General features: G+C 46.5%; 2 protein-coding genes across 4 annotated transcripts in view; both read left to right on the top strand.

The window, feature by feature from the left end:
- The window catches only part of JMJD6 (jumonji domain containing 6, arginine demethylase and lysine hydroxylase), a 293,711-nt gene extending 270,143 nt beyond the window's left edge, over positions 1 to 23,568 (top strand). Inside the window, exon 6 of the mRNA XM_068261994.1 lies at positions 22,585 to 23,568. Within this exon, the coding sequence (XP_068118095.1) occupies positions 22,585 to 22,716 (132 nt within the window). The 3' untranslated portion in view covers positions 22,717 to 23,568. The remainder of the gene's footprint in view (positions 1 to 22,584) is intronic.
- A 136,877-nt stretch (positions 23,569 to 160,445) lies between these two features.
- Positions 160,446 to 476,893, top strand: MXRA7 (matrix remodeling associated 7). 3 transcript variants are annotated; one of them, XM_068261996.1, is made up of 6 exons: positions 160,446 to 160,866; positions 301,670 to 301,720; positions 337,977 to 338,034; positions 395,814 to 395,910; positions 402,213 to 402,249; positions 476,838 to 476,856. In XM_068261996.1, exons 1-5 carry the CDS (start codon positions 160,525 to 160,527, stop codon positions 402,244 to 402,246), a joined length of 582 nt encoding a protein of 193 aa, XP_068118097.1. In that variant the 5' UTR covers positions 160,446 to 160,524; the 3' UTR covers positions 402,247 to 402,249; positions 476,838 to 476,856. The 3 variants fall into 3 exon arrangements, with proteins under 3 accessions (XP_068118097.1, XP_068118096.1, XP_068118098.1); XM_068261995.1 differs by lacking the exon at positions 402,213 to 402,249 and having other exon boundaries at positions 476,838 to 476,893; XM_068261997.1 differs by lacking the exons at positions 301,670 to 301,720; positions 402,213 to 402,249 and having other exon boundaries at positions 476,838 to 476,893.
- Positions 476,894 to 512,500: the final 35,607 nt, after the last annotated feature.

Raw genomic sequence — 512,500 nt, 5'->3', positions numbered from 1 at the left:
ACCCCATTCCTTTAGATTGTAAGCTCGCAAGGGCAGGGCTCTCACCCTTTTGTGTCATGGACTGTTATTAATTTAATTGCTTGCACACTTAGACATTTATACATTTTAATCATCATGTTAAATCAAATTGTAATCAGCAGTGCTGTATCTTGTATCAGTGTTCATATTTGATGTATATCATTGTCTGTATCATTATGTATCCCTTGTTTGTTTTCTTACATTGTACAGCGCCACGGAATATGTTGGCGCTTTATAAATAAATAATAATAATAATGTTTCTGTAATTGTTGATTTTAATAATTTTCTGTATATATTAATTATTTATATTGCATTTTAATAAAACGCCGCCAACGTCATTTTGTTTATACAATGAATATACAAAGTCGGCACTGCTGCTTGTTGTGCATTTATTGCTGGATGTTGCTGTCATCACATTTCGTGCAGGATATAAAAAAATTTCACATACCGTGCAAAAGAGGCTTGTAGCTGTGAGCTGGTGGTGGGCGCTGGGTGTAGGAATAGCCTGACGGCCGTTTCGCGCTATCTAAGCGCTTCTACGGAGGCTGTGTGTTGGGGGTGAACTGGCCGGGTAAAAATACCCTCTGTTACGGCGTTCGGCGGACTTCCGCCTTCTGGTGCCGCCCCTATTCTTCCCCTTCAGCCAATCATGCGATGGAGCGCATCTGCGCTTCAGGATCAGCTTCCGTGGGGAAGGGGGAAACTAAAGTTACTGGTGCCGCAGCGGACCATACTTATTAGATGGATGCTAGAGCTATTGCTCTATATGGCAACCTGTAACTGGTTTGGCGCCATCTAGTGGCCGATGACTAAACTGCAGGTGAAATAGCAAAACAAGGGAACTTTGTGTATTAAATTACCTGAACAGTAAGACTAGTTCAAATTGGACTAGATATTAGTGGAAAAGGGGCAATATATGGCAAATATTACTTGTGTATATTATATGTCATAATTAATATGTGTCTCTAAAAAGTAGCATAGGGATTACAAATATGGCATTATGGTGCCAAACCAAGTGAATTAAAATGCTCATCTAGTGAGTCAGATTAAAAAGAGATGGATAAGCGAAAGGAGGGAAACTGTATTTATATTAACTGAGGTGCCCTGATTTCATATCAGGATAATTGGAGGATGATACAGGGGATTGGTATACTCAACACGGGGAATAAGGTGGCTCAGAGCAGTTTTCCAATCAAGACCTATACATATCAAAATGTCCATACTTAAGGGTCGAGGAAACATGCAAAGTCAGCATAATCATTAAGACCCATTGGGCCCATGGCGTCAGTCCTGATGATCAGCATTATTTCCTCTCTTTTGAGCTTTTTCTCCCGGTCACCTCCTCTTCTCAGTGGAGGGACGTGAATTATGCCTGCAAAGGTCAATACTGAGGGGTTACCACTATGTGCTTCTCTTACATGCTTGATTAGTCTGGGTGAGCCATGGCCCGATTTTATGGAATTAAAATGTTCTCTGAAACTTCTATTGATTGATCTTGTGGTTTCTCCCACATAGAAACGACCGCAGGGACACCATATAGCGTATACGACATATTCTGTCTGACACGTAAAAAACGCATTAACTTTGCGTCGTGAAGGCCCTAGCTGAAAGCTATTCCCTGTGCTCATTTGATTACACGATATGCAATGGCCGCATTTATGGTTCCCATGAGGTTTAAATCGTTCCAACCAGTTGCCTCTATGTGGGGAGTTAAATTCACTTTTGCTGACCTTTGATCCTATCGTGGGGGCTCGCCTGAAAGAGAACAGAGGTCCTTCAGCCACTAGGGGTTTCAAAACAGGGTCTCTTAAGAGAATGTCCCAGTTCTTGATCACGGTTGTTTTGATTTGATATGTCATCCCTGTGAAGTCAAAAGACATTGGTACTCTCTTTGAGGTCACAGATAAATCTCTTCTCCTGTTTTCCAGTAGGCATTTCCTTTCACTGGAGTTGGCTTTTTTAAAAGCCTGTTGAATTAAATCGGCTTTGTAGCCTCTTGCCAGAAGTCTCTTGCCCAGGTCCTCCGACTGCCGACGAAAATCGTCGTCGAGTGCGTTATTACGACGTAGTCGGAGGAACTGGGCATAAGGAAGTGTGTGGGTCACGTGCTCTGGGTGAAAGCTGTTATTGTGGAGTAAGGCGTTAGATGCAGTTGCCTTGCGGAATCCCCTTGGTATTAGTTTTCCTTCCTTGACCACTAACTCTAGATCTAAAAAGGCTATCTTGTCTTGTGCTATAGTTGCTGTGAAGGCCATATTTGCTTCATTTGCATTAATGTAATGCACAAAATCATTAAAGGTAGCACGAGTCCCAGACCAAAATACTAACACGTCATCAACATACCTGGACCACGCCCCAAGTAGGCTTCTAAAGGGGTTATGAGGGGAGTGGATGTACTCCTCCTCCCACCAAGCGAGGAACAAATTCGCGTACGTGCAGGAGACCGCTGTCCCCATTGCAGTACCCGAGATCTGCCAATACCATTGCCCATCAAAAACAAATGAGTTGTGCGTTAGCACGAACTCAAGACATTCACAAATGAAGTCCTTAAAGTGATCATTCTTATCAGTGCGATCTAGGAATTTCCTGATTGCCATCAAACCAAGTTTGTGTGGAATTCTACTATAAAGACTTTCCACGTCTATTGTTGCCAGGAGGTCACCTTCATGCCACAGATATTCCTCCACTCCCCTTAGGACATCTACAGTGTCTGCTAAGTGGGAGGGGATATGGTCAAGCAATGGCCTCAGGACGTGGTCCAGGTATCTGGACAGCCGCTCCGTGACCGAGCCTATCCCCGATACAATGGGGCGGCCCGGGGGGTTGGTCTGGGACTTGTGCAACTTAGGTATGTGATACCAGATGGGCTTAATGGGGTGACTAGGCAAGTAGATCATTGGCTAATTTGGATGTAATGGTACCCTGCTCAGTTCCTTTACGTAATAAGGTTCTCAGTTGATTCTGGTAGCGAATTGTGGGATCTCCAGGAAGGCGTTGGTATGTTGTGGTGTCTTGTAGCTGCCTCATTGCTTCATTCCGATACTGCTCTATTGATAATATCACGATGGCTCCTCCTTTGTCTGCTCGACGTATTTGTAGGTCGGTGCGGTTTTGCAACCACTTGAGTGCCCGTGTTTCTTTTGTTGATAAATTATTATCTACCTTGGGGTAGATTTGCGCCTTTAATTCCCTCTCTACCACTTTTTGAAATATATCTAAACTAGAACCTGGCTGAACGTGGAAAGGAGCTGTAGATCTGCAGGGTTTGAAACTGGTTTCTGTCCTTTGTTCCTCTTCATTGGACTGTGATTCCAGTTCTCTTAAAATATCCAGGTTTTGCTGATCTTGAGTCGTCCATTCGATTCCAGGGCTAAAGCCTAAAGGGCCAACTTTAGCGTCACCCCAACACATAGCTTTTGGTCGACTAACTGGGTATTCCTTTTTCAGAAATTGCAACTTAATATTGAGGCGTCTGATGTTTTTGTACAGGTCGACTTTGAACTTGGCGTAATCAAAGTCGGTGGCAAGACTGTAGTTAAGGCCTTTTTGTAGGAGATCTTTTACTCCATCAGGAAGTGTCACGTTCGATAAATTCAGGACTTCCAAGGGCTCGCACTCGAATGATGTAGCAAGATCTAGTTCCTTTTCCGTTTTGGGTTCTTGGGGTATCTTCTGTCTTCCCACTGCAAGTGCCGTCCTTTCCTTTTTTGCCTTAGATTTCCCTCTCCCCCTCCTTGTGCTCCGCCTAAAGGGTGTAGTCGCTGATCTGATCCTGATTTGCCAGAAGGGTTATCGGGAGGGGTATTACTGTTTTTCTTTTCCTCCTCACTGGAATCTGTATCTGTTGTCCAGTGTCCTTTTCCCTTTCTTGGGGTTCTTGGCTTGCCGGCTTGTTGCCAGGAAAAGTATTTCTTCTGACGGTAATCGTCTCTGTCTCTCTGGAACTTGCGTAATTTGCGTTCCTTAATGGTGTCCTGAACCACGGTCAATTTACGATCGATTCTTTTTAGGGTCTTAGAGTATTGGGTGCGTTCCACCAATTCCTGGTATCGACGTTTAGTGTTCTCAATCTCTTTGAGTACTTTCGTATGCTCCTGTATGGTGCGTTCCAGGACGATGTCTTGTAGCTTTACTGCTAATTCAAGATAGGCTGTTTTCCATTTGTTGACAAACTCCTCATCGTCCTGGTATTCTGACGGCTCTACGTATCTTCTAAAGCCCCTTGCTGTGATTTTATCGTCTTTATATTGTTGCAAGGTTGTCAGTGTCCAGAACAGTTTCACCTCCTTATCACTTAGCCTCTCCAAAGTAGTTTCCGCTACCCTAGCGCCCACCGTTTTGCTCGAGGTGCTAGATACTGCCCGATTTTTAAAGAAGTCTTTAACATCACTTCTGCCACTGGCAACTGCTGCTCCTTCCAATTCAATTTCGCTGTCTGTGGTGTCTTCCTCAGATTCAGTGTGTACATCAATATTTGAAGCTGCAGATGTAGTCATATTGCGTGCTCTGACTGTAGATTCAGAATCATTCGTTGAGAGGGCAATGGAGGGGGGAGAAGAGAGGGGTCGGCACTGCATAGACTTTACATCTGCTCTTGTGAAGGACCTGCAGGGCTGTAGTGAGTTAGACTCTTATGGCACGTCCAGCGTGCTCTGACTGGGATAGACAAAATTCAGGTAGATACAATGAAGATACAAAGTCGGCACTGCTGCTTGTTGTGCATTTATTGCTGGATGTTGCTGTCATCACATTTCGTGCAGGATATAAAAAAATTTCACATACCGTGCAAAAGAGGCTTGTAGCTGTGAGCTGGTGGTGGGCGCTGGGTGTAGGAATAGCCTGACGGCCGTTTCGCGCTATCTAAGCGCTTCTACGGAGGCTGTGTGTTGGGGGTGAACTGGCCGGGTAAAAATACCCTCTGTTACGGCGTTCGGCGGACTTCCGCCTTCTGGTGCCGCCCCTATTCTTCCCCTTCAGCCAATCATGCGATGGAGCGCATCTGCGCTTCAGGATCAGCTTCCGTGGGGAAGGGGGAAACTAAAGTTACTGGTGCCGCAGCGGACCATACTTATTAGATGGATGCTAGAGCTATTGCTCTATATGGCAACCTGTAACTGGTTTGGCGCCATCTAGTGGCCGATGACTAAACTGCAGGTGAAGTAGTAAAACAAGGGAACTTTGTGTATTAAATTACCTGAACAGTAAGACTAGTTCAAATTGGACTAGATATTAGTGGAAAAGGGGCAATATATGCCAAATATTACTTGTGTATATTATATGTCATAATTAATGTGTCTCTAAAAAGTAGCATAGGGATTACAAATATGGCATTATGGTGCCAAACCAAGTGAATTAAAATGCTCATCTAGTGAGTCAGATTAAAAAGAGATGGATAAGCGAAAGGAGGGAAACTGTATTTATATTAACTGAGGTGCCCTGATTTCATATCAGGATAATTGAAGGATGATACAGGGGATTGGTATACTCAACACGGGGAATAAGGTGGCTCAGAGCAGTTTTCCAATCAAGACCTATACATATCAAAATGTCCATACTTAAGGGTCGAGGAAACATGCAAAGTCAGCATAATCATTAAGACCCATTGGGCCCATGGCGTCAGTCCTGATGATCAGCATTATTTCCTCTCTTTTGAGCTTTTTCTCCCGGTCACCTCCTCTTCTCAGTGGAGGGACGTGAATTATGCCTGCAAAGGTCAATACTGAGGGGTTACCACTATGTGCTTCTCTTACATGCTTGATTAGTCTGGGTGAGCCATGGCCCGATTTTATGGAATTAAAATGTTCTCTGAAACGTCTATTGATTGATCTTGTGGTTTCTCCCACATAGAAACGACCGCAGGGACACCATATAGCGTATACGACATATTCTGTCTGACACGTTAAAAACGCATTAACTTTGCGTCGTGAAGGCCCTAGCTGAAAGCTATTCCCTGTGCTCATTTGATTACACGATACGCAATGGCCGCATTTATGGTTCCCATGAGGTTTAAATCGTTCCAACCAGTTGCCTCTATGTGGGGAGTTAAATTCACTTTTGCTGACCTTTGATCCTATCGTGGGGGCTCGCCTGAAAGAGAACAGAGGTCCTTCAGCCACTAGGGGTTTCAAAACAGGGTCTCTTAAGAGAATGTCCCAGTTCTTGATCACGGTTGTTTTGATTTGATATGTCATCCCTGTGAAGTCAAAAGACATTGGTACTCTCTTTGAGGTCACAGATAAATCTCTTCTCCTGTTTTCCAGTAGGCATTTCCTTTCACTGGAGTTAGCTTTTTTAAAAGCCTGTTGAATTAAATCGGCTTTGTAGCCTCTTGCCAGAAGTCATTTTGTTTATTTAGCTGCCCTGCTATTCAGCCACACAGAAACTGAACCCAGGCTTCTGAAGAGACGCTACTATTGTCTCTAGCTAGACAGAATAGAGTGTGTTTAACCATTTTTATTTGCAGGTCTAGGCTTAGCCAGTCAGTGGGCTCCTCTATCCCATGGTAACAGAGGTGGTGGCAGTTATACCCTGAAATCTGCTGCCAAAATTCCAGCCGTTTCACAGAGTGCGACCACAGCTTGCATGGTCTGTGTGCTGAAACCGATTGGAAGGCATTTTGCGGTCCGCCACTAGGAGCCCTGTGACACCAGACAAACGTCTGTGGTTTATTTAACCTCCTTGGCGGTCTGATTCTTTCCAGATTTTAGAGTCTAAAAGCGGTGCAATTTTTTTCACTCTTTCAGACCCTAAAACCTGAAAAAAATCATTCTGGCAGGGAGATCTGCAGCAAAATAAAAAAAAAATTTACCTTCCTGGGCTGCAGTTTTCTCTTTGCCCACAAGATGGCGCTAATATACATATAAACGAACTTCTCTATATTTCTCTAATATAGAGAAGTTCGTTTTCAATGTTAGCCCCGCCCCCGATGACGTCACGCTGCCACCACCGCTCTGCTGCCACCACCACGGCTGCGCTGCTCCAACTGGCTGCCGGGTCCCCGGAAGAATAGCGGGGACATGGGGGATCCCGGCGGCCAGGGAAAGACCCCACACTGCCGGGGAGAGAGGCTGGAGTCCCGCTGCGCAGCGAGATCGCGCGCGGGACTCCACAACTACAGGTAAAGCTCTGCAATGCCTACCCCGACCTGAGCTCGGGATCACCGATGGCAGCTGCTTTTTTCTACCCCGAGCTCAGGTCGGGAAAACCGGCAAGGAGGTTAAACAAACAAGGGGGGACTTGCAGTCCACCCCTGCTCGCTCTCTCTGCCTAGCTCTAGATATTCTGCTGGACAGAAAACGAGGCTCTCTCCTTGAGATGGGTTTACCCCAGAGGAAATCTTCTAGCAGTTTAGTTAAATGACATATAATTTTAGCGTAATTGGTGTCTGAACAGATTTGTTTGACAGTTTGCAGTTACCTGTATTGCTGTTCGGGATAATGTTGTTTTTCTTTCCAGACGCTCACAATAAACTGTGGGCGCATTTCTGCTGGACTGGGGCCTGCAGAGAGCATATACCTTTTCTCCAATTAATTTATTAGAAAAGGTACTTCAAAATGTGGTGAAGGATCAGGCCACTATAATTCTTTTTATGCCAGACTGGCTAAAATAGGTTTCTGCTGTTATCCTACCATGGTAGAAAAGCCTTTGATCCTGCAGATCTTGAATGATCTTTTGAAGCAGGGGCAGATGGGCCATACTCAGTCTGTACCTGAAGGTGTGATTTTTCAGCCTGAACAAAGGCTATTATTTGTCTAAAACAGCTCCCTCTTTCCCAGAACGTCCCTGGGACAGCACCCCTCCTCTGAGACTTGTCTCCCTCCCAATTCTGGACAGGAAGCTATTAATAAATTTTGCATAATAGACAGCAGCATACATAAATACAAGCTACTCACAGAGATTCCTCAGTTGTTTTTCCTGTCATAGACAGGAGGAGTGGGGAGGTCTCTGTGCTCCCATGTCAGGTGGCAGGTGCAGCGTTTGGGGGCAGGCAAGGTCGGGCTGAGCAGGGGACTCAGTGTGCCACGCGTCCAGCGTGTAGAAGGCTTCTCCACGGAAGGCGGAAGATTTATGGACGGCAGCGCGCTATCCGGAAGTTCTGGGCGGAAGCGCGATGACGTCATGTGCGGGTATCCCACATGACTAACCCTGATTGCAGGGCCGCGGCGGTGATTGGAAGAACGGCTAGCTGCGGGAGAGGAAAAGCAGCTGCAAGCAATTAAAGGGGAGGAGTTGGAGGTGAGGGTAAGGTTTTAAACCCATATGTTTATTCATGGCCTCAATGCTGCTGGGGGACCATGGAGGATGCCGCAGGCCTTTCTAATCTGCAGAGACTGGCCATGAACCCTCTCTGGTGAGCAAATGTGTGGTCTTTTGCGGAATCTGTAGTTAGTATACACTGAGGGGACTGATGGCTTCATTCTGTTTTATATTTTTCAGCCTAAAATTCCTAAAGCTGACAATAAAGATAAGGATAAAGACAAGTCATCTTCTCAGTCCTCTCAGAGTAGACCTTCATCAACCTCAAAAGAAAGACGATGTGCTATCTGCAATAACCGTATATCATCATCTGTATCCTCTTCCAAGAAATTATGTCAATATTGTACAGACAAGATTGTTAAAGATGAATCGCCAGTTGTCTTTAAAGACTTAATGGGCTGGATGCGTTTAGAGATGTCTTCTGCTGTAAAAGATATTAGGGACTCAGCCATAGCTTCCTCTTCTGCTGCCTCTACTTCGGCTACTGCTTCTACTTCTGCTGCTGCTGCCTCTATCCCTCAGGATGACATTACTCAAGCGCAGGGGTCCTCCTCTGTTGATCTCTCTGTACGGATGGTTTCACCTCCTTCCCTCAGTACTAAGTGAAAGAGAGGTGAGGAGTCTGAAGGATCAGATCTTTCTGAGGAAGAAGGAGAAATTTCCTCCTTTGAAGAAATTTCTGCTGAGGATACGGTTGATAAATCTGATGATCATCAAAAGTTCTCCTTTTCACCAGACCTTATGAAAGATTTGCTGTCTGATATGCATAATGCCATGGGAATCACTATAGAAAAGAAAGCATTGACACTCTTGGATCAAATGTACGAGAGCTTGTCAGAACCCCAGACTTGTTTCATTCCAGTCCATTCTTCTTTAAAAAATATGATTAAGAAGGAATGGGAGGAACCTGAAAAAAGGGCCTTTTGGCCTCGTTCTTTATCCCGTAGATACCTGTTTAGTGCGGATGATCAGAATTTCTGGGGCATTTCTCCCAAGCTCGATCCATATTTTTCTAGGGTGTCAAAAAAGACGGATTTACAGTTTGAAAACTTTGGGAATCTAAAGGATCCTATTGATAAAAAGACGGACAATCTTCTTAGGAGAGCATGGGAAATCTTCTTCATCGCCATGTAGTTTACATGTGACCATCAGAGGAGGAGGCAGGCAGTATAACACACTTTGTTACAATAACAAAGTGTATTATACGCTTCTGATTGGCCGGATCGCCACATTTAAAACTCGCCGGCGCTGCTAATTAGCCGGCGGGTTATGTGCAGAGTGGGCGGAGCCTAATGCCGGCGGCAGATCGCGTCATGGATGACGGGACCGCCGCACAGCCACCCCTGATGCCGCCGATGGGCGTATTGCGGTCGTTTGGGCCCAGCCCTTGCCGCCGCCCATCGGCTGGGGGTGGTCCCCAAGTGGTTAATTCTGTGGCTGCAGGAGATGCAGGCTCATTTGAAAGATGGTGTTTCACTTAAAAACATTTCCCTATCAGTTCCTACCCTAAAGCTAGCTGTTAAGTTCCTTGCGGATGCTTCTAGTGAGGCTGGCAGAATTTCTGCTCGGAGTCTAGCTTTTATTATTATTATTTATATAGCACCAACATCTTCCGCAGCGCTGTACAGAGTATATATAGTCTTGTCATTAACTGTCCCTCGGAGGAGCGCACACTCTAGTCCCTACCATAGTCATATGTGTATATCGTGTAGCGTATGTATTGTAGTCTAGGGCCAATTTTAGGGGGAAGCCAATTAACTTATCTGTATGTTTTTGGGATGTGGGAGGAAACCGGAGTACCCGGAGGAAACCCACGCAGACACTGGGGAACATACAAACTCCTTACAGATGTTAACCTGGCTGGGATTCGAACCGGGGACCCAGCGCTGCAAGGCGAGAGCACTAACCACTACGCCACCGTGCTTTGATCAATTCTGTTCAGACTTTTATGGCTAAAAAATTGGGAAGGTGGTATGGCAACTAAAGTCAAACTTCGTGGCCTCCCATTTGAAGGAGACCTGTTCGGTTCAGCCCTTGAAGCTCTAGAAAGGGCAGCTGAAAAGAAAGACTTTTCCTCCTTTAAAGAAAAAACAGGCTCCCAGAAAGTGATGTCGGGGCCCTAGGAAAAATTATAGAAATAAAGAACCGAATAAAAACTGGCAGGTGAAAAAAGGCCTGAAAGGCTTCCTCTTCAATCTACAATCCTCAAACAACCCAATACTGAACAATGACTATGTTCAGTTGGGGAGCAGGTTGAAAGCATTTTTCCCGGCTTGGAAAAAAATTTCAAAAAGCAAATATATTTGCCAGACAATCAGGGAATGGTACAGAATTCAATTTTCCAGGAAACCTCCAAAAATTTGAGTGACAAGTTTTTTGCAGTCCCCAGTGAAGCAGTCTGCTGTGGAGAATCTTTCCCAGAAGGGAGTTGTGGAGGTTCCAGTTCAGGTGAGAGATCTTCGGTTTTTGAACAGTTTTGTAAAATACAAAAAGTTTCGCATGGAATCCATTACTTCCACGATTCAGCTTCTGGGGAAGGATTACCTCATGGCGTCCATAGATCTTATGGATGCATATTATCCTGTACCCATTCTGCCGGCTCACTGGAAATATCTTCAACCAAAGAAAAAAGGAGCAAGCATAATTACAGCAATTAATATTGCTTGTAAAACCACCTATTGGTAAGGAGAGGGGGAAATATGTTGCAGACCTAAAACATACACTAGAAACACAGAAGAAGGGCACCCCTTATTGTCCTCATATAATTCACAGGGCCGGATTTCTGGAAAGGCCACAAAGGCCATGGCCTAGGGCGATAAAATCAGATAAGATAAGAAGGGCAGCATGACTTGGAGAGAGAAGAGGTCATATGTCAAAATTAATCACCTCTTCTGGTCCCGCAGCGCAGCCAGCCAGCGCCCTGCTCTGCACTAATAGCTGAATTCCAGAGTTCCCCAATTCTAGCAAGTCTCTCTCTCAATCAACATCTGCTGTCACCTCATCTGATGATCAATTCCTCTTATCATGATCATACAAGTTGATGTGAGAAATACCAGGGATTTACATTACAAAGCAGATAGAACTAAGTTCCGCTGAGTTTTAATGCAGGCATTCAAAGACATCAGTGAACCCTGCTAATTTCTTCACTTTCTCCTTTAGAGTTGTGACACTGACCCCAGCAGCTGTAAATTACACTTTCTTATCTCTAGTCTACTTAAATTTATGGCTTTAGGGTTTTTTTTCTTCCTAGCCAGCAGTGGTCTCAGTTAACTCTTTCCTGACTCATTTTCTGTTCCTACCATCTATGAGAGGAATAAAAATGCTGTTTGCTTTACTTTCATTGCTAAACTGTCACTGTCACCTGAGCTGTTACTACCTCTATGCTAGTCTGTATAGTTTGGCATCCTTCTCCTTTCCTGTAGCAGTAAAGCATTGTACCATTTTAGCCACAGCGAAAGCAGAGAGTTTTGAATGAGGACGATACCATTTATTGGCTTAAAAGAAAAAAAAGTAATCTTTCTGTGAATAAGCCTTCTCAAGACTTTGTTCTTGTATACTGTCAATATGTTAGAGCACACCACCATATGTACTTTCAACATTCAAAAGAGATACATAGATTTTTCAAATATAAATAAATATCATTCAGATGCTTTAAAGTGGAGCTGAACTCTTGCACAGGACAGAAGGAAAACATAGAAAAATCTACCTTGTATTTTTTTAGAGAGCCTGTGTAATTCCCCCTCATCTGTGTCTAATCTGACGTTGTAATTTGATCTCTCCTGTGTCCCCTGACTGCCACAACATCTAAGCTAATTTGAAAGCACATGATGTTAACAATATGTCTGCTTCCATGAAAGCAGGAAGTAGACACTGCCGATTTATTGCAGGATTTGTATCAGCTGTAACAAAGAAATGTTTTTTAAAGGTTATTATGTTATTGTGTATCTTTTGAAGCAGAGAGGAAGTTCTGAGTTCAGGTCCGCTCTAATTACAACCAAACATCCAAAGTGGGTATTGACAGGATGTTTGCTACTTACCTGTTCTCTGTTTCTCTCCATTGAGCTGTCCTGTCACCTGTTTGTGGCTATGACTGCAGCCAGTCGCACAGAGGACAAAGAAGCAGCGCATGCTCTGGCCACTCACGCTCCCTGTCACCTGTTTGTGGCTCTGACTGCAGCCAGTCTCACAGAGGACAAAGAAGCAGCGCATGCTCTGGCCACTCACGCTCCCTGTCACCTGTTTGTGGCTATGACTGCAGCCAGTCGCACAGAGGACAAAGAAGCAGCGCATGCTCTGGCCACTCACGCTCCCTGTCACCTGTTTGTGGCTCTGACTGCAGCCAGTCTCACAGAGGACAAAGAAGCATTGCATGCTCTGGCCACGCACGCTCCCTGTCACCTGTTTGTGGCTCTGACTGCAGCCAGTCTCACAGAGGACAAAGAAGCAGCGCATGCTCTGGCCACTCACGTTCCCTGTCACCTGTTTGTGGCTATGACTGCAGCCAGTCGCACAGAGGACAAAGAAGCAGCGCATGCTCTGGCCACTCACGCTCCCTGTCACCTGTTTGTGGCTCTGACTGCAGCCAGTCTCACAGAGGACAAAGAAGCAGTGCATGCTCTGGCCACTCGCGCTCCCTGTCACCTGTATGTGGCTATGACTGCAGCCAGTCGCACAGAGGACAAAGAAGCAGCGCATGCTCTGGCCACTTGCGACTTGCGCAAGTTTTGTGCTCCTGCCCAGATGTGCACAGCAACCAACGCGAGTATAGTGTTATGCATTTTTGACAAGTACATATATCAGCGTCATTTCTCAAGTATGCATGCCCAGAACACTATTGGCTGCTGTGCACATTCGGGCAGGAGCACAAATTGCAGGAATTATTGAGCAGACAGAGCATCCTCTGATTCTTGGCTGAATGGGAGGCAGAGCAGCACAACTGAAATGAGCCCATTCAAACCAATGATCGATAGTCAGTGTTGGTCAGAATGTTTTTTGGTAGTGGTAGTGGTGGTGGTGGTGGTGGTGGTGGGGGGGGGTGGGGGGGGGGGGTAGATGACAGCAGGCCTAGGGCACTGGAAAGTACAAATCCGGCCCTGATAATTCATCAAGCACTTTCTAAGAAAACATTGATCAAGAGGCCAAAATAGTACATGCAAAAGTTTTTGACACCAGCTACAAAAAATAAAAACAATTAAAAACAATAGAGTCGGACCCGGGTCATAGGCCCCTAATGTAATTAATAACCGAGCCCAGCATACAAAATGTGTACAAAATTATGCTTTAAAAAGATGCAAAAACTCTCCCTTAAGAGACTGCGGTCAAAAGTATATAACAGCGTCAGAAAAATGTAAAAAATCTTAAATAAATAAACTGACACTGCCACAATCAGCTCAACGAAGAGGTGCATCAAATAATCCTGTCTGGATACAAAAAGTACTACTCTCACTTCCAATATAAATGTGCAGGTATTAATTAAGCTATCATACTGTGAAAATGGCAAAAACTTGTGTATGCACCACAAAAATTGGAGAAACCAAAGTGGACGCCGAAAGGACCGCAATACACCCATGGGCGTTCTTTCGGCATGCCTGGGGAGCGAACTCGTCACTAGTGACGCGCGCTTCCCACAGCACCTGGCTCCGCCCACCCGCGACGACTTTCCGACGGCCGATCGGAAGCGCCGACGGGTTGTTAACCCCACGATCGCCGCATGCAAAGCGTATAATATGCTTTGTAATGTATACAAAGCGTATTATACAGGCTGCCTCCTGCCCTGGTGGTCCCAGTGTCTGAGGGACCACCAGGGCAGGCTGCAGCCACCCCAGTCTGCACCCAAACACACTGATCTGCCCCTTGATCGCCCACAGCACCCCTCAGACCCCCCCCCCCTGCCCACCCCCCAGACCACTGTTTGCACCCAATCACCCCCCTAATCACCCATCAATCACTATCTGTCAACGCTATTTTTTTTATGCCCTAAACTGCCCCCTGGGGACTCCTGATCACCCCCCCCCACCCCTCAGATTCTCCCCAGACCCCCCCCCCTCGTATACTGTATGCATCTATCCCCCCTGTAATAACCCACTGATCACCTGTCAATCACCCCCTGTCACTGCCACCCCTCAATCAGCCCCTAACCTGCCCCTTGCGGGCAATCTGATCACCCACACCATCAGATCGCCCGCAGTCCTGCCGTCAGATCACCTCCCAAGTGCATTGTTTACATCTGTTCTCTCCTCTAAACACCCACTAATTACCCATCAATCACCTATCCATCACCCACTGTCACTGCTACCCATCAGATTAGACCCCTATCTGCCCCTAGGGCACCCAATCACCCGCCCACACCCTCAGAACGCCCTCAGACCCCAGCCCTGATCACCTCGCCAGTGCGTTGCTTGCATCTATTCCCCCCTCTAATCGCACCTTGAGACACCCATCAATCACCTCCTGTCACCACCTGTCACCCCCTAGCACACCTACACATCAGATCAGGCCCTAATTTGCCCCGTGTGGGCTCCTGATAACGTGGCCAAACCCTCAGATCCCCCTCAGACCCCCTTCCGATCACCTCCCCAGTGCATTGATTGCATCTATTCCCCCCTCTAATCACACCTTGAGACACCCATCAATCACCTCCTGTCACCCCCCTAGCACTAGAAATTGATGAAGAAGTCACATGAAGCATCCTCCTTCACCTCCGCCAAACTACCTGTGACCTGGATCCTGGCCCAACACAGTTCATGTTGAACTGCCCTGACCTGTTTGTACCGGTATTCCTCAAAATTGTGAACTGTTCCTTACAATCAGGGGTATTTCCTGCTTTGCTGAAGGAAGCAATCATCAGGCCTCTCCTCAAAAAACCCTCCCTGGACCCAGATGCAATGACCAGCTACAGACCTGTCTCTAACCATCCCTTTCTGGGTAAGCTAATTGAAAAAGCTGTATACATTCAGCTAGAAGCCAAAATCCTACAAAACAGTTATGACCCATTCCAGTCTGGCTTAAGGAAACATCACAGCACTGAAACTGCCCTCATCCAAATATGCAACCACCTGCTCATGGCAAGAGACAGAGAAGAGTGCTCCATCCTCATACTGCTAGACCTCTCTGCAGCCTTTGATACAGTTGACCATGACATCTTGATAAACCGGCTACAGGAATACTGCAGCATTGATGGCATAGTTCTTCAGTGGTTCCAATCCTTCTTGAGTGGCAGAACCCAAGAAGTGTCTATGGGGCCCTTCCTGTCCACCTCTGTACCACTTAAGTATGGGGTGCCCCAGGGCTCAATCCTTTCTCCCCTGCTTTTCACGATTTACATGTTACCGCTTGGAAAACGAATCCAAAAACATAAAAACAAGGAACACCAAGAGCCCCAATAGTGTAATACTGTACTGGTAAATGGTTACTAGATGGAGTAAATATTAATACTCACAACCCAGGGTTACCATTAGGCAACCACTGTAAAGGCAGGTGGGGATATTTTCCTGACCCCAAGTTGCTCTCTGTAGATGAGAAAAAGGGGGTTCAACCCTCCACCCAGGGTGGACTCAATATTATGCAGGAGAACAGAGGCGCCAAAAGGATAAAAGGAAGCTAAATTAGCTTAAAAACCAAATTCTTGGTAAATAGAGGAGGCAGTGGTGGACTTACCTCCTCCAAGTAGACACACAACGACTGTAGTAAAGACAGTCAATATATTTTATTTATGAACTCCAAATATGCAACGCGTTTCGCAGGTTTGATCCTGCTTCATCAGGCAATAACAACGGAGCAATAGCATATGTGGTCAGTAGAAGAGCCAGAGGTGCCTTGATAAACTGTGTGTCTACTTGTAGGAGTTAAGTCCACCACTGCCTCCTCTATTTACCAAGAATTTGGTTTTTAAGCTAATTTAGCTTCCTTTTATCCTTTTGGTGCCTCTGTTCTCCTGCATAATCCAAAAACATGGCCTAACATACCACTGCTATGCTGATGACACCCAACTATAGCTTTCCTTCAAGCCTGGTGTGACAGACCCAACTCCAACTATAAACTCCTGCTTACGTGAACTACAGCAACGGATGAGTGACAACTGGCTGAAACTAAATGCAAACAAAACTGAAGTCCTTCTGATTGGAGAGCAGCACATGACAACAAAACAACTTAACTTGCAGTCTTCACCACTGGGGATAGGAGGCACGGATCTACACAGCTCTGATCATGTGCGTAGCCTGGGAGTTCTAATTGATGGGGATTTAAACTTCAGAACTCACATCTCTGCTGTGGTGAAATTATCCTATTTTCACCTTAAGAACATTGCAAAAATCAAGTACCTCATCCCCCCCCGAAGATCTACCAACTTTAGTTCATGCCTTCATTACCTCCCGACTGGACTACTGCAATGCTCTCTATACTGACCTTCCAAAAAAGGACTTGTACCTCCTGCAGCTGATACAGAATACTGCTGCCAGACTTCTAACCAACCAACCAACCCCGTCACTGCCACATAACGCAAGTCCTGCACTCCCTTCACTGGCTACCTATAGAATGGAGGGTCCTATTCAGGATCGGCCTACTGACATTTAAATCACTGAATAATCTAAGCCCTGAACACATGAAAGAAATGTTGCAGCTGCGTAGCAATCCCCGCATTCTCAGATCCACAGGTTCTAATAATCTAGTCATACACAGAGTCCACTTGGAAACTTTTGGTCCCAGAGCCTTTATAGTTACGTAGTTATTTTGGTTGAAAAAAAGACATACGTCCATCGAGTTCAACCAGTACAAAGTCATGCTGCCCCTACGTTTTGGAACTCCTTACCTCAACAGATCAGGCCAGCTCCATCCCTGGACGTGTTTAAATCCAGACTGAAAACCCCCCTTTTCAGTTTGGCATTTGCAGAAATATAACTTTTTGTTGTGTGAATAATTCATCCTACTACCAATTACTGAATCTGAGAGAGCCTAAGTGCTTTGAGTTCTATGGGAGAAAAGCGTTATAGAAATGTTATTGTATTGTATTATTATTGTATATGGGTCTAAAATTGAACGCCCTTAAGGTGCAGTTAGCAGCTCTGGGTGCATACTTTGATTTTCCTTTTACCTCATTCTTTGATTAAAAGGTACCAGTATATTAAGGCGGTTAAAAGGAAAACAGTGGTGAAGAAACCAACTATTCCGCCTTGGGACTTGAATTTAGTCCTAAATTCTGTTATAGCATTCCTCTTTGAGCCCATGGATCAAATTTCCATTACGAACTTAACGCTAAAGACGTGTTTGTTAGTAGCAGTGATTACAGCCCGGCGTATTGGGGAAATACAAGCCTTTAACATAAAGCCACCATTTATGACTATCCAGCCGGATAGAATCACTTTTAAGTTACCTCCAAGTTTTTCTCCAAAAGTTGTCACAGATTTCCATAGAGAACATGAAATATTTATGCTTTCATTTTGTCCGAATCTTTCAAACCGCAAAGAAGAGAAATTTAGTTCCCTGGATGTCAGGAAAATTATTTTGTTTTATTTAGATAAAACTGCTGAATAGAGAAAGGATAATTTATTTTGTTCAGTTTAAAGGGAACCAGAGAGGAAAAAATAAAGCCGTTATACATACCTGGGGCTTCCTCCAGCCCCATACAGGCTGATCGATCCCACGCCGCCATCCTCCTCTGCCCGCAGCTACAAGGACCGGCTCCGCGCTGATCCGTCAGTCGGAGCCAGTCTAAGCGTAGCAGAGGTGCGCTCTTTGTGTACGTAGAGGGTGCACTTCTCCTGCGTAGCCCGGCTCCGATGACGTCAGCGACGGGAGCCGGTTCTCGTAGATGCGGGCAGCGGTGGACGGCGACGTGGGATCGATCAGCGCGTATGGGGCTGGAGGAAGCCCCAGGTATGTATAACTGCTTTTTCATTTTTTTAGCTAAGGTTCCTCTCTGGTTCCCTTTAAGGATGCTCGTAAAGAGCACCCAAGAGTACTCTCAGTAACTGGTTAAGGTTATGTATAAGCAAAGCTTATGAAATAGCAGGTAAGCCAGCTCCTGTGAATGTCAAAGCACACTCCACTAGGCCTGTCTCCTCTTCCTGGGCAGAAAGGAATTCTGCCTCTGTACTCCTCCAAATTTGCAAGGCTGCCACATGGTCCTCTTATGACACCTTCATAAAGCAGTACCGTTTGGATTTACTGAGTCACCAAGACTTGGGGTTTGGTCGCAAAGCATTGTCTGCGGTGGTCCCACCCTAAGAGAGGTAATATTCTAACTCTCATGGTTCACAAGCAGAAGCCAATAATTACACTTACCGGTAATTGCATTTCTGCATAGCCTCCACGAAGGGTGGACATACCCACCCAAATCTAAGGGTAAGTCTCCTACTGAGTCAAGGTAATAGTCTAAGCATTGTGGATAGGTAGGAGGATGTGGCTATTTAATTGCATCTTGTGCTTCCTGTCCCCTTGGCAGGCGGGGCAATCTCATGTTTCACTTGTCGTGGAGGCTACGCAGAAATCCAATTACCGGTAAGTGTAATTATTGGCTTTTCCTCATCAAATTGGCCTTGGCTAACTAGGACTGGACCCCTAGTTGAGTGAGCAGCTGCTGTTGGTAGAACCCCTATAGGTTAGGCTATTATGCTGCTACAATAAGACTTTATATATTAAGCTTAGCTAGTTTATATAGTCATTTTTTTTATTTCTGGAGACATGCAAATAGAGCTTTACACAGCAGCCCTTGACTTTATATGGTTTAGGTTCTAGTTAGTAAATGGTGTTTTTGATAGGGACAGAGGAGTTGGATAAGATTTTTTTTATGAAGTGAGCAGGGGCTTCTGGCCACAAAAGGGTAATCTCTCAGCATAAGAAGGATGATGTCAGATCTACCCATATATACTAGAGTATAAGCCGACCCCCAACGTTTACCATAAAAAAAGGGGGGAAATAATTGACCCGAGTATAAGGTATCTCCATTATAGGTTAGCCAGCCATAAGTTCCCCAGTAGAGGTTAGCCAGCCATTGGTGCCCCAGTACAGGTGCCATAGGTGCCCTAGTAAAGCTAAGCCAGCCATAGGTACTTCAGTATAGGTAGCCAGGTGTAGATGTCTCCAGCATTGGTAGCCAGCCATAGGTGCTTCAATATAGGTAGCCAGGTGTAGATGTCCTCGGTATAGGTAGCTAGGCATAGGTGTGCCCCCTTCCCCGCTGGCAATTTTCTCCCTGCTCCCCCCACACCCTGCAAGCAGTGTGCCGTCCTCCCCCCGCATGCTGGAAAATTTAGGAGAGGAGAGCAGCGGCACAGTGAGACTTGCCTGTTGGGGGGGGGAGACCCGACTCCTCCCTCCCTCTCCTTGAGTTCCCCCTCTGAGCTCCCCTCTTCCTGGCTGATATCGCGGCGGCGGGGTGACTCACCTTCCTGGCGGCACCAGGCGATGATCATGTGCCATCGGGCTCCTCTATGTACATCGCCGCTCACAGGAAGTAGTGTAATTACTACTTCCTGTTAGCGGAGATGTACACAGAGGAGTCCAGCGGCACGTAATCCTCGCCTTGAGCCACCCGGAAGGCGAGTCACCCTGCTGCCGCTACTGCCGTGATTTCAGCGAGGGAAATGTTTATGGGGAGGAGGGTGGGAGCGGGGAGCAAACTGCCTGTGGGGGGAGGGGTCACACTTCCTGAAGGTGGATGGGGGCGCGCTTATACTTCTTGACTCGAGTATAAGCTGAGACCCCCACTTTGCGACCACTTTTTCATTCCCAAAACCTCGGCTTATACTCAAGTATATACGGTACACACAAAGAGAGAGAGAGTTTCTGCCAGCCATCTCAGCTACTTCCAATCTATCTGAGGATGGAATAGCGCAGGGTGTTTTGAGCAGGTGTTTTGTCCAGTAAAATTGCAATGTCATCTCAACATGAAATGGTTAAAGGTATTTTATATATTTATCCAATAGTACAGATATGAGATAAACAAAACTTTCTGCATACTTAATGCAAATTTACTCTCTCATGCAGTAAAAAAAAATGGGAGTCTGTATTATGGCCTCCATATGGATGTTCTCCCATTTGCATCCAAACTACTTGAACGCCATATACATGCAGAATTAAGCCATTATTTATCTGTGAGCTCCCTACTTGATCAGTTCCAGTCTGGCTTTCGCTCTAACCACTCCACGGAAACAGCCCTTACCAAAGTGGCCAATGACCTTCTTACAGCCAAATCCAAAGGTCAATTTTCCATACTCATCCTTCTTGACCTGTCATCAGCATTTGATACTGTCGACCACACCTACAAATACTTTCAAATGTCGGAATAAAGGGCCTTGCTCTCACATGGTTATCTTCCTACCTCTCTGGAAGGTCCTTCACAGTCTCCTACTCAGATCTCTTCTCATGCTTTGTCTGTCGGGGTTCCCCAAGGCTCTGTCCTTGGTCCCCTCCTCTTTTCCATGTACATGCATGGTCTTGGTGATTTAATCAACTCATTCGGGTTTCAATACCACCTCTATGCAGACGATACACAACTGTACCTCTCTGCCCCAGACCTTAACTCCCTCCTTAAACGTGTTCCTGACTGCTTGTCTGCTATATCCTCCTTCATGTCCTCTCGCTTCCTAAAACTTAATATGAGTAAAACAGAACTAATAATTTTTCCACCGTCTGTCCACCTCCCTACCTGAAGTAACAATAAATGTTAATAACGCTCCCATAACTTCAGTTCCCAAAGCTCAGTGCTTGGGGGTGATATTCGACTCATCTCTCTCTTTTATTCCTCATGTTCACTCCATAACCAGCTCCTGCCATCTCCAACTCAAAAACATATCTCGCATCCGTCCCTTTCTCACTCAAGACACAACTAAAATGTTAATACATGCTCTCATAATTTCTCGTCTAGACTACTGCAACGTACTACTTTGTGGACTACCGTCTAACAAACTGGCCCCGCTGCAGTCGGTACTGAACTCAGCTGCTCGTCTCATTCATCTTTCTTCTCGATCTTTCTCTGCCAGCCCTCTTTGTCAAGCTCTTCACTGGCTGCAAATTAACCAGAGGATTCAGTTCAAACTCCTAACCCTAACCTACAAAGCTCTCCACAATCTCTCTCCTCGGTACATATCCTCACTAATCTCCAGATACAAACCCAATCGCAATCTCAGATCGGCACAATATCTTCTGTTGTCCTCCTCTAGAATCAACTCCTCACATTCACGTTTACAAGACTTTGCACGCGCTTCACCCCTCCTCTGGAATGCCCTCCCACAACACATCCGTCACTCTCCAACCTTTTGTTACCTTTAAACGCTCTCTAAAAACACACTTGTTCCGACAAGCATATGCTCCACCTTAGGCCACTTCCCTTTGTACTAAGACCAAATTGTACTCCTACTAGGTATCCTAAAACACAAAGCCTCTATATATTTGCTGCATACTACCCCTCCTCCTGTTCCCCCCCCCCATTTCCCTTTAGATTGTAAGCTCGCAAGGGCAGGGCTCTCTCCCCCTTTTGTGTCTTGGTAACCATTATACATTTTATTCATCATGTTAATTTTATCACTGTCATTACCAATTCTATAATTTGTATTTTGTTTCATTCTTTGTATTTTGTCACTAATTATGTATCTTGTATATTGGTGTACACCATTGTCTGTATTATTATGTACCCCATGTTTGTTTCTTACTTTGTACAGCGCCACGGAATATGTTGGCGCTTTATAAATCAATAATAATAATGTTAGATGTAGGCTTGTCCATTAAGTAACTCAGAATGCATGATTACCTGGAGATCAACATTCTAGCCTGGAAACCATTCTTTCCTCTGGCAGCAATTAACAGCATTTTTATCCATAAGTTTGTCATTTTTTTTCATTTGAAAGTTTATAAACATTTATATTTTTCCTTTTTTAACTGTATCATATTTAATGTGCAGCACGGTGGCGTAGTGGCTCTCTCGCCTTGCAACCCTGGGTCCCTGGTTCGAATCCCAGCCAGGGCACTATTTGCAAAGAGTTTGTATGTTCTCTCCGTGTCTGCGTGGGTTTCCTCCGGGCACTCAGGTTTCCTCTCATATTCCAAAAACATACAGATAAGTTAATTGGCTCCCCCTAAAAATTGGCCCTAGACTACAGTACTTACACTACATAATATAGACATATGGCAATGGTAGGGATTAGATTGTGAGCTCCTTTGAGGGACAGTTAGTGACAAGACAAAATATATATATATATATATATACACTGTACAGCGCTGCGTAATATGTCGGCGCTATATAAATACTAAATAATAATAATAATGTTATAATTACACAGCAATACATTTATTTTTTTTACTGTTTTGTGCACCCAGGGTGACTCCAGTTCTGGAGCAGAGACCTTGTCCCACAGAAAGAAGAAGAGGAGAACCTGTAGCGGTATGGGAAATGGACATAGCACCACACAGGATGATTGTGTCAGCAAAGAACGCAGCTCTTCCAGGTGATATCAGTCGTAGACCACTTCTTATCTCCAGGGGAGGAGTAATACAACACGGACGTTCCCATTTTGCAGATCAAGACCTAGACACCTCCTGTGGCACTGTTTCAAATGAACCATTGCACACACAGAGACTTCAAATGTACATGTATTTATTTTAACTCTTTTCAGGCAGTAACTATAGAAAACAGGCAGATCTGCCCTGTAATTGGTAAACCCCTATTAGACCCTGTCACCTAGATCGCAGAAAAGATTCCTTTCTCTTTGTCTATTAACAGTAAAAAAAAAAAAAAAGTATCTTACTTTCTAATTGGTAGCTACCGTAATCCTTTTATTTTTGTGTTGGAGTTGGGTGTAAGTCTCTTAGCCATTGAGCAGTCTGCTGCAATGACAGTAGCTTCTGCCCAGCTTGATTGCAGCCTTGAATTCCATAAACTTGTAGTATGAGGTGTTCCGAGTTGTTTAACCACTTCAGCCCTACAGTGTTGTTTCACCTTTTGCATCCGAGCTACTTTCACCTCCCATTAATTCGCCAATGACTTTATCACTACTTATCACACTGAAATGATCTATATCTTGTTTTTTTTCCGCCACCATTTAGGCTTTCTTTGGGTGGTACACATTGCTAAGAATTATTTTATTCTAAATCTATTTAACAGGAAGATTAAAAAAGAAATAGAAAAAATTAATTATTTCTCAGTTCTTGGCCACTATAGTTTGAAATTAATACATGTTACCATAATTAAAACCCATGTATTTTATTTGCCTGTTTGTCACGGTTATTACACCATTTAAATTATGTTCCTCTCACAATGTATGGCGCCAATATTTTATTTGGAAATAAAGGTGCATTTTTTCAGTTTTGCTTCCATCACTTATTAAAAGCCCATTATTTAAAAAATGACAGTAATACACCTTACTACATACATACATTTTTTTTTGTGTAGCTATTGGGGCGTGTGGGAGACAAGGGACTACTTTTAACAGTAAAAAAAAAATGAATGTAATTATCTGGAAATAAAAATTACCAGATGTAATTTTACTATTTGGCCACAAGATGCCCTCGGAGCTTACTTCTGCACGCCTAGTATTACTACACAAGCGGAAGTAAAGCGTGGAGGGGGCAGAAGGGAATTTATGAAAGACTGAGCCGTCTCGCTGACGCTGTCGGTCTTTAATACGTGGACTTAGATCAATGAATGGGAACTGCTCAGCGGCAGCAGGGCATGCTATCTGGACGGATATATCCATCCAGATAGACTTAAAGCGGAATATAACCCAGAATTTCTTCTTTGTTCTAAAAGATTATTTATAGCATATAATATACTAACACAATGTGGTTTTTTTTAGTAAAAAAGCATTTAAAGGGTTACATTACAGGGCTGACTCTTTCTTCTGCAGGGAGAACCCGCATCCAACTGCAGTTAAAGAGACTCTGTAACAAATTGTTTATCTTTATTTCTTCTATGCTATAAGTTCCTATGCCTTTTCTAATGTGGTCTGGCTTACTGCAGCTTTTCCTAATTGCACAGTAGCTGTGTTATCTCTGTTATATGATCTAATCTTCTCTCTATAGTCGGCACAGTCAGGCTGAGGCAGTCAGACTGGAATGTGCAGGGCTGCTTGTGATTAGCTAGAAGCTGTACACACCCCCTGCAGGCTCTGTGTGACTAACACACTCTGCTTAGCTGAGCCTATTAGAAGCTGGTTAGTTTGTTTGTAAACACTGCCTAAAACTGGCAATTACAAGCCAGGTTTGCAGCAGAGAATGGCAGAAACAGCACAGAGGGGACCAGGAGCACATAATGAATAGAATGGTATGCTTTTTATTGTAAGAATTTCAGAGTACAGATTCTCTTTAAGCTTATCTTGTGTACACATTCTTTACTTGATACATTTATGTAAACATTCTCTGGCTCTGCAGGACTTCAGCTGATGAGTCCTGGGGTGAAACACAGGTCAGAAATCACTGGTGGCTGCATTCACAACAGAATTACAACAGTTATGAATAAAATGCACCAGCAGCTTTAAAAATAAATTAACTGAACTTTGGGAAGTTATGTCTAAATGAATAATAACACTTGTGCACACAAGCAAATATGATAATTGTATGGGTTATAAAAAGTAGGAAAGATTTTGTCAGAGTTTTAAACCGCTTTAAAGAGATACTGTAGGGGGGTCAGGGGAAAATGAGTTGAACTCACCCGGGGCTTCTAATGGTCCCCCGCAGACATCCTGTGTTGGCGCAGCCACTCACAGATGCTCCGGCCCGGTTCACTTCTGGAATTTCAGACTTTAAAGTCTGAAAACCACTGCGCCTGCGTTGCCGTGTCCTCGATCCCGCTGATGTCACCAAGAGCGCACAGCGCAGGCCCAGTATGGTCTGTGTCTGTGCAGTGCACTCCTGGTGACATCAGCGGGAGTGAGGACATGGCAACGCAGGCGCAGTGGTTTTCTGACTTTAAAGTCAGAAACTCCAGAAGTGAACTGGAGGCGGGGCCGGAGCATCGGTGAGTGGCTGCGCCAACACAGGATGTCTGCGGGGGACCATTAGAAGCCCCAGGTAAGTTCAACTCATTTTCCCCCGACCCCCCCTACAGTATCCCTTTAAGTGGTTAAAGCTGTGCATGCAACCTAATGCAAGTTGATGCAAAAGAGAATTATTATTGAGCTATGTGGGAACTGTAAGGTCTGGAACCTACTAGAAGTACATTAATAAGCCATTACTAAGTGCTTGTGATTTGAGAAGCTCTTGCAAATGTAATACTATGGGTGTGATCCCACTTGAGCGATATGATTTTATAAAAATCCCCATAGCATTGCATTAGCAAGAGTTTTACAAATCATTAACGCTTAGAAAAGGCTGCTAGTGAGTTTGAGCCCATATGGTTGCTCTCTAACCACCTCCAATGAAGATAGAAGTTCTTTCGAAAAAAAAGAATCTGGTGAAACCTGATTAACTATTATGACCCACAACTCATTGGAGTGTGTAAGGGACTACAATGGTCCTAAAAGCCCCCTTACTAAGATGTTAAGCAAAACAAAAGTCTGCTTTCTTAAAACAGCAAGAATTTGCAATAATTCAGGTTGGAGTGAGCTTGAGATGTCTCCCAGGGCATCACTGCTGAATATATGCAAATTATCCATTGTACCCTTAGAAGCTAAACACACCTCCAGAACCGCTGGAATGCAATGATGTGTCAACTTGTTAATTTGTACAGAGCCATAATAATCCAACATGCATACAGACTGTTTCGGATTGTTTGATCCTCATCAGTGCATGGCATGGATTAATTTGGCTCTATGCAGTAGGGCTTGTAACACCGAGAGGTACAGACTAACCAGCAAGCTCATGATGACCCAGAACTCATTGGAGTGTGTAAGGGTACAATGGTTAATTTGCATATATTCAGCAGTGATGCCCTGGGAGACATCTCACTCCAACCTGATTTATTGCAAATTCTTTCTGTTTTAAGAAAGCAAACTTTTGTGTTTCTATTATTAGACAATGTGGAGAAAACCCTGGCAGTGAACTTGCTACCAAGATTAAGCCACCCCTTACATAATTATTTCTTATCACAGGGAAAATGCGCCAGGCTTTTTTTTTGACTATGACACAAACCAGATCTGCCTAAAATAGAACTTAAGGGGCATGTTTATAATAATTGATAGGAGTGTTCACCATCCAAAATAAAAACAAAATTAAACTGTCTGGTTTCACTGAGTGCAAGCCCTTTCTACAAAGGAGCTAGGTAATTTTTTTCTTTTTTTTTTTCCTCAGGAGTATGGTGGCGAAGTGGTTAGTGCTCTCGCCTTGCAGCGATGGGTCCCCAGTTTGAATCCCAGGCAGGTCAACATCTCCAAGGAGTTTGCATGTTCTACCCTGCGTGTGTTTCCTCCCACATCCCCAAAAACATATAAGTTAATTGGCTTCCCCCTGAAGTGGCACTAGACTATGATACATGCACTACACAATACATACATACATATGACTATGGTTGGAATTTAATTGTAAGCCCCTCTGAGGGACAGTTAGTGACAAGACTCTACAACGCTGCGTAATATGTCGATGCTATTTAAATACTTAAATAATAAATGAGCAGGGGAAAATGTTCTGCACTCATTGGTCAGCTAGGAACCAATGGGTTAGATACTCTTCTGTTGCTGAGATACTCTCCTGGTGCACTTCACCTGGCCTTATATAAATGTGTTAAGGATAGTATGTGACCTTCAAAGAATTAAAATGTAATCCTCTTGCTTTCAAATGGAAGCACTGTGATTAGATAAAAGACTAAAGGGGCATACACACATCTAGTTTTGATTGGCCAGTGATTTTCCAACTTTACCTCTTCTATGCAGTACGAGGGCCAACAGATTCTGAATACTATGAACATAATGTGTAGCTATACTCTCATAATACATGGAGATGGTAAAATTGGTCAATCAAAGTGGCCAATCAAAATTGTGTGGATGCATCCGAAAGCCACCATCCCTGTTCCGTTAACCACTACCCACCCCTTTAAAACATCCTGTCTGTCCCTCTTAACGCACAGGACGTTTTAAAACATCCTCCCTCCCCCTTTGATGCTACCGTCCCTGAATGATCGCCCCCCCCATTCTTTTTCTTATTATTCCTGCTAAGAAAATTCTTAGCATAATGTACCACCCAAATAAAGCCTATAAAAATAATCATTTTGTTGTGACATGTAGTAATAAAGTTATTGGTGAATGAAAGGGAGGAGCGTTGAGAGGTAAAAATTGCTCTACTCTGTTAGGCTAAAAACCCCTTGGGGGTGAAGTGGTTAAAGCTCTGTCTGTATATCCTCCTCCCCTGTCCCCAGCCTGTGCTGCTCTAAGCTCTAAATTCTAAGTAGCTTTGATTCAGTATCAAATCACAAATTGTCATTTGGTTCAACAGATTAATGTCAGCATGTATATTTTAGCCAACTGATTTGTAATTCTGATCTGTGAATAAAATAATGCAGATAGACCAAGTCTGGATCCCTAACCTCTGACAAAGTGGTGTGCAAGTGAGTAGGGAGGCTGGCTGGTATCTTACTATTTTGGCAGTTAAACTGCTGTTAAGGAAATGCTGTTGAAAACAAAGAAAACTGAGAGAATTCCCCATGAGGAGATGGACTGGCCCAAAACCTGTCCTTTCTGTCCGATTTTAACTGCCTACTTTTTTTTCGCAATAGTGGTCCATTAATAATTTAGCTACTGGCTTGGGTTGGATCAAACATTTTCACTTCCTGGGCCAGTGGAAATTTGCTACTTAGAATAGTTTGCCCATCACCATTAAAGGGAACCTAAACTCAGAAGGATATGGACTTTTCCTTTTAAAATAATACCAGTTGCCTGACTCTCCTTCTGATCCTGTATATCTAATACTTTTAGCCACAGCCCCTCAACATGCATGCAGATCAGGTGCTCTGAATGAAGTCAGACTGGATTAGCTGCATGCTAGTTGCAGGTGTGTGATTCAGCCACTACTGCATCCAAAGAGATTTGTTTAAAAGGAAAAATCCACATCCCTCTCAGTTTAGGTTCCCTTTAAACAGCTTGTTAAGTGGAGCAGAGCATGATGTTCTTTATATGACTATACATTTGCTGGATCCAAGTGATTGGCATGTCAGGGTCTGTAGAGCTTCTACAGAATCAATCCGTTTTAGACAGCTTAAAGAACAACTCCTGTGAATGTAATGTAATGAAAAAAAGTGCATCGTTTCGTGTAAACAAAATTGGTAAATGTGTTGGTAAAAATATAAAGTGCATGGTAACCAATGCTCGGAGCCTTGCAAATAAAATAGACGATCTAGAGTTCATTCTGAATGACAAAGGCTATGACATTGTGGGAATAACCGAGACATGGATGGATGAAAGCCATGACTGGATAGCTAATTTAAAAGGATACAATGTGTTTAGGAGGGATAGAACAGGGAAAAAAGGTGGAGGGGTTTGTCTCTTTGTTAAGAATTCTTTTACAGCTGTCCTCAACGATGAGATGGAGGAAGATTGCGAAGATGTGGAGTCCGTTTGGGTAAATATTCATGGTGGAAATAAAAGTTGCCAATTGCTTATTGGGGTATGCTACAGACCACCTCTTATTAATGAAGCTGCAGAACTGCGATTACTACAGCAGATTGAAAAAGCTGCAAGTAAAAACGAGGTCATAATTATGGGCGACTTCAACTTTCCAGACATTGACTGGGGTATTGAGGCTACCCATTCTGGTAAAAGCAGCAGATTTCTGGCAGCACTACAGGACAATTACTTGACTCAAATGGTAACGGAACCAACTAGGGGGAATGCGTTACTGGATCTGATCATTTCTAATAGACCAGATAATGTATCAAATGTGCAGGTTCAAGAACATTTGGGAAATAGTGATCACAACATGATAACGTTTGATCTGGTGACTGATAGGCCACGGGGCAGCGGGACCACTAAAACTATGAATTTTAGAAAAGCAAAGTTCAATCAAATTAGGCAGGCACTAAGTTTGGTGAACTGGGATAATGTACTACAAGGGGACGACACTGAAGGGAAATGGCAAGCTTTTAAACGTATTCTCAATCAATATTGTAGTATGTATATCCCATATGGAAACAAAATGTCTAGGAATAAAAAAAGGCCTCTATGGATGAATAGAAAGGTTAGGGATAAAATGAAGAGGAAAAAGAATGCCTATAAGGTCCTAAAACAGGAGAGGACTGAGGCTGCACTAAGCAATTATAAGGAGTGCAATAAAAATTGTAAAAAAGAAATTAGGCTGGCAAAGATCGAAGCTGAAAATCAAATCGCTAGGGATATCAAATCTAACCCAAAAAAGTTTTACAAGTACATCAACTCTAAAAAAAGAAAGGTTGACTGTATAGGAATCCTAAAGGATGAGGGTGGGAACTCAATGGTGGACGACCAAGGTAAGGCAGAGTTATTAAATGCTTTCTTTGCTTCTGTCTTCACAAAGGAAACAGCACTGTTGCAAATTACAGAGGCAGAAGAGTCTCAATCTTCTAACTGTAATATTAAATACTTAACGCAGGAAGAAGTAAAGGCAAGACTAAATAAATTAAAAATAGACAAGGTACCTGGCCCGGATGGCATGCATCCTCGGGTCCTAAGAGAATTAAGTTCAGTTATAGCTAAGCCCCTTTATCTTATCTTTTGTGACTCTCTTGCAACTAGCAGAGTCCCAGTGGATTGGCGTACAGCCCACGTTTTCCCATTATTTAAGAAGGGCAAAAAATCAGATCCAGGAAATTATAGACCTGTAAGCTTAACATCAGTTGTATGCAAACTATTTGAGGGGTTACTAAGAGATACTATACATGACTTCATAGTAGAAAATAATCTTATTTCTCAGCATCAACATGGGTTTACTAAAGACAGGTCCTGTTTGACTAACATGCTCAGCTTTTATGAGGTAGTGAATGCTAATATGGATATTGGGAATGCTGTAGATGTGATATACTTGGACTTTGCAAAGGCCTTCGACACTGTTCCCCACAGAAGTCTGGTGCAAAAGTTGAGGATGCAAGGACTGGGGAAGAGTTTGTGTGCATGGATAGGGAACTGGCTAATGGACAGAAAACAAAGAGTTGTGGTCAATGGATCGTACTCAAAATGGGAGACTGTTAGCAGTGGGGTCCCACAGGGGTCTGTACTGGGTCCAGTGCTCTTCAATTTATTTATTAATGACCTAGTAGATGCAGTAGTGAGCAATGTTGCTATTTTTGCAGATGATACAAAATTGTGCAGAATCATCAACTCTCAGGAAGATAGTGTCATATTGCAACAGGATCTGGATAGGATGGCTATATGGGCACATACATGGCAGATGAAATTCAATGTTGACAAATGTAAAGTCATGCATTTTGGTCCTACCAATGGTCTAGCACCATACAAAATAAATGGGATACAGTTGGGAACATCAAACTTGGAGAAGGACTTAGGAGTACTCATCGACAACAAGTTAAATAATCGTACTCAATGCCAAGCCGCTGCAGCTAAAGCGAACAAAATTTTGGGATGCATTAAAAGGGAAATAAAAACTCGAGATGCTAGCATAATATTGCCCCTGTTTAACTCTCTAGTAAGGCCACATCTGGAATATGGAATTCAGTTCTGGGCACCACATTACAAAAAAGATATTGCAGTTTTAGAGCAGGTGCAGAGACGAGCTACAAAATTGATACGTGGGATGGAAGGTCTCGCTTACCAAGAAAGGTTAGATAAACTGGGTTTATTTAGTCTAGAGAAAAGACGCCTTAGAGGAGATCTAATTAACATGTATAAATACATTAGAGGGCAATATAATAGCTTGGCGGATGAGCTTTTTGTCCCTAGGCCTTCTCAAAGGACTAGAGGACATGAGCTGCGCATGGAGGAAAAACGTTTTAGCCATTTATTTAGGAAAGGGTTCTTTACAGTAAGAGTGGTTAAGATGTGGAATGCATTGCCACAGGAAGTCGTTATGGCAAACTCTATACCTGCATTTAAAGGGGGCTTAGATGCTTTCCTTGCGTTGAAAGACATCCATGGCTACAATTACTAGGTTATGCCTAATGATGTTGATCCAGGGATTTTATCTGATTGCCATCTGGAGTCAGGAAGGAATTTTTCCCATTTGGGGCTAATTGGACCATGCCTGGTGGGGTTTTTTTCGCCTTCCTCTGGATCAACAGGGGTATGTGGGGGACGGGCTGGAGTTGTACTTTGTACTGGTTGAACTCGATGGACGTATGTCTTTTTTCAGCCAAAATAACTATGTAACTATGTAACTATGTTTTTACAATAATTTATAAATGATTTAGTAACATTTTTCCTCTCTCTGATTTACATTCGGACATTTATCACATGGCGACATCTTTACTGCTGGCAGGTGATATCTGTGGAAAGAGATGATGCATTTTTGGCAGCTAGAAACAGCTGTAATTTCCAACAATGCAACAAGGCTCCCACAGTGTGAGATCAGCACCCTGGTGCTGACATCACACGGTGGGAGGGGTTTCACCACAGTATCAGTCATACAGACCCTCCTGATGATCCCCCTGAGAAAAGGTAAAGATTTCTCATGGGAAAGGGGGCATCAGCTTCTGATTGGGATGAAGTTTAATCCTTGGTTACGGTTCCTCTTCAACAATCAAAAGTATAATTGGGTATGGCAGTTGGGTGGAAAACAGCTGGGAATTGATGGCCACATAGCTTTCAATGGCATCTAGTGAGTGCATCGGTTTGAGCAATCCATCAGATTTCTGCTGAAATCTAATCAAGATCTAGTGATGTGAAATGGTTACTTGGACCTTTCTATTGGAGTTAACACATTTTTTACATTTTTTTGTATATGGTGTTGGCCTTTCCTCTGCCATAACTAAGCTAATTTTTGTGAGGTTTGTACAAAAGAAAAAGGCCATGCTTCTCTCGGGAGGTGGAGGGATCCTCCAGAGTCTTCCCTGTCCTCCTTCACCAAGCTGCAGTATTCACGAGCAGAGACCCCCAAATCATGACTGCACCTGTGCAGTAGCATGGACCCGCTCGGGTTTTGCTGGAAATAGCCGAGCCCGATCAGGCCTGTGCTTGCACATGCCCAGTAACACGGACCAGATGGAAAATCGCTGGTAAAGTACCCATTTGGGACCCTTCCTCAACCCCCCCCCCCAAAAAAAAAGTGCACTTTAAATGTATTTTCAATAAAGCTGGCATAAGATAAGAAACCTGGTTTCTTTTGAAATGTTACCCTCCAGTTCGAGAAAATTTTAATACTTTCACAGGTTGCCTTGAGTGTTTTTTACAACACTGGCAGTTTAGCACAACTGTGTGTTCAGGTGGGATTCTCTCCCCATCAGAATCCCTAACTTAAATACTGCAAAATATGGTCAGTTAATTTGTATTACTTGTCAGGAAGATACATGGTAGGGAGGCTGATTCACTAAATGCACACAGTAAAGTCTTCCTTACACAGTCAGCCAGTAGTTAACTAAACATTAGAACCACAACAGTCCTTGGCCCATATGCAAATCACTTTCTCTCCTGAGATTTTTCTCCTAAGTGATATTTTTACAACTTGTCATAAAATGCATTTTAATTCACCAGCAAGCAAGAAAATACTCAAAATAAAATTGCTAGTACTTTTTCAACAACTTTTGTGTACTTTTTTTAATTGTAAAATGCTGAAAAAATTCTAAAATGCCCTTTATTCCCATGAAGCCCTAACCTTTCTGCCACTCTTCCTCCTTTTCTTGTTGCTAAGGCAAAATTATGTACTTTTCCATTACTCATGGATTAATTGTATTTGCTATCATTGCAGCTGATAAGGAGAACTCCTTGTTTATATACGACCCAGGTCATATTGGGGGTAGTATAAAGGGTCATTATTTATTACAATATGATTTGTTCACATTTATTAGATTTTTTAAGTTATCCCTGTTCATTTTTACATAAGGTCAGTCTGCGTTATATTATATCCATAGTTAAAAGAAACATGAGATGAAATTTACTAATGCATTTGTACTTACATGGGGCTTCCTTCAGCCCCCTTTAGGCCGTTTGCTCCCTTGATGTCCTACCTGGCCTCTCCGATTGTCTGCTGGCCGGCCCGGCCTCTCCCTCCAGTCCGCTCAGTCCTGCTGTACTGCACAAGCGTATAAATGCTTTAGTAAATTTCATCTCGGGTACACTTTAAAACTACGCCATACTCGTGGCTGCCTAAGTTTTATGCGGCATAGTTTTTAACACCGCCCGATCCTGCACAGGATAAAATAGTGTGTCCCTGCCGCCACAGATGTCAGCTGTCTAAAAATGACTTTTTTTTTTAGATATCCCACGCTTTTATTTTATATTTAAATCTAGTTTTAATTTTTTACTGTTTCATATATCAGAGCCCAAATCTATGAATTATTGACCCTGTGTATCTCTTTCCTGCTTTCAGAAGCCATTTACTGACAGGAAAGTGTTTTATGGCTGTAGTTACTTATCAGTGAGGGTTATGCTATAGTCTGACCCTGTCCTGACCCGGACAGAAACTGTCACTTGCATACTTGATGTTTAACTCTCAGGCAGAGAAAGAAAAAAAGGAACATAGCCTAGTTATTTGTGTGCTTGGCACTGTACATAAACATGTCTATCTCATCATGTCACATGTCACCTCGGTTGTCCTTTAAAGGGACCAAAATAGTTTGTCCGAAAGGAGTTAAACAAAACTCACAGTGGAGCGTAAGGTTTACTATGAGGCTATATGGTCAGTACTGAACTCTGGCACACATGATGGGCATTGCAGTGCTGTCCTTGTATAATTGCTTTCATGCAATATATGCATAGAAGCATAATTTTAAACTTGATCTTAGTAAATTAAGTGGTACATTTCTATCACAGGTTTCAGCATTTAATTGGTTCTGTTAACAGCTTATACTTCACATACTTCACATGCTTGAATTTCTTGGGTATCTTAAATTATGTTTTCACTTCTGGTGGTTAATTCATTTATAACTCTAGCTGAATAATACTGAGGTTTCTCTGAGCCGCCAGAAGATCCCAATTTAACTAAATCCCACCTGCAGGCAACTTCAAGAAATCGATCTTCTCAAATGTGTGTTTTAAAATTGCAGCGTGTAATCACTGTTCATTTAACTATTGCCTGTTAATTTTGTATATTTTTAATGTTTTATAACAAAAAATAAAGTGAATTGACCCATTTCAGGATTGTTTGCTGTTTTCACAATGGTTTGCCGTTTTTGTCTCTCAGATAATTAAATTAACTTATCAGGTTTTTTAAGTATGCAACTCTCCACTTTAATATTAATGAGGGCAGCTAATTCTGCTAGTTTTGCCAAGTGGGTGGGGCACTGAGATTCAGTAGGCAAAAGTTGATGCCAATGTACCTGTTGTCTACAACGAAAAAAAATACAGGTTTCCTTTGACAAAACAACTAAAACACAAGAGTGTCCACTGTTACTGAAAAATATAACTTTTAATGAAATAAAGGAAATACCCAGACACTTGTACAGGTAGTCTACTTTGTCCAGCCAATAAACAGTCTGTATAATTTATACCTTGGACCTCAACTGGTCCACCGGGGAAAAAAAATGAGCAGATACATTCCAACTAACACATACAAAATCCCAAATTTAGTAGTGTCTATGTATTAAAAAACCTCAATGTGGTCCTTAATACAGTGCTTAGGCCTGGTTGCTAAACTGACTGCAAGGAAACTGCTATATAAAACCATTGATTGTTAAACCGTTATAGTTAGGAGAACTTAAAAAGATGTACTAGTTTTCAAAGTAATGCTGGATTTGATTAAAAAAAAAACAGCTACATACAAAATAAATATGTTGCTCTGTGATTTTTTTTTTTGTTGTTGTTTTGATTTGTTTTCTGTTCACCTTTTACCTCCTCCCAGTTTCTATAAGTGACCCACTTCCTAGGGACTCTCTTCACGGCTTCAACTAGAGTGAGACTGTCCCAACTCCTTCCCCACCCTTTTTTTTGGGGGGGGGGGGGGGAGCAGCAACCCCTGCACCTCTACCGCAAGGCCAAATGGGGGAGGTACTTCCTCACATGTTATGAGTGGTTGCTGTTAAAGACCACAAGGGCCTATCCTTGATTGGGTTAATTGCTCAGTCAGAAACTCGGTCGCACTGTCACTGCGCACAGATGCCCATATGTGCTCGCAATCTATGAACCGACTAGCCGAGAGGCGCATTCTGACTCCAAAGGATTCACCACACACATACAATTCAAATGCTTGCAACCACGTGCGAGTCAGCGCACGACTGTAACTATATTAACACACTGAGAACGCTTAATTAATCCTTAGCAGTATGCAGAGATCGGTGCCAGATCTGTCTATCTGTGCCCGATTCCAGCATACGGGTTGTAGATACAAAATACTATAGAACACAAGGTACCGCTTTCGGAGGAGCAAGTACGATTGTGTATGTGCAGGAATAGGTCATAACCATTAAAACGATATTTAAACGTTTTAATAAAAAAAAATCATTACACACTTATATACAGGTCCTAAAAAAATTAGCATATTGTGATAAAGTTCATTATTTTCTGTAATGTACTGATAAACATTAGACTTTCATATATTTTAGATTCATTACACACAACTGAAGTAGTTCAAGCCTTTTATTGTTTTAAAGAGACTCTGAAGCGAGAATAAATCTCGCTTCAGAGCTCATAGTTAGCAGGGGCATGTGTGCCCTTGCTAAACCGCCGCTATCGCGCCGCTAAACGGGGGTCCCTTCACCCCATAAACCCCCACTGCAACACTTGGTCGCTCCTGGAGGCAGGGCTAACGGCTGCAGCCCTGCCTCCAGTCGCGTCTATCAGCGGCGCATCGCTGCCTCTCCCCAGCCCCTCTCAGTGAAGGAAGACAGAGGGGCGGGGGAGAGGCGGAGATACGCGCTGACAGACGCGCGTGGGGCAGGGCTGCGGCGGTTAGCCCTGCCCCAACCAGGAAGCGCTCCCCCGCTGCACGGAGGGGGATTTGGAGGTGAAGGGACCCTCGTTAAGCCGCGGGATAGCGGCGGTTTAGCAGGGGCACACATGCCCCTGCTATCTATGAGGTCTGAAGCGAGATTTATTCTCACTTCAGACTCTCTTTAATATTGATGATTTTGGCATACAGCTCATGAAAACCCAAAATTCCTATCTCAAAAAATTAGCATATCATGAAAAGGTTCTTGTAACAACTGCTGGCATGGCGGCTGCGGACACGCAGGGTGTTTCCGCAGCCGCCTTTCTTCCCTGTACTCAGGCCTCATCCGTTCCGTCGGCGTCTAGCACGCCGGGAACGGTGCTGTCTCCTGCTCATTGGGTCTCTGTCTTGCGCGGGTGCACGCTGAGACAGGACCTTTATGCGGGCAGAAAGCGCGTCAGCTGACCTGCTGGTCGGCTGACGTCAGAGGTGACTCTCGCCGCTCGGATTGGCTGATTCCGAGGTGGGAGTGCCTGAGAGCCTTCCTCTGCTTCATAAGCCTTTGTTTCTCATTCGTAAGTTGTCTCCTGTCGTGAATACTTTGTGTTAGCACTCAGACCTTAGACTAGTATCCGCTGTGCTTTGATCTGGGAGGAAATCAGGGATTTCACACAAGACTAAGACTATTGTCATATTGTTATTATTGATTACCTGTGTATGATTCTGGCTATACTCTGACCTTGCATTTGCTTATCATTTCTGTACCTCTGCCTATCTGACTAGTTGCTGAACCTCTGCCTGATTACGCACTACTCTTCTGCCTTACGATTCTGTACTGATATACCTCTCTGTTGCCGAACCTTGCCTGCCTGACCTTTCTACTCACCAGTGGGCCCTTGCCACTGGTGAGGTGTTATTTATATACCCACCAGCTCCTCTGGTGAGGTTAATAAAACAGAGAAACCGAGAGCCCAATATAGTGTAGTATGTATTGGATCAGGGAGAATTAGTGTGGAGTAAGTATTATACTTACAAACATGGGTTACCGTTTAGGCAACCACTTTATAGGCAGGTGGGGAGATTAGACCTGTCCCCACTCAGGATTAAGATGTCGCTCTCTAAAGAAGGAAAGGAGGGTTTGTCACCCTTCCAACCACCAAGGGTGGATATCTTGACAAGTAGATGTACAGAGGCGCCAAAAGGATAAAATATGCTGCAGAGGCGCTATTCGTGACCTTGAGACTGTACTGTGTACTCCTGTCTGTTTATTGCCTGAGGAAGCGGGTATATACCCGTGAAACGCGTTGCGGTTCTGTTCATGGAGTATGTGAATAAATTGTCTTTATCTTAAGTGACAGCATCGAGTCTATTTCTGAGTGGCCGGTCCACCGCCGCCACCCGAATATTTTAAACATTTTAGCATATTTTATCCTTTTGGCGCCTCTGTACATCTACTTGTCCTCTGGTGAGGTGTCACTAATCTTTCCTTACAGTGACTGATACCTTACCAGCTCCTCTGGAAAGGTCTGTCTAAACTATATAGTCACTTACACTGTTAGTACCTTTCCAGCCCATCTGGATAGGTCTGGTTAAACTAGAAAGTCACTTATACTGCTAATACCTTGCTAGCTCCTCTGGTAAGGACTAGTTATACTCTTTCTGTAGTCTCACTGTTAGTACCTTTCCAGCTCCTCTGGAAAGGTCTGGTCAAATTATACAGTCTCTTGTACGGATAGTACCTTACCAGCTCCTCTGGTAAGGTCTAGCAAAACTATTGAGTTACGGTTGCACCAAGCATTATTCACACAGCATCCTTGCTAACTATATCAGTATTATTGGTGATTCTGCAGATCACCACATAATCAGGTATAGTGTCTGCATTATTGGTGATACTGCAGATAACCTAATAATCAGACATCTGAGTTGCTACACACAACCGTTAGAGTTCTCTAAACGAGCTATTAACCTAATCATCTGAATCAACCTATTAACTGTAAACCACCAACAGTAGATGCCTGGAGAACTAGTGTGTTGGGTCCCCTGGACCTGTAACTGGCCGGTGCCCTGTCTCAGCCGGATTGCTCCTACGGCTTCGGAAAATTACCAATAAATGCAAGAGACGGCACACAAATGGCTGCAATGATTTTGCTGTATTCGGAACAAGTGCACACTACATGTTACGGATATTACATCCTTCCTCAGGTGTATAACAACAAATGAAGATACAAACAGCATTATATATGTTCAAGGCGAGCCACCACACCCAAACTGTTTGGCTCCGCCCATTCCCTTTAACCCATTGTTCAGTGTCCATACATAAACAACATCTTCACGGTCATAGGGCACTCCAGATCGGCTACCCATAAAAAATAAAACAAAACTGACCGTAATCCAGGCACTTCCTGCAATGGACTGCCACTGACCACCTAAAAAAAGACATGCAATCAATAACATGTGTAAATACCAGCAACAATAAAAGAAGTACACGTCATATTAGAGGCAACACACATCATATTAGAACCAGTAGATTTAACTGTGTATACAGCTTTGAACCAACATTATACAAAGCATTTGAGAGGCAACCTCTCGTTCATGCCTCTCGGGGCTACCACATCAAGCTTATGGATCCATCTGGACTCCTTCTGTTTTAAACTTTTTTTCCATATCACCTCCTCTGCTGGATGGATTCATGGATTCCAGAACGCATCATCTCAGTGTGCTCCTGTATCCTGGTCCTAACGGGTCTAGTGGTCTCGCCCACATACATAATTTTGCGTCCTGTATCTGCTATCAGGAGGGGCAGAACAATCCAAGACAGTGTAAGACACACCGATACTGCCCCTATACATAATGAGGTGAGCATGGGCAAAGAGGGGACACATCCGTGCCTCAATTGTAATGTATGTAATGGCATTATTAAAGGAGAAGCAGTTTGTCACCCACATACAGGACGCAAAATTTAGATTAAGGGGAGACACTACTGTTCCACACCCTGGGTGGTTTATGGGCTCAAATGCCCATGCGGGCTTATGTATGTGGGCGAGACCACTAGACCCGTTAGGACCAGGATACAGGAGCACAAAAGAGCCATTAGCAAATACGCTGAGGGCGAACGCAAAGGCTATGACACCTCAGTTGCGAGGCACTTTGCCGCTATTGGGCACGGTGCAGCGCAACTGAGATGGTGCGTTCTGGAATCCATGAATCCATCCAGCAGAGGAGGTGATATGGAAAAAAGTTTAAAACAGAAGGAGTCCAGATGGATCCATAACCTTGATGTTGTAGCCCCGAGAGGCATGAACGAGAGGTTGCCTCTCAAATGCTTTGTATAATGTTGGTTCAAAGCTGTATACACAGTTAAATCTACTGGTTCTAATATGATGTGTGTTGCCTCTAATATGACGTGTACTTCTTTTATTGTTGCTGGTATTTACACATGTTATTGATTGCATGTCTTTTTTTAGGTGGTCAGTGGCAGTCCATTGCAGGAAGTGCCTGGATTACGGTCAGTTTTGTTTTATTTTTTATGGGTAGCCGATCTGGAGTGCCCTATGACCGTGAAGATGTTGTTTATGTATGGACACTGAACAATGGGTTAAAGGGAATGGGCGGAGCCAAACAGTTTGGGTGTGTTGGCTCGCCTTGAACATATATAATGCTGTTTGTATCTTCATTTGTTGTTATACACCTGAGGAAGGATGTAATATCCGTAACATGTAGTGTGCACTTGTTCCGAATACAGCAAAATCATTGCAGCCATTTGTGTGCCGTCTCTATTAACTGTAAACACCTGCAAAAGATTCCTGAGGCTTTTAAAAACTCCCAGCCTAGTTCGTTACTCAAAACCGCAATCATGGGTAATACTGACAACCTGACTGCTGTCCAGAAGGCCATCATTGACACCCTCAAGCAAGAGGGTAAGACACGGAAAGAAATTTCTGAACAAATAGGCTGTTCCCAGAGTGCTGTATCAAGGCATCTCTGTGGGAAGGAAAAAGTGTGGCAGAAAATGCTGCACAACGAGAAGAAGTGACCGGACCCTGAGGAAGATTGTGGAGAAGGACCGATTCCAGACCTTGGGGGACCTGCGGAAGCAGTGGACTGAGTGGAGTAGAAACATCCAGAGCCACTGTGTACAGGCATGTGCAGGAAATGGGCAACAGGGGCCGCATTCCCCAGGTCAAGCCACTTTTGAACCAGAAACAGTGGCAGAAGCGCCTGACCTGGGCTACAGAGAAGCAGCACTGGACTGTTGCTCAGTGGTCCAAAGTACTTTTTTCGGATGAAAGCAACTTTTGCATGTCATTCAGAAATCAAGGTGCCAGAGTCTGGAGGAAGACTGGGGAGAGGGAAATGCCAAAATGCCTGAAGTCCAGTGTCAAGTACCCACAGTCAGTGATGGTCTGGGGTGCCATGTCAGCTGCTGGGGGTTGGTCCACTGTGTTTTATCAAGGGCAGGGTCAATGCAGCTAGCTATCAGGAGATTTTGGAGCACTTCATGCTTCCATCTGCTGAAAAGCTTTATGGAGATGAAGATTTCATTTTTCAAGACGACCTGGCACCTGCTCACAGTGCCAAAACCACAGGTAAATGGTTTACTGACCATGGTATTGCTGTGCTCAATTTGCCTGCCAACTCTCCTGACCTGAACCCCATAGAGAATCTGTGGGATATTGTGAAGAGACAGTTGAGAGACGCAAGACCCAACACTCTGAGTGAGCTTAAGGCCGCTATCGAAGCATCCTGGGCCGCCATAACACCTGAGCAGTGCCACAGGCTGATTGCCTCCATGCCACGCCGCATTGAAGCAGTCATTTCTGCAAAAGGATTCCCGACCAAGTATTGAGTGCATAACTGAACATAATTATTTGAAGGTTGACTTTTTTGTTTTAAAAACACTTTTCTTTTATTGGTCGGATGAAATATGCTAATTTTTTTAGATAGGAATTCTGGGTTTTCATGAGCTGTATGCCAAAATCATCAATATTAAAACAATAAAAGGCTTGAACTACTTCAGTTGTGTGTAATGAATCTAAAATATATGAAAGTCTAATGTTTATCAGTACATTACAGAAAATAATGAACTTTATCACAATATGCTAATTTTTTTAGAAGGACCTGTACACTAATTAACATATAAACACAAAGCTTAAAATAAAAGGTAATAACTGAAAGGTTTACTTAGCTGAATGCAGTCTGTGTGGGATACAGTGTGTGTGGGATATTTATTCAAATAAAGTCCAGTTCAAATGCAGGCATTGATATCAAAGTCCTTGAAACAAAGCATATTATGGAAGTCCATGTGCTCTGATCTCCTGGAGAGCACGTGTGTGAAGATCTTTGTTGATGGAATTTTGGAGACAACATGATCGCTGAGGGACCAGATTTTTATAAAATCTGACTTGGTGAGCTGTCTTTTAGTAAAAGAAGGGTGTATTTACCCCTTGGAGGGTGAGAGAGGCAGAGCTTTATACAAGCACAGAATGACACCATTTACCAATAACCTGCGCCATTTTTGTCTGGATTGGCCCACAGCGAATCCGAGGGCAGATTTTTAACCTGCAGCTGATGTTCCATCAGATGACACCAAATATAAGTAGGGTAACGTGCGCTCAGTGAACGCTGAATAATTAGAATTTTTAGAAACCCGGAAAATGTATTTGTTTTCTCTCTGTGATAACCCCATCTCGAGTTATTAATAAATGGGATGTTCCTACTGTCTAAATTCAAGTTTGTGGAGGGAACTTTTTAGAGGGAAGTCTTTTTAAACTGCCTTTGAGGACAATCTCTGGTTACTGATGAAAAGACCATTTATCTCACTTAGGTGTGAATAAGACTCTGCTCTCATTCAGGGTGGGTGGTGGGGAGGAAGCAAAAGAAAAAGAGAAAAAAACAACTTCTAGGTTCATTTAAAAGTGAAGCTGACAGACAGTAGCTTTGCTGGACCATACGGAAATCATTGGCGATTACGCACGACTTTCTGTATCGTTCATGACAGTTGCATCTACAGCAACCCAGTTTTGTGAGTGTAATCTTACACGGTTCTTTCTAATTCTCCAAATACGTATGTTATTACTCAAGATTGGGCTCCTGGTGTCCTTGTGTTTTTTTTCTTGTTTTTTTTTCTTTACAGATCTGAATACAGTGATCACAGGGTCAGGAGCCAATGATATCGGGTCCTGACCGGCTCACGGAGCTCTGCTGTCATACCGACAGCAAAGCGAGTGGGCAGGATCATGCAACGCGGTAATTGAAATATACAGCTTGGCGGGATAAGGGGTAAAAAATGGTGTAGATTTCAATTAGCAAGGCCAGATATTCTTTTGTGTATTTTCACATGCCACTCAGGGGCTCCTCTAGTAGGTATGGTGCTAACCCTGTAACAGTTGAACACTGCTAGCAAGAATTCTATGCAGCAGCCTGTTTTGGAACTTGGAGAACATTTGTGAAACTCAACACAGAGTAAAAGTAGTGCATCTTTACCAGTCTATAAGGTTACAAACATGCTCCACTCAAAACATTGACAAATATAAAGTTATATTGATGCTTACCAATGTGACAGTGTTTTCTGTTCTATAGATGTAGGAAAGGGACGGATCGAAAATCTCTCCATAATAATAGCATCAGGCAAGAACCTTACATCTTGACCAATCACATAAGAAGAAAACTGAAACGTTGGTGGACACTTTTACACGCATTCTAGACTTTCACGAACTATAAAACAAATCACAAACTATTATTTTGTGCAACAAAAATCTAAGGTGTGTTTTACTGGGCTCTGGTGAGTTTAGCGTTTGGCTACACTTCCTGGAAGCCCAGCCGTGCCATTTGCCACATATTTCCTGTGCTATTCCAGCCTTCTGATGATATCACCTGGCCTCTACGCCAATACCTAGCTCATATAAGTTACATAGTGGCAAAGTAAAATGCATAAGGCCACAAAGGCCACGCAACCTACAAACTCAGCTCTAGCACACATGTGTAAATCAAGGCAACCCTGTAAGTTAGCTTTAAGGCATTCATTATCTATAAGGGCCCGTTTCCACTTGTGCAGTGGGAATCTGCGCGGTAAAAATTTGCATGCGGATGCGAATTTCGCTGTGGTTGTATGTATGCGAATTTAACCATGGCAGTGCCTGTGTGCTTTTTCTATTGATTCCATGCAAATTTGCATACCAAAACCGCATGTGAATTCCCTATTAAATACCGTATTTTTCGGACTATAAGACGCACCTGACCATAAGACGCACCTAGATTAAGAGGCCAAAAACCAGGGGAAAAAATATATACTCAACCTGGTGCCTCCATGATGCAGGGGTGTCTTGTGAATCTTCTCCCCCTATTCCCCCTCAATTATTATGCCTCCCCATGTACTACTTGTGGTGTTCTTGTGCCTTATATGTCCCCCTTATGCCTCCCTTGTAACTCTTGTGTCCTCCTCTGTCTACTTGTGTCCCTCTCTGTCCGTCTTGTGTCATCCTTGTGTCCCCAATGTCGTCCTCCTCCCCCTTGTGTCTTCCTCTGTCATCCATTTGTTCTCCTCTTAGTGTCCCCCTTATGTCATCTTGTGTCCCTCTTGAGCCATCCTCTGTCCCTCTTGTGTTATCCTCTGTCCCTCTTGTGTCTCCACTGTGTCATCTCTGTCATCCTTGTGTCCTCCTGTCCCTGTCTGTTCTCCTTTATCTCCATGTCCTCCTTTGCCCTACCTTGTGACCTCCTTTGTCACCATTTGTCCCCATTGTTTCCTCTTAGGAGACTGGCAATATCGTCCTTTGGGATCCCCTAATGATTAATGTGCTGAGCTCAGCTCAGCTCCTTCCTCCCCAAAACCTGCCAGAGAGCGCCTGAACACTGTGGCTGGCTGTCTCCGCTTCCCCCGTCTACCAGCCACCATCCCCCTGCCTAATTCTGCCGCTAACCTGCACACCAATCCGGACCGATACTGCGGCTGTTAACTGGACCCTCTGGCACGACCCTCAAATACCGCAGCCTGTAGGCTCCAAGAACTGGCTTCTGGCGCTGGATACCAGGCATGACATCGGAAAGACGGCAAAGCAAGTGTGAGTGTTTCATCCTCCTCCTCCAGCCCATGTTCTCCAGTGTCCATATGCATAAGCAGCCGCATCGCCCGTCATTAGGATGTCACCACCGAGATATGCACCAATCAGGCAGGGGGCGCTGGCCCCAACCGCCAATCACAACGCTCAATGCTCCTTGCTCCTATGCTAATAGGAAGCGCTGGTCTCGCGGGCGGGATGAAGACTTCATCATTGTGACCAATCACTGCACTCCGGGAGCAAGGAGCAGTGAGCATTGTGATTGGCGGTTGGGGCCAGCGTCCCCTGCCTGATTGGTGCATATCTCGGCGGCGACTTCCTAATAACGGGCGATGCGGCTGCTTATGCATATGGACACTGAAGAACACGGGGCAAAGAAGGAGGATGAAAGGAGTGCGTACACGCACTCTTGCTTTGCCGTCTTTCTCGATGTCATGCCTGGTATCCACCGGTCAGAAGCCAGTCCTTGGAGCATCCATCCCACCCCAGAGTGCAGTGATTGGTCACAAAGAATAAGTCTTCATCCCGCCCGCGAGACCAGCGCTTCCTATTAGCATAGGAGCATTGAGCGTTGTGATTGGCTGTTGGGGCCAGCGCCCCCTGCTTGATTGGTGCATGTCTCGGAAGTGACATCCTAATGACAGGCGCTTCGGCTTCTTATGCGTAAGGACACTGGACAACATGGGCTGGAGGAGGAAAACATGGACGCTTTCTCACTCTTGCTTTGCTGACGTGCATGTGCACTCTTGCTCTGCCACCTAATTAGTGCTTGTCACAGCGTCAGGAACAGTATGTATGGACACGGGGGACACAGAATAAACAACAGGGGGAAGAGGCACAGGTTACATTCGGACTATAAGACGCATTGACTCCCCCCCCCCCCCCCCACCACACACACACACTTTTCGGGAAGAAAAAGTGCGTCTTATAGTCCGAAAAATACGGTACATTGTATGCGAATCGCATAGCGATATGCAAATTCTAATGGCTCCGCCATGCAGATTTTTTCTGCACAGAAAAACGCTCAGAAATCCTGACAAGTGGAAACAGTCCCATCCACCTGTATTGTCTATGCGAATCTGCATGCAGGAAACACATGCAGATTCGCTCTAGTGGAAACGGGCCCTTAGACTAATTTTTTGTACATAAACTCCTCTTCTTAGCATGATATATGAATGCTAATTAGGAACATTTTAATTTATAATCTTCATCACTACCTTTGTGTTGGGATATATAATGCATCGTGTTTTGGGCTCAATTCACTTAGGTTGATATTATTTCTTCAATGATGATATTTTACAAACAGTAAAATAGCACACTTTTGATGTGAAATCACAAAGGTTTTCACCTCCATGCTTTATTTTAAAGATGGATTTTACATTTTAAGAATACATATGTGGTATTTCATGTGTTTAATATCTCTGGTGGTATTTTATGTATTGTTTAAAGAGGAACTCCAATGAAAATAACAAATTAATTTATAAACAATTATTTAAAAATTACTATTTATAAAACGTTTTTATTTATTAAACTTCAAGTAGCCCATTTCATGTGACCAAAATTGGAAAAAGTGGTAAAAAAATATAAAGTGCATGGTAACCAATGCTAGGAGCCTTACAAATAAAATTAACAAACTAGAGTTCATTCTGATTGTGGGAATTACAGAGACATGGATGGATGAAAGCCATGACTGGATAGCAAATTTAGAGGGATACAATGGCCCATATGCTATTCACTTTTTCACTTGTTTTCTTCTAGGAGATAATTTTTCATCTTGTATTTAAAATAATTTTCCTGAATACTTTAACAACCCAGGTACAGGGGTAGCTGGTGAGGCTGCTATTTAGGCTGCTCACAAAGTCGTAATAAAGGGGACCTTTCACAAAAAACAAAGAGAGCATCAATTTAACAATTTAGTTAACCAGATTAAACTCTTGGAAGCTCAAAATAAAGCTACACAAACTCCACAAAATAAAAAATAAGAAACACCGAGAGCCCAATATAGTATAGTATGTATTGGAAACCGTGGATAAATGTAAGTGTGAGATGAATATACTCACAAACATGGGTTACCTCTTAGGCAACCACTGTAGATGCAGGTGAGGAGATTAGACCTGTCCTCACTCAGGATTAAGATGTCGCTCTCTGTAGATCAGAACAGTAGGGGTAGGTCACCCCTCCACCAGGGGTGGACACAGTATTATCGTAAGAGAACAGAGGCGCCAGCAGGATAAAAGGTATTAAAAATTTGTTAGGAGGCAGTAGCTCGTCAGTAGCACGAATAGCGCCTCTGTCAATTCGTGCTACTGACGAGCTACTTTTTGTCCCCTATCTTATTGCCTGATGAAGCGGGCTGTGCCTGCGAAACGCGTTGCATCTTTTGGGGTAATAATAAATGTATTTGTTTAATTCAGACATTATTTTGAATCTCCTTTGCGGAGGTAAGTCCACCACTGCCTCCCAGCAAATTTTTTAATTTGTATTACCTTTTATCCTGCTGGCGCCTCTGTTCTCTTACGACAGAATAAAAAAGATCTCTTTGATCTTCGCCACCAACTTAAAACCCTTTTATGTACAGAATATGAATACAAACTCAAGAAGCTCAAATTAATTTATTATTTGCAAAGCAACAAAACTAGCACGCTTCTAGCCAGGACTTTTTAAGCATAGACAAGCGAAGCAAAGAATAGTTTCACTCATACATCCTATCACCAAAAAAAGCTATCCCATCCAAAAGACATAGCTAATTCATTTAGCTCATACTACAGCTCACTATACAATTTGAACCAAGATCCATTCACGGACCAACCCTCTAGTCCCCTTATTGATCGCTTCCTAGATGATCTTAATCCACCCAAACCCTCCTCTGAGGACTCCACTCGCCTCAATAAATCTATAAAAATGGAGGAAGTTATATCAGCAATTAAACAATCCAAAGCTAATAAATCCCCTAGGCCCCGGCGGCTTTACCTGTGAATACTTTAAAGCATTCTGCCATATACTAGCACCCAAGCTCACTTCCCTCTTCAATCAGTTTATGAGTACTGGTATCATGCCTGCTGAATACACCCAAGCAGTAAATTATGTTATAGCAAAACCTGGAAAAGATCTGAGCAGCTCCTCCAGCTACCGCCCCATTTCGTTACTCAATAACAATACAAAACGATTTGCTAAAGTACTGGCAAACAGTCTTATGCCTGTTCTCCTTTCCTTTATTGCTCCAGAACAAGTAGGATTTGTTAAGGGGAGACAGCCATCTGACGGTACCAGGAGGATGTTGAATGTTTTAAGGTTTGCAGAGCTCGGTCTGAGGCTGTCAGGAACCGGCCCCGCGGCACGCCTGCGTATACGGTTCCCGACTGCAGGTTTGACCAGATCAAGCGGGGAGCAGCCTTATTCAAGCTACAAACAAGGCAGTGACCCCTCAAAAGCTTCTTACTGCCACCACTAGCGGTTTGCTAGACACGTCCACTCGGCTGTCGAGTGCTCAGCACGCAATCCGCGTTTTCGTATTTGGGTCAGCTTTGCGCTTTAAGCCGAATACGGGAACGCCACGCACACACACGCACAGTTGCAATCTTACACTGTAGTGAAGCAAAACCACTAACAGTCGTTCCGAACGATACTGTTAGCCACTCTGCTGTCGAGCTACTCGCACTGGCGTTTTCGTACGTTGGGTCAGCTGCGCGCTTTAGCCCAACGTATGACAAACGCCCCCACACACAATGTAATTACAATCTCATACGGTAGGGTTGCTCAAACGTACAATCAGGCACGGACTTATACACAGTTACACTTCAGTCTCTTCTAGGCTATGAGTGTTACTTTAGTACAGCAGAAGTCAAACTTATTAAATAACGATTTAATATTCCAGGAAAAAAAGTGGAACAATGCAGAAAATAATATATACAAAAGATTTACAAAAAACATGTAAAAGTTACAAAATAAAAAGTTACAACGATACACACAAAGCGATTTGCTTACCCAATAAAACAGGGATCAAGATAGAAGAACCTTGGACTTGGGTTTTGTGGACGGACACAGTTCTGGTTGGACCAGGAGCTAACTTAGCTTGGGCCAGGAGTCCAGCTTCAGCTACCGTCAGGAGGGGACTGATTTTAGGTATCTGCCCCCTGCTTTTTATGCTGGAATATTTGCCTTGAGGCTGCAAGCCTGTTTGGATGGGGGTAATTAGTTTTTAATTACATCCTCAGACATAATTTGATTCCCAGAGATCTACTTCCACATGTAAAGAGTGTATTATAGCACACACACAACAAAAGACTTCCTTACTCCCGGTTAAAGGTGATAATTGATTAAGGCTTTTACATTGCAGCAGGAGGTCATATGTAAAGTCCTGGCTCAGGCTGGTGTGAGCTGCTTCAAAGCATACTGCAGCAAGTCCAGGTGACAATTGCTCCCAAGCACAATACACCTCTGAGACAGTATTCAGACAACAGGGTCTGACCACCTGTATAGGCTTCACAGCAACTGTCTGATTAAGGGTTTCCTAATTAGAAGCAGACAATGATAGAATTAATTTACATTATATAAGGAATTCTAGGAAGCCAGCTGCCAGCCTTCAAAGCCAGACTGGCTAACAGACAATCCCATATGATACAGTCAGAAAAGTGAAAGAAATATGTTCCTGTATTATCCTTACATCATAAGCACCCCAGTATATCACCACACCTCCGCCGTTAACTTGGTGCAAGGCAGATTATCTTCCCAGATCATCCTGCCAGCGCCTACACTGTTGGTTCTGCTTGACGGGACAGCCCATCCGCATACCCATGATTGCTCCCCTTCCTATGTTGAATAGTGAAGCTATATTGTTGGAGAACTAAGCTCCATCTCAGCAATTTGCCATTGTCACCAGAAACCTGATGTAACCAACTAAGAGGGTTGTGGTCGGTGACGACCGTGAATATGCGACCGTAGAGATAGTGCTGCAGCTTTTGTAGGGCCCGTACAATTGGCAAGCACTCCTTCTCTATGGTGGTGTAAGCTACCTCCCGGGGTAGCAGCTTCCGACTTAAATACAGAATCGAAGAGAAAAGGGAGACCGAGAGCCCAATATAGTGTAGTATGTTGTATAAATAGAGAAAAATGTTAAAAGTAAGTATTATACTTACAAACCTGGGTTGCTCTAAGGCAACCACTGTATACGCAGGTGGGGAGATTAAGCCTGACCCCACTCAGGACTAAGATGTCGCTCTCTGTAGATAGGAAAAGAGGGTATATCACCCTTCCACCAAGGGTGGACAACTTAATATGCAAGGATACAGAGGCGCCAGTAGGATAAAACAAGATAAAAGGTTTAAAACGGTTTAGGTGGCGGTGGTGGACCGTCCACACACAAACAGACAAAAAATCGCTGTTGATTGTAGAAAAAAAATTCACAATTTATTCACATACTCCTACATAAAAGTGCAACGCGTTTCACGGGCAAACATCCCGCTTCATCAGGCAATAAACGAACGGAGTATCTCACAGCTCTGAGTATATTGATAGCTTGGCACCTCTGTTGACAGAGGTAGGAGTATGTGAATAAATTGTGAATTTTTTTTCTACAATCAACAGCGATTTTTTGTCTGTTTGTGTGTGGACGGTCCACCACCGCCACCTAAACCGTTTTAAACCTTTTATCTTGTTTTATCCTACTGGCGCCTCTGTATCCTTGCATATAAATACAGAATCGGATGTTCTTCCCCAGTTTGTTTTACCTGGCTTAACACAGCACCTAGGCCAAAGGCTGAGGCGTCCGTCTGGACTACAAACTGTTGGCTGAAGTCTGGCGCTTGCAACACGGGAGGGCTGGCTAGGGCCCTCTTCAGAGCTGTGAATGACTGTTCACATTCTGGCGTCCAGAGAATCTGCTTGGCAGCTTCTTTTTTTGTGAAATCTTGTCAATGGCTTGGCGAGGGCACTGTAGTTGGGGACAAACTTTCTATAGTACCCAGCAGTTCCTAGGAAGGACTGAATCTGTTTCTTCGTTTGGGGGGTGGGCCAGGACACAATAGCATCTACCTTCCCAGTATCTGGACGAAGCTCTCCCCCCCCCCCCCACCACCACATGTCCCCAGGTACTGTACCCGTTTCATACCTATCTGACACTTGCTAGGCTTGACTTTTTCTGCTGCAGTGATGCGTCCCAGAACCTGTGACAGCTGCGCTAAGTGGTCTTTCCAGTTGGCGCTAAACACGGCGATGTCATCTAGGTAGGCGACAGCGCAGTGTTCCAAACCTTCCAGGAGACCATTTACAACCCTTTGGAAGGTGACCGGGGTGTTTTTCATTCCAAAAGGCATTACATTAAATTCAAACAGACCTGAGGGGGTGATAAAGGCAGACCTCTCCCGTGCCTCAGATGTTAGAGGGACCTGCCAGTATCCCCAACTCAAATCCACGATTGTTAGATATTGCGCGCCAGCTAGCTTATCTAACAATTCGTCGACCCTCGGCATTGGGTAAGCATCTGACGCAGTTATCAAATTTAGTTTTCGATAATCTACACAGAACCGAGTGGTCTGGTCCCGTTTGATGCCCATGCGCTGTGCGAACGTTGGATCACCCCTAGTGACAGCATTTCCTCAATCTCTTTGCTGATGTGGGCCTGAACCTCAGGGGAGACTCTATATGCTGACTGTCTAACCAGCTTGTTATTTCCGGTGTCAACATGGTGTACAGCCAGGCTGGTCAGACTAGGGCGGGCTGTAAAGGTACCACGGTAAAGGGTCAGCACATCAGATAGCCCAGCCTGCTGCTCTGCTGTCAACTCCGGATTGATCTGCACCTCGGTAACAGAGTCGGTTTCCTGGGTGGAGGCCAGGATGTCAACCAGGGCCTCTGCTTCGCCGTCCAGTAGCAAACTGCAGACAGGGAGAGCGCAAGCGGTTCTTTCATGATGTTCCTTTAACATATTGACATGGTACGTTTTCAGCTGCTTACCTCGGTCATCCAGCGCGACCACGTAGGTCACATCACTAATCTTTCTATGTATGGTATAGGGCCCATCCCATGCGGCCTGCAGCTTATTCTGTAGCATCGGGTTTAGGACCCATACCTTGCGACCTACCTCATGAACTCTCTCCCTAGCCCCGTGGTCATACCACTGCTGGGTGGCCTGGGCTTGAGTAAGATTCTCTCGCACTAACCCCACCAGGGTGTCCATCTTTTCCCGGAACTTTAGAACGTATTCCACTATGGAGACCCCGGGACCCATATCCTGCCCCTCCCAGGCCTCTCGAATGAGATCAAGGGGTCCGCGTACCCTTCTCCCATATAAGAGCTCAAAGGACGAGAACCCGGTGGATGCCTGGGGCACCTCCCGATAAGCAAACAGTAAGGGGCAGGTAGCGCTCCCAGTCTCTCCCTTGAAATACAACAAACACCCTTAGCATCTGTTTCAGAGTACCATTGAACCGCTCACATAACCCATTTGTCTGGGGGTGGTAAGGGCTGGCCATGATGTGTTCTACCTGCATTTGCTTACAGAGGCATTCCATTAGGCGCGACATGAATTGCGGGCCGTGATCGGTGAGCATTTCGCGGGGAAAACCAACCCATGAGAAAATGCGCACCAATGCGTCCACAACCTTGTCTGCTCGTATGGAGCTCAGGGCTACAACTTCAGGGTAGCGAGTGGCGTAATCTACCACCGTGAGAATGAAATGTTTCCCTGTGCTGCTGGGTATTGCTAGAGGCCCAATGATGTCAACAGCAACCCTTTGGAAGGGCTCCTCTATGATGGGCAAGGGCCTCAGTGGGGCTTTGTCTGTGTCACCTGCTTTGCCGACCCGCTGACTTGCGACACAAGACCGGCAAAAATCGGCAATATCTGTCTCCAATAAAAATTGTGGGCAAGACGGGCTTTGGTCTTGCGGACCCCCAAGTGACCAGCCAGGGGCACCTCATGCGCTATTTTTAATAGCTGCTCCCTATACCTGTGGGGAACAATCAACTGCCAGTCTGCCTCCTCCACTTCAGACGGCTCAAAGGGAATAACGTCTCTGTACAGTCTGCCTTGCTCCCAGTACACCCTCACTTTGTCGCCCTCAGCCGGGGCCCTGTCCGCCAGACCCCTGAGCTCTTCCAGGCTGCTATCAAGTCGTACAGCCTCAGAGAACTCAGCGCTGTCGGCCACAGGCACCAGGGAGGTGGCAAACTGAGAGGCCTCTGGGTCCTCAGAGCCAGGCTCTGAAGTGGAAGAGCATGACCCAGTGACATCAGCCCCTTCAGTGGACAATTTGTCTGCTGCAGCCCGGTGAGTACTGCGGGTAACCACTGCAGCTGACGGAGCGTTCACTGTACATATGTCATTATGCAACACATCACATATTACATCAACATTATCTGCATTCATGGTAACAACATGTCCCCCCCCAGGCCTGGGCACTGGAGACTCACTAGGGCTGGCTCCTAGTACACAGTCTGTAGCCCCTGGGGCCTCACCAGCACTCCCCACTTGCACAGCATTATCAAACAGTGCCTTGCAAGAGTCCTGAACTTCTGCTGCAGATGCAAGCTCCACGGGGTTTGGAGTAGGCTCATACCGGGCCACTAACCAGGTCAGTACCCAACAAAACGTTCGTGGGGATGGCGTCCGTTACCCCCACTTCTTTCATTCCGCTGCCGGCCCCCCAATCCAGGTGGACCAAGGCGGTGGGTATGGCGGGGGTGACACCCCCAACTCCTTTGACAGCCATAGTCTTGCCAGGAATGTACTCCTCTGGGTTCACAAGCTGGGGGTGCACTAGAGTCACCTCTCCTCCAGTGTCTCTCAGACCGGTGGTAACTGTATCCCCAACCGTGACAGGTTGCAGATTCTCTGCATAGCTACCTGCATTCCTGGTGGCACACAACGCATTTCGGGCCCTGCCAGAGTTTGGGGCTTCCTTCTTCTTTTCTGGGCACGTAGCACTGATATGACCCGGTTTGTTACAGGCAAAACATCTCCGAGTGTCAACGGTGGCTGTTTTACCTCCAGGAGGCTGCAGTGCTTGGCTTCGCTGGGTGCTCAGAGGAGAAGGTCTCGTAGTCTTTTCTCCCTTCCAGCTGGGTGCCGTAGTCCTCCGAAAATCAGATGCTTGATTGGACGTGTAGGCATCTTCAACTTTCGCGGCCTCATCCACGGTCTTCGGCTCTCGGTCCCGTACAAACTGCCGGACCTCAACAGGACAAGTGTGGAGGAACTGGTCTTTTATTATCAGTTCCTGCAGGGCATCAAAGGTTTCAACAGCCAGTCCTTTTACCCACTGCTGGAAGGCAGTGCGCAGGTTGCAAGCATGATCTAGTTAACTGTCATTAAGACCTCGCTGCACTGTCCTGAAACGTTTGTAATACACCTCTGGCGTGAGGTGGTATCGCGCAATGATGGCTTTCTTAATTGCCTCAAAGTCTGTTTCTTCCTCCTGGGGGAGACTCCCAAACGCCTCCAAGGCCTTGTATCTCAGCCCTGGTGTGAGGTATCTTGCCCACTGCTCACGGAGCACCCCATACTGACGACAAGACCTTTCAAACCCCTGTAGGAAAGTGTCTATGTCAGAGTCTTTGTCCATAGCGGGGAACTTATCCAGGGGGATTCTGTGGACTCGCTCACCTTCGCGTTCTGCGGGTCCAGCAGACCGGTTCTGCTGCTGAAGTTTAGCCAGCTCCAGCTGGTGTTGCTGTGTAGCTTGTTCCCTCTCGGTCTGGTGTCGCCATTCCGCACTTTCCCTCTCGGCCTGGTGTCGCTGTGCAGCTTGTTCCTTCTGGGCTTGTCGTATTTCCCTCTCTGCTTGCCGATGTTCCAAGATCAGCTTTAGGCGCAGTTCGGGCTCAGCCGAACCTAGTAGCTGTAGGTCGACTTCCAGAGATGTCATCTCCGAGTTCGGTGCATCTTCCAGGACATCGTCTCCACTCGCATCCTGCGGCGGGAGTGATTCCTCCTCTGGCGTGTCATGAGCTGCATCCGCTGGCGTTGGTGCACGGGCTTGCTCTGCCTCATACTCCTCGAGGGCACGAACTAACTGTTCCTTAGTCTGGCCGCTCACCGTCTCGATGCCTTTGTGCTCACACAGGTTGAGTAGTATTTCTTTGCTTTGCCTTGCATAGCTGCATGCTTTCTGAGCCATCGTGTTGCAAAATAAAAAGAAAAAAGGGGGGAGGGAAAAAATGCCAAGTGTGTATCCTTGAACAAAAAAAAAAGTATATAGATTCTGCACTGAGTAGACTTCTGTAGGCTAGTTGCTTCTAGCAAGCTTCCAGCAAGCTTCCAGCCTTTAGTACTCAGAATAGCGAGCTAAACTGCGTACTAATGTACTAAACGTTCCCACCACTGCCAGCCAATGATGTCAGGAACCCGCCCCGCGGCACGCATGGGTATACGGTTCCCGACTGCAGGTTTGACCAGATCAAGCGGGGTGCAGCCTTATTCAAGCTACAAACAAGGCTGTGACCCCTCAAAAGCTTCTTACTGCCACCACTAGCGGTTTGCTAGACACGTCCACTCGGCTGTAGAGTGCTCAGCACGCAATCCGCGTTTTCGCATTCGGGTCAGCTTTGCGCTTTAGGCCGAATACGGGATTGCCACGCACAGTTGCAATCTTACACTGTAGTGAAGCAAAACCACTAACAGTCGTTCCGAACGATACTGTTAGCCACTCTGCTGTCGAGCTACTCGCACTGGCGTTTTCGTACGTTGGGTCATCTGCGCGCTTTAGGCCAACGTATGACAAACGCCCCCACACACAATGCAATTACAATCTCATACGGTAGGGTTGCTCAAACGTACAATCAGGCACGGACTTATACACAGTTACACTTCAATCTCTTCTAGGCTATGAGTGTTAGTTTAGTACAGCAGAAGTCAAACTTATTAAATAACGATTTAATATTCCAGGAAAAAAAGTGGAACAATGCAGAAAATAATATATACAAAAAACAAGTAAAAGTTACAAAATAAAAAGTTACATTGATACACACAAAGCGATTTGCTTAACCAATAAAACAGGGATCAAGATAGAAGAACCTTGGACTTGGGTTTTGTGGACGGACATAGCTCTGGTTGGAACAGGAGCCAACTTAGCTTGAGCGGGAGTCCAGCTTCAGCTACCGTCAGGAGGGGACTGATTTTAGGTATCTGCCCCCTGCTTTTTATGCTGGAATATTTGACTTGAGGCTGCAAGCCTGTTTGGACGGGGGGAACTAGTTTTAATTACATCCTGAGACATACCGTATATACTTGCAAGCAAGCCGACCCGCATGTAAGCCGACCCCCCAACTTTCACCTGAAAAAACAGGGAAAAATGATTGACCCCCATATAAGCCGGGGGTAGGAAATGCTGGCCGCCTTATTCCCCTAGTGTGTCCCAGTATCGCTAGTATTGTGCCCAGTATAGCTAGTATAGTGCTCAGTATAGCTAGTAAAGTGCCCCAGTTTAGCTAGTATAGTGCTCAGTATAGCTAGTATAGTGCTCAGTATAGCTAGTATAGTGCTCAGTATAGCTAGTATAGTGCTCAGTTTACCTAGTATAGTGCTCAGTATAGCTAGTATAGTGCTCAGTATAGCTAGTATAGTGCTCAGTATAGCTAGTATAGTGCTCAGTATAGTGCTCAGTATAGTGCTCAGTATAGCTAGTGAAGTGCCCCAGTTTAGCTAGTATAGTGCTCAGTTTAGCTAGTATAGTGCTCAGTATAGCTAGCATAATGCCCCAGTATAGCTAGCATAGTGCCCCAGTATAGTGCTCAGTATAGCTATTAAAGTGCCCCAGTTTAGCTAGTATAGTGCTCAGTTTAGCTAGTATAGTGCTCAGTAGAGCTAGTATAGTGCTCAGTAGAGCTAGTGAAGTGCCCCAATTAAGCTAGAATAGTGCTCAGTATAGCTAGTATAGTGCCCCAGTATAGCTAGCATAGTGCCCCAGTATAGCTAGCATAGTGCCAGTATGGGTAGGTGGGTGGGTAGGTAGTTAGTGCCCCTCCCCGCTCCCCCCCCGCGGCCGCCGCTGCTATTACCTTAGGCGGCGCCGCTTCCTCTATCCCCGTCCTGCTCCGGTAACTAACTAATTCACAGCAGCGCGCCCCTAGCTGCTGTGATGACGGAGGAAACCATAGAGAGCGGCTTCCTGTAGCGGCGATGCCGTTACTATGGGAACCGCTCTCTATGGTTTCCTCCGTCATCACAGCAGCGGGGGGCGCGCTGCTGTGAAGTAGTTAGTTATCGGAGCAGGACGGGGATAGAGGAAGCGGCGCCGCCTAAGGTAATAGCAGCGGCGGCCGCGGGGGGAGCGGAGAGAGGAACCACCTACCCACCCACCTACCCATGACTCGCAAGCAAGCCGACCCCCAACTTTTGGGGGGTGAAAAATTCGGCTTGCTTGCGAGTATATACAGTAATTTGATTCCCAGAGATCTATTTCCACATGTAAAGAGTGTATTATAGCACACACACAACAAAAGACTTCCTTACTCCTGGTTAAAGGTGACAATTGATTAAGGCTTTCACATTGCAGCAGGATGTCATATGTAAAGTCCTGGCTCAAGCTGGTGTGAGCTGCTTCAAAGCATACTGCAGCCAGTCCAGGTGACAATTGCTCCCAAGCACAATACACCTCTGAGACAGTATTCAGACAACAGGGTCTGACCACCTGTATAGGCTTCACAGCAACTGTCTGATTAAGTGTTTCCTAATTAGAAACAGACAATGATAGAGTTAATTTACATTATATAAGGAATTCCAGGAAGCCAGCTGCCAGCCTTCAAAGCCAGACTGGCTAACAGACAATCCCATATGATACAGTCAGAAAAATGAAAGAAATATGTTCCTGTATTATCCTTACATCATAAGCGCCCCAGTATATCACCACAGAGGCCATCTCTGTTTCTATCTTTGCTTGAAGATAAGGCCTTTGACAGAGTACATTGGGTGTTCATGTCATCTGTTTTGACCAAATTTGGTATAACGGGGCCTTTTCAAAAAGCTCTGTTGGCACTTTACTCCACTCCTTCAGCAACTGTAAATGTAGCAGGATTTTACTCCACCAAATTTAACATCAGCAATGGAACAAGCCAAGGCTGCCCATTGTCCCCTTTTGGTTTTTACTCACTATAGAAACCCAAGCTGAAGCCATCAGATCAAGCTCAAACATAACAGGAATTAATACCAGTAAAGAAGCAATCAGATTGGCACTTGCAGCTCCTTGCATAAAATCACAGCTTTATTTGAACCGACTGCATAACAAAAGTTAAAAAGTCCAGTTTAAGCAGAAAGTCCTACCCGATCCTGCAGTCAGTGGAGTGAAGTGGGAGCGATGGATTGCCTGACGCACGTTTCACTGAAATTAGCGTCTTCTGAGGCCCTGCGCACGCTGTTCAGTCCGCGCTGTTTGTCTATATAAAGGATAATTCCCATGGGCCACGGCGTACAGCTGCCCGTTGCCCGCCCTCCTACTTCCGCTAGATGGCGTCAAAAAGTACGCCTCCCGGACGTTTGGGCGTTCCACAGTGGTTGCCGTCCATGCGTACACAAAAATATGTACACGTAGTATAGAAAACAGCAACAAGAAGGGAGCAGGATAGTAAATGGCAACGGCTGAATGTATACATATGAGTGGAAACTCCATTTGATGCAGCCAACCAAATACTAAATTTTGCTCTGGAAAAAGAGAAAGTTTTGTTTTAATTAAAAAAGCAACTGAGCATTGCAAAAATTACTTGCCTTAGGTCCTAGAAGGGGAAAAAGGGAGGTAATTATACATTGCTTCAGGGGAAGAAAATCATTGCATAAAAGAAAGTGGTTGTAAATAACCTGTTATCACTCATGCAAAAATGACTATTCTACTCCCTTTTCAAAAAAGCTGCTACCTCATGTCACACCACCTTCTGCTTAAAAACATGAATTTGTTAAAAACACAGGTAAGATAGATATGGACAGAAATTACCCGACAATGTACAAACATAGATGAAAAATTGAAGATAAAGAGCATATAGCCCTTGTAAAATATTTTGGCAAAAAGTGGCTTATTACAATGGCTAAAGGCACCTATCAATATGAAGGTCAGTTCATTAGGGGTCTAGGAAACAGACCATGTCCACACAGTGATTAAGACCTAAAGCGCCCATGGCATCCAATTTCACTATCCACTTGGTCTCTTTTCTCAGGAGTAGTCTCTCGCTATCTCCTCCCCTAGATGGTAAAGGGACTTGTTCCAGCCCTGCAAACTTAAGGCAGTTTGGGTTGCTTTGATGTTCCGCTCTCACGTGCTCAATCAGGCGTGGGCTACCTCTTCCTGATGATATGGCTCTCATGTGATCCTGTATCCTTTCTTTGAGGTTCCTAGTGGTCCTACCTATATAAAATCGGAGACACGGACACCAAATGATATATACAACAAACTTCGTCTGGCAGGTAATCAATGTTTTAGATCTGTTCTCCACAGGGAGGCGTACTTTTTTACACCATCTACCGGAAGTAGGAGGGTGGGCGACGGGCAGCCGCACGCCGTGACCCATGGGAATTATCCTTTATATAGACAAACAGCACGGACTGAACGGCATGCGCAGGGCCTCAGAAGATGCTCATTTGAGCGAAACGTGCTTCAGGCAATCCATCGCTCCCACTTCACCCCACTGACTGCAGGATCGGATAGGACTTTCTGCTTAAACTAGACTTTTTAACTTTTGTTATACAGCCGGTTCAAATAAAGCTGTAATTTTATGCAAGGAGCTACAAGTGCCAATCTGATTGCTTCTTTACTGGTATTAGATCAAAATGTTTGTTCTGTGGATTTGAGCACGCTAATCCTGCATTTTCTTCACCCGATCACTGCCCCAGCTACCAGTATTAAGTTGTTTAACCAAGGACTAATGACTGTAGTGCCTGTTGTTCTTCTTGTTTACCTCATAACAGGAATTAACATCAATGGGCTACCGCAAAAAATTGGACTTTTCGCGGATGGCATAATAATAACTTTAATCCCATTCCCTCCCTTCATGCTGTCTGAATTCTAGCGGTTTTATTTATGCAGGAAAAGCTGTCATATGTATGTTTTAAGTTTTAATGTTCTATGCAAAATTTCATTGTAAACTGTAAAGTTAGAGTACTTTATATTGCTCTATGGAAATCTCAGCATTTTCCAGGCTGTGAGGCCTATAAGATTATTCTAGCTACAAGAAGCCAGAACATTCTTGTTTGTTAGTGCGTGGCCTTGACATTTAAAGAGGCTTCTGTGTAAAGACTGGGAACAAGTTAAACTCACATTACTGCAGTAATGATATAGGCACATTTTGTTAATTATTAAACATAAATATTATTAATCTAAATCGTAATAATCAATACAGTCCTTCTAAAGAAAGAAATAGTTATTGTTAAACCCTATATAATAGAATCTAATACTTTGAAATATATTTTGAAATGCTGGATTCTGTCAGTGATAGAGAAAGTAAAACTTTTATAAGATTGTTTTAACTTGTAAGCTAGAAAATTGTTGACGCACTTGTTACAAGTCCGTTACAGACAGCAAGAAAATAATGCCATGTTTTGACTATGATTGTCCTTTGGAATGTCAATAAGTTCCAAGGTTTTTGTATTGTCCCGTATTTAGGAAAAATTATTCCACCTGGCGGTTTTATAGTCTTATAATTAATGTTATTAATATTGCTTGTTATTTGTTATGAAATGCTGACCTCTGCCGGTTGAAATTAGATATTTATTCATCAGCAAGACAAATATATAGAAAATGATTTTAATTTATTAAGATTTAATATGCAATTATTTCTTATATGATTAATTGTTTTAAGAAGAATTATATAATAAGCTTTATATTTAACCCTCCTGGCGGTATAAAAAAATACGCCAGGAGGCAGCGCGGCAGTTTTTTTTTTATTTTTTTTTCCTATATCATGTAGCGAGCCCAGGGCTCGCTACATGATAGCCGCTGCTCAGCGGCATCCCCCCGCCCTCTTCGATCGCCTTCGGCGATCTCCGATCAGGAAATCCCGTTCAAAGAACGGGATTTCCTGGAGGGCTTCCCCCGTCGCCATGGCGACGGGCGGGATGACGTCACCGACGTCACTGACGCCGGGACGTCAATGGGAGTCCCGGGCCACCCCTCGGCGCTGCCTGGCACTGATTGGCCAGGCAGCGCACGGGGTCTTGGGGGGGGGGCGCGCCGCACCGTATAGTGGCGATCGGGCGCGCGGCGGCGGCAATCGGGGTGCTGGCGCAGCTAGCAAAGTGCTAGCTGCGTCCAGCAAAAAAAAAATTAAACAAATCGGCCCAGCAGGGCCTGAGCGGCACCCTCCGGCGGCTTACCCCGAACTACGTTCGGGGTTACCGCCAAGAAGGTTAAATGAGTATATTAGAAGCCCTAAATAAACAACAAGTGTCAGCGCCAAGGCAGAAGGCGACCGCAGCCGAGAAGGACAATGTCCAAAAGTCCACACAAGCAATGAATATATAAAGTCAGTGCAGGTCTATAGTAATACAGATTTCGTCATTTTCTGGTATACAGGATCTTCGAACAAAAAGGTAAAGAAGCAAGGCTTACCAGATTCCAACAACCCACATTATAAGGTTGTAAACGAGTTTGATAGATGGTCCGCAGAACTTTCAAATGGTGTCGTTTCACCAGCAATGTTGCACACCACAAATTCCTCTGGAATATATTAGATATCCTGAGGTCGCAGAGACTCGCCAAAGGGGAGTCCAGTAGGATAGTGACATGAAAGAGATGTACTGCACATCTAAGTGTAAACCGTCTTTATTACATAACAAGTAAAACAATTTAAACAATGTTTTATTTTGTGTTTGATGCTTTCTGCCTTTGACTAGTGTAGTCTGAATAAGGTGGAGCCTAACCACTCCCACTTTTTAATTAAAAAATGTTATAAAGTTGGTGCTGGCCGCCTGGTCGCCTTTCTCCCCTGATGACGCTAGATTGCGAAACCGGTCGGGAAGGCGACAGGCGGCACCATTTTATTTGAGGTCTTCTATTGTCCATTTTATGCGCGCTACTTTTTCGGGGTTCCCAGTGCACGGGCCCCGTATGTGAGTTTCTTTTATCCTTGTTTTTAAATTGTTTTACTTGTTATGTAATAATGGCGGTTTACACTTAGATGTGCCGTACATCTCTTTCATGTCACTATCCTACTGGACTCCCCTTTGGCGAGTCTCTGCGACCTCAGGATATCTAATATATTCTGGAGGAATTTGTGGTGTGCAACATCGCTGGTGAAACGACACCATTTGAAATTTCTACGGACCATCTATCAAACTCGTTTACAACCTTATAATGAGGGTTGTTGGAATCTGGTAAGCCTTGCTTCTTTACCTTTTTGTTCGAAAATCCTGTATACCAGAAAATGACGAAATCTGTATTACTATAGACCTGCGCTGACTTTATATATATATATATTAGAAGCCCTGTATGTTTCAATAAGCCTTAAATTGCAGGTCTGTGTACAGTGATAGTGTCAGCCTGACCTGGGAAAGTATAGACACATTCCAAAAACTAATTGGCAGAAGGGGATATTATCAGAAATGCGTCATGAATGACATTGTTTAGTCTCAATGTCTGGGGCAGCCAGCAGACAAGATGGCTGGTGACATCCATTTTTAATTAACTGCGTCAAATATGACCTTTTAATCAAATGTCAAAATGTCAGATGACATTAATTCCCACAAGATAAGTTCATCTCTCCATGAATGAACTGGACTTCTCTCAAGCCGTCAACCTCCCTACCCACAAAAAAGAACACACTTTGGACCTCATTTTCCATTCAGAACTCCTAATATCCAATGTGGAAATTGATCCAGTAGTTTGGTCAGACCACCACACTGTCCACTTCTCCTTTACAGCACCGGCTACAAAACACCAAGTGAAAGAACTAATAAAATATCGTTCCTTGAAAGGTTTGACACCCCAACACCTTCAGAACAGCCTCAATCTAGGCGGACTGACAGATCACAACTTAGGCCTTGAATCCATGGTCCTTAATTATAACCACGATGTCTCAGCCACTTTTGACGCCATAGCTCCCTTAAAGATTAAACGTTCCGCACCATTACATCACGCTCGCTGGTTTGACAACTCTATAAAGGAACTAAAGAAACAGAGACGCAGACTGGAACAAAGGTGGCGCAAACACCAGTCCCCTGATGACAAACTTTCCCTAATTGCTCACCAGAAAAAATATCAAACGGCGATTAACAAAAATAAGTCCTTATTCCTGTCTCACGAAATTGCAAATGCAGCCAACAGACCTGCCCAACTCTTCCGCACGGTTGACAGTCTCTGCAATCCATCTTGCAGGAAATCCAGCATCAGACCTTCACAGGAACTGTACGAGAAATTTGCCCACTTCTTCTCAGACAAAGTCTCCTCCATACGATCTGCCATTCAATTCACAGCCCAAGAAACCCATGCAGAGCCATATAACAGGTGCAAAAATAGCCTACCACCATGGTCTGATTTTAAGGTAATCACTGAAAAAGACATCTTGGATATCCTCTCAAACCTTCGCCAGACTACCTGCGATCTGGACCCTGGCCCCACTAAGTTCATGTTGAAATGCCCTGAACTATTTACACCGGCATTCCACAAAATAGTCAACAGTTCCTTACAAGAAGGGTGGTTTCCCTCTACTCTGAAAGAAGCAATTGTCAGGCCACTACTCAAGAAACCATCCTTAGACCCAGATGCTTTAAACAGCTACAGACCTGTCTCCAACCTCCCCTTTCTGGGAAAAGTTATTGAAAAGGCTGTCTACCTCCAACTTGAAGCCAGGCTCTCCAGAAACAGCATCCTTGACCCTCTTCAATCTGGCTTCAGGAAATATCACAGCTGTGAAACAGCCCTTACCCAGATTTGCAATGATCTGCTCATTGCAAGAGACGAGGGTCAATGTTCCATCCTGATTTTGCTCGACCTCTCAGCGGCTTTTGACACAGTCGATCATGAAATCTTGCTCAACAGGCTACAAGAGTACTGTGGCATAGATGGCATTGTTATCCAGTGGTTCAACTCCTTCCTGGCTGGTAGAACACAAAGGGTAGCCTTAGGGCCCTTCCTCTCCAACCCTGTACCACTAAAATATGGTGTACCTCAGGGCGAAATATTATATCCTTTACTTTTCACCATCTACATGCTGCTACTTGGAGAAATCATACAAAAACATGGCCTGACATATCATTGCTATGCTGATGACACCCAGCTATATTTGTCATTCAAACCTGGCATCACAGACCCTACTCCACAAATAAACTCATGCTTAGCTGAGCTTCAGAAGTGGATGAATATTAATTGGCTAAAACTTAATGCTGACAAAACTGAGGTTCTTGTTATCGAGGGCCAGGGCTTAACAGCAAAGCAGCCCCAGTCTCAACCAACACCGCTAAGGATAGGGAGCTCAGACCTGAAAAACTCAGACTGTGTGCGTAGCCTGGGAGTACTGATTGATGGGAAATTAAGCTTCAGGAATCAAATCTCAGCTGTTGTGAAACATTCCTTCTTTCATCTAAGGAATATTGCAAAGATTAAACACCTAATTCCTTCAGAGAATCTTCCAATCCTAGTCCATGCCTTCGTCACATCAAGGTTAGACTACTGCAACGCCCTCTACACAGGCCTCTACAAAAATTATAAATTTGGTATAGATTACTTACCAGGCACATGCTCACGTAGCACTTCTCGGACGAAGCTCCACTCCCTCCTCTTCATGTCGGACCACCTCTGTTGGATCTGGGTGATGGTATGCTGGCCCCTAAAGTGCTGCCTGAGTTCCCCCCGCAGCTCCTCCATAATTCGCCGCTTGGCGAATAAATCACCCACATTATCATAGTTTGTGCGGAGCAGGGTCTGTAAGAAGAAACAGACATTAACAAGAAATTAACATTTCACTTTAAAAAATACCCGAAGTGATATGATGAGATAGACATGTGTATGTACAGTGGCTACCACACAAATAACTATGGTGTGTTCCATTTTTTGTTATTCTGTGTTTGAAAGAGTTAAATATGTGGTATTGTAATTGGTTGACTCAGTACTGATAGTGTGAGCACACTGTTAATACATTTGCATTTTTCTCTGTGTTGCTTTTAGAAACCTTTTTCTGCTTGGAAAGTGTTTTATAGTAGTCAGTTCTTAACAGTGAGGCTCACACTCTACTCCCTGTCTGAGTCAGGACTGAGTCACCCATCCACTTAAACAAGTAATATGAAACTCTTTCAGGCAGAGAAAGACAAAACACAGCACAGTTCTTTGTATGGTAGCCACTGTACATTACACATTTCTATCGCATCATGTCACTTTGGAAATACTTTACCTTGGCAACAGCAAAGAATGGTAATCTGTGAAGTTGAAACATCATTTTCTATCAATGTAACCCTGTCATTTTGAGAAAACTGATAAAGTTGTGATAACTTACACACAACCGCTATGACATATTAACCACAAACAACCAATTACTCATATTTCATTGAGGAGCCTTTGTCACTTTAAGCTTGCCAGTGGTACAGTGAGCTAGATAAGGAGTTATGTGGCCTTGTGCAGGCATGCCATTAACAACACTTCACTTATACAACCAAAGTCATCAGTACAAGGAGGGTATGGTGATCTGTAGGCACAGTATTATTATGATCAAGCTACTAGTCAAACATCATTACAAGCACAGGACACCAAGGGAGATTAGCTTTGTGGTGGTGGGGCCCTCGGTGAATTAATTGCCTAAGTGGCCTCAAGACCTTCTCACATACACATACATTCCTATAAGGGATCAACAGGGGGATGAGTATTAATCAAATTGTTTATAACCCCTTCCCTCCATCAACTCTGCAGACCATGGTGTGGAAATTGTGTTGTCTGTGCCATTTTGTCCAATGTGTGACCGAGTTGACACATCCTTAACAGTGTTTTCAAACAACTACCCAGCTACATTCCTGCAACAATGTCAACAGGTAATTAACCACTTTTTTTTGTAACTCTGTTTTTATTAAGGATTAACCAGCAAATTAAAACATAGAATACGTTTCATTTCTTCAGGTTACAACAATTGCAAATATCAAACATATATATAACAACCTCTTCAGTCTGGGTATGTCAGACTCGAACATGTTTTCTAGTATAGACATTCCGATAAGATAAAAGTCAAGAGTCCAAGTGGTTAATCGGGAAAAAAAGCTGTGTGGACGTCCTTTGAGAGAGATAGTCATATCCTAGAAGTTTCGATAGCCTAAGGTTGGGGAATACTTTTTTATTGTCGAAACTGCATTCATGTATCGGACAGGGGAAGAGGTGGACTCAGATATATCTTGGGGGGGTTCTTCAATGGTGAGGAGGGACTAAAGAGGTTGATGGCTGGGAAGGGGTAAGATAGGGGGAGAGAGGGGGGTAAGGATATGGGGTCGGGGGGGGGGGGTAATTAACCACTTTACCCCCAGGCGTATGGATTTCTCTGTCCCTTTTTCCATCCTTTCACCACCAGGGACGGATAAATCCGTAGTTCCTGCGCTCGCGCCCGCTCATGCGTGCCCTTCCGCTCGCATGCACGCCGCCGCCCGCTTATCCGAAGATGAATGAAGGGGAAAACCATTCCCGTTCGTTGATCTAAGCCCCGCAATGATCCGCTGCTTCTAGGAGAAACCGCACGATCATTGTGTAATTATAAACTTTCCCTTCCGGACGCTTGCAGGTCGCATAAACAAAAAGTTACTGTGGCTATCTTGAGGCAAAATAGTAAAACTACACCCTAAAGCATTTATCACATACAAATACATTAGTTTTGCACAAACAATTAACTCCTTACCTCCCACACTCCCCGATTTTTTTGGTATTTAAAAAAAAAAAAAATAATAATAAAAAAAAAAAATCTTAGGGACTGAACTTTTTAAATATTTATGTCAAGACGGTATAACACTGTTACTTTATAAACTATGGCCTTGTAATTAGGGATGGATGCAAAACATAAACAAATGCACCTTTAATTGCAAAAAAAAATTACACCAAACCTTGTAATAGGGACATAATGTAAATGGTTTTATAACCGCCACAAATGGCCAAATAAATTTCATGACTTTTAATTACAGTAGCATGCATTATTTAAAAACTATAATGGGTGAAAACTGAGAAATAATGAATTTTACACCACATTTTTACTTCTTTTCCCATTAAAAGATATTTAGAAATCAACAATTCTTGGCATAATGTCCCACCTAAAGAAAGCCTAATTAGTGGCGAACAAAACCATATATAGTTATTTTCATTGTGATAAGTAATGATAAAGTTATAGACGAATGAATGGAAGGAGCGCTAATTGCTCTGGTGATGAAGTGGTTAATGTCCCAATGCAAATCATAGCTACAAACAATTTCACAAAGGACAAACCATTAATAATACACTTAGACATAATTAGCCTTCAGATAAACCACAGTACCTCAAACATTATGTACCCTGCAGTGCCCCTTTAAGGACTAAAAAAACAATTATTAAAAGAAGCTTCTGCTTCGACAATGCCACATGACTGCACAACACTTTTTTTTAATATCATTAGCACATGACAACTTAATCAACCAAAACATCAATAATGTTGGCAAATGTAACATGCTGCTGAAATTCACACTGTGAGCAAAATGTTACATGCAGACAGTCAGTATCATAGATCAGATCTATACAGATGTCAACATTTACCAACACAACAGTCTGTGATAGAGGCAGGTTGGAACCACACCCTGATACACAGTAAGAAACCAAAAACACCTACATACAGACATATATAAATACAGCCAGGACAACATAGACATGTTATACACAGCCACCAACTATATATTTACAGTGGCTCAATAGACTCTCTCACGCTTGGTGAAGTGTTGCACCATGATGTCTGCTCTGTGGTCACTCAAGGTTCCCTCTCAGCAGATGTGTCACTTCCTGTTTCCAAAGTGCGCCAACACGCGCGTAGCGCGATGCGAGATACACGCACATGGCGCCCTGCGCTATGCACGCAATGTGCCCCTGCCATGCGCGCATATAACCGTGCACTATGTACGCATGGTGCACTGTGCTATGCGCGCATACTACTCTGCGCTATGCGCGCATATCGCAGACAGCACAGGAGAGGCTGAATTACAAATACAATTTAAACATACACAGATCATAATTACCAACTTACTGGGATACGCATGTATAATACCACATTGTGCAATCTTTCACTGCACAGTTGGACACGTGCAATGGCATGGACAGTAAAAATGACATAAATTATGCAGTAATTCACAAAAAATGCATGTGTAGTCCACAATATACATGGACAACAGCATTGCAAGGCTATGTCCCCCTAATATTGATAGACCAAATATTTACACTGCATCAGGGATTAACAACCAAAAAAAGGGAGCAAAAAAACAAAACAAAAAAAAAACAAAATCATTCAAAAAAACTCATCAATGACCCTTGCACGCACTACATTGCCGGCCTCATCTGGCTCCTGGACATCATCAATGTCATCCGATTGCACAGATAAGGGTGTGTGTGAAAGCCTGTAGCCAGGGAGGTTTTGTTTAATGCAAATGTTATGTAACACACAGCAGGCCACTATAATGTCAATGATCTTCGGTGGTTTGTATAACAATGCACCTCCACTGTTGACAAGGCAGCGGAACCGAGTTTTTAAGTGCCCAAAACAACGCTCTATAACAGAACGGGTACGAACATGCGCTCTGTTATAGGCCTCTTCCGCATTATTGCTTGGATGGCCAAGAGGTGTCAGAAGACATGGCAGGCAAGGATATCCTGCATCACCTTGAATGAACCAAAAAGCAATACAAATTATTAGGATAACATTACATATATATATATATATATATATATATATATATATATATATATATATATATATATATATTTTACAATGACAAATGGAAAACAACACACAGGATCAAAATAAAACAACCTAAAACTTACCAAGCAACCAGCCACCATAACGATAAAATGCATGAAAAAAATTAAAAAGGCCAGATTGATGCAAAATATGGGCATCATGACACGAACCAGGGAATTTAGCAACAGGGCCACACACTACTTGGACATTCAATGAATGGCCAAACTTCCGGTTCCGATACATGTATTCATCTGCACTTGGAGGAACAAGTGCAACATGGGTGCAGTCAATGGCCCCGATGACATTGGGCATCTGGGCAAGATGGTAAAATGCCACTTTGACTGCATCCCATTGGGCACGGGACCTAGGAAAGTGGTTAAACTGTCTGCTTATCCTCCACATGCCCATCAGGAACTGGGATAGAACCCTGCTCATGGTGGACTGGGACACCCCACAGGCAAAGCCACCCAGCCTTTGAAAGCTCCCATTGGCCAGGAACTGCAGGCAGGCAAACAACTTAGTTTGCCCACTCACAGCATGACTTCGAGATGTTAATGGCCTGAGATAGGTCTCCAAACGAGCATATAGCTCATCAAAGGCTGCCCTGTTCAGCCTTGTCAGCCTCAGCAGTTCTCTGTCTGAAAGCAACGCCACATCAGTGCGTTCCGTTATGAGACGTGGAATGTGTCTCCTGAGCTGATTATAGCGGCATATGCGGTCAACTGTCCGAGCCTCATTCAACCAAACAGCAAAAGGCTCCATCTGTAAATGAATTTGGAAAGGAAATAATAACAAACTTTTAGTAAATAATATTACACATACAGGAAAGCACTAACTTAAAGGTATATGCTGGGGGCGTGACCGGCTATGAGTGAGTGAGGACGCACATCTCAGCGGCTCCTCCATCCCCAGAAAGAATCCTGCAGAATCCTGCTCCGTTAGGTTACCCAGCCGAGATCAACCAACTCCTTTCACCTCTCGAGACCCTGAGCTGTCATCCGACAACAAATATGCCCACACAGACATCGGAGAAAGCGGAGGATGCTGCTAGCAAACTTGCAAGGTTTGCACGAGGAGGAAACAAAGATGGCGCTGTATCAGCCTCAGGCATGCCCGCTGTGCTGAAAGAGCCTCCACACCCTCCCACACAAGCTGCTGACAGTATGGAAGAAGAAGCACCAAAAGATCACGATGCTGGGAGCAAAGCAGATACATCATCCTCTAAACAACCGAAGCCCAAGCGTAGAAGGGAGAAACGAACACAGTCATCCAGTGAGGACGCATCTGACAATGATGAAGGTGAGCCCACTCCTACAGAAATTCTTGAGGCCATAAAAACACTGCATCTCAGCCTTAATACGAGACTTGACTCCTTACAAACTGACCTCTCACTTGTTAAGGATGACATGCGGAAAATTCGCGAGCGAGCCTTAGAGTCTAATCAAAGGATCAGCGACCTAGAAGTACAGTGGGGCCCATCAAGATGTCACAAGCAGCCATTAATAAAACATCAGCTACGCACACTTTAAAACTAGACGATCTAGAAAATAGATCTAGACGATCCAATATTCGTTTTATAGGATTCCCTGAAAAATCTGAAGCCAATACACCTGAAACCTTTCTTGAAAACTGGCTGAAAACAACCATTCCGAATTTAAATTTGTCCCATACGTTCTCTATAGAGAGGGCTCATAGAGTTCCTGGAGGGCCTCCAAAACCTGGCAGCACACCGAGGCCCATTATAGCTAAGCTCCTGAATTATAGGGACTAAGTTGAAATACTGCGAAAGGCAAGAACAACAACCAACCTGGAGTATAATGGTGCAAGAATATCCCTGTTTCAGGATTTCTCAGCGGAGATCCAAAAGGCACGCACCTCCTTTAATGCAATAAAAGCAGGTTTGAGATCCAAGCAGATACCATACAGTATGCTTTTCCCTGCTAAGCTGCGCATACAATTCAATGGCAAAACTCATTTCTTTCTAAACCCTTCAGAAGCAACATCTTGGATGGAAGCACAGGATATACCTATCCCCATCCTTACTGAAAGATCAAGAAAGAATAGACTTGATGCAGTAAAGTATTGATGACAGTTACCTCTAAGAACTTAGATATGGGAATCTTTTCATTATTATGACACCAGAAAGCGATAACCCCTTTTCTAATGGGGAAAAGGCAAGTACTTGTATTGCCCTCCCATACAGCAAGATTTATATGTAAAGATGTCTCATCTCTTCTTTACAAGAACTGGTACGCACTGCATTTGTTCTAGAACTTTTTTTTTTTGCCTTTCTCCATATGAGCTTCTAACATCAAACTTTTATTCCGGATCCCATTGGGTGAAGCTTGAATTGCCCCCCTTTCTTAAGAAGAGGGACAGACTATGGGTTTTTTGGATTTTTGGGGATTTTTTTCCTCTCCTCTTTTTTGTTGTTGTTGTTCTTTCTCCTTCAAAAGGACATGGAAGAGGAAAACAGAAGAATTACTTCTACTTCTAGCACATAAAACTTCACTTATGATCCTATGCTGACCTCTAGTGGCGACCATTTAAAATAGATCTTGGGTGAATGTAAGAGGCATACTGTGAAAATATCTGGAATGCCACTTCTTTATCTAAGTAACCTATTATAAGTTCACAGTTAAATGGCTAGAAATATGGCTCTTTTGAATGCTCTTATGCACTCCAGAATGGATAATATGTGAATACTATGATATTAAGATTCGTATTATGAGTGCTATTATTAATAATAATAATAACTGAATTACTCTTTGACCACTTATAGAGTATACTACATATCATGGCTCAATGGAAATGAGAATAATGTGAGCTAGGTTGACTTTCACATGCCAAGGATATCTCTTTTTTCTGACTCGATAATCTATAACATGTAAGATATTAATATACAGAATATCCTATTATAGGCTGGTATAGGCTGGTGTCGCTAAAGCGGAACCAGGGTTTTTTCTCCTCTCCTTCTCTATCCTATCCTTGATGATGGGGATGGACATAGCGGCAATTTATATATATCCCTACTTATACGATCAGAGTTTAGGGCACTACACTCTCTGTAGTTGTAAACAGGGGGTAGGGTGGGTTAGGGATAAGGGTTAGAATTAGGTAGATGGTTATACGACTGTTTCTTTTTCTTTCATTACTTCAATTCAGCAATTTCTATATTTTGATTACTCAGCAGGACGTGACTCAGAGTAGGACAATAATGAGAATTCTTTCAAACCATTATATTATTATAACACCATGCCTATAATATCACTAATGTCATGGAATGTTCGAGGAATGAACAATTCCATCAAAAGGAAATTAGTGTTTGATTATATACGCAAACAATCTCCACAGATCATATGTTTGCAAGAAACGCATTTACTCGGAACCAAAGCCTTCTTATTAAAGAAACCCTGGATTGCAACATACTATATATCTCATTATTCGTCCTTTTCCAGAGGTACGGCCATACTAGTAGCAAAATCTTTTCAGGGAAGTATAACAAAAGTAAGAATCGACTCTAAAGGTAATTATGTACTTATTAACTGTAAAATCGATGGAAACCCCTTACTAGTAGCATCAATATATGTCCCACCTCCCTTCAATTTGACTCCTTTAATGGAAATAATGGGGAAAATACATCCTATTTTAGATGGCCCCTTATTAATACTAGGGGATTTCAACGCAGTATTCAAGCCTGAATTGGATAGACTCAGTAAGAGTGGTAGAGTGTACCCCTCACTTCTTAACTGGCTAGACACCTACAGTCTGCAAGAAATCTGGAGATGGAAAAATCCAAAAAATAGGGTATTCTCATGTTTCTCAGACTCATACAAGACAATGTCAAGAATTGACCTGTGCTTTGGATCCCCAGACACACTTAAACTGATTGACAGTGTAAAATACCTTTCTCATGGTATTTCCGACCATTCCCCTTTAATGTGTACTTTACGATTTCCGGGTCATATGATGCCAGCGATCTGGCGTATGAACCCAGCTTGGCTGGAAGACGAAACTGTATTAAATGAATGCAAAGAGAGTATGCATGAATATTGGAGGATTAATGAAGACACTGCAGGGGTAAATATATGCTGGGATGCAGGGAAAGCTGTTTTAAGGGGCTCATTTCGTGCTTCGCTCTCTAGAATCAGACAGAATGAAAAAGCCTCACAAGAATATCATGAGAGGAAAACACAAACAGCTCAACTGATCCTGATATCAGACCCCACATCCACTAATTATACTAATTGGCAAGTAGCAAGAAGGGAATTAGAACTAACGCATTTAGACTCTACTAAACGTAAAAATCTTATACAATTACAAAAATCTTTTGAATACGGAAACAAGTGTAGTAAATTACTAACATATCTCCTTACCAGGGATGCTCGGATGTGCCTCATCCACGAATTCGGAAATCCGCGTGGTTGCAAAAAAAAATCCGCATTCGGCCCCGCCGCATGCGGATTTTCGTCCGCGTCCACGCAACCACGCGGATTTTTTCCCGTGAATGGCGTAATCACGCGCGGATTCACGCCCGGAGGCGGATTTTCTTTTAACGTTAATAACAAAGCCCCCATACATGCTACAGTCCCCCAAATAGCATGGATTATCGAGGTGATAAGGGGCAACATAACTTCAACATAAAAAATTCCCCCCAAAAAATTTTTTCTAGAGAAAATGGATTTTAAAGTGAAATCAACACTTTAAATGGGGCTATTAATTGGTAATAAGTGGTTTTAAAAAGGGATATACGCGTTAAGCAGTCAAAGAGGTGAAGTTCCAATGGCACTTGGCGGCGAAGGTACCGCTGGAGGAGGATGAGTGGCTGACGGCAAAAAGGCTCCAGAGAGGTTTTTGTAATTTTTTTTTTTTTTTTTTGCAGCAATTAGCAATGACATCGCAGCAGAGTTGTCAGTGGACACGGGCAGTGTGAACGCAGAGTGCAGTGGTGGTAGCGACTGAGTCAGGAGAAGGACTATGCGGGCGGTCAGTTCAGCAGCACAGAAGGACCACGGCAACATACTGGTGGTAGTAGTAGCAGCACAGCGTCATAGTGCTGGCCAAAAAATTAAATGCACCCGGTGACCCGGGCAGTGTGAACGCAGAGTGTAGTAGCGACTGAGTCAGGAGGACAAAGCGGGCGGTCAGTTCAGCAGCAGCAGCACAGTAGTAGTAGCACAGCGTAATAGTGCTGGCCAAAAAATTAAATGCACCCGGCGACCCGGGCAGTGTGAACGCTGAGTGTAGTAGCGAATGAGTCAGGAGGACAAAGCGGGCGGTCAGTTCAGCAGCAGCAGCACAGTAGTAGTAGCACAGCGTCATAGTGCTGGCCAAAAAATTAAATGCACCCGGTGACCCGGGCAGTGTGAACGCAGAGTGTAGTAGCGACTGAGTCAGGAGGACAAAGCGGGCGGTCAGTTCAGCAGCAGCAGCAGCACAGTAGTAGTAGCACAGCGTCATAGTGCTGGCCAAAAAATTAAATGCACCCGGTGACCCGGGCAGTGTGAACGCAGAGTGTAGTAGCGACTGAGTCAGGAGGACAAAGCGGGCGGTCAGTTCAGCAGCAGCAGCAGCACAGTAGTAGTAGCACAGCGTCATAGTGCTGGCCAAAAAATTAAATGCACCCGGCGACCCGGGCAGTGTGAACGCAGAGTGTAGTAGCGACTGAGTCAGGAGGACAAAGCGGGCGGTCAGTTCAGCAGCAGCAGCAGCACAGTAGTAGTAGCACAGCGTCATAGTGCTGGCCAAAAAATTAAATGCACCCGGCGACCCGGGCAGTGTGAACGCAGAGTGTAGTAGCGACTGAGTCAGGAGGACAAAGCGGGCGGTCAGTTCAGCAGCAGCAGCAGCACAGTAGTAGTAGCACAGCGTCATAGTGCTGGCCAAAAAATTAAATGCACCCGGCGACCCGGGCAGTGTGAACGCAGAGTGTAGTAGCGACTGAGTCAGGAGGACAAAGCGGGCGGTCAGTTCAGCAGCAGCAGCACAGTAGTAGTAGCACAGCGTCATAGTGCTGGCCAAAAAATTAAATGCACCCGGCGACCCGGGCAGTGTGAACGCAGAGTGTAGTAGCGACTGAGTCAGGAGGACAAAGCGGGCGGTCAGTTCAGCAGCAGCAGCACAGTAGTAGTAGCACAGCATCATAGTGCTGGCCAAAAAATTAAATGCACCCGGTGACCCGGGCAGTGTGAACGCAGAGTGTAGTAGCGACTGAGTCAGGAGGACAAAGCGGGCGGTCAGTTCAGCAGCAGCAGCAGCACAGTAGTAGTAGCACAGCGTCATAGTGCTGGCAGGGGCGTAGCTAGGGGGGGTCGGGGTAGGACAAGTGCCCCCGGGCGCCGGGTCCCCAAGGGCGCCCAGCTGAGCTGCGTTTTTATTTTCTTTTTTGATTCTTTTGGGAAGGGGAGCAACGCAGAGAAGAGGGAGAGCTGTGCGGACGGTGGAGAAGGGGGCCATCTCCCCCCCTTCCCTCACCTTAGGGTGGTCTCCCTCCCTCGCTGTCCCCTCCATTATTGTCCGGGTGGCTGGCAGCGGTGGGCGGAACTCACCTCCGTCTCGCTCCGGCGCTGAAAGTTCGGGTGCCGCAGCCGCTGCTCTGGTCTGGACCAGACCGAGTAGCGGCAAATCCATCCGGCGCTGCGACAAGACGGAGGTAAGTTCCGCCCGCCACTGCCAGCCACCCGGACATTAATGGAGGGGACAGCGAGGGAGGGAGAGCACCCTAAGGTGAGGAAAGGGGGGGGAGATGGCCCCCTTCTCCACCGTCCGCACAGCTCTCCCTCTTCTCTGCGCTGCTCCCCTCCTGCTGGGGGGGGGGACCTGGCTACCTACTCTGGGGACATATAACCCTGACTACATATACTAGGCACATATACCCCTGGCTACATATACTGGGCACATATACACCTGGCTACATATACTGGGCACATATACCCCTGACTGTATATACTGGGCACATATTATACCCCTGGCTACATATACTGGGTACATATACCCCTGGCTACATATACTGGGCACATATACACCTGGCTACATATACTGGGCACATATACCCCTGACTATATATACTGGGCAGTGTGGGCACATATTATACCCCTGGCTACATATACTGGGCACATATACCCCTGGCTACATATACTGGGCATATATACCCCTGGCTACATATACTGGGCACATATACCCCTGGCTACATATACTGGACGCATATCATACCCCTGGCTACATATTCTGGGCGCATATTATACCCCTGGCTACATATACTGGGCATATATACCCCTGGCTACATATACCCCTGGCTACATATACTGGGCACATATAACCCTGACTACATATACTGGACACATATACACCTGGCTACATATACTGGGCACATATAACCCTGACTACATATACTGGGCACATATACCGCTGGCTACATATACTGGGCACATATACACCTGGCTACATATACTGAGCACATATACCCCTGACTATATATACTGGGGACATATACCCCTGACTACATATACTGGGGACATATACCCCTGACTACATATACTGGGGACATATACCCCTGACTCCATGTACTGAGAGAACATATACACCTTCCTACATATACTAGACATATATACCTCTGCCTACATATACTGGGCACATATACCCCTGGCTACATATACTGGGCACATATACCTCTGGCTACATATACTGGGGACATATACCCCTGCCTACATATACTGGGCACATATACCCCTGGCTACCTGTTCTGTGGACATCTCTACCACTGGCTACCTATTCTGGGGACATCTATACCGCTGGCCACCTATTCTGGGGACATCTACACTGCTGGCCACCTATTCTGGGGACACCTATAGACCTGGGGCTACCTATTTTTGAGGAACCACTGCTGTCAGATTGAGTGTATTTTGGGGAACTGCTGCCAGGTGAGAGGTGTCTACCATATTAAGGGGGCATTCTGCCTATTTATGTGAAATGCTGTCTATTTATGTGCATCATGACTGCTGAATTTGTCTTGTTGGGGGCCTCATGGTTACTGAATTTGTCTTGTTGGGGGCCTCATGATTTGTTGGGGGCCTCAAGATCGCTGAATTTGCCTTGTTGGGGGCCTCATGATTGCTGAATTTGTCTTGTTGGGGGCCTCATGATTGCTGAATTTGTCTTGTTGGGGGCCTCATGATTGCTAAATTTGTCTTGTTGGGGGCCTCATGATTGCTGAGTTGGTCATGTTGGGGGCCTCATATTTGCTCATGATTGCTGAATTTGTCTTGATGGGGGGGCTCATGATTGCTGAATTTGTCTTGGAACATGCTGGGAGGTACATACTGAGGGAGGGTGGGTGAGCGTGAGCCTGCTAACCTCCACGTACATTTGGCTCCACCCATAACCACACCCACATTTATTATGTGGCCACGCCCCTTTTTGGGCGTGGCACAGCCTTCACCTTAGGGGGCGCATTGATAATCTTTGTCCCCGGGCGCTGAAAGCCCTAGCTACGCCTCTGAGTGCTGGCCAAAAAAAAAATTAAATGCACCCGGCGACCCGGGCAGTGTGAACGCAGAGTGTAGTAGCGACTGAGTCAGGAGGACAAAGCGGGCGGTCAGTTCAGCAGCAGCAGCACAGTAGTAGTAGCACAGCGTCATAGTGCTGGCCAAAAAATTAAATGCACCCGGTGACCCGGGCAGTGTGAACGCAGAGTGTAGTAGCGACTGAGTCAGGAGGACAAAGCGGGCGGTCAGTTCAGCAGCAGCAGCAGCACAGTAGTAGTAGCACAGCGTCATAGTGCTGGCCAAAAAATTAAATGCACCCGGTGACCCGGGCAGTGTGAACGCAGAGTGTAGTAGCGACTGAGTCAGGAGGACAAAGCGGGCGGTCAGTTCAGCAGCAGCACAGTAGTAGTAGCACAGCGTCATAGTGCTGGCCAAAAAATTAAATGCACCCGGCGACCCGGGCAGTGTGAACGCAGAGTGTAGTAGCGACTGAGTCAGGAGGACAAAGCGGGCGGTCAGTTCAGCAGCAGCAGCACAGTAGTAGTAGCACAGCGTCATAGTGCTGGCCAAAAAATTAAATGCACCCGGCGACCCGGGCAGTGTGAACGCAGAGTGTAGTAGCGACTGAGTCAGGAGGACAAAGCGGGCGGTCAGTTCAGCAGCAGCAGCACAGTAGTAGTAGCACAGCGTCATAGTGCTGGCCAAAAAATTAAATGCACCCGGTGACCCGGGCAGTGTGAACGCAGAGTGTAGTAGCGACTGAGTCAGGAGGACAAAGCGGGCGGTCAGTTCAGCAGCAGCAGCAGCACAGTAGTAGTACCACAGCGTCATAGTGCTGGCCAAAAAATTAAATGCACCCGGCGACCCGGGCAGTGTGAACGCAGAGTGTAGTAGCGACTGAGTCAGGAGGACAAAGCGGGCGGTCAGTTCAGCAGCTCAGAAGGAGGACCATGGCAACTTACTGGTAGTAGTACCATAACACCAAAAAATTAACCAAGGTAGGCACTAGGCAGGTAGTAAATGTCTTTATAAAGGCAGGCATAGTTAACAACAGCACATGCAGCAGCCACTTCATGTCCCCCTGTGTCCGACAATAGGGGCCAGGAACTCACCTTCCACCCAAGCCTGGTTGATTTTCAGGAAGGTGAGTTTGTCCACAGAGGCGTGGGAGAGCCGAGAGCGCTTCTCTGTGACCACGCCACCGGCCGCACTAAAGCATCTCTCTGAGAGGACACTGGAAGGAGGGCAGGATAGGAGTTCCAGGGCGTACTGGGAAAGCTCGCTCCAGATGTCCAGTCTCTTGACCCAGTACTCCAAGGGGTCCACGGGGCTGTCGGTGTCATTGAGCCCGCTGGATGACCCCATATAGTCAGACACCATGGTGGCCAGTCGTTGCTTGTGCTGGTTGGTGGTGGATGCTGTGGCGGGCACCTCTGTTCTGGGCTGCTGCACTGCATACAGGCTCTTGCTTAGGCTCTTCAGGTCTCCGGGGCGCCAGTTGCTGCTGCTGCTGCTGGTGGTTGTTGTTGTGCTGCTAGTGGCAATGGCAGGCACCTCTTGCTGGCTTGGCAGAGCAGTTACAGTGGGGGTGGAAGGCTGGGGGAATGCTTCCAGTAGTCTGCGCACAAGGGCCTCCTTCAACTCCCTTGTGCGTTGCTCGGTGGTGGATGGCGTCATTAAGTCTCCCAGCTTCCCCTTCAGACGGGGATCAAGCATCAAGGTAATCCAGATGTCCTCCCTTGAACGCATCTGGATCACCCGGGGGTCCCTGCGAAGGCAGCGCAACATGTGCACAGCCATGGGAAACAAGTGGGCCCTGCCAGCAAGATCTCCCTCGTCCTCGCCATTGTCCCATAACGCATGCCTGTCCTCTTCCTGTGCCATGTCGTTGTCCTCCTCAAACCGCCATCCACGTACAACGCCTGCTGCACTCTGCTCCTCCTCCTCCTCCTCATTCAGGTTAGGGACCTCCAACTCTTCCACTACCTGCTGTGAGCCCTCCTCTGAGCTGGACTGTGCTGCCATCTGCTCCTGTTCTTCCAACTGCCTCAGGGCTTCATCCCCACGCTCAATTAAATTGTCCATTGCCTGCTCCAGTAGACAAACCAAGGGCACCCACTGGCACACAGAGGCCCGCTCCTCACTGACCATCTTGGTTGCCTCCAGGAAGGGACTCAGCACCAGGCATACTTGCTGCATCAGTGTCCACTGAGTGGCAGTAATCATGGGGACTTGCTGGTTGCTGGGGACACTTGGGTCTAGCATGTAGGCCCTAAGAGCCAGCCTGTGCTGACACAGCCGCTCCAACATGGCCAGAGTCGAATTCCAGCGAACTGGCATGTCGATGATCATCCGGTGTTGTGGCCTTCCATACTGCTGCTGTAAGGTGGACAAGAGTGCAGAGGCAGTGGCTGACAGGCGGAAAAAGCGTACCACCGCCCGGGCATCCTGCAGCAGCTCGCTCATCCCCTGGTAGGTGCGCAAGAAGCGCTGCACGACAAGATTGAGCACGTGGGCCAAGCAGGGGATGTGCTGGAGGTTTCCCTGCTGCCACCGGGTTGGCCCCGTTATCGGCTGCCACATACCCCACTTCCAGGCCTCTGGGGGTCAGCCACCTCCGCTCCTGCTTCCTGAGGGCGGCCAGGACGTTGGTGGCCGTAAGCCTCTCCTTCCCCAGGGTCACCAATTTTAAAAGGGCTTGGCAGTGCCGAGGCTTGGCGCTGCTGCTGCCGAGGCGGGCTTGCTTTCCGGGTGCTGAGGGAGTGTCGTGACAGGACCCTTCTGCATCCCCACTGATCCCGCGTGGTGGCACCACTAGCTGGGCTGATGCGCTCTTGTCCTCCCTCCCTTCCATCAGTGTCACCCAGTGGGCCGTAAAGGACAGGTAGCGACCTGTCCCAAATCTGCTACTCCACGAGTCCATGGTCACGTAGACCCGCTTGCCCACAGAGTAGTCCAGGGAACGGGCCACGTTTTCCACCGCAAACTTGTGGAGTGCTGGGATCGCGCTCCTGCTGAAATAGTGGCGACTGGGGACTTGCCACTCGGGGATGCCAAATTGGAGCAGCATCCGCATGGCGCTCCCCTCCTGCACCAGGGAGTAGGGAAGCAGCTGTGATGCCATGGCCCGGGCCAGCAAGCCATTTAGTTTGCGGATCCGCCTGTGGCTTGGAGGCAGAGGCTTGGTCAGACCCTGAAAGGTGTCGCTCAGCAGGGTCTGACGACGCTGGGATGCAGGGGAGACAGAGGAGAGAGACGAACACTGGCTGCCAGCCTCAATGTCTGTGTCCTGAGCAGCCGAGGTGGAAGAGCGCTTGCGTGCTACTACTGCTGCTGCTGCTGTGGGGGATTCACGACCCTGAGGGAGGGATGATGCTGCTGCGCTGGTGGGCCTTCTGCTCTCAGGAACCCCTGCCAGCAGTGCCTGCTTCCTCTTAAAGTCCGCATACTCGCGGCAGTGGCGGCTTCTCAGGTGGCCCTGGAGGGATGAGGTACCCATCTTGCTCAGACTTTTCCCACGGCTCAATCTTTTGCTGCATAACCTGCACACCGCATACCTTTTGTCATCAGTACATTCCTCAAAGCAATCCCACACTGGTGACTTTAATTTACTGCGGCCCCCACTAGCAGAGGGTGCAGCGGAGCAATGTGTGGTAGTAGTTGCCGGGGGTTGCATGGTGGTGGTGCCGGCTGAAGCAGTGTCCTGTCTACTTCCTCCACGCCCACTGCTGCCGATGCCCCTGCCCCTGCCTGACATATGGCGATATCCTTGCCTAGGCCGAGGTGACTCGTCATCCTGCTCTGACCATTCTTCCACGGACTCAGCAGGCTGCACATAGTTAGGGTCCACAACGTCATCATCAGCAGCATCATCATAATCCAGCTCTTCCTCTGACTCCCCCGCCTCCTCTTCTGTCCCTACATCCCCAGACACAGACCCCTCTTCTTCATCACCAGAACTCAACAACGCTTGTGATTGTGGCCCGATCTCAATCTCTGCCACATCAGTCCCCAGTAAGTCCTGTGCTTCTTGCATCAGCAGGTTCCCAGATGCCGGACTGAGGGACAGAACGCTGTCATCCTGGGAGGGCTGCTGACCAGTGGGTGCTGGGGTGGATGTCACAACAAGCGTGGGATGTTGGCTGCTGCTGCTACTGCTTAGAGTGGTGCTCACAGTAGAGGTCTGGGAGGAAGTCATGAGGTCCATGAGTACGTCAGGTTCCATTTGCTCAACCACCACACGGGGACCAGAAACTTTAAAATATTTGGACAATGGCGTCCGCTGACTCGGCCCAGGCTTTGCTGCCCCCTTTTCTGCTGCATCACGACCACGTACAGCTGGGCGTCCTCTCCCTGGACGTGGAGCAGTCCCAGAAGTGGCTGAGGCAATTGAACTCCCTTTCCTCTCGCCCCGCGAAACCCTGCCAGACATGTTGCTAGTAATGAATCACTGGATGCAGTGGGCACAGTACAAGGTCACTGAAGGATGCAGTGGCCACAGTACAAGGTCACTGAAGGATGCAGTGGGCACAGCAGTGGGCACTGGATATACAACTAGGTCACTGAAGGATGCAGTGGGCACAGTACAAGGTCACTGAAGGATGCAGTGGGCACAGTACAAGGTCACTGAAGGATGCAGTGGCCACAGTACAAGGTCACTGAAGGATGCAGTGGGCACAGCAGTGGGCACTGGATATACAACTAGGTCACTGAAGGATGCAGTGGCCACAGTACAAGGTCACTGAAGGATGCAGTGGGCACAGCAGTGGGCACTGGATATACAACTAGGTCACTGAAGGATGCAGTGGGCACAGTACAAGGTCACTGAAGGATGCAGTGGGCACAGTACAAGGTCACTGAAGGATGCAGTGGCCACAGTACAAGGTCACTGAAGGATGCAGTGGGCACAGCAGTGGGCACTGGATATACAACTAGGTCACTGAAGGATGCAGTGGCCACAGTACAAGGTCACTGAAGGATGCAGTGGGCACAGCAGTGGGCACTGGATATACAACTAGGTCACTGAAGGATGCAGTGGGCACACAAGGATGTCACACTGTGTAACGAGATGCTCATATGCCAGCAAGCGAGCGAGCAGTGGGCACTGGGCACGGCACAAGGTCACTGACAGAATGAATGAACAGCGCTGGCAGAGAGTGGCGGCGCCGGTGGTGTGACTGGCTGCCTGCAAATAGTACAAGTGTATAACTGTCACTGGAATATACAAGTGAACACTGCAGCTGCACTAACCTGCCTGCCTGCACTCTACACACAGATAATCCCCACTCCCACTACACTGCAGCACTGAACCTGCCTGCACAGCACTACACACAGTTAAATAATCACTAGACTCCCACACTCCCACTACACTACACTGACTACAACTAACTACAGCAATCACTCACTGACTAGCTAATTGTGTACAGTATAAGAACAGTGTTAGCAAAAAAAAAAACGCTTTGTTTTTAACACAATAAATGCACTTGCTCAAACAACAATGGCCTGGAGATAATCCTCTCAGCACCACAGTCTAACAAGGACAGAGCTTTTCCATCATGGCCGCCGCTTTATATTCAGGAGGGGAGGGCATAGCTCCCCTCCTGTGATTGGTTGCTAGGGCCTGGCTGGGGCACTCTGATTGGCCTGCAATGTGTCACTTCCGCATAGTTTGACGCATTTCCGCAAACCACGACTTCAGCGCCGGGTTTCACGAGCGTGAATGCGGATTTCTGTCCGCATTCACGCGTAGCCGAAGCAGATTTTCGTGGTTGAAAATCTATTCACGGCTTAGCGTGTCCGAGGCGGAATGCGTCAAAATGGTCGTGAATCCACGCGTAAGCGTGATCACGACCTGGCGGTGAGCACCACTGCTCCTTACATCTATAGTAGAAACTAAAGCTATACCTAATATAATCACTCCCGCTGGTATAGAATGCCATACTTCTCAAGAAATACTAAATGCATTCTCTGATTTTTATACAGAACTATATACTGCAAAATTAGGCCCAGTCGAATTAGATACTGAACAATTTCTTAAAAACCTTGACCTACCAGTCCTAACCCCTGACATGATTAAAATACTGGATACACCCATCACAGCCCAAGAAGTTTCTATATCAATAACATCCTTTAAACATAATAAAACTCCAGGCCCTGATGGAATTCCAATCGAATGGTACGATAAAAATAAGTCCTTAATGGTTCCCCATCTAGTATCATTATTTAAACATATATATAACACGGGAATCCTACCTGAATCTATGTATGAAGCATTAATTACAGTCATTCTTAAACCCAACAAAAATCCTGTTAAATGTGACTCATACCGCCCAATCTCCCTCATTAATAATGACATAAAAATTCTCACAAAAATTCTAGCTATTAGACTTAACTCCTGCATCACCTCTATAATTCACCCAGACCAAACGGGCTTCATACCAGGTCGTTCCACCAGACTGAACATCAGACGTCTTTTTTCAAATCTCAACTATCCCCATAAGAACTCCAAGTCAAGAGTCATACTATCTTTAGATGCCAACAAGGCATTTGACTCAATAGAATGGCCATATGTGAATGCAGTCTTACAACAATTTGGATTTGATGAGGGGTTCCAAAGATGGTTCCGGATACTATACCATAGACCCACAGCTAAAATCAAAATTAATGCAGCCCTCTCTAATTCCTTTCATATTACTAGAGGGACGAGACAAGGTTGTCCCCTCTCCCCACTTCTCTTTGCTATAGCAATAGAACCCCTTGCCCAAGCCATCCGTATCTCTCCTAACATTCGAGGATTAAAAATTAATCAGATAGAGGAGCGCATATCTCTTTACGCGGATGACATGTTAATCTATCTCGCCGACCTGGGGCCATCTTTGGAGGCCACCTTAGAGATATATGACAAATTTAAACATATATCGGGATTATCTATAAATTGGTCCAAATCCTATTTATTCCCTATAGACACCCTTGATTCGCAAATGATCACAAAGAACTCACAGCTCCAGATAGTAACAAACTTTAAATATTTGGGCGTATCGGTGCACCCCCCTCCAGTGTCCTTTATTCAATCCAATGTTCTACCACTAATAGATTCAATTGAAATAAAACTTAAAAAATGGGCTTCACTCCCCTTAAACACAATTGGAAGAATCTGCGTGATCAAAACGGTTATGGCTCCAAAAATCCTCTATGTGCTGCAGATGTCGCCAACCTGGATTCTGCAATCTATATTTAAACGAATCGATTCCATTATGACAACCTTTATATGGTCAGGCTCTGTACCCCGAATCTCTCTATCTAAATTACAACTTCCTACATGCCTGGGAGGCCTTGCAATACCAAATTTCCATATATACTTCTTAGCGTCACAATTACTAGATCGGACTCCAGTATGGCGACAGAAGCGGACATAGCAGGATCATATGAGGCCTTATGCGCTGCAATATACAGATATAACATTCCAAATAAGAATATAGGCACAACCTTAATTTTTTACACCATCAGGATATATAAGAGAACTAGAAAACTGCTTGGTGAACCAGTGAAGTATGTATCTCTTAGTTCCCCTCTCTGGGGCAATGAAAACCTACCTGAATTATCCACCATCCCAGATATTGCCTTTTGGTACAAATACGACATTAAATACCTCTCACAATTATACGCAGAGGGTGTATTCAAAAGCTTTTTAACTCTTAGATCCGAATTTGGTCTCCCGAAACAGGCTCCATTTCGATATTTCCAACTACGACATGCCCTGAAAACGCAACTTGGTCTAGTAAATGTAACACTATCCCCATCAGAATTAGAGAAACTACTTTTAAACAAAGACAGATCCAAGCAGATCTCTACCTTCCTGATAACAAATAATACCGCCTGTAAACCATATGCTACTAGAGAAAAATGGCTAATAGCTGATCCTACGATAACAACAGAACATTGGGAGGAACATATGGATTTTTATACTAAAACAGTTATTGCTTCCCAGGACAAACTAATAAATACCAAATGGTTCCACCAGGCATAACTCTCCCCATTGAGACTTTCTAAAATGCAACCTATGTCAAGTAGTGGATGCTTTAAATGTAAACTGAGTAATGCAGATTCCATACATTGTGTATGGTCCTGTCCAATGGTCAATCAATACTGGAAGTCAGTACTGCACTTCATGAGGGACTCCTTAAATCTACCAATTACTTTGGACCTAAAATTATGCCTACTGGGGATCATAGGAGATATTCCATGTAATAAACATCAATTGTCCTTAATTCGCATACTCCTATACTACGCTAGGAAATTAATAATACTTAACTGGAAACTCTCTGTGCCACCTTCCCTATCCAACTGGAAAAAGTTAATTAATGATGCTTTACCACTATACAAACTCACATATCAATCACGTAACTAGTTTCAAAAATTTGACAAAGTATGGAATAGATGGGTAAAAGCAACAGACTCCATTATCCCGAATCTTAACATCACGGCCACTGTACAGGACCTTATACAAGCTTAATTATGGTGATACTTATGCTGGAAACGCATCAAATACTAATTCTATAATCAATATACCTCTGATTTATGTAAATCTTTCCTCAGACATATCTCTTCAATAACTATTGAATGTATCTAGATAGTTTTGTCACTGCTCTGATTGATGTCACGGTAATTATAATGCATTTATGTAACCCAGCTGAATTACTAAACCTTCTGAAATGAAATGACATGATTTGTTACTTGTTTAAAAAATTTAATAAAAATTCTCTTTTAAAAAAAAACTTAAAAGAATACTGTAGGGGGGTCGGGGGAAAAGGAGTTAGACTTACCCGGGGCTTCTAGACATCCTGTGCCTGCGCAGCCACTCCCCGATGCTCTGGCCCCGCCTCCGGTTCACTTCTGGAATCTCAGACTTTAAAGTCTAAAATTCCAGAAGTGAACCAGAGGCGGGGCCAGAGCATGCGTGGGCACAGGAGTGGCTGCGTGGGCACAGGATGTCTGCGGACGACCATTAGAAGCCCCGGGTAAGTTCAACTCCTTTTCCCCCGACCCCAGGGCCGGTTCAAGTAACAATTGGGCCCTAGGGCAAGATTAGCCTGGGGGCCCCCCAACAGACACCCCTGACCAAAAAGCATCATTAGAGGCCCTTTGTTGCAGCCAAATCTCCCTCCTGGGCCCCTGAGCTGGCTGCTGACCCTTCCCCAATCACCTCCCAACTTAACAGACTCTGCAGAATCCCTGGGGAACAACAGTTAAGATGGGGGAGGGGGGGCCCTACAGGCTCTGGAGCCCTGGGGCAATTGCCTATTTTTTACTATGTAGCTCCGGCCCTGCCGGACCCCCTACAGTATTCCTTTAAATAACACTTTATATTAATTCCACATATTAATAGAAACATCTACATAACTATTGTCAACACCTTTATCAACTATTGTATTGTGGATTAAAAAGCATTCTTTATATACCAATGTTCAAGGCATTCACACTATCAGGACCCCATGAGCAGAGGGGCCCCTCAGGACATCATAGTAAACTCACTTCAACTCGTAATAAAAAGACACATTCATTCACATACATTGACAAAAATAAATATGTTACAAAACTACCATTTAACCTTGAAAGAAATGTAAGGCACAACATCAAACAGCACTTACTTGCTCAATCGCAAACCATTCTGAATCAGCTCCTCTTTCACATTAGACAACGCATGCAGGAGCCTTTCTCCTGCACGCGTTGTCTGCCTGCGGCGTGCCGTCGGGTATCTGCGGTGCGACGCAATCAGCGGTGGTAGCTGGTAATTAAACCCGACGGAAACCGCCGGCTCGTGGGTGCGTTGGATGAAAAACTGCGCCCGGGTGCGTCGGAACCGCAACGCATCGAAACGCAGCGTCGGGTGTGAAAGGTGTGAAAGGTAAAATGAAAGTCTATGGACTTTAATCTTACCTTGGTTAACGCAAACGGCTGCCGTTTGCGTTAACGCACAAAATCTGCCCTAATGTGAAAGAGCCCTAAGCAAAGCTTATAAAGGCCAAAAGCACCTGTTAATTGTCAACTACTTTATTTCATTAACATCATTATCACAAACACATGGTTAATTGATTGCGCACGCGCAGCACGTAGTGGTCTACGCGCGCAAAAAACTTTGCACGCGTAAAGCCACCGCGCAGGTCTATGCATTTGACAAGTTCATATCGCGTGATTTGTATTGAGTACGCGCGATCGGACGCCTGCTCACGCGGAAACAGTGTCATCACGCGATGCGGCTCATTTACGCACAAAGCGTTTTTTTATTACGCGCGTAAACATTTACGCGCAAAGCTTATTTTATCATGCCTAAACTGATTTTAGGCGTGATAAGGGGCAATTCACCAGCGTGCAAACACTTTGCACTGCTTTGTGAATCAGGCCCAATATATTAGCAAGGCGGACAGTGGGGCAGAGGTGACGTGGCCGCCGGACGGTGTGCGCATGAGCGGGCCGTCCGAGAAGGCGGGGGATTGAGCGGAGTGAGTCAGAGCCTACCCTCACTGCCGCATCCGCAGCGGACATGTTGGTTAAGGGAAGAGGGGAGGTTGGTTTAGACGGGGGATACTCTGGTAGTGAGAATAAGGTTAAAGTAAAAAGGGTTAAATTAAAAAGGTACTTATAACATTTTCTAAATATTATTAAATAATTAGTAAGTGTAGTAACAGTTAAAAAGCGGAATATAACCCTGCATTTCAACTTTGCTCTAAAACATTATTTACAGCATATTATATGCATAAAGCATTTTTTTTTACTAGACCAGCATTGGAAGGGTTAAACACAGAGGTTTTAAGTTCCGTGCAGACGTTCAGATAGTTACATTCTATTTAGTTATATGTATATATTTAGAAATGTTACACACTCTTTGGCTGTCCTCCAACTCCTTCTCAGTGAGAGAGATGAGTCACAATAAACACTTAGATACATTTGTGTAAACAAAAAGTATCTAACTCAAGTTCGGATGCGTCTGCAAAATTCTCCAGGGACTTTAAAGCCCTGTGTAACCCTTCCAATGCTGGTCTAGTAAAAAAAAATGCTGGTTGCATATAATATACTGTAAATAATGTTTTAGAGCAAAGTTGAAATGCAGGGTTATATTCCGCTTTAAATATGGAATACAGTTCTGCTGCTGGGGAAACTCTGATAAGAGCGCTGCTGACACCTGCTGGTAAATATAGGGAAATGCACGCAGTGTGCATTTAACATGTAATTGATACCAATGTTGTTACAAGAAGCTGTAAATCAACCAACAGGTGTGTTAATTAATTTGTTCAAACAAGGCCAGTGGATTAAAAAAAACATGTAACATAAAAACAGAATCTAAACAGTAAAAGATGTATGTGTCTAAATCATGCAGTAAAAACATAAAAATGATAGTATATACATAATTGAAACTTCATAAAACGAATAAAACATTATTGTTACACGTGACACTCGTCTATGAGGTGTCTCGTGTATATGAATGCTTTCGATAGACTTGTTCTAAGATAAAAGGACGATTTAAGAGGATAAAACGAAGACTGATGAGATAATTGGTTAATACATTTTCTCCAACTGTTCGTTTAGACCACCCGGAGTTAGGGATTTCAAGATCTGTATCCAATACATCCCACGTGATTTTAAGAGCTCAAAAGAGTTGGACCGGTTGTGTGGAATGGTTTCGATCAGTGTAATACGAAAAAATTCCGGATTGCTATAGTGGTGGGTGTTGAAGTGACTTGACACGCTGTGGAGGGGGTATTTATTAAGTATGCTTCTTTTATGCTGTCCTATTCTACATCTTGCGGGTTGGGTGGTTCTGCCCACATACTGGAGCTGGCACAGGCATGAGATAACATAAATTATGTATTTTGATTCGCAGGTGATACGAGATCTAATCTGGTATTCTAGGTTAGTGACCTGCGATCGGAATGAGGTAGTTTGGTGGATGAATTTACAGGCTAGACACCTCTTGTGGTTGCAAGCACTGGAACCCTGTGGTGAACCAGTGGGAATGGGGTCTGTATGAGGTGTGCGTAATTTACTGGGGGCTAATATGCCACGAAGGTTGGGGGCACGTCCATAGGTGACTGCTGGTTTGGGGGTTAAGATGGATCGGAGGTGGGGATCTTGTAAGAGGATTTCCCGCCTCTTGTTTAAGATATTGCGAATAGATGTGTGTTGAGCGCTGTACTTAATTATGAATCGGGGTGTGTCATTTATTTGGGAGTTGAGAGTCGGTTGTGGTGGGTTCAGACTTTTGGCTTTTTGATGTGCGTCTTGTAATAGTTTTTTCAGGTACTTGCGGTCTGTAAATTTCTTAGTTAAGACTTTGGATTGGGTGTTGTATACCTGTATGTCTGTGCAGTTACGATGAATTCTCTTGTATTGACTGTAAGGAGTATTTTTGGTCCAGGGGCGATGGTGAAAACTGTGGTAGTGTATGTAGTTGTTGGCATCTACGGGTTTGAAGAAGGTTTTGGTTTTGATTCGAGATGAGTCAGTGTAAAGAACAAGGTCCAGAAATTCAATGGAACTGGGGTCTACCTCATAGATGAGTGTCACGTGTAACAACAATGTTTTATTCGTTTTATGAAGTTTCAATTATGTATCTACTATTATTTTTATGTTTTTACTGCATGATTTAGACACGTACATCTTTAATACACTGTCCTTCATTGAACAAATTAATTAACACACCTGTTGGTTGATTTACAGCTTCTTGTAACAACATTGGTATCAATTACATGTTAAATGCACACTGCGTGCATTTCCCTATATTTACCAGCAGGTGTCAGCAGCGCTCTTATCAGAGTTTCCCTGGACTCCTCAAAGTTCTACAACTACACTATAATGTCCATTTCCAGGTAAGATTGTATATTTTTTTTGGTATGTGCATGGGCGTCCGCAAAAAAATTTCCGGGGGGGGGCAAAAAGTGGGGAGCAAAAAGTGCCGCGCCGCAAATCTGGGTTGGTGTTGGAGCTACGTCATGCGGCGCGCGTAGCGTGGGTGTGGTCATGAACCAGAATGTGGGTGTGGTCGTGGGTGGAGACAAGTTTACATGAACTAAGCAATGGTGGGACATTAGATTAGGACAGTGGTGGCGAACCTTTTGGAGGTCGAGTGTCCAAACTGCAAAGTCACTTTACTATCACAAAGTGCCAACAGCAATTTAAACTAAATTCAAACGTTTTAACTCATACATGAACATTATGGAAAATTAAGTTGAAAATAAACTGTGAAGATAAACAATTTCATCCATAGTACTCCTGAAAAAATTATTCATTTTTTTTAGAACCTCCCAGTTTCATTTTCTGTTTTAAAAAGCGGAAAAAGTAGGTTTAATGCTATTGTCTCATATGATGATGATTCAGCTCTTTCCATAGTCTCGCAGTTAGCAATCATGTGACCCCCAACAAGACAAATTCAGCAATCATGAGCCCCCCCCCCCCCCCCCATCAAGACAAATTCAGCAATCATGAGGCCCCCAACATGACCAACTTAGCAATCATGAGGCCCCCAACAAGACAAATTCAGCAATCTTGAGGCCCCCAACAAACCATGAGGCCCGCAACAAGACAAATTCAGCAGTCATGAGGCACATAAATAGACAGCTTTTCACATAAATAGGCAGAATGCCCCCTTAATATGTAGACACCTCTCACCTGGCAGCAGTTCCCCAAAATACACTCAATCTGACAGCAGTGGTTCCCCAAAAATAGGTAGCCCCAGGTCTATAGGTGTGGCCAGCGGTATAGATGTCCCCAGAACTGGTAGCCAGGGGTAGAGATGTCCCCAGAACAGGTAGCCAGGGGTATATGTGCCCAGTATATGTAGTCAGGGGTATATGTGCCCAGTATATGTAGGCAGGGGTATATGTGCCCAGTATATGTAGGCAGGGGTATATGTGCCCAGTATATGTAGGCAGGGGTATATGTGCCCAGTATATGTAGGCAGAGGTATATGTGCCCAGTATATGTAGGCAGGGGTATATGTGCCCAGTATATGTAGGCAGGGGTATATGTCCCCAGTATATGTAGGCAGGGGTATATGTCCCAGTATATGTAGGCAGGGGTATATGTCCCAGTATATGTAGCCAGGGGAATATGTCCCAGTATATGTAGGCAGGGGTATATGTCCCAGTATATGTAGGCAGGGGTATATGTCCCAGTATATGTAGCCAGGGGGATATGTCCCAGTATATGTAGCCAGGGGGATATGTCCCAGTATATGTAGCCAGGGGGATATGTCTCAGTATATGTAGGCAGGGGTATATGTCCCAGTATATGTAGGCAGGGGGTATATGTCCCAGTATATGTAGGCAGGGGTATATGTCCCAGTATATGTAGGCAGGGGTATATGTCCCAGTATATGTAGCCAGGGGGATATGTCCCAGTATATGTAGCCAGGGGGATATGTCCCAGTATATGTAGCCAGGGGGATATGTCTCAGTATATGTAGGCAGGGGTATATGTCCCAGTATATGTAGGCAGGGGGTATATGTCCCAGTATATGTAGGCAGGGGTATATGTCCCAGTATATGTAGCCAGGGGGATATGTCCCGGTATATGTAGGCAGGGGTATATGTCCCTAGAAAAAGTTGCCATGTGTGCCCCAGCAGGAGGGGAGCAGCGCAGTGAAGAGGGAGAGCTATGGGCACTCACCTTAGGGGGCTCTCCCTCCCTCTCTCGCTCTCCCCTCCGGAGTCCGTAATGAAGTGTGCAGCGGCTGGGCAGCGGGCGGAACTTACCTCCTCTCGTCGCACGCGCCGGATGGATTAGCCGCTACTCTGGTCTGATCCAGACCAGAGTGCGGCACCAGAACTTCCGGCACAGGAGCGAGATGAGGTAAGTTCCGCCCGCTGCCCAGCCGCTGCACACTTCATTCCGGAGGGGACAGCGAGGGAGAGAGAGCCCCTTAAGGTGAGGGAAGGGGGGGGAAGACGTCCGCCCTTCCCCACTGTGCCCATAGCTCTCTCTCTTGTTTTGCCGTATGTGCGGACGCCCATAGGTATGTGTTTAAAAGTGGATCCAACATAAACTTTAACTAATGGTATAATTGTGTTCCTACCACATAGTTTATAGTGCATTCCTCAAGGCAAATACTAAGTTTGATTGTTTATCAGCCTGTGACAATGTGACAAATAGAACATGGGTGACCTCATTGTATCACAGGAAAAAAATTATCATAAATTGTTAAAGCTTTTAGCACATAGATATGCTGTGTAAAATCTATAAAGTGTTTATGAAATATCTATAGACAATATATTTGTTATCAATGTTTTTTTTTTCTTGGGTCTGTTTTTTTTAAATTTTTGGTTCTTCTTGTTTGTATTGTAGCTTTTATGTTCTGCTGGATTTGGTGAGAGCTTATCTCACCAAGGTTCACACTAATTTTCGGCAGACCATATCTGCGGAGGAAAAGCTGTTGTTGACCTTGAGGTATGTTGATTGTAGTTATTGTATATTGGTCATGTGTGTATGTTTTATTTACATGTATTGTATTTTACAATGATTTTTATTTTGTGTTTGTTTTGTTTTTCAGATACCATGCAACAGGCCAGTCCTTTTCCTCTCTGCATTTTTGTTTTTGGCTGTGGGTGTCGACGATCAGCTAAATAGTGCGCGACACATGCCGAGCCATCTGGTTGCGGGTGGCACCTAGGCATCTTCGCCCACTGGAGGAAGGACATTGGCAAGAAATTGCCAAATTGTTTTGGGAGAACACCAAATTCCCCAACTGCCTAAGTGCCATTGATGGCAAACACATACAAGACAAGACAAGACAAATAACATTTATATTGCGCTTTTCTCCTTGCGGACTCAAAGCGCCAGAGCAGAGCAGCAGCCACTAGGGCGCGCTCTATTGGCAGTAGCAGTGTTAGGGAGACTTGCCAAAGGTCTCCTACTGAATTAGTGCTGGCTTACTGAACAGGCAGAGCCGAGATTCGAACCCTGGTCTCCTGTGTCAGAGGCAGAGCCCTTAACCATTACACCATCAGCCAACATACGGCTAGTCATGCCTCCGTTCAGTGGCAGCCGTTATTATAATTACAAGAAATATTTTTCTCTTGTTTTGATGGCTATAGCTGAATGCCAAGTCAAGGTTCATTTACATTGATGTGGGGTCATTTGGGAGTTCAAGTGACTCTTGTCTTTCATCATTCCAATTTTTACCGCAACATGATGAATGATAACTTGAATTTCCCAGCCCCCACGCCTTGGCCTGGCACAACTGGTTCTTCTCCGCCGTTCACTCTCATTGGCGATGAGGCCTTCGGACTGAGCCAACAACTTATGCACCCTTTTTCTGGGCGGTATTTGTCTGCAGATCGCAGCAATCGTACCATATTTAATTTTCGGTTGTCCCGGGCAAGGCAGGTTGTAGAGTGTGCTTTTGGTATTTTGGCAAATAAATGGCGAGTTTTGCACACCTCCATTAACCTGAATGTATCCAACGCCATCTGAACAATTTTGTTTTGGATATAGAAGGCCTGATGTCAGCAATGTCTGCCATCTGCGCGATGTCCGGGCAAACCCACCACGGGGTACAGTGGATTGTTTGTCACTCCGTGATGATATGGTGAATTGTTTTTTGCATGAGGGGAGAGTTGATTGGCAGGACAATTAGCCTTTTTTTTTTTTTTTTACATGCACATGTACACAAGTTTTTGATTGCCAGTTATTGTAGTAGGTATTTAAAATTAAATAGTGTAGGGTCCCCTCTATGAGATAAGGTTTATCATTGGCAGAGGGGCTTAACCACATTCATGTTAAATTGTGGGACCAACAATCTCGCAGTAATTAAACTCCTGTATTTGGTAAGTATATAATAATGAAATATGGAAAAATAGTACTTGAATGTGCATTATACTTTATGTGATCTTTGATGAATGCGCCTTTATCATAGCATTCGATATAGATTACTAGATTTTTTGGACGTTCCATTATGCGAAGAAAACTGTGCATTACTGATACACAAAACGTCATCACCGTCAGGTCAGACAAATGTAAATGAATATCTTTTTTTTTTTTATAACAAACTTTATTTGAATTTTTCTTTGACCAACAATGTTAAGATCTTGTTTACAGAAGTGCAATAGTAACAGGCTTCAAGAGAAAAATACAATAATCTCACTTCCTTATTGTAAAGACACAGTACACATATTGCAGAATAGAATATAGTAACTTGTCATTTTATATTGCGTCTCTTTTGTTTCGGTCATTCCGGCCAAAACTCTTTCAACCCCCAGTCCCTCCCTACCCTCCCCCCTCCCCTGTCATCTCCGATTTCCCTTTAACTGGTAGGATAATTCCTATGTCACCTCTAATCTCTCCAAAGTGCCTATTAGTTGCTCTGTTAAGTACCACTTAGTATCTTTGAAAGGGGACACAATCTCGTTTAGTTCTTTCTTGGTGAAGGACTTCAATATAAACTGTCTCCACGTTTTAAAGAAGGATTTTTTATTTTTTTTTATCTTTATGCGTTAGAGCATCCAACCAATTTATTCTAAATAAATGAATGAGTTCCTCCTTAACATCCCACACTGTAGGAGCACTAGAGTAAATCCATTTGTTGAGAATCACCTTTCGGGCAGCCATTAATATTAAGTGTGCTAGTTTGGACATGGAAACGTGAGATGTCGAGGGACTTCCCGAGGAAGAAGGTTGTGGTGGTGTAACGATTGTGGAATTCTTTCCGTGGTCAGCACACAGGATGCACGCTGACACTGCGGAAATCCTCCACAAGTGTATAATCTGAGAGAACCCAGCAAAAGGTGCAATGCACCTGTAGAGGGGAATTCCTGCTGGCAGTTGGAGCCGTGGAGTGCAGAGGAACAGATCCTCTGCACAGCCACAGATGCCAGGTAGGAATTGTACGAATTCTCACCAAGTGAGAACGCAATCGCAAGAGATGTGATTGCCAATGAGAATGAGCACAGGGACAGAATGTATGTGTGTGCACCAATCTAAGTCCAGAATTCAAATATACCAGCACTCCAGTTTTCTCAAAGAATCACGCTCTTTTAATGAGCTAGCATATCCACAGAAATGACCGACAATTGTTTCGGGGCCTCGCAGGGTCCCCCTTTCTCAAGGCGTGTGTGGTTTCTCACACGCCTTGAGAAAGGGGGACCCTGCGAGGCCCCGAAACAATTGTCGGTCATTTCTGTGGATATGCTAGCTCATTAAAAGAGCGTGATTCTTTGAGAAAACTGGAGTGCTGGTATATTTGAATTCTGGACTTAGACTTTGGTGGTTTGCCTATACCACAATACCAAGCACCCTATTTTAGATGGTGTGCCCAGTCACAACTTCTCTTGTTTCTGTGCACCAATCTAGTCGCGAACCCGCGACGGTAAACACACAACAGCAGAAACAAAGTAGGAATGCAATCGTGAGAGAGGCAATTGCCAGAAGTGACACAAGACTGAGCAAGACAGAGCACGAGAGTAGCAAAGGCACAGCAAACTACAATGAGAAGATAAGGAAAATAACAAACGCTAGCTAAACGCGAACACCGCACTCATTCGCAACAGCGAACGCGTTTACTGCATGGTCTCCGCACGATAAGCGCAACAGAGACAAGCACGCCACCCTAACTAACCAACGCCACACAAACGCGAAACAGAGAACGCGAACGCTTGCTTAACGGTTACCCCACCGAGCCTACAGCAAGCGTTCGTATCAGACAAGACAGAGAGAAGGAACAGCCAGCAGCAACCGCAGCTCTGGCCTACACTCCCAGACAGAGTTTAAAAGGAACCACCGCTGCTACCACTAGAGCGAGTGCGATCCAGACAGACAAATTAACAGAAACAGGAATAGGTAAAATAGGATCCACCGCTCTTCCGCCAGAGCGAGTGCGATCTAGGTTCAGAGACAGGACAGGAAGGGTCCACTGCTCTTTCCGCCAGAGCGAGTGTGAACCAAGTAGGGAAACAGAGTTAGCAGGATCCACTGCTCTTTCCGTTAGAGCAAGTGTGATCCAAGTACAGAAACAGGCTAGCAGGATCCACTGCTCTTTCCGCCAGAGCAAGTGTGATCCAAGTTCTGGAACAAACGATTCACCATCGCTCACCGCTGGCGGCAGTGCAATCGCAAGGACAAACAGAAGACAGAACAAGCAATACAAATAATACAACCTGACTGTACTAGAGGGATGCCTAATGCAGTCCTCAGGAATACTCTAAGATAATCTTTAGCAAACAATAGCAAGGCTGACACTCCAGGAGTGTTTCAACAGTAACAAACCATGATGACCAGCAAAGGATTGTGGGATCACATGGTATTTATGCTGCAAGCCTTCAAGGGAGGCAATTTGCATAATCAGTATATGCAAATTCCTCAGCAGCAGAGCAGGTCTGAAGCTTGCAAAGCAAAGACAGGTTTATTATCCAGAGACCTGCATCCCACAGACTCAAGGAATGGTCAAACAGCTGTCTGCCTGTTCAGCCAGCTGAGCGGATCATTACAGGTGGGTTATAATGAAATAGCATCAAAAGAGGATCAATTTCTGGTTTAATTTTACAAATTGTATCTAAAGTTTACTATTTTAACCCAGAAAGCTGAAATTACTGGGCATGTCCATAAGCAATGGAACAGGTGCGCCTCTGGAAAAGTACATTTGGGATATATAGGGGAGTAATGAGAGGGGGGACTTTATATATTATATTGAACGCATATATGGCTTTATGAATACGTTTTAATTGTGATTCTCTCCAATTTTCCCCTAAAATCAAATTATGAGCCATACGGTACCCCTCCAAAAAAATGTTTTCTATATCCTCCCCCGGAATATCCCTCGACCACCTCACCAAATTATTGGTAGCTTTAATTGTGATGCGAATCTTCTGTAAATTTGATTGTATTACTGATAGGGATAGCCTAGAAGTTTGTGGGGAAAGGAATTTATCAAATTCATTTAAGGAATAAATCAGTGGTGATTTGCCTCCCTCATCTCGGACATATGACTGAAGCTGACCAAAGTATAGGAAATGGTGTTTGGGAATGCCGTATTTTGAGCGGATCTCAAGAAAAGGAATATCTGTTTTTTTGGCATGCTTGTTTATGGGTATATATTTATGTTTTTTTTGTAGGCATTGGCATCGCATAATAGGCTATTAATGTTTTTTATTAACAATAACAAATAATAACATCATACATATCACTGTCACTACAGTGTCACTTTTACACATGTGATTGTATGTGTTGCTTTTAGAATGTGTGCACTTATTGTTTCTTTGTCTCTTTTTAGATCATGATTTCGTCACAGTACGATCTGGTGTGGAGACGGTAGGGCAAGAGGCGAATCCTGCTGCGAGTCCAGAGATGCCTTCTTGATCGCGTCCACAATTACCATCCAGTGAAAGCGATCAAGAAGAGGTGGTCCAATTTGAAGGGGCGTGATCCAGAGTTTGTGGGCCACATTCGGCGCAACTTGGCACGAGGTAATTTTGAACCACTTGGCATCCACACCTTGTTTTTGCCTTATGGCCCATAGCAATTTGTTACGTTTTCAGTGTTGTATAGAACATTTTTTTTTAAAATGACTATGGTTATGTTGTTAAACACCATATCATGATTTTTTAATCCCCCCAGTATAGATAGAGAGATGCTTCTCCATTATTAACGGTCCTCTTTATAGACATTTGTGTCCCCGATATCAGGTAATTCCTCCTGCAGGTGCCCAGATGATCTCCAGTATACAATTACCACGAAACCCCAGCTAAACAAACGCCCCACAGTGTGATCAACAACCACCATTTAAATATTATAAACACCTCACCCAGAATCCAAAGCCAGATTTCAGCACTCCCCCACCCCCCAAAAAAAGGCAGCCCCCTCCCTGCTCAAATTGTTACAACAAAACATCAGCAAGCAGCCTCTCTCACCTTACCTTGTTCATGCAACCATCCTGCAGGCCCAGCCTCCGTTCCCCCCTCTGCACTCAGAAGCATAATGGCTGATAACCGCTTTACGACTTGATTACATCATCAAGGCAAGATCTCTTTAATACTCATCACAGTGATGAGAAAAGAGCATGTTACAGAAACTTGGCCTACAACATGTTTGGATGAAGAAGGTAAGGTGAGAGAGGCTGTCTGCTGATGTGTATTTTGGTAATTTTTCAATGGTTGGTAAAATATGAAGGATGTCAGCTGTTGCCTATAGGTGTCATACTTCATGCGCAGGGGTGTGTAATTCTCTTAAAGAAAACATGTTTTGTTTTGACAATTAGTAGCTAACAGTGCAGCTAACAGTGCCTGGGTTGGGCTCAGCAGTCTGGCTGATTGTGCACAGCAGGCCTGCATTGTTACATTATACTTGTACGTCCTTGTGATTTTGATGAACTCACTGCTGTCGCACATATAGTCTATATCTGTTAGGAGTGGTAATAATAGATTGTGGACATGATATTGACATAGCAGTGTCAATGTGTATGTTAAATACTTTATTACAACATGTGTGTTTGTTTGATGTACACAGCGTCACGACACAGGAGGGCATGGATGGCTGGTCAGCCACAACACCTGTGGGCCCGGCCCAACAACAACCAGCAGGCCAAGGAGGTAGGCAGGGCCATTTCACCATCTGCTAGTGAGGAGGAAGAGGAGGAGGAGGAAGACTTGTAATTTTTAATATTTTTGTATTTATGTTACATTTCTTATGTTTGTAAAAATCACAATTGAAAAAAACAAACACGTTTTATAAAAGTTTTTAAAACTTCAAACCTTGTTTACTTCCTTTATAATAAGTTCACATGTACCTGTACACAAAGATAATGTGCATACACACCACATACAAACTACAGCGAGAAACAAATGAAGTACAGTGTGTTTCATTGTATTTGTAATCCACGTCCAGGCCATTCTTTGATCCTCCATGTGCGTGTATTACCAAAAAAATAAAAATCTCTCTGCCTGTTCACTTCCAATGTAATACATATGGCAGTTTGAGAGCAGAAAAGGAGGCACAATGTAATGGTGGGGGATGTTTGCACAATGAACATGCTGTTTGTTGTAATGCCATTTTTTAAAATAAAATTACATTGCAAACATTGCTAACTATATGTGTGTTACCAACATAGGGGCAAGCACCGGTCATAAATCATCAAAGCTTCAAAAATAATTCTATCTAAACTATGTGTGCAGAAGGGGATTTTACAGAACTGCAACAACCAAAATAAAGACTTATCCCCACAGAGACAGCACCACACAAGTTTAAGCAAAGTAACAAAAGCTTTATTGTATAACAATTAGGTTCCAACAATAAAATCTATTAAAATGAATAATCCAGGATAGCACACCATTATAATAAATAAACATGATATATGAATAAAATATTACATACAATCATGAATCGGCTTCCAAATAGTGATAAATGATGAATATCACCCCATAAATAGAGCATTGCACAAAAAGACACCAGCTATGGCCTCAATGAACCGCACCACATCAGACATGAATCATATAGAAAAAAATACATCCTTTATTTATCAATCCACAAACAATTAAAACATACTTAAAAACAGGTGGGGAATGGCATGTAAACCCAGATTGTCGGAGAACCGGCAGGGATTTGAAGTGCTAATATTGTGTGTGACACACCACTAAGGGTGTGAACCATAATTGGTGACACACTGATGTGATGAGTGAACGTTGGGGCTGCAAAGTACACAGCATAAATAGCAAAAACAAGGGACCAAAGTGCAAAGTGCATACAACAATATATAATTGAACAACAATCATGGAAAAACCACACATAAAACCACTGAGGTGATCACTGTATAACTGGATGTAATACAGTGAAATAACAAACAACAACTGATCAATATCAAACCAATGTTCAGATAAAGTGAAGGAGAAATCCCCTGAAATTGTAAGGCAAGTAAAGAGTAGTGATAGACATGTTAGTGAAACATGTACCCAATCAAGTGAAGAAACCTACCAGTAATGAAGTAGCTCCACGGGTCCCCCACCGCTGCTATCGCGATTCGCCACGTTATGTGGCTTTCTCAAAGCTACTGTGTTACCTCCTGCAGCCATTTTATCCTAATCCAAGAGGAGGGGAGGAGGGAATGGACGCCCGAACGTAGCGTGGCCACGCTACTGCCTCCATCACTCCACGCTGCTGAGCAGCGTGAGAGCTCTGTCGGCTCCCGTACCTATGGTGGCCGCATTGTGGCCAAAAAAGTATAACACGTACATAAAATAATAACTGTCGGAACCACATTATCATGTTTAAACAATAGCAAACTATGTAGATAATGTACAATTAAATAAGCACATGCAATCCTGAATTTAGAACGTCCAAGTGGACCAGTCCATATAAGAAACACTGCATAGACAATCCAACATCCTCTTCAGGGGTCCAGAATCTGTAGAGAAGTCCTGTCAGAGATTCTTCCTTACTTCAGACAGAGATAAGGGATGTATACTGTCCAAAATGATCATGTGTATAATCTGCAACTAGAAATAACACATTAAATATGATGCAGTGAAATGAAAACATCCACAATTGTCTATGCAGTGTTTCTTATATGGACTGGTCCACTTGGACGTTCTAAATTCAGGATTGCATGTGCTTATTTAATTGTACATTATCTACATAGTTTGCTATTGTTTAAACATGATAATGTGGTTCCGACAGTTATTATTTTATCTTGGGAGTAGCCTTGATTTATCTGACCAGTTTGAGGTCATCTGTAATGTACCCATGTACCAATTGGTTGTTGCGCTCTTTTCTAGTACTGTGGTAATGTATAGATAAGGAAATAATAATACAAATGTTCCTTATAATTTCTTCTTTATACTACATTTCCTTTATCCTTTGTCTTTCCCTTTCATTCTTTTTACATAGAGTATGTGTAGTTCTTTTTTGCAGCCAGTAGATGGGGTGGGTGTGCACATAGTTAATATTGTCTTGCAGGTTTGTATTATTTCATGCTTTAAAACCTGCAGTCTATTTTTAGACTCTAGATGGCGCCTATGCGTATGTTTACTCTAGAGTCACGTACGAACGTACGTGTTATACTTTTTTGGCCACAATGCGGCCACCATAGGTACGGGAGCCGACAGAGCTCTCACGCTGCTCAGCAGCGTGGAGTGATGGAGGCAGTAGCGTGGCCACGCTACGTTCGGGCGTCCATTCCCTCCTTCCCTCCTCTTGGATTAGGATAAAATGGCTGCAGGAGGTAACACAGTAGCTTTGAGAAAGCCACATAACGTGGCGAATCGCGATAGCAGCGGTGGGGGACCCGTGGAGCTACTTCATTACTGGTAGGTTTCTTCACTTGATTGGGTACATGTTTCACTAACATGTCTATCACTACTCTTTACTTGCCTTACAATTTCAGGGGATTTCTCCTTCACTCTATCTGAACATTGGTTTGATATTGATCAGTTGTTGTTTGTTATTTCACTGTATTACATCCAGTTATACAGTGATCACCTCAGTGGTTTTATGTGTGGTTTTTCCATTATTGTTGTTCAATTATATATAGTTGTATGCACTTTGCACTTTGGTCCCTTGTTTTTGCTATTTATGCTGTGTACTTTGCAGCCCCAACGTTCACTCATCACATCAGTGTGTCACCAATTATGGTTCACACCCTTAGTGGTGTGTCACACACAATATTAGCACTTCAAATCCCTGCCGGTTCTCCGACAATCTGGGTTTACATGCCATTCCTCACCTGTTTTTAAGTATGTTTTAATTGTTTGTGGATTGATAAATAAAGGATGTATTTTTTTCTATATGATTCATGTCTGATGTGGTGCGGTTCATTGAGGCCATAGCTGGTGTCTTTTTGTGCAATATTGTATCTTATTGGCCATTCTGCACATGTCAGGGTTCCTCCAAAATTATAGATAGGACTGTACCAATGTTATGGATGGTGCTCCCCAAATTGTTGTATTTAGTTCCCATAAATAGAGCAAGCTAAAGTGCTAGTGCTATAACAAAAAAAAGAATCCCCCATAAATGATCACTGTAGGACCTGAAAGAGTTAAACATGGAAGACGAGGGACCCTGTGCACTGAGAAATAGTGAAAAGTGAAAGAGGAGAGCAAAGAGACCAGCGTGAAAAGGTAGTGAGAGGGCTGGACCACGCCAGCTAGGAAACAATGGATGTGACCGACCGTGTCAAAAGGTAGGAAGCTTACCCGAGTGCTGAGGGATAACCGGAAGCAGTGTGATGCCCCTGGAATAGAGCCTTCGCGATTCGCCGCCGATTGCGGCTTCAACTGGGCACCACATGCCCAGTTGAAGCCGCAATCGGCGGCGAAGCACGAAGGCTCTATTCCAGGGGCATCACACTGCTTCCAGTTATCCCTCAGCACTCGGGTAAGCTTCCTACCTTTTAGACACGGTCGTTCACATCCATTGTTTCCTAGGTGGCGCGGTCCAGCCCTCTCACTACCTTTTCACGCTGGTCTCTTTGCTCTCCTCTTTCACTTTTCACTATTTCTCAGTGCACAGGGTCCCTCGTCTTCCTTGTTTAACCCTTTCAGGTCCTACAGTGATCATTTATGGGGGATTCTTCTTTTTGTTATAGCACTAGCACTTTAGCTTGCTCTATTTATGGGGTGATATTCATCATTTATCACTATTTGGAAGCCGATTCATGATTGTATGTAATATTTTATTCATATATCATGTTTATTTATTATAATGGTGTGCTATCCTGGATTATTCATTTTAATTGATTTTATTGTTGGAACTTAATTGTTATACAATAAAGCTTTTGTTACTTTGCTTAAACTTGTGTGGTGCGGTCTCTGTGGGGATAAGTCTTTATTTTGGTTGTTGCAGAACTATATGTGTGTTATCAAAATTAAACATACACTAGATTGTTGGTAATGCAATGGGTTACACATGTCAGTTGTCCTATGCTTTGTGTAGAGGTCTACTAAGTTTTGAGCAACGGACATCCATTACATGTGGTAACACATTTTGACTCCTGTTGCTGTTCCACTTACATGGTCAATGTATGTTGCACACATTCAATAACAATAATAAATAATTTTGACTGTTTATTTCACAGGTAACACAAACAAATAGTATATATATATTTTTTTTTTAGAAAAAACAGTATTATATATACCTTCAATGGCATAGTTGATAGAGAATAAGTTATGATAACCAAAATACATTTTTAGTTTAGATTCTGCATAAATATATATATATATATATATATATATATATATATATATATATATATCTATCATCACTACTATGGTCTTAGTAGAAAACATATACACAAAAAAATTCATATCACAGATAATGTATTTCTCCTTCATCATTAGCAAAATATGTGGGTGTAACATTCCTTGAGTTGTTTTCTGTATCTTCATGGGGATTTTGAGTACAGGGATATTGTTCCAATTGAGGATCTTCATATTGTTGATTGTATGTATATGTATTATACATAGGAAGATGCTGACTTTCTCACTGTAAATATGTGGAGGTAATTTTCTAGGTTCACTAGACATAGGAACATGTGATTGTGATATTTGTGGCCAGAAACTTGATATGTGTAACAGTTGGGTGTCGCAACTCAGATGTCTGATTATTTGGTGATCTGCAGAATCACCAATATTACCAGTATAGCAACACAAAGAGCTGAGTGTATAGTGTTTGGTGCAACCGTAACTTTAATAGTTTTATGAGAGCTCACCAGAGGGCTGGTGAGGTACTATCGGTACACTGACCGTGTAATAGAGTTCAAACTCCAGCAAGCTGGAGATACGATACTGCGGAGACCGGATCCCCCGAGGAGCGGGTGATTCGGAGTGTACTGCAGCCGAGTGGTCACCCGAGGAGCGGGTGACTCAGACCGTACTGCAGCCTAGGAGCAGGAGACACAAACAGTACTGCACTAAAGAATAACTTCACCAGAGGAGCTGGTGAAGCTAGCACCTCACCAGTGGCGAGGGCCCACTGGTGAGTAGAATGGTCTGACAGGCAAGGTTCGGCAACAGAGAGGTAAGTATCGGTACAGAATCGTGAGGCAGGAGAGTAATCGGTAATCAGGCAGAGGTTCAGCAACAGAGAGGTAAGTATCGGTACAGAATCATGAGGCAAGAGAGTAATCGGTAATCAGGCAGAGGTTCAGCAACTAATAAGGCAGATAGGCAGAAGTACAGAATCAGAAAGCAGGATCAGAGTCAGAGTTTTAGCTAAGAGGCATACACAGGAAATCAATACAATACAAGCAATCTCCTAGTCTAGGTGTGAAATCCTTGGCATCAACACCTGGGATCTAGTCTAAGGTCTGAGCGCTAACACGCTATGTATTCACGACAACAGACCACTACCGAATGAAGCCCGGAGGCTTAAGAAGCAGAGGAGACCCCACTGGCACGCCCCTCCGAATCAGCCAATCCTGGGCGCCGTGGGACTCCTCTGATGTCAGCCGACCAGCAGGTCAGCTGACGGGCTTCCTCCTCGCATAAAGGTCCCGTCTGTGCGCGCGCACTCCCGCGCGAGACGGCGACCTCTTAAACAAACGAACGTTCCATCCTCGGCGTCCTAGACGCCGGGAGGATGGATGGCGGCATGGAGGCAGCTGTGGCAGCGGTACTGTTCGCTGCAGCTGCCTCGTGTGTTACAGTACTCCCCCTCTAGGCGTGGACTCCTGACACGCACCACCCGGCCTATCTGGATGCAACCTATGAAACTCCACCCTGAGTTCTTCTGCATGCATGCGAGAGAGTGGTACCCAGGATCTCTCTTCAGGACCATACCCTCTCCAGTGGACCAGATACTGCAAAGAGTTACGCACTCGCCGAGAATCCAGGATCTTTTCTATCTCGTACTCAGGCTCTCCATTAACCACCACAGGGGGGGGGGGGGGAGGGGTGGAATCCATACACACGGCGGGTTTCAAAAGTGATACGTGAAACGTCCTACCACCCCTGAAACTAGGTGGGAGTGACACCATGTAGGTAACTTTATTCACCTTTTTGAGAACAGGATAGGGCCCTATGAATTTAGGACCCAATTTGGCACAGGGCTGTTTCAAGGACAGATGCCGAGTAGAAACCCACACCAAATCTCCCGGTGCAAAATTCCACTCGACAGAACGTCTCTTATCAGCTTGCTTTTTCTGAATGGAAAAGGCTTTTCTCAAATTCTCTTTCACCTTTTTCCAGGTATTCTTCATGGACCCAGACCAATATTCCAGAGCTGGAAATGGTGACGTCACCACTGGCAGTGGTAAAAATGTGGGTGATCTCCCTGTAACAATCTGGAACGGGGAGAACCCTGACGATGCAGACCTCAAGTTATTGTGGGCAAACTCAGCGTAGGGTAAAAACTTAACCCACTCGGTCTGGTTATCAGCCACATAACACCGGAGAAACTGCTCGAGAGCCTGATTTACCCTCTCGGTCTGACCGTTGGTCTGTGGGTGGTAGCCGGAGGAAAATGACAACTTCATCCCCAGAAGGCTTTCCAAAAGTGGGAAGTGAACGGGACTCCCCTATCTGACACCACATCCTGGAGAATCCCATGCAGTCTAAAGATGTGGAGTACGAACAGCTCCGCCTATTTCTGTGCAGAGGGGAATCCGTTCAAGGGGATGAAGTGTGCCATCTTACTAATCCTGTCGACCACCATATGACCGTTTTACCCTCAGAGAGAGGTAGTTCGCCCACGAAATCCATGAACACATGGGTCCAAGGCTCCTCGGGCACTGGAAGAGCCTGTAAGGTGCCTGCAGGAGCTCGCCTAGAAGTCTTGCTTCTGGCACAAACGGCACAGCTTCCATTAAACTCTTTACAATCGGAACTGATTGAGGGCCACCAGACACTCCGACTCAATAATTCCTGGGTACGAGCCACCCCAGGGTGACCAGCACTTTTGTGGGCATGAAATGTCTGCAAGACCTTGAATCTGTACTGGAGGGGAACAAAAAGAACCCCCTCTGGTTTGCCCTCAGGGATTTCTTGTTGAAAAGGGGCCAACTCAGATGCCCAATCCAACACAAACTCTTCCCCAGAGGGTTCCAAATCCTGCTCAACGGTCTCCACTACTTAAGCTTCAGTAGCTGCGAGGGGAACCTGCTCAAGACAATGGACATGGCAGTAAGGTGACCAGCTTATTAACTATTGATATGGAAATAACAGTGGGAGAGTTCATAGGTATTTGCAAAAATAGAAAAATAGCTTTATTGTGACACCAACTCCATCAATGGGTAAACAAATTAAAATCAGTTAAAATTGGCCTGTAATGAGCGCATCTCCTTCCGCACCTAAATCACGCACCCCTCACTCACACACCCCTAAAGGTACCGGTACCAATTTGTCCGCGTCTTCAGAGAGGGGTAGAGAGCAATATGTGCATATACATGAAGGGCAAAGGGAGTCCTCTTCAGCTCGCAAGCTAGATATATATAGGTCCAGAATAATCTCACCACTGGTAGTAGTCCACTCGTTTGGTTACCGCAACTGCGATGTCTCCAGAACAGTTAACCACCTGGGTCACGACCATAGGACGATGTTGGCCCTCAGGCAACGGCTCTACCCGCTCTGCGTGGCTGCATTGCAGCGGGGAATACGCACTGATGCCATATCTGTCTAGCGTAGTTTTGCAGCCAAGAGGAGCGCTCCAAGTCACGTGATTCAGACCCGCCTACCGACGCGTTGCGCCCGCCCACTTGCGAGCTTCGTCAGGGTGTACGTGGCTTGCCATTGGTTACCCAACCCGTTCTTTTGAATCCAGCAACTGCGGGGCGGGGAGTCCTTTAGTGCGTCATAGCCCCGCGTAGCATGCGGAAGTCTATGCGCACCACCTTACATCTTCTCACGTTGCGGATAATCTCCATGGCAACTCTGTTATACTGATGTAGCGTCATGTCCGCGTTCAGGCGGCATTTTTTCCGCGTTCCAGCTTACACAACACTTGCCTTTCGAGTGTTCTCCCGTGCATCCAAACAAAAAGGGTATGTACAGAACTAGTTTATCAAAAGATATATGTCTCTTGTTTATCATAGAGGGATCTCAGACAGTTCTTTGATTTTGGTATATTGCACTACTTAGTAGAGAGTCTCCGGGTAGTATGTCTCATCCCCCTCTCCCTTTCCAGTCAGCAGTGATTCCCCTGAGCACCCCAAGGAGGCCACCATTTATGTGGGTAGAAATGGGGCATAGCTTAGTTCACTATTGAGCCCTGCTGGGCCCATGGCCCCCAGCAGGTAGATCCACCGGCTTTCCTGCTGTTTTAATAGTCTTAGTCTGTCTCCCCCTCTCCTATTCACTGGGATTAGGGCAATTCCCATTGCTTGCAGGCCACTCGGATCGCCAGCATGTTCCTGGCAAAAATGTTCCGCAACAGAACTCTTATATTGTCCATTTTCCTGAAGGCCACTGTTTATATTAGACATATGTTCCATGACTCGTGTTTTTAGCTTGCGAGTAGTTAGTCCCACATATATCTTATGACATGGGCACTCCAGGCGATAAATAACCCATTCACTGTCGCAATTAATAAAGCTCCTGATCTTCCATTGCTTTCTACCTGATGCATCATGAAAGAATTTGGCTTGCACCATTACCTCGCATGCGACACACCTACCACATCTATACATTCCTGCAATTTTACTACGACCTAACCAATTGGTTGTTGCAGTTGGAACATATTGTGAAGTTACCAATGCATCCCTCAAATTCGGAGCACGTTTCGCAAGTAGTGGGCGTTCGCCAACTATTCCCTTCAACTCTGGATCGGTCTGCAATACTGGCCAGTGTTTTGACAGAACATCCTGGATCTGCCTCCAGTTGGCATTATATGGGGTTATGAATCTGGGGGATTCAATCTTTTTATCAGGCTTACTTCTCGGGCGGCCTGTATTTCCAGCCAAGAACTCGTCCCTTGCTCGCATCCTAGCCCTGTGAAAGCCCGTGCAGAGCACATCGTGCCGGTATCCCCGCTCCCGGAAACGGTCATACATGTCCATGGCTTCCTTACCAAAGTCACTCTCGAGTGTACAGTTCCTGCGCAAGCGCAGGAACTGACCATACGGAATTCCGTTTTTTAAGTGACCAGGATGGTGGCTGGCGGCGTGGAGGAGGGTATTGCCTGCAGTAGGTTTACGGAAAGTAGTTTTATGCAAACAATCGCCCCCACGTCTTATATGCAAGTCCAGAAATGAAATCTCCGTTTAATTCGCAATATAAGTCTCCCGCATGTCCCCCCTCCACAATCAAGCTCCCGCATGTCCCCCCTCCACACCACCAGCACATCATCTTATTAACTGTCTGGTATTAACTGTCTGGTACTCCAATCAATGTCCGGCGAGTGCTTTTTTAACCACGGCATCCCCAGGATGACCGTGGATGTGGACATCTCCAACACTAAAAACTGCATTTGCTCCCTGTGCAGGGCCCCAATCTGGCATGACAACAAAGGAGTCTGAGTGATGGTGAGGGGCAGTAGAGAATCGTCCACAGCTGTAATCTTAATCTGTTCCTCCACAGGAATCAAAGGAAACCCAAATTGATCTGCAAAGTCATGGAACAAATTAGACCAGAAAGATCTACTTAAGTGCACATAGGAGATCTCCTTATTCTCTGAACTGACACCACATTTTTCTCATTACAGGTACGCATATGATCTGCATCTGATTTTATATCTGTCTTCATGCAATTTCTCTCTGCAATCAAACAAATCTTGCTTATGTTCAACTTTACCTGCATTGCTTTTAACTTTATGGTACGCAAAAGATCTGCATCTGCATCTGATTTTATATCTGTCTTCATGCAATTTCTCTCTGCAATCAAACAAATCTTGCTTATGTTCAACTTTACCTGCATTGCTTTTAACTTTATGGTACGCATATGATCTGCATCTGCATCTGATTTTATATCTGTCTTCATGCAATTTCTCTCTGCAATCAAACAAATCTTGCTTATGTTCAACTTTACCTGCATTGCTTTTAACTTTATGGTACGCATACATAATTGTGACCATTTCCTGGTGCCAGGCCTTATGCTGCAATGTGTACCTAATTAATTAGTCATAATTTGCATGTCTGTAGACTGACCCAGCCTCCCACAGCCCAGGCCTGGCCATTCACACCTGATCCTCATTCCAGCACTCATCTCCATCCCCTCTGCTGTCTACTTAATCTAGTCTCTAAGTCAGATATGACTTTAGTCAGATGTGCATTAATTTTAAGTGCATGATTTGAAGTGCACAGCTTAAGACCCAAATTAGACCAGAATTGAACCAGAAGGGAACAGAAGGAACTGCCAGGAGACTGGGCACTTGGATCACATGGTCTGCTATTTAACTGTTTTTTAACTGTTTCACCATATGCTTGCTTGTTTCTGCAATTCCTGTTCCTAAACATACCCCACCCTCCTGCTGTCAGCTATCAATCGCCCTGTAGATCCCTTCAGAATGTTTAAAATGTCTTTCTCAACCGCTTCTTTTTGCCTTCTGTTCCTGAAAATCCACATGTCACTTCATCCTCCCACTGTCAGCAACACCATACAGATTGCTCCCTCTCTGCTATCGTCTCCCCTTTTCTCTAGCCACGAACTATTCCTATTTCTGTGCTCACACTACCCCTCCTCTGCTCTCACTAAACCTAACTTGCATACACACAAGTCCCACCCCCACATCTCTCTGCTCTGCCTACTACTCCTTCTGGCTTCTGGGGACATATCACCGAACCCAGGGCCCACTCCTAGACCTCACACTGCTCAGACTACAACTCATTCCACCAATAACAAACCTCACCACCTCCCCTCCCAGAACACCTACAATCTTATTGACATCCCCCTTCTTCCCAGCTCTCCCCTCCCCATATCTGGGGCTCTATGGAACTCCCGCTCCGTTTGTAATAAACTGTCCTTTACTCATGACATGTTTATCTCCAACACTTTCACCTTCCTGGGGCTCACTGAAACATGGATAACTCCATCAGACACGGTGTCTCCAGCTGCTCTATCATATGGTGGTCTAAAATTTAGTCATGCCCCTAGACCTGGTCACAAACATGGAGGGGGGGTGGGGATCCTCTTCTCTGAACACTGTTCCTTTAAGCCACTCACACCACTGCCCGCACTCTCATCCTTTGAAGTTCATGCTGTCCGTCTCTACTCTCCATACCACATTCAGATTGCTATTATCTACCGCCCGCCCGGTCCAGCCTCTACTTTCATTGATCACTTTTCAGCATGGCTTCTCCAGTTCCTCTCCACTGATATACCCTCTATCATCATTGGAGATTTTAATATACCCATCGATACTAATTGCCCTACTGCCACCAAACTGCTCTCTCTCACCTCCTCGTTTGACCTCGCCCAATGGTCCTCCACTTCCACCCACAAAGACAGCCACACTCTTGACCTTGTCTTTACTCGCCTCTGTTCTATTTCAAGCTTTCATAACACTCCGCTTCCCCTCTCAGACCACAACCTTCTTACCTTCTCAATCAATTCTTCTCTACCGTCAACTCCTCCAACACTACACCATACAGTCACGCGCAGGAATTACCGCAACCTGGATGTGAATTCCCTGACTGAGGCCTTGCAACCTCTAAGTACCCTGTCTTCCTACACTGACCCTGAGGCAGCATCCAGTTACTTATTTAATGTAGTCTCCTCTGCCATGAATTCAGCCGTTCCACTCACCACCACCCGCCCCCGCCAAACTAACCGGCAGCCCTGGCTCACTGAACAAATCAAACAGCTGAAAAGGCACTCCAGGGTGGCAGAAAGATGCTGGAGAAAAAGCGCTGCTGTAGAAGACTTCAATCACTATAAACAAACTATGCAGGAGCTCAGGGATGCCCTCACTTCTGCTAAGCAGTCTTATTTCTCCTCGCTCATTTCCTCACAGTCCCACAACCCAAAACAATTGTTCAACACCTTTAACTCCCTACTTCGTCCCCCACCTCCTCCCCCTACCACATGTCTGTCAGCCAACAACTTTGCATCATACTTTACAAGCAAGATTGATGCAATACGTAATAGCTTCAACGCGCAACCATTTTTACCAGCACAGCCGTCACCTATAAATTCCTTCTGTCCGCCTGCACCCTCACCCACCACTAACTGCCTTCCCCCCGCTCCACAAGACCAGTCTCCCACTCTAACATCTTTCACCACACTAACTGAACAGTGTCTTTCCTCACTAATCTCCAAAGCGCATCTCACTACCTGTGCCCTGGACCCCATTCCCTCTCATCTAATCCCCCAGCTTTCCTCCTCCTTTAATCCCGCTCTAATAACTCTATTCAACCTTTCTATCTCCACTGGCACTTTTCCTTCCTTATTCAAACAAGCTATCATCACACCACTAATCAAAAAACCCTCTCTTGATCCAACTTCTCTATCCAACTACCGTCCTGTCTCGCTCCTCCCCTTTGCTTCTAAACTGCTGGAACGTCACATCCATTCAGAATTGTCTGCCTTTCTCTCTACCAACTCCTTACTTGACCCCTTTCAATCTGGATTCCGCACACACCATTCCACTGAAACTGCCCTCACGAAAGTTGCTAATGACCTACTGGTAGCTAAATCCAAAGGCCAGTTCTCCATTCTAATACTCCTTGACCTTTCCTCTGCCTTTGACACGGTTGATCATGCTCTGCTTCTGCAGACACTGTCATCTTTAGGAATCAAGGGACAAGCACATTCCTGGATCTCCTCTTATCTCTCTGGACGCTCTTACACTGTCTCCTTCTCTAACACCAAGTCCTCTCCACACCCACTGTCTGTTGGTGTACCTCAAGGCTCTGTTCTTGGGCCACTTCTTTTCTCAATCTACACCCGTGGCCTGGGACAACTAATTAACTCTTTTGGCTTCCAGTATCACCTCTATGCGGATGACACCCAAATCTATCTCTCAGCTCCTGACCTGTCCTCACTACTATCCAGAGTCCCCGACTGTCTACGTGCCATTTCTGCATTCATGTCCTCCCGCTTCCTCAAACTCAACATGACTAAAACGGAAATTGTGATTTTTCCACCATTGCTATCTACACCCCCACCAATTGCAACCATAACGGTAGACAACACCCCAATAACCTCAACCACTAAGGCCCGCTGCTTGGGGGTTATACTTGACTCAGAGCTCTCCTTTAAACCTCACATTGCCTCATTAACCACCACCTGCTATTTCCAGCTCAAAAATATATTCCGTATCCGTCCCTTCCTCACACAAGAGGCCACCAAAATGCTTGTTCATGCCTTAATCATCTCCCGCCTAGACTACTGCAACACCCTGCTCTGTGGCCTACCAAAAAACAGGCTAGCTCCTCTCCAATCCCTTCTAAATGCAGCGGCCCGCCTCATTCACCTTTCCACACGCTCTTCCGATGCAGCCCCACTGTGCCGTTCTCTCCACTGGTTACCCATTACCCAGAGGATCCAGTTCAAACTCCTGACTCTAACATACAAAGCCCTCCACGAGTTGTCTCCTCCATACATCTCCTCACTAATCTCAAGATATTGTCCCTCCCGCAACCTTCGCTCCTCCCAAGAAATTCTCCTGGCCTCTAAGCTGATCACCTCCTCTCATGCTCGCATCCAGGACTTTACACGAGCATCAGCCCTTATCTGGAACTCTCTTCCACAGCCTGTACGTCATGCTCCAAACCTGGACATCTTCAAACGCACTCTTAAAACACACCTTTTCAGACAAGCTTATAACATTCTATAGCCCTTTATTTACTTATTTGTCACAATGTAATCAGAGGCAAAGAATCACTGCCTCATCCATCCTCCACCCCCTTACCTAGTGTGTCCCCCACTACCCATTAGATTGTAAGCTCGCAAGGGCAGGGTCATCCTCCTAATGTTTACTGTCTTTGTAACAATATTTGTGCTGCTTGGAACTCTGCTGTATATCTGTTAGTTGTATCTATGTTCCCCTTGTCGTCTTATTGTGCTTTGTAAAGCGCTGCGGAATATGTTGGCGCTATATAAATAAAAAATAATAATAATAATAATAATAATACAATTTTCTGGACATGACATTTACAGCGGAACCTGAATCTATAAAAGTCTGGGTAGTGTGAACCTGGCCCTCCTAGGTGATAGTACACGGAAGCAACACACGTTTATTATTTAGAGGTAAATCTGGATCGCCTAGGGTAGTACCTCCAGCTACTCCTAGGCGATAGAGTTTTCAGCCTTCTTAGGGCAAGCAGAAACCATATGCCCTTTATCGGCGCAATACAAACATAACTTCTCTGCTCGCCTTCTGTTTTTCTCCACTTCTGAGAGCTTGGCCTGTCCAATTTGCATTGGCTCGTCAGCGGGTGGAGAGGAAGGCGTAGGAGCTGAGAAAGTACAAGAAGAGAAGTTTCTTGAGGGCTTAGCCTGAGTTTGCTTTTGATAGCGAACTCGCCTATCAATCTTGATGGCCAAGGATATGGCCTCATCCAAAGTCTTGGGTTCTGGATGACCCAACATAAGATCAGACACGGCGTCAGACAATCCTGAAAAAAATAGTCCAAGAGCGCGTACTGCCCCCACCTGGCTGACACTGCCCATCTCCTGAACTCGGCACCATAACCCTCAACGGGACTGTGACCCTGCCTGAGGGTCTTTAATTTCCTTTCAGAAGCTACTGCTAAATCAGGATCGTCGTATATTACGGCCATGGCCTTAAAGAACTCCTCCACTGAGGTCAAGGCCTCATGCCCCATAGGGAGACTATATGCCCAGGACTGGGAATCCCCAGACAATAAGGTCTTAATGAAAGTGACCCTCTGACCTTTTGTACCTGAAGAAACAGGTCGTAACTCAAAATATGATAAGCATCTATGCTTAAAATTACGAAAATCTGAGCGATGCCCCGAGAATTTCTCAGGTGGGGGCACCCTCGGCTCGATCACAGAAGGGGGTGACACTCGTGCATTAGGGTCTAGTAAACGGTTAACTGAGTCAGTCAGTTGCTCAATCTGAGTCTGTTGTGCGTTAACCATTTTAATGAGTTCATTAACTGTGGTGGTTAACACATCGACCCGGTGGCAGAGTGCCTCCATATTGTACTGGTCTGTTGTTCTGTAACGGTTGGGTGTCGCAATTCAGATGTCTGATTATTTGGTGATCTGCAGAATTACCAATAATACAGACGCTATACCTGATTATGTGTGATCTGCAGAATCACCAATAAAACCAGTATAGCAACACAAAGAGCTGAGTGTATAGTGTTTGGTGCAACCGTAACTTTAATAGTTTTATGAGAACTCACCAGAGGGCTGGTAAGGTACTATCGGTACACTGACCGTTTAATAGAGTTCAAACTCCAGCAAGCTGGAGATACGATACTGCGGAGACCGGATCCCCCGAGGAGCGGGTGATTCGGAGTGTACTGCAGCCGAGTGGTCACCCGAGGAGCGGGTGACTCAGACCGTACTGCAGCCTAGGAGCAGGAGACACAAACAGTACTGCACTAAAGAATAACTTCACCAGAGGAGCTGGTGAAGCTAGCACCTCACCAGTGGCGAGGGCCCACTGGTGAGTAGAATGGTCTGACAGGCAAGGTTTGGCAACAGAGAGGTAAGTATCGGTACAGAATTGTGAGGCAGGAGAGTAATCGGTAATCAGGCAGAGGTTCAGCAACAAAGAGGGAAGTATCGGTACAGAATCATGAGGCAAGAGAGTAATCGGTAATCAGGCAGAGGTTCAGCAACAGAGAGGTAAGTATCGGTAATCAGGCAGAGGTTCTGCAACTAATAAGGCAGATAGGCAGAAGTACAGAATCAGAAAGCAGGATCAGAGTCAGAGTTTTAGCTACTAAGAGTCATACACAGGAAATCAATACAATACAAGCAATCTCCTAGTCTAGGTGTGAAGTCCTTGGCATCAACACCTGGGATCTAGTCTAAGGTCTGAGCGTTAACACGCTATGGGCTAGATTCACAAAGCGGTGCTAACCTACTTAGCGCGTCTAAAGTCTTTAGATGTGCTAACCAGGGTGCTAAGTAGGTTAGCACCGAATTATCTGATTCAGAAATTCGGTGCTAACCTACTTAGCACCCTGGTTAGCACGTCGAAAGACTTTAGACGTGCTAAGTAGGTTAGCACCGCTTTGTGAATCAAGCCCTATGTATTCACGACAACAGACCACCACCGCATGAAGCCTGGAGGCTTAAGAAGCAGAGGAGACCCCACTGGCACGCCCCTCCGAATCAGCCAATCCTGGGCGCCGTAGGACTCCTCCGACATCAGCCGACCAGCAGGTCAGCTGACGGGCTTCCTCCTCGCATAAAGGTCCGGTCTGTGCGCGCGCGACGGTAACCTCTTGAACAAACGAACGTTCCGTCCTCAGCGTCCTGGACGCCGGGAGGACGGATGGCGGCATGCAGACAGCTGCGGCGGCGGTACTGTTCGCTGCAGCTGCCTCGTGTGTTACAATATGGTTGGTTGATAGTTCAACATGGGTAGGCGGTAGTTCAGCATGTGTGGTCGTTTGCACGGCATTGATGGTCGGTAACTTGGCATGTGTGGACCATTGATCATCATTGGTGGTCGGACACTACACATTGGTCTTTTTTCACCAAACAATTGTTGCTGAAAAGACAACATGCTTGCATGTATGTTGGCCATTGTGTCCTGTGAGCTGCTCATGCTGTCCTGTGAGCTGCTTATAGTTGTGTGTGACTTGGCCATTGTGTCCTGTGAGCTGCTCATAGTTGTGTGTAACTTGGCCATTGTGTCCTGTGAGCTGCTCATGATGTCCTGTGAGCTGCTCATAGTTGTGTGTGACTTGGCCATTGTGTCCTGTGAGCTACTCATGGTTGTTTGTGTGTTAGACATTGTTGTTTGTGTTTTGGGCTGAACGGTGTTGGTAGGTTGAGCTGTCTGGTATTTGATGATAACATCCATTATATCTTTAAACATATGTGGACGAAGTTGTTGTGGGACTAGATTCATTAGTGGAACTAGTCCATTAGCCATTTTTGCGTGTCTGTCAACTGTGATCGACTGTGCTGCCATCTGTCCATAAGTTGGAGAAAGGCAGAAGGCATACTCAGATCTATTTGCTGATTGGTAGCTGTGGATTCTCGATTATAGCTCCGCCTTACATTTTGATCGACATTTGGTTGTGAGGTAGATGCTTGTGGAACAGGATGGTCCTGACTCATGTCACAAATGTTAGAATTACTATCCATCTCGTGCATGTTAGCCAAAGCTGTTGGTTGAGAATGTGGACATGAACTATCCTCTGTCCTGTTGATAAAGTATGCATATAGATAGTTATTTTGTATTCTTAACTTTTTACTTTAGAAAGCATAATGCACAAACTACTTACTCTCGTCCCTCAAAACACGGTCTTAAGAAACCAAGCACTTCAAAATGGTAATATTTGCCCATGGTTGATGATCCTGCACCTCTTCGCTCCATGTCATTCGCCTTCTCCAAATCTCTCTTATAATTTTCTCAAAGAGATCTCCACCGTTCATGAACATCCAGAACTAACAATAAAGAAAATTGAAATACACATTACAACCATTACAAAAATAAAAATGATTAAAAAAAAAAAATTAATAAAAAAAAAATGCGACCTTAACGTCGCATCACAATGCTACTTACTTTTTTCTGTTTTTTTATCTTCATTCTGCCAATCATCATAAAAAGATGAAGTTATTTCCTGCCATAGTATGGCATTAGCAGCATTGTCCTTGTACTTGGGATGCTGTTTGTCATAGAGCTGTGGTTTTGATTGCACTCTAGCAATCAAATCATCTACATCAAAGACAAAACGCTTTCTCTTTCCTCGGCCACGGCCACCACCACGTCCACGACCATGTACACCTGCAGATACAGCCTTTCCATGGCCAACCATCTTTAACTTGTTTGTTAAACAAATACAATTTAAAACAAATTTTTTATACCTCTACCAATCAATTACGTCTGAGTGGTGTGACCTTATTGACGCTCTGTATGTGACTTTAATGTTCTATATTACAAACTATTAAAAATTATACCTTTGCATACATTTTACAAGACGTTTTGAATCAGGATGATACCATTTATTGGCTAACTTAGAGATGGATAAACAGTGAGCTTTCGACTTATAAAAAGCCTTCGTCGGACTGGTTCCTGACCAGAACTGAAAAACACAGCTTATATACACTGACATACAGAGGCGAAACATTCTTTAGCAAACATAAATGTAATTAGATGCCTTAACTGTTACTGAGGAGGCTTTCCCAGGCATCCTATCTAAATTGATAAGATCAATAGAATCCTCAACATGACATAAAGCAGACTCTGGTGATGAAGAGACATTGTAAATTCCGAATTCAAATGGTAACTGGCCTGGTGGTTACATGCACCATTAATTCTAAGCTTAAGAGAATTGTGGCATTTAAAGCCAGCACCTGAAAGCAAATAAAATGAATAGTGACAGTGAATTCCATCTTACACAGCATATGGCACAAAAATGAATGAAAAGATAGAAAAATTAAAATTAAAAGAACTGTGGCATTTAAAACCCATCGTACCAGCACAAGAAGTTGGAGTCCTTGTTTAAACCATCTTGTACAGTTTTGAACCAATGTATAAACTTAGTTTCTTGTGTTAGTCTCATGTTTCCCGATTTGAAGCCACCCATTAATACAGTGACGCGAAAATCGCTTAAACTGTGTCCAGGTAAACAAAAGTGTGTTGGTATTGGGAGATCAGTATAATTTGTAATATCCTTTTTCCTGCTGTTAATAGTGGATCTGTGGTGTGTCATGCGATCCCGCAGTGGTTGACTTGTTTCTCCCACATAAATTCCTTTGGGGCATTTTGCACACATGATCAGGTATACCACATTAGATGAGTCGCAGGAAAAGGTGCCTTGTACTTTGTATTCCTGTTGTGTACACGGTATTAGTATCCTGTCAGTGGAATGGATGTATTCACAGGTCCCACACGTTTTCCCTCGGCAGGGGAATGTTCCATTCTGTTCTTGCCTATTTAAGGCACTCCTCACTATCATCTGCTTAAGATTGGGTGGCTGTCGGAACGCAAGGAGGGGAGGTTCAGGGAATATCTTTTTCAGTCTCTGATCCTTGTGTAGAACAGGATGAAGTTCTTTTGCAATCTTTCTTAAGATTTCCAAGCGTGGGTTGTAGGTTACTACCAGGGGGACACGGCTCTCTTCCTGGCTCTGCTTGTACTCCAGGAGCTGAGTCCTAGGGATGTTGTTAGCTTTCCTGATTTGGGTCTCAGCCATTAGAGTATTGTATCCCTGTTTTATGAAATTCTTCTTCAGGTAACCCAGGTGTTTGTCTTTGTCATCCTTGTCAGAACAGATCCGATTGCATCTTATTGCCTGGCTGTAAATTATGGAATTCTTTATATGTTTGGGGTGGAAACTGTCATACCTGAGGTATGTGGGACGATCCGTCGGTTTGCGGTACATGGACGTTTGTAAGCTGTTCTCTCTGATGTATATGGTGGTGTCAAGAAAGTTAATCTCCTTGTGAGAGTAGCTCAATTTCAGTTTAATTGTGGGATGGAAAGCATTGAAGTTCCTGTGAGATTGGACAAGATCCTCCTCACTTGCAGACCAGATGATCAAGATGTCGTCGATAAAACGGAAGTAGGCCATGGGTTTTATATGACAAGTATTCAGGTATTCTTCTTCAATCTTTGCCATGAAGAGATTTGCGTACTGCGGTGCAAACCGTGAGCCCATTGCCACTCCCATTTGCTGCAAATAGAGGTCCTCCCCAAAAGTGAAATAATTGTGTGTGAGAACGAATCTCATTAGTCCAGCAATTGAGTTTATAGGTGTGCCCAAACCTTGAAGATATTTGCGACAGGCCGCAATTCCATCATTGTGGGGAATGTTGGTGTACAGAGACTCTACATCCATAGTGGCAAGAATGGTGCCTTCAGGCACTGGGCCAATGGCTGCCAGTTGGTTCAGGAGGTGTGTAGTATCCTGTATGTAGCTGGGTCTTTTACAGACTAGAGGCTTCAAAATGTTTTCCAACCACCCTGAGATATTCTCTGTGAGAGTTCCATTCCCTGAGATTATGGGCCTGCCTGGGTTCCCCTCTTTGTGGACTTTGGGAAGCATGTAAAAGCAGGCGGTTCTCGGCTTTTCCGGGATAAGAGTCTGTACATGAAGCCTGGTGTTTACAGGCAATTTCTTTATCATCCTATTGAGTGCTATCCTGTACCTTTTTGTTGGGTCCTCCTGTAATTTGGCATAGTACATGGTGTTAGACAACTGTCTTTGTGCCTCCTGGATATAGTCACCGGTGTTCATGATGACTATGGCACCCCCTTTATCCGCTGGCTTAATAATAATGTCATCTAAGGTACACTGCTGCCAGTTTTATGGATTGTGCTGCATTGCTGAATGGGCTGTTGTTTTGTTTTGCACATGTATCTAGTGTGTATTCCTTGCACCCGGGGCACTCTGCGGTTGGGCTGCTGTTGCACATGCCTCCTACATCTGGGCCACGCCGCTGCTAAATTGACTGTTATGTTATTGCACTCGCCTCCACATCTGCGTCGCACGGCGGTTGGACTTGTTAGTGCACTCGCCTCTTACATATGTGTAACACTGCGGATGGTCTGTTATTGCACTCGCCCCTTACATCTGTGTCACACCGCCTCTGATGGACTGTTATTTGCGTATGCCTCTTACATCTGTGTCACACTGCTGATGGTCTGTTATTGCGCATGCCCTTACATCTGTGTCACACCGCTTCTGATGGACTGTTATTTGCACATGCCTCTTACATCTCCGTCACACTGCTGATGGACTGTTATTGCACATGCCTCTTACATCTGTGTCGCACTGCGGATGGACTGTTATTGCACATGCCACTTACATCTGTGTCACACTGCTGATGGACTGTTATTGCACATGCCCCTTACATCTGTGTCGCACTGCGGATGGACTGTTATTGCACATGCCTCTTACATCTGTGTCACACTGCTGATGGACTGTTATTGCACATGCCTCTTACATCTGTGTCACACCGCTTCTGATGGACTGTTATTTGCACATGCCTCTTACATCTGTGTTACACTGCTGATGGACTGTTATTGCACATGCCCCTTACATCTGTGTCGCACTGCGGATGGACTGTTATTGCACATGCCTCTTACATCTGTGTCACACTGCTGATAGACTGTTATTGCAACACGGCTGATAGACTGTTATTGCACTCGCCTGCACAAGTTTGCTTACCATCCATGCCCCAAATGCCACCCCTCCCCCCTCGTACCACCCGCTCCAGAGCACAGCTCCTCAAATGGGAACATATCACAGCCGCACACCCGGAGGATGGGCTCCTGTACAACTCTGTTTGGAGCCACGTCCAGGAAATCACTGCTTCTGCGCCCTGGCCTCCGTGTAGCCAGCGCCGCAGGGGATGTCGGTCAGGCGTCCGGGCAAGGCTGAAGAGGAGAGGCCTGCGGTCAGCCATCCCTGCGGTCCTCCTAGCGAACGTCCGCTCCCTCCCCAACAAGCTAGATGAGCTGAGACTCCTCAGCGACAAAAGGGAACTCGGTAACAACACCCCAGTCTTTTGCTTTACTGAAACGTGGCTCCATGACGACATCCCTGAGAGCGCCCTCCAGCTCCCAGGCTTCAGCCTCATCCGTGCAGACCGGGACAGCACCCTCTCTGGGAAAAAGAAAGGTGGCGGCATCTGCTTCTACATTAGCTCCGCCTGGTGCTCAACCACCTCTGTACTGGCCAAGAAATGCACACCAGAACTTGAACTCTTCCTCATCAATTGCAGGCCAACCTACTCGCCCAGGGAGTTCTCCTCCTACGTCCTCGCGGGCGTGTATATCCCTCCTGATGCAGAGGTAAACGCTGCCCTGCGGGATCTCAGTGATACCATCATGCAGTGGGAGACGGCCCTCCCGGACTCGCTGTTCATTATCTTGGGGGATTTTAACAAGGCAAACCTCCGCAAAGAGCTGCCCCGCCTCCATCAGCACATCACCTGCCCCACCAGGAGTGCCAACACCCTCGACCATTGCTACACGGCCCTGAAGGATGCATACAAAGCGACACCGTGGGCAGCCCTAGGCTCATCTGACCACTGCATCATCCACCTGGTACCTACTTATAAAAGGCGCCTGGAAACCTCAAAACCTGTCATTAAGTCATCCAAAGTGTGGTCAAGTGAGGCTAAACTTCAACTTCAGGCCTGCCTTGACTGCACAGACTGGAAGGCTCTGGAATCGCCTAACCTGGACGAGTGGGCAGACAATGTATCCTCGTACATCAGCTTCTGTGAGGACTCCTGTATCCCAACAAAAACCTTCAAACTGTATCCAAATGATAAACCGTGGTTCTCAAAAAGACTACGACAACTACGTCACAGCAAAGAAGCCGCACATAAGTCCGGCAACCAGGTGGAATACAAGAAGGCAAGAAACAACCTAAACAGAGAACTGAGGTCCGCTAAGAGGGGCTACGCGGAAAAGCTGGAACAAAACCTCTCCTCAAACGACTCACGAGCCGTGTGGAAAGGGTTGAAGGCTGCCACCAACTACAAGCCCCCCCCTCAGCATGCCACACCGAGCTCTGAGCTTGCCGAGAGTCTCAGTGAATTCTACTGCAGATTCGAGAGTCAGCCAGCACCTGCAGGTCTCCCACAGCCACCTGCACAATCTGCCACTGTAGCCCTAGGCCCTTACTCACACCCACCATCAGTGAGGGAGGCGGATGTACTGAAACACTTGCTAAGGCTAAATGCTAGGAAAGCCTCAGGTCCGGACGGTGTGTCGCCAGCCTGCCTGAAAACCTGTGCTCGTCAGCTCGCTCCCACCCTCTCTTCCATCTTCACGAGGTCCCTCCAGGAAGGCAAAGTTCCCGCGTGCTTCAAGAGGTCTGCCATTATCCCTGTCCCCAAAAAGCAGGGCATCCTCGACCTCAACAATTTCAGGCCCGTGGCGCTTACATCCGTGATCATGAAAGCTTTTGAAAGCATGGTGCTACCTCTCCTTAAGCACTCTACTGAGGGACTCCTGGACCCACACCAGTTCGCGTACCGGGCGAACAGGTCCACAGACGACGCCATCAACATCTGCTTGGAGCACGTATATGATCACCTGGATAGACCGGACTCCTACGCCAGGATCCTCCTACTGGACTTCAGCTCAGCATTCAATACTATCAGCCCTAAAATACTTCAGGACAATCTCGCTGCGCTAGGAGTCCACCCCACCCTACGCCTGTGGATCACGGACTTCCTCACCAACAGGTCCCAGGTCGTTAGGCTAGGCACCATCTCCTCACAACCTAGGATCACCAACACAGGGGCCCCACAAGGCTGCGTCTTGTCGCCGTTCCTGTTCTCTCTGTATACGAACAATTGCAAATCCACTTCGGACTCGGTAAAAGTAATCAAATTTGCCGATGACACGACCATTGTGGGTCTCATCACCAAAAACGATGAGAAGGCGTACCGCCTCCAGGTCGAAAGCATATGCAGCTGGTGCAGAGAGAACGGTTTGGTCCTAAACACAGCAAAAACGGTGGAGATGATTGTTGATTTCAGGAGGCGCGCCTCTACCCCGCCTCCAATCCACATGGATGGTATGGAAGTGGAAAGAGTCCCCAGTGTCCGCCTTCTGGGCACAACTATCTCCAATGACCTGAGGTGGAACACCAACACCGCCTCAACACAGAGGAAAGCCCAACAGAGACTTTTCTTTCTCCGCCAACTGAGAAAGTTTGGTATGGCCCAAAAACTGCTGACAAATTTCTACTCAGCCACGATCGAATCCGTCCTACGCTCTTCCATCCTGGTCTGGTACTCCAGCTCCTCCGCCAGCGACAAGCTCAAACTGCAGAGGGTCATCAAATCTGCAGAGAGGATCATCGGGAGATCCCTTCCCACTCTGGACCTCCTCTACCACTCCAGGCTGAACACCAGAGCATTAAAGATCGCCAACGACCCCTCACATCCAGGCTACCGTTTCTTTAACCAGCTCCCCTCGAGCCGGAAACTCCGGTTCCGATCCATCTACACCAGGACCTCAAGACATAAGAACAGTTTCTTCCCCTCTGCTGTCAACCTTCTGAACTCTCACCATGGAAATGCCTATCCCCACCCCACAATACCTAGACGCACTGGGGCACTTTGCACATAGCTCAAGCGTACTTCTTGGTTGTTTCTTTTATTGTACTGTAACTTATGCCATTGTCTCCCTCTGCATACATGTTCTATAATGTTCTGTTTTTTTTCTGTAAATGTTCTGTTACTACTGCATGCCCTCTATCTGTAACTACTGTATACCGTGTATCAGTACCCTGTACGTGCCAAGCCCAATTCCGGGCACGACCCAGTCGTGCTTGGCGAAATAAAGTTTCTGATTCTGATTCTGATTCTTATTCTCCTTAAGGGATGTGATAGCTTGTTGCTCTTGCAATGTTATGTTATGAGCCAGTGTTTTTCTTTTATTCAGAACCCTGTCAGAGATTTGGCGTCTAAATTTGTTGATGTATTTGTCCAGGGTAGGATTTTTTCCAGCTGCAGGGGTCCATCCGCGTTTTTTTGTGGATCTGGTGTGTGTTGGCTCATTATCAGTAGTGTTGCAAGATTCCTTGTCATAGTAGTGTTCCTTGAGACGTAGCTTCCTGAAGAATTGTTCCATATCACCACAGAGTGCAATCTTGTCTATGGGCTTTGCAGGGCAAAATGACAGGCCTTTGGACAGTACTGCCATTTCAGCTTCAGTGGCCTGATAAGAGGAAAGGTTAATGACACCTGTGGGTTGCTCTTTCTCTGCTGCTGCGGTATCCAAGTGTCCACTCTTTATTTTGAGTCTCTGAAGTTTTTTCTTCTTGTTTTTAATTAAGATCCTCTGCAATTTCCTATAAAAGGTCTGTAGCTGTTCCCATGCTCCTGTGGGGTCATCAGTTAAAGATGATTTCAGACTTTGTATATGGTCCTTCACAATCCTCTTCAGGTTATAGCAGATTTTTATTAGGTTGTTTCGTACTCTCTCCGAGCTCCTCCTGCAGATTTGTTCTGCAAACCTGCTATTGTATGTATGCAGGGTGGGATTCTGTATCCTCAGTCCTTGTGGTATAAGGTTCTCCTTTTTGCATGTAGTCAAGAAAAAGATGTCGCTGTCCAGCTGTGCAAGTTTCTTTAGGTCTTTTTTCAGTTCCAGGAATGTGCGGTACATTGCGGTATCTTTCAGCATAGTAGAAGCAGTAAAGTGTTGTACCGTGTTAGCCATGAGTAAAAGCAAGAAGTTTTGAATCAGGATGATACCATTTATTGGCTAACTTAGAGATGTATAAACAGTGAGCTTTCGACTTATAAAAAGCCTTCGTCGGACTGGTTCCTGACCAGAACTGAAAAACACAGCTTATATACATTGACATACAGAGGAGAAACATTCTTTAGCAAACATAAATGTAATTAGATGCCTTAACTGTTACTGAGGAGGCTTTCCCAGGCATCCTATCTAAATTGATAAGATCAATAGAATCCTCAACATGACATAAAGCAGACTCTGGTGATGAAGAGACATCGTAAATTCCGAATTCAAATGGTAACTGGCCTGGTGGTTACATGCACCATTAATTCTAAGCTTAAGAGAATTGTGGCATTTAAAGCCAGCACCTGAAAGCAAATAAAATGAATAGTGACAGTGAATTCCATCTTACACAGCATATGGCACAAAAATGAATGAAAAGATAGAAAAATTAAAATTAAAACAACATACATTACTTCTGGGACAGTAAAAAAACATAACTCAGTCGAAAAATAAAAGAAAAACAACTGGAGCATGCGCAATAACTGCATAAACACAAAACACGTGCAGGTGCGGCAGAATGAAAATGGTGCATGCGTCAGATAGCACGAAAACGGCACATGCGTCAGATAGAACTTAAACGGCGCATATGTTAGATTTTTTTTCATTGCTGAACGCACAACATGTAGCACTTTCAAAGAACACCTCACGTTACACACTAACGCAACGTGTGCACTGTGAATGTCCCACACACTTTACATTGCTGTGCGTTATAAAAAATTTTAACATGCGACTTTAACGTCGCACTGTGAAAGAGGCCTAAATGTCACTTTTTAAATGGAACTTTTCCTGCGCTGCCCGCATCCGAGCACCAGTTGTGAAGTTTAGGGGATCGCAGCCAGCACGCAGTACACAGTTGTATAAAACACAAAGTTCGTTTATTTTGCAGCAGTAATATAAACTGCTTTTCTCCAGCATAAATGGGAAAATAAATGGCAAGCTTACTTCAGCTTTTGTAGTCCATATAGCAGTAGTGATAGTCCAGCTTATTCAAATGCAGATCATTTAAGCCAAAGCCATACAAACAGCAGTCCAAAGTATGGTTTGGCTCTCTCAGCAATGTCTCCCAAACAGACTTGTCAGTAGCTCAGCAGCACACATGCTCCTCCACATCAACTCCACCCTGACTGCATGTGAGCTGCTTTCTGATATGCAAATTGTTGCTAGAGCTTCCTCAGCTCCACAGAAAACCAGGTGTGTACCAGGGCGGAATGGGAAGGCCAGCCCTTCCTTCCCTCCCATTCCAGGAGTCCGTCCCTGAAAAAAAAAACACAACAGAGGCAGCAACTGGCTTGCTGCCAAACAATATCCGGACTCCATTCCACACACACATATGGTTCTTAAAGGGACCATATTCCAAATAGTACAGAGGCGCCAGCAGGATAAAAATTCATAAAAATTTTAAAAAATTGTCTGGAGGAAGTGGTGGGCTTGCCTCCAAAAACAAACAGACGTCCTGTTATTATACAAATAAACACATTTATTATACGATACCCCAAGAGGAAATGCAACCCGTTTCGCAGGTCAAGCCTGCTTCATCAGGCAAACAAGGGGTCAACAGAGGGTCTGTAGTGTCAGGAATAGCGCCTCAGTCACTGGGTCAGGGGTCAGCCATCTTGCAGAAGGGTTTTTAAAAGTAATTCTCCTTTATTCCATGCTTGTTAACCGCCGAGGGGTCAGCCAGTTAGGATTGTTCTAAAATGAGAACGTGAGAACGATGGCTTGTCTTGTCTTTAAGTACAATACAGCACTAATGAGAAGACCTTTCAAATAAGTTTTAAAAGTATCCCATATTAATGCATAGTTAGATTCTTCTCTATGATTAAAGAAAAATGATTCTAATTTATCTACAAGCCAGTCCTCGGAGGTAAACAGAGACAGCCAAAAGAGATTACATTTCCAAACAAAATTAGAAAGGGAATCGTACCACCGCAAGAGTGGTCTGATACAATATCCCCTAAAATGCCAGGGCAGGATAGGAACCCCACAAATGACCCCATTTTAGAAAGAAGACACCCCAAGGTATTCCGTTAGGAGTATGGTGAGTTCATAGAAGATTTTATTTTTTGTCACAAGTTAGCGGAAATTGATTTGTATTTTTTTTTCACAAAGTGTCATTTTTAGCTAACTTGTGACAAAAAAAAAATCTTCTATGAACTCACCATACTCCTAACAGAATACCTTGGGGTGTCTTCTTTTTAAAATGGGGTCACTTGTAGGGTTCCTATACTGCCCTGGAATTTTAGGGGCCCTAAACCGTGAGGAGTAGTCTAGAATCCAAATGCCTCAAAATGACCTGTGAATAGGACGTTAGGCCCCTTAGCGCACCTAGGTTGCAAAAAACTGTCACACGTGGTATCGCTGTACTCAGAAGAAATAGTATAATGTGTTTTGGGGTGTATTTTTATACATACCCATGCTGGGTGGGAGAAATCTCTCTGTAAATGGACAATTGTGTGTAAAAAAAAATCAAACAATTGTCATTTACAGAGATATTTCTCCCACTCAGCATGGGTATGTGTAAAAATACACCACAAAATACATTATACTAATTCTCCTGAGTACGGCGGTACCACATGTGTGGCATTTTTTTGCACCCTAAGTGCGCTAAGGGGCCCAAAGTCCAATGAGTACCTTTAGGATTTCACAGGTCATTTTGCGACATTTGGTTTCAAGACTACTCCTCATGGTTTAGGGCCCCTAAAATGCCAGGGCAGTATAGGAACCCCACAAATGACCCCATTTTAGAAAGAAGACACCACAAGGTATTCCGTTAGGAGTATGGTGAGTTCATAGAAGATTTTATTTTTTGTCACAAGTTAGCGGAAAATGACACTTTGTGAAAAAACACAATTAAAATCAATTTCCGCTAACTTGTGACAAAAAAAAATATCTTCTATGAACTCACCATACTCCTAACGGAATACCTTGGGGTGTCTTCTTTCTAAAATGGGGTCATTTGTGGGGTTCCTATACTGCCCTGGCATTTTATGGGCCCTAAACCGTGAGAAGTAGTCTTGAAACCAAATGTCGCAAAATGACCTGTGAAATCCTCAAGGTACTCATTGGACTTTGGGCCCCTTAGCGCAGGTAGGGTGCAAAAAAGTGCCACACATGTGGTATCGCCGTACTCAGGAGAAGTAGTATAATGTGTTTTGGGGTGTATTTTTACACATACCCATGCTGAGTGGGAGAAATATCTCTGTAAATAGACAATTGTGTGTAAAAAAAATCAAAAAAATTGTCATTTACAGAGATATTTCTCCCACCCAGCATGGGTATGTGTAAAAATACACCCCAAAACACATTATACTACTTCTCCTGAGTACGGCAATACCACATGTGTGGCACTTTTTTGCAGCCTAACTGCGCTAAGGGGCCCAAAGTCGAATGAGCATCTTTAGGCTTTACAGGGGTGCTTACAATTAGGCACCCCCCAAAATGCCAGGACAGTGAACACACCCCACAAATGACCCCATTTTGGAAAGTAGACACTTCAAGGTATTCAGAGAGGAGCATAGTGAGTCCGTGGCAGATTTCATTTTTTTTTTGTAGCAAGTTAGAAGAAATGGAAACTTTTTTTTTTTTTTGTCCCAAAGTGTCATTTTCTGCTAACTTATGACAAAAAATAAAATCTTCTATGAACTCACCATACCTCTCACTGAATACTTTGGGATGTCTTCTTTCCAAAATGGGGTCATTTGGGGGGTATTTATACTATCCTGGAATTTTAGCACCTCATGAAACATGACAGGGGGTCAGAATAGTCAGAGATGCTTGAAAATAGGAAAATTCACTTTTGGCACCATAGTTTGTAAACGCTAAAACTTTTACCCAATCCAATAAATATACACTGAATGTTTTTTTTTTTTTATCAAAGACATGTAGCAGAATAACTTTCGCGCTCAAATGTATAGGAAATTTTACTTTATTTGAAAAATGTCAGCACAGAAAGTTAAAAAAGTCATTTTTTTGACAAAATTCATGTCTTTTGATGAATATAATAAAAACTAAAACTCGCAGCAGCAATCAAATAGCACTAAAAGAAAGCTGTATTAGTGACAAGAAAAGGAGGTAAAATTCATTTAGGTGGTAGGTTGTATGACCGAGCAATAAACCGTGAAAGCTGCAGTGGTCTGAATGGAAGAAAAGGCTCTGGTCCTCAAGGGGCGAAAAGACTGTGGTCCTCAAGTGGTTAAGGTGTCTTTTCTCTAGACTAAATAAACCCAGTTTATCTAACCTTTATTGGTAAGTGAGACCTTCCATCCCTCGTATCAATTTTATTGCCCATCTCTGCACCTGCTCTAAAACTGCAATATCTTTCCTGTAATGTGGTGCCCAGAACTAAATTCCATATTCCAGATGTGGCCTTACTAGAGAGTTAAACAGGGGCAATATTATGCTAGCATCTCGAGTTTTTATTCCCCTTTTAATGCATCCCAAAATATTATTAGCTTTAACTGCAGTGGCTTGGCATTGAATATGATTATTTAACTTGTTGTCGATGAGTACTCTTAAAGAGGAGCTGTTAGGTATAGGGTCTCAGATAAAAATAAACACATATATCAGTAGCTAAAGATTGGCTGTACTTACATTACATATGCATTTCACTGTCCACGTTTGGATTTCACAGAATTTGTATATAGTATATGCAGAGATAGATGCTCCTGACAGCTCATGGCAGGCTCCATGTTTTTCTGTCAAATGTGTCGTCATGTCCTGCCTGCTTCCTGATCACAGAAAAGCTAGTACTTGAACAACACAGTGTGCAGTGAATATTAATGAGCCATGTGGCTAGGAACAATAGCTGACTCCTGCAGTGTACTCTGCCCGGAGATTTATCAGTGCTACGCGCTGGACTGATTACAAGCTGCTGTAACGTCTCATTAGCAGCCGAGGGGAGGGCCCCAGAATGCTTTGCAGTATAGTATGCGGCTTGCGTCCTTTTGGGTTTTAACAGCCTTGCTGATAAGCACACATCAAAGGTAACTGAGATTTTTATCTTCACTAATGGCTTTTGGGCTTCCTTCTAAACTGTTTAACACAGGAGAATAGAGGTTTAAATTAGCTTCTGCAGCCTGACAGTTACTCTTTAAGTCCTCCTCCAGGTTTGATGTCCCCATCTGTATCCCGTTTATTTTGTATGGTGCTATACCATTGGTACGACCAAAATGCATGACTTTACATTTTTCAACATTGAATTTCATCTGCCATTTATGTGCCCATATAGCCATCCTATCCAGATCCTGTTGCAATATGTCACTATCTTCCTGAGAGTTGATGCTTCTGCACAATATTGTATCAACTGCAAAATAGCAAGATTGCTTTCTACTGCATCTACTAGATGATTAATAAATAAATTGAAGAGCACTGTGTGGTGATATATTGGGGTGCTTATGATGTAAGGATAACAGGAACATATTCTTTCATTTTTCTGCCTGTGTTCCATGGAGGGAGCGGTGGCCGTTGATTGCTTGGGGCAAGGAAGTGGGTATTGTCTTGATCATATGAGGTGCTTTGAGTTTCTGCTAATGGGATTATCTGCCGGGCTTTTGAACTCAGGAGACTGCCCATTGTCTCAATACACAAAGCAAGCCTAGTCAGGAAAAGTCTAACACATGTCAACTTTTGGTGAAGAAAAACTATTTCACTGTGAGGAAATTAAATTATTGGTGGAGGTGAAAAGCCTCACTTCACAATCTTTGATGTATAGACTGTTACCTGGAAATGGAATGTCTGAGATTTAATTAAAACCTAGTTCCTCCCCTCCCCAAGGAAGTTGCAGCCTCCAGGCGTAGCTCAGAGTATAAAAAGCAGAGGCAGATACCTAATAAAGATCTGCTCTTGGAGTTAGCGCATAGCTAGAGTTGATCTCGACTTCTGGTCGAACAAGCGGCATGCTCCTGCCGACAACGTTGAGACCTTCAAGTTGGTAACGTTTTTTTAATCCCCATTTTTATTTTACGCAAATATCCGTGTGTGTTATCTTTGTAACTTTTATCTTGTAACTATTTTTACTTTGTTTTTTGTAATCTTTTGTATATATTAAGTTCTGCATTGTTCTATGTTTTTCTGGAATATTAAATTATTATTTAATAAGCTTGACTTCTGCCGTACTAAACTAACACTCATAGCCTAGAGGAGATTGCAGTGTAGCTGTGTATAAGTCCGTGCCTAATTGTATGCTTGAGCAACACTACCATATGAAATTGTAATTGCATTGTGTGTGGGGGCGTTTGTCATACGTTGGCCTAAAGCGCGCAGCTGACCCAACGTACGAAACGCCAGTGCGAGTAGCTAACAGTATCGTTCGGAACGACTGTTAGTGGTTTTGCTGCACGACAGTGTAACTTGCATTACAAGTCAGTGTCTGATTGTGCTGTGTTACTGTACAACTGTACTGTGTGTGTGGGTGCGTGGCGTTCTCGTATTCGGCCTAAGCGCAAAGCTGACCCAAATACGAAAACACAGTTTGCGTGTTGAGCCCTCGACAGCTGAGGGGACGTGCCTAGCAACGCTAGTGGTGGCAGTGGGAAGTGTTTGAGGGGTCCCAGCCTTGTTTGTAGCTTAAATAAGGCTGTTCCCCGCTTAATCTGGTCAAACCCGCAGTCGGGAACCGTATACGCAGGCGTGCCGCGGGCCGGTTCCTGACACACTGGACCCAGTACTGACCCCTGTGGGACCCCACTGCTAACAGTCACCCATTTTGAATATGTTACCCATTGACCACAACTCTTTGTTTTCTGTCCATTAGCCAGTTCCCTATCCATACACACAGACTCTTCCCCAGTCCTTGCATCCTCAACTTTTGCACCAGACTTTTGTGGGAGCCAGTGTCAAAGGCCTTTGCAAAGTCCAAATATATCACATCTACAGCATTCACAATATCCACATTAGCGTTCACTACCTTATAAAAACTGAGCATACAGGTCTATAATTTACCGGATCTTATTTTTTGCCCTTCTTAAATAATGGGATGTACACTAATCTGCTGGAACTCTGCCAGTTGAAATAGATTCACTAAATATAAGATAAATAGAGTTTACCGATAACTGAACTTCATTCCCTTAGGACCCGAGGATGTATGCCATCCGGGCCAGGTGCCTTGTCTATTTTTAATTTATTTAGTCTTGCCTTAATTTCTTCCTGCATTAAAGCGGGAGTGTCACCATAAAAATCTAATTTCAACAGCAACTGGTCTGAGTGTATTAACCACTTGCCGACCGCCCACTACAAATAGGCGGCGGCAAAGTGGCACCCCCAGGACCGCATAACGCCGATCAGCGGCGGCACCTGGGGGACTGATTAGCCGGGTATCTGTGCGCGCATGCGCCGGCATTAGGCTCCGCCCACCCACGACGTCAACCCGCCGGCCAACTAGGCGGGTTTTTAACCCCCGATCTGCCGCATACAAAGTGTATAATACACTTTGTAATGTATACAAAGTGTAGTATACAGGCTGCCTCCTCCCCTGGTGGTCCCAGTGATCGATCCTGTCCCCCCTGCCCCCTGATCGCCCACAGCACCCCTCAGACCCCCCCTGATCACCCCCTTAGACCACTGTTTACACCCAACCACCACCCTAATCACCCATCAATCACTCCCTGTCACTATCTGTCAACACTATATTTTAGATTAGGTCCTAAATTGCCCCCTGGGGGCTCCTGATCACCCCGTCACACCCTCAGATCCTCCCAGCCCCCACCCAGACCCCCCGTGCACTGTATACATCTATTCTCCCCTGTAATCACCCACTGATCACCCATCAATCACCCCCTGTCAGCACCTGCCACCCATCAGATCAGACCCTAAACTGCCCCTTGCGAGCACCTGATCAGATCGCCCGCAGACCCGCCCTCAGATCACCTCCCAAGTGCATTGTTTACATCTGTTCTCCCCTCTAATCACCCACTGATAACCCATCAATCACCCATCATTCAACCACAGGGGCGGCGCCAGGGGGGTGCAAGGGGGTGCTCGAGCACCCCCTAGAAGATTCCAAGCACCCCCAAAGCACCCCCTGGAGTGAACTGACTTCAGGCGTCTAAAAGACGCCAAGTCAGTTCACACAGCGGCAGCACGGAGCAGCAGGCAGGGCTACGGTAAGATGGCCGCCCGGAGCCCTGTTCTGCAGACTTCGAGTCTGCAGTGCATGGCTTCGGGCGGCCATTTTCCCGTAGCCCTGCTCTCTGCATGCAGGCAGGAAGTCTCGTCGTGACGTCGGGAAGGAAGAGGATCGTGGGCGCGCGGGCGCTGCGCGCCACAATGAGGTCGGGACTCGGGACAGGAGGTCGGGAAAGAAGGTCTTCTGGCTGTAGGTGAGTAAATGGGTTTTTCTTTTCTTTTTCAGGTGATGCTGATTGTGCATATTGGGGTCATATCTGCTACGGATTGTGCATATTGGGGTCATATCTGCTACGGATTGTGCATATTGGGGTCATATCTGCTACGGATTGTGCATATTGGGGTCATATCTGCTACGGATTGTGCATATTGGGGTCATATCTGCTACGGATTGTGCATATTGGGGTCATTTCTGCTACCGATTGTGCATATTGGGGTCATTTCTGCTACCGATTGTGCATATTGGGGTCATTTCTGCTACCGATTGTGCATATTGGGGTCATTTCTGCTACCGATTGTGCATATTGGGGTCATTTCTGCTACCGATTGTGCATATTGGGGTCATATCTGCTACGGATTGTGCATATTGGAGTCATATCTGCTACCGATTGTGCATATTGGGGTCATATCTGCTACCGATTGTGCATATTGGGGTCATATCTGCTACCGATTGTGCATATTGGGGTCATATCTGCTACCGATTGTGCATATTGGGGTCATATCTGCTACCGATTGTGCATATTGGGGTCATATCTGCTACCGATTGTGCATATTGGGGTCATATCTGCTACCGATTGTGCATATTGGGGTCATATCTGCCACCGATTGTGCATATTGGGGCCATATCTGATAACGATTGTGCATATTGGGACCATATCTGCCACCGATTGTGCATATTGGGACCATATCTGCCACCGATTGTGCATATTGGGACCATATCTGCCACCGATTGTGCATATTGGGACCATATCTGCCACCGATTGTGCATATTGGGACCATATCTGCCACCGATTGTGCATATTGGGACCATATCTGCCACCGATTGTGCATACTGGGACCATATCTGCCACCGATTGTGCATACTGGGACCATATCTGCCACCGATTGTGCATACTGGGACCATATCTGCCACCGATTGTGCATACTGGGACCATATCTGCTACCGATTGTGCATATTGGGACCATATCTGCTACCGATTGTGCATATTGGGACCATATCTGCTACCGATTGTGCATATTGGGACCATATCTGCTACCGATTGTGCATATTGGGACCATATCTGCTACCGATTGTGCATATTGGGACCATATCTGCTACCGATTGTGCATATTGAGACCATATCTGCTACCGATTGTGCATATTGGGGCCATATCTGCTACCGATTGTGCATATTGGGGCCATATCTGCTACCGATTGTGCATATTGGGGTCATATCTGCTACCGATTGTGCATATTGGGGTCATATCTGCTACCGATTGTGCATATTGGGGTCATATCTGCTACCGATTGTGCATATTGGGGTCATATCTGCTACCGATTGTGCATATTGGGGTCATATCTGCTACCGATTGTGCATATTGGGGTCATATCTGCTACCGATTGTGCATATTGGGGTCATATCTGCTACCGATTGTGCATATTGGGGTCATATCTGCTACCGATTGTGCATATTGGGGTCATATCTGCCACCGATTGTGCATATTGGGGCCATATCTGATAACGATTGTGCATATTGGGACCATATCTGCCACCGATTGTGCATATTGGGACCATATCTGCCACCGATTGTGCATACTGGGACCATATCTGCCACCGATTGTGCATACTGGGACCATATCTGCCACCGATTGTGCATACTGGGACCATATCTGCTACCGATTGTGCATATTGGGACCATATCTGCTACCGATTGTGCATATTGGGACCATATCTGCTACCGATTGTGCATATTGGGACCATATCTGCTACCGATTGTGCATATTGGGACCATATCTGCTACCGATTGTGCATATTGGGACCATATCTGCTACCGATTGTGCATATTGGGACCATATCTGCTACCGATTGTGCATATTGGGACCATATCTGCTACCGATTGTGCATATTGAGACCATATCTGCTACCGATTGTGCATATTGGGGCCATATCTGCTACCGATTGTGCATATTGGGGTCATATCTGCTACCGATTGTGCATATTGGGGTCATATCTGCTACCGATTGTGCATATTGGGGTCATATCTGCTACCGATTGTGCATATTGGGGTCATATCTGCTACCGATTGTGCATATTGGGGTCATATCTGCTACCGATTGTGCATATTGGGGTCATATCTGCTACCGATTGTGCATATTGGGGTCATATCTGCTACCGACTGTGCATATTGGGGTCATATCTGCTACCGATTGTGCATATTGGGGTCATATCTGCTACCGATTGTGCATATTGGGGTCATATCTGCCACCGATTGTGCATATTGGGGCCATATCTGATAACGATTGTGCATATTGGGACCATATCTGCCACCGATTGTGCATATTGGGACCATATCTGCCACCGATTGTGCATATTGGGACCATATCTGCCACCGATTGTGCATATTGGGACCATATCTGCCACGGATTGTGCATATTGGGACCATATCTGCCACCGATTGTGCATATTGGGACCATATCTGCCACCGATTGTGCATATTGGGACCATATCTGCCACCGATTGTGCATATTGGGACCATATCTGCCACCGATTGTGCATATTGGGGCCATATCTGATAACGATTGTGCATATTGGGACCATATCTGCCACCGATTGTGCATATTGGGACCATATCTGCCACCGATTGTGCATACTGGGACCATATCTGCCACCGATTGTGCATACTGGGACCATATCTGCCACCGATTGTGCATACTGGGACCATATCTGCTACCGATTGTGCATATTGGGACCATATCTGCTACCGATTGTGCATATTGGGACCATATCTGCTACCGATTGTGCATATTGGGACCATATCTGCTACCGATTGTGCATATTGGGACCATATCTGCTACCGATTGTGCATATTGGGACCATATCTGCTACCGATTGTGCATATTGGGACCATATCTGCTACCGATTGTGCATATTGGGACCATATCTGCTACCGATTGTGCATATTGAGACCATATCTGCTACCGATTGTGCATATTGGGGCCATATCTGCTACCGATTGTGCATATTGGGGTCATATCTGCTACCGATTGTGCATATTGGGGTCATATCTGCTACCGATTGTGCATATTGGGGTCATATCTGCTACCGATTGTGCATATTGGGGTCATATCTGCTACCGATTGTGCATATTGGGGTCATATCTGCTACCGATTGTGCATATTGGGGTCATATCTGCTACCGATTGTGCATATTGGGGTCATATCTGCTACCGATTGTGCATATTGGGGTCATATCTGCTACCGATTGTGCATATTGGGGTCATATCTGCTACCGATTGTGCATATTGGGGTCATATCTGCCACCGATTGTGCATATTGGGGCCATATCTGATAACGATTGTGCATATTGGGACCATATCTGCCACCGATTGTGCATATTGGGACCATATCTGCCACCGATTGTGCATATTGGGACCATATCTGCCACCGATTGTGCATATTGGGACCATATCTGCCACCGATTGTGCATATTGGGACCATATCTGCCACCGATTGTGCATATTGGGACCATATCTGCCACCGATTGTGCATACTGGGACCATATCTGCCACCGATTGTGCATACTGGGACCATATCTGCCACCGATTGTGCATACTGGGACCATATCTGCTACCGATTGTGCATATTGGGACCATATCTGCTACCGATTGTGCATATTGGGACCATATCTGCTACCGATTGTGCATATTGGGACCATATCTGCTACCGATTGTGCATATTGGGACCATATCTGCTACCGATTGTGCATATTGGGACCATATCTGCTACCGATTGTGCATATTGGGACCATATCTGCTACCGATTGTGCATATTGGGACCATATCTGCTACCGATTGTGCATATTGAGACCATATCTGCTACCGATTGTGCATATTGGGGCCATATCTGCTACCGATTGTGCATATTGGGGTCATATCTGCTACCGATTGTGCATATTGGGGTCATATCTGCTACCGATTGTGCATATTGGGGTCATATCTGCTACCGATTGTGCATATTGGGGTCATATCTGCTACCGATTGTGCATATTGGGGTCATATCTGCTACCGATTGTGCATATTGGGGTCATATCTGCTACCGATTGTGCATATTGGGGTCATATCTGCTACCGATTGTGCATATTGGGGTCATATCTGCTACCGATTGTGCATATTGGGGTCATATCTGCTACCGATTGTGCATATTGGGGTCATATCTGCCACCGATTGTGCATATTGGGGCCATATCTGATAACGATTGTGCATATTGGGACCATATCTGCCACCGATTGTGCATATTGGGACCATATCTGCCACCGATTGTGCATATTGGGACCATATCTGCCACGGATTGTGCATATTGGGACCATATCTGCCACCGATTGTGCATATTGGGACCATATCTGCCACCGATTGTGCATATTGGGACCATATCTGCCACCGATTGTGCATATTGGGACCATATCTGCCACCGATTGTGCATATTGGGACCATATCTGCCACCGATTGTGCATATTGGGACCATATCTGCCACCGATTGTGCATATTGGGACCATATCTGCCACCGATTGTGCATACTGGGACCATATCTGCCACCGATTGTGCATACTGGGACCATATCTGCCACCGATTGTGCATACTGGGACCATATCTGCCACCGATTGTGCATATTGGGACCATATCTGCTACCGATTGTGCATATTGGGACCATATCTGCTACCGATTGTGCATATTGGGACCATATCTGCTACCGATTGTGCATATTGGGACCATATCTGCTACCGATTGTGCATATTGGGACCATATCTGCTACCGATTGTGCATATTGAGACCATATCTGCTACCGATTGTGCATATTGGGGCCATATCTGCTACCGATTGTGCATATTGGGGTCATATCTGCTACCGATTGTGCATATTGGGGTCATATCTGCTACCGATTGTGCATATTGGGGTCATATCTGCTACCGATTGTGCATATTGGGGTCATATCTGCTACCGATTGTGCATATTGGGGTCATATCTGCTACCGATTGTGCATATTGGGGCCATATCTGCTACCGATTGTGCATATTGGGGTCATATCTGCTACCGATTGTGCATATTGGGGTCATATCTGCTACCGATTGTGCATATTGGGGTCATATCTGCTACCGATTGTGCATATTGGGGTCATATCTGCTACCGATTGTGCATATTGGGGTCATATCTGCTACCGATTGTGCATATTGGGGTCATATCTGCTACCGATTGTGCATATTGGGGTCATATCTGCTACCGATTGTGCATATTGGGGTCATATCTGCTACCGATTGTGCATATTGGGGTCATATCTGCTACCGATTGTGCATATTGGAGCCATATCTGCTACCGATTGTGCATATTGGAGCCATATCTGATAACGATTGTGCATATTGGGGTCATTGGACGTGTTTTTTGTTAAAATCTGCTCACATTACGTGTATTTTCTTGAGAAAACCTGCACAATTATGTGAATTTTCTGGGAAAAGGGTCACCAAAACTTGGGCCCTCTGTCTTTGCGTTGCACTTTTAAAGGGAACCCGAGGTGAGAATAATATTGAGGCTGCCATATTTATCTCCCTTTAAGCAATACCAGTTGCCTGGCTGCCGTGCTGGTCCTCTGCCTCTTATTCTTTCAACCATAGACCCTGAACAAGCATGCAGCAGGTCAGGGGTTTCTGACAATATTGTCAGAACTGACAAGATTAGCTGCATGGCTTGTTTCTGGTGTAATTCAGTTCACTACTACAGCCAAATAGATCAGCAGGGCTGCCAGGCAACTAGTATTGTTTAAAAGGAAATAAATATGGCAGCCACCATATCACTCTCACCCTGGGTTCACTTTAAATTACAGTTAGCCCCGCCCTCATCCGGTCATGACCACGCCCATTTTTTTGCCGCGGCGCAGGTTGTAGCCACACCCACTTTTTGCCGCGGCACGCTTCGCGCGCCGCACGTCGTCAGCTCCCCCGGAAATTGGTCCAGCACCTGCATAGCACCCCCTAAAAAAAATTCCTGGAGCCGCCACTGTTCAACCATCAATCACCCCCCTGTCACTGCTACCCATCAGATCATACCTTAATCTGCCCCTTGCGGGCACCCAATTACCCACCCACACCCTCAGATCGCCCTCAGCCCCCTCCCTGATCACCTCGCCGGTGCACTGCTTGCATCTATTCTCCCCTCTAATCCCACCCTGATCACCTATCAATCACCCCGTCACTCCCTGTCACCACCTGTCACTGCTACCCATCAGATCAGACCCTAATCTGCCCCTTGCGGGCACCCAAACACCCGCCCACACCCTCAGATCGCCCTCAAGCCCCCCTGATCACCACCCCAGTGCATTATTTACATCTGTTCTCCACTCTAATCACCCATCAATCACCCATCAATCACCCCCTGTCACTGCTACCCATTAGATCAGACCCTAATTTGCCCCTTGCGGGGACCCAATTACCCGCCCACACCCTCAGATCGCCATCAGACACCCCCCCCCCCCCGATCACCTCGCCAGTGCATTGCTTGCATCTATTCTCCCCTCTAATCACACCCTGATCACCTATCAATCACCCCCGTCACTCCCTGTCAACACCTGTCACTGCTACCCATCAGATCAGACCCTAATCTGCCTCTTGCGGGCACCCAATTTCCCGCCCACACCCTCAGATCGCCCTCAGATCCCCCTGATCACCTCCCCAGTGCATTGCTTGCATCTATTCCCCACTGTAATCACACCCTGAGACACCCATCAATCACCTCCTGTCACCACCTGTCACCCCCTAGCACACCTACCCATCAGATCAGGCCCTAATTTGCCCCATGTGGGCTCCTGATCACTCGGCCAAACCCTCAGATCCCCCTCAGACCCCATTCTGATCACCCCCCCAGTGCATTGATTGCATCTATTCCCCCCTCTAATCACCCCCTGAGACACCCATCAATCACCTCCTGTCACCACCTATCACCCCCTAGCACTCCTATCCATCAGATCAGGCGGCCCTAATCTGCCCCCTGCGGGCTTCTGATCACCCGGCCAAACCCTCACCCGCCCCACCGCAGTGACAGAATTTTTTTTCCTGATCACTGCTGGTCTCTACGACTTAATTGTGGCTGAGACCAACCGTTATGCCACACAATACGCAACCGCCAATGCAAGAAGCTACCATGCCCAGCCTTTTTGGTGGAAACCACTCCAAGTTTCCGAATGTAACATTTTATGGGGCCTTCTCCTTAACCTCCTTGCTGGTTATCCCGAGCTCAGCTCGGGGTAACCTGCGCAGGAGGATTTCTCAGGCCCCGCTGGGCCGATTTGCATAATTTTTTTTTATTGCACGCAGCTAGCACTTTGCTAGCTGCGTGCATATTACGATCGCCGCAGCTCGCCGCCGATTCGCCGCTACCCACCACTCCGCCCCCCCCTCCAGACCCCTTGCGCAGCCTGGCCAATCAGTGCCAGGCAGCGCTGAGGGGTGGATCGGGATTCCCTCTGACATCCCGACGTCCATGACGTTGGTGACGTCATCCCGCCCCATCGCCATGGCCACCGGGGAAGCCCAGCAGGAAATCCCGTTCTGAACGGGATTTCCTGCTTACTCTGATTGCCGGAGGCGATCGGAGTGGGTGGGGGGATGCCGCTGCTCAGCGGCTATCATGTAGTGAGCCCTGGGCTCGCTACATGATTTAAAAAAAAATAAATTAAAAAAATGTGCTGCGCTGCCCCCTTGCCGCAGGAATTGGACTGGCAAGGGGGTTAACATGGGTCTAGTCAAAAAGAATGTATTGCGGTCTTATTGGTCTACGCACCCAATACATCACATGCCCATGTTCTCTGCTGCCATGTCCAGGTCATGATTTGAGAACATCCTGCACTTCAGTGCCAATACAACCTGTCATCTAAGAGGCCACCCTGCTTATGACCGGTTCCACAAAATTCGGCCCCTCATAGACCACCTGTCATCAAAATTTGCAGATGCTTATATCCCTGAACAGTCATTTTGAGGCATTTGGTTTCCAGACTACTCCTCACGGTTTTGGGCCCGTAAAATGCCAGGGCAGTATAGGAACCCCACAAGTGGCCCCATTTTAGAAAGAAGACACCCCAAGGTATTCCGTTAGGTGTATGATGAGTTCATAAAAGATTTTATTTTTTGTCACAAGTGGAAAATGACACTTTGTGAAAAAAACAATAAAAATCAATATCTGTTAACTTGTGACAAAAAAATAAAATCTTCTATGAACTCACCATACTCCTAACGGAATACCTTGGGGTGTCTTCTTTCTAAAATGGGGTCACTTGTGGGGTTCCTATATTGCCCTGTCATTTTAGGGGCCCTAAACTGTGAGGAGTAGTCTGGAAATCAAATGCCTCAAAAGGACCTGTGAAATCCTAAAGGTACTCATAGGACTTTGGGCCCCTTAGCGCACCTAGGCTGCAAAAAAGTGTCATACATGTGGTATCGCCGTACTCAGGAGAAGTAGTATAATGTGTTTTGGGGTGTATTTTTACACATACCTATGCTGGGTGGGAGAAATCTCTCTGTAAATGGACAATTGTGTGTAAAAAAATCAAAAATTTGTCATTTACAGAGATATTTCTCCCACCCAGTATGGGTATGTGTAAAAATACACTCCAAAACACATTATACTATTTCTCCTGAGTATGGCGATACCACATGTGTGACACTTTTTTTGCAGCCTAGGTGTGCTAAGGGGCCCAAAGTCCTATTAGCACCTTTAGGCTTTACAAGGGTGCTTACAATTTAGCACCCCCCAAACTGCCAGTACAGTAAACACACCCCACAAATGACCCCATTTTGGAAAGTAGACACTAGTAAGGGTATTTATACTATCCTTGAATTCTAGCACCTCATGAAACATGACAGGTGCTCAGAAAAGTCAGAGATGCTTCAAACTGAGGAAATTCACTTTTTGCGCCATAGTTTGTAAACGCTATAACATTTACCCAAACAAAAATAAATCCAATAAGTGTCTATTTATTGATCAAATATGCGGGAGATAGCCCCGCCTCTTCCGGGTGTTACGTCCGCCTGTGTTTGGAGAGGTCAAAGGGAGGGATTGCGGGAAGGGCACAGGCGCGCATCATCTAGCCGGCCGGACTACATTACCCATAGTACGTTGCGGGAGGGGAGCGGCAAAGGTGCAGGGAATCCCCGCCTCCATCTTGCCTACCAATGGTTAGCGACAATTGTCGCCAGCTTCACTCCACACATAGCAACGTATTCACTCTGTGTACATTTTGACAGAGTGTCCAAGCAACGGGAGGAAGTAGTGTTTCTTGACCTCAAACTCAAAGTGGATGGTGACAGAGTAGTCAGTGAGGGCTATCGTAAGCCGACTGCGACAAATTCAGTTCTCCATGCAAGGAGCTTCCATCCCAGACATGTGGTGGAGGCGATCCCATATGGTCAATATTTACGCTTGAGGAGGAACAATCAGTTGCAGTCGACTTTCGATCAACAGTCAACAGAGCTGACGGCCAGATTCGTCAAAAGGGGCTATGACCCACAATTGTTGATTAAAGCGAGAGGCCAGGCTGCTGAGAAAGACAGAGCAACCCTGTTGGAGAGCAAAGAAGTGCAAGGCAAGAAAGAGAATAAGATGGTGTTTACATTTGATTATAGCCCGATGGCCAGCAAAATCAGGGGGGGCATCTTCAACCACTGGGGTATGATACAACAGGATCCCGAATTGATGGGGAAGGTTGAACAACCCCCAAGGGTGGTATTTAGAAGGGCTCCAACCCTAGGCAACTTCCTGACAAAAAGCGAATTCGTGTCACCCAGACAATCTACCTGGCTGGACCGATGTGCCACCAAGGGTAATTTTAGGTGTGGGTATTGCAAGTTTTGCCCTAAAATAGTCACACAGAGAATTATTAATGTAGGTGGAGTCGAGTTCCGAGCTAAGGGACTCTACACATGTCAAACAGATCATGTGGTCTACGTGTTGTTTTGCCCGTGTAAGAGATACTACATAGGGCAAACAACCCGACCAGTGAAGAAACGTTTTGGGGAACACGTTAGTGTGATCAAGGCCGGGAGGAGTTGCACCAGGCTGGTCTCCCACATGAAGGAGGCACATGGGGGGGAAAGTCATGGTTTAAGGTTTGCGGTTTTGGAAAAAGTGGAGGCCCCCAGAAGAGGGGGAGACAGGGAGAGATTACTTCTCAGAAGAGAGACTTGTATAATTCTACGTACTGAGGCCATGGGCCCAGCTGGTCTGAATGACAAAATTGAATTAGCATGCATGCTAGACCCTTAATCGGAGTTACCTTTATAAGTCCTGAGAATAAGATGAACGCAGGGGGTGGGGTTAAAAAACAAATGTTTTAATGAGGTATCGACTTGTTATTTTACATATGAACAGGTCCTGATAATGGTGGTGCGTTGGATCTTGCTTGGTGCCTCTACAAAGTCCCCTACTTCTGGCGATGATAAAATATATATGTGTATATTTTATATATGTATATTGTTTGTTTTGATGCCTTTGTCATCCCGTCATTAGAGGTTTTAAATTTATAAGTGTATCTAGGGTATGTACTGTAGCTTTAAAGTTATTGAGAACTGCAGCTAGGTCTTATTTCCCCAGGTCTTACGTGTTTTTAAATGAGGTTTCTTTTAACCCACTATTGTGTTCACTAAGTCACACAACACGGAATTCCAGGAGGGATGCGGAATCGGACGTGCGGCATCTGACTATACATTAAGAATCGTTCTTGCCGGCTGGGCATGTTTACCCGTTGCTTGGACACTCTGTCAAAATGTACACAAAGTGAATACGTTGCTATGTGTGGAGTGAAGCTGGCGACAATTGTCGCTAACCATTGGTAGGCAAGATGGAGGCGGGGATTCCCTGCACCTTTGCCGCTCCCCTCCCGCAACGTACTATGGGTAATGTAGTCCGGCCGGCTAGATGATGCGCGCCTGTGCCCTTCCCGCAATCCCTCCCTTTGACCTCTCCAAACACAGGCGGACGTAACACCCGGAAGAGGCGGGGCTATCTCCCGCATATACCGGATGCTTACAGCCCGCCTTGACAATAGGAGCGCAGCGTGACCAAGCGTCTAGTAGACGCGAAACGGCCGTCGCAAGCCCCGACTGATACCTGGCACCCCCACCTCCAACTCACCACCACCATCACATTGATGTTTAGCTGACAGCTCCAATGGTATGTGACCTGAAACAATTAATAAACGCTGACACGCATTTGAAGACGGATGGTGCCCGGATGTTTCTTTCTTTCTCTCCCTGATATGTACTGACAGTCTTTGTTCCTGCCACGATCCGAGGAGCACACGTCTGTGCAGGTGGATGCAAGGTCACCGGAGGAAGGGTGAGAGACATAATTGTTTGCTTTATGCCACACACACGTTTCTGCAGATCTGTAAGAAGGGAGTGCCACTCAACATATCTAGGTCTCACAAGGTACTATTTATTGATCAAAGACATGTAGCACAATAAATTTAGACAAAAATCTATATAAAAAGTTTACTTTATTTGAAAAATGTTAGCACAGAAAGTTAAAAAAAATCATTTTTTTAAACAAAATTCATGTCTTTTTTGATGAATATAATAAAAACTAAAAATCACAGCAGCAATCAAATAGCACCAAAAGAAAGCTGTATTAGTGACAAGAAAAGGAGGTAAAATTCATTTAGATAGTAGGTTGTATGACCGAGCAATAAAATGTTAAAGCTGCAGTGGTCTGAATGGAAAAAAAGTGTCTGGTCCTGAACCTCCCTGTTGTTTCAGATGCTGCATCCGTGGGAGGATTTTTTTAAAATAAAATTTGAATAAAATGCTTAAGCTAGCACTTTGTTAGCTAACTGTGGCCCCCAAGTCCCCCGACACTGCTCTGATCCACCCGATCGCCGCCGGCAATATTTACCCGTTCGCGATCCCGCGAGAGCCACATCTTCACCCTTTAGCTTCAGTCGTCGTCGTTTACAAGCAAGGCTGAGGTTACTCAGTGATTGGAGGAGAAAAGAAAAAAGTAAAGGGCAGAAATGACATCAGGATTTAGCCTTAGCTGTGGGCAAAGGACATGGCCCCCACCAGGAACAGAATTCTCTTCATTTACTATATAAAATTCACTGAAATCAAGACGTGGACAGTACAATAAATGTGTTATGTAAGTAGATCAAGTATTTATCTACTTATATATATGTTTTCTCTCCCTTCATGCGTGCCCAAGCCAAAGGTCTCACTACCAATGAGGCCCATACAGCATGCATATGAAAAGGGCTGGCACCACAGAATAAAAATGAGCTCTTTATTGAAATGCCATTAAAATGACATAATAACTATTATGTCATTTTAATGGCATTTCAATAAACAGCTTATTTTTATTCTGTGGTGCCAGCCCTTTTTGTATGGCTGCATAGTATGGCTTATCCTACTGCTTTAAGTATTTAATATTACAATTGGAAGATTGAGACTCTTCTGCATCTGTAATTTGCTACAATGATGTTTCCCCTTGTAGAGATGGACCAAACGGTTCGCTCGCGACCTTATTCGCGTGAACTTCAGAATCAGAATCAGATTTATTTCGCCAAGTGCGGCGGAAGCCACACTCAGAATTATTTATGGTACACACAGGCGTAGGGCTTAGTGCAAAAAAATTACAGGTTAACAACAGTGAACACAGTGAACATAACTAACATTGTGCAAAAGGTGCATAAAAACACAGACAGAATAAAAACAGACATATATAAGGGCCTAAAAGTGGCAGTTCTGCAGGATGACCAGGGGGCCATGCTGGGTGGATATGCAGCGTAAGGGGCACTAGTTTAGGAGGCGTACCGCTTGGGGGAAAAAAGAGTTCCTGTGCCTGGAGGTTCTGGTGGGAATAGTTCTGTAGCGGCGGCCTGAGCGCATGCGGGTGAAGAAGCGACTACCGGGGTGGAGGGGATCTTGCGCAATCCTGTTTGCCCTAGATCGTAGCCTGGATGCGTGGAGGAGGTCCAGGGGAGGCAGGGGTGTCCCAATGATTCTCTCCGCAGCCTTGATCACCCTTTGCAGCTTGTACTTGTCGCTTGCGGTAGCGCCTGCATACCATACGATGATAGAGGAGCAGAGGATAGATTCGACTGTGGCCGTGTAGAAGCTCGTCATCAGTTCCTGGGGCATACCGAACTTCTTCAGTTGCCTCAGAAAGAACAGCCTTTGCTGTGCTTTCTTTTGGCATTTGGTGATGTTTTCTCCCCATCTCAAGTCGTTGGTGATAGTTGTACCCAGGAACCGAACGCTAGATACCTTGGTTACTTCAGAGCCTTCGATGAGGACAGGATTGAGAGGTGGAGGGCGCTTCCTGAAGTCTACAATCATCTCAACGGTCTTTGCAGCATTTAGGACAAGCTTGTTGCTCTTGCACCAGTTGCAGATACGCTCAATCTCGCTCCTATAGGCGTGTTCGTCCCCACCGCTGATGAGGCCAAGGATAGTGGTGTCGTTCGCGAACTTAATAACCTTGACACAGTCTGTGGTTGAGATGCAGCTGTTTGTGTACAGTGAGAACAGAATCGGGGACAGAACACATCCTTGGGGAGCGCCCGTGTTTGTGGTTCTCTCCCGGGAGGAGCAGCTGCCGAGCCTTACTAGTTGCTTCCTGTTGGTGAGGAAGTCCTTGATCCACGCGCAGAGGGTGTGGTCAACTCCAAGTCGTACTAGGTTGTCATACAGAATGCTTGGACAGATAGTGTTGAAGGCAGAGCTGAAGTCTAGGAAGAGGATTCTGGCATAGGTGTCCGGCCTGTCTAGATGTTCCATGATGGAGGCCAGGCTAATGTTGATGGCATCCTCTGTAGATCTGTTGGCTCTGTATGCAAATTGGAGTGGGTCTAGGAGAGCGTCCGTGGCACCCTTCAGATGGGTGAGGACCAGTTTTTCAAAGATCTTCATGACAGTTGAAGTTAGGGCAACAGGTCTGTAGTTGTCTGTGATGCCCTTTTTTTGGGGATTGGTATGATGGTAGACCTCTTGAGGCAGGAGGGAACTTTAGTGGTGAACCGCAAACTATATGCGAGTTTGACCCGCCCCCTATACTACATCATTAGGGTCGACCTTGACCCTTTACATCACAGTCAGCAGACACAGGGTAGCCAATCAGGCTACACTCCCTCCTGGAGCCCCCCCCTTATAAACTGAAAGCAGCGTCTGCCTTTTCGGTCACTCGTGTGGCTGCAGTAATTAAAGAAGGGAGAGAACCTGCTGACATAGGGAAAGCTTAGTTAGGCTGTTGTGTTAGGCTTGTCAGCTTGCTCCTTTTTGCTGATATTATTGCTAAAAAGCACTCCTCATCCTCAACAGCTCTTTTGAGAGATAATGTTATTCTTGTGATCTATTTTTTTTTTTTTGTGTGTGTCCCACAGACACTTGTGTTGCATATACCAGGGGTGCTCGGATGTGCCTCATCCACGAATTCGGCAATCCGCGTGGTTGCAAAAAAAAATCCGCATTCGGCCCAGCCGCATGCGGATTTTCGTCCGCGTCCACGCAACCACGCGGATTTTCTGCCGTGAATGGCGTAATCACGCGTGGATTCCCGCCCGGAGGCGGAATTTCTTTTAACGTTAATAACAAAGCCCCCATACATGCTACAATCCCCCAAATTGCATGGATTATCGAGGTGATAAGGGGCAACATAACTTCAACAAAAAAAATTCCAAATTTTTTTTTTTTTTTAATGGCTTTTAAAGACAAATCACCACTGTAAATGGGGCTATTAATTGGTAATATGTGGTTTTAAAAAGGGATATACGCGTTAAGCAATCAAAGAGGTGAAGGCGAGTTCCAATGGCACTTGGCGGCGAAGGTATCGCTGGAGGAAGATGAGTGGCTGACGCCAAAAAGGCCCCAGAGAGGTTTTTGTAATTTATTTTTTTTTTGCAGCAATTAGCAATGACATCGCAGCAGAGTTGTCAGTGGACACGGGCAGTGTGAACGCAGAGTGCAGTGGTGGTAGCGACTGAGTCAGGAGAAGGACTATGCGGGCGGTCAGTTCAGCAGCACAGAAGGACCACGGCAACATACTGGTAGTAGTAGTAGCAGCACAGCGTCATAGTGCTGGCCAAAAAATTAAATGCACCCGGTGACCCGGGCAGTGTGAACGCAGACAGAGTACATTGGTGGAAGCGATTGAGTCAGGAGGAGGAGGACAATGCGGGCGGTCAGTTCAGCAGCACAGAACAGAAGGACCATGGCAACATACTGGTGGTAGTAGTAGTAGCACAGTGTCATAATGCTGGCCAAAAAATTAAATGCACCCAGTGACCCGGGCAGTGTGAACGCAGAGTGCAGCAGCGGGAAGCGACTGAGTCAGGAGGAGGAGGACAATGCGGGCGGTCAGTTCAGCAGCAGCAGCACAGAAGGACCATGCCAACATACTGGTGGTAGTAGTAGTAGCACAGTGTCATAGTGCTGGCCAAAAAATTAAATGCACCCAGTGACCCGGGCAGTGTGAACGCAGAGTGCAGCAGCGGGAAGCGACTGAGTCAGGAGGAGGAGGACAATGCGGGCAGTCAATTCAGCAGCACAGAAGGACCATGGCAACATACTGGTGGTAGTAGTAGCAGCACAGCGTCATAGTGCTGGCCAAAAAATTAAATGCACCCAGTGACCCGGGCAGTGTGAACGCAGACAGAGTACATTGGTGGAAGCGATTGAGTCAGGAGGAGGAGGACAATGCGGGCGGTCAGTTCAGCAGCACAGAACAGAAGGACCATGCCAACATACTGGTGGTAGTAGTAGTAGCACAGTGTCATAGTGCTGGCCAAAAAATTAAATGCACCTAGTGACCCGGGCAGTGTGAACGCAGAGTGCAGCAGCGGGAAGCGACTGAGTCAGGAGGAGGAGGACAATGCGGGCGGTCAGTTCAGCAGCACAGAAGGACCATGCCAACATACTGGTGGTAGTAGTAGTAGCACAGTGTCATAGTGCTGGCCAAAAAATTAAATGCACCCATTGACCCGGGCAGTGTGAACGCAGAGTGCAGCAGCGGGAAGCGACTGAGTCAGGAGGAGGAGGATAATGCGGGCAGTCAGTTCAGCAGCAGCAGCACAGAAGGACCATGCCAACATACTGGTGGTAGTAGTAGTAGCACAGTGTCATAGTGCTGGCCAAAAAATTAAATCAAGGACTTCCTCACCAACAGGAAGCAACTAGTAAGGCTCGGCAGCTGCTCCTCCCGGGAGAGAACCCAGGCAGTGATAACGCAGACAGAGTGCATTGGTGGTACCGTGGTAGCGACTGAGTCAGGAGGAGGAGGAGGACAAAGCGGGCGTTCATTTCAGCAGAAGGACCATGGCAACATACTGGTGGTAGTAGTAGCAGCACAGCGTCATAGTGCTGGCCAAAAAATTAAATGCACCCAGTGACCCGGGCAGTGTGAACGCAGAGTGCAGCAGCGGGAAGCGACTGAGTCAGGAGGAGGAGGACAATGCGGGCGGTCAGTTCAGCAGCAGCACAGAAGGACCATGCCAACATACTGGTGGTAGTAGTAGTAGCACAGTGTCATAGTGCTGGCCAAAAAATTAAATGCACCCGGTGACCCGGGCAGTGATAACGCAGACAGAGTGCATTGGTGGTACCGTGGTAGCGACTGAGTCAGGAGGAGGAGGAGGACAAAGCGGGCGTTCAGTTCAGCAGCAGCAGCAGCAGCACAGAAGGACCATGGCAACATACTGGTGGTAGTAGTAGCAGCACAGCGTCATAGTGCTGGCCAAAAAATAAAATGCACCCAGTGACCCGGGCAGTGTGAACGCAGAGTGCAGCAGCGGGAAGCGACTGAGTCAGGAGGAGGAGGACAATGCGGGCGGTCAGTTCAGCAGCAGCAGCACAGAAGGACCATGCCAACATACTGGTGGTAGTAGTAGTAGTAGCACAGTGTCATAGTGCTGGGCAAAAAATTAAATGCACCCGGTGACCCGGGCAGTGATAACGCAGACAGAGTGCATTGGTGGTACCGTGGTAGCGACTGAGTCAGGAGGAGGAGGAGGACAAAGCGGGCGTTCAGTTCAGCAGCAGCAGCAGCACAGAAGGACTATGCCAACATACTGGTGGTAGTAGTAGCAGCACAGCGTCATAGTGCTGGCCAAAAAATTAAATGCACCCGGTGACCCGGGCAGTGTGATCGCAGACAGAGTACATTGGTGGAAGCGACTGAGTCAGAAGGAGGAGGACAATGCGGGCGGTCAGTTCAGCAGCACAGAAGGACCATGGCAACATACTGGTGGTAGTAGTAGTAGCACAGCGTCATAGTGCTGGCCAAAAAATTAAATGCACCCAGTGACCCGGGCAGTGTGAACGCAGAGTGTAGTAGCGACTGAGTCAGGAGGACAAAGCGGGCGGTCAGTTCAGCAGCTCAGAAGGAGGACCATGGCAACTTACTGGTAATAGTACCATAACACCAAAAAATTAACCAAGGTAGGCACTAGGCAGGTAGTAACTGTCTTTATAAAGGCAGGCATAGTTAACAACAGCACTTGCAGCAGCCACTTCATGTCCCCCTGTGTCCGACAATAGGGGCCAGGAACTCACCTTCAACCCAAGCCTGGTTGATTTTCAGGAAGGTGAGTTTGTCCACAGAGGCGTGTGAGAGCCGAGAGCGCTTCTCTGTGACCACGCCACCGGCCGCACTAAAGCATCTCTCTGAGAGGACACTGGAAGGAGGGCAGGATAGGAGTTCCAGGGCGTACTGGGAAAGCTCGCTCCAGATGTCCAGTCTCTTGACCCAGTACTCCAAGGGGTCCACGGGGCTGTCGGTGTCATTGAGCCCGCTGGATGACCCCATATAGTCAGACACCATGGTGGTCAGTCATTGCTTGTGCTGGTTGGTGGTGGATGCTGTGGCGGGCACCTCTGTTCTGGGCTGCTGCACTGCATACAGGCTCTTGCTTAGGCTCTTCAGGTCTCCGGGGCGCCAGTTGCTGCTGCTGGTGCTGGTGGTTGTTGTTGTGCTGCTAGTGGCAATGGCAGGCACCTCTTGCTGGCTTGGCAGAGCAGTTACAGTGGGGGTGGAAGGCTGGGGGAATGCTTCCAGTAGTATGCGCACAAGGGCCTCCTTCAACTCCCTTGTGCGTTGCTCGGTGGTGGATGGCGTCATTAAGTCTCCCAGCTTCCCCTTCAGACGGGGATCAAGCATCAAGGTAATCCAGATGTCCTCCCTTGAACGCATCTGGATCACCCGGGGGTCCCTGCGAAGGCAGCGCAACATGTGCACAGCCATGGGAAACAAGTGGGCCCTGCCAGCAAGATCTTCCTCGTCGCCATTGTCCCATAACGCATGCCTGTCCTCTTCCTGTGCCATGTCGTTGTCCTCCTCAAACCGCCATCCACGTACAACGCCTGCTGCACTCTGCTCCTCCTCCTCCTCCTCATTCAGGTTAGGGACCTCCAACTCTTCCACAACCTGCTGTGAGCCCTCCTCTGAGCTGGACTGTGCTGCCATCTGCTCCTGTTCTTCCAACTGCCTCAGGGCTTCATCCCCACGCTCAATTAAATTGTCCATTGCCTGCTCCAGTAGACAAACCAAGGGCACCCACTGGCACACAGAGGCCCGCTCCTCACTGACCATCTTGGTTGCCTCCAGGAAGGGACTCAGCACCAGGCATACTTGCTGCATCAGTGTCCACTGAGTGGCAGTAATCATGGGGACTTGCTGGTTGCTGGGGACACTTGGGTCTAGCATGTAGGCCCTAAGAGCCAGCCTGTGCTGACACAGCCGCTCCAACATGGCCAAAGTCGAATTCCAGCGAACTGGCATGTCGATGATCAGCCGGTGTGGCCTTCCATACTGCTGCTGTAAGGTGGACAAGAGTGCAGAGGCAGTGGCTGACAGGCGGAAAAAGCGTACCACCGCCCGGGCATCCTGCAGCAGCTCGCTCATCCCCTGGTAGGTGCGCAAGAAGCGCTGCACCACAAGATTGAGCACGTGGGCCAAGCATGGGATGTGCTGGAGGTTTCCCTGCTGCACTGCTGCCACCAGGTTGGCCCCGTTATCGGCTGCCACATACCCCACTTCCAGGCCTCTGGGGGTCAGCCACCTCCGCTCCTGCTTCCTGAGGGCGGCCAGGACGTTGGTGGCCGTAAGCCTCTCCTTCCCCAGGGTCACCAATTTTAAAAGGGCTTGGCAGTGCCGAGGCTTGGCGCTGCTGCTGCCGAGGCGGGCTTGCTTTCCGGGTGCAGAGGGAGTGTCGTGACAGGACCCTTTTGCATCCCCCCTGATCCCGCGTGGTGGCACCACTAGCTGGGCTGATGCGCTCTTGTCCTCCCTCCCTTTCATCAGTGTCACCCAGTGGACCGTAAAGGACAGGTAGCGACCTGTCCCAAATCTGCTACTCCATGAGTCCATGGTCACGTGGACCCGCTTGCCCACAGAGTAGTCCAGGGAACGGGCCACGTTTTCCACCGCAAACTTGTGGAGTGCTGGGATCGCGCTCCTGCTGAAATAGTGGCGACTGGGGACTTGCCACTCGGGGATGCCAAATTGGAGCAGTGTCCGCATGGCGCTCCCCTCCTGCACCAGGGAGTAGGGAAGCAGCTGTGATGCCATGGCCCGGGCCAGCAAGCCATTTAGTTTGCGGATCCGCCTGTGGCTTGGAGGCAGAGGCTTGGTCAGACCCTGAAAGGTGTCGCTCAGCAGGGTCTGACGACGCTGGGATGCAGGGGAGACAGAGGAGAGAGATGACCACTGGCTGCCAGCCTCAATGTCTGTGTCCTGAGTAGCCGAGGTGGAAGAGCGCTTGCGTGCTACTACTGCTGCTGCTGTGGGGGATTCACGACCCTGAGGGAGGGATGATGCTGCTGCGCTGGTGGGCCTTCTGCTCTCAGGAACCCCTGCCAGCAGTGCCTGCTTCCTCTTAAACTCCGCATACTCGTGGCAGTGGCGGCTTCTCAGGTGGCCCTGTAGGGATGAGGTACCCATCTTGCTCAGACTTTTCCCACGGCTCAATCTTTTGCTGCATAACCTGCACACCGCATACCTTTTGTCATCAGTACATTCGTCAAAGCAATCCCACACTGGTGACTTTAATTTACTGCAGCCCCCACTAGCAGAGGGTGCAGCGGAACAATGTGTGGTAATAGTTACCGGGGGTTGCATGGTGGTGGTGCCGGCTGAAGCAGTGTCCTGTCTACTTCCTCCACGCCCACTGCTGCCGATGCCCCTGCCCCTGCCTGACATATGGCGATATCCTTGCCTAGGCCGAGGTGACTCGTCATCCTGCTCTGACCATTCTTCCCCGGACTCAGCAGGCTGCGCATAGTTAGGGTCCACAACGTCGTCATCATCAGCAGCATCATCATAATCCAGCTCTTCCTCTGACTCCCCCGCCTCCTCTTCTGTCCCTACATCCCCAGACACAGACCCCTCTTCTTCATCACCAGAACTCAACAACGCTTGTGATTGTGGCCCGATCTCAATCTCTGCCACATCAGTCCCCAGTAAGTACTGAGCTTCTTGCATCAGCAGGTTCCCAGATGCCGGACTGAGGGACAGAACGCTGTCATCCTGGGAGGGCTGCTGACCAGTGGGTGCTGGGGTGGATGTCACAACAAGCGTGGGACGTTGGCTGCTGCTGCTGCTGTTGCTTGGAGTGGTGCTCACAGTAGAGGTCTGGGAGGAAGTCATGATGTCCATGAGTACGTCAGGTTCCATTTGCTCAACCACCACACGGGGACCAGAAACTTTAAAATATTTGGACAATGGCGTCCGCTGACTCGGCCCAGGCTTTGCTGCCCCGCCTTTCTGCTGCATCACAACCACGTACAGCTGGGCGTCCTCTCCCTGGACGTGGAGCAGTCCCAGAAGTGGCAATTGAACTCCCTTTCCTCTCACCCCGCGAAACCCTGCCAGACATGTTGCTAGTAATGAATCACTGGATGCAGTGGGCACAGTACAAGGTCACTGAAGGATGCACCAGGCACAGTACAACGGCACTGAAGGCTGCAGTGGGCACAGTACAAGGTCACTGAAGGATGCAGTGGGCACAGCAGTGGGCACTGGATATACAACTAGGTCACTGAAGGATGCAGTGGGCACAGTACAAGGTCACTGAAGGATGCAGTGGGCACAGCAGTGGGCACTGGATATACAACTAGGTCACTGAAGGATGCAGTGGGCACAGTACAAGGTCACTGAAGGATGCAGTGGGCACAGCAGTGGGCACTGGATATACAACTAGGTCACTGAAGGATGCAGTGGGCACAGTACAAGGTCACTGAAGGATGCAGTGGGCACAGCAGTGGGCACTGGATATACAACTAGGTCACTGAAGGATGCAGTGGGCACAGTACAAGGTCACTGAAGGATGCAGTGGGCACAGCAGTGGGCACTGGATATACAACTAGGTCACTGAAGGATGCAGTGGGCACAGTACAAGGTCACTGAAGGATGCAGTGGGCACAGCAGTGGGCACTGGATATACAACTAGGTCACTGAAGGATGCAGTGGGCACAGTACAAGGTCACTGAAGGATGCAGTGGGCACAGCAGTGGGCACTGGATATACAACTAGGTCACTGAAGGATGCAGTGGGCACACAAGGATGTCACACTGTGTAATGAGATGCTTATATGCCAACGAGCGAGCAGTGGGCACTGGGCACGGCACAAGGTCACTGACAGAATGAATGAACAGCGCTGGCAGAGAGTGGCGGCGCCGGCGGTGTGACTGGCTGCCTGCAAATAGTACAAGTGTATAACTGTCACTGGAATATATAAGTGAACACTGCAGCTGCACTAACCTGCCTGCCTGCACTACACACAAATAATCCCCACTCCGACTACACTGACTACACTGCAGCACTAAACCTGCCTGCACTACACACAGTTAAATAATCACTAGACTCCCACACTCCCACTACACTACACTGACTACAACTAACTACAACAATCACTCACTGACTAGCTAACTGTGTACAATATAAAAGCAGTGTTAGCAAAAAAACCGCTTTGTTTTTAACACAATAAATGCACTTGCTCAAACAACAATGGCCTGGAGATAATCCTCTCAGCACCACAGTCTAGCAAGGACAGAGCTTTTCAATAATGGCTGCCACTTTATATTCAGGAGGGGAGGGCATAGCTCCCCTCCTGTGATTGGTTGCTAGGGCCTGGCTGGGGCCCTCTGATTGGCCTGCAATGTGTCACTTCCGCATAGTTTGACCCATTTCCTCTAACAACGACTTCAGCGCCGGGTTTCACGAGCGTGAATGCGGATTTCTGTCTGCATTCACGCGAAGCCGAAGCAGATTTTCGTGGTTGAAAATCTATTCACGGCTTAGCGTGTCCGAGGCGGAATGCGTCAAAATGGTCGTGAGTCCACGCGTAAGCGTGATCACGACCTGGCGGTGAGCACCACTGGCATATACAGCCCTGTCAGTCAGTTGCAGCTGCTGGACATTGGCCCCTTGGTAATTCCTACTGTGCCACTGCCAGGCCCAGCACATTCAGTGGCTACCTGTGTGTGACAGCTGCACATTTGTAATACCAATCACTGCATACCCACCTATTCAGTGCACCTACGTGAGCGCACGCAGTGTTATATACCACCAGTCACTGCACCTGTTCATGGTACCTGTGTGTGTGACAGCTGCACATTTGTAAATCCAATCACTGCATACCTACCTGTTCAGTGCACCTACCCACCTACGTGAGCGCATGCAGTGTTATATACCAGTCAGTCGTTGCACCTGTTCATGGTACCTGTGTGTGTGACAGCTGCACATTTGTAATACCAACCACTGCATACCCACCTGTTCATTGCACCTAACTACGTACGTGAGCGCGCGCAGTGTTATATACCAGTCAGTCGCTGCACCTGTTCATGGTACCTGTGTGTGTGAGACAGCTGCACATTTGTAATACTAGTTATTGTACAATTGTTCACAGTACCTGTGTGACCGCACGCTGTGTAATATACCAGTCCGTGCATACCTGTGTGTTTCACTTCAATCCCCCCCGATATGGACAAAACAACAGGCAGAGCCAGAAGCGGACCCAGAGGCAAGCCACCGGCAGGTCTGTTCGAGGTCGTGCTGACGTGATTTCGTGCGGCCCTGGCCCAAAGTATAGTACTCTAAAGAAGGCACGTTCCATCAACTCCCAAGACTGTCAGGACATGGTTGACTATTTAACACAGAACACTTCATCTTCCGCAGCCACCAGCGTTACTACAAGCACCACATCGGCTGCTATTGACACTTCGCAGGAGTTATTTGGTGGGGAATTTACTGATTCCCAGCCATTACTGTTACAACAAGATGAAGGCGCTAAGCAAGTTACACCACCTCATATGTCTGAGTTAGGCGACACTATGGACGTAAGGTGTGAGGAGGAGGATGATGAAGTACCTGCTGTTGGTGCAGTTTTGGAGGTGTCTGAGGCAAGCGAAGCTGGGGAGGTTGATTATGATGATACAGATGCCACGTGGGATCCTAATAGACAAGATGACCAAGGGGACAGTTCAGAGGGGGAGTCAGAGAGGAGTAGGAGGAGATGAGTTCCTGAAAAATGCAGGGGGAGCTCATCATCAGAAACAGCTGGTGGCAGTGTCCGGCGCCATGTATCACCACCTATAGACAGCCAGCCAACATGCCCTTCAACGTCAGCTGCTGATGCCACCATAGTTCCCACACCCCTGGGCTCAGCGGTGTGGACATTTTTTTGTGTGTCTGCCTCAGATTAGAGCAATGCCATCTGTTCTCTCAGCCACCAAAAATTGAGCCGTGGAAAGGCCAACAGCCGCGTAGGGACAACTGCCTTATGAAAGCACATGGAGAAAAGGTTCAAACTGCGATGGGAAGACCACTTGAGGAAAAGCAGCACACAAAAGAAAAACCACCCTCCTTCTCCTCTTCCTCCTTCAGGTGCATCATCTTCAGCCGCTTTCTCCCTTGCACCTTCACAATCACAGCCACCCTCCTCCACTCCGCCTCTCAACTTGAGCGGTTCCTGCTCCTCTGCACACAGCAGCAGATAGGTGTCCATGAAGAAAATCTTTGAGCAGAAGAAGCCAATGTCTGCCAGTCACCCCCTTGCCCAACGTCTGACAGCTTGCCTGGCGGAACTGGTTTTTCGCCAGCTATTACCATACCAGCTGGTGGACTCTGAGGCCTTCCGAAAATGTGTGGCCATTGGGACACCGCAGTGGAAGATACCAGGCCGCAATTATTTCTCCAAAAAGGCGATACCCAAACTGTACCGTGAAGTTGAAAGGCAAGTGGTGTCATCTCTGGCACACAGCATTGGGTCAAGGGTCCACCTGACCACGGATACCTGGTCTGCCAAGCACGGTCAGTGCAGGTACATTACTTACACAGTCCATTGGGTCAACCTGGTGACCGCTGGCAAGCAGGGAGTACGTGGCTGTGCAGTGGATCTAGTTGTGACACCTCTACAGCTTGCAGGCAGGCCTGCTTCCACCTCCTCTCCTCCTGCTACATCCTCTTCGCTGTCGTCCTCCTCCTCCTCCTTGGCTGAGTGGCAGTTCAACTCTACTGGTGCTGCGATCTCCTCTCCAGCTACACAGCCTCAGCTCCCCAGAGCCTATGCTACATGCCAGGTACGACGCTGTCACGCCATCTTAGACATGTCTTGCCTCAAAGCAGAGAGTCACACTGGAGCAGTTCTCCTGGCTGGTCTAAACAAACAGGTGAATCAGTGGCTGACCCCGCACCAACTGGAGAATGGCAATATGGTGTGTGACAGCGGCAGCAATCTCATTTCGGCTTTGAATTTGGGAAAGTTGACACATGTACCCTGCATGGCACATGTGCTGAATCAAATAATTCAGAGATTTGTGTCTAAGTACCCAGGCTTACAGTATGTCCTGAAGCAGTCCAGGAAAGTGTGTGGGCATTTCAGGCGGTCTTACACGGCCATGGCACGCTTTGCCGATATTCAGCGGAGAAACAAATTGCTGGTGAGATGCTTGATTTGCGATAGCCCGACTCGCTGGAATTCAACGCTCCTGATGTTCAACTGCCTGCTACAATAGGAGAAAGCCGTCAAACAATATCTCTACAACTACAGTCAAATGACATGCTCTGGGGAGATGGAGATGTTCTGGCCAAAGTACTGGACACTCATGTGAAATGCCTGCAGGCTCATGCGGCCATTTGAGGAGGTGACAAGTCTGGTGAGTTGCAGTGAAGGCGCCATCAACGACTTGATCTCATATGCTGTCTTCCTGGAGCGTGACGTGCGTAGAGTGGTGGATCAAGCTGTGGAGGAGCTTGAACAGGAACAGGAGGAAGAGTTGTGGAATCAATTCTCAGCAGAAACAGATGATTCCTCAACACCTGCGGCAGCACAGAGGGGGGAGGAGGAGGAGGAAGAGTTGTGTGGGGAAGAGGAGTCAGATGATGAGGAAGGTGCTTTTTTTTTTTGGAGGAGGAGGAAGAACAACTGCAGCAGGTGTCGCAGGGGGCTTGTGCTGCTCAACTTTCCCATGGTATTGTTCGTGGCTGGGGGGAGGAGGAGAACTTACCTGACATCACTGATGAAGAGCAAGAGGAGATGGATAGTACGTCTGCATCCAAATTTGTGCAGATGGTGTCTTTCATGCTGCCCAGCCAGGGGAATGAGCTGTACTGGGTGGCCACGCTACTAGACCCTCGGTATAGGCACAAAGTGGCGGAGATGTTTCCAAATCACCAGAAGGCAGAAAGGATGCAGCACTTGCAGAACAAGCTGGCAACTATGCTTTACAGTCCGTTTACGGGTGATGTCACAGCACAACGGAATAAAGGTGCCACTGCCAGTAATCCTCCTCCTCCCATGTCCACGCAGGCAAGGACAGGACACCCTAACGATCTCATGGTGATGTCTTCTTTAGTTCAACGTCTCGCTTAGCCCTTCCGGATCCACCCTCCACCAACGCCTCGACCGGCAAGTAGCCGACTACCTGGCCTTAATTGTGGCTGTAGACACTGTGAACAGCAATGAACCCCTGGATGACTAGTGGGTGTGCAGGCTTGACCTGTGGCCAGAGCTGTCACAATTTGCCATCCTACTTCTGTCTTGCCCTGCCTCAAGCGTCCTGTCAGAAAGGACCTCCAGCTCAGCTGGAGGCATTGTCACTGAGAAGAGAAGTCGCCTAAGTCACAAAAGTGTTCAGTACCTCACCTTTATCAAAATCAATGAGGCATGGATCTCGGAGGGCTACTGCCCGCCCAAAGACTAAGTCAGTCCCCACACACAGCATCTCTGCCTGCATGCCGTGTGACTACCTGCCCCATGACAGTTGGTCCCCACACAGCATCTCTGCCTGCAGGCCGCTTGACTGCCTTCTCCGCTACCACCAACAGGGTCCAGGACTCTAGGCGGATATCTGAATTTTTAAGGCCGCTGCTAGCAGCAGCCGCTATAATAATTTTTCTGGTGCGTGTACATGCCTGCCTAATTTTTCTGGCTGCACTGCAGCTGCAACAACAAAACAAAAGGCATGTACATGTGTCAATTTCCCTTCGTCATCGTTACCTTGCCGCGGTGAAGGGGCTTGCGTATCATAATGAAGCAATGACCGTCTAGGGGGTGGGGGGGAGGGGGCACACCCAAGATAATTAGGTCGTGGTTTATTGTGGACAGACCAAATTCAATCAGCTGGACAGACACTGTTCTGTCATTGAGCTACCTCAGCTGGCGACCATATGGGCTGGAAAGCCACCATCACCTGCACTCTCGTCATGGAGCGCACCAGTCCAGCACGGCCGTCACTACACAAACAGCTGTGTGCGGTGCGTTACAGAGTGAATTTGGTCTGTCAGTGTGAAGCAGTACACTAATTACACTACCTGATTGATGTATACACATGCAAGATGTTTTAAAGCACTTTAGGCCAACAATTTAGGATGCAGTGTGATTTCTGCCCTTAAAACGCTGCTGTGCGTCAAATCCAGATTTTTCCCCGGGACTTTTGGCATGTATCCCACTCCGTCATCCAAAAACTCAGATGTTAGACCCCTTGAAATATCTTTTCCATCACTTTTGTGGCCAGCATAAATGTTTCTAGTTCGCCTCCACATTGAAGTCTATTGCGGTTCGAAAAGTTCGTGCGAACCGAACTTTTTGCGCGTTTCGGTTCGCGAACGCGTTCAAGGTTCGCGAACCGAAAATGGGAGGTTCGAGCTATCTCTATTTAACAGACAGTCCCTTCACCCACTGCTGGAATGCAGTGCGCAGGCTACGGGCAATGTCCAAGTAGCTGTCATTAGGACCTCATTGCACTATTGCACTGTCCTGAAATGTTTACTATACACCTCTGGCGTGTGATGGTATCGTTTAGCTTTTTTTATTCGCCTCAAAGTCCTCTTCTTCCTCCTGTGTAAGACTCACAAATACCTCCAGGGCCTGTCCTCTCAGCCCTGGTGTGAGATACCTTGCCCACTGCTCTCTGGGTCACAGGTTTTCTCGCCTGGAGTGACAATATGACTAGAGGCCCCCCTGCCTGGTAAGGAGCCAATGAAACTGGCTCCTTACTGACAGGAAGGCTCAGGAGCTTGGAAAACCAGTGGTGTAGATTCTACACCGCATCAGAGATGCACAGCCACAAGTGTGGTGTAGACGGTCCACGGTCCTGAGCCAGTTAATAATGCAATATAAATGTGTCACTGATTTTACCTCTGTGGTAAAATACAAGCTTGTCAGCAGCCTGTTTATACATTTGCAGAGGGACAATAATGGGTATACAGAAGCAAAGAGCATTATTCAAACTGGGATTATCACACACAAGCTTGTTTACTGTACTATCCGTATTAGTTCAGTGTAAGGGCCTGTTTCCACTACATGCAGATTGGATGGACTCCAATGAATGCCTATGGGCCTGTTTCCACTAAACGCGATTTTTCGGATGCAGATATTCCCATAAGCATTCATTGGAGTCAGTTTTTCTGCATCCATTCTGCTTCCAATCTGCGTGTAGTGGAAACAGGCCCTTATAACAGCTGTGAAGGTTTAATGCTTACATATATAAAAGATACAAACCAAAAAAATAAGAATTGAGGTATCTTTTGTTATTGTTAAGAGCCCACTTTCTCATTTGAAAACCTTGTAATCACACTTAAATATAGCAATTATGTAGCACACTTACATAAAGTAATTCTAATTAGCATTTCTAAATTTGTGTGTGTACTTTTAAGTAAAAGTAATGATGTGAATTTGAATGTGATGCAGAGATGTGTGCAGGCCGGAGGGGTTAGTAGCATATTGCACTCTGTCTGGGTAGGCGGGGAACTGGAGAGAGATGGATTCTTGTGGAAGAGGCAGGGCCAAGCCAGTGACAGCTGTGTTGTGGAAGGTAGCTAGTAGGAGAGAGGATCAGTCTGCCTAGCTTCTGCCAGAGGAAAGAACAAAAGCTTTCTCATCCCAAACAGCATGGAGCTAGAAGGAGACTTCACATATGCAATCCCGCTCATCTTCACAGTCCTGGCTGTTATCCTAGCCACAATTTGGGTGAAGCTGCTTTCTGTAGGAGAAAAGCAACCAGCCAATACCTCACAACAAGAGCAAGAAGAAGTGACAAAGCCAGTGGAAGAAGAAGAAAAGACAAGCAAAGAGGATCATGTGAAAGATGAAGTGGCAGCAAGGACAGAGACTGGGACATTCCCCATAGAAGAAGTTGGGACAGCTGAAGAGTTGCCTGACACAAAAGAAAGTGGAAATAGAGAGGAGAGAACACCATCCAGCCAATCTAGTCGTGAAGAGGAGGAGGGTAAAGTAAGATCTAACAGATATAACATTATCCTGTTCTGTGTTTGTTTGTTGTTTGTTTGATCCTAAAGTAATAACTGTTCCATCAGTATTATTAGTCAAATCATTACAGTGCATGATACTTAGTGTAACAATCTATGTCCTGAGTCCAAGAGCTTACATTTCTCCTTGGCGTACAGCACCTGGATCTTAAGAGAAGTCCAAGTAAGACTTTTCAAGTAGCTTTTCAGTTTGGCAGAGTGATTGGTGTTAATTCCTTTTGGCCTTTTTTTTTTTTTTATAGATTTTAATACCGCTAAGTTAATTGCAACACACACACACACACACACACACACACACACACACACACACACACACACACACACACACACACACACACACACACACACACACACACACGCCCCCTGGTTTTGGTATTTTTGTCTCAAACCCAGGAGCTCATTTCCTTGAGCACATTCCTGCCCTGTAACCCATTCTTGTCTCCGAGGCTGAGAGGCATGCCTAGCTTCTCAGACTGTTTTTACTAATAAGTTCAAATCAGAGCCAAATGGAAATCCTGCAGCATCCAGTCACAAGTTATTTCAATTATCTTATAGCAGTTGACTGTCTGTAAATACTTGTGCAAGTGTAGGGGCATACATCTTAATATGTAAACTGCATCTTGGGGCTTGTAGAACCACTAGTTTTACATTACCGAGGTGTAACGATTGGTGTCAGCAACCAGAGATAATCTGATTATTGGTGATCTGCAGTATCACCAACAATGCAGATATATACCCGATTATTAATGATCTGCAGAATCACCAATAATGCAAGTATGACTAACCTCTGGACACCTGATAACGTGTAAGTGTTTGGTGCAACAGTGAGCTGTCTCCCGTGGGGCGGGAGACACCGATAACAAAAGAGCACGGACCACCTGAGGAGCAGGTGGCCCTAGGGAGAGCAGGGACTATCTCCTGGGAAAGGGGATAGAGATAACTTGCTATCCAGTGATTCTCTGAAATACTGGGAATTAGACTTTACTGCAGACAAAGGACTCCAAAGGGATGGAGCCCCTGGCTGGACTGCAGAGGCCTCTCTGAGCAACAGGAGGTCTCTGCAGCTACCTGACACTTAGCAGGGTCATGTCACAGGTAGTACAGACAGACTGACACTCAAGGGGATAGTGACAGCCAGAAGGGTCATTCAGGCCGGGTCGGCAACACACGAGCAGATAAGGTACAAAGACAGAAGGCTGATTCGGTAACCAGGTACAGGCAGGGTTTGGCAACAGGTAGGCAGATATGCAAAGGTACCGAATCAGAAGACAAGAGAGAGGTCTAGAGAGCAAAGGGTCATAACATATAAGCAAAGGCCTAGTCTAGAGTGTGAGGTCCGTGGTCTCAACACCAAGGAACTGGTCTAAAGTATAACACAGCAATGACACAGTATCCCTAGGCTTGGGTGTGAGGTCCTTGGTCACAACACCCTGGAACTGGTCTAAAGAATAACACAGCAATGACACAGTATCCCTAAGCTTGGGTGTGAGGTCCTTGGTCACAACACCCTGGAACTGGTCTAAAGTATAACACATCAATGACACAGTATCCCTAAGCTTGGGTGTGTGGTCCTTGGTCACAACACCCTGGAACTGGTCTAAAGTATAACACAGTAATGACACAAGAGTAATCTGGCTCAGTGTGAATTCCCAGGTCCACCTGGTTCTAACACACTGTGGGATCTGACTATGGTCTGAGTGCTAACACGTATGTATTCGCAACGGCAGACAACTTGAGACTGAGCGGCGAGATCTATATATAGTGCAGCGCTCCTCAGCGCCATCCAGCGCCACTCAGCCAATGACAGTCCGCTCTGGGATCAGCTGACCAACCTGATCAGCTGACCCCTCTCCTCCTGGTATAAAGGTCCTGCCTCCCAGCACGCGCGCGCGTAGCTCTCCATCTGTGTGCACTAGAAGGCTCAGATAAACCAGACGCATGCTGCCGTGCGGAAACTGCTGGTCTGAACGCGGAGACAGCCGGCCCGCTGCCAGACCGCGCGGCGGCATCTCCGCAATCCTTTACAGTAACCCCCCCCCCCGAGGAGTGGACTCTGGACACTTCCCATCAGGCTTCCCAGGATGTGAGTCATGAAACTCCTTCTTTAATTCTTCCGCATGCATGCGACAATCTGACACCCAAGTTCTTTCCTCCACACCATATCCCTTCCAATGAACCAGATACTGCACGGAATTCTGCACTAAGCGGGAGTCCAAAATCTTTTCAAACTCATATTCAGGTTGGTCATCAACCAACACGGGGGGGGGGGGGGAATCCACGTGCACTGCCGGCTTTAGCAGAGACACATGAAATTATATCACACCTCGCATGCTGGCTGGGAGATCAATTGCATAAGTGACTCTATTAATCTTTTTGGTCACTGGAAAAGGTCCTATGAATCTAGGACCCAGTTTGGGTGACAATTGTTTCAGAGCCAAATGCCGAGTGGACACCCACACCAAGTCCCCTGGTGAGAATTTCCACTCTCCGGACCGCCTTTTGTCTGCCTGCTTTTTCTGGGTCTGGAAGGCTTTCCCCAAGTTTCTTTTAACAATTCCCCAAATCTCCTTCAAAGCCCTCTGCCAATCCTCCAGGGCCGGGAATGGTGTAGATGCCACTGGCAATGGGGCAAACTTGGGTGACCTTCCCAACACTACCTGGAATGGAGAAAACCCTGAGGAAGAACTCTTCAGGTTGTTGTGCGCAAGTCCAATCCCAGTCGGATTGCGCATCTGCTACATAACGTCTAAGAAATTGTTTCAGGGCCTGGTTAACTCTCTCGGTCTGGCCATTGGTCTGTGGGTGGTAGCCTGATGAGAATGCAAGGTCCATGTCCAGCTGATGGCAAAAAGCTCTCCAAAACTTAGATACAAATTGGACTCCCCGATCTGACACTACATTCTCCGGAATGTCATGCAGCCGGAAAATGTGCTGGATGAAGAGATCAGCCAATTCCTGGGCCGAGGGGAGTCCTTTCAAGGGAACAAAATGAGCCATCTTACTGAATCTGTCTACTACCACCCAAATGACCATCTTGCCCTCAGACCTGGGGAGTTCTCCCACAAAATCCATGGACAGGTGAGTCCATGGTTCACTCGGGACTGGCTAAGGTTGTAAGGTACCAACAGGAGCCTGACGAGAAGGTTTACTCCTAGCACACACTGCACACTCTCTTACAAACTCCTTACAGTCTGTTGCTAATGTAGGCCACCAAGCACATCTGGCCAGCAAATCCTGTGTTCTGGTGGCCCCAGGATGACCAGCATTCTTGTGAGAATGGAACAGCTGTAACAGTTGTAGACGGAAAGGCAGTGGCACAAACATAACCCTGTCAGGCTTCCCTTCTGGAACATCCTGCTGGTAAGGGCTCAGCATGGCTGTCCAATCTTTCCAGGTTTCTGTGGCTGCCAAAACCACCTTCTGAGGTAGAATGGTTTCAGGGGCTGAGTGCTGTACCGTCTCGGGCTCGAAACACCTGGACAAGGCGTCGGCCTTGACGTTTTTACTACCAGGGGTGTACGTAATTACAAATCTGAATCTCGAGAAGAACAAAGACCACCGGGCCTGACGGGGGCTAAGTCTCTTGGCACCCTCTATATACTCCAAATTTTTGTGATCTGTATAAACTGTGATAGTGTGTTCTGCTCCTTCTAGCCATTGTCGTCATTCCTCAAATGCTAACTTGATGGCTAAAAGCTCCCAGTTGCCTATATCATAGTTTTTCTCTGTGGGTGAAAACCTACGAGAGAAGTAGGTGCATGGGTGAAGTTTACCTTGTAACCCTGAACGCTGAGACAATACAGCCCTCACCCCCACCTCTGAAGCATCCCCCTCCACGATGAAGGGGAAGGTGACATCCACATGTCTCAATATGGGTGCAGAACAGAACAGTTTTTTTCAGTGTGGAAAAAGCAGTATGTGCCTCTGCTGTCCAGTGGTAAGTATCAGCCCCCTTTTTGGTGAGACTTGTGAGGGGCGAGACCACAGTAGAGTACCCCTTTATAAACCTCCTGTAGTAGTTGGCAAAGCCCAAAAATCTTTGGAGCGCCTTCAATCCCACAGGCCGAGGCCACTCCAAGACAGCAGAAACCTTACCAGGATCCATTGAAAGGCCAGACGTAGAGATAATGTACCCCAGGAAGGCAACAGAGGTCACTTCGAAAAGACATTTCTCAAGCTTAGCGTAAAGCAGATTTTGTCTTAATTTTCTTAGGACAAATTTGACATGCTTTCGGTGTTCCGAGAGATTAGACGAAAAGATCAAAATATCGTCCAGATGCACTAGGACAAACTTCCCCAACACCTCCCTGAACACCTCATTAATCAACTCCTGGAAGACGTCCGGGGCGTTACACAACCCGAAGGGCATCACCAGATACTCGTAGTGCCCGTCGGGTGGGTTGAAGGCTGTCTTCCATTCGTCACCATCCCTGATATGAACCAGGTTGTACGCACCTCTTAAATCTAATTTTGAGAAAATCTTGGCATTAGTAACCTGCGTGAACAAATCGTCAATCAAGGGCAGAGGATAACGATTTTTCACTGTAATCTTGTTTAAACCTCGGTAATCAATGCAAGGACGAAAGCCTCCATCTTTTTTTTTTACAAAAAAGAATCCTGCCCCTGCTGGTGAACGAGAGGGACGGATGAAACCTTTAGCCAAATTTTTTTTTATATACTCCTGCATTGCCAATTTCTCAGGCCCAGATAATAATAATAATGGCAGTATTTGTATAGTGCCTTTCTCCTGTCAGACTCAAAGCACTTGCGAGGCAGCCACTAGAGCGCACTCAGTAGGCAGTAGCAGTGTTAGGGAGTCTTGCCCAATGAACTCCTTACTGAATTACTGGCTTACTGAACAGGCAGAGCCGAGATTCGAACCCAGGTCTCCCATGTCAGAGGCAGAGCCCTTAACCAATACACCATCCAGATAGATTATAGAGGTGACCTCTGGGAGGCATACAACCAGATCTTAAATCGATGGGACAGTCGAAAGTACGGTGGGGGGGAAGTTTATCAGCTGACTTGGGACAAAAGACGTCTGCAAATTCTGCGTATTGGCTTGGCACACCTTTAACCTGGATCTTGGTGTTACCCACGGTTACTTTCGCTAAACAGTGATGATAACAATGGGTAGACCAGCTCGTTAGCTGACCTGAAACCCAGTCTATCTGAGGTGAGTGATGTGTGTATATATATATATATATATATATGTGTATATATATGTTATATATATATATATATATATATATATATATATATATATATATATATATATATATATATATATATATATATATATATATGTGTGTGTGTGTGTGTGTGTATATATGTATATATATATATATATGTGTGTGTGTGTGTGTGTGTGTGTATATATGTATATATATATATATATATGTGTATATATGTATATATATATATATATATATATTTATATATGTATGTATATATATATATATATATATATATATATATATTTATATATGTATATATATATATATATATTTATATATATATATATATATATATATATATATATATATATATATATATATATATATATATATATATATATATATATATATATATATATATATGTATGTATGTATGTATGTATGTATGTATGTATGTATGTATGTATGTATGTATGTATGTATGTATGTATGTATGTATGTATGTATGTATGTATATATATATATATATATATATATATATATATATATATATATATATATATATATATGTATGTATATATATATATATATATATATATATATATATATATATATATATATATATATATATATATATATATATATATATGTGTGTGTGTGTGTGTATGTATATGTGTGTGTGTGTATATGTGGATCCCTCCACTGGCTTCCTATCCAGTGTGTGTGTGTATAGCGTGAGAGGGGGGCCCAAATCTGCCACTTTGCTTAGGGCCCCATTTGGCCTTAATCCGGCTCTGGTTGAAATAATATTCTAATATTCATATGGTCTGATCTTCAACACGTTTTCCAAACCCCATACAGTGTGTATACCATACACTGAATTTACATAACCCACTGAGGTTGTGAGTGCGTCCTTCCAAGGCGTACTAACGTGGGATATCTTTTTCTCAACACCTGTAAGACTGTGTAGGAAGTTGCATGTTCTTACTGTTTTCCCCTCACACCGGGAATCTCTCTCTCCTCTTCCTTTCTCTATTCCTCCTCTTTTCTTCCCTCCTTTGTTACTTTCTTTCTGTCCCAACTGTATTCCCCTCCTTGTGGGGAAAGAGTCTACATTTTGATAATATGGCCTCGGAATCAATAAGAAATACTAGTCGTGATGTGCCGTTTACTTTGAAGGAAACGGAACTAGATCCAGAGGGTGGTTTTCTCTTTGTTAAGGGGAAAATTACTGACAAAGAGGTTACTCTGGCTAATATTTATGTTCCCAACGGCAACAGCCTTCATTTTTAGTTGCTGTAGTGACTAAATTGGCAAATTTCACTAAAGGCATACTCATCCTGGGCGGGGATTTTAATGTCCCTTTGAATCCTCTTCAGGATTGCTCCAATGGCTCCTCGGTGCTTTCTTATAGAGCTCTTCATTACATTAGAATTACATTACAGAATCTGTCCCTTATGGACCCCTGGAGAATTTCCCACCCACTTGAAAAGGATTATACTCACTTCTCCTCTATCCACAACAAATACTCAAGGATTGATTATTTCTTTGTAACTCGGGGATTTGCCCTGTGTCAGAGAGTCCTCAATAGGTTCTAGAACTATCTCAGACCATGCTCCAGTATTCCTCTCCCTTACGACTCCTGTTAGATCACCTAACACTTGGTCATGGACAGTGTTCTCTCCAGAATTTTTTTCAGCTGGGTGGCATGAAAAAGTAGCCGGGTGGAGAAGTAAGGGACCTTTTCCACTAGGAAGCGTGATCGCAATCGCGCTGCAATCACGCTGCCTACAATTCCCACTACCTGTGATTGCAGAGTATAGCTGCTGGTAAAAGAGCACGATCGCATGACAGTTGTATTAGTGCACAGTAATACCAGGAGTACTCCTTAAATGATAGCCCTTGGTGGCTGGGGCTATCACTAGACAGAGCGTGGTCGTACAAGTGAGGTCAGTAACGGGTCGGTCAGCAGCAGTACAGAATAGTCAGGCAAAATCATAGTCTAAAAACAGGCCGAGGTCAGCAGCAGATCAGATGGGCAAATGTACAGAATCAGGAGGCTAAATCACAGTCAAAGTTCAGGCTAGAGTCAGCAGCAGATCAGATTGGCAAAGGTACAGAATCGGAAGGCAGAGAATAGTCAAGAGTTCAGGTAAAGTTCATACACAATAATAATATTACAGTAATGATAATAATAATAATCCTAAACTAAGTGTGAATCCCCGGGGTCCTGCCGGATCAAACACACACGGATCTGACTAAGGTCTGAGAGTGTTCACTGCCAGGGCTGTATTTAGGGTTTGGGCTCCCCTAGGCACCCCAAACCTATGGCGCCCCCCCCCCTCCCCTCCCAGGAGGATGAAAAAAAAATGGGCGTGGCCACAGAATGCAGTGGGCGTGTCCATAACATACAGTGGGTGTGACCAATTAAAATTTCAGTGCAGCCCAAAGTCGGTGGGGCCGTGTTTTCTCCCCGGGTATGAGTAAACTGACCCTAAAAAAGCAACTAGGAAATGTTTCCCCCCCCCCCCGCCCAAAAAAAAACCACACAGCCAGTGTTCTCTCGCACAAAATAGTGGTAGGTATTAGATTGTGAGCTCCCCTAGGAAAAGTCAGTAACATGACTGTTCTCTGCAAAGTGCTGCAGAAGATGCCAGTGCTATATAAATGCATAAGAATATGGTAGGGCATTAGACTATGGCAGGATTAGATTGTAAGCTCCTCAGAGGATAGTCAGTGACATGACTAAGTACTCTGTGAAGTACTGCTGAAGATGGCAGTACAATATAGTACAATACTGTGGCAGCATGGTGGCATAATGGTTAGCGCTCTCGCCTTGCAGCGCTGGGTTCCCGGTTCAAATCCCAGCCAGGTCAACATCTGCAAGGAGTTTATATGTTCTCCCTGTGTCTGCATGGGTTTCCTTAAGACACTCTGGTTTCCTCCCACATCCCAAAAACATACAGATAAGTTAATTGGTTTCCCCCTACAAATTGACCCTAGACTACGATACATACACTACACAATATAGACATATGACTATGGTAGGGATTAGATTGTGAGCCCCTCTGAGGGACAGCTAGTGACAAGGCAAAATACTCTGTACAGCGCTGCGGAAGATGTTGGCGCTATATAAATAATTAGTATAAGTACAGTATAAAGTAGCCAGGTCTATAGGTGTCCCCAGTTTAGGTAGTAGTCAGGGGCGTAACTAGAAATCACTGGGCCCCCTTGCGAAAATTTGGATGGGGCCCCCCCCATAGGTGCCAAATAATCATAATGGGGCAGTGTTTTACCATAAAATAATCGCAATGCGGGCAGAATTTCACCATAAAATAATCGCAATGTGGGCAGAATTTCACCATCAAATAATCGCAATGCGGGCAGAATTTCACCATCAAATAATCGCAATGCGGGCAGAATTTCACCATCAAATAATCGCAATGCGGGCAGAATTTCACCATCAAATAGAGATGGGCCGAACCTCCGATTTTAGGTTCGCGAACCCTGTTCGCGAACTTCCGCGAAAGGTTCGGTTCGCGAACAAGTTCGCGAACCGCAATAGACTTCAATGGGGAGGCGAAAAATGATAGAAAACATGTTTCAAAAGCTCTAATACCTGGAGCCACACCTAATTGAGTGAAATACACATCACTGCTGAAGGACCCACCCACCCACCTCCTCCTCCTCCTCCTCCTCCTCCTCCTCCAAGCAAGGTCCTTTATACCATTTGCCTACCTACACTAATTAGTTATGGGACAGCTGCTACACACTCTGCTAGGGAGATTTTAATTGGTCTCCCTCCTCCCACCACCCTGTCAACCTATTCCCTCCTCCCTCCTACCGGAGGGAGGAGGGTCTCTTCTGGCAGGGAATTATACTATTTTAAAAGCCAGTATACATCATACCATAGCTGGGAATCGAACCCAGATCTCACTGTGCAGTGGACACGTCACCCTAAGCACTGTACCACTACAGTAGTAAGTGAAGCTAGCCTAAAATGTACCATTAATGCTCAATGCAATAGAACCATTAGGTTGCTTAAAGGAGAACTGTAGTGAGAGGTATATGGAGGCTGCCATATTGATTTCCTTTTAAGCTATACCAGTTGCCTGGCAGCCCTGCTGATCTATTTGGCTGCAGTAATAATAATAATAATCCAAACATTTGTATAGCGCTTTTCTCCTGTCAGACTCAAAGCGCTCAAGAGCTGCAGCCACAGGGACACGCTCAAGAGGCCACCCTGCAGTGTTAGGGAGTCTTGCTTTGAACTCCTTACTGAATAGGTACTTGACCTAGCCAGGATTTGAACCCTGGTCTCCCATGTCAAAGGCAGAACCCTTAACCAGTACACTTTCCAGCCACTGTCGTGTGAATCCCACCACAAACAAGCATGCAGCTAATCTTGTCAGATCTTACAAAAATGTCAAACACCAGATCTGCTGCATGCTTGTTCAGGGTCTAGGGCTAAAAGTATTGGAGGCAGAGGATCTGCAGGATAGCCAGGTAACTGGTATTGCTTAAAAGGAAATCAATATGGAAGCCTCCATATACCTTTCACTACAGTTTCACATGCAGCTTGTTTTCAGGCCAGCAATTTCAGGCCAGCAATTTCAGGCCAGCAATTTCAGGCCAGCAATTTCAGGCCAGCTTCAGTTGGTATAGTGGATAGTGTGCTTGTCCACCATACAGTGAGACCCAGGTTCAAATCCCAGCCAATGTGAGTTGGCTTTTATGCTACAAATCCTTAGGGAACCTAAACGGAGAAGGATATGGATTTTTCCTTTTAAAATAATACCAGTTGCCTGAATCGCCTGCAGATCCTGTGTCTCTAATACTTTTAGCCACAGCCCCTGAACAAGCATGCAGATCAGGTGCTCTGACTGAAGTCAGACTGGATTAGCTGCATGCTTGTTTCAGGGTGTGATTCAGCCACTATTGCAGTCACAAAGATCAGCTGGACTGCCAGGCAACTGGTATTGTTTACAGGAAACAGCCATATCACTCTCAGTTAAGGTTCCCTTTAAAGGAGAACTGTAGTGAAAGGTATATGGAGGCTACCATATTGATTTCCTTTTAAGCAATACCAGTTACCTGGCTATCCTGCAGATCCTCTGCCTCCAATACTTTTAGCCCTAGACCCTGAACAAGCATGCAGCAGATCTGGTGTTTGACATTTTTGTAAGATCTGACAAGATTAGCTGCATGCTTGTTTGTGGTGGGATTCACACGACAGTGGCTGGATAGTGTACTGGTTAAGGGTTCTGCCTTTTGACATGGGAGACCAGGGTTCAAATCCTGGCTAGGTCAAGTACCTATTCAGTAAGGAGTTCAAAGCAAGACTCCCTAACACTGCAGGGTGGCCTCTTGAGCATGTCCCTGTGGCTGCAGCTCTTGAGCGCTTTGAGTCTGACAGGAGAAAAGCGCTATACAAATGTTTGGATTATTATTATTATTACTGCAGCCAAATAGATCAGCAGGGCTGCCAGGCAACTGGTATAGCTTAAAAGGAAATCAATATGGCAGCCTCCATATACCTCTCACTACAGTTCTCCTTTAAGCAACCTAATGGTTCTATTGCATTGAGCATTAATGGTACATTTTAGGCTAGCTTCACTTACTACTGTAGTGGTACAGTGCTTAGGGTGACGTGTCCACTGCACAGTGAGATCTGGGTTCGATTCCCAGCTATGGTATGATGTATACTGGCTTTTAAAATAGTATAATTCCCTGCCAGAAGAGACCCTCCTCCCTCCGGTAGGAGGGAGGAGGGAGGTGGGAGACCAATTAAAATCTCCCTAGCAGAGTGTGTAGCAGCTGTCCCATAACTAATTAGTGTAGGCAGACAACTGAGTCAAATGGTATAAAGGACCTAGCTTGAAGGGAGGGTGGGCGGGTTCTATAGCATTAAAAGCAGTGTGTTTGACAATAACATGTCTGCTGACAGTGAAATGGAGGGTAAAAATTTTGCTTTATAGAGCGAACCAGGCGAAGCGAACTTCCGCAAACGTTCGCCTGCGACACCCGCACGCGAACCACCGAAGTTCGCACGAACCCCGTTCGCCGGCGAACCGTTCGGCCCAACTCTACCATCAAATAATCGCAATGCGGGCAGAATTTCACCATCAAATAATCGCAATGTGGGCAGAATTTCACCATCAAATAATCGCAATGTGGGCAGAATTTCACCATCAAATAATTGCAATGTGGGCAGAATTTCACCATCAAATAATCGCAATGTGGGCATCATTTCACCATAAAATAATCGCAATGTGGGCATCATATCACCATAAAATAATCGCAATGTGGGCATCATATCACCATAAAATAATCGCAATGTGGGCATCATATCACCATAAAATAGTTGCAATGTGGGCATCATATCACCATAAAATAATTGCAATGTGGGCAGCATTTCAGCAGAAAATAATCGCAATGTGGGCATCATATCACCATAAAATAATCGCAATGTGGGCAGCATTTCAGCAGAAAATAATAGTTCCCATTTTTTTTTTACCTTAGTGAGGCTCAGCCAGCCTCAGGACAGTTCCCCGGGAGCAGCAGTCTTGCTCTCTCCATCCCACACTGCTTCCTCCTAGTACTGGGGTCAGAGAAACTCCAAGGGGATGCTGTGGGGTGGGTGGGTGGATGGGTGAGAAACCCCAAGGGGATGCTGTGGGGTGGGTGGGTATCTGCAATGGGCTGCTGTGGGGTGGGTGGGTATCTGCAATGGGCTACTGTGGGGTGGGTGGGTATCTGCAATGGGCTACTGTGGGGTGGGTGGGTATCTCCAAGGGGGGGCTGCTGCTGTGGGGTTGTGGGAGAATATCTCCAAGGGGGGGCTGCTGCTACTGTGGGGTGGGTGAGAGGGAAGGTATCCGCAAGGGGGTTGCAGCTGCTACTGTGGGGTGGGTGAGAGGGAAGTTATCCGCAAGGGGGTTGCAGCTGCTACTGTGGGGTGGGTGAGAGGGAAGGTATCTCCTGGGGGGGCTGCTGCTGTGGAGTGGTGGGAGAATATCTCCAAGGGGGGGCTGCTGCTGCTACTGTGGGGTGGGTGAGAGGGAAGGTATCCGCAAGGGGGTTGCAGCTGCTACTGTGGGGTAGGTGAGAGGGAAGGTATCTCCAGGGGGGGCTTCTGCTGTGGGGTGGTGGGAGAATATCTCCAAGGGGGGGGGGCTGCTGCTGCTACTGTGGGGTGGGTGTGTGTTAAGGTATCTCCGGGGGGGGCTGCTGCTGTGGGGTGGTGGGAGAATATCTCCAAGGGGGGGGGGCTGCTGCTGCTACTGTGGGGTGGGTGAGAGGGAAGGTATCTCCAGGGGGGGGCTGCTGCTGTGGGGTGGTGGGAGAATATCTCCAAGGGGGGGCTGCTGCTGCTGCTACTGTGGGGGTGGGAGGGAAGGTATCTCCAGGGGGGGGGGCTGTGGGATGGGTGGGAGGGAAGGTATCCCCAAGGGGGTTGCAGCTGCTACTGTGGGGTGGGTGAGAGGGAAGGTATCTCCAGGGGGGGGGGCTGCTGCTGTGGGGTGGTGGGAGAATATCTCCAAGGGGGGGCTGCTGCTGTGCTGCTACTGTGGGGGGTGGGGGGGGAGGTATCTCCAGGGGGGAGGCTGCTGCTACTGTGGGATGGGTGGGAGGGAAGGGGGGGGGCTGCTACTGTGGGGTGGGTTGGTGGGAGGGAAGGTATCTCCAGGGGGGGGCTGCTATGATGCACAAGGAGGGTCCCCCTCCTGTCACCCTGATCCTCCATGGCGCTGCTGCTGCATTACAAACAGCTTCATACTCACTTTCCCTGGCTCTGGGCTCCGTTAGATGTTAAGGCTGTGGTTTCTCATCCACAGCACAGCACAGCGCTATGGAGGGGCATGGTGACAGGAGGGGGGGCCCAAGGAGAACAAAAAATAAGTCGTCCCCCCTCTGGTCCTGCTCCCGTTCGTGGTGCCCTGCCCCCACCGCAAATTGAGCCTTCAGAGAGGAGAGCCGTTCCCCACTGCTATTCAGAGAGTCTCAGGCTGCTCGCTCTGGCTGCTCCCATGAGTCGACTCATGAATCAAAGATTGCTGCCCTAGATTCTAGGGCAGCAATCTTTGATTCATGAGTCGACTCATGAGTCACAGGAGTAGCCAGAGCGAGCAGCCTGCTAGACTCTCTGGCAGAGAATCGTCTCTAGCTGGATGGGAAGTCCGGCTCACTAAAGAGCCGCAACTAAGAGTCTAGAGCCACATGGGGCCAGGGGATGACGTGCTGGGCTATCCCAATACAGAAGCAGGCGGGGGGCGAGTTCCCCTCCTTGTGGTTGTGCTCTCTGCCCTCAAACCCCCCCCAACCCCCCCCCCCCCCCCCCCCCATCCTCCCTCAGCAGGCAACTTTTTTTTTCCTTAACACAAATTTGTAAAAGAAAAAATAAATATTAAAAAAAAAATACATAGCCAACAGGTGGGCGCCCCCCCCGAGGGGCCGGCCATGGCACCGGCCCACGGGTGCCTCTTATCCAGTGATTCTTCTGAAATACTGGGAATTAGACTTTACTGCAGCCAAAGGACTCCAAAGGGATGGAGCCCCTGGCTGGACTGCAGAGGCCTCTCTGAGCAACAGGAGGTCTCTTCAGCTACCTGACACTTAGCACGGTCATGTCACAGGTAGTACAGACAGACTGACACTCAAGGGGAGAGTGACAGCCAGAAGGGTCATTCAGGCTGGGTCAGCAACACACAAGCAGATAAGGTACAAAGACAGAAGGCTGATTCGGTAACCAGGTACAGGCAGGGTTTGGCAATAGGTAGGCAGATATGCAAAGGTACCGAATCAGAAGACAAGAGAGAGGTCTAGAGAGCAAAGGGTCATAACATATAAGCAAAGGCCTAGTCTATAGTGTGAGGTCCGTGGTCTAAACACCCAGGAACTGATCTAAAGTATAACACAGCAATGACAAAGTATGCCTAGGCTTGGGTGTCAGGTCCTTGGTCACAACACCCTGGAACTGGTCTAAAGTATAACACAGCAATGACACAGTATCCCTAAGCTTGGGTGTGAGGTCCTTGGTCACAACACCCTGGAACTGGTCTAAAGTATAACACAGCAATGACACAGTATCCCTAAGCTTGGGTGTGAGGTCCTTGGTCACAACACCCTGGAACTGGTCTAAAGTTTAACACAGTAATGACACAAGAGTAATCTGGCTCAGTGTGAATTCCCAGGTCCACCTGGTTCTAACACACTGTGGGATCTGACTATGGTCTGAGTGCTAACACATATGTATTCGCAACGGCAGACAACTTGAGACTGAGCGGCGAGATCTATATATAGTGCAGCGCTCCTCAGCGCCATCCAGCGCCACTCAGCCAATGACAGTCCGCTCTGGGATCAGCTGACCAACCTGATCAGCTGACCCCTTTCCTCCTGGTATAAAGGTCCTGCCTCCCAGCACGCGCGCGCGTAGCTCCCCATCTGTGTGCACTAGAAGGCTCAGATAAACCAGACGCATGCTGCCGTGCGGAAACTGCTGGTCTGAACGCGGAGACAGCCGGCCCGCTGCCAGACCGCGCGGCGGCATCTCCGCAATCCTTTACAGTAACCCCCCCCCCCCGAGGAGTGTGTGAGTGCTAACAAGGCAAAGGCAGACAACTTGAGACTGAGCGGCGAGATCTATATATAGTGCAGCGCTCCTCAGCGCCACCCAGCGCCACCCAGCGCCACTCAGCCAATGACAGTCCGCTCTGGGATCAGCTGACCAACCTGATCAGCTGATCCCTCTCCTCTTGGCATAAAGGTCCTGCCTCCCAGCGCGCGCGCAGCTCTCCATCTGTGTCCACTAGAAGGCTCAGACAAACCAGATGCATGCTGCTGTGCGGGAACCGCTGGTCTGAACGCAGAGACAGCCGGCCCGCTGCCAGACCGCGTGGCGGCATCTCCGCAATCCTTTACACGAGGCAGTTCTTTTGAGAACACCTTGGTTATCTGTCAAATTCGTTGTGCCATAATGTCATTAGGTGGTCCACTGTGCAGGGCCGGTTCTAGGTGAAATGGGGCACTGGGGCAAAAAACAAACAAACCCAAAGGGCCCCCTAGATAATAAAATGATGGGGGGAGACAGAAACTTGAAGTGTAAACTGAAACAAAAAGGGTCTCGGGTACTATACTTATCTGGGGTTTCCTTAAGCCCCCTTGAGGCCGCTAGTCCCTTGTCGTCTCCACAGGTGGCTCCTGTCTCCTGCAATTCGGCCCGAAAGCCTGACCAAGTCGCGCTTCATCGTGTATACTTATATGCACGATGAAGCGTGACTCGGCCAAGTGCGGGGGACAGGAGCCACTGAGGAAGATGACAAGGGACGAGGGGCCTCAAGGGGGCTTAAGGAAGCCCAACTTACAAACACGCAATATAAATATTCTGTGTTTTGTCTAAGTAGGCACTGCTGTGTTGTTGCAACCAGGACGATATTATAACCTGTAAAGACCCACGCTGTACATAATCGGTATAATGTTTATAAAGCGGATACAACCCCCCTTAAAAAACATTATTGGAAGGGTTTGTTAAAGGAGTTTAGTGAGTTTGGGCCAGTGAGATGTATAGGGCCTGGTAATAATTTGTATATCCTTTTTTATGAAACAATATTGTTTCTATGTAAACTATCAATTTCTTATTGGTGCCCACAAAACTTATTGAAAGGGATGCTCAGATACCCCTTTTCAAAATCCGAATTGATCCGGATCCGGATACCCAGATATCCGGATCGGATACCCGGATCCGAACGTTCTGATATCTGCGTACATGCGGATATCCGAACGCATTATCCGGGCTATCTGGGCAGATTTGGATATTTGGATAGAAAAACCAGAAGTGGCCTATAAATAGCTTCCAAAACGTTTTTTGAGGTAAATGATGCATGTAGCATTATGTTTTTTTTAAAGGGAAACACTAATTTATTATGTGGGGAGTTAAAAATACAAAAAAAATGGCTGTAAATTAACATAAGGAGTAGGTTCCAGACAGCGGTCGTGCAGCCCACATGTGTCCAAAGTTCAACCGCACATCTGGGACATGACAGTTTTCAGCTCAGACACCTCCAAAAAAATTACACCGCAATTGTGTTGGTACCACGGCACAGTAAAACATTAGGAGGGGTTCCAGGAAGCGGTCGTACTGCCGCAGTTGGGGCCTCCCCACAACTCGGACAGCACAGACACCTCCAAAAAAATTACACAGTAATTGTGTTTACATAGTTCACCATGGCACCTAGTGTGTTGGTACCACGGCTGTAAAAATTTTTTGAACCAGGCTTATGACTCAAGACGGAGCCTGGAGGTTGTGGTGGTAAAGGGTGGTAAGGCAGGCATAGTGATTTCCAGCCACTTCATTTCCCCCTCTTGCCAACAACAGGGGCCAGGAATTCACCAACCACCCAAGCCTAGTTTATTTTGAGAAACGTCAGTCTGTCTACAGACTGGGTGGACAGACGAGAGCGATTCTCGGTGACCACGCCACCGGCCGCACTGAAGCACCTTTCGGACAGCACGCTGGAAGGGGGGCAAGCAAGGACTTCCAGGGCGTACTGCGTCAACTCACTCCAAATATCCAGGTGCTTGACACAGTAATCCAAGGGGTCCACAGGGGTGTCGCTGTCAAGCCCGCTGTAGGACCCCATGTAGTCTGCCACCATCCGGGTCAGGCACTGGTTCTGGTTTTGATAGCCACATGCTGCTGCAGGCACCTCCTCAGTCGACAGCTGTACCGGCGTGGTGTACAGCGCCTTTGTTAGAGACAGCAGGTTTGATGGGCGCCTGCTGCTGATGGACGCAGGCTCTGCTGTGCTGGCTGGACTGTGACATCAGGGGGAGGGGAAGTCTGGGGGACGGCTTCCTCCAATCGCCGAACCAGGGACCGCTGCAAGTCCATCATTCGGCGCACAGGGTCTCCTGCTGCAGGCAGGAACTGATGCAGCTTCCCCTTCAGCCGTGGGTCCAGCATCAGAGTGATCCTCCTCTCCCACTTCCAGCAGAGCATAGAGGGCCTTGTCCAACATGCACACCATGGTCACCCACTCACACAGCGACGCACGGTCCCGGCTGACCATGTTGGTGGCCTCCAGGAAGGATGCCAGCACCAAGCACACCAGCTGCATTTTTTTCCCACTCTGCATTCAGGATGATGTCCAGGAGGTGGGTGGTGCCGGTCCCGAACATGGTGGCGTCCGTGGTGGCTCTTGCCAGGTATCGGCTGACAGCCTGCCACTGTTCAACCAGACGCTCTAACATGGCCAGGGTGGAGTTCCATCGTATTGCAACATCATTAATGAGCGGTGCCGTGGGTGGTTCAGCTCCAGCTGCACGGCTTCCAGGGCCGCTGAGGCACTGCCCGAGCAGCGGAAATAACCCACCGTTTTCCGAGCCGCTTTCAAAAGTGGGTCCATCCCCTGGTAGGTGCTCAGAAATTTCTGCACCACCAGGTTCAGGACGTGGGCCAGACGGGATGTGGGTGAGGTCTCCCCAGTGGATGGCAGCAACCAGGTTGGCCCCATTGTTGGACACCACCTCTCCGACTCTGAGGCCTCTGGGGGTCAGCCAACTCCTCTCCTGCTCTTGGAGTTTGTCCAGGACGTGGTCTGCCGTCAGTCTGTGCTTCCCCAGGCTGACCATATCCAGCAGACAGGGGCAGAGAGCGAAAAGAGAAGGAGACCAGAGAAAGGAAGGGGAAGAGGAGTGAAGCACACACTCAAACTCCAATATGCTTCACCCAATTAATTCCTCAGTCAAAACGGGGGCAAAAATGCTCCATAGTGCACAGCATCATTAAGACCTCTGCCCTGTGTAGCATTCCATTCAAAAATCCATCACAGCTCCATCTGGAGCAACTGTCTGTCAATGTCCCCTCCTCTTACATGGGCATGGACTCTATCCAGGCCCACAAACCTTACATACTCCTCACTACCCTTATGAATCAGATTTACATGTCGAGATATGGGCGACTTGAAGTTGCACCCTCTGATGTCCGCAGTATGTTCTTTTATTCGTTCCTTGAATTCACGGTATGTTTTGCCTATGTAGAAACATCCACATCTACACATTAGCAAATATACTACAGCTTTGGTGTTACAGTTGGCAAAATGCCGTAACTTCCACACTCATCCATTAGGGAGTGCAACCTCGGGACCCACCATCAAAAATCTACAATAAGTGCAGCCGCCGCAGCTGTAGGTACCACCACAGTACAGTGAATGGACCTAGAGCAGCGGTCAAAATGGCTATTTGTCATCAAGTCCTTTAAAGGATACCCGAACTGAAATGTGACATGATGAGATAGACATGTGTATGTACAGTGCGTAGCACACAAATAACTATGCTGTTCCTTTTTTCTTTCTCTTCCTGAAAGAGTTAAATATCAGGTATGTAAGTGGCTGACTCAGTCCTGACTCAGACAGGAAGTGACTACAGTGTGACCCTCACTGATAAGAAATTCCCATGTTTTACCTCTTTCTTGCTCTCAGAAGCCATTTTCTGCTAGGAAAGTGTTTTATAGTTGGAATATCTTATCAGTGAGGGTCACACTGTAGTCACTTCCTGTCTGAGTCAGGACTGAGTCAGCCACTTGCATACCTTATATTTAACTCTTTCAGACAGAGAAATAAAAAAAGGAACACAGCATAGTTATTTGTGCTAGGCACTGTACATACACATGTCTATCTCATTATGTCTAATTTTAGTTCGGGTATCCTTTAATGTTCTAGCTCGTCTATATGTTATCTGTGGTATTAAACCTTTAACCGTTATATCACTACAAAGTACGTGCCAATGTCTCTGTAGGATATTGTAAATATTTGTTTCCTGGTCATTGTACCAAGTACCGAGGCGAACCTCCTCATTTGAGCCGGCAGTCTGTTGTTCCAAAACACCTCTCACACTTTTTTTGTTGTTTCTATTCATATTTAATAAATTAGAGCGTGGAGTATTTTTGGCTCTTTTGTACGCTTTTTTGAGCCACTTGTCCTTATAGCCCCTTTCCTGAAACCGGGCTTGTAATAATTTAGCCTCTCTTTCAAAGTCCTTCTCTTTAGTCCTTCCCTCAACATGGCCGCCTCTTTATATATAGGGGGGGCTGGCCAGAGTTCCCCTCTGTGATTGGTTGCTAGGGCTTCTGCTGGGAGCCCTCTGATTGGCTCAATGGCGTCATCTCCTTAGTTACAGTAGTCGGGTTCGGATATCCGCCGGATATCCGCAGATATCCGGGTATGCGACCAAATATCCGCGGATTGCTATCCAGATTTGCACAGAAATCCGGAATCCGAAAGCTGAAAAAAGTTCAGATATCCAGGTTATTATTATTATTATTTAGTATTTATATAGCGCCGACATATTACGCAGCGCTGTACAGTGTATATACATATATATCTTGTCACTAACTGTCCCTCAAAGGAGCTCACAATCTAATCCCTACCATTGCCATATGTCTATATTATGTAGTGTAAGTACTGTAGTCTAGGGCCAATTTTTAGGGGAGCCAATTAACTTATCTGTATGTTTTTGGAATGTGGGAGGAAACCGGAGTGCCCGGAGGAAACCCACGCAGACACGGAGAAAACATACAAACGCTTTGCAGATAGTGCCCTGGCTGGGATTCGAACCAGGGACCCAGCGCTGCAAGGCGAGAGAGCTAACCACTACGCCACCGTGCTGCCCAAGGTTACCTGGATATCTGGAATCCGGATGAGCATCCCTGCTTATTGATATAGTTTATGATCTTCCTGTTCATGAGATTGGGGTAAGGAGACAAAAAGTGCCTTGTCTGGGGCACCAGATGGCTAGAAACAGCCCTGCTTTTACCTATCACTCCTTTGGTATGTGCACCACTAGTTGAGAATCACTGTACTACAGTATATTATAGTACACCTGAATTGAGAGCGATATGGAGGCTCCCATATTTATTTCCTTTTAAACAATACCAGTTGCTTGGAAGTCCTGCTGATTACTTTGGCTGCAGTAGGGTCTGAATCACACACCTGGAACCAAGCATGTGGCTAATCCAGTCAAACTTCAGTCAGAAACACCTGATCTGCATGCTTGTTCAGAGTCTATGGCTAAAAGTGGTGGCCATACACTTATAGATTTTCAGCAGATTCGACCATCAGATAGATTTCTGTCAGATGCCTGTCAAGTCGAATCTGATAGGAATCTATCTGAACAGATTTCCAATAGATTTCAGAATAAAATCTATTGGAAATCTATTGGAATCTATTTATCGATCTAAATGCACCAATTGACCATTAGATCCAATGCAACTTTATAGGCCATTGATTTGCTGACAGCAGCAGATCGACCTAGATTTTCCATCCAGTCAGATAGATCAAATCAATCGAAATCGATCAAAAATGTCTGATCCATCGATTCGATAGAATTGATCAATCGATGAATGGCTGAAATTGACCTGTGTATGGGCCCCTTTAGAGACAGAGGTTTAGCAAGACAGTTAGGACATCTGCATTGTTTACAAAGACATAAATATGTCTGCTTCCATATCCCTCTCAGTTCAGGTGTACTTTAACCCCCCTGGCGGTTTGCAAAAAATCCGCCAGGGGGCAGCAAATCTTTTTTTTTTATTTATTTTTTTTTTTTTTCATGTAGCGAGACAAAGTCTCGCTACATGATAGCCGCTGCTCAGTGGCATCCCCCCAGCCCCTCTGATCGCCTCCGGCGATCGGAGATCAGGAGATCCCGTTCAAAGAACGGGATCTCCTGGAGGGCTTCCCCCGTCGCCATGGCGACGGGCGGGATGACGTCATCGACGTCGTGACGTCAGAGGGGACTCCGATCTGCCCCATAGCGCTGCCTGGCACTGATTGGCCAGGCAGCGCACAGGGTCTGGGGGGGGGGCGGCCGCGGCGAGAGGAATTGCGGCGGATCGGCGGGTAGCGGCGGCGATCAGATGCTACACGCAGCTAGCAAAGTGCTAGCTGCGTGTAGCAAAAAAAAAAAATTATGCAAATCGGCCCAGCGGGGCCTGAGCGGTGCCTCCCGGCGGCATAGCCCGTGCTCAGCACGGGCTTACCGCCAGGGAGGTTAAGCTATAAAGCAAGTATAAAGTGTTGAGTCAGCCACTAATCAACATTTAATAACCCACCCTCCTTGAAAAGTCTGAGAGATTAGAGGCAGACAAATCCACAAAGAGTGGGCGGAGGTGCCTATCTAATTAATAGGCTACAAAGCCACATGCCACTCTGGGTCATGGAGGTGACACATCTGCTCCCTGGGATCTGTTTGCATAGTGCAGATGTTTTGACAACATATAGGAACAGGAATCGTTTATTTCGCCAAGCATGACTGGGTCATGCCCGGGATTGGGTTTGGCACAGTACATTTGGCTCAGAAGGGAGGAACAGAAAAAAATTTACACTTACACCTGTCAGTAGCAGACGGTTACAGTTGCAATTACACATGTCAGTAGCAGACGTTTACATTTGCTTTCCATTTGTATTTACATTGTACATTACATTTGCGTTAACAGTTTGCATACTAGGGCAGTAGTTGGCTCTGTCCGTGACAGTTCTATATTGCATGGGGGTGCCCTGGTGGGGAGTATGTTGAGGGAGTTCAGGAGGCTGACGGCTGAGGGAAAGAAGGAATTACTATGCCTAGCCGTCTTTGTGGAGATGGCCCGAAGCCTTCGTCCCAGTGGCATCGGACTAAAGTAGCAGTGGCCCGGGTGAGAGGGGTCGTTAGCGATCTTCAGGGCCCTCGATCTCAGTCTTTTGTTGTGTAGGAGGGCAAGTGAGGGGAGAGGTCTCCCAATGATGACGCCCTGATGACCCTCTGAAGTGAGTGCCTGTCGCTGGCGGTTGCGCCAGCGTACCAGACCAGAATGGATGAGCAAAGGATCGACTCAATGGTAGCGGAGTAGAAGTTGGTCAGAATTTCTTGAGTCATGCCAAACTTCCTCAGCTGGCGGAGGAAGTACAGTCTCTGCTGGGCTTTTCTCTGTATCGCGGTGATGTTGGGCCTCCAGGTGAGGTCACTGGAGATTGTGGTTCCCAGGAGGCGAGCGCAGGGTAATCTTGCCACCTCCGTACCATCGATGTGAATTGGGGGTGGGGTGGAAGCGGACCTTCTGAAGTCGACAATTAGCTCGACGGTTTTTGCAGTGTTTAGCACCAGCCTGTTCTCCTTGCACCAGAGGGAGATTCTCTCCACCTGCTGACAGTATTCCTGGATATTGTTCTTGGTGACAAGTCCAATGATAGTAGTATCATCGGCGAACTTGATGACCTTAACTGAGTCTGCCCTGGATCTGCATTTGTTTGTGTAAAGGGAGAACAGCAGTGGAGACAGGACACATCCTTGGGGTGCACCTGTGTTTGTGGTCATACTTCGTGATTTGATGTCCCCCAGCCTGACGACTTGGGTCCTGTTGGTGAGAAAGTCTGTGATCCAGAGTCGTAGGCTTGGGTGCACTCCCAGTGCAGCTAGTTCTTCCTGCAGAATGCGTGGGCAGATGGTGTTGAACGCCGAGCTGAAGTCCAGGAGTAGGATTCTTGCGTACGTGTCTGGTCTATCCAGGTGGTCATAGATAGATTCAAGGCAGATGTTTACTGCGTCGTCAGTGGACCTGTTTGCCCTATACGCGAACTGATAGGGATCCAGAAGGGGCAAGGTGGAGAGTTTGAGGTTGGATAGAACTGCTCGCTCCAAGGTTTTCATTATGACGGACGTGAGGGCCACTGGTCTGAAGTTGTTAAGCTCGGAAACTCCCTGTTTCTTAGGGACCGGGATGATGGTCGACCTCTTGAAGCAGGCGGGGACCTTTCCTTCCCTTAGTGACTTGGTGAAAACGGAGGAGAGGATGGGAGCAAGCTGCCTGGCGCAAGTTTTCAGGCAGGCTGGAGTCACACCGTCAGGGCCAGGGGCTTTCCTGATGTTTAGTGTTGACAGGAGTTGCAGGACATCAGCCTCTCCCACCGCTGGGGAGGGGAGTGGGCTCGTGATGTACTCCTCGGTGCGTGGAGGGGGAGTGAGAGGTTCCAGGTGCTCCCCCAATTCTTCCTGTCTCTCAAACCTGCAGTAGAACTTTCCGAGTTCTTCTGCTAGTTCTGGGCTGGGTGGTGCGTGTTGGGGGGGGGGTTTGTAGTTGGTGGCAGTCCTGAGCCCCCTCCATACAGCCCGTGAGTCGTTTGAGCGCAGGTTTTGCTCCATCCTCTCAGCATATTCCCCTTTGGCGGCCCTCAGTTCCCGATTAAGGTCGTTCCTCGCCCTCCTGTAGTCAACCAGGTTGCCGGACCTGTGTGCGACTTCCTTCTGCCTCCGGAGTTGCCGTAGCTTGTTGGTGAACCACGGCTTGTTGTTCGGGTAGACCTTGAAGGATTTACTTGGTATGCAGGAGTCCTCATAGAAGCCAATGTATGAGGCAACGTTGTCAGCCCACACATCCAGGTTTGGCGCTTCCAGGGTCTCCCAGTCAGTGCAGTCGAAACATGCCTGGAGTTTAAGCTTGGCCTCATCCGTCCATACTTTGACGGTCTTGAGGGTCGGTTTTGCCGATTCTAGGCGTCTCCTGTAGGTGGGGATAAGATGGACTAGGCAGTGATCGGAGGAGCCCAGAGCCGCCTCTGGGACAGCCTTGTAGGCACCCTTCAGTGCTGTGTAGCATTGATCGAGGGTGTTCGTACCCCTGGTGGGGCAAGCCATGTGCTGGTGGTAGTGTGGCATTTCCCGGCGAAGATTGGCCTTGTTGAAGTCCCCCATGATCACGAATAGTGAGTCTGGCTGGGATGTCTCCCACCGCGAGATGGTCGCACTTAGCTCCAGCAGGGCAGATTTGGCATCAGCGTCAGGAGGAATGTACACTCCGACAAGGACGTAGGAGGAGAACTCGCGTGGAGAGTATGATGGCCTGCAGTTGAGTAGTATGAGTTCAAGGTCAGGGGAGCACTTCCTGGTAAGAACTGATGAGGAGGGGCACCATGATGAGCTGATATAAAAGCAGATACCCCCACCTCTTTTTTTCCCGGAGATATAATATATTAAGTAACCATGGAAGTGTTATGCAGTCCTTATTTGGGATGGATGTTAGACTATGTCATAACAAATTAATCTATCTTGTGCTGGTCTTGCACACTCTGGTGAGAAAGTACAGAATGCATTATGCCTGCAGTGCTGACTGTTCTCTCACTTTTTACACATGTACAGAAATCTCTTTTCATGCTTAGCATATAATATTTCTGTGGCTTTTACTCGCATCAAGAGCTATACTAAAGGAGATCTCTAACATGAAAAAAAACGTTTAATGCATTTAATTGAATTATAATCTGCAATATGTACAGTGTTCGGCATGCCATTCTCTCTGTAGTCCTTGTTCAGGCCAGGTTTTTTAAAATATATTTTAAGGTAAATTTTGTTCTTTAAAATGTTCTTTAACTCTTTAACTCTTATACAGCTACAGTATTAATTCATAAATGCCTAGTTTACACTTGGTGATATGCAAGCAGACTTCTCACGCCTAATGGTGCCTACACCCACTCCATTTTCAATTGATTTTTTTCACTCTAATGTGAAGGACGTTTTATTTTTGCATATTTGTGACATTAAAGAAAAAAAATTGGTGTAATGTTTTACAATTACCTTTACAGTGTAATTGTTTAAAAACTTTCCCATTACTTTGTATACTTGTGAAAGTCATGTTTTATTTATGTTTTTTCTACATATCATATCATATCAATTAAAAATAAATCTTATTTGACATTTTATTATTAGCAATGATAAGCATTACCAACTTACATAATCTAAATTTGAAAATATAGGCCTAAATTCACTAAAGGGCACAATTTGGGTAAAGAGGCGCCCCAGTGTGAATAAAATTAGATTAAAAACAGGATAAAATAAAAAAAAAAGTGAGGTGGCTTATCTCAATGACGAAATCTTTGTATAGACAAAGAGATATTTATTTAGCACAGGCAACGCATTTCCCGGGTCTAAGCATGCTTCCTCAGGCCAATAACAGTGGCAATTGCAAATAGCCAACCAATAAAGGGAGCTCTCTTCTCCAAAGAGGCTCCCTTTGATGATCAGCTATTTGTCTCCTGTGTTTTTCTTTAGGATGCTGAGACACCCCTACTACTCTACGTCACTAAAGGGCAGTTCTGTAAAATATTTTTGGTTTAGTTGAATACCGCACTCTGTATTTTACACTTTTTCACAAATCCAATAAAATTTCCCACATACCATAGAAGTTCGGACATATACCCCCCAAAATGCTACAATTCGCTTAACCCTGCTCTGTAACTCTCAACAGCGTTGTAGCAGGTCAGCCAGGAAACTGTTATGGTGGCAACATAAATTACAATTTAAAAAAAAATTCTGATAATTTTTTTCGCTTGAATGAAAAATATGACTCTTGTAACCAATGTACCTCACATCGATTTTGACACATTGATTTTGACACAATCATGACAAAAACAATAAAATAAAAAATATAAATTAGATGTAATAATATATACATTATCATTCATAAATGTTTATAGGGGTGTTGCACACAACACACACAAATGACCTTAGAAAATGTACCTTACATCAACCAATCAGTTCCTCATTTATTTTCATCAATCAACAACGCTACATTTATTACAGTGAAGAAATACATGCTGTCTAATGTGTCACTCTGTCAAATAAAGGTTCTTTATTCTTGAATGTAAGCTTAAAATTAGGTTGAATTACTTTCATACAACCTTCCCTACACCATTCAATTGCTGACAAAACTAATCTGATTTTTTTGACAGACAATAGTGTACACCAATATACAAGATACATAATTAGTGACAAAATAAAAAAAAATGTTACAACATACAGAATTGGTAATGACAGTGATAAAAGTAACATGACAAATAAAATGTATAATCATTTGCAAAACACAAAAAGGGGAGAGAGCCCTGCCCTTGCAAGTTTACAATCTAAAGGGAAGGGGGGGGGGGGAGGAATTGATTGATTTTTATTAAATTGGGGGTAAAATCAAACAGAAAAATTGTAACATGTGACCACCATTAGGCTCTTTTTGCATGGGAGGCTGGTTGCTTGGCAAACAGTGACGTTGCCCAGTGCCACAAAAAAAAGTTATGTCGTGTCTGAGCATGGCTGCAGCTGCAGTCAGGTGTAACTCCAAATGGGGGTTGCCTCCACATCGCCTGCAAAGAAGAAAGTATTGGAGAGATGGAATGTAGAGCACAGTGCAAGGAGGTGGCAACAAAGGGTGGTTAACCTCTTCTCGTGGTGGCTTTCTTATGAACAAATTTGAGTTTTGTTCTGAATACTGACCAGAGGGGGATTGGGCTCATAGCTAGAGTGGGAGTGATGCAGCAGGGGCATGGCATTATGGGCTTGGTAAGAGGTTTTCTGGGCTCTAGTGCTGGGGTTTGTGAGAGTGGTTATCAGTGGCGTAGCTATGGAGCTATGGGCTACGGTGCAAGTTTTACATGGGGCCCTGCCAAAACCTGCCAAGGACAACCACAGTGTCAGAGGTGCAAGAATGGCCGGGGGGAACAGCTTGTTATGATCACTACTATTTAAAGCATCTACAGAAGTGATTATTACCAACACAGGACCAATAAAGAGCTACTACTGTGCTTGAGGGAGGGCCCCTTGGGGCCCCTCTGGCCCCAATGCGGTCGCTACCCCTGCACTCCCTATTGCTACGCCACTGGTAGTTATGTCTAGCTGCCAGTCAATCTTGAGATAGTTGTGACATAGGGATGGTGGTGGATACAGGACAGCGCAAACCCAGGAGTATAGGGGTTGGGTGACCCCACAAGTGATTATGTATGGGACTTTGACAGTTCAGTACATTGATAGGTACCAGGGTGGGCAGGAGAAATTAATCTTCCTGCAATTGTACATTCATTTTTTCCCCACCACAAATAACAAATTATTGGTATCCCTACAAAATCAAAGGTATGAAAGGTATGTCAGGTTGAAAATTTATTTTAGATATGACCTAATAAACGATCAGATTCCTAAATAAAAACCCGCATCTTACTTTGCAAATTATCAAACTCCAGAGAAAACAATTTATCCTTGTGAAAATGTCCCTTATATGGCCAGCATGGTTTCCTCTTGAGCTGCCAAAGGAACCTCCAAATCCTCTCCTATTCACATACTGAATTCTGGAGACCCACACATGGACTCAGCCCCATCATTTGCTTAGCAAGTTGAACTTCCCTTTATACCGTAATCATAATCCAATAGGAAGATGGGTGAGGAAGAATAACATTCCTTAGGTACAGTAGAAGGTAAAGAGGCGCCCAACGTATGGCCAGCAGTGAGTACCTGCTCGCTCAGCGCTTGTATTCTCTGCTGAGGGGGCGCGGCTGGCTGGCAGTGTAGTCATGTGGGTGGTCATGTGGAGCCGCCCACATGACGTATAATAGAGCACACGGCGCGAGGGCGGACACGGCCACGGCTATGCGAACTGCGCAGGAGTTCGATTTTTAAAGCGGCGATTCTGCTAAGGCGACCCTGTGGAGGGTCGGGCGCTACAATGAAACCTGGACTAGGCTGGTAAAGCACCTGATAGTGAAAAGGAAGGTGCTGTTCGTCTGCCCTGAGGTCTGCTTTAGCAATGAGGTACATAACTTTTTTTAAGCAATTCGCCTCGTAAGTCCTTTAAAGAGGAACTGTAACGACAAAACGGCCCCTGGGGGGTACTCACCTCGGGTGGGGGAAGCCTCAGGATCCTAATGAGGCTTCCCACGCCGTCCTGCGTCCCTCGGGGGTCTCGCTGTAGCCCTCCGTACAGCTGTGACGCAATATTTACCTTCCTGGCTCCTGCGCAGGCGCTCTGATGCCTCTCGGCGCCGAAGTAGGCGGAAATACCCGATCACCGTCGGGTCTGCTCTACTGCGCAGGCGCAAGTTTCCGGCGCCTGCGCAGTAGAGCGGACCCGACGGAGATCGGGTATTTCCGTCTATTTCCGTGCAGAAAGTCGCCACAGCGCCCCCGCTGGAGCCAGCAAAGGTAAATATTGAACTGACAGTCGGCACAGTCGCCGGCTGTTCGGAGGGCTGCGGCGAGACCCCCGTGGGACAGAGGACGGCGTGGGAAGCCTCATTAGGATCCGGAGGCTTCCCCCACCCGAGGTGAGTACCCCCCAGGGGATCTTTTTAATGTTACAGAGTCTCTTTAATGCAGAGGAAAAAGTACAATATCCTGGAATGGCCATCTCAGTCCTCAGACCTGAAAATATTTGAAAATCTGTGGTGTTAAAGAGAGCTGTCCATGCTTAGAAGCCATCAAACCTGAATGAAGTAGAGATGTTTTGTAACGAAAATTGGTCCAAAATACCTTCAACCAGAAACCAGACTCTCATTGGAACCTACAGGGAGTGTTTCGAGGCAGTAATTTCTGCAAAAGGAGGATGTAAGGATTCCTCCTGTGGCGTGTTCTGTCCATTGCGGTGGAGCCGCAAATGGACAGTTCTGGCTTGTAAACCTGCATTCGCAATGAGGCACATTGTCATTTGCAATTGCTCTGCAGTTCTGGGCAGCTCAGAATGCTGTCATCATTCCACCAATGGCTTACTACAGCTGAGCTGCAGCCAGATAGCCCTGGATTTCCTGCATGCATGTTGTTACATAGTACTGCATGCATTTGTTATTTTAGTCTTTCAGCTAGCAAATGGTAATCAAGCCAGCTCAGGATTGAATGATTACCATTCAGTTGTGTGGAGATTTGCATGCTTGCATCCATTGGCTGATGCCAGCATAAAAGTCTTCCTTTCCTTTTAGACATCGCCCGTCATAGTTTCAGCTCTGTCTAAGCTGTTACTTGGTCCTTTGATACTGTAAAATATATTCCTAGTCTTGTTACTTTCTAGTTCAGTTAATTTATGGAGCTACGATTACATATTTCCCATGGGGACATATATACGTACTCCCTTCTAGTGCAGAGAATTTGTACTGTTTGTATTGCCTAGTTAGTTCACTGTATTACTCCAGTCCAGATTTAGCTAGTCTCCTTGCTTATGTCATATGTTGGTTCATCGCCAATATATACATATTCTAGTCAGCGTTTGTTATTTTCCTTGTATTCGTGCTGCGGTAATATATCAGTGCCGCTGATATATACGTACTCGAACTGTTAATATCCTGTGTTCAGCTAGTCAGTTTTTAGCAGGTTTCGGTAGGTTGCGCTTAGCGCGATCACCCGTGCTTAGCTAGCATAGTCCTTGCGAGGTAGCCATTGCTGCAGTTGCTATTGGCTACCTCACTCCTGTCTGTCTCGTATCTGTCTGAATGTTTGCTATCGCAAGAGCAGCGCAACATCGCACTGCGTTGCCATTGTGTCTTATCAGAAGCCCAGAGCTGCAGTTGCTCTGGGCAGCCTGTGTAGCCTCTTCCATTATCCAGCTCTTAGCCTTGTTGTGCTGGGTGGTCAGAAACTATGACCCCCCCCCTGCCCCCAGCATTACAGAGGATCTACTAAATATTGATTTCATTTATTTTTGTGGTGCCCAAATTTATGCACTTGACTAATTGAATTTAAACAATTCTGTAAATCCAGTAAACTTAAGTTCACTTCTCAAATATCGCTTTGTGTGTTTCCTATATGATATATTTAGCTGACATTTTTATCGTAACAACTAACGATTTATACAGGAAAATCATGACAATTAACAAGGTTGCCCAAACTTTTGCATCCCACTGTATGTGTATAGACAGAGATAACCTCCCCCAATAAGGGCTAATAAAAACCCTCAATAGGGGATATGAAGAGGTAATGTTACCTGCTGTGGTTACCCATACAAACCAATAGTCAGTCTGGTGGGGGAGAGCTTAGCATTTTACTTGTTCAGTCGTCAACAAGTAAAATGCATGCTTAATTGGGTTAAGATCAAGTGACTGACTTGGCCATTGAAGAATTTTCCACTTCTTAGCTTTAATAAACTCCTGGGTTGCTTTGGCTGTATGTTTTGGGTCATTGTCCTTCTGTATCATGAAACACCACCCAATCAATTTGACTGCATTTAGCTGGATCTGAGCAGACAATATGTATCTGAAAACCTCAGAATTCATTCAGCTGCTTCTGTCCTGTGTCACATCATAAATAAACGCTAGTGTCCCAGTGTCACTGACAGCCATGCATGCCCAAGCCATCACACTGCCTCTACCATGTTTTACAGATGATGTGGTATGCTTTGCATAATGAGCTGTTCCACATATTCGCCACAATTTTTTCTTGCCATGATTCTGGTAGAGGTTGATCTTGGTTTCATCTGTACAAAGAAGATCCAATCTCGTCTTTCTGTTCTTGAGGCTTATGAGTAGCTTGCATCTTGCAGTGCACCATCTGTATTTATTATTATTTATTATTATAATTTAGTAATTATATAGAGCTGTCATCTTCCGCAGTGCTGTATAGAGTATATTGTCCTCTCACTTATAGTCTAGGGTCAATTTAGGGGGAATCCAATTAACTTATCTGTATGTTCTTGGGCTGTGGGAGGAAATTGGACTGCCCGGAGGAAACCCACACAGACACAGGGAGAATATACAAACTCCTTGCAGATAGTAGACTTGGATATCGAGATGCCAACCTCCTGGAGAGTGTTGTTCACTTGGTTGGCTGTTGTAAATGGGTTTCTCTTCACATGAAAATGATTCTGTGACCATCTACCACTGTTGTCTTCCATGGACATCCAGGGTTTTTTTGCGTGGCTAAGTTCACCTGTGCTTGCTTTCTTTCTCAGGCTGTACCAAACTGTAGATTTTGACATTTGTAATATAGCAATATCTCGGATGGGTTTTTTCTGTTTTTGCAGCTTAAAGAGGAACTTTAGCAGAAAGGGGAAAAAATAATTGAATACATTGCAAAGGGAGAAATTAAAAAATACAAGAGATATCAAGAAATTATTAATATTCGCCATGTAATTTGTTTGTGTTGTTTGATCCACAATCAGCTTGCATGTAATCATCTTTACTACTGGCAGGCATGAAAAAATAGCAACTGCCATTGTCTATAATCACAGCCCCTAACAATGGGATAGACTAATGCTGGGCATACACTGTTAGATTTTTCTTATCAATCGAGCCACTGATGGCTTGATTGATAATTTCCGTCATGTCCGATTGCCTGCCGGATCAATTCCCTGCTCGATACCTGCGGGCGGACAATAGCGGAAAACGAGCGGAAGATAAGGAAGTGCCCCCGGGGACAAGCGGGAATCGATCCAGGCGCACGCGGGGACGAGCGGGGACGTGGTGGGAGTCGATCCGGCAGCTAATCGAGCCTCAGAAACGGTTCGTGTATGCATAGCATTATGCTGGGAATACACCATACAATTTTCTGTTAGATTCTTCTGTTAGATTTTTCTGTTAGAATGCATAATTAGACTATTTTCTGTAGAGAATGGTCATTATCTCTGGTGCATTGTCTTCTGTTTATCTCCTGCTGAGTAGAACAATGCCTAATTGCTCGGCAGATAGATGGTACGATAGATGAATTTCCAACATGTTGAACTATATCTATCTGGCAGGTAAATCTTTTGCTGGGCATAGATGTCGCGTTTTATATTATCAATCGAGCCGCCGATGGCTTGATTGATAATATTCAACCTGTCCGATCACTGCGGCGGGTCGATACCACGCTCATTCCCCGCGGGCAGACAATGCACAAAACGAAACTCTGATAAGTAAGGGCCCGCGGGGACGAGCGGGGATCGATCCACGCGCACGTGTGGACGAGCGGTGACGCGCCGGCATCGAGCCGCTGGCTTATGCGCAGCATAACAGAACATTGTATGGTGTATTCCCAGCATAAAAGGTTTTTTGTTATTTTTATAGCTATACATACAGTGGGTTGCAAAAGTATTCGGCCCCCTTGAAGTTTTCCACATTTTGTCACATTACTGCCACAAACATGCATCAATTTTATTGGAATTCCACGTGAAAGACCAATACAAAGTGGTGTACATGTGAGAAGTGGTACGACAATCATACATGATTCCAAACATTTTTTACAAATAAATAACTGCAAAGTGGGGTGTGCGTAATTATTTGGCCCCCTGAGTCAATACTTTGTAGAACCACCTTTTGCTGCAATTACAGCTGCCAGTCTTTTAGGGTATGTCTCTACCAGCTTTGCACATCTAGAGACTGAAATCCTTGCCCATTCTTCTTTGCAAAACAGCTCCAGCTCAGTCAGATTAGATGGACAGCAGTGCCTGCACTGGCAGAGCAGCTATAAGGGCAGGCCACCATGATAGGGCTGGCAGCGAGTAACAGTAAGGGGTTAAGTTCTGGGCCATCCCCCTTGTCTCCTCTTTTTTTTCCTGGGCTAGCAGGCTAGTAGGCAGGGCCAGGAAGTGTGATAGTGAGGGAGGACAGGGACAGAGTGGCTGTTGGGAAAAAGTTTGGAGAGTCAGGCAGCCATCTCTGACCCTCTCTTACCTGCTATAATGGCCAATCTGGAGGTGCTGCTGCAGCACATTAGGACGGAGGCGGCGGTTAGAGGTGATGCATGGGTCCAGGAGCAGCTGTCCGGCTTGTCAGTCCCAGCACCATCTACTTCATCTGCTTCAGGTACAGGGAGCGGGCGCAGGCGCATTTCCAGGCCGCCCGACAGGCTCAGCCCCGATCCTTCAGGCAGGGCTGCATGGCGGGCTGGGAGCCCGGCCAGGAATTCATCTTCCCCTGCGGCGAAGAAAAAACACCGCTCGGGGAATCAAGCAAGTCAGCAGAGCCCAGCAGAGAGGCAAGGACCTGAGTGTCTGGCGCCCCCCTTCCTAAGGAAGGAAAGAAGCAGACTCCCAAGGGACGCCAGCAGGGGCAGAAGACAGGAAGAGGACACACAGGTGGGCATGCTGGTAGCAAGAGCCATGCAGCCAGCGCCCAAAAACGACAGGATAGCTCCAGGGTGACGGGTGCAGTGCCGCTTGCAGCAGCATCCACTTCAGGGGCAAATGAGGACCGGCAGACCAGAAACACCTGTTCACAGCAGTGTGCAGCAGACTGGGGTGGCAACCGATAGGGCCACAGTGGTCGGAGGACCAGCCCCAGCATGACGGCCGCAAAAAAGAAGAGGCAGGACGGAAGAGGACAGCACAAGGAGGGCACTGCAACTACGAGAGGGAGTGAGTCCCCTGCACGGCGGGCACACAGCGACAGCCGGTTGCGGAGCTCGAGCCACGACAGGCAGTCTCTCATTGATCGGGAATCGTCAGAATCAGATGGTGGATCGCCGAACATCGCAGTGGAAGGATCCGGTATGACAGCGGATTGGGACCGACGTCCAGAGCAGCTAGGTGAGCCAGCTTTGCCATTTTCTGTAAATGCTACTGTAAATGTTAGGGGTAACAGTTCACAAGGCGTAGGGGGAGGGGGGTTAATCGGACCCACAAGGCTGATGGAGGGGCCGTTTATGTCCCTTGACCCAGCAGGGGCATTAGTCAACACATTACTGGCCAGTTTCAGTGAGGCTTTAAAAAAGTCTGTAGCTTCAATCAGTATTCCGCCAACAGTGGCTTGGGTAGGGACCCCTACAGTAGGGCAGACTGTAGCCCCCCCTCCTGCAGTTTTGGATGTCACAAGGACAACAGAGGGTAGCAGGATCGTTTCAGGCGCAGTGAGCTCAGCGAGAAAAGAATGGTCACAGGTTAACCAAGGTGCTCCAGACGGAGTCAGATTGTCAGATATGGCAAAATTGGAAATTTATGCATGTTTAGAAGGCCCACTGGGTACACATTTAAAACAGGAAGCTAAAGAAAAAATCTGGAAGGGCGAGTACGTAGAGATCTCTTCCCTATTACCGCTAGATAAATTTAATTTGGATAAAGGAAAATTAGATGAGAGCAAAAAAGAAGAGGAGGAAAAGAGAAGGTATCGCCTTATACCAAGGACCATACAGAATTGGACAAAGGCTTTTTTCATTATGGCTAGCGTCATAGGAGAAAAGCAGCCTGAATGTTGTTCTAGTTTATTTTGCTATGTGGACAGCATCACTGAAGCTCAAAGATCGTACGGAGGTAATGCTTGGCTCCGTTATGATGAGCAGTTCAGGCAGAGGAAGGCGGTTCGCACAGGGGTAAGATGGGACCATAAGGACATGGTTTTATGGATGAATCTAATGATTCCATCCCGTAGCAGCCAGTCCTTTCTCGGGGGGGCCAGTGGTTCAACCTCACAGGGACAACTGGCCAACAGAAAGCCTGGAGTGTGCTGGAGATTTAACGAGGGATCATGTAGATTTGGAAGCTCGTGTAGATTTAAACACGAATGCAGCCACTGCGGGGGATCACATCCCGGGTCCAAGTGTTCAAGGTAAGGAAAGTCCAGGGCCAGTGAGTTTTCACACAAAAGGGTGAAGGTGGAAAGGATGGTTCCCTTCTTAGATAGATATCCAGACAGAGAGGTGGCAGATTTCCTCAGGGAGGGTTTTGAAAAAGGGTTTGTGATCCCAAGCTTATGTAAAAGACCTTTACACCCACCGTTTAGGAATCTGAAATCGGTATTAATGAATCCTGATGTGGTAAAAAACAAATTGCGCAAAGAGGTATCTTTAGGGTGCATGGCAGGCCCTTTTATAGAAAACCCATTAAAAAACTTAATTGTGTCACCTTTAGGCCTCGTCCCAAAGAAGGAGCCAAACTCCTTCAGGATGATACATCATTTGTCTCACCCCAAAAGTATGTCTGTAAACGACGGGATCAGTGAAGCGGATGCGTCGGTCATATACACCTCGTTTGATATGGCGGTTAGCTGGGTAAAGGGCATCGGAAATGGTTGTTTGCTTGCAAAAACGGACGTGGAATCGGCCTTCAGACTGTTACCAGTTAACCCTTCTAGTTTTCATCTCTTGGGTTGTTTTTGGGACGAGGCATTCTATGTGGACAAATGTTTACCCATGGGGTGCTCTATCCATGGGGTGCTCTATCTCCTGTTCCTTTTTCGAACGGTTCAGCTCATTCATAGAATGGGTAGTAAAAGATGTAGCGGAACGTGAGTCCGTTATCCATTATTTGGATGACTTTTTGTTTATTGGCCCCCGGGAACAGGAGATTCTGCGTATTTATTAGCTACCATGAGATGGGTATGTGAACACCTGGGTATTCCTTTGGCGGAAGACAAAACGGACGGACCAGTCACCACGATAAAATTCCTCGGGATAGTAATAGATACTACAGCCATGGAATGTCGGCTGCCTGAAGATAAGTTGGCAGACTTAATTGAAACAGTCACGAGGGTTGTGGCATCCAAAAAAGTCAAGCTGCGGGAAATGCAACCCATGTTAGGTAAACTCAATATCGCCTGCAGAATTATGCCCATGGGGCGGATATTTTGCAGGCGCCTGGCAGCATCCACAGCAGGGATTTGTTTACCACATCATAGGATTCGTTTGACTAAAGACCTAAAAGATGATTTGTGGGTCTGGCTGAGATTCCTAAGGGAGTTTAATGGGTTCTCTGTGTTTATGGAAGAGAGCCAGAACAACTTTGATATCGAACTGTTAACAGATGGTTCCGGGGCGCACGGTTTCGGAGCCTACTTATCCGGCCGTTGGTGTGCTGCTCCTTGGCCTGAAGAGTGGATCAGGGAAGGATTCCAGAAGAATTAGCTTCTTTTGGAATTATTTCCAATAGTGGTAGCAGTTAAAATCTGGGGGGCGATCCTGGCCAACAAGCGCGTCAGATTTAATTGCGATAACTTGGGAGTGGTGTTCGCCATCAACAAAATGTCAGCGTCCTCTCCCCCGGTATTAGATTACTACGGCAATTAGTTTTGGATTGCCTTCATTTCAACATGTTTATATTTGCAGTGTATGTGCTAGGTGTTAAAAATGAAATTGCTGATTCGCTCTCCCAGTTTCAGTGGGACAGGTTTTGGGCGGCTGCACCGGGAGCAGAACAACATGGGGTTCCTTGTCCAGAAAAAATGTGGAGGCTTCCTTTCAGTCAGTGGGAAGATTAATTCAGAATTCACTAACGAAAGCTACGTGGTCAGTGTACACTACGGTCTGGCGACAGTGGGACGCTTTACTGGAACAGAGTGGGGGACGAGTATTAGTTGTTGACAGAATTTGTGTTGTTTTATATTTCATGAGCGAACAATATTCCAAGGGGGTGTCCCCATCTGCGATATCGCGAAAGAACAAGGCCCTGGCATTTTTGTTTAAGCTCCAGGGGCTACGCGATATTACAAAAGACTTCAGAGTTCGTCAAACACTGAAGGGTATGAAAGTAGGAACACAGGTTCCGGACACGAGAAGGCCGGTGACGTTTGAGTTGCTAAAGAAACTGATTGGCATTTTACCCACGCTTTGTTTTTCCATTTACCAGTGCCGTTTATTCACGGCAGCCTTCGTGCTAGCATTTTTTGGCGCTTTCAGAATCGGGGAACTAGTGAGTCCCAGCAAAAAGACACCGGGAGGGCTATTGGCGCAGGATGTACAACAAAAAGAGTCAGCCTTGACAATATATTTGCGGAAGTCAAAGACGGACAGGATGGGAAAGGGTAGAGTGATCACAATCTTCCCTATTCTGGGGTCAGAACTTTGTCACATAAATTTGACAGCCAGTTTCTTGGAATTGAGGAACAGGGAAGGGGTGTCCTTTTTATGTCATGCTGACGGGTCACCTTTATCAAAATTCCAATTCATATCAATTTTCAGACAGATTAGAAAAACTGGGGTTTTCCCCTGAATCATTTGCTTCCCATTCATTTCGGATAGGGGCCGCTACGGAGGCCGCTCGATGGGGTTTAGACAACGAGGCCATCAAAAAAATTGGAAGGTGGGAATCAGCCAGGTTTTTATTGTATGTTCGTCCACACTTGGTGTAGGACCTGATAACTCCCCCCCCCCCCCCCCCCATTCCAATCCCAAGTTAGGGAATTTGTATATTGAGGGGAGATGGTGTTGCACTGTTGTTTTTCTTTTTTTGTTTTTCTTTTTTTCATTTGTTGCAGATGGTCATCGATTAGTTTGGATTCTCGGCCATTCTTATGTGGCCAGGGGAGTGAGGTGAGCTGATGTGAGGCCAAACGGCCGTCAGCTGGGTTTCCCATGGAATGAAACCAGTATAAGATGGATCGGCATCCCTGGTATGTTATGGCCGAGAGTACTCCAGGAGATTCATAATTTCATAAAGTTGGATAAAGCTCCTAACGTATTGGTGATACATGCTGCTGGTAACGATCTGGCCTCTAGGTCCACGAGGCAGATCATCCGTGATATTAAATGTGATTATCTCCACTTAAAAGCGGAGTTTCCGAACATGGTGGTGGTGTGGTCCGAGGTTGTAGCAAGGGGCTTTTGGAGAGAAGCTAGATCAGTAGTGAAAATAAACAAGGCCAGGATTAAGCTAAATAAGACGGTTTCAAATTTTGTTGAAAGGAATGGAGGAATTGCAGTACGGCATAGGGAATTAGAAGGGGAGTCTGATTTATTTTTAAGGAGAGACAAAGTACTCCTCAACAAGAAAGAGCCTTGCGTTTGTGGGAGGCCTCCCGAGGGTGAGGTATCCCCCTCAGTCGTTGTGGCGGGGTAAGGCTCCTGAGGCAGGTTTTTTGTGTTTGAAGGAGGTCTTCGCCGCGGGGCGGACACCTAAAACAACTTAGTCATCTTCAAGTTGGATAATGAAGGGCAAACAGTTGTCCCCGAGTCGGAGTCCACGGCTGGGGGCCGGTTATGCCAAAGTATGGTTTTATTTAAACCTCCGGACCCTTTTACCTCATTTACCTCGTTCAATTCTTGCACTTTTGTTTTTTTACCAGTTATGTTTACAATAAAGTTTTGTTACATTTCAATTTAATAAAATGGCTGCTTTGGCCAAAATTTTCCAAAGAAGCAGCCTCTGTGTTTATTTTTAGTTAAGTTATACATTATGTTTTGGATTGGGGGAGGGAGCTTAAGACATGCCCAATATCAAGCGTTTGTGAACAGCAGTTTTCAGATCTTGCCGCAGATTCTCGATTGGAATTAGATCTGGACTTTGACTGGGCCATTCTAACACATAGATATGCTTTGTTTTAAACCATTCCATTGTTGCCCTGGCTTTATGTTTAGGGTCATTGTCCTGCTGGAAGGTGAACCTCCGCCCCAGTCTCAAGTCTTTTGCAGTCTCCAAGAGGTTTTCTTCCAAGTTTGCCCTGTATTTGGCTCCATCCATCTTCCCATCAACTCTGACCAGCTTCCCTGTCCCTGCTGAAGAGATGCACCCCCCGAGCATGATGCTGCCACCACCATATTTGACAGTCGGGATGGTGTGTTCAGAGCAGGGCCGGGCCGAGGCATAGGCTGGAGAGGCTCCAGCCTCAGGGCGCAGTGTAGGAGGGGGCGCACAATTCATTCAGCTGTCATTCCTAATTGTGTATGAAGCAGAAAGAAATAAGAAAAGGGGATACATAGCAGTGACTGCAAGCCAGATAACTAGCTATTAAGGTGTTGGGGAGGTTGTGGGCCCTGTGGCGCTTCTTAGTCTAATAGCAATCAGTGTGTGGCGGCTGGGGTGGGAGGGATGGAGGGGCGCACTTTGGTGTCTCAGCCTTGGGTGCTGAAGGACCTTGTCCCGCCTCTGGTTCAGAGTGATGTGCAGTGTTAGTTTTCCGCCACACATAGCATTTTGCATTTTGGCCAAAAAGTTCCATTTGGTCTCATCTGACCAGAGCACCTTCTTCCACACGGTTGCTGTGTCCCCCACATGGCTGGTGGCAAACTGCAAACGGGACTTCTTACGCTTTCTGTTAACAATGCCTTTCTTCTTGCCACTCTTCCATAAAGGCCAACTTTGTACAGTGCATGACTAATAGTTGTCCTATGGACAGAGTCTCCCACCTGAGCTGTAGATCTCTGTAGCTCGTCCAGAGTCACCATGGGCCTCTTGACTGCATTTCTGATCAGCGCTCTCCTTGTTCGGCCTGTGAGTTTAGGTGGATGGCCTTGTCTTGGTAGGTTTACAGTTGTGCCATACTCCTTCCATTTCTGAATGATCGCTTGAACAGTGCTCCTTGGGATGTTCAAGGCTTTGGAAATCTTTTTGTAGCCTAAGCCTGCTTTAAATGTCTCAATAACTTGATCCCTGACCTGTCTTGTGTGTTCTTTGGACTTCACGGTGTTGTTGCTCCCAATATTCTCTTAGACAACCTCTGAGGCCCTCACAGAGCAGCTGTATTTGTACTGACATTAGATTACACACAGGTGCACTCTATTTAGTCATTAGCACTCATCAGGCAATGTCTAAAGGCAACTGACTGCACTCAGATCAAAGGGGGCCGAATAATTATGCACACGCCACTTTGCAGTTATTTATTTGTAAAAAAATGTTCGGAATCATGTATGATTTTCATTCCACTTCTTATGTGTACACCACTTTGTGTTGGTCTTTCATGTGGAATTCCAATAAAATTGATTCATGTTTGTGGCAGTAATGTGACAAAATGTGGAAAATTTCAAGGGGGCTGAATACTTTTGCAACCCACTGTATGTGTAGAGGGAGATACTGGTTTCTTGGCAATTGGAAACAACTGCTATTTCCTATAATGCAACAAAGCTCACAGTCAGGAAACTGTCAGGACCTAGGTCCTAACATCAAACTGTGGGAAGGGTTTCACCGCAATATCAGCCATACAGAGCCCCTGATGATCTATTTGAGAAAAGGTAAATAATTCTCATGGAAAAAGGGATATCAGCTACTGATTGCGATGAAGTTCAATCCATGGTTACAGTTCCTTTATAAAGGACAACTATCAATTAAGCAACGTTTTAAAACCCTGTATGTTAGGGAACACATTACCACAAGTACATAGTTACATAGTTATTATGGTTGAAAAAAGACATACGTCCATCGAGCTCAACCAGTACAAAGTACAACTCCAGCCTGCTCCCTCACATATCCCTGTTGATCCAGAGGAAGGCGAAAAAACCCTTACAAGGCATGGTCCAATTAGCCCCAAAAGGGAAAAATTCCTTCCCAACTCCAGATGTCAATCAGATAAAAATCCCTGGATCAACATCATTAGGCATTACCTAGTAATTGTAGCCATGGATGTCTTTCAACGCAAGGAAAGCATCTAAGCCCCCTTTAAATGCAGGTATAGAGTTTGCCATAATGACTTCCTGGGGCAATGCATTCCACATCTTAATCACTCTTACTGTAAAGAACCCTTTCCTAAATAAATGGCTAAAACGTTTTTCCTCCATGTGCAGATCATGTCCTCTAGTCCTTTGAGAAGGCGTAGGGACAAAAAGCTCATCCACCAAGCTATTATATTGCCCTCTGATGTATTTATACATGTTAATTAGATCCCCTCTAAGGTGTCTTTTCTCTAGACTAAATAAACCCAGTTTATCTAACCTTTCTTGGTAAGCGAGACCTTCCATCCCACGTATCAATTTTGTTGCTCGTCTCTGCACCTGCTCTAAAACTGCAATATCTTTTTTGTAATGTGGTGCCCAGAACTGAATTCCATATTCCAGATGTGGCCTTGCTAGAGAGTTAAACAGGGGCAATATTGTGCTAGTATCTCGAGTTTTTATTTCCCTTTTAATGCATCCCAAAATTTTGTTAGCTTTAGCTGCAGCGGCTTGGCATTGAGTACGATTATTTAACTTGTTGTCGATGAGTACTCCTAAGTAGAGTTGGGCCGAACGGTTCGCCTGCGAACGGTTCCATGCGAACTTCCGTGGTTCGCGTTCGCGTCCCGCAGGCGAACCTTTGCGGAAGTTCGGTTCGCCCCATAATGCACATGGAGGGTCAACTTTGACCCTCTACATCACAGTCAGCAGGCCCAGTGTAGCCAATTAGGCTACACTAGCCCCTGGAGCCCCACCCCCCTTATATAAGGCAGGCAGCGGCGGCCATTACGGTCACTCGTGTGCCTGCATTAGTGAGAGTAGGGCGAGCTGCTGCAGACTGTCTCTCATAGGGAAAGATTAGTTAGGCTTAGCTTGTTCCTGGCTGCATACCTGTTCTGTGAACCCACCACTGCATACCTGTACTGTGAACCCACCACTGCATACCTGTTCAGTGAACCCACCACTGCATACCTGTTCAGTGAACCCACCACTGCATACCTGTTCAGTGAACCCACCACTGCATACCTGTTCAGTGAACCTGCCACTGCATACCTGTTCTGTGAACCCACCACTGCATACCTGTTCTGTGAACCCACCACTGCATACCTGTTCTGTGAACCCACCACTGCATATCTGTTGTGTTCAGTGAACCTGCCACTGCATACCTGTTCTGTTCAGTGGACCCGCCCCTGTATACCTGTTCAGTGAACCCGCCACTGCATACCTGTTGTGTTCAGTGAACCTGCCACTGCATACCTGTTCTGTGAACCCGCCACTGCATACCTGTTCTGTTCAGTGGACCCGCCACTGTATACCTGTTCTGTTCAGTGAACACGCCACTGTATACCTGTTCAGTGAACCCGCCACTGCATACCTGTTCTGTTCAGTGAACCTGCCACTGCATACCTGTTCTGTTCAGTGGACCCGCTACTGTATACCTGTTCTGTTCTGTGAACCCGCCACTGTATACCTGTTCTGTTCAGCGAACCTGCCACTGCATACCTGTTGTTTTCAGTGAACCCGCCACTGTATACCTGTTCTGTTCAGTGAACCCGCCACTGTATACCGGTTCTGTTCAGTGGAGCCGCTTCTGTATACCGGTTCTGTTCAGTGAACCCGCCACTGCATACCTGTTGTGTTCAGTGAACCCGCCACTGTATACCTGTACTGTTCAGTGAACCCGCCACTGCATACCTGTTCTGTTCAGTGGACCCGCCACTGTATACCTGTTCTGTTCAGTGAACACGCCACTGTATACCTGTTCAGTGAACCCGCCACTGCATACCTGTTCTGTTCAGTGAACCTGCCACTGCATACCTGTTCTGTGAACCCGCCACTGTATACCTGTACTGTTCAGTGAACCCGCCACTGCATACCTGTTCTGTTCAGTGAACAGTTTGGTGTGTCAGTGTGAAGCAGTACCTTAATTACACTACCTGATTGATGTATACACATGCAAGATGTTTTAAAGCACTTTAGGCCTGTCATTTAGCATTCAATGTGATTTCTGCCCTTAAAACGCTGCTTTGCGTCAAATCCAGATTTTTCCCGGGGACTTTTGGCGTGTATCCCACTCCGCCATGCCCCCCTCCAGGTGTTAGACCCCTTGAAACATCTTTTCCATCACTTTTGTGGCCAGCATAATTTTTTTTTTTTCAAAGTTTGCATCCCCATTGAAGTCTATTGCGGTTCGCGAACTTTAACGCGAACCGAACCTTCCGCGGAAGTTCGCGAACCCGGTTCGCGAACCTAAAATCGGAGGTCGGCCCAACTCTACTCCTAAGTCGTTCTCCAAGTTTGATGTCCCCAACTGTATCCCATTTATTTTGTATGGTGCTAGACCATTGGTATGACCAAAATGCATGACTGAATTTAATCAGAGAGGGATCGTATGGCTGCCTTTCCTGCAAACAGATTGTGAATCGATTTCAGCATGAAATCGATTCACCATCTGTGCAGCTGCCGCTGCTGCCGCCGCCCCCAGGCCCCGCATACATTACCTGATCCGGCCGGCGCGAGTCCCCCGGTCCCCGCTGTCTTCTTTTTCGCTCTGGGCTCCAGCTTCACTGTACTTCCTGTCCAGGGAAGTTTAAACAGTATAGGGAGCTCTACTGCTTAAACTTCCTGCCGGGACAGGAAGAAGTGAAGCCTGCCGAAGCAGCGGTGACAGCGGGGAGTCACGCCAGCCGGATCAGGTAATGTATTGCCGCTAGTGTCGGTCTTTGGGCATTCGAATGCCGCTATCGACGCACTACCGACCCGCCGCCGATTGAGCGAAATCTTCCGCACGGACAGGAATGACAGGAATCGATAGGAACGATGGATTTCAGACGGAAATAGATCGTTTGGTCAGCGTTTGCGCAACGATTTCACAGCCGATTCGATCACAGTGATCGAATCGCCTGTATATTGGCGGGAAAGTCGGTAAGTGTATTGGCCCCTTAACATCACAAGCAGCCAGTCAGGAGTGGTGTACTGTATACATATCTCCCTAAATGCTAGTTATAATATAGCAATATTACAGCAACAGGCTGCCTATTAACTCTTCTGATCGGCTCGTTTTCCTCCTCAGGCTCTCCTGCACGCTGTGAGAAGAACACAGTGTATGTATTTGTGAGCTGTGTTAGGAGTGAAGGATGATTTTAGATAGAGAACTGTGTGAATAAATAAAGTGCACCTAGTGGTCATGTCTACCCTAAAACAAATATTAAATAAGTTGTTTTTATCGATAGTTGTCCTTTAAGTATTGCTTCTTTCACCTGCATGGAGAGCTCTTTGACTGCATGGTGTCTGTACACACCAAAATCTTTCACATGCAAGCAACACACCTCAAAATCAACTCCAGGGGATTGATTCACTAAACAGTGCTATTGAATAGCGCTATAGCACTACATGACATACATGCGTCATTGTGCGCATAAAACTTTATGCACAGTAAAACTGATAGCGCGCATTCATTTGAGCGTGTAGAAGTTTACGCGCATAATGTTAACATTTGTCAGCTTTTTGCCTATATAAGCTTTGCTCAACAGCACTTGCTTTTGAATAGTTTGAGACTGGGCAAGTAAGTGTTATTTGTTTGTATGTGTCCTTTACAATTTTCTGCTGTTTTTTGCCTCTGTGTAGTTTTTCATTTTTTAAGTAGTAATTAAATTGTGTTGGTCATATGTACAATGCCAAGCAACCATAACTTGTATATCAGTGAATGCATTGTAACATGTGAATACTGTGTAGGGTGACTTGTATTGTGTGCTGTGTAATGTGTGTGTACTGTGAAGCTGCAGCACACTGCTGGGGACACTGTGAAGCTGGGACACAGTGTGTGCTGGAGCTGACATAGAGGTAAAGGGGACAATTGGCCCAGGGCCCCATAGCTCTGCAGGGACACCTGCACTGCTGGACCCCAAGTTGCCTCTCCCTCCTCCTGCACCCCAGGTTCCCCCCATAGGGAACATGTATTTACATGGTGTTGTTGACCCCTTACAGATGCTCAAATGTGCTTGATTGCATAAATGAGTATTTATGACATTTAAAAAGTATGAATAGTCCTGGACAAATGTTAATATTTTAATATTTTTGTTTACATTTTCCTTCAGTGATGGAACCGTTTGAGGTTTGGCTGGATGAGTGCATGTTAGGTAATGAATGCTAACTTTGCTATGTTTTTAAAGCATACACTATTAAACTACACACTATTTAAATTAGAACACATAATTTTGTATGCACGTAATTCTTTAACGGCACAAAGTATTACGTGCATTGAAAACATCACCGCTCTTAATTATTTCCCTACCACCCCCTATCTAATGAACATGTTCTACCGTACTTGCTGATAGCGCTTGTGGTGTTATGCCGATAGTGCACACAGTGTTACACCGTACGTGCGTTATGAAATAGCGATGCTTGTTATGAAATAGCACTGTTTAGTGAATCAACCCCCAGGCCTTTTATCTGCTTAATTGATAATGACATATCGATAGATTGTCTAATTACTTTTGAGCCTCTGAAATGAAGGGATTGGATTGTGTTAGAAAAATGCTATAGTTACCTCACATTTTTATGCAATTGTTTTGTTCACCCCACTGAATTAAAAAGGCTGCATCTGAGCTGTTTCATTTAAAATTCATTGTGGCAATGTACTGTACAGAACCAAAATTTAAAAAAAGTTATCTCTATCCAAATATTTATGGACAGAACTATATATGTACTGTTTCTCAACTGAAAACTGCGATCCAAACCTTATTATGTTGCTCAGCATAAGGCCTCTTTCAGACTGACATCTGAACTTAGTGCTTGTTGGGTACCGTATCTTTCGGCATATTAGACGCACCTAGATTTAGAGGGCAAAAATCGGGAAAAAATAATTAAACTAAACTTAGGTGTGTGTGTATGGTGCAGGGGTGTCTTATGGACCTTTCCTCTCTAAACTGTCTCTAAACTACACTGACCAGCAACACTAACCCCTGATACACTATATTTCACTTAGCCCTGCTGCCCCACCAACTGCCACTACACTACACTTCACTAACTAACCCCCTGCTGCCACCACCAACTACATTACACTTCACTAACAAACCCCTGCTGCCACCACCTACTTCACTACACTTCACTAACCCCTTCAGCCACCACCAACTACACTACACTTCACTGACTAATGCCGGGAATACACGATGCGTTTTTGCGTTCGTTTTTGCCGTCGTTTTCGCTTTCGATAGATTCTACTCTCGATTCACTGCTCGATTCCCCTCTCGATTCCTTATCTTTTCTTATCAATTACATTCACTTGAATGAGGAGAATCAAAACGAAAGTAGAATCGACCAGATCTGACAGGTTGGAATTTATCTATCGAACCCATCTATCTAAAGTAAAAACTTAACGTGTATTCCCAGCATAACCCCTGCTACATCTCACCTGATCCTACTGCTGCGCTCCTCTCCTACTCAGTCTCACTTCGGTAATCCGAGGGCAGGATCCGGTAACTATATTCTGGGGGCCAAAATACTGTACCTTTAGAATGTAAGACTTTTTCTCCCCAGTTTTGGAAAAGACAAGGAAGCTGAGCCCTGCTTCAAATCACCGTAAATGTTATTCAAAAATAGAAAACACTGAATAATCACATATGTGTCAATTAAAATCATAAAATCTCTGTAAAATCTGTAGCGCTGCCGGCTGGGCACAAACCTGCACACATTCTCCCATTCAGGCCATACACACAGGGATCCCAACAAGATACAATGTTCAAAGGAAAGCAACTGTTATGTACTGAAAAATTCCAGCCTCTTATATTCCTTTGATTTAAAGGCAAGTGCAAGTGGGCCTGGAGTAACAATTTAATGAGAGAAGCAAGTAAGGCCTTCTAGCAAAAAGTCACAATATCATGTTAGGGCAGCACGGTGGCGTAGTGGTTAGCGCTCTCGCCTTGCAGCACTTGGTCCCCGGTTCAAATCACAGCCAGGGCACTATCTGCAAGGAGTTTGTATGTTCTCCCCGTCTCTGCGTGAGTTTCCTCCGGGCACTCCGGTTTCCTCCCACATCCCAAAAACATACAGATAAGTTAATTGGCTCCCCCCTAAATTTGCCCTAGACTACAGTACTTACACTACATAATACATACATAGACATATGACAATAGTAGGAATTAGGTTGTGAGCTCCTTTGAGGGACAGTTAATGACAAGACAATATATATACTGTACAGCGATGCGTAAGATGTCGGCGCTATATAAACACTAAATAATTATAATAATGTCAGCAACTCATCCAGAATACTTTCCCAAAGCACTTATTGCATCCAGCAGAAAAGCAAAAGAGTTATCCAGATCCGCAGTAAGTTGCATAACAATGGATAGCTGCCTCACTGAGGCTCTCACCACTCAGCAGTCAGTTCCAGAGGCCAGGTGTCAGGCTTGGTGATATATTTCAGCGTGTATGCCCAGACTATAGGTCTCGCTCTTCACCTAGCTATCCCTGCCTGGCACACCTCTAACTGACACCACTAACTGACACCTGACAACTGAGGTCATTACCTGGATTCAGAGGAACTGAAGCAATCAGCGTCAAGAGTCAGTGGTAACAAGGATGACAGGCAAGTCCCCAGGTAACAGACAATACAGATAACATATAAGAGGTATCCAGTAACAGGCAATGGTCGGTCCAGGCAGCAGGCAAGAAAGTATCTGGTAAACAAGCAAGGGTCAATCCAGGCAGCAGACAAGTGATATCCAGGAAGAAAGCAAGGGCTAATCACAGCAGAATAGTCAAATACAATCCGAGGTCAAAGTCCAGAATATCAAACAACGATCACACACAACAACTAGCCAAAGCTATGCTTATCACGGACGATGACTGGGAGCCCTCTGCACATTTAAATATTATTCACAATCCAATCATTGGCCAGCCTCCTTCCGCACAACCAATCACGCAGCACAGCCCTATCAAGCACTGGGTAAGCTGACACCACTCTAGTCAGCTGAGCAGGTCAGCTCACTATTGTTTACTTTTGAAGAGGGCGTATTGAGAACACGCCCTCCACCTATCAGCATGTGCGGCCTATGAGTCACCGGCAGGGCCAGCAGCGGGGAACAAGCACGAGACGCGTAAGTGACAGATTCCGCCCGGGTCTCGACGGCGCTCACAGGTGGATTCCTTATACCAGGACCATGTTCACTCCATCAGATCCATACAAGGGTGCCTTATCCAAGGTTTGCAAGGCCAGGGAGAACATGTGCGCACATGCACTAGTAACAAACAGTTATCCAATCTGCCCCTAGCGAAACGCCATCTAACAATAAGCTGGTACCATACTATATTGCTGGGCTGTCAGGGCTTGTGGACCATTGTTGCAGGAGAGAGAGACACCTCACCACGTGGATCGGCCATTTCCGGCCTTAAAGTGAACCTAAAGCCGATAAAAAAAAAATGAGATTAACTCACCTGGGGCCTCCCTCAGCCCCCTGCAGCCGATCGGTGCCCTCTCAGCTCCGCTCCGATGTCCCAGGACCCGCCGGCGAGCACTTCCGGTTTCGCCGTCACTCGCCGTCACCGGCCGACAGGCATGGGAACGCGAGTGATTGTTCGCGTTCCCAGCCTGTATATCGTCCCCTATGCTGCTATTGCGTCCTCCAGGCCGCAATAGCAGCATAGGGGGCGATATACAGGCTGGGAACGCGAACAATCACTCGCGTTCCCATGCCTGTCGGCCGGTGACGGCGAAACCGGAAGTGCTCACCGGCGGGTCCTGGGACATCGGAGCGGAGCTGCGAGGGCACCGATCGGCTGCAGGGGGCTGAGCGAGGCCCCAGGTGAGTTAATCTCATTTTTTTTTATCGGCTTTAGGTTCACTTTAATCATGTGATCAATCAGCAGAAGTTGCATCAGAGTCTTTATAGTGGCTCATGAGAATGCGTAATTTCTCTAATCGTTATCCGGGACAACAGGAGATCCGATCCCACATCCGAATCTGGGGAAACAATCAATCAAGATTGATTAAAAGGCCCCTGCCCTCCCTCACTCCTCAGTTCATCTGTTTCCCTCCAGGAAACACCTTCAAGAAAGCGGCTCCCGCTTTTTATTTTTTACCTTGCTAGAGGGTGAGGTCTTTTGTCCGGAGTGGGGTCTCCCGCGTGATTGGCATATCCATGCAGAGGAGAGATAGTGCTATGGACCCCTGTCTAATCTGGGTACAAGTGCCGAACAAATTGCAGATGGGACGCTTTGCCCGCTCCCCTTCAGTACGCTGTCTGCCAGCACTTGTGCACAGCTTCCTAGCCGTTTGTTCCGGTGGTGACGTCAGGCGCTAGAGGTTGGTACATGGCGCGCTGATATCACTCGCACATAGCGGCGGAAGGGGAGGACTATTGTGGAGGACCAGGAAAGGGAAGCAGCGTGCTCCTGGCGTCCTCCAAGTTTACAGCCTACAGTTTCTGCCGGCAGCCGAAGGAAAGGCAATGGAGACTCAGGCGGCAGCTGCAAAGTCTTTCAGCCTCTCGCAGAAATATTCAAAGGACTCAGATTTGTCTTTTGAAGACACAGGTGTCATGATATAGCAGCTAGTTATGATGTTGGGGTAATACAGGAACATATTCTATCATTTTTCTATCTGCTGTATATTATGTCAGAGGTGTAGATATGCCAGGCTGGCTTCATGGAATTCCTGTATGTACATGTAAATTAACTCTACCATTGTCTGCTTCTAATTAGGAAACCCTTAATCAGACAGTTGCTTTGAAGCCTATACAGGTCGTCGGACCCTGTTGTCTGAATACTGTCTCAGAGGTGTATTGTGCTTGGGAGCAATTGTCACCTGGACTGGCTGCAGTATGCGTTGACGCAGCTCACACCAGCCTGAGCCAGGAATTTACATATGACATCCTAATAGAATGTTGAAAACCTTGCTCAAGTTGTCACCTGGGGATGGGAAATCTCTGTAAAGATCAAAAGTGTACGGGAAAAACCTGGGAAGTTCACATATCACAGAAGGGGGATGACAAACTGAACAATCAGGGGGCTCGGCAGACGGTGATGTCACACTTTGGGGAAATTGCATTAGATTGTGGGACGGAACATCCATTGCCCGAGGCCCCAAATCGGGCTATAAAGCAGCAGCTAGGAGAGTCACAACTTGTAGTTCTTGGAGATAGCACAACGCTAGGACTAACCTGGTTCCTGACCAGAAAGTGCGTTCTCCCGCAAACAATGCCCAGATCGATACGCTGGTACGTTTATTTCCCTGTTACTTTTGCAATTTGTGGTGTGTGTATCTTTGTAACTTTTATCTTTGTAACGTTTACTGTTTTTGTAAATCTTTTGTATGTATTATTTTCTGCAATGTTTCACTTTTTCCTGGAATATTAAATCGTTATTTAATAAGTTTGACTTCTGCTGTACTAAACTAACACTCAGAGCCTAGAAGAGACTGAAGTGTAACTATGTATAAGTCCATGCCTAATTGTACGTTTGAGCAACCCTACCGTATAAGATCGTAATTGCATTGTGTGTGGGGCGTTTGTCATACGTTGGCCTAAAGCGCGCAGCTGACCCAACGTACGAAAACGCCAGTGCGAGTAGCTCGACAGCAGAGTGGCTAACAGTATCGTTCGGAACGACTGTTAGTGGTTTTGCTTCACTACAGTGTAAGATTGCAATTGTGCGTGTGTGCGTGGCGTTCCCGTATTTGGCCTAAAGCGCAAAGCTGACCCGAATACGAAAACGCGTATTGCGTGCTGAGCACTCGACAACCGAGTGGACGTGTCTAGCAACAGCTAGTGGTGGCAGTGAGAAGTGTTCTGAGGGGTCACAGCCTTGTTTTAGCTTGACTAAGGCTGCTTCCCCTCTCGATCTGGTCAAACTTGCAGTCGGGAACCGTATACGCAGGCGTGCCGCGGGCCGGTTCCTGACAGCAGGGTCTGTTAAAGATCCTATGGATAAAAGGATAGAGTGGCTTCTGAAAAAAAATTGGGAGTTGGCAGCCTTTGGGTTTATTCCTGGGATTTCAGCCACCTGTATTTCACGCAATTTGAGAATTTGGATGGATAATCTTATCTCTCAGATTGCAAAAGTAGCTCCTACTAAAGATTATGCTGCCTCCTAACGGTAGTTCTTAGAGCGGTCGCTTTTTTGGCAGACTCTATTACTTAAATGGTTAGAATCAGGGCCAGATCATCCACCAGGCACTACAAGCATCAGCTTAGGGCCCGTTGAGGGTCTAAAGGGCCCTGTGAGCCTCCATCCGTAATATTTTTGCTGTGCTGCCCGCCTTCCCCGCTGCCTCCCCATTGCAGCCTCAGACCAGGCTACCCGCTGTCCCCGTTGCCTTCCTGTCAGAAGCATCATGAGAAGCATCACTGGCCGTATGCAGTGTGTGCGGGGGACAAACTACCTTTACCAGTAGGGAGGGGGGTTTGCAACAAGCTGCTAGCTGTAAAATTAAATAGACTCTTAGATCAGGCTGGAGCCTGATCTACATTTTCCATTCCTTCCAGCTCAGCATTTACAGCTCCAGCTCTGCGGACTAATAAGCTGAGAGAGTCCTGGAATGTCAGCACGTCCAGCTCCCCCCTCCCCCGGGAAAGTGAAGACACCAGGAAGAGGAGAGATACACAGACACACTCGTGCAGGAGGGGAGACAGCGTGTCAGAGTGCTGTGAGCTGGAGGTGCTGCTGTATGTATGTGTGCATGTGTATGGACCTGTGTATGAATGGTGGCTGCTTGTGTGTATGCATTGTGTGCTGTTAGTTGGAGGTGCTGCTATATGTATGCAATGGGTGCATATGTATGGACCTGTGTATGAATGGTGGCTGCTTGTGTGTATGCATTGTGTGCTGTGAGTTGGAGGTGCTGCTATATGTATGCAATGGGTGTATATGTATGGACCTGTGTATGAATGGTGGCTGCTTGTGTGTATGCATTGTGTGCTGTGAGTTGGAGGTGCTGCTATATGTATGCAATGGGTGTATATGTATGGACCTGTGTATGAATGATGGCTGCTTGTGTGTATGCTATGTGTGCTGTATGTGTGCATATGTCTGGATCTGTGTATAAATCGCTGCTTGTATGTATGCATTGTGTGCTGTATGTGTGGAGTATCTGTGCACAGTATAAATGTATGGTGTGTGTGTCTGTATGTAAATGTATGTGCATATAGTATGTACTTATATAGAGAATGTTTCCCTTCCCTCCTCCATTGTGTCCAATGTTGCACCCCTCTTTCACCCCTCCCCCTTCAATATTAAAGTGTGGTTGATATAATCACAGAAGTGCCCCCCTTAATCCACTCCTCCCTCCCCATCCCATAGTCGCACATGGTTTTGTTCAGTCTGGTGTGTTTGGAGGTACGTGGGGAAGAGAGGGGTGACACCAATAAACAGTTGATCTCGGCACCTCAAGTGTAGATAATGAGTTCGGCACTGTCCGCGACATGTGCACAGGGTGATTCGGGTACTGACCCTCGGCGGACCCTAAATTACTTCTCCCTCCAAGTTGCTATGACTTGGAGGGGGAATCATATTTAGCGGCAGCAGGGTAAGCCATCTTTCGGCTCACCCTGCGCCCAACTCACCGCTGTAGATGGTGAACTAGCTGTAATGTATGCTGATCTTTGTTACCTCAATTATATACAGTATAAGCTGTTACTCTTTGCCTGTACTGATAGTAATCTAGCTGCAATGTGTGCCGATCGCTAATACCTCTAATGTGTACAGTATCAGCTGTGACTATGTGCCTGCAGTGATGGTAAACTAGCTGCAATGTGTGATGATCTCTGCTACCTCCAGAATGTACAGTATAAGCTGATACTCTGGGCCTGTACTAATAGTAATCTAGCTGCAGCATGTGCTGATCTTTGCTACCTCCAGTATGTACAGTATACGCTGTTACTCTGTGCCTGTACTAATAGTAAACTAGCTGCAGTGTGTGATGATTCCTGCTACCCCCAGTATGTACAGTATAAGACAAGACGCAGAACATTTATATCATGCTTTTCTCCTGGCAGACTCAGGGTTTTTTATATTACCAATATTACCAATTCCCATTGACATGCTCATTGAGAGAGCACAGGCGTCATTGACAGTAGTGAGTACAGGAGGCAGGCAACTGTTGACTAAAGAGTTAATTGCCAAGGAGTATGAGCTAGATATGTGTGTGTGTCTATCTATCTATCTATCTATCTATCTATCGGCTCACGCGTATATTTACAGGCCAGGGACAATGGGTGGTAGAAGTAATGGGTGCAAGAAGCCAAAGGTACCCTCAGTTCTATTATGACATTATAATGGAAGGGGAGGGGGGTGCAGAGGGGGTTGAGAGAGGGGGGCCCAAATCTGCTACTTTTCTTAGGGCCCCATTTGGCCTTAATCCGGCTCTGGTTAGAATTACTGTACGCACTACGGCGCTCATTAATTCAGCTAGACGCGCGGTATGGCTGAAAACCTGGGAAGGGGACCTGACTTCCAAAAACAGATTATCCTCTATCCCTTTAGAGGGTAATCTCCTTTTTGGAACAGAGTTGGATAATGTTTTGTCTCGTTCTGCAGAAAAGGGAAAACAATTTCCTAATAATAAGAACAATTTTAAGGGGAAAAGACCTTTTGTGGCCAAGAAACCGGTTTCGGAGCCAAATAAGAATAGAAATGTGCAGAGGAAGTGGTCCTTTCCAAAAGGTAAAGGTAAATGACCGTTACCAGTGGGGGGGGGGGGGGGGGGGGTAACCTTTTTTCAGTTAGAATGTGAGAAGTTAAATCCCGATTCTTTTGTTTTTCAAATTATAAGACAGTGTTATTGTCTTCAGTTTTCCGTTCCTCCCCCCATACAAAATTTGTAAATCAGATTCCAAGAGACTCGGAGAAAGCCAGAGGCCTGGAATCAGAAATTACATTTTTTTGGGAGAAACAGGTAATAATTCAGGTTCCTCGAGAGGAGTTCCAGGGTTATTACTCCATGTTTTTTGGTGAAAAAAAGCTAACGGGGAGTTTCGATTCATTCTGAATCTAAAGTCTCTGAATCCTTTCTTAATTTACAAGAAATTCAGAATGGAAAGTATTTACTCTTTGAGAACTCTATTACAGGTCAAATAGTTTTTCATTTTGATAGACCTTCAGGATGCGTACCTGCACATTCCAATTTTTCCAAATTTTTAAGATTTGCAATCAGGGATCAATTTCTAACACGTCATTTCCAGTTTCAGGCTCTGCCTTTTGGCATAGCATCGGCTCCTACTATCTTCACTAAAGTTTTGGCGGAAAGGCTGAGACTTCAAGGGATTTCAATAGTCCCATATTTAGACGACCTGGTGTTCGCAGATACGGAGGATTTAGTGTTGGCACACATGGATATTGTGGTCAGGACCTTAACTCGGGTTGGGTGGATCATAAATTATGCCAAATTGGCTTCATCCCCAGTGCAGGAAATTACTTTTCTGGGATACTAAATAAACTCCCTAGAGGGGAAGATTTTTTTACCCCAACGAGAAGATTAAAAAAATTCAGTCAGATGTAGGGAAACTGCTGGCTCCCGAGGACTGTTCCCTTTGTCAGATCATGAGGGTCCTAGGTCTGTTTACAGCCACGATTCTGGCTGTCATTTGGGCTCAGTCTCACGGCAGGCTCCTGCAGAATCTGCTGTTGTCAAATTGGGGCAAGTCCCAGGACTCTTTGGATGTTCGAATTCCTCTCTCAAATTCTCTGGTGGTTGAATCCAGAGAATTTATAGAAGGGAAGATGGTGGAGACAGCTGGATCCCATAAAAATCTTCATCGATGCAAGCTCGTGAAACGTATCCAATTTCAGGGAACTAAAGGTGGTGCAGGAGGCTCCTCTATCATTCCAGGTAATGATAGAGGGCAGGCATGTTTTGATTTTTTCTGACAATGTAACGACGGTTGCTTACCTGGCCAAGCAGGGGGGGGGGGGGGGGCAAGATCAAGGGATCTCATGTCCCTTTCCTCAAAAATCTTGACTTTGGTAGAACCCAGGATTCTGTCTTTTTCTGCCATCCATATAAAGGGCACTTTGAATTGGGAGGCAGATTTTCTGAGCCAACAGGGGATAAACCAGTGGGAACTTCATCCAGAAGTCTTTCAGATCGGGTCGAAGGTTTTCGGAAGTCCAGACACAGATCTGTTTGCCTCTCCAGACAATACAAAGGTAGATCGGTTTTTCAGCCTGCCCATAAGCCCAGGGTCTCTGGGATTGGAGGCACTCAGTCTGCCATTGGAATACAGTCTGTGTTATGCCTTTCCCCCGTTAAAGCTCATTCCTCAGGTTCTGGTCAAATTACAAAAAGAAAAAGTGAGGATGATCTTGATAGCTTCCATGCGACTCTGCTGAGGTTATCAGAGAAACCTCCATTTCCTCTGCCAATGTGTCAGGATCTATTAATACAGGGGCCCCTGAGCCATCCCAGCCCTCAGTTGTTCAAACTGGCAGCTTGGATCCTGAAAGAGTGATTTTAAGAAATAAAGGTATTTCAGAGAAAGTTATTGAGACCCTTTTAAAATGTAGGAAACCAGTAACTCAGAAGATTTATCAGAAAGTCTGGAAAGTTTACATATCCTGGTACAGTATGAGGAACAAAGTCTGTACTCTTACTAGCTCAGTTCTGGATTTTTTTCAGGATGGGTTTGGGATGAAGCTAGCCCCCAGCACTCTTAAAGTACAATATTCAGCTCTGTCTATTCAATCTGTACAAAATGATGCATACTCATGAGCTGCTATAAATACTCTGATGCAACTTCCACAGACTGATCACATGATTAAGGCCGAAACGGCCGATACGCGTGGGGAGGCGTCTCTCTCTCTTGCAGCAATGGTCCACAAGCCCTGAGAGTCCGGCAATATAGTATGGTCCCGGTTATTGCTAAATGGCGTTTTGCTAGGGGCAGAGTGGATAACTGTTTATGTTACTGGTGCATGTGCGCACATGTTCTCCCTGGCCTTGCAAATCTTGGATAAGGGACTCTTATATGAATCTGATGGAGTAAACACAGTCCTGGCCTCTGGAACTGACTTCTGAGTGGTGAGAGCCTCAGTGAGGCAGCTATCCATTGTTATGCAACTCACTGCTTTACTGGTGTATGCAATAAGTGCTTTGGGAAAATATTCTGGATATGTCGCTGACTAGAGATGGCCCAAACGATTCGCCCGGCAGGTAGTTCGTGCGAACTTCAGCTGTTCACATCCGAGGCGGAACGCAAACACATAGCGTGTTCAACCCGCCCCCTATACCTCATCATTGTGCTAAACTTGGACCCTCTACATCACAGTCAGCAGACACATGGCAGCCAATCAGGCTGCACTCCCCCGCAGACCCCCGCCCCACTATAAAAATGCAGCAGTGTCGGCCATATTCTCAGTCTGTCTGCTGCTTGTAACAATCAGTGATGTAACGGAAGACCAGAATGAGCTCTATCAGAACAAATAGTCAGTAATTTATTCAAATGTGTGATCACATGTGCTTAGGTGCACAGTAATAATAGGAGTACTCCTAAGTGATAGCCCTTGGTGGCTGGGGCTATCACTAAACAGAGAGTGGTCGTACAGGCAAGGTCGGTAACAGATCGGTCAATCGGAGGTACAGAATCGTCAAACAGTAATCGGAGTCGGTATACAGGCAAAAGATCGGCAACAGATCAGATTGGCTGAGGTACAGAATCGTGAGGCAGAAATCAGGGTCGGTATTCAGGCAGAGGGTCGGCAACAGATCAGATTGGCAAGGTACAGAATCAGAAGGCAGAGAGTAATCATAGGTTCAAGCAAAAGGTCATACACAGGAATAATCAATACAATAATAATAGTAATAATCCTAAGCTATGTGTGAATCCCCGGGGTCCTGCCGGATCAAACACACCAGGATCTGACTAAGGTCTGAGAGCTATCACTGTGAAGTATTCGCAACAACAGACAAAGAGCAACTGAGAAGCAGATCCTGATATACTGTGCACAACTCAAACAGCGCCGCCCCAGAAGCCCAACCAATGAGAGTGCAGGATTGGGCAGGCAGCTGTCAGCTGACCAACAGGTCAGCTGACACGTCTCCTAAGACGATAAGTGCGCCAGCGATCTGCACGCGCGAGCGAGCCTGACGCTCGCCCACATCCTCAAACAGACCGGACCTCCCTGATACCGGTGGGAGGCCCGGAGACGCCGCGGCGGGAGCTGCCGCGACGCCGGATGCGGAAGCGCCGCTATCCGCATCGACAGCCGGCGTGACATTACCCCTCCCCTGAGGCATGGACTCCGGACATGCCTTGAACGGTTTCTCAGGGTGTAAAGTATGAAATTCACGTTTTAACTTCTCCGCATGCAGTCGGTGGTCTGGTACCCAAGATCTTTCCTCAGGACCATAACCTCTCCAATGAACCAAATACTGCACAGAGTTTCGTACTTTGCAAGAGTCCAAGATCTCCTCAATCTCATATTCGGGTTTCCCATCTATCACAACAGGAAGGGGGGGGGGGGGGGGGGAGTCCACATACACAGCAGGCTTCAACAATGACACATGAAAGGACTTCACACCTCTCTTGGTAGAGGGCAGAGCAACTCTATATTTCACCTCATTGATCTTTTCAGAAACCGAATATGGACCAATATATTTAGGCCCCAATTTTGCTGAGGGTTGTCTTAACGCTATATGACGCATGGAGACCCATACCATATCCCCTGGAGCAAAATTCCATTCATGAGAACACTTCCTATCAGCCTGCCTTTTTTGTGTCTCGAATGCTTTTGCCAAATTGACCTTAACTAAAGACCAGATTCTTTTCAAAGAGTCCTGCCACCCTTCTAATGCAGGGAAAGGAGAATTACAGGTAAAGGTGAAAACTTTGGCGACCTCCCTGTGACTACCTGAAATGGAGAAAACCCAGAGGAAGCGTTCTTAAGATTGTTGTGAGCAAATTCCGCAAAAGAGAGGAATTTGACCCACTCATGCTGTGAATCCGCTATGTAGCAATGCAGAAATTGCTCCAGGGACTGGTTCATCCTCTCAGTTTGTCCATTAGTTTGAGGGTGGTAACCTGAGGAAAAGGACAAGGTCAGGCCTAATTGTTGACAGAATGCTCGCCAAAATTTTGATATGAACTGTACTCCCCTGTCTGACACTATGTTTACTGGTATCCCATGCAAGCGAAAGATGTGAGTAACAAAGAGGTCCGCCAGCTCTTGGGCAGAAGGGAATTTTTTTAGAGGCACAAAGTGAACCAATTAACTGAAGCGGTCCACAACCACCCAGATCACGGTTTTCCCTTCTGAAGCGGGGAGTTCCCCCACAAAATCCATGGAAATGTGAGTCCATAGTTCTGTGGGTATTGGCAAAGACTGCAGTGTCCCCGCAGGAGCCTGTCTGGATGGCTTGCTGCGAGCACAGACTGTACAGGACATCACAAACTCTCTACAATCATTTTTCAGTGACGGCCACCACACACTATGAGACAGTAATTCTTCCGTTCTCGCTATACCAGGATGTCCTACATTCTTATGGCTATGAAACATCTGCAGAACTCGAAGGCGCAAATGTAATGGGACAAATAGGACACCATCTGGCTTTCCCTCTCAGGCATCAATCTGAAAAGGCTGCAGAGTAATTGTCAGATCCTCCATGGGTTCTGTAGTGGCCACCACTATGTGCTCAGGCAAGATATTTACGGGGAGTGAGGGCTGGACTGTCTCAAAGCAACGGGACAATACGTCAGCCTTAATGTTCTTATTACCAGGTTTGTACGCAATTATGAACCTGAATCGGGAGAAAAAGAGTGCCAAACGAGCTTGTCTCGGGTTGAGCCTCTTTGCCCCTTCGATATACTCCAGATTCATATGGTCTGTGTATACCGTAATAACATGCTCCGCCCCTTCCAGCCAGTGACGCCACTCCTCAAAGGCCATCTTGATGGCCAACAATTCCCGGTTAACAATATCATAATTCTTTTCCGTGGATGAAAATTTACGTGAAAAGAAGGCACACGGGTGTAGCCACCCCTGAATTCCTGAATGTTGAGACAGAACAGCCCCCACCCCTGTCTCCGAGGCATCCACCTCCACAATAAAAGGACGTGTCACATCCACATGTCGCCCACCCCTGTCTCCGAGGCATCCACCTCCACAATAAAAGGACGTGTCACATCCACATGTCGCAGGATAGGAGCTGAACAAAAAAGGGTCCTTAATTGAGAGAAGGCTGCGCAGGCCTCACGGGACCAATTATAGGTATCCGCCCCCTTTTTGGTTAAGTCAGTGAGGGGCGTAACCACAGTGGAGAACCCCTTAATGAATTTCCTATAATAGTTTGCAAACCCCAAAAATCTTTGGAGTGCCTTCAATCCAGCGGGTTGTGGCCATTCCAAGACCGCTGAAACCTTCTTGGGATCCATGGACAGACCATTAATGGATATAATGTAACCCAAGAATGATACCTCTGAGACTTCAAATAAGTATTTTTCTAGCTTGGCATATAGGCAGTTCTGTTTGAGTTTTTTTAGCAAAAATTTGACATGCTCCCTGTGTTCTCTGAGGGTTTTAGAAAAAATTAAAATGCCGTCCAGATATACCACAACAAAACGTCCCAGAACCTCCCTGAAAATCTCATTGATGAATTCTTGGAAAACTGCTGGGGCGTTGCACAACCCGAAGGGCATCACTAAGTATTCGTAATGCCCATCGAGTGTGTTGAAGGCTGTTTTCCACTCATCTCCCTGTCGGATACGTATCAAATTATAAACCCCTCTCAGGTCCAGCTTGGAGAACAACTGGGCCCCGGAAACTTGCGAAAACAAGTCCTCAATTAAAGGCAATGGATAGCGGTTTGGTATTGTAATTTGATTCAGTGCCCTATAATCTATGCAGGGTCGGAGTCCACCATCTTTTTTCTGAACAAAAAATAATTCGGCCCCTGCCAGTGATTTGGAGGGATGGATAAAACCTTTCTCTAGGTTCTCCCTGATATAATCTTTCATGGCCAGCTGTTCAGGCCCGGAAAGATTGTATAAATGACCCCTGGGAGGCATGGTACCAGGTCTTAAATCTATGGGACAATCAAAATCCCTGTGAGGAGGAAGCTTGTCAGCTGAACGCGGACAAAACACATCAGAATAAGTAGCATACTGAGGAGGAAGCCCCTCCACCTGGAAGTCAGCAGAGCAAATGGCGATTTTTCCCAAACACCGACCCTGGCAATCTGGTGACCATGCCAGCAACTGCCCAGTGTTCCAATCTATCTGAGGGGAGTGCTTACGTAACCAGGGTAAACCCAAGACAATGGTAGAGGAGGACATGTTGAGCACATAGAATTGCATTATTATTATTGTTTAATATTTATATAGCGCCGACAAATTACTGTCACGTACCTGGAGGTAAGGAGACCAAAGTGCTGAGGGCAGCAGCCCCTGCGGCTTATCAACCAAAGGCCCTGATGCATAAAACAGCCGTCTTTGCGCACGTGCGTGCACAGCAATCATGCCAACGCCTTGCGGCGCCAACGCTTTTGCCGCACAACGCAACGCGCGCTGGAGAGCACCGACAGACCACTCTGCAGGGCAGCCCGCCGAGACCCCCCAGAACGACTGCCAGCATCCGTGTGTGCCAGCCACCTCACCTGGACAGGTAACTGACCGTGACAATGCGCCCCCTTACGGGCAGCCTCCGGATGCCTCTTGGGCTTGGTTTATCAGGACACCTCTGATGGAACCGTCTCACCAAAATAGGTGCATGAACAAAAGAGGCTGGTTCCCAGGTGTTGTCCTCAGCTCCATAGTTCTTCCACTTAATAGGATACTGTAGCCGGCTACCCCTCCATCTGGAATGAAGAATATCCACCACTTCATATTCTTCCTCTCCATTCACTATATCGGGTGGAGGTGGTCCTGAATTCTGTCCAGGAAAAAGGTCCGGAAGTACTGGCTTTAATAAAAAAACATGACAGACAGGATGAATTCTGAGGTTGCTGGGTAGTTTAAGTTCATAGGCTGATCGTCCAATCCTTCTTTTGATTTCAAAGGGCCCAATAAATGTAGGACCTAGCTTCTTAGATGGACATGTAAGTCTCAAGTTCTTGGTCGATATGTACACTCGATCCCCCACTTCCAAGTTCAAATCTCCCCTCCTGCGACTATCAGCCTTTTTCTTAAAGTCCTCCTGAGCCTGAGTCATCGATTGCTGAAGAAGCCGATTATTCTGAACCAACCACTTAGCCAATTCTTCTGCTGCAGGAACTGGGGATTCTTTCACTATACCAGGTAGAAATGAGGGATTATACCCATAGTTGGCAAAGAATGGAGATTGCTTGGTGGACGCATGAACTGAATTATTATAGGCAAATTCCGCGGATGGTAATAATTGAGCCCAATTATCCTGTGAACCTGAAATGAATCATCTGAGATATTGTTCCAGTGTTTGATTAGTGCGTTCTGTTTGTCCGTTGGATTGTGGATGATATGCGGATGAAAAATGTAACTGGATATTGAGTATTTGACATAGGGCTTTCCAAAACTGTGAAGTAAACTGAGTTCCCCTGTCTGATATAATGTCATTAGGAACCCCATGCAACCTTACGATCACCTTGATGAGTGTCATAGCAGCAATTCTTGCAGAAGGTAAGCTCATCATGGGAATAAAGTGCGCCATCTTCGTCAATCGGTCCCCCACTACAAAGATCGTGTTAGCCCCATCTGCATCTGGTAATTCTACAATAAAGTCCATAGAGATTGAATGCCATGGTCTAGGAGGAACAGGTAGTGGATTCAACAATCCCCATGGTTTGAGATTCGAACCCTTGCTCCGGCTACATACTTGACACGACTTGACATACTATTCACAATCCTTTTGCAAAGCAGGCCACCAGAATGCACGTTGGACTAATTCCTGTGTCTTTGCAACCCCAAAGTGTCCGGTCAACTGATGGTCATGGCACAGTTTTAATACCTCCAACCGATGCTTTTCTGGCACAAAAACCTTGTCTTTGAAAAGCCACAACCCATCTTTGGCTATCAACTGTGTTTTCATCTTGTCCGGTGGATCTGAAGAATCTTGACGGAGCCGCTCTATTAACTCAGGTTGTATTTATAAGAAATTCTGCCTGGAAAGAACAGTATCCATTTCTTTTGGCATCTCCTCTTCAGGGAACATGCGAGACAACGCATCCAGCTTAGTGTTCTTTGAACCAGGACGGTATGTGATATGGAAAGAGAACCTTGAAAAAAGAAGTGCCCATCTGGCTTGTCTTGGGTTAAGTCTTTTTGCTGTCTTCAGATACTCTAGGTTCCTATGATCCGTGTAGATTAGAATATCCTGAGAAGCCCCTTCCAGTAAATATCTCCACTCCTCCAGAGCATATTTAATAGCTAACAATTCCGTCTCCCACATCATAATTCCTTTCCGCATCTGACAATTTCCTAGAGAAAAAGGCTATGGGGTAGAGAATTGCTTTTTCACCTGATCTCTGCGATAAAACTGCACCCACTGCTGAGTCTGAAGCGTCCACCTCAAGAATGTATGGCACGGCCGGGTCAGGATGCTTGAGAATGGATGCAGACGTGAATAATCTTTTTAGCTTCTCAAAGGCGCATTGAGCTTCTGCCGTCCATTTAAACGGAATATGTTGCCGGGTCAGACCTGTGATGGGTAAAATAATAGCGGAAAAGTTCTTAATAAATTTTCTGTAGAAATTTGCAAATCCTACAAATCTTTGTACTGCTTTTCTGTTGACCGGTGCTGACCATTCAAGGATAGCCTGAACTTTCTGTGGGTCCATGGTAAACCCCTCTGCAGAGATAATAAGTCCCAGGAACTGAATCGTATGTTGCTCAAATTCACATTTTTCAGCTTTTGCATAAAGGCTGTGACGTCTTAATTGTTCCAATACCTGACAAACTTGTTTCCTATGTTCCTCCAATGGTTCTGAAAAGATCAGGATATCATCCAAATACACTACTAGAAAATGATCAATAAACTCCCTGAGAACGTCATTAATGAAATGCTGAAATGTGGCTGGTGCATTGCAAAGTCCAAACGGCATGACCAGGTACTCGAAATGACCGTAGCGTGACCTAAAGGCTGTCTTCCACTCATCCCCTTCTCTTATCCTCACCAGGTTATAGGCGCCTCTCAGATCCAGTTTTGTAAAGATCTTGGCGTCTCTTAATTTCTGGAATAGTTCTGGCATGATTGGTAAAGAATACCTGTTCTTGATGGTAACCTTGTTCAATTCCCTGTAGTCGATACAATGCCTGAGGGTTCCATCCTTCTTTTGAACAAAGAAAATTCCTGCACCAGCAGAGGACTTTGAAGGTCGGATGAAGCCTTTCCTCACGTTCTCTTCAATATATTCTCGCAATACCTCTTGCTCAGGTTCCGATAGAGGAAACATTCGACTAAAAGGAATTGCTGATCCAGGTAGTAAGTCAATGGGACAAATCATAGGCAATATGATGAGGAGGCATTACATCGGCTTTCTTTTTGTCAAACACATCAAGGAATGTATGATAATTATAGAGGAGAGAGAGGAGATGAAGCCAGCACTGCTATTCAGGTAATTTATTCAGCGGATAAAAACGTGAACACTTACAGTCAGCAAGGTCGGATGCAAAGCGGAAGGGTGGGCGCCAGGTCTATATCCCCCTGCAGTGCTGGCTTCATCTCCTCTCTCTCCTCTATACTTGCTCATTTGCCACCTAACAGCCTGTGCACGCTTTTAAAGGAATTACTCCGCTGCAGTCCTATGCTGAGAGTCGAGTCCAGTCCCCTGCTGTTATTTTGAGCGTGCTGGAGCCTCATCTTTTCTACCATTCACTGAATGTATGATAATGTTCTGGTATTACTTCCTGTAAGGAGGATGTACAGAGAAGTGTACCCACTGATCTTGGTTGCTCCAGTATACAACTCTTGTCGCAGTAGGTGGACGGGAAGGACACAGTGCCAGAAGACCAATTAATAGCAGGATTATGGGCTTGAAGCCAGGGTAATCCTAGGATGACAGGATGGAGAGGTGAAGTAAGGAGGTCCAGCTTCAGTTGTTCCTTGTGTAATTCTTGGATTGTGGTAGCAAGAGGTAATGTCTCATAGACAACAGGGCCAGAACTAACTTCACTACCATCGGCTAGATGGATTAGGAGGGGATTTTGTTTTAACTGCACAGGTACCCGGTGAGTAGTGGCAAAAGTGATGTCCATAAAGCAGCTGCATGCACCTGAATCAATAATGGCTGACACTTCAAGGTTTCCTTCAGGTAACTGAAACGAAATAGGAACAGAGAAATGGTTAGTGGATGGCCGAATAATCTGGAGATTATATACAGGTGGACTCTGCATGATTTGTTTCTTCTCACCAGGGTCGCGGATTGGACAGGCATCTAGGAAGTGACCAGCTGATCCACAATAGAAACAGAGATTCTCTTTGTCTTTCTTCAGGGGAGAGACGAGAACGCATAACCGCAATCTGCATAGGCTCGGGCTGATCTTGGTCTGTCACAGGAGCGGGGGAACCAACAGAGGAAGCAGGTATCCAGTTAGGACGTGGGCTGCATTCGCTGAACCTCTCCAGCTGTCGTTCCCGGAACCGTCTGTCAATCTGAATTGCAGCAGTAATGAGCAACTCTAAAGTACCGGGGCATCAGCATGAGAAAGTTCATCTTTAATGTAAGCTGACAATCCCTTCCGATATTGGTATCTCAGGGCTGAATCGTTCCAGTCAGTGTCAGCCGCCCACCGACAGAACTCCGCATTGTACTCTTCCACCGTCCGGCGGCCTTGGCGAAGATATCCCAAGGCGGTCTCAGCAGTAGCACTACGCTGTGGATCGTCATACAGTACTGCCATGGCTGCAAACAGGGTCTCTGATGTTGCTAAGGATACATGTTCTTGATCCATAAGATTGTGGGCCCAGGCTTGAGGTTCACCCTGTAGTAGGGAGATGATTAATCCCACTTTTACCTCTTCACAATAATAAGTGCGAGGTTGCAGGTTGAAGTAGAGCTGACACGAGTGACGGAAGGCCCGGAACTTGGTTCGGTCTCCAGAGAATCGATCTGGCATGACTACACGTGGTTCAGGAGGAGGAGTTGCAGCAGGAGGTGCAAGAACAGGACTAGCAACTGGCGGAGGGACGGTTACTGGAGCTTGGTTCCCAGTTGCAGACAGTGCACCCACTCTTCCTTCTAGGCGTAAATGGCTAGCCTGTAATTCTTTTATGGCATCAGTCAGGGCCGACATCTGTTCGTACAAGGTAGTCAAAACCTTCGCTGCCTCAGCGGTCTCCATGTTAAGGCTGTGGTATTCTGTCACGTACCTGGAGGTAGGGAGACCGATGTGCTGAGGGCAGCAGCCCCTGCGGCTTATCAACCAAAGGCCCTGAGCTGGAAGCAGGTAACTCTGGTTAACACGGGGCAGGAGTGCTCGCAGATCCAGTCGTTGTAGCAAGTAGGAACTGGAGACTCCCGCAGGACGGGTCTGGTACTGCAATGACCCGTACCCCAGAGATGATGTTGCCACGCAGGTCCTGTAGCAGACTGACAAAGAAGCAGATCCTTGGACGGTCCGGGGTCGGTAACAGAGCGGGTAGTCAGACAGGCAGGGTTCGGCAACAGAGCGGGTAGTGGTACAGAGACAGGCCAAGGTCAGCATGGAGCAAGGTCAGAGATCAGGCAGACAAAATGTCACGTCACGGGAGAAAACTTGCTGCAATACCACAGCACAGAGGTCTGGGCTCTCCAGGCATAAATAGGCCGTTTGGCGCGCAACGCGCGCACAGCGTAGTGCGTCACGCGCGCATGCGCAAACACACGCACGCGCACATACGCGCAACAACAAGGAGATGCATAAAACAGCCGTCTTTGCGCACGCGCGTGCACAGCAATCATGCCAACGCCTTGCGGCACCAACGCTTTCGCCGCACAACGCAACGCGCGCTGGAGAGCACCGACAGACCACCCTGCAGGGCAGCCCGCCGAGACCCCCCAGAACAACTGCCAGCATCCGTGTGTGCCAACCACCTCACCTGAACAGGTAACTGACCGTGACAATGCCCCCCCCCCCCTCCTTACGGGCAGCCTCCGGATGCCTCTTGGGCTTGGTTTATCAGGACACCTCTGATGGAACCGTCTCACCAAAATAGGTGCATGAACAAAAGAGGCTGGTTCCCACGTGTTGTCCTCAGCTCCATAGTTCTTCCACTTAATAAGATACTGTAGCCGGCTACCCCTCCATCTGGAATCAAGAATATCCTCCACTTCATATTCTTCCTCTCCATTCACTATATCGGGTGGAGGTGGTCCTGAATTCTGTCCAGGAAAAAGGTTCCGGAAGTACTGGCTTTAATAAAGAAACATGAAAGACAGGATGAATTCTGAGGTTTGCTGGGTAGTTTAAGTTCATAGGCTGATCGTCCAATCCTTCTTTTGATTTCAAAGGGCCCAATAAAATTAGGACCTAGCTTCTTAGATGGACATGTAAGTCTCAAGTTCTTGGTCGATAGGTACACTCGATCCCCCACTTCCAAGTTCAAATCTCCCCTCCTGTGACTATCAGCCTTTTTCTTAAAGTCCTCCTGAGCCTGAGTCATTGATTGCTGAAGAAGCCGATTATTCTGAACCAACCACTTAGCCAATTCTTCTGCTGCAGGAACTGGGGATTCTTTCACTATACCAGGTAGAAATGAGGGATTATACCCATAGTTGGCAAAGAATGGAGATTGCTTGGTGGACGCATGAACTGAATTATTATAGGCAAATTCCGCGGATGGTAATAATTGAGCCCAATTATCCTGTGAACCTGAAATGAAGCATCTGAGATATTGTTCCAGTGTTTGATTAGTGCGTTCTGTTTGTCCGTTGGATTGTGGATGATATGCGGATGAAAAATGTAACTGGATATTGAGTATTTGACATAGGGCTTTCCAAAACTGTGAAGTAAACTGAGTTCCCCTGTCTGATATAATGTCATTAGGAACCCCATGCAACCTTACGATCACCTTGATGAATGTCATAGCAGCAATTCTTGCAGAAGGTAAGCTCATCATGGGAATAAAGTGCGCCTTCTTCGTCAATCGGTCCACCACTACAAAGATCGTGTTAGCCCCATCTGCATCTGGTAATTCTACAATAAACTCCATAGAGATTGAATGCCATGGTCTAGGAGGAACAGGTAGTGGATTCAACAATACCCATGGTTTGAGATTCGAACCCTTGCTCCGGCTACATACTTGACACAACTTGACATACTATTCACAATCCTTTTGCAAAGCAGGCCACCAGAATGCACGTTGGACTAATTCCTGTGTCTTTGCAACCCCAAAGTGTCCGGTCAACTGATGGTCATGGCACAGTTTTAATACCTCCAACCGATGCTTTTCTGGCACAAAAACCTTATCTTTGAAAAGCCACAACCCGTCTTTGGCTATCAACTGTGTTTTCATCTTGTCCGGTGGATCTGAAGAATCTTGACGGAGCCGCTCTATTAACTCAGGTTGTATTTATAAGAAATTCTGCCTGGAAAGAACAGTATCCATTTCTTTTGGCATCTCCTCTTCAGGGAACATGCGAGACAACGCATCCAGCTTAGTGTTCTTTGAACCAGGACGGTATGTGATATGGAAAGAGAACCTTGAAAAAAAAGTGCCCATCTGGCTTGTCTTGGGTTAAGTCTTTTTGCTGTCTTCAGATACTCTAGGTTCCTATGATCCGTGTAGATTAGAATATCCTGAGAAGCCCCTTCCAGTAAATATCTCCACTCCTCCAGAACATATTTAATAGCTAACAATTCCGTCTCCCACATCATAATTCCTTTCCGCATCTGACAATTTCCTAGAGAAAAAGGCTATGGGGTAGAGAATTGCTTTTTCACCTGATCTCTGCGATAAAACTGCACCCACTGCTGAGTCTGAAGCGTCCACCTCAAGAATGTATGGCACGGCCGGGTCAGGATGCTTGAGAATGGATGCAGACGTGAATAATCTTTTTAGCTTCTCAAAGGCGCATTGAGCTTCTGCCGTCCATTTAAACGGAATATGTTGCCGGGTCAGACTTGTGATGGGTAAAATAATAGCGGAAAAGTTCTTAATACATTTTCTGTAGAAATTTGCAAATCCTACAAATCTTTGTACCGCTTTTCTGTTGACAGGTGCTGGCCATTCAAGGATAGCCTGAACTTTCTGTGGGTCCATGGTAAACCCCTCTGCAGAGATAATAAGTCCCAGGAACTGAATCGTATGTTGCTCAAATTCACATTTTTCAGCTTTCGCATAAAGGCTGTGACGTCTTAATTGTTCCAATACCTGACAAACTTGTTTCCTATGTTCCTCCAATGGTGCTGAAAAGATCAGGATATCATCCAAATACACTACTAGAAAATGATCAATAAACTCCCTGAGAACGTCATTAATGAAATGCTGAAACGTGGCTGGTGCATTGCAAAGTCCAAACGGCATGACCAGGTACTCGAAATGACCGTAGCGTGACCTAAAGGCTGTCTTCCACTCATCCCCTTCTCTTATCCTCACCAGGTTATAGGCGCCTCTCAGATCCAGTTTTGTAAAGATCTTGGCGTCTCTTAATTTCTGGGATAGTTCTGGCATGATTGGTAAAGAATACCTGTTCTTGATGGTAACCTTGTTCAATTCCCTGTAGTCGATACAAGGCCTGAGGGTTCCATCCTTCTTTTGAAAAAAGAAAATTCCTGCACCAGCAGAGGACTTTGAAGGTCGGATGAAGCCTTTCCTCACGTTCTCTTCAATATATTCTCGCAATACCTCTTGCTCAGGTTCCGATAGAGGAAACATTCGACTAAAAGGAATTGCTGATCCAGGTAGTAAGTCAATGGGACAATCATATGGCCGATGAGGAGGCAATACATCGGCTTTCTTTTTGTCAAACACATCAAGGAAGGTATGATAATATTCTGGTATTACTTCCTGTAAGGAGGATGTACAGAGAAGTGTACCCACTGATGTTGCTCCAGTATACAACAGTTGTCACAGTAGGTGGACGGGAAGGACACAGTGCCAGAAGACCAATTAATAGCAGGATTATGGGCTTGAAGCCAGGGTAATCCTAGGATGACAGGATGGAGAGGTGAAGTAAGGAGGTCCAGCTTCAGTTGTTCCTTGTGTAATCCTTGGATTGTGGTAGCAAGAGGTAATGTCTCATAGACAACAGGGCCAGAACTAACTTCACTACCGTCGGCCAGATGGATTAGGAGGGGATTTTGTTTTAACTGCACAGGTACCCGGTGAGTAGTGGCAAAAGTGACGTCCATAAAGCAGCTGCATGCACCTGAATCAATAATGGCTGACACTTCAAGGTTTCCTTCAGGTAACTGAAACGAAATAGGAACAGAGAAATGGTTAGTGGATGGCCGAATAATCTGGAGATTATATACAGGTGGACTCTGCATGATTTGTTTCTTCTCACCAGGGTCGCGGATTGGACAGGCATCTAGGAAGTGACCAGCTGATCCACAATAGAAACAGAGATTCTCTTTGTCTTTCTTCAGGGGAGAGACGAGAACGCATAACCGCAATCTGCATAGGCTCGGGCTGATCTTGGTCTGTCACAGGAGTGGGGGAACCAACAGAGGAAGCAGGTATCCAGTTAGGACGTGGGCTGCGTTCGCTGAACCTCTCCAGCTGTCGTTCCCGGAACCGTCTGTCAATCTGAATTGCAGCAGTAATGAGCAATTTTAAAGTACCGGGGCATCAGCATGAGAAAGTTCATCTTTAATGTAAGCTGATAATCCCTTCCGATATTGGTATCTCAGGGCTGAATCGTTCCAGTCAGTGTCGGCCGCCCACCGACGGAACTCCGCATTGTACTCTTCCACCGTCCGGCGGCCTTGGCGAAGATATCCCAAGGCGGTCTCAGCAGTAGCACTACGCTGTGGATCATCATACAGTACTGCCATGGCTGCAAACAGGGTCTCTGATGTTGCTAAGGATACATGTTCTTGATCCATAATATTGTGGGCCCAGGCTTGAGGTTCACCCTGTAGTAGGGAGATGATTGATCCCACTTTTACCTCTTCACAATAATAAGTGCGAGGTTGCAGGTTGAAGTAGAGCTGACACGAGTGACGGAAGGCCCGGAACTTGGTTCTAGTCTCCAGAGAATCGATCTGGCATGACTACACGTGGTTCAGGAGGAGGAGTTGCAGCAGGAGGTGCAAGAACAGGACTAGCAACTGGCGGAGGGACGGTTACTGGAGCTTGGTTCCCAGTTGCAGACAGTGCACCCACTCTTCCTTCTAGGCCTAAATGGCTAGCCTGTAATTCTTTTATGGCATCAGTCAGGGCCGACATCTGTTCGTACAAGGTAGTCAAAACCTCAGCCTCAGAAGTCTCCATGTTAAGGCTGTGGTATTCTGTCACGTACCTGGAGGTAGGGAGACCGATGTGCTGAGGGCAGCAGCCCCTGCGGCTTATCAACCAAAGGCCCTGAGCTGGAAACAGGTAACTCTGGTTAACACGGGGCAGGAGTGCTCGCAGATCCAGTCGTTGTAGCAAGCAGGAACTGGAGACTCCCGCAGGACGGGTCTGGTACTGCAATGACCCGTACGCCAGAGATGATGTTGCCACGCAGGTCCTGTAGCAGACTGACAAAGAAGCAGATCCTTGGACGGTCCGGGGTCGGTAACAGAGCGGGCAGGGCCGGATTTGTACTTTTTACCGCCCAAGGCCCACTACCTTCAGCCGCCCCTTGACAATCAGCGGAATTAGGATCTGATAGATCAGGACATTAGGGTTAGGCATTTACAGAAAAAAAAAGTGGTTAGTGGAAATGAAAGGCTAGGCCTTTTGGCAATTTAAGGTGAGGCTAGGAATTTGACAATAGGATTATGGGAAAAAGGGTTAACATTTATGTGACCCTGAGATGGTACACTGGGCTTTATTTATACGTACCTGGGGCTTCCTCCAGCCCCATGAGCACTGTGTCCTCTTGCGGAATGCCTCCCGGTAATCCGGCTTGAAGTGCTCTTCTGCGCATGCGCAGCTCGTCCAGACGTGCACCCCTCATTGCGCTACTGCGTCCAGGAGCGTTTTGTGCCTGCGCTGCGGTACTGCACAGGACGCTCCTGGAGACAAGAGTGTGACAGAGGGTGCCCACATCGCAGGGGATTTGCGGGAGTCATAGCGCCAGAACAGAGGGGGCAAAGAGGCCAGGGAGGGAGGCCACAGAGCTCATGGGGCTGAAGGAAGTCCCAGGTGAGTATATATAAAGTCCAGTGTACCATCTCAGGTTAGAGAGTCTGATCACAAGATTAAGGTGATTAACTTGACTGAGGATAGCGACTATGCATTCTGTACAGTGCTGCAGAAGGTATAAGTGCTAGATAAATACATAATAGTATGGTAGGACATTAGACTATGACTATGGTAGAGATTAGATTGTGAGCCCCTCTGAGGACAGTCAGTGACATGACTATGTACTCTGTAACATGCTGCAGAAGATGTCAGTGCTATATAAATACATAATAATAATAATATGGTAGGACATTAGACTATGACTATGGTAGGATTAGATTGTGAGCTCCTCTGAGGACAGTCAGTGACATGACTATGTACTCTGTAAAGTGCTGCAGAAGATGTCAGTGCTATAGAAATGCATAATAATAATATGGTAGGACATTAGACTATGACTATGGTAGGATTAGATTGTGGGCTGCCCAGCGCACAGTCAGTGACATGACTATGTACTCTGTACAGTGCTGCTAAAGGTTTCAGCGCTAGATAAATACATAATGATAGGACATTAGACTATGGTTATGGTAGGATTAGAGTGTGAGCTCCTCTGACAGTCAGTGGCATGACTCTGTAAACTGCTGCAGAAGATATCAGTGCCATATAAATACATCATAATAATATGGTAGGACATTAGATTGTGACTATAGTAGGAATAACAAAAGGAACACTGCTTATATGAATAGCCTTGTTTGTGTGACAGGGAAATGACTGTGGGAGGGGAGGAGAAGAGCTGCCTGATTAACAACACAAAAAGAGAGAGGGGGCTGTATGAAGATAAGAGTGATAGAAGCCAGCTAACACAGGACAGTAGAGGAGCCTCAGGCAGTGACCCTCTTGCATAGTAAGAAAACAAACGCATTGCATACAGAAACCTGAAGGAAATACATGAAAAAAAGTGTGCTTCAGAAGTCACAAAATCACAGGCTCCGGGGGAGAGGAAGAAGAAGGGAGAGGGAGACAGCTGGTCACTCACAACTCCACAGCAGCTTAGGATGAAGTGTGTAAAATGCCTGCAGTTCTGCACACACACTTATCCCTCCTTACCCTTCACAGCGCTGACTCCATACTAAGGTGCCTACCCGTCTGCTGACTTCCTCCTCCTGGGCTCAAATCTCCCGGCTTGTCTCTTCTCAGCCCCCCCCCCCTTCCGTAGTGTCACAGAGCAGAGAAGGGAGGGGCGTTCTGCTCTGTGTTGTGCACGCAGGGGAGACTGGGGACAGCACGCAGCAACAAACAGCAGATTACGGAAAAACAGCTGTTCTGCTGCCGGTGTGTGACACCCGTCCCAGCTCTACTGTCGGCAGGTTTCCGCCCTGTTCCGCCCTAGGAACCGGCCTAGGTGACCTGTGCGGAAATCCGGCAATGAGAGCGGGTAGTCAGACAGGCAGGGTTCGGCAACAGAGTGGGTTATCAGACAGGCAAGGTTCGGCAGCAGAGCGGGTAGTCGCACAGAGCAGGGTTCGGCAACGGAGTGGGTTATCAGACAGGCCAAGGTCAGCATGGAGCAAGGTCAGAGATCAGGCAGACAAAATGTCACGTCATGGGAGAAAACTTGCTGCAATACCACAGCACAGAGGTCTGGGCTCTCCAGGCTTAAATAGGCCGTTTGCACGTGCGCACATCATAGTGCGTCACGCGCGCACGGCGTAGCGTGTCACGCGTGCATGCGCAAAGCGAACGCGCGCATGCGCAAACACATGCACACACGCACAACAAGAAGGAGGTGCATAAAACAGCCGTCTTTGCGCGCGCGCGTGCACAGCAATCCTGCCAATGCCTTGCGGCGCCAACGCTTTCGCCGCACAACGCAACGCGCGCTGGAGAGCACCGACAGACCACCCTGCAGGGCAGGCTGCCGAGACCCCCCAGAACGACTGCCAGCATCCGTGTGTGCCAGCCGCCTCACCTGGACAGGTAACTGACCGTGACAATTATGCAGCACTGTACAGTGTATATATATATATATATATATATATATATATATATATATATATATATATATATATATATATATATATATATATATATATATATATATATATATATATATATATATATATATTGTCACTAACTGTCCCTCAAAGGAGCTCACAGTCTCATCCCTACGATTGCCATATGTCTATATTATGTAGTGTAAGTACTGTAGTCTAGGGCCAATTTTTTTTAGGGAGAGCCAATTAACTTATCTGTATGTTTTTGGAATGTGGAAGGAAACCAGAGTGCCTGGAGGAAACCCACGCAGACACGGAGAGAACATACAAACTCTTTGCAGAACCCCCACCTGAAAAGTAAGGAGGGGAGTCTGAGAGAGAGGCTGTCTATTCTGTAGGGGAGAATCATCAATGGCGGTTAAATAGATCTGCCTCTTCATGGAAAGGATAGGAATATTTCATCTAGATGCCAGATCTAAATCGATAAAGTTCGCTGCAGAGCCTGAATCGATGAAGGCCTGAGTATAATGAACTGGATTCTCCCACGTAACAGAACAGGGCAATAACATTTTAGTATTTTTAGGAGGTAAAACAAGTTCGCCCAGGGTAGCACCTCCAACTACACCTAGGCGGAGAAGTTTTCCGACTTCTTGCTACAAATTTGGATGAGATGCCCCTTCTCCCCACAGTATAGGCACAGACCCTCTTTCCTTCTCCTAGATTTTTCAGTCTCAGACAATTTTGAATGACCTATCTGCATCGACTCATCGGAACTAACCGTGACCGAGGGAGTGGGTGAAGCAACCTTAGGAGAAAAATGTGATCTGCCCTGTTTATGGTATCGGATCCTGCGATCACTCTTTATGGCCAACGTGATGGCCTCATCTAAAGATTTCGGCTCGGGGTGACCGATCATGACATCAGATACTGAGCCTGACAACCCTGTGATAAAGCGGTCCAGTAAAGCAAAATGCTCCCACCTAGAAGAGACCGCCCATTTTCGAAACTCCGAAGCATAATCTTCCACTGTACCCTGACCCTGACGAAGACTTTTCAACTTTCTCTCTGCTGTAGAGGCAATGTCAGGGTTATCATAAATGACAGCCATGGCTGTAAAAAATGCCTGTACGGATGCCAAGGCCTCATGACCGTCAGGCAGACTATAAGCCCAAGTCTGAGAATCCCCATGCAACAAGGTCTTAAAGAGACTCCGTAACAAAAATTGCATCCTGTTTTTTATTATCCTACAAGTTCCAAAAGCTATTCTAATGTGTTCTGGCTAACTGCAGCACTTTATACTATCACTGTCTCTGTAATAAATCAACTTATCTCTCTCTTGTCATACTTGTCAGCCTGTGTCTGGAAGGCTGCCAAGTTATTCAGTGTTGTGGTTCTGTGATGAACTCCCCCTTCCAGGCCCCTCTATGCACACTGCCTGTGTGTTATTTAGATTAGAGCAGCTTCTCTCTTCTCTTTTATCTTTTACAAGCTGGATAAATCGTCCTCTGAGCTGGCTGGGCTTTCACATACTGAAGAATTACAGACAAGGGCAAAGCTGTTTGCAGGAAGAAAAGAGCAGCCTGAAACTTCAGTGCATGGGGGAAAGAAACACACAAATGATCTCTTGAGATTCAAAAGGAATGCTGTATACAGCCTGCTTGTGTATGGATGTATTTTCTATGTGTGGACATGCTGTACATCAACCTACTTCCTGTTTTGGTGGCCATTTTGTTTGTTTACAAACAAACTTTTTAAAACTGTTTTTAACCACTTTTAATGCGGCGAGGAGCGGTGAAATTGTGACAGAGGGTAATAGGAGATGTCCCCTAACGCACTGGTATGTTTACTTTTGAGCGATTTTAACAATACAGATTCTCTTTAATTAAAGTCACCCTCTGAACTTCAGTGCCTGATGATTGGGGTCTCATCTCAAAATACGACAGACATCTGTTTTTGAAATTTCTAAAATCTGATCTATGACCTGAGAACTTTTCTGGGAGTGCCATTTTAGCTTCAACTACACGAGGGGGAGGCAACTGTGCTACAGGTGCCTACAGATTGCGTACGGCATCAGACAGGAGATTCATCTGAGCCTGTTGTGATGTCACAGTATTATTTAACTGCTCGACAGCTGTAGTTAGAGCCTGAACCTGCGCACATAAAGCCTCCATAGCGGTCATGGTCTGTTGTTATGTAACGATCAGTGATGTAACGGATGACCAGAATAAGCTCTATCAGAACAAATAGTCAGTAATTTATTCAAATGTGTGATAACATGTGTTTAGGTGCACAATAATAATAGGAGTACTCCTAAGTGATAGCCCTTGGTGGCTGGGGCTATCACTAAACAGAGAGTGGTCGTACAGGCAAGGTCGGTAACAGATCGGTCAATCGGAGGTACAGAATCGTCAAACAGTAATCGGACTCGGTATACAGGCAAAAGGTCGGCAACAGATCAGATTGGCTAAGGTACAGAATCGTAAGGCAGAAATCTGGGTCGGTATTCAGGCAGAGGGTCGGCAACAGATCAGATTGGCAAGGTACAGAATCAGAAGGCAGAGAGTAATCATAGGTTCAAGCAAAAGGTCATACACAGGAATAATCAATATAATAATAGTAATAATCCTAAGCTATGTGTGAATCCCCGGGGTCCTGCCGGATCAAACACACCAGGATCTGACTAAGGTCTGAGAGCTATCACTGTGAAGTATTCGCAACAACAGACAAAGAACAACTGAGAAGCAGATCCTGATATACTGTGCACAACTCAAACGGCGCCGCCCCAGAAGATCAACCAATGAGAGTGCAGGATTGGGCAGGCAGCTGTCAGCTGACCAACAGGTCAGCTGACACGTCTCCTAAGACGATAAGTGTGCCGGCAATCCGCGCGCGCGAGCCTGGCGCTCACCCACATCCTCAAACAGACCGGACCGCCCTGACACCGGTGGGAGGCCCGGAGACGCTGCGGCGGGAGCTGTCGCGACGCCAGATGTGGAAGCGGCGGCTGCGCCGCTATCCGCATCGACAGCCGGCGTGACACTGCTATAGTGAGGGGAAAGGAGAGACATTGCTAGAAATAGGGAAAGCGTTAGTTAGACTCTTGTTAGCTTGCTCCTCGCTGAAATTTGTTGCTAAAGCACCCCAAAAAAGGTCTTTTGAGGGCGAATATTCTTCTGATTTATTTTTTTTGTGTGACACTGACAATGCATAGCTTCAGCCCTGTCTGTCGCAGCTGGCCCTTGCTGTACTGTGCCAGCACACTGTATTACCAGTGCATATCTTTCCACTGTATTTGTAATTGAACTTACTAAAGCATAGCTCTCTTTGCGGGTGACACTGCATAAGAGAGTTGAGCTCTCGGAAATGCGTCGCTGTTCATTAGAATAAATAGTTTTAATGACACCACACAGCAGCTGCCGTTTATCTTTTCTACCATGCACCTGCTTGTCCATTCACAAACCTCTCTCCCGCTGCCTGCTGCTTGCTTGTGTGAGACAGAGATTCTCCCAGCCATTACCCCTCCCACAAACTGAGCCAGCTCCTGGCTTGAAGAGCTCCTGCAGCCTGTGGCTTACAAGTGTAAAGCACACAGAGCAGCATGGAGTCCTCTAGGCACAAACTTGGTTCCTTCTGCACATCCAAGACACCTCTGTGCAGACACTCCTACACATGAATGCGGCCATCTATAGCGGTAGGTAGCATTTGTGAGGAGTGGAAATACATCTGATCCAGGACTGAAGTTTAGTGGACGGAGGAGCATATGTGCCAGTACATCTTGTGGAGGAAGATCGCTGGAAAGACCTGGTCCCCGGTTCTGAGTGGGATAAAAGCTCTTCAGCTTTTATCAGCAAGAATCTCAGGTTAGATTATTCCACGGTTGGCTAACCAGTTTTCTCAAATTGTCTATTGAGTGCACTCTTCCACTCCTTTTCCTTTTTTGCCCTTGTCCTTTACAGATATCTTCACCACCCAGAGTGGCTTTTAAAGAGAACCCGAGGCGGGGTTTTAAGTAGGAAACCTGCGCTCAGAGGCTGGGTCTGCTTATACAGCCCAGCCTCTGTTGCTATTTCAAACCCCCCAAAGTTCCCCCTGCGACCCGTTCTCCCCCATAAATTACAGCCGCGCTGTGCGGTCTGTTTACCTCGCTCCTGTCACTCCCGGCGATCCCCCACGCCTCCTGCAGAGCTCCGTCCCTTCCCACATCCCTTCCCTCCTCGTTGATTGGAGGGAAGGGACGTGGGAAGGGACCGGCGCTATGGAGGAGGCGGGGGGAGTGGCAAGAGTGACAGGAGCAAAGTAAACATAGCCCGCTGTGACACGGTCCGTGTCGGCAGCGCGGCTGTAAATTATGGGGGAGAGCGGGTCGCAGTGGCAACTTTAGGGGGATTGAAATAGCAGCAGAGGCTGGGCTGTATAAGCAGACTGTACTGTATTTGTGGTTTAACTTACTATACCATAGATCTCTTTGTTGGTGTCACTGCATAGATACAGCCCACAGTCCCAGCTGGAATTTGTAGTCCGCCACTGGCAGCACACTGTATTATGCTAATGCATATCTTTCCACTGTATTTGTGATTTTTTTAATATAATTTTTATTTATAAAGCATAGTAATTAAATGTACAAAGTATAAGCAAATGTAAAAATTGTATGTTACATCAATAAACATATACAACATATACAAAGATGTCCTCCAGTTGTTGTTACAGATATAAGTATTAAACAATAATATTTACAATTATTTGAAAAGAACTGTATTCAGAATTCAGATTTTTATATCTCATGATCAATTATACATATTTATATATAAATATAAATCAAAGAGAGTCATCCGATTGTAGAGCAATCAAACAAAACAGAAAGAAAGAGCAAAGCCCTTTCATTTACAACTACAAAATTTTGGACACCAAGGGGGGGGAGATTGAATAAAGAAGCAAAAATGATGGGAATAATATCATCTTATGAGCTTATCAGTAATTAGGCTGGCCTCTTTATCTTCATCTGTCTCCTGAAATTCAATCCATGGATACCAAACTGCTCTATATTTATCAATCCTATCTCTAACCAGGAGTATAGTTTCCTCAGCCTGATGCACTTTTTCTATTTTCATTATTCATTCTCTAATTGATGGTGAATCTTAGTGTTTCCAGTAGATGCCTATAAGACTTTTAGCTGAGTTCAGCATCTAAGGAATCATAGTATTCTTATTTTTCTCAGTAGAGAAAGGAATAAGATGGAACAACAACACCCAGGGATCCCATAACTCCACGTCAGTTATCTGTTTTTGGGCAGCTCCAGAAAATGTGAGATAATGAACCCAAGTTTCCACAACCCCTCCAGCACATGGGATCATAAATAGGGTAAATTCTAGATAACTGAAGCTGAGTCCTATACCACCTTATGAGCTTGTAACTATTCTCCTGGGTTCCTGTATTAATTGAAGCAGAATGTGCTAACCCAATAAGTTTTTGCGATTGTGTGTCCATGATAGAGGAATTTAGCTATTTTTCCCATTCCTTAATGAAGAAAGGTTTAGCTAAAGATTTAGAGTTTAAGAGCATCTGATAAATAACAGAAATCATATGAGGCGGTTTGGTATCTGTTATAATTTAAGTAGGCCTCAGTTACTTGGCCTGAGTTTTATGTAAAAGGCTTGTCCGCAGTGTATGCCTTTAAAATAAATAGAGGTTTTGTGATGCAGGCAGAGGCATCTCAGGGTCTGCGTGTAGCAGAGGATACACGCAGATACTGAGAACATGTTCCTAAAAGAAGGCCTTCGGACTACTCTGACCTCAACCACAGGAACAGAAAACATTGGCCATATTTACTAAACATTCACGGTCCTGCATATAGGCCAAATGCCTCATTGATTATTAATCAAGTAGGTGTGTATGATGACACCACGAGTGGGTCCACCAATAATCTGGTCTAGGGGGTGGTGAAGATGATGTCATATTTAACTCTTTCCTAGTCAGTATTAAAGGCTGAGGGAGCTACGAGAGCTCACTTCTGCTTCTTCCTTCTGCACTAGCTAGCAAGGCTGACTGGGACGACTTCTAAGCATGTTCTTCCTTTCTGTAATCTGATATAATGTATGCTGTACATAGGTAGTTTAGTGTAACGTAGTTAGGAAGAAGGTACCTGATAGACTCCAGCAGGGAGTCTAATCACGAGCTTGTAACGCAACATGAAGATTGGCATGGCTAGGATATGATGAATGTATCTATCTGTATTCCTGTTTCCTGAATAAATAACGTAAACATTGAAGAAGCCTGAGAAAGTCTATATCCTGTTTGCGGTGTGGAGAGTCAAGTGATCTCACAGGCTGTGAGACGATGGTGTCGAAGCAAGGTGATTAGAACAGTTTATAACAGTGGTGCTGAAATCCTTCCCTGCCTAGCAATACAGGCAGACGGGGCCGGGGCCGAAGAAAGTGGTTTCAAGATATTCCACAGCAAAACAAGCGGAATAGACGGACACGGACTGTAAAGCTTATCAAGCTGATACTGATAAGCTGGTGTGAGTGTGTGGGAGCCGAGCACACACGGGCTGCAATTCGAGGAAACCAGCGGCGACACTCGTGGATGTTAAACTTTGACTGAAAGTGCACATCAGTCATAGCCTAAACCGGATCGCAGGTGACTGGAACGCTCCGAGGCCGGCTGGCAGCTGCCGCTGGATATCGATCCGCTGAGCCAGTGTGGGTACACAGAGATGACGCTCACAGTGGCGTAGCTACAAACCTCTGGGCCCCGATGCGGAATCTGGATGTGGGCGCCCCCCCCCGGCAACAACAGCCCCCCCTCCCCCGACAACACCCGACGGATGCACACACATATCAAAATCCCTATAGCCAGCTATAGGTACCCCCAGTATAGGTAGTCAGGCATAGGTAAGCCAGTATAGTTGCCCCCGGTATAGGTGAGATAGGCAGGCGCCGCCGGTATAAGTTAGATAGATAGGTGCCCCCAGTACAGGTTAGCTAGGTGGGTGCCTCTAATATAGGTAGCCAGAATAGTTGCCCCCAGCGTAGGTTAGATAGGTAGGTGCCCCCAGTATAGGTTAGTTAGGTAGGTGCCTCCAATATAGGTAGCCAGTTTAGTTGCCACCTGTATAGGCTAGCTAGGTGCCCCCAATACAGGTTAGATAAGTAAGTGCCCCCAGTATAGGTTAGATAGGTAGGTGCCCTCAGTATAAATTAGATTAGGTCGGTTCCCCCTAGTATAGGTTAGATTAGGTAGCTGCCCCCCAGTATAGGTTAGATTAGGTAGCTGCCCCCCAGGATAGATTAGGTAGCTGCCCCCAGGATAGATTAGGTAGGTGCCCCCCAGTATAGGTTAGATGAGGTAGCTGCCCCCCAGGATAGATTAGGTAGCTTCCTCCCAGGATAGATTAGGTAGGTGCCCCCCAGTATAGGTTAGATTAGGTAGCTGCCCCCCAGGATTAGGTTAGATTAGGTAGGTGCCCCCCAGGATAGATTAGGTAGCTGCCCCCAGGATAGATTAGGTAGGTGCCCCCCAGTATAGGTTAGATTAGGTAGCTGCCCCCCAGGATTAGGTTAGATTAGGTAGGTGCCCCCCAGGATAGATTAGGTAGCTGCCCCCAGGATAGATTAGGTAGGTGCCCCCCAGTATAGGTTAGATTAGGTAGCTGCCCCCCAGGATTAGGTTAGATTAGGTAGGTGCCCCCCAGGATAGATTAGGTAGCTGCCCCCAGGATAGATTAGGTAGGTGCCCCCCAGTATAGGTTAGATTAGGTAGCTGCCCCCCAGGATTAGGTTAGATTAGGTAGGTGCCCCCCAGTATAGGTTAGATGAGGTAGCTGCCCCCAGGATAGATTAGGTAGCTGCCCCCCAGTATAGGTTAGATTAGGTAGGTGCCCCCCAGGATAGATTAGGTAGCTGCCCCCCAGGATAGATTAGGTAGCTGCCCGTCCCCATAATGGAGGGGGGGGCCCTACGCCCTTAGACGCTCAGGAGTTCCAGGGATCCACTCAGTGTCGTGAAAAAGTTGCCATAAGCTGGTCGAATTGGCAGGCATACGAAGTCCTCCGCTGCTCAGGCACGTAAGATTTACTTTGTTATGTTGCATTATCTTTATTGTATGAAGAGGGGATAATGTGTTCTGTGTTTTGTGTTAATTGCAGCGTGGAGGCTGCGGGTTTCTCATTTTGTAAATGCATAGTGCTGTTTTCAGAGTTTATGTGTTTTGATTTTTTCTTAGGATTCAAAGTTCCTGTGTTGCAGAGGTTCCTTTTTTTTTTTTCTTTCTCTTCTCTTCTCTCCCCGTCTCTACAGAGGCTGGGAAAAATGTCCAGATAGAGCAGGGGGGGTCCCCCGCAGCAGGAGATAAGCCAGCGGTGCTTCAGTCTGTTGGGGCTGGATGGGGGGGGAGAGAGGGGATAGAAGAGGAAAGCGAGTGTCTTTCTGTTTGTGAGGTGTTGTGCAAGTTTCTCGCATTTCCAGTCAGAGCTGCTAACATGCTTGTAAATATCTGTATCTGTTATGTTGTTTAGCCAGTTTGTCTGTTGTGCGTTTCAGCAGTATTAGCTGTTAATATGGTTTAGAGTTACGCTGCGCGCTTGAGTAAGTTTGAGTTATGGCAGAGATAAACTGCAGATGTTTTGTGAGGAGAGAGAGGGTTCTACGTTCCTGGGTGATGCTAAGAGGTAATATATTTAGCATTGCAGCTGTGACGCGGTTGGTCTCAAGTTTGGCAAGTATCCCAGAGAGTATAGGTAGCGGAAGGCTGACTCTCGGTAAAATGTATCGATGCTGTGTGTAACTATGCATAAAAATGTTTGTTCTGTGTGTATTTTGTTTTCTCTCCTAAGATATAGGAAACGAGAGGCTGCTATGGGAGCAGCCATTTTAGCTGGCAGTCCAGGACTCAAAATGGCGGCAGTGGAGAGAGCCCGCCCCCGAGAGTCATGGCCCCCACACGTCATGGCAGGGGGGGAGGAGGGGCTGGGGGATCCACGTCACGTCAGGCTGTGCTCGCGGCTCCGAGCAGAGCAGCTGAAAGGGAGGGGGGTAGAAATACAGAGACATGCTACTGTGTGTCTCGGGTCTCAAAGTATTTCCCCAGAGTTTTTCCCTGAGTCCATGGAAAGGAATGCCAGGATACGTGCAACAAGCTATTACTGTAAGATTAGCAGGAGCACGGATAGGAAAAGTGTCCAGCTAGGTGCAGGGACACACGTAGAAGTGCAGGTCAGGAAAGTGTCTTTACTGAGTTGCTTGCGGGATTATTCCTGTAAGTGGGGCACCTTAATGGGTGGGGCAGCATGAGTTCCCAATAGAGTATAGGGGGGACAGTGCATCAGGGGGGTGCCGGAGTTGGAAAAAAGGAGTTGACCAATTCTGGTTTCCGTCGCCGCTGCTGCAGAGTGGTAGCGATTTTTTCCGGTTTTTGTAGTGGACAGGGCCAGAGCTTGACTGAGAGGTCTATGCTGGGCTGGGGCTGTTTTTTTTTGTGCGTTTTTTTCATCCACTGATTGGTCAAATATGTTTTTTTCCAGCTCCTATCGATTGTAGCACAAAGAACAAAAACTGACCGCAGTTCATGGGGCAATTATACAGATGATAGAATTGCCATGTACAGAGTGACAGTGTATCAGTACGCTGTTTGCCATGTGACTACCTACCATGTGGGCATTCAGGGATCTGCATACAGGCATGCGACGCTGGTATGCTTAGCCCTGCACCCTGTGTAGTTTAAGTGCAAAGTGCTCCTTCCTACAGGGAGGCAGCCGTATTTTTGTGAAGTCTGGGGGTAGTGGCACGGCAAACATTGGTCAGAGGGTACAACACACAGAACTTCTAGCAGAGCTGGTATCGCGATGAAGTTCTAGATAAGTAAATGCGATAATGAGTAAGAGCATTGCAGGCTCACCTGCAAAGCAGCATCAGGTGTGGCATCCGTAATCTGTGCATGCGACGGCCGCGCATGGACAGATGAGGGGGGATGTGGAGTGAGCTGCAATGGGGTGAGAGCTTCCAAAGGTGAAGCGAGCTTCCAAAGGTGAAGTCCGCGGGAGCATATTGTAAACAGGTAAGTACTGAGGATAGTACTGAGGTAGGGGGGTGAAGTTTAACTCCAATCTACCAATAAGAGTAAACAGAGTTCATGAGAACCATAGAGCAACGAGATCAATTACGATAGATATTGATCAATTTCAAGTGTACAGAGTACAAGCCGCAGGGCGAATCCCAAATCATTAATAAGAATTGATTTGTTTGTATTTCGATTTCAGGAGTTGGGCAATATGGAATCGAGACAGCTGCAGTGCTGGCAGCAAAGCTGGAGATGTCAGTCGGATAAGCGAAAGGTTCCAGATGCCAATCTAAGTTTGGAAAAACACGAGATTCCTGAAATTGGAAAGAGACTAAAACACGAGATTCCTGAAATTGGAAAGAGACTAAAACACGAGATTCCTGAAATTGGAAATAGACTAAAAACCGAGGTTCCTGAGATCGGAAAACGTCTAAAAAAACTGACTGAGCAAAGCATAGTGCAAATTGCTAATGTTTTTCTTTCCCAAGGTGGTGCTTTGATAATGAAGAGTACCGTGCTGATGGTGATTCTAGGTTGCCATCCCGTCCTAGGAGAACGAAGAGAGGACATTCTCATGTATAATAAGGGGTTAATGAGAATGCAAGGCCCAAGCATGTTAATGTTGGGTGACAAAGGTACTAATCCTTTCACACCTCCCTCCGCTTGGCACAGATGGACCAAGCGGGGATGGAGAGAAAGAGCACTTGTGCCAGGAGAAGACAAATTTCATGGCACAATGTGGGTGAAAGGTCTGAAGGGTCAGGTGTGCGGGCAGTGGGGATTGAATGGCAGTGTAAATCTGCTATTTAATACCACACTCCCAGAATCGATGCACCAATCCAAAGGTTTGTTAAAAGGTACATTGTAGTACAATGGGTACATGCAAAAGGTGGAGTGTGTGATTCAGGGGTACCTTGTCTTGGTTATGCAGATTGAGATGGTTCCAGAGTGGAGAGGAACGAGCAGGAGGCGTCAATTCTCTTACCAGAGAGACGCAGGGGACAACATCACACTCTGGAGCTACCAACAGAGAGTGCCTCTGAAACAACTATACACACGTAAAGGCTGGAAAGCCGAGGGTTGGCGGTTCTCGAAACAAGAAGTAAAAATCGAGATCAAGCCACATTTCCAGGTGACAAAGAGGGTGGGGAGAGCGATCCCGGGGGAGGGAAAGCCAACACAGGGAACCCCATCCACACTACACGGGTCACAACAAGGGACGATATTACACAGTCCATATGCAGCAGCTTATCCTCATGATAGTTGGGTAAGTGAAGAGGTACTCTTAATTGAAAAATTGCAGAGAGTAGAGTCTTCCCGACCTCAGGTACATATTGTGCCTCGGGACATAAGGGGGGAAGAGGTCCAATCAGGACAGTTGGGGACATATGTTGTCAGGGAGAGGCTAAAAGATCCTGTACAACTGAGATTGGACAAGGGGAGGTATATTGATTTTTCTGGAGAAGGATCTTGTGCATGGAAGCTTCGACAGGTTTGGGTGAACAAAGGGAAACGGTGCAACATTCCTTTAGGCACCGCCACTTCCTTAGTTCCCACCTCAACCCAGGTCTTACACCAGGACCTGAGAGGTCCACCTTTTTTGGTGCTAGACGGGGAGGTGAAGCAAGGAGAGTTGTCCTCATGCGGGCAATTCTTGCAGAAGTACCTGCGTTGGCCGGGGCAAGTCAAATTTAGTGAAGAAGCCTGCAGGCTCAATAACGCAGAATGCGAGGCTACCATTCAAAAGATCCACCCTGAAGCCCAACCGATAGTTCCGGTGGCGGAAGGAAAGGTTTGGTTTTTTAACATAAGTTCTAATGATACATTCAAGGTATATTCTCATAATTGTTCCGATAAGGGGGAGCTTCCAAGGGGAACATATTGTGGGAGCGGAGATCCCATATGGATCCAGTCATCCAGATTGGATGACGTTGTTTTTCAAATTGGTAAGAAAAATCTAAAGTGCAAAGTTTCACGGGTAGTTCCCGTCCTGAAAGAGAACACGACATGGGACAAAGGGGAACAGGGTTTGATCCAAGACGACCACATTTTGTTACAAAGGTTAAACAAACAGTACACTAAGTTAGAGGTAAGATTTCACCATGATACAGGTGATCTTAATGAGGTAGAACACAAAAATGAGCAGGTGAGTGCCAGTCTGACCTGGTGGACAAGGGTTCCGGTGATGTTCCAGGGACACTCGGACTGGGCCTCTGCAGTTCCAAAGTTCTTTCTACACCCACTGGTCGTCTGGATGGGGATGACAACGTTAGGCATCATTATCCAGGTGAGGTTGCGTGTTAAAATTACGTAAAACAAATTAACCTGGTCCAGAGATTGGTGCCTCATAAACAATCTCCTGAACCAATAGTTTAAATTAAGGGATATACAGGGTTACGGGTATAGGTTTAGTAGTACCTGTGATGGAGCTGATTGTATAAAGGCGCTCTTTTAGAAGGCACCTGGCACTGCTCCGTTTTGTAACAACCAAACGAGTTTCACTTTTCTGTGGTCATGCAAGTTTGTGAGTGATACGTAAGTGACGCAAATGCTGAGCATGTGGTATAGAGGGACTTAGAAGTAGGGCCTCCCCAGAGAGCCTGGTTACAGGAAGACCAAGAGGTCTTGCTCTCTCTCTCTTCCAGGGGTAATCGCCTAGAGCAGAGAAGTTGTGTGAGCACGAACATCGAAAAGTGAAACATAAAAGAAAAGAAACCAGGTACTGGGAGGTTCAGACGCTGGGATCTGCGGGTCAAGCCGTTTTAGGGGGGATTGTTATAATTTAAGTAGGCCTCAGTTACTTGGCCTGAGTTTTATGTAAAAGGCTTGTCCGCAGTGTATGCCTTTAAAATAAATAGAGGTTTTGTGATGCAGGCAGAGGCATCTCAGGGTCTGCGTGTAGCAGAAGATACACGCAGATACTGAGAACATGTTCCTAAAAGAAGGCCTTCGGACTACTCTGACCTCAACCACAGGAACAGAAAACATTGGCCATATTTACTAAACATTCACGGTCCTGCATATAAGCCAAATGCCTCATTGATTATTAATCAAGTAGGTGTGTATGATGACACCACGAGTGGGTCCACCAATAATCTGGTCTAGGGGTTGGTGAAGATGATGTCATATTTAACTCTTTCCTAGTCAGTATTAAAGGCTGAGGGAGCTACGAGAGCTCACTTCTGCTTCTTCCTTCTGCACTAGCTAGCAAGGCTGACTGGGACGACTTCTAAGCATGTTCTTCCTTTCTGTAATCTGATATAATGTATGCTGTACATAGGTAGTTTAGTGTAACGTAGTTAGGAAGAAGGTACCTGATAGACTCCAGCAGGGAGTCTAATCACGAGCTTGTAACGCAACATGAAGATTGGCATGGCTAGGATATGATGAATGTATCTATCTGTATTCCTGTTTCCTGAATAAATAACGTAAACATTGAAGAAGCCTGAGAAAGTCTATATCCTGTTTGCGGTGTGGAGAGTCAAGTGATCTCACAGGCTGTGAGACGATGGTGTCGAAGCAAGGTGATTAGAACAGTTTATAACAGTATCCTGAAGAAAAATCTTTTCCCAGTCAGACATTTCAGAAATAGCACGAAGGGGGCCTAAGGTTTTAATCCATTAGTGTATTTGCCTTAATCTCCAGGAGTCAAGAGGGAAAGATCCCGACTCTGCTCTCAAGAGGCCTAATGACTTTATAGCAGTGCCTCTGAGAAAGTGCCCAAGAGTCAACACCTTGTCCTGTTTCCAGGAACCAAAACAACCCCTCTCCAGACCCTGAACAAACAATGGGAATCCTTTTACTGGTAAAATTTTGATGGGAAAAGAGCCCAACTACACTGATTTGAGGTCAGATCCCATTGCCTAAGAGAATGTCTAATCTATTCAATATGTGGTTATATCAATTGCGCTCCTCTCTCACCACCCCCCTCTCTATATAAACGGGCTTGCTGCAACTCAAAATTGATGCCACATGTACACCTTGATAGTTAAAACAATGTTTCTGGAGTGCGCTACCCCCTCCCACTGTCCACAAATACAAACAGTTCTGTTTAGTGCGTCCTTCACTGTCCACCGTCCACTTTCTGGTGCTCCAGGGGATTCTCCCGTTGTTGGCGCAATTCATATACAGAAAAAAAGGAACAAAAAACGAGACATCATAGTGCGATCCGTTTGAATTAGAAACGTATGGGGACCTTCACCCTATGGGGTCCGACTGTGTATCTTCTATATTAGGGGTCACCTCTATATGTGTGACTAACGGCCAACAGGTGGCACGCTCACCTTGCTGCAAGGCTGCCCAGCCCTACAGACAGCAACTGCGCTTAAGGGGTCAAACCAACTTCTTTTTCCACCGATCAATGGTAAGTCCAATCTCAAACAAAGCAGTGAGACAATATCATAGTGCAATCAAGCTTCCACAAAATCTCCATACATCAGATCAAAAGCACCTATAAATCTCCTGCTCACCCTTTCCTGCTGCTGTCCACACTCACAGACAGCTGTCCACGCTTTGGGTGTGCAGTGTTAGCCTCAATGCTCTGAATTACAATCCACTTCCACAGTGTGATAGCAGGATACCAGGCCTGACAGGCATATATCTATAAACTAAAAAGACTCCCAATAGTGTAAAATCCACGGTTTATTCCATAAAACTGAAGAGTAATACTCACAAACATCAATGTAAAAAGCGCTTTGTATGATTAAAACACCCAGAGGACGTCTCCTCCTGCTGCTGGTCACTTCCCTTCCAGGCTCCGCCCTACGCGTTACGTCATACGACTCATCAGGGGCTATTGGTTGGGAAGTGACCCAGCAGTCTCTTATATTCCCATATCTCATTTGCATACACATCTCATAAAACCTCATAACCCACCTATCCTTGCTCAATTCTTACTTGTATGGGATCCGCTTTCCATACCTTCCATTAAGCGTAATTCTTGTGTTCATATATACCTAGTTCTGCCCTGTTAGAAGTCTCTCCCTTGGACTACCATCCTCCGCACCAACCCAAAACTACATTACCCACAATACTCAAATCTCGCTGTCTCGCGAGACCTTGGCCCCAATGTGCTCTGCGGAGGGACTGCACTTACCACAATCTCTGCGTCCCGCACTCCCGCGAGACCTCGGCCACCATATTACACATCCAAAGGCCTGTTTATCCAAACTACATTACCCACACTCCCCCATCCTCGCGAGATTCTGACACTACTATCGGCCGGATTGCGATTATCCCAATGCGCACAATACGGCTATACCCAGTCTAAATCACGATCTCTCCGTTGGACCACCCCTCATATTCAAATCCTCACCGCCCATTACACATACTTCCACCCACCCTCATGTACTCTATACATGCCCATATCCCACTACTATTATTATCCCCCAAATTGTTACAGTAATCACATATCCATAAGTAATCACCATCCCCAAGTGTAAATACTATTTTCAACCTCTCTAAAGCAAACCATATAGCTCAAAACACCAATACCAGTGTGCATATATGCATATTCCAGTAAAAATGTCCCACCATTATATAAACTAACTGTTAAACATTTTTACTGGAATATGCATATATGCACACTGGTATTGGTGTTTTGAGCTATATGGTTTGCTTTAGAGAGGTTGAAAATAGTATTTACACTTGGGGATGGTGATTACTTATGGATATGTGATTACTGTAACAATTTGGGGGATAATAATAGTAGTGGGATATGGGCATGTATAGAGTATATGAGGGTGGGTGGAAGTATGTGTAATGGGCGGTGAGGATTTGAATATGAGGGGTGGTCCAACGGAGAGATCGTGATTTAGACTGGGTATAGCCGTATTGTGCGCATTGGGATAATCGCAATCCGGCCGATAGTAGTGTCAGAATCTCGCGAGGATGGGGGAGTGTGGGTAATGTAGTTTGGATAAACAGGCCTTTGGATGTGTAATATGGCGGCCGAGGTCTCGCGGGAGTGCGGGACGCAGAGATTGTGGTAAGTGCAGTCCCTCCGCAGAGCACATTGGGGCCAAGGTCTCGCGAGACAGCGAGATTTGGGTATTGTGGGTAATGTAGTTTTGGGTTGGTGCGGAGGATGGTAGTCCAAGGGAGAGACTTCTAACAGGGCAGAACTAGGTATATATGAACACAAGAATTACGCTTAATGGAAGGTATGGAGAGCGGATCCCATACAAGTAAGAATTGAGCAAGGATAGGTGGGTTATGAGGTTTTATGAGATGTGTATGCAAATGAGATATGGGAATATAAGAGACTGCTGGGTCACTTCCCAACCAATAGCCCCTGATGAGTCGTATGACGTAACACGTAGGGCGGAGCCTGGAAGGGAAGTGACCAGCAGCAGGAGGAGACGTCCTCTGGGTGTTTTAATCATACAAAGCGCTTTTTACATTGATGTTTGTGAGTATTACTCTTCAGTTTTATGGAATAAACCGTGGATTTTACACTATTAGGAGTCTTTTTAGTTTATAGATATATGCCTGTCAGGCCTGGTATCCTGCTATCACACTGTGGAAGTGGATTGTAATTCAGAGCATTGAGGCTAACACTGCACACCCAAAGCGTGGACAGCTGTCTGTGAGTGTGGACAGCAGCAGGAAAGGGTGAGCAGGAGATTTATAGGTGCTTTTGATCTGATGTATGGAGATTTTGTGGAAGCTTGATTGCACTATGATATTGTCTCACTGCTTTGTTTGAGATTGGACTTACCATTGATCGGTGGAAAAAGAAGTTGGTTTGACCCCTTAAGCGCAGTTGCTGTCTGTAGGGCTGGGCAGCCTTGCAGCAAGGTGAGCGTGCCACCTGTTGGCCGTTAGTCACACATATAGAGGTGACCCCTAATATAGAAGATACACAGTCGGACCCCATAGGGTGAAGGTCCCCATACGTTTCTAATTCAAACGGATCGCACTATGATGTCTCGTTTTTTGTTCCTTTTTTTCTGTATATGAATTGCGCCAACAACGGGAGAATCCCCTGGAGCACCAGAAAGTGGACGGTGGACAGTGAAGGACGCACTAAACAGAACTGTTTGTATTTGTGGACAGTGGGAGGGGGTAGCGCACTCCAGAAACATTGTTTTAATGTCTAATCTATATTGACGTTTTATTATTTAAGCCTTAATGCTGTGAAGGAACCCATAAAGCTCCTGCCAAATGTCTACCCACCAAGATCTTTTCTATTTTGACCCACCCCATTTGTTGAACACTCAATTGCCAATCTGTGATTCTATTCAGTGCTAAAGTCCGGTGATACAGCTTAATATCTGGAACCCCCAGGCCTACTTTTTCCTTGGGCAGTATCAGTACATTATAGGTAAGTCTAATTTTTTTATTTCTCCATATATACTTTATAAAAGCAGATAGAATTTTTGTAAAGAACACACGTGGGAGTGGGAAAGGCAACATAGACAGAAAAAAAGGAGTCTTGGAAGAACATTCATCTTAAAGGGAACCTTAACTGAGAGGCATATGGATGTTTCCTTTTAAACAATACCAGTTGCTTGTCAGTCCTGTTGATCTCTTTGCTTGCAGTAGTGGTTGAATCACACACCTGAAACAAGCATGCCGCTAATCCAATCTGATTTCAGTCAGAGCACCTGATCTGCATGCTTGTTGAGGGGCTGTGGTTAAAAGTATTAGAGACACATGATCAGCAGGAGAGTCGGGCAACTGGAATTATTTTAATAGGAAAAATCCATATCCTTATCAGTTTAGGTTCCCTTCATGTATGTTCACTCTACCCAGCCACGTGTGTCCCTACCCCAAGACTCAAGATATTTCCCAATCGACCCCAGGACTGGCACAAAGTTATATAACTTGGTTAAATCAGCAGGTGGGCCATATCCCCAAAAATTTCAACGACTCTTCTCGGTATGTAAAAAGAAATTTCTGCTGTAAATTAATTATCTCTGAGAGTGACAAACCAACTGCTATATATTTTGATTTGGACATGTTATCTTAAAATCAGCTATCTATATATATAATAGACTAAGTGCCTCAACCTTCCAGCAAGAAGAAGAAGTACTTTGCATGAGAAAATGTATGCGTGCTCAAACACCAAGTTTAAGGCCTCTTTTCCACGGACTGTTGAGCTGTGTGCTCAGCAAGCAGTTACCAGGCAGCAGTGAGCAGATACCAGGCAGCAACAAGCAGTTACCAGGCAGCAGCAAGCAGTTATCAGTCAGCAGTGAGCAGATACCAGGCAGCAACAAGCAGTTACCAGGCAGCAGCAAGCAGTTACCAGGCAGCAGTGAGCAGATACCAGGCAGCAGTGAGCAGATACCAGGCAGCAACAAGCAGTTACCAGGCAGCAGCAAGCAGTTACCAGGCAGCAGCAAGCAGTTACCAGGCAGCAGTGAGCAGTTACCAGGCAGCAACAAGCAGTTACCAGGCAGCAACAAGCAGTTACCAGGCAGCAACAAGCAGTTACCAGGCAGCAACAAGCAGTTACCAGGCAGCAGTGAGCAGATACCAGGCAGCAGCAAGCAGTTACCAGGCAGCAGCAAGCAGTTACCAGGCAGCAGCAAGCAGTTACCAGGCAGCAGCAAGCAGTTATCAGGCAGCAGCAAGCAGTTACCAGGCAGCAGTGAGCAGTTGTGAGAGTTTGAGAGCCATTTCACTGCCTATTCACAGTCCATGGAAAAGAGGCCTTACCCTAGCAAATCTGACATTGCAAATCTGGCCTAATTGGCTATTCATGAGGCAATGCTCATGCAAATGCATGCACAAACCAACACCACAAAGCAGTCACCCTGCTACATGCTACATTAGCACTATCCGGCTTAGTGCACACCAGAGCGGTTCGGCAGCGTTTTGCGATCCACTTGCGGCTGCGGATACGCTTGGGTAATGTATATCAATGGGCTGGTGCACACCAGAGCGGGAGGCGTTTTGCTGAAACGCATACTCCCGAGGTGAGGCATTTTTTGAATTGCGGAGGCGTTTCTGCCTCCAATGTAAAGTATAGGAAAAACGCAAACCGCTCTGAAAAACGGCAGTTCAGAGCGGTTTTGCAGGCGTTTTTGTTACAGAAGCTGTTCAGTAACAGCTTTACTGTAACAATATATGAAATCTACTACACCAAAAACGCTTTACAAAACCGCAAAATGCTAGGTGAAATGCTACAGAAAAATAAGAAAAAGCGTTTCAAAATCTGCTAGCATTTTGCAGATCTGCTAGCAGTTTTTGGTGTGCTCCAGGCCTCCAGGAGCGCCACGGGGAGGATTCCCAATGCCCCCTTTTTATACAACTTGGGGGACCGCAGGGTCCTTGGCTCTCTCATTGCCTGGAGACCACAGCGGCACCCCGGAGGGTGGAGGCTGGGTGGCGTGGATGACCCCCCCAAGTGTGGCCAGCGCCGGGGAGAGCCGTCTGCACCCACCTCCCAATATTAAAAACAGGCACTTACCTTAACGTCCATTGCGTTCTGCTACATGCGCATTAATTTGGGGGCACCACATGAGAAAGGAGAGAAGCATGGGTCACCCCGAGCTTTAGAGCTCAGGGCTGGCTCACATACAGCACTCCAGGGGGGGGGGGGGGGACAGGCGCACTCACTCCAGGGCTCACACCACCGGAGCAAGCCATCCACCACCTGCCTCCAAAGGATACAAACTGCACAAAATGCTTTCCATGAGAAAATTAATGCGCATGTAGCAGAACCCAATGGACGTTAAGGTAAGTGGCTGTTTTTAATATTAGGAGGTGGGTGCGGACGGCTCTCCCCAGCGCTGGCCACGCTTGGGGGGGCAGCTGCGCCACCCAGCCTCCCACTCCGGGGTGCCGCTGTGGTTCCCAGGCAGCGAGAGAGCACTTTGCAGTATTGGTTTTTTGACCCTGCATAGTTTGGCATGCGAAAGCAAATGCATATTTGCATGAGCATTGCCTCATGAATAGCCAATTAGGCCGGATTTGCAAAGCCAGACTTGCTAGGGTTAAACTTGGTGTTTGAGCACGCATACATTTTCTCATGGAAAGCCTACTTCTTCTTGCTTCAAGGTTGAGGCACGTACTCTATTAGGGCTGGTGCACACCGAGCGGCTTTTTGGGCGTTTTCAGATCCGCTTGCGGCTGCGGATCTGCTTGGTCAATGTATCTCAATGGGGTGGTGCACACCAGAGCGGGAGGCATTTTGCAGAAACGAAAAATGCCTGGGTGAGGCATTTTTTGGATTGTGGATGCGTTTCTGCCTCAATGTTAAGTATAGGTAAAACGCAAACCGCTCTGAAAAACGGCACTTCAGAGTGGTTTGCCAGGCGTTTTTGTTACAGTAGCTGTTCAGTAACAGCTTTACTGTAACAATACAGGAAATCTACTACACCAAAACCGCTAGACAAAACCGCAAAACGCTAGCTGAAACGCTACAGAAAAAGAAGAAAAAGCGTTTCAAAATCTGCTAGCATTTTGCGGATCTGCTAGCGGGTTTTGGTGTGCACCGGCCCTTAGATAGATAGATGCGGCGTATGCAACGACGCGGGTTGGCTAGTTAAATTATAATCCTGAAATTCCTTCATTAAGAGTGGGAGAATGGTGTGAGGATCAGTCGGATAAAACAAGACATCATCAGCGAAAGCTGAAATTTTGCAATGGGTATTGCCAATTTTTGCCCCTTTAAAGTTGACCCAAATTAAAAATACAAGATTTCAGAAATAAAATCTATTTTCTAAATTATAATAATAAATAGCAGCCTTTTTTCAGCTGCAAGCAAGATGACAAATATAAAATATTTTACATTTATTGGAGGAACCCCTCCCTTCCTTTCAAATTGCCGGCATTTTTCCGGCAAACTGGTGGAGTAGATGGTGTCCGGCAATGGAGGAATTGCTAATGGCTGCCCCCAGTATAACCCTAGCTATGAAAAGAGGAGGGTGAAAAGCATGCACTGAAATGATCATAGGTTTGAAGGAGTGTTTATTTATCTTTGTATTGTTCAGAGTGGTGCAACTAAATATTTTTAATTAAAAAAATATTTGGTTTGGGTCCGCTTTAATATTACTATTCATACGTATACTTCGCAAAAAAAGGTTCAAGGGTAAGGACAAATAATAAAGGGGATAACGGACAACCCTGCCTTGTGCCATTGCCTAAAGAAAAAGCGCCCGAGCTTGCCCCATTTCCCCTAATTCTTGCTGATGGAGAAGAGTATAAATTATTAATCCATGCTCGTATACCTGGTACAAGTCCTATGTGCTCCAGAACACCCCTTATCAGTCCCCAATTCAACCTGTCAAAAGCCTTTTCAGCATCAGTTGACAAGGCTATTACCGGAGTTGAAGATTGTTTTGCCCTGTCCAAAATATTTAGGGCCTTATAAGAATTATCCTGCGCTTCGTGACCAACTACAAAGCCTATCTGATCAGGGCGAACCAGGGACCAGAGTTCAAATTTTATTCTGGAAGCAAACACCTTAGCAAACAATTCGGCATCTAGATTTATGAGCGAGATTGGGCGGTAGATCTGGCACAAGGCAGGGTCTTTCCCCTCATTAGGAATCACCACAATGTGGGCCTCCAGTCCCTGTCTCATAAAATTTTCCTCCTTCTTTAGTGCATTAAGAAATTTACACAAATGGGGTAGTAGTAGATCCGAATAGGTGACAAAATATTTTTTGGAAAAGCCATCTGGGCCTGGTGTTTACCCTTTTGCCATATCTTTAAGAGCAGTTTTTAGTTCTGCTACTGTTATATCCTCTTCAAGTTCCTCACACAACTCCGCCCCCCATTTTGGCATTTTGACACGTTCCAAATATTGCTTGATTCCAATTTCACATGACAACGCTTCCCCCTCAGATTGGCTGTAACGCTTGGTGTAGCAACACAGACGTCTGATTATGTGTGATCTGCAGTATCACCAATAATGCAAATATAGCTAGCAGAATGACAAGTATATAGTGCTTGGTGCAACAGTAACTGAATCGTTTGACTAGACCTCACCAGAAGAGCTGGTGGGTACTATCAGTGAGCACCTCACCAGTGACAAGGGCTCACTGGTGAGTAGAGTGGTCAGACAGGCTAGGATCGGTAACAGATAGGCAGGAACAGTGCAAAGTCGGTAGGCAAGAGAGTAGTGATATTTCAGGCAGAGTTCAGCAACAGAGACAGATAGGCAGAGGTACAGAATCGATTAGCAAGAGCAAGGTCAGAGATAAGCCAGAGTCATACACAGAATGTCAAATATAACAATAATACAATAATCCTAGTCTTTTGTGAAATCCCTGGTTTCCTCCCAGATCAAAGCACACCGGATACTGTCTAAGGTCTGAGCGCTAACACAGAAGTATTCGCAACAGCAGACAGGTTGCGAGTGAACACCGAAGGCTTTTGAAGCAGAGGAGACCCCACGGCCGCGCCCACTCCAATCAGCCAATCCAGAGCGCCGTGAGTCTCCTCTGACGTCAGCCGACCAGCTGGTCAGCTGACGCGCCTCCTCCCCACATAAAGGTCCTGTCTACGCGACCCAGCAAGCCTATGGGCAAATGACAATCCCGTCCTCGGCGTACTAGACGCCAGAGGAGCGGGCGAACTCCCAGAGCAGGAAAGCGAGGCGGCTGCGGAGACACCCTGCGTGCCCGCAGCCGCAGTTTCAGCGGATGTTACAGTACCTCCCCCCCTTGAGGCGTGGACTCCGGACACGGTCCACCAGATCTGTCCTGAACCTTTTCCTTAGATTCCTCTGCATCAAACATCCCAGGGAGGGAGGGAGAGGAACCCCCCTGCACAACAGATCCAACCAGAGACACGGGAGAAGATTTAACCCTTCTCATTCTGGACGGCAGGGCCCACATTATGTCACTTGGTACAACCTGCCATACCTCAGACCATCTCCTATCCTTCTGCTGAAACGGGCCTAAAGCAAAAGCCCCATCCTCCCGAATTTCAGCAGTAGTCAGAACCACTTTCTCGGGAAGGATGCCTACCGGGGTGGCAGGCTGCACTGTCTCATACTCGAATCGATATGAGATTGCACACCACTTGTTGAGGTGCTAGGACCCATATAAGTCAAGTAGAAGAATCCAGGAGGTCCGCACACTCGAAGAATAAACATCCAAGTTTTATTCAAACATTGTGACAAAGTTCCATTCAAAAGACCAACGATTCGTTTCGGGGCCCCGTGGGGTCCCCTTTGTCAAGGCAACACAAACAGAATGGTGACAATGTGATAATAACCCATTCTCCTTATAAGCAGTTGATGAGATATAGACCCCTCCCCCCACAGGTTCAAATCTGTCACAATTTCCATATGTAAACACAACACATATTGCTATCTTGTAAACATCCCAATACACCTGGCGATACTCCAATCCTTCCTGTTGCATAATCAATGTGCATACTGTATTACCTGATGTAATACGAAAGTGATTCTCATATGATCTAGTGCTGGATTCTACCAACCGGACAGGGTCCACCACAGTAACGTTCATAGGGCGGAATCCCGCCTCTCCCGTGGTGCATTTGGAACTGGGCAGGTATCCGTGAGGTGCACCAATCAGTCTAACTGATCGAGCTCCATCCGTGTGGTCCCCGCCCATCGCCACGCTGTGCGTGCCGCAATAGGCTGAAAGGTGGAAACCCAGCCATTGGCTGGCCGGGCGGCGCCAGTGGTTCCGCCCATCAACCTCTCCGTAATAGCGTAGGGGATCCGTGTGGCGTAGAAGCAAGGGAAACCCCTCACCTCCCGCCACGCCTCACAACAACGCGTCAGATCAACCCATATGCCTCGGAATAAGGGCGCACCAGCTCCTGCACTCGTAATATGGGTTGTTCGCAACCCTGACAAGCCAGGAGGATCTGTAATACGTAAAGCCCAGCATCACCATGTCACAAGTACAAAGAACTCGCACACCGCGCATGCCTGCCTGTACATCACTGTGTGACCCCTGCCAGTATCAGATATCCAGCACCCCTGAGTACTGCACAACATACACATGAGATGCAGATCCTGTGACAGATACACATTGGTAAGAACCCCTCTGTGAGAAAGAAGACAGGAGAATATCCTACTACTTACATACCACCAAGAGAGAAAAGAAGATTTAAGTGTGACACCATGATGAACAGCCCGGAATACCCAGAAAAAAGCAGGAAAGATCCTATAAGAAAGAACATAAAAATAAATCACATGTAAAAATCACATGACCATTATCTTTGTACAATACAGCATACATTATTGCCAGAATTATCTCACAGGTAGAAAACAAGCTAAACCATTATAACTGTTTAAACCTGAGATGCAGGATCTGCATCTCATGTGTATGTTGTGCAGTACTCAGGGGTGCTGGATATCTGATACTGGCAGGGGTCACACAGTGATGTACAGGCAGGCATGCACGGTGTGCGAGTACTTTGTACTTGTGACATGGTGATGCTGGGCTTTACGTATTACAGATCCTCCTGGCTTGTCAGGGTTGCGAACAACCCATATTACGAGTGCAGGAGCTGGTGCGCCCTTATTCCGAGGCATATGGGTTGATCTGACGTGTTGTTGTGAGGCGTGGCGTGAGGTGAGGGGTTTCCCTTGCTTCTACGTCACACGGATACCCTACACTATTACGGAGAGGTTGATGGGCGGAACCACTGGCGCCGCCCGGCCAGCCAATGGCTGGGTTTCCACCTTTCAGCCTATTGCGGCACGCACAGCGCGGCGATGGGCGGGGACCACACAGATGGAGCTCGATCAGTCAGACTGATTGGTGCACCTCACGGATACTTGCCCAGTTCCAAATGCATCACTGGAGAGGCGGGATTCCGCCCTATGAACGTTACTGTGGTGGGCCCTGGCCAGTCGGTAGAATTCAGCACTAGATCATATGAGGATCACTTTCGTATTACATCAGGTAATACAGTATGCACATTGATTATGCAACAGGAAGGATTGGAGTATCGCCAGGTGTATTGGAATGTTTACAAGATAGCAATATGTGTTGTGTTTACATATGGAAATTGTGACAGATTTGAACCTGTGGGGGGAGGGGTCTATATCTCATCAACTGCTTATAAGGCGAATGGGTTATTATCACATTGTCACCATTCTGTTTGTGTTGCCTTGACAAAGGGGACCCCACAGGGCCCCGAAACGAATCGTTGGTCTTTTGAATGGAACTTTGTCACAATATTTGAATAAAACTTGGATGTTTATTCTTCGAGTGTGCGGACCTCCTGGATTCTTCTACCTGTCTCATACTCGGGTTCTCCATCAATCACCACAGGGGAGGGAAAAGAAGAATCCACATGCACCGTAGGCCTCAACAGGGACACATGGAACGATCCAACACCTCTCATACTAGACGGAAGCGAAACGACATATGTGACACTATTGATCTTTTTGGATACAGGGTACGGACCTATAAATTTAGGGCCTAGTTTAGCAGAGGGCTGTTTTAAAGCCAGATGTCGAGTTGACACCCACACCATGTCACCTGGTGCAAATTCCCATTCCGCAGACCGTCTCCTATCTGCCTGTTTTTTCTGGGTCACAAAGGCCTTCTTTAGATTCCTTTGGACCCAAGGTTGCTCAGGTACCGGGAATGACTGTAGTGTAACCACAGGAGACCCTCTGGATGACTTACTCCTGGCACAGACAGAACAGTTTCCAACAAAGTCCTTACAGTCAGAAACAATCGAGGGCCACCAGACACATCTGTCCAGTAACTCCTGCGTGCGGGCAACACCTGGGTGACCTGCATTTTTATGGGCATGAAAAACATGAAGAATTTTAAATCTGAATTGAAGTGGCACAAACAGAACCCCATCTGGCTTCCCTCCTGGAACCTCCTGCTGAAATGGGCTCAGAATAGATGCCCAATCCTTCCAGGTTTCAATATCAGAGGAGTCAGACAACCCCTCCACTTGAATCTCGGTAGCGCCTATTGTGACTTTTTACAAACAATGATGATGACAGTAGGAGGACCAGCTTAAAGAGAGTCTGAAGCGAGAATAGATCTCGCTTCAGACCTCATATATAGCAGGGGCACGTGTGCCCCTGCTAAAACGCCGCTATAGCACGGCTTACCGGGGGCTCCCTGTCCCCCCAAATTCCCTCCGTAATGCGGGGGAGCGCTTCCGCATTGGGGCAGGGCTAACCGCCGCAGACCTGCCCCACGCGCGTCTGTCAGCGCGTATCTCCGCCTCTCCCCCGCCCCTCTCAGTCTTCCTTCACTGAGAGGGGCGGGGGAGAGGCGGCGATGCGCGTCTGATAGACACGCTGTGAGGCAGGGCTGCAGCCATTAGCCCTGCCTCTAGGAAGGGCTAATCTGCGACCAGATTTCCGACCAAGGTTTGCGGGGGGTGGGTTGGGGGGTCAGGGACCCTCGTTTAGCCGCGGGATAGCGGCGTTTTAGCAGGGGCACACGTGCCCCTGCTATATATGAGAGCTGAAGCGAGATTTAGTCTCGCTTCAGTGTCTCTTTAACAACTGTCTGGAACTCCAGTCGATCTGAGGGGAGTGTTTCTTTAGCCATGGCATACCAAGAATTACAGTAGAGGTGGACATTTTGAGCACCAGGAACTGTATTTGTTCTTTATGCAACACTCCTAGCTGACATAACAATACAGGAGTCTGAGTAAGCGGTTGTTTCCCCTGCAATGGTGAATCATCCATTGCGGTAACCACCACCTGACGTCCCACAGAAAGGAGGGGAAAACCAAACTTAACAGCAAAATCATAAGCCATAACATTAACTGCGGACCCCGAGTCTATAAAGGCCTGGGTGGAATGAACTTGACCCTCCCAGGCAATAGAACACGGGAGGAGTAAGCGATTGCTTTTTAGAGGTAAGACTGGATCGCCTAGGGTAGTACCTCCAGCTACTCCTAGGCGATAGAGTTTTCCGCCTTCTTGGGACAATTTAGCACTATATGCCCCTTCTCTGCGCAGTAAAGGCAGAGTTTCTCATGACGTGTCCTGTTCTTTTCAACCTCAGTGCGCATGGACTGTCCAATTTGCATCGGCTCATCCAGAGGAGGAGGAGAAGGAACAGGAGGCGAGAAAATACCAGGAGCAAGTCTCCCTGGTACTTTACCCCAAGTCTGCTTTTGATAGCGAACTCGCCGATCAATTTTGATTGCTAAGGATATCGCCTCATCCAAAGACTTAGGTTCAGGGTGACCCAACATCAAATCGGCTACCGCATCAGACAATCCCGATAAAAAACAATCTAGAAGAGCATACTGCCCCCATCTGGCTGACACCGCCCACCTTTTAAACTCAGCAGCGTAAGTTTCGACAGAGCTATGCCCTTGTCTGAGGGTCTTAAGTTTCCTCTCTGATGCCGTAGCCAAATCGGGATCATCATTGTGGTGATATATTGGCGTGCTGATGCTGTTAAGGATAATACAGTAGTATATTTTTATTTTCCCATTTTTATGTCTGCTGTGTACTACTGTATCATATGGGATTGTCTGCTAGCCAGTCTGGCTTTGAAGGCTGGCAGCTTCCTGGAGTTCCTTATATAATGTAAATTAACTCTGCATTCAATGGCCATTGTCTGCTCCTAATTGGTAAAGAGGTAATTAAATAACGAGCCCCTCTTTTGTCTTTTGTTGCCGTGCTTTGAACTTTGTGCATATGTCAACAAGCCAAAATACAATCCAGACTGGACAGTGGAAGCTAACACAGGAATGTTTGAAGTCAGAGGACAGCCTACCTGGAAGTGGGTGAAGTGGTTTGAAGTCCTTTTGATACAATTTTACCTGGGGTCTGAATTGCTTTGAAGTCTGCCAGGTGTTACAGGAAAAGCCTTGCATTTCGCATGTCAAAGCTAGCCCAGATGTGACAAGTGGCTCGGCAGACCGTGATGGCACAAACGGGGAAATTGCGTTAGCCTCTGGCCAGGAAATGGCTTATTATGCCAAGAGCAGTCAAGTCCCCACCTTTAATCTGCTATGAAATACACGTTTAAAACTAGTTCCTCCCCTTCCCAATGAAGTTGCAGCCTCCAGGCGTATATCCCAGTATAAGAAGCAGGGCCAAATGCCTAAAAAATTGTAGCTCTCTGGAGATAGCAAGGACGCTAAGGGCTGCCCGACTACTGGTCGAAGCGGCGTGCTCCCGCCAATGACGTTCAAACAAATCGGTAACGTTTATTTTTCCCTTTGATTTCGGCAACCTGTCTTGTGTGTACCTTTGTAAACTCTAAATCTTGTAACTTTTACTTTGTAACTTTTTTTTACTTTGTTTTTTGTACATCTTTTGTATATATTATTTTCTGCATTGTTCCATTTTTTTTTCTGGAATATTAAATTGTTATTTAATAAGATTGACTTCTGCTGTACTAAACTAACACTCATAGCCTAGAAGAGACTGAAGTGTAACTAAGTTCATGCCTGATTGTATGATTGAGCGACACTACCGTATAAGATTGTGATTGCATTGTGTGTAGGGTGTTTGTCATACGTTGGCCTAAAGTGTGCAGCTGACCCAACGTACGAAAACGCCAGTGCGAGTAGCTCGACAGCAGAGGGGCTAACAGTATCGTTCGGAACGACTGTTAGTAGTTTTGCTTCACTACAGTGTAGATTGCAACTGTGTGTGTGTGCGTGGTGTTCTCGTATTTGGCCTAAAGCGCAAAGCTGACCCGAATACGAAAATGCAGATTGCGTGTTGAGCACTCGACAGCTGAGTGGACGTTTCTAACACCAGCTAGTGGTGGCAGTGAGAAGTGTTTAAGGGGTCCCAGCCTTGTTTGTAGCTTGAATAAGGCTGCTCCCCGCTTGATCTGGTCAAACCCGCAGTCGGGAACCGTATACGCAGGCGTGCCGCGGGCCGGTTCCTGACATAATTGGCTGGCAGTGGTGGGAACATTTAGTACATTAGTATGCAGTTTAGCTCTCTATTCTGTGTACTAAAGGCTGGAAGCTGTTAGAAGCGACTAGCCTACAGAAGTCTTCTCAGTGCAGAATCTATATACTTTTTTTCCCCCCAAGATACACACTTGGTATATTGCTTCCCCTCTCTCTTTTTATTTTTATTTTTTCAACACGATGGCTCAGAAAGCATCCAGCTATGCAAGGCAAAGCAATGAGATACTACTCAACCTGTGTGAGCACAAAGGCATCGAGACGGCGAGCGGCCAGACTAAGGAGCAGTTAGTTCGTGCCCTCGAGGAGTATGATGAGGCAGAGCAAGCCCGTGCTCCAACGCCAGCGGATGCAGCTCACAACACAGCAGAGGAGAAATCGCTCCCGCCACAGGATGCGAGTGGAGACGATGTCTTGGATGATCCACCGAACACAGAGATGACATCTCTGGAAGCTGACCTACAGCTACTAGGTTCAGCTGAGCCCGAACTGCGCCTAAAGCTGATTCTGGAACATCGGCAAGCAGAGAGGGAAATACGACAAGCCCAGAGGGAACAAGCTGAACGGCGACACCAGGCCGAGAGGGAAAGACGCCATGCCGAGAGTGAAAGACTCCGGGCAGAGGAGGGGAGAGCTGAACGGCAACACCAGCTGGAGCTGGCTAAACTTCAGCAGCAGAACCGGTCTGCTGGACCCGCAGAACGCGAAGGTGAGCGAGTCCACAGAATCCCCCTGGATAAGTTCCCCGCTATGGACAAGGACTCTGACATAGACACTTTCCTACAGGGGTTTGAAAGGACTTGTCGGCAGTATGGGGTGCCCCCCCCAGCAGTGGGCAAGATACCTCACACCAGGGCTGAGAGGCAAGGCCCAGGAGGAGTTTGTGAGTCTCCCCCAGGAGGAAGAAACAGGCAATTAAGAAAGCCATCATTGCGCGATACCACCTCACGCCAGAGGTGTATCGCAAGCGTTTCAGGACAGTGCACCAAGGTCCTAATGACAGTTACCTGGATCATGCGTGCAACCTGCGCACTGCCTTCCAGCAGTGGCTAAAAGGACTGTCAGTTGAAACCTTGGATGCCCTGCAGGAACTGATGATAAAGGACCAGTTCCTCCACACTTGTCCTGTTGATGTCCGGCTGTTTGTGCTGGATCGAGAACCAAAGACAGTGGATGAGGCTGCAGAAATGGCCGATTCCTACACGGCCCATAGAGCACCCGAGTCCCGGAGGACTACTACATCCAGCTGGAGGGGAGAACAGATTGCTAAACCTGTTTCACCCAGCACCCAGAGGAGGCAAGCACCGCTGTCTCCTGGATTCAAGCAACCAACCACTTACACTCGGAAATGCTTTGTATGTGACAGGGTGGGTCATATCAGCACGACTTGCCCAGAGAGGAAGAGGGAGGCCCCAAAATCCAGTGAGGCCTCAAACCCCAGTGAAGTCCGAACTGCTTTGTGTGCTACCAGGAATGCCACTGGCTATGCAGAGAATCTGCATCTTGTCACGGTTGGGGGTACAGTTGCCACTGGGCTGAGAGACACTGGATCAGAAGTGACTCTCATACACCCTTAGCTTGTGAACCGAGAACAGTACATACCTGGGAAAATGATTGCTGTCAGAGGAGTTGGGGGTGTCACCCCAGCCCTACCCACCGCCTTGGTTCACCTGGATTGGGGTGCCGGCAGTGGAATGAGAAAAGTGGGGGTAACTGATGCCATCCCCACTAACGTGTTGTTGGGTACTGACCTGGGACGGTTAGTAGCCCGGTATGAGCCTACTCCAAACCCTGTGGAGCCCGCCTCCCCAGCAGAAGTTCAGGACTCTTGCCAGGTACCGTTTGATAACTCTGTGCGAGTGGGGGGTGCTGGTGGGCCCCCAGGGGCTACGGACTGTATACTAGGAGCCAGCCCTAGTGATTCTCCAGTGCCTAGGCCTGGAGTGGGACATGTTGATACAGAGAATGCAGAAACTGATGATGTCATTTATGACGCACGGACTATCGAGGCGATCGATGCAGGAACTGCTGATGCTACTTGTGAATTGCTGAGTAGCACTGTGTATAATGCTGCAGATAATGTTGATGTGGAATGTGATGTTCTAAATGTCAATATGTGTAAGACGGATAATGCTGATGTCATATGTGTTGTGCTACATAATGCTGTGTGTCATGTGGACACTCCGTCGGCTGCAGGAGTAACCAGCAGTGTTTGCTGGGCTGCAGCAGATGGATTGCCCACTGAAGGGGCAGAGTGCACCAGGCCAGATCTTCCCCCTTCAGATGTTTTAAAGACTAAAGTTGATGTGGTTTATGATATGTGTAATGTGGGCGCTCCCTCAGCTGCCGTGGTAACCCGCAGCGCTAGCGGGTCTACAGCAGAGGGACTGTCCACCGAAGTGGCAAATGTTGCTGGGTCAGCCACATCCACTTTGGAACCTGGCCCTGAGGGCCCAGGAGCCTCTCCGTCTGCAGCCTTCCTGGCGTGTGTGACAGGCCGCACTGAGCTCTTCGAGGCTGTTCGATTTCACAGCCGCCTGGAAGAGCTCAGGGGTCTGGTCAGCGCGTCACCAGCTGGGAGGGGCGGGCTGAGAGGGTTCTGGGAAGTTATTCCCTCGGAGCTGTCCGAAGTGGAGGAGGCAGACCGGCAGATAATCGTTCCCCAAAGGGACCGAGAGATAGCTCCTGCCACTATAGAGAAAGTGCGTGTAGTGATGGTCGGAATCTGTCCCCAGCTGCAGCACTGTCTCTATGGTCGCTACTTCACGGTCGTCACTGACCCTCATTCCCCTGGTTGGTTACGTCCGGTTGCCAAGGGCAATGACACATTGCAGCAACCTGACCTAGCTTTCCAGTCGTGTAGCTTGGAGCTAACTGCCAGGTGGGGAGCCACCATGGGAATGCTGATGGGCTGTCCTGTCAAGCAGAACCCACGTTGTAGGCGCTGGCAGGATGATCTGGGAAGGTCATCTGCCTGGCGCCAATTTGATGGCGGAGGTGTGGTGATATATTGGGGTGCTGATGCTGTTAAGGATAATACAGTAGTATATTTTCATTTTCCCATTTTTATGTCTGCTGTGTACTACTGTATCATATGGGATTGTCTGCTAGCCAGTCTGGCTTTGAAGGCTGGCAGCTTCCTGGAGTTCCTTATATAAATGTAAATTATCTCTGCATTCAATGGCCATTGTCTGCTCCTAATTGGGAAAGAGGTGATTAAATAACGAGCCCCTCTTTTGTCTTTTGTTGCCGTGCTTTGAACTTTGTGCCAAAATACAATCCAGACTGGACAGTCAACAAGCCAAAATACAATCCAGACTGGACAGTGGAAGCTAACACAGGAATGTTTGAAGTCAGAGGACAGCCTACCTGGAAGTGGGTGAAGTGGTTTGAAGTCCTTTTGATACAATTTTACCTGGGGTCTGAATTGCTTTGAAGTCTGCCAGGTGTTACAGGAAAAGCCTTGAATTTCGCATGTCAAAGCTAGCCCAGATGTGACAAGTGGCTCGGCAGACCGTGATGTCGCAAACGGGGAAATTGCGTTAGCCTCTGGCCAGGAAATGGCTTATTATGCCAAGAGCAGTCAAGTCCCCACCTTTGATCTGCTATGAAATACACTTTTAAAACTAGTTCCTCCCCTTCCCAATGAAGTTGCAGCCTCCAGGCGTATATCCCAGTATAAGAAGCAGGGCCAGATGCCTAAAAAATTGTAGCTCTCTGGAGATAGCAAGGACGCTAAGGGCTGCCCGACTACTGGACGAAGCGGCGTGCTCCCGCCAATGACGGTCAAACAAATCGGTAACGTTTATTTTTCCCTTTTATTTCGGCAACCTGTCTTGTGTGTGGCTAGATGGTGTAATGGTTAAGGGCTCTGCCTCTGACACAGGAGACCAGGGTTCGAATCTCGGCTCTGCCTGTTCAGTAAGCCAGCACCTATTCAGTAGGAGACCTTAGCCAAGTCTCCCTAACACTGCTACTGCCTATAGAGCGCGCCCTAGTGGCTGCAGCTCTGGCGCTTTGAGTCCGCCAGGAGAAAAGCGCAATATAAATGTTATTTGTCTTGTCTTGTCTTGTGTGTACCTTTGTAAACTCTTAATCTTGTAACTTTTACTTTATAACTTTTTTTTACTTTGTTTTTTGTACATCTTTTGTATAAATTATTTTCTGCATTGTTCCATTTTTTTTCTGGAATATTAAATTGTTATTTAATAAGATTGACTTCTGCTGTACTAAACTAACACTCATAGCCTAGAAGAGACTGAAGTGTAACTAAGTTCATGCCTGATTGTATGATTGAGCGACACTACCGTATAAGATTGTGATTGCATTGTGTGTAGGGTGTTTGTCATATGTTGGCCTAAAGCGTGCAGCTGACCCAACGTACGAAAACGCCAGTGCGAGTAGCTCGACAGCAGAGGGGCTAACAGTATCGTTCGGAACGACTGTTAGTAGTTTTGCTTCACTACAGTGTAGATTGCAATTGTGTGTGTGTGCGTGGTGTTCTCGTATTTGGCCTAAAGCGCAAAGCTGACCCGGATACGAAAACGCAGATTGCGTGTTGAGCACTCGACAGCTGAGTGGACATTTCTAGCAACAGCTAGTGGTGGCAGTGAGAAGTGTTTAAGGGGTCCCAGCCTTGTTTGTAGCTTGAACAGAGGCCAAAGCCTCATGACCCTTGGGGAGACAGTAGGCCCAAGATTGCGAATCACCAGATAATAAAGTCTTTATTAATGTGAGCTGCAGCTGCAGCTAAAGCTAACAAAATTTTGGGATGCATTAAAAGGGAAATAAAAACTCGAGATGCTAGCATAATATTGCCCCTGTTTAACTCTCTAGTAAGGCCACATCTGGAATATGGAATTCAGTTCTGGGCACCACATTACAAAAAAGATATTGCAGTTTTAGAGCAGGTGCAGAGACGAGCAACAAAATTGATGCGTGGGATGGAAGGTCTCACTTATCGAGAAAGGTTAGATAAACTGGGTTTATTTAGTCTAGAGAAAAGACGCCTTAGAGGGGATCTAATTAACATGTATAAATACATCAGAGGGCAATATAATACCTTGGCGGATGAGCTTTTTGTCCCTAGGCCTTCTCAAAGGACTAGAGGACATGATCTGCGCATGGAGGAAAAACGTTTTAGCCATTTATTTAGGAAAGGGTTCTTTACAGTTAGAGTGATTAAGATGTGGAATGCATTGCCACAGGAAGTCGTTATGGCAAACTCTATACCTGCATTTAAAGGGGGCTTAGATGCTTTCCTTGCGTTGAAAGACATCCATGGCTACAATTACTAGGTAATGCCTAATGATGTTGATCCAGGGATTTTATCTGATTGCCATCTGGAGTCGGGAAGGAATTTTTCCCTTTAGGGGCTAATTGGACCATGCCTTGTAAGGGTTTTTTCGCCTTCCTCTGGATCAACAGGGATATGTGAGGGAGCAGGCTGGTGTTGTACTTTATACTGGTTTAACTCGATGGACGTATGTCTTTTTTCAACCAAAATAACTATGTAACTATGTAACTATGTGACTCTCTGACTCTCTGTACCTGAAGACACTGGCCGTAACTCAAAATATGATAAGCAACGGTGCTTAAAATTTCGGAAATCAGACCGATGCCCCCAAAATCTTTCGGGAGGGGGCATCCTGGGCTCATTAACTGGAGGGGAGGACACTTGTGCATTAGGACCTTTAAGACGGTTAACTATCTCAGCCAGCTGGTCAGTCTGAGTCTGCTGTATGTTAACCATCTTGATGAGATCGTTAACGGTCGTGGTCAAAAGTTCAACCCGATTGCACAGTGTTTCCATTGATATTTTGGTCTGCTGTTCTGTAACAATTGATGTAGCAACACAGACGTCTGATTATGTGTGATCTGCAGTATCACCGATAATACAGACGCTATACCTGATTATGTGGTGATCTGCAGAATCACCAATAATGCAAATATAGCTAGCAGAATGACAAGTATATAGTGCTTGGTGCAACAGTAACTGAATCGTTTGACTAGACCTCACCAGAGGAGCTGGTGGGTACTATCAGTGAGCACCTCACCAGTGACAAGGGCTCACTGGTGAGTAGAGTGGTCAGACAGTCTAGGATCGGTAACAGATAGGCAGGAACAGTACAAAGTCGGTAGGCAAGAGAGTAGTGATATTTCAGGCAGAGTTCAGCAACAGAGACAGATAGGCAGAGGTACAGAATCGATTAGCAAGAGCAAGGTCAGAGATAAGCCAGAGTCATACACAGAATATCAAATACAACAATAATACAATAATCCTAGTCTTGTGTGAAATCCCTGGTTTCCTCCCAGATCAAAGCACACCGGATACTGTCTAAGGTCTGAGCGCTAACACAGAAGTATTCGCAACAGCAGACAGGTTGCGAGTGAACACCGAAGGCTTTTGAAGCAGAGGAGACCCCACGGCCGCGCCCACTCCAACCAGCCAATCCGGAGGGCCGTGAATCTCCTCTGACGTAAGCCGACCAGCTGGTCAGCTTACGCGCCTCCTCCCCGCATAAAGGTACCGTCTGCGCGACCCAGCAAGCCTATGGGCAAATGACAATCCCGTCCTCGGCGTACTAGACGCCAGAGGAGCGGGCGAACTCCCAGAGCAGGAAAGCGAGGCGGCTGCGGAGACACCCTGCGTGCCCGCAGCCGCAGTTTCAGCGGATGTTACATTGGCTTTTTCTAATATTATAACGCTCCCACTGTATTTATGATTGAACTTACTATACCATAGCTTACTATACCATAGGGGAGCATGAGGCATAGTCACCGACAAGAGAGGTCGCCTAGGTAAAAAAAGCATTCAGTACCTCACCTTTATTAAAATGAATGAGGCATGGATCCCAGAGGGCTACTGCCTGCCCGAAGACTAAATCAGTCCCCACACAGCATCTCTGCCTGCACGCTGCTGCTGCCTGCCCGAAGACTATATCAATCCCCACATAGCATCTCTGCCTGCAGGCCGCTTGTCTGCCTTCTCCGCCACCACCAACAGGGTCCAGGACTCCAAGTGGATTCCTGAATTATTAAGGCACTGCTAGCAGCGGCCGCTACCAAACATAACAATAATTTTTCTAGTGTGTGTACATGCCTAATTTTTCTGGCTGCACTGTGGCTGCAACAATAAAACAAAAAGCATGTACATGTGTCAATTCCCCTTGCCGAGCATGTACATGTGTCAATTCCCCTTGCCGATCATTACCTTACACGGTTAAGGGGCTTGCGTATCACAATGAATCAATTACCTATATGTGTGTGTTGGGGGCACACCCAAGATAAAAAGGTTGTTGCTTCATTGTGGACAGACCAAATTTGATCAGATGGACAGTCACTTTTGTTCTGTCATTGAGCTACCTCAGCCCGACCATATGGGCTTGAAAACCGCCATCGCCTGCACTCTCGCCAACGTGTGCACCAGCATGGCTATCACTACACAAACAGCTGTTTGCGGTGCGTTAAACAGTGAGTTTGGTCTGTCAGTGTGAAGCTCTACACTACTTACACTACCTGATCCATGTATACACACGCAAGATTTATGCCTCCAGTTTAGGAATGCAATGTGATTTCTGCTGCCCTGAGACAAATGCTCCGGACACGGAGCAGTACAGATTGGTGCTGATCCTTTTCTGCACTACGATGACAATTATGCGAGGTGAATAATTTTCAAAAGTACAAAAGCAGGTCTGTAACTGCAGGATCTCACAATTCTGCACTGTGCTAAGCTGTCCATCCGACACTCCATCTTAGTACACCACAATGTTCTCTGGCAGCGCATGATTTACCTCGTAGTACTTCTGGAGAACAAGGCACAGCTTCAAGCCATCCCATAATATCCTGATGTGGTCGCTGATGAAAGACTACACACATGCCCGTCTCTATGGGCGTGCGGACAGTGCCACTGCACGGGGCGCAGTGCAGCACTGAGGAGAAGGTGGGCACAGGCAGAATGACGGGACTGAAAGAGAGAGGCAGTGGCGGCGCCACGCTGGGGCTTACCCAGGCTTCAGCCCCAGCTGGTGACTCATTAGCCCCCCTAAAAGTCCCCCCCGCCGCGTCCGACCTTGCTTACTGGCTTCCCTGCCTGCACAAGGACGAGCCTCAGTACTGACGTGCCTGGGAGTCTGAATGGGAGGAGGGCTTGGGCTGGTGCTGACTGTCACCACACCACCCACCACCAGCGATCAGTCGCCGCCGCCCCGGCCCGGGTGCTGCTGCAGTATAGTACGCGCTAGGCGTATGTCACGTAACGACATCCGGCGGCGGCATGCCGGTGTTCCGGCACCACGTGACGTGCAGCGTGCCCTCCTCCTCGCCCACCCAGATACTAGTAGTTGCACCGCGGCACCCAGCATAGCCAGCCCAGGCCAGCACTCAGTTGTCGCCGGTAAGTGGTCACACCGACCCAGTGGCAGACTGGCAGTGAGTGTGACCCCCCAGCCAGCCCAGGCAGACACGGTGGCACCCACAGTGGTCAGCGGCAGCCGACTAGAGGCTACTGCAGTCTGCAGCGCAAGGTGGGTGTCCTGCTGTACTGTTCACTACTCCGGCAGCCAGCCAACTGACAAATTGTTTTTTGCACCGGTAGGCACTGCAGGCAGCCACCCAGGCCTGAGCTGCCCTCCTGAGCCTAGCACCAGCACAGCCAGGCGGCACCACCACCAACCACCACCAACCACCAGGCCCAGCCCACCCACCACCAGCCAGGAGCCAGGCCTTAGCTGCCCTGGGGCCCCCATCCTACCACCGCACCAGCCAGGCCTTAGCTGCCCTCGGGCCCCCAGCCTACCACCACCAGCCAGGCCTTAGCTGCCCTGGGGCCCCCAGCCTACCACCGCACCAGCCAGGCCTTAGCTGCCCTGAGGCCCCCAGCCTACCACCGCACCAGCCAGGCCTTAGCTGCCCTGGGGCCCCCAGCCTACCAACACCAGCCAGGCCTGAGCTGCCTTGGGGCCCCCAGCCCACCACCTTCCAGGCCTGAGCTGCCCTGGGGGGCCCCCAGTCCACCAGCCAGGCCTGAGGCTTTTTTTTTTGCACCAGCCAACCAGGCCTGAGCTGCCCCCCTGAGCTGAGCCCGGCATGGCACCACTACCAAGCCTGACTCTGAGTGCCCCCTGGGGGGCCCCAGCCCACCTACACCAGGCAGGCCTGAGGCCTTCCCAACAGACCTGAGCTGCCCTGGGGCCCCCAGCCCACCACCACCAGCCAGACCTTAACTGCCCTGGGGCCCACAGCCCACCACCACCAGGCTGGCCAGGCCTGTGATCTTCAGCTCAGCCCACCACCAGTCAAGCCTGAGCTGTCCTGGGCCTCCCAGACCACCACCACCAGCCAGGCCTGAGGCCTCCAGCCCACCACCAGTAAGGTCTGAGCTGCCCTGGGGCCTCCAGCCCACCGCCACCAGCTAAGCCTGAGCTTCCCTGGGGCCCCCAGCCCACCACCACCAGCCAGGCCTGAGCTGCCCTGGGGCCCCCAGCCCACCACCACCAGCCAGGTCTGAGCCTGAGGCCTTCCGCCCAGCCCACAACCAGCCAGGCCTGAGCTGCCCTAGTGCCCCCAGCCAGGCCTGAGGCCTCCAGCCCACCACCAGCCAGGCTTGAGGTGCCCTGGGTCCCCCAGCCCACCACCACCAGCCTGACTACATATACTGGGGACAGCTATACACCTGGCTACATATCCTGGGGACATCTATACACCTGGCTACCTATACTGGGGACACTGGCTGTATGTCATTATGTGCATTTACTGGTGAAAGGCTGCCTGTCATTATGAGCATTTACTGGTGAAAAGCTGTCTCTCATTATATGCAATGGTATCATCCTGATTTAAAATTTCTTTCATTATATGCATTTACTGGTGAAACGCTGTCTCTTATGTGCATTTACTGGTGAAACGCTGTCTCTTATATGCATATACTGGTGAAACGCTGTCTCTTATGTGCATTTACTGGTGAAACGCTGTCTCTTATGTGCATTTACTGGTGAAAAGCTGTTTCTTATGTGCATTTACTGGTGAAAGGCTGTCTGTCATTACATGTATTTACTGTAGCCTCAGTGACCTTCTCCCACCTCTTCCCTCCCCCACTAGCTCCAGTGACCTCTCCTCCCCACTAGCTCAAGTGACCTTCTGTGTCCCCCACTATCCCAAGTGTCCTCCCTCGCCACACTAGCCCCAGTGACCTCCCTCCCCCCACTAGCCCCAGTGACCTCCCTCCCCCCCACTAGCCCCAGTGACCTCCCCTCCCCCCACTAGCCCCAGTGACCTCCCTCCTTCCCACTAGCCCCAGTGACCTCCCCTCCCCCCACTAGCCCCAGTGACCTCCCCTCCCCCCACTAGCTCTAGTGACCTTCTGCGTCCCCCACTATCCCAAGTGACCTTCTCCCTCTCTCCCCCCACTAGCTCCAGTGACTTTCTCCCTCCCCCCACTAGCTTCATTGACCTCTGTCGCTTTTCCTCCCATTGTGGGAAGAGGGGGGACGCACCTCTCTGCCCTGGTCTGAGTAGTACTCTAACGCCTGGTACATAGTTACATAGTTACATAGTTATTTTGGTTGAAAAAAGACATACGTCCATCAAGTTCAACCAGTATAAAGTACAACACAAGCCTGCTACCTCACATATCCCTGTTGATCCAGAGGAAGGTGAAAAAAACCCTTACAAGGCATGGTACAATTAGCCCCTAAAGGGAAAAATTTCTTCCCGACTCCAGATGGCAATCAGATAAAATCCCTGGATCAACATCATTAGGCATTACCTAGTAATTGTAGCCATGGATGTCTTTCAACGCAAGGAAAGCATCTAAGCCCCCTTTAAATGCAGGTATAGAGTTTGCCATAACGACTTCCTGTGGCAATGCATTCCACATCTTAATCACTCTTACTGTAAAGAATCCTTTCCTAAATAAATGGCTAAAAAGTTTTTCCTCCATGCGCAGATCATGTCCTCTATTCCTTTGAGAAGGCCTAGGGACAAAAAGCTCATCCTCCAAGCTATTATATTGCCCTCTGATGTATTTATACATGTTAATTAGATCCCCTCTAAGGCGTCTTTTCTCTAGACTAAATAAACCCAGTTTATCTAACCTTTCTTGGTAAGTGAGACCTTCCATCCCACGTATCAATTTTGTTGCTCGTCTCTGCACCTGCTCTAAAACTGCAATATCTTTTTTGTAATGTGGTGCCCAGAACTGAATTCCATATTCCAGATGTGGCCTTACTAGAGAGTTAAACAGGGGCAATATTATGCTAGCATCTCGAGTTTTTATTTCCCTTTATTTAGCTTTAGCTGCAGCTGCTTGGCATTGAGTATGATTATTTAACTTGTTGTCGATGAGTACTCCTAAGTCCTTCTCCAAGTCTGATGTCCCCAACTGTATCCCATTTATTTTGTATGGTGCTAGACCAGGCATGGGCAAACTTGGTCCTCCAGCTGTTAAGGAACTACAAATCCCACAATGCATTTGCCTTTATGAGTCATGACTGTGGCTGTTAGACTCCTGCAATGCATTGTGAGACTTGTAGTTCCTCAACAGCTGGAGGGCCAAGTTTGCCCATGCCTGTGCTAGACCATTAGTACGTCCAAAATGCATGACTTTACATTTTTCAACATTGAATTTCATCTGCCATGTATGTGCCCATATAGCCATCCTATCCAGATCCTGTTGCAATATGACACTATCTTCCTGAGAGTTGATGATTCTGCCAAATTTTGTATCATCTGCAAAAATAGCAACATTGCTCACTACTGCATCTACTAGGTCATTAATAAATAAATTGAAGAGCACGGGACCAAGAACAGACCCCTGTGGTACCCCACTGCTAACAGTCTCCCATTTTGAGTACGATCCATTGACCACAACTCTTTGTTTTCTGACCAGACGCCAGTTCTCTATCCATGCACACAGACTCTTCCCCAGTCCTTGCATCCTCAACTTTTGCACCAGACTTTTGTGGGGAACAGTGTCAAAGGCCTTTGCAAAGTCCAAGTATATCACATCTACAGCATTCCCAATATCCATATTAGCATTCACTACCTCATAAAAGCTGAGCATGTTAGTCAAACAGGACCTGTCTTTCTACTATGAAGTCATGTATAGTTTCTCTTAGTAACCCCTCAAATAGTTTGCATACAACTGATGTTAAGCTTACAGGTCTATAATTTCCTGGATCTGATTTTTTGCCCTTCTTAAATAATGGGAAAACGTGGGCTGTACGCCAATCCACTGGGACTCTGCTAGTTGAAAGAGAGTCACAAAAGATAAGATAAAGGGGTTTATCTATACCTGAACTTAATTCCCTTAGGACCCGAGGATGCATGCCATCCGGGCCAGGTGCCTTGTCTATTTTTAATTTATTTAGTCTTGCCTTCACTTCTTCCTGCGTTAAGTATTTAATATTACAGTTAGAAGATTGAGACTCCTCTGCCTCTGTAATTTTCAACAGTGCTGTTTCTTTTGTGAAGACAGAAGCAAAGAAAGCGTTTAATGGTACACACCATTCAATTTCCCGTCAGATTGACAATTGAATCGATAATTTCCGGCAGGTCCGATCTGATTTCTGATCATTTTTCTGATCGATTTCCTATCACTTCTCTACAAAATTGATCAGAAAAATAATCAGAAATCAGATCGGACCTGTCAGAAATTATTGATTCGACAGTCAATCTGACGGGAAATTGCATGGAGTGTACCAGGCATTATCTGCTTTATAATCTTCTGTGTATGATCTATGGCTTTAAAGCTGGAAGTGAGTTAGTTCAGTTCCTGCTTAGACAAACTGCTGTGTGATCTCCTGTGTTGGCTTAGTAGGTGCTTTCTCTATTTCTGAACCTGTTAAAAATTGTAAAGGCCCATACCCAATTGGCATTTTTTATTTTAGATTGCTTTCACATTCACAACTTGAGAAGGCACAGGTGTTTGTACACAGCACAAGTTCTTTATGGCACCGTACAGGTCAGCGCTCGGGTATTAGCTCTGGAACTACCACAGTTATCAAAGTAACATATCATCATCATCGCCTGCACTCTCGCCAACGGGCACATGAGCATGGCCATCACTACACAAACATTGCCGCTGAGAGCTAATGACAACCCTTTGAGGCTGTTTGCGGCGGTGCGTTAAACAGTGAGTTTGGTATGTCAGTGTGAAGCAGTACACTTCTTACACTACCTGATCCAAGTGTACACACGCAAGATGTTTTAAAGCACTTTATGCCTCCAATTTACGAATGCAATGTGATTTCTGCCCTTTAGGGATTATAACCCTACTCTGCGTCAAATACCTAATTTTCCCAGGGACTTTTGTCATGTATCCCACTCCGGTATGCCCTGCTCCAGGTGTTAGATCCCTTGAAACAAGTTTTCCATCACTTTTGTGGTCAGAAATAGTCCCTGTATGTTTTAAAATTTGCCTGCCCATTGAAGTCTATGGCGGTTGGCCCAGTTTGCGCAAACCCAAACTTTTGCGGAAGTTCGCGTTCGCGGTCCGCAAAACAAAATCTGATGTTCGGGCTATGTCTATTGCTGACATAATATTGTGACTTTTTGCTAGAAGGCCTTGCTTGCTTCTCTCAATGATTGGTGACTCCAGGCCCATTTGCACTTGCCTTAGATCAAAGGAATATAAGAGGCTGGACATTTTTTGTACATAACAGTTGCTTTCCTTTGAACAGTGTATCTTGTTGGGATCCCTGTGTGTATGGCATGAATGGGAGAATGTGTGCAGGTGTGTGCCCAGCCGGCTGAGCTACAGTTTCAACTTGGAAAAGGCACCTGAAACGATATTGAACAATAGTTTTGCACTACCTAAATGGCAAGCTGGTACAGGTGACACCCAAGGTGATATGACCTGTTACTTGGCAGTAAACCCTCGCTTAGCAGTAATTCTCCGGTCCTCTGCTTCACTGAGACCTGGCTGAACGACAACATCCCGGACAACTCTTCACCTACCCTTGCTACGACCTCTTCCGAGGGAAAAAGAAAGGTGGTGGTTTCCCTCTTCCGAGGGAAAAAGAAAGGTGGTGGCATCAACACAATTTGGTGCTCTAACACGACAATCCTGGACAGGTGATGCTCCCCAGATATTGAGCTCCTTTCCATCAACTGTAGGCCTCAGTACTCCCCCAGGGAATTCACCTCCTATGTCCTCGCAGGAGTATAGATCCCCCTGGATGCCGGCATCAAGAATGCTTTTCACACACTCACACTCAGTGCAAACCTTCGCCAGAAACTGCCTCAATACAAACAACATGTCACCTTCCCCACCAGGAACCAAAATACCCTGGACCACTGTTACACGGTCCAGGGTGTACGCACAAGGTGACTCGCCGGGCAGCCCTAGGCAACTCTCTCTGACCACTGCCTAATACACCTGATCCCCACCTACAAAAGGCAGTTTGAATCCTCCAAGCCAACTGTCAGGACTGCCAAAAAGTGGTCAGAGGAGACAAAGTGGAAACTTCAGGCCTGCTTCAACAGCACCAACTGGTCAGCCCTGGAAGCTCCCTGCTTGGAGGAATGGTCAGAGAATGTTACCTCCTACATCGGTTTCTGCGAAGAGCTGTGCGTTCCAAGGAAGACAGTCAAAGTCTTCCCTAACAACAAACCCTGGTTCAACGGCAAGCTTCGCTGGCTATGGAAGGTTAAAGAAAAAGCACACAAATCTGGTACCCCAGAGGAGTTCAAGGAGGCCAGGAACACGCAAAACCGAGAGCTGGGGTTGGCCAAGAGGGACTACTCCAACAAGCTGAGGATCAACCTTCAGTCCAACAATGCTTGCGATGTCTGGAAAGGCCTCAGAGTAGCCACTAGCTTTAATGCCCCATCCTCAACACATACCTCCAAGCATTGCACTAGCTGAGGAGCTCAACAAATGCTATTGCAGGTTCGAGCACCCACCCATCCACCTGGAGGACCAGAAATCCACACCTACACTCAGCGTGCCTTTCCCCAACTCATCCCCCCACGATCAACTGCCCTTAGTTCTAGGCACAGTCCAGGAGGCTGATGTACTATGGCACCTATGGAAGCTCAACACCAGAAAAGCCTCAGGTCCAGACGGCATATCTCCAACCTGCCTGAAAACCTGTGCTAGCCAGCTGGCCCCAGTCCTCACTTCTATCTTCTAATAAAATCTGACATTATCCCAGTCCCCAAAAAACCTGGTGTCATAGATCTAAATAACTACAGACCTGTTGCCTTAATCCCAATTATCATGAAAACGTTCGAAAGACTGGTTCTCTTGCATCTGAAGCACCAAACTACCACTCTATTGGATCCCCTCCAGTTTGCTTACAGGGAGAACAAGTCAGTAGAGGACGCTGTTAATATCTGCTTGGAACACATCACAGCTCAACTGGACAGACCTAACACCTATGCCAGGATCCTACTCCTAGACTTCAGTTCCGCTTTCAACACCATCTGCCCAAACATCCTGCACGAAAACCTCCTACAACTTGGTATTGACCCCACTCTTTGCACCTGGATCAAAGACTTCCTCACCAACAGGACACAGCTAGTTAAAATTGGCAGCTGTTCATCTAGTGTTAGAACCACCAATACAGTCGCCCCACAAGGATGCGTACTATCCCAGATTCTCTTCTCACCTATCCATGATCCAAGCGATAGAGATCCCGTCATCTGAATCCCATCTGTCTCTTCTACAGTGCAGCCGCTCGCTCTGAACTTCCTGATTCTCAGATCAGACAGGAAATAGGAAGTAGTAATAGAAGTAGTAACAGAGCGGCAGCACTCTAGAAGAGACAGATGGGCTCCTCCGGATGACGGGACCTCTATTGCTTGGATCGCAATAGGTGAATGTGAGTCATTTGGTGCTGTCATTCTCCCCCGCTGCAGCTGCCTTCTCTGTTGGACTATCGTATTCACTGGGATGGAGGCTGCATGGTGGCTGTCTAGTTTGGGAGGAAATCGGTTGTTCGGTGGTGGGGGTGGTTATGTAATTCTGTCTGGGGAACGGCTTCCAGTTTGGCGGTGTCCAGAGCTTTCTGCTATTGCCAGGCTGGAGATGCAAGGGGAAAGTGCTATCTGGCCCCCTCTTCACAGGGGTGCCCCAGCCCCTGAGGGCAAATGTCCCAGCCATTCTCTGCATTTTTCCGCTGCTATTCCCTGCATTGTGCACCCACAGAGGAAAGCGGGCTGTTGCTCATAGCAACCAGTAGCTCGGCTGCCCCAGTGTGTGCGGCATGTTGCTGTGCAGCTGCATCTTCTGATTCTATTACGACATGTAGGGGGGGGGCAAATCAGTTACTTTGCTTAGGGCCCCATTTAGCCTTAATCCGGCTCTGGGGATGTGAACACCACCATAACACAAAAGAAGGCCCAGCAGAGGCTGTTCTTCCTTAGGCAACTGAGGAAGTTTGGAATGCCGCATGAACTACTGGCCAGGTTCTACACGGCCACTATTGAGTCTGTCCTCAGCTCTTCCATCACTGTCTGGTACTCTGGGGCAAGCACAAACTCCAGCGAGTGATAAAAGCCGCTGAGAGGATTATCGGGTCACCCTTGCCCCCCCCGGGAAAACCTCCACACATTCAGAATAAGGTCCAGGGCCAACAAGATCGCACGGGACTCCTTCCACCCTGGTTGCCATTTCTTGAACCTCCTTCCCTCAGGACGCCACTACAGGGCCAAAACCACCAGACACAGAGACACCTTTTTAACGCACCTGCCGAGCGTTAACAAGTGCCCAGCCAATGAACGGGAGCAGCTGACAGGCGGTGAATTCACCACCTTCAGCTGTTCGTGGAAAAGAGGCCTGTGATTTTCTCTGCCAGTTTGCTACAGCAGCGTCTCTCAAGCTGGGTGCAGCGGCACAAGCACTTCCAAGGTGTGGAACGCTGTCCATCCCTTTCTTCACATGTTTTTATCCCACTCTCACTGCAGAACTGTGCTGTTTTTCCCAGACTCGGCTGTGCTGCTCTGATTGGTCTGCTGGTGATCTCTAGTGGGCAGGTTCTGCAGAGCAGTCTGAGCCATGTCACCCATCCTAGACCTGTAATACCTGTGGGTATGGCTCTGATTGGTGGGCGGGCACAGTAGAGCTGTCGGTGCCAGCTACGAGAATCAAAGAGAGCAAGTAGGGATGGAGGGATTTGGAAGAAGGGTTATGGAGTGGTGGTTAAAGGGGTTGAGCTGCCAGCATCTGTGAAGTGCAGATTGTGGCTGCACTTCCCCACCCCTCCCCCCTCATTGCCGGAATACATCGTGATTAGTAAGCACACTGACTGAAACAAGCATGTTGACAACAGCTAGCAATCTAATCCCTACCAAGGTCAGCATTATTTGTTTTGATCAAGGGGTGCCTTGAAAAAAATTCAAAGTCACAAAGGGTTCCCTTACCTGGAAAAGTTAGAAAACCACTGTACTATAGTACATTCACCCTCTCCTCTGCCCTCCATCCCACCTTTTATTTAGATACTGTATTGCGCTGCTTGCATAGTGTAGTTGCATAGTTTGGTTGAAAAAAAGACATCCGTCAATCAAGTCCAACAAGAAAAAACAAATAAGTAAATAAAATAATAATAAATAAAATAACTTGATTTGCTATAGTAATGACTTTCCTGATCATGCCCTTTGATTCTGACATCTCTGTGTGAAGTAAGTGGCATTTTGTCATAAGATAGCAGATTGTCCTTACATTGGCTCCCAGGCTTATCTGCACCTTGCATAGTATGGCAGGAACCTGCCAGTGGTAAGGAGATTACAGACTAAAAAGATTAAACCATTTAAATCTTCACTGGAAGCTTATTCTAATGACAACCAACTGACTGCATTCTCTGAGATCAGAGAAAAACAATTGCATAATTGGCACCAGTGTACTCGGAGATAAATAAAAACCATACCTTGGTATTCTGTACTGTAGAAGCAAAATGGCTAATGTGACATGGTGTGCAGCAGCAACTACATCATATGGCCCAGTAAACGTCGAAACCCTGTGACTCTGGGAGCAGGGTGACACACTCAATATACTAAAATACAGTATGTAATCATGTAGTTATCACTAATGGGAATACAACAGCATTTATATTTCAATTGGGAATTCCACAAGTCAAGCCTTTCTTTTTGGAGCCAGGAAGTGTGGTCATCTTTACCGAAGTTGCATGTGACATCCTTTTCAGCTTTGATCTATCCTATAAAACACATTTGTAAGTGACAAAAGTTGTGGTACACCCCATGTATAAATGTAACGTGATCTAAATAAATCCAGTCAGACAGTATGGTCATGTGACACAATAACGGCACTCCTTGGAACCAAATAGGGAAAAAAGTCTTCTTTTCAGTTGAAGGAGTTGCATTTTAATTATGATGTGTGCACAGCAACAAAGTCAGTGTGACGTAAAATCTGGTTCATTCTGTTACCAACAAAAATAATTCAGCATTCTTCTGTTATCAGGATTGTTCACACAGCAAAATAGAAGTTTTGTCTTCTATTTACTTCAGAAGAGCTGCCTCAGCATTTTCCTGCAATTCGGTTGCCTCTTTTGCATACATTAACCACTTCAGGACCACAGTCTTTTCGCCCCTTAAGGACCAGAGCCTTTTTATCCATTCAGACCACTGCAGCTTTCACGGTTTAATGCTCGGTCATACAACCTACCACCTAAATGAATTTTACCTCCTTTTCTTGTCACTAATACAGCTTTCTTTTGATGCTATTTGATTGCTCCTGCGAGTTTTACTTTTTATTATATTCATCAAAAAAGACATGAATTTTGGCAAAAAAATGATTTTTTTAACTTTCTGTGCTGACATTTTTCAAATAAAGTAAAATTTCTGTATACATGCAGCGCGAAAAATGTGGACAAACATGTTTTTGATAAAAAAAAAACCCATTCAGTGTATATTTATTGGTTTGGGTAAAAGTTATAGCGTTTACAAACTATGGTGCCAAAAGTGAATTTTCCCATTTTCAAGCATCTCTGACTTTTCTGCGCACCTGTCAGGTTTCATGAGGGGCTAAAATTCCAGGATAGTACAAATACCCCCCAAATGACCCCATTTTGGAAAGAAGACATCCCAAAGTATTCAGTGAGAGGCATGGTGAGTTCATAGAAGATTTTATTTTTTGTCACAAGTTAGCGGAAAATGACACTTTCTGACAAAAAAAAGAAAAAAAAAAAGTTTCCATTTCTTCTAACTTGCAACAACAAAAAATGAAATCTGCCACGGACTCACTATGCTCCTCTCTGAATACCTTGAAGTGTCTACTTTCCAAAATGGGGTCATTTGTGGGGTGTGTTCACTGTCCTGGCATTTTGGGGGGTGCCTAATTGTAAGCACCCCTGTAAAGCCTAAAGATGCTCATTGGACTTTTGGCCCCTTAGCGCAGTTAGGCTGCAAAAAAGTGCCACACATGTGGTATTGCCGTACTCAGGAGAAGTAGTATAATGTGTTTTGGGGTGTATTTTTACACATACCCATGCTGGGTGGGAGAAATATCTCCATAAATGACAATTGTTTTATTTTTTTTTACACACAATTGTCTATTTATAGAGATATTTCTGCCACTCAGCATGGGTATGTGGAAAAATACACCCCAAAACACATTATACTACTTCTCCTGAGTACGGCGATACCACATGTGTGGCTATTTTTTGCACCCTAACTGCGCTAAGGGGCCCAAAGTTCAATGAGTACCTTTAGGATTTCACAGGTCATTTTGAGAAATTTCGTTTCAAGACTACTCCTCGCAGTTTAGGGCCCCTAAAATGCCAGGACAGTATAGGAACCCCACAAATTACCCCATTTTAGAAAGAAGACACCCCAAGGTATTCCGTTAGGAGGATGGTGAGTTCATAGAAGATTTTTTTTTTTGTCACAAGTTAGCGGAAATTGATTTTAATTGTTTTTTTTTCACAAAGTGTCATTTTCCGCTAACTTATGACAAAAAATAAAATCTTCTATGAACTCACCATACTCCTAACGGAATACCTTGGGGTGTCCTTTCTAAAATGGGGTCATTTGTGGGGTTCCTATACTGCCCTGGCATTTTAGGGGCCCTAAACCGTGAGGAGTAGTCTTGAAACCAAATGTCGCAAAATGACCTGTGAAATCCTAAAGGTACTCATTGGACTTTGGGCCTCTTAGCGCACTTAGGGTGCAAAAAAGTGCCACACATGTGGTACCGCCGTACTCAGGAGAAGTAGTATAATGTGTTTTGGGGTGTATTTTTACACATACCCATGCTGGGTGGGAGAAATATCTCTGTAAATGACAATTGTTTGATTTTTTTTTACACACAATTGTCCTTTTACAGAGAGATTTCTCCCACCCAGCATGGGTATGTGTAAAAATACACCCCAAAACACAATATACTACTTCTTCTGAGTACGGCGATACCACATGTGTGACACTTTTTTGCAACCTAGGTGCGCTAAGGGGCCTAACGTCCTATTCACAGGTCATTTTGAGGCCTTTGGATTCTAGACTACTGCTCACGGTTTAGGGCCCCTTAAATGCCAGGGCAGTATAGGAACCCCACAAGTGACCCCATTTTAGAAAGAAGACACCCCAAGGTATTCTGTTAGGAGTATGGTGAGTTCATAGAAGATTTTTTTTTTGTCACAAGTTAGCGGAAAATGACACTTTGTGAAAAAAAAAACAATACATATCAATTTCCGCTAACTTGTGACAAAAAATAAAATCTTCTATGAACTCATCATACACCTAACAGAATACCTTGGGGTGTCTTCTTTCTAAAATGGGGTCACTTGTGGGGTTCCTATACTGCCCTGGCATTTTACGGGCCCAAAACTGTGAGTAGTCTGGAAACCAAATTTCTCAAAATGACTGATCAGGGGTATAAGCATCTGCAAATTTTGATGACAGGTGGTCTATGAGGGGGCAAATTTTGTGGAACCGGTCATAAGCAGGGTGGCCTCTTAGATGACAGGATGTTTTGGGCCTGATCTGATGGATAGGAGTGCTAGGGGGTGACAGGAGGTGATTGATGGGTGTCTCAGGGGGCGGTTAGAGGGGAAAATAGATGCAATCAATGCACTGGGGAGGTGATCGGAAGGGGGTCTGAGGGGGACCTGAGGGTTTGGCCGAGTGATCAGGAGCCCACACGGGGCAAATTAGGGCCTGATCTGATGGGTAGGTGTGCTAGGGGGTGACAGGAGGTGATTGATGGGTGTCTCAAGGTGTGATTAGAGGGGGGAAATAGATGCAAGCAATGCACTAGCGAGGTGATCAGGGCTGGGGTCTGAGGACGTTCTGAGGTGTGGGCGGGTGATTGGGTGCCCGCAAGGGGCAGATTAGGGTCTAATCTGATGGGTAACCGTGACAGGTGGTGATAGGGGGTGATTGATGGGTAATTAGTGGGTGTTTAGAGGAGAGAAGAGATGTAAACACTGCACTTGGGAGGTGATCTGATGTCGGATCTGCGGGCGATCTATTGGTGTGGGTGGGTGATCAGATTGCCCGCAAGGGGCAGGTTAGGGGCTGATTGATGGGTGGCAGTGACAGGGGGTGATTGATGGGTGGCAGTGACAGGGGGTGATTGATAGGTGATTGACAGGTGATCAGTGGGTTATTACAGGGAATAACAGATGTAAATATTGCACTGGCGAATTGATAAAGGGGGGTCTGAGGGCAATCTGAGCGTGTGGGCGGGTGATTGGGTGCCCGCAAGGGGTAGATTAGGGTCTAATCTGATGGGTAACAGTGACAGGTGGTGATAGGGGGTGATTGATAGGTGATTGATGGGTAATTAGTGGGTGTTTAGAGGAGAGAATAGATGTAAACAATGGATTTGGGACGTAGTGTAGTGGGGGTGTCTCAGCACCTTGCAGGGAAAAAAAATATAGGAGACAAATACGGGAGCCCAATAGTGTAGTATATTAGTATGCAATTGAAAAAAGAAATTTCAATAAATTACTACTCACAAAAGGAGGTTGCAAGGGCAACCAACCGTAGGAAGCAGGTGGAGACCATAAACCCGACTCCACTCGGGGTAGTCCCAGCCGGGACCTGGATGTGGTCGCTCTCCTTGAAAAAGTAGGGACAGGTGTCCACTGTGGGACACCCACAGGTGGTCTGTCACCACCCCTCAAACACAGATTGTTTGGGGGTATAGCTATGCACAATTGAAGGTAAAGAGGCGCCCTGGTTGAAATAAAAGCATCTAAAAACAGCTTAAAATCGAGGAAATAATATGAGGTGGCTTACCTCAATAACGAAATCCTTGTATATGACAAAAGATTTTTATTTAGCACAGGCAACGCGTTTCGCGGGTCCAAGCCCGCTTCATCAGGCCAATAAAAGTGCCTACAATAGTGAAAGAGCTCCTCAGTATAACTATATCGACAGCGTTATAGGTTAATACAATGAATACTTATGCATTATACATTTATATCCCAATAGTATACATACCACTGGGTTAAATGAAAACGATCGAATGATTCGATAGATCCATCAATCAGAAAAACGATTTTTCGAAAAAGTAAATTTAACCTAATTTAAGGATCTAGACTGCCGATCTAAAATGGGAGATGGTAAATATGCAAATGCAGTGTTCAGCTGCATTTGAAGGTATTTATATAATGTTCAAAAATCAACAGTCCATGGGCCTGATTCACAAAGCCGCGCAAACCGTCCGGCACGGGTGCGGCAAACAGCCAGCACGCGAAGCGCCGCCCGCGGCCTCCCGCGCGCGCAAAACGCCGCAACCCACGCGACCTCGGCAAAACGCGTTTGCAATAGTCCGCGACCGCGCGAATCGCGGCACCCCACGCGCGCAAAAGCCCGCGAACGGCACCCCACGCGCCAACCACCCAGCACACCCGCGCCAAACAGCCCGCACGCCCCCGCGAACCAAGCCCACATGCCCAAAATTTCCATATGCTGGAGGAGGTTTTTATAACAAAAATTAATTAAAAACTAAAGTTATAAAATATATATATATACAGATATACATACACATACATACATATATATATATACACACATATACACGCAGCCACAAATTAAATTAATAATAAAATAATAATAATAGTACTAATAATGCACAAATTACATATGCAAGAATCCAGCATTCATAGTACAGTATAGGAGATATTTATCTTGCCCATGAATATATAGCTTATAAGATAGACTAAAGTGCATATATCAATCTAAAAAAAGGGGGAACAATTATCACAAGACTTGGCCAGGTATAAATAGACATGTGTCTGACACTAACTGACACTTTAAGAATACCTGGTCATTGATATCATAAAAACAGCAAAAAACTGTGCATAGTTTAAACAGCAGGGGGAGCGCTTCATATAACTGTAATAATGGGAGTAAGCTTGACTTACCAAATGAACAAGTCGATATGGCAAAGGGAGCCTCTAATGGAGACTCTGAAGAGCTGCAATATATATTAGCTTTGCTAATCTCTGCAGCTGCAGTAATGAGAGCTCAACGAGGGGTGGATCAGATGTTCAGAGGGTGGGATGACATCACATAAGATGATGACTTCCGCAGGAAGTTGTGGCGCCGCCATCTTGGTTTAGGGCATTGATATATATATTGTGGGAAACTCGCCAGTGCTCATGTATGTTAGACATAACAGCAGCTGAAAGAACCCTGTTGCTGTTCTGTCACTAGATGGCAGCAAAGTGCACAATGTTTCTATTAGTAGGGTAATACAGCGTTTTCTTAGATTAGGCAAATAGAAATAAATACATTTTCTCATGACTTAATTTTGTGCTAATGTGCATATAGATATTCAGTGTGTGATCCTGCTTAACCCTTTGGGGATCTATTTTTCAGAGATAAAGAAATAAAAGGTTTTACATATAGCCTGATTTTTTTTTTTTTTGGGGGGGGGGGAGGGAGGAATGAGGGGGGGGTCTGGGTAACAGGGCAGAAAATAGAGAGGAGGAAGGGAAAAAAGATAAAGTGAATCATCTTATGTGATGTCATCCCACCCTCTGAACATCTGATCCACCCCTCGTTGAGCTCTCATTACTGCAGCTGCAGAGATTAGCAAAGCTAATATATATTGCAGCTCTTCAGAGTCTCCATTAGAGGCTCCCTTTGCCATATCGACTTGTTCATTTGGTAAGTCAAGCTTACTCCCATTATTACAGTTATATGAAGCGCTCCCCCTGCTGTTTAAACTATGCACAGTTTTTTGCTGTTTTTATGATATCAATGACCAGGTATTCTTAAAGTGTCAGTTAGTGTCAGACACATGTCTATTTATACCTGGCCAAGTCTTGTGATAATTGTTCCCCCTTTTTTTAGATTGATATATGCACTTTAGTCTATCTTATAAGCTATATATTCACGGGCAAGATAAATATCTCCTATACTGTACTATGAATGCTGGATTCTTGCATATGTAATTTGTGCATTATTAGTACTATTATTATTATTTTATTATTAATTTAATTTGTGGCTGCGTGTATATGTATATGTGTGTATATATATATATGTATGTATGTGTATGTATATCTGTATATATATATATTTTATAACTTTAGTTTTTAATTAATTTTTGTTATAAAAACCTCCTCCAGCATATGGAAATTTTGGGCATGTGGGCTTGGTTCGCGGGGGCGTGCGGGCTGTTTGGCGCGGGTGTGCTGGGTGGTTGGCGCGTGGGGTGCCGTTCGCGGGCTTTTGCGCGCGTGGGGTGCCGCGATTCGCGCGGTCGCGGACTATTGCAAACGCGTTTTGCCGCGGTCGCGTGGGTCGCGGCGTTTTGCGCGCGCGGGAGGCCGCGGGCGGCGCTTCGCGTGCTGGCTGTTTGCCGCACCCGTGCCGGACGGTTTGCGCGGCTTTGTGAATCAGGCCCATGGACTGTTGATTTTTGAACATTATATAAATACCTTCAAATGCAGCTGAACACTGCATTTGCATATTTACCATCTCCCATTTTAGATCGGCAGTCTAGATCCTTAAATTAGGTTAAATTTACTTTTTCGAAAAATCGTTTTTTCTGATTGATGGATCTATCGAATCATTCGATCGTTTTCATTTAACCCAGTGGTATGTATACTATTGGGATATAAATGTATAATGCATAAGTATTCATTGTATTAACCTATAACGCTGTCGATATAGTTATACTGAGGAGCTCTTTCACTATTGTAGGCACTTTTATTGGCCTGATGAAGCGGGCTTGGACCCGCGAAACGCGTTGCCTGTGCTAAATAAAAATCTTTTGTCATATACAAGGATTTCGTTATTGAGGTAAGCCACCTCATATTATTTCCTCGATTTTAAGCTGTTTTTAGATGCTTTTATTTCAACCAGGGCGCCTCTTTACCTTCAATAATGGATTTGGGAGGTGATCTGATGTCGGATCTGCGGGCGATCTATTGGTGTGGGTGGGTGATCAGATTGCCCGCAAGGGGCAGGTTAGGGGCTGATTGATGGGTGGCAGTGACAGGGGGTGATTGATGGGTGGCAGTGACAGGGGGTGATTGATAGGTGATTGACAGGTGATCAGTGGGTTATTACAGGGAATAACAGATGTAAATATTGCACTGGCGAATTGATAAAGGGGGGTCTGAGGGCAATCTGAGCGTGTGGGCGGGTGATTGGGTGCCCGCAAGGGGTAGATTAGGGTCTAATCTGATGGGTAACAGTGACAGGTGGTGATAGGGGGTGATTGATAGGTGATTGATGGGTAATTAGTGGGTGTTTAGAGGAGAGAATAGATGTAAACAATGGATTTGGGAGGTGATCTGATGTCGGATCTGCGGGCGATCTATTGGTGTGGGTGGGTGATCAGATTGCCCGCAAGGGGCAGGTTAGGGGCTGATTGATGGGTAGCAGAGACAGGGGGTGATTGACTGGTGATTGACGGGTGATTGACGGGTGATTGACAGGTGATCAGGGGGGATAGATGCATACAGTACACGGGGGGAGGGGTCTGGGGGGGGGTCTGGGGAGAATCTGAGGGGTGGGGGGTGATCAGGAGGGGGCAGTGGGCAGGGGGGGGGATAAAAAAAAAATAGCGTTGACAGATAGTGACAGGGAGTGATTGATGGGTGATTAGGGGGGTGACTGGGTGCAAACAGTGGTCTGGGGGGTGGGCAGGGGGGGGTCTGAGGGGTGCTGTGGGCGATCAGGGGGCAGGGGGGGGGGGGAATCAGTGTGCTTGGGTGCAGACTAGGGTGGCTGCAGCCTGCCCTGGTGGTCCCTCGGACACTGGGACCACCAGGGCAGGAGGCAGCCAGTATAATAGGCTTTGTATACATTACAAAGCCTATTATACTATTTCCATGCGGCGATCCGGGTGCTAGTAACCCGCCGGCGCTTCCGAACGGCCGGCGGGTTACTACGAGCGGTGGGCGGAGCCAGTCCCCGGCGGCTGATCGCAGCACGAATGACGCGATCGCCGCATAGCCACCCACGCAGCCGCCCCCCGCCGATGGGCGTATTGCGGTCGTTTGGGCCCGGTCTTTGCCGCCGCCCATCGGCTGGGGGCGGTCGTTAAGTGGTTAAGTTATGGGTTCATTAACCCTTGCAATGAAACAAAAAAAAGTGAACACAGGCAAATTCTCAGTAAGCTTGGGATGATATTTACCACTAGCCAACCCGCGTCGTAGCATACGCCGCATCTATCTATCTAATAGAGTACGTGCCTCAACCTTGAAGCAAGAAGAAGTAGGCTTTCCATGAGAAAATGTATGCGTGCTCAAACACCAAGTTTAACCCTAGCAAGTCTGGCTTTGCAAATCCGGCCTAATTGGCTATACATGAGGCAATGCTCATGCAAATATGCATTTGCTTTCGCATGCCAAACTATGCAGGGTCCAAAAAACAATACCGCAAAGCGATCGCCCTGCGGGTATTAGTTCATGCTACATTAGCACTATCCAGCAGGAGCGCCACGGGGAGAATTCCGAATGCCCCCATACAACCGGGGGACTGCGGGGTCCCAGGCTCTCTTACTGCCTGGGAACCACAGCGGCACCCCGGAGGGGGAGGCTGGGTGGCGCAGCTGCACCCCCCCCCCAAGTGTGGTCAGCGCCGGGGAGAGCCATCCACACCCACCTCCCAATATTAAAAACAGGCACTTACCTTAACGTCCATTGCGTTCTGCAACATGCACATTAACTTGGGGGCACCACATGAGAAAGGAGTGAAGCATGGGTCACCCCGAGCAGTAGAGCTCAAGGCTGGCTCACATACAACACTCTGGGGTGGGGGGAGGACAGGCGCAGACAACTCACTCCAGGGCTCACACCACCAGAGCAAGCCATCCACCACCTGCCTCCAAAGGATACAACTGCAAAAAATGCTTTCCATGAGAAAAAATTTTGCGTGCTCAAACACCAAGTTTAACCCTAGCAAGTCTGGCTTTCCAAATCTGGCCTAATTGGCTATTCATGAGGCAATGCTCATGCAAATATGCATTTGCTTTCGCATGCCAAACTATGCAGGGTCAAAAAACCAATACTGCAAAGTGCTCTCTCGGTGCCTGGGAACCACAGCGGCACCACGGAGTGGGAGGCTGGGTGGCGCAGCTGCCCCCCCCCCAAGCGTGGCCCGCGCTGGGGAGAGCCGTCCGCACCCACCTCCTAATATTAAAAACAGCCACTTACCTTAACGTCCATTGGGTTCTGCTACATGCGCATTAATTTTCTCATGGAAAGCATTTTGTGCAGTTTGTATCCTTTGGAGGCAGGTGGTGGATGGCTTGCTCCGGTGGTGTGAAAACCCTGGAGTGAGTGCGCCTGTCCGACCCCCCCCCCCCCCCTCTGGAGTGCTGTATGTGAGACAGCCCTGAGCTCTAAAGCTCGGGGTGACCCATGCTTCTCTCCTTTCTCATGTGGTGCCCCCAAATTAATGCGCATGTAGCAGAACGCAATGGACGTTAAGGTAAGTGCCTGTTTTTAATATTGGGAGGTGGGTGCAGACGTCTCTCCCCGGCGCTGGCCACACTTGGGGGGGGGGGGGGTCGCTGTGGTTTCCAGGCAGTGAGAGAGCCTGGGACCCTGCGGTCCCCCCAGTTGTATAAAAAGGGGGCATTGGGAATCCTCCCCGTGGCGCTCCTGGAGGCCTGGAGCACACCAAAAACGGCTAGCAGATCCGCAAAATGCTAGCAGATTTTGAAACGCTTTTTCTTATTTTTCTGTAGCATTTCACGTAGCATTTTGCGGTTTTGTAAAGCGTTTTTGGTGTAGTAGATTTCATATATTGTTACAGTAAAGCTGTTACTGAACAGCTTCTGTAACAAAAACGTCTGCAAAACCGCTCTGAACTGCCGTTTTTCAGAGCGGTTTGCGTTTTTCCTATACTTTACATTGGAGGCAGAAACGCCTCCGCAATCCAAAAAATGCCTCACCTCGGGAGTATGCGTTTCAGCAAAATGCCTCCCGGGTACTTATCCGTTAGCCGGGCGCATCCGGCAGGTGGCGCTAATTACTATTCCCCCTCCAGGCCGACATGGATAGTAGGGAAAGATGTAACTCTGGTGGAGTTTTGTCGCCACCTGCCGGATGTGCCCAGCTAACGGATAAGTACCGCCTCCCGCTCTGGTGTGCACCAGCCCATTGAAATACATTACCCAAGCGTATCCGCAGCCGCAAGTGGATCGCAAAACGCTGCCGAACCGCTCTGGTGTGCACTAAGCCGGATAGTGCTAATGTAGCATGTAGCAGGGTGACTGCTTTGTGGTATTAGTTTGTGCATGCATTTGCATGAGCATTGCCTCATGAATAGCCAATTAGGCCAGATTTGCAATGTCAGACTTGCTAGGGTAAGGCCTCTTTTCCATGGACTGTGAATAGGCAGTGAAATCTCAAACTTTCACAACTGCTCACTGCTGCCTGGTAACTGCTCACTGCTGCCTGGTAACTGCTTGCTGCTGCCTGGTAACTGCTTGCTGCTGCCTGGTAACTGCTTGCTGCTGCCTGGTATCTGCTCACTGCTGCCTGGTAACTGCTTGTTGCTGCCTGGTATCTGCTCACTGCTGCCTGGTAACTGCTTGCTGCTGCATGGTAACTGCTTGTTGCTGCCTGGTATCTGCTCACTGCTGCCTGGTAACTGCTTGCTGCTGCCTGGTAACTGCTTGTTGCTGCCTGGTATCTGCTCACTGCTGCCTGATAACTGCTTGCTGCTGCCTGGTAACTGCTTGTTGCTGCCTGGTATCTGCTCACTGCTGCCTGGTAACTGCTTGCTGAGCACACAGCTCAACAGTCCATGGAAAAGAGGCCTTAAACTTGGTGTTTGAGCACGCATACATTTTCTCATGCAAAGTACTTCTTCTTCTTGTTTGAAGGTTGAGGCACTTAGTCTATTATATATATAGATATAGATGTTTATCTTTTTTCTTTGTTGAACTTGATGGACAGATGTCTTTTAAAAAAAAAAAAAACAATCAAGTTTTGATTTTACAGGGTGCAGGGAAAATTGCCAGAATATATTTTACATCAAGGATTGTAACTTGTACATAAATGAAATCACAATTATCACATGTAAGTAGCTGTCTAAATGCCCTAGGACAGGGAAGGATGAGGAATAAGGGATGGTAGGTGAAAGGAGATGGGAGGTAGAGATGGCTCGAATGGTCCATCCAGCGTGTAGTCCGCGTGGATATCAGCTACCCGCACCCGCGGTAGGAAGTGAACACATGGTGCGTTCAACCCACCCCCTATACCTCGTCATTGGGCTAAACTTTGACCCTCTACATCACAGTCTGCAGACACATGGCAGCCAATCCTGGACCCTTGCCCCCCCCCCCCCCCCATATAAAAACCCTGCAGCGTCGGCCATGTTCTCAGTCTGCTGATGCTGCTATTAGTGAGAGGAAGGGAGAGGTTGCTGGAGAGATTAGGTTGTTACTTTGCTCCTATTCTTCTGATGTGTTTTTTTTTTTTGTGTGTGTGTCTGGCACTGACAGTCTGACACTGCATAGATACAGCCCTGTCTGTCGCAGCTTTGCCAGGGCCAGCCAGCACATAGTATTGCCACTGCATATCTTTCAAAAAAGCTCCTTTGAGAGCTAATATTCTTCTGATGTGTATTTTTTGTGCGTGTGACACTGACACTGCATAGATACAGCCCTGTCTATCGTAGCTGGCCCTTGCTGTATTATTGTGCCAGACCCAGCACACTGTATTACCACTGTGCATACCTTTCCTTTGTATCTGTGTGACAGCATACTGTATTATACCAGTGCATACCTTTCCACTGTATCTGTGTGACAGCATACTGTATTATGTAGAAATAAAAAGAAGGTGTGCTGTGGATATATAGGATAAAAATACCCCCGTTTGGGGTCTGGATACTTTATTAGCAAAAATAATTATACATACACTCACCTAAAGGATTATTAGGAACACCTGTTAAACTTCTCATAAACCTCCCTGGCATTCAGCTTCTGCTGGATTTCTGTGCAAAAAGTGATCCAATTAATTTTCATAACCATTTTTCCTGTAACTTGCCAAAATGTGTCACGCAAGGGCCTTGTAACGATCAGTGGTATCTCTGCTGACCAGAATGAGTTCAATCAGGAAAGTCAGTATTTTAATCAGAGTGATCACACGTGTATTTGTGCACAGTAATACAGGAGTACTCCTATGTGATAGCCCTTGGCTGTAGGGCAGAAGGATCGTCAGAAGTTCAGGCAAGGTTCATACACAATAAGGCATACAATGAGTAGTAATTAATAGGTATTACTATTAAGAACTATCAATAATAATACTCTAGCTTTGTGTGAATCCCCGGGGTCCTGCCGGATCAAACACACGAAGATCTGAAAGCTTAACCACAAGGTATCAGCAACAGCAGACAACGATCTACTGACAGCCCGGGTCTTAAATGCAGAAGACAATACCCGTGGCTCCACCCAATCGCTTCAGCCAATCAGAGGCGTAGTCAGACCAGAGTAGTCAGCTGACCGGCTGGTCAGCTGACTCGCCTCCTCAATGCATAAAGGTCCTGTCTCCGGGTACACGTGTGCGCTCTTCTGTCCTGAGAGAGACTGGAGAGACCTGACCTGCTGGGAAGAGATGACGGGGAGGCAGCGGCGGAACCAGCCGTGACGTCAGGCGCGGGAGCGGCGGTCGCACCGCTCTCCTCTGCAAAGGTAACTTTGACATTGCTGACATTAGCCCCCTCGAGGCGTGGCCTCCGGACACGCCCCTGAAGCGCTTTCTGGATGTAATAAGTGGAACTGCTTCTTTAATTCCTCAGCATGAAGATGACGAGCCGGGACCCATGACCTCTCCTCAGGACCATACCCCTTCCAGTGGACCAAATACTGCAGAGAGTTCTGCACCCTCCGAGAATCTAAAATTTCCTCTACCTCATATTCTGGTTCTCCATCCACAATTACTGGGGGGGGGGGGGGGGCTCTGCATACACAGCTGGCTTAAGTAAAGAGACGTGAAAAGACTTTACCCCCTTCATGATAGCTGGAAGGGCAACCCTGTATGCCACCTCATTAATTTTTTCTGTAGCGGGGTATGGACCAATATACTTTTGCCCCAATTTGGCTGAGGGCTGTCTCAGGGCTCGAAACAGCGGGACAATGCATCAGCCTTAACGTTCTTATTACCCGGCTTGTACGTGATTATAAATCGGAACCACAAAAAGAAGAGTGCCCAGCGAGTTTGTCTCGGGTTGAGCCTCTTAGCACCCTTAATATATTCCAGATTTTTGTGATCTGTATATACTGTATTAACATGCTCCGCCCCCTCCAGCTAGTGTCGCCACTCCTCGAATGCCATTTTTATGGGCAAGAGCTCCCTGTTGCCAATATCATAATTTTTCTCCGCTGGGGAGAATTTGCGGGAAAAAAAAGCACAGGGCAGGGGTGTAAACGCCCTTGAGTACCAGAATATTGGGACAGTACAGCCCCCACTCCAACTTCGGAGGCATCTACTTCCACAATAAATGGACATGTAACATCCACATGATGCAAGATGGGAGCAGCTAGTGTTGGGCGAACACCTAGATGTTCGGGTTCGCGAACGTTCGCCGAACATCGCCGCGATGTTCGGGTGTTCGCGCCGAACTCCGAACATAATGGAAGTCAATGGGGACCCGAACTTTCGTGCTTTGTAAAGCTTCCTTACATGCTACATACCCCAAATTTGCAGGGTATGTGCACCTTGGGAGTGGGTACAAGAGGAAAAAAAATATTTGAAAAAGAGCTTATAGTTTTTGAGAAAATTGATTGTAAAGTTTCAAAGAAAAAACTGTCTTTTAAATGTGGAAAATGTCATGTTTCTTTGCACAGGTAACATGCTTTTTGTCGCCATGCAGTCATAAATGTAATACAGAGAAGAGGTTCCAGGAAAAGGGACCAGAAACGCTAACCCAGCAGCAGCAGCAGCACACGTGAGGGAACAGGAGAAGCCGCAGGAGGAGAAGGCCACGCTTTTTGAGACACAACATCCCAGGCCTTGCATGAGGACAAATAGCGTGCGGATATAGCAATGCTTTTTGCCGCCATGCAGTCATAAATGTAATAAAGATGAGAGGTTCAATAAACAGGGACCGGAAACGCTAACCCAGCAGCAGCAGCAGCACACGTGAGGGAACAGGAGGAGCCGCAGGAGGAGAAGGCCACGCTTTTTGAGACACAACATCCCAGGCCTTGCATGAGGACAAATAGCGTGCGGATATAGCAATGCTTTTTGCTGCCATGAAGTCATAAATCTAATAAAGATGAGAGGTTCAATAAACAGGGACCGGAAACGCTAACCCAGCAGCAGCAGCAGCACACGTGAGGGAACAGGAGGAGCCACAGGAGGAGAAAGCCACGCTTTTTGAGACACAACATCCCAGGCCTTGCATGAGGACAAATAGCGTGCGGATATAGCAATGCTTTTTGCCGCCATGCAGTCATAAATGTAATAAAGATGAGAGGTTCAATAAACAGGGACCGGAAACGCTAACCCAGCAGCAGCAGCAGCAGCACACGTGAGGGAACAGGAGGAGCCGCAGGAGGAGAAGGCCACGCTTTTTGAGACACAACATCCCAGGCCTTGCATGAGGACAAATAGCGTGCGGATATAGCAATGCTTTTTGCCGCCATGCAGTCATAAATGTAATAAAGATGAGAGGTTCAATAAACAGGGACCGGAAACGCTAACCCAGCAGCAGCAGCAGCACACGTGAGGGAACAGGAGGAGCCGCAGGAGGAGAAGGCCACGCTTTTTGAGACACAACATCCCAGGCCTTGCATGAGGACAAATAGCGTGCGGATATAGCAATGCTTTTTGCCGCCATGCAGTCATAAATGTAATAAAGATGAGAGGTTCAATAAACAGGGACCGGAAACGCTAACCCAGCAGCAGCAGCACACGTGAGGGAACAGGAGGAGCCGCAGGAGGAGAAGGCCACGCTTTTTGAGACACAACATCCCAGGCCTTGCATGAGGACAAATAGCGTGCGGATATAGCAATGCTTTTTGCCGCCATGCAGTCATAAATGTAATAAAGATGAGAGGTTCAATAAACAGGGACTGGAAACGCTAACCCATCACAGATGGTCATTGTTCAAGTTACTTGGTTGGGGTCCAGGAGTGTTGCGTAGTCGTTTCCAATCCAGGATTGATTCATTTTAATTTGAGTCAGACGGTCTGCATTTTCTGTGGAGAGGCGGATACGCCGATCTGTGACGATGCCTCCGGCAGCACTGAAACATCGTTCTGACATAACGCTGGCTGCCGGGCAAGTCAGCACCTCTATTGCGTACATTGCCAGTTCGTGCCAGGTGTCTAGCTTCGATACCCAATAGTTGAAGGGTGCAGATGGATTGTTCAACACAGCTACGCCATCTGACATGTAGTCCTTGACCATCTTCTCCAGGCGATCGGTGTTGGAGGTGGATCTGCACGCTTGCTGTTCTGTGGGCTGCTGCTGCATGGGTGTCATAAAGGTCCCACTCCAAGGACACTGCCGATACCATTCCCTTTTGGGCACTAGCTGCGGCTTGTGTTGTTTGCTGCCCTCCTGGTCGTCCTGGGTTTGCGGAAGTCAGTCTGTCGGCGTACAACTGGCTAGAGGAGGGGGAGGATGTCAATCTCCTCTCTAAAGTCTCCACAAGGGCCTGCTGGTATTCTTCCATTTTGACCTGTCTGGCTCTTTCTTCAAGCAGTTTTGGAACATTGTGTTTGTACCGTGGATCCAGAAGGGTATAAACCCAGTAATTGGTGTTGTCCAGAATGCGCACAATGCGTGGGTCGCGTTCAATGCAGTCTAGCATGAATTGAGCCATGTGTTTCAGAGTCCTGCCAGAATCCTCATCATCCTCTTGTGAGCGTTGTGATAGTTGTTGTGATGCATCATAGTCGTCACCTTCTTCCTGGTCTGCTTCTGCTGACCATTCGCGCTGAATTGTGGAAGTCCAACGTGCACCGCTCTGGCCCTCGTCAGTGGTGGCATGAAATTCCTGCTCCAACTCCAGCTGTTCCTCCTCCTCTTCTTCGTCATAGCTGCTGGGGCCAGCGTTTCCTGAGGCGGATGGCCTGATGTTGGTACCATCACGCTGATCGTTTTCTCCCTCAGATTCCCCCAGTTGCATCATGACAGCTGTTTCCTTGATTTTCAACATCGACCTCTTCAGTAAACACAGCAGTGGTATGGTAATGCTGACTGAAGAGTTGTCACTGCTCACAAGCAACGTGGATTGCTCAAAATTTTGGAGGACTTGGCAGAGGTCCAACATGTTGGCCCAATCGGATCCACAGAAGCTTGGCAGCTGTCCGGATGCGCCTCGGTACTGCGCCGTCATGTACTGGACCACTGCACTCTTCTGCTCGCAAAAGCGGGCTAGCATGTGCAGCGTAGAATTCCAGCGTGTAGGGACATCACACAGCAAGCGATGGTGGGGGAGATTGAAGCGCTCCTGCATCTTGGCGAATGCCCCCGAAGCAGTACTGGAATTTCTGCAATGTTTGGCCACTCGTCGCACCTTCAACAGAAGATCGGCCACGCCTGGGTATATCCTCAGGAACCGCTGAACTACTAGGTTCATCACGTGCGCCAGGCAAGGGATGTGTGTCAGCTTAGCCAACCTTAAAGCGCGAATGAGATTACTCCCATTATCACACACAACCATGCCCGGTTTCAGGTCCAGCGGTGCCAGCCACAAATCCGTCTGTTCCTTTATTCCCCTCCAAATTTCCTCCCCTGTGTGCTGCTTATCCCCAAGGCAGATCAGCTTCAGCAACGCTTGCTGACGCATGCCAACAGCTGTGCTGCACTGCTTCCACGATCCTACTGCTGTTGGGTTAGCGTTTCCGGATGAGGTACAGCTTTGAGATGCGTTGGAGGAGAAGGAGTCAGAGAGGTAGGTGCTGCTGTTGTTATCCAGTGGGAGGGACGGTGGTGCAGCTGTTTGCGGCGTGGGCAACACCCGCGCCGTAGCAGGTGAGGAATCGCTGCCAGGCTCCACAAGGTTCACCCAGTGCGTGGTAAGGGAGATGTATCGACCCTGGCCGAACGCACTCGTCCAGGTGTCAGTGGTGAGGTGAACCTTGCAGGCAACGGCATTCTTCAAGCTTCGGGTTATTTTGCTGACCACGTGCTCATGCAACTCAGGCACTGCAGAGCGCGCAAAGTGGTAGCGGCTGGGAACCACGTAACGTGGGATGGCCACTGACATCATGCCCTTGAAGCTGTTTGTCTCCACCACTCGATATGGCAGCATTTCGCAGGCCAGAAGCTTGGCTATGCTGGCTGTTACTGCCACGGCCCGGGGGTCATTTGCTGGCAATTTCCTCTTGCGCTCAAACATCTCCGACACAGACAACTGAACCGTAGCGCTGCACACGGAAGGGCTGTTGGTTGTTGTGTTTGATGAACACTGGGAGACCTCAAGAGCACTACTCCGGAAAGTGACAGTGTCAGCGTCGTCTGATGTTTGTGAATGTTGTGAACCACGCAATGGCTGGGCTACTGCTGCTGCTGAGGCGGGTCTGGTGGTGAGTCTGGTGAACCCAAGGGAGGCAGTGTTGCTGGTACCCTGTCCTGCCGCGTTTGCCCACAGAGTGGGATGTTTGGATAGCATGTGGCGGCTCATGCTGGTGGTGGAGAGGTTGTTAATACTTTCCCCCCTGCTCAGGCGCGTCTTGCACAGCTTGCAAATCGCCATGGTAACATCCTCAGTGCAGTCTTCAAAGAAAGCCCAGACTTTGGAGCACCTGCCTTGCTGGCGATTTCTGTTTGCTCCTCTTTTGCCTCTCACTTGAACTTCCACGCTTGTGGTGCCTGAAATTGCGCGCCGCCTACCTTGTGGCACAAGGCGAACTCGTGCAGCAGTGGGTTCTTCAACAGACTCATCTGTGCTGCTGCTACGACAGCGATGTTCTCGTTCACAAACAAAATCTGGGTCTCTGTCCACATTGTCCATACCCTCCTCTTCCATCTCCTGAAACTCGTCATATGTCATTGTGGGGGGCCGCCGCCGTGGAGTAGAGCTCCCCAGAACAACCTCTGCGCAGCTCACTCCAACGTCGTCTTCCAGATCTTGTCGGCCGACCTTTCTCCTGGAAAGGAACAAGAGGAATTAAGAATATATAATCTATCTGACACCCCTCTGAGTGAAGCTGTCCTCTCTGTGTTGGGAAGAGGGTTGAATTTTTGCCCTACGGTAGAATTCGACTTTGTAAAATTTGAGCAAGAACTGTTTATTAATACAAGAAAATTAGCTCTTCATAGGTTCTTCTCCACAAAAGCAACAACTACTGACAGCAGAGCGAACAATGACAGGTCTATCATTCCATTGCTGGTGGGACCCCAGGAGGACTACTGGGACCAACAGACCCTACGAGATCTCTGTGAACTTGCAGAAACCCATACCCCCAATGAAGTTGATATTCAACGCCCACTACCCCACAATATAGGTAATAAATCCAATTTCAATCCTCCAACTGTCCCTGGGGGGTCAGTGGAACTGTTCTATCAGAAGGTCTTGAGAGACATTAAATCTTTAATTTACCCCAAAGCAGCCCCGAATCTTTCTAAAGCAGAACGAGACGCCCTTCAATGGTTACAAGAAAGAACAGACTTGACTGTTAGGGAAGCAGATAAGGGGGGTGGGGTTGTGATTCTCAAGACTGAGGATTATCATACAGAATGTCTTCGGCAACTTGAGGACAGTTCCACGTATTCTAAGTTGCCTTCAAATCCCATCCCTACCTACACAGGGGAATTGAAAAAATTATTACACAAGGGTTTGATGGATGGGGCTATGAATAGATCCGTTGCCAACAAGCTGTTACCAGAACACCCACGGAGCCCGGTGTGGTACTGTATCCCAAAGATACATAAGACCTTGGAGTGCCCACCGGGCCGTCCGATAGTGTCGGCTATAGGGTCATTGACTGAACCATTGGCCCAATTTCTTGATCACCAATTACGTCCCCTTCTACGCTCTCTACCATCATATGTAGGAGATACCCTTGAAGTGCTTAATATTTTGAATAATTTTGAATGGCAGGCAGAATACCATCTAGCCTCTATAGATGTGGTTTCCCTATATAGTAGGATTTGTCATCAGGATGGGTTACAAGCTGTGGCTGCCTTTTTGCCAGAACTAAAATTGGGGGATGCATTGGAGTGGTTTGTTGCGGCGGGTCTGGAGTTTGTCCTCACCAGGAATTCATTCCTCTTTGACCGCCAGTGGTACCATCAGGAGGTCGGCACGGCTATGGGGAGCCCGGTGGCCCCCACCTATGCCGGCCTCTTTATGGGCCACTGGGAGGCTAACACCATTTATTCATCGAGGAATGGATTCCTGGAGCGGATTAAACTCTGGATCCGCTATATAGATGATATTCTGTTGGTCTGGCAGGGCCCAGAGGGTGATTTTGAACAGTTTATGAGTTTTCTGAATGTAAATGATGTTAACATGTCTTTCACCCACCATTGGGGAGACCAGCATTTACAGTTTTTGGACTTGGACATTGTTGTCAGAGGTGGGGGCTTGCTTACCAAAACCTTCAGGAAGAAAACGGCTGTGAATTCTTTGTTACAGGCCTCGAGCTACCACCCCTCAACAACAATCAGAAGTCTCCCTTATAGTCAATTTCTCCGATTGCGGAGAAATGCTAGTACATGGGAGGACTTTCTACAACAAGCAGGTGAATTAAAAGAGAGGCTGAGTAATAGGGGGTATGGTGAAAAATTAATTAATCAGGCTTTTGATAAAGCAGCAAGTAGAGATAGATCTTCCCTTCTAGTCCCCAGGGTTCGACAGACAGAGCAGAATCGTTTTTTCATGCATTTTTCCTATTCACCTATGTACGATACGATAAAGAAAACTATTGCTAATAACTGGTGGATCATCCAACAGGATAAAATGCACAATTCCACTGCGCTCAATCAGTCACTGTCTCCACTCGTCACCAATGAGTGCTGCTCCAATAGATACTCAGGGATCAAAGTAAAAAAGCTGGTAAAACACAGGAACAAAAAGAAGAGAGGAGCGCTCTCTGGTGTATTAACTTTTTAATTGTACTGCTAACCGCAAGGCAATAAAATCACACTTACAATGTGCATATAAAATCAGAGCTTGTCACATAGCTATAGTACGTCACCGCGTTCTGATGTAACCTCAACCGCTTGGCTTGCCTCCGCACTATGGCCAGTACTGCGGGGAATCCTGGGATTAAGAAGCGCCGGCGGGATCTGGAACACGGTAGACTCGGCAGCTGCCCTGCGTCTATTGCGTCATGACGCGTTTCGGCGTTCCACGCCTTCGTGCGGAGGCAAGCCAAGCGGTTGAGGTTACATCAGAACGCGGTGACGTACTATAGCTATGTGACAAGCTCTGATTTTATATGCACATTGTAAGTGTGATTTTATTGCCTTGCGGTTAGCAGTACAATTAAAAAGTTAATACACCAGAGAGCGCTCCTTTTTTTTTTTTTTCATCCAACAGGATAAACTACTTCAGAATAAGAGCACTATGTTACCTTGTGTATCCTACAAGAGAGTACCCAATCTAAAGGATAGATTGTCTCACAGTCAGTTTAGAAGTCCTTCAACATCTTCTTGGTTGGGTGCAAATAGACCCTCTGGTAATTTTCGATGCCACCACTGCTCTTGTTGTAACTTCATGGTTGGGGGTGGCCTTTTTGTCCACTGTGGACGGACGTGTAGAATTAGGCAGTTCATTAATTGCAGAACCAAGGGACTTGTGTATGCCTTGGTGTGTCCATGTCAGCGTGTTTATGTGGGGGAGACCACCAACATGCTGAAGGACCGTTATCAGGCCCATTGTAGGTCCGTCCACAGTGGCGTTGGTTCACCCCGGGTCATCGAACACATGCGGGACACTCACGGAGGGGATGTCACTAAATTGAGATTTTTGGGTCTAGAACAAGTCAAAAGGGATGATAGAGGTGGGGACTGGTACAAAAAGCTCTTGCAACGAGAAAGCTATTGGATATCATTTTTTGAGGCCACTGGCCCTTTGGGCATGAATGAGAAGAACAACCTTGCAGTATTTATTTAAGTATCTGATAGCGATAGTCTAGGTGTTTATAACTATTATTTTTAATATTTTTAGAATTGATTCAATACTTTTCTGACTTTGTAATGTCTCTGATTTTATTTTTCTTTCTAATATTTGTATTTTTTCCATAGACAAGGACCATACCCCTGGACATATTGGGTCCTGTTGAATATTGTGGGGTGGTGAGTTTTTTCAAAATAGATGCATAATATAATTTATGTTTTGGTTGTTTCTATTTATATTCACCCCTACATGACCTCTATGTCTAGGAGATGGTGTGTTCCCCTTACCTGTTGGGATGGATTTTGGGTTGCGGATCCCAATGAAATTCTTATTATTTTTAGAATCACGGAATTTCCATTTGGCTGTTAACTGTTAACTGGCCACTAGATGGCAATCCAAGGCGTAGTGATCGTGAGCATGCGTAGATGTTGCCGCTTGGTGGACATGCATTTCCTTTTGCAGCCACGGGATGGCAACAGTACTTTCGGATTGGAGATCCGGCGCCTCTGTGACGCTATGCGACGCTTGCGTTCCATTTCCCGGTGAAAATCCGGAAGCTGTATCCTCTGCTACGGAAGTACTCCATGCAGGGGGAATGTGCAGCGTTTTTATTGCACAGCGTGCGTTCCACGGGGCGGATGGCCATCTTTTCCATTGGGACGAACCCGGGCGGCCTTAACAGGTGAGAAGGATATTTAAGGGGATTTACATTGAGGGGCAATTTGTCCTGACGATGCGCCACAGCACACAGGCGCGAAACGGCTGTTGACTTTTTCTCTCTCTGCCTGTACCTCTCTCCATGGTGGTGAAGTATATGGATTTTTAAATTTGATGGAATAAAGGCTATGTTTTACCTGATGTGCGCTACCGCTTGTTCTTGGAATGAAACGGCCGACCTCCTGCAATTGCAACCCCTCCTGCCCAACTTGCTCTGGGATTTGGGTTTCCGAGTCCTCCTCGGACTCGCCTTGTATTTCAGTGCGCGGTGCATTTCCCACAGTTAATGGTTGTGAATCCGGGCACAACATTTCTGGCTGTTCCTCCATTGACCTTTGAAAGGTGGAAGTTTGTTGGGCTGGGAATAGCTCCTGCGAATACCCCATTGTGTCCTGAGGTAATTCATCGGACTGGTTATCTGGCAGTTGTGTGCGTGGTGTCGCTGCCGGTTGTGTCAGCTTTGTGCCCACTGGCTCCTTGTAACTGGCTGAGGACTCGGACCTCGTGCGTGATGTGCTGGTTCTGCTTAACCCACTGCTGGACGCTTGAGAGGTCATCCAAGTAATTATCTGGTCCTGTTCTTTTGGATTTGTGAGGGTTGTTGTCCTGGACAACATGGGCGGTATTGAGTGGGTTTTCTTGGGTGCTCCCCTGTGGCCTGTACGTGAACCGTCAGGGGAAACACCTCTTCCCTTGCCCCTCCCTCTTTCACCGGATTTCTTCCTCATTTCACTTATCCTTAAAGTACACGCTGACTGGCAGCAGTACAGTGGCAGTACAGAAATGCTATACAGTGGTGGGTGAGCGGTGTACCACTATTCCCAGCAGCGACACAGAGCACAATGCTATACAGTGGCGGGTGAGCGGTGTACCACTATTCCCAGCAGCGACACAGAGCACAATGCTATACAGTGGCGGGTGAGCGGTGTACCACTATTCCCAGCAGCGACACAGAGCACAATGCTATACAGTGGCGGGTGAGCTGTGTACTACTGTTCCCAGCAGACACAGAGTGGCAGTAAACACAATGCTATATAGTGTGGCTGAGCAAGGTACACAGAGTGGCAGTAAACACAATGCTATATAGTGTGGCTGAGCGAGCGGTGTACTACTATTCCCAGCAGACACAAAGTGGCAGTAAACACAATGCTATATAGTGTGGCTGAGCGAGGTACACAGAGTGGCAGTAAACAGAATGCTATATAGTGTGGCTGAGCGAGCGGTGTACTACTATTCCCAGCAGACACAGAGTGGCAGTAAACAGAATGCTATATAGTGTGGCTGAGCGAGTGGTGTACTACTATTCCCAGCAGACACAGAGTGGCAGTAAACACAATGCTATATAGTGTGGCTGAGCAAGGTACACAGAGTGGCAGTAAACACAATGCTATATAGTGTGGCTGAGCGAGCGGTGTACTACTATTCCCAGCAGACACAAAGTGGCAGTAAACACAATGCTATATAGTGTGGCTGAGCGAGGTACACAGAGTGGCAGTAAACAGAATGCTATATAGTGTGGCTGAGCGAGCGCTGTACTACTATTCCCAGCAGACACAGAGTGGCACTAAACAGAATGCTATATAGTGTGGCTGAGCGAGCGGTGTACTACTATTCCCAGCAGACACAGAACAGTAAACAGAATGCTATATAGTGTGGCTGAGCGAGGTACACAGAGTGGCAGTAAACAGAATGCTATATAGTGTGGCTGAGCGGTGTACCACTATTCCCAGCAGCGACACAGAGCACAATGCTATACAGTGGCGGGTGAGCGGTGTACCACTATTCCCAGCAGCGACACAGAGCACAATGCTATACAGTGGCGGGTGAGCGGTGTACTACTATTCCCAGCAGACACAGAGTGGCAGTAAACAGAATGCTATATAGTGTGGCTGAGCGAGGTACACAGAGTGGCAGTAAACAGAATGCTATATAGTGTGGCTGAGCGAGCGGTGTACTACTATTCCCAGCAGACACAGAACAGTAAACAGAATGCTATATAGTGTGGCTGAGCGGTGTACCACTATTCCCAGCAGCGACACAGAGCACAATGCTATACAGTGGCGGGTGAGCGGTGTACCACTATTCCCAGCAGCGACACAGAGCACAATGCTATACAGTGGCGGGTGAGTGGTGTACTACTATTCCCAGCAGACACAGAGTGGCAGTAAACAGAATGCTATATAGTGTGGCTGAGCGAGGTACACAGAGTGGCAGTAAACAGAATGCTATATAGTGTGGCTGAGCGAGCGGTGTACTACTATTCCCAGCAGACACAGAACAGTAAACAGAATGCTATATAGTGTGGCTGAGCGGTGTACCACTATTCCCAGCAGCGACACAGAGCACAATGCTATACAGTGGCGGGTGAGCGGTGTACCACTATTCCCAGCAGCGACACAGAGCACAATGCTATACAGTGGCGGGTGAGTGGTGTACTACTATTCCCAGCAGACACAGAGTGGCAGTAAACAGAATGCTATATAGTGTGGCTGAGCGAGGTACACAGAGTGGCAGTAAACAGAATGCTATATAGTGTGGCTGAGCGAGCGGTGTACTACTATTCCCAGCAGACACAGAACAGTAAACAGAATGCTATATAGTGTGGCTGAGTGGTGTACCACTATTCCCAGCAGCGACACAGAGCACAATGCTATACAGTGGCGGGTGAGCGGTGTACCACTATTCCCAGCAGCGACACAGAGCACAATGCTATACAGTGGCGGGTGAGCGGTGTACCACTATTCCCAGCAGCGACACAGAGCACAATGCTATACAGTGGCGGGTGAGCGGTGTACCACTATTCCCAGCAGCGACACAGAGCAAAATGCTATACAGTGGCGGGTGAGCGGTGTACTACTATTCCCAGCAGACACAGAGTGGCAGTAAACAGAATGCTATATAGTGTGGCTGAGCGAGGTACACAGAGTGGCAGTAAACAGAATGCTATATAGTGTGGCTGAGCGAGCGGTGTACTACTATTCCCAGCAGACACAGAACAGTAAACAGAATGCTATATAGTGTGGCTGAGCGGTGTACCACTATTCCCAGCAGCGACACAGAGCACAATGCTATACAGTGGCGGGTGAGCGGTGTACCACTATTCCCAGCAGCGACACAGAGCACAATGCTATACAGTGGCGGGTGAGCGGTGTACCACTATTCCCAGCAGCGACACAGAGCACAATGCTATACAGTGGCGGGTGAGCGGTGTACTACTATTCCCAGCAGACACAGAGTGGCAGTAAACAGAATGCTATATAGTGTGGCTGAGCGAGGTACACAGAGTGGCAGTAAACAGAATGCTATATAGTGTGGCTGAGCGAGCGGTGTACTACTATTCCCAGCAGACACAGAACAGTAAACAGAATGCTATATAGTGTGGCTGAGCGAGGTACACAGAGTGGCAGTAAACAGAATGCTATATAGTGTGGCTGAGCGAGCGGTGTACTACTATTCCCAGCAGACACAGAACAGTAAACAGAATGCTATATAGTGTGGCTGAGCGAGGTACACAGAGTGGCAGTAAACAGAACGCCGCTGAGCTAAAACCCTGTGAACAAGCACCGGCAGGTGCGAAACAATTGTCGGGAGGACGGGCTCTGTGTGTTAGGTGTCATCTGGACGGGTGAAGTAACTGATGGTGTTTCCATGTTTATGCTGCTACATTGGTTTTACACATGAAAGTGCAATAAATGCTGGCTGAAGCGCCCTGGTGCCCACGTCCTTTCTCTCAAGTTTGATCAAGTTGTAGTTTACTTTGTGGAGGCACAGTGAGATAGCAACTGCACAGTATGTGTATCCCCCAGTGATTGTTGGAGTGCGGGGATTTCTTTCTTCTTCCTTGTGTTTGGAATCAAACAGAATGCTATATAGTGTGGCTGAGCGAGCGGTGTACTACTATTCCCAGCAGCGACACAGAACAGTAAACAGAATGCTATATAGTGTGGCTGAGCGAGGTACACAGAGTGGCAGTAAACAGAATGCTGAGCGAGCGGTGTACTACTATTCCCAGCAGCGACACAATGACTGGGGGGACCCTGGCTAGCGTGGCTGGAGCGCGAACTACCCTGCCTGCCTACCCAAAGCTAAACCCACAGACAAATGGCGGAAATATGACGTGGTTCGGGTATTTATTTACCCGAACCACGTAACAGTTCGGCCAATCAGAGCGCGTTCGGGTCCGAACCACGTGACCCGTTCGGCCAATCACAGCGCCAGCCGAACGTTCGGGGAACGTTCGGCCATGTGCTCTTAGTTCGGCCATGTGGCCGAACGGTTTGGCCGAACACCATCAGGTGTTCGGCCGAACTCGAACATCACCCGAACAGGGTGATGTTCTGCAGAACCCGAACAGTGGCGAACACTGTTCGCCCAACACTAGGAGCAGCACAAAAAAATGACTTGAGCAGTGTAAAGGCCTCACAAGCCTCCTCAGACCAGGTATAAGTATCAGCCTCTTTCTTTGTCAAATTGGTGAGGGGTGCCACCACTGAAGAAAATCCCTTAATAAACTTTCTATAATAATTAGCAAAACCTAAAAAGCGTTGGAGAGCTTTCAAACCGGCAGGTTGTGGCCACTCCAACATTGCAGAAACTTTCTTGGGGTCCATTGACAAACCATGTGTGGAGATGATGTACCCCAAAAAGGCGATCTCAGACACTTCAAACAGACATTTTTCTAGTTTTGCATATAGATGATTCTCTCTGAGTTTTAATAGAACAAATTTCACATGTTCCCTGTGTTCCTTGAGGTTGTGGGAGAATATCAAGATGTCATCTAAGTAGATAACCACAAAGTGTCCCAGCACGTCCCTAAAAATTTCATTGACGAATTCTTGAAATTACCCGGGGCGGCATTACACAACTAGAGATGGGCCGAACAGTTCGCCAGCGAACGGTTCCAGGCGAACTTTGGTGGTTCGCGTTCGCCTGGACCAGGCGAACTTTTGCGGAACTTCAATTCGCCCCATAATGCACTATGAGGGTCAACTTTGACCCTCTGCATCACAGTCAGCAGGCACATTGTAGCCATTCAGGCTACACTAAGCCCTGGAGCCCCAACCCCCCTTATATAAGGCAGGCTCGCCGGCCATTACACTCACTTGTGTGCCTGCTAGAGACAGACTAGGGACAGCTGCTGCAGACTTGTTCTCCTAGGGACAGATTAGTTAGGTTCTTGGCTGCTTAGCTTGCTCCTGGCTGATTATTATTGCTTTTATAGCACCCCTCAACAGCTCTTTTCTGAGCTCATCCTGTACTTTTTTTTTTTCTGTGTGTCAAACTGACACTTTTGTTGCATGCACAGCCTTGCTAATGCATAGTGTGTGTGCCACTGCCAGCAGCCCAGCACATTCAGTGACTACCTGTGTGTGTGACAGGGCGCTGCACATTGTACTACCCAGTACTGCATATACCCAGCACCTGTTGTGTTTACTTAACCCACCTCATCACTGCATATACCTAGCTTTGTGTTGAGTGAACCCAGCTCACTGCATCTAACTACCTGTTGTGTTCAGTGAACCCACCTCACTGCATCTAACTACCTTTACTGTTGAGTGAACCCACCTCACTGCATCTAACTACCTGTTGTGTTCAGTGAACCCACCTCACTGCATATACCTAGCTGTTGTGTTGAGTGAACCCACCTCACTGCATATAACTACCTGTTGTGTTTAGTGAACCCACCTCACTGCATCTAACTACCTTTACTGTTGAGTGAACCCACCTCACTGCATCTAACTACCTTTACTGTTGAGTGAACCCACCTCACTGCATCTAACTACCTGTTGTGTTCAGTGAACCCACCTCACAGCATATACCTAGCTGTTGTGTTGAGTGAACCCACCTCACTGCATCTAACTACCTGTTGTGTTTAGTGAACCCACCTCACTGCATCTAACTACCTTTACTGATGAGTGAACCCACCTCACTGCATCTAACTACCTGTTGTGTTCAGTGAAACCACCTCACTGCATATACCTAGCTGTTGTGTTGAGTGAACCCACCTCACTGCATCTAACTACCTGTTGTGTTTAGTGAACCCACCTCACTGCATCTAACTACCTTTACTGTTGAGTGAACCCACCTCACTGCATCTAACTACCTGTTGTGTTTAGTGAACCCACCTCACTGCATCTAACTACCTTTACTGTTGAGTGAACCCACCTCACTGCATCTAACTACCTGTTGTGTTCAGTGAAACCACCTCACTGCATATACCTAGCTGTTGTGTTGAGTGAACCCACCTCACTGCATCTAACTACCTGTTGTGTTTAGTGAACCCACCTCACTGCATCTAACTACCTTTACTGTTCAGTGAACCCACCTCACTGCATCTAACTACCTGTTGTGCTCAGTGAACCCAGCTCACTGCATCTAAGTACCTTTACTGTTCAGTAAACCCACCTCACTGCATCTAACTACCTTTACTGTTCAGTGAACCCACCTCACTGCATCTAACTACCTGTTGTGTTGAGTGAACCCCCCTTACTGCATATAACTACCTTTACTGTTGAGTGAACCCACCTCACTGCATCTAACTACCTGTTGTGTTCAGTGAACCCACCTCACTGCATATACCTAGCTGTTGTGTTGAGTGAACCCACCTCACTGCATCTAACTACCTTTACTGTTGAGTGAACCCACCTCACTGCATCTAACTACCTGTTGTGTTCAGTGAACCCACCTCACTGCATATACCTAGCTGTTGTGTTGATGGAACCCACCTCACTGCATATAACTACCTGTTGTGTTTAGTGACCCACCTCACTGCATCTAACTACCTTTACTGTTGAGTGAACCCACCTCACTGCATCTAACTACCTGTTATGTTTAGTGAACCCACCTCACTGCATCTAACTACCTTTACTGTTGAGTGAACCCACCTCACTGCATCTAATTACCTGTTGTGTTCAGTGAACCCACCTCACTGCATATACCTAGCTGTTGTGTTGAGTGAACCCACCTCACTGCATCTAACTACCTGTTGTGTTCAGTGAACCCACCTCACTGCATATACCTAGCTGTTGTGTTGAGTGAACCCACCTCACTGCATCTAACTACCTTTACTGTTGAGTGAACCCACCTCACTGCATCTAACTACCTGTTGTGTTTAGTGAACCCACCTCACTGCATCTAACTACCTTTACTGTTGAGTGAACCCACCTCACTGCATCTAACTACCTGTTGTGTTCAGTGAACCCACCTCACTGCATATACCTAGCTGTTGTGTTGAGTGAACCCACCTCACTGCATCTAACTACCTGTTGTGTTTAGTGAACCCACCTCACCTCATCTAACTACCTTTACTGTTGAGTGAACCCACCTCACTGCATCTAACTACCTGTTGTGTTTAGTGAACCCACCTCACTGCATCTAACTACCTTTACTGTTGAGTGAACCCACCTCACTGCATCTAACTACCTGTTGTGTTCAGTGAACCCACCTCACTGCATACACCTAGCTGTTGTGTTGAGTGAACCCACCTCACTGCATCTAACTACCTGTTGTGTTGAGTGAACCCACCTCACTGCATCTAACTACCTGTTGTGTTCAGTGAACCCAGCTCACTGCATCTAAGTACCTTTACTGTTCAGTGAACCCACCTCACTGCATCTAACTACCTTTACTGTTCAGTGAACCCACCTCACTGCATCTAACTACCTGTTGTGCTCAGTGAACCCAGCTCACTGCATCTAAGTACCTTTACTGTTCAGTAAACCCACCTCACTGCATCTAACTACCTTTACTGTTCAGTGAACCCACCTCACTGCATCTAACTACCTGTTGTGTTGAGTGAACCCACCTCACTGCATATAACTACCTTTAGCCCGGCGACCATATGGGCTTGAAAACCGCCACGGCCTACACTCTCGCCACGGTGCGCACCAGTCCAGCACGGCCGTCACTACGCAAACAGCTGTTTGCGGTGCGTTACACAGTGAGTTTGGTGTGTCAGTGTGAAGCAGAACTCTAATTACACTCCCTGGTTGATGTATACACATGCAAGATGTGTAAAAGCACTTTAGGCCTGCAATTTAGTATTCAATGTGATTTCTGCCCTTAAAACGCGGCTTTGCGTCACATCCAGATTTTTCCCCGGGACTTTGGCCATGTATCCCACTCCGCCATGCCCCCCTCCAGGTGTTAGACCCCTTGAAACATCTTTTTCATCACTTTTGTGGCCAGCATCATTTTCTATTTTTCAAAGTTCGCATCCCCATTGAAGTCTATTGCGGTTCGCGAACTTTTCCGCGAACCGAACCTTCCGGTTCGCGAACCTAAAATCGGAGGTTCGGCCCATCTCTATACACAACCCGAAGGGCATCACTAAGTACTCATAATGCCCATTGGGTGTGTTAAAGGCGGTTTTCCATTCATCCCCCTGTCTAATACGGATCAAGTTATATGCCTTTCTCAGGTCCAGTTTAGAGAACACTTGCAAACCAGAAACTTGGGAAAACAAATCATCTATCAGAGGTAACGGATAGCGGTTGGGAATTGTTATCTTGTTCAGAGCTCTATAATCAATGCACGGGCGAAGCCCACCATCTTTTTTTTGAACAAAGAAAAAACCTGCCCCTGCTGGTGACTTGGAGGGATGGATGAAACCCTTTTCAAGGTTCTCCTTGATGTACTCTTTCATTGCCATTTGTTCTGGACCTGAGAGGTTGTACAAATGTCCCCTGGGAGGCATGGTACCCGGTCTCAGATCAATAGGACAGTCAAACTCCCTATGCGGGGGAAGCTTATCCGCAGCTTGCGGGCAGAAAACGTCTGAAAACTCTAGATATGGGGAAGGAACACTTTCCACTTCAACCTTAGTGGAACACAGGGTAATTTTTTCCAGGCAAGAAGATTGACAGGCTGGGGACCAGGCCAGCAATTGCCCCGTGTTCCAGTCAATCTTAGGTGAGTGCTGACGTCACCGTGGGAGCCCTAGGACAATCATTGCAGACGACATCTTTAATACATAAAATTGCAGCTCCTCCCTATGCAAGACTCCTACGTGACAAGTGAGAAGCGGAGTTTGTGAGAGAGGTTGCTTGTTCTGCAGTGGGGAATCATCAATGGCAGTTACGTATATCTGCCTGTCTAAGGGGAGTATAGGAATTTCCCACTTAGAGACTAGACTAAAGTCAATAAAATTAGCTGCAGAGCCCGAGTCAATACAGGCCTGTGTACAAAAAACTTGATCCCTCCACGTCACAGAACAAGGTAACAACATCTTGGAAAACTTCGGAGTTAAAACAGGTTCGTACCTCCAACTACACCTAGGCAGAGAAGTTTTCCGCCTTCTTGCTGCAATTTTGTATGAGATGCTCTTTCACACCACAGTACAAACAGAGGCCCTCCTTTCGCCTTCTGGTCTTTTCAGTTTCTGACAACTTTGAATGACCGATCTGCATTGGTTCATCCAAAGTAGTCGTGACCTGAGGGGTGAAGACAACAGTTCTGGGTATACCACGTGACCTGCCTTGTTTATAGTACCGTACCCTGCGATCAATTTTTACGGCTAAGGTGATAGCTTCGTCTAGAGTTTTGGGCTCAGGGTGGCTAATCATGATGTCTGACATAATAAGGCGTAATGTTCCCACCTGGAAGAGACCGCCCACTTCCTAAACTGTGAGGCGTAATCTTCCACAGTACCATGCCCTTGGTGAAGTCTCTTTAAATTTCTTTCTGCCGTGGCTGCAATGTCTGGGTCATCATATATGACCGCCATGGCATCAAAGAAAGCCTGAACAGATCCTAAAGCCTCATGACCCTCAGGTAAGTTATAGGCCCAGGTTTGCGAATCCCCAGACAGCAAGGTTTTAATCAATGTTACCCGCTGTAGTTCAGAGCCTGACGCAATGGGTCTCATTTCAAAGTACGATTTATACCTGTTTCTAAAATTTCTGAAATCTGACTTGTGCCCTGAAAATTTCTCAGGTAGAGCCATCTTAGGCTCACGGACAAGAGAGGGAGGCGATGATGATATAGATCTCTGTGAGCAGCTTACAGCCTCAGTCAGGACGTTCAACTGAGCCTGTTGTGATGTCACAGTGGCATTTAACTGCTCAACGGCTGCAGTTAATGCTTGAATCTGAGCCTCCATAATATATATGGTCTGCTGTTATGTAACGATCAGTGGTATCTCTGCTGACCAGAGTGAGTTCAATCAGGAAAGTCAGTATTTTAATCAGAGTGATCACACGTGTATTTGTGCACAGTAATACAGCAGTACTCCTATGTGATAGCCCTTGGCTGTAGGGACTATCACTAGTGTAAGGGAGGTCGTACAGGCAGCGTCGGCAACAGGTCGGTCAGGTCACAGTACAAAATCGTCAGGCAAAATCGTAATGAGGAACAGGGAACAGGCCAAGTTCGGCAACGATCAGATGGGCAAAAGTACAGAATCAGGAGGCTAAGACAGAGTCGAGGTCGGGCCGAGGTCGGCAACAATCAGACAGGCAGTGTACAGAATCGAGGTATTACTATTAAGAACTATCAATAATAATACGCTAGCTTTGTGTGAATCCCCGGGGTCCTGCCGGATCAAACACACTGGGAACTAACTAAGGTCTGAGAGCTTAACCGCAAAGTATCAGCAACAGCAGACAACGATCTACTGACAGCCCGGGTCTTAAATGCAGAAGGCAATACCCGTGGCTCCACCCACTCACCTCAGCCAATCAAAGACGAGAGTCAGACCGGAGTAGTCAGCTGACCGGCTGGTCAGCTGACTTGCCTCCTCAATGCATAAAGGTCCTGTCTCCGGGTATGCGCGTGCGCTCTTCTATCCTGATGTACCCTGGAGAGACCTGACCCGCTGGGAAGAGATGACGGGGAGGCAGCGGAGGAACCCGCCGTGACGTCAGACGTGGGAGCGCCGGTCGCGCTGCTCTCCGCTGCAGAGGTTACTTTGACATTGCTGACAGGCCTAGTATACATTTTGAGTATAATAAAAGCTTGAAACACAAAATGTAAACTAAATTTTAAAATTACTCAGCAAAATCTCTGATCAATTACACTTCCAAGCTGCAGCTGCTCATCCTGCACTAATACAAATGTAAAGGTGTACAGATGTAAAATCCTGACGAAGCTCGCAGTGGGCCGGCGCAACGCGTCGATGGGCGTGGCTTCATCTACCTCTGAGCGCTTCTACTAGCCGACCGGGCGTGCTGTAGCGAGAAAGACCTCCGTCTCCCCTCCTCTCCCCATAGGCGACCATACCTTTTGGGTTGAGAAAACCGGAAGTGGTGGAGGGTTGAGCAGACAAGGGAGGCTGATACACAACCAGCGTTGATGATGGGACAAGACGACCGCTAAACTGTGAGTGCTCGTTGGGTGGTAAGAGATCGCTGCCCAGAGACTGTCCAAGGCATTGCTGGGGAAATGCATGCAGCTTGAAGCCTAGTATACGGCATATAGTCATTTCAACATACTCAAACCAGCAACCACTTATTCTCCACACTCTGTAAATACATAAAGGGAAGGTACCGGTACCAGAGTGCATGGAGTGTGTGTTGATGTGCTGAGTCTGGTGTTGTGGTGGAGCGCTCCGCAGTATTTTAATTGTTTTTAGGGTGGGTTAGTGGTTTTTGTACTCGTACTTTAATAAAGGTATTTTCTAATTCGTCAAGTCCTGAGCGGCAGCATGTTTGTTTTTTCAAGTTAATCTTACCTTGTTTTCATGCAGCTGCTCCTGTGTTCATATACAGTTATGGTCTGCAATTATTGGTGAGTGAGATAGACAGGTTGTTTGGTAGTTAACTAATACAAATGTAAAGGTGGCCATACATCTAGAGATGATGGGAAGATTCGACCAAGTGTCAAATCTCTCTCTGTTTAGAGAGAGACCTGTCGGCTGCCCATATACCGCAGGCTCATTCCCAGATGATTTCAGCATGAAATCTCTCAAGAATCGTCCGTGTCCACCGCCTTGCCGCTGCCCCCCAGTGTATAAATGTACAAACCCCCCCCCCGTGTGCATTTATACATTTTCTGTCCTGTGTCTCCCACCGTGCAGTGCTTATCTGTCTTCCGAGTTCCCCGCAAGTTATTATATTGAATTCAGTGCAAAACAAAAAAAGTTAGTTTGCCACCAGATGTTGATTAGAGATGGCCCGAACCTCCGATTTTAGGTTTGCGAACCACCCGCAAAAGTTTGGTTCGCACAAACTTTTGCGAACTGCAATAGACTTCACTTTGAAAACTAGAAAAATGTATGTTGCATGTGTATACATCAATCAGGGAGTGTAATTAGAGGACTGCTTCACACTGACATACCAAACTCACTGTGTAATGCACCGCAAACAGCTGTTTGCGTAGTGAAGGCCGTGCTGGACTGGTGCGCACCATGGCCAGAGTGCAGGCCATGGCAGTTTTCAAGCCCATATGGTTGCCAGGCTGTGGTAGCTCAATGATAGAACAACAGTGACTGTCCAGCTGATCAAATTTGGTCTGTCCACAATGAAGCAACGACCTTATTATCTTTGGTGTGCCACCCCCTGAGACACTCATATAGCCGGCGGTCATTGCTTCATTGTGATACGCAAGCCCCTTCACCGCGGCAAGGTAATGATCATGAAGGGGAATGGGCACATGTACATGCCTTTTGTTTTGTTGTTGCAGCCGCAGTGCAGCCAGAAAAATTAGGCAGGACTGTACACGCACCAGAAAAATTATTATATTGGCCTAAAAAATTCAGGAATCCGCCTGGAGTTCTGGACCCTGTTGGTGGTGGCGGAGAAGGCAGTCAAGTGGCCTGCGGGCAGAGGTGCTGTGTGGGGAGCGACTTAGTCTTGGTGCAGGCAGCCAGTCACACGGCGTGCAGGCAGAGATGCTGTGTTTGGGGACTGACAGTCTTCGGGCAGGCAGTAGCCCCCCGGGATCCATGCCTCATTCATTTTGGTAAAGGTAAGGTACTGAACACTTTTGTGACTTAAGCAACTTCTCTTCTCAGTGACAATGTCTCCAGCTGTGCTGAAGGTCCTTTCTGACAGGACGCTTGAGGCAGGGCAAGACAGAAGTTGGATGGCAATTTGGGACAGCTCTGGCCACAGGTCAAGCTTGCGCACCCCGTGGTCCAAGGGTTCATCGCTGCTCTCAGTGTCTACATCCACACTTAAGGCCAGGTAGTCGGCTACCTGCCGGTCCAGCGCCAAGTCGAGGCATTGGACTAAAGAATGTCCGCATGTCCGACATTACCATGAGATCGCTGGAGCATCCTGTCCTTGCCTGCGTGGACATGGGAGGAGGATTACTGGCAGTGGTACTTTTATTGCGTTGTGCTGTGACATCACCCTTAAACGCATTGTAAAGCATAGTTGCCAGCTTGTTCTGCATGTGCTGCATCCTTTCTGCTTTCTGGTGAGTTGGTAACATGTCCGCCACTTTGTGCCTATACCGAGGGTCTAGTAGTGTGGCCACCCTGTACAGCTCATTCCCCTTAAGTTTTTTTTATATGTGGGTCCCTCAACAGGCTGGACAGCATGAAAGATGACATCTGCACAAAGTTGGATGCAGGCATACTATCCATCTCCTCTTGCTCTTCCTCAGTGACGTCAGGTAAGTCCTCCTCCTCCTCCCACCAGCTATGAACAATACCACGGGAACGTCGAGCAGCACAAGCCCCCTGTGACGCCTGCTGCGGTTGTTCTTTCACCTCCTCCTCCTTCTCCAAAGAAACACCTTCCTCATCATCCAAGTCTGACTCCTCTTCCCCACACGACTCTTCCTCCTACTCCCCCCTCTGTGCTGCGGCAGGTGTTGAGGAAACATCTGATTCTGATGTAAATTGCTCCCACAACTGTTCCTGCCGTAACTGTTCCTCTTCATGCTCCCCCACAGCTTGATCCACCACTCTACGCATGGCACGCTCCAGGAAGTAAGCGTACGGGATCAAGTCGCTGATGGTGCCTTCACTGCGACTCCCCAGGTTGGTCACATCCTCAAACAGCCGCATGAGCCTGCATGCATTTCGCATGAGTGTCCAGTTGTTGGGCCAGAACATCCCCATCTCCCCAGATTGTGTCCTTCTACTGAAATTTTAGAGGTACTGGGTGACGGCTTTCTCCTGTTCTAGCAGGTGAGAGAACATGACCAGGGTCGAAATCCAGCGAGTCGGGCTATCACATATCAAGCGTCTCACCGGTAAGTTGTTTCTCCGCTGAATGTCCGCAAAGGCCGTGTAAGACCGCTTGAAATGCCCACACAACTTCCTGGCCTGCTTCAGGACGTCCTCTAAGCCTGGGTACATTGACACAAATCTTTGAATGACTAGATTGAGCACATGTGCCATGCATGGTACATGTGTCAGCTTTCCCAAATTCAAAGCGGAAAGGAGATTGCTGCCGTTGTCACACACCACGTTGCCGATCTCCAGCTGGTGCGGGGTCAGCCACTGATCCACCTGTTTGTTAAGAGCAGCCAGGAGAGCTGATCCAGTGTGACTCTCCGCTTTGAGGCAAGACATGTTTAAGATGGCGTGACACCGTCGTACCTGGCATGCAGCATAGGTCCTGGGAAGCTGGGGCTGTGTAGCTGGAGAGGAGATCGCAGCACCAGTAGAGTTGAACTGCCACTCAGCCAATGAGGAGAACAACAGCGAAGAGGATGTAGCAGGAGAAGAGGAGGTGGCAGGAGGCCTGCCTGCAAGCCGTGGAGGTGTCACAAGTTGGTCCGCTGCACAGCCACGTACTCCCTGCTTGCACCAGGTTGACCCAATGGGCTGTGTAAGTAATGTAGCGGCCCTGACCGTGCTTGGCAGCCCAGGCATGAGTGGTCAGGTGAACCCTTGACCCAACACTGTGTGCCAGAGATGACACCACTTGCCTTTCAACTTCACGATACAGTTTGGGAATCACCTTTTTAGAGAAATAATTGTGGCCTGGTATCTTCCACTGCAGTGTCCCAATGGCCACAAATTTACGCAAGGCCTCAGAGTCCACCAGCTTGTATGGCAACAGCTGGTGAGCTAACAGTTCCGCCACGCCAGCTGTCAGACGCCAGGCAAGGGGGTGACTGGCAGAAATTCGCTTCTTCCGCTCAAAGATTTCTCTCACGGACAGCTGGCTACTGTGGGCAGAGGAGCAGGAACCACTCAAGGGCAGAGGTGGAGTGGATGAGGGTGGCTGTGAAGGTTCAAGGGAGAAAGCGGCTGAAGATGATGCACGTGAAGGAGGAAGAGGAGAAGGAAGGTGGCTTTTCTTTTGTGTGCTGCTTTTGCCCCGGTGCTCTTACCATTGCAGTTTGTGCCTTTTCTCCATGTGCCTTCTTAAGGCACTTGTCCCTACGTGAGTGTTGGCCTTTCCACGGCTCAATATTTGGAGACAGATGGCATTGCTCCGATCTAAGGCAGACACATTAAAAATTTTCCAAACCACTGAGCCTCCTTGGGGTGATGGCACTATGGTGGCATCAGCAGCTGATGTTGAAGGGCATGCTGGCTGGCTGTACATAGGTGGCGATACATGCCACCGGACACTGCCACCAGCTGTTTCTCCCTGCTTCTTTCAGCAACTCGTCTCCTCCCACTCCTCTCTGACTCCCCCTCTGAATTGTCCCCCCTGTTTATCTCCTCTATTGGGATCCGTATCATCGTCATCATCATAATCATCCTTCCCAGCTTCGCTTGCCTCAGACACTTCGAAAACTGCACCAACAGCAGGTACTTCATCATCTTCATACTCCATAGTGCCGCCGCCTAGCTCAGACATATGAGGTGGTGTAACTTGCTTAGCGCCTTCATCTGGTTGTAACAATAATGGCTGTGAATACTTTTTTTTTTTTTTTTTAACAGATAATTTTTTATTGATTTTTTGCTCAAAAAGGAGCCAAAAACATAACAAAACATAAAATAATAACCATAACAAAGAGAAGCCAAAGTTGCCTTATATCAATAGAGTTAACATTTACATTGCAATCCAGGTCATTAATACGGTCTTTTTACACTCTCGAGTCAAAAAGAGATCAGAAGTATTACCAATTACATCTTTCAAAATTAGAGGATATATACAACTGCACATATACATAGGAAATCCAGTCTCACAGATGTAAATCAGATACTGCTATATATGTCCAAATTAGGAATAACAGCTATCCAACCATCTACCCAAAATTTTCTCAAAAATATTAGGATGTCCTCTGACCTGAGACGTCAATTTGTACATGGGTAGATTTGAGTTTATCACTTTTTTCCATTCCCCAAGAGATGGGACTGTAGATAATTTCCATTTAGTCAATATTAGTTTTCTAGCATAAAAGAAAAGTAACCTGATAAGTTGCTTTTTGTGCAAAAAAAGTGGGATCAGCGCATCACCAGGCCGCCTCTGAATGGCCCCAGCTCAGAGATGCGCTGAGCCCCCCCAGAAACTGCAAACGCACCTTGAACCCAAACAGAGGCTCTGCATATACACCAAAGGAAAACTATTAAGTGGGAGCAGCTGACCAGAAATAAATCAATCAAACATGGCAAAGAAATGAACAGCGCTACTTAAAAACAGATGAGTGCTTACCTGCAAAAAAGTGCACACCCCACTCATGGGATTCAAATACACAATGAGCATACACATGACCTGTCTACCACTTGGAGGATGTTAGTTTTTACTAACAATTTGCAATTTGTTAGGTACTTGTCCCTCCCACTGTCGAAGAAGTCTTTCCTCCATGGGAGGGGACCTAACACTAACTAAATTCTACCTATGCATATGCATAGCCTGGGCGCGCTGGTAGCGCGCCCAGGCTATGCATATGCATAGGTAGAATTTAGTTAGTGTTAGGTCCCCTCCCATGGAGGAAAGACTTCTTCGACAGTGGGAGGGACAAGTACCTAACAAATTGCAAATTGTTAGTGAAACTAACATCCTCCAAGTGGTAGACAGGTCATGTGTATGCTCATTGTGTATTTGAATCCCATGAGTGGGGTGTGCACTTTTTTGCAGGTAAGCACTCATCTGTTTTTAAGTAGCGCTGTTCATTTCTTTGCTAAAGTTGCTTTTTGTGTTTCGAACATACCACCTCAGTAAGTATACCCAATAGACATTGATACATTGAAAGAGATATAGGTAGGGGGCGTGGCCTGGCCATGAGACGAGTCAGACGTGTCTGAAGGGAGCTCCGCTGTCTGGCCCTGCTTATAGCTTCTACAGCGTGATCTATCTACAGCGATGACTACTAAAAAGAAAGGCAAGAGGGGGGCGAACAGCTCTACGAGAACTGGAAGACCTGACATTGATTCATACTTCCGTAAATCAGGCTCACGGCCCCGCCGTGACAACAGGGAAGAAGAGGATGACGCCATTTCTTCTCCGAGGCCTAGGCTGTTCCTCTCGCAGTCCCAACCCACCTCTCCAGCAAGTAAGCTCTCACGCAATCAATCATCCCCAGAGAGCTCAGACGGAGAGGAGGAATTAGACATCCGAGCTCTGCTTCGCACGATTCCTACTAAAAAGGACTTTGAAACTTTCGCACAACGGATTGAACAAGCATATAAGCGGGACATTGACGAGGTGCGATCGGAGGTTACACACGTGGGTAATCAGGTGGATGAACTCGAGAAAGCACAATCGGCCCTGGAAGAAAAAGTGGAGCAACTGACCAAGGCATCACGCTCACATGATAAGAAACTTGCTAATCACGTTTTCAAGATGGATGACCTCGAGAATCGAAGCAGGCGAAACAATATAAGGATCCGCGGCCTACCTGAGGCGACTGGCGCAGAAGATCTCATTCCTTCTCTGCAAGGTATCTTTAGACTTCTTCTGGACAGAGGACCAGACTTTCACACTGACATTGACCGTGCGCACCGAGCCTTTGGCCCAGTCAAGGCAAATATACCGAGAGATGTTATATGCCGCGTTCATTCATACGCTACCAAAGAAGCCATAATGGTTGCAGCGCGACAAGCCGGCTCTATAGATTTTGATGGAGTGAATCTACAGCTCTACCTGGATCTCTCCAGATACACGCTGTTCCTCCATAAAGCACTAAAGCCATTGCTGGGAGCTATACGAGAAGCTGGTGCGCAGTACTCGTGGGGATTCCCCTTTCGGCTCATCATAAAGAAAGAAGGTACTACTTTGATATTTCAAGGCATAGAAGATCTACCTAAGAGCAGAGATGAACTCTCCTTATCAGCAATAAGTCTACCAGACTGGCCAGAGGAGGAACCAGCGGTAACCTCCCTTCCGCAGAGAGAAAGATGGCGCACGGCAGGACCAGCTTCACGAGGCCGCAGATCCATTGCAAACGCTCCTGCTAACTCAACAGCCGATGAGTGACTTCACCATAGCTTTAATCACAAAGGTCGTGAGTAATACCTGAAGATTGTCCTCAGTTTGCTCTCTATGTGCATTCCAAGTACTGTTTACACTATTTTTATGCTTCTCCTCTGTTTTGCCTGGTTTTTCTTTTTTGTTTTTTTCTTGGACTATGTTACTTAGTGGTCCTTTAAGAACTGGAGCTATAATAACCACACTTTACATGCACGCTGACTTTTTTTTTTTTAATTTATTTATATATATTTTTTATCCCTTTGCGCTGGATATTTTTTCCCTTTTTTCATGTTATTTCTACCCAATAATACTATAAACAGTTTGACCCTAGGATATGGTATCTCTCGCTCATGATCTCATCTGTGCTCCCTCCCTCCCCCCCCCCCCCCCTTCTTTCCTCTCTCTATCCTCCCCTCCTGATCCACGTTACAACTCTCGAACACTTCAAGTTCCACTTCGTGGAAATGTCTATGTCAATATGTCTGCTACTCTCCATGATCTTTTTTACCAAATTTCCATATTGCTAAGTTGCTTCTAACTTCTGTTCAATCAATGTTTTAGGCAAGGTTTCTGATCTTGGTGGGATGGGGGGAAGGGAACACTAGGGAAGAGCATTGAATTTGGTACTATTACCTTAAGAGATAGTAACGTTTAGATATGAGTATGGCAATGGCTCATGGATTTAATAATACATTCTGCTATGTTAAGTTATAAATACGGTTTTACTACATATTTGGGTCTAAGACATGGGTAGTAAGTTATGATTATGATTTTGCATTATGCCAGCACGGGACAGTGACGCAAAATTTTAAAGTAGCTCCTTATTCTATTCTATTCTATTCTATTGTTACATTGTTCTACTGTTTTATTATGCTATCACTAAAACGAATCTAAGCAGGATATAGGTTTTATAGTCCCTGCAAATTGACCACCTAGTTAATACAGAAGCACTCCTTCCTTTTCCTTTACAACGATTTATCAATAATTATGCGGGGCCAGACAGGGCTCGATCGGTCCCTCTCCCGTTATGGCAGACCACGTGTCCCAACTAGTGTTGGGCGAACACCTAGATGTTCGGGTTCGCGAACGTTCGCCGAACATCGCCGCGATGTTCGGGTGTTCGCGCCGAACTCCGAACATAATGGAAGTCAATGGGGACCCGAACTTTCGTGCTTTGTAAAGCTTCCTTACATGCTACATACCCCAAATTTGCAGGGTATGTGCACCTTGGGAGTGGGTACAAGAGGAAAAAAAATATTTGAAAAAGAGCTTATAGTTTTTGAGAAAACTGATTGTAAAGTTTCAAAGGAAAAACTGTCTTTTAAATGCTGAAAATGTCATGTTTCTTTGCACAGGTAACATGCTTTTTACCGCCATGCAGTCATAAATGTAATAAAGAGAAGAAGTTCCATAAACAGGGACCGGTAACGCTAACCCAGCAGCAGCAGCAGCACACGTGATGGAACAGGAGGAGGCGCAGGAGGAGAAGGCCATGCTTTGAGACACAACAACCCAGGCTTTGCATGAGGACAAGAAGCGTGCGGATAGCATGCTTTTTACCGCCATGCAGTCATAAATGAAATAAAGAGAAGAGGTTCCATAAACAGGGACCGGTAACGCTAACCCAGCAGCAGCAGCAGCACACGTGATGGAACAGGAGGAGGCGCAGGAGGAGAAGGCCACGCTTTGAGACACAACAACCCAGGCCTTGCATGAGGACAAGAAGCGTGCGGATAGCATGCTTTTTACCGCCATGCAGTCATAAATGTAATAAAGATGAGAGGTTCCATAAACAGGGACCGGTAACGCTAACCCAGCAGCAGCACACGTGATGGAACAGGAGGAGGCGCAGGAGGAGAAGGCCACGCTTTGAGACACAACAACCCAGGCCTTGCATGAGGACAAGAAGCGTGCGGATAGCATGCTTTTTACCGCCATGCAGTCATAAATGAAATAAAGAGAAGAGGTTCCATAAACAGGGACCGGCAACGCTAACCCAGCAGCAGCAGCACACGTGATGGAACAGGAGCAGGCGCAGGAGGAGAAGGCCACGCTTTTTGAGACACAACAACCCAGGCCTTGCATGAGGACAAAAAGCGTGCGGATATAGCAGCAATGCTTTTTGCCGCCATGCAGTCATAAATGTAATACAGAGAGGTTAAATAAACAGGGACCGGAAACGCTAAACCATCCCAGATGTTCATTGGTCATGTTACTTGGTTGGGGTCCTGGAGTGTTGCGTAGTCGTTTCCAATCCAGGATTGATTCATTTTAATTTGAGTCAGACGGTCTGCATTTTCTGTGGAGAGGCGGATACGCCGATCTGTGACGATGCCTCCGGCAGCACTGAAACTGCGTTCCGACATAACGCTGGCTGCCGGGCAAGCCAGCACCTCTATTGCGTACATTGCCAGTTTGTGCCAGGTGTCTAGCTTCGATACCCAATAGTTTAAGGGTGCAGATGGATTGTTAGACACAGCTACGCCATCTGACATGTAGTCCTTGACCATCTTCTCCAGGCGATCGGTGTTGGAGGTGGATCTGCACGCTTGCTGTTCAGTGGGCTGCTGCTGCATGGGTGTCTGAAAATTTTCCCACTCCAAGGACACTGCCGATACCATTCCCTTTTGGGCACTAGCTGCGGCTTGTGTTGTTTGCTGCCCTCCTGGTCGTCCTGGGTTTGCGGAAGTCAGTCTGTCGGCGTACAACTGGCTAGAGGAGGGGGAGGATGTCAATCTCCTCTCTAAAGTCTCCACAAGGGCCTGCTGGTATTCTTCCATTTTGACCTGTCTGACTCTTTCTTCAAGCAGTTTTGGAACATTGTGTTTGTACCGTGGATCCAGAAGGGTTTCATCCAGTTTCAATCCAGTAATTGGTGTTGTCCAGAATGCGCACAATGCGTGGGTCGCGTTCAATGCAGTCTAGCATGAATTGAGCCATGTGTGCCAGAGTCCTGCCAGAATCCTCATCATCCTCTTGTGAGCGTTGTGATAGTTGTTGTGATGCATCATAGTCGTCACCTTCTTCCTGGTCTGCTTCTGCTGACCATTCGCGCTGAATTGTGGATGTCCAACGTGCACCGCTCTGGCCCTCGTCAGTGGTGGCAGGAAATTCCTGCTCCAACTCCAGCTGTTCCTCCTCCTCTTCTTCGTCATAGCTGCTGGGGCCAGCGTTTCCTGAGGCGGATGGCCTGATGTTGGTACCATCACGCTGATCGTTTTCTCCTTCAGATTCCCCCAGTTGCATCATGACAGCTGTTTCCTTGATTTTCAACATTGACCTCTTCAGTAAACACAGCAGTGGTATGGTAATGCTGACTGAAGAGTTGTCACTGCTCACAAGCAACGTGGATTGCTCAAAATTTTGGAGGACTCGGATCCACAGAAGCTTGGCAGCTGGCCGGATGCGCCTCGGTACTGCGCCATCATGTACTGGACCACTGCACTCTTCTGCTCGCAAAAGCGGGCTAGCATGTGCAGCGTAGAATTCCAGCGCGTAGGGACATCACACAGCAAGCGATGGTGAGGGAGATTGAAGCGCTCCTGCATCTTGGCGAGTGCCCCCGAAGCAGTACTTGAATTTCTACAATGTTTGGCCACTCGTCGCACCTTCAACAGAAGATCGGCCACGCCTGGGTATGTCTTCAGGAACCACTGAACTACTAGGTTCATCACGTGCGCCAGGCAAGGGATGTGTGTCAGCTTAGCCAACCTTAAAGCGCAAATGAGATTACTCCCATTATCACACAGAACCATGCCCGGTTTCAGGTCCAGCGGTGCCAGCCACAAATCCGTCTGTTCCTTTATTCCCCTCCAAATTTCCTCCCCTGTGTGCTGCTTATCCCCAAGGCAGATCAGCTTCAGCAACTCTTGCTGACGCATGCCAACAGCTGTGCTGCACTGCTTCCACGATCCTACTGCTGCTGGTGCTGGGTTCGCGTTTCCGGATGAGGTACTGCTTTGAGATGCGTTGGAGGGGAAGGAGTCAGAGAGGTAGCTGCTGCTGTTGTTATCCAGTGGGAGGGACGGCGGTGCAGCTGTTTGCGGCGTGGGCAACACCCGCGCCGTAGCAGGTGAGGAATCGCTGCCAGGCTCCACAAGGTTCACCCAGTGCGCGGTAAGGGAGATGTATCGACCCTGGCCGAACGCACGCGTCCAGGTGTCAGTGGTGAGGTGAACCTTGCAGGCAACGGCATTCTTCAAGCTTCGGGTTATTTTGCTGACCACGTGCTCATGCAACTCAGGCAGTGCAGAGCGCGCAAAGTGGTAGCGGCTGGGAACCACGTAACGTGGGATGGCCACTGACATCATGCCCTTGAAGCTGTTTGTCTCCACCACTCGATATGGCAGCATTTCGCAGGCCAGAAGCTTGGCTATGCTGGCTGTTACTGCCACGGCCCGGGGGTCATTTGCTGGCAATTTCCTCTTGCGCTCAAACATCTCCGAGACAGACAACTGAACCGTAGGGCTGCACACTGAAGGACTGTTGGTTGTTGTGTTTGATGAAGACTGGGAGACCTCAAGAGCACTACTCCGGAAAGTGACAGTGTCAGCGTCGTCTGATGTTTGTGAATGTTGTGAACCACGCAATGGCTGGGCTACTGCTGCTGCTGAGGCGGGTCTGGTGGTGAGTCTGGTGAACCCAAGGGAGGCAGTGTTGCTGGTACCCTGTCCTGTCGAGTTTGCCCACAGAGTGGGATGTTTGGATAGCATGTGGCGGCTCATGCTGGTGGTGGAGAGGTTGTTAATACTTTTCCCCCTGCTCAGGCGGGTCTTGCACACCTTGCAAATCGCCATGGTAACATCCTCAGTGCAGTCTTCAAAGAAAGCCCAGACTTTGGAGCACCTGCCTTGCTGGCGATTTCTGTTTGCGCCTCTTTTGCCTCTCACTTGAACTTCCACGCTTGTGGTGCCTGAAATTTCGCGCCGCCTACCTTGTGGCACAAGGCAAACTCGTGCAGCAGTGGGTTCTTCAACAGACTCATCTGTGCTGCTGCTACGACGGCGATGTTCTCGTTCACAAACAAAATCGGGGTCTCTGTCCACATTGTCCATACCCTCCTCTTCCATCTCCTCAAACTCGTCATATGTCATTGTGGGGGGCCGCCGCCGTGGAGTAGAGCTCCCCAGAACAACCTCTGCGCAGCTCACTCCAACGTCGTCTTCCAGAGCTTCTCGGCCGACCTCCTGCAATTGCAACCCCTCCTGCCCAACTTGCTCTGGGATTTGGGTTTCAAAGTCCTCGGACTCGCCTTGTTGTATTTCAGTGCCCGGTGCATTTCCCACAGTTAACGGTTGTGAATCCAGGCACAACATTTCTGGCTGTTCCTCCATTGACCTTTCAAAGGTGGAAGTTTGTTGGCCTGGGAATAGCTCCTGCGAATACCCCATTGTGTCCTGAGGTAATTCATCGGACTGGTTATCTGGCAGTTGTGTGCGTGGTGTCGCTGCCGGTTGTGTCAGCTTTGTGCCCACTGGCTCCTTGTAACTGGCTGAGGACTCGGACCTCGTGCGTGATGTGCTGGTGCTGCTTAACCCACTGCTGGACGCTTGAGAGGTCATCCAAGTAATTATCTGGTCCTGTTCCTTTGGATCTGTGAGGGTTGTTGTCCTGGACAACATGGGCAGTATTGAGTGGGTTTTCTTGGGTGCTCCCCTGTGGCCTGTACGTGAACCGTCAGGGGAAACACCTCTTCCCTTGCCCCTCCCTCTTTCACCGGATTTCTTCCTCATTTCACTTATCCTTAAAGTACACGCTGACTGGCAGCAGTACAGTGGCAGTACAGAAATGCTATACAGTGGTGGGTGAGCGGTGTACCACTATTGCCAGCAGCGACACAGAGCACAATGCTATACAGTGGCGGGTGAGCGGTGTACTACTGTTCCCAGCAGACACAGAGTGGCAGTAAACACAATGCTATATAGTGAGGCTGAGCCGTGTACATACAGTGTCAGTAAACATGGCATGCCAAGAATAATGGTGGAGGTTGCCATACGCATGACCAGAAATTGTAGACTCTCTTTATGTAGTACCCCAACTCTGAACCCCAACTCCGGGGTCCGGGACAGAGGATGTCTACTTTGCAGAGGAGAGTCATCTACTGCAGTGACCAAAACCTGCTGGTCCAATAGAAGTAGGGGAATCCCCAATTTTTTTGCAAACTCGTAATCCATAAAGTTGGCCGCTGAGCCAGAATCTAAAAAAGCTTCAGTGGAAACAGTCTGACCCTCCCATGTGAAACAACAGGGAAGGAGCAAACGATTATCGTTTAGAGGTAAAGACTGCGCGCCTAGGGTATTACCTCTGACTACACCTAGGCGGCAGCGTTTCCCTACTTCTTGGGACAATTCTGCACCCTATGACCCTCCTCTGCACAGTATAAACAGAGTTGTTCTGTTTTCCTGCCATTCTTTTCCACCTGTGTCAATTTTGACTGACCAATTTGCATTGGTTCTGGCGGAGGTGACACGGGTGGAGGAGAGGTGTAGGAGACATACCTTACAGTGTTCTTACCCGGGTTTGTTTCTAATAGCGTAAACGCAGATCAACCCGTACTGCTAAGGCAATTGCTATTAATTATATTCAGTTATGCACTCAATACTTGGTCGGGAATCCTTTTGCAGAAATGGCTGCTTCAATGCGGTGTGGCATGGAGGCAATCAGCCTGTGGCACTGCTCAGGTGTTATGGAGGCCCAGGATGCTTCGATAGCGGCCTTAAGCTCATCCAGAGTGTTGGGTCTTGCGTCTCTCAACTTTCTCTTCACAATATCCCACAGATTCTCTATGGGGTTCAGGTCAGGAGAGTTGGCAGGCCAATTGAGCACAGTAATACCATGGCCAGTAAACCATTTACCAGTGGTTTTGGCACTGTGAGCAGGTGCCAGGTCGTGCTGAAAAATGAAATCTTCATCTCCATAAAGCTTTTCAGCAGATGGAAGCATGAACCCACTTTTGAACCAGAAACAGCGGCAGAGGCGCCTGACCTGGGCTACAGAGAAGCAGCACTGGACTGTTACTCAGTGGTCCAAAATACTTTTTTTGGATGAAAGCAACTTTTACATGTCATTCGGAAATCAAGGTGCCAGAGTCTGGAGGAAGACTGGGGAGAGGGAAATGCCAAAATGCCTGAAGTCCAGTGTGAAGTTCCCACAGTCAGTGATGGTCTGGGGTGCCATGTCAGCTGCTGGTGTTGGTCCACTGTGTTTTATCAAGGGCAGGGTCAATGCAGCTAGCTATCAGGAGATTTTGGAGCACTTCATGCTTCCATCTGCTGAAAAGCTTTATGGAGAGGAAGATTTCATTTTTCAGCATGACCTGGCACCTGCTCACAGTGCCAAAACCACTGGTAAATGGTTTACTGGCCATGGTATTACTGTGCTCAATTGGCCTGCCAACTCTCCTGACCTGAACCACATAGAGAATCTGTGGGATATTGTGAAGAGAAAGTTGAGAGACGCAAGACCCAACACTCTGGATGAGCTTAAGGCCGCTATCGAAGCATCCTGGGCCTCCATAACACCTGAGCAGTGCCACAGGCTGATTGCCTCCATGCCACGCCGCATTGAAGCAGTCATTTCTGTAAAAGGATTCCCGACCAAGTATTGAGTGCATAACTGAACATAATTATTTGAAGGTTGACTTTTTTTGTTTTAAAAACACTTTTCTTTTATTGATCGGATGAAATATGCTAATTTTTTGAGATAGGAATTTTGGGTTTTCATGAGCTGTATGCCAAAATCATCAATATTAAAACAATAAAAGGCTTGAACTACTTCAGTTGTGTGTAATGAATCTAAAATATATGAAAGTCTAATATTTATCAGTACATTACAGAAAATAATGAACTTTATCACAATATGCTAATTTTTTTAGAAGATCCTGTATATATATATATATATACACACACACACACACATATATATATATATATATATATATATATATATATATATATATATATATATATATATTTATTTTTTTTTAGGACTTACGAGGCCACAAGTATGAAAAAAGTTAAATACCATTTCATAATCCAGATCCATGGAGGACGGCATCTGCGCCCCCCCATTCATTCCGCCATGGCACCCGCAGTAATACCGGCCCCGGTCGGGTTCCGACCCCTCCAAACGGGTCGGGTTCTCATTCCCCCCTCAATATGGCCGCCACAGATTGCCGCTGCTGCGCAGTCCGCATAGATGCGATTGCGGCTGCACAGCTCTAGGTCCTCCTCCCGATGCGTCCGATGTATGCACGCATATTGATGACGCGGCAGGAGGAGGCCCTAGAGCTGCGCAGGTGCAATCGCGTCTGTGCGGACTGCGCAGCCGCGGCAATCTGTGGTGGCCATATTGAGGAGGGAATGAGAACCTGACCTGTTCGGAGGGGTCGGGAGTCGGTACCCGACCGGGGCCGGTATTACTGCGGGAGCCATGGGGGAATGAACGGGAGGGCGCGGATGGCGTCCTCCATGGATCTGGATTATGAAAAGGTATTAAACTTTTTTCACATTTGTGGCCTAGGAAGTCCGTTAAATATTGTTTCCTGCTATCTTTTTAACATATCCTGCAAATTTGGTGTTGCTAGGATGTAAGGGGCCTTTGCTATTAACTGCTAAAGTCGGCGGGTGATGATAACCAACCAGAATTATAGGGGTGCAAAAGTGCTGAATTCTGCTAAGGCTTCCAATGGCTCCATATTTCACTTTCCAAAATCTCACATCTTTTCAAAGGGCAATTGCTCAGCAGTGGCAAATTTTCTAGCATTGTAGGAACTGTTAGGGGGATCATAACTGGTGAGTTTCGGGCCCCTAGGCCGAAGAGGTCATAGCCTAGGGTCACAAAAACCTGTTTATTTGGGCAATTTCAATGGTGGCGAGTCTGACGTACATAAATCGCAGCAATGGCCGTTAGCAACGTCTGAATCTCACAAAATGTCTCATGCAGGTAGAAGACATATTGTTAGACTTGGGCTCCAAAGATGGGTTCCCTACATCTCTGCAAACCAGAGTTACAGGGCTCCAAATTTGGTAAAATCCCCCATAGGCTTTCATTGGGCCTCCTATTTACAGTTCCAAAATCTCACATCTTTTCAAAGGGCAATTGCTCAGCAGTGGCAAATTTTCTAGCATTGTAGGAACTGTTAGAGGGATCATAACTGATGAGTTTCGGGCCCCTAGGCCGAAGAGGTCATAGCCTAGGGTCACAAAAACCTGTTTATTTGGTCAATTTCAATGGTAGTGATGCTGACGTACATAAATCGCAGCCATGGCCGTTAGCAACGTCTGAATTTCACAAAATGTCTCATGCAGGTAGAAGACATATTGTTAGACTTGGATTCCAAAGATGGGGTCCCTACATCTCTGCAAACCAGAGTTACAGGGGTCCAAAATTGGTAAAATCCCCCATAGGCTTTCATTGCCTCCCTATTTCACTTTCCAAAATCTCACATCTTTTCAAAGGGCAATTGCTCAGCAGTGGCAAATTTTCTAGCATTGTAGGGACCCTTAGGGGGAACATGACTGGTGAGTTTTGGGCCCCTAGGCCAAAGAGGTCATAGCCTAGGGTCACAAAAACCTGTTTATTTGGGCTATTTCAATGGTAGTGATGCTGACGTACATAAATCGCAGCCATGGCCGTTAGCAACGTCTGAATTTCACGAAATGTCTCATGCAGGTAGAAGACATATTGTTAGACTTGGATTCCACAGATGGGGTCCCTACATCTCTGCAAACCAGAGTTACAGGGGTCCAAAATTGGTAAAATCCCCCATAGGCTTTCATTGCCTCCCTATTTCACTTTCCAAAATCTCACATCTTTTCAAAGGGCAATAGCTCAGCAGTGGCAAATTTTCTAGCATTGTAGGGACCCTTAGGGGGAACATGACTGGTGAGTTTTGGGCCCCTAGGCCAAAGAGGTCATAGCCTAGGGTCACAAAAACCTGTTTATTTGGGCTATTTCAATGGTAGTGATGCTGACGTACATAAATCGCAGCCATGGCCGTTAGCAACGTCTGAATTTCACGAAATGTCTCATGCAGGTAGAAGACATATTGTTAGACTTGGATTCCAAAGATGGGGTCCCTACATCTCTGCAAACCAGAGTTACAGGGGTCCAAAATTGGTAAAATCCCCAATAGGCTTTCATTGCCTCCCTATTTCACTTTCCAAAATCTCACATCTTTTCAAAGGGCAATTGCTCAGCAGTGGCAAATTTTCTAGCATTGTAGGGACCCTTAGGGGGAACATGACTGGTGAGTTTAGGGCCCCTAGGCCAAAGAGGTCATAGCCTAGGGTCACAAAAACCTGTTTATTTGGGCTATTTCAATGGTAGTGATGCTGACGTACATAAATTGCAGCCATGGCCGTTAGCAACGTCTGAATTTCACGAAATGTCTCATGCAGGTAGAAGACATATTGTTAGACTTGGATTCCAAAGATGGGGTCTCTACATCTCTGCAAACCAGAGTTACAGGGCTCCAAAATTGGTAAAATCCCCCCATAGGCTTTCATTGGGCCTACTATTTACCGTTCCAAAATCTCACACCATTTCCAAGGGCAATGGCTCAGCAGTGGCAAAACTCACCAGTCATGATCCCCCTAAGAGTCCCTACAATGCTAGAAAATTTGGTACTGCTGAGCCATTGCCCTTTGAAAAGATGTGAGATTTTGGAAAGTGAAATAGGGAGCCAATGAAACCCTATGGGGGATTTTACTAGTTTTGCACCCCTGTAACTCTGGTTTGCAGAGATGTAGGGACCAAATCTTTGGAATCCAAGTCTAACAATATGTCTTCTACCTGCATGAGACATTTCGTGAAATTCAGACGTTGCTAACGGCCATGGCTGCGATTTATGTACGTCAGCATCACTACCATTGAAATTGACCAAATAAACAGGTTTTTGTGACCCTAGGCTATGACCTCTTTGGCCTAGGGGCCCGAAACTCACCAGTCATGTTCCCCCTAAGGGTCCCTACAATGCTAGAAAATTTGCCACTTCTGAGCAATTGCCCTTTGAAAAGATGTGAGATTTTGGAAAGTGAAATAGGGAGGCAATGAAAGCCTATGGGGGATTTTACCAATTTTGGACCCCTGTAACTCTGGTTTGCAGAGATGTAGGGACCCCATCTTTGGAATCCAAGTCTAACAATATGTCTTCTACCTGCATGAAACATTTCGTGAAATTCAGACGTTGCTAACGGCCATGGCTGCGATTTATGTACGTCAGCATCACTACCATTGAAATTGCCCAAATAAACAGGTTTTTGTGACCCTAGGCTATGACCTCTTTGGCCTAGGGGCCCGAAACTCACCTGTCATGTTCCCCCTAATGGTCCCTACAATGCTAGAAAATTTGCCACTGCTGAGCAATTGCCCTTTGAAAAGATGTGAGATTATGGAAAGTGAAATAGGGAGGCAATGAAAGCCTATGGGGGATTTTACCAATTTTGGAGCCCTGTAACTCTGGTTTGCAGAGATGTAGAGACCCCATCTTTGGAATCCAAGTCTAACAATATGTCTTCTACCTGCATGAGACATTTCGTGAAATTCAGACGTTGCTAACAGCCATGGCTGCGATTTATGTACGTCAGCATCACTACCATTGAAATTGACCAAATAAACAGGTTTTTGTGACCCTAGGCTATGACCTCTTCGGCCTAGGGGCCCGAAACTCACCAGTTATGATCCCCCTAACAGTTCCTACAATGCTAGAAAATTTGCCACTGCTGAGCAAATGCCCTTTGAAAAGATGTGAGATTTTGGAACTGTAAATAGGAGGCCCACTGAAAGCCTATGGGGGATTTTACCAAATTTGGAGCCCTGTAACTCTGGTTTGCAGAGATGTAGGGAACCCATCTTCGGGCCCCTAGGCCGAAGAGGTCATAGCCTAGGGTCACAAAAACCTGTTTATTTGGTCAATTTCAATGGTAGTGATGCTGACGTACATAAATCGCAGCCATGGCCGTTAGCAACGTCTGAATTTCACGAAATGTCTCATGCAGGTAGAAGACATATTGTTAGACTTGGATTCCAAAGATGGGGTCCCTACATCTCTGCAAACCAGAGTTACAGGGGTCCAAAATTGGTAAAATCCCCCATAGGCTTTCATTGCCTCCCTATTTCACTTTCCAAAATCTCACATCTTTTCAAAGGGCAATTGCTGGAAGGAGGAGAGGAAAGCGCCGGCACTGCTGTCATACACTTTATTGAGACAATAATAAAATCCATGCAGGAAAATTCTTCCAGACAAAAATGGAAAAGACACATACCGTGGGTGGATGTAACAGGTGCGGTGGGTGCGGTGGGTGGGGTGCCTCACCCAACCCACCGCACCCACCGCACCTGTTACATCCACCCACGGTATGTGTCTTTTCCATTTTTGTCTGGAAGAATTTTTCTGCATGGATTTTATTATTGTCTCAATAAAGTGTATGACAGCAGTGCCGGCGCTTTCCTCTCCTCCTTCCAGCAATTGCCCTTTGAAAAGATGTGAGATTTTGGAAAGTGAAATAGGGAGGCAATGAAAGCCTATGGGGGATTTTACCAATTTTGGACCCCTGTAACTCTGGTTTGCAGAGATGTAGGGACCCCATCTTTGGAATCCAAGTCTAACAATATGTCTTCTACCTGCATGAGACATTTCGTGAAATTCAGACGTTGCTAACGGCCATGGCTGCGATTTATGTACGTCAGCATCACTACCATTGAAATTGACCAAATAAACAGGTTTTTGTGACCCTAGGCTATGACCTCTTCGGCCTAGGGCCCCGAAACTCACCAGTTATGATCCCCCTAACAGTTCCTACAATGCTAGAAAATTTACCACTGCTGAGCAATTGCCCTTTGAAAAGATGTGAGATTTTGGAAAGTGAAATAGGGAGCCAATGAAAGCCTATGGGGGATTTTACCAATTTTGGACCCCTGTAACTCTGGTTTGCAGAGATGTATGGAACCCATCTTTGAAGTCCAAGTCTAACAATACGTCTTCTACCTGCATTTCGTGAGATTCAGACGTTGCTAACGGCCATGGCTGCGATTTATGTACGTCACACTCGCCACCATTGAAATTGCCCAAATAAACAGGTTTTTGTGACCCTAGGCTATGACCTCTTCGGCCTAGGGGCCCGAAACTCACTAGTTATGATCCCCTAACAGTTCCTGCAATGCTAGAAAATTTGCCACTGCTGAGTAATTGCCCTTTGAAAAGATTTGAGATTTTTGAAAGTGAAATAGGGAGCCTAATGGAAGCCTATGTCAGAATTCAGCACTTTTGCACCCCTATAATTCTGGTTGGTTATCATCACCCGCCGACTTTAGCAGTTAATAGCAAAGGCCCCTTACATCCTAGCAACACCAAATTTGCAGGATATGTTAAAAAGATAGCAGAAAACAATATTTAAAGGACTTCCGAGGCCACAAATGTGGCCTTTTCACAATCCAGATCCATGGAGGACGCCATCCGCGCCCTCCCGTTCATTCCCCCATGGCTCCCGCAGTAATAACGGCCCCGGTCGGGTCCCGACTCCCGAGTCCGACCCCTCCGAACAGGTCGGGTTCTCATTCCCCCCTCAATATGGCCGCCACAGATTGCCGCGGCTGCGCAGTCCGCACAGACGCGATTGCACCTGCGCAGCTCTAGGGCCTCCTCCTGCCACGTCATCAATATGCGTGCATACATCGGACGCATCGGGAAGAGGACCTAGAGCTGTGCAGCCACAATCGCATCTTTGCGGACTGCGCAGCCGCGGCAATCTGTGGCGGCCATATTGAGGGGGGAATGAGAACCCGACCCGTTTGGAGGGGTCGGGACCCGACCGGGGCCGGTATTACTGCGGGTGCCATGGCGGAATGAACGGGGGGCGCAGATGGCGTCCTCCATGGATCTGGATTATGAAATGGTATTTAACTTTTTTCATACTTGTGGCCTCGTAAGTCCTTTGAAAAAAAAAATAAATAAAAAAAATAAATAAATATATATATATATATATATATATATATATATATGTGTGTATATATATATATATGTGTGTATATATATATATATATATATATATATATATATATATATACATACATTTTTATGTGCTGAGTGTGGGAAATAAATGAAAAAAAAATGACGTGGGGTCCCCCCTCCCGAGCCTCTGTAACCCCTTGTCCCCCATGCAGGCTGGGATAGCCAGAATGCGGAGCCCCGGCCGACTGGGGCTTCGCACCCTGAGCTATGCCAGCCCGCATGGTCCATGGTATGGGGGGCTCCGGGGGGGGGGGGGGGGGGGCGGGGCAGCCAAGCCTTCCATTCCCCCCCCCCCCCCCCGGAGCCCTTGTCCAATCCATGGACAAGGGGCTCTTCCCCACCTCCGGTGCCCCAGGAGGAGGTGGGGGCGACGACTCCCTGGGGGGGGTTGATGGTGGCATCTGGGAGTCCCCTTTCAGAAGGGGACCCCAGATGCCCACCCCCCTCGCAGGAGAAATGAGTATAGGGGTACAGTACCCTTTACCCATTTCCACAAAGGGTTAAATGAAATAAAAACACAACCACGAGAAAAGTATTTTATTATTCTAAATTAACCATAAATACTTACCTGTACCTTTAAAAAAAGTTTTCCCACGCCAATATCCACGGTAAGCGATCCAACGAACTGTATCCTCTTATGTTGCGATCTTCAATTAAGTTGATTGAAGATCTCCGACGTCCCCCACATAGCAGAGAATGCGTCCTTTTGGACGCATAGCTGCTGGCTCCTGCTGTCTCTCCCCACCTCCTCACCTGTCACTCTCACCTAGCCTGGCACCCATGGGTGCGCTGGATGCCAGGCTAGGTGAGGGTGACAGGTGCAGGCAGGTGGGGAGAGACAGCAGCGAGCCGGCAGCTTCACGTCCTGCTCAGGACGCATTCTCTGCTATAGTAACAGTTCTTGAATCATCCGGTTCTTTTTAATGAATCGGTTCTTTTTTTTATGAATCGACTCATTTTACTTTGAAACTTTAAAATTGATTTTCTCAAAAAGTATAAGGTCTTTTTGAAAAAATGTTTTTCCTCTTGTTCCCACTATTCCACTTAACATTCCCAACAATTTTGGTGTTTCTACTATGTAAGGGGACTTTGCTATTAACCGTTAAAGTCGGCGGCCATTAAAGTCTATGGGGCGAATCGAACTTCCGCAAACGTTCGCCTGGTGCAGGCGAACGCGAACCCCCAAAGTTCGCCTGGAACCGTTCGCCGGCGAACCGTTTGCTACACCTCTAGTAGACAGTATAGAAGCCATGGAACACATGATATTAATGTCCCATGACAGATCTGAGCAATATACCCAGAGCCGGATTAAGGCTAAATGGGGCCCTAAGCAAAGTAACTGATTTGGGCCCCCCATCATGTCGTAATAGAATCAGAAGATGCAGCTGCACAGCAACATGCCGCACACACCGGGGCAGCCGAGCTACTGGTTGCTATGGGCAACAGCCCGCTTTCCTCTGTGGGTGCACAATGCAGGGAATAGCAGTGGCAAAATGCAGAGTGAGAGATTAATGGCTGGGACATTTGCACTCAGGGGCTGGGGCACCCCTGTGAAGAGGGCACCAGATATCACAGCAGCAGCACTTTCCCCCTGCATCTCCAGCCTGGCATTAGCAGAAAGCTCTGGACACCGCCAAACCGGAAGCCGTTCCCCAGACAGAATTACATAACCACCCCCACCACCGAACAACCGATTTCCTCCCAAACTAGACAGCCACCATGCAGCCTCCATCCCAGTGAATACGATAGTCCAGCAGAGAAGGCAGCCGCAGCGGAGGAGAATGACAGCACCAGATGACTCACATTCACCTATTGCGATCCAAGCAGTAGAGGTCCCATCATCCGCAGCCCATCTGTCTCCTCTAGAGTGCTGCCGCTCTGTTACTACTACTATTACTACTTCCTAATTCCTGTCTGATCTGAGAATCAGGAAGTTCAGAGCGAGTGGCTGCACTGTAGAAGAGACAGATGGGTTTCAGATGACGGGATCTCTATCGCTTGGATCATGGATAGGTGAGTGAGCGTTTGCCATCTGCTGCTATCATTCTTGTTGCAGCTGTGGTTCTCTGTGGGAAGGGAGGGAGGAGTGGGCAGTGACAGAGCGCACAGTAGCAGGAGGGGGACCTAGGAGGAGAGCCTGGCTCTAAAGACAATCAGCAGCGCACAGCATCATTTGACAAGATAAGACAAATAACATTTATATTGCGCTTTTCTCCTGGCGGTGGCGGACTCAAAGCGCCACCGCTGCAGCCACTAGGACGCGCCCTATATGCAGGAGCAGTGTTAGAGAGACTTGCCTAAAGTCTCCTACTGAATAGGTGCTGGCTTACTGAACAAGCAGAGCCGAGATTCGATCCCTGGTGTCAGAGGCAGAGCCCTTAAAGGGACTCCGAGCAGTGCCTGTGGGTATGCCTTTAAGCATACCCACAACTAATTAATTACATCCTCACACCTACCAGCATGATGTTTGTAATTATATCCCCCTGGGTTCCTTATATGTCATTGCATTGTGCTGAATCGAGCTGCCGACTTCGGAGAAAAGTTGTCCTGTGTAATACAATGTAACTATGGAAAGATGCATATCATTTTGAAGCTCTCTTTCTCCTCTTTCCAATGATAGATAAACTGCCACCCTATGCCTTTTAGTTTTCGATATTAGCGAAAATAGTGAAAACTAAAAGACATAAGGTGGTGGTTTATATATCATTGGAAAGAGGAGAAAGAGAGCTTTAAAACATATGCATCTTTCCATAGTTACTGCACTGCTCAGAGTCCCTTTAACCAATATACCATCCAGCCACCGCTGACAGGATGTCGAGGGCTGGTTTATGTGCTGATGGGGCCCCTTTGACTCTGAATGGGGCCCCAAGAGACTGCTTTTGTTGCCTGGTCGGTAATAAGGCCCTGCCCTGACCTGGTCAGTTTGGAATGAGTTTCAGTGGCTAACTATGAAACTCTGCCCCTCTCCCGCTATTTTCCTTGTTCTTTTACTTCTGGTTTTTCCTCTCTTCCCGGTGTGAGAGGTGAGAGCTCTCTGTTAATATCATTCTTGAACATGCAACTCTCTTATACCTCCTTTTCTAGTTGATGTTCATTTAAGATGCCAATTACCTTTATGCAGCTGAACTGAAAGATCTGAGTCAGCTTGATATATATATGAGATATAGATAGTACTCCCATGCCCAATCAATAGTAACATGGAAATGTGGTTGCTATCTTATCTGTGACTCTATGTATCTTGCACGCTGTAAAATTTTGTTTACTAGGTGTTTACTTCTGGCATTACTCTGTATATTTCTATTATTGATCTTTTCAATAAACTTTAATTGCAAAAAAAAAAAAAAGAAAAAAAAAAAAGAAAGAAAAGGAGTAAAGGAGTAAGACCCTTTTTAGATATTATGCAGTGGACATACTGTACTTGGAACATGAACATTGTCTGTGTTGCAGGGAGAAGAAGACACAGAAGGTGATAAAGTTTTGAATATATGTGAGGCAGAAGATGCAGGTGAGTGCATGTGGGTGTTGGATATCTAAGCAGGAAAAAAAGGGCGCATGCAGCAAGTGGACTAAATGGGCACCACCATAGGTGCCAATACAAAATAGTGGTCTTTGGGTGCCAGGGCGGAAATTTGGGAGCCCGATATATATAGTGGGCGCTGACACAGCCCAGTTTCACCCGAAAAATATTTTAGAATAGGTTGTAAAGAGGTCATAGAAGCTTTTAGGTTTTTAATTGCTCACAGTAGCCATACAAGGGTGAGTTTTCGTCACTTCAATTAAATATACATTTCTTCAAAGGGGGCAACTTTTTTTTTTAATAATTTGAGCAAAAAATGCCTCAAGTGACATTTCGACCTTATAGTTTCACCCCTGGGCCCATATGCAATTAATTTTTTCACCTGAGTTATCTCCTAGGAGATAATTTTCATTTTCTCTTTAAACTAAATTTTCAGCATTTTACAATAAAAAAAAAGGTACCCAAAAGTTGGTGAAAAAGTACAATCAATTTTTATTTTGAGTATTTTCTTGCTTGCTGGTGGCTTAAAAGACATTTTATGACAAGTTGTGAAAATATCACGTAGGAGAAAACTCAGGAGAAAAAGTGAATTGCATATGGCCCCTGGTGTCACTAATGGCTAGTCAACACTCTCACAGCCTCACCCTGCACAGAGATTTTCCAGCATTCGAAATGACATTCTGTGTAGAAGCCAGCTGAGCGGGTCACTCACAACCGGTGCTAACACACATACAATCAAATTTCTTTCGAACTCGTGTCTAGACAGGGATATGGCCTGAAGAAAAAACAACTTTTTTGTTAAACCCTTCTCTATACAAAAACAAAATATTGTTACGCTAACGCCCAGAGGCAGATTCAATGCTATGTATATTCAGGGCAGGAGACTGCCAAAAATAATTTATTTTCATTTGAATTAAATGCCTGAAATAACAAAAAATAAACAATAAAGCGAAAGGGAATAACATGAAAGGTGTACTTGAGAGAAAAAAAAAGGGAATGCAAAAGATACTTACCTCAGTAAGCCCCAACCTCCTTCATTATCCCCCCCCCCCCCCCCGCGTTCCAGTTCTGGGACCCTCTGAACATATTTTGACAAGAACTTGTTGAATATGTTTACATGACAATGCTCCCATACATATATGCTGTGATTGCCACACTGCCACGCTCCTACACAAATGGGAGCAGGGCTATGAACAAGAAATGGGTCTTGGCAAGAAGTGGTGTGAGGTGGAGAAGGATCAGAGAAGCCTTTGTATGTTAAAGTGGAACCCTGTGCTGATAAAGAATGTCAGTCGTGACTCCCGGTATCACAGGAATAGCAGTGGAAGTGGGGAATTTCAATTCAAAGTTTTAAAAAAAAAAAGTTTTGGCTATAACTGGGCTTTAAATGTTTATTTGTAAAACAGAAATATTTAAAAAAAATATCATCAGACATCAATTAAAAAAAAAAAAAAAATTATTACCCAGCCTGGAAATTACCGTTCATGTTCACAACAGATAGTCACAGATAGTTAGGTGGGACTAACAGAGAAAAAATAACAATCTCTAGATTGCAGACATTTGTTGAATCCTGTGTTTGTGTGTATCATTCAGCTGCTGCCTAAAGCCCCATCTACACCATACGATTCTTTGTCCGATTTGATTCATTGATTTGATTCGATTCAATCCGACATGTCCGATTCATGATTCAATTCAATTTCCAATTCAAAACAATGGCAAATTGAATCGAATCATGAATCGGACATGTCAGATTGAATCTAATCGAATCAATGAATTGAAATCGAACTGAATCAAATCGGACAAAGAATCCTATGGTGTAGATGGGGCTTCACAGTCCAGGGTGAGATTTGGGAAGTTCATTGGATGGACAGATGTGTGATTGGAGAAGTGGATTGTATATACCAGCACAGCTAGACATAACATTCTGATGACAACACATGCTGACCACAAGTCCCTTGGCACATCTTTGTTAGTGGACATGCCTAGCCAGTAGCTAACAAGCACACACACTAATGGGAAGGAGCTGGATGTCTGCTTTATGCTGTATGTGAAATGTTTTTTTCTGTAGGTATTTAAGAATCAGTGGCCCTAAAACTGGAAGCCTTCTACTCCAAACAGTAAAGCTTGTGTCCATCCTGCACCCACAAATCAATCAATATGTAGAGTTTATACAAATCCAAATACACTAGAAACGTTGCGCTCAATCAACAAGTATTGGGTTTTCCTATAAGGAAAATTTCTCCAGTTAAAGTCACTATGAATAAGTGAATAAACAACAGTTCATTAACACAAACACATTAAAAAGTCCTTAGGCTTTCTGTTTTGTGGAGCGCTCCTGTAAATGTGTATATACATTGAAAAATATCTAATTTGGGCGGAGTTACGGCGTGACGTCACGCGTGTTTGCCGGTCGGACGCGGCTGGAGATTACACGCTGCTGTTTTTTAATATTTACATCGGCGGTTCGTCAATTTCACTTTAGTGGCATCATACGCTTGGGACAACCACTGAGTGGAGGGAGACTTGCCGGAGAGGCTGTGGGGTGGCCTATACCCCAGATGCGAGACTTGGCCCTGAGGGTCATCAGATCCGGTGAGTTCACACCTGATGGGGGGATCCCTCAACCTAATTTGTGGTGATTGCTACGTTAAAGGCAGGGAGCCTTTAACGTAGCAATCACCACAAATTAGGTTGAGGGATCCCCCCATTATCTTCATATAAAGGCAGTCAGCGCTTCAGCAGATGTTAATGCAGGGAGCATTAACATCTGCTGAAGCGCTGACTGCCTTTATATGAAGATAATATGTAGAGTTTGATTACATATAAAACTTCATTTTCACGCTGCTTGCTTCTTTTATGGACTTTACCATTTCTGAAATGCTGACTGGAAATCTAATGCTCTTTGTAAGTTATGACTTTGTTAAAACTAAACACCTCTGCAAGCATAAAGTTGTATTCTACTGACGAATTCCTTAAAGGACAACTGAACTTAGAGTTATATGAAGGCAGGGGCGTAGCTTGGGGTGGGTGGGGTAGGTCACGTGCGCCCGGGCGCTGGGTCCCTAAGGGCGCATATTCCTCTTTCACAATGAATGCAGAGCTGGCAGCAGATGAGGGACTGTGTAATTTGTCTCCAAACAGTCCTACTATTCTAGTCTCTCTGGATCTCCTGTGAGCGCCCCCTCCTTTCTCCTCCTCTATCTAGGGGCGGGGCTGAGCAGAGGAGACCGGGAAAATCGAGACAGGAAGTTCTGGATGGAGTCAGGTAGCTATACGGGAGAGGGGACTGTGAGCAGAGATGAATCTGTGTAGCAGCATATAGGGCTCGATTCACAAAGCGGTGATAACCCAGTTATCACGCCTAAAAGACTTTAGGCGTGATAACCTTTGCACCACTGAGTTATCACCGATTTTTGCTCTAACTCGCGCGAAGTTTCCGCGCGTACGCGCGCAAAGTCCCATAGGGTTTAATGGGAGCTTTGCGCGAAGCGGGGACGCTGCGCGCGCGTGCGCGGTTGCGCGCGGAAAATTCGCGCAAGTTGCTTCTTATCATGCCTAAAGTGAGTTTAGGCGTGATAAGGGGCTTTTCACTGGCGTGCAAACACTTTGCACCGCTTTGTGAATCGAGCCCATACTGTACATAGCTACACACAGTGTGTATATGTAGATGCTCTCTTTCTGGCTTGTGTGCACCTCGCTCTCCAGGCTAGATTTCTTCAGTAACATGCTGCTGTCACACTCTCCCCTGTCTGTGGAGTCCTGGGTCAGTCCTGCATGGCTCTAGCAGAGCAAACAGCATTCCTGTCAGCCTCGAGTCCAGAGTTACTGCCCCACACCCCCCTTCCTTATCAGCCCAACAGCAATAGTTACATAGTTATTTTGGTTGAAAAAAGACATACGTCCATCGAGTTCAACCAGTATAAAGTACAACACCAGCCTGCTCCCTCACATATCCCTGTTGATCCAGAGGAAGGCGAAAAAACCCTTACAAGGCATGGTCCAATTAGCCCCTAAAGGGAAAAATTCCTTCCCGACTCCAGATGGCAATCAGATAAAATCCCTGGATCAACATCATTAGGCATTACCTAGTAATTGTAGCCATGGATGTCTTCCAACGCAAGAAAAGCATCTAAGCCCCCTTTAAATGCAGGTATAGAGTTTGCCATAACGACTTCCTGTGGCAATGCATTCCACATCTTACTCACTCTTACAGTAAAGAACCCTTTCCTAAATAAATGGCTAAAACGTTTTTCCTCCATGCGCAGATCATGTCCTCTAGTCCTTTGAGAAGGCCTATGGACAAAAAGCTCATCCGCCAAGCTATTATATTGCCCTCTGATGTATTTATACATGTTAATTAGATCCCCTCTAAGGCGTCTTTGCTCTAGACTAAATAAACCCAGTTTATCTAACCTTTCTTGATAAGCGAGACCTTCCATCCCACGTATCAATTTTGTTGCTCATCTCTGCACCTGATCTAGAACTTCAAAAAGTTTTTTATGTGGTGCCCAGAACTGAATTCCATATTCCAGATGTGGCCTTACTAGAGAGTTAAACAGGGGCAATATTATGCTAGCATCTCGAGTTTTTATTTCCCTTTTAATGCATCCCAAAATTTTGTTAGCTTTAGTAAATCTCCACTTTCCCAGCACAGCCCCCCCCCCCCCCCCCTTCTCTTGCAGCCACAGTGACCAGATATAGGGCCACTAAACACAATGGGCTCGATTCACAAAGCGGTGATAACTCAGTTATCACGCCTAAAAGACTTTAGGCGTGATAACCTTTGCACCAGCAAAGTTATCACCGCTTTGTACTCTAACTCGCGCGAAGTTCCCGCGCGTGCGCAAAGTCCCATAGGGCTTAATGGGCACTTCGCGCGAAGCAGCCAGCAATGGTCAGCTAAAGTATACCTCACCAGGGGGGCATTTTACATTAAGGGTGACAGAGCCGGGGGTTCTATCGTGTTCTTTGTTCATCCCAATATTACACGACGTTCCCACCGCACACCCAATCAAGCAAGTCGGCCCGACATCTTGCAGCACGTCCAATCAATACACATGACCAATTTTGGCTCTAAAGTGTCCGCATCGATTGGGCATGCTCTTGGCGGCATCGATTTTCATACTATCCGATTATAATAATCGAATTAGATGGTCGATCAGCCGCCAAGTCGCTTTATGTATGGCCACCTGTATATTATTATTATCATCATCGTGTATTGTTTATGTAGTGCTGACATCTTCTGCAGCACTGTACAAAGTACATAGTCATGTCACATACTGTCCTCAGAGGAGCTCACAATCTAATCCTACCATAGTCATAGTAAAATGCTACCTTACTATTATTATTATGTATTTATATAGCACTGGCATTTTCTGCAGTACATTACAGAGTACATAGTCATGTCACTGACTGTCTTTAGAGGAGCTCACAATCTTGTCATTCCGTTTTCATGGTGTAATGTCCTATCATATTATTACATACACTGCAAACGCCTGATTTTTCAGCAACAGTTAGGCTTCCTGCATACTGCATGCGATTCCGATTTTTCATTGGTTTTTACATCCGATTACGATTTTTAATCGTTACTGCATGCTGCATTTTTACCTCCGTTTTCCTGTTAATTGCATTCAGGGAAAATCTGAATCGGAAACCAATCGCAAAACGGATTTGCCTCAAGCATATTGGTTCCAGTCTCACCCCACCTGCTGTAAGCCATTGCATATTACACTGCTCCATCTTCCCTCTGCCCCATGGGATGCATTGATATGAGCTTGTAGTCAGAACTGTATTCCTAGGCCCAATCCCTATGGGTGATAGTTATGGAGCGTGTGTACACTGTTAAAGTGAATGGGAACCCGTTCATAAATAAAAAAAGTCAGATACTCACCTAAGGAGAGGGAGGCTCTGGGTCCCATAGAGCTTACCCTCTCCTCTCCTGGTCCCCGTTGTTGCGCTGGCTCCCCGGTAGCGGTATTCGACCGTTTCGGTCAAATACCGCTGTTCCCGCGCCAAAGGGAGGCTTCGGAAATGCTTCGGGAGCCCGAGTGCTGGCGAAGACTGGCCACTCTACACTGCGCAAGCGCGAGCACCCGCTATGACGCGCGAGCCTTCTATATAGTAGAAGAGTAACTGAATTAATATACCTTGAATAGATAATTTAGGTAGTCCCTCCACGTACAAAGAAAGGGTAAGATTGTAAAATAATGATTGTATCATTGATAAGCACCTTTAGACTCTGGAGGGGTGGCTGGTAAAGCTTGGGCTAGGGAAATGAAAAGTACAAATCTGCCCCGAGTATATGTGGCTTGTGGATCGGAGAGGTGGGTTTAACAGCTCCAGCTGTGTGTGCTCCCCTCACCTGATATCTGGGTACAGCGGGGCTCTCAATCTACCAAAAAGGGGGGAGGGCCTTAGTGGCTACCTAAATGGTGGAACTCTTTAGCTACCTAAAGGAGGGGCTTTCTGGCTACCTAAAAGGGAGGTTGTCTTTCTACCTAAAGGGGGGGCTTTCTGGCTTCATGCATGGTGGCCTCCTTGACCACGCCCACATTTTTATATATGACCATGCCCATTTTCTGTGTGTGTGTGTGTGGGGGGGGGGGCGCAGAAACTGTCTTTGTCCCCGGGCGTTCAAAACCCTAGCTACGCCTCTGTATGAAGGCTGCCATATTTATTTCCTTTTAAACAATACCAGTTGCCTGGTTTCCCTGCTGATCTCTGTAGTTTCAGTAGTGTCTGAATCAGGGCCGGCTCTGTCATGAAGCAAGGTGAAACATTTGCTTAAGGCGCAGAGATTACAGGGGCAGCCTTTTTGTATTGTGTTTACACTAACAGCATGCAGTCAGAATAGGAGGAGAAGCGAGAGAAGAGCGAGGTGAAGAGGTCATCACTGGGGAAAAGCAGCTTGTTGTGCTGTGAGAGGAGTCTGATAGTGAGTGAGGAGGGGCAGCAGTGTTTCATTTGACTTGCACAGCAGAAAGGAGGATGTGGCACTGCTGTCCTGACTGAGAAGATATAGAGGACGGCCGAGTGTGTGCTATTGTGTTGAGCTGCAGCATGTCATGTGAAAGCGTATCCTCACAAGTTTGCCTCAGGCAGCAAAAAGTCTAGAACTGGTCCTGGTCTGAATCACACCAGACACAAGCATGCAGCTAATCTTGTCAGATCTGACAATAATGTCTGAAACACCTGATCTGCTGCATGCTTGTTCAAGGGCTGTGGCTAAAATGATTAGAGGCAGAGGATCAGCAGGATAACCAGGCAACTGGTATTACTTAAAAAGGAAACAAAAATGGCAGCCCCCATATCCCTTTCTCTTCAGTTGTCCTTTAAAGCAGAGGCGTCCGAGCCATTAGGCAGCTATAAATTTTCGCCTAAGGCGACAGGAAGAGGCAAGGGCGCTTCTGCACTGAGTAGTGAGAGAAGAAATGCCTCTCAGCTGACTCAGGTGTCAGTTTACACAGCAGCAGCAGCAGCGGGGCTGACTGGACTTCAGCTCAATGATTCAAAGAACCACAGTAATGAATGAGTCAGTGAGAGAAGGCACTCATCCTAGTCAGGGATCCGAGGAGTACAGCATCATCAGCTCCTGAGTCCGACTCCTGAGAATTCAGTCCCTCTCTCTCTGCTACTGCTAACTGAGTGGATGTAGAGACTGTGTAGCAGCCAGGCATTGACTTCCCCCCAGGCCGCCTTTCATTCAATGATTTAGGGTTGGTCCTGTGTCTGCTGTATTCAGGTTTGTTGATGTAAGGCAATGTAAAATACTAGGCTAGCTGATAAAAGTGCAATTAGAGGGCAGGCTAGCTGGTAAATATACACAGCATGATGTAGAACTCGTCTGGAGGGTCAGTGGGAAAAAATCTGTCTGGTCTCTCCCCATTGTTATAATGACTGCATGTGCAGATAAGGTCTTAAACAGGTTGAAAAGTTTTGACAGTCCCTAGACTCCAGGAGGGCTGCTTGCTGACTTGTGTAAGAGATTGGCAGGGACAGCAGTCCTATTACCAGCAACTAGTCTCTGTGTAATGTGGGACTGCAATACAGATAAACTGCTCCATCTCAGGCTATTCTCAGTCTCACTCCACTCCTCCTATCTCTGTATGTGTATAGTGTATGTCTACTGTGTGCTGTGTATAGTGTGCTCTCTGTGTGTGTGTGTGTGTGTGTGTTGTGTGCAGTGTGTGTACTGTGTGTGTACTGTGTGTGTGTGTGTTGTGTGCAGTGTGTGTACTGTGTGTGTGTGTGTGTATGTTGTGTGCAGTGTGTGTACTGTGTGTGTGTGTGTAGTGTGTGTACTGTGCTGTGCGTGTCTAAAGTGTGTGTGTGTGTGTGTGTACTGTGTATAGTGTGTATGTTGTGTGCAGTGTGTGTACTGTGTGTGTGTGTGTGTGTGTGTATGTTGTGTGCAGTGTGTGTACTGTGTGTGTGTGTGTGTGTGTGTGTGTGTATAGTGTGTGTACTGTGCTGTGCATGTCTAGAGTGTGTGTGTGTGTGTACTGTGTATAGTGTGTATGTTGTGTGCAGTGTGTGTACTGTGTGTGTGTGTGTGTGTGTGTGTGTGTGTGTGTACACTGTGTGTGTGTGCGTGTGTATAGTGTGTGTGTGTGTGTACTGTGTGTGGTGTGTGTGGTGTGTGTGAGTGCATGCCGCAATAAGTATATTTTATGGTGAAATGCTCTGCTGCATAACAACTATTTTCTGGTGAACCCATGCCGCAATAAGTACATTTTCTGGTGAAACGCTGCTGCATTATGATTTTCAGGGGTCTTGGGGGTGGGGTTCACCACAGGAGTGGTGTTCACCATGAGGGGTGCGGGGTATGGGACTGGGGGCAATCACGGGTGGGGGGGGGGGGGTGTGCCACAGGATTTCTCGCCTGGAGTGACAAAATAACTAGAGACGCCCCTGCTTTAAAGCCAGTTGGGAAACCTCCTATGGAGCTTCTCCGTGGTGTGATACCAGTGGGTGAGTAGTTTATAGCCTGATTCCATGCTCTCAGCGTCTGTGATCCTCTCCAGTTTCCATCGGCAGCTTTACTCATGCCTGAGGGGAACATTGGAGATGGCCATGACAAAAGAGATGCAGATATACAGAATTTGGTCTCAATCACGGGTGGGATATCTCCTGAAATGCAAATTCACTGCTGGTAGGTGGCGCAATTGCAAGCATGCTATGTCTTGCTTCATCACCACTCACTGTTTGAGTCACTCATGACGATGCCAGTGAACTACTCTAACCAGTGCAGCTGCAGTGCGGTTTAATTTCAAAATGGGTATGGCCAAGCCCCCTCTGTCCTTTGGTAAGGTGGTAATAGGGTATCTTACTCTCTGGGGGTTATACTTCCAGATAAATCTTTGAAAACATTTGCGGATTTCCATAAAATAGGCATCCGGGGATGCCACCAGGAGACTTTGAAAGATATAGAGAAACCGTGGTAAAAGATTCAGTTTAATAATATTTACACAGCCGAACCATAAACACCTGGCCACATCCCATCTCTGAAAGTCTGCTTTTAAAGTGTCACTGAGTTGCTTTTAAAAACAAAATCTGCACTTACCTGAGGCTTCCTCCAGCCCACCGTCGCCCGCGAGGTTCCCTGGCGTACTGCTGGCTTCTCTCCGCTACTTTAAAGTAGGCAATAATGGCTTTTAGTTGAGGTGAAATACATTAGCAAGGTCACTGGGGATTTTAGTGCCTGAACACGTTAAGGCCTTCTTCGAGGACCATTTAAAAAGGGAACCATTTCACAGGGAAGTTTGGCCTCTAGTGTGGACTTGAGGGCAGGATCTAGAGTAACAATCAGTGCTTCACATTTATCATGATTGATCTTATAATTTGTAATGGTAGTAGTTCACAGCGCAGGTATACTCTTCCTCAGTGTGTATCTCTCCACTTCACCACCTGTGAATATATATATATATATATATATATATATATATATATATATATATATATATATATATATATATATATATATATATATATATATATATATATATATATATATTCTAAAAACAGAATTACTTCCTAGGAATTGTCCCCCCAAAAATTTGCTCCAACGGTCGCCGCTTCAAGCGCCGTATGACTTCCGGTGACGTCAGCAGATCTGTCCAATATGCAATTGCAATAAATAAAATGTCCATAAATAGTAAAAAGTGTCCATAAATACCATGAGTAATAATTACCATGAGTAATAATTTTTTAGTTTATTTATTGCAATTACACAGTGGCGTACCTAGGGCATTTGACACCCGGTGCTAGGTATTGAAAGACACCCCCCCACCCACGGTCCACCACCTGCGGCGCGCGAAGCGCGGCGCGGCGAAAAAATGGGCGTGGCTATGACCGGATGGGGCGGAGCTAATTTAAAAGTGCACCCAAGTTTTAGTCAACCTTTCTCCAGAAAATTCACATCATTGCGCAGCTTTTCTCCAGAAAATACACAAAATGTCAGAAGCTTTCAACATAAAATACACGTAATGCGAGAACATTTCACCAAACATTACACGTTATGTGAGCAGATTTCACAAGAAAATACATTCAATCATGTCGGCAGATTTGACCAGAAAAAAATCATTCAATCTTGCGGTAGATTTGACCAGAACATACACAATGTCAGCACCAGATTTCACCACAAAATACACAATATCGGTAGTTAAACTGACCACAAAATACACAATGACGGTAGTTAAACTGACCACAAAATACACAATGACGGTAGTTAAACTGACCACAAAATACACAATGACGGTAGTTAAACTGACCACAAAATACACAATGACGGTAGTTAAACTGACCACAAAATACACAATGTCGGCAGTTAATCTGACCACAAAATACACAATGTCGGTAGCAGATCTGACCACAAAATACACAATATCGGTAGCAGATTTGAGTGTTGGCAAGCTGATAGCCTGGTGGGTAGGTGGTTAAGGGCGAGCAGCCTGATTGCCTAGTGGGTAGGTGGGCAGCCTGCTGGGTAGCAGTGGTGGGTAGGGGGGCAGCAGTGGTGGGTAGGTGGGCAGCCTGCTGAGTAGCCTGGTGGGTAGGTGGGTAGCATGGTGGGTAGCCTGGTGGGTAGGGGGGCAGCAGTGGTGGGTAGGTGGGCAGCCTGCTGGGTAGCAGTGGTGGGTAGGTGGGCAGCCTGCTGGGTAGCAGTGGTGGGTAGGTGGGCAGCAGTGGTGGGTAGGTGGGCAGCCTGCTGGGTAGCCTGGTGGGTAGGTGGGCAGCCTGCTGGGTAGCAGTGGTGGGTAGGTGGGCAGCAGTGGTGGGTAGGTGGGCAGCCTGCTGGGTAGCCTGGTGGGTAGGTGGGCAGCCTGGTGGGTAGGTGGGCAGCAGTGGTGGGTAGGTGGGCAGCAGTGGTGGGTAGGTGGGTAGCAGTGGTGGGTAGGTGGGCAGCAGTGGTGGGTAGCCTGGTGGGTAGATGGGCAGCCTGCTGGGTAGCCTGGTGGGTAGGAGGGCAGCAGTGGTGGGTAGGTGGGCTGCAGCGGTGGGTAGGTGGGCAGCAGTGGTGGGTAGCCTGCTGGGCAGCCTGGTGGGTAGGTAGGCAGCAGTGGTGGGTAGATGGGCAGCCTGCTGGGTAGCCTGGTGGGTAGGTGGGCAGCAGTGGTGGGTAGGTGGGCAGCAGTGGTGGGTAGCCTGCTGGGTAGCCTGCTGGGTAGGTGGGCAGCAGTGGTGGGTAGGTGGGCAGCAGTGGTGGGTAGGTGGGCAGCAGCGGTGGGTAGCCTGGTGGGTAGGTGGGCAGCAGCGGTGGGTAGCCTGGTGGGTAGGTGGGCAGCAGCGGTGGGTAGGTGGGCAGCAGCGGTGGGTAGCCTGGTGGGTAGGTGGGCAGCAGTGGTGGGTAGGTGGGCAGCAGTGGTGGGTAGCCTGCTGGGTAGCCTGATGGGTAGGTGGGCAGCAGTGGTGGGTAGGTGGGCAGCAGTGGTGGGTAGGTGGGCAGCAGCGGTGGGTAGCCTGGTGGGTAGGTGGGCAGCAGCGGTGGGTAGCCTGGTGGGTAGGTGGGCAGCAGCGGTGGGTAGGTGGGCAGCAGCAGTGGGTAGCCTGGTGGGTAGGTGGGCAGCAGTGGTGGGTAGGTGGTGGGCAACAGCGGTGGGTAGGTGGGCAGCAGCGGTGGGTGGCCGGGCCGGTGCACCTGTAAAAGAAAAAAAAACCATTCACTTACCTGCAGATGAAACCTCTCTTCCGAATCCCAGGCAGCCTCCGCAGCTCCTCTTGAATGTCCCGCGCCGTCTCCTGCTGCGTCATCAGTGCAGGGCTACGGGAAGATGGCCACCGAAGCCCGCACTGGAGACAAAAATAGACGGCAAGATGGCGTCGGCGGCCATCTTGCCGTCTATTTTTGTCTCCAGTGCGGGCTTCGGCGGCCATCTTCCTGTAGCCCTGCTCGGGTAAACTGAGGGCGGCTATCAGCCGCCCTGTCAGTGCCCGTTCTGCCCTTGGAGGGGAAGCGCCGAAGGAGGGGACCCAGGTGAGGGAGAGGTGGGGGGGTATTTCCCCCCTCCCCGCCGACGCTGCCACCCCTCCTTCAGCGCTGCTTCCCCTCCTGTGTCATCAAGGCTTCTGGGGAGGCCTTGATGACACCCCCCCTGGAGCTGACACCCGGAGCGGAGCGCTCCTGGCCGCCCCATGGTAGGGACGCCACTGCAATTACATATTGGACAGAGTGAAATGGTTTATCAGAGACAGATGAGGAACTTCTTAAACTGGCCACTAAATGGCAACATGGGAACGTGCAATGATATAGAATCCATTTTTTTGGAGTTCCGAATAAATTCTTGACTGTCTGAATCGCAGTCCTTGCCTGTGTCTGTTTGGAGGGGGTAAGACCACCGCTGCCTCCTCTGTTTAACCAGTTGGTTTTTTAAGTTCATTTAATTACCTTTTATTCTTTTGGCGCCTCTGTATCTTGTACACTATAGAATCCATTGAGTCTCTGTGGATGTAATTTTGGAACTTACAACAAAATGCAATTATGGCTTTAGGCCACTAGATGTCACTATGTGATAAAAAATAGACTATGAGACATGTATGCAAAAAATGAAACTGAATTTAGAGTTTTATTAATGTGACCTGACTATTTATATGTATGTGTTTGATGTATGTTATGATGTACTTTTATCTGATTGTATTTTATCTTTTAAGTGGTTGTACTATTTTACTAATTTTTATTACTTAGGATTTGTCCCCTTCTTAACAATATTTCCATATGTGTCAATGGCAGCACAATAGGGTTTAGCCCCGCCCCTTAACCCCCATAGGACCTTGTAACTATAAATCACTCCCTATTACTCCTTCCCCTAGTCTTTTTGTCCTCGTCATTACCTACTTGACCCCTGGACCTAGGTGTAACGCGAAAACTCTTGCCTAACAATCTATATACCATGCAGGTTAAGCTCTCCTGTATTAGGGTCATCTCTGGTCTAAACGACAGGAGTTGACAGTTCTGTTGGTCACAGAATACACTGCAGCCATGATTGAGCAATGCTCCAACAGTCCAATGCCTTACCTGCGGGCGGATGGCTAGGAGGCCCTGTGTGGCTAAATGCCGCTGAAGAAAGCGTCAGGTAGGTCCGCTCCTATGCATAGTATCTGCTGTGGTCGCCTCGCTCGCGCGTGTGTCTCTGCAGCGCGTACTTCCTGGTGACGGCCGGTCGGGTCTGCGTGCGCTCCACTATGCGCTTCAACGCCGATGATTCGCCCGGCGGCTGTCTTCCGGTCACGCCCCGCTCTTCCCATTGGCTGAATTGCGGAGAGTGAGTATTTCAGCGAGACAGCGGTCATTTGTAAGCTGTCACGCTACCCGGACGGACAGGACGCAGCGGACACGCTATCATCATCCATGGAGGACTGTGAGCCATATATGTATTCTTTTTTCTAAACCTTTGTTTATCCCTAATAGATGGGCATGTTGTAAATATTGCGTTGCATCACAGCAGGTTCAGATTTGGAGCAGGAGACGCTGGACACCGACCAAATTCCTATAGAGGATCAAGTTCAGATTGTTAGGTAGGAGTATATAGTTAGAGGGTAAGTTATTTTGCTTTATAGGAAAAGAGCTAATCTGAATGACATCTGTCTTTCAGATCTCGGGAGCAGGGAAGAGGATGGTCACAGGGACCGGGAGAACACTACTATTATTATAGTAGAAGGTCGCCCCCTAGATACAGATCTCGCTCCAGAGAACGTTCAAGATCTAGAAGACGTAACAGATCACCTGATAGATCCAGATCACAATATGCACATACTTCAGGGAGAAGGTGCTGGGCCTGTGACCAGGATGTCATACCGGGAAAATTAGTCTGTAGGGACTGTTTTTCCAACATGCCAAAGGAGCCGGATCAACCTAAGGATATCTCAAAAATGATAAAGGAAGCTGTTCAGGACACAATGAACGAATATATAGCCAATCTACCAACACCTACGACACAAACCACAGATCAACCAGGCCCATCTCACACGTCTGATACAGAGCTAGAAACAACCGAGGTTGGCTTCAATTTCAACCTTGTGCAGCCATATATCAAGTCCATTCGAGAAGCCATGGACTGGCAGGAGGAACAGGGCGAGGAACTACCGAGCACGAGTCAAAAGGAATACTTTTCCCACTTGAAAAAATCTTATAAACCTTTTCCGCTAATTAAAGCTATCGGGGATCTATTCAAAGAAGAGTGGGAGAAAGTAGATAAAAGAACTACGTTTACGAATAAATTTAACAAACTCTACCCAATGGAGCAGGACAAGCTACTATCGCTTGAGGAGCCTCCAAAAGTAGATGCTGCCGTCATAGGCCTAGCAAAACATGTCACACTGCCAAAAGAGGACTCGGTGGGTCTTAAAGACCCACTTGAAAAGAAAATGGATTCCGAATTGAAAAAAGTGTATCTTTCCTCAGGAGCAGCCTGCAGGCCGGCAATAGCCCTAACAACAGTATCAGAAGCACTAAGAACCTGGACGCAGAATATAGAGGAGGCAATAAAGTCAAACGCAGATAAAGAAGCGATCATCGCGGCTTTAGATGACTTGAAACTGACGGCAGACTTCGTGGGCGAAGCCTCGGTAGACGTAATAAGGTGCTCCGCCAGATCTATGCTTCATTCAGTTGTAACCAAGCGAGCATTGTGGCTTAGAAGCTGGTCGGCTGACCCGTCTTCCAGACAGCAATGGTGTCAAATTCCTTATGACGGGGAAAATCTGTTTGGAGAAGAATTAGACACGGCTATTCGCCGTGTAACAGGAGGGAAATCGGGAATGATCCCACAAGATCGCAAGACTAAAAAGCCAAGCTTCTCTCCAAGGAACTCGTTCCAACAAAACCGTTACAAAAGCACAGCTTACAGACCCGGAAGGGAATACAGGAGAACATGGCAGAGTTCTCAATCAACCCTTCAGAAATTAAATAAACAAAAGAGAACCCCACAGACGACAACAACGCAGAAGGGGTTTTGATGGTCCCTCTGTCCAGACATTACCAATGGGGGGAAGACTGCAGTCTTTCAGCGATGTCTGGACGGAAGAGATAGAGGATCACTGGGTGACACAAACCGTGAGGAGAGGACACCGATGGAATTTCAGAGAGGAACCACCCAATATCTTCAAAATCACAAACATTCCGAAATCGGCACAAAAGCAACAAATTCTCATGAACTACGTACAGGATTTATTGAAGAAAGATGCAATAGAGGAGGTACCAGTAGAAGAGAGGGGCCGGGGAGTGTACTCTCCCCTATTCTTTGTAAAGAAAAAAACTGGGGATCTACGTCCCGTTATGGATCTCAGAATTCTAAATACATACATAAAGCTCAGTCGATTCAAAATGGAAACTTTACAAACAATTACGAAAGTGACTATGCTACAGGATTGGGCAATATCAATAGACCTGGAGGATGCCTACCTTCACATAATGATACAAGACAGTTTCCGAAAATATCTAAGATTTGCCATAGGACAAATGCATCTGCAGTTCCGTTGCCTACCCTTCGGGATCTGTACGGCACCTCGCACCTTTACAAACGTACTGGTAGCATTGATAGAGCGTCTCAGACTGAGAGGACTAAGGTTGTACCACTATTTAGACGACCTCCTACTACTACACCAACAGGAAGATGTCATTTTGGAACAAACACAAATACTCTTGACAGAGTTACAAACATTCGGATGGAAAGTGAATACTTCCAAAAGTCGATTAACTCCAGCCAGAAAATTTACGTTTCTAGGAGCAGACTTCCAAACAGAACAAAACACGATTGGCCTTCCAATAGAGAAACAAATCAAAATCCAAAAACTAGCACGGAACACAATTTGTGCCACGTCATTAACAGCGAGACAGTGTCTGAGTTTCCTAGGAACACTAACGGCAACTATACCAATGGTAAAGTGGGCGCAGTGGCACTGTCGGCAGTGGCAGACTGGACTACTAACTCAATGGACCAGCAGACGAATGAATCAACGGATACTCATAACTCCACCTATGAGGAACAGTGTATTCTGGTGGACGAAAAAGAAGAATCTAGGCAACCCTTTACCCATCCAGATTACTTGTCAGACCATGGTTACCACGGACGCCAGTCAGAGGGGTTGGGGTGCAGTGATGCAGTCTCATGCCATTCAAGACAAATGGAGTTCCCCGCAAAAAGGAGTAGCATCGAATATTTTAGAAATAAGAGCAGCCAAGTTAGCCCTGACCACTTTCAAAAGCCAACTCCGTGGACGAAATGTGATGTTACGGATGGACAATTCCACAGCAGTCTCTTACATCAGACGGCAGGGGGGCACGAGATCGAGGACGTTACTCCAGGAAGTATCACCGATCTTCAATCTGGCAGAACGAATGTTCAACACGCTGACCGCAACTTATATTCCGGGACCACAGAACTCGAAAGCAGATTTCCTGAGCAGACACGATATCGACAACAACGAATGGAGTCTGAACAAATCAATCTTCCAGGAGATATGTCAACAATTAGGATCTCCCCAGCTGGACCTGATGGCAACTGCACTAAATACACAATGCAACAGCTTCATCTCGAGAAGATATACACCGACAGCTCTGGCAACGGATGCACTAGTAGCAGATTGGACATTCCAGACAGCATATGTGTTTCCTCCAATTCCACTGATACACAAGCTACTTATGAGGCTCAGCACGGAAAAAGTGACCCTTATAGCAGTGATCCCTTACTGGCCGAGGAGGCCGTGGTTTCCACTGCTGTGGCAAATGAAGACCTTACAGCCGCTGATGCTTCCGACAATTCCAGATTTACTAGTGCAGGGACCGATCTCACATCCCAATCCATCCAGCCTAAAACTAGCGGCCTGGAAATTGAGAGGCGGAAGTTGGAATTATTAGGATTCTCGGATAAAGTAATAGAGACAATTCTAAAAGCAAGAAAGCCCTCTACAAATGTATCCTATCAGAGAATCTGGACAAGATTTGTAGAATTTGCTGAACAAAATAGTTTTGACCCTCTAAAACCGAACATCTCACAACTACTACAGTTCTTACAATCCGGAATGGATAAAGACTTGGGCTACCATTCACTGAAAGTCCAAGTATCAGCAATTTCAGCACTAACAGACAAAAGATGGGCATTACATCCACTAGTAGTACAATTCATAAAAGGAGTTATGAAGGAGAGGCCTCCCCAGAAAACGATATTTCCCAAATGGGATCTGCCACTAGTACTAGATAATCTATCAAAAGCACCATACTCACCTACCAAAGATTGTTCTCTCGTACAACTGACACAAAAAGCAGTCTTTTTAGTGGCAATGTCTTCCGCTAGAAGAATATCAGAAATTCAGGCACTCGGATGGCAGGAGCCATTTTTGACATTTTTTCCAGACAGAATAGTATTGAGACCAATCCAACACTTTATTCCTAAGGTCTCATCCGTTTTTCATTTTAACCCAGAATGGACATTACCAACCCTTATGGGAGAAGAGAACACCACACCTCATCCTCTTGATGTAGGAGATGTATTGAAAAACTATGTATCACAGACAAGGGACTTAAGACAAACGGAGAGACTTTTTGTCATACCCACAGGAAGTAGGAAGGGACAACCTGCATCCTCAAGGACTATAGCTAACTGGATTGTCATTATCATTCAAAACGCCTACAGGGCAAATAAACTGACGCCCCCACAACAGATATCAGCACACTCCACGAGAAGTGTGGCGGCATCGTGGGCGGCATTCACCAAAGTGTCTGCAGAAAAAGTGTGCCAGGCGGCCAGCTGGTCGTCTGTCAACACATTTATGAAACATTATAGAGTTGATCCTGCAGTGAATACGACCAGACAATTTGGTCAAAACGTACTGAGTGTTCATGTTGAGTGTGTATAAATAAAATTTTCAGCATTACACCTCATCCCTCCCATTGTATTCTTTGGCTAGTTAACTCCCTATTGTGCTGCCATTGACACATATGGAAAGCGGAAAATTGAATTCTTACCTGCCGGTAATTTTCCTTTCCAGATGTGTCCATGGCAGCACAACGCTCCCACCCTAGATTCGGTAATGCCGAGTTAAAGACTAGGGGAAGGAGTAATAGGGAGTAATTTATAGTTACAAGGTCCTATGGGGGTTAAGGGGCGGGGCTAAACCCTATTGTGCTGCCATGGACACATCTGGAAAGGAAAATTACCGGCAGGTAAGAATTCAATTTTCCGCTATATTTGCTATTTTTGTATCCTATGCATTGATATGCATCTTCTTGCCAAAATTTATGCGACATCTTCATCGCATTGTGCACTAAGTTGAGGTGGAACGCGGACATTTTTACGTGATACGCATAGCGCCGGCTACGCAGCGTCTTCATCACATTGTGGAACGCGGAAGTGTTTACGTGATACGCATAGCACCAGCTAATCCGGAAGTCTGCTGACGTCACCGGAAGTCATAAGGCGAATTTTGGGGGAACAATTCCTAGGAGGTAATTATGTCTTTAGATTATATATATATATATATATATATATATATATATATATACACACACACACACATTGTGCATGCCCGCCCGCTCTTGTTTATCCCCTAATGACGGCAAACGCCAAAACTAGTCGGGACAAGAGCGGGCAGCACGGAGACAGGATCGAGTACTGAGGTTTAGTACCACATAGAGTGGGAAGTGCTACTAGCCTGGGGAGGGTCCTAAGTGGATTAGGACCCTCTAGAAGTAAGTGTTCACCTCGTATCACCTGTACTGCCTTTTATCCAGAAATAAGCGAATGTGACAATATCCACTGAGGGCATCCCTGTTTGCTTTGTTTGCACTCTGAGTGCACGCAGGTGGTGAAGTGGAGCGATACACACTGAGGAAGAGTATACCTGCACTGTAAACTACTACCATTACAGTGACTATCTGGATGTAGTGTTGGGCGAACAGTGTTCGCCACTGTTCGGGTTCTGCAGAACATCACCCTGTTCGGGTGATGTTCGAGTTCGGCCGAACACCTGACGGTGCTCGGCCAAACCGTTCGGCCACATGGCCGAACTAAGAGCGCATGGCCGAACGTTCCCCGAACGTTCGGCTAGCGCTGTGATTGGCCGAACGGGTCACGTGGTTCGGACCCGAACGCGCTCTGATTGGCCGAACTGTCACGTGGTTCGGGTAAATACCCGAACCACGTCATATCTCCGCCATTTGTCTGTGGGTTTAGCTTTGGGTAGGCAGGCAGGGTAGTTCGCGCTCCAGCCACGCTAGCCAGGGTCCCCCCTGTCATTGTGTCGCTGCTGGGAACAGTAGTACACCGCTCGCTCAGCCACACTATATAGCATTCTGTTTACTGCCACTCTGTGTACCTCGCTCAGCCACATTATATAGCATTCTGTTCACTGTTCTGTGTCTGCTGGGAATAGTGGTACACCGCTCGCTCAGCCACACTATATAGCATTCTGTTTATTGTTCTGTGTCTGCTGGGAATAGTGGTACACCGCTCGCTCAGCCACACTATATAGCATTCTGTTCACTGTTCTGTGTCTGCTGGGAATAGTGGTACACCGCTCGCTCAGCCACACTATATAGCATTCTGTTTACTGTTCTGTATCTGCTGGGAATAGTGGTACACCGCTCGCTCAGCCACACTATATAGCATTCTGTTTACTGTTCTGTGTCTGCTGGGAATAGTAGTACACCGCTCGCTCAGCCACACTATATAGCATTCTGTTTACTGCCACTCTGTGTACCTCGCTCAGCCACATTATATAGCATTCTGTTCACTGTTCTGTGTCTGCTGGGAATAGTGGTACACCGCTCGCTCAGCCACACTATATAGCATTCTGTTTACTGTTCTGTGTCTGCTGGGAATAGTAGTACACCGCTCGCTCAGCCACACTATATAGCATTCTGTTTACTGCCACTCTGTGTACCTCGCTCAGCCACATTATATAGCATTCTGTTCACTGTTCTGTGTCTGCTGGGAATAGTGGTACACCACTCGCTCAGCCACACTATATAGCATTCTGTTTACTGCCACTCTGTGTACCTCGCTCAGCCACATTATATAGCATTCTGTTCACTGTTCTGTGTCTGCTGGGAATAGTGGTACACCGCTCGCTCAGCCACACTATATAGCATTCTGTTTACTGTTCTGTGTCTGCTGGGAATAGTGGTACACCGCTCGCTCAGCCACACTATATAGCATTCTGTTTACTGTTCTGTGTCTGCTGGGAATAGTGGTACACCGCTCGCTCAGCCACACTATATAGCATTCTGTTTACTGTTCTGTGTCTGCTGGGAATAGTAGTACACCGCTCGCTCAGCCACACTATATAGCATTCTGTTTACTGCCACTCTGTGTACCTCGCTCAGCCACATTATATAGCATTCTGTTCACTGTTCTGTGTCTGCTGGGAATAGTGGTACACCGCTCGCTCAGCCACACTATATAGCATTCTGTTTACTGTTCTGTGTCTGCTGGGAATAGTGGTACACCACTCGCTCAGCCACACTATATAGCATTCTGTTTACTGCCACTCTGTGTACCTCGCTCAGCCACATTATATAGCATTCTGTTCACTGTTCTGTGTCTGCTGGGAATAGTGGTACACCGCTCGCTCAGCCACACTATATAGCATTCTGTTTACTGTTCTGTGTCTGCTGGGAATAGTGGTACACCGCTCGCTCAGCCACACTATATAGCATTCTGTTTACTGTTCTGTGTCTGCTGGGAATAGTGGTACACCGCTCGCTCAGCCACACTATATAGCATTCTGTTTACTGTTCTGTGTCTGCTGGGAATAGTAGTACACCGCTCACCCGCCACTGTATAGCATTGTGCTCTGTGTCGCTGCTGGGAATAGTGGTACACCGCTCACCCGTCACTGTATAGCATTGTGCTCTGTGTCGCTGCTGGGAATAGTGGTACTGTATAGCATTTCTGTACTGCCACTGTACTGCTGCCAGTCAGCGTGTACTGTAAGGATAAGTGAAATGAGGAAGAAATCCGGTGAAAGAGGGAGGGGCAAGGGAAGAGGTGTTTCCCCTGACGGTTCACGTACAGGCCACAGGGGAGCACCCAAGAAAACCCACTCAATACCGCCCATGTTGTCCAGGACAACAACCCTCACAAATCCAAAAGAACAGGACCAGATAATTACTTGGATGACCTCTCAAGCGTCCAGCAGTGGGTTAAGCAGCACCAGCACATCACGCACGAGGTCCGAGTCCTCAGCCAGTTACAAGGAGCCAGTGGGCACAAAGCTGACACAACCGGCAGCGACACCATGCACACAACTGCCAGATAACCAGTCCGATGAATTACCTCAGGACACAATGGGGTATTCGCAGGAGCTATTCCCAGCCCAACAAACTTCCACCTTTCAAAGGTCAATGGAGGAACAGCCAGAAATGTTGTGCCTGGATTCACAACCGTTAACTGTGGGAAATGCACCGCGCACTGAAATACAAGGCGAGTCCGAGGAGGACTCGGAAACCCAAATCCCAGAGCAATTTGGGCAGGAGGGGTTGCAATTGCAGGAGGTCGGCCGACAAGATCTGGAAGACGACGTTGGAGTGTGCTGCGCAGAGGTTGTTGTGGGGAGCTCTACTCCACGGCGGCGGCCCACAATGACATATGACGAGTTTGAGGAGATGGAAGAGGAGGGTATGGACAATGTGGACAGAGACCCAGATTTTGTTTGTGAACGAGAACATCGCCGTCGTAGCAGCAGCACAGATGAGTCTGTTGAAGAACCCACTGCTGCACGAGTTCGCCTTGTGCCACAAGGTAGGCGGCGTGCAATTTCAGGCACCACAAGCGTGGAAGTTCAAGTGAGAGGCAAAAGAGGAGCAAACAGAAATCGCCAGCAAGGAGGCAGGTGCTCCAAAGTCTGGGCTTTCTTTGAAGACTGCACTGAGGATGTTACCATGGCGATTTGCAAGGTGTGCAAGACCCGCCTGAGCAGGGGGAAAAGTATTAACAACCTCTCCACCACCAGCATGAGCCGTCACATGCTATCCAAACATCCCACTCTGTGGGCAAACGCGTCAGGACAGGGTACCAGCAACAACACTGCCTCCCTTGGGTTCACCAGACTCACCACCAGACCCGCCTCAGCAGCAGCAGTAGCCCCGCCATTGCGTGGTTCACAACATTCACAAACATCAGACGACGCTGACACTGTCACTTTCCGGAGTAGTGCTCTTGAGGTCTCCCAGTCTTCATCAAACACAACAACCAACAGCCCTTCCGTGTGCAGCGCTACGGTTCAGTTGTCTGTGTCGGAGATGTTTGAGCGCAAGAGGAAATTGCCAGCAAATGACCCCCGGGCCGTGGCAGTAACAGCCAGCATAGCCAAGCTTCTGGCCTGCGAAATGCTGCCATATCGAGTGGTGGAGACAAACAGCTTCAAGGGCATGATGTCAGTGGCCATCCCACGTTACGTGGTTCCCAGCCGCTACCACTTTGCGCGCTCTGCAGTGCCTGAGTTGCATGAGCACGTGGTCAGCAAAATAACCCGAAGCTTGAAGAATGCCGTTGCCTGCAAGGTTCACCTCACCACTGACACCTGGACGAGTGCGTTCGGCCAGGGTCGATACATCTCCCTTACCGCGCACTGGGTGTACCTTGTGGAGCCTGGCAGCGATTCCTCACCTGCTACGGCACGGGTGTTGCCCACGCCACAAACAGCTGCACCGCCGTCCCTCCCACTGGATAACAACAGCAGCACCTACCTCTCTGACTCCTTCTCCTCCAACGCATCTCAAAGCTGTACCTCATCCGGAAACGCTAACCCAGCAGCAGTAGGATCGTGAAAGCAGTGCAGCACAGCTGTTGGCATGCGTCAGCAAGCGTTGCTGAAGCTAATCTGCCTTGGGGATAAGCAGCACACAGGGGAGGAAATTTGGAGGGGAATAAAGGAACAGACGGATTTGTGGCTGGCACCGCTGGACCTGAAACCGGGCATGGTTGTGTGTGATAATGGGAGTAATCTCATTCGCGCTTTAAGGTTGGCTAAGCTGACACACATCCCTTGCCTGGCGCACGTGATGAACCTAGTAGTTCAGCGGTTCCTGAGGACATACCCAGGCGTGGACGATCTTCTGTTGAAGGTGCGTCGAGTGGCCAAACATTGTAGAAATTCCAGTACTGCTTCGGGGGCACTCGCCAAGATGCAGGAGCGCTTTAATCTCCCCCACCATCGCTTGCTGTGTGATGTCCCTACGCGCTGGAATTCTACGCTGCACATGCTAGCCCGCTTTTGCGAGCAGAAGAGTGCAGTGGTCCAGTACATGACGGCGCAGTACCGAGGCGCATCCGGCCAGCTGCCAAGCTTCTGTGGATCCGATTGGGCCAACATGTTGGACCTCTGCCAAGTCCTCCAAAATTTTGAGCAATCCACGTTGCTTGTGAGCAGTGACAACTCTTCAGTCAGCATTTCCATACCACTGCTGTGTTTACTGAAGAGGTCGATGTTAAAAATCAAGGAAACAGCTGTCATGATGCAACTGGGGGAATCTGAAGGAGAAAACGATCAGCGTGATGGTACCAACATCAGGCCATCCGCCTCAGGGAACGCTGGCCCCAGCAGCTATGACGAAGAAGAGGAGGAGGAACAGCTGGAGTTGGAGCAGGAATTTAATGCCACCACTGACGAGGGCCAGAGCGGTGCACGTTGGACTTCCACAATTCAACGCGAATGGTCAGCAGAAGCAGACCAGGAGGAAGGTGACGACTATGATGCATCACAACAACTATCACAACGCTCACAAGAGGATGATGAGGATTCTGGTAGGACTCTGGCACACATGGCTCAATTCATGCTAGACTGCATTGAACGTGACCCACGCATTGTGCGCATTCTGGACAACACCAATTACTGGGTTTATACCCTTCTGGATCCACGGTACAAACACAATGTTCCAAAACTGCTTGAAGAAAGAGTCAGACAGGTCAAAATGGAAGAATACCAGCAGGCCCTTGTGGAGACTTTAGAGAGGAGATTGACATCCTCCCCCTCCTCTAGCCAGTTGTACGCAGACAGACTGACTTCCGCAAACCCAGGACGACCAGGAGGGCAGCAAACAATGCAAGCCGCAGCTAGTACCCAAAAGGGAACGGTATCGGCAGTGTCCTTGGAGTGGGAAAATTTTCTGACACCCATGCAGCAGCAGCCCACTGAACAGCAAGCGTGCAGATCCACCTCCAACACCGATCGCCTGGAGAAGATGGTCAAGGACTACATGTCAGATGACGTAGCTGTGTCGAACAATCCATCTGCACCCTTCAACTATTGGGTATCGAAGCTAGACACCTGGCACGAACTAGCAATGTACGCAATAGAGGTGCTGGCTTGCCCGGCAGCCAGCGTTATGTCGGAACGCTGTTTCAGTGCTGCCGGAGGCATCGTCACAGATCGGCGTATCCGCCTCTCTACAGAAAATGCAGACCGTCTGACTCAAATTAAAATGAATCAATCCTGGATTGGAAATGACTACGCAACACTCCAGGACCCCAACCAAGTAACATGACCAATGAACATCTGGGATGGTGTAGCGTTTCCGGTCCCTGTTTATTGAACCTCTCATCTGTATTACATTTATGACTGCATGGCGGCAAAAAGCATTGCTGCTATATCCGCACGCTTTTTGTCCTCATGCAAGGCCTGGGTTGTTGTGTCTCAAAAACCGTGGCCTGCTCCTGTTCCATCACGTCTGCTGCTGCTGGGTTAGCGTTGCCGCGTGGTCCCTGTTTATTGAACCACTTATCTTTATTACATTTATGACTGCATGGCGGTACAAAGCATGCTATCCGCACGCTTCTTGCCCTCATGCAAGGCCTGGGTTGTTGTGTCTCACAAAGCGTGGCCTTCTCCTCCTGCGCCTCCTCCTGTTCCATCACGTCTGCTGCTGCTGGGTTAGCGTTGCCGCGTGGTCCCTGTTTATTGAACCACTTATCTTTATTACATTTATGACTGCATGGCGGTACAAAGCATGCTATCCGCACGCTTCTTGCCCTCATGCAAGGCCTGGGTTGTTGTGTCTCACAAAGCGTGGCCTTCTCCTCCTGCGCCTCCTCCTGTTCCATCACGTCTGCTGCTGCTGGGTTAGCGTTGCCGCGTGGTCCCTGTTTATTGAACCACTTATCTTTATTACATTTATGACTGCATGGCGGTAAAAAGCATGCTATCCGCACGCTTTTTGTCCTCATGCAAGGCCTGGGTTGTTGTGTCTCACAAAGCGTGGCCTTCTCCTCCTGCGCCTCCTCCTGTTCCATCACGTGTGCTGCTGCTGCTGCTGGGTTAGCGTTGCCGGTCCCTGTTTATGGAACCTCTTATCTTTATTACATTTATGACTGCATGGCGGTACAAAGCATGCTATCCACACGCTTCTTGCCCTCATGCAAGGCCGGGGTTGTTGTGTCTCACAAAGCGTGGCCTTCTCCTCCTGCGCCTCCTCCTGTTCCATCACGTGTGCTGCTGCTGGGTTAGCGTTACCGGTCCCTTTTCCTGGAACCTCTTATATGTATTACATTTATGACTGCATGCCGACAAAAAACATGTTACCTGTGCAAAGAAAACAGACATTTCCCGCATTTAAAAGACAGTTTTCCCTTTGAAACTTTAAAATTGATTTTCTCAAAAACTATAAGCTCTTTTTGCTAATTTTTTTTTCTCTTGTACCCACTCCCAAGGTTCACATACCCTGTAAATTTGGGGTATGTAGCATGTAAGGAGGCTTTACAAACCACAAAAGTTCGGGTCCCCATTGACTTCCATTATGTTCGGAGTTCGGGTCGAACACCCGAACATCGCGGCCATGTTCGGCCTGTTCGGCCCGAACCCGAACATCTAGATGTTCGCCCAACACTATCTGGATGCAAGGATTCATCCTCACACAGCTGCAACTTTACTCTTCACATTAAAGTGGGGCGCCACGGTATCAACTACATAGATGATCTTATAATTTGCCCGCTTCCCAAATGTAGAGAATTCACTCAGTAAGTTAGGAATAGATACATGGGGAGTCATGAGTCATCACTACAGGACAATTACTTGACTCAAATGGTAACGGAACCAACTAGGGGGAATGCGTTACTGGATCTGATCATTTCTAATAGACCAAATAATGTATCAAATGTGCAGGTTCAAGAACATTTGGGACATAGTGATCAGAACATGATAACGTTTGATCTGGAGACAAAAAGGCCACGGGGCAGCGGGACCACTAAAACTATGAATTTTAGAAAAGCGAAGTTCAATCAACTCAGGCAGGCACTACGTTTGGTGAACTGGGATAATGTACTACAAGGGGAGGACACTGAAAGGAAATGGCAAGCTTTTAAACTTACTCTCAATCAATATTGTAGTATGTATATCCCATATGGAAACAAAATATCTAGGAATAAAAGAGGTCTCTATGGATGAATAGAAAGTTAGAGATAAAATGAAGAGGAAAAAGAATGCCTATAAGGTCCTAAAACAGGAGGGGACCAAGGCTGCATTAAGCAACTATAACTGTAATATTAAATATTTAACGCAGGAAGAAGTGAAGGCAAGACTAAATAAATTAAAAATAGACAAGGCACCTGGCCCGGATGGCATGCACCCTTGGGTCCTAAGGAAATTAAGTTCAGTTATAGATAAACCCCTTTATCGTATCTTTTGTGACTCTCTTTCAACTGGTAGAGTCCCAGTGGATTGGCGTACAGCCCACGTTTTCCCATTATTTAAGAAGGGCAAAAAATCAGATCCAGGAAATTATAGACCTGGAAGCTTAACATCAGTTGTATGCAAACAATTTGAGGGGTTACTAAGAGATACTATACATGACTTCATAGTAGAAAATAATCTTATTTCTCAGCATCAACATGGTGCTTACTAAAGACAGGTCCTGTTTGACTAACATGCTCAGCTTTTATGAGGTAGTGAATGCTAATGTGGATATTGGGAATGCTGTAGATGTGATATACTTTGCAAAGGCCTTCGACACTGTTCCCCACAAAAGTCTGGTGCAAAAGCGGAGGATGCAAGGACTGGGGAAGAGTCTGTGTGCATGGATAGGGAACTGGCTAATGGACAGAAAACAAAGAGTTGTGGTCAATGGATCATACTCAAAATGGGAGACTGTTAGCAGTGGGGTCCCACAGGGTTCTGTACTGGGTCCAGTCAGGGCCGGCGCTACCATAGAGGCAGGGGAGGCAGCTGCCCCAGGGCCCCAGAGCTTGTAGGGGCCCCCAGTGGCTACAAGAGGAAAAACATTTTTTTCAAATCGGCCATATAGTTTTTGAGAAAATCAATTTTAAAGTTTCAAAGGAAAAAAATACACATTTAAAAACCTGCCGACTTTAATGGTTGATAGCAAATCCACCTTTAATGCTAGAAACCCTAAATTTACAGGATATGTTAAGGATATCATTAGGAATAAGAGGAAAAAACAATTTTTCAAAAAGATCTTATAGTTTTTGAGAAAATCGATTTTAAAGTTTCGAAGGAAAAAAGTATACTTTTAAATGTAGTAAATGTCACTTTTAGTAGCAAACCTAACGGTAGTGTAATTTTACATGCATCAAACGAAAGCGCAATAAATTTCCTGACGGGGTTTCCAGGGGGTCTATACGCAGCCGCAGCGCTTTGGCCAGGGATCGCTATATAGCCGCAATATGGCTGTATGAAGATCCCTGGCATTTTTTTCTATTTTCTCAATTTTTTTTTATGTTTAGAGTGTGGGAATTAAAAAAAAAAATGATGTGGAGTCCCCCCTCCTGAAACTTTTTAACCCCTTGTCCCCCATGCAGGCTGGGATAGCCAGAATGTGAAGTTCCGACCGATTGGGACTTCACACCCTGACTATACCAGCTGCAAAAAAGGTCCCCTAATGCCGATTTTTGTTCCGGGGTATATGTTGGGGGGGCCCCCAGGTTTATTTTGCCCTGGGGCCCCATTGTTGCTTAAACCGGCCCTGGGTCCAGTGCTCTTAAATGTATTTATTAATGACCTAGTAGATTCAGTAGTGAGCAATGTTTCTATTTTTGCAGATGATACAAAATTGTGCAGATTCATAAACTCTCAGGAAGATAGGGATATATTGCAACAGGATCTGGATAGGATGGCTATATGGGCACATAAATGGCAGATGAAATTCAATGTTGAAAAATGTAAAGTCATGCATTTTGGTCGTACCAATAGTCTAGCACCATACAAAATAAATGGAATACAGTTGGGGACATCAAACTTAGAGAAGGACTTAGGAGTACTCATCGACAACAAGTTAAATAATCGCACTCAATGCCAAGCCGCTGCAGCTAACGCCAACAAAATTTTGGGATGCATTAAAAGGGAAATAAAAACTCGAGATGCTATCATAATATTGCCCCTGTTTAACTCTCTAGTAAGGCCACATCTGGAATATGGAATTCAGTTCTGGGCACCACATTACAGGAAAGATATTGCAGTTTTAGAGCAGGTGCAGAGACGAGTAACAAAATTGATACGTGGGATGGAAGGTCTCACTTACCAAGAAAGGTTAGATAAACTGGGTTTATTTAGTCTAGAGAAAAGACGCCTTAGAGGGGATCTAATTAACATGTATAAATACATCAGAGGGCAATATAAAAGCTTGGCGGATGAGCTTTTTGTTCCTAGGCCTTCTCAAAGAACTAGAGGACGTGATCTGCACATGGAGGAAAAACGTTTTAGCCATTTATTTAGGAAAGGGTTCTTTACAGTAAGAGTGATTAAGATGTGGAATGTATTGCCACAGGAAGTAGTTATGGCAAACTCTATACCTGCATTTAAAGGGGTCTTAGATGCTTTCCTTGCGTTGAAAGAAGTCCATGGCTACAATTACTAGGTAATGCCTAATGATGTTGATCCAGGGATTTTATCTGATGGCCATCTGGAGTCGGAAAGGAATTTTTTCCCTTTTGGGGCTAATTGGACCATGCCTTGTAAGGGTTTTTCGCCTTCCTCTGGATCAACAGGGATATGTGAGGGAGCAGGCTGGTGTTGTACATTGTTCTCTGGTTGAACTCGATGGACGTATGTCTTTTTAAAACCCAAATAACTATGTAACTATGTAAGAGCAGATTGTCTGCATATGCTTATATTCGGTGGTAGGGAGCCTAAGACCTTGTATGTTAGGATTCACTTCTATAGTACGTAGTAAGAGTTCCACTGCCAATGCATGAGGAAAGTGGACATTCTTGTTGCGTGTACACCTTTATACGTGCCAATGGGTCTGTATACAAGGCCATGATACGGGTGAGCATATTATGTGAAAGCCCTTATGTTGTAAAGTACATTTGATAAAATCCCAATGTACGCGATCAAAGGCCTTCCCCACATCTGTGGATAACAATCATCGGTGAGGTCTTTGATAGTGCCCAATGAATCTCCCCTAAAGTCTGGATTGTGTTGTCCTGGATCTTTCTTCTGGTATTAATGCCACCTGATCATAATGCACTAGTTTTCACATAATCAGGGATAGTCGATTGGCTAAGATCTTCGCAAATCTCTCTAAATTGAGCATAGATATAGGTTGTTAATTAGAGCATAAGGCTGCATCCTTACCCTGCTTGTGTATGACAATTACAGTATATGGGAGAGAAGCATGTTCTTAGGAAAGACAGTGGGGGAGTCCAGGTCAGAGAGGGAATTGTATGCATTCAAAAGATGGGAATGTAGCCAGCCCAGAAAGCTCTTATAGCACTCCAAATAGAACTCGTCAGGGCTGGGGCCTTACCTATAGTTTGCGCAGTAGCTAGCTAAAGCTCGGGAAAAAGTGATTGGTTCCTCCAAATCCTCCAGCTCCTCATGGGACAAGATGGGAGGCCCGAAGTCTTAATGCTTTCACGAATTTTGTGCAAAATGGTAGATTTGCAGTCTGATACCTCCATAGGTATGTTGTATAATGTCTCATAGAACTCTCTACAAATGTAGAAGCTCTAGATGCGAAATCATTTATATGGGGTACATAGTTCATTGTTTGCTGAGCCCCAAGTGCTCTGGAAAGCAAGCTACTGCATTTATCGCTTTGGTACTAATGTCACGTACAGCAGGTGGCAGCGTATTGTGCCTCTTTAAGGCTTGATATGCCAGGTCCACTATCCCCTAGGGTCTCAACGTGTGGTACGCGTACCCCAGGGGGTACTTCTGATGGTTCCAGGGGGTACTCAGGCTTATTATACTTAACCAAGAATAACTAATTTAGAGTTTTAGAAAATTATAAATCTTATTTAAACACCACCAAATTAGTGTTTTAGATAATTAAAAGTAATATTAAATGATTGTACATTGCTTAGAGCCAATTATCATGTATTACGATTAAATATATATTTGTCAAGGGGTACTTGCGATAATGTTTACTGTGCTAGGGGGTACTTGGTGAGTACAGGTTTTTAAAAGGGGTACATACCAATAAAATGTTGAGAAACACTGACTATCCCATATAGCATAGCTCAGAAATGCAAGCTGGTGCTCCATTCCAGACAACTTGTTGATGCCTGGCATCTCCTGAACCCCTCAGATCAGGAATATACCTACTTATATTACCCACATGGTGTATATTTGTGCATTGACTATGTGTTTATCTCTCATAACCTACTTTGTGCGGTCGCAGCGTCAGACAATTTCGGACCACTTGCCAGTTGCAGATTCTTTGGCTGTATTAGAGGGCAGACGGGGCCTACTGTCTTGGAGATTAAATGTCTTTCTTCACAGGGAACTTGCAATTGCCGAGAAGGTGACAGTGGATCTTGGGAACTACTTTACCATGAATGAATGACAGAGGGCATGTCCCTGATGTTGCTATGGGCCACCCACAAATGTGCTATTAGGGGGTGCTTATTCAGGTGGGCAGGGCCGGTTTAAGCAACAATGGGGCCCCAGGGCAAAATAAACCTGGGCCCCCCCAACAGATACCCCGGAGCAAAAATTGGCATTAAGGGACCTTTTTTGCAGCTGGTATAGTCAGGGTTTGAAGCCCCAATCGGTCGGAGCTCCACATTCTGGCTACCCCAGCCTGCATGGGGGACAAGGGGTTAAAAAGTTTTAGGAGGGAGGGACCCCACATAATTTTTTTAAAAAAAATTCCCACACTCTAAACATAAAAAAAAAAATTGGGAAAATAGGAAAAAAATGCCAGGGATCTTCATACAGCCATATTGCGGCTGTATAGCGATCCCTGGCCAAAGCGCTGAGGCTGCGTATGGACCACCTGGAAACCCCGTCAGGAAATTTATTGCTCTTTTTTTTGATACATGTAAAATTACACTACCTAATCTAAAAGTGACATTTACCGCATTTAAAAGTATACTTTTTTCCTTCGAAACTTTAAAATCGATTTTCTCAAAAACTATAAGGTCTTTTTGAAAAAAAAAATTTCCTTTTATTCCCAATGATCTCCTTAACATATCCTGCAAATTTAGGGTTTCTAGAATTTAAGGCGGATTTGCTATTAACCATTAAAGTCGGCTGGTTTTTAAATGTGTATTTTTTTTCCTTTGAAACTTTAAAAATCGATTTTCTCAAAAACTATAAGGTCGATTTGAATTTTTTTTCCTCTTGTAACCACTGGGGGCCCCTACAAGCTCTGGGGCCCTGGGGCAGCTGCCTCCTTTGCCTCTATGGTAGCGCCGGCCCTGCAGGTGGGTAGCGGGAAAAAACATCAGAGAAATGAGGCTGAGAGCTCCCTATACATTTGATTCATGAACATATCGTGCTGACACAGAGCAAGTTAATTCTTACAGCTCAAGTTAATTACGAGCGGTCCTGGCAGTGTATTGAAGTAAGTATATTCATGATCTGATGGGTTCAGGAGATGCCAGGCATGAACACGTTATCTGGACTGGAGTGCCAGCTTGCATTTCTGAGCTATCATATATGGGAGAGTGGACCTGCCAGAAGATGTATCCAGTGCCAGATCTAAAGCTACGTTGAGATCCCCCCTGAGATTAAACTGTCTTTGTCATATGCATCCAATTCTCCTACAAAATGTACCAAGAACAGCTGTTGGCCAGTGTTGAGAGAATAAAAGTCCCTCAAGGTTATTATTATATTGTTTATAATCCCTTTTAAGGAGCTGGAACCTACCTTCTGGATCAGAGAGTGGTTGAACCTTGTTTGTCATGTTTTTCAAACATGTCTGGAGAGCGCAGTAGCCACCCCCTTCATCTTTGTGTCCAGTGTTACAGAGGTATACAGTGGGATGCGAAAGTTTGTGCAACCTTGTTAATCGTCATGATTTTCCTGTATAAATCGTTGGTTGTTACGATAAAAAATGTCAGTTTAATATATAATATAGGAGACACACATATTGATATTTGAGAAGCGAAATTAAGTTTATTGGATTTTCAGAAAGTATACAATAATTGTTTGAACAAAATTAGGCAGGTGCATACATTTGGGCACTGTTGTCATTTTCTTGATTCCAAAACCTTTAGGACTAATTATTGGAACTCATATTGGCTTGGTAAGCTCAGTGACAACGGACCTACATAAACAGGTGAATCCAATTATAATAAAGAGTATTTAAGAGGGTCAACTGTAAGTTTCCCTCCCCTTTTAATTTTCTTTGAAGAGTAGCACCATGGGGGTCTCAAAACAACTCTCAAATGGCCTGAATACAAAGATTGTTCACCATCATGGTTTAAGGAAAGGATACAGAAAGCTGTCTCAGAGATTTCAGCTGTCTGTTTCAACAGTTAGGAACATATTGAGGAAATGGAAGACCACAGGCTCAGTTCAAGTTAAGGCTCAAAGTGGCAGACCAAGAAAAATCTTGGATAGACAGAAGCGACGAATGGTGAGAACAATCCGAGTCAACCCACAGACCAGCATCAAAGACCTACAACATCTTGCTGCAGATGAAGTCACTGTGCATCCTTCAACCATTCTGTGCACTTAACACAAGGAGATGCTGTAAGCAAGAGCAGGGCTGCCATCAGAAATTTTGGGGCCCCTCACACATCAAGCCTGGATCCCCCCTTCCTTAGGCCCACCCACTGGTTGCTGTGCCTGCACACTAGCTACCCTGTGTCCGTGTGCGAAGTGCTCTGCGGTGAAAAATGTGCATGACTCTGACACTGAAGAAAGCGGCATGCACAGTATGATGCGGCAAAAAGTGGGTGTGACCGTGGCATGTTGTGGGTTAAGTCAAATACTAGCAAAATACAGGTAATCCCCGGTTAACAAATGAGATAGGGACTTGTAGGTCCTTTCTTATGATTTATCCATTCTCTTTTGTCCCCCTCTTTTCTTCCTATATAGGTATCCAGGCATATGTGCCCCCAGTATAGGTAGCAGGCTCACTCATCTGCTTCCCATGTTCAAGCGGTGATGTCACTCTTCTCTCAGTGCTCAGTGCTCGCAGCCAGCACATGCGATCCTTCCAGCGCTTGGGGGAGGGCAGGGCCCCCAGAAGCCCTGGGCCCCTCACTGCAGTGTCAGTTGTCCCCCCCTGATGGCTACCCTGAGCAAGAGTGATGCAGAGGAAGCCCTTTATCCGCCCACAGCACAAACAGAGCCGTTTGAGGTATAGCACATTTGGACAAGCCAGCTTCATTTTGGAATAAGGTGCTCTGGACTAATGAAACTAAAATTGAGTTATTTTGGGCATAACAAGGGGCATTATGCATGGAGGAAAAAGAACATAGCATTCCAAGAAAAACACCTGCTACCTACAGTAAAATATGGTGGTGGTTCCATCATGCTGTGGGGCTTTTTGGCCAGTGCAGGGACTGGGAATCTTGTCAAAGTTAAGGGACACATGGATTTCAATCAGTATCAGCAGATTCTGGAGACCAATGTCCAGGAATCACTGACAATGCTGAAGCTGCGCCAGGGCTGGACCTTTCAACAAGACAATGACCCTGAACACTGCTCAAAATCAACTAAGGCATTCATGCAGAGGAACAAGGACAACGTTCTGGAATGGCCATCTCAGTCCCCAGACCTGAATATAATTGAAAATCTGTGGTGTGAGTTAAAGAGAGCTGTCCATGCTTGGAAGCCATGAAACCTGAATGAACTAGAGATGTTTTGTAAAGAGGAACGGTCCAAAATACCTTCAACCAGAATCCGGACTCTCATTTGAGACTACAGGAAGCGTTTAGAGGCTGCAATTTCTGCAAAAGGAAATTCTACTAAATAATGATTTCATTTCTTTTTTGTAGTGCCCAAATTTATGCACCTGCCTAATTTTGTTTAAACAATTATTGCACACTTACTGTAAATCCAATAAACTTCATTTAACTTCTCAAATATCACTGCGTGTGTCTCCTATATGATATATTTAACCGACATTTTTTATCGTAACAACCAACGATTTATACAGGAAAATCATGACGATTAACAAAGTTGCCCAAACTTTCGCATCCCACTGTACATTCGGGTAGTTTAGATTTCCCAACCTAGTATGATCAGAACCCCTAGAGCAGTGATGCTAACGTTGGCACTCCAGCTGTGGAGGAACTACAAGTCCCATGAAGCATTGCAATACTCTGACAGCTCTAAGCATAACTTGGGGAAGCAGAGGCATGATGGGATTTGTAGTTTTGTCACAGCTGGAGTGCCAAGGTTAGCCATCACTGCCCTAGAGTGAGTTTCCAGCAGGAATGCCACATGTAGCTTTTGTCTATGTAACTCAGTCATCAGGGCAGACCATTTTTCTGGTATGTTTAGCTAGAGATGGGCCGAATATCACATTTCAGGTTTGCGAATCTTGAATCCGAATCTCCGCAAAAAATTGCGAATAGAAGAATCCAGCAAATCTCCATAGACTTCAATGGGCAGGCAAATTTTAAAACCTATAAAGACTGTTTCTGGCCACAAAAGTGATGGAAAGGTTGTTTCAAGGGGCCTAACACCTGCACTGTGGCATGCCGGAGGGGGATCCATACCAAAAGTCCCACCAAAAATTACGAAGTTGACACACTCTCACAACATAAATGTTAGTTCCCTTGGCGGCAACCTTTGTGTAGTGGTTGCCGTGCTCGTGCGCATGTTCACGATGGCTGTTTTCCAGCCCCTATGGTTGGGCTGAGGTAGTTCAATGACAGTAAACTGAAGACACTTCAGAAAACACTGATTCTGCAGTGTGGGCCCAGTGTTGGCCTAGTAGGCTTTATTGATCACCTGAGTTGACCATAAACAAATTATTGTTTTTACCAAAACTTATCCAGCCGATTGAATTTGGTCTGTCCACAATGAAGCAATGACCTTGTCATCTTGGGTGTGCCGCCCACCAACACACTCATATAGGTCATTGCTTCATTGTGATACGCAAGCCCCTTAATCACGACAAGGTAATGATCACGAAGGGGAGTTGACACATGTACGTGTCTTATTTAGTTGTTGCAGCCACAGTTCATCACCAGAGTCCAGAAAAATTAGGCATGTACACAAGCCTGAAAAATTAGGTATTGTAGCAGCTACTGCTGTAGCAGCGGCCTGAAAAAATTCAGGATTTACCTGGAGAAAATGTCCCAAGAATGCAGCATGGAGAGAGTAAAGTAAGTCTTCCTGCATGCAGTAACCCTCTGGGATCCATACCTCATTCATCTTAATAAAGGTCAGGTAGTCAACACTTTGGTGACCTAGGCAACTTCTCTTGTCAGTGACAATCCCTCTTGCTGTGCTGAAGGTCCTTTCTGAAAGGACGCTTGAGGCGGGTCAAGCCAGAAGTTTTTATGGCAAATTGGGACAGCTCTGGCCAAGCCTGCGCACCCAGTAGTCCAGGGGTTCATCTCTCCTCAGTGTGTCATTATCCGCACTTAAAGGAGTCATCAGGCAAAATGTTACAAAATGAGTGCTACTTACCGGGGGCTTCCTCCAGCTCGAAGCTCTCAGGACGTCCCTCGCCGCAGCTCTGCAGCCAGCCGTTCGCCGGAGCTCCGACCCAGGACCGCCGGGGACCCGGTGATGATGTCAGAGTGACCTCGGGGTCGCTCTGTACTGTGCCTGCGTGAGCAGAGCTGTCAATCACCGCCACGTGGGCCGGAGCGGACCGGGTCGCCGGGGACCGGGTCGGAGCTCCGGCGAACGTCTGGCTGCAGAGCTGCGGCGTGGGACATCCTGGGAGCTTGGAGCTGGAGGAAGCCCCCGGTAAGTAGCACTCATTTTGTATGATTTTGCCTGATGACTCCTTTAAAGGGAACCTAAAAAGAAAGAGTCTTACTTACCTGGGGCATTACACCCGTAATGCATAAAAACGTAGTTGTTGATGTGTGCAATAGCTTCCTGCACCAGCAGGGATGCGTAAAAACGTATGCATGGCGGCCAGCCGACTGCTAGTTGGCAAAAACGAAACTAGCTGGCAGCGGGGGACCAGAGGAGCCATGAGTGACTGCGAGGGCACAGGATGGCTGCAGGGGGCTGGTAGATGCCCCAGGTAAGTAAAACCCATTTTTTTTTACAGTTAAAGTTCCCTTTAAGGCCAGGTTGTCCACTACCTGATGGTCGAGACGTTCTCTGAGGGTGGATTCCGAAGTGCTGTGGCTAGACATTGGACTAAAGAAAGTGCACAAGTCCAACATCACCATCACATCGCTACAGCACCCTGTCCTTGCCGTCATGGCAGTTGGAGTGGGAGGAGGAGGAGTATTACTGGCACCTCTTTTCCGCCGTGCTGTGACATCACCCTTAAATGCAGTGTAAAGCATACTTGCCAGCTTGCTGTGTAACTGCTGCATCCTTTCTGCCTTGTGGTAATTCGGTAAAATTTCGGCCACTTTGTGATAATACTGAGGGTCTAGCAGCATTGCCACCCAGTATAGGTCCTTAAGCTTTTTTACACGGGGTCCCTCAACAGGCAGGACAGCATAAAAGACCTCATTTGCACAAGGATTAATGCTGAGCTAGCCATCTCCCATTCCTTCTCCTCATTGACGTCATGGAAGGTCTGTTGCTCCCCCTAGCCATGTACAACATCAAGGGTACACGAAAGGTGACCACAAGCCCCCTGGGACGCCTATTATGGTTCATCATCCACCTCCTCAAAGCTACCTTCTCCTCTGACTTCTCTTCCTCAGGTACTGCAGGTGATGACGACAAGGCTGGTTCTGGTGGTGATGGCACCCACAACTCTTCCTCTTCGTGGTCACGCTCATCTATGTCCTGAGCCAGCACTCTTCTGAGGGCATGCTCCAGGAAGAACGAGCATGGGATGAGGTCGCTGATGCTGCCTTCGCTGCGACTCATCAGGTTTGTCACCTCCTCAAAAGGATGCATTAGCCTGCAGGCATTGCGCATGAGCATCCAGTAACGTGGTTAAAAAAAATCCCCAGCTCTCCACGGCCTGTCCTAGCACCGTACTTGTTCAGATACTTGTTTATGGCTTTTTCTTGTTGGAGCAGGTGGTTGAACATTAGCAGACTTGAATTCCAGCGAGTCGGGCTGTTGCAAATCAAGCAGCTCACTGGCAGGTTCTTTTGCTGCTGAATGTCTGCAAAGTGTGCCATGGCCGTATAGGAATGCCTGAAATGGCCAAACACCTTCCTGGACTGCTTGAGGACCTCCTGAATACTTAGACACAAAATGTTGCCATGCAAGGCACTTGTTATCTTTCCCAAATTGAATTCCACCAACAGATTGCTTCATTTGTTGCACACAACTTGGCCGATCTCCAGTTGGTGCGGGGTCAGCACCTGATCCACCTGTTCGTTCAGAGCGGCCAGGAGTGCTTGTCCAGTGTTACACTTCGCTTGCAGGCAAGTCAGGCCGAGGACGGCATGACACTGTCGTACCTGGGATGGGGAATAGGCCATATGGAGCGGGGGGTGTGCACTTTAAGTAAAGGAGGGCACAGCAGCAGTAAGGGAGGACTCAGCCAAGAACAACAGCGAAGAGGATGGTGGTGGAGTAGGAAGAGAAGAAGAGGAGGTGGTAGCAGGCCTGCCTGCCATTCATGGCGCTGTCGCCAACTCCACTGCCGAGCCACACATTCCATGCTTGCCAGCGATCAGCAGGTTTAACCAGTGTGCAGTATAGGTGATATACCTGCCCATTACAGCACAGGTTGGCGATTGACTTTTTTTGAAAAATAAGTCCTGTGGGGGTACCTTCCACTGACTGTGGTGTCCCAATAGGAACAATTTTTTTAAAGGCCTCAGACTCCACCAGCTTTTATGGTAACAGCTGATGGGCTATCAGTTCCAACAAACCAGCAGTCAGACGCCGGTCAAGTGGATGAATCCGAGACATCGGCTTCTTTCACTCAAAAATGTCCTTGACTGAAACCTGACTGTGGACAGATGAGCAGGAACTGCTCAAGGTGACAGGCGGAGTGGAGGGTGGCTGTGAAGGGACAAGGGCAGCAGAGGTTGATGTGGCTGAAGAAGATGGACCAGGATGAAGGTGGCTTTGACTTTGTGTGCTGCTTCTCCTCGTGTTGTTGCTCCGATTGGTGTGGGTGTTTGGAGCTCAGGTGCTTTTGCAAAACAGTTGTGCCTAGGTGGGTGTTGGACTTCCCACAACAAGTCTTGTGGCACAGGTTACAAATGGCTTTGATGTTGTCAAAGACAGATACAAAAAAATAGCCACACTGGTGAGCTTTGGGATGTTGGCATTCTGGTGATGGTGGTGGTAGTAACAGCAGAAGTTGACGGACGTGTTGGCTGGCTGACCCCAGGTGCCGATGCATTCTGTGTGGCAGTGCCACTAGCTCCTTGCAACGATCTCCCCTTGCTTAAAACATCTCATCTGCATCTCCTCCTCCTCTCTGTCTCCTCATCAGAACCCCCCCCCCCCCCTCTTCTTCATTTCTTCTTGAAGGCACCCTCGTCACGTCCTCGGCATCATCAGCTGCTTCACTTTTTTCTGACACCTCTAAAAAGGCACCAGCAGTGGGTACAACAACATCATCATCATCATCATCTTCATCATCATGACACCTTGGGCTTGATTCACAAAGCCGTGATAACTCTTATCACGGTTGCGCTAGGGTTATAGCGCGTGTAACGTTTTTCACGCGCAAGCGCAAATGTGCACACAATATCATGGCCGTTTTTGCAAGAAAACACGAATTTTCTCGCAAAAACGGCCACGATTTCTTGAGCAAATTGCGTTTGCGCACAAAAAACATTACACGCGTTATAGCACACACAAAACGCTAGCGCGACCATGATAAGAATTATCACGGCTTTGTGAATCAAGCCCTTTATGTCCATGTGTGTACTGAGGCCTGACTAAGACATATCAGGTGGTGTAACATCCGTATCTCCTGCATATTTTGGCAATAATGCTTGCACATCACTAATTTCCTCAAACGGATGTGAGAATAACTCCTCTAACAAGTGAAGCAGCTTTGGTGCTAGTGGTAGTGGTGGCAGCTGGATGAGTGGTTCTGCTGGGATGCCCGAATCAGAGCAAGAGGAGGATGGAGCGTCCAGGTTCCAAGAGGAAGCGGCAGAAGATGAGGTTTGCTGTGTAAGCCAGTCAGCTACCTCAACATTTTGGTAGTTCAGTGTACGTGGACCCTGACCACTGGGCATCATTCTAGGACCACGGGAAATGGTACGTGGCCCCTGATCAATGGGCATCATTCTAGGACCACAGTAAATGGTAAGTGGCCCCTGATCACTGGGCATCATTCTAGGACTAGGACCACAGGAAATCACACTGGCATGACCCCTACAATGACTGCTGCGGTGTGGCCTGTCATATTTTTTTTTCACAATATTAAAAAATACAACAAAAAGACCCTTCTAGTGCGGAGAAACTGCATCACTTCGCAGGGGTCTGCAACATATGACACAACCAAAATGCAAAAAGCAGAATAGCACTTATGATTTTGGGGTGTATTCTGTACACGGACTCAATAGAAGTGTGCGCTCGACTGACTGTGACGGGCACCTCAATATACACTAGACAGTGGCAGGATGCATAGGTCTGCAACATATGACACAACCAAAATGCATAAAGCAGAATAGCAATTATGAACTTGGGGTGTATTCTGTACACGGACTCAATAGAAGTGGCTGGATGCAGAGGTCTGCAATATATGATGGCTGGATGCAGAGGTCTATATACATATAGAAAACACGCACACCATGTAGTTTCAAATGCACAAAGGATATATTAAGAAATACATAGGCTGACAAAGTGCAGTCAAATACATGCAAAAAAGCACAATAATTCATATATATATACACAAGAATGTACAACAATGATCAGCAGACCTAATGAGTACAGCATGCAGGCAATGCAAGTGCAAAAAAGGATGCACACTAAAAGGCAGGAATCAAATAGCAAACTGCTGTAACTGCTAACAAGAAAAGGTACTAGCTGATATTGACATCTGAGTCAAAATAGATAGCAGGCAGTCCAATACAATACAAACAGAGTGGAAAAACGAGGTACAAAACACCACTGCATTACCCAGACACAGCGTTTCGGACAATTCCTTTATCAATGGGACAAGCAGGTAAGCAACTGGAGCAGAGCGGCAGAGCGGTGATGTCCGGACATTGTACATTCTTGTATATATATGAATTATTGTGCTTTTTTGCATGTATTTGACTGCACTTTGTCAGCCTATGTATTTCTTAATATATCCTTTTTGCATTTAAAACTACATGGTGTGCGTGTTTTTTATATGTATATAGATTGTTACACTTCACACAGCACCCAAGACTAGTATAGCTACTACCATATAATTAACTGTATATATGGTGTGCATCCTCATGTGCTTATATTGGATGCAGAGGTCTGCAATATATGACACAATTCAAATGAGAAAAGCGGAATAGCACTTATGATGTTGGGGTGTGTTCTGTACACGGACTCAGTAGGAGTGTGCACCAGTCTGATTGTTATGTGCACCTCAATATATGGTATACTAGACAGTGGTTGGATGACACAATCAAAATGCAAAACTCAGAATAGCACTTGGGGTGTATTCTGTACACAGACTCGGTCACTAGGAGTGTGTGCCCGTGTGTCGTGCAGCTCAATAGACACTGCACACTGAATGCACTGGGTGCTCAGTCAGGAGGACACTATACAACACAATCTAGGCCCTTTGATGCTTAGGAGTTGGAAGGCTGTATGAATACAACCTATAGCAGCCCTGAGAAGGGTCTTTAATTCTCACTCAGGACTTAGGAGGAGTCAGGAGGACGCTATATAAACACAACCTATACCAATAACAATGTCACCCTAAGCTGCTTGGTTACTCTGTTGTACTCATCCAAGCCCTATGTCATACAGCTTTATCAATCCCTGCCATGTACTGATGAGGACCAAAAGTCCAAAACAGGCTGTCTACATGTGGGTTTGATATGGCTGTGTAAAACTTAAAGCTATAGGCTTGCTATACACCAGTGGTTCTGGAGGCTTGCTTGGCTTAACAAGGGCGAAAAGGGATAATTTGCATATTTAGTGGTAGTGCATTGTGGGTAACCACAAATGTTCATTTATAACTGAATTATTGCAAATTTCCTTCTGTTTTAAGAAGGCAATTACACCAAGCTTTGCTTTTTTAGTAGGAGGGCTTTTTGGTTCCTTTTATCCCCCTATACATTCCTAGTAGTTTGGGTCACCCTAAGCTGCTTGGTTACTCTGTTATACCAATAACAGTCCTGAAAAGGACTCTTTTGCCCTGCACAGGACGCTGTATAAACAGCTAGCAACGCAGTAGCAACACATTATAGATTCCTAGCTAACACATTCCTTATGTGCAGCAGTGCAGCTCAGTCTCTCCCTGCTCTCACTATCACTGCAGCCAGAGAATGAATCCACCATGGCCGTGCTTGCATTTTTAAAGGGTGGTGGGGGTCCAGGAGGGGGTGCTAGCTGATTGGCTGCCATGTGTCTGCTGACTGTGAGGTAAGGGGTCAAAGTTTAGCCCAATGATAATGTATAGAGGATGGAACAAATCCACTATGTATTCGCCTGAGCAGGCTAATGCGAATACCCCATCTTCGCTGCAGAGTATTTGCCTGGCGAATACTTCGGCCCATCTCTATGTTTAGCCTGTGGACATTGAGCATAATTACCTCAAGTGACTCTGTGCTGCAGAGGAATAGAAAGCTAGAAAGAGAACAACAAAAAAAGAACATAACTCACTTGAACCTCCTACCCACCCCTCACGCCAGACTACAAACTCCCTATAAATCCACATCCTCTTCCTCTCCACATAAAGCAGCTCCAGCACTATGAAGGTGACTCTTCAAGATGCATAAGTCCCCCCACTATTCACATATCACATGCACCTCCTTTATCCAGCACCTCCCCTCTCCAGCCCACAAGCTATCTCCTGCTTATTGTCATCGAGCAACCCCTAGGCACCAGAACTACAGCAGAACCCCCAATATGGGGGAGCGTAAGTCCCTTTCAAGTTATGCTAATCAGAATACCAGTTATAGTTATTTGTTTTAAGGGACTCAATAAACCGTAATATAATCATAAATATAAAGCATGAGTTGGATCCATCCTGTTAAACTAAAAGCCCACATTGGAGACCTATCCCCTTTATAGACAGTAATAGTCCTATTGACCCAATATTTGTGCAGACTCAAGCAACGCTGTTCAACTTCGATCACGTAGGACATGAAAACTGCGCCAATGATGTGCCCACAAGACACTTGCTCATTTGTACCCAAATACAGGGAGTGCAGAATTATTAGGCAAATGAGTATTTTGACCACATCATCCTCTTTATGCATGTTGTCTTACTCCAAGCTGTATAGGCCCGAAAGCCTACTACCAATTAAGCATATTAGGTGATGTGCATCTCTGTAATGAGAAGGGGTGTGGTCTAATGACATCAACACCCTATATCAGGTGTGCATAATTATTAGGCAACTTCCTTTCCTTTGGCAAAATGGGTCAAAAGAAGGACTTGACAGGTTCAGAAAAGTCAAAAATAGTGAGATATCTTGCAAAGGGATGCAGCACTCATAAAATTGCAAAGCTTCTGAAGCGTGATCATCGAACTATCAAGCATTTCATTCAAAATAGTCAACAAGGTCGCAAGAAGCGTGTGGAAAAACCAAGGCGCAAAATAACTGCCCATGAACTGAGAAAAGTCAAGCATGCAGCTGCCAAGATGCCACTTGCCACCAGTTTGGCCATATTTCACAGCTGCAACATCACTGGAGTGCCCAAAAGCACAAGGGCCCATATGCAATTCCAGTTTTCTCCTATGTTTTCTCCTAGGAGATAATTTTTCAACTTCTATTTTAAATAATTTTCCAGCACTTTTCAACTGAAAAAGTACTGAGAAGTAGGTGCAAAAGTATTATCAAAATTATTCTGAGTATTTTCTTGCTTGCTGGTGGCTTAAAAGGAATTTTATTGACACATTTAAAAATATCACCTAGGAGAAAACTCAGGTGAAAAAGTGAATTGCATATGGGCCAAGGTGTGCAATACTCAGAGACATGGCCAAGGTAAGAAAGGCTGAAAGACGACCACCACTGAACAAGACACACAGGCTGAAACGTCAAGACTGGGCCAAGCAATATCTCAAGACTGATTTTCTAAGGTTTTATGGACTGATGAAATGAGAGCGAGTCTTGATGGGCCAGATGGATGGGCCCGTGGCTGGATTGGTAAAGGGCAGAGAGCTCCAGTCCGACTCAGACGCCAGCAAGGTGGAGGTGGAGTACTGGTTTGGGCTGGTATCATCAAAGATGAGCTTGTGGGGCCTTTTCGGGTTGAGAATGGAGTCAAGCTCAACTCCCAGTCCTACTGCCAGTTTCTGGAAGACACCTTCTTCAAGCAGTGGTGCAGGAAGAAGTCTGCATCCTTCAAGAAAAACATGATTTTCATGCAGGACAATGCTCCATCACATGCGTCCAAGTACTCCACAGCATGGCTGGCAAGAAAGGGTATAAAAGAAGAAAAACTAATGACATGGCCTCCTTGTTCACCTGATCTGAACCCCATTGAGAAACTGTGGTCCATCATAAAATGTGTGATTTACAAGGAGGGAAAACAGTACACCTCTCTGAACAGTGTCTGGGAGGCTGTGGTTGCTGTTGCATGCAATTTTGATGGTGAACAGATCAAAACACTGACAGAATCCATGGATGGCAGGCTTTTGAGTGTCCTTGCAAAGAAAGGTGGCTATATTGGTCACTGATTTGTTTTTGTTTTGTTTTTGAATGTCAGAAATGTGTATTTGTGAATGTTGAGATGTTATATTGGTTTCACCGGTAAAAATAAATAATTGAAATGGGTATATATTTGTTTTTTGCTAAGTTGCCTAATAATTATGCACAGTAATAGTCACCTGCGCACACAGATATCCCCCTAAAATAGCTAAAACTAAAAACAAACTAAAAACTACTTAAAAATATTCAGCTTTGATATTAATGAGTTTTTTTGGGTTCATTGAGAACATGGTGGTTGTTCAATAATAAAATTATTCCTCAAAAATACCACTTGCCTAATAATTCTGCACTCCCTGTATAGTCTCAAAGGGCTGGTGCACACCAAAACCGCAAGCAGATCCGCAAAATGCTAGCAGATTTTTAAACGCTTTTTTTTATTTTTATGAGGCGTTTTGCGGATTGCTGCTGCGGTTTTCAGTATAGTAGATTTCATATATTGTTACAGTAAAGCTGTTACTGAACAGCTTCTGTAACAAAAACGCCTGCAAAACCGCTCTGAACAGGCGTTTTTCAGAGCGGTTTGCGTTTTGCGTTAACATTGAGGCAGAAACGCATCCGAAATCCAAAAAATGCCTCACCCAGGCATTTTTCGTTTCTGCAAAACGCCTGCCGCTCTGGTGTGCACCACCCCATTGAGATACATTGACCAAGCAGATCCGCAGCCGCAAGCGGATCTGAAAACGCCCAAAAAGCCGCTCGGTGTGCACCAGCCCATAATCAGAGGTGATAACATGCAAGCTGAAGTACTTTAGGAACTGGGCTAGAAATATATAATTGGCAATATCGATAAAGAGAACCCAAGGTGTTTTTTGTGGGGCAGATGGGACACAGAGGCATGTTCTCTGCTTCATGACATGCGGCTATGTCCCCACACTGCCGCTCTCTTCCCCCCACGCTATAACCCCCCGAGATTAGCGACAATATTTGGCGCTATCTCGGAGATAAACATGTGGGAGAGGGATTCCCTGTTCAAACCGCCTGCCAGGGATGTTCCTGCAGGGTTTCCAGAGCTGCCATTGGACAGCTCATTCTCCCTGGCCATGCCCCCTGCCGCTCCCACGCCTCCCTGCTTGCTGTGAATGAGAGAACGAATCTCAGGTAGGCAGAAGGTGGCAGATGACAAGCATGATAAATAGTGGGTAGACAAGACAAGTAGGTGGTTGCTGGACCCCACCACCAATTAATTTCTACCAATATAAAAATTCTGACCTTCCCTAAGTGAGATTAAAATTTACCCCTCCCCCTCTTCTTCTTGGTGTTACCAGTATAAAAATCCCTCCCCTCCACCCCTTGGTAAACAGGACCAGAATAAACTTTAAGCCCCAGACACTATGGGGGAAGGAAGGGTCATGGAGGAGAGTAGTGGGGTGTCACCTTATACCCCCATCCGACTAGCGGAGCACAAAAATTTGAAGTCTGGGTACTCTTGTCTCCTCTTTGCTGTAGCCATTGAGCATGCAGCAAGGTTCCTACTGTAACGATCTGCTAGTGTATGAGGGCACTAGCAGACAAACAAACAATAGTACTACAAACAGTGACAGTAGAAGGTGATACTGTCACTGGTTCAGATATAAGAATGGTCAACAGGCAGGGTCGTTAACAGATCTGACATATAAGGTACAAAATCGTAAGGCAAATCAGAGTGTTAATTCAGGCAGAGGTCGGCAACACATCAGATAGGCAAAGGTACAGAATCGTTAGGCAGAAGAGTAGTAAGAGACAAGGAAAAGGTCATTAAAACAATCACAATAATATGTTATTCCTGAGCTAAGAGCGAATCCCCGGGGTCCTGCCGGTTCAAGCACACACAGATCTGACTAAGGTTTGAAGCCTCCACTGCGAAGTGTTAGCTACAACAGACAATGAGAGAGTGGGGATGCAGGGCTTAAGAAGCCCAGAGCGGTGGAGAGGTCACGCCCCAAAACGCCCAGCAATCAGGCCCAGGCGATGGAACTGTGCGTGTCAGCTGACCGGCTGTCAGCTGACACGCTTCTTGAGGGCATAAGAGGTGCGACGTGTACAGCGTGTGCGTCCGCCCTCTTGCCCTGCCTGTTTGAGCCGCTCAGCTGACAAACCGCTGACGTCATCCCCTACAGTGCCGGGAGGCAACCCGGAAGTCGCAGATGCGCTGTTGATAGTGAAGGTAAGCTCTGCACGCCTGACACCTACATAGGCCCCTGATGTCTTATGGCATGCATCAGGACCCTGATAGAGGAATGCTGCTGCACGCTGAATGGTGGCAGTGAAGAAGAGACAAGAGAACCCAGAGCTGGAGTTAGTAATCATGCTCCCCTGCTCTGCTATTCAGATGGGGGATGAGAGGTGGGCTTCCTTAGTCCCCAGGCCCTCCTACAGTCATAGGAGTAGTGGGGGCTATGGTTACCCTATTGCCTTCCTGTGGCCTAGATGATCCCTGCCCCTTATAAAGCCTAATTGTGGCCTAGAAAACAAACACCTGTCCTGCCTTTATGAAGTACAGGGTTCTGCACGAAAGACTGGCCCAGCTGCTTGTCACAAATACAAGTATACAGGTAAACGCTGAACTGGGCCTGTCTTTATGTGCCTCTTGCTCTATCCCTGCTGTATGTGTGCTCTACAGCTTTATTGAAGCCAGTATTGCTGCCTGCACTTCCATATGTGAGTGTTACCCATACAGCAGCACATACAGGCAACACAGGCTTTAATAAAGCCGGAGAGGGCACAGACAGCAAGGGTTAAGCAAGAGGTGTATGCCCAGCATTTACTTGAAAACTTGTGCATAAGACAGGTAGCAGTAGTTTTTATGGGGAGGTTCTCGTTTAGGCCACAAGTGGGCTTTATACAGGGTGGCACAGAAAAGACCAGTTTTTTCTGTGCCACCCTGTATAAAGACCACTTTAGCCCTAAACGAACCTCCCCATGAAACTAACTCTCCCCCAAGACTGAGCAATAACCATTCCATACCCACCCCCTCACCACATAGAGCATGCCTAAGGCACAGCACTAAGGATCTGTTTCCAGTAGGGCAAAATCTGTTCCGAATCAGCAGCATTTCTGAAACGCTGGTCATTGGGCTTGACCTCTGAATTGCATGCCATTGTGGTTTTGGACATTGGGTAAAAGAATAAGGCACAATGAGATCCGCAAAAGTGGAGACATTTTCACATAAATACAGTTAGATGTCAGCAGCACACATCTGGGAGCCTTTAATCGTCATTGGGTGAATTAGAACTACCGCCGCTAATCAGCGTCGCACCATAACATCCTGACATCATGCCACAGGTCATAACTCGTGCATGAAATCGGTTCATGCACATAATGTATGTAATGTGAAAGAGCCCTTAGCAGCTGTGACCACATCACACTTCGGTTGCAGCTGCATCACCACACAGACTCAAGGGGAAGAGGGGCAGGGCCGGCGCTACCATAGAAGCAAAGGAGGCAATTGCTCCAGGGCCCCTGAGCCTGTAGGGGCCCCCAGTGGCTACAAGAGGACATTTTTTTTTTCAAAATGACCTTATCGTTTTTGAGAAAATCGATTTTAAAGTTTCAAAGGAAAAAAATACACATTTAAAAACCCGCCGACTTTAACGGTTAATAGCAAATCCACCTTAAATGCTAGAAACTCTAAATTTGCAGGATATTTTAAGGAGATCATTGGGAATAAGAGACAAAAAAAACAATTTTTCAAAAAGACCTTATCGTTTGAGAAAATCGATTTTAAAGTTTCGAAGGAAAAAAGTATACTTTTAAATGCGGTAAATGTCACTTTTAGTAGCAAACCTAACGGTAGTGTAATTTTACATGTATCAAAAGAAAGAGCAATACATTTCCTGATGGGGTTTCCAGGGGGTCCATACGCAGCCGCAGCACTTTGGCCAGGGATCGCTAAACAGCTGCAATATGGCTGTATGAAGATCCCTGGCATTTTTTCCTATTTTCCCATTTTCTTTTATTTATGTTTAGAGTGTGGTAATTTTTTTTTTTTAAATGATGTGGGGTCCCCCCTCCTGAAACTTTTTAACCCCTTGTCCCCCATGCAGGCTGGGATAACCAGAATGTGGAGCTCTAACTGATTGGGGTCACCCTGACTATACCAGCTGCAAAAAAAGGTCCCTTAACCTTTTGTTTCGGGGTATCTGTTGGGGGCCCCCCAGGTTTATTTTGCCCTGGGGCCCCATTGTTGCTTAAACCGGCCCTGACAAGGGGGAGGGCGGAGCTGTAGCCTATAGTATGTGCAGCTATTCCCTGTAGTCTACTTTCCATGCTGGCGCTGCAGCTCCACTTTGAATGTCCTCTTTCACGCGCTGGACTGGCCTGCACTTGAAAGAGAAAGGGGTGGGGGAGCTTCTTTTATCGATTGTCAGTTGCCTTACCTAGCTACCAGGGGCGTAACAATAGACCCTGCAAGGGATGCCTCAACAGGGGGGCCCAGATGCCACAGGGGGCCCGTGGGGCGAAAAGTTTGAGAGACTGACAGCTTAAGGCATGGAGGAAAAAAACGTATTCTGCTCTCACAGCATTGTTATATTGACTGCATGTGTCCACCACACAGATTATTATTATTATTATTTAGTATTTATATAGCACCGACATATTACGCAGCGCTGTACAGTATATATATCTTGTCACTAACTGTCCCTCAAAGGAGCTCACAATCTAATCCCTACCATCGCCATATGTCTATATTATGTAGTGGAAGTACTGTGGTCTAGGGCCAATTTTAGGGGGAGCCAATTAACTTATCTGTATGTTTTTGGAATGTGGGAGGAAACCAGAGTGCCCGGAGGAAACCCACGCAGACACGGAGAGAACATACAAACTCTTTGCATATAGTGCCCTGGCTGGGATTCGAACCAGGGACCCAGCGCTGCAAGGCGAGAGAGCTAACCACTACGCCACCACACAGATAAGGAATCACACACACTTTGGAATTTGTACACTGTCCCTGCTCCCTAGGGTTCGTAAAAAACATCTGTCTCACACTGTAGCAAAGCTCTAAAGACTTGATGTACAACCCTAAAACAAAAACATCGCATTTTGAAAAAAAGTTCTAGACGTTCCCTTTTCAGCAAAAGGGATCCTAGATTCTCATCACACAGGCTAATGACTTTATGGCCTCTGAATACTTTTACAACTCAGTGTGGTGATTGAGGTCTTATGGCCCATACTCACGGGATACAGTTGTAACTAGTCGCTAGCACACGGGAGCCTGTGCGCGACAGATCGGCGACAGCTTGTCGCCGGGTCCCTCCGCATACACACTGCGGAAGAGGGATTAGTGGTGCGACGGAAGCTGTTGCCGATGTTCCTCCCCCCCCCCGCCGGAAACTCAGTGCACTGCTATTTGGTTGCTGACGCTAGTCCGCATACACACGCGGACTAGCGACAGTTGCGGCGGCAACTGTCGCTGGGCGATTGACCGTGGCAATCGCCTGGCGACAGCAGCGACAAGCGACGGTTCGGGGTGCGCGCGCCATACTCATGGGCGACCTGTTGCCGCAACAAGCGAGTGCCACGTGGTTGCGGCGACAATTGCAGCCCGTGAGTATGGGCCATTACTGTTGCTGCTCCATTGAGAGCTTGTTGTCTCACTTGGAGTCCAAGTTCTGTTGTAATACTATATCTTAGGTTCAGCAGGTCATTGTCGTTCCTCCATATAGCATGTGCTCTCATGTAGTAAAATAATACAGCTGTGTGTGTATGTATGTACTGGGAGCAAAGCTGCAATGAGGGACTTGTTGTCAGCTGCAAGGGGCTGGAGGAAGCCCCGGGTAAGTAGATCTCGGGGTAGCATAGATTGCCTGACATTTCTTAAGTCTAAGTGTTTTTATCTGCATGGGGAAAACACATTGGTCCTCAGTTTTCCTGTGCAGAAAGCGAGGCTGGTGAGGGGCCCCATCCAAAGTTTCGCAGGGGGGGGGGGGGGGGGCAGTGATGTCTACTTACACCTGACTGGTCACTTCAGCCAAGAGGTGGGTCACCTAACTATCTAGTGTGTGCACAAGGCTTAATTTCTCGATGCTAGCACTGTAGGGATAATGGTTAGGGTGTAAAGGATTGTCATTTAGTAATTTCTTCTACTGAGTTTTCTCACAAGAGATGCCTTTTCATGTTATCTACAAAACATTTTAAAGGATATCATTCATAAAAGGCTGATCGGTAAAAAAATCTGGTCGGCAAAAATACTGCATTCAGTATTTTAGACTTGTGTGCTAATTCATAAACATTTTCACAGCTGCAATAGAAGTGCAGTGTACATATTTCGTTATGCTTCCTCTGCTTGCCCTGAATCTGCTCTGTATTTGTCTATTAGTCTTTCTTAACAATTTATTTAATTGCCACAGCGTAGAAGAACTTCAAGAAACTTTAAGCCCCATCTACACCATGGGACATTGAAGCGAGCCGGCGGCTCGATTAGCCGCCGGATCGCCTCTTCCGCGTGCCAGCCGCGTCCCCGCTCGCCGCGCGTGCGCCGCATTCGATTCCCCGCTCGTGCCCGCTCGTCCCCGCTGGCGCCGCTTATCTCCCGCATGATTCCCTGCCATTGTCCTCTCGCGCGGATCGAGCAGGGAATCGGCGGTGCGAAGATCCGTCCTGCCGGATCTTATCAATCGAGCCGCATCAGCGGCCGCATCTACGCGTGTAGATGCGGCTTTACACATGGCAGGCTTTCTGATGTGAAATTACACATCTTAAAAGCAGGAACCCAAGACACACAACCTAAGGTATTTAGGGGAAGCCTTGTTTGTTCAGCTCTTGCTGCTGCTGCCTGGGAGATCTCACTGCTTCTTCTTGTGAGTCTCCATTAACTTTGATCTTATCGCTCTCTTATCACCTCTTCAAAGCAGGCGGTATGTTCCGTGCCATTACCGCCTGCTGTAATCTTTATGAATTGACATTTACTGACATGTGTTGAGGTAATTACCTCATGGTGATTGCAACCAATGCAGATATGTGGGTCAAAAATCGTCAATCAAAATTATGAGTAGAAACAGAACTATAGAATGCAGACATTTTGGTAACTGTAATACTAAGGCAGTAATATATTTATTTTTGTGTAAATGCGGTGCTTTTTACGTCGGTATGACGACAAGACAATTTAAACAGAGAATCTATGACCATGTACATGGGTTTCAATCGGGCAATTTGAAGTTGGCGGTTGCTCGACATTTATTTTTGAATCATGGTAGAGAGTACAATAAATTCTGCTTCTATGTGATTGACAGAGTACACCCACATATCAGGGGAGGTGACATTGAAAAAAGATTGTTGCAAATCGAAACAAGGTGGATAATAGACCTGTGTGCCATGAAACCCCCAGGTCTTAATGACCATGTGCCATATGCTGCATTTATAGAAGGTTGATAGAAAGTGTCGTACCTTTAACTCTGGTCAGTTGCAACACTGATTGTATCATATATAATAATAAAAAAAAAATTGATGTTTCGAGACATTGGGGTGTATGGATAGTCTTAAATTACGACATAGTGAATATATAATTTACTCTGAATGGTTTAGTTAATTATGATGCTTTGCATCCATATTGGACTTCCGTGGTCCCCACTGTCCCGATATTGTATAAAATATCTTGATTGAGTATAATATTCTTAAAAGGATAGCATTGCCACTGACCATTGCTGATGATAAGAATAGTCATTAGTGGAAACTTATACCATGCAATATTTTTTGAAGCCACTAGATGGCAATATATATGTGAAATGAATATGGGTAGGTTTTTTGCACATGATATGCATTTATATGATTGTTGGTACGTATACTTTGATCAAATTATTTGAACCACAGCATGAATGCTGCAAACTAGTCTATTTAATATTCACTTTTTGTGTTAAGCTTTGTGGAATGAAGTTGAATGAGTCATTTTTTTTCCTGTTTGAAGCACTGCTTTGAAATGGTAATGGTAACTAATGGGACTTCAACAAAATGGCGCCTATAGTGCAGACATTTCTATTCCATACTGAGCATTATGGCTTTACAGGAAAAGGAAGTGATGTCATTGCAGCTTGAATTTTAAAACTACACAGTTAGCTACACTGAGGTGTCTTGACACGGGTGTTGGTCCCGCAGTGTGTGCCTCTACAGTGCTAATCAGCATCACCGCTGCGAGTTGGATGCATGGGCGTCCGCAGAAAATTTTCCAGGGGGGGGCAAAAAGTGGGGAGCAAAAAGGCGCGCCGCAAATCCGGGCTGGTGTTGGAGCTACGCGAAAAATGGGTGTGGTCATGAACCAGAATGTGGGTGTGGTCGTGGGTGGAGACAAGTTTACATGAACTAAGCAATGGTGGGACATTAGATTAGGACAGTGGTGGCGAACCTTTTGGAGGTCGAGTGTCCAAACTGCAAAGTCACTTTACTATCACAAATTGCCAACAGCAATTTAAACTAAATACAAACATTTTAACTCATACATGAACATTATGGAAAATTAAGTTGAAAATAAACTGTGAAGATAAACAATTTCATCCATCGTACTCCTGAAAAAAATTATTCATTTTTTTTAGAACCTCCCAGTTTCATTTTCTGTTTTAAAAAGCGGAAAAAGTAGGTTTAATGCTATTGTCTCATATGATGATGATTCAGCTTTTTCCATAGTCTCGCAGTTAGCAATCATGTGACCCCCAACAAGACAAATTCAGCAATCATGAGGGCCCCCCCCATCAAGACAAATTCAGCAATCATGAGGCCCCCAACATGACCAACTCAGCAATCATGAGGCCCCCAACAAGACAAATTCAGCAATCATGAGGCCCCCAACAAGACAAATTCAGCAATCTTGAGGCCCCCAACAAATCATGAGGCCCCCAACAAGACAAAGTCAGTAACCATGAGGCCCACAACAAGACAAATTCAGCAGTCATGAGGCACATAAATAGACAACTTTTCACATAAATAGGCAGAATGCCCCCTTAATATGTAGACACCTCTCACCTGGCAGCAGTTCCCCAAAATACACTCAATCTGACAGCAGTGGTTCCCCAAAAATAGGTAGCCCCAGGTCTATAGGTGTCTCCAGAATAGGTGGCCAGCGGTATAGATGTCCCCAGAACTGGTAGCCAGGGGTAGAGATGTCCCCAGAACAGGTAGCCAGGGGTATATGTGCCCAGTATATGTAGGCAGGGGTATATGTGCCCAGTATATGTAGGCAGGGGTATATGTGCCCAGTATATGTAGGCAGGGGTATATGTCCCCAGTATATGTAGGCGGGGTATATGTCCCCAGTATATGTAGGCAGGGGTATATGTCCCCAGTATATGTAGGCAGGGGTATATGTCCCAGTATATGTAGGCAGGGGTATATGTCCCAGTATATGTAGGCAGGGGTATATGTCCCAGTATATGTAGGCAGGTGTATATGTCCCAGTATATGTAGCCAGGGGGATATGTCCCAGTATATGTAGGCAGGTGTATATGTCCCAGTATATGTAGGCAGGGAGTATATGTCCCAGTATATGTAGCCAGGGGGTATATGTCCCAGTATATGTAGCCAGGGGTATATGTCCCAGTATATGTAGGCAGGGGTATATGTCCCAGTATATGTAGGCAGGGGTATATGTTCCAGTATATGTAGGCAGGGGTATATGTCCCAGTATATGTAGGCAGGGGTATATGTCCCAGTATATGTAGGCAGGGGTATATGTCCCAGTATTTGTAGGCAGGTGTATATGTCCCAGTATATGTAGCCAGGGGTATATGTCCCAGTATATGTAGCCAGGGGTATATGTCCCGGTATATGTAGCCAGGGGGATATGTCCCAGTATATGTAGGCAGGTGTATATGTCCCAGTATATGTAGGCAGGGGTACATGTCCCAGTATATGTAGGCAGGGGTATATGTCCCAGTATATGTAGGCAGGGGTATATGTCCCAGTATATGTAGGCAGGGGTATATGTCCCAGTATATGTAGTCAGGGGTATATGTCCCAGTATATGTAGGCAGGGGTATATGTCCCAGTATTTGTAGGCAGGTGTATATGTCCCAGTATATGTAGGCAGGGGTATATGTCCCAGTATATGTAGGCAGGTGTATATGTCCCAGTATATGTAGGCAGGGGTATATGTACCAGTATATGTAGGCAGGTGTATATGTCCCAGTATATGTAGGCAGGGGTATATGTCCCAGTATATGCAGGCAGGGGTATATGTCCCAGTATATGTAGCCAGGGGGATATGTCCCCAGAAAAAGTGGCCATGTCTGTGTGCAGGAGGAGGGGAGCAGCGGAGAGAAGAGGGAGAGCTATGGGCACTCACCTTAGGGGGCTCTCCCTCCCTCTCTCGCTGTCCCCTCCGGAGTCCGGAATGAAGTGTGCAGCGGCTGGCAGCGGGCGGAACTTACCTCCTCTCGTCGCACGCGCCGGATGGATTAGCCGCTACTCTGGCCTGATCCAGACCAGAGTGCGGCACCAGAACTTCCGGCGCAGGAGCGAGAGGAGGTAAGTTCCACCCGCTGCCAGCCGCTGCACAGTGCACACTTCATTCCGGAGGGGACAGCGAGGGAGAGAGAGCCCCCTAAGGTGAGGGAAGGGGGGGGGGAGACGTCCGCCCTTCCCCACTGTGCCCATAGCTCTCTCTCTTCTCTGCGCTATACCCTCCTGCTGGCTGCACGGGCACGCGGCCGGGGGGGGGCAGCGGGCGGCCAGGCTCGGGCAGATACCCGGTTTTGCCATATGTGCGGACGCCCATGGTTGGACGCTAACTGGGACAGTAAACCTTATGCAGGTTGCCAGGAGTGTGACATGGAGTACTGACTGCCACAAGGCGAGACGTCGCCAGAGTGGTGAAGCAGGGTCTCTAAAACTTCTACCGCTAATATCCAGCGAATTCAACTGGTGACTACAAATGGTGAGACCGCTCCATACTTTATTTTCCTCTGTTACACTCATGGCCAATATCAAGCACAGCTAGCGGCTTTATATGAACTTTATATATACTGAGGCCCAATCGGACTATGCAATTGTTTATGCGCATTGCTGAAATTTACGCAATTTATTTTACCTCATGGACTATTGCGCAATTATGAATACGGATGTTTTTTGAACACTGCAGTTACAGATGGATACATTTTTATGGACATTGTGACAGTCATTTGAGGCTTTATATTAAGTGCATAGGCGATTTTTATCGCCCTGGGTCATATATACAGTGCACACTGTGGGACTTTCACAGGTAGTACCCTATTAGAGGGCGTTTTTAAATATAGGGTTTTGTAGGATTTGGTATTTTATGTATAAGCAATAAAAGTTAATTTTTATATTGCAGTAATCCGTGCTGTGGCAGTGATTTTGATAATTTATGCAACTTGAACTTTATCCCATTAGCGTATTTAGTGGTGATTGATTTATGGGTATTTCAGGTTTAGATCAATAGGCTGTATATTATTATAGTATGTGTGTGCCAGAGTGTGTATCCACAGTGTGTGTGTGTGTGTGTGCCAGTATGTGTGTGTGTGTGCCAGTATGTGTATCTGTGTGCCAGAGTGTGTATCCATAGTGTGTGTATTTGTGTGCCAGAGTGTGTGTGTGCATCAGAGTGTGTGTGTTTTTTAAAGGCATGCTTTATGTTGTTGGGGTTTCCCCCTTTCGGGTATTGCCCAGCCCAGATGCTCCTTAGAAGAAGCGCCCTTAGGGAGAAGGGGGGTAGGCCATAAGAGGTATACTTTATGGGGGTAGGGGGTGACCTGGGGGTGTGGCCTATGCTGAGGGGCGGGGTTTAGGGTGCCAGAAATTCTGTGCCTATAGGCCCCTAAACTGTTAATCCAGTTTTGCTCCTGGCTATTTAATGTAGGGCAGGGGGCGGGTCCAAATTCTGCATCAGGGCCCCAAGGTTTGTAGCTACATCACTGGGGGGGCTGACCCCCCCTCCATACTGCTGTGCCTGCTGCTCCTCTTCCAGGCTACCTATACTGAGGCAACTATGCTTCCTATTCTGGGGCAACTATACTGTACCAATATAGGTAGCTAGTATAGTTGCCCCAGTATAGTTAGCTAGCTATCTATACTGGGGCAACTATACTGCCTATACTGGAGGCAACTATGCTACCTATACTGGGGGCAACTACACTATACTACCTTTACTAGGGCAACTATACTAACTAGCTACCTACCTATACTGGGGGAAACTATACTAGCTACCTATAATGAGGCAATTATACTACCTCTACTGAGGGCAACTATACTACCTATACTGGCACAGCTACCTATACTGGGGGCAGAAATATTGACTACCTATACTGGGGCTGGGGGCAACTATAATAGCTATCTATACTGGGGCAACAATACTACCCATACTGAGGGCACCTATACTAGCTACCTATACTGGCGGCAACAATATTGGCTACCTACACTGGGGGCAACTATAACTAGCTACCCTATACAGGGGCACGCACCCAGACCTGACTACCTACCTACCTACCTATACTGAGGGTGAACATTTTCAGTGCTGTGTGATCACTCCAAATTGGGGGGAGTGGGGACTCACATCCTCACAAATTTGCCTCAGGCAGCAAAAAGTGTAGAACCGGCCCTGGAAGAAAGTATGACAAATGCAATTTCAAACTTGATCAACACAAGAACAATGCATTGAAAGTGGGGTGCTTATTCTTAGGGAGAATTATTTAAAACTTGTTTTAGCTCCTCCACAGATACATTTGACTTATTGTTTCAGACCTCTACTTTGAACAGGACAAAAGCTAGTTTTTTCCAACAACAGATTATCTCACTTTTTAAAATAGCGAGTTTTAAATGGCTGGATAGTGTACTGGTTAAGGGCTCTGCCTTTGACGTGGGAGACCAGGGTTCAAATCCTGGCTAAGTCAAGTACCTATTCAGTAAGGAGTTCAAGGCAAGACTCCCTAACACTGCAGGGTGGCCTCTTGAGCGCGTCCCAGCGGCTGCAGCTCTTGAGCGCTTTGAGTCCGACAGGAGAAAAGCGCTATACAAATGTTCAGATTATTATTATTATTATTATTAAATAATTCACCATAAGTGTATGTAAACTTCTGACTTCAGATGTACCGTATCTTGCAAGTTTTTAATATGTGAAATCTGCCACTTACGGTACTTATTCCACTTATATCATTAGCTGACATAGTGCCCTCCACAAACAGGTTAACAATGAAGAAGAATTCGTAAAAAAAAATCCTTCAAGTTGGATATTTTCCTTTTTTTATGTCTTTCTTTGTTCTTTTTCTTTCTTTTTTCCTCCTTACTTTACAGATGATGAAGATTTTTCATTCAAATACCTACCAGGAAAATTGCGAGGCAGTGATTATGAGAAAATGCTGACAAAGGATGAACTAGAGGAAGAGCAGAGGTGAGATCCCTTTTCACATATTTCTGAGAGGCTTGCTTGAATTTTGTATAGCCATTGTCAGAAGGATGTATGGGCTTGATTTACTTATTTATGGGCCTGAGAACACAGATTGCCTGCTATTGGGTAACAAAGGTTTACAGCACCTGCCTAAATCATATAAACCCATAAAGTCATTGTTGTGATTTAGGGGTTTCACTGGTTGCTGTCCACGAAATGGGAAGGACAGGGTCAACAGTGATCTCTGCTGAAGCCACACCTTGTTATTGACTTACAGCCCAAGGATAGACTCTCAGACACAAGAGATGCTTGAATGTGGAAGGGATCCCACTACCCAAATGCCTCAAAGACTTTGAACTTGTGGGGGAGGGAGCAGCTTCAGGCTATCTGGGGGTAGGAGAAAATGTGAGCTGAAAGATTACTTAGCTAGTGTTTTCTGTTTTATTTTTATACTGGAGAAATTAAAATGTTATAAAATGCAAATAGAACAATGGAGGGCGAACAAGTGATTTTATAACTGCCAGCACTCCTGGACTTATTTTATTATTTTTCAAATCTCTGCTCTGGAGTTACTGCAGTCACACATCACTAAGTCACCAACCACTGTTATCGCCTGATATAACTCTGGTGAGACCTGAAACGTTTTGCAACCTAATAGCAAATGCAAACTTGCAAAATAAAATGTTTGGATTAATGTATTTGGGAAAAAAAATCTATGTTCAGAAATCCCTGTACAAGAGCTTGCAATCTAATACTGGCTGTTGGATGTGCAAAATAAACTACCATATTTTTCGGATTATAAGACACTCCGGACCATAAAACGCACCTAAGTTTAGAGGACAAAAACCAGGGGGAAAATATATATACTAAACCTGGTGAATCCATGGTGAAGCAGCATTTTGCGGGTTACCTCCCCTTGTACCTTTTGTGTCTCCCTGTGTTCACCTTGTGTCCTCCTGTGTATCCAATGTGTCCTCCTCTGTCCTCCTTGTGTTCTCCTCTATGCCCCTTTGTGCCCCCCTGTTTCCTACGTTGGTCCCCCTGTGTCCTCCTCTGCATAGGCACAGTACAGTGCCCATGAGTCCCTGACATTGCAGGCGGTTGGAGGTTCATGCAGGCGTTCACAAGTCAGGAACTCCTTGCGTTTGCGCTATAAGATGCATTGACTTTTTCCCTGCACTTTTGGGGGAGAAAAAGTGAGTCTAATAGTCCAAAAAATACAGTAAACAAAAGAAATCCCAATCTTAACCACTTCACCACTGAGGGGTTTTACCCCCTGAGCACCAGAGCAATTTTCACCTTTCAGCGCTCCTTCCATTCATTCGTCTATAACTTTATTATTACTTATCGCAATGAAATGAACTATATCTTGTTTTTTTCGCCACCAATTAGGCTTTCTTTAGGTGGGACATTATGCCAAGAATTATTTTTTTCTAAATGTGTTTTAATGGGAAAATAGGAAAAATGTGGGGAAAAAAATAATTATTTTTCAGTTTTCGGCCATTATAGTTTTTAAATAATGCATGCTACTGTAATTAAAACCCATGAAACGTATTTGCCCTTTTGTCCCGGTTATAAAACCATTTAAATTATGTCCCTATCACAATGTTTGGCGCCAATATTTTATTTGGAAATAAAGGTGCATTTTTTTCAGTTTTGCGTCCATCCCTAATTACAAGCCCATAGTTTATAAAGTAACAGTGTTATACCCTCTTGACATAAATATTTAAAAAGTTCAGTCCCTAAGGTAACTATTTATGTATTTTTTTTAATTGTAAATTTTTTAATTTTTTTTTAATTACAAAAAAAAAAAAAATGGGGAGTGTGGGAGGTAATGAGTTAATTTTATGTGTAAAAGTCATTTATTTGTATGTGAAAAATGTGTAGGGTGTAGTTTACTATTTGGCCACAAGATGGCCACAGTAACTTTTTGTTTTAATGCGACCTCCAAGCTTCCTTCCGGAAGCTTGGAGGAAGAATAAGGAGGCTGGACACGTGAGTTTTTTCTCACAATGATCGCGCTGCCCATAGGAGAGCAGCTGATCATTGCGGGGCTTAGATCAACGAACGGGAATGGATTTTCCCATTCATTGATCTCTGGGCGAGCGGGCGGCGGCGTGTTTACTAGCGGCGGGCGGCGTGTTTACGAGCGGGAGCGCGGGCAGCGTCGGGAACGCGGAAAGTACGTGTTTCTCCGTCCCTGGTTTTTAAAGGATGGAAAAAGGGGCGGAGAAATACGTACGCGCGGGGGTAAAGTGGTTAAATTATGTTGCCAAATAGTGGTAACATCACGATATACAATTTTTCTAAAATCGTATTGTTAGTTGATTGTATATAAAAATGTTATTTTACTGTGCTACTGTTTTGTAAAAGTATTCTTTATTTAAATATGACCGTTTCTGTACATAACCTTTTAAAAAGTAACCAGCATCATGTGCTATAAAGTTGCCCTGAAGCCAGTGAGCCCATTCATCACATTAGATAGAGGCGCAACTTGCAATATTAAAATTTTATTTTATTCTCTGATCATGTATCTTATCATTATGTGCTTTTTATATTGTCCAGCTGTACTCCAGGTGCACAATAAAGCATTTACTCTACCTTTCAGCTTTGAATAGAATATACAGTATATACAGGGCCGGATTTGTACTTGTTACCGCCCAAGGCCCACTATTACCAGCCGCCCCAACCGAAACCGTATCCTACCACCTCTCTCCACACACACACACACACACAAAAAACTTTGGGCCGATGGTGTTCACTATTGCGGCCAATGCCGAGGTCTCCATGGCAACGTGAAGTGAATCAATCACGTCACATGGGGGAACTGGTCAATCAAGCGACCTACAGGTGATGGGCGTGGTGGGAGCCATCCACCACACACACATAGTCAAAAGTGGCTCACAATTGAACATTGGGTGGGGTCAGCAACACGTAAAAGTGAGTCCTGTACCCACTGCTGTCTCCAGGGTAACAGCGCTGGCCAATCAATAATTAAGAAATGGGTACTGTGAGAGGCTGCTTTCTGTATTCTGTACTATTTGCTGGTGCTGCCCCTGGTCCTTTCATCCCCCACACCAAGTGCGTGAGACCCGGCCTTCTGTAACTGCCTGCAGCTGCTGCTATGTCATTGGACAAGGTCTGGCTTTTTGCTAGTCACACACTGTTCACAAACATTTGGTTAACGGACTGCAGCTGCCTGTAGCACAGCACAGGCAAATGCTAGCTGGTACTAATAGTGCAGTTATCCTGATCACTTTCATTTGTTTGGACACTTGCAAATAATGCCCACTGTCTGCAGGCCGCCCCTTGTTTATCTGGTGCCCTAGGCCATGGCCTATGTGGCCTTGCCAGAAATCCGGCCATGAGTATATATATACTGTATTCGTATTTATATAGCACTGACATCTTCTGCAATGCTTTACAGCTTTACATGTACTACAGTACATTGTCCCTCGTAGGGGCTGACAATCTAATCCCTACCTGTCTGTGAAAGTCTACCTGTCTGTGAAAGCCAATTTCAGGGGAAAGCCAATTAAATTATTTGTATGTTTTTTTGGGAATGTTGGATGGAAACAAGCGTACCCAGAGGAAAATTGGAGAGCATATAAACTCCTCAAGAGTGCTATCCTCTAAGCTACCTTGCTGAAGGTCATCCAGAAAGTAGCAGCCATTTTATTTTACCTGCCACACAAGGTATTATTTCACTGTAATTTAACTTCCAACTGTCAGCTTAAAGTGTACCCGAGGCGACATGTGACATGATGAGATAAACATGTGTATGTATAGTACTGCTGCTGAATATGCAAATTATCCCTTTTCACCCTTGGTAAGCCAAGCAAGCATCCAGAACCACTGGTGTATAGCAAGTCTATACCTTTAAATTTTACACAGCCACATCAAACCCACATATAGACAGCCTGTTTCAGACTTTTGGTCCTCATCAGTACATGGCAGGGATTGATAAGGCTGTAGGAGATAGGGTTTGGACCAGTACAACACAGTAACCAAGCAGCCCAGGGTGACCCAAACTACTAGGAATGTATAGGGGGATAAAAGGGACCAAAAAGCCCTCCTACTATAATAAGCAAAGCTTGGTGTAATTTGCCTTCTTAAAACAGAAGGAAATCTGCAATAATTCAGCTATATAAGTGAACATTTGTGGTTACCCACAATGCACTGCTATTCATACTCCTGTTGCTAGACGTACAAAAGGCGCAAAAGAGTGATGACTAATAGCTGATTACACAGGCAGGCGACAGTGGTGAGAACTCCAGTGAAGACTTTGCAAAAACCATGCTAGTTTAAAGCACAGTGATTTGTGAGCATAAAGTATTCTGGCTCAAATGACGTATGGCTTTTTTCCACCTAAATTACTGTACGGGCTGGTTTACATTGGGGCGATTTTACAGTGCTTTAAAGCGCTAATACAATGTATCCCTATGGATACAGTCACACTGCAGCGGTTGCGATTTCGATTAATCGCAAACACGCTGCATGCAGCGTTTTGGGAGCAATTGCTCTGTGATTCTTGTTCTATTGAACGTGAATCACAAGTGCAAATCGCGCTGAATCGTGGCAAATCGCGAGATTTGGGCTGCTGAATCGCGGACGCGGTAAAGTGCTCATTGTGAACCAGCCCTAACTGCTGAGACAAGAAAGGCAAACGTGATGTAAAATGCTGAACTAAACTTTTTGCCATTCATCTGCCCATATCTTAGTGATTCAACTAAACAATCAGGGGTTAATTTAAGCAAGCAAAGGACATGTGTCAGTTTATCTTTCTCATTACATGGAATGATCAGGAGAAGAAAGGAAGTGTGGATATGTTAATGAGCCACTCTTATTTGAGGTTTTAGGACATACTTGTGAATGGAAGCACAGGGGAAGGGGCTTTGTGTCTGCTGCTCTGACAGGGAAAGCAATCAAACCGCACATTCTATTTCTGTGCACCCTCCCATGGTCTGGCTGAGCTGGCTCATCTCTCTGCTTCCAGATTTCCCCGCCCCTCCACTCAGCTGATAGGAAGGAGCTGAGGAGGAGGGCGGAGAAGGAGTCTCTGCATTCTGCGCTATTGTGCAGAGGAAAGTTTCTGCTATGGAGAGGTGGCTAATCTCATCAGCTGGGCAGTAACATAGATCAGGTGGGCGCTCTGCCCTGCTAATAGGCTCTGGCGAGAACACTGCACCTCCTCTCACTCTCGCATCCAAGACTTCTCACGGGCTATCGCTTTCCTTTGGCACTCTCTCCCTCAGTCGGTTCGTCATGCCACGAGTCCGGAAACCTTCAAACGTACTCTGAAACACTCCTGTTCAGACAAATCTTTAATTTGCTATAGGCAGCACTGAAGGCACACTGGCTCACCCACTAATCCTCGTGTTTCCTTCCCTTTTGTTTCCTCCCCACTACCCTCTAGATTGTAAGCTCGCAAGGGCAGGGACCTTCTCCTAGTGTTTCTCATACTGCTGTAATTTTAACATATGCACATGTACCAACTACACATCAACTATGTATGTATTTGTAGTTATTCTATTCAATGTCATGACTGTACAATGTCTTGTATTTCTTATGTATATTTGTTCCCCATTATTTGTTTGTACATGTACAGCGCTACGGAAGATGTTGGCGCTATATAAATAAAAAATAATAATAATTTTAAAACCATTCAGTATGTGACGAGGAGCCTTCACCACACCCAGTCAGCCACTAAATTCTTATTCATGGTATTATTGCCCTTCTTTTACAAGAGCCATCTTTGGCTATGGTAATTTCTTTTAAATGGTACAGTAGCATAAAGACATAAAATCTTCCTGACTTTGTAAGACAGTGTGTAGTGCACAAGGTGTGAGTGCATGATGACTGTTTAGTTACCTGTAGTGCATCTTCCAAGGCTGTGTCTGATACCACCCACTGTCTTACAAAGCTGGTTTGTTTTTATGTCTTTATGCTTAGTTGTGAATTGCACTATTTATTCAGCCAGCAGGGCCATAAATAATTTTCCTTTCTGCATATAAGTTTAATTTTTGAAAATTTTCCATACCGTGGCACTATTTAAAGACTGCCAGTTGAGGATGATAGGCATAGCAGTAACTATTTTGTGGACTGAATCACTATTTATTTTATAATAATCTTAGCAGATGATTAAAGAGTTGATATGCAGTGGACGTGCAGCATTTTGCCAGAATGACCTCATCTCCTGTGGTTTGGCAATAGAATTAGTGTACTGAAATACATCCAGTGTATTGTATTAAATGTACTGTGTGTGATGCTGATCTTGTGGTAAGCAGCATGAATTTGCTTTTCAGGATAGAGTTGACCTCTGACCTCACATCCTTGTAACAGGTACAGTGCCCAGACACTGTGTGGTAAGAAGCTGCACGCCATGTGTTAGTAATTAGACTCTAGTAATACTCATTAACATGTCTGTTACATTATCCCTTATCCCTTCACACTGACCCAGTCACCCTCCATTAATCACTACAATACCTCTAGCAGAGGAAGGGATAACCAGGGCTGGATTTACCATAAGGCACTATAGGCACGTGCCTACAGGCGCCTGATGATGGAGAGGCGGCTCACTCTCCTCCCCAGTGCATCTTTCCCTCCTTCCCTATGCAGAGTCCTGATAAGAGCGTAAATGAGATGTTACTCACCCAGCTCTCAGCATTTTACTGATGAGATCTTCCTTCCGTCAGGGGCACCTCTAGTTACTTAATATTGAGGGTACCTCTGGTTACCTAATACTTGTGGGCACCCCTGACTACCTAATGCTAAGGGACACCTGTAGCTACCTAGACAGTCAAGGGAAGTAAGGGAGAAGTGACAAGCTGAGCCAGCCAGCCAGCACGTTTGCTGTGCAGTTTGGCAGGTGTTTGTAGGTTAATAGAGGGTGAAGTCTAGGATGCCAGGACATATGTGCCTATAGACTCCTGTGATGTAAATCCAGGCCTGGGGATAACATTTTTCTTCTATTATAGAAATATTACTTGTTGTTTGCGTATACTCATGTGGTACTAGGCTTGCAATGGTAGCAGATGAAATTGTCTAATAATCCATGTGATCAGCTATGATTTCAGACTTATTGACCTGTGAGGGCTGGAACCCACTAGAGCGATTTATTTATTTATTTATTTTTATTTATTTTTTTTAATTTTTATTTATTTATTTATTTTTGCGTTTAGGCAGCGAATTAAAAATGCTAGGGATTTCCCTAAAGGCTCAGCTAATGTTAATGGATGGGCCAAGCTCCATGGTGGTATTAGCGTTTCAACAATGTAAAGTATATAAATGCTGGCTTAATCGCTCATGAATCGCTATACAGAGCGATTTGCTAACGTTTTTAAATACTGCACACTGTAAAACAAATTAAAATGAATTTAAGGCTACTTGCACACCAAGACGTTGCATTAGGTGCTACGTTAAGGTCGCATAACGTGCACCTTACGCAAGGCCTGGTGCTCTTCGATGTGGACGTCAGAGTGAGACGCGTTGTGCAGCTCACTCTGACGTCCGTGATGCCATGATGCGTACTCTTGGACGCATGCGGCATCACGTGGTCCCGCCGGTCAATCGCCGCACGGAGCGGCCGCACCAGGAAGTAAACACTGCATGTCACAACGTACAGTGAATATTAATTAGCCATGTGCCTGGCCGCTCTCCGCTCCTCCCCAATATGACTGAGCATGTGCAAACAGTCTAACGCGGCTTATGCCGCTGTAACGCCGTAGCATGCTGCACTTTCGGAAGAACGTGCAGCGTTACATGTAACGCAACGTGGGCAGTGTGAACAGCCCACTTGTGTTACATTGCTGTGCGTTGGGGGAGCGTTACAGACTGCACTAACATGCGCCTGTAACATCCCTGTGTGTAAGCAGCCTTAAGGACCAATCAGAATTAAAATCGCAAATCGCTACACAATTGCTGGCAAAAAGCTTACACTTCTTAAAATCGCTACCAAAATCAACAGTAAACGCTGATACAAAGATATTTCTCCTACCCAGCATATATATATGTTAGATAAATACACCACAAAACAAAATTATACTACTTCTTCTGAGCACGGCAGTACCCATGCCCGTTTCTAGCCCCGTGCGGGGCGTGCCACCACCCGGGGCGCTGTTGGGAGGGGGGCGCTGTAATGGAGGGGGGAAGCACCGTAGCCGCGGGGAGGGGGAAGCACCGTAGCCGCGGGGAGGGCAACCCGACCTCTCCCTCCCTCTCCCGGGCCGCCCTCCGTGCTCCCCCCTCAGATGTATAGTGAGCAGCAGCCAGGGAGGGAGCGCTGTTTACAACATACCTCCCTGGCTCCAAGCGCTGCTCTCTCGTCGCCGGTCTTCTTCTCTCTGCATACACGCTAATACACACGCTGCTTCCTGTTTAGCCAGAAGCAGCGTATGTATACGCGTGTAGGCAGATGGGAGAAGACCGGCGACGAGAGAGCAGCGCTTGGAGCCAGGGAGGTATGTTCTATACAGCGCTCCCTCCCTGGCTGCTGCTGCTCACTATACATCTGAGGGGGGAGCACGGAGGGCGGCCCGGGAGAGGTCGGGTTGCCCTCCCCGCGGCTACGGTGCTTCCCCCCTCCATTATGGGGGACAGCTACCTATCTAACCTATCCTGGGGGGCGCCTACCTAATCTAACCAACGCTGGGGGGCAGCTACCTATCTAACCTATCCTAGGGGGCACCTACCTAATCTAACCTACGCTGGGGGGCAGCTACCTATCTAACCTATTTTCTAAAATGGGGTCATTTGTGGGGTTCCTATACTGCCCTGGGATTTTAGGGGCCCTAAACCGTGAGGAGTAGTCTTGAAGCCAAATGTCGCAAAATGACCTGTGAAATCCTAAAGGTACTCAGTGGACTTTGGGCCCCTTAGCGCAGTTAGGGTGCAAAAAAGTGCCACACGTGGTACCGCCGTACTCAGGAGATGTAGTATAATGTGTTTTGGGGTGTATTTTTACACATACCCATGCTGAGTGGGAGAAATATCTCTGTAAATGGACAATTGTGTGTGTAAAAAAAAACAAAAAAAAAAACACATTGTAATTTACAGAGATATTTCTCCCACCCAGCATGGGTATGTGTAAAAATACACCCCAAAACACATTATACTACTTCTCCTGAGTCCGGCAATACCACATGTGTGGCACTTTTTTGCAGCCTAACTGCACTAAGGGGCCCAAAGTCCAATGAGCACCTTTAGGCTTTACAGGGGTGCTTACAATTAGGCACCCCCCAAAATGCCAGGACAGTGAACACACCCCACAAATGACCCCATTTTGGAAAGTAGACACTTCAAGGTATTCAGAGAAGGGCATAGTGAGTCCGTGGCAGATTTCATTTTTTTTTGTCGCAAGTTAGAAGAAATGGAAACTTTTTTTTTTTTGGGTCACAAAGTGTCATTTTCCGCTAACTTGTGACAAAAAATAAAATCTTCTATGAACTCACCATGCCTCTCAGTGAATACTTTGGGATGTCTTCTTTCCAAAATGGGGTCATTTTTGGGGTATTTATACTATCCTGGAATTTTAGCACCTCATGAAACATGACAGGTGGTCAGAAAAGTCAGAGATGCTTCAAAATGGGAAAATCCACTTTTGGCACCATAGTTTGTAAACGTTATAACTTTTACCCAAACCAATAAATATACACTGAATGGATTTTTTTTTATTCAGTGTATATTTATCCGTATACATTTGGACAAAAATGTATACGGAAATTTTACTTTATTTGAAAAATGTCAGCACAGAAAGTAAAAAAAAATCTTTTTGACAAAATTCATGTCTTTTTTGATGAATATAATAAAAACTAAAACTCGCAGCAGCAATCAAATAGCACCAAAAGAAAGCTGTATTAGTGACAAGAAAAGGAGGTAAAATTCAATTAGGTGGCAGGTTGTATGACCAAGCAATAAACCGTGAAAGCTGCAGTGGTCTGAATGGAGAAAAGGCTCTGGTCCTTAAGGGGCGAAAAGACTGTGGTCCTCAAGTGGTTAAAATAAACACATGATGTACCTGCAAATGAAAATTACATACTTACCTCTCCGTCAGTTCCTCTCAGAAGCTCACCATTTTCTTCTTACAGCGATCCCTTCCAGTTTTGACAATATTTTGTCAGACATGAAATATACCAGTTGCTGTCAGTTATATATCAGCTGCTGTCAGTTACAACTGAATGTGCAAGCTAATGTCCATATTTCCCTACGGCTCAAGTGGGCGATATTACAGATTTACAGTGTGCTGACCAGGAAGCTGTTATAGGGTAATGGCCATTTTCAAAATGGAGGACAGAGAAATCCATTGATCACAGTGGACAAACAGGACGCAGGAGAGGAGAAAGAGATTGATGAGTAGACTACAAGGGAGGTATGTATGACGTGCGTATGTTTATTTTGACTTTAATTTTCAGTTCAGGTTCTCTTTAACCACTTGCCGACTGCCCACTGCCCATGGGTGGCGACAAAGTGGCACCCCCAGGACCGCCTAACGCCGATTGGCGGCGGCTCCTGGGGAACTGAATTGCCGGGGATCGCGCGCAGGGTTGTGCACGCATTAGCCGGCATTAGGCACCACCCACCCGCAACATCAAATCACCGGCTGTTTAGAAGCGCCGGCGGGTTGTTAACCCCTCGATCGCCGCATGCAAAGTGTATAATACACTTTGTAATGTATACAAAGTGTATTATACAGGCTGCCTCCTGCCCTGGTGGTCCCAGTGATCGAGAGACCACCAGGGCAGGAGGCAGCCCCCCTAGTAAGCACACAAGCACACTGATCCTGCCCCCCCTGCCCCCTGATCGCCCACAGCACCCTTCAGACCCCCCCTGATCACCCCCTCAGACCACTGTTTGCACCCAATCACCCCCCTAATCACCCTGTCACTATCTGTCAACGCTATATTTTAGATCAGGTCCTAAACTCCCCCCTGGGGGCTCCTGATCACCCCCCCCCACACACACACTCAGATCCTCCCCAGACCCCCCCGTATACTGTATATATCTATTCTCCCCTGTAATCACCCACTGATCACCTGTCAATCACCCATAAATCATCCCCTGTCACCTCCTGTCACTGCCACCCATCAGATCAGACCTTTACCTGCCCCTTGCGGGCACCTGATCACCCGCCCACACCCTCAGATCGCCCGCAGACACGCCCTCAGATCACCTCCCAAGTGCATTGTTTACATCTGTTTTCCCCTCTAATCACCCACTGATCACCCATCAATCACCCCCTGTCACCACCTTTCACTGCTACCCGTCAGATCAGACTCTAATCTGCTCCTTGCGGGCACCCAATTACCGGCCCGCACCCTCAGATCGCCCTCAGACACCCCTGATCACCTCGCAAGTGCATTGCTTGCATCTATTCTCCCCTCTAATCACACCCTGATCACCTATCAATCACCCCGTCACCCCCTGTCACCACCTGTCACTGCTACCCATCAGATCAGACCCTAATCTGCACCCAAACACCCGCCCACACCCTCAGATCGCCCTCTGACCCCGCTTCCCTTATCACCTCCCCAGTGCATTATTTACATCTGTTCTCTCCTCTAATCACCCACTGTTCACCCATCAATCACCCCCTGTCACCACCTGTCACTGCTACCCATCAGATCAGACCCTTATCTGCCCCTTGCGGGCACCCAAACACCCGCCCACACCCTCAGATAGCCCTCTGACCCCCCCCCCCATCACCTCCCCAGTGCATTATTTACATCTGTTCTCTCCTCTAATCGCCCACTGTTCACCCATCAATCACCCATCAATCACCCCCTGTCACTGCTACCCATCAGTTCAGACCCTAATCAGGCCCTTGCGGGTACCCAATTAACCGCCCACACCCTCAGATCGACCTCAGACCCCCCTCCCCCTGATCACCTCCGCAGTGCATTGCTTGCATCTATTCCCCCCTCTAATCACACCCTGAGACACCCATCAATCACTGTCACCCCCTAGCACACCTACCCATCAGATCAGGCCCTACTTTGCCCCGTGTGGGCTCCTGATCACTCGGCCAAACCCTCACATCCCCCTCAGACCCCCTTCCAATCACCTCCCCAGTGCATTGATTTAATCTATTCTCCCCTCTAATCACCCCTTGAGACACTCATCAATCACCTCCTGTCACCACCTGCCACCCCTTAGCACTCCTGTCTCTCAGATAAGGCCCTAATCTGCCCCTTGCGGGCTTTTGATCACCCGGCCAAACCCTCACCCACCCCACCGCAGTGACAGATTTTTTTTTTCCGATCACTGCTGGTCTCTACCACTTAATTGAGACCAACCGTTATGCCACACAATATGCAACCGCCAATCCAAGAAGCTACCATGCCCAGCCTTTTCAGTGGAAACCACTCCAAGTTTCCGGGTCTAGTCAAAAAGAATGTAAGAATGTCTTATTGGTCTACGCACCCAATACATCACATGCCCATGTTCTCTGCTGCCATGTCCAGGTCACGATTTGAGAACATCCTGCGTTTCCTGCACTTCAGTGCCAATACAACCTGTCATCTAAGAGGCCACCCTGCTTATGACCGGTTCCACAAAATTCGGCCCCTCAGACCACCTGTCATCAACATTTGCAGATGCTTATACCCCTGAACAGTCATTTTGAGGCATTTGGTTTCCAGACTACTCCTCATGGTTTTGGGCCCCTAAAATGCCAGGGCAGTATAGGAACCCCACAAGTGACCCCATTTTAGAAAGAAGACACCCCAAGGTATTCCATTAGGTGTATGATGAGTTCATAGAAGATTTTATTTTTTTGTCACAAGTTAGTGGAATATGACACTTTGTGAAAGAAAAACAATAAAAATCAATTTCTGCTAACTTGTGACAAAAATAAAATCTTCTATGAACTCACCATACCCCTAACGGAATATCTTGGAGTGTCTTCTTTCTAAAATGGGGTCACTTTTGGGGTTCCTAAACTGCCCTGGCATTTTAGGGGCCCTAAACCGTGAGGAGTAGTCTGGAAACCAAATGCCTCAAAATGACCTGTGAAATCCTAAAGGTACTCATAGGATGTTGGGCCCCTTAGCGCACCTAGGCTGCAAAAAAGTGTCACACGTGGTATTTCCATACTCAGGAGAAGTAGTACAATGTGTTTTGGGATGTATTTTTACACATTTTTATGTGTAAAAATACACCCCAAAACACATTATACTACTTCTCCTGAGTACGGCGATACCACATGTGTGACACTTTTTTTGTAGCCTAGGTGCGCTAAGGGCCCAATGTCCTGAGTACCTTTGGGATTTTACAGGTCATTTTGAGGCATTGGGTTTCCAGACTACTCCTCACAGTTTAGGGCCCCTAAAATGCCAGGGCAGTATAGGAACCCCACAAGTGACCCCATTTTAGAAAGAAGACACCCCAAGGTATTCCGTTAGGTGTATGATGAGTTCATAGAGGATTTTTTTTTGTCACAAGTTAGTGGAAAATTAAACTTTGTGAAAAAAACAATAAAAATCAATTTCCGCTAACTTGTGACAAAAAATAAAATCTTCTATTAACTCACCATACTCCTAACGGAATACCTTGGGGTGTCTTCTTTCTAAAATGGATACTTGTGGGTTTAATATACTGCCCTGACAGGTGCTCAGAAAAGTCAGAATGGCAAAATGGGAAAATTCACTTTTTGCAAACGCTATAACCTTTACCCAAACCAATAATTATACACTTATTGGATTTTTTTTTTATCAAAGACATGTAGCACAATAAATTTGGACAAAAATTTATATAGAAATTTTACTTTGTTTGAGAAATGTCAGCACAGAAAGTTAAAAAATCATTTTTTTTTACAAAATGCATGTCTTTTTTGATGAATATACTAAAAACGAAAAATCACAGCAGTAATCAAATAGCACCAAAAGAAAGCTGTATTAGTGACAAGAAAAGGAGGTAAAATTCATTTAGGTGGTAGTTGTATGACCAAGCAATAAACCGTTAAAGCTGCAGTGGTCTGAATGGAAAAAAGTGTCTGGTCCTTAAGGGGTTTTATGACTGCAGTCCTTAAGTGGTTAAGTATACCTTAGTACAGTGGTTCTCAAACTTTTCCGGTTAAAGGCACCCTTGGCGATTTAGAAATTTTTCGAGGCACCCCTATGGGCTGTCTATCTACCATCGCTCCCCCGATGCGTCCGACTGATTGAAATTTACAGTCCGATTGTAATTTATGATCGATTTTTACAATCGATGCGGCTTATGGAATGACAGACAACCAACAGATTTGATCACAATAATCAACTCTGCCAGAAAAAAATTATGCGTGTTTGACACACAGACACACACTCTGTACACACATACACACACACACAATCTTCCATCACAAGCCCTCTCTTGAAACAACCTCTCTACCTCACATAAAAGGCACCTTCATCCTTTCCTTCAGATCCACTCAGACACATGTCAGCCCCACACATACACTGTCATCATAAGAGTCCCATTCCCCACAACAATCAGAGGGCAAAAGAATTACACCCTCCCAGGTAACATAGCATGTGTAGCCTTAGAGCAACCCCTCCCCCTGCCAGGTAACATCATGTGTGAGGCCTGAGAATAACCCCCCAGAAAAAAACGTGTGGGGCCCGAAAGAATCTCCATACCCCCCTCCCCGTTAGAAATATGTGTGCAGCCCTTAACTACCCTACCCGTGCACCCCCGACTCCCCCCTCCTTCCTGCCTGAAGGGCAGGTGAAGATCCTTACTTTGTGCTGGCTGGAGACGGTAGAGTCCATACTCATTGGTGGCTCTACTGTATGTTTAAACAGCGCATTTTTTTCTTTTTTGAAACACGCACGGATTGCTGTGCTCTGTCCCCGGCTCACAGCGATGTGGGGCTCTGATTGGCCGCTGCTCTCTTCTGTGGGCGGATACAGTCCCCGGCTCACAGCGATGTGGGGCTCTGATTGGCTGCTGCTCTCTCCTGTGGGCGGATACAGTCCCCGGCTCACAGCAATGTGGGGCTCTGATTGGCTGCTGCTCTCTCCTGTGGGCGGATGCAGTACACTCGGAGCAGCGGACCAATCAGAGCCCCACATCGCTGTGAGCCGGGGACAGAGCACAGCAATCGGCGGCCGTGTTTCAAAAAAAAAAATGCGCTGTCTAAACACAAACACAGCAGGGCACAGCGCGGCACCCCCGGGAAGTCTCCATGGCGCACTAGGGCGCCGCGGCACCCACTTTGAGAACCGCTGCCTTAGTACAACCAATATGAAGAAAGAGGTGGCACATTACTGGCTGCAAAAGTTGCTTGTATTACGGAATCGCAATACAAGCAACTTTTGCAGCCAGTACTGCCTCTTTCTTCATTTTGGTTGTACCTGGACCATTAGAGCAATCCAGTCGAGACCTGGCACCGGCATATCTCCAAGATTCTGTATATGAGGGATGTTTCAGTGGAAAACTCGATTTGTAAGTATATCTTAGGGCTGCGTAGCCAGGCTGGACAAATAGTTGGTACAATATCCAAGGCTCCCTAAAAATGGCAGCCGTCACTGAATAGAGGCAGCCACTCGTTTCATGTGAGTGTCTCCAATACCTCCACGGGCATGACTTGCAGCATGTGTCCTGCAAATTTTTCTGCTCACACTTGAGCCAATCATGAAGCCTCTCATCAAAATGCAGCCAATCACAAAAAAGCCACTTGCATCTGTAATGTGATTTGCTCTGATACCTTCACGGGCTGAAAGTAGCACTCTCATCGCATTTCTTTGTTTTGCAGTAAGTAAGCCCACTCTGATCTGCACTACAAGTAAAAGTAGCCTGTACTGCGCCCCACACACTTTGAGAAGCATCTTTGCAAATAAGGGAAGAGATATGCGGGAGTGCGTACAATCCCATGTGAGGATTTTGATGATACTTTTATCAGTGATTGCAAAGTGGAATCCCGTAGGAGGACTTTAGTGATAACGTTATCGGTGATTGCAAAGTGGAAGTGGCAACACTGCATCCTCTTTTATGTTCACACTAGTAGACCTAAGCCCGTTTAAAAATGGGTTCTAGGTCTGTCACCGCTGCCACCTGTCAGCGTGCATGCGAGCACGCCCCATCGCTGCCTCGTGTGTGCACACGTCAGCCGCGTGCGCACATGCCTGCCCACCCGGCCAGCCCCCTGGCCCGTCCTGCTTCTGTCCCAGACTGTCTGTGCTGCACATTCGCAGTAGCACAAACACATGGGGACACAGAAACAGGGAAGCAGAGACACAGGGGGATTATTATATAGGATTATCCCTCATACTGTACTGTACTGTATATCCAGCGCCAGTGCCATTCTTCTTGTCTTACAAATGTTATCAGTAGAGATGTCGGCGAACAGTTCCCGAACCGTTCGCCGGCGAACCCCTCAACCTTTACTACATCCGGGTCGCTATGACTCATAGTAGTATGGCTGCGCTGGGCCGGCAGTGCGCGTCCTTGATCGTGCGCCTGTTGCCGGGCACTCTCTGCGCATGTGCGTGACGTCATGAGTGACGTCACGCTCATGCGCAGAGAGTGCCCGGCAACAGGCGCGCGATCAAAGACGCGCACCGCCGGCCCAGCACAGCTGCACTACTACTGTTCATAGCGACCCCGGATGTAGTATCGCCTCATAGAGATTCGCTGGCGAACGGTTCGCCAACATCTCTAGTTATCAGGCATCAACTCACTTGCAATCAGCCTGAAGAGAGCAGCCGACCATCGGTTTCATACTGACATCTGACGCATGCACCACCCACTTTTTACTATATCCAGAGTGAGCATCACTAAGGGGCCAAAAACATGTTTACTATAACAGTAGTTTTATTATATCAGAGTTTACTATACCATGGACTTATAATGGAGATTGAACCTGCAGAGGTAGTTTACTATACCAAAATGTTTACTGTAATGAGATTATACTGTATATATTTTTGTTGTTACATATATAAACTGTTTAAAACACATTAAAAGCACATTGAAAATAACAAAACAGGCTTTGTGTGGAGGGAGGAGCGTCATGACGTGAGGACGTGAGCTCTGTGCCCGCCCACGTACCGAGTCAAGCCAGCAGAGCGTGGTATCTGGCGTCTCCATGCGCTAAGAGGGACGCCGATAGTAGCTGGTAGCCGCGGACACTGAATCAGCCTAAGCAGAAGGTCCCGCCGGCTTTACCCACATACGGGACATTGTGGAAAGCGGCTGGCCGGGGAGGCTGTCGGAGGAGAGCCGTTGCCGCTATCGCAACTGAGGCGGACGAGTCTCTTCCTGGAGGAGTGACTTGCTGAGCCAACTCTTTTTTTCCTGTCCCACCTCGGAACTCCGGAGGCTCAGGAGGAGAAAGGAGAGGAGGAGAACGTTTGCCGGAGGTAGGCGCCTTAAACACTGAAGGACTGCCGGCCCCCATTCAGTTCCCCCATCGGGTATTAAAGACACAGAGGGAGGGGAGTACTCCTGGTGAGAAACGGCTCCCCTCTGGAAGATCCTGCGAGCTGGTTCCTTTGCTGCTACCTGGAGGGCTGGGACAGTCAGAGGGATCAGGGACCTGAACTCCTGCCCACAGACTCTGGACCCTTTTCACTGGGTAAGTCCCAATAGATTGGGAACTGGTCAGCCGGCCACTTTCAACTATGGCAGGGGGCACCAAGAAAAGGGGCACGGAACTCAGTACCGGAACTGCGGGAAACGCTGGGGCTAGTGCGCCCAAGACACCACAGAGGGCAGCAGCTGACTTTTTTGCTCCTGGAGCGGCAAATAGCCCACGTGAAAAGGCTGCTGAGAAGATTATACAGCCTGAACCTAGCGGTTCACCACAGATCCTGTCAGGCAAAAAATCTGCAAGTCTGGAGGAAGTTTGGGCCTTCTTGAAGACCCTTCCTACGAAACAAAATATAAGTGAGCAGACGGAGCAGATCCTTGCAGCCACACAAGCTGAAGTAGCTGGCGTAAGAGAGGAGTTAATGGCCGCCAAAACTAGAATAGAAATGTTAGAGGCGGAATCTCGTGAACTTAAAACTGCTATAGTGGAGCTCCAGCAGCACAAAAGCAATCAGGTGAAGCTCAATAGAGTCCTGTGCACCCAGACGGAGGATACACAGAATCGCTCACGTAGGCAAAATATCTGGATTAAGGGGATCCAGGAGTCAGTGGGCGCAGAGGATCTACAGAGGACAGCCCAGGGTATTTTCAATAGGATCTTGCAAAGACCTGAAGAGCAAGGGGTGTTAATTGACAGGATACATCGAGCACTGAGGCCGGCGCCAAAAACAGGGGAAAAAGCCAGAGACGTGATCTGCCGCTTACACTACTACGCTGAAAAAGAGGCTATTATGGCTGCAGCCTGGAAAAATCCAGAGATATCCTTAGAGGGGAAACCAATTCAACTATTTCAGGATCTGGCGACTTCAACGCTCCAGCAGAGAAGAGCTTTGAGGCCCCTGATACAGGCCCTACAGAGGGAGGGTGTGAGGTACAGGTGGGGACACCCATTCTCCCTGAACATCAAGAAGGGGGCGATATTATTTGCCCTAAGGGATCCGGAGGAACTTCCAGATTTATCTAGGGCATTGAACATTCCTGCGGTAGAACTACCAGACTGGGACCCTGAGGGTATCTTTTTGGGTAAGACGCGGAAACTCCGCTGAAGAGTCTCTTATGATATCTATGACTGCTGTGATAGAGGGATCCTTTAAAGGAGCCCTGCCTTTTCTCTGAGTGGCATATTGCTTTGTTTTGCCCAGGGGGGTAGAGGATTCTCTGTATGATTGTTATATGGTCCCAGATTTTACAAGAATAACTTATGGGTGTACTGAGAGACTTGGATAAGAAGAATCTGGCAAGTCCTGTGATTTAGATAAATGAGTAATACCAATATGTGACTTCGCGGTCTCAGTGGGGGATGGGGGAGGGAGGGGTGAGGAGGGACTGGGGGTGGCACTGTTATAGGGTTATTTAAGGGTTTTGATGTACTGTAAAATTGTATGTGTTTCTGTTTTCTACGGATGCAATGTTAGGTTATACATGGTGTATGGAAAGAATATTGTGTGGGTGGGCCTTGGGGGAGGGCCTGGGGGGCCCCCTCCCAACTCGCACCCTAGAAGAGGGGTATTGGGGAAGGTGGTGATGTTGCATGGTTTTGGTCCTCATGGAGAAGATTTATATGATTAAAACGAGAAAATTGGGTAGAAGGGACTGCACTTGTAAATTATGTGTATTGCTAATATATGATTGATGTGTTTCTTGAAAAGAGAAATAGAAGAGGGGGGTTGGCACACTTAAAAAGATCACTAAATGATGGGTGTAATGCAATACTTAGTGTGTTTTTTATAGTATAAGGTATTGAAAGAATGTCACATGGAATAAAGAATCACGAGGGCGTGAGGCACATACGTGTAGGCATTGGGGGGTTTCGTGGGGGCGCCCGGGTGGTTTCTCACCCAGGTTGCCCCACTGGAGAAGATGGGGACGGGTCGGGGGGACCCTATTATAGGTCTCTGGGGGGTGGGATGTGGGGGGGGGGCGATTAAGGGGCGGGGATGATGCAATGTGGTGGGGGGTGATGGCCTTGGTGCCCTCCCCCCCCGCACCGCCTCTATTATAAAGCAACACTAGGGTGTCACGATTTGACCTAGGGAATGGAGCTCAATATCGGTTTTGGGATGCCAGGTATTATATTTGTGGTGATACGTGTAAATATAGACGTGGGGCCTCTCTCCTCGGACCTGTCTATGTTCTGGAGACCGTGGGGTGAGAAATTAGAGAAAGGGTGCACTCAAGGGGATTGGAATGAATAGATGACTCGGATTGGGGGGGGGGGGGGCGCTCAGGACTTCGTTGTGATGACTCAACCTCCTGATGGGCAAGATGCCCAAAAAAAGGGAGTAAACAACTTTCCCGAATGAGAAGAAATCTCCACATCCCCCTGGGAGGGATGAGTGGACGAGGTCCACTACGACTCTATAGGCTGATGGTTCAGCCTGTTTTTATCTCGATCTTTGTTTTGCTTTCTAACACTAGTTTCTTTCTTTCCTTTTCTTTTCCTGCTCCTCAGTCTGCTTCCCTGATCCCTGAAGAGGGTGGAGGGGTAAAAAGATACACCTGGTGCCTAGAACAGAGGGTAAAAGAGCTGCTTTATGTCCCTACTTAGGATGTTTTCCCTTAATGTCCATGGCCTAAATATACCCGAAAAAAGATCGATTTTATTGCAGCAGCTACACAAATTACAAAATCAGGTTGCTTTCCTGCAAGAAACCCATCTCAGAGGGGATCAGCACCCTAGGATTACCAATAGGAGATTCCCTGTCGCAATATATAGTAACAATCCTGTCTCCAAAACTAGCGGAGTAGCAATAATATTAGCGGGTAGCGTTCGGATTGAAGAAATGGAGGTATGTAGAGATCAACAGGGTAGATTCTTGACGATTAAGGTACTCATTAACTCACGTAGAATGACCCTGGGGGTGGTATATGCACCAAATTCGGGACAAGTGGGATTTTTGGAACAATTTCTAATTAAGGTAGATGAATTCGCTGAAGGGGCAGTGGTAGTAGCAGGAGACCTAAATCTGGTGTTGGACCCATCCTTGGACTCTTCCTCGGGGAGATCCTCTCTCTCTCAGGGAGCGAGATACAGAAGGCCAAGCGAGCTTTGATTAAGAGGCAATTAGTAGATATCTGGCGTATTCAGCATCCGGCAACCAGGGACTATACTTTTTACTCAAATCCCCATAACTCCTACTCACGGATAGACTATTTTTTAATCTCACACAATTTACTATCGGAGGAAATCAGCTCTACGATTGAACCCTCGTCAATTTCTTTATCATTCCCCTATTAAGCTACAAATTGGATATAGGGCGGTGGGCCATGGTCCCTGGAGCTGGAAGCTGAATGATTCCCTGTTAAAAAATGAGGAGATAGCAGGTAGAATATCGAGGGAACTAGAGACCTACTTTAAGGAGAACTCTGAAGAGGGAATTTCTCCAGTGGTACTCTGGGAGGCACATAAAGTGGTAATAAGGGGGATACTGATAAGGGAGGGTAGTAGATTGAAAAAAGAACGAGACGGAGAGATTAGAACCTGTCTGGTGGATATTGAAAGATTAGAGGCCTTGCATAAAAATACGTTGGCTAAAGATAAGTTAGAGGAGCTTTCCCTGAAGAGAGAGAGGCTTAATGGTATCCTTTTTTCAAGGCATCTAGATGTTGGAGGAATTTTTATGAGTTTGGGAACAAGGGAGGAAGACTCCTAGCGAGGACGTTAAAACAACAACAGAGATCCAACTATGTCCAGTATTCGTGCGACTCTCAGGGTCGAAAACATTATAGGGATGAGTCCCTCACTCGTATGTTTGGTACTTTCTATGAGAAGCTGTATAAAATAGAGGAGGACCCCCGGGGAGGTAGGGAGAGTATGGAGGAGTATGTGGCAGCCTCGGGCATGGATAAATAGGACCCGCTAGACAAATAGCATGGAGGAATTGATTACGATAGAGGAGCTCCTGGGGGCAGTGGGGAAGATGGCGGGGGGGAAGGCACCGGGTCCGGACGGCTTCTCCCTTGAATACTACAGAAAATATAAAGATATTCTGGCCCCTTACTGGGTGAGGGCTTTGAATGCCCTCTGTGCAGAAGAGGGTGCTCAGAGGAGATTGGGGCGGGATTCTTTGGTCTCTCATATTTCTGTGTTTCTGAAGGAGGGGAAGGATCCTGCCTCCTGTTCAGGATACAGACCTATATCCCTAATTAATATAGATTTAAAGGTCAATTGGGGTAAAGAGGCGCCCTGGTTGAAATAAAAGCGTCTAAAAACAGCTTAAAAACAAAAAGATAATATGAGGTGGCTTACCTCAATAACGAAATCTTTGTCTGTAACAAAAGATTTTTATTAGGGAGGCTCCCTATGCTGTATCTACCCAGTCATTTGGCACTTTTATTGGCCTGATGAAGTGGGCTCAGACCTGCGAAACGCGTTGCCCGTGCTAAATAAAAATCTTTTGTTACAGACAAAGATTTCGTTATTGAGGTAAGCCACCTCATATTATCTTTTTGTTTTTAAGCTGTTTTTAGACGCTTTTATTTCAACCAGGGCGCCTCTTTACCCCAATTGTGCTTAGTTCACCCCCACACACTCAGTGTTTGAGTTGTGGTGACAGATCACCTGTGGGTCCACCACAGTGGATACCTGTCCCTGTTTTTCCAAGGAGAGCGACCACATCCAGGTCCCAGCTGGGACAACCCCGAGTGGAGTCGGGTTCATGGTCTCCACCTGCTTCTTACGGTCGGTTGCCCTTTGCAACCCCCCTTTGTGAGTAGTATTCCTTTTAATTCCATTCTTTATTGTACACAGACATACTACACCATTGGGCTCCCGTTTTTGTCTCCTATATTTTTTCTCTGCAAGGTGCCGAGACACCCCCACTGCATTCCGTTAGATTTAAAGGTGTTTGCGAAGATCTTGGCAAATAGAATGTCGGGGTGTATGGGTGACCTAGTGCATTTCGATCAGGTGGGGTTTATACAGGGGAGAGAGGCACGGGATAATACGATTTGTACGGTGGACATAACCCAGTGGGTAGAATCCTCACCTGGCCCTGTGGTTTTACTATCTACAGACGCTGAAAAAGCGTTTGACAGGGTCAGGTGGGGATTCATTGAAGTAGTTTTAAGGCATATAGGCTTGGGGAAAAACATGCGCTCATGGATAATGGCGATGTATAGAGACCTTTCGGCTAGGATCAAGGTAAATGGGACACTTTCCTCTCCCATTGAGATAAAAAACGGTACCCGACAGGGCTGCCCCCTGTCCTCCCTGATCTTCGCCCTCACTCTGGAACCATTCTTAAGAACGATAAGAAAAAATATAGACGTTTCAGGGGTGAAAATAAGACAGACAGAGCACAAGGTCGCTGCTTATGCGGACGACCTTTTGTTTTATATAACGAAGCCAAGACTGACCTTACCCAATCTTTTCAAGGCCTTTGACGAATTTGGAATAGTCTCCAATCTGAAAATAAACTGGGATAAGTGCGAAGCTCTTGCACTTGGTATTAAAAATGAGGAGTGGGTGGGATTAAAGGAAAATTTCCCGTTCAAGTGGACTGAAAGCTCCTTGAAATACTTGGGTATAAGATTGGCTTCTAGTTTATTGGAAACAGTAAAACTGAATTATAACTCGCTTTTGGGTATCTTAAGGAAGGACATAGAGAAGTGGGGTAAGCTGAGGTTGTCCTGGTTTGGGAGGATTAACACATTGAAGATGAATATTATGCCGAGGCTGTTGTATCTCTTCCAGGCTCTTCCGCCCCCTCCTAGGGGCTATTTAGAAGAGGTTAATAAAATGTTAATGAACTTTGTGTGGCAGGCAAAAAAGGCAAGAATAAAGCGCTCTCTCCTAACCCAACCAAAAAGTAAGGGTGGGTTGGCAGTCCCGGACCCTCATAGATATTATAAAGCGGCTTTCCTTACCAGAATTATTGATTGGAATAAGAACAAAGATTCCAAGCAATGGGTCTCCTTGGAACAAGACGTTATGGAGGAGCCTATAGAAGTTGCCCCCTGGCTCCCCTATATCCCGAAATGCCATCCATCAGCGGGGATACTAATAGAACATACACTTAAAGTTTTTAAAAAATTAGATAAAAAGATTTCACCTCGCCCCTCTCCGTTGATGCCAATTTTGGGGAATCAGAAATTTGAACCTGGGATGCAAAAGGGAAATTATAAACAGTGGAGAGGGGGGGGGGGGGGGGGGGAAGATTGCAGATTAACACGCTGATTGCAAATAATCAGTGGAAAAGCGAAAGGGAAGTAGTACAAATTCTGCATATTGAGAGGGTAGACTCTTGGAGCTTAAATCAGTTCAGACACTTCCTCCTCTCGTTGGGCAATAAGGAACAACTCTTAAGGAGCTTAACACAATTTGAAAAACTTTGTATTGAAAAAAGGCCAAGCGAAAGGTACTTTGGCAAGAATATACACATATTTGGCGGAAGGAATAGAAGGGACTCAGATGTATAGGAATAAATGGGAGCGAGATTTTGGTAAAACATTGTCGTCAGCCCACTGGAATAGGATAATTAAAATGTCATGTGGGGCTTCCGTGTCTACTAGAATACAAGAGTCAGGTTATAAGATTATGACGCGTTGGTACTACACACCAGCGAAACTTGGCAAGATGTGTGGTGCTGATCCCCTCTGTTGGAGATGCAGTGTAGAAAGGGGAGATCTGCTGCATATATTATGGAGCTGTAGAAAACTCCATCCTTTTTGGAGAGTAGTTAAACATCTAATTTGGAAGATAGCTGAGATCCCAGTATCGGAGGAAGCCGGTGTATACCTCCTCCACCTCAGCGACATAGACCTAAAACAATATAGGGGCTCATTAGGTATGCATATGATAAATGCGGCAAGGATTGTAATCTGTCGAAACTGGAAATCACAGATGGGCCCTGCAATTCGGGAGTGACTGAATGAGATAGATTACATACAGAAAATGGAGGAGCTCTCATGTATAATATATGGGAGAGAGACATGAAGGTGGGATAAATGGATTGAGTTTAAGGGCTCAGTGGAATATCAGGACCTTAAAATAAGAGAGATGGAGGAGATATATAGCTCCTTGGGCCTGGACGGGGAATAGGACTCCTGGGTGAATGGGACTTACAAGGGATGGTGGCACCTAATTACAAGGATTTAGGCAGAGGGACAGGAACCTTTTTTCTGTATTTATCTCTGTGGGATGTGTCTCTCCTTCACACCTCTGTCTTTTGTCTTTCTCTCTTGTTGTTTTCTCTTTTCCCTTTGCTTTCCTAAAAGGTGGGGCTCCGTCTCTTCCGCCCTCCCCCTCCCTTATAGAGTCTAGTTAGATATGGCTTGACGTGGGGCTTGGGCACAGGGGAAAGGGGCCAAGCGTGATGTTATTGGGTGGGGGGGGGGGGGTTATGGAGTCCTGGGGTTCACTTTAGCTTTTGAAATGTATTTAATGTAAAGGAGTTAATGGATTGAGGTGTTTGTACTTGTGTACTCTTGAAGGTAACAATTTTTCTATGTACTTTTTTGGAAAAAAAAAATGTCTTTGAATAAAATAAAGAATAAAAAAAAAAAAAAAGAAAAAAAAAAGAAAATAACATAACCTTGTTTTGTACTACATGTCCAATACAAACAATTTCAATTTTCAAACAGAATCTGTTTGTTAATAGGGGACCACCAGCTAAAAAATGAATGAAGCTTAGGCTTACTCTGAAGTTCAAAATGCAGTACTACACATCATTGATACAACTGGTAACAAATCCAGTTTATGAAAGAACTAAAGATTATAAATGATGTTTTCTGCAGCACAATTACTTCAGTGACAGAAGATTTTAATTTTACTCTGTCTAATGAGAGGTATAGTAGTGATTCGTGTATTGTAAGAACTGAATGCTGAATGCAAGTTACACCCAGGAGCTAACTCTATCCTTACTTCTGTACATCAAGACAAGCCGGGCACTGTCACCTTAATTGCTTTATTTCCTCTTGTTGCTATGCGAGTATACAGGCATCATACAAATGATACGTCACATCTAGCCATACAGTATTGATTAAATCAAACCTTCATAGATGGTGGTGCCAGGATGCTGGGGACGATGGTGACCAGGGGAAAGAAGGACGGCACAACAGCCGTTTCACGCCTAGCTGGCGTTTGCTCACGTGTGTGTCCTGTACAAAGACGGCGCCGCGCGGCTTCCTGATACCAGTATGTAAGCCGCGCCCCCCGCCGCACGTCATTGGATAGTGGAGTTGGGATCAGTGAGGTCAGAAGTGAGGGGGCGTGGACCCGCCATGTGATACATATAAACAAGGGCGAGCATTGGCTGCTGCGTACACCTAAGCAGCTGATTGGTGAGAACTCCGTTTGTAGTGTGCATTCTGTTAAACATTTGTGACTGGTGGCAGCTGCAACAGCTATGTGTATACATTGGGCTTGATTCACAAAGCGGTGCTAACCTACTTAGCACGTCTAAAGTCTTTAGACGCACTAACCAGGGTGCTAAGTAGGTTAGCACCGGATTTCTCAATCAGATCGCACGCTAACTTTGCGCGCGTAAAGTTTTACGCGAGCAAGGTTTTACGCGCGCTAAGTCCCATAGGCTTTAATGGGCACTTTGCGCGGAGCGCCCTGCACTCTGTGCAGTACGCACGTAAAGTTTTACGCGCATAAAGTTTTGCGCGCGTAAAGTTTTATGTGCGAAAAGCTTGTTTAGACGTGCTAAGGGGGTTTTTACAGGCGTGCTAACAGTTAGCACCGCTTTGTGAATCAAGCCCATTATGTGCTAGATGAAAAATATGAAATGCATTTTACAAACTTGTGAAATTGATCATAATCATAATTCGGAAGCAAACTACATAAAATATTGGAAAGTGCTTAGTGCTTAGTGCATAGTGCTGCAATTCTAGGCTAGGAGTTAGGCAGAGGTGTATATGCCTGTCGCTGCATATACCAACAAAGTGCATTCTGGCTTTCCAATATTTTTGTTGCCTCCCCTTCGGGGGGCATATATTATTTAATGTATCTAAAATGTATATTTATTACAATACAAAAACTCCAAAACGGAAACCTGACCCCAAAAGAAAAAAACCCCATTAAACAACCGGGGGATAAACAGCGTATCCTAAGAAACTCGTAGGGGCATATTTCCCCATAATTGCCGTAGGATGCCACTACTAATCCCTTTTATTTCTTTATATTTGAGTTTAGATTTTTGAATTTTAAGAATGAACAATAGCCCATTCCATAATTCCATACAGCTTATAAGGAAAAGGGGGGGAGCCAGGGGCCATGGAGTTTCAGGACCTGTTAAGGTAGAGGGATCTCATAGAGGGTCCACAAGGTCATGGAGGTGACTGAAACCTAGTATAAAATGGGAACAAGAAAAGAAGGAGATGTCAAGGCTGGTATGGGGGCGGAGGCAGGAGCAGAGGTGGAGGGGGGGGGGGGGGGGGCAGGGGCTACCCCGCATCCCAGCCCACTGAAGTAGGGCAACCCTTCTTACCCCTGGTCACCATCGTCCCCAGCATCCTGGCACCACCATCTATGAAGGTTTGATTTAATCAATACTGTATGGCAGATGTGACGTATCATTTGTATGATGCCTGTATACTCGCATAGCAACAAGAGGAAATAAAGCAATTAAGGTGACAGTGTTCGGCTTGTTTTGATGTACAGAAGTTTTTGTTGAATGTTTTCCGCCCATTAATCTCCGTCTGCACGTCACTTAGCTAGCCCGAAGAAGCTACCATACAAGGTGCACTCACAGAGTGTGATTTTTTTGAATCTGCACAAGTGCGGACTGGTTCCCCTTTTACCTTAAAAGATATATCTTTGAGTGCCGAGTGTTTTTCAGCCTATTGTGTACCTAACTCTATCCTTATACATTGGGCCTGATTTAATGCAAACTTGAAGCAAAAAAAAAATATAAAGAATTGTATGTGTAGTATTGATAATGAATAGAACATTAGTAGTAAAGAGAATATTCTCTTATTTTTTATTTTCAGTTATATAGTTTTTTTTTACTTTAGAACATTGCATCATTCTGTTATATTTGTATAACAAGCCATAATCTGTATTTTAAAGTATAAAACAGAGCAGAGCTACTTCCAGTTTCAGCGCCAAGCGAGATGGCAGCTTGAGCAAGCTCCTTTACAGCCTCCCCCGCTGTGCAATAACTACTTCGCTAACCCCTGCCACATCAGCCTGCATGTCTGAAATTCCAGAGCCTGTCATCGTGGATCAGTATGTTACCAGGGCTAAGGAGAAGGAAAAGCAGATGCCGAGCACAGGAAAGTCAGGCCCTAAAACAACAACTAGGATAGTAGGTGCTGAGACTGAACCAGAGGCCTTGGATAATGACACAGAGGTCAGTCTGCAACCAGGTCAGACTTTTGACTGTGATTTAGTGGCACATGAATCACAGACTTTTGACTGTGATTCAGTGGTATATATATATATATATATATATATATATATATATATATATATATATATATATATATATATATATATATATATATATATATATATATATATATATATATATATATATATAGCGCCTGAGGTCAGCTGCCGCTGCACACAGGCTCCGCAACTTTTTATTTTCTTTTACTTTTCTGTTACTTTTTCATCACCTTTTGTTTGCTTCTTGTGGTAGTTAGATTAGTTTTAGTTATTTTAGTTTAGCTAGTTTTGCACTGGACTGCGCTAAGGACATCCAGTAAGGCACTCACACAGCCACCCACGTGGAGAGCCCGGCAAGCTTGAGCGGTAGCAACTCCGCTCCACTCCGGTCTCCCGTCAGGAGACATCCGGCTCTCAATTGCTGGCACCTGACGCGCACACGATCCCAGAGCGCCGACTCTACGGTTCCCTGCTCCGAGCCAGCGGCTCTGTCTCCACCGCTACTGCTACTGCTCCAACCCAACCTGGTCTCAGTCTCCAGATGTTTCCCAGCTGCTTCCACGGGTTGGCCGCCTCCAAGGATCCCAGGGTCTTCTCCCAGCGCTCCTGCCTTAGACTCGACTGGCACCGCCAGTTTTCCCCATGGAGGTTTTTCCCACGGACTCCAGTGGAGGGCCCTGCTGGGTTTTTCCCACGGTCTACAGTCTCCTCACCAGCGCTCCTGCCTAAGACCTCGGTGAGCCCTACCGGTTTCCCACAGTCTGCGTGACGGACCTCGGCGGGCCCTGCCTGAAACTGCACCCGACTTCTTCTGCTGCAGCTACATACAGGTACGAACCAGAGGCTACCATACCCAGCTGCAGGGCCCTGCTGCTTCTGGTGTTGCATGCCGCTGGGCCTTGCGACTCCTGGGGTCGACTGCCCCTGCTGCTCTGCAAAACTGCCCAGCGTACCAACCTAGTAACCTGTGTTCTGCTGATGCAAACCAGTTTGCTGCACTGCCTGGTGCTCTGCCATGAACTAGCTGGCAAGCTTACTGTATCTGCCCACGTGCTCTACGCCTGCTACTCTGCACGTTCTCAACCTGTATGTCTTTATGCTGCTGCTGGGTGCTCCGAACTGTTGTCCTTTTTATGCTGCTTCCTGCAATGTACAAGTCTTGATCTTCCTTTTGTCATACTATATAGCCACAGACTGTTACAACTTTTTGCTTGTTACAACATTTTTGTGCCATTCTGTTCAGCCTGCGCAATTCACCCCTCGCCTGCTATCCCCAAGCCCATCGCCATGACCACAATCACAGGAACCACCAAGCTATTGCACACCCCTCGCATAGCATATTCCAGGGTGCAGCTCATCCAATGGGAACATTGCGGGGCCCCCCAGCTAGGGAACGGGAACCTATTTAACTCAGTCTTGAGTCTCATCCAGCAAATTTCCAGCTCTCCCTCAGGGGTTTGCGGTGACCAGCGACAACGGGGCTGTCGGGCGGGCGTCCAAGTAAGGAAAAAGAGCCTGCGATCAGCCATCCTCTCGGCCCTCCTAGGCAATGTCCGCTCCCTCCCAAATAAGCTGGATGAACTCCGTCTCCTCAGCGACAAGCGGGAGATCAGTGGAAACACCCCTGTACTCTGCTTCACAGAGACCTGGCTGCATGAGGACATTCCAGACAATGCCCTATCTCTCCCGGGCTTCAACCTCATCCGGGCAGACCATGACCACTCTCTCTCAGGCAAAAGGAAAGGAAGGGGGGTTTGATTTTACATCAACTCCACATGGTGTCCGAACACATCACTTTTAACCAGGAAGTGTACCCCCGAACTTGAGCTCCTACTTGTCAACTGTACGCCTATCTACTCACCCAGAGAGTTCTCATCCTACGTCCTCGCGGGGGTTTACATCCCACCAGATGCTGATGTTATCACACAGTGGGAGATGACCCTTCCGGACTCTTTGTTTATTGTAATGGGTGACATCAACAAAGCCATTCTCCGTCGTGAGCTGCCACGTTTCCATCAGCACATTACCTCCCCCACCAGAAAGGACAGCACACTGGATCACTGTTATACGATCCTGAAAGACTCCTACAAAGCAATCTCACGGGCCGCACTAGGTTCATCCGATCACAACCTCATCCACCTGATTCCCACCTGTAGGAGACGTTTGGAAGCAACAAAACCAATTCTCAAATCTGTGAAAGTGTGGTCAAACGAGGCAAAAAAACAACTTCAGGCCTGTTTTGAAAGCACAGACTGGAGGGCACAGACTGGAGGGCTCTGGAATCACCCAACCTGGACGAATGGGCAGACACTGTCACTTCCTACATTCTGTGAGGAAGCCTGCATTCCCTCAAAGTCCTTCAGGGTCTATCCGAATAATAAACTTTGGTTCTCGAACAAGCTACGGAAGCTGCGAAAGCAGAAAGAAGCTGCACATAAGTCCGGCTCCATGGAGGACTTCAGAATAGCAAAGAACTCCCTCAACAAAGAGCTGCGAGTCGCTAAAAGTGAATATGCAGATAAGATTAAGAAGAACCTCAACTCAAACGACCCACGGGCTGTTTGGAAGGGGCTCAAGGCGGCCACAAATTACAAACCTCCCCCTCTCCACGCAACATCAAGCACTGAGCTAGTTGAGGAACTGAGCAGCTTCTTTTACAGGTTTGAGGACCTGACAGAACAGCAGAGGTATCGGGCTCCCCCCGCCGCCCTCTTTTCAAGCCCGAGCTCCCCCTCCCCAGCAGTTGGTGAGGCTGAGGTCCTGCGTCACCTGTCCACACTGAACGCGAGAAAAGCCTCGGGTCCGGACGGGGTGTCCCCAGCCTGCCTGAGAACCTGTTCGCGGCAGCTGGCCCCTATCCTCACTTCCATATACTCCAAGTCCCTGAATGATGGCAAGGTTCCAACCTGCTTTAAAAAGTCCACCATTATCCCTGTTCCAAAAAAACAAGGAGTCTCAGACCTTAACAATTTCAGACCTGTGGCCCTCACTTCTGTCGTTATGAAAACCTTTGAGAAAGTGATCCTATCCCTCCTTAAGAACTCCACACCTCACTGTCTGGATCTGCTCCAATTTGCATACAGAACTAATAGGTCCACAGATGATGCTATCAATATATGCCTGGTCTTCTGAGAGACCAAGATGGCGCCTGTGCGGGGCGCCTCGGTCGCATGGCTCCTGGCATTTTGTAAATAATTGTTGGAAATAGTCTAGCAGTAGTTTAGTTTTTAGCAGTATTTTAGTAGTTTAGTCTTAGCTTTAGTTGGAGTCCACTCACCTCGTGACGGATCCAGCGCGGTCCGCGCATCGCCCCACAGAGGTCCCACGCCGACCCGATATCTGGCTTCTGCTCCTGCTCCCGCTGCCGCATCGGTCCTTCGCTTCTGGCCCGATGGCTGCCACTGCTCTGCTCCTGGTTCTCAGCTCTCGGCAGCTTCGGCAGACACACGGATCCCTGGTCGCCTCTGATGCTCAGCTCCTGCCGCCTCCGATGCTCAGCTCCTGCTCCGGCTGCTAACCTACGGCCTCTTCTCTCTCGTGGGCCGAATCAGCCACGGAATTCCGTCCTGCCTCCTGCCGTCTCCCTATCTCCGCTGCGGATGGTCTCCTCCTGCCGCCTTTTCTCTGCTGGGGTTCCTCTGCCGCCATCTCTCTGCCCCACGAAGCATAGGAGGTCGGCCTCTGGACACGTGGACACCAGGCCTTACCGTCCCGGGCAGCATCCGTCACTACCACCACTCTGAACGGCCCCTCTGGCTCCAGCCACCCCCAGACAGACCGGCTGCGGGGTCTCTCCGCCGCCATCCCTCCTCCCCAGGAAGCAAAGAAAGTCGGCCTGTGGGCTTGTTGCCACCAGGCCCCATCGTCCCGGGCAGCATCCGTCTCTGCCAACACTCTGATCGGCCCGCTGCCCCCAGCCACCCCCAGACAGACCAGGTTCTCTGGCCAGCAGCGTCACCTCAGCACCCAGTGGACTGTGATCACAGACCTGCATTCGGAAATGGTGAGCTGCACTCTGGAACGGTCAGCTACAATCTTTCTTGCCTCCCTGCACATTGGAGTACCTTCACCCGCTGAGCTTATTCTGTCTGCCACCCTGCACCCCAGCCTACCACCCATGCCTGTACTGTACTACTGCATCTTGAACTTCCACTGCCACCCTGCACCCCAGTCTACCTACCCACGCCTGTACTGATCTTGTATCTTGTACTTCCAGTGTGCCTACACTGTATGCTACTTGAACTTCCACTGTGCCTGCACTGCATGCTTCTACTACTATTGTGCCTGTTCTGTATGCCACTGCACCCCAGAAACACCTTTGTGCCTGCACTGTATGCCACTGCACCCCAGAAACACCTTTGTGCCTGCACTGTATGCCTCTGCACCTCTGACCGCTACCGGGCCTATACTGTATGCCTCTGCACCTCAGAACACTATCGTGCACACACTGCAGGTACTGTAAGCCACTGCAACTCAGAACACTTTTGGGCCTGTACTGCACACCACTGCACCTCGAAATACTATTGTGCCTCTACTGTATGCCACTGCATCTCACAACGCTATTGTGCCTGTACTGTATGCCATTGCTCACTGCCCGTCTCTCCGAGATCCTCCACCAGACTATTAGACTACGCTAGGCCCCGCTGTCTTGCTCCACACTACCACGATCACCCCTGCACTGAACCCAAATACCACCCTCTACAGAGGTACCTGGGTCATGGGCACAGAACGGACACAAAATATAGCCACCATATCCATAGAGGCCCTCCTAAATTGGGAACCCCCAGACAGCCCTAGGCCTCCATGGGGCTCCCCCCTGTGGGATGCTGTCACCGCCCACATCCAATACCTCGTCTCCAAGCGAGCTCCGTACAAACGCCACCACAGAGGTAGGAGAGCTGGGGCCCAGGTCCGACTCAAAAGAAAAGGACTTCGCACTCCCGTCCCTGCCATCCTACTTGCAAACGTCTGCTCACTCCCCAACAAAATGGACGAGCTGCTCCTCCGACTCGGTAGCAAACCCCAGATCAGCAAGAACACCCCTGTTCTCTGTTTCACTGAGACCTGGCTGTGTGACAGCACCCCCGACAACTCTCTACACGTACCAGGCTACAACCTCCTACGAGCAGACCGTGACGCAGTCCTCTCCGGGAAAACGAGAGGTGGTGGTATCTGCTTTTACATCAACAGCTCCTGGTGCTCCAACATCACCACTCTCAACAAGACCTGCACCCCAGATGTTGAGTTTCTGGCCATAAACTGCAGGCCTAAATACTCCCCCAGGGAGTTCTCTTCCCTTGTCCTCGTTGGGGTCTACATCCCTCCCGACGCATGCTCCAAGTCTGTGCTGCAAGCCCTCACCGACTGTATCTCGCAGTGGGAAACATCCCTCCCGGAGGCTCTGTTCATCATCCTGGGCGACTTTAACAAAGCGAACCTACATCAGGAGATGCCCCGCTACAAGCAGCACATAACCTGCCCCACCAGAAACGGTAACACCCTGGACCACTGCTACACGGTCCATAAGAGTGCATACAAGGCCACCCAAGGTGCCCCTCTGGGAAACTGCGACCATAACACGATCCACCTGATCCCCACTTATAGGAGGCTCCTGGAGACCTCTAAGCCCACCGTCAAAACCATCAAAAAATGGACAGCAGAGGCAAAACTGAAACTCCAGGCTTGCTTTGATACCACCGACTGGTCAACCCTGGAGGCACCTTCCCTCGATGAATGGGCCGAGAATGTCACCTCCTACATCAGCTTCTGCGAAGAAGCATGTATTCCATCCAAGACCTTCAGGGTCTTCCCCAACAATAAGCCTTGGTTCAACGACAAGCTCCGCCGACTTCGGAAATGCAAGGAGGTAGCGCACAAGTCTGGCTCCCCTGATAAATACAGAGAGGCCAAGTATGCCCTGAAGAAAGAACTGCGAGCAGCAAAGAGGGCCTGCTCCGACAAACTGGGGCTCTACCTCCAATCAAACAATACTCGGGAGATATGGAAGGGCATGAGAGCAGCCACGAACTTCAAGCCTGTAGGTAATGGGGTGGGGGTGTCTCAACACCCTGTGGAGAAGAATATAGGAGACAAAAAGGGAGCCCAATAGTGTAGTATGTCAATGTGGAAATGGATAATGAAGAATGAAAAATTACTATTCACAAAAGGGGGTTGCAAGGGCAACCGACCATATGAAGCAGGTGGAGACCATAAACCCGACTCCACTCGGGGTAGTCCCAGCCGGGACCTGGATGTGGTCACTCTCCTTGGATAAAGAAGGGACAGTCGTCCACTGTGGTGGGAACCACTAGTGGTCTGTCGCCACCCCTCAAACACTGCGTGAGTGGGGGTAAACTAAGCACAACAGGAATAAAGAGGCGCCCTGGTTGAAATAAAAACGTCTAAAAACAGCTTAAAACAAAAAAAGGATATGAGGTGGCTTACCTCAATGACGAAACCTTTGTGTATCACAAAAGATTTTTATTTAGCACAAGCAGCACAGGCAACGCGTTTTGCGGGCCTGAGCCCGCTTCATCAGGTCAATAAAAAGTTCCTACAAAAGTAAAAGGAGCTCCTCAATATAACATATCTACCACACTAAGCAATAGTGAAATAAACATTTACCGTATTTCGCGCCGTATAAGACGCTCCGGAATATAAGACGCACCCAGGTTTAGAGGGCAAAAACCAGAGAAAAAAAAGATATATACTAAACCTGGTGCGTCCATATTCCAGGAGAGTCTTGTACATGTTACCCCTCAAATGTTGTCCTCCTGTGTCCCATTGTCTCCCCATGTGTCCTCTGTGTCCCCAATATCTGCCCCATGTGTCCTCTGTGTCACACATGCATGCCCCATGTGTCATTTGTGTGTCCCTCATACATGCTCCATGTGCCCTGTGTCACTCATGCCTGCCCTATATGCTTGCCCTATGTGTTCTCTGTGTCCCCCATACCTGTCCCATGTGTCCTCTGTGGCAATCATGCATGTCCCATGTGTCCTCTGTGTGTCCCTCATGCCTACCCCATGTGCTTGTGTCCCCCATGTGTCACCTATGCATGCCTCACGTGTCCCTCATGTGCCTGTGTCCCCCATGTGTCCCGTGTCACCCATGCCTGCCGTGTCCTCTGTGTCCCTCATGCCTGCCCCATGTGCCTGTGTCCCCCGCATGTGTGTAAATTGTGGCTGCACCCGACCGTTGCCTCTGCCCGCTCCCCATGCCTGTAATGTGTCGGCGTGTGTAATAAGTTCCCTCCCGCTGTGTGGCTGATCTCTGCGTGCCCCGCTAGTGTTTAATATGTCCGCTCCCCCGCCTGCCTCATCTCCCTCCCCCATGTGTTCGCTGGCCCCCCCGGGTGTTAATCTGCAGCGGCTTACCTCTCCGCCATGCCCGCGAGGATTGGAGACCTCCTTCACAGCCGCGCATCTCGCTCTAGTGATCGCCATGTGGTGATTGCGTCATTACCACATGCCGATCACTAGAGCGAGATGTGCGGCTGTGAAGGAGGTCTCCAATCCTCGCGGGCATGGCGGAGAGGTAAGCCGCTGCAGATTAACACCCGGGGGGGCCAGCGAACACATGGGGGAGGGAGATAAGGCAGGCGGGGGAGCGGACATATTAAACACTAGCGGGACACGCAGAGATCAGCCACACAGCGGGAGGGAACTTACCGTATTACACACGCCGACACATTACAGGCATGGGGAGCAGGCAGAGGCATACATCGGGTGCAGCCACACAGGCAGGGAATTCCCGACGTGGCGGCGGGTCGCGGTCCGTATCGGCGGGCGTTTCTAAGTCGGGAATTCCCTGCCTTTGCCGTATAAGACACAGGGACTTTTTCCCCCTATTTTTTGGGGAGAAAAAGTGCGTCTTATACGGCGAAAAATACGGTATGTACTCTATAGTGGCATCATAACAATACAACCGCTGTAGAGGTTAGATTTTGATTCAAAAGTCTAATCGGTCATTTAATTGTTAAACCAATCGGTCGGTGGGTTAGTTACCACTGGGAGGTAGGTATAGGTTGTCTATTTATCCATAGTGGAGATTTCATTATGGTTTCAAAATAGAAGGAGTATATATTTCTACATATGCCATATATAGGGCATATGAGACCTTACATATGAAAAAGGAATCTATAGTCCGCATACCACGGAATTCTATGAAATCGAAAGGACCTTTGTGGCAAAAATAAAATTCTATATATAAAATTCTATATATATCCATATTAGAATATAAAATATCATAAAAGACATGTATAAAAATATAAAAATATAAATTCTAACATATATATGTACATATATATATATATATATATATATACATACACATATATATATATAGTAGCTTCTTTTAGCCTGTGCACATACATATATATTTCATCCAAACAGTACATGTATACATATACAAAGAGACTTGGCCAGTTAACAAAGAGACATGTGTCTAAGTGCACCTTTGCTGGTGACTGACATTTAAAAGTTATCTGGTCAGTGTTCATATAAAACAAAAACTTAGTTGTGCCTAGCTTAGGCAGCAGGGGGAGCGCTCAGTGTAGATATATAAATGTGAACGAGCATATAGTTACTTACCAAATGGATAGGTAGATACAGCATAGGGAGCCTCTATAGGGCGCTCCAAAGAGGTGCAATATATAACTGTTCCTATAATCTCGGCAGCTGCAGCACTGCGCGCTTGCCGAGGGGTAGGGCGGGTACCGAGGGGCGTGGTGACGTCATTCGGCATGACGGCTTCCGCCGGAAGTAGCGGCGCCGCCATTTTGGATATGGGTATTTCCATATATGTCTATAGGGCGCGCCAGTAGTTATATAGACTGGAGAAATAAAAGTATGGGCTTTGTTGCTATCCAGTCACTAGATGGCGACATGGCTCTGATCAGAATGATGTTGAATATAGTGAGGCAGAGTTTAGGAAACATTGGATATACGGTATTAATAACACATTTAGAGGTGTTTGTTAAAATAATGTATAAAGGATAAATTGAGAAAATGGAAGATTAGTTTAATTAAAATAGATTTAAATAAGGTTTAGGTGGAGTGTATTAAGACATTTGTCTCACTATTATATGTGGATTATTGGATTTGTGTTTACGTTCGTGAATTTATTATTGACAGCTCTAAATGGTATATATAATAGTATTACTAATGATATATTAATATCATATATGAATGTATTTTTACACATATAGTTTTTCTAGTATCAGGAAAAAGGGGGGGGGGGGACGGGACGTGGAAGGATAAAGAAAAAAGAGGGGGGGGGGGAGTGGGGGCAAGGAAAGAAAAAAGACGAGAAGGGGGGACAGGGGGTGTGGAGGAGGGAAAATATCGCTGAGGTGATCTGTGGTGGGATGTAGTTGTATGTGAGATATCAAAGTTAATTTGGAATTTGGTTTAATAGTTATGTTCAAGGCACTCATTTAATCCCTCCGGTTTTAGTGTTCTGAGCTTAAAAATCCAGAACATCTCTCTTGCCTGTAGACGGGACATACGGTCTGTTTGGGGAATGGTATCTGTAATGTGTTCAATGGGTATGAACATGAGGAGTTTGGGATCAGAGTCATGGAACTCAGCGAAGTGCCTGGACAGACTGTGTTTGGCGTATGATTTTTTGATATTTCTTCTGTGTTGTCCTAATCTTGCTCTTAGTTGTTGGCTTGTGTGCCCTACATATTGCTTATTGCAGGGACACGTGATGAGATAGATAATGTGTGTGGTACTGCAGCTGAAAGAATAAATGAGGTTAAAGGTTTCTCTAGTAATCGTGCATGTAAAAGAAAGATTACCAGGATGTAAAAATTCACATGCTAGACATTTGGGCGATCTACATCTGTGTATGTCTGGAACAGTATTGGAGTTTGATATGGAAGAGTTAAGGGCTCGGGGTCTGCTAGGAGCTAGAATATTCTTTAAGGTTTTTGCTCTTCTAAAGATTAGTTTTGGCTTCTCCTCTAGTTTTGGATACAAATAAGGGTCCTTAAGCAGGGTTGGCCAATGTTTGTTTATGGCTGATCTAATGTTCTTATCATTTGAACTAAAACGGGTGATGAATGAAGGTTGGTTTACAACAGTATGGTCCTTATTTGTGACTCGTGTCTCTAAAAGTGATTTTTGATCTAAAGATCTTGCTCGTTTTTTGGCTGATTTAATTAAAGGTTTGGGAAACGATCGCTCTAGGAATTTTTTCTCTAGGCTCTCTGCTTGGGCATCGAACACAGATAGGTCGGTACAGTTTTTCCGTATGCGTCTGAATTGACCAAATGGAATGTTAGTCTTCCAAGGCTTGTGGTGCGAACTCCTAAAATGGACATAGGAGTTCGCATCAACTTTTTTAAAAAACGTCTTAGATTTGATGGTATTGTTCTCGATATATAACGTGACATCTAGGAAATCGATGGTTTGTGGATGGGTATTCATGCTAAATGTAAATCCCCAATCATTGTTATTGAAAGAATCAAGGAGTTGGTTTATGGTAGTCGTATCACCTTGCCAGATGAGTATGATGTCATCTATATAACGCCAGTACTTTATCACATTGTCTTGAAAAAGATTTTGGTCAAAAAGTAATTTTTCGAAGAGGCCCATTGTTAGATTAGCATATGAGGGAGCTAGACTTGTCTCCATAGCTGTTCCTCGCGTTTGTAAATAGATTGTTTCTTGAAATGAAAAAATATTATGAGTGAGTATAAACTGAGTGGCATGTAAAAGGAAGTTTTTTTGAGGAATTGGCATGGTGGTATTAAGGTAAAGAAAATGGGCTACAGCCTGTAGGCCAACTTCATGTTCGATGTTGGTGTACAGTGCTGTAACATCTAATGTCACCCAGTGGTAACTAGGTGACCACACGAGTGGCGTGAGTTCTTGTAGGAGCTGGCTGGAATCTTTGAGATAGGAAGGGAGTGAGATAACGTACTTCTGTAAAAAATAGTCAATATATTCAGATAGGGGAGAGGTAAGGGATCCAATGCCAGATATTATAGGACGGCCGGGGGGATTTTTTATTGATTTGTGTATCTTGGGGAGGAAATAAAAGAAGGGTAGTTTTGGGTTTGTTGTAGTTAGTTTTTAAGCTCAGAACACTAAAACCGGAGGGATTAAATGAGTGCCTTGAACATAACTATTAAACCAAATTAACTTTGAAATCTCACATACAACTACATCCCACCACAGATCACCTCAGCGATATTTTCCCTCCTCCACACCCCCTGTCCCCCCTTCTCGTCTTTTTTCTTTCCTTGCCCCCACTTTCCCCCCCCCCCCTCTTTTTTCTTTATCCTTCCACGTCCCCCCCCCCCCCTTTTTTCCTGATACTAGAAAAACTATATGTGTAAAAATACATTCATATATGATATTAATATATCATTAGTAATACTATTATATACACCATTTAGAGCTGTCAATAATAAATTCACGAACGTAAACACAAATCCAATAATCCAGATATAATAGTGAGACAAATGTCTTAATACACTCCACCTAAACCTTATTTAAATCTATTTTAATTAAACTAATCTTCCATTTTCTCAATGTATCCTTTATACATTATTTTTACAAACACCTCTAAATGTGTTATTAATACCGTAGTATATCCAATGTTTCCTAAACTCTGCCTCACTATATTCAACATCATTCTGATCAGAGCCATGTCGCCATCTAGTGGCTGGATAGCAACAAAGCCCATACTTTCATTTCTCCAGTCTATCTGTATAACTACTGGCGCGCCCTATAGACATATATGGAAATACCCATATCCAAAATGGCGGCGCCGCTACTTCCGGCGGAAGCAGTCATGCCGAATGACGTCACCACGCCCCTCGGTACCCGCCCTACCCCTCGGGGAGAGCGTGCAGTGCTGCAGCTGCCGAGATTATAGGAACAGTTATATATTGCACCTCTTTGGAGCGCCCTATAGAGGCTCCCTATGCTGTATCTACCTATCCATTTGGTAAGTAACTATATGCTCGTTCACGTTTATATATCTACACTGAGCGCTCCCCCTGCTGCCTAAGCTAGGCACAACTAAGTTTTTGTTTTATATGAACACTGACCAGATAACTTTTAAATGTCAGTCACCAGCAAAGGTGCACTTAGACACATGTCTCTTTGTTAACTGGCCAAGTCTCTTTGTATATTTATACATGTACTGTTTGGATGAAATATATATGTATGTGCACAGGCTAAAAGAAGCTACTATATATATATATATATATATATATATATATATGTGTGTATGTATATATATATGTACATATATATGTTAGAATTTATATTTTTATACATGTCTTTTATGATATTTTATATTCTAATATGGATATATATAGAATTTTATTTTTGCCACATAGGTCCTTTCGATTTCATAGAATTCCGTGGTATGCGGACTATAGATTCCTTTTTTATATGTAAGGTTTCATATGCCCTATATATGGCATATGTAGAAATATATACTCCTATTTTGAAACCATAATGAAATCTCCACTATGGATAAATAGACAACCTATACCTACCTCCCAGTGGTAACTAACCCACCGACCGATTGGTTTAACAATTAAATGACCGATTAGACTTTTGAATCAAAATCTAACCTCTACAGCGGTTGTATTGTTATGATGCCACTATAGAGTACATAAATGTTTATTTCACTATTGCTTAGTGTGGTAGATATGTTATATTGAGGAGCTCCTTTTACTTTCGTAGGCACTTTTTATTGTCCTGATGAAGCGGGCTCAGACCCGCGAAACGCGTTGCCTGTGCTGCTTGTGCTAAATAAAAATCTTTTGTGATACACAAAGGTTTCGTCATTGAGGTAAGCCACCTCATATCCTTTTTTTGTTTTAAGCTGTTTTTAGACGCTTTTATTTCAACCAGGGCGCCTCTTTATTCCTGTTGTGTTCAAGCCTGTAGCTCAACTTGCGACCCCGAGCCTTCGGCTGGCGGAGGAGCTAAATGAGTTCTACTGCAGGTTCGAGCGGCAACCAAACCAGCATGTGGTCCAAACAGGGACGGCCAAGGTGACCCCCTTCTCGAGTGAACTCGACGCCCCGGCTCCTGTCGCTGTCCATGAACCAGAGGTTCTCCGGCACCTCCGTAAGCTGAATCCCAGGAAGTCCTCTGGCCCAGATGGAGTGTCATCGATCTGCCTGAGAACCTGTGCCGATCAGCTAGCCCCTGTGCTCACCTCCTTATTCGAGCGGTCATTATTGGACGGTACTGTCCCCCCGTGTTTTAAGCGGTTCGTAATTGTACCAGTCCCCAAAAAACCTGGCAGCACGGAACATAACAACTTTCGACCAGTGGCCCTAACCTCCAACGTTATGAAGCTCCTTGAATGGCTCGTCCTTGCCCATCTGAAGAAGCAAACGGACGCCCACCTCGACCAGCTCCAATTTGCTTATAGGGCAAATAGATCCGTGGATGACGCCATCAATGCCAGCCTGGCATACATCACTGAGCACCTAGACAACCCTGCCTCCTACGCCAGGATCATGTTCCTAGATTTCAGCTCAGCATTCAACACGATCTGCCCAGACATCCTGCTCACAAATCTGACGCGGCTCGGAGTAGATCCCTCCCTTCGAGCATGGATCAAGGACTTCCTGACAAACAGAACGCAACAGGTGAAACTCGGCAACTGCTACTCCAGCGTCAGAACCACCAACACAGGGGCTCCACAAGGCTGTGTATTGTCACCACTATTGTTCTCCCTATACACCAACAATTGCATGTCATCCGCGGACTCTGTGAAATCCATCAAATTTGCAGACGACACCACCATCATCGGCCTAATTGGTAGCACTGGAGAGCATGAGTACCGCAGCGAAGTAGAAAGAATCTGCAACTGGTGCAGAGACAACAACCTTGTACTCAACGCTGCTAAAAACGTTGAACTAGTCGTGGACTTCAGGAAGAATCCTTCCCCCCTCCCACCTCAGAATCAGTTTATTCGCCAGGCACGACAAGGTCATGCTCGGAATTGGGTTTGGCACAAGCAATTAACAGAGTAGAGATAAAAAGTATAGATAACAGAGTATAGATAACAGGGCATAAAATGCAGAAGGGCATCAATACAAAAAACATAGAACAAAAAACATAGCATGATACAAGCAAACAAAAGCAAAAAGCAAAATAAAGGGCGGCAAGGTGCAGTTCAGAATGTAGTGGTGGAGGGGATGGAATGCCCTACAGGGAGTTTAGGAGGGTGACAGCTGAGGGAAAGAAAGAGTTCCTGTGCCTTGAGGTTTTGGTGGCGATGGACCGGAACCTACGGCCTAACGGGAGTCTGCAGAAGAACCGCTGGCCCGGGTGAGAGGGGTCGCCGGCAATCCTCAGTGCTCTTGAGCGTAGCCTGGCGTTGTGGAGGTGGGCAAGCGAAGGGAGAGGTCTGCCGATGATTCTCTCTGCTGATCTAATGACCCTCTGAAGTTTGTATCTGTCCCTAGTGGAGGAGCCAGCGTACCAGACTAGGATGGAGGAGCAGAGGACGGACTCGATGGTGGCTGTGTAAAAACACGTCAGTAGCTCTGGTGCCATGCCGAACTTCTTCAATTGGCGGAGGAAGAAGAGCCTCTGGTGGGCTTTCTTCTGGGTCGCGGCTGTGTTTGCCTTCCAGCTCAGGTCTTTTGAGATGGTGGTGCCCAGAAGGCGAACGCTGGTTACTCTTTCGACCTCGGAGCCGTTGATAAAGATCGGTGGGGGGGGGGGGGGGGGGAGAGGGCATGCTTCCTGAAATCCACAATCAGCTCTACGGTTTTGGATGAGTTGAGGACCAGCCTGTTCTCCCTGCACCACTGGGAAACTCTGTCAACCTCCTGGCGGTAGGCCTGCTCATCGTTGTTTGTTACTAGACCAACGATGGTGGTGTCATCTGCAAATTTGATGACCTTGACAGAGTTATCCCTGGATCTGCAGTTGTTCGTGTACAGGGAAAACAGGATTGGCAACAGGACGCAGCCTTGTGGGGCCCCAGTGTTCGTTGACCTTGGTTGAGAGGTGACATCCCCGAGTTTAACGACTTGGGTTCTGTTGGTCAGGAAGTCTGTGATCCACCCCCGGAGTGTGGGATGGACATTCAGCTCAGTGAGATTGTCCTGCAGTATGCGGGGGCAGATGGTGTTGAAGGCTGAGCTGAAGTCCAGAAGGAGAATCCTGGCGTATGTGTTAGGTTTGTCCAGGTGGTCGTATGTGAGCTCGAGGCAGATGTTGACAGCATCATCCGTGGATCTGTTCGTCCTGTATGCAAACTGGTACGGATCCATTTGGGGGGAGGTAACATGCTTGATGTGTGACAGGACGACTCTCTCGAAGGTTTTCATGATATTGGATGTCAGGGCCACTGGTCTGTAGTTATTGAGGTCAGAGTTTCCATGCTTTTTGGGGACAGGGATAATGGTGGACTTTTTGAAACATGCAGGGACTTTGCCAGCCTGGAGGGATTTGGAGAATATGGAAGCGAGGATGGGTGCCAGCTGGTGTGAGCATGTTTTCAGGCAGGCTGGTGACACGCCGTCAGGGCCAGAGGCTTTCCTGGGGTTTAGCGAGGACAGGTGGAAGAGGACGTCGGCCTCACTCACAGCTGGAGGGCTCAAGACTGAGAGATAATCTGCCCTAGGTGTGGGGTGTGCCGGTGCTGTATCTGGCTCCCCCCGTGCCTCCTGATCCTCAAACCTGCAATAAAAGTTGCTGAGGTCCTTGGCTAGCTCAGTACTGGGAGTCGCATGTTGTGGGGGAGGTTTATAGTTTGTGGTAGCTTTAAGTCCCTTCCAGACCGCTCGTGTGTCGTTAGATCGCAGGTTGCGCCTTATCCTTTCTGCATACTCCCTCTTTGCGGCGCTCAGTTCTCGCTTCAGGTTGTTCCTTGCTGTCTTGTAGTCCTCTCGGTTGCTGGATTTGTGCGCCACCTCCTTGCACCTCCGCAGTTGCCGTAGTTTGTTGGTAAACCACGGTTTATTGTTCGGATAGACTTTTGAATGTCTTGGTTGGTACGCAAGAGTCTTCACAGAAGCTGATGTATGAAGAGATGTTGTCCGCCCACTCGTCAAGGTTTGGAGCTTCCATGGCCTTCCAGTCAGTGCAGTCGAAGCATGCCTGAAGTTGGAGCTTGGCCTCGCTGGACCACACTTTGGTGGACCTGAGAACAGGTTTGGCTGACTCCAGGCGCCTCCTGTAGGTGGGGATCAGGTGAATGAGAGAGTGGTCCGAGGAGCCCAGCGCTGCCCTTGGTATGGCTTTGTAGGCATTCTTCAGCCCTGTGTAGCAATGATCAAGAGTGTTCTGATTCCTGGTGGGGCAGGTCACATGCTGGTGGAAGCGTGGAAGCTCCTGGCGGAGGTTAGCCTTATTGAAGTCGCCCAGTACGATGAACAGCGAGTCGGGAAGGGTTGACTCCCATTTTGTGATGGTGTCGCTGAGGTCGCGCAGGGCATGTCTAACATCGGCATCGGGTGGTATGTACACACCAACAAAGACGTAGGAGGAGAACTCCCTGGGCGAATATTTTGGCCTGCAGTTGACAATTAGAAGTTCAAGCTCGGGGGAGCACTTCCTGGCTAGTACTGATGAGTTGGGGCACCATGATTGGCCGATGTAAAAACAGATGCCACCACCCTTCTTTTTACCCGAGAGAGAAATAAAACTGATTCTGATTCTGATTCTGAGTACATCACCGGCCACCTGGACAGCCCGGAGTCATAAGCCAGGATGCTCCTCCTTGACTTTAATTCGGCTTTTAACACCATCTGTCCTCGTATACTGCATGACAACCTGTCCTCATTGAGGGTATCGAAGTCTCTAGGGTGACATCTGTGCGGTTCCTTGGCACGACTCTTTTCAACAACCTGAAGTGGGGGCAGAAAACCACCAACATTCAGAAGAAATCTCAGCAGAGGTTATTCTTCTTGCGCCAACTAAAGAGATTCGGCATGCCCAGGAAGCTGCTGGCCACCATAGAATCCATCCTCTGCTCCTCAATCGTATGGTACATGGGTGCAACGGCCAGTGAAAAATACAAACTACAGAGAGTCATAACTGACGCAGAGAGGATAATCGGGTCTCCTCTTCCACTTCTTGATCTCCTCCACTCCGCTAGGATGATGAAGAGGGCCACTGTGATCTCCCGTGACCCCTCCCACCCAGGCAGACGCTACTTCAAGCTCCTCCCATTGGGACGCCGCTACAGGACTATACCATGCAAAACCTCCAGACGGAAGAACACCTTCCCCCAAGCGGTTCGGCTGCTGAACTCCAACCTCCCCCCGTCAGGCCCGCCTTCTGGCATGCCCTAGCGGGGCCTTCCAGCCAGTTCTCACTGCGGCCCGCCCTGTTTCTCACTGCCCTGGGCAGTATGGGGGCCACCATCATCATCATCATTACTACTATTATTGTCATGACTGTTATTAGTATTGGGCTGTTCCTGCATGACAGGAAGAACACTAACGGATGCCCGGGGTCTGTTACTAACGAGGGTCAGACCTATACCATTACTGTAATTCTAACTGTTTGTGTTGTGTTGTACGTCTTGTCTTCCAATACTATGCCTATGCCATGTGTACCACAAATAATTCCGAGTACAGCTCTGCTGTACTTGGCGAAATAAAACTGATTCTGATTCTGATTCTGAGTACATCACCGGCCACCTGGACAGCCCGGAGTCATAAGCCAGGATGCTCCTCCTTGACTTTAGTTCGGCTTTTAACACCATCTGTCCTCGTATACTGCATGACAACCTAGTGGACCTCGGTGTCCACCCCTCCCTCCGCTGCTGGATCACGGACTTCCTTACAGGCAGGTCCCAAGTCGTTAAGCTGGGCGACATCTCGTCCAGGCCAAGAATTACCAACACCGGAGCCCCTCAGGGGTGTGTCCTGTCACCTTTCCTGTTCTCGCTCTATACCAACAACTGTTCCTCCGAGGTCAACTCTGTTAAGGTTATCAAATTTGCCGACGATACCACCATTGTTGGCCTCGTAAGTAATGGCAACGAGCAGGCTTATCGAGGGGAGGTGGACAGAATCTATCACTGGTGTAGAGCGAACAAACTGGTGCTCAATACCACCAAAACTGTGGAGATGGTTATTGACTTCAGAAGGCAGAGCTCCACTCCCCGCCCGATTCTTATTGACGGGGCTGAAGTTAAAATCATTCCCAGCGCCCAACTCCTGGGTACAACCATATGTGATGACCTGAGCTGGAAGATGAACACCATCACAACTCAAAAGAAGGCCCAGCAGAAACTTTTCTTCCTGCGTCAACTAAAGAAGTTCGGCATGGCCCAAGAACTTCTTAAATCCTTCTACTCGGCCACCATAGAGTCCGTCCTCTGCACCTCTATACTTGTATGGTACGCTGGCGCCACCGCCAGCGACAGATACAAAATTCAGAGGGTCATCAGATCAGCTGAGAAAATAATCGGGAAACCCCTCCCCCCTCTGGAGCTCATCCACAACTCTAGGATGTGCTCTAGAGCAGCAAAGATTGCTAATGACCCATCACACCCAGGTCATCGCTTCTTCCGAGGGCTCCCATCGGGACGGAGGTTCAGGTCCATCCTTACAAAGACATCAAGGCACAGGGACACTTTCTTCCCCACAGCGGTGAGACTCTTGAACTCCCTCAAAATCCCATGCGGAAGCACCTACTTAGCTGCCGCTACCCATGATACAAGAGCGGTTACTGTACTGGGATCTTTCTTTTTTTTAAAGATTCTTTTATTTTGAAAATAATTTTCCATACATAACAAATATGCAAATAGAATGACATTACTTGCCATGTAAGGCTCAAGATCAGGAAACAGACAGTATAAAGGCACAGAGTTTCAACAGAGAAGATGTTCCAAGTCAACATACATGGCGAAATAAGTTATACCACCAACCAGCGTGGTTAAATTTGACATCTTAGAACATCTGATGGCCAGAAGATGCTGTTTAGTTATTCAGAATGTCCCTAAAGATGTTCCAGAGTTTCCACCCCGTGTAGTAGCATATGGAAATGCAGCCCTGCGCCCATAGGGAACATACATCAGTGACTGCCGCTAGTACTAATTTAGGTGGTGTACTTCAGGACCTGTGAGGCACAGCATCCGATTGGTACTCGGCTTAGTAGAAGGTATAGTATCCTGTAAAAGCCCCCTGACTCAGCCTGACATGACCAACACTGAAAGATAAGAAAGACAAAACAAAGATAAAGACTAACAATGATAGAAAGTTAGTAAGAAAAAGGTGAGCGAAAGAGAGGAGAAAGAAAAAAGGAGAGATGTAGAAAAGAGGGCAGGGGCAGGGCGTGGGCTCATGGGGACGGCCGCATCACTGTCAGCTGTCTCCAAAACGTCAAGGGCGTGCATATATTATTCCATTCTGTACATCTTAAGTGTGTATCAGGGAGCTATAGCGCGGAGTTTCTTTGAACTCAAACCAGCCATACCAGGTTTTCCAGAATTGCTCATGCCTATCCTGAATAGTGGAAGTAAGGTCCTCCATTTTCTGAATTTGGTCAATCTCTTGAAGCCATTCCCGCACAGAGGGGGCTTCTGTGGATTTCCAATGTCTAGCGATGAGGATTTTAGCAGAATTAATCAAGTGCCTGGTGAGTGTTTTTTTGTACCTCCTGATCGACCAGTTGTTGTGGTGTAACAGAAAAAAGGAGGGTGAATCAGGAGGTATAAAATCAGTCATCACATGCATCAGTTCCCTTACGTCCGTCCAGAAGCGAGCAATGCCCGAACAGGACCAAAATACATGTAAGAGAGTTCCCAACTCTGCTCCACATCTCCAGCAGGCGCCCCCAGACCCCGGAAACATTGCCTGAAGTTTAGCTGGTGTCAAGTACCATCGGGTAAAAATTTTGTAACCTGCCTCCTGGTTTCTCGAGGAAATTGATGATTTATGTGAGAAAATCAAAATTTTGTTCCATTGTTTGTCAGTGAATTGTTCTCCCAGATCTGCTTCCCATTTGGATCTGAGAGCACCAGCCGGAGACCCAGAGGAATTCAAAAGAGAGTATACTAATGAGATCATGCCCCTAAGTTCTCCCCTACCCAGACATATTTGTTCAAAGTTAGTGAGAGGTCTGCTAAGGCTTTCCTTTGATCCCTGGGATCGGAGGAAGTGTTTAAATTGGTTCCAGCTCCAGACATCTAAATTAGGTGAGTTATACTGTGCTCGCAGCCCAGATAATTGGACCCAATCCCCATTGGCAACCAGGTGACAGGCCCTAAGCGGAGGATCCATCCGCCAAGGAGCATAACTTCTAGTAGGCAGGCCTAGTGGGAATATTGGATTACTGAGCAGAGGAATAAGTGGGGTAGGCCATGGAGAGATCAGAGGGTTAATCCTATACTTTCCGAGCATCTTGATGGTATATGCGATCAGACTCGCTGCTGGATCCGTTACTTTAAATATGGGCGAGGACCACGGGATTAGCTTGAGTCTACCCAACATTAGTTCATTTTCCATGCCCACCCATAGTTTCTGATCTTCATGTCTATGCCAGTCTATGGCTCTAATTAATACTGCTGCCGCGTGATAAAAACGAGCACTTGGCACAGCCATCCCTCCCAGTTCCTTAGGGGCAATTTGTAGAGAGTACTTTAGTCTGGGTTTACGGCCTCTCCATATAAAGGTAGAGAATAATTGTGTGATCTTTTTGAAATATTGGGCCGGTATGAAAATCGGTAGCGTCTGAAATAGATAGAGCAAACGGGGCATGACCGTCATCTTTAGGATATTTGTTCTCCCGAACCAGGAGAATTGAGGTTTATCCCAACATTGCAGATCTCTCTTAATCCTTTCTAGAGCCGGTATGAAATTATATGTTAATAAGTCTTTAGGGTCTGGGGTAATCTGGACTCCCAAGTATTTCAGGGAGTGTGTAGGCCATTTAAATGAAAAATTGTTTTTCAGCAGAGATTTTAAGGGCTCAGGGAGGAGCACCCCAAGAGCTTCACTTTTATCATAGTTTATAGAAAGGTTAGACAGTTGGCCATAAGTAGTAAATTCTGCTAGGAGGTTAGGGAGAGAAATATGGGGGTTGGTTAGATAAAAAAGCAGATCATCCGCGTAAGCAGCAACCTTATGGGAGGATTTAGGAAAAGACACACCCTGTATGTCTGGGTTGGCTCTAATTTTACACAGGAAAGGCTCGAGGGAGAGAGCAAAAATTAGGGGGGAGAGGGGACAACCCTGTCGGGTGCCATTTCGTATATCAAATGTATCTGAGAGAACCCCATTGGCCTTAACTTTAGCATTAGGGCGAGAGTATAAGTTTAGTATACGCTTGCGCATTTTGCCTCCCAATCCCACATGGCGTAGGGTGCATTCTATGAAGTCCCAGTCCACCCTATCAAATGCCTTTTCAGCATCAGTAGAGAGTAAAAGCGTGGGGGTGGACCGGGACCTCACCCAATGCAAAACATCTAGGGTGCGAATTGTATTGTCCCTGGCCTCCCTTCCCATTATAAACCCGACCTGGTCAGGGTAGACTAGTTTTGGCATCAGAGGGGAGAGCCTATTGGCTAACATCTTAGCATACAATTTAAGATCCACGTTTAATAACGATATGGGCCTGTAGCTTTGGCATAGGGAGGGGTCTTTTCCCTCCTTAGGTAACACAGAGATATGAGACTCTAACATCTGGGGGGAGAACCAATTCTTATCTAAAGGTAAGTCTGTGATTGAGTTAAAGGCATTCAGCATATGTGTGGACATGGTACCCCCAAACATCTTATAGTATTCCGGGGTAAATCCGTCCGGTCCAGGTGATTTACCCGAGGGGATCTGTGATAAGGCTGTTCTTAGCTCATCTAGTGTGAAGGGATCCTCTAGTTCCTCTGATTCAGAACTGGAGAGAGAGGGTAAATTAGATTCTTTAAGGTAAGACATAATCTGTTTCCGGTGGGCTAGCCTTGGCCCAGATCCCTGTGAGGGTGGGAGGTTGTATAACCCAGCATAGTATTCTTTGAATAATCTGGAGATATCTTCATATTTATGATGTAGAACAGAACGTTTATCTTTGATGCTAGATATATAATTAGATGTTTGCTGTGCCTTTAAGGCTCTGGCCAGCATGGAGCCGCACTTATTACCATATTCGTAAAAGGAGCGTTTGCACCTATCTGCCGAATAGCGCGCCTTATGAAATAGTAAGTCTTTAAGAGAAGATCTTTCCTTAGTGAGGGCCTCTAAGGTCGCAGGGGATCTGTCGTTTTTATGTTTCAACTCTAAGTCCCTGATACGTAATAATATGTCATTCATTTCTTTCTCCCTAATTTTCTTCCTTTTAGCCCCTTCCCTGATTAGTATGCCTCTGATGAAGCATTTGTGCGTTTCCCAAACTACCTGTGGGGATATATCTTCCTGTGCATTGATCCTAAAGAACTCCTCTAGTTCCCCTTTAAGTTTCTGAGCTATTTGTTTATCTCTAAGCAGGGAGTTATTTAAACGCCAGAGAGCAGGGCCTCGTCTATTATCCCCCAGAGCAAGATTCACCCAGACCGGAGCATGGTCAGACAATGACATATTGCCAATGGTTGAAGATGAGGATATGGACAATAAATTTTGTGAGATAAATAGATAGTCAATCCTAGTGTATGAGTTGTGTGGGAATGAGAAAAAGGTATAGTCCTTCACCGTGGGGTTGTGGAGCCTCCATACATCCACCAATTGTAGGTCGTGGAGCAATGATCTACACTTGCGGATTAGTTTCCCAGATATAGGGGTTTTTTGGGAAGAGGCATCAAGTATAGGATCTAGTGCTATATTTAGGTCTCCTCCTAATATAATACTTCCTTCAGCGAAGGACTGTAGCTTACATAGGAAGGTCTGCAAGAAGGTTACTTGTTGGGAGTTAGGCGCATAGAAAGAGCCAATTGTAATCTTTTGTGCCAGCAGTGTACCTTTAATGATATTAAATCTTCCGGCAGGATCACAGTATTCCTCCATTAAACTAAAGGGAGTATCTCTAGAGATTAAAATAACTGTTCCCTTAGTTTTAGTGTCCTGTGGGGTGCTGAAGAAGGCTGACCTATAATATTTGTTAAACAGTTTCGGGACTTGAGGGCCTTTAAAGTGGGTTTCCTGGAGAAAGACTATATTGGCTCTTTCTTTATGGCATAATCGTAGGACAGAAGCTCTCTTCTCCGGAACATTCAAACCCCTGACGTTTAGAGTCAGAAATTTAAGTGACTGCAAAGTCATTCAGCAACCACCGCCCCCCGAGCACCACCCCCCACCGCCCTATAGGAGAGTCAAAAGTAAAGTAAGAAAGAAAGGAACAACATAGATAGGTAAGAACAAAGTAGATGACAAACACAAATATACGTGTAAAAGGCCACGTATAGCATCTTAGTGAAGTACGAACCATACTTCACTCACCTTCAGACCGTAGGTCTGCAGTATGAGGAAATGATTCCTTTAGCTCACTGGGAAAAAATAACCCAGTGACTAGATGGCACTAAGCCCTGGGATGTGGAGACCAACCAATAGGGATCGGTGCGCTCTCCCCTCCCAGGTACCCATGTGCAAGCATTAAAGTTGAATATTATAATTTTCATAACAAAACAAAAGAACATATTGTTAACACTCTCCCTCCTTTGTACGAAGTCCCCACATAGAATGATGCTCAATCTATATATAGGGTAGGTATGTCCCCAACCACATCTCTATGTCCCCTCTGAGGTCGTGAACCGAGGGACAGGGCGTACACGCCCCTCTTATGGAAGGGCACGCCATAGCCCATACCCTCAGTCCAGGCCCCCAGAGGCGTCAGCAGCTAATTAAAAATTATCTGTTGATGTACCTCCATTACAGCTTGAGATAAATATACTTTCCTTCCCATATCCTTACTTGGTCAACCCCCCCGTCCCCGGGCCCCCCCCCCCCGCCCCCCCCCCCCCCGAAAAACCCAGCTAGGAACCTATAACCGGGCCCCCCAAACCAGCCACACAGTCCTCCCCCCTTATTTCGGCTTCCCATGTACCACACATAATATATACTACATTGTGATGTTATAAAGTCTATCATCCATGGTGCATAATCACATTTAAATAGGCAGTATTAAGTAGCTGTTTAGAGAAATTTGCCCATTGGGCCTGGTAAAAGCATATAGTCTTATTGCGATAACACTGGAGAGACTGCATGGTCCGGGAGGGGAACCCGAGGAACCATCATCACGTGGAGGGGGAACAGGGCAGCGCCCCCGCAGACAGGAGGCCAACCACAGTTGCTGCTCGATTCCAAATGTCACGGATATGGCTGCGTCAATCCCCCGAAAGGCACTTGTAGCTGGGATATATTTGTATGGAGCAGGGGCAGTAGACTATGAAAAAAGAGCAAAGTCTGGTTCTATGTGAGGGTAGAAGGGGGCAACATAGGAAATGACACAATACTCACATCACGCTCCTCTCATTGAGGCCTGCGTTCACGCTGGGGACGGGCCGCAGGTAGGCCATCTGGGTCCCATTCCGGAACAGCAACAGTGGGTATTTCGAGTTCTTTAAAGAAGTCGGGCAGCTCACGCGGATGGCGCAGTATACAGGAGCGAGTCCCTTTTTCCGCAATTAGCTGAAACGGGAAGCCCCAGCGATACGTCGCACCCTCCTGGTGGAGTGCCTGTATCAGGGGCTTTAGGGCCCGGCGCTGAAATAAAGTAGAGGGGGCCAAGTCCTGATAAAGTGAGACCTGGGCTCCCTCAAAGCTCACCGATCCATGAGTGCGTGCTGCTGCCATAATCCGTTCTTTGTCCTGGAAATTGTGCAATCGGCATATGATGTCCCGAGGGGGGGCTTGCTCTTTCGGCATGGCCCGCAGTGCCCTATGCGCTCGGTCCATCTTCAGCTTCTGGTCTTCCGGGCGGTTTAGTAGGCCATTAAACAGGGCCCTCATTGATGCGAAGATATCTTCCGCCTGGACCGATTCCGGAACACCGCGAACGCGGATGTTGTTCCTGCGCCCTCTATTCTGAAGGTCTTCCAGGTTCACCCGTAGGGTTTGGGTGTGAGTGCGTTGCGTGACTCCCTCCGCCTTCAGTCGGGCCAGTTCAGCACGCAGTTCCGTTATGTCGTTCTCAGCGGCCGTCACGCGGCCCGCCAGGCCCGAGATGTCTGCTCGGATCGCCGCTATTTCTGAGCGCGTGGAGGCCACTATGCGCTCGGTCTGCTCATCTAGGTCGTGTTTCGTAGGCAAGCTGCGGAGGTATTTCCAGATATCCTCCAAGTTAGTGAGAGCTGCCGGACCGGCTTTACTTGGGCCTGTTGCCTGCGCGGCCTCCGCCATCTTGGGTGTTTCCTGCCCGGTGTTCTGCGCCTGAAAATATCTTGTCAGCGGGCGCTGAGATGGAGTCTGTGACTTCTGACTGGCTTGTCCACCCTTATTCTTCCTTTTCTTACTCTTCTGGGTGCTCATGAGGGGAGGGAGAGAGGCTTAGAAAAGCTTTAGAAGCACACGAGGCTGGGAGCTCAGGAGAACACGTCCTCACTCCTCCATTGCCGGCTCCGCCCCCCCTCGTACTGGGATCTTTCCATATATTTTGCTTTGCTTCTTGATGTGATCCCGCCTCGCGGGTTTTCTGCACTGTATGTTTCTGCTGTAACTTATTGTTTGATCACTGTATGTTTCTGCTGTAACCTATTGTCTGATCACTACGTTCATGCCTCTGCTGTAACTTATTTTTGCGAAGGCTGCCCTGTGATGCTAAAACCAATTCCGGGCATGACCCAGTCATGCTTGGCGAAATAAATGATTCTGATTCACATGCAGTAGTTAAGCTTTTTGTAATGATCTGCTCAGCTGTCTGCACGAGCAGACGGCTGTTTGCCCATTCTTTATGTCTGAATGCTGCAGGTCTCTGGAAAAGAGACCTATCTTTGCTTTGCAAGTTTCAGAGTTGCTCTGCTGAGGAATTTGCAAACAGTTGTCATGCAAATTGCCTAGTTACCTCCTTTGAAGGCTTGCAGTACAAATACCATGCTCTCCCAGAATCCCTTGCTAGTCATGAAGGTTTGTTCCTGCTTAACTCTCCTTGAGTATCAGCCTTGCTTGTTTGCTAAAGATTACCTTAGAGTAATTCCTGGGGATTGCACTAGGCATCCCTTCTAATGCAGTCAGGTTGTATTTTCTGTTTTGCCCTGTACTGTCTCTCTGTCGCGAGAAAGAAAGAAGAACCGAGAGCCCAATATGGTGTAGTATGTTCAGGCAGGAGGATAATTAGAACGAGTATAAATAAAATACTCACAAACCAGGGTTACCTCCAGGCAACCACTGTATAGGCAGGTGAGGAGATTAACCTGTCCCCACTCAGGATTAAGAAGTCGCTCTCCGTAGATATGAAGAAAGATGGGGTATCCCCTTCCACCAAGGGTGGATGTTAGACGTATTTTATTCGAGAACAGAGGCTCCAAAAGGATAAAAACAATATTTTAAAGTTTTAAAATTGCTTAGGAGGCAGTGGTGGACTTACCTCCTACAAGCAGGCACAATGAACTGTCTATTCAAACAAGGGTAAGTTTATTGGTACACTCCAAAGGTAGATTGCAACGCGTTTCACAGGTCAAGCCTGCTTCATCAGGCAAATACAGGATGGAGTACACTATTAGGGGTAAAAGGCAATATTTGTGTATGACCTAATAATATACAATGTACAGATATAAATAATAATAGTGGTCATCCATAATAGTAATAATGACCGTAATCATTCGTGTAATTTACCAGTGTCAGAAGACTGTGTCAAAGAAACAGTTTAAAAAAAAAAAAAAACAGTGTCAAAAAACCGGGTCAGGAAAAAAGGGGGGCTAGGGACGGGGGGTTGGGGGAAAGTTTGAGTGGACGGGGAGAAAAAAAGAAAGGGGGGGGGGAAAGGACTGGGGGGGGGGGTTTGGAGGGAAATTTTTTAAAAAATATACAGCATATCCATATACATTATATACACCGCGTGGAGCGTTAATCACGTTCGCAGGAATACACAAATATATGCACGCGAACGCACCACACATGCGTCCATGTACATATATAAACATCCACGCAAACACACTAGGCTATAATCAATGAGGTACTGGGTGTCCAATTCTAAGAGTGTATAAGGGTAGGGTAGTGAAATATCAAAATGCAGAAACAAGGGTCAAAGTATCATCAAGAATGGAGTCACTTACCAGCAGTATGTCCGGTTAGAACCTGGCGCCTCAGTGGCCAGGCACTACTGAACTGCTGCTTAAATAGTAGTGAGGGACGCCCTCCAATTCATTAGAATAAGTGGCGGGCACTGGGTTTCCCGCCATGCGTACGTCGCGTCATTACGCAACGTGCGCATGCGTACATTGAACGCGTCATTGCGTCTACGGGATGCGTATATGTCGTCGCATACGTCTATAGCGCATGCGTACTTCTAAGGCGTCATGCGTAAGGTGGCGTGGGTTGGACCAATGCGTCCATAAGGACGCATGGAAGGCGGAAAAAACAGTGGGCATGAATATAAGACAGGGATAGTGTACAGATGGAGTAAGGAATTCAACATAAAAATACATAAACATAAAAATAAGCATAAAATTAGTATCATAAATAATCATAACTATTGTCAGCCTAATAATATTAATATCCATAAGACAAAAATAAAATATTAAAAATAATAATAATAATATTGAAATGATAAAAGTGGTAATAAGAATAGTAATAATAGTAATAATAAGACCTGAACGTATGACAAGGAGCGATAAAAGAGGCGACTAGTTAAAATATATTGTTGATTAGATATGGTTAGTGAATTTTCTCTAATTGTTCATTGAGATCCTCTGGAATGAGGGTTCTCAACATTTGTATCCAGTACATTTCTCTAGCTTTCAGTGTCTCAAAAGCGTTGTGCTGCTGTTGGTCGATGGATTCTATGAGTGTGATGTGAAAAAGAGTGGGGTCATTGTCGTGATGAGTGCCGAAGTGTCTGGAGACGCTGTGGAGGGGAAAGTTTTTTTTTTAGTATATTTCTTTTGTGTTGTCCAATCCGGCTACAAGCCGCTTGCGTGGTGCGACCCACGTACTGAAGGTGACAAGGGCAGGAAATAATGTATATAACAAATCTAGAGGTACAAGTTATTGGGTTTTTGATTGGATAATTGGTTTTGGTGGTGTTGGAACAAAAAGAAGTGGTGGCGTTTATGAATGGACAGGCTTTACATCTGCTGTTGTTGCAAGGGTAGCAACCTGGGTTTTTTATTTTGTTCTGTGGGTTTGTGTTGGCTAATGGTGTCCGGAATTTGCTAGGTGCTAGGAGGTTTCGCAAGTTGGGTGCTCTTCTGAAGGTGATTGAAGGTGTTGAGGGGATTAGTTGTCGCAGATAGGGGTCTTGTAATAAGATTTCCCATCTATTCTTTAGGATTGTACGAATTTGGGGGTGTTGGGCACTGTATCGTGTGATGAACCGGGGGCAATTCTCGCTAGGTGGCTTGGTATGGTTCTGGGATGGGTTATGTGGTGGTATTGTTTTGGCTTTAAATTTTGCATCTTTAATGAGTTTTTTTGGATATTTTCGTGCCAGGAATTTCTGTGTCAGGATATCTGATTGTGTGTTGTAGTCTGAGATATCTGTACAATTTTTATGGATCCTTCTGAATTGGCTGTATGGTGTGTTAGTGGTCCAGGGGCGGTGGTGGAAACTATCGAAATGTATGTAATTGTTAGCATCTACCGGTTTAAAGTAAGTTTTGGTTTTTATGGTATTGGATTCTGTAAACAATATGAGGTCCAAGTATTCAATGCTGGAAGGATTAAGTTGTGACGTGAATTGTAATCCAGCTGGGTTAGAATTTCGATAATTGATAAACGGGAATCATATCGATATTACCTTGCCAAATGAGAATGAGGTCGTCTATGTACCGTTTGTAAAAAACTATATTATCAGTGAAGGGGTTATTGGCTTCCATTTTTTGGAGTTCTAGGAGTCCCATAGATAAGTTTGCGTAGGACGGGGCGAATGATGACCCCATAGCTGTACCGTTGGTTTGGTGGTAGATTTTATCTGTAAAGGTGAAAACATTGTTCTGTAGGATGAATTCTGTGCACTGGACTAGAAAGGATTGTTGACTGGAGGGCATAGCGAGATTGGTAGATAGATAGTATTTGATGGCTGAAATGCCGTAGGAATGTGGTATGTTTGTGTATAGTGACGTTACATCGCAAGTGAGCCTAACATAGTCATCCTGCCAGGTAACGGTATTGAGGAGTTCTATGAGATGTGAGGAGTCCCTGAGATAAGAACTGAGTGAACGTACATGGGGTTGTAGATGTTGGTCAACAAAACGCGAAAGATTACTTGTCATGGAATTGATACCGGATATGATAGGTCGTGAGGTCCTGTGTTGTAATTGAAGCTATTGGGTTGGGGGTCGAGATTCTACCCCACAGCTTCCAAAGGCAACTACATTGATACCTATTATTCATTACTCCATGACCTACAAAATATTCACACTGACAGTCCCAACCCCTTATCGAACTTGACCCGTCAACAAAAAACAGCCATTAAGACATTACAAAATAACCACAATCTTACCATTAAACCAGCTGACAAAGGGGGAGAGATTGTCATTCTTAATACAAAAGATTATATGGAAGAGGCGGAACGCCTCCTAGGCGATACAAAATATTATGCTACTCTGGACATTGACCCTACCGCGCAGCTCAATAAGATACTGAAAACTTTCATTAATAATGCCTTATCCAATAACATCATCTCCAAAAACGAAAGAAACTACATTATTAACCTACATCCTAAAAAGCCATTCTTCTATTACCTTCCCAAAATACACAAAACCCTAGTTAAACCACCAGGACGACCTATCATATCCGGTATCAATTCCATGAAAAGTAATCTTTCGCGTTTTGTTGACCAACATCTACAACCCCATGTACGTTCACTCAGTTCTTATCTCAGGGACTCCTCACATCTCAAAGAACTCCTCAATACCGTTACCTGGCAGGATGACTATGTTTGGCTCACTTGCGATGTAACGTCACTATTACAGATGTAGCAAACGGTTCGCCGGCGAACGGTTCCTGGTGAACCTAGGTGGTTCGCGTTCGCCTGCCTAAGGCAAACTTTTGCGGAAGTTCGGTTCGCCCCATAATGCACTATGAGGGTCAACTTTGACCCTCTGCATCACAGTCAGCAGGCACATTGTAGCCAATCAGGCTAAACTAAGTCCTGGAGCCCCACCCCCCTTATATAAGGCAGGATCCGGCAGCCATTACACTCACTCGTGTGCCTGCTAGAGAGAGGAAAGGGACAGCTGCTGCAGACTTGTTCTCCTAGGGACAGATTAGTTAGGTTCTAGGCTGCTTTGCTTGCTCCTGGCTGATTATTATTGCTTTTAAAGCACCCCTCAACAACAACAGCTCTTTTTAGAGCTAATCCTATTCTTTTTTTTTTCTTCTGTGTGTCAAACTGACACTTTTGTTGTATACACAGCCTTGCTAATTCATAATGTGTGTGCCACTGCCAGCAGCCCAGCCTGTGTGTGTGAGAGCTGCACATTGTACTACCCACCCAGTACTGCATATACCTACTACCTGTTCTGTTTACTTAATCCACCTCATCACTGCACATAACTACCTGTTGTGTTGAGGGAACCCAGCTCACTGCATATAACTACTACCTGTTGTGTTGAGTGATCCCAGCTCACTGCATATAACTACTACCTGTTGTGTTTACTTAACCCACCTCATCACTGCACATAACTACCTGTTGTGTTGAGTGAACCCAGCTCACTGCATATAACTACTACCTGTTGTGTTGAGTGATCTCAACTCACTGCATATAACTACTACCTGTTGTGTTGAGTAATCCCAGCTCACTGCATCTACCTACTACCTGTTGTGTTTACTTAACCCACCTCATCACTGCACATAACTACCGGTTGTGTTGAATGAACCCAGCTCACTGCATCTACCTACTACCTGTTGTGTTTACTTAACCCACCTCATCACTGCACATAACTACCTGATGAAACGCCCAAGGTTGGCGTGAAACGCGTCGGTGGGCGGAGTCTGGTCAGCTGACTGGTGACTGGTGACGACCATTGCGTACACACTTCCTGCTGCCGCTATTGCTCTGCACGGAGAACCGGCATATTCAGCGTGCGACTCCCCACAGCGTTGTTGCCTGGCAGTGGCCGGTGATTCAAGTCATACAGGACCCGGTCTGCATAAAAGATTGCTGAACTTAGTGGATGCACGAATATTGCACACGCACGGATGAATCCAGTTACGGAATCCCAGTGAGCGCAGAAAATTGCCTGTGTTCTAAAGAGCATTACTTTGCGGGTGAGACCTATCCATGTACTGTTTTCTTTAAAGCTGTAACGCTACAAGCTATCTGGAAAGTTATTCATAACCTGGAACTTGTTGATTATACATGGATCTCCCTATCCCAATACCTATCAAGTTAAGGGAAGAGAGGAATTTTTAAAGGGGGCCCCCCGCTTTTTCTATCTGTTGTGGCAGTGTGGATGTGGAATATATGCGTGGACGAATGGATGATTGGTTATGTAATTCTCTGGCCAGAGACTAATCAATTTATCTGCAGAAGTAACACCAGTTATGCATAACCTTTACTCCGCCATGAATTCTGTTTTTAACTATGGGGAGGGTTATATTTTAGGGGATTGTGTTTTGTATTTTGAGAAGTATCTTTAATAAATTTTCATATTGGTATAATGTTGGTGGCCTCATAACCTTTTGTAATAGTATTTAGATATAACTACCTGTTGTGTTGAGTGAACCCAGCTCACTGCATCTAACTACTACGTGTTGTGTTGAGTGATCCCAGCTCACTGCATATAGCTACTACCTGTTGTGTTTACTTAACCCACCTCATCACTGCACATCACTACCTGTTGTGTTGAGTGAACCCAGCTCACTGCATCTAACTACTATGTGTTGTGTTGAGTGAACCCAGCTCACTGCATATAACTACTACCTGTTGTGTTGAGTGATCCCAGCTCACTGCTGTTGTGTTGAGTGAACCCAACCTGTTGTTGTGTTGAGTGATCCCAGCTCACTGCATCTACCTACTACCTGTTGTGTTTACTTAACCCACCTCATTACTGCACATAACTACCGGTTGTGTTGAGTGAACCCAGCTCACTGCATATAACTACTACCTGTTGTGTTTACTTAACCCATCTCATCACTGCACATAACTACCTGTTGTGTTGAGTGAACCCAGCTCACTGCATATAACTACTACCTGTTGTGTTGAGTGATCCCAACTCACTGCATATAACTACTACCTGTTGTGTTGAGTGATCCCAGCTCACTGCATCTACCTACTACCTGTTGTGTTTACTTAACCCACCTCATCACTGCACATAACTACCTGTTGTGTTGAGTGAACCCAGCTCACTGCATCTAACTACTACGTGTTGTGTTGAGTGAACATAGCTCACTGCATATAACTACTACCTGTTGTGTTGAGTGATCCCAGCTCACTGCATATAACTACTACCTGTTGTTGTGTTGAGTGATCCCAGCTCACTGCATCTACCTACTACCTGTTGTGTTTACTTAACCCACCTCATCACTGCACATAACTACCGGTTGTGTTGAGTGAACCCAGCTCACTGAATCTACCTACTACCTGTTGTGTTTACTTAACCCACCTCATCACTGCACATAACTACCGGTTGTGTTGAGTGAACCCAGCTCACTGCATCTATCTACTACTACCTGTTGTGTTTACTTAACCCACCTCATCACTGCACATAACTATCTGTTGTGTTGAGTGAACCCAGCTCACTGCATATAACTACTACCTGTTGTGTTTACTTAACCCAACTCATCACTGCACATAACTACCGGTTGTGTTGAATGAACCCAGCTCACTGCATCTACCTACTACCTGTTGTGTTTACTTAACCCACCTCATCACTGCACATAACTACCTGTTGTGTTGAGTGAACCCAGCTCACTGCATCTAACTACTACGTGTTGTGTTGAGTGAACCCATCTCACTGCATATAACTACTACCTGTTGTGTTGAGTGATCCCAGCTCACTGCATATAACTACTACCTGTTGTGTTGAGTGAACCCAGCTCACTGCATATAACTACTACCTGTTGTGTTTACTTAACCCACCTCATCACTGCACATAACTACCGGTTGTGTTGAGTGAACCCAGCTCACTGCATATAACTACTACCTATTGTGTTTACTTAACCCACCTCATCACTGCACATAACTACCGGTTGTGTTGAGTGAACCCAGCTCACTGCATCTACCTACTACCTGTTGTGTTTACTTAACCCACCTCATCACTGCACATAACTACCTGTTGTGTTGAGTGATCCCAGCTCACTGCATCTAACTACTACGTGTTGTGTTGAGTGATCCCAGCTCATCACTGCACATAACTACCTGTTGTGTTGAGTGATCCCAGCTCACTGCATATAACTACTACCTGTTGTGTTTACTTAACCCACCTCATCACTGCACATAACTACCTGTTGTGTTGAGTGAACCCAGCTCACTGCATATACCTACTACCTGTTGTGTTGAGTGATCCCAGCTCACTGCATATATGTACCATCCACCTGAGATGGACAAACCAGGTAGAGGAAGAGGTAGAGGCAGACCCAAAGGAAGGCCACCTGTCACCGGCAGGTCTGTGCGAGGTGGTGTAGATGTGATTTTGTGTGGCCCTGCCCCAAAGTACAGTGCTCAGAAGAAGGCACGTGCCATCACTTCCCAAAATCGTGAGGAGGTGCTTGAGTATTTAACACAGAACACCTCATCTCCCGCAGCCAGTGCCACCAGCGCTAGTACAAGCACCACATCCGCTGCATTTGACACTTCACAGGAGTTATTTGGTGGTGAAATCACTGATTCACAGCCACTACTGCAACAACAAGAAGAAAGCGCAGGTACACCACCTCATACGTCTGAGTTAGGTGGCGATAGTATGGACGTAACGTGTGAGGAGGGGGATGATGAACCACCTGATGTTGGTGCAGCTGTGGAGGTGTCTGAGGAAAGCGAAGCTGGGCAGGAGGTTTATGACGACGATTATACGGATTGTACGTAAGTTCCCAATAGAGGAGGTGACCAGGAGGACAGTTCAGAGGGGGAGTCAGAGAGTAGGAGGAGACGAGTCCATGATAGAAGCAGAGGGAGCTCGTCCTCAGAAACAGCTGGGGGCAGTGTCCGGCGCCATGTATCGCCAGCTATGGCCAACCAGGCAACATGCCCTTTAACGTCAGCTGCTGATGCCACCGTAGCGCCCTCACCCCAGGGGGGCTCAGCGGTTTGGAAATTTTTTAACGTGTGTCTCAGATCGGAGCAAAGCCATCTGTTGTCTCTGCCAGCAAAAATTGAGCCGTGTAAATGCCAACTCTCACGTAGGGACAAGTGCCTTACGAAGGCACCTGGAGAAAAGGCACAAACAGCTATGGCAAGAACACCTGAGGAAAAGCAGCACCCCTCAAAAGACAAGCCACCCTCCTTCTCCTCTTCCTCCTTCAGGTGCATCATCTTCTTCATCCACTTTCTCCCATGCGCCTTCACAGCCACCCTCCTCCACACTGCCTCTGCCCTTCTGCGGTTCCTTCTCCTCTGCCCACAGCAGTAGCCAGCTGTCCGTAAAGGTATTTCAGCGTAAGCAGCAAATGTCTGCCAGTCACCCTCTTGCCCGGCGTCTGACAGCTGGCGTGGCGGAACTATCAGCTCGCCAGCTATTACCATACAAGCTGGTGGAGTCAGAGGCTTTCCGTAAGTTTGTGGCCATTGGTACACCGCAGTGGAAGATACCAGGCCGCAATTATTTCTCACAAAAGGCCATGCCCAAATTGAGAGGCAAGTGGTGTCATCTCTTGCGAAGAGCGTTGGGTCAAGGGTCCACCTGACCACGGATGCCTGGTCTGCCAAGCACGGGCAGGACCGCTACATTACATACACAGCCCATTGGGTCAACCTGGTGACCGATGGCAGGAAGCAGGGAGTACGTGGCTGCGCAGCGGACCAACTTGTGACACCTCCACGGCTTGCAGGCAGGCCTCCTGCCACCTCCTCTCCGCCTGCAACATCCTCTTCGCCGTCATCATCCTCCTCCTCCTTGGCTGGTGCCGCCATCTCCTCTCCAGCTTCACAGCCCCCGCACCCCAGGGCCTATGCTGCCTGCCAGGTACGACGGTGTCACACCATCTTAGACATGTCTTGCCTAAAAGTGCAGAGTCACACTGGAGCAGCTCTCCTGGCTGCTCTTAACAAACAGGTGGAGCAATGGCTGACCCCGCACCAGCTGGAGATTGGCAATGTGGTGTGTGACAACGGCAGCAATCTCCTTTCCGCTTTGAATTTGGGAAAGCTGATGCATGTACCCTGCATGGCACATGTGCTGAATCTGGTCGTGCAAAGATTTGTGTCCAAGTACCAGGCTTAGAGGACGTCCTGAAGCAGGCCAGGAAGTTGTGTGGGCATTTCAGGCGCTCTTACACGGCCATGGCACGCTTTGCGGAAATTCAGCCTAGAAACAACTTGCTAGTGAGATGCCTCATTTGTGATAGCCCGACTCGCTGGAATTCCACCCTGCTGATGTTCTCTTACCTGCTTGACCAGGAGAAAGCAGTCACCCAGTACCTCAACAATTACAGTAGAAGGACACAATCTGGGAAGATGGGGATGTTGTGGCCCAACAACTGGACACTGATGCGAAATGCATGCAGGCCTTTGAGGAGGTGACCAAACTGGTGAGTAGCGCTGAAGGCACCATCAGTGACTTGATCCCCTACCCTTACTTCCTGGAGCGTGCCGTGCGTAGAGTGGTGGATAAAGCTGTGGATGAGCGTGAATGAGAAGAGTTACAGCAGGAGGAGTTGTGGGCGCAATTTACATCCGAAGCAGATGTTTCCTCAACACCTGCGGCAGCACAGAAGGGGCAGGAGGAGGAGGAAGAAGAGGAGTCGTGTGGGGGAGGAGAGGAGACAGACTCGGAAGATGATGATGAGGAAGGTGTTTATGTGGAGGAGGAAGAGGTGGTGGAAGAAGAACAACCGCAGCAGTCGTCACATGAGGCTTCTGCTGCTCCATGTTCCCGTGGTATTGTTCATGGCTGGGGGGAGGAAGAGGACTCGGGAAGAGGAAGAGGAGATGGAGAGTACGTCTGCATCCAGCTTTGTGCAGATGGCCTCTTTCATGTTGTTCAGCCTGTTGAGGGACCCCCGTATCAAAAAACTTAAGGCAAATGAGCTGTACTGGGTGGCCACGCTACTAGACCCTTGGTACAGGCATAAAGTGGCCGACCTGTTACCAACTCACCAGAAGGCGGAAAGGATGCAGCACATGCAGAACAAGCTGGCAACGATGCTTTACAATGCGTTTAAGGGTGATGTGACCACACAACGCAATCAAGGTACCACTGGCAGTAATCCTCCTCCTCCCAAGTCCACGCAGGCAAGGACAGGACACTCCGGCGATCTCAGGGTGATGTCGGACATGCGGTCATTCTTTAGTCCAACACCTCGCCGTAGGACTTCCGGATCCACCCTCCACCAACGCCTGGACCGGCAGGTAGCCGACTACCTGGCCTTGAGTGTGGATGTAGACACTGCGAGCAGCGACGATGAACCCTTGGTCTACTGGTTGCGCAGGCTTGACCTGTGGCCAGAGCTGTCCCAATTTGCCATCCAACTTCTCTCTTGCCCTGCCGCAAGCGTCCTGTCAGAAAGGACCTTCAGTGCAGCTGGAGGCATTGTCACTGAGAAGAGAAGTCGCCTAAGTCACGACAGTGTTCAGTACCTGACCTTTATCAAAATGAATGAGGCATGGATCCCGGAGGGCTACTGCACGACCGAAGACTAAGTCAGTCCCCACACACAGCATCTCTACCTGCAGGCCGCTTGACTGCCTTCTCCGCCACCACCAACAGGGTCCAGGACTGTAGGCGGATTCCTGAATTTTTAAGGCCCCTGCTAGCAGCGGACGCTATACTAATTTTTCTGGTGTGTGTACATGCATGCCTAATTTTTCTGGCTGCACTGCGGGCGGCTGCAACAAAAAAAAAAAAGCCATGTACATGTGCCCATCCCCCTTCGTGATCATTACCTTGCCGCGGTAAAGGGGCTTGTGTATCACAATGAAGCAATGACCGCCGGCTATATGAGTGTCTCGGGTGAGGGTGGCACACCAAAGATAATAAGGTCATTGCTTCATTGTGGTCAGACCAAATTTGATCAGCTGGCCCATTACCCATGGTCAGTGGACTGGTCACAATGGCTTGACCTCCATAACACATTCTCGCCAGAGACCAACCAGGTGAATCGCAGTGAAGGCACCATCAGACTTGCCCTCCATAACTGGTTCTCGTTAAAGGATTTCAAGTACATTCATTTCAATAGGGCCACAAAAGTCCTCCTGAGTCCTGTATAGTTATTTTTGGTCACTACCTCAGGGCGGCCATGCCTGCTGCCCTCCTTGCCTGGGTGTGTGGTGGTAGCCGTTTGTTGTTAGGCTGCAACTCCGGAACGGAATCGAAGCAGGATTCCTCGGCCTGTTGGATGGTTACCCGCCGCCCGTGGACACCATAGTACTGTGAAAGTACCAAAGAAAGTTTCACACAGTTCAATACATGGCAGACTTGCCCTCCATAAAACATTCTTGGCAAATGCTTTCGACTTGGTTTGTCTTACGCTGGGCCAAGGGTCTATCTGACCACAGATGCCTGGTCTGCAAAGCGTGGTCAGGGCAGTTACAGGACTTATACAGCATGGTCTCAGGCTCCCACTTCGGACCGGAATTGAACCTTGATTCCCTGGCCATTACCCGGGGTCACAATGGCAGACTTGCCCTCCATATCATTCTCGTGAAAGGAATGTGGTGTTATCTTTGCCCTCCATAACTGGTTCTCGTTAAAGGATTTCAAGTACATTCATTTTAATAGGGCCACAAAAGTTCTCCTGAGTCCTGTATAATTATTTTTGGTCACTACCTCGGGGCGGCCATGCCTGCTGCCCTCCTTGCCTGGGTGTATGGTGGTAGCCGTTTGTTAGGCTGCAACTCCGGAGCGGAATCACACCAGCAACGATTCCCCGGCCATTACCCTTGGTCACTGGTCACAATGGCGGACTTGACCTCCATAACACATTCTCGCCGGAGACCAACCAGGGGAATCACAGTGAAGGCACCATCAGACTTGCCCTCCATAACTGGTTCTCGTTAAAGGATTTCAAGTACATTCATTTCAATAGGGCCTCAAAAGTCCTCCTGAGTCCTGTATTGTTATTTTTGGTCACTACCTCGGGGCGGGCATGCCTGCTGCCCTCCTTGCCTGGGTGTGTGGTGCTACAACTCTGGACCGGAATCACACCAGGAAGGTTTCCACGGCCATTACCCTTGGTCACAATGGCAGACTTGCCCTCCATAATAGATTCTCGTTGCAGGTACTGAACAGCAAGTAAAAATGTAATGTAAAAAAAATAGATGTAATCTTTAACAATGGTAGCGAAAGAACCATCAAAAGTTGATAAGGCAGACAGACATTACCTAACCAGACATCACTGAGTGAGGAAGAGCAATCTTGCCATGGTGCGCACTGCGCAGTAGTCCACAGCTGTTTGCGGTGCATTACACAGTGAGTTTGGTGTGTCAGTATGAAGCAGTACACTAATTACACTCCCTAATTGATGTATACACATGCAAGATGTTTGAAAGCACTTTAGGCCTGCAATTTAGCATTCAATGTGATTTCTGCCCTTAAAACGCTGCTTTGCGTCAAATCCAGATTTTTCCCTGGGACTTTTGGCATGTATCCCACTCCGCCACCTAGGAGTCCAAGTGTTAGACCCCTTGAAACATGTTTTCCATCACTTTTGTGGCCAGCATAATTTTTTCTATTTTTGAAAGTTCGCCTCCCCATTGAAGTCTATTGCGGTTCGCGAACTTTTCCGCGAACCGAACGTTCCGCGGAGGTTCGCGAACGGGGTTCGCGAACCGAAAATCGGAGGTTCGCGACATCACTAGTCACTATACACAAACGTACCACATTCCAATGGCATTTCAGCCATCAAATACTATCTATCTACCAACCTCGCTATGCCCTCCAGTCAACAATCCTTTCTAGTCCAGTGCACAGAATTCATCCTACAGAACAACGTTTTCACCTTCACAGATAAAATCTTCCACCAAAGCAACGGTACAGCTATGGGGTCGTCGTTCGCCCCGTCCTACGTAAATTTAGCTATGGGACTCCTAGAACTCCAAAAAATGAAAGCCAATAACCCCTTCACTGATAATATAGTTTTTTACAAATGGTACATAGACGACCTCATTCTCATTTGGCAAGGTAATATCGATCTGATTCCCCGGTTTATCAATTATCTAAATTCTAACCCAGCTGGATTACAATTCACGTCACAACATAATCCTTCCAGCATTGAATACTTGGACCTCATATTGTTTACAGAATCCAATACCATAAAAACCAAAACTTACTTTAAACCGGTAGATGCTAACAATTGCATACATTTCGATAGTTTCCACCACCGCCCCTGGACCACTAACATACAGCCAATTCAGAAGGATCCATAAAAATTGTACAGATATCTCAGACTACAACACACAATCAGATAACCTGACACAGAAATTCCTGGGACAAAAATATCCCAAAAAACTAATTAAAGATGCAAAATTTAAAGCCAAAACAATACCACCACATAACCCATCCCAGAACCATACCAAGCCACCCAGCGAGAATTGCCCCCGGTTCATCACACGATACAGTGCCCAACACCCCCAAATTCGTACAATCCTAAAGAATAGATGGGAAATCTTATTACAAGACCCCTATCTGCGACAACTAATCCCCTCAACACCTTCAATCACCTTCAGAAGAGCACCCAACTTGCGAAACATCCTAGCACCTAGTAAATTCCGGACACCATTAGCCAACACAAACCCACAGAACAAAAAAAACCCAGGTTGCTACCCTTGCATCAACAGCAGATGTAAAGCCTGTCCATTCATAAACGCCACCACTTCTTTTTGTTCCAACACCACCAAAACCAATTATCCAATCAAAAACCCAATAACTTGTACCTCTAGATTTGTTATATACATTATTTCCTGCCCTTGTCACCTTCAGTACGTGGGCCGCACCACGCAAGCGGCTTGTAGCCGGATTGGACAACACAAAAGAAATATACTAAAAAAACTTAAAACTTAAAAAACTTAAACTTAAAAAAAAATATACTAAAAAGTTAAATAATCGTACTCAATGCCAAGCAGCTGCAGCTAAAGCTAACAAAATTTTGGGATGCATTAAAAGGGAAATAATAACTCGAGATGCTAGCATAATATTGCCCCTGTTTAACTCTCTAGTAAGGCCACATCTGGAATATGGAATTCAGTTCTGGGCACCACATTACAAAAAAGATATTGCAGTTTTAGAGCAGGTGCAGAGGCGAGCAACAAAATTGATACGTGGGATGGAAGGTCTCACTTATCAAGAAAGGTTAGATAAACTGGGTTTATTTAGTCTAGAAAAAAGACGCCTTAGAGGGGACCTAATTAACATGTATAAATACATCAGAGGGCAATATAATAGCTTGGCGGATGAGCTTTTTGTCCCTAGGCCTTCTCAAAGGACTAGAGGACATGATCTGCGCATGGAGGAAAAACGTTTTAGCCATTTATTTAGGAAAGGGTTCTTTACAGTTAGAGTGATTAAGATGTGGAATGCATTGCCACAGGAAGTCGTTATGGCAAACTCTATACCTGCATTTAAAGGGGGCTTAGATGCTTTCCTTGCGTTGAAAGACATCCATGGCCACAATTACTAGGTAATGCCTAATGATGTTGATCCAGGGATTTTATCCGATTGCCATCTGGAGTCGGGAAGGAATTTTTCCCTTTAGGGGCTAATTGGACCATGCCTTGTAAGGGTTTTTTCGCCTTCCTCTGGATCAACAGGGATATGTGAGGGAGCAGGCTGGTGTTGTACTTTATACTGGTTGAACTCGATGGACGTATGTCTTTTTTCAACCAAAATAACTATGTAACTAAGTAACTATGTAACTTTCCCCTCCACAGCGTCTCCAGACACTTCAGCACTCATCACGACAATGACCCCACTCTTTTTCACATCACACTCATAGAATCCATCGACCAACAGCAGCACAACGCTTTTGAGACACTGAAAGCGAGAGAAATGTACTGGATACAAATGTTGAGAGCCCTTATTCCAGAGGGTCTCAATGAACAATTAGAGAAAATTCACTAACCATATCTAATCAACAATATATTTTAACTAGTCGCCTCTTTTATCGTTCCTTGTCATACGTTCAGGTCTTATTATTACTATTATTACTATTGTTATTACCACTTTTATCATTTCAATATTATTATTATTATTATTTTTATTATTTTATTATTGTCTTATGAATATTAATATTTATTAGGCTGACCAATTTCATGCTTATTTTTATGTTTGTGTTTTTATGTTGAATTCCTTACTCCATCTGTACACTATCCATGTCTTATATTCATGCCCACTGTTTTTTCCGCCTTCCATGCGTCCTTATGGACGCATTGGTCCAACCCATGCCACCTTACGCATGACGCCTTACAAGTACGCATGCGCTATAGACGAATGCGACGACATATACGCATCCCGTAGACGCAATGACGCGTTCAATGTACGCATGCGCACATTGCATAATGACGCGACGTACGCATGGTGGGAAACCCAGTGCCCGCCACTTATTCTAATGAATTGGAGGGCGTTCCTCACTACTATTTAAGCAGCAGTTCAGTAGTGCCTGGCCACTGAGGCGCCAGGTTCTACCCGGACATACTGCTGGTAAGTGACTCTATTCTTGATGATACTTTGACCCTTGTTTCTGCACTTTGATATTTCACTACCCTACCCTTATACACTCTTCGAATTGGACACCCAGTACCTCATTGATTATAGCCTAGTGTGTTTGCGTGGATGTTTATATATGTACATGGACGCATGTGTGGTGCGTTCGCGTGCATATATTTGTGTATTCCTGCGAACGTGATTAACGCTCCACGCGGTGTATATAATGTATATGGATATGCTGTATATTTTTTTAAAAAATTTCCCTCCAAACCCCCCAGTCCTTCCCCCCCACCCCTTTTTCTTTTTTTCTCCCCATCCACTCAAACTTTACCCCAACCCCCAACCCCGCCCCCCCGCCCCCCCCCCCGAATCCCCCCTCACCCCTAACCCCCCCTTTTTTCCTGACTCGGTTTTTTTTTTTTTGAAACTGTTTCTTTGACACAGTCTTCCGACACTGGTAAATTACACTAATAATTACGGTTATTATTACTATTACGGATCACCACTATTATTATTTAGATCTGTACATTGTATATTATGTCCGGTCATACACAAATATTGCCTCTTACACCTAATAGTGTACTCCTTCCTGTATTTGCCTGATGAAGCGGGCTTGACCTGCGAAACGCGTTGGAGAGTACCAATAAACTTACCCTTGTTTGAATACACAGTTCATATTGCCTGCTTGTAGGAGGTAAGTCCACCACTGCCTCCTAAGCAATTTTAAAACTTTAAAATATTGTTTTTATCCTTTTGGCGCCTCTGTTCTCAAATATAATATGTCTCTCTGTCGCGATTGTCTGGTCGCCAGCGGAGGTTGACAGGAAATCGTTCTGTCTGTCTGGGAGTATAGGCCAGAGCTGCGGTTGCTGCTGGATGCTCCTTCTCTCTGTCTTGTCTTGTACGAACGCTTGCTGTAGGCTCGGTGAGGTAACCATTTAGCAAGCATTCGCGCTCTCTATTTCGTGTTTGTGTTACATTGGTTAGTTAGGGTGTCACGCTTATCACTGGGCACCTAACGCGCGGTGATCGTGCTTAAACACATTCGCTGTTGCGAATGAGTGCGGTGTTCGCGTTTAGTTAGCGTTTGTTATTTTCCTTGTGGTTCTTATTGTTGTTGCTTGCTGTGCCTTTTGCTACTCTTGTGCTCTGTCCTGCTCGGTCTTGTGTCGCTGTTGGCAATTGCCACTTTGGCGATTGCGTTCCTACTTCATTTCCGTTGTTGTGTGTTCACCGTCGGTGGGTGGCGACTAGATTGGTGGACACACATACATCCTGTCTCTGTGTTCTCTCTCTCTTTAAGGGCAATCTTGTCCTGCATTGCTTCAACTCGTACAATTCCCATCTGACGTCTGTGGCAGTGCAGAGGCTGTGTTCGTCTGCACTCCACAGTTCCATCTGCCGGTGGGAATCTCCCTCTACAGGTGCATAGCACCATAGCTGGGTTCTCTCAATTTACACGCTTGTGGAGGATTTCCGTAGTGTGGACGCGCATCCTGTGCGCTGACCACGGAAATAATTCCCTAATCGTTACACTTTTAAAACCAGAGCTAGCACAGATGATTAGTGAAGCAGTTGGGCAGCAGTTAAAGAGCATGTGAGTGGACATCAAAGAGCATAAGACTTGTGTAACAGCGCTGGAGGCATGTGTTAGTGACTGGGAAGATAGGCATGAGGAGACACATAACTTGGCCCAAACTGCCTGCAATTAACAAGTCATTTTATTTGATAAAAAGGGCGATTTTGAAAATCGCTCTCGCAGAAACAATCTTCGGATCATCGGCCTGCCAGAGACATACACAGCAGCAGATCTGGTGCATTTATGTTTTACAGACCTACCTAGGGTTTCAGGGCTGGATGGAGTGCATAAGGTAGAGTGAGCGCATCAGATAGAGCCCCCTAGGGATGAAAACAAGCTGCCCAGATCAGTCATTGCCCGATATCTAGACTGCACTTAAAAAACTACTATCCTGCGGGCCTACCATACTCAAAAGCTACTGGAAGTGGCAGGGAAGCTCCTTTTTGTAGACAGTAAATAAGGCTAGGAGGACCTTTAATCCGATATGTCAGGCACTTGTGCGGAAGAAAATCAGGTTTTCCTAGAATTACCCTGCAGTACTTAACTATAACTTGTACTGACAGCAAGAGAGCTACCTTTCATACATCAACAGAAGCCGATACCTTTTGCAATCCATGGCAATGGGGGAGTCCCCTGAATCAAGTCAGTTGCCAAAGTGATTTTGGCCGCGGATGTGGCCTCTACTCCATGAAAGGATTACAGATATGCATCTAGTCAAGAGTCTACCGACTGGGACATTTGAGTTACATGTTTACCTGGCTGGGTGAGAAGCCTTATATACAAGCTTACTGGAACTTTTAGAACTTTTGATATATGCTAGGGGAGGCCAACACCAATTGTTGAAAAGCTAGGCAGGAACCTGTTTTTTCAAAACAGACAGTGCAGGAGGATCTGTGTAGAAGATCTTCTGAGTGTGAATTATCACCTTGGATCAATACTACATGTTATTTGTGTTAGGCATGTTTTTTATGTTCCTTCATATTTTCATTAGGTCACCCTCTTTAGGAACTGCACTTTCCCATTCAGAAAAAAGGAAGCTCACGTGAGATTTGATTGCCGTGAGGCGAAAATATTAAAAAAAGTCTCTTTAGGCAGAGTCGCTATACAGTAGTTGGCATTATGTCTCATAATATGCGTGGTTGCTATGCACATGTTTATGTTTCTAGTTTTTGACTATGTCATTTAAGGGGTTCTCCTCTCTCACTTCCTCCTATGACTCCCTCCACACCTCCCCCCTCCTCTGATTAGCTACTACTCTCCAGTTGGATATCATATATGCTGGTGGATGCTGCTGGGACATCCGCCAGATAATAGGGAAATGGTTCATAATCATGATTTCATATATTGGCGTCTATTTGAAAAGGGCACCTGGAAAAAAGGGTGCCTGGTGTAGCCCATATGCCAACTTCTACTACAAAGGTCACATGGTGTAGCCCATATATGCCAACTTCAGCTACAAAGGGCGCCTGGTGTAACCGATATGCCAACTTCGGCTACAAAGAGCACATAGTGTAGCCCATATATGGCAACTTCCGCTACAAAGGGCGCCTGGTGTAGTCCATATATGCCGAATTCGGCTACAAAGGGCACCTGGTGTAACTGAAAAAGCTAGCTTTAGTTTATAAAAGGGATGCTGTTATAGGCAAAATTTGTTGGGCTATAAAAGCACTCTAGATATAGCTAAGAAAGGTGATTATTATGACCTAACTGCTCCCTACTCTCACACAGAACCCTCCTTGATGGTGCCTAACACTAACCCCCCCCCCGTGGTGCCTAACCCTAAGACCCCCCAGGTGGTGCCTAACCCTAAGACCCCCCAGGTGGTGCCTAACCCTAAGACCCCCCAGGTGGTGCAAAACCCTAAGACTCCCCTGGTGGTGCCTAACCCTTAGACTCCCCTGGTGGTGCCTAACCCTAAAACCCCCCAGGTGGTGCCTAACCCTAATCCTAACCTCCCCTGCACCCTGGAACCAAAAATCTCGGCTGTAAAAGGGTGCCCTTTTGTAGCAGAATCAAAAACCTTGTAGCCTAAAACCTTGTAGCTGAATAAAAAATATGGGCTGCAAAGGGGCGCCCTACTGTAGCCGTAAACCTTGTAGCTGAATAAAAATATGGGCTACAAAGGGGTGCCCCTTTATAGCCAAAAACCTTGTAGCTGAATACAAAATATGGGCTACAAAGGGGTGCACTACTGTAGCCGAAATAAAAAATATGGGCTACAAAAGGGCGCCCGCTTGTAGCCCATATCAAAACTCGGGCACCCTTTTCACCACCTTGTAGCCCATATTTGCAGAAATAACACTGATGTCTATGGAGGTGCCCTTTTCATACAGGCAGCTCAGGAGCCCTTTTCAACGGTTCCCATATATTGTGATGTGCTACTATGCTGAATATTATCACATGGAATCAGTGGCATAGCTAAGTATCTGTGGGCCCCGATGCAAGTTTTATAATGCACTCTATACATAACAATTGATACGGCGCACCAAAACCTGCCAATGGCAACTACAGTGTCAGAGGTGCAAGAATGGGATAGGGAACAGTCTGTTAATGATTACCACTATTCAAAGTATCTATAGATGTGATTATTGCCAGCACAGGACCAATAGAGAGCTAATACTGTAGTTGAGGGAGGGCCCCTCTGCCCCAAGGCCCCGATGCGGTCGCAACCTCTGCAACCCCTATTGCTACGCCCCTGCATGGAATATTAAGGGGCTACAAACACCACAGAAGCGCTCCCAAGTTTTACAACATTTGGATAACCTGATGGCAGATCTGTTGATTCTACATGAGTCACATTTATAGGCAATAGATTTCCCTCTAATGCAGAAAATGCGGGTGGGTCATGTCCAGGGGCGTTGCTAGCTCCAAAGATCAGTGGCACATGCCCCAGATCTATTCTAGGGGGCCCTGGTTTTTGCCCAGGCAGAGTAAAGGCACCACAGCACCCAACATGGCACCACACAGCACCCAGCATGCCCCATAGAGGCACCACAGCACCTAGCATGCCCCCATTGATGTACAACGCCCCTGGTCACATCATAAGCGCTCCCTCTGTGAGAAGTAGAGCGGGGGTGCTCCTTCTAATACGTAAAACATTTAGAGGCATGCTGTTGTATCAGGAAACCGATCAGGAAGGGGGAAGGTGGATGAAGGCAAATTTTGATGAGGCAGGAGATTTTAACCTTCCTGGCGGTAAGCCCGAGCTGAGCTAGCCCCTGGTGGAGCGATTTGCTCCATTTAAAATGCTGTACGCGCAGCTAGCACTTTGCTAGCCGCGCGTACAGCTCGATCGCCGCCGCTCTGCGGCGATCGCCCGTACGCAGCGGCGCAAGAGGCCCCCCCCCCACCAGAGCCCTGCGCTGCCCGGACCAATGAGTTCCGGGCAGCGCTATGGGCTGGATCGGAGGTGTCTGACGTCAGGACGTCAGCTGACGTCCATGACGTCATTCCGATCGTCGCCATGGCGACAGGAGAAGCCAAACAGGGGAGTGCGTTATATACGCGTTCCCCTGTTTGCTATTGATGCCGGCGACGATCGCACTAGAGGGACACATGCGCCCTCTAGTGGTGTTTCATGTAGCTACCACTCTGGTAGCTTTACATGAAACACAAAAAAAAAACGGATTTTTGCCAATCTGGCAAAAAAAAATAACCGCCAGGAGGGTTAATGTAATACCAATGGTCTAGCACCATACAAAATAAACGGGATAGAGATGGGGACATCAAACTTAGAAAAGGAGTTAGGAGTACTCATCGACAACAAGTTAAATAATCATATTCAATGACAAGCTGCTGCAGCTAAATCTAATAAAATTTTGGGATGCATTAAAAGGGAAATAAAAACTTGAGATGCTAGCATAATATTGCCCCTGTTTAACTCTCTAGTAAGGCCACATCTGGAATATGGAATTCAGTTCTGGGCACCACATTACAGGAAAGATGTTGCAGTTTTAGAGCAGGTGCAGAGACGAGCAACAAAATTGATACGAGGGATGGAAGGTTTCACTTACCAAGAAAGGTTAGATAAACTGGGTTTATTTAGTCTGGAGAAAAGATTAACATCTATAAATACATCAGAGGGTAATATAAAAGCTTGGCGGATGAGCTTTTTGTCCCTAGGCTTTTACAAAGGACTATGGGACATGATCTACGAATGGAGGAAAAACCTTTTTGGCCATTTATTTAGGAAAGGGTTTTTTACAGTAAGAGTGATTACGATGTGGAATGCATTGCCACAGGAAGTGGTTATGGCAAATTCTATATCTGCATTTAAAGGAGGCTTAGATACTTTCCTTGAGTTGAAAGACATCCATGCCTATAATTACTAAGTAATGCCTAGTGGTGCTGATCCAAGGATTTTATCTGATTGCCATCTGGATTCGGGAAGGAATTTGTTCCCTTTTGGGGCTAATTGGACAATGCCTCGTAAGGATTTTTCGCCTTCCTCTGAATCAGCAGGGATATGTGAGGGAGCAGGTTGTACTTTATTTTCTGGTTGAATTCGATGGATGGATGTCTTTTTTAACCGAAATAACTATGTAACTATGTAACCTTCCTCTAGAGAGGATAGGCAATTGAAAACTTTGACTGAGCAAGCTACCACTAAGCAATTAGGTTAATTGATGTCTGGAAGAATATGCTTCCGTTAGAAAGAGATTTTTCACATTTTTCTAAGGTTCATTCTTCCCATTCCCATAATTTTATTTTGGTCTCTAGAAACCTCCTCACCTCTATGGTGCGCACTGACATCAAAGCAATGATCATCTCTGACCACTCCCCGATTAAAATGTCCCTTGATATAGAACCTAAATGTCCCCAGAGTCAATGGAGATTCCCAACTTACCTATATAAAGACGCGCAGTTTGCCTCGGATCTGAAGTTATGGTGGCTAGATTACATCAGAAATAATTTGGCTCACTGTAATGAACCATTTATGTTCTGGGAAGCTGCCAAAGCTGCGTATGTGGCCTCATGCAAGAAGAAAACTCTAGACAAATATATGGAGGCTTGTGAGCGGGTCCGGTCTGTTTACTTAGATTTTCAGGATGATCCCCCTGAGGTTAAGATGGAGGCATGGACAGCTGAAAAGAAGAACCATGATTTCTGACTCAAAATATATGACTCAATATATAGGTCCTTGAGGGCAGCCAGGTTCTATTAGTGAGGGAATAAATCCGTGAAAATGCTTGCAAACTTGGCACGAAGGCAATGGACCCCAAAATACATAGCTCAGATTAACAATGATTCTGGTAAAGTCATGCATACACCCTAGGACATAGTGCAAGTATTTCAGGATTATTAGAGCAAATTATATTCCTCTGAGCAGAGGAATCCAGAGTTGCAAGATAAATACCTGAGAGGTGATGCTCCCAAAATTTACAAAAGAGGAGTTAGAATCATTAAACGCAAAAATTGGGCCAGTGGAGGTGGAACAGGTTATCAAACACTCTGCACTCGGTAAGGCTGCTCTCGGATATATCTCAGGTTGGGATCTGCTGGGGTGGAGTCGGAGGCTTTCTTGGCATAAGATGCTGAGAAGGCCTTTGACAGCATTGGGTGGTCATGGCTATTGAAAGTCATAAGACTTATGGCTTTTGGAGGAAACTTCTTAACATATGTTATTATCATGTATACTTGTCCAAAGGCAAGGGTGTCCATACCGGGAGCAATTAGCTCATCCTTTTGTTTGGGGAGAGGGGCGCAACAGGGATGTCCCTTGTCTCCACTTTTGTTCAACCCCGCTATCGAACCCCTGTCGCATTCCTTTTACTTCCATAAACCCTTCGAAAAGAATAAGACTGGGCTCCAAGATCATGCGTTCTGCGCTATTTGCGGGTGACATCATTCTGTATATGGTGAATCCTTGGCAAGATTTTAGGCCAGTTGTTGAACATATAGGCAAATTTGGAGAACTAGCGGGGCTGACAATAAAATACCATAAGAGGGAGCTTATGTTCCAGTCTTCATCACTAGGCCCTCCCTTTCCAGAACTGGATGCTTATAAGATTAATCTGGCACCCTCACACATAACTTATTTGGGCATTACAATTCCTAACCAAACAAGTCAACTCTATGGTTTAAATATATCACCCATAGTTGCGAAGGTGCTAAATGAATTAAAATCTTGGGCTAAGCTTCCACTTTCCCTCATGGGTAGAGTCCACCACCTCCTTAAGATGGTTAGTTTTGTACGGTTAGGGTCTGAGTCCACTAACGCAGTTGTGTCCGCTTCTGTCTGCTTTTTAATCATCTCTAACATTGATGTTTTGCTAAAAAGCATACAGAAATGCGTTAGTGGGCTCAGGCCCTTACTCTATACTTTGCAAACTATGCCTTTATTAGTTAAACATAAAGATATTAGGCACTTGGATACGGCATGTAGCACTTTCATTTGGAGATCAGGTAAGCCCAGAATAGCTTTTATTAGACTTAAAAATCCTATCCCTCAGCTGGGAGTGAATCTTCCTGATATCTACAGCTATAATCTAGCTGCTATTTTCCGACATATTTGTGATTGGTTGGGTTGAGTTTTATACCCCCTTGACTTTGGAGAAGGAAATTATAGCCCCGTTTTCTTTTGCAGGGATTCTAAACACTAGAATCCGCTCCCTTGCAGTGTTTATCAGGCATAATGTTATTCTGCAAGTCACTATAATCACATGGCATGAAATTAGGAAAAAATGTGGTTTACATGGGCTATTGTATGCTAAAATGCCTTTTCTGAATCATCCTGATTTCCAGCCTGGTATCTTGCATAAGGCCTTTCAGTTATGGCATAAACTGGAAGTTTCTAATTTGGGTGATCTCCTTAAAGGGGAACTGAAAAGAGAGGTATATGGAGGCTGTCATGTTTATTTCCTTTTAGACAATACCAGTTGCCTGGCAGCCCTGCTGATCCTCTGCCTCTAATACTATTAGCCATAGCCCCTGAACAAGCATGCAGCAGATCAGGTGTTTCAGTGGTTCAGACTTATAAGTCTGATCTGACAAGACTAGCTGCATGCTTGTTTCTGGTTTTAATCAGATACTACTGCAGAGAAATAGACCAGCAGGGCTGCCAGGCAACTGGTATTGATTAAAAGGAAATAAACATGACGGCCTCCATATACCTCTCTCTTCAGTTCCCCTTTAATGGGCAGGGTAAACTCCTGTCTTTCTCAGAAGAAGACAAGTACAAAGCTATGCCTTTGGTATCTTGGGGTTTGACAAACCTTTGTCTTTCAATCTGCAATTTGATGACCTCCTCACCAACGTCAGGTACAAGTAGTCATTGGCATGGCTCTATTCCTTTATTAATGCATTTGGCCCACAACGGATTGCACGGAAATGACAATTGTTGAAATGGGACAGCCTGGCCAATGTTTCACTAGAAGATATGGAGACCTCTGCGAAGGAGGGATGGATGGCGGTTTGGAAAAGTAGCACACATGGCAGCTAATCGGGTTGCACTCCCCCACGGACCCCCGCCCCCCTATAAAAACGCAGCAGCGCCGGCAAAGTTTTCAGTCTGCTGCTGCTGCTGTAGTGAGAGGAAGGGAAATATATTGCTGGAGATAGGGAAAATGTTGGTTAGGCTGTTGTTAGCTTGCTCCTCACTGACATTTTATTGCTGAAAGCAACCCAAAAAAGCCCTTTTGAGGGCTAATATTCTTCTGATGTGTTTTTTTTTTTGTGTGTGACACTGCATACAGCCCTGTCGCAGCTGGCCCTTGTTCAGCGCACATGCAGCACTGGCACAGCCTTACAGACCTGTCACCGCCCAATCTCGCGTGGCTGCATGGTCGCATAACTAGTTAGCATGGTGGAGCTCCAGGGTCTCTGTTATCACTGTATTGTGTTTGCACTATTGTATAGCTCTGTGTCTGTGTGATACTCCACAGACAGATCACTGTCACTGAGGAACTGGGGGGAGGAGGAGACCTTTTGGGACCTCAGTGAGGAAGAGGAGCTGGCTATCTCGGCATCCAGCCTTGTTCAAATTGGTTCTTTCATGCTGTCCTGCCTGTTGAGGGAGTGACCCCCATATAAAAATGGTTAAAGGAGAACGAACTGTATTGGGTGGTAACGCTACTGGACCCTTGCTATAAGCAAAAAGTGGCAGAACTGTTAGCGGAGGGCTCACCACTTTTAAACCCCTTAGCTCCTTTTGATGTCTGTATGCCCCTCTTAGTAAGCATACTGTGATGCCCAACCCCGGCTGGAGTGGGATACTTCCGCTCAACACATTAACTGTTGTTTGGTTTTGTATTGTTCCATATAAATCAGTTTTGGCGTAGATCTGGAGCATGATCCCTGGACAGAACAATAAAAACAAAAGGGAAGGCTATTCAAAGCTAGGATATTGTGGCTTGAGGATAAATCACCATCCATTACTCTAGTACAAGAGTTGGTCAATTATCTTATCCATCTGGAGATGCTAAATTTGGAAAAACATAAAGAAAATTCTATAAAAACATTTTTTTAAGGTGTGGTCTGCTTATATAGAAAAAGTCTTTACGAGGGACCAGATTATCTGCTTAGTGACACCGTTATCTGAAACTTAGCGGTATTTAAAGCTTAAAAATGGAGGCTATTTGGGACTGTTAGAGATATAGGGAAGGTAAGTAAGGGGGAGAGGGTGGGATTTATAGAATAGATGGTTATGTTTAACTGGATTTCTCATTTTTGCAGAAATATTTGATGGATAGCTTGATCACTATTCTGAAAGAGCCGTTAAGTAAGCTTTCTTCTATGCCGATTGAATTAATGTTATTTTATCTGCTATAATATTGAGGTGAAATTATTGTTTGTATCTCTGACTGGAAAAGCAAAGAGTTTTGATTTAGGATGATACGATTTATTGGCTAACGTTGGAAGGCTTATTATGAGCCTTCGTTGGAAGGCTTATTATAAGCCAAAAGTTTATTCATCTCTAAGTTAGCCAATAAATGTAAACTCCATGCTTTTACAAACAAAACAAACACAGAACACTTATATCGCGCTTTTCTCCTGGCGGACTCAAAGCGCCAGACCTGCAGCCACTAGGACACAATCTATAAGCAGTAGCAGTGTTAGGGAGACTGGCCCAAGGTCTCCTACTGAATAGGTGCTGGCTTACTGAACAGGCAGAGCCAAGGTTTGAACCCTGGTCTCCTGTGTCAGAGGCAGAGCCCTTAATCATTACTCCATGACTAACCATCCAGCTTTTACTGATGGCTAACACAGTATAACACTCTACTGCTATCTCTGACTGTTAAACACTGGATTCTTTGTCCACAATTCCTTTTCACCTGCTTTCATGTTATGTTAAAAAAATGTAGATAATTCATGCATATGTAACTGCTGGTATTATTGGAAAACCTTAATAATATATATATCAGAGCTAATGACCCTTTGAACTCTCCTGCAGTAAAACTTTATCTCAATCTGTCTCTCACTATTTCTTTGTTGTTTAAGTGCTTCAGAAAACAGGACTGTCCAAGAGCTCAGAGAAGCTCTTTTGCATAGATAATAACTGAGATTTCTTAACTCTTCCTGTACTGGAAAACAAGATGAGACTTTTTTTTCTTTGCTACTAATGTTCTAATTCTTAGCTGTACTACACATACAATTCATTATCTCATAAGTTTATTTTCGCTTCAGGTATGCTTTAAGGCTCTTCTGTGCCAAAGAACACTAAGGAGTCCTGGAGAACATAGGTAATTACATAAGTAATTTATTAAAAATCATATATATATATATATATATATATATATATATATATATATATATATATATATATATATATATATATATATATATATATTGTGAGGGATCAGCTTCAGATGGTAAGCATTGTAGCAGGAACAGAGCAGCTCCAAGCAGGTTTGTATGCAAACATAAATCCAAGTTTATTTGCAGCAGGTTCACAAACAACAGTTTGCAGTTCAGTAATAAAGTCAGTAATTCCACAAAACAAAGATAAGGCCAACTCCGGCCGGGTGCTTACTTTCAGCGTTGAGTAACACACAAATGTCAGTCCAAACACATGCAGTCCCCTGCAGCAGCTTCTCAGCAGAGCTACTTCCTGGAAACAAACGAAACCTTTTCTGTGCAAACTGACAGAACCTGCTGGACACACCTCTCTCTCACCTCTTCCTCTCCAGAGACTTGTTAGCTCTGTTGTTAACCCTTTGTGGGCTAGACAGGCAGCAGTCCACAAATACAAGGCATAATATATTCCACCCAGGACCTGGCGACCAGATGCACCCACCCTGCTCTACATCTGGTCAGCTCCGGACCCTTCTCAAGGCCTTAACCCCTGTCACTCCTGACAGTCAGCAAAAGCCTATCCTCCGGAGCTGCTACAGGATGTAGCGCCTGAACCCGGGTGCAACATACCGTCCATCGCACACCACTTGTGACAAAGAGAGCGGCACTTTGCCAGCCACTTTGTCACATACTCCCCCCCTCTGTTCGAGCCCATGGGATCGGACATAATCTGCTGCAAGACAGTAGGTTCTCGATAGAGCATCGGCATTACCATGTAACTTCCCTGCTCTATGCTCTACTGAGAAGTTGAAGGCCTGTAATGCCAAAAACCACCGTGTTACTCTGGCATTTTTCTCCTTGTTCTGACACATCCAAGTAAGTGGGGCATGGTCTGTAATGAGCCGAAAGCGACGGCCTAGGAGATAGTATCGGAGTGCCTCCAGGGCCCACTTGATGGCCAGACACTCTCGTTCAACGATACTATACCTTTCTTCCGCAGCCGTCAGCTTCCGGCTCAAATACGCAACCGGGTGCTCCTCACCATTGAGCACTTGGGATAGAACTGCTCCTAAACCCACACTTGATGCATCAGTTTGAACCAGAAATTCCTTCTCAAAATTAGGCGTAATTAGTACAGGACACTTGCACAAAGCCGCCTTAAGACTCTGAAATGCTCTCTCTGCATCAGACCCCCACTTAATCGTGGTAGAACCTTTTCCCTTTGTCAGGTTTGTGATGGGAGTAGCCACCGTGGCGAAATTTGGGATGAACCTTCTATAGTACCCCACCAACCCTAGGAATGTTCTCACCTGCTTCTTCGTCTTAGGTTGAGGCCACTCCCTAATGGCCTCAACCTTCTGGATCTGGGGCTTAATCAAGCCTCGTCCTATGGTGTACCCCAAGTACCGGGCTTCCTCCAACCCCACTGCACACTTTTTAGGGTTTGCTGTCAACCCTGCCTCTCTAATGGAGTTCAAGACAGCCTGAACTTTTGGTAAGTGGCTTTCCCAGTCACTGCTAAAGATGACCACATCATCTAGGTAGGCCGCAGCAAAGGGCTGATGAGGTCTGAGAATTTTATCCATCATTCTCTGAAAGGTTGCTGGAGCACCTTGCAACCCAAAAGGCATCCTTACATACTGGAACAGCCCTTGAGGAGTGGAAAATGCCGTCTTCTCCTTGGCTGTTCCAGTTAAAGGCACTTGCCAATACCCCCTAGTCAAATCCAGCGTTGTTACATATCTAGCGGGACCCAACCTTTCAGTCAACTCGTCCACTCTGGGCATGGGGTAGGCATCAAATCTAGAAACCTCATTTAGCTTTCTAAAATCATTGCAAAAACGTATGGACCCATCTGGCTTTGGGACTAGAACTATGGGGCTACTCCACTCACTGTTGGACTCCTCTATTACCCCCAATTCCAGCATCCTTTTAATCTCCTCTGCTATAGCTTGTCTGCGGGCTTCAGGTATCCTATATGGCTTAAGGCGGACCTGTACATGTGGTTCTGTCACTATATCATGCCTAATTAGATGAGTGCAGCCTGGGAGTTCCGAGAACACATCTTGGTTGCGTAGAAGAAACTCTCTAACCTCCTGTTTCTGTGAGGATGACAGGGTTTCTGCAACCTGTACGTCATTTACCCCAGACTTGTTCTGCCTTTGCCCTTCTACCAAGGCTGACAGGGCTACCCTCTCCTTCCAGGGTTTTATTAGGTTTACATGGTAGAGCTGCTCCGGCTTCCTCTTACCAGGCTGGTAAACCCTATAATTCACCTCACCCACCTTTTCAATAATTTCATAAGGGCCTTGCCACTTAGCTAAAAATTTGCTTTCTACCGTGGGGACCAACACCAGGACTCGGTCACCAGGATTGAAAGACCGCACTTTTGCATCTTTGTTGTAAATTCGACACTGAGCCTCCTGGGCCTGTTGCATATGTTCTCTAACCAAGGGCATGACTGCAGCGATTCTATCCTGCATACAAGACACGTGTTCAATCACACTTCGGTAGGGGGTTGCCTCTTGCTCCCATGTTTCCTTTGCTATGTCGAGAATTCCACGTGGTCTCCGCCCATACAATAACTCAAAGGGAGAGAAACCAGTGGAAGACTGAGGGACCTCCCTTACTGCAAATAACAAATAGGGCAAGAGGCAGTCCCAATCCTTTCCATCTTTTTCAACCACCTTCTTTAGCATATTTTTCAATGTCTTATTGAACCTTTCCACAAGCCCATCCGTTTGAGGATGGTACACTGAGGTGCGCAGCTGTTTTATTTTCATCAATTTACACACTTCCTTCATTAACTTAGACATGAATGGAGTTCCCTGGTCTGTCAAGATTTCTTTAGGCAAACCAGTTCTTGTAAACATGTGGAAGAGCTCTCGTGCAATCAGCTTGGAAGATGTGTTTCTCAGGGGTACTGCTTCCGGATAGCGGGTAGCATAGTCTACAACTACCAGAATATACTGGTGACCCCGGGCAGACCGGACTAAGGGCCCAACTAAATCCATGGCTATTCTTTCAAAAGGGACCTCGATGACTGGTAATGGGACAAGTGGACTGCGAAAGTGAGGAGCAGGCGCACACATCTGGCAATCAGGGCAGGATTCACAATATTTCTTAACATCCCCATGCACTCCAGGCCAAAAGAACCTTTGTAAAATCCTGTCCTTGGTTTTCTCATACCCTAAATGACCCCATAGGGGATGTTTATGGGCAAGGTCTAGGACCATAGTGCGATAAGGCTGAGGCACAACGAGCTGTTCCACAATTTCCTCCTGTACCTTGCAAACTTGGTATAATAAATCAGCATTTACTGCCAGGTGAGGGAACAGTTTGTCAGCCCCGGGAACATGGGGTTCACCATTTACCACCTTAACATTTTCCCAAGCTTTGCTCAGAGTGGGATCTCTCAGCTGGGCAGTACCGAAGTTATCCCGAGAAACCTCTAAATCTGAGAGCACCGTACCCTCTGAGGCTTCTGGGGACAACTCCGTCTGTCCCGCAAGAACAGACAGTGGAAAAGACATTTCATGATCAACTTCATCAACAGCCGTTGTTTCAACAATATTCTCATCCCATCCTGGGCTATTTGCATTACCAAGATCTGAACACTTGTCATTTTTCCCTTCCCACAAGTTCCAAAACAGGGGAAAGTCCCTCCCCAAAATAACACTGTGTGCCAAATTTGGGCTCACCACTACTTCCTGTGTGGCAGGCCCACAGTCTGTCTCTAGGGTAAGGAGTGCTGTAGGGTATCGTTTAGAGTCTCCATGGACACACTGCACCGTGATGTGCCTGTCACCAAGCAAGGCATTGTCCACCAGGCTGGCATGTACAAGGGTCACCAAACTGCCAGAGTCTAAAAGGGCTTGGACAGTTTGGCCAGATACCTTTATCAAAGTCATGTGTGATTCAGAGTTCGCCAGGTATACAGGTCGGGCAAACAAAGACCTCCGCCTGGCATGATCACACTCCATTTCCTCTACAGCAATAGGGCAGTTAACAGCAATGTGTCCCCACTCATTACATCGCCAGCACTGAACAGACCCTGGGTTCCTTGTAGTGGACACTGGGCGAACTCTGCCTGTCCCCTTAGGACCCTCAGGGGACTTCCGCTCCCCCACAAATCCTCCCGCCATACCAGCTTTTGTCTTACCGGTAACCTGGGGAGTAGACAGTTTCTGGGTCCAGGAGCGCTGGGCAGCCGACCACGCCAGGGAATCCTCCGCAGCCAAGTAACGTTCCAGCAACTCAATAAGTTGGTCGGCTGATTGAGGATCTGCATGGCTCTGTAATAGTGCTAGCTCTTGTTTGCCCGCATCCGAGCACCAATTGTGAGGGATCAGCTTCAGATGGTAAGCATTGTAGCAGGAACAGAGCAGCTCCAAGCAGGTTTGTATGCAAACATAAATCCAAGTTTATTTGCAGCAGGTTCACAAACAACAGTTTGCAGTTCAGTAATAAAGTCAGTAATTCCACAAAACAAAGATAAGGCCAACTCCGGCCGGGTGCTTACTTTCAGCGTTGAGTAACACACAAATGTCAGTCCAAACACATGCAGTCCCCTGCAGCAGCTTCTCAGCAGAGCTACTTCCTGGAAACAAACGAAACCTTTTCTGTGCAAACTGACAGAACCTGCTGGACACACCTCTCTCTCACCTCTTCCTCTCCAGAGACTTGTTAGCTCTGTTGTTAACCCTTTGTGGGCTAGACAGGCAGCAGTCCACAAATACAAGGCATAATATATTCCACCCAGGACCTGGCAACCAGATGCACCCACCCTGCTCTACATCTGGTCAGCTCCGGACCCTTCTCAAGGCCTTAACCCCTGTCACTCCTGACAGTCAGCAAAAGCCTATCCTCCGGAGCTGCTACAGGATGTAGCGCCTGAACCCGGGTGCAACATACCGTCCATCGCACACCACTTGTGACAAAGAGAGCGGCACTTTGCCAGCCACTTTGTCACAATATATATATATATATATATATATATATATATATATATATATATATATATATATATATATATAAAACTAGCTGATGGCACTGCATTTCCCGGGCATGTATTTGGCTGGTGTTGGCTCTGTCCCACTTTTTATAACCCTAACACACAATTACTCAATGACCAAGTATGTGAGCTTTGCAGTCTTTGGCATCAATAATTTGCATTGAAATGAAACAAATCTGATTGGTTTTTTGTGGCTCCACCCACTTTTCTGACTTTGAACTCCTGTCACCCAATGACCAACTGTACCATGTTTGAGGCTTGTACCATTACCAGTGCAAGAATGGCAGCAGTTAAATATTCCCCTTGAAAATCAATAGGTGAATTTGCATTGGCTTTTGTAGGCTCCACCCACTTTTCTGAAAATTAATCCCAGTCACCTAGTGATCAACTGTGCAAAGTTCGAGCAGTCACACACACACACACACACACACACACACACACACGTATATATACATGCAGACTTTTTTTTTTCTTTCTTCTGCCCTGTGTGACTCTTCAGGGCCACCTTAAATTTTTGTCCCACCCCGTGACGCCACGCCATGCTCTGATTGGCCGCCGGGTCCCCGGAACAAGAGTGGGGCTGTGGGGATCCCGGCAGCCATTGATGCATACAGAAAGGCCGTGGAGAGCCGGGGGAGATGCTGGAGTTCCACTGCGCAGCAGCGATAGCGCGCGGGACTCCTAAAATGCAGGGAATTCCATAGCCTGACCTGAGCTCGGGCTTACCGCTCGCAGCTCATCTCTCCCAGCCCGAGCTCAGGTCGGGCTTACCGCCAGGGAGGCTACTGGCACAAACCTCAAACTTGGTTGAGTTGATCAATGGGTGACTAGGGTTCAAATTGAGAAAGGGGGGGAGCCACAAACAGCCAATCAGATTTGTTTCATTCCAATGCAAATTATTGATGCCAAACACTGCAAAGCTCACAAACTTGGTAATTGAGTAATTGATTAATTTTGTGTTAGGGTTAGGAAAAGTGGGCACAGCCAACACCAGCCAGAGGCATAACCGGACAACAACCGGCTCATTAGTGGGCGGAGACAAAATACAAATTTCACTGGAAAAATGTAAACTGCAGCCATTCTTATACTGTAAATGGTAGGTTTCTCAAACTTTGCACAGTTGGTCACTGGGTGACTGGGATTAATATTCAGAAAAGTGGGTGGAGCCTACAAAAGTCAATCAAAATTCACCTATTGATTTTTAAGGGGAAAATTTCATTGCTGCCATTCTTGCACTGTTAATGGCGCAAGCCTCAAACCTGGTACAGTTAGTCATTGGGTGACTGGGGTTTACACTGATAAAAGGGGGTGGAGCCACAAACAGCCAATCTTTTTTGTTTCATTTTAATGCAAGTTATTGATGCCAAAGACCGCAAAGCTTACAAACTTGGTCATTGAGTTATTGAGTAATTGTGTGTTAGGGTTAGGAAAAGTGGGCGCAGCCAACACCAGCCAAATACATAAGTGGGCAATGCCGTGTCATCAGTGTGTGGAGACAAATACACATTTCACTGATAAACTGTAAACTGCAGCCAGTCTTACACTGTTAATGGTAGGGCTGTCAAACTTTGCATAATTTGCCACTGGGTGACTGGGATTAATATTCAGAAAAGTGGGTGGAGCCTAAAAAATCCAATCAAAATTCACCAATTAATTTTCAAGGAGAATATGTAATTGCTGCCATTCTTGCACTGTTAATGGCACAAGCCTTAAACCTGGTACAGTTGGTCATTGGGTGACTGGGGTTCAAATTCCGAAAAAGGGGGGAGCCACAAACAGCCAATGAGATTTGTTTCATTTCAATGCAAATTATTGGTGCCAAAGACCGCAAAGCTCACAAACCTGGACAATGAGTAATTGTGTGTTAGGGTTAGAAATAGTGGGCGGAGCAAACACCAGCCAAATACCGTCTTTCCCCGAATATAAGACACTGTCTTATATTCTTTTTGTGGAGGAAATGTGTGCTAGGGCTTATTTTCGGGGGTGGGAGGGGCTAGACGCTTTGTGTATGGGCAGGTGCGTGGTCTCTTACCGCACCTCCCTTGTGGCTGCGTCCCCCTCCGTTCCAAGCAATTCCTCCGGCGGCGGCGGCATTGTAATCGATCTGTGAGGGCGCCCTTTGACCTTCACGCAGTACGCCAGGCCGACTCTGCGCTGGCGCTCTCTTCCTGTCATCATGTGCGCCCGGCAGATGCGTCCCAGGCGCACATTGATTAATCAATGTGCATTTGGGACGCATCAGCAGGGCGCACATGATGACAGGAAGAGAGCGCCAGCGCAGAGTCGGCCTGGCGTACTGCGTGAAGGTCAAAGGGCGCCCTCACAGATCGATTACAATGCCGCCGCCGCCGGAGGAATTGCTTGGAACGGAGAGGGACGCAGCCACAAGGGAGGTGCGGTAAGAGTCCACGCACCTTCCCATACACACAGCGCCCCCCCCCCCCCCCAGCTAGGCCTTATTTTCGGGGTAGGCCTTATATTTCAAGCATGCTTGAAATATAAGGGAGGCCTTACTTTCGGGGTAGGTCTTAAATTAGGGGAAAGACGGTACATACCCGAGCAATATCGGTATATCAGTGGGCGGAGAAAAATACAAATTTAATTGGGAAAATGTAAACTGCAGCCATTCTTACACTGTTAATGGTAGGGTTCTCAAACTTTGCACAGTTGGTCACTGGGTGACTGGGATTAATATTCAGAAAAGTGGGTGGAGCCTACAAAAGCCAATCAAAATCCACCTATTGATTTTAAAAAGGAATGTTTCATTGCTGCCATTCTTGCACTGTTAATGGCACAAGCCTCAGATCTGGTACAGTTAGCCATTGGGTGGGTGGGGATCAAATTCAGAAAAGGGGGTGGAGCCACAAACAGCCAATCAGATTTCTTTCATTTTAATGCAAATTATTCATGCCAAAGACCACAAATCTCACAAACTTGGTCATTAAGTAATTGTGTGTTAGGGTTAGAAAAAGTGGCCACAGCCAACACCAGCCAAATACATACTCAGGGAACGTCAGTTCATAGTTACATAGTTACATAGTTATTTTGGTTGAAAAAAGACATACGTCCATCAAGTTCAACCAGTACAAAGTACAACTCCAGCCCGCCCCCCACATACCCCTGTTGATCCAGAGGAAGGCGAAAACCCCCCCACAAGGCATGGTCCAATTAGCCCCAAAAAGGAAAAATTCCTTCCTGACTCCAGATGGCAATCAGATAAAATCCCTGGATCAACATCATTAGGCATAACCTAGTAATTGTAGCCATGGATGTCTTTCAACGCAAGGAAAGCATCTAAGCCCCCTTTAAATGCAGGTATAGAGTTTGCCATAACGACTTCTTGTGGCAATGCATTCCACATCTTAATCACTCTTACTGTAAAGAACCCTTTCCTAAATAAATGGCTAAAACGGTTTTCCTCCATGCGCAGATCATGTCCTCTAGTCCTTTGAGAAGGCCTAGGGACAAAAAGCTCATCCACCAAGCTATTATATTGCCCTCTGATGTATTTATACATGTTAATTAGATCTCCTCTAAGGCGTCTTTTCTCTAGACTAAATAAACCCAGTTTATCTAACCTTTCTTGGTAAGCGAGACCTTCCATCCCATGTATCAATTTTGTAGCTCGTCTCTGCACCTGCTCTAAAACTGCAATATCTTTTTTGTAATGTGGTGCCCAGAACTGAATTCCATATTCCAGATGTGGCCTTACTAGAGAGTTAAACAGGGGCAATATTATGCTAGCATCTCGAGTTTTTATTTCCCTTTTAATGCATCCCAAAATTTTGTTCGCTTTAGCTGCAGCGGCTTGGCATTGAGTACGATTATTTAACTTGTTGTCGATGAGTACTCCTAAGTCCTTCTCCAAGTTTGATGTCCCCAACTGTATCCCATTTATTTTGTATGGTTCCAACATCAGTTGGCGGAGAAAAATACAAATTTCACTAGCACAATGTAAATTGCAGCCATTATTACATTGTCAATGGTAGAGTTCTCAGTCTTTGCACAGTTGGTCACTGGGTGACTGGGATTAATATTCAGAAAAGTGGGTGGAGCCTACAAAAGACAATTAAAATTCACCTATTGATTTTCAAGGGGAAATATTTAATTGCTGCCATTCTTGTACTGTTAATGGCACAAGCCTCAAAGCTGGTACAATTGGCCTTTTGTTGACTGGGGTTCAAATTCAGAAAAGGAGCTGGAGCCACTGCTAATTAGATTTATTTCATTTCAATGCAAATCATTGATGCCAAAGACCATAAAGCTCACAAACTAGGTAATTGAGTAATTGTTTGTTAGGATTAGAAAAAGTGGGCAGAGCCAACACTAGCCAAATACATACCCGGGCAACGCCGGGCGACCAGCTAGTAACTGGAATAAGTTTGGGAATGAAGTATGGGGATTTGAAAAGTTGAACACATTATCATCTGCAAAAAGTGCAATTTTAAATTCAGAATTACCCACTCTTATGCCAGAGACATCTGAGGAATTTCTGACCATGATGGCAAACGGTTCAATGCAGAGGGCAAAGTGAAGAGGGGAGAGAGGGCAGCCCTGTCTCTTACTATTCCTTATAAAGAACATTGCAGACTCGAGTCCCATATTACATACTGAGGCACACGGACCTGTGTAGAGGCTGCAGACCCCATTCAGGAACTCTCCTCCTATCTCAATTTTTTTAAGTACTAGTTGGAGATACCGTACGTCAACCCTGTCAGAGGCCTTCTCTGCATCCAATGAAAGGAGCAGAGAAGAAGAACACATCAGCTCCACCAGGCCAACAACCATTCTTATGTTATCTGTAGTCTGTCTGCCCTGCACAAGGTCCAGTCTGGTCCAGATAGACTACTTTAGGAATAATAGAGTTTAATATATGAGCCAAAACTTTAGAAAAAATTGTAATATTGGAATTAAGAAATGGGCCTATAATTAGAAACCACTGCGCTGTCCCTACCAGGGAATAGTGATGGCCTGAACATCAAATTTTCAGTTTGCGACCTTCGAACTTAAACTTCCGTAAAAATATGCGAACTGTGCGAATTGCCATAGACTTCAATGTGCAGGCAAATTCTAAAACCTACAGGGACTGTTTCTGGCCACAAAGGTGATGGAAAAGTTGTTTCAAGGGGCCTAACACCTGGACTGTGGCATGCCGGAGGGGGATCCATGGCAAAAGTCAAACCAAAAATTACGTAGTTGATGCAGAGCTGTGTTTTTATTTGCTAAAGGGCAGAAATCCCATTACATTCCTATATTTGTGGAATAAAGTGTGTGTACACGTTGATCAGGTAGTATAAGGGTTATTACTTTTTTTACATTACGTTTTACGTTTGTTGCATCCCTGGTTAGTGACACTGACAAGAGATGCAGTGACTTTGCTCTGCACATGTATGTGCAAGTTAGAAACAAGAAAACTAAAGATCCCCTTTGTGAATATATATGTACCATAAAAGAGCAAAAAAAAAATATTAAAATCAGGATACAAAGATAATTGCAAAAATCTTTATTAATTGCCAACTGCAAAAATAAAAACAATTAAAAACAAAGCAGCCAAGCCTGGGCCATAGGCCCCTAATGTTACAAATGTAATCTCTTAGCCCTGTGCTGGTTATAATAAAAGGTAGACTAATGACTCACCTGGGAGTCTCTGCAATCAAAATATCGATGACAGTGTCACAAATTGGTAAATAATATGATTATAATATAATGACACTGCGCCGCAGAGATAATCCCTCGGAGAGGCATACAAGAATAATCATTTAATTATACAACCTCCAAAAATTTTAAAGTGCCAGTGCTCAAACGCAGTTATCACATATAAACTGTGGTCAATAATTCATCAAAACCATATAAAGAGAAAATATGTATGAATTAGTTAAGGAAAATTAGTGAGGTAGATGAGGGTAAAATTAGTGAGGTAGGGACGTGGAAAAAGATAGCAGCATGTTAGAGAAGATGGTGGCATAAAGTAGGACGGCACGGGTAGCGCTGCTGCGGCCATTCCTGAGTCCATCTACCGATCTGATTAGGTGAGCCTTGCGCCATTTCCCTCCTTACTATGCTCCTATCGATTTTCCCTCTCCCTTTTCCTATCTACCTCATTGCGTGTGCTTTATGCCACCATCTTCTCTAACATGCTGCTATCTTTTTCCACGTCTCTACCTCACTAATTTTACCCTCATCTACCTCACGAATTACTCCTTAACTACTTCATAGATATTTTCTCTTTATATGGTTTTGATGAATTATTGAGCACAGTTTATATGTGATAACTGCGTTTGAGCACTGGCACTTTATTCATTAGCGACAGATTTTTGGAGGTTATATAATTAAATGATTATTCTTGTATGCCTCTCCGAGGGATTATCTCTGTGGCGCAGTGTCATTATATTATAATCATATTATTAACTATAATAACCATTGATAACACTGTCATCAATATTTTGATCGCAGAGACTCCCAGGTGAGTCATTAGTCTACTGTCAGAAATAGCAAGGTTACCTCTGTAGCGGAGAGCGCGCGGCCGCCGCTTCCACGTCTGACGTCACGGCGGTTCCCGCCACCGCCTCCTCTGCATTACTTCCCACCAGGTCAGGTCTCTCCAGATCGCATCTCAGCAGAAGGGCGCACGCACGCACACAGAAACAGGACCTTTATGCCCTGAGGAGAAAGGTTAGCTGACCGGCTGGTCAGCTGACACCTGGGAACTGACATCCGCCGCCTGATTGGTTGAGAGGAGTGGGGGCGGAACAGCAGGGATTACCTTTGCATTTAAGTCCCGGGCTGTCAGTTCAACATTGTCTGCTGTTGCTGATACTTTGCGGTTAAGCTCTCAGACCTTAGTTCCTGGTGTGCTTTGATCCGGCAGGAACCCAGGGATTTCACACATAGCTAGGAGTTGTTTGATAGCTATAATTATAACTCATTGTGATGATTTGCTCAGCTGCCTGTGCAGGCAGGCAGCTTTTTGACCATTGTGTAGGTTTGCATGCTGCAGGACTCTGGAAAGAAGAGCTACTGTCAGTTTTGCAGCTTGTACTTGCTGAGGAATTTGCATACGTTGTCATGCAAATTGCCTGGCCACATTCATTGGAGGCGTGTACTATAAGTACTATGTGTTTCCCACAATGCTTGGCTGTTCACAAGGAGTCTTCCTGTGAAACACTCTGGAGAGTGTCAGCCATGCTCTTTGTTTGAAGATCAGCTTAGAGTAATTCCTGGAAACTGTGCTAGGCAAATTCCCTAGTGCAGTTAGGATTGTTTATCTGTTTGTTTGTTCTGTTGCTGTTGTCCTGTCCCAGCGGTGGTCGACAGGAAATGGTTCTGATCTCTGTTCTTGGAGTATAGCTGGTGCAGCGGTTGCTACCAGCTATCTCTTCTGTTCTGTCTCTTTGGATTGCGCTAGCCACTTTTCGCTAGCGCTGTGGATCCTTCTGTTCTGTCTCCTGGGATCGCGCTAACCACTTCTTGCTAGCGCTGTGGATCCTTCTGTTCTGCTACTCTGTACCTGGATCGCACTCGCTTCGCGCTAGTGCTGTGGATCCTTCTGTTCTGCCTCTCTGGATCGCACTAGTCTCTTCGCTAGTGCTGTGGATCCTGTCTCTCGCTTGTTCCTGTTCTCGTGTGTCTGTCTTGTCTGCTATGGACGCTTGCTGGAGGCTCGGTGAGGTAACCGTTAAGCAAGCGTTCGCGTCCTCTGTTTCATGTTTGTCTGTCGATGGTTAGTTAGGCGTGCTTGTCTCTATTGTGCTTATCACGTGGAGACCGCGCATAACCGCGTGCACTGTTGCGAATGAGTGCGGTGTTCGCGGTTAGCTAGCGTTTATTTTCCGCATCTCCTCATTCTATTATTTGCTGTGCCTTTGCTATCCTCGTATTCTGTTCTGATCTGCCTTGTGTCACTTCTGGCAATCGCTTTTCTTGCGGTTGCGTTTCTGTTTCGTATCTGCTGTTGTGTGTCCGCGGTCGCGGGGTGGCGACTAGATTGGCGCACACACATACGACCTGTCCCTTTGCTCGTTCTCATTCGCAATCGCTTCTCTTGCGATTGCGTTCTGCGCTTCGTACAATTCCTGTCTGGCATTTGTGGAGGTACAGAGGATTGGTTCCTCTGCACTCCCCAGCGCCATCTGCCGACAGGAATTTCCCTCTACGGGTGCGTAGCACCTTTTGCTGGGTGCCTGCAATTATACGCTTGTGGAGGATTTCCGCCGTATCAGCGCACACGTTGTGCGCTGCTCACGGAGAAAGTTCCACAATCGTTACACTCATATTGTTGCCTATTGTGTATGAACCTTGCCTGAACTCTGACTATCCTTTGTCTCACGATTCTGTACTCTGCCCATCTGTCTCATTGCCGACCCCGGCCCGACCTCGACTATGCTCTTGCCTTCTGATTCTGTACTTGTGCATATCTGATTGCTGCCAACCTCGGCTATACCTCTGACTACGATTTTGCCTTCTGATTTTGTACTGCGACCTGACCGATTGTTACCGACCTTACCTGTACGACCACGCTAGTCATAGTGATAGTTCCCACAGCCAGGAGTACTCCTGAGTTACTGTGCACAAAACACGTGTGATCACACCTTTGGTTAAACTTATACTGATTGTATCTGCTGCTTAGGTTTCACTATCTGTCTGTTGAGCTCACTCTGTTCTACAGAGTACCACCGATCATTACATAACAGCAGACCAAAAAGTTGTTATGGAGGCTCCGATTCAGGCGTTAACTGCGGCTGTTGCACGGTTAAATGCCACTGTGACATCACAACAGCCTCAGTTAAACGGGTTGACTGAAGCCGTTAGTCAGGCACAGAGATCTGTATCATCACCGCCTCCCTCTCTGGTCCGTGAACCTAAAATGCCGCTACCTGAAAAATTTTCAGGACATAGGTCTGATTTCAGAAATTTTAGGAATAGGTGTAAATCATATTTCGAAATGAGACCCATTGCATCAGGCTCTGAGTTGCAGCGGGTAACATTGGTCAAAATTCTGCTTTCTGGGGATTCTCAGACATGGGCCTATAACTTGCCTGAGGGTCATGAGGCCTTGAGAACAGTTGAGGCTTTCTTTACATAGTTACATAGTTATTTTGGTTGAAAAAAGACATACGTCCATCGAGTTCAACCAGTACAAAGTACTACTCCAGCCTGCTCCCTCACATATCCCTGTTGATCCAGAGGAAGGCGAAAAAACCCTTACAAGGCATGGTCCAATTAGCCCCAAAAAGGAAAAATTCCTTCCCGACTCCAGATAGCAATCAGATAAATTCCCTGGATCAACATCATTAGGCATTACCTAGTAATTGTAGCCATGGATGTCTTTCAACGCAAGGAAAGCATCTAAGCCCCCTTTAAATGCAGGTATAGAGTTTGCCATAACGACTTCCTGTGGCAATGCATTCCACATCTTAATCACTCTTACTGTAAAGAACCCTTTCCTAAATAAATGGCTAAAACGTTTTTCCTCCATGCGCAGATTATGTCCTCTAGTCCTTTGAGAAGGCCTAGGGACAAAAAGCTCATCTGCCAAGCTATTATATTGCCCTCTGATGTATTTATACATGTTAATTAGATCCCCTCTAAGGCGTCTTTTCTCTAGACTAAATAAACCCAGTTTATCTAACCTTTCTTGGTAAGCGAGACCTTCCATCCCACGTATCAATTTTGTTGCTCGTCTCTGCACCTGCTCTAAAACTGCAATATCTTTTTTGTAATGTGGTGCCCAGAACTGAATTCCATATTCCAGATGTGGCCTTACTAGAGAGTTAAACAGGGGCAATATTATGCTAGCATCTCGAGTTTTTATTTCCCTTTTAATGCATCCCAAAATTTTGTTAGCTTTAGCTGCAGCGGCTTGGCATTGAGTACGATTATTTAACTTGTTGTCGATGAGTACTCCTAAGTCCTTCTCCAAGTTTGATGTCCCCAACTGTATCCCATTTATTTTGTATGGTGCTAGACCATTGGTACGACCAAAATGCATGACTTTACATTTTTCAACATTGAATTTCATCTGCCATGTATGTGCCCATATAGCCATCCTATCCAGATCCTGTTGCAATATGACACTATCTTCCTGAGAGTTGATGATTCTGCACAATTTTGTATCATCTGCAAAAACAGCAACATTGCTCACTACTGCATCTACTAGGTCATTAATAAATAAATTGAAGAGCACTGGACCCAGTACAGACCCCTGTGGGACCCCACTGCTAACAGTCTCCCATTTTGAGTACGATCCATTGACCACAACTCTTTGTTTTCTGTCCATTAGCCAGTTCCCTATCCATGCACACAGACTCTTCCCCAGTCCTTGCAGCCTCAACTTTTGCACCAGACTTTTGTGGGGAACAGTGTCGAAGGCCTTTGCAAAGTCCAAGTATATCACATCTACAGCTTTCCCAATATCCATATTAGCATTCACTACCTCATAAAAGCTGAGCATGTTAGTCAAACAGGACCTGTCTTTAGTAAACCCATGTTGATGCTGAGAAATAAGATTATTTTCTACTATGAAGTCATGTATAGTGTCTCTTAGTAACCCCTCAAATAGTTTGCATACAACTGATGTTAAGCTTACAGGTCTATAATTTCCTGGATCTGATTTTTTGCCCGTCTTAAAAAATGGGAAAACGTGGGCTGTACGCCAATCCACTGGGACTCTGCCAGTTGCAAGAGAGTCACAAAAGATAAGATAAAGGGGTTTATCTATAACTGAACTTAATTCCCTTAGGACCCGAGGATGCATGCCATCCGGGCCAGGTGCCTTGTCTATTTTTAATTTATTTAGTCTTCCCTTCACTTCTTCCTGCGTTAAGTATTTAATATTACAGTTAGAAGATTGAGACTCTTCTGCCTCTGTAATTTGCAACAGTGCTGTTTCCTTTGTGAAGACAGAAGCAAAGAAAGCATTTAATAACTTTGCCTTACCTTGGTCATCCACCATTGAGTTCCCACCCTCATCCTTTAGGAGTCCTATAGTCAACCTTTCTTTTTTTTAGAGTTGATGTACTTGTAAACCTTTTTTGGGTTAGATTTGATATCCCTAGCGATTTGATTTTCAGCTTCGATCTTTGCCAGCCTAATTTCTTTTTTACAATTTTTATTGCACTCCTTATAATTGCTTAGTGCAGCCTCGGTCCCCTCCTGTTTTAGGACCTTATAGGCACTCTTTTTCTTCTTAATTTTATCCCTAACCTTTCTATTCATCCATAGAGGCCTTTTTTTATTCCTAGACATTTTGTTTCCATATGGGATATACATACTACAATATTGATTGAGAATAAGTTTAAAAGCTTGCCATTTCCCTTCAGTGTCCTCCCCTTGTAGTACATTATCCCAGTTCACCAAACTTAGTGCCTGCCTAATTTGATTGAACTTTGCTTTTCTAAAATTCATAGTTTTAGAAAAAAAAATTCTTTGATGCCATGACGGTCATATACGATGACCCGGATATTGCAGCCACGGCAGAAAGGAATTTAAAAAGGCTACGCCAAGGGCATGGTATAGTGGAGGATTACGCCTCCCAGTTCAGGAAATGGGCAGTCTCCTCCAGATGGCAACATTATGCGTTATTGGACTGTTTTTTTGTCAGGGTTGGCTGATTCAGTTTCTGACATCATGATCAGTCACCCTGAACCCAAAACGCTAGACAAAGCCATTTCCTTAGCTATCAAGATTGATCGCAGGGTCAGGTACTATAAGCAGGACAGGTCACGAAGTGCTCCCCGATCTGTCGTGTCCACGCCACAGGTCCCGACTACTCAGGACGTGCCAATGCAGATTGGTCACTCAAAGTTGTCAGAGACCGAAAAAACCCGTAGGCGTAAAGAGGGCCTTTGTTTGTATTGTGGAGAAAAAGGGCATATCATAAAAAATTGCAGTAAGAAGGCGGAAAACTTCTCCGCCTAGGTGTAGTTGGAGGTACTATCCTAGGCGAACCTGTTTTACCTCCAAAGTTTTCCAAAGTGTTATTACCTTGTTCTGTGACGTGGAAAGATCAAGGTTTTTGCACACAGGCCTTCGTGGACTCAGGCTAACTTTATTGATTTAAGTCTGGTTTCTAAGTGGGAAATTCCTATCCTCCCCTTAGACAGGCAGATTTATGTAACCGCTATAGATGACTCTCCACTTCAGAACAAGAAGCCCCCCTCGCAAACTCCCCTCCTCACCTGTCATGTGGGAGTTTTGCATCAGGAGGAACTGCAATTCTATGTATTAAAAATGTCCTCCGCAATAATTGTTTTAGGTCTCCCATGGTTACGTCAACATTCACCCAAGATTGACTGGAATACGGGGCAATTACTAGCCTGGTCCCCAGCCTGTCAATCTACCTGTCTGGAGAAAGTTTCCCTGTGTTCCACCGAGGAGGGGTTCCTTCCCCTTATTTAGAATTTTCAGATGTGTTCTGCCCTCAAGCGGCTGATAAGCTTCCCCCACAAAGAGAATTTGATTGCCCCATTGATTTGAGGCCGGGTACCATGCCTCCCAGAGGGCATTTGTATAACCTCCCAGGTCCAGAACAAATTGCTAAGAAAGATTACATCAAGGAGAACCTTGAGAAAGGGTTCATTCGCCCCTCCAAGTCACCAGCAGGGGCAGGTTTTTTCTTTGTCCAGAAGAAAGATGGTGGGTTGCGCCCATGTATCGATTATAGGGCACTTAATAAAATAACGATTCCTAACCGTTATCCACTACCCTTAATTGATGACTTGTTTTCGCAAGTTTCTGGGGCACAAGTGTTCTCCAAACTGGACCTGAGAGGGGCATATAACTTGATTCGAATCAGACAAGGGTGACGAATGGAAGACCATGTTCAACACACCCGATGAGCATTACGAGTACTTAGTGATGCCCTTCGGGTTGTGTAATGCCCCCGCGGCCTTCCAGGAATTTGTCAATGAAATATTTACAAATGTTTTGGGTCGCTTTGTCGTCATATATTTGGATGACATACTGATTTTTTCACACATTCTCAAGGAACACAGTGATCATGTGAAATACGTTTTGAGTAAACTCCGGGAAAATCAACTTTATGCAAAACTAGAAAAATGTCTATTTGAGGTGTCTGAACTTGCCTTCTTGGGGTACATCATCTCCTCACATGGTCTATCCATGGACCCCAAGAAGGTTTCCGCAGTTCTGGAGTGGCCTCAGCCTGCTGGTTTGAAGGCAATTCAGTGCTTTCTAGGTTTTGCAAACTATTACAGAAAATTCATCAAGGGATTTTCTTTTGTGGTGGCTCCCCTCACCAATTTAACTAAAAAAGGGGCTGATACTTACAACTGGTCTCAGGAAGCCTGTGAAGCTTTTGAACAGCTCAAGTCTCTGTTCTGTGCTGCCCCCATTTTGCATCACGTAGATGTCTCACGCCCATTTATTGTGGAAGTAGATGCCTCTGAGGTTGGAGTGGGGGCTGTACTCTCCCAATATACGGGGTCTCAGGGGCGATTGCACCCCTGTGCTTTCTTCTCCCGTTACTTCTCTCCGGCAGAGAGAAATTACGATATCGGCAACGGAGCTCTTAGCCATAAAAATGGCATTTGAGGAGGGGTGACACTGGCTAGAGGGGGCAGAACATGTTATTACAGTTTATACAGATCACAAGAATCTGGAATATATAGAGGGTGCTAAGAGGCTCAATCCGAGACAGGCTCGATGGGCACTCTTCTTTACACGATTCCGGTTCATAATTACGTATAAACTAGGTAATAAAAATGTAAGGGCCAACGCTTTGTCCCGTTGTTTCGAACCTGGGTCAGTACAGCCCTCACTCCCTGTCAACATCCTGCCAGAGCATGTTGTGATTGCAGCCACAGAACCCATGGAGGACCTGACAGTCACTCTGCAGCCATTTCAGTCTGAGGCTCCAGAGGGGAAACCCGACGGGGTATTGTTTGTCCCGTTGCATTTGCGACTGCAGGTCCTACAAATGTTTCATAGTCACAAAAACGTAGGACATCTGAGTATAAGCAGGACCGAGGACCTCTTGCCTAGCAGTGTATGGTGGCCCTCGGGGAGAAATGACTGTAAGGACTTTGTCACTTCTTGCACCATCTGTGCTCACAGTAAACCATCTAGACAGGCTCCTGTTGGTACATTGCAGCCACTACCCACTCCCACAGAACCATGGACCCACATATCCATGGATTTTGTGGGAGAACTCTCCAATTCTGAGGGGAACTCTGTGATTTGGGTTATAGTAGATCGCTTTAGCAAAATTGTCCATTTTGTTCCCTTGAAGAAGTTGCCCTCAGCCCAGGAGTTAGCAGAACTTTTCATTGTGCATGTTTTCCGCTTACACAGAATACCTACTAATATAGTGTCAGACAGAGGGGTGCAATTTGTGTCCAAATTTTGGCGGGCCTTTTGCCAGCATTTGGGCCTCACCTTGTCTTTTTCTTCAGGCTTCCACCCTCAAACCAACGGCCGGACAGAGAGAATGAATCAGTCACTGGAGCAGTTTCTCCGATGCTATGTGGCTGATTCACAGCAGGATTGGGTAGGAAGTTTCTTCCTGTTGTGGAGTTTGCCCATAATAATCTCTGCAACACTTCCTCGGGGTACTCTCCATTTCAGGTGGTGTCGGGTAAATCACCCAAGTTTTGCCCCTTGCCAACGACCAATTTTCCTTTTCCAGCACTAGACGACTGGCAGAAATCGTGTAAGAGAATTTGGTCATCGGTAAAAGTCAACCTGGAAAAAGCTTTTAATATACAAAAAAGTCAGGCTGATAGGAAGCGTTCACCTGAATAGGACTTTACCCTGGGAGACATGGTATGGGTATCCACGCACCACATAGCCCTTAGACAGCCATCAGCAAAATTAGGGCCTAAGTATATTGGACCATACCCTATTACAGAAAAAAATCAATGAAGTGGCATACAAGGTTGCTCTCCCAGCCACCATGAAGGGTGTTAAGTCTTTTCATGTGTCTTTGCTTAAGCCAGCTGTTTGTGTTGAGTCCTCTCCCCCCCCCCCCCCCCCCAGTAATTATTGATGGAGAACCTGAGTATGAAGTGGAGGAGATTTTGGATTCTCGTAAGGTGCAGAGCTCGTTACAGTATTTGGTCCACTGGAAGGGATATGGTCCTGAGGAGAGGTCATGGGTCCCAGATCGCCATCTCCATGCTGAAGAGTTTCACTTGTTGCATCCTGAGTGTGTTTCAGGGGCGTGTCCGGAGGCCACGCCTCAGGGGGGGGTAATGTCAGAAATAGCAAGGTTACCTCTGTAGCGGAGAGCGGCGCGGTCGCCGCTTCCGCGTCTGACGTCACGGCGGTTTCCGCCGCCGCCTCCTCGGCATTACTTCCCACCAGGTCAGGTCTCTCCAGAGCGCATCTCAGCAGAAGGGTGCACGCGCGCACACAGAGACAGGACCTTTATGCCCTGAGGAGAAAAGGTCTGCTGACCGGCTGGTCAGCTGACACCTGGGAACTGACATCCGCCGCCTGATTGGTTGAGAGGAGTGGGCGGAACAGCAGGGATTACCTTTGCATTTAAGTCCCAGGCTGTCAGTTCAACATTGTCTGCTGTTGCTGATACTTTGCGGTTAAGCTCTCAGACCTTAGATATTTCCTGGTGTGCTTTGATCCGGCAGGACCCCAGGGATTTCACCCATAGCTAGGAATTGTTTGATAGCTATAATTATAACTCATATTGTTGCCTATTGTGTATGAACCTTGCCTGAACTCTGACTATCCTTTGTCTCACGATTCTGTACTCTGCCCATCTGTCTCGTTGCCGACCCCGGCCCGACCTTGACTCTGCTCTTGCCTTCTGATTCTGTACTTCTGCATATATGATTGCTTCCAACCTCGGCTATACCTCTGACTACGATTTTGTCTTCTGATTTTGTACTGCGACCTGACCGATTGTTACCGACCTTACCTGTATGACCACACTAGCCATAGTGATAGTTCCCACAGCCAGGGGCTATCACTGAGGAGTACTCCTGAGTTACTGTGCACTAAAGACATGTGATCACACCTTTGATTAAACTTATACTGATTGTATCTGCTGCTTAGGTTTCACTATCTGTCTGTTGAGCTCACTCTGTTCTACAGAGTACCACCGATCATTACATCTACCTTTTATTATAACCAGCACAGGGCTCAGAGATTATATTTGTAACATTAGAGGCCTATGGCCCAGGTTTGGCTGCTTTGTTTTTAATTGTTTTTATTTTTGCAGTTGGCAATTAATAAAGATTTTTGCATTTATCTTTGTATCCTGATTTTAATTTTTTTTTTGCTCTTTTATGGTTCATATATATTCACAAGGGGATCTTTAGTTCTCTTGTTTCTGTTCTAGTATATTGGAAACACAATAAAAGGTAGAAGGCTGTGCATCCCTGACCCAATACTGTACAATTGAATGGTTAATCGCTGTGGCACACACCGCCCCCCCCCCCCCCTGGACTAAAATGTACGCCCGCATCCAAACAATGCAATACTGGTCTATGGAGAAATTTTAGCTTCCATCATAGTTTTGCATGCAAAAATATAATATACTGGACCAACGTTGAGGTAAATCTCCAGAGCAGATGTCCTAACACTAACTAACCTAAGTTAAAAGCAAATGTCTTTAGCCTGGGAGCAGCTACGCTAAAATGTGTAACTTACATTCAATACAGACAGCAGAAAACAAAGCAAGCGCTCACCAACATGGGCTGCAACTGAATGACTCATCACCTCATATGCACCGCTTATATAGCTCAAATACACACTCAGCAATCAGACAGATGCAAAACATATGCATAACTAAATACTTACCATGCAAAACAGGATAGCACAATGGGTGCTACTAGCCTGGTAGTTACAGAATTATGGAAACACAATAAAAGGTAGAAGGCTGCGCATCCCTGACCCAATACTGTACAATTGAATGGTTAATCGCTGTGGCGCACACCGACCCCCTGGACTGAAATGTACGCCCGTATCCAAACAATGCAATACTGGTCTATGGAGAAATTTTAGCTTCCATCATAGTTTTGCATGCAAAAATATAATATACTGGACATCTGCACCAACGTTGAGGTAAATCTCCAGAGCAGATGTCCTAACACTAACTAACCTAAGTTAAAAGCAAATGTCTTTACCCTGGGAGCAGCTACGCTAAAATGTGTAACTTACATTCAATACAGACAGCAGAAAACAAAGCAAGCGCTCACCAACATGGGCTGCAACTGAATGACTCATCACCTCATATGCACCGCTTATATAGCTCAAATACACACTCAGCAATCAGACCGATGCAAAACATATGCATAACTAAATACTTACCATGCAAAACAGGATAGCACAATGGGTGCTGCTAGCCTGGTAGTTACAGAATTATGGAAACACAATAAAAGGTAGAAGGCTGCGCATCCCTGACCCAATACCATACAATTGAATGGTTAATCGCTGTGGCGCACACCGCCCCCCCTGGACTGAAATATACGCCCGCATCCAAACAAAGCAATACTGGTCTATGGAGAAATTTTAGCTTCCATCATAGTTTTGCATGCAAAAATATAATATACTGGACATCTGCACCAACGTTGAGGTGCTAGTATATTGCTTGAGGTCGGTGACCTTTCCCCCATACTTGAAACCTATTATGGTATTTACAGTAACATTAGTTATGTCTGCTTGTTTTTTCTGGTGTCAACATGTATGTGCAAGTTTACAGACCAATGTAGTTTAACGAAAATATATATATTTTGCAAATGCTGCAGCAGAGGCCCAGACAATGGCCTACACATTTTACCCAAAAAATTAAAGTTGTTTTTTTTTTAGCAAAATCAATGTTTGTTGCATCCCTGATGAGCGACACTGACAAGAAATGCGTTGGCTAGGCTCTGCACATGATGGTGCAGGTTTACACGTACAAAAGGTTTTTTATTTAAAAGTGCAGGCACTATAGCAGAGACCAGAACAATGTTGTCATGGCATAAACATTTTACATAACAAAAAGTATTTTGTTTGGTATATATATGTTGCACCCATGGTTGCCAGAGGCAGATGCCCCAAAAATTGCCACACTGGTGAGCTTTGTGATGATGGCATTCTGGTGGTAGTGGTAATAAAAGCAGGAGTTGGCGGGCTTGTTGGCTGGCTGACCGCAGGTGCTGATACATGCTGTCTGGCAAAGCCACTAGCTCCTTGCGACAATCTCCCCCTGCTTACAACAACTTGTCTCCTCCTCCTCTCTGTCTCCCCATCTGAACTCTCCCCCTCTTCATTTCTTTCTGTGGGCAGCCACGTCACATCCATGGACACATCATCATCATCATCATCTGCTGACTGAGACATGTCAGGTGGTGTAACATCCTTATGTACTTCATCTTCTGACAATAATGCTTGCACATCACTAATTTCCTCAAACTGATGTGTGAATAACTCCTCTGACACATTGAGGAAAGTGGTTGTTGTACTAGTGGTGGGGCGAGTGGTAAGTCCTGGAGTGCCAGAATCAGAGCAAGAGGAGGATGGTGCATCAAGGTTTCTGAGAGGAAGTGGTAGAAGCTGGGGTTTGCTGTGTAAGCCAGCATTTTGGGAGTTCAGGGTACCTGGTCCCTGAACACTGGGCATCATTTTAGGACCACAAGACGTCCCCTGCGGTGTGGCCTGCCTCTGCCTGTCATTTTTTCCCACAATATTAAAAAATACAAAGAAAAAGCTCTGCCAGTGAGGAGGAGCTGGATCACTTTGCACAGGTCTGTGATATAACAAAATCAAAATACAACAAGAAAAGCATTTATTATGGTGGGTGTATTGTGCTACTTTACACGGAGTCACTAGGAGTGTGCGCATGTCTGTGACATGCAGCTTAATATACACTGCACTGGTGGACAGTGAGTGGACATAGAAATCTGTTATATAACTAAATTGAAATACAAAAAGAATAGCACTTATGATGATGGGGTGTATTGTGCTACTGTACACGGAGTCACTAGGAGTGTGCGCACGTCTGTGACGTGTAACTCAATGTACACTGCACTGGATGCACAAGATGCTCAATCAGGAGTCAGGACACTGTACAAACACAACCTATGTGTACCAGTACCAGCTCTGAGACGGGTCCTTGCATACCTCCCAACATTTTGAGATGAGAAAGAGGGACACTTAAGCCACACCCCTGCCACACCCCTTATCACGCCCCCATCACACCCCTAGTCACGCATACCATAAAGATTTCATAAGAAAAGTATGTCATTTTATAATTTAAACTACACTGGTCCTTTCTATCCAGGTTCATTTTCCTTCATAACACATGGAAATAAGAAATATATGAGTTTAAAGGATGAGTATAAAGTTTAGAGTCAATTTAACACATTTTTCAGTAGGTCTGTTCATCAGTTCTGTGCGAGGGACAAATGAGGAGGTAAGAGCGACAGGGCTCCCAAAGAGGAACAGTTGGGAGATATGGGAGAGGGGGACACACAGCATGGCAGGGCAGGGGACACTGGAGATGGGGACACAGCATGGCAGGGCAGGGGACACTGGAGATGGGGACACACAGCATGGCAGGGCAGGGGACACTGGAGATGGGGACACAGCATGGCAGGGGACACTGGAGAGGAAGACACAGCAGGGCAGGGGACACTGGAGATAGGGACACAGCATGGCAGGGCAGGGGACACTGGAGATGGGGACACAGCATGGCAGGGCAGGGGACACTGGAGATGGGGACACACAGCATGGCAGGGCAGGGGACACTGGAGATGGGGACACAGCATGGCAGGGGACACTGGAGAGGAAGACACAGCAGGACAGGGGACACTGGAGATGGGGACACACGGCATGGCAGGGCAGGGGACACTGGAGATGGGGACACAGCATGGCAGGGGACACTGGAGAGGAAGACACAGCAGGGCAGGGGACACTGGAGATAGGGACACAGCATGGCAGGGCAGGGGACACTGCAGATGGGGACACAGCATGGCAGGGGACACTGGAGAGGAAGACACAGCAGGGCAGGGGACACTGGAGATGGGGACACAGCATGGCAGGGCAGGGGACACTGGAGATGGGGACACAGCATGGCAGGGGACACTGGAGAGGAAGACACAGCAGGGCAGGGGACACTGGAGATGGGGACACAGCATGGCAGGGCAGGGGACACTGGAGATGGGGACACAGCATGGCAGGGGACACTGGAAAGGAAGACACAGCAGGGCAGGGGACACTGGAGATGGGGACACACAGCATGGCAGGGCAGGGGACACTGGAGATGGGGACACAGCATGGCAGGGGACACTGGAGAGGAAGACACAGCAGGGCAGGGGACACTGGAGATAGGGACACACAGCATGGCAGGGCAGGGGACACTGGAGATGGGGACACAGCATGGCAGGGGACACTGGAGAGGAAGACACAGCAGGGCAGGGGACACTGGAGATGGGGACACACAGCATGGCAGGGGACACTGGAGATGGGGACACAGCATGGCAGGGAACACTGGAGAGGATACACAGCAGGGCAGGGGACACTGGAGATAGGGACACACAGCATGGCAGGGCAGGGGACACTGGAGATGGGGACACAGCATGGCAGGGGACACTGGAGAGGAAGACACAGCAGGGCAGGGGACACTGGAGAGGAAGACACAGCAGGGCAGGGACACTGGAGATGGGGACACACAGCATGGCAGGGCAGGGGACACTGGAGATGGGGACACAGCATGGCAGGGGACACTGGAGAGGAAGACACAGCAGGGCAGGGGACACTGGAGATAGGGACACACAGCATGGCAGGGCAGGGGACACTGGAGATGGGGACACAGCATGGCAGGGGACACTGGAGAGGAAGACACAGCAGGGCAGGGGACACTGGAGATGGGGACACACAGCATGGCAGGGGACACTGGAGATGGGGACACACAGCATGGCAAGGGACACTGGAGAGGAAGACACAGCAGGGCAGGGGACACTGGAGAGGGGGACACACAGTATGGCAGGGGACACTGAAGAGGGCTACACGCAGCATGGCAGGGGACACTTGAGAAGGGGACTCACAGCAGGGCAGGGGGCACTGGAGAGGGGGATACACAGCATGGCAGGGGGCACTGGAGAGGGACACACAGCATGGCAGGGGACACTGGAGTGGTGGACACACAGCATGGCAGGGGACACTGGAGATGGGGACACACAGCATGGCAGGGGGCACTGGAGAGGGACACACAGCATGGCAGGGGACACTGGAGTGGTGGACACACAGCATGGCAGGGGACACTGGAGATGGAAACACACAGCACGGCAGGAGACACTGGAGAGGAAGACACAGCAGGAGAGGGGACACTGGAGAGGGGGACACACAGCATGGCAGGGGACACTGAAGAGGGGGACTCACAGCATGGCAGGAGGCACTGGAGAGGGGGACACACAGCATGGCAGGGGGTAGTGTTGGGCGAACACCTAGATGTTCGGGTTCACGAACGTTCGCCGAACATCGCCGCGATGTTCGGGTGTTCGCGCCGAACTCCGAACATAATGGAAGTCAATGGGGACCCGAACTTTCGTGCTTTGTAAAGCTTCCTTACATGCTACATACCCCAAATTTGCAGGGTATGTGCACCTTGGGAGTGGGTACAAGAGGAAAAAAAATATTTGAAAAAGAGCTTAAAGTTTTTGAGAAAATTGATTGTAAAGTTTCAAAGGAAAAACTGTCTTTTAAATGTGGAAAATGTCATGTTTCTTTGCACAGGTAACATGCTTTTTGTCGCCATGCAGTCATAAATGTAATACAGAGAAGAGGTTCCAGGAAAAGGGACCGGTAACGCTAACCCAGCACAAGCAGCAGAACACGTGATGGAACAGGAGGAGGCGCAGGAGGAGAAGGCCACGCTTTTTGAGACACAACATCCCAGGCCTTGCATGAGGACAAATAGCGTGCAGATATGCTTTTTGCCGCCATGCAGTCATAAATGTAATACAGATGAGAGGTTCAATAAACAGTGACCGGAAACGCTAACCCAGGCCAGCAGCAGCAGCAGCAGCACACGTGATATGAACAGGAGGAGGCGCAGGAGGAGAAGGCCACGCTTTCAGACACAACAACCCAGGCCTTGCATGAGGACAAGAAGAGTGCGGATAGCATGCATTTTGCCGCCATGCAGTCATAAATGTAATAAAGATAAGAGGTTCCATAAACAGGGACCGGCAACGCTAACCCAGCAGCAGCACACGTGATGGAACAGGAGGAGGCGCAGGAGGAGAAGGCCACGCTTTTTGAGACACAACATCCCAGGCCTTGCATGAGGACAAATAGCGTGCGGATATAGCAATGCTTTTTGCCGCCATGCAGTCATAAATGTAATAAAGATGAGAGGTTCAATAAACAGGGACCAGCAACGCTAACCCAGCAGCAGCAGCACACGTGATGGAACAGGAGGAGGCGCAGGAGGAGAAGGCCACGCTTTTTGAGACACAACATCCCAGGCCTTGCATGAGGACAAATAGCGTGCGGATATAGCAATGCTTTTTGCCGCCATGCAGTCATAAATGTAATAAAGATGAGAGGTTCAATAAACAGGGACCGGCAACGCTAACCCAGCAGCAGCAGCAGCAGCACACGTGATGGAACAGGAGGAGGCGCAGGAGGAGAAGGCCACGCTTTTTGAGACGCAACCCAGGCCTTGCATGAGGACAAAAAGCGTGCGGATATAGCAATGCTTTTTGCCGCCATGCAGTCATAAATGTAATAAAGATGAGAGGTTCAATAAACAGGGACTGGAAACGCTAACCCAACAGCAGCACACGTGATGGAACAGGAGGAGGCGCAGGAGGAGAAGGCCACGCTTTTTGAGACACAACATCCCAGGCCTTGCATGAGGACAAATAGCGTGCGGATATAGCAATGCTTTTTGCCGCCATGCAGTCATAAATGTAATAAAGATGAGAGGTTCAATAAACAGGGACCGGCAACGCTAACCCAGCAGCAGCAGCAGCACACATGATGGAACAGGAGGAGGCGCAGGAGGAGAAGGCCACGCTTTTTGAGACACAACATCCCAGGCCTTGCATGAGGACAAATAGCGTGCGGATATAGCAATGCTTTTTGCCGCCATGCAGTCATAAATGTAATAAAGATGAGAGGTTCAATAAACAGGGACCGGCAACGCTAACCCAGCAGCAGCAGCACACGTGATGGAACAGGAGGAGGCGCAGGAGGAGAAGGCCACGCTTTTTGAGACACAACATCCCAGGCCTTGCATGAGGACAAATAGCGTGCGGATATAGCAATGCTTTTTGCCGCCATGCAGTCATAAATGTAATAAAGATGAGAGGTTCAATAAACAGGGACCGGCAACGCTAACCCAGCAGCAGCAGCAGCAGCACACGTGATGGAACAGGAGGAGGCGCAGGAGGAGAAGGCCACGCTTTTTGAGACGCAACCCAGGCCTTGCATGAGGACAAAAAGTGTGCGGATATAGCAATGCTTTTTGCCGCCATGCAGTCATAAATGTAATAAAGATGAGAGGTTCAATAAACCGGGACTGGAAACGCTAACCCAGCAGCAGCACATGTGATGGAACAGGAGGAGGCGCAGGAGGAGAAGGCCACGCTTTTTGAGACACAACATCCCAGGCCTTGCATGAGGACAAATAGCGTGCGGATATAGCAATGCTTTTTGCCGCCATGCAGTCATAAATGTAATAAAGATAAGAGGTTCAATAAACAGGGACCGGCAACGCTAACCCAGCAGCAGCAGCAGCAGCACACGTGATGGAACAGGAGGAGGCGCAGGAGGAGAAGGCCACGCTTTTTGAGACACAACATCCCAGGCCTTGCATGAGGACAAATAGCGTGCGGATATAGCAATGCTTTTTGCCGGCATGCAGTTATAAATGTAATAAAGATGAGAGGTTCAATAAACAGGGACCGGCAACGCTAACCCAGCAGCAGCAGCAGCAGCACACGTGATGGAACAGGAGGAGGTGCAGGAGGAGAAGGCCACGCTTTTTGAGACACAACATCCCAGGCCTTGCATGAGGACAAATAGCGTGCGGATATAGCAATGCTTTTTGCCGCCATGCAGTCATAAATGTAATAAAGATGAGAGGTTCAATAAACAGGGACCGGCAACGCTAACCCTGCAGTAGCAGCACACGTGATGGAACAGGAGGAGGCGCAGGAGGAGAAGGCCACGCTTTTTGAGACACAACATCCCAGGCCTTGCATGAGGACAAATAGCGTGCGGATATAGCAATGCTTTTTGCCGCCATGCAGTCATAAATGTAATACAGATGAGAGGTTCAATAAACAGGGACCGGAAACGCTAACCCAGGCCAGCAGCAGCAGCAGCACACGTGATGGAACAGGAGGAGGTGCAGGAGGAGAAGGCCACGCTTTCAGACACAACAACCCAGGCCTTGCATGAGGACAAGAAGCGTGCGGATAGCATGCTTTTTACCGCCATGCAGTCATAAATGTAATAAAGATAAGAGGTTCCATAAACAGGGACCGGCAACGCTAACCCAGCAGCAGCACACGTGATGGAACAGGAGGAGGCGCAGGAGGAGAAGGCCACGCTTTCAGACACAACAACCCAGGCCTTGCATGAGGACAAGAAGCGTGCGGATAGCATGCTTTCTGCCGCCATGCAGTCATAAATGTAATAAAGATAAGAGGTTCCATAAACAGGGACCGGCAACGCTAACCCAGCAGCAGCACACGTGATGGAACAGGAGGAGGCGCAGGAGGAGAAGGCCACGCTTTCAGACACAACAACCCAGGCCTTGCATGAGGACAAGAAGCGTGCGGATAGCATGCTTTCTGCCGCCATGCAGTCATAAATGTAATAAAGATAAGAGGTTCCATAAACAGGGACCGGCAACGCTAACCCAGCAGCAGCACACGTGATGGAACAGGAGGAGGCGCAGGAGGAGAAGGCCACGCTTTCAGACACAACAACCCAGGCCTTGCATGAGGACAAGAAGCGTGCGGATAGCATGTTTTTTGCCGCCATGCAGTCATAAATGTAATACAGATAAGAGGTTCTATAAACAGGGACCGGAAACGCTAACCCATCACAGATGGTCATTGTTCATGTTACTTGGTTGGGGTCCAGGAGTGTTGCATAGTCGTTTCCAATCCAGGATTGATTCATTTTAATTTGAGTCAGATGGTCTGCATTTTCTGTGGAGAGGCGGATACGCCGATCTGTGACGATGCCTCCGGCAGCACTGAAACAGCGTTCCGACATAACGCTGGCTGTCGGGCAAGCCAGCACCTCTATTGCGTACATTGCCAGTTCGTGCCAGGTGTCTAGCTTCGATACCCAATAGTTGAAGGGTGCAGATGGATTGTTCAACACAGCTACGCCATCTGACATGTAGTCCTTGACCATCTTCTCCAGGCGATCGGTGTTGGAGGTGGATCTGCACGCTTGCTGTTCTGTGGGCTGCTGCTGCATGGGTGTCAGAAAATGTTCCCACTCCAAGGACACTGTCGATACCATTCCCTTTTGGGCACTAGCTGCGGCTTGTGTTGTTTGCTGCCCTCCTGGTCGTCCTGGGTTTGTGGAAGTCAGTCTGTCGGCGTACAACTGGCTAGAGGAGGAGGAGGATGTCAATCTCCTCTCTAAAGTCTCCACAAGGGCCTGCTGGTATTCTTCCATTTTGACCTGTCTGACTCTTTCTTCAAGCAGTTTTGGAACATTGTGTTTGTACCGTGGATCCAGAAGGGTATAAACCCAGTAATTGGTGTTGTCCAGAATGCGCACAATGCGTGGGTCGCGTTCAATGCAGTCTAGCATGAATTGAGCCATGTGTGCCAGAGTCCTGCCAGAATCCTCATCATCCTCTTGTGAGCGTTCTGATAGTTGTTGTAATGCATCATAGTCGTCACCTTCTTCCTGGTCTGCTTCTGCTGACCATTCGCGCTGAATTGTGGAAGTCCAACGTGCACCGCTCTGGCCCTCGTCAGTGGTGGCAGGAAATTCCTGCTCCAACTCCAGCTGTTCCTCCTCCTCTTCTTCGTCATAGCTGCTGGGGCCAGCGTTTCCTGAGGCAGATGGCCTGATGTTGGTACCATCACGCTGATCGTTTTCTCCTTCAGATTCCCCCAGTTGCATCATGACAGCTGTTTCCTTGATTTTCAACATTGACCTCTTCAGTAAACACATCACAAGCAACGTGGATTGCTCAAAATTTTGGAGGACTTGGCAGAGGTCCAACATGTTGGCCCAATCGGATCCACAGAAGCTTGGCAGCTGTCCGGATGCGCCTCGGTACTGCGCCGTCATGTACTGGACCACTGCACTCTTCTGCTCGCAAAAGCGGGCTAGCATGTGCAGCGTAGAATTCCAGCGCGTAGGGACATCACACAGCAAGCGATGGTGGGGGAGATTGAAGCGCTCCTGCATCTTGGCGAGTGCCCCCGAAGCAGTACTGGAATTTCTACAATGTTTGGCCACTCGTCGCACCTTCAACAGAAGATCGGCCACGCCTGGGTATGTCCTCAGGAACCGCTGAACTACTAGGTTCATCACGTGCGCCAGGCAAGGGATGTGTGTCAGCTTAGCCAACCTTAAAGCGCGAATGAGATTACTCCCATTATCACACACAACCATGCCCGGTTTCAGGTCCAGCGGTGCCAGCCACAAATCCGTCTGTTCCTTTATTCCCCTCCAAATTTCCTCCCCTGTGTGCTGCTTATCCCCAAGGCAGATCAGCTTCAGCAACGCTTGCTGACGCATGCCAACAGCTGTGCTGCACTGCTTCCACGATCCTACTGCTGCTGGGTTAGCGTTTCCGGATGAGGTACAGCTTTGAGATGCGTTGGAGGAGAAGGAGTCAGAGAGGTAGGTGCTGCTGTTGTTATCCAGTGGGAGGGACAGCGGTGCAGCTGTTTGCGGCGTGGGCAACACCCGCGCCATAGCAGGTGAGGAATCGCTGCCAGGCTCCACAAGGTTCACCCAGTGCGCGGTAAGGGAGATGTATCGACCCTGGCCGAACGCACTCGTCCAGGTGTCAGTGGTGAGGTGAACCTTGCAGGCAACGGCATTCTTCAAGCTTCGGGTTATTTTGCTGACCACGTGCTCATGCAACTCAGGCACTGCAGAGCGCGCAAAGTGGTAGCGGCTGGGAACCACGTAACGTGGGATGGCCACTGACATCATGCCCTTGAAGCTGTTTGTCTCCACCACTCGATATGGCAGCATTTCGCAGGCCAGAAGCTTGGCTATGCTGGCTGTTACTGCCACGGCCCGGGGGTCATTTGCTGGCAATTTCCTCTTGCGCTCAAGCTTCTCCGAGACAGACAACTGAACTGTAGGGCTGCACACTGAAGGGCTGTTGGTTGTTGTGTTTGATGAACACTGGGAGACCTCAAGAGCACTACTCCGGAAAGTGACAGTGTCAGCGTCGTCTGATGTTTGTGAATGTTGTGAACCACGCAATGGCTGGGCTACTGCTGCTGCTGAGGCGGGTCTGGTGGTGAGTCTGGTGACCCCAAGGGAGGCAGTGTTGCTGGTACCCTGTCCTGCCGCGTTTGCCCACAGAGTGGGATGTTTGGATACCATGTGGCGGCTCATGCTGGTGGTGGAGAGGTTGTTAATACTTTTCCCCCTGCTCAGGCGGGTCTTGCACACCTTGCAAATCGCCATAGTACCATCCTCAGTGCAGTCTTCAAAGAAAGCCCAGACTTTGGAGCACCTGCCTTGCTGGCGATTTCTGTTTGCGCCTCTTTTGCCTCTCACTTGAACTTCCACGCTTGTGGTGCCTGAAATAGCGCGCCGCCTACCTTGTGGCACAAGGCGAACTCGTGCAGCAGTGGGTTCTTCAACAGACTCATCTGTGCTGCTGCTATGACGGCGATGTTCTCGTTCACAAACAAAATCTGGGTCTATGTCCACATTGTCCATACCCTCCTCTTCCATCTCCTGAAACTCGTCATATGTCATTGTGGGGGGCCGCCGCCGTGGAGTAGAGCTCCCCAGAGCAACCTCTGCGCAGCTCACTCCAACGTCGTCTTCCAGATCTTGTCGGGCGTCCTCCTGCAATTGCAACCCCTCCTGCCCAACTTGCTCTGGGATTTGGGTTTCCGAGTCCTCCTCGGACTCGCCTTGTATTTCAGTGCGCGGTGCATTTCCCACAGTTAATGGTTGTGAATCCGGGCACAACATTTCTGGCTGTTCCTCCATTGACCTTTGAAAGGTGGAAGTTTGTTGGGCTGGGAATAGCTCCTGCGAATACCCCATTGTGTCCTGAGATAATTCATCGGACTGGTTATCTGGCAGTTGTGTGCGTGGTGTCGCTGCCGGTTGTGTCAGCTTTGTGCCCAGTGCCCACTGGCTCCTTGTAACTGGCTGAGGACTCGGACCTCGTGCGTGATGTGCTGGTGCTGCTTAATACTGCTGCTGGACGCTTGAGAGGTCATCCAAGTAATTATCTGGTCCTGTTCTTTTGGATTTGTGAGGGTTGTTGTCCTGGACAACATGGGCGGTATTGAGTGGGTTTTCTTGGGTGCTCCCCTGTGGCCTGTACGTGAACCGTCAGGGGAAACACCTCTTCCCTTGCCCCTCCCTCTTTCACCGGATTTCTTCCTCATTTCACTTATCCTTAAAGTACAGCAGTACAGTGGCAGTACAGAAATGCTATACAGTGGTGGGTGAGTGGTGTACCACTATTCCCAGCAGCGACACAGAGCACAATGCTATACAGTGGCGGGTGAGCGGTGTACTACTGTTCCCAGCAGACACAGAGTGGCAGTAAATACAATAATGCTATATAGTGCTGGGTGAGCAGTTTACACAGAGTGGCAGTAAACACAATGCTATATAGTGTGGCTGAGCGAGCGGTGTACTACTGTTCCCAGCAGACACAGAGTGGCAGTAAACACAATAATGCTATATAGTGCTGGGTGAGCGGTGTACACAGAGTGGCAGTAAACACAATGCTATATAGTGTGGCTGAGCGAGCAGTGTACTACTGTTCCCAGCAGACACAGAGTGGCAGTAAACACAATAATGCTATATAGTGCTGGGTGAGCGGTGTACACAGAGTGGCAGTAAACACAATGCTATATAGTGTGGCTGAGCGAGCAGTGTACTACTGTTCCCAGCAGACACAGAGTGGCAGTAAACACAATGCTATATAGTGTGACTGAGCGAGGTACACAGAGTGGCAGTAAACACAATGCTATATAGTGTGGCTGAGCGAGCAGTGTACTACTGTTCCCAGCAGACACAGAGTGGCAGTAAACACAATGCTATATAGTGTGGCTGAGCGAGGTACACAGAGTGGCAGTAAACACAATGCTATATAGTGTGGCTGAGCGAGCAGTGTACTACTATTCCCAGCAGACACAGAGTGGCAGTAAACACAATGCTATATAGTGTGGCTGAGCGAGGTACACAGAGTGGCAGTAAACACAATGCTATATAGTGTGGCTGAGCGAGCAGTGTACTACTATTCCCAGCAGACACAGAGTGGCAGTAAACACAATGCTATATAGTGTGGCTGAGCGAGGTACACAGAGTGGCAGTAAACACAATGCTATATAGTGTGGCTGAGCGAGCAGTGTACTACTGTTCCCAGCAGACACAGAGTGGCAGTAAACACAAGGCTATATAGTGTGGCTGAGCGAGCGGTGTACTACTATTCCCAGCAGCGACACAATGACCGGGGGACTTTGGCTAGCATGGCTGGAGCGCGAACTACCCTGCCTGCCTACCCAAAGCTAAACCCACAGACAAATGGCGGAGATATGACGTGGTTCGGGTATTTATTTACCCGAACCACGTGACAGTTCGGCCAATCAGAGCGCGTTCGGGTCCGAACCACGTGACCCGTTCGGCCAATCACAGCACTAGCCGAACGTTCGGGGAACGTTCGGCCATGCGCTCTTAGTTCGGCCATGTAGCCGAACGGTTTGGCCGAACACCATCAGGTGTTCGGCCGAACTCGAACATCACCCGAACAGGGTGATGTTCTGCAGAACCCGAACAGTGGCGAACACTGTTCGCCCAACACTAGCAGGGGGCACTGGAGAGGGGGACTCACAGCATGGCAGGGGGCACTGGAGAGGGGGACACACAGCATGGCAGGGGGCACTGGAGAGGGGGACTCACAGCATGGCAGGGGGCACTGGAGAGGGGGACTCACAGCATGGCAGGGGGCACTGGAGAGGGGGACTCACAGCATGGCAGGGGGCACTAGAGAGGGACACACAGCATGGCAGGGAGGGGACACTGAGAGGGACACACAGGAGGGCAGAGAGGGGACACACATGAGGCAGGGGTCAGAGCACTTATCAGTTGTGTAGTAAGGAACTGCAGGATGTAATACGTTCTGCAGGATCTCTCCTGCACTGTGCAGTCACTGTGACAGGGACCATACCAGGCAGGGCAGGGGACACTGAAGGGGAGGAAACACAGCAGGGCAGGGGACACTGGAGAGGGGGACTCACAGCATGGCAGGGGACACTGGAGATGGGGACACACAGCATGGCAGGGCAGGGGACACTGAAGAGGAGGAAACACAGCAGGGCAGGGGACACTGGAGAGGGGGACTCACAGCAAGGCAGGGGACACTGGAGAGGGGGACACA

This window comes from Hyperolius riggenbachi, chromosome 12 (genome assembly GCF_040937935.1).
Source record: "Hyperolius riggenbachi isolate aHypRig1 chromosome 12, aHypRig1.pri, whole genome shotgun sequence".
Lineage (NCBI taxonomy): Eukaryota > Metazoa > Chordata > Amphibia > Anura > Hyperoliidae > Hyperolius > Hyperolius riggenbachi.
Note: the sequence above shows the minus strand (reverse complement) of the source record. Positions and strands in the feature narration are given on the sequence as shown.

Excerpts from the sequence above, each read along its gene's own strand:
- MXRA7 (XM_068261995.1), top strand. The coding sequence starts at position 160,525 with ATGGAGCTAGAAGGAGACTTCACATATGCAATCCCGCTCATCTTCACA. Across the intron at positions 160,867-301,669 it reads GTGAAGAGGAGGAGGGTAAA|ACAAGGACCATACCCCTGGA; the intron begins GTAAGATCTAAC and ends TTTTTTCCATAG. Across the intron at positions 301,721-337,976 it reads CTGTTGAATATTGTGGGGTG|GGAGAAGAAGACACAGAAGG; the intron begins GTGAGTTTTTTC and ends TCTGTGTTGCAG.